This window comes from Heterocephalus glaber, unplaced genomic scaffold (genome assembly GCF_053883595.1).
Source record: "Heterocephalus glaber isolate CG9 unplaced genomic scaffold, H.glaber_assembly_v1.0 deba00001461, whole genome shotgun sequence".
NCBI lineage: Eukaryota > Metazoa > Chordata > Mammalia > Rodentia > Bathyergidae > Heterocephalus > Heterocephalus glaber.
This window is the reverse complement of record NW_028258308.1, coordinates 40,622,071-41,158,826: the sequence shown is the minus strand read 5'-3', so window position 1 is coordinate 41,158,826 and position 536,756 is coordinate 40,622,071. Positions and strand designations below refer to the sequence as shown.

Below are 536,756 nucleotides of genomic sequence, written 5' to 3'. Positions count from 1 at the left end.
GACATCCCAGAAAAAATTGATAGAAGTAAAGAGATGTTATAGCAAGGTTAATTATCTGTCAATTAAACATAAATTAATAAAATGTTTTAAATGACATCTGATTGTGAAAGCCTGTTTTACAGCAAAAATATGTGACTTCTGGGCTGCAGGCTAAGAAATGAAATAACAGCAAAAGAAAAAAGAAGGGTAACAGACTGGGTGATCAGGAGCTAGCCATTCTCTCCATTGCACACCAGTTTGTAACTCATGTTAGCTTTTCAGGCATGTGTCATCTATGAGCAGAGACTGCTCTGCTGGCCCATACCCAGCACATTCGTATGAGGTCATTTTAATTTTTATTTTTAAATAGTCAGATGTTCCAACCTCATCTCATCATCTGTGGTGAAGGAACTGTAGCCATATATCTGGTATACCATGTATACCATGTAAATTGGACACCATGAACCTCTTTAGCAGAAACCATGTATGGAAAAAGTGTTCCAAGGAAAATGGGAAGCTGAATAAATATCACAAAATATTACTAAATGTAGCATAGAGGCTTCATTGAGTGAAGAAAGTGAATTTGCAGTCCAAATAATTACTTGTTTGCACATTGATTTGACAGAAAAACTATAATTTTTAGAATATAAATTAAGAATTTGAAGATATGTGTATTTACTTTTTAACTTTGGAGAAGCTTTATAATAGATATATTAATATCTTATCTTCCATGGAGAAAAGATATAGGAAAATAATGAATTAATTTTTACTTTTAAATTTTAAAAATGCTTAATTTAAATTTTTAGAATTATACCAACATTAGAAAAAAAAATAGTACAATATATTAAGTCTCTCTGGAATATGGGAAGCAAAGTGGACCTTAGTACATATTGAGTAGTTTATATAAATGTAGTTTCTTTACTTTATTGATATTTTTGCTTTATATTATAATGTTTCTCCTAAAACAAATGTTATGTCTTTTATACAGCTCTGTATCAGAAGACAGCAGTGATAACAGTAACTAGTCATAGAATTAAAGGTCAATTGAAGAAATCAAATTATTGATATGAATTATATAATTCACAATGTAGTTGTTTATTTTTTAACAAAACCTCAATAATAGATATTATTCTCATATTTCACCATCCTGACTCCAGTCTGTGAATATCATATGGTAAAATAAGGACTAAGACAAAATATCTGATGTTAATTTTGCTTTATATTACTTTGAAAAAATGTAATATTAACCAATTCTAACCAGCTATCAATTATGTAATTTTGTAATGAGAAATCACTTTTCAAGGGGATTTTAAATGTTTTCCTAAAGAATTTATAAGCAATCATGCTTCTTACATCCTCATTTGAGTCTCCACTTGGTAGGGTTTTTTTAGGTACCAGGAATCAAACTCAGGACCTTGTGCTTGCCAGGCAGGTGCAGCACCACTGAGCTACATCCCCAGCCCTCTACTTGACAGATTTGCAGAGACTGTTTTTCCACATTTGTATTTCTTCCTCAGACTTCCAGAGTACTGTTACGCTTGTTTTAAAAATGAATGAACAGAAATAAAGCAGTTAAATAATGAGCCATGTATATACAATTTAGTAAGTTTGGAAGCTTTTTTTGTTGTTTTTCTAATTTTTTAAACTTTTATTAGTACATGTTTCAGTACATAATGTTACATTCACTATAGCAGATTGGTACATGGACATAGCACACTTCAATTCCCTTCTTTTTTCCCCCTCCTTTCACCCCTCTTTTACTTTTCCAGCATCAGATTCATTTCTTTATAAATTATTATATACACAGATTGAAGACCAGACTAATAGGCCAAAGAACATAGAAAACAGGTAAGACTATTGCACTGTCAAGGTACACTTTTAAATACATTGTCCACTGATTACAATGCCTTCTTTTTTTTTCTTTTTTCCTAGTATCTGTCATTTATTTCATACTTTATATGTATATTGAGTTTTTCATGTATGAGAAGCCATGAGATATTTCACTGTGTGGGTCTGAGTTACTTCTCTTAACATTATGGTCTCAAGATGTATCCATATTCCTACAACTGACTAAAGTTCATCTTTTTTATGGCAGAGTAGTACTTCATTATGTATAAATACCACATTTTTTATCCATTCTTCTGTTGATAGTGACATAGGCTGTTTCCAAGACTTAGCTATTATGAATTGTGCTGCTGTGAAGATGAGCATGCACACATCAATATAGTATTATGTCTTTAAATCTTTTAGGAAGATGCCTAGAAGGGAAATAGGTCAATGGAATTTCTACTTTTAGTCTTTTGAGGAATCTCCATCCTGATTTCCATAGTGATTGTATCAGTTTACCATCCAAATGACAATGGAGGATTCCTTTCTTCCCACAGCCTCTCCAGCATTTGTTATTAATTGATTTCTTGATGATAGCCATTCTTTCTGGAGTGAGATGAAATCTCATTGTTTTAATTTGTATTTCTCAAATGGTTAGCAGTGCTGAACATTTTTTCATGTATTTGTTGCTCCTTTGTATCTCTTCATTTGAGAAGTATCTATTCATTTCAGATGCCTATTTTTAATTAGGTTTTTAAATTTGGGGGCTCTAATTTTTTTAATTCTAGATATTAGTCCTTTGAGGGGTAGCTGGAAAAAATTTTTTCCATTCTGTTGATTATCTCTTTTCTCTATTAGTTGTTTCCTTTGCTGTACAGAAGCTTTTTAATTTGATGTGATCCTATTTGTTGATTCTTAGTATTATTTGTTGTGCAATCAGGGTTTTTCTCAGAAAGCTTTGCTTATACCTGTGTCTTCAAGAGTTTTACCTATTTTATTTTCCAGAAGATTAACTGTCTCTGTTCTAATGTTTAGATCTTTGATCCATTTTTATTTTAGTTTGGTACATAGTGAGAGGTTCAACTTTCAGCAGATGGATAGCCAGTTTTCCCAGCACCATTTGTTATCTTTCCTCCAGCAAAAGGATTTAGCCCCTTTTGAGTATGCCTGGAGTTTTCTGTATCTTCTGTTCTGCTCTGTTGATTCATGAATCTGGTTTGGTTGGGGAGGGGGGGTTGTTGTTGCTGTTGTGATTGTTTTTGGCAAGTACCATCCATTTCTATCACTATACCTTTGAAGTATAACTTGAAGTCCTGAGATTGTGATGCCCCCTGCCTTGCCCTTGCTGTCCAGAATTGCTTTTGCTATTGTGGATCTCTTCTGGTTCCATATGAATTCTAGGATTGCTTTCTCCCGTTCTCTAAGGAATGTTATTGGTATTTTGATTGAGATTGAATTAAATCTATATAACAGTTTTGGAAATATGGCCATTTTGACTATATTCATTCTGCTTATCCAAGAACAGGGGATATCTTTCCATTTTCTGATATCCTCCTCAATCTCCTTTTTCAGAGTACTATAGTTTCCATTGTAGAGGTATTTCACTTTCTTGGTTAGGTTAATTTTAAGTATTTTATTTTTCTTGATGTTATTGTGAAGAGTATTGTTCCTTAATTTCCCTCTTAGTGAGTTTATAGGAATGCTACTGATTTTTGAGTGTTGACTTTGTATCTTGCTATACTGCCACATTTGGATATTAACTCTAGGAGTTTCTGAGGTCTTCTATGTAGAGGATCATGTCATATGCAAACTATGATAATTTAACTTCTTCCTTCCATTCCCATATCCTTTTATTTCTTTTTCTTGTCTTATTGCTCTAGCTAATGTTTTCAGACTATATCAAACAGTAGTGGTGATAGCAGACATCCTTGTCTTTTTCCTGATTTTAGAAAGAAAGCTTTCAGCTTTCAGCCTTTCTGCATTTAGTATGATTCTGGCAGTTCTCATACATGGCTTTTATCAGGTTATGATAAAGACCTTCTATTCCTATTCTCTTCAGTTTTTATCATGAATGAATGTTGGATTTTGTCAAATGCTTTTTCTGTGTTTATTGAGATGATCGTGTGATTTTTGTCCTGGGTTCTCTTTATGTGGTGTGTTACATTTATTGATTTGCATATGTTATACCATCCCTGCATTCTTGGAGTGAATCCTACTCGGTCATGATGTATGACCTTTTTGATGACTGGCTGCATTGTTTGCCGGTATCTTATTGAAGATTTTTGCATTTGTGTTCTTTTTTTTTTTTTTTTTTGGAGTTTTTGTAGTTTTATTTAAGCACAAATAAACATGCATCTGTGTTATTTAAGGACATTGGCCTGTAGTTCTCTTTTTGGGTTGGGTCTTTTTCTGGTTTTGGAATCAGATAATGGAAAATGTATTCAGTCAGGACTGGAGACTGATGCAGCTGCTAAGAGGTGATTGAATACACCAGAAATTTCTGAAATTTCTGTGGTGAGCAGGACTGGATGAGAGGAAAACAACAAAAATGATTCAGAGATGTGACAAGGGAAGCACTGATTAGAGTGGAGACTAGATGGATGGATTCAATTTGGGTTCAATCTTCTTGGCCAGTGTGGAGTTATAGCATAAAAAGAGCCTGTTTGGTGCTGGGCTGATGCTGTGAAGGGAGGCATGGTATGGCTGGTGTTGAGGGTGCCATGTGGGACACCTGGTGGAGGTGCAAAGGATTTGTTCTTCCTCTGCAGATAAAGAGTCCACTGTTAACTAGCTGTTATGTCTTTGTATATTTTCCTTGTTCTTTTTCTCCATTTGCTTGTGGGTGTTTTTTTTCCTTTATCCATGTAAAGTTTAGAAACTATGTAAATGAAACCTCTATTTCCATAGTATAACTAATTGTACTAATTGTTACACCTAGTTACATTATAAAATTAGACAACTGTTAGTAACAGTGAAAATTTACTATCTCTCTTCTTTATCTTTCTTTTACAGCAGTAACTGCAACAACATAAAAAAACCATAACCTAGTCAACGAATATTGTTAGGAAACACATCATTAATTGTGGCCTGATCCATGTACCAAAGAAGCCTTTTCTCCTTTTGTTATGGCACAAACCAAATAAATCCTATGACTAGAAACCTTCCAGCTTGTATATGTGGCTTCTTCTACCAACCATAATCCTGCAATAAGAATTAAATAGCTTAAAAAAAAGAATTAAATAGCTTTGCTTTTGTTCCCCTGGAAGGTTGTTACATCCCAAGGTAACAATGTTCCCTTATCCACTGCACCCCCTGTTCCTATGACCCTGCTAACCGCTCTCAGCTGGAGTGGGGACCATATCCAGTGCCTCTCCCAGGGTGGGGATTCCCCTGCTCTGTCCTTTCCAGCCTTCATGCTGTTGAGAGAGAACATGGTAAGGGCAGCTCCAGAGGCCCCAGAGTCACTGGCATTTTTTCTAGCTTAAAGTATTTGCTCAGACTGAGTTCCCAATTCTAAGTATCTGCTCTGTCTCCAAGTGACTCTTCCTTAGCCTCTGTAAAATGAAATCTGATATATTTCTTTTCCCTTTAGTTATCGCAAACTTGGTGCTCTGTCTTCCTTGCAGCTGGATAAGATTTCCCCTCTCAGTCCTCTTTCTCATTCCTTGTGGAGATAGAAACACCTCTGCATCCCACAAAGCATTACTCATGGACTATGGAGTCCTCCATCCAACTTGAGCCTGGCTCAAACTTCAGTATCTCCCTCAAAAAACAAAGATGCCCTTGGGTTATGGAGTGGAAGAACTTCAATGAATAAGACCAGAGCTTCTGTTTCCAAATGTCTATCAACCGACTAACAGATAAACAAATGTGGTACACCCATACAGTGGAATATTCTTTAGTCATGAAAATGGATGGAGCTCTAAAATTGATAAACAGGGAAGAACTCTAAAGCTATTATGCTAAGTGAATAAGCCAGTCACAAAGACCATGCAGTAATTATTCATTTGCATGAAATGTCTAGAACAAGACATCTCTAGAGATAATAATTAGTTTACTAGCTTTTTCTACTGACAGTGAAGGTTGAGGTGAAGAAATGGAGAAGGGGTGATGATTACAGCATTCAGGGCACCATTTTGAGGCACTGAAACAGGTCAAAAATTGTTAGGTAATGGTTTCACATATCATTGGGTGTACTACAAGTCATTTAGTGGTACAGTTATGTCAAAATACAGCAGATTAGAAAATATAAGACTCTGCCTCACAACATATACAAAAATCAATTCCATGAGTTAAAGACTTAAACATAAGATTTGAAACTAGATGAACATTTTTAAAAAGCGTAAAGACGCGAGTCACTGGGAGCCCCGCCCCATTCAGCCCGTGCCAAGCACACCGGCGGGGATCACCCAGAAGGTGAGGACCCCTCGCCACTGGCCATGCCCATGGTGGCAATCCACTTAGCCACACAGGTGCCTGCAGGACCCTCCCCCACTCGTGCCTCTGGCCTCTTGGCAGCACGGCTACCTGGTTCCACACTACAAAGACACAGGGGACACCAGACCACTGTACTTGATAAGTTGGAAGGATCATCACCTCCCATCGAAAACTGGACTACCTTCAGGGGAAGGGCAGCTGGAACCTGCAGTACAACCTTGCAGAGTTCAACCCTACAAGAGGATAGGGAGCTCAACTTGGGACTTGCAGCTAGAAATCTGCCTGAATCTCATGGGTCTGCGACTGGCTTGCTGAGACTCACTGACTTATATCTTCACACTGCTGCCCATGTTGTCTATTGTGACAGCAGAGACATACCCTGAAGGAGGCCCTTCATTTTCATTTTTCATTTCCAAAATTATTATTCTTGGGGATTTATTTGCTCTTATTTTTAATTTTTTTCCTACTCTTTTCAAATTTTTATTATTCCCTTCTTTTTTTTCTTTCTTTTCTCTTTCCTTGCCCTCTCTCTCACACTCACTCTCTTGCTGTCCCACATTGTTCTTCATCTCCCTTTTTTTTTCCTGTTCTGGCCCTAATGTGGATTTCTTCTTTATTTTTCTTTTATTCTCTTTTTCCTTCTCTCACCTGTGTGCTCTGGCCTCACTGCTAACCTTCCCTTATCCTTCTACCTACCTATCCCTCCCTCACCAACTCCTTTTAATTCACCACTGCAAAGGGAAAAGTTGCTATATTGAAGAGTTTATTCACTATAAACATATGTTGGGTAGGTCCTCAATTTTGATTTAATTCACACAGTTAAAGGTGATAGATTAATAACTTTCACAAATTGTCATTTTCTAAGATGTACTTGATGCCATGGTATTGCTGATTGTATCACTTGGGCTAAGGTGTTGTGATTGATCTAGTCAGTGGTCCTTCCTGGTATAATGAAAATGAGATAGCCTCAGAGTCATTAGAGACTCAAAACCTAAAGATGAGCTATTATTAGGAAGGCACCTCTGACAAGCAATCATTCCATAAGGGATCTAATTACAAGCAACAAAGATATTTATGATAAGCAATTTCAAAGTATCAACCCAGGAATTAAATCAAGGACAGCATCAAAAACAAAAATGAGAAGACATTTAAGCAAGGCACAAACTCAGACTTCCACCCCCCACCAAGGGTAAATTCTGGGGGAAATGAGGTGGAAATGTCTGATAATCGACCACCTGAACACCCTGAACTGATAGCACAGGAAGGAACAAAACAGATGAATGAGGCTTTAGAAAAATCTGAAGCAGAAATAATCTCCCAGATAACTACAAAGATGGTGAGCAGAGTGAAAGACATGATTAAAGGCTATAGAACTGAAACAGCTTTTAAAAAAAAAGATGAGTTCAGAAACATGCTAGAAGCCATGAACACCTAGCATAAGAAAAAAATGGAAACCATGATCGCCCGACATAAGAAAGAAATGGAATCCATGAAACAGATTCAAACAGATATTCAGGAGATTAAAAACTTCATTGAAAGTATGCACAGCAGATTAAGGAAATCTGAAGATAGAATATCAAATATAGAAGACAGGATTGCAGTTAAGGACCATGAAAAGAGAAATTTAGATGATGCAAAGAAGAATAACATAAGACTGATAGGACTCCACGAAAAAACAGGAGAAAGTAAAATTGACATTTAAAAAACTGTTCACAGAAGTAATAGTTGAAAACTTCCCAGACAGAGGTAGAGAATTGGACATACAGATAAATGAGGCATAAAGAACTCCAACTAGCCATGATCAAAAAAAAATCTACACCTAGACATATAATAGTCAAGACCCCAGAAACCCAACAGAAGAACAAAATCCTACAGTTAGAGAAAAGAAACAAATTACTTACAAAGGAAAGCCCATCAGAATCACAGCAGACTTCTCAACACAAACCCTCAAGTCAAGGAGAGCCTGGAGTGAAGTATTTCAAGCCCTAAAAGAAAAAACTTCTAACCTAGATGGTTGTATCCTGAAAAATTATCTTTCAAAATCGATGGGAAAATTAGATACTTCCACGACAAAGAACGCCTGAGAAATTTCATGAACACCAAACCAGCACTCCAAGCAATTCTAAACAATATCTTAGAAAAAGACTGAAGGTCACAACTCCATGAGGCCCAACAGAGGGAAGCCACCAGGCAAGTAAGACACTAAAGAGAAAGGGGGGAAAATAAGAAACAAAAGAGCCAACAAAAGTAAAATATCATGACAAGGATGAGTTAATATCAATTATAATCATCAATGTTAATGGCCTCATTTCACCAATCAAAAGAAATAGACTGCCAGAATGGATTAAGAAACAAAATCCAAAAATATTCTGTATACAAGAAACACACCTAACTCAAAAGGAAAGTCATAGACTGAAAGTAAAAGGATGGAAAACAGTTCTACATGCCAGAGGAACCCAGAAAAAAGCAGGGGTAGCAATCTTATTTGCAGACAAAGTAGATTTCAAACCAAAACTAATTAAGAGAGACAAAGATGGTCACTACATCCTTGTGAAGGGAACAATCCAAGAGGAAGAGATGACAATCATAAATATATATGTACCAAATATGAATGCCCAAACTATACAAAACAAATATTAATGGACATGAAAAACCAAATAAGCACTAATACAATTGTAGTGGGGGACCTCAATACAATACCCCACTATCACAAATACACAGATCATCTAGACAAAAAATTAACAATGAAATTCTAGAACTGAACCAAGCTATTGAACAAATGGACTTAATAGATGTTTACAGAGTGTTCCACCCCACAAAATCAGAATACACATTCTTTTCAGCTGTACACGAGTCTTTTTCAAAAATAGACCACATGCTAGCTCATAGGACATGTCTAAGTAAATGAAAAAGAATTGAAGTTATCCCCTGTATATTATCAGACCATAATGCAATAAAATTGGAGGTCAATAACATAAACCACAAAACCCCCACAAACACATAGAAACTGAATAACAGCCTCCTGAACAACCAATGAGTCACAGAGGAAATTAAAGAAGAAATTAGACACTTTCTGCAAGCAAATGATAATGCCAGTACAACATACAAGAATCTACGGGACACAATGAAAGCAGTTCTATGTGGGAAATACATAGCCATTAAAGCCCATATTAGGAAAACAGAGAGAACTCAAATAAATATTCTAATGCAGAACCTCAAACTCCTAGAAAAAGAAGAGCATAGCAAACGCAAAGCTTGTACAAGAGGGGAAATGATAAAGATCAGAGCAGAAATTAATGCAATGGAGACTAAGAGAACAATACAAAAAGAATCAATGAATCAGAGTTGGTTTTTACAAGAAATAAATAAAACCGATAAATCTTCAGCCAACCTTATCAAAAAAAAGGGAAGAAAAGGCTCAAATCCATGCAATTAGGAATGAAAAAGGTGAAGTCCAAACCCAGCAGAAATCCAGAGGATCATCAATACCTACTTTGACAACCTGTACTCTAATAAATAACAGAAGAAATGAACAGATTCCTATATATATATGAATTGCAAAAGTTAAATGAAGAAGATATAGAAATTCTAAACACCCCAATTACAATGAGTGAAATTGAAAATGTAATAAAAAAAATTACCAACAGATCCCAGGCTCCTAGGGCAGAGAAGCTCAGCCGGTCCCAGCACCCGGAAGGAAGCTCCCCGCCTCCATCCCAGGCTCCTAGGGCAGAGAAGCTCAGCTGGTACCAGCACTGAGAAGGAAGCTCCCAGCCTCTATCCCAGGTTCCTAGGCCAGGGAAGGTGAGCCTGTCCTAGCACCCAGAAAGAAGCTCTCCACCTCCATCCCAGGCTCCTAGGGCCAACAAGGTGAGCTGGTCCCAGCACCCAGAAGGAAGCTCCCCCACTGCCATCCCAAGCTCCTAGGGAAGAGAAGGTGAGCCGAGTGGGTGCCAGGAGCACACCGCCCCTGCCATGGAAATGAGAAAACACATAAACAAGCCTCAAAAACAGACTTCCGGATCACCTAGAGCAACCCCAAAGGGAAACAAGATGGAACAATCTGATACTCAACCACCTGGACTCTCTGAACTGGCAACAAAAGAGGATCTGGGAAAAATGAAATCAGAAATAATTATTCAGATAATAGCAAAGATTTTGCTCATGGTGAAAGACATGATTAATAAATCTAGAGAGGACACAGATAAAAAAATAGAGGATCTGAGGAACATGATGGAATCCCAAAATAGGAAACAAATGGAATCCATAAAACAGCTACAAACAGATTTCCAAGAGATGAAAAACTCCATCAAAAGTCTGCGCAGCAGAATGAACCAATGTGAGGATAGAATTTCACATATAGAAGATAAGATTGCAATTAGTGACCAGGAAAAGAAAAATTGCTTTCAAATTGTAAGGGAACATGAGAAATCAATCCAGCAGCTGCTAGATGATGCAAAGAAGAATAACATAAGACTGATTGGAGTCAAGGAAGAAACAGGAGAGAGTGCAGATGACATAAAAAAAAAAACTGTTCACAGAAATGATGGCAGAAAACTTCCCAAGGAGGGGAAAAGAACTTGACATACAGAGAAGTGAGGCATATAGGACTCCAGCTAGCCTTAATCAAAAAAAAATCTACACATAGGCATATCATAGTTAGGATTCCAGAAATCCAACAGAAGAACAAAATTCTACAAGCAGTGAGAGAAAAGAAACAAATCACATACAAAGGAAAGCCCATCAGAATCACAGCAGACTTCTCAATGTAAACCCTCAAGGCAAGAAGAGCTTGGAGTGATGTATTTCAAGCCCTAAAGGAAAACAGCCTCCAACCCAGACTGATGTACCCTGCAAAACTATCTTTCAAAATTGATGGAGAAATAAGATACTTTCAAGATAAAGAGCACCTCAGGAACTTCATGAATACCAAACTGGCACTCCAAAAACTTTCAGACAGTACCCTAGGAAAGGACAATGAGGATCACAACCCCAGGAAACCCAGCAGAATGAATCCACTGAGTGTGACAAATTAAACGCAAAGGGGGAGAATCCAACAAAAAGAAAAAGTCATGACAAGGCTTTTAAAACTTTTAACTTCATCTCCCTAATGAGTGTATAATTCAATCTTATTATTGTACTGATTAGTATTTTTCTGATTCTAGAGTTGCACACCATTCCTTGTGCTATACTGGCTATTTATCATCTTCTCGTGTCTATATTTTAATTGGGTTGTCTATTAATGAGCTCTAAGAATTCTTTATATATTCTGCTCATAAGTTATATGCACTGTAAATATGGTCTGTTTAAGGACTACTTTTCATTTTAATGATGTCATTTAAACTTCTAAATTTTGATGGAATCTCATTTATCAATTTTTTTCTTTTATACATCATGTTTTTTGTATCCTAGGTAGTTCTTGCCTACCCTGAATTCATAAATATTTTCCCTTATAATTTCTTCTTAAAGTTTTATACTTTTAGGCTTTCTTATTTAGGTTCATAGATCCCTTTTCAAGTTATTTTCATGTATGGAAAAAAAGGGTTGAGGTTAATTTTTTATATACGGATAGCAGGTGTTCTAGTGCCATTTGCTGAAAACACTATCTCTTCCTCGGCTCTTGAATTGAGTTTATATTCTATAAAATGCTAATGTTAAATAATCTTTTAAAACTCAGTGAACCATATATGCATGGTTCTATTTCTAGATTCTCTGTTTTATTCAAATGATCTATATGTTTTTCCTTACACCAACACTGCCTTGTTTACTGTAGCTTTAGAAGAAGTCTTAAAATTAGGTACTGAATGTCTTCCGACACTTTTTTTTTCTTTTCTCTTTTTTCTTTTCCAAGTCCTTTGTACTCCTAAATAACTTTTAAATTTCAATATCCAATTCTTCATTTATAGCAAGTATACATAGACCTGAATTTTTATATATACGTTGTGTTTTCTAATCCTGCTAAATTCAAGTACAAGTTCTAGGGGCTCCTAGAGATTTCTTACTATTTTCTCTGTAGATGATCATTTCATCTACATATAAAGATTTTGCTTCTACCTTGCCAATCCTATCCTAATTGTGTCATTTTATTGCCAGACTATTTTGGTGGGGACTAGGTTTCAAAGTTTAATGGACAGATAAAGAGTAAGCATATCTGCCCTTGTTCCCCACCTTAAGGAGAAAGCATTATGTCTTCTCCATTTATATAAGGCATTCTTGCTGGAAGTATGGAGTATATGTCTTTAATCTGTTGAGAAGTTTCTCTTCTACTTCTAGTCTCCTGGTAGCTTTTACCATGAATAGCTGTAGAATTTAGTCCAATACTTTTTCTCCAACTAGTGACAGGACCATATGGCTTTTTCCTTTCCTCTGTTAAAATGATGACTTTTAGGGGTGGATCTTTCAATGCTGAACCAACTCTGCCATCCCTATAACAAAACCACTTTCTACATCCTGCCAGATCTGACTTCCAATTGTTTTGTTAAACAAATTTCTATCTACGTTCATACTTTTTTCTTCTATTATCTTTAACCAGTTTTAGGATTAGCACAATGTTGAGTTCCTAAAATGAGGGGAGAAGTGTTCCTTTTTTTCTCTGCTTTAAATGTTTGATATAATTTATCAGTTAAAATGTTTATGAGCCTGCTGTTGTCATATAAGTAGGTTTTCAAGCTAGGAGTATACTTTCTTTAATAGGTGCTATTCAAATTTTATATTTCCTCCAGAGTTAGTTTCATTAATTTGTCTTCCAAGGTCCTTCTTAGCAGTTGTCAAATTTATTTCAAAAAATATTTTTGTAATATGCTTTCTATATTCTTTTAAATTCTGTAAAATCTGTGGTAATGTCTCCTAGATCTTAATATTATAATTTTTAAAATGTATAACTGAAATTGTGTAACAGGAAGAAAAGGTCTAAAAGAGCAGGGGAATTGGGAGAGGTAGAGGAAGGGAAAAAAAGGAAAGGAAAAAAATATGAGAAGAGGAAAAAAATGGAAACAAGGTCTTTGCAAATAGGGAAGGGTGCAGGGGGTGAAGAGAGGGCAAGGGAAGGGGAAATAAATAAGAACCAAGACACTCATGTAATGGTACAAGATCCCAATGATGAATGTAACTGTATTTTATACCAAAAATGTACCAATAAACTTAATGGGGAAAAAAAATTTTACCAACAAAGAAAAGCCCAGATCCTGATGGCTTCACTCCTGAATTCTACAAGACATTTAGAGAAGAACTATCGCCATTACTCTTTAAACTCATCAAGGACATTGAAGGGATGCAAGGCTTCCAAATTCATTCCTGGAAACAAATGTTACTGTGATTCCAAAACCAGGGAAAGACCCAACAAAAAAGAGAAATACAGGCCAATCTCCCTAATGAACATAGATGCAAAAATCCTTAACAAGATACTGAAAAACAGAATACAGAGGGTCACCAAGAAGATCATACACCCTGACCAAGTCAGATTTATCCCAGGGATGCCAGGATGATTCAACATCCGTAAATCAATAAATGTAATACACTATATTAACAAAGCCAAGGACAAAAACCATATGATCATCTCAATACATGCAGAAAAGACATTTGACAAAATCCAACAACCATTCGTGATAAAAACCCTACAGAAATTTGGAATAGAAGGTCTTTATTTCAACCTGATTAAGGCTATCTATGAAAAACCAACAGCCAACATCATACTAAATGGTCAAAAACTGAAATCCTTCACACTAAAATCAGGAACAGAACAAGGATGCCCACTATCACCACTCCTGTTCAATATAGTTCTGGAAACATTAGCCACAGCAATTAGAAAAGAGAAAGAAACAAAAAGAATAAAGATAGGAAAGGAAGAAATTAAACTGTCACTATTTGCTGATGATATGGTACTTTACATAGAAGACCCAAAAAACCACCAAAAGACTTCTAGACTTAATTCACAGATTCAGTACAGTAACTGGATACAAGGTCAGCACTCCAAAAACAATAGCCTTCTTTTATACACAACAGACTCACTGAGAGAGAAATTAGGGAAACAATTCCTTTTACAATAGCATCCAAAAAAATGAAAGATCTAGGAATCAATCTAACAAAGGAAGCAAAAGACCGCTACACTGAAAACTATCTGCCAATGAGCACCCCCCTATGTCAATATCCACCCCTGTACATTTTCCTACACACCAGTCTAGGTGTCACCTACCCACTGAAGACTAGCAGACAGAGTTACCCAGACTCCCCACATTAGAAGGGTCTTTACTTACTGCTCATAGTAGACACATTCACAAGATGGACTGAAGCTTTCCCTGTCACTAATAAAAGGGCCTCCGCTGTAGCTAACATCCTCCTAACTGTGATTATCCTGAGGTTCTGGCTCCCAGCTTCTCTTCAGTCAGATGATAGATCAGAATTTGCCTTTCATATATCTCAATGCCTGGCAAAATCCCTCACGTAATCCGGAATTTCCACATTTCTTATCACCCCTGGTCAGGAAAGGCAGAAAGGACCCACAACCCAAATACAACAACACTGGGTTCACCACCCCTAGCCCTCAAGCTAAGAGCTCTTCACTGTAAGCCCACCACGCTATGTTCACTTCAGCTAGAGGTCCCTTACTATTATACAACTAGACCCTGACCTCCCACCGGACCCAAACCCCACACCCTTAAGCCCCATACTCTCCTCCTTGCTAACACAACCTGAACCTTATTGTGCTCATATGCCCAGTCTCACATTCCTAATGAGCCCCAATGCCCAAGGAAGTCAAATTCTCCTTTACAACAGGAGATTCAGTCTACATGTGGCTCTCACTAGATCCCCCAGACCTCAAATAAGATGGACCCCTTCAAATAATTTTCACAACCCTGGTAGTGGCTCAACTCAAGAGCTCCCCACACTGGGTACACTTCTCTGCTCCACATCTGACAAAGCATTTCATTCTCTGTTCGCCTACAGAACCGAACTCAATCAAGACCTCAGACATACCACTAATAATACAGGAAATTGACAACAGCATTGGGTGATGCCTTCTCCCTACCCTCCTTTAAGGGATTTTTCAATATTCTGCCCAAAAGCTACCCCTTTACTTCTCCCAAAATGATCTTTTAGATTTGGCTTTAAGGATCTCTTTCTGATTTCACTCTCACCCAAATAGAGCTTTACTCCTTTTGTTCCCTTATTCTGTTTTCTTCCACCTCATAACAGAGTCATGTTGATCTCATTTATGTCCTACATTATTACCCTTTATGTCTCCTCTTCCTTCCTATCTTAACCAGACCCTCTATCACCCCAGGTTACTTAAAGTTTGCAACTCATACCTCTCCATAGCATGCTAGGTCTGTCTCCACCTGCCCCGACTCGCCAGCCAGGCATTCCCAGTCAGTCTCTCTGCCTGGCCTGGCTCACCAGCTTGTCTCCATTGCAAAAGAAAACAAAATCCTGAACTTGACTTCATAGATGGGAATACATGGGATGATGGAGATAATTAGGTACCAGCAAAAAGGGCCAACCTCCTCAAATTCCAAATGGCTGTAGATAACTTACAGCTACCCACTCCCAGTCAAACAGGTGTAACTCTTGCCTTTCAGATTTCCCTCTGTTTCTCTAGATCCCATTTTTTATTTTCAGTTCCCATAGGAAATCATTCACCAACCACTGGAAATCTGACACTGATGGTCTATTCCCCCTTGGACCATGTCAATGCAAACACTACTACTATATTCAAACACCAATAAAAAGATGGATTTAATTATAAAAATAACCCATTTATTCACATCAGTGGACTCTTTCACTTTAACTTATCCCAAACAGACCCCAGGACTCTGTTTTGTTGAGGACAAGGGACCCACCCTGTTGTCCCTTCCCATCCTTTGGGGACTCGTGGCCAGCCATCGAGCCTCCCTTTTTCAATCTGATACTCCCTCCTCTTGTCATTGGCTACCTGTCTCCAACTCCATTGTCCATTTTTCCCTCAACACCAATGCCTTCAGTCTCACCATAGAAACATCCTATACCAAAGGTAGCAAACCTATGGGATGCATACCCCAGTGGGATGTTTATTATCATTGAAAACTTAAAAGAGTGCTGGCAAACATTTTAGAGACTGAGTGTCCAACCTGCAATCCAAAACCCATTCATTTATCAGAAAGTGCTAACACTGCAATTAAACCTGAATGCCAAGGTTTTAATTTTTAAAAAACTGTTATCTGATGCTTGGCTGCTGGAGTGACTTGGCATGAGGGCTGAAGAGAGGGCTGTATGTATCTGCTGAGGCATGCATGCCATAGGGTCCACCACCACTGCTTTAGAAGGTTTGCCATCACTGCCCTATACAGACAATTCCCCCAGACCTGTATAGCCCCTCACTGCTATGGTTCTTGGACACTCAGTATTAATCTGGCACACCAGGGTCAACTTCAGGAGACCTGGACAAGAAACTTCTTATCTCATATCTCAGTTCCATCACTTTTTTTGCCTTCTTACAAGACTTGCTTCTTTTGGGCCTGTGGGACCAATACATATCTCTGCCTCCCTTCTAATTGGACAGGAAGCTGCACTCTGGCTTTTCTCTCTCCCACCATATCTCTAATTTCCAGATGTCCCTAGTTTCATTGAGGTGCCAACATCTCTAAGAGTCAGAACAGCAGAACAACTAATTCTTCACCTCAGGACCCTGGAAATCCTGCCTGGGGCCAGGACAAGCAACATCAAACTTGGTGTCCCTTACATTAGGACTGCTTTCTATCTAAACAGCTCTTGGAGAGCCCTGAGGAACTCTCAGAACAGTTAATCACAATTTAGGACCAGCTAGACTCCAAAATCAGAGAGGTTAGGCCTTTTCATTGTTACACATGGTAGAATATGTGCCTCACTTCAAGGACAATGTTATGTGTACACTAATTAATCCCAGTTGATCAGAGATGGGGTCCAGCACCTCAAAGAAAAGGTGCTTGCCCTCTAGTCCTCTCCTTCTGGCCATCACAAATGCCCCTCATGTCTTGGACTCTTCCCTTTTTAATGCCACCTCTCCTTTTAGGGCTTGTTTGACTATCCTTACCCTGCCAAATTAAAATGTTTCAAATATTTCTCACAAATAGGAACATACACCAGGGACCATGTTAAGGCAGTTCTCCTTCAGTCCCAGCGATACCCTGATCACCACTGCTGATCAGCATGCAGCAGCCAGAAAGAACACAAATCCCATTTTCCTTTATCCAAATGCAGAGTTAAAAATGAAGGAACCGGACAACCACAGTCTTAACCAGATCACAAGTCTCAGTCATTTCAGGCCCTCCCCTCCCTTAAGATTCATGCTCTTTAAATTCCCCTTTCTCAGAGTAGGCTGGCACAGGCCAACAAGGCCCAGTCAGCCCTGCCTTGGGAAAAGCAAACACAAACAGAACAGTCCAGTGACCACAGCCTGAAAAATAGCCCTGTCTCAGAGACAGCTGCAACTTCCTCTTAGAACCCTGCAGAATCCCATGGCCTGTAGGAAATGGCACCATTTTGGTCTACTTGTCAGTGGTACTTCTCAGGTTTTACCTCCAATAAAACCCATCCTTGACGTGGAACTCAATTCCTTTTTCTTGATTCTTCTATTTGTCATGCTTTTTCGTAATAAGAAACATGACAAACATGAGATTGCATTTTAACTGAACCCATTGTGGGAGGTGAAAAGAGGAAAATGAAAATCTGAAGGAAAAAATTCAAAACAATGATGAAGAAAATCAAGAATCTGATAAGCAAGTTCAGAAAAATGACTAAGACCATGACCCCCTGTTCCAGGAACCACCTGAGGAAGACTTCTAGCTGGGCAGAAGCCCCTCTCCAAATCCAGCTCAAAAAAGGAAGGAGAATAAGGCACACATGAAGACCTGTCCACCTGCCTACACTAGAAAAATAAAAATGTTACCCAAGTCCCAGAGATGCCTCCCATGCTCCTGGAAGATGACCTGGATCCCCCCACACAACGGGTTTCTTACCTGAGCATTCTTGCTTAAACTGTACCCTCCTCCATATGTCTATATCAAGGAAGTCAGCAGAAAAATAAAAACATCAAAATTGTGGATGGAGCCCCATCTGAAAAAGGCCAGACCTCAAAACAGATGCAATGGACAGGCCTGGATGCCTCCCTAAGGCATAAACAGTACCTTGGAATTATTCTGTAATTAGCACCACCTCGTCCAGTGAGTTCACATAAGTATGAGTTGCCCAGGTGCTGACCAGAACATCTGGACCCATCCCTCCCCAAACATTCCTTTGTTCTTTCCCTGTATCCTTGCTCTATGACTCATTTCCCTAGTTAGATCAATATTAGCTAAGCAATTAGATTTTTAATTGTGTACGGTGATTACAGTTTGATTCAGGTTGTATCCACATTGTGAAATTTCTATGTAACTTTCCCATGACAAAGGGCCTCAGTGGAGTCCCACTCAAGACACCCTTCTGTCTCTCAGGAGCTAAATCTCTCAATAAATCTTTCCTACTCTTAACTTCCAATATTTCTTGAAATTCATTCTCTGATTTCAGGGGACACGAACTTGGCACATCTAACATCTAGGAGATTGAAAATTATATTTCTCCTCTATCACCTACAACCTCTGTTGTTTTCCCTTGAAACCAGGTCTTTCTGTGTAGACCAGGTTGGCCTGGAAGTCACAATCCTCCTTCCTCAGCCTCCCAAGTTGTGAAATCATAGGTGTGTGCCCCTGTGTCTGCATCTCTACTACTTCCTCCATAAGGTTTCACTTTGGAAGGCCTCTGTCTCCCAGGTTAGTCCTGCTTTTCTCTCCATGGCTCCATGAAGTCCCCATCTACATCCTCTCATGACATCGTTTGTGAATTCTACAACAATTATACCTTGTCCTCTACTAGACTGTTGACATGTAGCTCCTCAAAGAGGCTCTAAATTCACCAGGACATAGATTGTCTTAGACTCCACAACAAAAGGAAGCCACTCCCATGATATTCATGCTTCTGCCAACAGGAAAAATAGTCTGTATCCTGCATGTCTGTGCACAGAGTGATTTGGAAACATGAGGATAGATCCTACAGTCTTCTAACCCTTTTTCCTCTTTCCCATCTTCCACTATAACTAGGTTCTGATGTTGCCATGGTAACCAATAGTCATAGAGCACACTCTTATGTGTTCTCTTGGCCACAGAGACTCGAAACTCTGAAGCATTTCTCAGTTCACCTGTTCAGGACTGAAGACTTTTTGAAATTATCTATCAGGTAGGCAGCCATCAGGGCAGGGCACTCTAGTCTGTGTGCCCACATGCTCTCCCACACCCATTTAATAGCTATAGCATCATAGGAAAAGGTGGGCTATGTATGCCATTAGCTGGTAGGATGATGATCATGTAAATGGATATAACTTTCTGGAAAGCAATTTAGCAATCCTAAGATCCAACATACTGTATGTCTGAACTTACATCCATAGGTCTGACATACAGAAATATAATGACAGACTGGGCCTGAAATTAATGGACACCAAAAAGGGTTCCCCCACATGCCTACTACCTCTTCTCTTTTGTGGTCTTTGGTTTTGTTTTGAGCCTACGTCTCTCTACATGGTCTAGGCAGGCCTGAACTTACCATCCTCCTTCCTCATCCCCTGAAGAGCTGAGATTATAGGCCTGTGCCACCATGCCTGCCTCCCTTCTACTTCCTCATAACTTTGCCAATCCAAGGCCTCATCCCAGGAGGTTACTCCTGGTCTCCTGCCTACTCAAAGCCTGCCTGCATGAGGTGCATTTTTAAGCCTTCTCATGATATTATTTGTAAGCTCTTCTGCTGCAAGTACACCCTGGCCTCTACCAGTCACTTGATTTGTATCTCCTCAAAAAGGCTGTGAATTCCCCAATACATGGATCATCTTAGACTCCACAATAAAAGAAGGAAGGTACCTGATGTCATTCATGCTTCTGCCAACAAAAGAAGTGGTTTTTGCCTGAATAGTGCGTGTACAGCATACTTTAGCAGAAAGTGGTCTGTTGCCCCTATTTCCTCTCTTTCCTATCTCACATTATGACTTGGTTATGATACTGCCATGGTAATAACAGCCACAGACCACAGACTTATATTTTCTCTTGGCCACAGAGACTCAAACTCTGAAGGATTTCTCACATCTCCTTGTCAGGACTCAAGATTGTTCATTCAGGTGAGCAGACACCAGGGCAGGGCTCTGAAGACTAGGAAAGAGAGTGTGTGTGTGTGTGTGTGTGTGTGTGTGTGCGCACGTGTGCCTGACCACACACTCTTCTTTTATTACTTAAGTGCATGACTCTGTTCTTCTCCCCCAACATCTTCTCTTCGTTTTCTTCTTCTGAAGCCTCAGAACTTGACGGAGACAGAAAACAACTATAATTTCATGGCAACCCCAAACCCCAGCAGTGACTGCTCAGACTCAGAGCAGTCCCATTTGAAAGTAAATTCCACAGAGAGCTTCCCAGGGGGTGATCTCCCTGCTTCCCACCCCTTTCACCAGAAGACCAAAACCTCCTTCAGAGGTTACATCTGTCGCCAGGAGACGACAACCTTCTATGAAGGATGTGTTGTGGGTTCTTCAGTCAACAACCTCCCCACTGTGGAAGAACCAGAGGACACACAAAGTCTAGGAAGATGCATGGACCACAACTCTCACACTGAGGACAACCCCAACCTGGTGTGTGCAGCAAATACTGGTGTTGAAGAGGATGAGGACACAGACTCAGACAGCAAAGGAGCAGGAGCTGATCAAATTGTTACTGACAACGACCAGCAGATAAACAAGAATTCAACATTCAGAGGGCAACAGATTGACCACTTGGATGGCTCGCCAGTAATTCAGCTTGTCAGTCCTAAACTCACCCAGGAACAAGCAGCAGAAGAGAGGAACAAGGAGGAAAGAAAGGAGGAAAGCGAAAGTAGTGAGGATGAGGATCAGGAAGCTGATAAACAAATTGAAAATGGTGAAAACCAAGATGAAGCCATGCTAATGGGACCAACTGAACAAGAAAAAAAGGATATGGAGATCAAGAACAACAAAGACATGGAGAGTAATAAAAAAGAGTATGTGGAGCTTTATGCACAAATCCAGGTGTATGAAAGATCTGATGACACCAGGCTACCTGATTCCAATGAGGGCAATGGAAAACAGAACACTGAGAGCCACAAGGAGAAGGAAGAAATACAAATCAATGAAGAACTTCAGGACGCTGATAAACAAAGCCATGGCTATGACAAAGACAATGCCCTCCAGCTCCAAGATCCACCCGAGGAAAACTTCCAGCTGGGCAGCAGATCCCCTCCTCATCCAGCTCAGGTCCTGTGTGAAGAACAGTGTACATGTGAGGACCTGCCTGCCTGTAAACCACCAGAAAATACAGAAGTCACCCAAGTCCCAGACATGTCAGCGATGCTCCCAGAAGATGAACCAGCTGAGGTGAGCACAGAGCTGCCTCCCAGGAGAGGATGGGACAGGACCAGGATACGTGCTAGGTTAGACAGTGTTGGGTCAACACTGCCTTCTGTGAGGCAGGGCTGGACCCCAGGTGTCTGACAGGATCTGCAGGGGGAGGAAGACAGGAAAAAAAGGAGTCAGAGAGGAGATGTAGGGAAAACACCAAGGAGCACTGAAAGACAGATGGAGGGTAGAAAGAAAGACAAAGGCAAATCATTATGTCCACAAACAAACAATAACAAAAAAAGTTTTTGGAGGGTCTCTGCTTCAAGTGTTGACTTTGAAACTGGCCATTTACAGTTGGGCTACTTCTAGTAAAAGGAACTGAGTTCCATAAGTGAGTAAACACTGGCTGCACTGCTGGGAGGTTAGACTTGTCTAACTCATCCTCCTTTTCTCTGCAGATGCTGAAGACCAGCACTGAGGGGTCCTCCTCGGTCTCCTCTGGGGAGTCAGAGGAGGACGACCCTGGATCTGACACACAAACCACAACCTGTGTGAATTGGAAGCAGGACTTCCACTGGCTCAGGAAAAGAGTACTTGTGTGTCTGGGGAGGAGAGTGATGGTCAGCAGCCCACCAGTGACCCCAACCAAGAAAAGTCTTCCCACCTCCAAGGAAACCCAACCTGAATAAACCCTCAGTGATTAGCACAACTCAGTGCACTAAGCACACTAAGCAGTGTGATGGCCTCACTTCTATAGTTCTACAGTTTTATTGTTTTTAATAAAATAAAGATTCTTGTTCTCCGTATCTGCTTCCTCCAGCATATCTTCTCGATGCAGGCTGAAAGGAGCCATGCAGAGGACTGAAATGTATTCTCTGCAACTTGCAAGTAGCATGGTGCTTCCTGAAGAGAAAGTGTGCTGCTTCTCTCCTTTCTCTCCTGCTGCCCAGGTTTTCTTCAATCTCATTGACTTTATCCATTTCAGGGATTTCATCCTGTTTTGTCACTAACTCACATCCCCAGGTTTAGAAAGCAGCAGGACAAACAAGGTGGAGTGCTTTGGGGTGATCTTCCAGGGCCTGAGCAAGCGGCAGTGAAGATCCAGTCACTCAGGAAGATGACTCCAGTTGACAGTGTTTGGGGAGTGCAGAGAGCAATTCTCATGGTCCTGGGGCACCAGGCTGCTTCTGGCATTTTGGTGACTCCTAAAAACAACAGAGATCTTCATCCATTTCTCCTTAAGATGAAGGAGGAGAAAGTCTTGGTGGAAAGGGGGTGGAGGTGACATGAGACACTCAGAGCCATGATAGGGAAAGACCACAGCCACAATCCTGGGCCCTTAACCCATTGCTCAGTAAACCCATTGTGTTTACTCTGAGGTAGATGGGGACTTGAAAATTGTTTTGGCTAAAACATCACAGTAACTAATCTCTTGGGCCTATGGATACCAAAGTATTTACTACTTACATAAAAATACTGTTTCCTTCCCTAATCTTTGTTACTTTCCATAAATAACAGAGATGAAGAACAAAAATATTATACAAAGCTATTAATAGTGAAATCACAGGCCTGCCCAGTAGGATACTCCTGTCATTCCAGCTACTCTGGAGGATAAAGTAGGGAGATCCAAGTTCAAGACAAATCAATGACAACCTCTCTCTGATTAAAATAGAAAAGAGGCTGGGGATAGAGCTCAGTGGTAGGGTGAGGTCTCTGGCTCAATTCCACTACACAAAACAAAAAGAATTTAACTGCTGCAGCCTAAGGGAGGGTATAGGATTCATTTTCCTACCTTACACCAGGTGGGTCATGGTTTTTGTTGCCTCAGGTGACAATCACTGGATGGATGTAGAAGCATTTATTTTCACTGTTCTGGAGGTTGGAAGTCCACAAGTTGGCAGCCAACCTGGACTACATGGAGATACTCTGTCTCAAAACAAAATGTTCTTTTCATGCATTTTTTCCATACTAGGTATTGAACCCAAGGACCTCTACCACTAAACACATTATACAACCCTTTTTTATTATGAAAAGCTTAGTTAAAGGGGTGCTTTGGGAGGTTCAGAACTCATTATGGGTATTCCCATTATTTCTTATGGGAAAAAATAGTCTTGACTTACAACCAACTTGAGTTATAATCAGCCCTCATGAATAAATTTTGTTAAGTCAAGGGTCCACCGCACTTGGAATTCAGATGTACCATGCTCTACAACGCTGGTGCCCTCTAATGGTGACACTGAAACATGCCTAAGGGAAAGAAGTTGCTGCCACTAGGGTCAGCCTTGGAGAGGCAACTTAAGGTCAACTTGAATGATGAAGGAAAGCAGGAAAGGAAATGGTGACTGTTCCCTGCTATTCGTTCAGGTTATCATCCTAGTTCCTGCTGCTATAGGCCCTTTAGGTTCATAGATGCCTTTGCTCACTGCTGACCAAAGGAGGCCATGTATTTGGGTAAAAAGGAAAAAAGGATTTATTCAAAGCGAGCTCCAAGGGGGTGGAAGTGCCCATTTGCCTCAAATCACCATCTCACCATGTACAGATGTGTACCTGCTGTATCCTTCCAGCCATTTTCAGTTCATTCGCTCCTTTCTTGTGGGAGGGAAACTGGGTCCCAGCCTCCTGGAGCCAGCCTGTGTATAGTCTGTCATTTTTTGGGACAGGGGAAAAGAGGGAACATTGGTTATGTGTTCAGTAAGGAAAAGTTTGGAGAAGCTACTTACCTCTAAAAGAAAAAAATCTAACTTTTAAAGTTCCATTTTACCTGCTAGTTACACCATAACCACAAAATCGGATATGAGACCTAAGAGGTGGTACATTCTAGGGTGGCATGGGAGAACTGGTCAGGCAAATAGCTGCACACATGCCTGTATGCGTGCCTAGGCACAGACAGACATGCACAGGTGAGTTTGTTTCACTTGTTCTCATGGAAGAAATTAAAACTTACAAATACAAAAATAAGTTTTAATTTTATAACTGAAAAGCTTTGAGATATAATTACGATCTACATTAATTCTTAGTGTAAACAAGGAGTAAATGAAATGTGAGTCTTTTTAGAGCATGGTTTTGAGCCAGTCGTATGATGGCAAGGTGTGACACAGGTCACTTGATGTTTAATAAGAGCATAGAAGATTTGTCTGCAAAAGCATTCAATGGGTTCATCTGTGCTCTCGATGACTTCTCTCATGTTTTGATGTCCAAATCCCTCCTCTGTAAGGAATCCATCATGTCCAAATCCTTACCCATATTTTTCCAGTCACGTGGAGCAATTCTCTGAGTCTGACTTTAACAATGGTTCCAGCAATTTTTTAGCACCACTTATGTTAACTACATGTGACCTGCCTTTTGGCAAACTTGTAGTTTTACTCTGCAATTTTATCAGAGGGATGATCAAGGGGACTCTAATTTTCTAAGTGATCGGTGCATGAATGAATATTTTGATATAGATCAGCTTTTTTGTCTCAAAGAAGTGAACTTACAGAAATCATTCAGAGATAATTCATAGAAATAGACACCCCTCCACCTGATCTACAGAGTTAATTTGGCAGTAACTCAAAGTACAGATCTGGGCTCTCACTCCTCTCCCTTACGTTGCCCTCCCCTACCTCAGTAAACTCTCCGGCCCAATCAGATATTCTTAGAAATGAGAGGGTAACGTCCTAGTCATTATATTGAATTACAGATGCCGTGTTGGAGCTTCACAGCTCGGGAAGCACGGTGTGAGACTGGATTAAGTTGAGTGCCTCATTATTATTTGCCTTGGGCTGTTTATTGGTATAATGACAGTCTCATGCATTCGTGCCAAAAGCATGAATAACAGAGGAGTTTCCAAGAGCCTTCACAGTTATCATTTTAGCTGGGGAAAGGCATTTGAATGAAGCAAAAGGGGCACCATGGTTAATATGGTGTATGCCTTAATCACTAAGAACATTATCTGAATCAAGATTTAATGAATGTTAGCTGCCTTAATTTTCCTTTGGGGAAAGGAAGTTTACATTTTTATCATAATTAAGGTTCTCACAAATTGTGAGTTTTTACCTTCTGAGGTAGCTTTTAGTTACCCTAATAGCTTTTATCCCTTCTTAGGCCCTTCTTTTTTCTTTTGATGTGTGGTGTGTGTGTATGTCTGTGTACGTGCACAAGCTCACACACACATGCCAACAGGAGTGCTTGGGATGGAACCAATAACCTCATGGATACTAAACATGTGCTCTACCACTCAGCTATACCTCTAGCCTAGGAACTGAAGCCCTTACATGACCAGGTCCTCTGTGGCTCTGTCTCAGTATCATGGAGCATTCAGTAGACAGCAAAACTAGTTCAAATCCTTTGCATGTTTTTCTTCAAAAAGATTCAACTAAACAGTCTAAAGTAACCTTATAAATATCTTTCTTTCTTTCCCACTGTCTTCATTATTTTCTGCAACTGCAGAGATTTTCTTCTCTTAAAACCTCCTGAACAAAAACTCAGAAAGTAAACATTATAATCTATTTATATGTAAAGTATGCTTCAATAAAAAGTGTTAATCAAATCCCCCAAAAAGTCCCTGAACAAAATTATTTGCTACTTTAATCTTTATAACTTTGCTTTCCTCTATCACTTATGTATTACTTAATTCAATTTACATGTTATGTCTAAGGCCTATCCCTTTTCCTCCAGCACCTGGCTTATCTTTCCACTGTGTTCCCAACTTTTGGATTATAAAAACCCAAGTGCGTTGGGCTGGGATTGTAGCTCAGTGATAAAGTGCTTGCCTAGCATGTGTAAGACCCTAGGGAAGGGATTTCTGAAAATGGAAAAGAGACTGAGAAGAAGAAGAAAATCAAACTCTTCTTGGATGAAATTGGAAATTGGGCTTGGTTGGAAGGCTGGGGATGATTAATAGTTAATAATCTTTGCCACATCTAAGCCCATACCAATTATACAAAAGTATTCCCTAATTAGTGGCTGAAAAAGTGTTAGTAGATTGTTGCCTTTACTCCTATTACAGACTGTATTAGTCACTTTCCTATCACTGGAAAAAAATACCCGACACCTACAATTTAAAGGAGGTGAGATTTATTTTGGCTCACAATTTTAGTGGGTTCGGTCTATAGTCACCTGGCTCTAAGGCAGAAGGCAGAAATAGCATGGCAGAGGAAAGCTATTCACCACATGCGAGCCTGGAAGCAGAGAAAGAAGAGAGGAAGTGGGGATGAGAATATGTCCTTCCAGGTCACAGCCCCCCAGGGACCTGCTTCTAATGAGGTCTCACCTCCTAACACATTCAGCCATGAATTCCTCAATGGAAGAATCCACTAACGAGTACAGTGCCCCCTGATCCAGTCACTCTCCAAACACATGAGACTTTGGGGAACATTTTAGATCTAAACCATAACAGAGGAAAGGGTAACCTTTAGGGTGTACATTGAGAAAGAATCAGTACACAGGCCGGGGATTTAGCTCAGTGGTGCCATGCTTGCCTCACAAGCTCAAGGTCCTGAGTTCAATCCCTGGAACCAAAAATAAATAAATAATCAGTACATATAAAAATTCAGAATTTCCCTCTGCTTGACTCAGCTCTGATCCCTCCCTGTGGATGAAATGGTGAAGCTTTCAACATTCTGCATCGTGACTTCTGAAATGGTAGAAGGGTATGTATGTGTTTGGAAAGAGACATCATCCAATGTCTTTGACCAACCACCGAAGACCAAGTCACTAATTGCACAATGTCAGGGAAGGACCTGAAGAGATTATTTCACTTGCCCCGATCCCCACCGATTATTTTTAAGGTAAGATATTGATGGAAGATTCAGAAAGATTATGATTTTCCCACAGCTGATCAAAATGTCCGAATTTAGATTCTTATCCTCTAGTATGCACAGAAGACGTGCAAGTCTGTCCTCACTATGAGCACCAAAAGATGCTAGAGACATGAGCTGGGTGCTGAAAGTCAGCAGGCTGCAGGGACCTTCCGTTTTCTGTCTTTGGTCTCTGACCTTCAGCTGGCCATGCAGGAACATGCCAAGGTTGCTGCCTGCCCCCGGAGCACACTGTGCCTGTCGGAGGTGCTGATTGATCAGCGAGCATCACCATAGGGCCTGACCTCCCCCAGGGCTTCTACTCCTACACAAGGGGGAAAGGCTGTACTCACTTCCTGCCCAGACCCCTTCGCAAAGGCACCAGGCTTCCTTAGGAGACCAGTCACTGTGTTTGCCTTTTAAGAACAGGGAAGGAAAACTGGAAATTCAGGAAATAGGTTTCTATAAAAATTGGTCAGTACTTGATAAAGGAAACAGCAGCCCACAAGAAATTTTGAGAATGTTTCCCTCATCCCTAGAGAAGCTTACTGCATTGCTCAGTATTCTTTAATTTCATGCCATTTCCCTAAACCAAATATTAAATTTCCCCCTTCAAGTGAGAGTAATAAATCACCGAGGAGAGAATTGGCAGCTCTTATTAAGGAAAAACAACCGGAGGTAAACATTAGCATAAGCACTGTCTCCCTTCTATTTCCACCCTGTGTTCAGGTATGTAGCACATGCTCTCCAATTTTCAGGAATCCTATTTAATAAATAAGAGAACTTAATAAAATGTCTAGCTATCTCCCATCTTATTAACTTCATCTTACATGTCAAATTACTTTTGTATATGTGGTTTGAAAATATGCTTGAAACAAGTCACTTGGTGTAATTCCAAAGACAAAGGAGGTGCTACAGTTTGGCTCTTAAATGTTCCCCAAAGGCCTGTGGGTTAAAGGCTGTCCCCAGTGTGGCTCTGTTGGGTGGGGATTGGGAAGGCTTTGCAGTCATTGGGTGTATGCTCTCAAAGGGGACACTGGGACCTGCCCTCTGCTTCCTCTGTCTTCACTTTCCCAAAATGAGAAGAATAGCCTTGCTATGCCAGGGATGTGCTGGCTCATCAAGGGCCAAAAGAGATGGCCACTGCCCATGGGCTGAGACCTCCAAAACTGAATCAAAGTGTTCCTCTTAAATTGATTACCTCAGGTATTTTGTTACAGGAACAGAAAGGTGACTCACACTGGAGAGAATATCCTTTATTCAAAGGAAAAACACATGTCTATTTTAAGAGGATATTTGTGTTAAAGAGGGAGTCATTTTAATAGGGTAGGGAGAGGTAGAGTCAACGGAGATTTTGGGGACAGACATAAGATATTTACATGAATAAAGTGGAACTCTTCAAAACAAACCAAAACGAGCAGGTTTATTTTCTTGGTCTGTACTCGTTTCACCAGCACTGAGCAGTTAGCAGGTGGCACTGTGGCTGAGTTCCTGGCTTCAGGGAGGGCTCCATTCCAAGGGCTCCCAGGTGGCCCCACAGACCTCTGCTTTCTTCAGGGAGCGCCAAGGGCGGCAGCTGTCTGGTCAGAGGCACACGGTCAGTCACTCCTCGTGGCTTCTCACAAGCCCATAGTGCATGGGTGGTGGCTGGGCCTGGCAGAGGGTCACTGCGGTTAGTGGGCTGAGGTGAGGCCCCTGGGCAGGTCACCTCCCAGGGCAGGCAGTGCGAATGCTGCAGAAGACCAGCAAGTCCTCACAGAGAAGAAGACCAGGATTTCCTAAAAGGCCAGGACTAGGACTTCGGAGACATTAAAGTGATGGTATGGGGTGCGGCTCGCCAGCCAGGTGCAGTGCCCAGCAGTGGAGCGGCGCCTTGGGCCTCTCCAAGGGCCGGAGCACCGAGGTCCACCGCAGGTCAGGTGTTTGCCAGCTGAGGAAGACAGTGCTTCTCAATGTCAGATTGTTTCCAGACTCTCTGAAGACAGAAGCGAATAAAGCAGTGGAAAATGGACGGCTTTGTATTAGAAGAAGGAGGAAGAAGGTTTGGTATTGAGGTGCACCCGCCAGATCATTTTCTCGAGGCCTTTCATGAGTGGAACGCATTTCCACCTGTCTTGCTGTATGTCTAATGGAATGCCAGGGCGGTATCTGAGATTAGAGCTATTTCTCCAGTTCTTCCTTACTTATTTAAGAAAAAGTCCTCCCCGCTGCTTCCTACTATTCCGCAGGCAGCTTCTCAGCTGGTGAATGACTGCTGGGTACAAGGCAGGCCAGGTCGGGCTCCTGAGACTCAGAGAGGCTGAGCACATAGCTTTGAAGTCAAACTGCCCAATTTCGGTCCTTCCACTTATTAACAGATGAGCTTATACCCTAATCTCTCTTGGTTTACTTGTAAAAGGGAAGGTGGTGGTGGCGGTGGCGCCACCTTCAATGCAATTATTCTAAGTGTAAATACAGGTAAAGGACTTCACCTTGCCTGGAACGTAGCAGACAATTGTATATAAAGGTTAGATTTTTTTTCCCCACTAAAATTCAATGTAGGTAGCTTCTCTTATAGGAAACTCATTGTATCCCGATTTATATTTTCAATTGCAGACTGGAAATGCATATGCTTTCTTCAGTTCTGTAAGCTACTATAAAGCTCAAAAGTCTTAGCAAAATCAGTCTTGGACAGAAACGGAAATCGTTGAGAGGAATGATTCTGGATTGTGGCTACACATGGGACCACCAGGGGGCGCTTTAAACAATACCATTCCCAGACCTGGCCGCAAACAAGATCCCAGAGTGGGAGCTGCAAGGAAGCGACCAGCTGACTGAAGAGCTTGCGGAAGGGGAGATGTGCCATCGATGCCTCAGACAGAGGACTCACACCTAGAATACATACGGAGCTAAAAAAAAATTAGACTGCTCCAAATAAAATACCTAGTCAGAAAATGAGCTACTGAAATGAAGACCCTGCTAAGAAGCACAAATAGCTCATAAATACATGAGAAATGCTCAACATTGCTGGCCATCATAGAAACACAAATTAAAACAAAACTGAGACTGAGATGCTGTCTGACTCCAGAAAGAATGGCTACCATTAAGAAACCAAATAATAACAAATGCTGACCAAGCTATGAAGAAAAAGGTTATCAGTGGGAATAAAATTAGTACAACCGTTACAGAAATCAGTATAGGATTCCTAAAAAATTAAAAATAGAAATTCCACTCTAAATTAAAAATAAAAATTCCCTTTGTAGGTATCTTCCCAAAAGAGTTAAAGACATCATATTACAGTGCACATCCATGTTTATAGCGGCACAATTCCTAATAACTAAATCTTAGGAGCAGCTATATGTTCAGCAACAGATGAATAGATAAAGAAAATGTGGTATTTACACACAATGGAGTGCTACTTTACCATAAAGAAGGTCAACTTGAGTCATTTGGAGGAAGATGGATGCACCTTCAGATCAGAATCTTAAGTGAAATAAATCAGACACACAAGTTTACATATCTCATTGTTTTTCTTATATGAGAAATTCAACATATAAATAAAGTACAAAACAAAGATAGCAAGAAATGGGGAGGCAGATCTTTTGCAAATGGGAAGAGGACCAAGAGATAAAAGGAATGGACAGAAAGGGAAGGGGTAGGGGATGAAAAAAGAACTGAGATGTGTTATGTACATATATTTTTCTCCATAAGGAATGTGAGCATTATGTAGTAAAGAACAGGTACAAATAAAAAATAAAAATTGAACAACAACAAAGGATGGGAGCTGGAGACTGGGAGGTGGCGCATGTTGTAAGCCCAGCACTCTGGGGCAGTAAGGCAGGAGGATCACAATTCCAGCCCAGCCTGGGCAATGTGCAGAGACCCTGTTTTTAAAAAAAAAAAAGATCTAAAAAAGGGCTGAGGGTGAAGGCCTTGATTTCATTACTCAGTACGGGGGGGGGGGGATTGTATTTGTTATTCTGAAGTATAACAAAGACTGCAGTCTTCCCCAAAATGCAGAAATTTCATTCACCAAACTCTTTCTTATATTTCTATCAACAGTATTCACCTTGTAGAAAATTAAGTATTCTTTAAGTTTAATTAATATAAGCAGACTATTCCAACTGAACATATCCATGGTTTATTTTCAAATTCAAATTTCTCACCTCTTCAAATTGTTGACAAAAGGTATGGGAAACCAATAGATAAATGCCAAATATAATGAAATATTTCTGCAAACTATCTAAGCTTTTACTGCCATTTCAGTGAAATGAAATGAAATACTTAAAAAGCAAATTTAATTCATTAGCAATATATAATTCAGCTATCATCACTTTAGATTAAGGCATAAAATAGTATTTCTGTTTTAAAAGCTATTTGGGAATCTGCCTGTACATGATCAATTTCACATATTTCTTTTAGTATTTCATTTATTCATCTATTGCCAGTTGTTTAATAAACTACAATCAAGAACCAGTGACAAGCAGTGGGCTATCAACACTAGTAAGTTCAAAATCCAAAGCTGGATTTAAGACGTTATATTTTGCAATGCACCACATATTTTTTCCCTCAATTATTGATTGTATCATACATTAGCAATTAAGTTGATTCTTAAATAGATCCAATATATAAGAATCTAATGTTTTAATTCAGGTAAACAAAGTACTGGGGGGGGTCACTGGATTTTTTGAAAGAGTGACATTTTCTAGTCTAGTTAAAATGGGATTAAATTTCTGAAGACTTTGGTCCAATAAACCAAGACTTACTTGCAGCTAAGAACACCTCTGCTGGGATCATTGGTGGTGCTACATTTAGGTTGACTGAGAGGACAGAAACAAGATCAGAGCAGGAATCTCAAATGTAGACAGCATTTCATTACATGAGGATAGGTGATCTGCCCCACTGTGTTCGGAGGGGAGGCAAAGCTGGTCACCCCATGAAGGCCTCCACAAGGGCAGCCATGAGGAGTCTGTGGGAAACAACGATCACAGACTGGTGCTGCAATCTCTTCAGAAAAGTAGTTAAATTTTTATTTTTATGGCAAATTATCAGTGGGCCAAGTGTTATGAACAACAGTGATTCAAGAAATGACAACCTTAATTAACGTGTATTTAAGCACTGCGATTTCTGAAGATCTTTTCAAGCACAGATTTTGGACCTGGTCTTATCTCACACTAGATTGAACTCAGCTTAGAAAACCTTTTGTGCTGTAGCTCTCCTGTGTTCATGATATTTCTGGCTAAACTGGCAGAGATCAAAGGAAGCAGAATTAACACAAATGGGACACAATTAATACAAGTGAGAAAGTATGTATAATAATGTTGAATGGGGGGAAAGCTGTTGAATGTGGTTTTAAACATTTCGCTCTGCTTAATTTTTTTCTCCTAAATACTAAAGTAAATCTTTACAGGCTACCCATTTTCTCTTTATTGTAAACTCAATTTCTCAAGTTCCAGTGTAAAAAATCCAATCTTTGTGATATTACCCTCCCAGTGATATACAGGGAAACATTAACAATACTTATTTAGATTTATACAATGCCGTTCTTTGGCATAACACATTTTCATATTACCCTTCAAAGCAACTCTGCCCTGGAGAAAAAAGCATTGTAAAGCAAGAGGCTTTGGTTCTATTCTTGTTTTTCTTTTAATTGATCTGACCTTGGAAAAAAATCTCAGCTTTGTCCTCAGTTTCTTTGTCTGTTGAAAAAGGGATTGGATTAGGTTATATATAAAAGGTTATATATAAATTTTCCCAGCTTTTAAAAATAGAACTCTCTTTTGGAATGTGTTCAAATGATGTCAAAAGCCTTTAGTGACTTGCTCGAGTGCACGCATTTCGACAGAGGTCGAGAAGCAGCCAGGTCCCTGCATCCCTCCCAGTTCTTCCCACTAGGCTACATTGCTAATTCCTGAGACTGAAAATCAGACCTTGCTCTACCTTATTACCATATTCTTTTTATTCCTGATCTAAAGAAATCTAAAGTCTCACTGCAATATGGGATTTTTAACTAGCAACAAATTATTTTAAGTAAATAGTAATCTCAAGAGTTTTTCATTCCAGTGAGTAAATCAGGGAAGAGGGAAGAAGGACTCCTACCCTGAGCTACCTCCCCCACTGCTGCCCTGGGAGACTCTGTGTCTTGGTGGCACTGATTCGCGGGAACAGGACGTCACTATGCCACAGGAGTAGGCGCTAATCATCCCTAATTCCCCAAGCACAGAGACAAGGATACCTGCCTAATTAAATTAATCGTATCTAATAATAATTAGACAAGTTTCTCAGAGTTTTATTGTTTGTTTATTTGTACTTAGACTGACCTCAGCTTTATGGATTTCTTAAATAAGAGTATTGAAGTTTCAAAGCAAAGCCTTTGAAGAAGAGCTCATTGAACTCCAGTGTGGTCCTCCCTTCTCACTGAGGAGCCACATGGGCAGGACCACATCTAATTCTTCTCTTCATCCCATCACTCCTGTGTCCCCATAGAGTAGGCTTCAGGCAGTGCTGACTGGGACTTGGGGTGACTGCATTGAAAGCAAAGGGCCGGAGGCCCAGCTCCCTGAGGACTACTCACACTCACTGTTTCTTGTCTCCATGCAAAAAGTCCAGCAGAGAAGTCTGTCCTCCTTTAGGATGTTCTTCCTTTCTCCAGCTTCATTGCAGGAGTTCAGTTGGAGGAGAGAGGTAACTGGCCCCAGCGCCTCCTCCAGTTCAACATCACTAGGGAGCTCTAGGCTTTGAGAGCAATTGGAAATCCACTGATAAAACTAATACCATATCTTACTTCCATTTGGCTCCCCAATTATTTCTTGGTGTGCTTCTATACAGAACAGAGGAAAGCTGTCATGAACATCTCCAAATTTGTATCCAGTCAGTATAATCAAGAACAAAATTGTATAGCTAATGACTACAGCAACACTACCTGCTATTAAAGTTTGCAAGAAAGTAGATGTAATAATCACAGATGAAGAAGGTTGTTCAGGGACTTGAACTGCAGTTCATTTCTAATCTAGCATAATTAGATGTTAATGTATTCGCACCTTGTCAATTGGTTGGAGAAGATTATATGTGGAAGCATGATGTCACTGTCATTCAATGGCCATCCTAATTTATTGTGCTCACTTTGTATGGTAACATAGCACAAGGCAGAAACCCAGTGCTCCTGCAGGTCAGCAAATATTACTTTCCTACTCAGTACACATTTGTAGATCATAAACATGGTTCATTACTCTCTCAATGACAAGAAAGTTTTCTTGCACCAGACATTGCTGAAAGCAATAAAAATGATGTAATCATTCTTGAAGAACACATAGCATTTACAGTCATATTAAATTGTTCACGCATACCTAACCAGTGCTATAGAGATTGGAAGTTAAAAGGGGCTCTTTAACCACTTACAGCTCCATGTCAACACTTTCTTTAATTGTGATAAATTCTGTTCTCTCACTTGAGAAGGTGACATTTCATGGCAAATAAGTTTGGGAAATCTCCTGGAAAGAGAAAAGATTTCCGGTTTTGTAAGCTGTTTCCTATAATGACCAGAAAGTTGTAGACAAAAGGCTGCCTGGTAGTACAGTTATTCTGAGCTTTGCTAATCACAATCAGGAAGTCACTACTTCTGCTTCAGAAACCCACTGAGAATTCAGATTCTGCTACATGAGAAACTGTCTCTAATTGTGGCAAAACTTCACTGAAAGCCTATGTTGTATGAGTTCCAGATCACAGGAGTCTCTGCATAACCAGAAAAGCAGAAAGTCAGAGAACAAGCACTAATTGTACACCTGGCATTAGGCATTTATGAGCTGGCCTCCATCTGTGGCCTGACAACCATCAGTATCATCACTTCCACCCACAGAGCCACCCTTGAGGTCATCAGAGCAAACATGAATGGGCTTGGACACGCTTCTATATGGTCTGCTCTTATTGCTTCCGAGATTTGCCATCAGTGCTTCCTGCACTACAGTAGGGCCACTGTCTCCTCTCACCTCCTCTGAAGTTCATTTAAGATACCATAAAAATATTGATAGTAGAAAGAAAGGTCCTAATACAGTATAAATTATCTCAGACATTTCAAAAGAGATGATTAAACAAAACTCTCAAAAGGTTAAAAGGCAAAAGCTAAAATTGGGAGAAGCAACCACTTCTCAAAGCCTTGTGCCTTGGTTAGACTGAAGTCATTCTGCAAATATTAGTCCTGGCAGAGAAGAGCACTGGTCTTTCAGGACCCCTTGAGGCCTGGGAGTGTAGACCTGTGAAAAAGAGGAAGACATGGGGGAGCAGCAGCAGCAGGAGTATGAGACAAGGGACAGAGTACTCTGTTCTCTTTTTCTTGGACTTTCAGTGACAATTGCATATAAAAAGATCTCTCCATTTGGTCCAAACTTCTACCTACAAACTTGCAAACAGAATGGAACCTCTCAATGGGCAGTTGAAATTCAGAACATTTAAATAAACACACACACAGACACACACACAGACACACACACGCACACAACAAGAACAACCTAGATGGGAAGGAGGGAAGATGCTTGATTCTCCAAGCGTACCACCTCTCTCCTCACTGTCAGTGTCAGGAAGTAGCTGTGGGAACATGAACTGAATGCTGCACTGGGAGTCTGCAGCTGAGTGAGGTCTGGTTCCCCTTGCGACATAGTGTGGTAAGTCCCTTGACTCTCTATGGCACAGCTAAATCGTGCTTAATTTACTCCCCCCCCCCACTAAAGAAAAGAGTCATTGTCAAGGTCAGTTTTAGATATGGGTGAAAATATGCATTATTACTTTTAAAGCTATCATGGTTTTAAATAATTTTTCTTGATTTATTCACTTCTTCTAAGGCCTAGGAGAAAGAATAGGAACTACAGTAATATCCCTTAGTGTTGGGGTTTAGAAGGCTAAGTTACATCCATACTTCATTAAATCAAGTTGGAGGGAAAAGAAAAAACTTAGTCTCTAGTTGTAGCATTTTTGACTCCCTTCTTCCCCTCAAAAAACAACTGTTACATGTATATTCATTTGCTTATTCATTCTATTTGTAGAGAAACAAACTAGGCTTATAGGTGAAATCACAAAATTGGGTTCACTCACTCTGGACTATATGATTAACATGCAAAATATAGTCATATAATAGAAGAACACACAAAGTATTACAAGGGGAAAAGCTAACTTTCTCAAAAGGTAGAGTGAGAGTCTTCAAGGGAAAGTAATGGGAAGTAGGAAGCATTTAAATGAATCTTGAAATACAAATTGGTTATTTTTTTCTATCTGACAACAGTATGTTCTTCAGTATTGGAACCACAAAACCTTTTTAAAAAATATCAAACTGGCATGCCTTACCGAGGTCCTGAGTCGCGCAGAAGATGCCGAATCACCCCGCTCCAGACAGGCAGGTCTGCCCATGCCCTACCGAGGTCCTGAGTCTCACAGAACACGCCGAATCAGCCCGCTGCAGACAGGCAGGTCTGTGCACGCCCTACCGAGGTCCTGAGTCGCGCAGAAGACGCCGAATCACCCCGCGGCAGACAGGCAGCCACCTGGTTCCACACTACAAAGACGCAGAGGACACCACACCACCAGACCAAGGTACTGAGTCCCGCTATTCCCGGCACAGAGGTAGGGGCTTCTGAGCCGTCCTCCCACTGCTCCTGGTCCAGACGAAGGGGCTTCCGGTCACCATCCCTCACGCTGCTCCCAGCCCAGAGGAAAGGGCTTTGGGGCCACCTTCTGTCCCGCTGCTCCTGGCCCAGAGGAAGGGGCTTCCAGGCCACCATCCCTCCCGCTCCTCCTAGCCCACAGGAAAGGGCTTTTGGGTCACCATCCCTACCGCTGCTCCCAGCCCCTGTCCCACCTCACCCAGCTCAGAGGAGGTAATCTGTGCAGGCACTAACAGCCCGCCGCCTCAGTCGAAATGAGAAAACACATAAATAAGTCTTAAAACTAGACTTCCAGATCACCTACAGCAACCCCAAAGGGAAATGAGATGGAACACTCTGATACTCAACCACCTGGACCCATTGAACTGGCAACAAAAGGGGATCTGGAAAAAATGAAATCAGAAATAATTTCTCAGATAACAGGAGAAATTGTGCCCCTAGTGCAAGATACGATTAATAAATCGAGAGAGGAGCTCAGGAGCATGATGGAATCCCAACATAAGAAACAAATGGAATCCATAAAACAGATGCAAATAGATTTCCAGGACATGAAAAACTCCATTGAAAGTCTACACAGCAGAATGAGCCAATGTGAGGACAGAATTTCAGATATAGAAGATAAGATTGCAATTAGTGACCAGCAAAAGAAAAATTGCTTCAAAATTATAAGGGAAGATGAGAAATCAATCCAGCAGCTGCTAGATGATGCAAAGAAGAATAACATAAGACTGATTGGGCTCAATGAAGAAACAGGAGAGAGTGCAGATGACATAAAAAAATCTCTTCACAGAAATAATGGCAGAAAACTTCCCAAGCAGGGGAAAAGAGCTTGACATACAGATAAGTGAGGCATATAGGACTCCAAATAGCCTTGATCAAAAAAAAATCTACACATAGGCATATAATTGTTAAGATTCCAGAAACACAACAGAAGAACAAAGTTCTCCAAGCAGTCAGAGAAAAGAAACAAGTCACATACAAAGGAAAGCCCATCAGAATCACAGCAGACTTCTCAACACAAACCATCCAGGCAAGAAGAGCTTGGAGGGACATATTCCAAGCCCTAAAAGAAAACAGCCTCCAACCCAGATTGATGTACCCTGCAAAACTATCTTTCAAAATGGATGGAGAAATAAGATACTTTCATGACAAAGAGCACCTTAGGAACTTCGTGAATACCAAACCAGCACTCCAAAGAATTTGACACAATATCCTAGGAACAGACATTGACGATCACAACCCCAGGAAGCAAAGCAGAATGAACCCATCAGGCACGACAAGAAATTAAATGTAAAGGGGGAGAACCCAACCAAAAGAAAAAGTCACGGCAATGACAAGTCAATACGTTTCAGTTATAACCATCAACGTTAATGGTCTCAATTCACCAATCAAAAGAAATAGACTGGCAGAATGGGTCAGGAAGCAAAATCCAACAATATGCTGCACACAAGAAACACACTTAATTCAAAAGGAAACTCATAGACTGAAAGTTAAAGGGTGGAAAACAATACTCCATGTGACAGGAACCCAAAAGAAAGCAGGAGTAGCTATCCTCTTGGCAGATCAAGTAGATTTCAAACCAACACTGATTAAGAGAGATGAAGAAGGATACTACATCCTTGTAAAGGGAACAATCCAAGAGGAAGAGATGACAATCATAAATATCTATGCACCAAACACTAGTGCACCCAACTATATAAAACAAATACTAACAGACATGAAAAGTCATATATGCACTAATACAATTGTAGTGGGGGACCTCAACACCCCAATGTCACAAATAGATCAACGAGACAAAAAATAAGTAATGAAATACTAGAACTCAATCGAACTCTTGAACAAATGAATTTAACAGATGTTTACAGAGTCTTCCATCCCACAAAATCAGGATACACATTCTTCTCAGCTGCACATGGGTCATTCTCAAAAATAGACCACATACTCACACATAGAACATGTTTAAGTAAGTGCAAAGGAACTGAAGTTATCCTCTGTACATTATCAGACCATAGTGCAATGAAATTGGAGATCCATAGCAAAAGAAACTCAGAAAATTTCATAAACAGGTGGAAATTGAACAACACACTTCTGAAAAACCAATGGGTCACAGAGGAAATTAAAGAAGAAATCAGACAGTTTCTTCACTTAAATGACAATGACAATACAACATATCAGAATCTATGGGACACAATGAAAGCAGTCTTATGAGGGAAATTCAGAGCAGTGAATACGCATATTAGGAAAACAGAACAAGCCAAATTAAACAACCTGATGCTGCACCTCAAGCTTCTAGAAAAAGAAGAGCAGGACAACCCCAGAGCTCATACAAGGGAGGAAATTATAAAGATCAGAGGAGAAATCAATGCAATGGAGACTAAGAGAATAATACAAAAAATCAATGAAGCCAAGAGTTGGTTCTTTGAAAGAATCAACAAAATTGACAAATCTTTAGCCAACCTTGTCAGAAAAAGGAAAGAAAAGGCCCAAATCCATGCAATTAGGAATGAAAAGGGTGAAATTACAACAGACCCAGCAGAAATCCACAAGATCATCAATACCTACTTCCAGAAACTATATGCCAATAAGATGGAAAACACAGAAGAAAGGGACAGATTCCTAGATACATATGAATTACCAAAGTTGAATGAAGAAGACCTAAAAATTCTGAACAACCAAATATTGACCAATGAAATTGAAAATGTAATTAAAAACTTATCATCTAAGAAAAGCCCAGGCCCTGATGGCTTCACTGCTGAATTCTACAAGACATTTAGAGAGGAACTACTGCCACTACTGTTTAAACTCTTCAATGAAATTGAAAGGGAAGCAATACTCCCAAATTCATTCCTGGAAGCAAGCATCATCTTGATCCCCAAAGCAGAGAAGGACCCAACTGAAAAAGAGAACTATAGGCCAATCTCACTAATGAACATAGATGCAGAAATCCTTAATATGATAATGGCAAACAGAATGCAGAATATCATCAAGAAGATCATACACCCTGATCAAGTGGGATTCATCCCAGGGATGCAGGGATAGTTCAATATACGAAAATCAATCAATGTAATACACTATATCAATAGAGCCAATGACAAAAACCATATGATTATCTCCATAGATGCAGAAAAGGCATTTGACAAAATCCAACATGCATTTATGATAAAGACCCTACAAAAAATTGGAATAGATGGTCTCTACCTCAATCTGATAAAAACCATCTATGAAAAACCAACAGCCAATATCATACTAAATGGTCAAAAACTGAAATCCTTCAAACTCAAATCAGGAACAAGACAAGGATGTCCATTATCACCACTCTTGTTCAACATAGTTTTGGAAACATTAGCCACAGCAATTAGACAAGAGAAAGAAATAAAAGGAATAAAGATAGGAAATGAAGAAGTCAAATTGTCATTATTTGCAGATGACATGATACTCTATATAGAAGACCTCAAGAACTCCACCAAAAGTCTTCTAGACTTAATAACCAAATTCAGTCAAGTAGCTAGTTACGAAGTCAACACACAAAAATCAATAGCTTTCCTCTACACCAATGGCAGACTCACTGAGAGAGAAATAGGGCAAATAATTCCTTTCACAATAGCATCCAAAAAACTGAAATACCTAAGAATCATCCTAACGAAAGAAATCAAAGACCTCTTCTCTGAAAACTATGGCACTCTGAAAAGAGAGATTGAAGATGATATCAGAAAATGGACAGACATCCCCTGCTCCTGGGTAGGAAGGATTAATATAGTGAAAATGGCCTTACTTCCAAAACTGCTATATAGATTTAATGCAATTCCAATTGAGATCCCAGCAGCATACTTCATGGACCTTGAGAAAACAATCCAAAAATTCATTTGGAACAAGAAGAGACCCAGAATAGCAAAAGCAATTCTAGGTAACAAGAGACATGGCAGGGGGTATCACAATCCCCAACCTGCAATTATACTACAAAGCTACTGTGATAAAAACAGCACGGTACCGGCAAAGAAACAGACTTGAGGACCAGTGGAACAGATTAGAAGATGCAGAAACAACTCCAGACACACTCGGCCACCTCATCTTTGACAAAGGACCAAACACCCTCACTGGAGGAAAGATAGCCTCTTTAATAAATGGTGATGGAAAAATTGGGCTTCAACTTGCCAAAGATTAAAACTAGACCTGTATCTCTCACCATGCACTAAACTAAAATCAAAATGGATTAAAGATCTAAATATTAAAATAGAAACTCTGAACCAGTTGGAACAAAGGTTAGGTAGAACCCTTGAAGACATCGGTGTAGGAAAAGATTTTATGAACAAAACCTCAATTGCCCATGAACTAGCACAAAGAATCAATAAATGGGATCTCTTCTTATTAAAAGGCTTCTGCACAGCAAGAGAAACCACCAGCAGTGTGAAGAGACAACCCACAATGTGGGAAAAAATCTTCACCTGCTCTTCCTCAGACAAAGGTGTACTATCTCGAATCTATAAAGAACTTAAAAAGATCAGACCTCCCAAATTTAAAGACCCAATCTGAAAATGGGCATCTGAAAAGAAGAGACATTTCTCACACAAAGAAGTAGAAATAGCAAATAAATACATGAAAAAATGTTCAACGTCACTGGTGATTCGAGAGATGCAAATGAAAACAACACTGAGATTCCACTTCACTCCAGAAAGAATGGCTGCTATCATGAAATCAACCAATAACAAATGCTGGCGGGGCTGTGGGGAAAGAGGAACCCTGCTCCATTGCTGGTGGGAGTGTAGACTGGTGCAAGCACTGTGGAAATCAGTATGGAGATACCTCAAAGAACTAGGAATGGAAGTCCCATTTGACTCTGCTATTCCACTGCTGGGGATCTTCCCCAAAGAATTAAAAGAATCATACCACAGTGATATATGTGCTCCCATGTTCATAGCAGCACAGTGTGTAATAGCTAAAACTTGGAAACAGCCCAAATGCCCATCAACTGGTGACTGGATAAAGAAAATGTGGGGTTTTTTTATAAAATGGAGTACTACTCAGCCATCAAAAATGAGAAATTAGAGACATTTATAGCTAAGTGGATGCACATTGAGGTGATACTCTTAAGTGAAATAAATAGGACACACATGTGTAAATACCAAATAGTTTCTCTGGTGTGAGAAACTGAAAGTGTAAATAAGGACTAAAATGTATAATAGGTAATGTGAAATAGGAAGAAAAGAGGCAAAGGGGAAGGAAGTGGGAAGGCTAGGGGAAAGGATAGAAGGGAATGGGATTAATATGAGAAAATGGAAAAATAGGAACATAATCTTTGTAAATAGGGAGGACTGGAGGGGTTGAAGGGAGGGCTGGGCAAGGGTGAAAAATAAGAACCAAGAGAGACTATGTAAAGGTGCAAATTTCCAATGATGAATGTCATTATATTGTATACCTAAAATGTACCAATGATTAGAATGAATAATCGATAATGTAAAATAGGAAGAAAAGGTCCAAAGGGGTAGGGATAGTGGGAGGGGCAGGGGAAAGGAAAGAAGGTAAAGGAAAAAATGATGAGAAATGGAAAAAATGGAAATAAAGTCTTTGTAAATAGGGAAGGGTGGAGGGCGTGAAAGGAGGGCTAGGAATGGGGAAAAAATAAGAACCAAGATGCATTATGTAAAGGTACAATTCCCAATGAGAAATGTAATTGTGTTGTATACCTACAATGTACCAATAAAAGAATTTAATACAAAAAAACCCATAATTTTTAATTCTTTTAAATTTTTTATATTCTATAATTTGTTTATTTTTCTATCATGGGACACATATTAATCTTCTAATTATGATTCACAAATAATATTGTAGTGATTATAGTTAAAACAAAATATTACCATTCGTCTTTTTTTCTCTTAGTGTACATCTGTAGAAATGACTCACCCCAGGGCCAGGTGACAACCATGAACAGCACCTACATCCCAATGCCCACTGAAGATATGCAAGTCAGGCAATCCTAAAGCTGCTTGTGCTGCCTTGCTGCCCTCACAGGAACCATAGTGAAGTCTCTTGACCACAGGTCCCCCAGGTCCCTCTGTCTCCTAATGGCCCTGGTGCCTGCCCATGTGGACACACCCTGTGCAATGCAGAGTGGCCCCCTCAGGAGCTCTCAATCATCAACAGCAGGCATGTCTGAAATTACTGGCCTCAGCAAAGCTGCCTTATAATAAAACCTACATTGTAAAACACCCGATTTGCATCTCCTCATAGTATTGCATGTGATAGTTGTGCGCTTTCATCCCTGTGTCCATTACTAAACTGTGTTTCGATGGGGCCATATGCTTTCCTTGGTTGTGGTGCCAAACCGACTAAGCCTCAGTTATACAGTCACAATTTATGAAATCACTGAGAAAACAACAGTATTATTTTTCTTTATATGACAACATATGGTAACACAAATTTCAAAGCTGGCTCAATGTTTGTCCTATTAAAGAATTTGTAAGTAGGCACAAGAACATAGGAAAGGAACATTTAATCAGCATCCTATGGGTTGTTGTAAACTTGTAATTTGGACAAGAACCTTTTTTAAAACTCTCAAAACTTTCTAATATAATCCTGAAACAATATAATTTTAATAATCCAAAACATTTCTTAGAATCGTAGGCATATATACTAGAAATACCCCATTTTTCTCTTACATAACTCAATCTTAAATGTTCCCTTTGTCCTTTTCCCAGGACTGTATTAAATCAAGCGCTGTCATGCTTCTCTGATGCCCTCAACTCTGGCTTCCTATAAAGCTCTGCAAACCAAAGGACAGAGCTGGTGACTAGCACCACTCAGGTTCTCTGTGAGATTCCTTAAGTGGGGGAATCAAATGTTTATCATTAAAATAAAACCTGGAAAATACAGTTTTATCCCTACTTTCTGAAATCTAAATACTAGAAGAAATAAAGCTATATATAATTGATTACAAATTAAATTATCACCCCATGGTCCTAAAGTTTAAGAGGTCCTCAAGTTGTTTATGAAAATAAAGGATCTAGAGGTGTCTTATCAGGTAAACAATAGAGTAAACCAGGCTTACCATCAAAAACTGCCAAAAAAATTTCTGATACATTAGTGTAAGCAGTTTTCATTTATAGTTATGCTATCATCACCATTGTCATAAATATTACATAAGGTGAAACATTGCCTGTACTACATACTACTCTTTAAGACTTCCTTAAAATTGAATGTAGAAATTTAAACAATTTCATCTTGACCAAAAGATTCCATTAAAAAATAATGCAGTTTTTAGGAGAGTACCTAGAAACATGAAGAGCCAGTGAAAGACACAAAGGGAACATATGCCCACTTGTTTGAATAAACACCCTTCCTAATATTCTTTTCTATGGCCCTTCATAGATAATCCTGAGAATATCTCATAAAGGACAAGAGAACACAGAAAGCCTCCTCCATAGTTCAGGCCTAGAGAAGTGTAACAAACCCCTGCCCAGATATATATATATCTCCACTGTGGGAAGAAAAAACACTGTTGTCCTCAAAATACTGACGAAGACTTCCTGTGGTGAGGGAAAAGAAATAAAAACACTAATCTTGGGAGAGGGGAAGAAAATGTCCTGGGTCCCAACTATAGGGATCTCCTGATTTAGGAGTATAGGATCACTGACAAATGCATACTCACCTGAGAGAGTTCAGGTCTTATCTAAGACTGATTCTGAACCACAAGAGTGGAAAAACATTCCCCTGGTGTTCGCCACCAAATGAGAAATCTTCTAATAATCCAGCCACTGAAAAAAAAGATAAGCTCCTGAAGATGTTATAGGGTCAAGAAAGTTGGAACTTTAAAGATGTGCCACACTCTGAATTAAATGGAATCCTTTATTATCATAGCCAGCCTTCCAGAGTGGCTTGCCCAAAACATTCTGGGCAAAGGAAAGGCAGTTTGCAGGGACCTTTTAAGGGCTCTTCTATTTGGGGAGGGCTCAGGGAGAGGGGGAACACAAGCAGAATTTCCCAGGAGCAGAACTTTGTTAAACTAGTCGGGGCTGGGGAAGTTTCACACAGCCTAATTAAAGCAAAATATCACGGCGGGGGTGGGGAGCTTCTGTTTACAAGGTAGTAAAGATAACATACTTGCAGACTTACACAGGTGCAGAGCATTCTGTTTGCAAGGCATAAAGATAACATATTTGCAGATTCACACAGGATGTGGCAGTCTGTCACACATTAACTGAAGGGATTCCCAAGGGGAGAGGGCAAGGAGACCACCCAGAATTACTGGACTTTACACAAATGGAGTTGGGTTGGCTATCACAAAGAGGTCCTCCATGAGGCATAATCCCACAAAGAAAGAAAACTCTAATGCTAAGGGGAGAAGAAAACATTGAGAAAAGCCTGCCAGCAATCCCATTCCTACCAAAAGCAAATGGTAACAGCAGAGAAGAGTGAAGCTAGGGGTGCACTGAAATAGGCCATGCCATCAGCACAACCCAGACCCAACTTTCTGTATTGAAAGCCTAGCAGAAGGATGTGCCCATTTCCAGTAATAAATATGATTTACTATTTTTGGTGTAATGCTTGGCTTTAAATTAAAAAGAAAAACGATTTAAAATTCAAGAAAAAACACACAAAGTAATCAACAGAACTACACTCAAATATAACACATAACACGTAAGTTGTAAATATCAGGGTGTGAGACCAAAGTGAACCTAAGAAAGTCCATCTTGGCCTGTAAATGAACTCCCCTCATACCCCTCCCCTTATAGAGTGCTGGAATTCCCCACAAGACAGCCGCTTGCTCTGCTCCTGTAAACATGCTTTATCACCACCGGGAACAGATGGTGCCTGGTGCCTCCCTGTAACCACTGAACCCTGTAGCCACAGAAGGCCCTATCTTGGCAAGATAGGTGGGATGAAAAAGAGCTGGGATGTGAAGGATATTTCACAGCTGGCTGAAGGACATAGTGGCCTCTCCCTGAACTTCTTTGAGTTACCTATAAACCTGTACTGTCCCCTGCTTTGGGGCTTCACTTCTCCTAGAGAGTGGAATCCCCGTGTGTGAATAAACTCCTTTTAGTTTTAGCTCTGTCTTTGTCCTGGTGTTTGGTGATTTCCTGGCTCACTTAGCATAACACAGGGAACTTCACAATTATTAATAAATTAAAATGTCTAATAAGAAAGGGCCAGGGATTTAGCTCAGTGGTTCCACCACCGGCCTCGCAAGTGCAAGGTCCTGAGTTCGATTCTCAGTACCAAAAAAAAAAAGAAAGTTGAAATCTCTCACAACACAAAAATGAAAATGCAAGAGGGACTTGTAGGGGAAAGGGGTATGTAGTCAGGGAAAGAGTAGAATAAGGGCTTCATAAGGTTTCCTGGATAATCGTGACTGGAAAGAGTTAAAACTTTACTGGAGGGAGCAATTAAAAAGACAAGAAGAGGAGCTGATAAGCAGAGCTGGAGAGGAACCCAGATGAACTAACCAAAATAGCTGCCCCTCTTCACCTCCAGTAAAATTCAAAAGAGATAAAAGGGGAGGGAGTTACCCAATTTAAAGGAAAACTCTCATTTAGTATATAAAAATATACATGTACTCCCACTCTAGGGTCACTATATTACTGCACTAGAAAACATGCATGCTCTCAATTACTAACTTTAAGTTGCCTTTCTATAAGACTCCTCCTAACTAACCTATAAATCCTAGAGATAAGGCACTGACTAGGACAAATGGGCAGAAGGAAAACTAAGCCTACCAAAAGAATGTACATATAGGCAAAGGCACCCAGATTTAGGATCTTGTGGTCTAGGACTCGTCCCAGACAGCCCAGAAAGCTAATCAGGTTGTGACAAGTTCAAGGTACCCACCTGGGGGAGAAAGGCTCTTAAAACCTAATTTAAGGAGCCAAGATCAAAAGGTCCTCAGGGAATCTATCTTTCTGCCTCTTCAGAGCCCCTTTCTGTCTTGTTTTTTCTTCCTTACAAATAAAGTGTCGCCTTTTTAAAATTCCATTCCACTAATTCTTTGGTGCTGAGTTTAAGAGCTCAGTTTGCTGTTAATCCCAGCAGAGCAGCAGTCCTGACCCCAGCCATGCCATATTCATATTTAAATACTAGAAATTTAAAACTCACAGAAAGGAAGGTCTTTTAGGGGCTCAAGAATAGACTTGGGCTGGGGATTTAGCTCAGTGGTTCCACCACCGGCCTCGCAAGTGCAAGGTCCTGAGTTCGATTCTTGGTACCAAAAAAAATAAATAAATAAACGACACAGCTGAGGAAAGAATTCATATCTACTGGATAGTACTGGATAGTGGAAATCATACAATCTAATACAAAAAAAGAAAAAATGTAGAGAGGGATACAGATAATCCAGGAGCTGTAGTATAATAGCAAATGCTGTAACATATTTATAATTTTAATCCAAGAAATAGGAGAGAAAGAACACTGTAGAACGCTTCAGAATTTTCTTAAAATAAGATATCAAACCATAGAAAACATTAGGCATGATAATTACCAAAAGCAAACAAAAAAAAACACCTGGTCATATTTAGATTAAAACCACAAAAAAGAGAAATCTGGGAGGCAGCCAGGCAAGGAGATTACATATAGAGGAACAAAGCTAAGAATTAAGAGCAGAATTTCCTTTGAAAACATGAAAGCCAAAAGGCAATGAAGTGACACTGTAAAAGTCTTGAAAGGGGAAAAAAAAACCTGTTAGCCCCAAATTCTGTACTAAACTGAAACATTTTTCAAATATCAGAGATTTTTGAAGGACAATTGTTAGCAAGACAGACTCCATATTGCTGCTTGACCCACCTGCCTGCCCTTTAGCTGAACTGCCATTTTATTTTGTGTCACCGTGTATGTTGTTCCACAAATCTTGTATTATAATAAAAATAATATAAATAATAATAAGTATTATAAGTACAAATTTTTAAAGCCCTAAGCCACCAAGTAGCCAGAGATTTGGGTCACCTGAAAGACTAGATCTCCAGATTAAAAAACCAGGTTGATTCCCTAGCTAAGATGGTCCTGCAAAATCAAAGGGGACTTGACCTCCTGTTCATAAAACAAGGAGGGTTATGCGTAGCCCTAGAAAAAAAAAAACCTGTTGCTTCTATGCTAATCAGTCTGGTGTCATTAGAGATAATTTAGCTATGGTCAGGGAAAATTTAAAGACTAAATATGCTCAACAAAAGGATCAAAATTGGTTTCAAAATCTATTTGACTGGTCCCCATGGTTAACTACCCTACTTTCTGCTGTAGCAGCCCCCTTAGTTATCTTACTTCTGTTTTTGCTTGTGGGACCTTACATTATAACTGCTCTGACTAAGTAAGTATGTTAAACAGAGGGTTGATACAGTTAAACTGATGGTGTTGAGACAAAATTATGAGATTTTAAAAGATGTTTAAAAAAATTCAAAGAGTAAATACAGGAATCAAAGATTTAAGTTACAAGAACCAGTGGGGAATGAAGGACCCTTAGCAAGACAGACTCTATATTGCTGCTTGACCCACCTGCCTGCCCTTTAGATGAACTCAGAAGATGGAAGCCTAGAAACCTCCTCCCCTTAGAGAGTCTCTTAGAAACAACAATTAATCAACTATTGTTTTACAAATGTTCTAACAGCAGGACGTTCCGCTTCTGTACCTTTTGCTTGCTTTACTAGTTCTATCCCATAGGAGGGCCTAGGAACTGTTGGCCTCAAAGGTGTATAAAACATATTTGTCAACCCCCAGTCGAGGCTCGAGTCCGATGCTCGGCTCAGGTCCTGGCCGGTAGTAAACATGGATTTAATATCAGTCTCTGGCTGGTTCTCTCTCACTGGGTAGAACCATTTTTATGCACTCAAAATGGATAGAAACCACTGTAAGCAGACCTGCTCAATAAATATTAAAAGAAATTCTTCAGGAAAGAAAGAGAGAGAGAGAGAAAGAAAAAGGAAGGAAGGAAGGAAAGATGTGGATGTACATAAAATCAAGAGTGCTAGAAATGTTAAAAATGATGCAAAGAAATTTCAAATTTCATTATTTTTATCACATTTACAATCAAATGATTAAAAAATCAAATGATCTGCTACTGCAAAGGATACATGCAAACTATTGTATACTTACAGAATATACATGACAATAAAATGTGTACACAGCACAAAGAATGGGAGAGAGAAACTGGAAGTGTAAAGCTCTTGAGTGAGATGTAAAATGACAATATTATTCAAAAGTGGATTATTATACATTAAAGCAGGGCACTTCCAGGCTCTCTTCTCAAAGGAGTTATACACTTGAGCCTGTGATGGGGTCTGGCCAATTCCTGGGATGCCCACAAGGCCTTTTTTCCATTGTCACAGTGCATATTACATAGCTACTTTTTCATGGCACTAATCAATTCAGGAACCATGCCCTCCCTGGCCCTACCTTTACACATTCTTATTTTCTGGTAAAACTGCATGTTTTTAAAAATCTTTCTGCTCTATGGAGAACACAGTGAAAGGACTGATCAACCATTTCAAATGGAATTTAATGCCAGTATGATGTACTACTATGATGATAGGACAGGTGTACAGGTGTATCCTGTGGAGGAAACACTGCTTAAAGAATATATTAAACACCAAATTGAATATTACTTCAGTACAGAAAATTTCAAACGAGACTTCTTTCTTCGGAGAAAGATGGATGAACAAGGTTTCTTGCCTATTTCTCTGATTGCTGGTTTTCACCATGTTCAGGCTCTCAACACAAACCTTAATCTCATCTTAGAGGCACTGAAGGATAGCACAGAAGTTGAAATTGTGGATGAGAAAATGAGAAAAAGGGTAGAACCAGAAAAATGGCCAATCCCAGGCCCTCCTCCACGAATCATGCCACAAACAGATTTGTCTCAACTGATTGATTGTCCAGAGTTCGTACCAGGCCAAGCCTTTTGCTCACAATCAGAGTCTAGCCCAAATTCTCCAAGAATTGGAAGTCCCCTGATTCCAAAGAAAAATACTGAAACAAGTCGTCTTCAAGCAAAGTTTAGAGGTTTGTCTACCAGTTTACCTGACTTGGATTCAGAACCTTGGATAGAAGTAAAGAGGCATCACCTGTCCCCAGTCAAATTAAAGGAATCAACACCTATACCTGAAGAGATGAAATCAATAGTGTCTTTCAGGAGAACAATAACAAGAACTTGATTCTCTATTTAATGAAAAGATGGAATAAATGGATGAAAAAACACATTTACTGATTGGTCTGATAAAGATTCAGATTATGAAATTGATGACCGGGATTTAAAAAGGACTTTGATTGTAACTCAGACAACACCTTATATGAGAAAACTTCTGGAGGAGACTGAACAGGAAACCGCATGTCTTAGACGAAATTTACATGAGAAGTTGCTAAAGTTAATAATGGCTCATGAGCAGGATCTATGGATGCATGGAAGATGAAAAACACAGCCATGAAGGTAATTATTTCTGGCCAAAAAAAAATCTTTCTGATCTGCCTTCTGCTCCCTATTCTCAATGTAAATTAGCTAAAACCATCTAGCAAGGCCCATACCACTGCTCAGATGCTCTGCTGCCTTCAGTCTTCCTCCAGGAGATAAACCAGGCCATCACCTTTAAACTCAGCTTCCCAGGACATCTCAGGGCATGGTCAAAATGTAACAAATTCTTTTTGAGAATGTAACACATGTGGCCTCTAATCCAATTCCCTAACAGAGTCCTTGATTTCATCTGAAGCCAAGAGCCACTATCCATTGATGAGGTTAGTGTGTCCAAGGTCAATCCCATTCCAAAAGCCATGCCACTGAACACAGGAGGCTTTTGGGAGTGTTCTTGATCCAAAACATACCAACAGTCAATGTTCATTTACAATGACACGTAGACACCGCTCATCTTGTTAATTATTTCTTACAACATTCCTGAGCACCCATCAAGAATCCTTTCCTTCTGTTCAAAGAATGTCTTTGGAAATTTTTGGTGCATATTTATAGGAGGAAAGGTCATTTTTTAAATTTAATATATTTTTATTTTATTCCTGAATGATACTTAGCTGAATTAAAATCAAATTTGGCAGTTATTTCTTATACCATATTGAAAATATAGATATGCTGTCTTTTGAATTTCTTGCTTTTATTAAAAAGTCAACTCTTGGTCTGTCATTCTTTTGAAGAAAAACTAACATTTTTCTTTGCGTTTAATAATTTTATCTTGATTTCCAGCCATTTCACAATTAAAGATCTATGAGTATAATCCTTTTAATTAATTTTACTTGAGATTCATCACATTTCTCAAAATGATGGATTTGTCTTCTATCAGTTCTGGGAAACTGAGCTATATTCTTATCAAATATTGCATCTGACCCATTTTTCTCTCTTTTTCAAACTCCAGTTGCTTCTCATGTTACCTTTTTTCTCTCTTATCTTCATCTATATTTCCCATATTTTTTTGTCCATGCTGTATTATAGATAGATAGCTTTGGGTGTTAGGGATAGTTTTATATTTCTTCCAGCTCACTAGTGCTTTTGATAGTTATATCTCCTCAGGTGCTGTAAAACCCATTTTCTAGAGTTTTTAAATTATCCTTTTATCTTCAGAATTTCTATAGACTCTCTCTAAAATCTATTTCATCAATTCTTATTGTTTTCAGTTCAAATTTGGTTTTCCTCATACTGAATATAGTAAGTATAGTTTTTTTTTAAATAATATGTATCTCTATGAGTTTGATTTTAATGTTTCCTTCTGCTATTTCTTTTTTGTGGTAATTCATTTTCTTTTGTGCCTAACTGTATGCTCACAATTGTATGCTTAAAATACATTTTGAGAAAAATGTTGAGGTCTAAAATAATGTTTTCCCCAAAGTTGGTTTCCAATTGTTTTTCTCAGACTGCATGTTGCTAATGGTCCAGGACCAACTTTCCATATTCAAGAATTTGGATGAGTCCATGACAGAAACCTGGCTTCAATACTTGTGAAAGAGGATTTATTTTTAAGCATATTCCTACACCTCCATCACAGGGATAACATTTACCACACCGCCTCCACTTGGGCTTCAACTTCTCACTCTTCAGACCCATAAGGGCACCACAAATTTAAAAAGCTACTTTTTCAAAATCAAAAATATCATTAGTGTTGTATCAGCTTTAAATAGTTGTGCTTATCTCTATTATCATTACTTTTGCAGATCTTCTCCCAGAAAAACCTCACATCTTAGAATATTCTTCAGAGTTTGAGGATTTTTCAGATGATTTTGTCTTCCGCATGACAGTTGGTCCCATCACCTAGTTCCCAATTATTCAAAGTAGATATCTCAAGATTATTGTTTTTTAATAGTAGATATGTACTAAAAATTTTACAAAATGAATTTTTAAGTAAGTTTAAGACAATAAATATTTAAAGAAGTAAAACATGAAACATTATACAAGCCATGGCATTTTGGCAATAAGGCTCTGTGATCATCTTGTTATCATACAAACTCTTACTAAGACTTCTTCCTTCCCACTTTGGATGGTTCTACAAAAGGCTGGATATCTATGTAGTATTGGGCCAAGAATTCAAATCCAACAAGGTCAATGTTTCTCCATCAGTGAAAGTTTGATGAGCCCATCAATAAAGGTGCATATCCCTAGAACTAAGGTGTGAGGAAAAGACTATAAATGGCAACGTGTTTCTTGTTCTTACTAATGCTTCACTGAAGAATTCTAATTTAATGCCTGCATTCAACACTACTAAATTTAATAAATCTCAAATGTATTGATGAGGCTGGATAATCTGAAATCTATTTTTATATCTTTTTGACATTTTGATTTTTTATCTGCTTGAGTATAATTGACAAAATCATATATATTTAAGGAGTACATCATCTTTTTAGATACTTATATATATTAGGAAGTGATTACTACAATCAAGTTAACATATCCATCACTTCATATACTTATAGTAATTTTTAATTTCCTCTGCTTAGAAATAGTTTATAAAGTAAAAAAAAATACTGTTATGCAAAGAGAAAAATGTGCTCAGCACCTCATTTCCAGAGACAGATTGAAACAGTTAAGTGAACACCATTCTGTATGATTTCTTGATATAACTCTATACATTAATGCATTTTTAAATGGTAATGCCATATCAACTGTTTTGTAACCCACTGTTTCAGAGTAGAATAGACACTTCTCCACCTCAAAAGCTAATGTCACTGTAGTCATCTCTTAATGATACAATTAACTTTTCCATGCCCTCGTTAACCTCCTCACACCACTCCTTCTGGTCTTATCTAGTAATTGCCTCCCTTCTACTCTCATATGATCTTTTTTAGATGAGACTTTCACTTTCAAATAACTCCATAAACAAATTCTTAGCCACAAATTTTAATCCAAACATGACAGATGATGTCAGTAATTGCTGTAAATATCAATGAGTTAATGATGGATTCTAAAAAAAATTTTTAAACAAGACAGATGATTCTTGATGTTTTGATAAATCTTGTCAATAAAAATTATCCACCTAATTTTTAAATTCTTTCAAGAAATCTGGGGTTTTGTACATTTTAAAACTCCAAATTCAGAACTTACTCAGAAAAGATTTTTGGTTGTTAATATCTTTTTGTTTTCTATTTCTGACACCAGGAAAACACTTTAAATTTATAAATTAAATTCTCCCCAAAATTAAGAATGTCTTCTGCTTTTATATTGATCTTATGATTTCTGTTCCATTTTTTAAAAATCATAGTTCTTTAGAATAACTGATAAATCGAGTAACTATTCACCATTTTTTCTCTTAATCTTTCTCATCTGTTCACCACTTGATCCTTTGTTCTATAATCTGGAAATATCCACCATTTTTAATTATGTTAGCTGATTGGAAAATTTTACTCATTACCCTGTTACGTATTTTAAAAGTATATCTATCTGTTTACCATGACTTGGGAATTTTAGTTCTCAAAACACAATTCAAATTTGTTTCAGGACACACACACACACAGGCAAACACAAACACACACTCATGATAATGAAGAGTCCTAGGATATAGTTTGATTAGTACTTTTGCACAAATTCAACACTATCTCTCCATCTCTTAGACTGTCCTCTTATTTTCAGTATCAGACATGTTCTCTTACTGTAGCTCAAATTTGACCATAACCATCCTCAGGCTTCACTGTTATACTTTACAATACCAGAAGAAACAGAAAATTTTATGATTTACGAAAAGTCTCAGGGTTGTTTCTGATTAGCCTGATGTTCAAAGTATTCTGCAGCAAGGAATTATAATGGGATTATTCCTTTTAAAGAACAGTCCCAGCAGGAAAAAAAAAACAAAAAACGATTTCCTATGTTTGGTTTCTTTTTTTTTTTTTTTAATTTTTTTTCCTATGTTTAGTTTCATTATAACTTCCCTCCATTATCTAGCTTCATTTCAACTTATGCTAGCTTCTTCATTTCTTCCTCATTTCAAGATACAGGCTTGCCATTTCATAGTATCCATACTTCTTATATTTTATTGAATAAAGAATTCAGTGGTATATGAACTTTAACTGTTCACTGTACTAAATATTTTTCTTTTTTTAAAGACACAGTCTCCCTGTGTAGTTCAAGCTGGCCTTGAACTCACTATGTAGCCTAGGCTGGCCTTGAACTCACAGCAATCCTTCTGCCTCAGCCTCCTGAATGCTGGGACTACAGGTGTGCACCACCATGTCTAGCATGCACTAAATATTTTTCAGAAGCAAGTTCCTTCTCTCACTTTGAGGGTGATGCTCCTCATTTTAAAATTTTACTTATTGTTAAGCCAAAAACTTGAAGCAATCTAAGTGTACATCAACTAATGAACGCATAAAGAAAACATGGTTCCTATACATGACAGAATATTTCAGCAAATTAAAAGGATAAAATCCAGCCATTTGCAACAACAAGGATCAAACTAGAGATCATTATATTAAGAGAAATAAATCAGGCACGGAAAAATAGCTAGCACATGATCTCACGCATATGTAGAGTCTAAAATACTTGGTATCACAGACACTGTGAGTAAAATTATGGTTAACAGAGACTGCAGAGAGTTGGGGATGAGGGAGGAAGGGGAAGAGGTGGATCAATGGATCCTCCATTACAGTTAGACAGAAGCAGGAAGTTTTGGCTTTGCTATTGCACAGTAGGGTGACAAGTAACTACATTGTGCTGTATAGTTCATAAAATAGCAGAAAGGATTTTAATGTTTTTCCTATAAAGAAATGATACATTTTTGAAAAGACTTATTTGTTTACATTGGTTTTTAACATTATACAGTATACATATATCCAAATATGAGAGGGTCCCCTATGAGTACTTACAATTTTGTTTTATGTGTCAGTCTAAAGAATAAACTCAATACAAATTTGCTTATCATTGAGCAATTAGAAGTTCTTTTTAGGACTTCTAGTATATTTTTACACTGGGTTTGCTTAGAATCAGTTATGTTTCAGCCTAAAAACCTGGATGTACTCTGTGTCAAAAATCTTGCTACTCTGCAAGGGATGTAGCCAACTTTCATGCTTGTAACTGTGTATGGCTCAGCCACCTCTCTTTCTGAGTCACCTGCCACAGTCTTCTTTAAATGCATTCTGCAACCTTGCTTCCAAAAAAACCCCTACCAACTGAGAAAGAAATCTACCTACCAACACTTCTCAAGTCCCAGTTCAAGAGGACTCCAATTCTGTTTGGCCTTCTTCAATGTAATGTTATTACCACATGAAGGTAGTGCTTCTACTGCCCCAGTTAAACAGTAACCAGGAAAATCTGTATTTGGGAAGTCACATAGTTTCCCTTGAAGGTTTTCACCCATTTATAACAAAATGATGGCTTCAAATATGAGTGTGGAAGTCTGCCAAATTGCACAAATATTATCTAGAAAGTAACATAAGGTAGTAAATATAGGAAAGCTCTGGATATTCAGGACATCACCATTTGTTTGGACAAGTGTTAGAGGAAGGACAAGTAGAAGGCTGAAAGGCATGTAGAAAGTTCCTCTCAGGTTTTCCTGGTTACTGTTTATCATTATCATTTATTGTTGTTATGAACTCCAGAAGATAGAGCAGAAGTGAACCATAGAGAGGGCCTCTCTGAGGCTCCTGGATGAAAACTGAAACCCACTGGGAAAGTGAAGAAAATCTCTGCAATAAAGGTGCACCAGACCACTGTGGTTGGTAAGTTGGTGGGATCAGCACCACCTATCAAAACCCAGACTCGCTTTGGGGGAAGAGCAGCTTGAACCTGCAGTAGAACCTTGAAGAGTTCAATCCTACAGGAGGCCAGGGAGCTCAACTAGGGCCTTGCAGCCAGAAATCAGTCTGAAGCTCAGTGGACTGTGGCTGGCTTGTTGAGACTAATCAACTTAGATCTGCATACTTCTGCCCACACTGTCTACCATGACAGCAGAGACATACCCTGAAAGAGGCCCTTTTAAAAAATTTATTTCATTTTTTTTCTCTTTTTTTTCTCTCCCTCTCCCTTCTTGTTCTTGATATCTCTCCCTTCTTGTTCCTGTTCCCGTCCAATTTCAGATTTTTTTCTCTCCTTCCTTCTCTCGATTTTCATTTTTAAGGAAAGTAAATACAGTTTCTACCTTTCCTATTGCTGTTAGTTTGTTCTGTTCTTGTATTTGTGCCTTTGCTCTGTCTTTCCCTCTTGTCTTCAAGTTTCCCAAAGTTTGTATAATGTTCCTGTGTTCTCTAGCCTCACTTCTTTCCCTCTCCTTCTTTCTCTCTATCCCTCCCTCCCCAACTCCTTCTAAGTCCTCATCCCAAAGGGTAAATTTGCTATATTGAAGGGTTTATTTACTACGAACATATTTTGGTCTGGTCCTTGATTTTCATCTAGTTCATACACATAAAGGTGACAGATTAATAGCTACCAAAAATTGGCATTTTCTGTGCTGTGTTTGTTGCTATTGTTGATGCTGAGTGTATCACCTGAACTAAGGTGTCGTGATTGATCTAATCAGTTGTCCTTCCTGGAATGATAACAAGATTGCCTAGAGTCATTAGAGACTCAAAATCTAAAGACCAGCTATACCTGGAAGACACCTCTGAGAAGTAATCATTCCATAAAGGTTTGAAATAAAAGCAACAAAGATACTCACAATAAGCAATACTGAAGTAGCAACCCAGGAATTAAACCAGAAACAGCACAAACAACAGAAAGAGAAATGAGAAGACACCTAAACAAGGTGCAAACCCAGACTTCCACCTCACCAAAGGCAAATTCTGGAGGCAATGAGGTAGACAAATCTGATAATCAACCACCTGGACATCCTGAATTGATAGCATAAGAAATAACAAAACAGATGAACAAAGCTCTAGAAAAATTCAAAACAGAAGTAATTTCCCAGATAACTGCAGAGATGGTGAGCAGAATGAAAGACATGATTAGAGACTCTAGAACAGAAACAGGTTAAAAAAAAAAAAAAAAAAAAAGATGAGCTCAGGACCATGATGGAAGCCATGAATGCCCAGCATAGGAAAGAAATGGAAACTATGAACTCCCCAAAGAGGAAAAAAATGGAATCCATGAAACAGAGTCAAACAGGTATACAGAAGATTAAAAGCTCCATTGAAAGTATTCACAGCAGAATGATCCAATGTGAAGACGGAATATCCGATATAGAAGGGAGGATTGTGGTTAGTTACCATGATGAGAGATTTCTTAAAAACAGTAAGGGACCATGAAAAATCGATCCAGCAGCTGCTAGATGACACAAAGAAGAATAATGCAAGACTGACAGGACTCCAGGACAAAGCAGGAGAAAATGGCATAAAAAAACTGTTCCCAGAAGTAATGGCAGAAAAATTCCCAAGCAGAGGAAAAGAATTTGACATACAGATAAGTGAGGCAAATAGGACTCCAATGAGCCATGATCAAAAAAATCTACACCTAGACATGTAATAGTAAAGATCCCAGAAACCCATCAAAAGGACAAAAGACTACAAGCAGTTAGAGAAAAGAAACAAATAACATACAAAGGAAAGCGCTTCAGAATTACAGCAGACTTCTCAACCAAACACAAGTCAAGGAGAGCCTGGAGTGAAGTATTTCATACCTTAAAAGAAAACAACCTCCAACCTACATTGATGTATCCTGCAAAGCTATCTTTCAAAATCAATGGGGAAATAAGATACTTCACTTCCACAACAAAGAACACCTTAGAAACTTAATGAATACCAAACCAGCACTCCAAACAATTCTAAATAATATCCTAAAAAAAGACAATGAGTGTCACAACTCCATGAGGCCCAATAGAGCAAAGCTATTAGGCAAGGCAAGAAATTAAAGGGAAAGGGGGGTAAAAAAAAATAAATAAAAGAGCCAAAAACAGGTAAATATCAAGACAAGGGTAAGTCAATACATAACAGATATAAACATCAATGTTAATGATGTTTATTCACCTCAATTTGCCAATCAAAAGAAATAGACCAGGGCTGGGGATTTAGCTCAGTGGTACTGTGCCTGTCTTGAAAGCACAAGGTTCTGAGTTCGATCCCCAGTACCACAAAAAAAAAAAGAAATGAAATATATTGGTGCAATGGATTAAGAAGCCAAATCCAACAATATGCTGTATAAAAGAAACACACTTAATTCAAAAAGAAATTCATAGATTGAGAGCAAAAGGATCAAAAACAATTCTGCTTGGGCCAGGGATTTAGCTGAGTGGTTTCGCCACCTGCTGCGCAAGGGCAAGGACCTGAGTTCAATCTCCGGTACCAAAAAAAAAAATTCTGCTAAATAAATAAATAACAAAAAGAAACAATTCTGCTTTGTGACAGGAAGCTGCTAAAAAGCAGTAGTAGCGATCTTATTTGCACACAAACTAGATTTCAAACAAAAACTAATTAAGAGAGACAAAGAAGGTCACTACATTCTTGTAAGGGGAACAATCTAAGAGGAAGAGATGAAATCATAAATATATATGCACCAAACACTAGTGCACCCAACTATATAAAACAAATATTAATGGATATGAAAAACCAAATAAGCACTAATTATAGTCAGGGACCTCGATACCTGTCACTGATAGACACTGTCACAAATAGATAGATCATCTAAACAAAAAATCAACAACAAAATACTAAAACTGAACCAAACTTTTGAACAAATGGACTTAACAGATGTCTACAGAGTATTCCACTCCACAAAATCAGAATATACATTCTTTTCTGCTGCACATGGGTCATTCTCCAAAATAGAACATATGCTAGCTAATAGAACATGTTTAAGTAAATGCAAAGGAATTAAAGTTATCCCCTGTATATTATCAGACCATAGTGCAATGAAATTGGAGCTCAATAGCATAAGAAACCTGCAAAAACTTCACAAACACATGAAAATTGAATAACACTCTCATGAACAACCAGTGGGTCACAGAGGAAATTAAAGAAGAAATTATACAGTCTCTACAATTAAATGATAATGCCAATACAACATACAGGAATCTATGGGACACAAAGAAAGCAGTCTTAAGGGGGAAATTCACAGCAGTGAATACTCATATTAGGAAAACAGAGTGAGCTCAAATAAACAACCTAATGCTGAATCTCAAGCTTATAGAAAAAGAAGAGCGAGACAAATCCAAAGTTCCTACAAGGGAGGAAATTATAAAGCTCAGAGCAGAAATCAATGCAATGGAGACTAAGAGAATGATAAGAAAAATCAAAGAATCGAAGAGCTGGTTCTTTGAAAGAATAAATAAAATCAACAAACCCTTAGCCAACCTTATCAAAAAAAGGAAAGAAAAGGCTCAAATCCATGCAATTAAGAATGAAAAGGGTGAGGGCCGGGGATTTAGCTCAGTGGTTTTGCCTCCTGCTGCGCAAGCGCAAGGACTCGAGTCCGATCCCCAGTACCCCCCCACAAAAAAAGGGTGAAATCACAACAGATCCAGCAGAAATCCAGAGGATCATCAATACCTACTTCAAGAACCTGTACTCAAATAAAATGGAAAACACAGAAGAAATGGACAGATTCCTAGATACTTCTGAATTACCAAAGTTGAATGAACAAGACCTAAAAGTTCTAAAAAACCCAATATCAATCAATGAAATTGAAAACATAATTAAAAATTTACCAACAAAAAAAGCCCAGGTCCTGATGACTTCACTGCTGAATTCTACAAGAAATTTAGGAAAGTGTTAATGCCACTATTTCTCAAACTCTTTAATGAAGTTAAAAGAGAAGCAATACTTCCAAATTCATTCCTGGAAGCAACCACTACTTTGATTCCAAAAACAGAGAACCTAACTGAAAAAGAGAACTATAGGCCAATCTCCCTAACGAACACAGATGCAAAAATCCTTAATAAGATACTAGCATACAGAATATAGAGGATCATCAGGAAGATCATATACCCTGACCAAGTCAGATTCCTCCCTAGGATGCAAGGATTGTTCAACATATGTAAATCAATAAATGTAATACACTATATTAACAGAGTCAAGGAAAAAAACCATATCATCATCTCAATAAATGCAGAAAAAGGATTTGAAAGAATCCAACACCCATTCATGATAAAAACCCTACAGAAAATTGGAATAGGTGGTCTTTATCTCAACCTGATAAATGCTATCTATGAAAAACAATAGCCAAGATCATACTAAATGGTCAAAAACTGTAATCTTTCATGCTAAAATTAGGAACAAGACAAGGATGTCCACTATCACCATTACTACTCAATATAGTTCTGGAAAAAGCTATAGCAATGAGACAAAAGAAAAAAATAAAAGGAATAAAGACAGGAAAGGAAGAAGTTAAATTGTCATTATTTGCTGATGACATGACACTCTACATAGAAGACCCAAAAAACTGCCAAAAGACTTCTAGACTAGAGAAAACAATCCAAAAATTCATTTGGAACCAGAAGAGACCTAGAATTGCAAAAGCAATTCTAGGCAACAAAGTCATGACGGGGGGTAATCACAATCCCCCACTTGAAACTATAGTACAAAGGTACTATGATAAAAACAGCATGGTACTGGCAAAGAAACAGACCTGAGGATCAGTGGAATAGATTAGAAGATGCATAAATAACTCCAGACACACTCAGCCACCTCATCTTTGACAAAGGAGCCAGCCACCCTCACCAGAGGAAAGATAGCCTCTTTAATAAATGGTGCTGAGAAAACTGGGTTTCAACCTGCCAAAGACTAAAACTAGACCCATATCTTTCACCATGAACTAAACTAAAATCAAAGTGGATCAAAGATCTAAATATTAAAACAGAAACATTAAGCTTGCTGGAAGATAGGTTAGGTAGAACTCATGAAGACATTGGCATAGGAAAAGACTTTATGAACTAAACCTCAGCAGCATGAGAACTAGCACAAAGAATCAACAACTGGTATCTCATCTCATTAAAAAGCTTCTGCACTGCAAGAGAAACCACCAACAGAGCCAAGAGACAACTTACGATGTGGGAAAAAATTTTTATCAGGTGTTTCTCAAATGTCTACTATCTAAAATACATAAAGAACTTTAAAAAATCAGACCCCCCCAAATTTAAAGACCCAAATCAAAAATGGGCATCTGAAATAAACAGACATTTCTCAAAGAAATAAAGGCAGCAAATAAACATATGAAAAAATGTTCAACATCATTCAAGAGATGCAGATGAAACCAACACAGAGATTCCACCTCACTCCAGAAAGAATGGCTGCTATCATGAAATCAACCAATAACAAATGCTGGCAGGGTTGTGGAGAGAAAGGAACCCTTCTCCATTGTTGGTGGGAGTGTAGACTGGTGCAACCACTGTGGAAATCAATATGGAGATACCTCAAAGAACTAGGATTAGAGGTTCCCCTTTGACCCAGCTATTCCCCTGCTGGGTATCTTCACAAAAGAATTAAAAGAATCATACGTGTTCACCCATGGTTATAGTGGTACAGTGTGTAATAGCTAAAACTTGGAAACAGCCCAACTGCCCATCAACTGGAGACTGGATAAAGAAGATGTGTGTGTGTGTGTGTGTGTGTGTGTGTGTGTGTGTTTATAAAATGGAGTACAACTCAGCCACAAAGAATGAAAAACTAGCGACATTTTTAGCTAAATGGATGCACATTGAGGCCATACTAAACTGAAATAAATAGGACACACATGTGTAAATACCAAATAGTTTCTCTGATGTGAGAGACTGAAAGTGTAAATAAGGATCAAAATGCATAATAGATAATGTGAAAAACAAGATGAAAAATAACAAGCCACTTCACCTGACATCAAAATATAGCACAATGGAGCCATCTTGCTCTCCTCGTGTGCTAGTGTTGATGGATCCTCCCTCATTCAGATTTACCAACAGCACAGATCAAGAAAAGTTGCCCACATTCAGGCACAGATATGGAAAGGAGAAACCGAAATAAGGTACACAGAACAGCTATAGTTGATGACAAAAAGTTGATGATAAAAATCAAACTGGCCATGAATAATATAACTAGTACCAAAGAGAGACACATGGTTGAGGATGATGAACAGCTGTTCAACAGTTCCAAAATCCAAGCTTCCCTCTCTGCTAACACCTTGATAGTACTAGTCATGCAGAAGCGAAGCCAATAACAGAAACGCTCTGTGAAATATTAAGTCAGCTTGGAGCTGACAGCTAACAAGCCTTAGAAACCTTGCTGAACAGGCAAGGGTCAGCAAACCATGAAAACCAAAGGCACTAGAAGGAGGAAAGGGCAGAGAGAGCTGGAGGAAGAGGAGATCCAGATCACATAGATGGCACAGATAATCTGGATAAACCATCCAAGCTTGACACTAAAACTTCTCCAATTTTTAGACGCTAACATGGGCTACATTTAACAAATCAGCTCTGGTTCCAAAGTTATACAGACCCAGAGAATACCACCTGTTACTAGTTCAGTCATACAAATATTTTATGTATTAACAATGGTGTTTTAGGGTCTGGGGATTTAGCTCAGTGGTTCCAGCGCCTGCCTCACAAGCACAAGGTCCTGAGTTCGATCCCTGGTACCCCAAAAAAAAAAAAAATCCAATGGTGTTTCAAGTCATTTGGTTTCTCATTTTGCACTTCTTCGCAGGATCTAGTCTTCTAATGAAAATATGAAGTATTGGTGCAGTCTGGTAGTGTTTTAGTTTTTTTGTTGTTGTTCTGGGTTTTTTTTGTTTAGAGAAGTGTAATTTTTAGTTTATTTACATGGTATTTTAAGTATGTGTATATACACTACAGAGCATATTGAACAATTCTATTTATCCTCTCCTTCTCCAAGCAGAAATAAAACAAACCATCTTTAAAGACCAATAAAATAAAGAGTTCAGAAACAGATGCATGTATTTTAAACTGGCTATTCAGCTCCTTGCCTTTTCTCTCCCCAAGAAGCTCTACTTTACAGATTGTGTGACACAGGTTCCTTTGTCCACTGGATTATGGATGTGGTCAGCCAATGAGAGGCATGGACAAAAATGATACAGAGGGAGCAAAGAGAAGTCAAGCTACTTTTATTCCACTGCCTAACTGGGAATACACTTGTATCTCTGTAGTTTGAGCTTCCATTGAGTCTCTCTTCAACAGCTATGTCTCTCATCAGGTTCCAGTGGCATCCTCCTCTCCTCTTGCCACTGTACACCTAAAGATGGTAACAAATTTTCAATGTTTGCTTAACATCCTTAAACCTGCCCATACCTCAGTGAATAGTCCTTTCATAAAATTCAAATGAAATCCTTGAGTACTGACTGTTATTTCATGCTGGAGGCTAAACTGTCACCCAAACTGGCAAGGACAACACACCCTTAAAATGGAGCTCTTGGGTCTAGATTAGTACCTGTTTGATGAGCTCATGGTAGCTACCTCGCTGGAGGGATGTGGGACACAGAATCAGTGGCATCACAGCTGCATATTCTCTGTCCCCTGTGGTGGCAGGAGATGGAGTGAGGATAAGGAGTAAGGTGTAAGGAGACTGAGTGATTGTGCTACTTAATTCCTATGACAACCTGAGTAACAACACAGATGGTGAGCTTGGCTGCCTGAAGAGAACAGAGAAAATGAAGCAACTTAAAGTTGTTAAACTCCCAAATTTAAGCACAATTGGACCATCAGAAAGCCTCTATACTGGCCTTATGGGAATTCCTTATTTCCTGAGGCTACAGGGCAAGTATGTCTAAGAATCAAGATGTAAGTTTGAAATCTGCAATGTTAATTAAAATGTGCTACCCCATGAGATTTCTTAAGTTAACATTAAATGCACTGTTAAAGAAATAATGAGATCCAGAATTCCGAGATAAGTATACTTGGGTTGACAAAGATAAGGCTGGAAATGCAGAATTTTCAAATCTCCTAACCCTTTCTTGGGGGAAGCAAGCAGCCCTCAGCTCTATTTGAAGGAATTCACCTTTCAGTACATAAAATCTTTAACTGACTTCATCTGAGTAGCTTCATAAAGGGGAACTCACAACCACAAACCTTTCCTATTTCCAAGCTTTGAGCAAAAGTTAAATTGTAGTATGCCCAGAGAAAAATTGCAAAACTTCGCTTGGGAGGAGAAAATTTATACATCAAAGTGTTACAGAATATGTGTGACAGGCTCCCAAGGGTGTAATGACAAAGAGTTTAGATAGGGACAAATTTATTAATATGGAGTCATCCTTTAAGACTTAGGGTTTAACATACTAGCTTCCTCATCTGAGAGTGGACCCTACCATTTGCTTAGATGGTTATCTGAAGCATGGATGCTGCAATGAACATCAGTTTAGCATCAGTTTATCATAAAGTTTAGATGCAGAAATTCCCTGACAAACTGTAGTAATAAGGAATCTGAAAGAAATGTAAAAGACATTCCATCGTATATAATTCACGTAACCAGTTTATAACCATACACCCCGAAAAGATTTATAAGACATTTTTACTGTGAAGGCATTGAGAAATACTTTGGTGAGGAAAGCACCAACATTGTTAGAAATCTCTGTAATGTTGGTCATCTGTAGGCCAGACATAACTGTAAAGAATGCTGAAACAGAACATGATTCCTTGATCTCTGGTAATAATGGCAGAGGACAGGTAGCAGGACTTAACTCTAGGGACAAGATGGACACAATTCCCAGAATCCACAAGGACAGAGTGATAAAATTCTTTTACCTATAGGGATCCTTGGAAGCATCCAATGGATCAGAGTTTCTAAGAATGAAATACATGGGCAGCCTAGTCAAGATAATTCTAGTGTTTTCGTGGGTAGAACCTAATGTGAATCACCACAGTGACAACTCATAGGCCATTACCTCAGAGTTCAAAGTCTCAGCCTCTTCATTGAGGAGGAGGAAGAGGAAGAACCCTAGGAAGGAACTTCCAAAGTAGCCACAGGAATATACTATAAATATTCTACCTAGCTGTCCTCATAAGTGTCATGGGTCCTTTTAACACAGTTACTAAACTCCAGGGAAAGGCAATAATTAGACTTTTAGGGAATTTTTATTTACTAGCTCTGAGCTGACACCAACCGTGAGAACTCACAACATCTGAAGAGCCTCAAGGGGACCTACAATGCCTCTGTCCACAGATATTACCATCTCCTGTGAGGAACCCTGGGTAATGCTAGGTGTCTTGGATGAGCCAATTCAATTACTTTGTTCTATTTTGACTTTTTTCTCTTGAAACCCCTCCTCTAGGTCTACATCTATAGCCATAGCTGGGGTCAAGGGGACCCCTAGTCAGAGATTCTTTGCCCTGATGTGTCACTTTGAAGGACAATTGTTTAACCATGAGTTTCTAACTGTCCCACAGTCTCCTTTGCTAGGAAGAGATTTACTAGCAATTCTCAAATTCTGGCAAAGGCCAAAACAGATTTTACCTGTTGGAACTAGATCTCTCTAACCTAATTAGCCAACAAGTGGGTCCTGCTGCATGTACAATGGAATACTTGACTTAAGAAAACCCTTCTTCTTTACACATCAGAAAAGGGAGGAATTTTTTGTGTATCTTGACCCAAAGTCTAGAACAGAAACTAGAAGTCCTGACTCCCTCCCCATTAGGTCAGAATGATTCTTGAGACCAAAGTTGACCTGTGGTTAACATGGGAATGGCTTGCCAAGTATCAGGCCAAACTCTTAGCACACCTGATGTTAGTATAAAATTTTCACTACTCCTAATACTGCCTCTTTGATGCCCACAGGCCCAGAAGCTAGCTACTCCTGTGAACAAGTGATCTCCCACACTTATGCAAGCAGGCAGGACATCAATAATCTGCCTTTTGAAGACCCTGAGGAGATGTGGTTCATTGATTAAAGCAGCTTTGTTCAAGAAGGACATCAAAAGGCAGATTATGCCATTGTCAGTTCACAACAGGTCACTGAGGCCAACTTCCCCCAGGAACTTCTGCTCAAAGAGCAGAGATAATGGCTCTTACTCAGCCATGATATTAGAAGGCGGCAAGAAACCATGCATCTAATATGCCTTTCTGGTAATACATATCCATGCAACAATCTGGAAAGAAGAAGCTTACTGACTAATAAGACAAGCAGGAAATTCTACAACTCTTAGAAGGAGTCTATCTTCCCAAGCAGGTCATTGTCATTCATTGCAAGGGATCCCAAAGAGACATGTCCAAAGTCTCCTTGGGAAATCAAAAGGCTGACAGGGAGGCAACAAGGGCAACCCTACAGGCCTACAAGATTCAAGCCCAGTAATGGCTAACCTATGGCATGCATGCCACAGTGGGGTGTTTGTATCATTGAAAGCTCTAAAAGGCTCACCATCACTACCCTAGCCTTATTCCCAGTTCCTAAAGAACCACTCTGGTCCTTCCTCAAGGGATGCAGTGAAAAGCCATAAAAATCCTACATGGAAAGTGGTCCCTATAATCTACTCAGGACTAAGAAGAAAGCTATTCCTGAAAACCTCTGAAGACCTGGTGCTCCACTTCAGAAAGAAAGACTCTAATATTGCTCTGGGAGCAGGTAAAAAGAGTCACTAATGACCCTAATTCACCACAGCTTACATAGGCACCTGTATTGAGGCTCCTGTTTTTAATTAGGTCCATTATATGGTAATCTTGCTAAGGATATGGCTCTCAGGCTCTTGATAATCATCTAACCTCATTCTTTGGCATACTTTGTCCTCCACAAGAAGCATGGAAATCTGACCTGCTCCTCATACTTGGATTCTACACTCCAAACATATTAAAGTTAGTTTCTTTCTCCCATTGAATAGACAGCTCGACATTCACTAACTCTTTTTTCATTGTCTTCTGATAGTTTTTTTTTCTTCTTCAGTCCAGCCAGTGAGCCACAACACCTGAAGGTAGCACCCCATAAAGAATCATGAGGATTTGTGCCTCTCAGGAGGAAATGAGACAGGTGATTAGGGCATGGCAAAACTGTCTGGGGAAATAGGTGTGACCTGTTAATTACAAAAATCCAAGAAAACATGAGCATAACAGTTCCCAAAGCCCTGTGTGTGGACTTCTTGAAAGAACTTGAGCAGGTTTTTGATAGGACAGCCTAGACTTGTAGTCTGAGGAGTAGATGATACTGTAAGTGTTCTCTCTTATATGGATGGATCACCCTCACGCTGCAGGGTGCCCTTCTTTTCCTACTTTTACTTGACCCAAACTCACTCTACAAAGCCTGTTTCTCTTCCTACCTTTAATAGAACTTTGCTACTATTAAAAGTGCAAGGACCCGAGTTCGATCCCCGGTACCAAAACAAACAAACAAACAAAAACAATCCCAGACATCTCAATTTCTAGAGAAAAATTACATTCTCAATTTCTAGGAGAAAAGAATAAACCAAATCCAAAATCAACAGAAGGAAAGATCAGAGCTGAGATTAATGAATTGTTGACTAAATGAACAATACAAAGGATCAATGAATCAGAGTTGGTTCTTTGAAAAGGTAAATTTGACTGATAAACCATGGGCCAAACTAACCAAAAGAAAGAAGACACACAAATTACAACAGATACCACTGAAATTCAGAGGATTATTAGAAACCATTTTTTTTTTTTTTTTTTTTGGTACCGGGGATCGAACTCGGGTCCTTAGCTTGTGAGGCAGGCAGTGGAACCACTGAGCTAAATCCTTGGCCCTAGAAACCATTTTGAAAAACATATTCTAAAAAACTGGAGAACTTACAAGAAATGGATAAATGTCTAGACACAGATAACCTAAAAGAATTAAATTGAGTGGATACAAAAAATCTAAACAGATCAACAATAAGCAATGGGATTGAAGCAATAACAAGGCTTTCAACATAGAAAACCAGGACTAGATAGATTTATCACTGACTTTCACCAAATCTTTAAAGAAGAATTAATACCAATGTTCTTCAAACCACTCTATGAAACAGAAAGGGAAAGAATGCTTACAAATTTATTGTAGGAAGATAGTATCACCGTGACACAGAAACTAGGTACTTAGCAAAAAGAAACTACAGAACAATATCCTTTATGAACATAGATGCAAAAATTGTCAACAATTCAACCACACGTTAAAAAGGTCATAAGCCCAGACCAACCTGGTTGCACCCAGGGATGCAAGGACAGTTCAACATACATGAATTAATAAATGTACTATGCCACAAAAATAGAATCAAGGAAAATAATTACATGATCATTTCAATAGAATTCAGGAAAGGCTTTTGACAAAACTCAACAAGCTTTCATAATAAAAACTCTGAATAAAATGGGTATAGAAGGATTTTTCTTCAAAAAAAAAAAACAAAAACAAAAGCTGTATACAACAAACCCACAGCCAACATCACACCAAAATGAGGAAAAACTTAGTCTTTCCTTTAACTATGCTGGATTTTCTTTATACACCTCAAATGAAACATCCAGCAGACAACTGCAAGCAGAAGCAGATATGAAAATCCAACTGTGTCCCATTTTGGCAGACATTAAAGAAGTTCACAAAAATGTATAACAATTTGTTTTGTTCTGCTTGGAAAATAATTATAACCTATTTTTAAAATGTTATTTATCATAGGGTTGATTTCTGTTTTTAAATGAGTTAATATACATTCTCGTTTCTATTTTAGTTTCTAATATATTAACATATAAACCAAAGGTCTTTGAGGCTCTCAATAATGTGCAAAGAAGTCCTGCATCTAAAATGTTTGAAAGCACTGCTTTACAGTACTGTATTTGCTATACGCTGACTGTACACTTGTGATAGCCAACCCGACTCCATCTTGCGCCTCAACGCCATTTTGTACCTGTGCTTGAGCTTGAGCAAAGCACCCAAAACCCCCACATCCTGCTTGGCAGTAAACTTGCTGCAGTTGCAGGATGTTTTGTAGCTCATCTAGTGTGTGTGTGAAACTTCCTTGTACCCACCCACCCACCCACCCACTAACCTGGCATGGTTCTGCTTCTATAAGATTCCGCTTGCTCTCCCCTGAGCCCTCTCCAACTGAAAGCATGATTTAAAAGGAGAAATCAAACTACTTCCCATTCCCCAGGAACCTTTCTGGTCGCCAGCCCCCCTCGGCCGCCAGTTATAATAAATGAGCTCGAATCTGGCACAGAGTGTGGCGCATCTCTATTGTTCGAACTTGCTTGTCCACAACACCCTCACAAAATCCAGCTGCTGACTCCGAACCCCCAATGTGACAGCATTGCCCTGCTGGCCTTCGGGTCGCAGTGCAGGTTAGACACGGTAATGGGTGGCGCCCTCTCGCGTGGACTCACATCCGGTCAGAAGGGACTCCGCGAGCTCGGTGCGCTTCTCTGCACGCAAACAGGCCCTGTGAGCCCGGGCAGAGGGCAGAGATGTGGGCGGGATCAAGAACTGTCACCAGAACAGAACAACGTGACACCCGAGTTTGGCCTTCCACCCGATAAGTGTGAGACAATTCTGTGGTAGCAGCACAGTCCACGGTGTTTTGTCTCGGCAGCTGGAATTAACACAATCCACAGCAGAGATCCGCACCAACCCCAGAGAACAAAACAGAACAGCTAACCGTAGTCATTTCCAAAATGGACCCACTGAGATGGGGAGACCCTCCAGCGGGGGACCTCGACGGGGGAGTTCCGGGCAGTCGGGGGTCCTCGGAAGCCTGTGGGGCTTCGCCCGCATCCGAGCTTCCCACGTGGTTTCGTCTGCGCTGACCCTGCGTCCTTCCCCGCGGCCGTCGCTCTGCGTCCTCACTGGAGAATCTGTACTTCACAACAAACAGTTCGTGCACGCAGCACAAGTTATTACTTTGCAGCAGTTATCTGGCAAAGGCAGTCTTATTCTGAGTGGAATTCAGGGCATCTGCGCGGCGCTGTGTAGTGAAGTCCGAGCGTCCGAGCGCGCACGACCATCCCCACCCCGCCGCGCCCCCAAGCGGCCGCCCCGAAGCGCTGCCAGGCGAGCAGCAGCGGCAGCGGCGAGAGCGGCAAGGCGACCCCGGCTCCGAGTAGGGCGCGACAGGCTGCGGGCGCAGCGGCCTGCGGCCGGACGGGCGGTCCCAACGCGCGTGGGCCTGGTGTCCGCTCTAAATCCCTCTCGGCGGCCGCGCCCGGCAACGGAGCCACACGGGACCGAGGGAGAAGCGCGGCCGACGAGAGGACCCACAGCCCGGCCTTTGGAGGGCGCCCGTACCGCTGTCTACACCGCGTGCCCGCGCGTACTCCTCACCAGGCTGTGTGCCGCCTGTTCTCTCTGATTCTCCACAGGGCCTTTAGCTAAAATTAACGTGATGTCATTGTCAGAAACTACTCCATGCGAGGAGCGTTCGTTCAAGATCCATGACGTGACGAGTGTCTTTGTCCAGGAGGAAATCCCAGCCAAGCGCCCAGAGCAGGACTTATTTCTTCTAAATTCGGACCCCACTCCGCCACCTGTTTTCATCTTCTGGTGTCTGCTGATCACTGCCTCATTTGCCTCGGACTGTAGACTCCTCCCTCCTAGTCTCCATCCATGTGCATTAATTGTGCTTGGGTTCTTTTCAGATCCCAAGGATTTCTCATAAGTATGAACAGGCAGACACAACATCAGTGGCCCCGTAGACATGCCTAGTAGGGGAATCAACACACTTAAAATGACTGCTGAGATGGGATTTTAGGGATGACTGAGATTTCAACAGGGCACTAATCCTGAAAAGGAGAACTGGCTGAGTAAACACAGGCACCAAAAATACACCTGGCTTGTTCCCCATCGGGTCTGCCAGGGCAAGACTAGCACAACTTTTAAGCAGTTTGGCTAAAGCTGTTTCCACCTTGCTTCACACCACTTGGAGCAATGACAGTAAATGCTTAGAACGTGTTAGTGGTTAAGTATTGAGTGGATTTCTAGTGCTTTTTCTTTGTTCTTTTGGTCTCCTGATCCTTTCCTGTTCTTTAACAGAACAGACTTTGTATCATCCTACTTGTGGGTATAGCCCTCTCCATAACAGATGTTATACGTCTAAAGAGGAGGAAATATGTCCCATGCAGACCTTATACATCACAGTACCCAAGAGTACCTGCCAGGTGGTGGGGTTTCGAAAAACATTTATGAAATTCAGTAAAATGACATCTGCTTTAAAAACCTGGATTATGTTTAACTCCAGAGTTAGACTCAGGCAGTCATGAAAAAGAAAATACAATACCCTGGAGAAGGTCAATTTGTGAACATATATTCAGTCACATTTATATATAATTTATCACTGATTATAACTCCTTTAGCAAATGGCAAAAAGTCCTTTAATTTTTCTTATTTGTAGCGGCATCCATGTGCACCGTTCGGTAGTTCAGCTGTTACAGTGGAGACCTGCAGACCCGACAGACATCTGAAAGGCACTCATAACCAGAAATGCCCCATTTTTCCATCACACTCCAGTATAATAAGAGGTCAAAACCTAAGTGAAAAGCATACAAAATATGTGGAAAATATTTTAAAGCAAAAGAAGTTTCAGTTAGTTTTTTTAGAAAAACTTTCTAACTCATTGAAGACTCAGGAATTCCAAGAACAGTGAATTCTAGTTACTACCTAGGTGTCAAAAAATACGCATTACAATCACAAAATTTGAGGCTATCTGAACAAAAGGCAGAAACTTTTTACTCTTATATGAATTCAGAGATTTAAAGGGCAATAAAGGCTGTTCATTTAGGACAGATCGCAATTTTTTAAATATAACAAAATTATGTGCTATCTTCAAAGAACTGAGGGGCCAGGGATTTAGCTCAGTGGTTCTGCCGCCTGCCTTGCAAAGCGCAAGGTCCCCAGTTTGATCCCCGGTATCAAAAAAAAAAACAAAACTGAAATTTCCATCTTCAAAATTAATCTTTTCCTTTAATAATAAAGCCACTGTGTACAATTTGGCAAGTTTAAGATTTTATCTAAAATTCTATTTTTTAAATTACAAGGTTATGAATAATTATTTAGGAAGTCACTGGGAGACAACAAAAAAGAATTTCAAGTATTTTATTTATTGTAAATGTTATATTTGTATTATGTATATATACATAAACCAAAAAAATTACTAATGAAATTCAGTTAATAAACCTATTATTAAACTTTATTATGAAAGGTTGTGAAAAATTGTTTAAAATTTTATTGACCATACCATTTCTTCCATAGTAAAAATTTATTTTTTACATGGTTGAGACAGTAATTCAGACATCACATTAACTTTTGTACTTATCTAAGAAAACCTTTTCTTCTTTTATGCAGCCTAATTTCTAGGAAAATATGAGTCAAAAAGAGACATGATCCAGCACACCTTCGTAAATGTAAACATTCTAAATGATTTAATATCAAGCTTCAAAAATTCAGATTTTAGACATAAAGTGCTCATAAATTTTTAAAGTGGTTTTATAATAGCTCAAATGATTGACTGTAATTACTCCATTATTATACCCATGAGTCAACAGTGTATCTGATTAGATCTATTAAATACCTCGTATTTAGCTTGTACTTTAGCTTCAAGCTTGTACTCTTTAAAAATAATGCTATTTTAAAAGGATGTCATGCTTTAACATAATGCATAATAGAAATTCTAAAATTAATTTTTCTAAGTCATTTGTAGTGGAAGATCATAAAAATGGAAGCTAGTAAGTGTGTGAATAAACATACACTCCTTTAGCATATTTTATACTTAAACAATATTACAGCATCTTAATCATGGTTCTTCTGTATTCTTCTGAAGACAGAATATCCATTTATTCATGTCATGAATGAGAAACAAGATTCTAGTGTACAATGGCTATTAGTCTGTGCAAGATGAAAAGATTATTATTAACAAGACATATTATTGACAAGTAATTAGTTTTCAAAGGTATTAGATTGTCACATGTTTGGTCAGAAACTACATTAATGATAACCAAGGTCAAAAATTCAGGACTACATTTATGCACATAATGACAAATCTGACACTAATGCAGTTAATTCAAGAATCACTGCTATAACATGTTCAAAGTAACATAATCCACGTTAAGTACATTAACCTCATAGATGACCAAATAAGACATTTCAGTGCTGGAAATGGATTCCTCATTTGACTGTATGTCCTTGTATTTCTCAACTCCCCAGTTTGTTTGTTTTGTAGAATTTGTTTCCATTCATAATTGCAATAGGAAGAAAGACTTCTCGAAAAAACACCAGCAAGCAAAACATTCGCTCAGTTCTCTGAAGACATATGTAAAAAAAAAAAGTATAAAATCAAGTGAGGGAACTATACAAAGGAGGTGCAGGAGCAGGACGAGCAGGAATTAAATTTCCCTGAGATGACACTTTTGGTTGTGGTGGAGGTGGCCTGTAGTGGGGAGAAAAGATAGTTAATAGTGTGCATGGACCAAATGAAATAATGCTGCATTCATGACAAGCTCAATATAACACTATTCTCAGCCTTCCTTTTAAAACAGGTAAGGGTACTTTACTTTTTTTTTTCATTTTTTTTCCCCATTAACTTTATTGGTACATTTTAGGTATACAAGACAGTTACATTCATCATTGGGATCTTGTACCATTACATGAGTCTCTTGGTTCATTTTTTTTTTCCCCTTCCCTTGCCCTCCCTTCACCCCCTCCACCCTTCCCTACTTGCAAAGACCTTGTTTCCATTTTTTTTCCTCTTCTCATATTTTTTCCTTTCCCTTTTTTCCCTTCCCCTACCCCTCCCAATTCCCCTGTTCTTTTAGACCTTTTCTTCCTGTTACACAATATCAGTTATACATTTTTTAAATTACAATATCAAGATCTAGGAGACATTACCATAGATTTTACAGAATTTAAAAGGATATAGAAAGCATATTACAAAAATCTTTTTTGAAATAAATTTGACAACTTCTAAGAAGGAACTTAGAAGACAAATTAATGAAACTAACTCTGGAGGAAATATAAAATTTGAATAGCACCTATTAAAGAAAGTATATTCCTAGCTTGAAAACCTACCTAGAGGACAACAGCAGGCTCATAAACATTTTAACTGATAAATTATATCAAACAATTAAAGCAGAAAAAAGAAGGGACACTTCTCCCCTCATTTTAGGAAATCAACATTGTGCTAATCCTAAAACTGGATAAAGATAATAGAAGAAAAAAGTATGAACATAGATAGAAATTTGTTTAACAAAATAAACTCTTAGAAGTCAGATCTGGCAGTATGTAGAGAGTGGTTTTGTTATAGGGATGGCAGTGTTGGTTCAGCACTGGAAGATCCACCCCCAAAAGTCATCATTTTAACAGAGGAAAGAAGAAAGCCATATGATCGTGTCATTAGTTGGAGAAAGAGTATTGGACTAAATTCTACAGCTGTTCATGGTAAAAGCTATCAGGAGACTAGAAGTAGAACAGAACCTTCTCAACAGATCAAAGACATGTACTCCATACTTCCAACAAAAACTCCTTTGATGACTGGAGATGACACAATGCCTTCTCCCTAAAGTGGGGAACAAGGGCATATATGCCTACTCTTCATCTGTCCATTAGACTTTGAAACATAGGTCTAAACCAAAATAGTCTGGCAATGACACAACTAGGATAGGATTGGCATGGCAGAAGCAAAATCTTTATATGTAGATGAAATGATCATCTACAGAGAAAATACTAAGAAATCTCTAGGAGCCCCTAGAGCTTGTACTTGAATTTAGCAGGATTAGAAAACACAAGGTATATATAAAAATTCAGGTCTGTGTATACTTGCTATAAATGGAAGAACTGGATATTGAAATTTTAAAGTTATGTAGGAGTACAAAGGACCTAGAAAAGTAAAAAGAGAAAAAAAAAACAGTGTTGGAAGGTGTTTAGTACCCAATTTTAAGACTTCTTCTAAAGCTACAGTAATCAAGGCAGTGTTGGTGTAAGGAAAGACATATAGATCATTGGAATAAAACAGAGAATCTAGGAATAGAACCACACATATATGGTCCACTGAGTTTTGAAAGATTATTTAACATTAGCATTTTATAGAATATAAACTCGATTCAAGAACCGAAGAAGAGATAGTGTCTTCAGTAAACGGCACTAGAACACCTGGTATCTGTATATAAAAAATTAACCTCAACCGTAAGGGTACTTTATATTCTGAGATTATTATTAATATGCTATTGCTCAGTATAAACCTAGCTCTATGTTTACATATAGAGAGCTGAACTTCCATCTCCTCAAACAATATCCACTCGGCCAGTTAACCTTGCTATTATGACTATGCCAATCCATCTTCGCCCTTAACCTCTCTGCCAAATCCAATCTTAGTGTCCCTCCAGTCTAACACCACACCAGAATACCACCTGGTAAATATATCTCTTGCAATTTATAGATTCTTCTCATCTTCAGTTGGATTTCAGTGTGCTCATACTGAATAATAAAGACCATGTATCATGACACTTCTCAATGCTGCAAAGCAATTGGAATTTGGAGGATTTACTGGCGGGCAAGGATCAGATGCATTTTTTTTTTTTGGTGCTGGAGATCGAACTCAGGACCTTACGCTTGCAAGGCAGGTGCCAGAACCACTAAGCTAAATCCCTGGCCACTCAGATGCATTTTATACAATGTAAAATGTAGTAATAAATTTATTCCTTTCCTGCTGATTTTAAGGTCATCTATTGAGTCTTTAATTTCAATTCTTGTGTTCAAGTTCTAGAATTTGCATTCTTTTTTTTAAAGTCTCTAGTTCTGTAATGAAATTCTCAAACTTGACTATTAATTCCAAGACATAATCACTGTGATTATTTTAAAGTCAATGTCAGATGACTTTTAACTGGATACCTTCTCAGCATGTTTTTATGGTCCATTGGTTCTTGGTTTCAATGACATTTTCTTTTCTTGTATGCCTAGCTTTTTTGATTGGGGGCCAAACATTAAAACAAAGAACTCAGTTGAGGATATGGTTCATCTTTAATCCTGGGTCCCAACACAAAGCCTGGGATGTTGGCCAAGCTACATCCTCCAGTTTTTATCCCCTCTACCCTGTGAGTTAATTGAAAGCTTTCCACTTTCTAACTCCTCACTGATCACCTTCAGAATAGGTAGATGCATCCAGAATAGAAAATGTAGTAACTCAAAGCTGAAATTACCTCTCCACTTCCTTCTGAGCCCCATCCCCACAACTTCTCATCTCCTTGGCCTCCTATGCCATTAAACATGTTTTTCTACCCCGCCAGGCTCTTCTGGTTCTTCCCAACCTGTTGAGTTTCCTATTGCTAGTTACTCCAAAGGCTTTTGCTTCTGAATTTTATACATACCAAAGGCTTCAGCAGCAGTTCATTGTAAGGGTTGCTCAGGCTTCTTTTTAACATTTCCTTTTATCATTATACTAAAATGATGAAATTCATGCAGTAACTGAGCCATTTCCTATTTTAAATGGCTTCTACAGAAAATCAGCAACTCAGTTATTAAACTAGCAGGATCCTACAATGATACATCTAGTGAAAGTAGACTTATTTCTATTTTATGTTTCACTGAGAAAAGTTTCCATCTCATTCCAGCTGCTTTATTTATCTTTTTCATGGGACTCTGCATGGAATTTTTTCCTTTTTCTTTTTATTTTGACGAGTGGAGTTAGACGTTCTTACCATAGAATTTTACAGGGTTTTACTAGCTTTCTTTACTGCATTATATGTAGGAGTGTGGTGCAGTGCTTTTATCTGTAGCATTTATGGTTTTTTTTAATTTTCCATTTTTCAAGAATAGTTTCTGCTTTGTTAATATTTATACACAGGCCACTTGTTGAAGTAATGAATTAAAAATATAACCAAGTGCCTACGTCTTTCAGCTGATGTTACTAGATATTAAATCCTCCTAAGTTATGCAGAATTGTTTTTACAATTTTGATAAATTATGCACTAATGTAATGCCACTTTTTTAAAGTGCAGATTTAAGCCTGTACATTATAGAATCTGATGACTTGGCAAAAGAATCAGGTGCTTTCAGCTTTCTTGAGAAAACCTTGTATGTAGCGTTTGCACTGACTAACAAGATGGTATTGCTGGGTTTTTAATTTAAACTAATTAATTTGGATGTTTATTGCATTATCTTGGTTAAATATTGTTTGTTGTTACTTCATGCTGGGGTTTAATTTTCCTTGTTTTCTGACTGGTAGGTTGATAAGACTATGAACCACGTAATAGTAGAACATTGGCTAACATTTACTCATATTTAAAAACATGAATAAGGGTCGGGGATTTAGCTCAGTGGTTTCATCCCCTGCTGTGCAAGAGCAAGGACCCAAGTTCGATCCCCGGTACCAAAAAATAAAACTAAAAACATGAATAATCCCTGCCCTGCCATAATGTGACTGAAATTGTTCTGGCTTGGCCTCTAACAGTACGCAGCATGTCCCACCAGCCATGCCCCAGATTTGTGGGAGATATATTGTCAAAATCGAAACTGCAGTCCACTTTTGAAAACAAAAGCTGAGCATTTTTTCCTGGCACCCGACCTTCTCTATAGTTTGTGCTTTCGTTTTTCTTCCATTTCTTTAGGATTAGTTTGACTTTTTTTTTTTTTAATTAAGTTCTGTGAAGTTGTTTACTCTGAAGATTGTACTGGAATATTTTTTTTTCTTTTTTTTTTGTATTGGTACTGGGGATCGAACTCGGGTCCTTGGGCTTGCGCAGCAAGCGGCAAAACCACTGAGTTAAATCCCCAGCCAAGCTGATCTTTCACCAGGTGTACTGTATGTAAGGGCTTTTCCTGCCAGAAAGATGCTTAAACAGGATCATGTTATTGATCGTCTGAACTATTTAGTTATTTTACAAAACCACAGCATTGTGTCAGATAAGATTTGGTAAAAGTTTTGTGCACATTTCCAGGGGTAGGAGGGTTGATCCCTGAAATTTCTTGATCAGAATGAGTAAATACTGGTGTTTGATACCTGTCTTAATGAACATGCTCATAAGGTGACTGATAAGTTGTAAATATACCTGAGAAACAAAGGGGTAGTTTTGATATTCTGGTGTCAGTATGGAAGATCTTACACATTAATTTAATACTCAAATGCATGAAGATGTTTGTTTGTAGCACAGTAGCCTTGACTTAGTTTCCTTTGGTCAGTACTGTGCCTTTTTGCCATGGCCAGTGCTCCTCATCCCTACAAAGACATCTTATTTATTTCAATCTGTAAACTGAAGTGAATAGGAACATGAGTTTTAAACCATGTTACATTAACTTATTTCTGACATAAATTAGCCTAAGTTATTACAGGAACATGACTGTTACATAATTTGTATCAGAACCTTTCTATAAATATGTGCTTATTACATTTTGGATGCTTCCAATGTACTTTATTTGCTGTTTGTAATTCCGAAAAGGATATACAAACCAGTATGTCTATTTCATGGATATTTAATAGTGACATCTTCCATGTTGAAGGTAATGTATTTTTTTTTAAGATTTTAAAATTGCTATTTTGTTACAAAACAGAGACCTATTAACAGTTTGAGAGCTCCTTATGTGCCCTCAGGGAAAGAACCCTCTGTGCAACAGAACTACACAAAATCTTCAGCCCATTCTGAGGGTGAATATATACTACATGATCTTGTGTATTTAACCTTATCTTTTTAATTTTAAAATTGAAATTTTGAAACTTGGTTGTGCTCTGCTGGAGGGGGTTGGGATAAATTGCTTAGGTGTTTGCCTACTTGTTCAGTAAATTACATTTGCATCAGTGTATGTATATACCTGCCAACCTTAAAAAAAAAGATGAAATTCACATAAAAGTTCTTTAAAAGCCTTTCTATAAATTGTGTTGTATCTAAACTTGTCCTAAATTAAATTGCCTACTTTGCCCTAAGTTAAATTAAAAGTAAGAGAAACTATAAGGCATTAAGCATGGATTTTATTCTAGTCAGGTAATCTAATCAAATTCACTTCAGACCTTGATGGAAACTGCTGAGGCTGCTTGGCTGCATAGACTGGTACTGGAAATTGGTTTGCATGTACAGCCTAAAAGGAAAAAAAAACAATAAAAAAAGATATTATCACAATGTAGTCATAAATATGTTTTATGTATAATTAATATACTTAAATTAAGAGATTACTTATAATTCTGTCATTTTAAAATAGTTTGCTTAAATGGGCTAGGAATATAGCTCAGAGGGAGAATGCTTGCCTAGCATGTGCATGACTCTGGATTTGATCTCCAGCACCACAAAAAAAGTTTTGTTTTTTTGCTTATTCAATCTATCTTTACCACTGAATGTGGAATACCACAGTACCTTGGTTCATGAATGTTTTTGTTGGCAAACAATTTGGTTCACAAACAGAAGCATTTGGCAAAATTTTGTTTTTGTTTGCAAACTCTGCATCAAGTGACATACCCAATCACGGCCATCTTTCCTACACAAAAACAAACGTGACGATCTTTTCCAAAATTGTAAAACAAATTAAGTTCGTGAACCGAGCTATCACTGTACTTTATTCTTTTAATACTGTATTAGCCTTCTTGTCACCAGGACACAACACCTGATACCCACAACTTTAAGGAAGAGAGGTTTAATTTAGCTCATGGTTTCAGAGGATTCAGTCCATGGTCAGCTGGCTCCAAGGCACAGTAATCACAGCAGAAGGGCGTGGGAAGGAAAGCTGCTTAGTTCACTGCAGCCAAGAAGCAGAGCAGAGGGACAGCCCCTGAGATGAGGGAGCCAGAGACCAGATATAGACCAAAGTCTATGCCTCCATGACCCACGTGGTCACACCCCTAAGTGTGATCCACCAATCACCTAGGTAGATTCCAAAGTCAATAGATTTGACACTCTCTCCTAACTACCACAAATCCTATAATTTTTTTAAATTCAAAAATATCAAATTATAATCATTTTGGTACACATTAACTATATTATGCCAATATATTTTAAGTAAAATCTTTTTAAAATGCATTTCCAAATGGATACAGTACCTAATTGGTACTGTAAATACCACAAATCTACAGTCCTTACTTTTGGAATTCATGATATTCTTCCTTGATAAGGTAGCTGAAACAACATTTTACAACAAAGTAGGACTATATATTTCAGCCCTAAATAAGAAAGTAAAATAAAAACATTTTTAACACATAAGACATTCTATTGGGAAAAGGAAAGATCAGACAGAATTACTCATCACTGATGAAATGATTTTGACCAAAGTTTTCTGTACTGTGCATTGATTCCTACAGCTCTGTGGGGAAAATACACATAGAGTTAGAAAAGACACTGAGCACTCACTCTCTGGTCCTGCCATAGAACAGGTGGTCTATCACCTGCTCAATTTTTCCCCAAAAAAGGACTTGCAAGTATTATAAAATCCAAGAAGAGATGCAGTAAATGTCTCCATCTCTTCCCACCAAGACTTCAGGGAAACAGTTTGGAAGGATAAATTCTACTTTTTGGAATAATAATTTGCTGAGGTGATGGATACATCAATTAGCAACACTGACTTTTACTACAATGTACATGTTAATCAAAATATCACATTGTACCCACAAAAAAATACACAATTATCTGTAAAATAAAAATAGTTTTATACTAAAACTAAAAATTATTAAGTAATCAAGGTATTCGATTTTTCTAGTTTTATCTAAAAATTCCACATTAACAAATTAAACATTATGTCATACCCCATACAATTATGTATATAATTATGATTTGCCAATTAAAGTATTTCTTAAAATTTTACTTCAACTTTTTTTTGGGGTACTGGGAATCGAACTCAGGATCTTGCATTTGCAAGGCAAGTACAGTACCACTGAGCCAAATCCCCAAACTTTTAAAAATTCATCTGACAATATACTTTTACGTGTATGCAAAGCATGATAAAGTCCTCATGTTTAGAAAAGGAGTAAAAATATTAATTTTAAGTATTATATTACATATACATGTTAAAATTATAGAAAATTCTCTAAAAGAGATTCTGGCTATATAACAATAGATAATTTATCTAACAGTGCACCTAAACACTAGCACAGGAGAAAACTGAAATATGGAATGATGGAAACTAAACAAACCCAAAAGAATACAAGAATAATTGGGTACAGAAAAAAAGACAAAGACAGGAAAATAAAGAAATCAAAATAACATGATAGAAAACACTGTATTAATAGTTATAGCCAGGAATAGTAGTGGACGACTGTAGACCCAGCACTTGGGAGACCGAGGTAGGAGAATTGGTGTGAGTTCAAGTCCAGTCTGAACTACATAGCAAAAGCCTGTCTCGAAACACCATAAAAAAGTTACAATCTGTGTAAATGAATTAAAATCTCTAGTTAAAAGTAAATGTTTTTTAAATTAAAAATCCTAAATATTCGATTTACATGAGCAGACAAAGAAAGGCTACATGTGATATGGGATAAATGGCAGCTAAAGAAAAGTTACTATTGATGGACTAATACAGAAAAAATAAACTTAAGGTAAGAAATTGTCTTTCCTAAACTCATACATAACTATTTTCATGCCCAAAAGCTGAAAACAGTTGTAACTACTATTTTAAAAACTTGTAGTTATCAACAAGAAAGATGTCATCTACAAGAATATAGGGGAAAAATTTAAATGTGCTTTAACTGAAACTGAAAGCTTTTCGTCCAAGAATAAGAATAAACCAAGAATCACTGCTGTATCCCATAGCAGCAGAAGATCCAACCACAGCTATTGAAGAAATAAAAGGCACCCAAACTAGAAGGAAAATAAAAGAATATCTATCAACAAATGATCTGATCATGTATCTGTGGATGTGTGTGTACACACTAGGTCTCAAAGCATCCAAAAGAAGTTACTAGAGCAAATCCATGAGTTTGGAAGGGCTGTGGAGTACAAGAACATACAAAGATCAGTTATGTTTGAATATACCAGCGGTGAACTATCCAAAAAGAAAATTAAATAATTAATTTATAATAACTGTCAAAACAGTAAGCCTACAAAGCAATGCTAAAAGAAAGTACACTTAAGTAAGCAGAAAGACACCTAGCATTCATGGAATCAAAGACTTAGTGTTGATCAAATGTCAATACAACCCAAAGCAAACTAGAGAATCACCATAAACTCCATAAAAAATTTAACTTTTTGGAAAAACTGAAAAATTGCCAGGTACAGTGGCACATGCCATAATCCCAGCACTCAGAGAGGCTGTTGCAGGAGGATAACCACAAGTTCTAGGCCAGCCTGGGCTACACAGTGAGTTCCAGGCCAGCCTGAACTACATAGTGAGTCCCTGTCTCAAAAAGAAAAGAAAAACCAAAAAATCAATCCTAAAATTCATATGGAGTTATAAGAGGCCTGGAGTAACCAAAATAATGCTGAAAAAGGGCAAACAATGTGGGAGGTCTCACACTGCACAATTCATAACATAATAAAATGCAACAGTAATCAAAATAGTACAGCATTAACATAAAAGATAAGCAAAAAAACCCAATAGAATAGAACTGAGAGTCTGGAAATAGTAACCATCATCAACAGGCCAATGATTTTTCACAAGGGTGCCAAATCCATTCAGTGAGGATCAGAACAGTCTCGATGTGCAAAAAAATTAATTTGGACCCCCTACTTCACACTGTACACAAAGGTTTAACTCAAATGGATAAATGAACTAAATGTAAGAAGTAAAACTACAAAGCCCTTGTAAAAAAAAAATACAGAGGTAAGTCTTCATGATGTTGGATTTGGCAGTAAGATACAATACCAAAAACATAAGCAACAAGAGAAAAAATTGGGCTAGTGGTGTACCTCAGTGGTATATCATGCACAAGGCCCTAAATTCCATCCCTAGTACCATAAAAACAGAACACACACACACACACACACACACACACACACACACACTAAGGAAACTGGACTTCATCAAAATTAAAAACTTTTGCATCAAAAGCAAGAAAGTGAAAAAAAAAATCTATGAAATGGGAGAAAAGATTTTGAAACAATATATATGATAAAGGCATAATATCCAAAATATATAAGGAATTCCTGTAACTCAACAATAAGAAGACAAATATCCAATTTAAAAAATAGAGGACTTAATAGAGATTTATTCACAGAAGACATACAAATGACCAATGACCATATGTGACATGATTTGGATCTAAAAGGCTCAGAAGTGGGGCTTTTGGAAGGTCACTGGGTCATGAAAACTCTAACTTTATCTGTGGATTAATCCATTGATAGAGTCATAATTTGATGGCATCACTGGGAGGTAGTGGATATTTGGAAGGTTGGTCTACCAGAAGGAAATGGGTTGTCGGGGGCATAACCTTGGGGCCTGTATCTTGTCCTCTGCCTCTTCCTCTCTGGCTCTCTTTCTCTCTGTCTGCTTCCTCATTGCCATTAGGTGAGCAGGTTCTCTCTGCCATACTCTTCAACTGTGATGTTCCACCTCACCACCGGTAAAATAATAGAGCCAGTTGACGACAGACTAAAACTTCTAAATCTCTGAGCCAAACTAAACCATTCATTCTGTAAGGTGACTTTCTCAAGTGTTTTGTTACAGCAACAGAAAGCGGACATGAAAAGATACCACAAATTGACAGAGATTTAAAATAATAAAAATTTTTAAACAGAACAAAAAATAGTACTACTGGTGAAGACAAAGAGAAATTGGAACTCTGATACACTGCTAGTAGGAGTGCCGTATAGTATAGTACAACCACTATGAAAACACATTTGGCAGTTCCTCAAAAAATTAAGCACAGGATTATTATATGACACGCTGATTCCATAATACCCAAAGGAATTGGAAACAAATACTCAAATATATGTATGTATATACATGTTCATGGCAGCATAATTCACAAAAAAAGATGGAAGCAATGCAAGTATCAAGAGATGAATGGATAAACAAAATGTGGTATAAGCATGTAACAGTGCTATAGTCTAAATGCAAATGTTCCTCCAAAATTCGTATGATGAAACCTGATCCCCAACATAATAGTACTAAGAGGTAAAAGTCTTTAGGAGACAACTAATTTCTTTATAATAGACATTTCACCCAGGATCAGTCATGCATGCCTGTAATCCCAGGTACTCAGGAGACTAAGGCAAGAGGATCTCAAGTTCAAGGCCAGCCTGGACAACTTGGCAAGATCCCATCTCAAAAAAACAAAACAAAGAATGACTTGAGGGAGCCAGTTTGCCCTTCTACCATGTAAACATTCCATTATATCGGGAGCTTGGCCAGGCCCCCAATCACCTGGGCGAGGGTTGATGATAGATAAAAGAGACAGGGACAACAATTTGAGAATGTAAGGGGGTCCAGAGGGTTAGAGCTCTTACCAGGCTAAGACCTCGACTCTCTGAATTTGTCACTTTTTATTCAGCCTACAACTTTCCAGGGGGCATGTAGGAAAATGCAGGGAACAGTGGAGTGGACAGCACAGACACAAGCAAGGTCTAGTAAGAAACAAAGCGATCTTGCATGAATATGCCATTGACTGATGAGAAACTTGTTTTTCCCTTGGGTTAATATTTACTCCTCTAGAATTCTGTGAGTCGGAGAGTCTCATTATATTGCCTTCTGAGGCGTTACAGCATCATGGGTCATTGAAACCTCCACCGTAGCCAGCGGCATAGGGAGTTTTCTGCATGCCAACTGCTGGCTCATCTGGCAAGGCACACAAGCCTAGGACAGACTCAGACTTTTAATACAGAAAGCCAATTTATGGATATTAGCTTGCTCAGGGTGGTCTCCATCACCACTAGAAGGTATGAATTTTGAAGGACAGAGTGAACTATACACTGAAACTGCTATGCCTTTACCTTGAACTTCCCAGCCTCCAGAACTGTGATAACAAATTTTTGTTGCTTATAAATTACCCAATTAGAGGTAATTTTCTAGACCAGCCCAACTGGAGTAAAACAGAATGTTATTCAGTCATAAAAAGTAATAGAGTTCCTATAACGTACTACAACATAGGTAAACCTTAATGACATTATGCTGGAATAAGCCAGGCACAAGAGGACAAATACTCTATTATTCCACTTACAGGAGGTAACTACAACAGGCAAACTTCCAGAGACAGAAAGTAGAATGGTGGTTGTCAGGTGGTGGAAGTAAAGGAAATGGGGCATTATTGCTTCATGGGTATAGAGTTTCTCTTTGAGGCAGAGAAAAAGTTTGATAGTGGCAATGGTAGCAAAACCTCATGAACATAATTAATACCATTGAATTGTATTCTTAAAAATAGTTAAAAATGCCAGAGGCCACATTATATTTTTAATAGCCTGTTAAAATTTGTTAAATATAGCAGAGAAAATGATTATAAATCTATGTTAATGACACACAATACAAAAAGGTAATTCATGTCATCATATATAATGTGGATGGGTGAGATACATAAAGGAGCTGAGATTGTGACTGAGATTGTAATAAATTTAAAGTAGGTATTATAACTTTAAGGTATCCGATGTAATGCAATGGTATCCAAAAAGCATATATCTATAGAATGTGCACAAAAGGAAGTGAGAATCAAAATATGTCAAGTCTTAACAAATTTTAAAATAGTGAAATCATATCAAGTATCTTGACCATAATGGTATGAATATAAATGAATATAAATCAATACAAAAGGAATCTGAAAAAGTTCACGATATATGCAAATTAAACATGCTTCCAACTAACCACTGGGTGAAGAAGTCAAAAGGGATATACATATAAACACATCTTGAGACAAACAAAAATAGAAATATAAAATATCAAAAACATATGGGGTGCTGCAAAGGCTATTCTGAGAGATATTTATAGCCAATTTATAGAATACTTATATTTAAAAAGGAGAAAAATATTGGATAACCTAATGTTTTACCACAAAAGCCAGGAAAATAAGAAAAACTAAGCCAAAGTTAGCAGAAAGAAGCAAATAACAAAGATCAGAGAATATATAAATGAAAAAGTGAGAAACAAAGTATCAAAGAAAGAGCTGGGCTTTTTTATAAAATGATAAATATTAACACACTGTTAGGCTGAGAAAAAAGACAAGTAAACTTAAGAAATGAATGAGAAGAAATTAAAATTGATAGTTCAAAATTACAAAGATCATAAATGAGCCGGGCATGGTGGTACACACATAAAATCCCAGCACTTTGGAGGCTGAGGCAGGAGGACTGCCATGAGTTTGAGGCCAGCCTGGCCTACATAGCGAGTTCAACTCCAGCCTGAACTAACAGTAAGACCTTGCCTCAAAAAATAAAACAAACAAAGGATCATAAGGGACTACTCTGAACAATTACAGGCACACACTGGAAACATTAAAAAAGGGTAAATTCCTATAAGCATTCAACCTACCAAGACTGAATCATGAAGAAATAGATGATCTGAACAGACCAATAACAAGTAAGGATATTTGAAATCAGTAATGTAAAAATCTCCTATCAAGGAAAAGCTCAGGACTTGGGAGCTTTACAGCTGATTTCTACCAAACCCTTAAAGAACTAATACCAAGTTTCTCAAACTTTTTCAAAAAAATTGATGAAAATACTTTCAAACTCCCTTAATGAGGCCAGTACAATATTACCCTGGTACTGGGCTGGGGATTTGATTTAGCTCATGGTGACCTGCCTTGCAAGCACAAGGTCCTGAGTTCAATTTCCAGTACAAAAAAAAAATTACCCTGGTACCAAAGACAGACAAGGATACCATAAGAAAAGAAAATTACAGGCCAATATTCTTGATGAACATAGATGTAAAAATCCTCAACAAAATTCTAGCAAACTGAATTCAGCTATACATTAGAACATTTTTATACACGAATAACAAACTTTCTGAAAAAATTTTAAGAAAACAATTTATTCCAAATAACATTCAAAATAAAATACTTGGGATAAATTTCATCAAAAGAAGAATGATCTGTACAATGGAAACTACAAAATACTGATAAAAAATTCAAAGAAGACACAAATAAACATTAAGAAATTCCATGTTCACGAACTGGAAGAATTATTATTGTTAAAATGCTCATACTTCCAAAGCAATCTACAAGTTCACTGCAATCTCTATCAAAATTCCAATGGCATGAGTTTAAGTAAGCCCATGCACCTAGAGCCATGTGATTTTCAACAAAGGTGCTAAAAACAAGCACTGAAGAAAGGACAATCTTCAAATGATGCTGGGAAAACTGGATATTCACATGGGGAAGAATGAAACTAGAACCTTGTCTCTCACTGTACACAAAAATTAACTCAAAATGGCTGGAGATTCAGCTCAGTGGTTCTGCCGCCTGCCTCGCAAGCGCAAGGTCCAGAGTTCGATCCCCAGCACCAAAAAAAAAAAAATTACCTCAAAATGTATTAAAGAATTAAGTATAAGGTTTGAATCTATGAAACTATTAGGATAAAACATTGGGCACTGGAAGGGGCAAGGAGTTTCTGAACAAGAACCTAAAAGCACAAGAAACAAACCCATAAGCAGACACATGGGATTACATTAAACTAAAAAGGTTCTTCATAGCAAAGAAAACAATCAACAGAGAGAAGAGATAACCTACACAAAGAAAATATTTGCAAATTATACATTTGACAAGCAGATATCCAGAAGATATAAGTAACTCCAAAAACTCAATAGTGAAATAATAACAATAATCTGATTTTAAAATGGATAACAGGCCTAATAGACATTTCTCAAAATAAGATATACAAATAGCCAATAAGATGCAAAAAATGTTCAATATCACTAATCATCATGGAACTTCAAATCAAAACAAAAAATTTGGTGTCATGTCACCCCAGTAAGAATGGTTTTTCCAAAAAGACTAAAGAGGGCCGGGGATTTAGCTCAGTGGTGCCGCAACCTGCCTCACAAGCGCAAGGTCCTGAGTTTGATCTCCCGTACCAAAAAAAAAAAAAAAGACTAAAGAAACATGCTGGTAGGATGTAGAGAAAAGGAAACTCTTGCACACTACTAATGAGAATATAAATTACTATGGCCATTATGGAAAACAGTACGGATTTTCCTCAAAACTTTAAAAATAAAATCAACAAATGATTTCACTATCTCATTTCTATGAAAAGCTCAGGACCTGGGAACTTCACAGCTGATTTCTACCAAACACTTAAAAAACTGAAAGCCAGATCTTAAGACATGTTTGCACACTTATGTTCAACACAGCATTAGTCACAATAGCCAAGAGGTGGGAACAACCTGAATGTCTACTGACAGATGAATAGATACAGAATATATAGGCCATACATAGAAGAGAACTTCATGCAGCCTTAAAAAGGAAGTCACATGCTATAATATAGTTGAATGCCGAGTATTGTACATTGAGTGAAATAAACCAGTCACAAAAGGCCAAATACTGTATGAGTTCACTTACATGATGCATGTAAAATAGTTAAAATCACAGAAACAGAAAATAGGAAAGTAGCTTCCAAGGGTTGGGCTTGGTAAAGGAATTAGTGAGTATACAGTCTCAATGTTAGAAATCTATAAATTTGTTGTGCAAAAATATGAATATATTTAACATTATTGCAAGATACACATGAAAATGGTTGTTAGTAAATTTAATATTGATTTTTTTTACAATAAAAAGTCTTGAAAAGAGTTTAACTGGCTAATTTTATTTTATATATATATTTGCCACATTAAATCAGAAAAATACATATCTAAGATGAAGATATATAGATTATTTCTAAGTAGCATGCACAAGGACTATGTTACCAACATGCACATACGGTAATAGAGAAAATTACCAAGAAATACGGTTAAGGCAGAAAAGGGCATAAAAATTTTTATTTTCTTTTTATAAAGGAAAAGAGTGGGACAGAGTATATATGTGTATCTATATACTGATATCTAACTATTTCACATCCACAAACTTGGAAAGAATTTGAAAGTCTGACATTAACAATGCTGGCAAAATGTAGACCAACAGAAATGCTCATATCTCACTGATGATACAATCACCCAATGGTGCAACTTCTTTGAAAAGCAATTTGGCAATTCCAGAAAACATTCACAGATCTGTCTGGCCAGCAATCTTGGTTACTGCTCTCCAAAGGAGATACCACTTTGATGGGATGCTCTGTGTTGTATGATACCAGATGGGATCTGTTGAATATGGTTGGTGTGATTAAGAAATGAAATTAATTTTATATAATTTAGTATGAAACAAATAGCCATATGTGAATGGTAATTACTACATCAGCACAGTTGAGATAGGAGATTAGGGCATGGCAAAGCTGTCTGGGGAAGTAGATGAGACCTGTTAATCATAATGACCTCCCAGCACATGTGCAGAACAGTTCCCAAAGCCCTGCATGTGGACTTCTGGCGAGAACTCGAGCATGTTTTCAATAGGATGACCTAGATCTGACATTGACCAAGGCATGGGATCCCAGCACTGCTTCTCAGAACTTTTATGTAGAAATTCTCAAGGGTTTCCTCAAGATTTGGACAGTATAAAGAACACACAAGAAGAACTTGCTATCTTGGCTTTTCCTTACAATAGCCGGCCCTGCTTTCTCCAGGCTGTTCTTTTATCTTGCTTTTTCCTCTTTTACTCAGCTCAAACTCGCTCTGCAGAACCAGTTTCTACCCCACTCTTCACTTTTACTTTCTTGAATAAACTTGGCCACTGCTTTTCGCTCATTTTGTTCAATTCTTTGTTCAAGATGAGAACCTGGACTCTAACTCCTGAGGGAGAGGCAAGCAACCCAGAACCCTGTAACGTTTAGTTGGTGGCACTTTTAGAAGCAGGATATCTGATAACACAGTCACAGAACACAAACAGGCACAACAAGACATCAGCAGAACATTCATCTCAGCCTTGTTCAGAGTAGTAAAGATCTGGAATCTGGTAATAGAAACATGAATTTTTTCCCCCTGCAATACTAGGGGTTGAACTGAGGATCTCTGCACTGAGCTACATACTAAAGCACCCTTATTTCTATTATATGTCCTTCTGTGGCTAGTAGTCTCCATTTCGTTGGTGCTACAAGGTTGTTTCTTGCCTCCAGGATGGAACCACTTCTCATGCTCACGTTTGTCTTTGACCCAGTTAAACACCTCCCTTCCCCCTTCCCATGCCCTTTGACCCAGTTGGCTCTCCTGTTTCTTTCAACACCCCCCCCCACCCTCACCCCAGCAGTCACACCCTGCAGCTTCTCTGACAGTTCCTAATTATCTCCACAAGACTATAGTTAATCCTTTCCCTGCAAAACCTATGTCATGCCTCCTCAGGCTTCTCTCATAATTTTTACAGGACCACATTCAAGATGTTGATTCTGGCCACTCCTCAATATACTCCCATTTCCCAAGATCTCTCTTCCATGTAGGCTGCCCATGCTGCCCATTTGTCATGCTCAAAGCAGTCATGAGAAACATTGCCCATTTTCCTGCCTCTCCCTGTGTAACAACAAAAAGTCAGGAAAGTCATGCCTGGCCTGAATGAGGCCCTCTGAACAAACATGCAGTCTTCAGCAAACAGTAGGAAAGGGCCATGCTATGCTCAACAAACAGAATGGATGAACATAAAATTTAGGACGGGATATACCATCTCCCGGGCACCAAGGAGTCCAGTTTTATATGCACACCTGCACTGACTGTCCTTGGACCCTCAATCATTAACATTCCACTCCAGATTCCTTAGCCCTTCCCAAACCTTATAAGAACCTAATTTCCCTCCTCATTGGATTATGAAATCTTCCCCAATTTCAGTCTTTGTTCACAACTGGACGGAATAAAGCTTTTACTGCTCATACCAAAGACTGTGGCCTCTTGCGTGCTATTTGTAACACATATCCAGACTTTTTTACTTTATTTTATTTTTTATTTTGAGACAGAGTATTGCTAAATTGCTATGTTACCAAGGCTAGGCTTGAACTTGTGATCCTCCTGCCTCAGCCTCCCAAAGTGCTACAATTACAGGCACATGCCACCATGTGTGGCTGAAAAGTAGTTTTTTAATATCATGCAGTATTTATGTATTTATCAACAGAGAAAATGAACCGCAGCTACATGTAGTAATGGAGATAAATTATTAAGTAACAGTAAGGGAAAAGGTGAGATATATGTGCGAGACATCAAAGCATTCTAAAAAGTATAAAAGCAAATAAAAATGGTACTATGTATTACCTAGGAATATATGCATATCAGTAGAAGCAAATCATCACCTTAAAACTGCACTCTATAATAAACACTCAAGAACAGTGATTAGAGGTCCTATCAGTACAATTAGAAACAGGGAAGTTGAGTTAGCCACTCCCTTCCCTTCATTCAACTGTAAACACCACCATAATGATCACCCATGCTTCCACTGTCCTAAAAGTGGTACAAAATGGGATAACAAGAGTTTAGGAGATCACTGACACCAGTTAGGAGAGGCAGTGGGAGGCACCTGCAGTAGAGGTATCTGACTGTAAATACTGGAAGCCTGAGCTATTGGGCTCCCTTTTTGTCCTTTTGCCTGTTCCTGCTGCTACTGTCCTGTGATCTTCAGTAAACACAGCTACTTTACTGTTTACTACGAGGTGTATGTCTGGGAATTCTTTCCTTATCATACAGAAGAACTTGGACTATTTTTGGCCCATTCAACTGTAACACAATTGCTGAGACAATTAGGCCTTTTCAGGAGCTCAGTACCAGGTCTTGGGAACATGTGCTAGGGAAGCCAGATATTGAAACCAGAAAGACAGCAAGTAGACAAAAAAAATAGTGATCACCTAGCTCCCACGTCATTTCCCAATCTTGGTTTCAAGGCAAGGCATGTTTAATGTCCAGATCCTCTGAGCCAAGGACTCTGCTGGTATTCCTTTAACTCAAGGACCACCTAGAATGCCCTCAAATATTAAAAAACTATCTATGTTCACATTAGTTCTATGTAACCCGTTTATTTTGGTACCAGGGATCGAACTCAGGTCCTTGCGCTTGCAGGGCAGGTGGCAAAAACAATGAGCTAAATTTCTGGCCCTATGTAACTCTTTTTTAATTTTTTTTTTTTCTAGTGCTAGAGGTTGAACTCAGAGCCTGGTGCATGTTAGGCAAGCACTCCACCACTGGTCTACAACCCAGCCCTTTTTTAAATTTTTTAACATGCAATACTTTAACACAGTAAAGAAAATAATTTTTCATTTTAAGCTTATGATTTCTGTAGGAGGAGTACTGGAGAAATATGTCGAGGAGCACTTACCGGCTGTTGAGGAGCACCCACTGGCTGTCGAGGAGCACTTACCAGCTGTCTAGGAGCACCCACTGGCTGTCCAGGGGCACCCATTGGCTGTCGAGGAGCATTCACCGACTGTCTAGAAACACTAGCTTGATTTTTGCCATCAGACCTGAAAGATATGATTATTTTTGAGCTAACCTAAGATTAAAATACTTCCAAATTACACATCACATGAATTTTTCTTTTTCCTAACACAGGATAATAATTTAGGTAGTGGTGGTGACAATGCCAACCACAAGAGCTGAAGTCTTTAGGGATTTTTATCAGCTTCCACACATGATTAATCCTTATCATACTAAAAAGTATTACTAACCATGTTTTATAACTAAAAAGCTGAAAACTAAGAAATTATGTAATTTGATCAATTAGGCCAGTATACCCTAATATTTCTTCTCAAATCTCCTATAATCACAGAAGAGTTAAAAACATATTCTCAGACTACACATACAGTATCTGAAGTAGTCACTAAAAAATTAGGAAGTACAGGGTTATAAAATAAGGTTGCTTAGAAAAACATCAGCTAGGGCCGGGGATTTAGCTCAGAGGAACTGTGCCTGCCTAGCAAGCCCAAGGTCCTGAGTTTGATCCCTAGTACCAAAAAAGAAAGACATCAGCTATATGTTAGACATCGAGGTGCCAGTGAGTCAGCTAGGGAAAAATTTGGCACTGTCTGCATAGACTGGTCAGTCAGAACTCTAACAGGCAGTAAGAGAAAGAGTAGGAAGATAAATTTGTTTAGAAAACACTAGAAATTAAAGCAAACATCAAGACACTCTGGAAAATTATTATGTAAAGAGATGAGAGGCACCAATGAAGCAAAGATGAGCAATCAAGACTAGCGATGGGCATTTGGAAATCATCATCATAATAACTACTTATTAAGTAATTACAATGAGTGGGTTTTATTTACTAATATTTCCTCATTTAATTCTTACAAAAACATTCCCATTTTATAGAAAATAAACCAAGGCTCAGAGAGCTTTATTTATAGTTTCAGTTCATAATTCCACCAAAGGAGAAACCTAAAACTTGAATCCAGATCTGATTACAAGCTCTATGCTAAAAAACTACATTTGGACACCAACTCATTAGAAGTGATTACCGAAAGAGTTTTATGAGAGCTCAACACACAGACTAGCAATGTCAGGTGTCAGAGTTACGACATGCTTAACAATCTTCTACCAAAACTCATAGCTTAAAGTCTATTTAAAAAACTGAGAATTGAAAGCCTTCCTCCATAAGAACTGAAACAAGAGGGCCAGGGATTTAGCTCAGTGGCGCCACACCTGCCTCACAAGTGCAAGGTCCTAAGTTTGATCCCCCGTACCAAAAAAAAAAGAACTGAAACAAGAAAAATTTTAACATTTGCATGTTTTTTTACCCTATATTTTAATTTCTAATTAAAGAAACCAGGTATCACATCCTGAAATTCTACTTACCCCACTCTCACAAATCAGCATTAAACAAATGAAACCACAAGGGCATTGTCAGCAGCATACAGCACAATCATTTCCATACCTTTAAACCCATGATTCTCACAGCAAAGGAACAGAGAAATAGCTTAGAACCCAATTTTTAAAAGACTGACAACTCCTATGATAGGACTAACACCATCAGTAATTGCTCTAAATTACTTAATAGAAATTAAAAAGCCAAAATCTAAGTACTCATACATTTGTGATCTCTTCTTTCTGAAGTACATTTTCCGTAGTTCATCTCTCTTGATGAAGAGAAAAGTAGCAAGCACAATAAGTGGAACAACCAAGAAGAAGAACACCAGAAGTCCATCCCTCAATGTAGTGCTCTTTTCTAGAGAGATGAAAAGTATTTTAATGGCCATTAAACTAAGTGTTAACTCATCCTACCCAGAACATATCAGGTGGTTATAAATGTTTTACATTAAACTTGAGACACTTCTAGGTAAATGGACACACCTAGAGACCATACTCTTTAAGTGAAATAAATTGGACCCACATGTGTAAATATTGCATTGTTTCTCTGACGCGAGAAACCGAAAGTGTAAATAAGGAAAATAATAATAATAATAATAATAATAATAATAATAATAGATACTGTTGAAGAAAATATTCAAATGGGAAGGGGAACTAGGGAGGGGGGAGGGGAAAAGGAAGGAAGGGAAAAGAAAAACAGGAATAGAAGAAAAAATGGAAACAAAGCTTTTGTGAATGAGGAGAAGAGGGATTGATGGGAGGGGAATGGGGAAAAAGAATAATAATCAAGATATATCATGTACAGGTACAAATTCCCTATGATAAATGTGACCATTGTGTATATCTAAAATGTGCCAATAAAATTAATTTTAAAAAATCAAATTGATATAAACTGAACAGATTGAGGAGTCTTGCTCATACTCCATCCCTATCCACTTCATTTTTGTCTTCCCAAATGTAACTGCTCTTATTCATATCTTATTTAAACTTACAGTATTTATTTTCACACATATACAAGCAAGGCCAAATTGTTAACCCTTTCTTACACAAAAAGTAACATACAATAAACACTGTTTAGGAGATCACTTTTTTCATTTATCTACATACCATTCTAAAACATACATAAAGAGCCTCTTCATTTTCTGCATAAGATTCCATTGTGAGGATGTTCTACTCATACTTTGATTTTTCCAGTCTTTTGCTATTGCAAAAAATGTTACAACGTCTCATTATATAGGTTGAGGCATAGCTACAGAATAATTTCCCAAAAGCCAACTTGCTCTATCGAAGGGCAAATGCAGTCACCACAACTTAGCAACCCATAAATATGTAATAATTTCTCACAGCCTCCCCCAGAGCCAAAATTTTAGACTTTTGCCAACCTGATTAGTGAAAAATTGTATCTCACACAATTTTAAATTACATTTCTTTTTTATACTGAGTTGTGCACTTTTTGTGTTTAAGGCAATATTGTTATTTCCTTTTTGTGGTCAGTCTTTTGACTAATTTTCTACAAGAGTTTTTAATTCTTTTTTTCCTTTTTAATTTCTAAAAGTGCTTTATATCTATTTTAAAAATCAGCTTTTTCAGTGATGTATGATGGAAATATTTTCCCCATTTTGTCATTTGTTTATGGTACAATGCTTTTCTCTGTGCAAAAGTTTATTATTTTTGTATAGCTGAATTTATCACTGTTATTTCTCATGGGTTATAGAATTTGAGTTTCATTATAGCTTTTTAAAAAAATCATTAGCCAGGTGCAGTGGTTCATGCTTGTAGCACTCCGGGAGGCTGAGCCGGGAGGATCACAAGCAGGAGGATCACAAGTTCGACCTCAGCCTGCACTGTTTAGTGATTTAGCAAGATCCCATCTCAAGCTCAGTGTAAAGGTCCTACATTCAATTCCCAGTTCCACACATACAAAAATGATCATTAATTATGGCTTGGAATATAGCTCAGTGGTAGAGTCCTCAGCTACAGTGCACAAGCCCTGGGTTTGATCCCGTGCACTGAAAAAATTTCATTAATTAATAATTTGTTCTGTGTTCTTTAAAGAAACAATACAGTAATGTAAAAAGGGAATGCTAAACTCTGAAATTCTCATGATTCTAATTTTGTAAAAGTACTACAAATTTCTGTAAAAAGTTATATAAAAACATATGTGGAAACATTCACCCCAATTAAATATCGCAACATAAAAATCACAGCAAGCTTAATATTTCACTTTATATTTAGTAATGACTAGACAAAATTAAAATGAAGGCATACAACACTGTCAATATTATGTTGAAATTGATACTTTTATATTGTTTGGTATCATTAATTTAGAATTTTTATCAATAATCATAAAAAGGATTATACCTTCAATCTAATAATTCCATTACTTGCAATTTATTCACCTGAAAAAAATTCATATGCCTTAAGATGTATACTATAATGTTAACAGAGCATATCAAGAACTTAGAAACAACCTAAATGTCAAATAATCAGAAACAGCTAAGGCAAGTTACAGCATACTTCTACATGGTCATTAAAATCCACAAGTCTGCTTTCATGTCTAGCCATCATGGGACTAAAACTAGATCTGTCAATTAACCCAAATGGCTCAAACAATCAGACAAAATATATGAAACAACAGTTTTCAAGATCCTGGCACCAGCAATGAGGAATTAATGATCCCTAAGAGAGAAACTTTACACCTGCCCCAGTTCACTACCTAGAGAAAGTTAACAGAGCATAGGAGGGTGGGATAACATAAGCAAAGGCCAGTGGTCTCCCTGAGAGGACAGATGGAGCAGGCATTCTGGAGAACCTAAGGAAACTGGAGTGCACTGGACAAAGTGACAGAACAAAAAGAGGTACAGAGAGAATCTGAAAACCTGCAATGGGTTCCCCTCAAAACTCAACTGGACACTGATCAATGGTTCCATTTTGGGAATCTATCAAAGGCTAGAGGAAAAAACCAAGTGAGGGCATTAGTGAGTAAAATTTCTGCAGCTCTCAGGATGAGGCCACGTGTATGTTTGTACAGCTTACATCAGAAAATCTCGTAATTAATGTGGTACTGACTGTAGACAAGAAAGGGTTTTGCCTTGGTAAAGGGGCAAAATCACCTGCCAAAGGCTGTGTAGGTCACACCTAACTAAGCTTACAGGACACACAGAAACAAATTATGTCCAAGAAACTTAGCCTACGAGAACAAAGCTTATTAGTACCTAATAAGGTAAAATTCATGATTTCTAGAATTCATGAAAATATTACAAGGAATGCAAAGAAGGAGGGCAATGTGATACAAAATGAGGGAGAAAAAAAATCAATCAAAACTGAGAAGTGTTACCTATTAGATAAGGATCTAAATATTAAACAGAAACATTCTGCTGGAAGATAAAATATATAAAACTCTTAAACACATACGCATAGGCAAGGACTTTCTGAATAGAACTTCAATTGCACAAGAAATAATATCAAGAATGAACAAATGAGGGCCGGGGATTTAGCTCAGAGGTTTCGCTCCCTGCTGTGCAAGCACAAGGACTGGAGTTTGTTCCCCGGTACCAAAAATCCCCAAAAAACAAAGAATGAACAAATGAGATTATATCAAATTAAAAAGCTTTTGCATACCAAAGGAAACAAATGACAGAGTGAAGAAAGAACCTACAGAATGGAAAAAATTTTTTGCCAATTACACCTTGGAGAGAGAACTAATATCTGGAATATACAAAGAATTAAAAATTAGACTTCCCCCCAAATAAAAGAAATAATTAAAAAATGGGCAACTAAATGAATAAACACTTCTTAGCAGAAGTACAAATGGCCAATAAACACATGAAAAAATGTAAATGATGCTGGTCATTAGAGAAATATAAATTAAAACAACACTGAGATTCCATCTTATTCCACAAAGAATGGCAAACCTCAAGAAATCAAAGAATAACATGTTGGCAAGGCTGCGAGGATAAAGGAATCTTTCTAAATTGTTGCTAAGCACCATGATAATCAGTAAGGAGATTCCTTAAAAACTAAAATAGAAATTCCATTCGACACAGGTAGGACTAGGGAACTTCTAGGTATCTTCTCAAAAGAGTTAAAGACATCATACCCCAGTGATGTATGCATACCCATGTTTATAACAACACAACTCATAGTAGCTAAATCTTGGAAGCAACCTGTATGCCCATCAACAAATGAATGGTAACAAATGATAAAGAAAATGTGGAATTTGTGCACAAAAGAGTACTACTCTACCATAAAGAAAGGTAAACTTGAGTCATTTGTAGGAAAATAGATGCACCTTGAGACCATAAATTTAAGTGAAATAAATCAGATACACAAGCTTAAATATCATCATATGGTTTTTCTTATATGAGAAACCCAAAATATAAATAAAAAGCAAAATAAAAGATAACAGGAAGCAGGGAGACAGATCTTTCTCAAAGGGGAAGGGAATGAAGAGATGAAGGGGAGGAAGAGGGAGGAGGGGGAAGAGGATAGAAAAAGGAATTAAGGTGTGTTATGTACATTCAGCAACTTCTCATAATGAATGTAATCATTATGTACTACAAACATGTACTAATAAAAATTTAAATTGTTTAAATATTTTTAAAAACTGAGAACCTGAGAAGAAATAGGTAAATTAGCAGTGATAGCCAAAGAATTCAATATTCTTCTCTCAATAGTTGAGAGACAAGTGGGAAAAAAAATCAGTAAACATATAATAAGATTTGAATATCTATTAGTTAATATTAATTAGAACATTCAAAAATAGCCAAGTACACATTCTTTTCAAGTGTATACAGAACTTTTACAAAGATAAACCACATTCAGGGTACTAAGACAAATTTCAAAAAATATAAAAAGATTCAAGTCATACAAATATCTTAACTACAGTAGAATAAAAATTTTAATTAAAAAAATAAGATACCATAAAATCCCCAATATTGCAAAACTAAATGAAACATTTATAAATAAACTGTTGAGTCAAAGGAAAAAATAAAAACCTATCAGAAATTTCCAAATGAAGGAAGATATATCTAAATTATGGGATAAAAAAATGGTAGAGAAAAATTGACAGCACTGCAATGCCTATATTAGGAAGACGAAAGGCCTCAAATAAATGACCTTATTTTTCACCTTAAGAAACTAGAAAACTTGAAAAAGACAAGAAAATATGTATTTGTTAAAAGAATTGCATTCATAATGTATGAAGACTCTCCAAATCTCAAGATGACAAACTAACCAACTAAAAAGTTGGAAAAAATTTGAATAGATACATCACTTAAGAAAATATGGGGATGATAAATATGCATGTGAAAAGATGCTCAACATCATCAATAATTAGAGAAATGCAAATTAAAACTATACTTCAGGAAGAACTAGGACCCAAGTATTCCCCTGCTGGGTATCTTCCCCAAAGAATTAAAAGAATCATACCACAGTGATATATGTTCACCTATGTTCATACCAGCACAGTTTGTGATAGCTAAAACTTGGAAGCAGCCTAATTGCCCATCAACTGGAGACTGGATCAAGAAAATGTGGTTTTTGTATAAAATGGAGTACTACTCAGCCATAAAAAATGAGAAATTAGAGACATTTATAGCTAAATGGATGCACATTGAGGCCATACTCTTAAGTGAAATAAATAGGACACACATGTGTAAATACTGAATAGTTTCTCTAGTGTGAGAAACTGAAAGTGTAAATAAGGACTAAAAAGTATGAAAGATAATGTGAAATAGGAAGGAAACGGGCAAAGGGGAAGGGGAAGTGGGAGGGGTAGGGGAAAGGAAAGATGGGAATGGAATTAATATGAGAAAATGAAAAAATGGAAACAAAGTCTTTGTAAATAAGGAGGGTTGGAGGGGTTGAAGGGAGGGCAGGGGAAGGGGGAAAAATAAGAACCAAGAGAGATTATGTAGAGGTGCAAATTTCCAATGATAAATGCCATTATATTGAATACCTAAAATGTACCAATAAAATTAGTTTTTTAAAAATAAAAAATAAACTATACTTAAGGGCCAGGGATTTAGCTCAGTGGTGCTGCGCCTGCCCTGCAAGTGCAAGGTCCTGAGTTCGATCCCCAATATTGGGAAAAAAATATCACTCACTATATATCTAAAATTAAAAATACTGACCATAGCTAATGTTAGCAAGCATGTGAAAAAACTGGAATCCTCATAACTTGGCAGTGAGAATGCAAAACAATATACAGTAATCTATAAGGGATACCTGAAACTACATACACTACCGAACTTGCTGCAAAAAGTCTATAGTCTAGCAGGGAATAAAAACAAGTAACTAAGTAATTATTATAGTATGTGATGTACTAACAGTTCTAGGCTGATTAGTTCAAATTTAGGAAGTCAAGGAAAAAGTCTATAAGAAGTAAGATATAAACTGAAGCCTGGGCAACAATTAGCTAAGCTCCAACAAAATGGAAATAAAATGGCTTGAAGGCTCAGCAGTAAAAGAGAGTTGCCTATTAGAGGAAATTAAAGAAGTTACAATCTGAGCATAAAGAGGCTGGAAAGATAAGCTCAGGAAAATCATGCAGAGCATTTAAGCTATGTGAAAGATTTGGGGAATTCATGCTAACAGCAGTGCAGAAGCACTGAATTAAAAACAGGACACTGACATAATCAAAATTAAATATGTGAAGGAAAACACTAAAACTTTGCAATGTAATGTGGAACATGGATTATAAAAAGCAAGATGGGTGGGCTGGGGATTTAGCTCAGTGGCGTCGCACCTGCCTCACAAGTCCAACTTCTAAGTTCAATCCCTGGTACCAGGGGTGAAAAAAAAAAGCAAAATGGAAAACGGAGGGCCTTGATATGAAGCCATTATGTAAGGCAAGGCAAGAAATTGGAAGAAATGGGGACTGAAATGGAAAAAGCTAGGCATGGTGGTGCGCCCTATAATCCCAGTTACTTGGGAGTGACAATTTGGTGAGAACTTGTCTCAAAATAAAATTTTTGAAAGGGCTGGGGATATACTTCAACGCTCCTTGGGTTCAATCCCAGTACCATAAAAAACAAAGAAAACAGCCTGGGATGTAGCTCAGCAGCATAGCACCTGCCTGGCAAGCACAATGTCTGAAATTTGAACCCTGGTACCAAAACAAACAAGCAAAAAAAAAAACCACTACAAAAATCCAGAAATATCTGCAAAGAATTTGGAAGGCATAATCAAGACAATTTAGTGTATAGCTGATGTGGGAGGTAAGGGAGAGGTATAAGTATACCCAATTTTTGTCTTGGGCCACTGGGAAATGGCTGTGATTCTCTTCAGTATTACTTGCCATTGTATGTAGGTCCACTGTCCACACTTCCTCCGTATCCTTTAGTCTCACAATTTGGGGGAGCCCAGCCATTTTCACAGTGACAATTCTTATTGCTATTACATACCTTCAAAACAATCAAAATACCACTTTTGTTAATTGTGAATGTTGCTCTTTCATCAACTATAGAATGTAAACCAAGACAAAGGACTAAAATACAAAATCATTTAAACTGTTTTTGAGAATGAAAAATTTATTGACAAATTCTCCAACATCTAAAAAAATCCAGAAATCTTTGGAATTCTCATCCAATACTTGGTGGGAATTCTCATTCTCCATCACTACTTTCATAAACAAACCAAAAGAGAATATACCTACCCCATGTCCATGACACTTTTCCTGAACATCACAGTCATAATTCAAAACAGATGCATTTACACACTGGAAATTCCTACAAATCTGAGATAAAAAAAATTAAGTAAAAGAAAAATCAAACACATTAATAAAGAACTACTCAAATTATATTATTGGAGAATTCTTTTTAAACTTTCCAGGAATAGTTAATTCCAATGTTACAGTTTTGAAAATGTAAAAAAAATGTGAAATTAATTAAATGACACAGAACTAATGATCACAAAAGACAAAGAATGATATAAAGGCCAAAAACAAAGGTAAAAGGACAATCTATCCTATAAGAATATAGATGCAAAGATTATACATAAAATATTTACAAATTGATTTTTTTAATCAAAAGTAACCACGTAGAATTGATCTTAGGACTATAGAAAAGTATCGGGAAATCTACTACTATATACCTCTCATAAGTTGTTACTATTAAACAAATATCAAGAGGACAGCTGATAAACTCTAAAACACTTCAATTATTTATTCTTCAAAAAAAAAAAAGAACATTTTGTTGGCAAAACAAAACCTATTATCCAGTGTTATATTAAAGTAACAGGCATTTCTATGAAAAGCAACATTGAAGAAATCATTATAAGGTTCTAGAAATTAGTTTGTGCAGTGAGATATGAAAGGGATGAGTCCTAAATGTTGAAAAAGAAATTGAAAGGTCTCACCTCAGAGCAAACATTAAACCAAAGACCTAAAGGAATCAGTTAAAAACTTAAAAGAAAGCCGAGCATGGCAGTGCACAGCTGTGCCTGAAATCACAGCACTCGGGAGGATCGCCGCGAGTTCCAGGCCAGCCTGGGCTACATAGTGAGTTCGAGGCCAGCCTGAACTGCATAAACAGACCCCATCACAAAACAGACAAACAAACTTAACAGAAGCTTTTCAGTTTTCTGGGAAACTGATACCTTTGCGAAAGGTGCTCTTCTGTGGTAAGTTAGGAAAAAAAAAACCAGAAGACCAATCTTTTTTTAAGACTGTTGAGTGCTATTTAAAGTTTTCTTAGATAACCAACTACACAAGACCAGAATATTTAAGTGCACTAATGAAATAAAGGACAATTTGAGAACAAATATATAATGATATAGTGAAATATTAAGTTATCTTTACTATTCTAAAAAATATACAGGTGTGAAGAATTGTGCTTAGGAGTCAGAGGGTTCTAAATACTGTTTCCTCTAATAATTTTCAGTCAATTTTAACATAGGAAATATATTCATGATTAAAAATCCAAAAAGTACACAAGATTCTACAGTAAAAAGTCATTTCTCATCACTCCTCTAGATGCCCAGTATCTTTAGATGAGATCTGAAAATACTTTTTTCATGCAACCATAAGTCTTTAGAGAAGACATTCGCCAATAGTTTCCCTATACAGTTAAAGAGTCTACTTTCAATAACTGATTAGCATTGCATACCTAGTTTATAAATTGTAAAGTATGCAAATTTTAGTTCAATAAAATTGTTTTCTTTAAAAAAAAAGTGCATATACCTGAAGCATTAAATAAGATCACAGAAATAAGATGACATGTGTCAATAATTGGCAGCTTTACTTTAATAAGCAGAAAAATTCCAAATTCTTTATACAAGAATGTGTTGTGATGAGTAATGTTTACCTTGTGGATTGAGTAGAACCAAACTATTTGGGGTAGGACAGCAAGGCTGCATTTTAAAGTGTTTTTATTGTAAAAGACAAATGACCAATTACAGATTATATTTATTACAGATATAACTAACACTTAATATTCTTATATATTAGAAGCCCTAAAAATGGCAACCCAATAAAAAGCAGTAATATATGAATATGAACTTCTCAGAAAAAATGCAGAACCTAATAAAAGCCATGAAACGATTTTCAAGCAGTGAAGTACAAATATTAAAAGAGTGATGCTGGCAACAGTGGGGGAAATAAGACATCTTCATATATAATTAGGAGAATGTAAATTGTTACTGCCTTAATTAAAAGGTAAATTGCCAATTTCTCTCAAAACCTTAAAATCTTAAAATCTCAAAACCTCAAAATCTTAAAAATTTATCTATGGAAGTGTTCATAAAAGTAGATAAGATTAAATTCAGAAGTGTTCAGCACTTGCCAAATAAACTGCAGTCAAGAAAATTTTCCATACTGGGGTAAAATAACTATCTATAATGAAATAAGATGGGATTTTCATAAAATGACCTAAAAGATCTGTGCCTTGTGTTGTTGAGCAAACACATTTTAGAACATTATTAAAAATCTAATCCATTTCTGTTTTTTCAGTTTGTGTATGGGGGGAGTTATATCTTTATAATGCCCAGAGAAAGGACTGCACAGATTTACAACATAGAATTAATAGTAGCTTACCGAGGAAAAGAGTTGGAAAAGAAACGAGTGGGATATCAGCAGGAAATCTTTGTTTTCTGCTTTTTACAATGTTTGTTTTAAATTTTTTAAATGATACATGAGACTCTCATATAAAAAATGTTTTCCAAAGGAAGAAAAAACTTAGATTGAGGCATAAAATAAAATCTACCTATTCACAAGGCACATACTTAAAACAAAATGACAGAAAAAAAAAAAACACAGCTGGACACATTTCTGTGGCTCTATTTCTAGGTTCGGTTCCATTGATACCTCAATATCTCCCCTCCTCCTTAATGCCAACAGTGTAATTATAGTAGCCATATAAGTCTTATCTGGGTGTGGTGGTGCACATCTGTAATGCCAGCACTCAGTAGAATGGGACAGGAGGATCACTGCAAGTTTGAGGCCAACATGGGCTACATAGTGAGTTTGAGGCCAACCTAAACTGCATGGCGAGACCCTGTCTCAAAATAAAAACAACAACAAAACAAACAAACAAAAAGAAGGGGGGGATATATAAAGAGTCTTAAAATCAGGTATTGTGATTTCTTCCACTGCGTTCTTTTTCAAAATTATCTTAGCTATTCTAATTCCTTTGTTTTTTCATATACATTTTAGAATGGTCTTATCTACATCTACAAAAAAAGCTTGTTGGAATTTGGGTAATAGAAGCATTAAAACTATGTATAAATTTAAAAATAAAATGATACTGAAAAATCAGACAAAAAAATCTACAGGCAAACTTGAAGTGTAGTAATAATATGGATTAAAGTCAAATTTAAGATAAAAACATTAAAATAAATTATAGGGACAGTTAAACTAATAAAATATATAATCCACAACTTGAATAGAATAGTCAAGAAACTGCCACAAATACAACATCAACATTCTTAGTGCAAAAATTTTTATAATAAAAAAATGAAGGGCTGGGGATTTAGCTCAGTGGTTCCACCATGTGCCTCGCAAGCACAAAGACCCGAGTTTGATCCCCGGTACCAAAAAAAAAAAAAATGAAAATGGGAAGCTACCAAGGACTTAAAACATTTCTTCCTCTAAATCTTCAACACCTTAAGAAGAACAGTAAATAAGAATGTAAGAATGTGAAAGATCTGAGTATGTAATTATCAAACACAAGATCCTATAAACAAGAGTACACACTTCTAAAACGCACTCATAACATTCATAAAAAATGATATGTGGTCAGCTCAAGGGTGCGTCACTCCAAACTCAAAGCAAATACGTGATGACTTCCACAGCAGAGAGTCAGTACATCTTCACAAAATTTTTGCCTTCTGTGCTAACATTTTGAGAAAAGAAAAAGGAATGTATTGGTTATTATTTTCAAACCAGATAACCAAACTTTTTTTCTGTTACATTACTTCAGAGAAAAATCTTACAACTCTGGTAACACAGAGGTTTGTTAAGTAATCAAACATCCACTACACTGTTCCACCATACTTCTAAGTTTATGGCACAGTAGACTCATTCTGCCTGTGAGTGTCAATGAAAGTCTCTGAAGATCAAGGCTGTACTATTTTCAATAAAGTCGACAGAACTTCCAATACTGCTTCTTAAGAATGGGGTACCAGTTGCCCTTTGTTTTTATATTTAATTTTTAAAATCAAAATAATATATTAACAGGGTTTGAAAAATCAAATAGTGCTGAAAGATTTATGACAAAAAAACTTTTTCACCCACTTATATCTAATCAACCAATGTCTTTCATGATACCAAAAGTTTAACTTTTTACACAACCACATAATGCCACTCCTCTACCTTCTCCAAGTACGTACTATTTAATATTTGCATCATTAATATTGAGGTATAATTGAGTCAGTACACAGTACTTCACTATTCACTGACCAAGTTCAGGACCTGGTGAGAGGCTAAAAATAGGCAATTAAAGGGTCATCTTTCTTTCCAACATAGCATTCCACATGCCTTAGGTACACTGCACCCCAGAATCACTTACGTGCCCAGTCACAGACTGCTCCGGCCAGCCACCAGCCTCCCCGCATAGAAGCAGAGCCTGCCTTGCTAAATTTACTGCATGGCTGAGAGAGCAAACCACAAGGCACCCTCTCTGCAGGCAGGCAGATTGGAAAAGAGAAGACAGAAGTGGCTGAGCCACTCATGCCCAGAGTCTCTTCTGAAAGTCATCAATATGATCAGTCACTTTTGTCTCCCTTGGAGGGGAGTGAAGAAGGACCGCACTGAGGTCAGCAGTGTTACCTTAATGTAAGTTCTTGCACACAGAAACATGCAAAGTTCAGAGTAAGCATCCCATTCCAACCCTGCAGACAGAAACACTGATGATTTCAAAACTAGGAACTCTAGTTCTCTTTTCATACAGTTTTTGTTTATACTACAAGTAGAACTGGCCTTTCTTGTTACAGGATTGGGCTTTGTCATAGCCTTATTATTTTCCTTCCCCTCAAAGAAGTTACTGTTGTCATTTCCTCTTTAAAATGTCTTCTTTCTCTAGAAACTTGCTGCAATCAGAAAACGACTGCTTTCCTGGCCCTGTACAGAGCTGATGTCTTGGAATTTCTCTTCAATACTGTTCTGTTCCCTTGACTACAATTCTTTCTCTTTCCATTTTACTTCCTTGTTGGAACATTACTTTAGATCAGCAGTGGTGAACTTACCAAGCTGTTTGTTATCACTGAAAGCTCTAAAAGGTTTGCCATCCCTGCTTTAGATGATTGTCTAAGAAAGGATGAATAAGAGGTGAATGTTCTGGGTACTGGAATGTGTGAGATGTTTTTACTATGTCCTCTAAACATGAAAGTAATGCTCCCATCTTCCAGAATTCAGCTCTGAATCTCATTTCTTTGTATGTGATCTATTCTTGATGTATTTTGGTTTTTGCTTCTGGATATTTTGAGGGTTTCTCTTCAGCAGTAAACTAAAATTTCACATCCATTTTCTGTGTCCATTCTTTAGAGATTTAAATTTGTTGGATCTAAAATTCTTTAATATATCCACTCTGGTTTCTACCTTTTACTCATTTTGAGCAAGAATTCTCCAACTTTGTTTAATAATCCACCTCAGGTTCAGTGCTGGGTGCATGAACTAGAACCAGGTACTATGGCGAGGACAGGGACACAGTCGTCTCACAGCAAGACAGCGAAAGTACTGTCAAAAATCCTACCTTCTGTTCTCCTGCCTAGAAGAATGGACTGCCAACTGTCAATGCTTCTTGGGCAGACAGGAAAGGCAGCCAAGGGGCTAACCTCTCTAAGTGTAAACTAAAAGCAGTTGTATTTGCAGTCCTGAGTTTTATCTTACTCTCATAACCAATACTTCCAAGTCAAGTCTGTCCAGGGTTCAGTGGAGCCAAGAGGTGGGGCTCCTTGTTCACGTCTTTTCGGATTCTATTGTAAATTGTAGGCCCAATGCTCTGTTGAAATAATCTCAGTTTTTCAAAATGTTGTCCAAATTTTTATTTACTAATGAGGTCTTTATTTCATGTTTTGAAGTGTGTTTCCAATTTATTCCTTTATTTTCTGAGCAGTTTTGGCAAAGAAGTAGATAAACGAATATGGCAATCTAGCAAAATTTGCAAACTTTTTTCCAATTCATATTTTTATTCTTTTTTTTTTTTTTTTTGGTACCGGGGATCGAACTCCAGTCCTTGCGCTTGCGCAGCAGGCGGCAAAACCACCGAGCTAAATCCCCGACCCCCATATTTTTCTTAACTTTATTGTACAACTGTGATGGTTGCTTCTAATGTCAATTTGACTGGGCCACTGGGGAGCCCAGATAGTCAGTTAAACATTATTCTAGGTGTTTTTGTGAGGGTGTTTCTGGAGAAATGTGATATTTCAATCAGTGGATTGAGTAAAACAGCCTTCCTAATGTGACATAACCTCATCTAATCAGTTGAAGTCGCGAAATAAACTGGAATTCCTCCTACCAGCCTGCTTTTAAGCTAGGACATCAGATTTTTTTCCCTGCCTTTAGATTTGAGCTAAAACTTTGGCTCCCGGTAGATTTCAAGCCTACTGACCTTCAGAACAACCCTATCAGCTCTCCTGGTTCTCAGGACTTTTAACTGGAATGTGGACTGGGGTAACACCACTGGTCCTGGATCTCCAGCTTTCAGAATTTGTCAGTTACCATAATTGTGTGAAGTAATCCCTTACAATAGATTTTATATATGTTTCCTACATACACATATAAACATATTTCTCTGTGTGTGTGTGTGTGTGTGTGTGTATCCCAGGGGTTCTGTTTCTCAGAACAATTTCTCATTGACCAATATTTCTCACGTTAAGCCCAGGCTAAAACAAATAAATATGGCCCCCAACTAAAATGTACAAATATTGAGGAAAAAGTACACTGGTCAGGATGTATAACTCAAGGATAAAAGCTACAATGGTATGAGGAAGAACTAAACACTATGCTTTTTCTACTAATTGCAGTCTCTTCTACAGGCTCCCTATTATGGTTTCAATGTTTGTGTCTCTCCAAAATCCAGATGTTGAAACTCTAACCCCCAATATGATGATATTTGGAGATGTGGCCCTTGAGAGGTACACAGAGACAAATGAAGTTATGAAGGTGGAGCCCCATTCTGATGGGATTAGTGTCGTTACAATTAGAGATGCCAGAAAGCTTACTCACTTGTGTTCTTGTGCTCTCTCTCTCTCTCTACACACACAAAGAATGAACCACTTGAGGTTCAGTGATTTAGCTCAGTGGTGCTATACCTGCCTTGCAAGTACAAGGTCCTGAGTTCAATCCCCAGGACCACGAAAAAAAAAAAAAAAGAAAGAAAAAGAAAGAATGAACCATTTGAGCACTCAAAGAGTTACCATCTGCCACAGGCCAAGATGTCCCAAAAGAAAACCTATGTAGCCAGTGCCTTGATCTTGGACTTCTCAGAACCATCCATTTGTAGTATTTCTGTTATAGCAGCCAAGCAGTTTAAAACACTCCCACTAACATCTAACTTCTGGTTTGTGAAGCTGCATAAACAAAGACGGACTATACCAAGACTTGACTGCAGTGATGTCTGTTTTATTATTTTGTTTGTTGTTTCACCGACATTTTTTCCATCTACCCAATACACTTTCTGATGTCTTTCTTTTCTGGTAAGTTCACCTGAGTCATCAGCTTCCCTCACAGCCATGGTTAAGCAGAGGGCAGGCAGGTAGAGTGGAGCACACAGCTCCGATCCTACCACTCATACTGCATCATTCCTTGGCATATCACAACTGGCCCTTCAAGTTCTGCCTTTCAGTCTTTTTCTAAGACATCTGAATTTCTCGCTAGAAGAACAACAATCCTACCAACTTTGAATGCACTGAGAAAATGGGAGGTTTGTCCTCCTCTGCTATAAGTGTAAAGGTCTGTGAACAGAAGGAAATAAAGCCAAGAGAGAAGCACCAAGGGAAGAGAAGGGAGAAGACACAAAGGACCATTATCTGAGATTCCAGATTCCAAAGGTTTTTGTTTTATCTGATCTCCTAGGATTGGAAACAATAAATTTCTCTTTATTCTTTAATCTAGTCTTGGTTGAGTTTTTGACAGATTTAAAAGTACTAACTCAAACAACAGAGCAAAATTTTACATATTCAAAAAAATCATATAATCACATACTACAGCTTCAGAAGTACGAAAGTATACTCATCAAGCAAACAGAATTAAGGACTATGCCTAAAGAAAAATACAGCATTACCAAACAATATTCAAGCCAACAATGTAAGATTATAATATAAACTACAAAAAGGGAAATACTGTATATGTATATATAAATTGAGTAAAAAATATTTTTAAAATATAAATGTAATGTTAGGGAACTTATTGAAATAAACTAAGACATCAAAAGATCAAAAGAAAATAGTAATTGTCTCAATTGCTATCAAAACACTACTGACAAAATTTCAAATCCATTCTTCTTTCATTCTTTTTAATCAGAATTAAAAAGATATTCGATTTAAATAATAAATATTATGCATCTCATGGCAACAGCCAAAATTACATATAATCTTGGAAAGCTATGTATATTTTCAGTTGTGTTAAGGGCATGACAAATACATACACTACTATCTTTATTATTCAATACTATTCTGAAAATTCTATCATTGCAATTATACAAATACAATAAGTCCAAATAGTAAATATCAGAAAGGAAATTAACTCTCTTCATTTACAGATGATGAATATTTACCAGAAAATGCTAATATAATCAACACAAAAATATCTATCACTAAACACATAGCCAGTAACAAAAAATAAATATATATACACACAAATAACTTTTTAAAAATACCAACAGTAACCCATCAGAAATATAAACAAAATAGCTTTTCTTATAAATAAAAAAGTAGAAAACACTAACAAATTAGAAAAATAAGAGGAAGGGTGCCTATTCATAACAAGTAAAAATGTAAAATAACTAGGCATAAAACTAATCAAAAATTAAAATGGACCTTTATTAACTGCACTTTTAAAACAAGACCCCAAAAAATGGAGAGACATACCATGTTCTTCTATGGGTGACTCAATAATGTAAAGATGTCATTTTTCCCCATAATAAATGTGTAAATTTAATGTCATCCCAACCAAAATTCCAAAGCGCCTTTTAAAATTGTTTTGCACCTTGACAAAATGATCTCAAGTTCATCTGAAATGATAAATAAATGAAAATAGCCAAGAAAGCTATGAAAAAAGAATACGGGGGCATTTGTATCACTGGATATTAAAAATATATTATAAAATCATTCAAACTAAAACGAAGGCAGAACTGACACATAAGCAGTCAGACAACTCAATGGATATAAGAATAATGATCTTATACTATTCTGAAGAAAGTCTATCAAACATGTAGTTTATGTATATGTAATATGAAGGTGAAAATCATAAAAGAAAGGAATAAAGGATCTGAGTGCATAAAAATGCAAACATGGCAAAAAGTGTAAGACGCAAGCAATAAACTGGGCAAGTGTGTGTGTGTGTGTGTGTGTGTGTGTACATTACACATGGCATAACCAGGCAATTTTTAAATCAACAAAAACATCACAAGGCAAATCACGAGAAATGAATTTATATTATAAGGCAAAGAAATTCAATACCACTAATAATTAAGAAAGTAAAATTTTAAAAATCACCACTGAAAGCTTTAAAATGGCTAAATTTTAACTATGGTATGGAGAACTTAAAATACTTTATATATAACTGTTGGTAGGGAAACTAATCAAAAACCTTTCCAGGGCCAGGGATTTAGCTCAGTGGTTCCGCCGCATGCCTCGCAAGCGCAAGGTCCCAAGTTCAACCCCCGGTACCTCCCCCCCCCCCGCCAAAAAAAACCTTTCCAAAGAGAAATCTGGCAAAACTTTACCTAAAACCTTAAAAGTATATACACTATTACAGTAGTTTAACCTTAGAATACAATTAGAATGTCCTGAAATTTTTATTTATAAATGCAGCATTGTTTATAATAGCTGCAATAATCAAGTTTACTTGCAATGACAGACACAAAAATATATGGGGGGGTTTTTAAGAAGTGAAGAACAGAACTAGAAATGGAGACTTAGTAGATACTGAAATAACTTGAGAGTTCACTCATCTGTATGTAACAGGCTACAGTTTGTTCTCTCAGTCTCTCTCCCTCTCCCCCTCCCTCTATAATATTCTATGTAAATTGTCTTCAACTTACTCTAGGATTCTGCTGCCTCATCTCTTATATATGGCTTAAGCTTGCCACAGCCTTTCAGTGTAGCACCTTATTCATTAATTAACTTTCTTAATTATATTAACTATATATTCTCCTCAAGAGGAATTTGGCCCAGGTTATTTTCTCATATGTAATCACTGGTATAAATCATGGGCTGGCTAACTCTAGGCTCACATCTGATCCAAACAGCTGGGTCAGCATGGCAAGCAGCAGGGGAAGGGCAGAAAGGGTGACATTTCTGGTACAGAGGGACACACAAACAGTCACATACACACTCAAAATCCTGGAAATCACTTAGTTGTCCCAATAATAGCAAACTGGCTAATAAATTTAGGTAGGGGAAAGAAACATGCACAGTATACTGCAAAATGGAAAATAGTTATATGATCCCAATGGAAAAAAATACAAACGGTTAATTATAGTTGTTCTTAATTATCTTCTTGGTGACTTTGTATTTTCTAAAATGTTTATAACAAACATAGATTTCTCTGATAATTAGAAATTAGTGGCCACTTACTTTGCATAATGATTTTTAATTTTTTTTCATTTTACTTTATAAGAAAATATTTTGATTACCTTTCCAACATCACATTTTGTGCCTTCATTTACCATTCCTGGATCTGGAACATCTGATCCTAGCTGGAAATCCACACCCCAACATTTTGTGCCTCGGCTAGGTGTCTGAATAATAGCAGGCACAATTCCAAATACAGGCATTTCTTGCACATTCTCACACTGAAGCTTTCCACACAAAGCATTCCTATAAAATGAAATAAATAATATGAATATAAAATAAAACCATATATATAAAAAAGAAAAATCACATGTTACATTGTATGTGCAAAATGTTTGCTGCTATTTGGCTGAAGGGAATCTGAAAAAAGAAAATATATGAGAGCAATAGAGGTCAAAACAGCTCTTTATAGTGAAGAAATGAAGAGCTAAATGGATGCAAATTATTAGGGAACCAGCTGGTACTAATGCACCTTCTTTTCCCATTCCTAAACCCTTTTCACTATCTACCTAGAGCTTAAAATTGTCTACTAAAGTTGTTTACAAATATGATTTTATAAATGCTACTACACAGGAAATATAGCAATACAAAATACAATCATTTTTCATGAAACAAGGAAGCTCCCTTCTAAACATGTTCTAAGGGTTAGGAATATGTCTCAGAGGTAAGGCACTTGCCTAGCATGTTCAAGGCCACGGGTTCAATCCCCGGCATTAAAACATACACACATATTCCAGTTTGCCTCACTGCCACTTGAAGCAATATCAAAATTCAATCATAGCTTCTTAAAGAGTTACAGTAAGGATTATATTTTGTAATATAAGTAAGAAAGGACCCTAGCCCTCATTGCCTGGCTAGCTCTTAGTTTGTTACCTAGAGACTCAATGCATTAACTCATTAATTCACTAATTAAACATTAGGACTCTATAAAGGCTTCCTGACTGAAATGTCTCTAAGGTCACGTGAGATAAATGCCTTTTCTACATCATCTGTGTTATTGTTTAGATCTACAATGTCTCCCCAAAATCTCACGTATTTAGAGATGGGGCTTTTAGAAGGTGATTGGATCAGGGAGTGCTATACTCATCAGTGGACTGATCTATTGATGAGTTTATAGCTAACTGTACTGTTAAGAGGAAGGGTCTGGTTGGAAGAGGTGTGTCACTAGAGGCATCTCTTTCTGCTTCCTAGCTGCCAAGAAGTGCATAGCTTTCCTCCACTATGCCCTTCCATCATGTTTTTGCCTTAGAGCCAGCTGACCGTAAACTGAATCCCCTAAATTGTACGCCAAATTAAATCTCTCCTCTTTTAATGTGTGTGTGTGTGTGTGTGTGTGTGTGTGAAATAGTATGTCTCAGTAACTAGAAAGATAACTACCACAAAAATTGGTACCAGAGAAGTGGGATCATTGGTATGACTTCCTAACCATAAGGTGTGGAAGCCTTTGGAACTGGTTTGTGGAAAGGGTTCAGAAAGTTTTGAAGACACAGGTTAGAGAAGCCCTACAATGTTATAAACCGAGCTTAATAGAAGATTCTAGTTGAAGCTCAGAGACCAGAATGCTGATCAGAATGTGGACAGTAAAGGCCAGGGTCAGGAAGTTTCCAGTGGAAACAAAGACTCCACTGGCAGTTGCACGAGGAACTATGTGTGTTACACTCTGGCAGAAAATTTATCTACATTTTACCCATGTCCTGAGACTTTGAGGAGACCAAGATTAAGAGTAGTGGACTAATTAATCTGGCAAGGAAAATTTTAAGGTGCCCCAACAGGCCACTGTGGTACAGGTACTGCTAGATGCGTTTTGCCTCACTGGGGTCAAAAGACAGAGTAGAAAATTTTGAAAACTTAAATTTCAACCAAGAAGAAATCATGTATAAAATTGGGGGGCAAAAGAGGTATGACTACTTAAGAAATCAGCACCATTTTTTTTTTTTTTTAAAAAAGGAACCAAGTATTGTGTACGGGGACAAGAAAGATGCCTTGAGGGCATCCCAGAAATCAGCAAGAAGGAAATAAAACAAAAATTTAAGGAAATATCTCTGGAAGGTAAAACTATATATGATTTCTTTCTCTAGACTTTCTTACATTTTATGCATTTTCTATGACAAGGATGATAAAGATGACAATGATGATAACAACAACAACAAAGATTACATTAAACCAGGTACTGTTTGTTCCTTTTTTTTGCCAAGTATTTTAGAGCTTTAATGAAGTATTGCATCGATGTAATTAGCTCTTACCTACCCCAAAACACCATATATATGTTTATATGCATATGTATATATATATATATTTTTTTTTTTTTTAATTTTACCTTCACCAGAGTTCTTTTTTTCTGGCTAGATGCCAGAAAGATTAACCAATGCTGGCTTTCTGTATAAGCAGTAATTTGGGTCTTTTGTTTCCTCCAGTATGACAGTGGCATTTTTATAGTTCACAAAAGGCAATATAAAGAAATACCTGAGTCACGCAGAACACACCGAATCAGTCCGCCCCCAGCAGCAATCCACTGGACACCCCCCTCCCCGCTCCTCTATATGGCCATCTGGTTCCACACTACAAAGACGCAGAGGACACTGGATCAAGAGACCACAGTACGGAGTCCCACCGCTCCTGCTCCCAGCCCAGAGGCAGGGGCTTCTGAGCCACCATCCCACTGCTCCTGGTCCAGAGGAAGGGGCTTCCCAGCCACCATCCCTCCCACTGCTCCCAGCCCACAGGAAAGGGTGTTGGGGCCACCAACCCTACCGTTGTGCCCGGCCCCTGTCCCACGTCACTCAGCTCAGAGGCGGTAATCCATGCGGGCGCCAACAGCACCCCTCCCCAGTCAAAATGAGAAAACACATAAATAAGTCTCAAAACCAGGCTTCCAGATCACCTACAGCAACCTCAAAGGGAAATGAGATACAACACTCTGATACTCAACCACCTGGACCCACTGAACTGGCAACAAAAGGGGATCTGGAAAAAATGAAATCAGAAATAATTTCTCAGATAACAGGAGAAATTGTGCCCCTAGTGCAAGACATGATTAATAAATCGAGAGAGGAGCTCAGGAGCATGATGGAATCCCAACATAAGAAACAAATGGAATCCATAAAACAGATGCAAATAGATTTCCAGGACATGAAAAACTCCATTGAAAGTCTACACAGCAGAATGAGCCAATGTGAGGACAGAATTTCAGATATGGAAGGTAAGATTGCAATTAGTGACCAGGAAAAGAAAAATAGCTGCAAAATTATAAGAGAACATAAGAAATCAATCCAGCAGCTGCTAGATGATGCAAAAAAGAATAACATAAGACTGACTGGAGTCAAGGAAGAAACAGGAGAGTGCAGATGACATAAAAAAAATTCTTCACAGAAATAATGGCAGAAAACTTCCCAAGCAGGGGAAAAGAGCTTGACATACAGATAAGTGAGGCATATAGGACTCCAAATAGCCTTGATCAAAAAAAATCTACACATAGGCATATAATTGTTAAGATTCCAGAAACACAACAGAAGAACAAAGTTCTCCAAGCAGTCAGAGAAAAGAAACAAATCACATACAAAGGAGAGCCCATCAGAATCACAGCACACTTCTCAACACAAACCATCAAGGCAAGAAGAGCTTGGAGGGACATACTCCAAGCCCTAAAAGAAAACAGCCACCAACCCAGATTGATGTACCCTGCAAAACTATCTTTCAAAATGGATGGAGAAATAAGATACTTTCATGACAAAGAGCACCTTAGGAACTTCGTGAATACCAAACCAGCACTCCAAAGAATTTGACACAATAGCCTAGGGAACAGACATTGACGATCACAACCACAGGAAGCAAAGGAGAATGAACCCATCTGGCACGACAAGAAATTAAATGTAAAAGGGAGAACCCAACAAAAAGAAAAAGTCATGACAATGATAACTCAGTATGTTTCAGGTATAACCATCAAGGTTAATGGTCGCAATTCACCAATCAAAAGAAATAGACTGGCAGAATGGGTCAAGAAGCAAAATCCAACAATATGCTGCACACAAGAAACACACTTAATTCAAAAGGAAACTCACAGACTGAAAGTTAAAGGGTGGAAAACAATACTCCATGTGACAGGAACCCAAAAGAAAGCAGGAGTAGCTATCCTCTTGGCAGATCAAGTAGATTTCAAACCAACACTGATTAAGAGAGATGAAGAAGGATACTACATCCTTGTAAAGGGAACAATCCAAGAGGAAGAGATGACAATCATAAATATCTATGCACCAAACACTAGTGCACCCAACTATATAAAACAAATACTAACAGACATGAAAAGTCACATATGCACTAATACAATTGTAGTGGGGGACCTCAACACCCCACTGTCACAAATAGATAGCTCAGGTAGACTAAAAATAAGTAATGAAATGCTAGAACTCAATCGAACTCTTGAACAAATGAACTTAACAGATGTTTACAGTCTTCCATCCCACAAAATCAGGATACACATTCTTCTCAGCTGCACATGGGTCATTCTCAAAAATAGACCACATACTCACACATAGAACATGTTTAAGTAAGTGCAAAGGAACTGAAGCTATCCCCTGTATATTATCAGACCATAGTGCAATGAAATTGGAGATCCATAGCAAAAGAAACTCAAAAAATTTCATGAACATGTGGAAATTGAACAACACACTTCTGAATAACCAGTGGGTCACAGAGGAAATTAAGAAGAAATCAGACAGTTGCTTCAATTAAATGACAATGACAATACACCAATATTGGAATCTATGGGACACAATGAAAGTAGTCTTGCGAGGGAAATTCATAGCAGTGAATACGCATATTAGGAAAACAGAACGAGCCCAATTAAACAACCTGATGCTGCACCTCAAGCTTCTAGAAAAAGAAGAGCAGGACAACCCCAGAGCTCATACAAGGGAGGAAATTATAAAGATAAAACCAGAAATCAATGCAATGGAGACTAAGAGAATGATACAAAAAAATCAATGAAGCCAGGAGTTGGTTCTTCAAAAGAATCAACAAAATTCACAAACCCTTACCCAACCTTATCAGAAAAAGGAAAGAAATGGCCCAAATCCATGCAATTAGGAATGAAAAGGGTGAAATTACAACAGACCCAGCAGAAATCCACAAGATCATCAATGCTTACTTCCAGAACCTACATGCCAATAAGATGGAAAACACAGAAGAAATGGACAGATTCCTAGATATATATGAATTACCAAAGTTGAATGAAGAAGACCTAAAAATTCTGAACAATCCAACATCAACCAATGAAATGGAAAATGTAATTAAAAACTTATCAACTAAGAAACCCCCGGGCCCTGATGGCTTCACTGCTGAATTCTACAAGACATTTAGAGAGGAACTGCTGCCACTACTGTTTAAACTCTTCAATGAAATTCAAAGGGAAGCAATACTCCCAAATTCATTCCTGGAAGCAAGCATCACCTTGATCCCCAAAGCAGAGAAAGACTCAACCGAAAAGGAGAACTATAGGCCAATCTCACTAATGAACATAGATGCAAATATCCTTAATAAGATACTGGCAAACAGAATGCAGAAGATCATCAAGAAGATCATACACCCTGATCAAGTGGGATTCATCCCAGGGATGCAGGGATGGTTCAATATACGAAAATCAATTAATGTAATACACTATATCAATAGAGCCAAGGACAAAAACCATATGATTATCTCCATAGATGTAGAAAAAGCATTTGATAAAATCCAACATGCATTTATGATAAAAACCCTACAAAAAATTGGAATAGATGCTCTCTACCTCAAACTGATAAAAGCCATCTATGAAAAATCAACAGCCAATATCATACTAAATGGTCAAAAACTGAAATCCTTCACACTAAAATCAGGAACAAGACAAGGATGTCCACTATCACCACTCTTGTTCAATATAGTTCTGGAAACATTAGCCATGGCAATTAGACAAGAGAAAGAAATAAAAGGAATAAAGATAGGAAATGAAGAAGTCAAACTGTCATTATTTGCAGGTGACATGATACTCTATATAGAAGACCCCAAGAACTCCACCAAAAGTCTTCTACACTTAATAACCAAATTCAGTCAAGTAGCTGGTTACAAGGTCAACACACAAAAATCAATAGCTTTCCTCGACACAAATGACAGACTCACTGAGAGAGAAATAGGGCAAATAATTCCTTTCACAATAGCATCCAAAAAACTGAAATACCTAGGAATCATCCTAACGAAAGAAATCAAAGACCTCTTCTCTGAAAACTATGGCACTCTGAAAAGAGAGATTGAAGATGATATCAGAAAATGGACAGACATGCCCTGCTCCTGAGTAGGAAGGATTAATATAGTGAAAATGGCCATACTTCCAAAACTGCTATATAGATTTAATGCAATTCCAATTGAGATCCCAGCAGCATACTTCATAGACCCCAAGAAAACAATCCAAAAATTCATGTGGAACAAGAAGAGACCCAGAATAACAAAAGCAATTCTAGGTAATAGAGACATGGCAGGGGCTATCACAATCCCCAACCTGCAATTATACTACAAAGCTACTGTGATAAAAACAGCATGGTACTGGCAAAGAAACAGACTTCAGGACCAGTGGAACAGATTAGAAGATGCAGAAACAATGGCAGACACACTCAGTCATCTCATCTTTGACAAAGGAGCCAAACACCCTCACTGGAGGAAAGATAGCCTCTTTAATATATGGTGATGGAAAAATTGGGCTTCTACTTGCCAAAGATTAAAACTAGACTTGTTTCTCTCACCATGCACTAAACTAAAATCAAAATGGATTAAAGATCTAAATATTAAAATAGAAATTCTGAACCAGTGGGAACAGAGGTTAGGTAGAACCCTTGAAGGCATCAGTGTAGGAAAAGATTTTATGAACAAAACCTCAGTTGCCCGTGAACTAGCACAAAAAATCAACAAATGGGATCTCTTCTTATTAAAAGGCTTCTGCACAGCAAGAGAAACCACCAGCAGTGTGAAGAGACAACACACAATGTGGGAAAAAATCTTCACCTGCTCTTCCTCAAACAAAGGTCTACTATCTCAAATCTATAAAGAACTTAAAAAGATCAGACCTCCCAAATTTAAAGACCCAATCCAAAAATGGGCATCTGAAATGAACAGACATTTCTCACACAAAGAAGTAGAAATAGCAAAAAAATACATGAAAAAATGTTCAACGTCACTGGTGATTCGAGAGATGCAAATGAAAACAATGCTGAGATTCCACTTCACTCCAGAAAGAATGGCTGCTATCATGAAATCAACCAATAACAAATGCTGGCCGGGCTGTGGGGAAAGAGGAACCCTGCTCCATTGCTGATGGGAGTGTAGACTGGTGCAACCACTGTGGAAATCAGTGTGGAGATACCTCAAAGAATTAGGACTGGAAGTCCCATTTGATCCCGCTATTCCACTGCTGGGGATCTTCCCCAAAGAATTAAAAGAATCATACCACAGTGATATATGTGCGCCCATGTTCATAGCAGCACAGTGTGTAATAGCTAAAACTTGGAAACAGCCCAAATGCCCATCAACTGGTGACTGGATAAAGAAAATGTGGTTTTTTTAATAAAATGGAGTACTACTCAGCCATCAAAAATGAGAAATTAGAGACATTTATAGCTAAGTGGATGCACATTGAGGTGATACTCTTAAGTGAAATAAATAGGACACACATGTACAAATACCAAATAGTTTCTCTGGTGTGAGAAACTGAAAGTGTAAATAAGGACTAAAATGTATAATAGGTAATGTGAAATAGGAAGAAAAGGGGCAAAGGGGAAAGAAGTGCGAGGGCTAGGGGAAAGGATAGAAGGGAATGGGATTAATATGAGAAAATGGAAAAATAGGAACATAATCTTTGTAAATAGGGAGGAATGGAGGGGTTGAAGGGAGGGCTGGGCAAGGGTGAAAAATAAGAACCAAGAGAGACTATGTAAAGGTGCAAATTTCCAATGATGAATGTCATTATATTGTAAACCTAAAATGTACCGATGATTAGAATGAATAATCGATAATGTAAAATAGGAAGAAAAGGTCCAAAGGGGTAGAGGTAGTGGGAGGGGCAGGGGGAAAGGAAAGAAGGGAAAGGAAAAATGATGAGAAATGGAAAAAATGGAAATAAAGTCTTTGTAAATAGGGAAGGATGGAGGGGGTGAAGGGAGGGCTAGGAATGGGGAAAAAATAAGAACCAAGATGCATTATGTAAAGGTACAATTCCCAATGAGAAATGTAATTGTGTTGTATACCTACAACGTACCAATAAAAGAATTTAACAAAAAAAAAAAAAAAAAGAAATACCTACTAAGTAGGCTTCAGCCAGGCATTCATATTTTAAAGTTAGATGCTACCAGTGTGACACTATGGCATTATAGGCATTACATTTTTGTTTTTCTTCTTTCAAGTTTGTCAGTTCTTTACTACTATTTTTTTTTTCCTTACCAGGGGATGTTCTGTAATCTGAATGTAAGGCCAAGAGATCATTTATAATTACTCACAATATCATGGTAGACTTAATCTCATGAGCTGACATCAACAGAGAACAGCAAATGTTTGTTCTTAATACTGTTATGGCTTGTGTTTAGATGTTGCCCCAAAGCCTTATGCAAATGAGGTGGTGCTTTTTCAGAGATGGCTGGATCTAGAGTGTGTGATGTTGGAATTGATTCAGGGTGCAATGCTAGAGTCAAGAGCACTAGGATTGTGGGTGTGAATGCTACCAGCCCAAAGTAGTCTGGATAAGATGAAAGGGACAGGAAGACACTGTTAAGGTCTCTTGTTGCTTTTGTTGCCTCCCACTGTCATGACCTGTTGCCCCTCTGCTATGTGCACTCTGCCTTGGAGCTGCCAATTATGGACTGAAACCTCTATCAACTGTGAGCTAAATAAACCTTACCTCTTTTAACTTCCGGTATAGGGTATTTTTGTTTCAGCAACAAGAAAAAAGTAATTAAGATACTAACATTCATCAACTTCTTTTACCTTCAAAACTACACTTGGAAATGGATGCCAATATTATTTCCATTTTACATAGGAGATGGGAAAGTGAAGTAATTGGACCATAGTCTCTGAATGCTAAGTGGATGAACTAAAATTTCAACCCAAGGGGTTCAAATATTATTCTTAACTTTACATTATCTTTATATTACTATGTTATCGTTGTATTACCGTTATCAAATATTTATTATTCTCATATGATTGTAAAGTATTTCCTTACATTACCTTTACATTACTATTATTCTTATATTACTATTATAAAATATTATCTTTGTATTACTATAAAATATTCTCAAATGAGCTACCCAGTAATTTATAAATTATACAAGTACAATTTCAATATTTTTAACAACCTACTCATAAAACTAAAGAAGTAAAACAATGCTAAAAACAAAGATATGGTCTGTCTACCAAGGTGCCTTCAAGTCTGCATTAATCCACTTACCCTTTTGTTTTACCTCTGTTTATTTCAACCATTATACTATTTTCCACCTATTCTTTTTTCACTCAACATCTGTACCTTTATTTACTCATCCAACAAAGACTTAACAGACACTATGTTTCAGAAATTATGTTACATGTAAAGATTAAATGTGTCAATGGAGATTGAAGCTCAGCCGGTCCCAGCGCCCGGAAGGAAGCTCCCCGCCTCCATCCCAGGCTGCTAGGGCAGAGAGGGTGAGCCGGTCCCAGAACCCAGAAGGAAGCTCCCCCGCTGCCATCCCAAGCTCCTAGGGCACAGAAGGTGAGCCTCGTAGGCACCAGAAGCACACCCCCAACCCTGGGGAAATGACAAAACACATAAACAAGCCTCAAAAACAGACTTCTGTATCACCTACAGCAACCCCAAAGGGAAACGAGATGGAACACTCTGATACTCAACCAGCTGGACTCTCTGAACTGGCAACAAAAGAGGATCTGGGAAAAATGAAATCAGAAATAATTACTCAGATAACAGCAAAGATTTTGCTCATGGTGCAAGACATGATTAATAAAATCTAGAGAGGACACAGATAAAAAAATAGAGGATCTGAGGAATATCATGGAATTCCAACATAGGAAACAAATGGAATACATAAAACACAAACAGATTTCCAAGAGATTAAAAACTCCATCAAAAGTCTGTGCAGCAGAATGAACCAATGTGAGGACAGAATTTCACATATAGAAGATAAGACTGCAATTAGTGACCAGGAAAAGAAAAATTGCTTTAAAATTGTAAGGGAACAGGAGAAATCAATCCAGCAGCTGCTAGACGATGCAAAGAAGAATAACATAAGACTGACTGGAGTCAATGAAGAAAGAGGAGAGAGTGCAGATGATATAAAAAAAACTGTTCACAGAAGTGATGGCAGAAAACTTCCCAAGGAGGGGAAAAGAACTTGACATACAGAGAAGTGAGGCATATAGGACTCCAGCTAACCTTAACCAAAAAAAATCTACACATAGGCATATAATAGTTAGGATTCCAGAAATCCAACAGAAGAACAAAATTCTACAAGCAGTGAGAGAAAAGAAACAAATCACATACAAAGGAAAGCCCATCAGAATCACAGCAGACTTCTCAATGCAAACCTTCAAGGCAAGAAGAGCTTGGAGTGAGGTATTTCAAGCCCTGAAGGAAAACAGCCACCAACCCAGATTGATGTACCCTGCAAAACTATCTTTCAAAATTGATGGAGAAATAAGATACTTTCATGACAAAGAGCACCTTAGGAACTTCATGAACACCAAACCAGCACTCCAAAAAGTTTAGACAATATCCTAGGAAAAGACAATGAGGATCACAACCCCAGGAAACCCAGCAGAATGAATCCACTGAGCGTGACAAATTAAACGCAAAGGGAGAATCCAAAAAGAAAAAGTCTTGACAAGGCTTTTAAAACTTTTAACTTCATCTCCCTAATGAGTGTATAATTCAATCTTATTATTGTACTGATTAGTATTTTTCTGATTCTAGAGCTGCACACCATTCCTTGTGCTATACTGGCTATTTATCATCTTCTTATGTCTATATTTTAATTGGGTTGTCTATTAATGAGCTATAAGAATTCTTTATATATTCTGCTCATAGGTTATATGCATTGTAAATATGGTCTGTTTAAGGACTACTTTTCATTTTAATGATGTCATTTAAAGTTCTAAATTTTGATGGAATCTCATTTATCAATTTTTTTCCTTTATACATCATGTTTTTTGTATCCTAGGTAGTTCTTGCCTACCCTGAATTCATAAATATTTTCCCTTATAATTTCTTCTTAAAGTTTTATACTTTTAGGCTTTCTTATTTAGGTTCATAGATCCCTTCAAGTTATTTTCATGTATAGAAGAAAAGGGTTGAGGTTAATTTTTTATATACGGATAGCAGGTGTTCTAGTGCCGTTTGCTGAAGACACTATCTCTTCCTCGGCTCTTGAATCGAGTTTATATTCTATAAAATGCTAATGTTAAATAATCTTTCAAAACTCAGTGGACCATATATGTGTGGTTCTATTTCTAGATTCTGTTTTATTCAAATGATCTATATGTCTTTCCTTACACCAACACTGCCTTGATTACTGTAGCTTTAGAAGAAGTCTTAAAATTGGGTGCTAAATGTCTTCCAACACTGTTTTTGTTTTTGTTTTTGGCTTTTCTGGGAACTTTGTACTCCTACATAACTTTAAAATTTCAATATCCAGTTCTTCATTTATAGCAAGTATACACAGACCTGAATTTTTATATATATCTTGTGTTTTCTAATCCTGCTAAATTCAAGTACAAGCTCTAGGGGCTCCTAGAGATTTCTTAGTATTTTCTCTGTAGATGATCATTTCATCTACATATAAAGATTTTGCTTCTGCCATGCCAATCCTATCCTAATTGTGTCATTTTATTGCCAGACTATTTTGATGGGGACTAGGTTTCCAAGTTTAATGGACAGATAAAGAGTAAGCATATCTGCCCTTGTTCCCCACCTTAAGGAGAAAGCATTGTATCTTCTCCATTCATACAAAGCATTCTCGCTGGAAGTATGGAGTACATGTCTTTAATTTGTTGAGAAGTTTCTGTTCTACTTCTAGTATCCTGATAGCTTTTACCATGAACAGCTGTAGAATTTGGTCTAATACTTTTTTCCAACTAGTGACAGGATCATATGGCTTTTTCCTTTCCTCTGTTAAAATGATGACTTTAGGGGGTGGATCTTCCAATGCTGAACCAACACTGCCATCCCTATAATAAAACCACTTTCTACATACTGCCAGATCTGACATCTAATGGTTTGTTTTGTTAAACAAATTTCTATCTATGTTCATATTTTTTTCTTCTATTATCTTTATCCAGTTTTAGGATTAGCACAATGTTGATTTCCTAAAATGAGGGGAGAAGTGTTCCTTCTTTTTTCTGCTTTAATTGTTTGATATAATCTATCAGTTAAAATGTTTATGAGCCTGCTGTTGTCCTCTAGGTAGGTTTTCAAGCTAGGAATATACTTTCTTTAATAGGTGCTATTCAAATTTTATATTTCCTCCAGAGTTAGTTTCATTAATTTGTCTAAGTTACTTCTTAGAAGTTGTCAAATTTATTTCAAAAAAGATTTTTGTAATATGCTTTCTATATCCTTTTAAATTCTGTAAAAACTGTGGTAATGTCTCCTAGATCTTGATATTGTAATTTAAAGAATGTATAACTGATACTGTGTAACAGGAAGAAAAGGTCTAAAAGAGCAGGGGAATTGGGAGGGGTAGGGGAAAGAAAAAAAGGGAAAGGAAAAAATATGAGAAGAGGAGAAAAATGCAAACAAGGTCTTTGCAAATAGGGAAGGTGGAGGCGGTGAAGGGAGGGCAAGGGAAGGGGAAAAAAAATAAGAACCAAGAGACTCATGTAATGGTACAAGATCCCAATGATGAATGTAACTGTACTGTATACTTAAAATGTACCAATAAAGTTAATGGGGAAAAAAATAAAAATAAAAAAAAAATAAATGTGTCAATGGAATTTATAGTTGTTAGGAAAGGTGATAATCACACAAAGATAGTCACATAAAACTGGCAAAGCCTGCAGAAGAATTTTCCAGAGATGAGGAAAATCTAGTAATAATAAAAGGGTCAATTCATCAAGACATAATCCTAAATGTGTAAGTAAATAATAACAAATTCAAAATCTGCAGCAAAAAAAGAGAACTACAAAGAAAACATCAAAGTCACAATCATAACTAGAGAGTCTAATATACCTCTCATAAATGGAAGGAACAGATAAAACACACCCCTTCTTAAAGAAGAAAAAGTGACAATTAATGTAACACTTATAAAATAACACATTCAACAACTTCAGGATGTACTTTGATTTCAACTGCATATGGAACATTCACCTGGATAAACCAAACGCTGGGCAACAACGCATATCTCAATAAATCCCAAAGAGCTAAAATCACATACAGTATGTTCTCAATAGTATTAAACTAGAAAACAAAATCAAACAGATAATAAGAACATTCCCAACTATTTGAAAAATAAGCAATACATTTTCAATAATCCAGTCAAAGAAGAAATCACAATGTAAATTAGAAAACACTGTATTTGGAAATGAACAATAATGAAAATACAACTTATCAAATTCTGTGAGAAACAGGCACGCAGCTTAAAAACACCCATGAGAGGGCTGGGGATTTAGCTCAGTGGTGCCTGTGCCTGCCTCACAAGCGCAAGGTGCCAAGTTCGATCCCAGTGGCAAAAAAAAAAAAAAAACAACTGTGAGAAATGATAGAGAAGTGCTATACAATAAGACCGGCCCTTGCCTTGCCTCCATTTTTTGTTCACAGAATGTTTTGTTTTGGAAATGTCAGTTTGTGTTGCTGGGGTCCTACCCAATGTATTAAAATAGTTTGTGACTGCTTGAACTGTGTGATCTTTCACGAATGTTCTGTTAAGCTCTGCCCCCTCACAAGAAGGTTCTGTTCCCACTTGACACCATCAATTATTCATTCCAATCCTCATCCACACTTTCGGTTTCTCACACCAGAGAAACCATTTGGTATTTTACACACAGGTGTTCCGTTTATTTCACTTAAGAGTATGGCCTCAATATGCATCCACCCAGCTACAAATGTCTCTAGTTTGTCATTCTTTATGGCTGAGCAGTACTCCACTTTACAAAAAAACCATATCTTCTTCATCCAGTCTCCAGCCAATGGGCACCTGGGCCATTTCCAAGCTTCAGCCATTACAAACTGTGCCGCTATAAACATGTATCACTGTGGTATGATTCTTCCAATTCCTTTGGGAAGATACCCAGCAGAGGAACAGCTGGGTCAAAGGGGACCTCCAATCCTAGTCCCTTGAGGCATCTCCATACTGATTTCCACAGTGGTTGCACCAGACTTCACTCTCACCAACAATGGAGAAGGGTTCCCTTTTCCCCACAACCCCACCAACATTTGTTATTGATTTCCTGATAGTAGCCATTCTTTCTGTAACTCAACCCCTCTGCTTCACTGAGCAGGCTCAAGCAACATGTGTTTCAGGAATGTTCTGTAACTCTCCCCCTTTGCTTCAGTGAGCATGCTCACCTACCCTGTAGATCCCTATATAAGGAGGCTCTCATTTCTGGTAGAGCACTCAGACTGCTCTGAGACCGCCAGGGCTCACTGATGTAATAGTTTTTTTTCTCCACCTCTTCAACTGACCATCGGATTTTCAAGTCTTCAAATTACGAGAGCTGTGACCCAGAGCTGTGGCACTTGGCTGCAATACTGAGCTGTAACACTTGGCTATAGCACTGAGCTGCTCTGCTCTGCCGCAAGAGAAGGATCTCTGATCCTTCAAGAAGCCATACATGAACTGAAATCTGGAAGGTGAACAGAATTAACCAGGCTAAGAAGCAACAGCAGTGCAGAGGCTATGGCTGAAAGATCCATGTAGGCCGGAATGGCTGACGTACTACACAGAGGCGGCAAGTACAAAAGTAAGTAAAATTATGTGTGTGGGGGGTCGGGGGGGTAAAGGGCATTCTACACAAACAGTCAACATTTCTGAATGATATTGAAAGGTCAAGCAGCATAGATTTTAAAATGCCTGTTGGATTTGTGACCTGGAAGTCACTGTTGCTATTTCTTAGCAAACACTGTCTCACTACAGTTGCTTAGGCTAACTGGTAGCTTAGGAGGCAGAGATGGGAGAAACAATACACAGTATTACAAAGAATTCCAATTACTTAAAATGTCAGCACAAGTACCTGTAGTACACAGGAAAAAAAAGGGACAAATACACTGAAATCACTGACTACATACGGACTGAGATAACAGATGACTTTTTTCTCATTTATAATTTTTAGTATTATTATAGTTTTAACAATAAGGAAATATTAGTTATAGAAATAAAAAATGTTTTACTTCATCATTTCTAAGTTACACAGAGTCAGACAAAACAGTGAAGTCCAGAAGTAATTCTACAAGTACCTTTACCTTGGGACTTAGTAATATATTTTATTGAAAGGAAGAGTATTTAGTTGGGGTTCTTACTGTAGATTAAGGAGAAACAAAGTAAGATTCTAAAACTCACTAAATTTGAGAAAGTTGATGACTAAAGGGATGAAATATTTTGGTTTCATTCCTAAACTTTTGTTGTAAAATCTAAGTTTGAAAACTTAGGTAATTAAAGGAATAAAAAGCCAGCAGTCACAAAAGACCTTAGAGATGACTGGTCTTATAATCTTTCACAATCCTCTATGACCTCACCTCCACTTACCCAGTGGCACACTTCTTGTATTCATTCCCAGAGAAACCACAATTGCCAAATCTGTCACCTTTAGAATTCACTTCAATGAAGCAATCTCTTGGGGCAGCCTTGGCTTCTGTAACGTTGAACATTTAAAAGAGAAAAAAGTTATGGCAATTTAACTGAGAAACTAAAGTACACCTACCATAGTCCCTAAACCTAGATGAAGTGCCTCCACAACTCTGAAAAGGTTTCAGATCTTAAATATAAAACATTTTTGTTCCATATTTCATATGAAACAAAAAATGTAAAAATAAGCCAGGTTTGTTGGTGCACACCTGTAATCCCAGCACTCTGGGAGGCTAAGGCAAGAGACCTCAAGTTTGAGCCCAGGTTGGACAATTTAGCAAGACCCTATCTCAAACCAGTAAGTAAAATAATGGGCTCCAGATGTACCTCAGTGTGAAGGCCCTTGGTTCAATCCCCAGTACCTCAAAAAACAAATTATGTATAACTTAATTTTTTCACCTAAGTGTAAATGCCTAAAAATATTTTATTGGAAATATTTTCAAGCCAAAATGCCAATAGTTTCTCTTTAATAAAGGAAACTCACTTGCCTACTTACACATCCAACACTGTGCTGCTTAGTTTTAAGGAAAATGAATGTGGGGTGAAGAGATACAGCAAAAAAATTAAAAATTAAAAAATTAAAAAGAGGCAGAAGATCAAATAAGATGAAAATGAATACAGAAGACCTGCACAGGATAAATGACACATGGCAATATCCCCAGCCAAACCCTTATAAGATCAGAAATAGTGATTAAAAACTTCAGATGATATACAAAGTACCTACAGTTAACGTAGTCCTGGGGTTTTTTCTGCAAACATTTATGAAGGTAATATCTTTGTCAAATAATAGTATGTGCCTTATTTAAAACCCTACCTATAATTACTCTTTTATTCTGGAATAACTTCCCTATTCCTCCATAAACACTTCAAAAGCTCACAGATCTCCCCACTCTATCTCATGACCTGACTTACATAAGTCTCATTTACTTCTTAGTTGGCCTTTCTTCAGTTCCCCATAAGATAAGGGGTACAACAGAAAATAGAGACAGTAGAAATATGGTATGAAAATCAACTTCAGCTTCATAGAAACCCAACATTGTAAGCATGACTAATCATCTTACCTAAACAAAAGAAATAATAACAGAAGAAGTATGGGTTGACCCAACCTAGCTACCTACTTACCTACCTTCCTCCCACTCTTCATTCATTAAATATATATTAACCACCTTCGAAGCATTTCACACCTCAATAAGGTAATAGTTTCCCATTAGCTTTCTGGAGGAAAATCCCTTTTATTACTAACTGTATGGGGTTTTTCTCAATTAAAGATAAGCATTGACAAACATGCAGCACCCATATATTTCATAAAGTTGAACATGTTGTTGCGGCTGTTCCTAATGACCCAAGATTTTTTTTAAAAGGCCTTGAAGATGGGGAGATAGAACTCTGGAATAGTTCTGGCACAAACCACCAAGAGCCAATTATCAAACACAGCATTTGCCTTAACCTGAAAAGCAGCCGCACCATGCAGAGCACCCCTGTTAGCATCACAGCCAGCTCAGTGTGTGATCAACATATAGCTTGTGAAAGGTGATGCTGTGCCTCAATACAACTCCAAGGTTCTTATCAGAAGGACAACAACCAGCTGCCTGAATCCTTTCTCTGAACCTCAAAGCTATTCTCCACAATGGGGCCGAGGATTAAGTTCGGTGGTTCCACCACCTGCTTCATAAGCACGAGGTCCTGAGTTCGATCCCCAGTACCAAAAAAAAACACCTATTCTCCACAATGTAGCTAGAGAAATTCCAAAGCAAATCTGATCATGGCATTTACACACTTAAAACCTATGTTTGTCCACTATCTGGGGCAGAAAAATCTTAATCTGAAATCCATGAGTCCACCAGTGGGAGCAAGATCTTTTAAATGGCAATAATCCAGTTTGTCTTGGCACTATTAATGTTGCTGATTTTGTTACTATTGCCAAGGTGGCATAGTTGTTGCTGTTAACTGCTTTTCTCTGCATGCCAATATCTGAATTGCCTTTGTGTCTATTATTATTATTCTATTAATTTCCTTTTATTCCTACCTTGTAAATATATATCTTATATTAAATCTGTTTCTCTAGTGAGCACTGACTGGCACAGCCCTCCTGATGGGGTTAATGCCACTGCACAAGGGTGAGTTTGGCCCATTAGTCTCTTTTCCTTCCTCCTTTCACCATGTGATGACACAAAATGAAAGCCCTCACCAAATGCTAGCACCTCAGTCTAGGACTTGCCAGCCTCCCAAACTGTAAGCCAATAAGTTCTGTTCATTATAATTTACCCACACTGTGGTGTATTCTGAGAGCAACACAAAACAGACTACGACAAAATCGCAGAATAGCGATCAAACAGCAAAATACAGCTTCTATAGTATCTGGAATTGAGATACCGTACCTAAAAAACAACCTGGGGAAGAGCAAAAAAGATCTCCGGGAATATCAAGAAGGAGCTGATGAGAAAACTAGAAACAACAGAGAACTGGAGAAACAGAGAACAATGCAAAAAAAAAGACCAAAGCAATCTGGAAAGTGTACCCTAGCTCCTGGGGAGGGGACCTGTTTTAGAAAACACAGGGTAAGCAGGGAGACCTCAATTCTAGGGAAAAACAAGCTGAACCAGCAGCACTAGCAGCAAGAAAAGCTGATGGTTATTGTAAACTGTAAAAACAGTGTGGGGTTTTACTCTGAAAGTGGCTCCTTCTGCATGGCAGGGAAGAGTTGGAAAAGAAATCCAGTGCAGCACCTACCATATTTGAGAGATTTTAATCAAGAGGCATTTTGAGACAGGGTTAATTACTTAAATCTGGGCCACAGAAAAACTATGAAACTATGTCACCTCCCAGCAGGGCAGGAATCAGCATTGGCACATGAAAACATGAGTGTGAAAACAAAACAGGTCTTCTCAGTGACTCACTATCCTTCCCCTAGATTTGTTGGATTCTAAGACTACAGACCCTGGAGAAAAAAACACTACTTCAAAAACAGAGAGGAATTATTTTTGGCCTCAACTTTTTTTGTTCCTTCATTGGTTCTGGGGGGCTTGTCCCCGCCCCCCTCCTTCATTTCATATTTTTCTCTCCTTTCCTTTAAAATTTTTTCTCTTTTTTTATTTTGCTGGTTTTTTCTCATTAGTTCTTTTCTGTCATTATTCTATTAATTTCCTTTTATTCCTTAATGAGATGCTTTATCTCACTTTTCTCTCCTCCTGTTCATCTTCCATTGCTTAATTTCTCAAATTTTACTTCCATTCTCCTGTTCCCCACCCCCTCCATCTTTACTAGTATAAACATTAAGCTTTATTTATCTTTAGATAGTTAACTCTATGGTATTACTATTGAAGACTTTTCTATTGCTAGTGGGGGTATAGTTGCTGCATTTAGTAGATATTTACTATATGTCAGATTTTGGTTTGTCTTAGTGTTTATACTAAATTGTAGATCTCTTTTCTATAGTTAAGAGGGGTATATTACTGGTTCTTCTTTTTTGTGTGTGTGTGGTACCGGGGTTTGAACTTGGGTCCTTGCGCTTGCGCAGCAGGCAGCGAAACCACTGAGCTAAATCCCCGGCCCTATTACTGGTTCTTATGGTATGTCAATAATCCAGTTTGTCTTGGCACTATTACTGTTGCTGATTTTGTTACTATTGCCAAGGTGGCATAGTTGTTGCTGTTAACTGCTTTTCTCTGCATGCCAATATCTGAATTGCCTTTGTGTCATTTAACAATACTTTTGGGGGCTGGGGATTTAGTTCAGTGGTTCTGCCGCCTGATGCGCAAGCGCAAGGGGCCAAGTTCAATCCCTGGTACCAAAAAAAAAAAACAATACTTCTGGCCTGGCCAGGGATTTAGCTCAGTGGTACCATGCCTGCCTCGCAAGCACAAGGTCCTGAGTTCAATCCCCAGTACGCAAAATAAAAAAATAAATAAATAAATGTAACAATACTTCTAGCCATTCCGTAGTACTGGGTGTTGTGGGAATTACACTTCATCTTCCACTCCCAAATTAACAGAGGTAGGCAGATCTTGAGACAGAGCCAAAAGCCTATTGTTAGCCAGGAAAAGCAGACAGTAACTAAAAAAATCTCCACACTAGCAACGAACTCTTTCCACTATAATCAACCTTCAAACCTCAGCATGTGCACGCGCACGCGCGCGCGCGCACACACACACACACGCACAAAACAAACCAACAACAATAGACACATGAGAAGACAAGGCAACAAAGTGCCTCCAAAAACTTCCAAACCCCCCAAAACTGACCCTTGGGGCACTGAGGGGAAGGAAATCAAAAGCCACAAAGTTGAATTATTCCAAATGATGAAAGGAGATTTTAAAAGATCAATAAGGTGTTCAGTGAGCTCAAAGAACCTAACTAAACAGATAATGGATTTAATAAAACAATCAGTGAGTTTACAAAAGACACTAATAAAAAGCTATCTGAGCTTAAAAAAATAATACAAAACATGAATGACCAGTCTGGCAAAGAATTAGAGTCCATGAAAAACACGAAGCTATTAAAAATTCTATTGAAAGTATGGGCAGCAGAAGTGACCAATATAAAAAGTGTCACAGTTAGAAAATAGAGATGAAGCCATTGACCATATACTCAGAGATGGCTTAAAAACAAGAGAACATGAAAAATGGATCCAACAGCTGCTAGATGATGCAAAGAAGACTAAGATGATGCAATCTGAGCCTAAGTAAGAATCAGTGAAAAATCAGAAGACAGCACAGGAGAAAAAAAAAAAACCTGTTTACAGAAATAATAGCAGAAAACTTTCCAAATACAGGGAAAATCTCACACAGAATACGTGAGGCATACAGAATCCCAAATAACCATGATCAGAAAGGAACTTCTCCAGGAAACATTACAGTCAAAAATCCCAGAAGTCCAAAACAATAAGAAAATCTTAACCTTTTAATGCCTAGTGATCCATTTTTGGAATGTCCATAATAGTGGAACGTAATGAAATGTGTTCTCTTCAAATTCTTGTTCCTTCAGTCTTTTTGGTAACATATATGAATTTTATACAAAAATACGAAAAATTCAATATTTGGCATAAACAGGTTAAAAACTGTTAGAGAAAAGCAATAAACCACTTATAAAGGTAAACCCATTGGAATTACAGTAGATTTCTCAACACAAACCTTAAAGTCCAGGAGAGCTTGGAGTGAAGTATTTCAGGCCCTGAAAGAAAATACCTTCCAACCCAGACTGGTATATACTTCCAAAGTATCTTTCAACAATGATAGAGAAATAAGGTATTTCCATGACAAAGAGGACCTTAAGAAATTCAGGACCATCAAACCAACCCTCCAAAAAATTCCCAAGCCTATCCTAGAAAGAGACAATGAAGCCAACAATACTAAAATGTTTAATGGATGAACACACCATGCAGGGGAAGCAGTTAAGCAGAAGGGGAAAAAAAGGGAATGAGCAACAGAGATTACTGTATTACTCTGGTTACAGATTTGCTGTCCCTACATACAATGCTTCTGCCAAAACTATCTGGTCCTTTGGAATTCCTAATTCACCACGTGTTCTTCCACACACCCTTGCTTCTGATCAAAGAACTCACTCCACAGCAAATGAAGAGTGGCAATGGGCCTACGTGCATGGAATGCACGGTTCTCACCATGCTCCTCACTATCCTGAAACAGCTGCCTTGTTGGACCACTGGAAATGCCTTTGGCAGACTCAGTTACAGCACCAGCTAGATGGTTATACCTTGAAGGGCTGGGACAAGGTTCCCCAGAAGGCTACATATTCTCTGAATCTCTTCCAACAAATGATGCTGATTTTCACATAATGAGGATTCAGGGTAAAGTCAGCAAGGGGTGGAAGTGAGAGTGGCATCTCTCATCGTTACTCCTAGTGACCCACCAGAAAAACTGTGTTTCCTATTCCCATGACTCTACATTCTGCTAGCTTAGAGGTTTTAGTTTGAAAGAGAAGAATTCACCACCAGAAGCCACAACAATGATTGCATTGAATTGAAGTTAAGCCAGTCACACAGCCACACTGGACTCATGCTTCTGAATCAATAGGCAAAGAAGGCAATTACTGTGCTGGCTGGGATGCCTAATCTGACTACCAAAGCAAAACTGGACCACTGCTCGACAATGGAGATAAAGAAGAGCACATCAGGAGTACAGTTACAGTTTATATCTAGATGTCTCCCTGAACCCTCATCCAATCACAGCTGGGGCTTTTTGGAAGTGATAAGATCATGTGGGCACTGTACTCATTGGGTTAGTCCATTAACAAGTTAATAACTAAATGTGCTGTTAGGAGCTGGGGCCTGGATAGAAGAGCCAGATCACTGGGGATGGGACCTGAAAGGGCATATTTTCCTCCCCTGATCCACCCTTCTCCCTCTCAGATTCTGGCTGCCATAAGGTTAGCAGCTTTTCATTCACCATGGCCCCTCTGTCATGCTGTTTCTCCTTTGGAACCATTGACCTTGGAGTGAAACATAAGCCAAAATAAACCTCTCTTCCTTTAACTTGCTGTGTCAAGTATTAAGTCCCAGGAATGAGAAAGTGACTAAGACATCCCTTATGGCAACTCATAATTACCACATTCTGCCATTAAGGTCAATGAAAACTTCAACAACAAATGCAAGCTACTAATGGCCCAGATCCTTTAGAAATGGAAGGTCTGGTCACCCTTTTAGGTCAAGAATCATGACCAGCTGAGGTACTTAGTGAAGGTAAAAGAATACAGAAAGGACCAAAGTAAATGAGAGGCATGACCATATAAGCCATTACAGAAATGGGGAGTGACATTACATTAGTACATTTTTATTTTGTCAGGAATATAATCATGATAAAATGCATCTTTGTCTCCCCTCTTGTCCCTTTATCATGTAATAATAGATCCACTGATCGTATATCTGTCAGGGCAATTTTGGATTTAATTCAGTAGAATAAGTAAAGCAGATTGTCCTAATGTGCAGGCCTCATTCAATCAGTTTTAAGCCTAAAGAAGAAAAAAGCTAACCTCCTTCCAGTAGGAAGAAATTCTTCTGCAGACTAAGACGTCAGCACTCTTCCTGACACTGAAATTAAACTGAAACACCAGCTCCTCCTGGCACATGAACCTGCCAGCCTTCCCAATGGAACTACACAATTAGCCTTAATGGTTCTAAGGAATTCAGGTTCAGATTCAGATTCAGATTCAAACTAAACCATTGCTTCTCTTTGGCCTCAAGCTTGCCAACTCACTCTGCAGTACTGGTACTTAGCCTCCACAATTGCATGAACCAATTCATACTGTGAGTGTGTGTGCGCGCGTGCGTGTGTGTGTGTGTGTGTACACACAGATATTGATTCTGCTTCTCTGGAGAACCCTGACTAGTGTAGTGCACCACTGGCTAAAACTGAAGAGAAACAGGAAATATTTAGACTTCTTCAGACACAGTGTAATTAGTAGAAACTGAAGCCTCTAACTACCCCAAGGCAAAACAATTTGCAGTTCAATTAGTGCTAAGAGGGGGAGAAGGGGAGAGAGGGAGAGGGAGAGAGGGGGAGAGAAAGAGAGAAAGAGAGAAAGAGAGAGAAAGAGAGAGAGGCACAAATTCTAGAAAAAAACAAAAGGTAGAAAAGCAATTGTAACTTACTACATACTTCCATTGTGAACAGTGTGAACATGGCTACTATACAATAAACAGACAACACTGCTTAGCTAAAACTAAAATTAATCCATATTAGAAGGATGGAGAATGGGAAATGAACATAGGTATAATGGGAGTTGTCAAGGGTTGAAGGAAGACCAAAAATGAAATCTCCTCTTTCATAAAAATAAAAAAGCACCATTACCAAATGAAGAGATTATCTAAGGACCTGGAGAAAGTCACAGAAACTCAGCTACAAAAGGTAAAAGTTGTTACCTCAAAGGATGAAGATGATGGGTAGAAACAGGCTTTAATTTTCATAATAAACCTTATAGAATAATTCAGTTTTTTAAATCTCTGGTGTACCTCTGAAAAAAATAAAAACTTTTAAAGAAAAAAACATGAAAAAATAAAAACAGATTCTAACTATGCATCAGTAGGAAAATGGTTAAGCCATGGTCCATTTAGCTAATGGAATACCCTAAATACTATGATAAAAATGATTAAAATACATGGACCTCAAGAACATTCTGAAGGAATGATGCAAATAGCAAACCCAAGTATACAACTTCATATTATTAAAACTAGAAAATGAGGGCTAGGGTGTAGTTCAGTGATACATCACTGGCCTAGCATGCACAAGGTCCTGGATTTGATCCCCAGCACCATTAAAAAAAAAAACAAAAAAACCCTAGCAAACAATGCTCTGTGTATTTTACACACAAAGACAGAGATAATTATAGAAAGCAAAAGTAAAAACAATTAATTAAATTTGGGTCTTATTAAAATTCATAACGATTGCCACTAGAAAAAGAAGGAAGATATTATAAGAAAATAGAAATAAGAACTTGTTATCAGTAATGTTGTATTTCCCTTCTTTAAAAGTTTAAGGAAAATGAAATCAAAGCAGTCAATTATAAATATCTTACTTGAACCAAAGATGACTTGACATTGAGCATCATAGTACTGGCACATGCCATTGTAACAATATGCCTTGTTATTCTGGCAAGGATATCCATTCTGAATAAAAACATCTGGCTGGCAGAACTGAGAAGAACCATTGCAATACTCTGGAACATCACATTCATTAGTTTTTCCTCGGCATAAAGAACCTCCTGGAAGGAACTAGGGCAAAAAAATTCAAATTAAATAGGAATATATGGACAATTTCTACAAATTTCACAAATTTGAGACCACAGCATTTTTATAACAATAAAGGGTTTTGCCAACAACAAAAAATTAAATAAGGCATATAAAAATGAACAAAGGCCAATAATAAGCAATTCATAAACATAGAAAATGAAAAACTGTAACTTCATTGGTAACCAAAAGAAATGCAAATTGAATAAAAATGCAAGAACATTTTACACTATTGTACTAACTAGAATTACAGGACTTGCTACTAACCAACATTAGCATAAAGAAAAATATTTGACAGAAGTATAGACTGGTACGTTTGCAGAAGATTTACAAAATGTGTACCAAAAATTTGAATATGCATATTCTTACTCAATGATTTCTCTTATAAGCAATAACTGGAAACAAACTAAATGTCCACTAGCAGTTAGCTAGATACATTATGGTACAGCCACCCAAAGGAATAGTAATTATATAACCATGTAGAACTACAAGACTCGAGAAAAGTCTGAATCTTACGGAAGAGAATAAGTAATGAAAATATTCGTACTGTATCTGTATCCATTTACAAAGAATCATACACTTGTACCCTTATATTTGTATGAAAAAAAGTGACTAGCAAATTATCAACACTGGCTACTTGATGAGTATAAAATGATAGTCTTTCGTTTTCTATACTTTGGCATTGTTGAATTATTTTTAACAATCATAAATTACTTTAAATTCTTTAAAAAATTGTTTCAACTTGGGAAAAAGTGAATAGACCATTTATCATAAAAGAATATGCTTTGAAATTGCAAATAAGTGCCATAAAATTTGTTCCTATAATCATATAGTGAAAATAGTCTTTTCTTAGCGTTTTCAGGAAACAAATTTTGATATATACATTTTTCTTTTTCTACTTTTTTGTTCCTAAATAAGGAAGAATTCTTACTTGGCAGTCTTTACAACAGTCGCCATATGCACACTCAGCAAATGATTTAAGCTTACAAGTACTTCCTTCACAGCAAGGGTCCAATTCACATTCCTGCAAACAGAAAATGACTGTGAATGTGACATTAATATACATTAATCAAACTCTTTTCTTATACCTAAAATCTGCTTTATTCTAACTTGGCTATCACAATTACTCTTTACCATCAATAACTGAACTTAAGGATTTATTAGTTACAAGTATTTAGGTCTCAACATATTTCAAGAGACTGGAATCAGAGCATGTGCCTCAGTCCACCATAATAAAATACCACAGACTGGATGGTCTACATGACAAAAATTTATTTTCTCACAGTTGTGGAGGCTGAAGTCCAAGAACAAGGTTCTCCCAAATTTGGATTCTGGTAAGATCTCTCTTCCTGGCCTGTAGAAGGCTACCTTCTCACGGTGTAAGGTACCTAGTGTCCCTCCTATTAAAGACACCAATCCTGTCAGTTCACAGTCCCACCTTCTGTTCTTATTTACCTTAGTTATCTTCTCAGCCATGAATTTTGGGGATACATAAATATTCAGTCCATAGCAGTATATTTAATGATCACAAACAATTAAGCATTCATGAAAGCATTTCTCTTCATGTTCAGAATCCAGTTTTTCTGTTGGGTGGTTTTTCATCCTAGTGTCTACCTAGGGAGGTAGTGCTGGGGATCTATCCCAGCCCTGTGCATGCTAAAGCACATAACTCTATCATTAAGCTACATATGGCTTCTCTTACCACACTTCAGGCCATAATGATTCCACTTTGTCTCCAATATCCCACCTGCACAAATACCATCTCCCCTGGGTTAATACAGCAATATTAATAATCTGGTTTTTATATTGTGCTGTAGCTTGACACAATTGGGAAAAAACTTGAACAAGAGTACATGGGACTGTACTGTGTAAGTTTCTGTCAGCATATAATTATTTCATTTTTAAAGTGTTTTTAATTTTATGTTTTCTTATTAACATAATAATTATATATATATTTATTGGATACAGTGTGATTTTCAACACAAATTCAATGTATACTAATCAAATAAGGGTGATTAACATTTCCATCTCACAATAAAAATTTTAAAATAAATGACTTACAATCTATACTACCTTGCAACATATCAAAAACAGGAAGTCAAAAATGGATCAATGGACCAAAATGTAAAAGTTAAAACTATGAAACTTCTAAAAGAAAACTTTGTAACTTTAGAGTAGGTAGTTTTTAAATATAACAACAAAAGCACAATCCATAAAAGCACAAAATGATAAAATGGATTTCGTCAAAATGGAAATACTCTAACTCTTTAGACGATACTCTTAAGTTAAAGGCAAGCTACCATGTGGAGAAAATACTTACAAAATAAAATATCTGACAAAGTGCTTATTCCTGGAATATACAAAGTAATCTCAAAAATCATTTAAAACCCAATTTGAAAAACAGAGAAAGGAGTCAAACAGACACATCACAATATACACAGATAGCAAATGAACACATGAAAACATGCTCAGCATACTCGGGCCTTAGGAAAATGCAAATCAATACCTTAATGAGGCATTACTTCCCATCTAGCAGAATGGTTAAAATGAAAAAGACTGCATGTGAAGTACCAGTGAGGATATGAAAGAACTGGGCCTCTCACACATGGACAGTGGAAATGAAAATGGCATAAGCACTTTGGAAAAGACAGTGATATCTTGGTTGTCAAATGGCTCCAAGCTCAAACTTTCCACTACTCAAGATCGGAGTTTGAAAAAATACCTGCTCGGTGTTCTTAACTTTGCTCTAGTCAAATTGAATATCCGACTTGAAAAAATGTGTATGGGTAGTGAGTAGGTCCCGCTTCGCGGCTTGCTGCTGACACAAAGGGGTGACACCTCAGTCTAAGCACTGCTCTTGCCCAGACAACACACAGTGCTTGTGTTAGTTTGTAAAACATTCCTCATTGTGCTTATTTTTTTTTTTTTGCACTTTATTTGTGTAAAATATCGTAACCATAGCTTCAAAGAAAGTTAGCAATACCAGCAGTAAAGTGATAAAGTCAAAGAAATCATTGTAAAATTTGTTAAAGTCCTGGAAAAATGAATTTGTAAGTGTAATTTCTAGGCCTCAGAACCCATTATTTGGTTTTCCATTATTTCTTATGGGAAAAATATATTCAGTTCTTGAACTTTTCTGTGTTCAAACACAAATTTAGAATGAACTGAGTTCGACAACTGAGGTATTGCTGTAATTTGAAAGTTTCTCATACAACTATCATACGATCAAGTCACTCCACACCAAATTATTCACCTAAGAGAAGTGAAAACCTATGTCCACATAAAGACTGTACACAAAGAGCTTTATTTGTAATAGCTCAAAACTAAAAACAGCTCAAATACCCACCAAGAGACAAATACATAAACTTCAGCATATCCATAGTACTCAACAATAAACAACAGTAAGAGAAAGAACTATTGGCATAACTACAACTGCATGGATGAATCTCAAAATCAAAATACATAATAAAAGAAGCAAACCAAAAAAAAAGGTTTTCCTTCTATATAAAATTCTAGGAAATGAATACTAATAAAAGACAATCAATGCTTGCCTGAGGAAAATGGGGGAACAAGAAGAGGTGAGTAATACACTACTAAGAGGTATTGTCATTTGAAAATGAAAATATTAAAAATACCAATCACTTGGGTTATCATAGGAATTACACTCTAAAATATTTAGCAGAATTCCCTGACATGCATCAATTGTGTAATAACAGGCCAACACCGCTTCAGCAAGACACATACATACTGCCCTTCTTTAAAGTAAAGGCATCTAGTGAAGGCTAGGTGTGGTCAGGTAAGGAAGAAGATGCCCTTCTGGAAAAGACTGAGAGTACAGTAGGATTTACATGCAGTTAAACACATTTCCAAACATAATGCCTAGGAGAGCGAACTTCAGGAGGCCATTCTGAGAGGACGAGAGATGTGCATGGGTTTAGGGCAGTGTCAGTAAGAGGTCTGATAAAGTCAGTGGTGAGTAGGTAAACTAGAGATTAATAAAGGGAGAACAACATTTTGAGTAGTAAGAATTTTTATACTGAAGAACCCCAAAGGATGGGCCAGCCTTGATTTATTTTTCAAATGAGTGCAACTGCATAAATACTTCTGCAGTGGCATTTGCCAAAATATTTAATGCTTACAAATAAAGAGCCAAGTGAAAAATTAATTCATTTTTTAAAATAAATAAATAAGTTAATAACCGTAACAAAAATGGTAGAAGACGGGGAAAAAAGAAAACAGAAGAGAGAGCATATGTGGTTCATTCCTTGACTTCAGTTATATTCTGAGCAGAAGGAAATGACTAATTCCAGAAACACAGTCACACAGACAAAATAATTCTCATTTTGCCACTACAGATTATTTTAGCTCCTATGCCAGAGTTGCACAAAACCAGTAATTTTTTTTTCTAAATCTCACAATAATTTTACAAAGCAAAAATCAAAAATTAAACTGACCTTTGGAGTTCCACAGTCACATTCTTCTCCAGGGTCCACCAATTTATTACCACAGGAGGGCGCACTATAGGCTTCATCGGGCTTTGGAATATTAAGGAGGCAATTTCCTCCTTTATTTAAAGTTAACTTTTCAAAATCCTCTGCACTACAACTGCTGAAGTTTCTGGAACCTCTATAATAAATATTAAAAAAAAAGATCTTACATCATAATGACTGTTCATTTTTAAATGCTTAAGTCATGTCTTTAACCAAAAAGAATTAAATACTGCAAATGCTCAAAAATAAGCTAACAAAAGTTGATGGAAATTAGAATAACTATTCCTAATATAGAACATTAAAGCTACTATATAATGGTTCACAATTTTGGTTACATTATATTGTACCTCCATGAAAATATCTTCCAAACATATCACTTACACTGAAACACAAAATTGTAATTTTCAGGAAGAAACCACAAAAATTATCTAGTTCTACACAGAATTAAATTTTATTTATCTAACATAATAAAGGGACAAATATTAAAAACTAGCTATAACTTGTTCCTAATCTTTTCCCACTCTGCAGGATAACATTCTTATGTTCCCCACCCCCACTATCATTCATTGGGAGCTACAGAAAACATGTATGGGCAATTCCAGTACAGATGCATCATGGCCATTAAGATGCACACACACCTGTATGCCCTTGTTTTGGAAAACCCAAATCACATTAAACTTTCATCAGAGGGCTGGGTGTGGCAGTATACTCTTCCAGCACTCTTGAGTCTGAGCCAGCAGGATTCCAAGTTCCAGTCCTACCTAGACAATTCAGTGAGAGCTGGTCTCAAAACTAAAAAGGCTGGGGATGTAGCTTGGTACAAAAGCCCTGGGTTCAATTCCCAATACTACAAGGGGAAAAAAGTTTGAAGGGTATTCTCTTTTATTTATTTCTTCTTTTGTGGCTTGAGCATTTGGTACAATATTAAAAAAAAAAATGTCACAGTGAAACCCATTAATTTATATAGTCAATGTGTTAATTTTAATAAGGAAAAGAAGAACAAAATAAATGCTAAGGCTGATATCAAGGAGCTTTACCCTCAATGTTTTCTTGTAGGAGTTTCATGGTTTCATGTCTTACATCTGTTATCCATTTTGAGTTGATTTTGTGCGTGTGAGAACTGTGAAAAATATGGGTCCAGTTTCATTCTTTTGCATGTGGCAATTTAGTTTCCCCAGCACCTTTTACTGAAGAGACAATATTTTCTCCATTGTGCCCCCTTGATGCCCTTGTTGAAAATTAGTTCACTGTGCATGTTTGGGTTTATTTTTGAGCTCTCTTTTCTGTTCCACTTATCTATGTGTCTGTTTTTAAGCCAGTACCATATTGTTTTGACTACTACAGCTATAGTACCAAAAAGCTTCTGCACAGCAAAGGAAATAGCAAAATGCAAAGGCAGCCTACAGACTGGGAGATAATATTAGCAAACCATATACGGTAAGAGGCTAGTATCAAAAACTTGTAAACTCACAAAATTCAATAGCAGAAAAACAGAGAATACAATTTAAAAATGAGCAAAGGAGCTGAGCACATTGGGACATGCCCATAATCCCAGCTACTTGGTAGGCTGAGGCAGGAGGACAACCACTTCAACTTCAACAGGAGCAACTCTGAGAGACCTTGTCTCAAAAAAAAATAAAAATAAAAATGAAAGGGCTGAGGATATGGCTTAGTGGTAGAATGCTTTTCCAGCATGCACAAGCCCCTGGGTTCAAAATAAGAGCAAAGGACTTGAATATACATGTCTCAAACAAAGATGAACAAATGACCAACAGGTATATGAAACAATGCTCAGTATCACTAATCATCAGGGAAATGCAAACCAAAACCACAATGAGATCTCACCTTATACTGTTAGGATGGGTTTTAAACAAAACCTAAGGTAAGTGTGGGGAAGGGTGTGAAGAAAAGGAAACCCTTGTCCCCTGCTGGTGGGAATGTAGATTGGTGCACCTATTATGGAAATCATTATGAGATTCCTAGAGAAATTAAAAACAAAACTAGCATATGACTCAGCAATCTCTCTTCCAGACACATACACAAAGGAAACAAAATCAGTGCTCCACAAAGATATCTACACACCCATGTTCAGCATTATTCACAATAGCCAAGACATGGAAACAACCTAAGTATCAATTAATGAAAAATTTAATTGGTGTGTGTATGAAATAGCGTACAATACACACTCTCTCACCATGTTACTGCACTAGAAAGTACACGTATCCCTTTACTAATTGCTAGCTAGCCCTTGTATGTGAGGCCCACCATAAATCTTAGAGATAGCACCTTGGCAGAACAAAGGAAGGCCAAATGGGCTTACGCAAGAAACTGCCCACGGGCAATGGAGAGTGTCTACGGTCATATCAGGGGTCTGAAGGCCTGAAATAGTCAACCAAATTATAACAAATTTTGGGGGGGCTCCTTGTTGCTGCATAATAAAAGGGACTGAGAACAACATCTCGAGGATACCAGCTATAGACTCCCTGCCTTAAAACTCCTGCAAGGTAGCTGCCTCTCTCCCATTTCTCTTCCTTCTTTCAAATAAAGTGATTTTGTTCTTCCTTCTAAGTTTATATTTCTAATTCTTTATTAATGTAAGGTTACAGTTCCTGCTTGATCAAAGTATAACTGCTACACACATTCCCGGACGTGACACCTGGAAGAATCTCTTTTCCTTCAGTTGAGCGATGGCGCCAAGGAGTGAAAATTATGCTGCAGTACAGTCATTGAGGCAGCCACCTCTATCTCTGGCTGCTCTTTTGTACACCCAAAGAACTCTAAGAAACAATTCGTTTTTGCAAGATATTTTGCCCTGAATAGACATGATACACTCTTCTTTCCCAACAAGTTTCCAGGGAAGTAAATTGTTCTGGCTTCTGGCTCTTGGAATTAGCAATCTGCCTAAAACATTTTGATACTGCCAACTACTGTTTGACATGTCTTTGGATATGAGATGTTGAAAGATTTTTAATACATTGGCAGAAAAAGAGAGAAACATGAACAATTGACTCACTGTGAAAGAACATGCAAAGGCAAATTTTGATTCATGGAAAAAAAGATCTAGCACAAGGCTTATGACAATAACAGAGAGGCTTGTTTTCTGTAATCTTTTTCTTGCCACACTTAAGAATATTGTGAAGAAAGAAAAGAATATTGTGAAGAGAAGTCTTTTTGTGTACTATCAATCATCTGTTCATTCCAAACATATGTGTTCATCATCTGTTTATACAAGGCACGCCTATTGATCCAAGGGATATAACTGTGAACATAAAGCCAAAAACCCCTCCCCTGTGAAGGCTACATTCTAGGGAGAGAAGCAGACTCTAAACAAGAAAATGAGAATATGAGAAAGTGAGGAGTGCTATGGGGAACAAGGGAGGGAGCGAGGGCAATGGGCTGTTCAGGGAAGGAGTGATGATTTTAAAAAGCAATCGGGTCCGAGTTCGATTCCTGATACCAAAAAAAAAAAAAAAAAGCAATCGGGGAGGCACTTAAGTCTGTGACATTTTTAATCAAAACTGAATATATGTGATAGAGGAAAAATATAACTCCCACATGTTAGATGTCAAATGTGCCAAGTTCACAGTCCTACAACATCATGAAATAAAGTCACAAACCAAAGGGAGAAATTAGGAGCGTTTTATTGGAAATAAGGAGAGAGGAACAGCTCCTGAATTTCCAGAAGGGGTCCTGAATGGGGTGGCCACCAAGGCACCTTGTCAGGGGTAATTTATACAGCAAAGTCACAACATGGGTCAAACTACAATCGACCTACAGAATAACAAGTATAGCTGCTTAGCTAATATTGAGCCAATAGGGAAACAAGTCACATAACAAGGGTACATGGAAAGAACAAAGGCATTTTGGGGGAGGGATAGGTCCAGATGGTCTGGTCACCCACTACGGCATCTGATGCCTATTTGGACTTACTGGACCAGGTAGTGCTAATTATATAATCTTAAGTTATTGTTTATCTCCCAGGGAAGCATGTGGGCCTGGCCACTGCATTTTTATCTTGAGGCCTGGCCTTCTTCAGATTCACCTCCAGCCACAATTCTGAAGTCTTCATTTTTCTGCTAACTTCCTTGACAGGCTAGTCAGTCTCTGCTATCTTTTTCTATAAAGAGCTTTCAATAATATATAGGAAAAGAATATTACAGAGAGAAGGAATGAGAGGTGCAAAGAACTTAAAGTAGAAGCCCATGTGGCACGTGTGTTGAACAATAAGAAAGCCAGAGAGCTTGCAGCAGAGTGAGCCAGTAAGGGACTGAGTAAAGAGAGATACATTCAGCAAAGGGAAGAACAGAGGACTATAAAAATGTCTCTTTTTACTGTGAGTGAATTGGGGACACCGGGGTAGGGTGGGTAAACAATGGAAAGTATGGAAGAGGAGACACATTTCAGTAGGATTACTATGTTAAGCATGAAGATTGCAAGACAGCTCTTAGGGAAATCTACTCATCATGATGAATCAGAAATAACAGTGGAAGCAGGAAGAAGTGGTTAATTACTTATGATTTACAGGAATAGCCATTATGCAGAAGGAAAAAAAGAGAGAAGGCTGACCCCAAGGATGTGCTGAGACAGTAGAAGGAAGGAGTTACTTTTAACTAATATGGGGAAGATAGACTAGGTCAAGTTTATAAGGGGCAATAGAAATCTGAGACTATTAGACATCGAGTAAAAGTGTTGAACACATGGTATATAATCACCATTTGATAAACAATGAGGTTCCCGAACAGGGGCTTGTAAACATTCATTTCCTATTGCTGACCTTGGTAAGTATAGTGCCTGCCACACAGTACATACGCAATAATGTTCCCTATAAAAATGCATTAATTAGACAATAACCACAGGAGTTGTGTAGGTGTATATATATATTCCTACACTTAAGTCCTTGATTATAACCTGCACCAAATCTACTACTTTTGAACAGTAACTTCTGAAATGAGCATGTTACTTAGTTAAAATAATTTTCTCATCAACAATGCCTTAAATGTTTGATCCTAGAACAACCCACCAAAACAATCTATATATATATACAATAGTACCAAAAATTAGAAAACATAAGCACTTCTGGTTCTCTTCAGCAGATGGAGATATGAGCAAATATTTCCTGATATTGGACTTCTGCAATGCTTTGCAAGGCTTTGAAGGCAGCAGTAAAGATATTGTTCCACCAGCACCCCTGGCTGGCACCTGCAGTAAAAAGAAGGGTCTTTCTCCTGACATGTGACTGACAAGCAACTTCAGTACTCTTACTTTCTACTTATCACCTCTAGACTCTACAAACTGCATGATTTAAAACAACTCTTCCTCTTTTCTCACATGTAGGTTAGCTTTCCAAACCTCCTTCAAAAGGAGATTGACAATGACAGAAATCATCTACCAGGAAATGATTTTTAAAACCACAATAGAGAACGCATTACTTATATTATTATTCATTACTTCTGTGAGTAATCTGGGAATAACTAGAACATATTTCCACCACTACTATCCTGACCCTGACAACCTGGAATGAGGAAGTGCAATGGGAGGTGAGAAAAGCACACCTGACTATGAAAGGCTTTCTGATGGTGGTACTTAGGGGCAGTGTGAAGAAAGCCATTTCTCTAGAAAGGTACCTCCCAGGAAGAGCACTTCACACTCTCGGGAATCCAAGAGTGGCGCTTGAGGAAAAATTCTACTGGGCCCCCTGAAGTATCATAAATAATAAAATCATATCACAAAGTTAGATCCTTCATTTCATCAAACAGAACTGGCTGATTTAGACTGAGTTATTGGGAAGAAAATCAAACATCTCTATCACTTGTATCTAAGAAGGATCTAATAAGGAACATGAAATTAATATTTATTAAACTGTATGATAGGGAGGGTATGAAATTTGCACTCAAAAAAAGGATTTAATACTGTCCAAATTAAAGGTAATGTCACCTTCCTTTGGAAATTATTCCTACAAAAACATTCTTTAAATACAATGACATACACACTATCAAAACATAATATGAAGACAAAAGATACTATAAGAAAAAATAGAAAAAAGAGCAGCTTTAGCCCAATGAAGTCTTCTGACATTAAGATCATCATACAATAACCGTAAAAGATTTATGCTTGTTTGCTTAGAAAGAAAAATGACAATCTTGAAAATTTTGGCAAAAAAATAAAATCCACAAAACTAATGTATAAGATTTGATCAGAAATTAGACAAATGAACTACAGTAAGTAAAATTAAGAATTCAATGGATAGGTTTAACAGCAGACTAAATAAGATATATGATCAATGAACTGAAAGAAGTCAGAAGAAATTACCTAGAAAGAAACAGAAAATGATCGGCAATACGTAACTAAGGATAAAAGTCAAAGGAGACACAGTGAAATCTTAAACACAGGTTATTAGAATCATAGAAGAGGGCCAGGAATTTAGCTCAGTGGTTCCGTTGCCTGCCTCGCAAGCACAAGGACCCAAGTTCAATCCCTGGTACCAAAAAAAAAAGAATCATAGAAGAAATACACCAAAGCATTATGTACAGAGGCAAATATGTGAAGAGGCAATATGTGAAGATATAATTACTTAGAATTTTTCACAAAGGATGAAAAATATCAAGCCATAAACATTAAAACATCAAAAACTCCTAAGCAGAATATGAATGCACATGTATGTGCATGTGCACATTTTATATACATTTCCATTTCTCAGCTTGAACATGATAGTGAAACTTTGGCAAATGGGAAAGGAACTAAGAGATGGAGGGAGAACAGGAGGAGGGGAAGGGGATATAAAAAGAATTAAGATGCATCATGTACATTACCAACTACCTATAGTGAATGTATTCATGATGTATCATGAATATGTACTAATAAAAATTAAATAGCAAAATAAAAAATGAAAAGAAAATAGCCAGAGCTAAATAGATAGATTCACTTTAGTGACATAACAGCCTAGTGTGTGACATCTCAAAAATAACCTAAGAGCCAAAGACAATGAAAAAAATACCAATGTCCTGGGGCAAGTGCGAGTCCCTGAGTTCAAGTCCCGGTACAAAGAAAAAACTGGATCATTAGGGCATTGACCTCATAAATGGTATAATCCACTGAGTTCATAATTGAGTGGACTATCAGGAGGTAGTGGAAACTGCCGTGGTGGTAGAAACTGAAAGATGTAGGTTACTGGGGTCATGCCCTGGGAGAAGGTACCTTGTCCCCACCCCCTTCCTTGTACTCTGTCTCTCCTGCTCTGTTTCCTGGCCTCCATGAAGTTGAGTAACATTCTTCTACTGTATTTCTCCCTTCTCCCAGGCCTAAAAGCAATACAGCTGGTTACCATGAACTAAAACCTCCTGAAACCTTTGAACAGAATACCAAAATCTTTCCACCTTTAAGTTTATTTTCTCAAGTATTTTATCACAGCAATGGAAAGCTAATACAATGTGTGTGTGTGTGTGTGTGTGTGTGTGTGTGTGTGTGTAAATGACTGACTGATCTTTGACAAGGGAACCAAAAATACATTAGAAAAAGATACTCAAATCAATATAATGCTGCTGAGACAACTGCATATCCACAAGCAAAAAATGCAACTGGACCCTCAAACCATACACAAAAATTAACTGTTTTAAAGATATTGAGATCATAAGATCTGAAATTGTAAAACTTCTAGAAAGAAAGAAAAAACTCTAAGAAACTGAATTGGCAATGACTTCATGGATCTAACACCACAAGAGCAGACAACAAAGGCAAAGAGACAAAAGAGGCTACATCAAACAAAGTATCTTCAAAGCAAAGGAAACAATCAATAGCATGAAAAGGGAATAAAGGAAAATTGCAGACCACATATCTGGAAATAGGTTAAAATCCAAAATGTGTAAGAAACTCCTACAACTCAAGAGCATAATAAGAATAGTAATAATAATAATTGCTCACTAAAAAAATTAGCAAAGAACTTGAGTAGACAATACGAAAGGCTACTAGGTATATGAAAGGCTGCTTTACATCACCAATCACTGAGGAAAGGCAGATCAAAGCTACAATGAAATATTAGCTCACACATAAGGAATACTATTATCAAAAACCAAAAGATAATGAGCATTGGTGAGGATGTGAAGAAATTAGAATCCTTATATATTCCCTTAAATTGTTGGTAGGGATGTAGAACAATGTAGAACTGTGGAAAATAACATGGATGTTCATTTACAAAATTAAAAGAACTACCTTATAAACTTGCAATCTTGCTTTTTGGTATATAAACCCAAAAGAATTGAAATCCAAATCTTGAAGAGATATCTCCACCCCCATATTTACTGTAGCAGTATTCGTAATAGTCAAGATATGAAAACAATCCCAATACCCATCCACAAGCGATAAAGATAATGTGGCATATATACAGAATCTGCCGAAAAATGTATACATCAGGAAAAGAAAAACTTGTCTAAAATATTAATATTAAACTACAGAGTCCACCCAAAAAAATGTATGCATACTTCAGGAAAAGAAAAATAATATGATGTTATTTCAACAGATAGTTCTGCGCTCACCTGGGGGACCCTAGAGGATGTCATATATCGCAGAAATCCTACTACACTCTGACCCTTAGAGAAGAAATTGAAAATGCATGTGCAGCAATCTCAATGACCAAGCAGCAGTACATCATACTAATAAATGTCTAGAAGCTAATGGTTACCACTTTGAGCACCTCTTGTAATTGTAGAACCCAAATTGTAGAACTTGTATTAATCTCATAAAGTCTCAACAAATTTAGCATTAAAATACCTATACAAGTTTTTCTTTTCCTAAAGTGTATATACATTTTTTTGGCAGACTCTATATTCTATTGTATGATGGACATATACACACGGGTACATATGCAATGAAATACTATTCACCCTTTAAAAACAAACAAAATCATACCATTTACAACAATATGGATGAACTTGAGCCAATCTTAAAAGGATAAGTATGTGGCATAATTCTCAAAAGAGGTATCTAAAATAATCAAACTCACAGAAGCAAAGAATGAAATGGTGGTGGCCAGCAACTGGGGAAGAGAACATCAGGGAACTGCTGATCAGTAGATATAAAATTTCAGTCATGGAAGATATTCATAAATCTAAAGATCTGCTGTGGAACACTGTGCCTACAGAAAACCATACTGTACTATACAACTAAAAATCTTTAAGAGGGTAGAACTCACATTAAATGTTCTTTCCACAACAAAATTTTTAAATGTCAATTTTATGAGGTTTTTACTATGAATTTACTGATACATTTATTATGCATTTGAATACTGTACTTTCCCAAAACATATCAATAATCTTATACTGACAGCCTTCCTCAGGAACCTTCTTTCTCAAAATTTTCTTCACTATGATCACAAAATTATTCTCTCAAATTGATTTTGAATTTATTTTGCTGCATCCCAAAATGAGAGTAATACATGAATGTTTGGAACTTGATAGGAAGTGCATTAAATTTGTGACTTAATTTGATGAATAGATACATTTTCAACATTTAGAATTCTCATAAAATAGCACTCCTTTTACTCAATTTATCCATTACAACTTTCAGTAAGCTGGATCTTCTCTAAACGAGTCCCAAATACTTCCTGTTAAGCTGATTCCAAGATAGCTAAAATTTTTGGCAGATAGCTTTCTCCCCCTCATTTTTCAAAATGGTTATGGCTGATTTATGGAATCAAACACTTTCTGGTGCTCAAGAAGTTTTGGATTTCAGAGTATTTTGGACTTTGGATTTTCAGATGAGGGACACCTAACTTGTAATAGTACTGGTACTAGGTATTGTGTGTGCTGGATATTTTGTTTTCTCCCCCAAATCCAAATCCCAAACTTCTCCCAAGTCCCATGCTTAAGATTGGCCTAAATGGACTGCATCCAATTAAAAGTAGCCAAAAAGAGGCACTGACAAAAGATAAATTGGGAGGAGAATAAGGTTAACTAATTTCCTAGGGTTCATTCTATCAGGTCACCTCACACTGGCAGTACCTCAACTCCTCTAAGAACTGTCTCTCCTACAACCACAACTACCTTCTCCAAGATCCAGGAACAGAACTCTCCTTTTACATCTGCTATATCCCCAGAGCAACTATATTCCAGTGAGCAACACAAACACCAAAAAACCCAAACTCCCTTTTTTGGCTCTTCTCTTGGGGGAAATGATGAATCACCTTATACATATATGAGATCATCTTACATTAATGTTTAAGGTAAAACATGCAATAAGTTTTAAATATAATGTTAGTAACACCCTTCTCTTCCAAATACTTTAATTATTCTTTCGTCTCTTTAACATAGGATTTATGTACTTAGGAGACCACTTACTCATTTAAAGCTTTCCATTATACCTCACCATGCTGAGACAATGAGGCCTGCTGTATTTTTCACCACCACCACCCCTCCCAGCTCTCTGCATCCTGCTCTTTCATTCCCATAGCCCTTACCACCTTCTAGCATTCTGTATTATTAAGTGATTTGTAAGTAATAGTTTGTCTTCCCCCACCAGCTGCTAATTCCTTGACAGGCAAGTCTTCAACTTACTGAGGATTCCAAGTATGCAGTAAATGTCTGATAGGTAAATGGACAAAGTCTGGGTCCATTCCTCATTGCTTCTTATACCACTTTAAATTTTACTACAGCAATCTTTCATAACATTCCTTCCTCATCTCTGAATGCTCTTTTATTTCACTTTAATCTCTTGTCCTATCGCATTGTTCACTATTCATTTGTTTCCCTGAATTCACATCTTTTTCAAATACAATGCCAATCAAAACAAATGCCAAATTTACTTGCTTTTCCTACAGGAATTCTTTACAAATATAAGACTTTTCTTAAGCATATAATTTTTTATGAAGGATAGTTTTGCATTAGCACTGTTTAATTCTTCCATATCTGTTTCTGACCCTAGCAGTTGCTCAAAAAGAGTGTAAATCCTGCCTAGGTCTTCCCTTTACACCAGCATATGCTGAAAACTATCTTTATATCTTCAGTTAAGGGGTCAAGTAGAAGTTTTATTCCTTCATCTGTGCTTCAGAAGCCTGAGAGGGGAAAGAAAGAGGGTGAACATTTGGGTCATGGATATTCTCGTATGGAATCTCCACGTGTATTTGTTAAAGATGACCATCTCTCAAAAAACTAGGATTAGAGGTCTCATTGGACAAAGCTATTCCCCTGCTGGGTATCTTCCCAAAAGAATTAAAAGAATCATACCACAGTGATATATGTGCACTCATGTTTATAGCAGAAGTTTGTAATAGCTGAAACTTGGAAACAGCCCACTTGCCCATCAACTGGTAACTGGATAAAGAAGATGTGGTGTTTTTATAAAATGGAGTACTTCTCAGCCATAAAAAATAAGAAACTAGGGTCATTTATAGCTAAATGGATGCACACTGAAGCCATACTCTTAAGTGAAATAAATAGGACACACGTGTAAATACCCAATAGTTTTTCTGGTGTGAAAAACTGGAAGTGTGAATAAGGATCAAAATGTACAATAGACAATGTGAAATAGGAAGATAAGGCCCAAGGGTTAAGAGGAAGTGGAAGGGGTAGAGGAAGGGAAAGGAATAAATAGGAGAAAAGGAAAAAATGGAAACAAAGTCTAATAGGGAAGGGGGGAGGGGCTGAAGGGAGGGTAGGGGAATACAGAAAAAAAAAGAACCAAGATAAATCATGTAAAGGTACAAATTCCCAAAGATGAATGTCATCATATTATATACCTAAAATGTACCAATAAACTTAATGAATTAAAAAAAAAGATGACCTTGGTTAAGACTCAAAAACCACAAGTCCTTTGGAAAGATGTCCAAACAGGTAAGTGGAATGGCCCTGCTGCCTTAATAACTTGGGGGAGAGGTTTTGCCTGTGTCCTAACAGATAATGAGAAAACCTTGTGGCTGCCTTCCCGGAACGTGAGACCGTGGGTCACGCTGGTGGAACCGCCAACATCTCACAAAATGAGTGACAGCACCGTGGCTGAAAGCAATGAGCCAGCTGCACCTCAGGGACCCACCTCACCAGCGACAACCAACAAATCCATGGCAGGGTCCAGGACTGAGATGATGCCCCCAGAGGAATGATAATTATAGATTTATGGTAAAAAATTTATAAAGGTGGGGGACAACTTCAAAATGCTCTTTTTATATTTACAGGTATAAAAGCGCTTTCATTCCTTCTGATTCTAATCTCAAGAGATCTCTGTTAATTGACTATTCCAAACTTTTTGACCAGTCATACGATTATAAATCTAATAATCATAAAAAGGATATTATAATTCAATTTGGTCAAATACATTTGAGTGCACTTTAATTTTATAAATTGTCTTATATGTTTGTCTGTTGTCTGTGTTTGTACAGTTGAGCTCAATTTTTTTTTCTCTTTTCCTTTTCACCTTTTAAAAAAAAAAATTTTTTTTTCTTAAAAGATATTCACCTATTATTAAATTGGCTTACAGATAAATGTTATTAAATTAAAGGCATGCCTTCCTTCCCAGGTTGCTAATTGATCAAAGTGCCACCGAGATTTATTTTATAAAAGTAATGTGTATTGTCACCTACATATAATAATCAAATTGCAATAAACAGTTGTAAAATAAGAAAATATATATATTCTTATTCCTTGTTTGTCAAAATAAATAGAGACTGTGGGTACTCCCTCTGGTGAATAAAGAAGTGGCCACCCAGAAAATAATTAATCTGGTCTTAATTCACTAAAGGGACCCCCTAGTAATTTTTATAATCTTATGGGAGACACACCACAACAAATATTGTCTCAATATGTTATAAATTGATTACATTGGTTATCATTGACGTTTAAATTCTAAATGTTATAAATTGATTACATTGGTTATCATTGATGTTTAAGCGCTAAATATGTTATAAATTGATTACACTGGTTATCATTGATGTTTAAGCGCTAAATATGTTATTGTAAAATGTTTACATTGGTTAAGTTCTAAATATGTTATTGTAATATGTCCACATTGGTCATCTTCAAAAGCTTAATTTCTGTGTCATAAAAAAGAGAGTGTTATTAGAAAGATGGTTTTTGTACCAAACTACAGTGAAGAACATAAGGTTTTATTTAACTGTGATATTTATTACTGCTCCTTTTCTGGTGTTCAAAATGTATTCATGCCCTCTAATTGTATGGGTCTTCCAACATATTGTTTATGGTAATAACCTTTTGATTCAGGTATTTGCCCTTCTCTTATGCTCCAGCCACCTATGATAATAGGCACACTTGTATGCTGATTTATTTTCCTTAGATGACGTCCTATAAAAAGATAGCTACTCAGGGATCCAACCACAACACCAACTATCATTGGCAATAATAACAGTTTAACTATATTTTATTCCAAAATGCTTATATCCAGGTAAAATTATAATAGTTGAGTTCACTACTCCTCTTACAATGCTAGTGTTATTGATCTTCTCTTCTGGGTGTTCAACAACCAAAGTTTAGAGACCAAAACTGAAGAGGTATCTGGGCTAAAAAGGCAGCCAATATTTTGGCCCTGGCCCTCCAAGGTCAACTACAACAGTAAGATCCAGGACATGAGGGAACCATCTCCAAGATCCTACATTTTTGGTGAGTCACCCAACCTCCTGAGCAGGGAGGTTGCTGAACACCAAAACAGTAAAGATCCAACAAAAAGTGTGCCAAAGGAATGTCACCTGGAGGAAAACATCTCCCATGCTTTTGCAGGAAGCAACATGGTCAAGCAAGGCCATAACATATCCTGATGGCTGACACTGACAGAGGAGCTAAGAGGCTCTATGCATGGTTCCAAGACAGTGCCTGTGGAGACTTAATTGACCTTGTTAGATAACAAGAGATTGACTTTATTTAATATAGATCTCACTGTAACTTGGTCTTGAACATCCAGTAGAAAAGTATAACTATATAAGACAATAGCTATTTGAGTCCAGCGAAAGTTTTAAGTTTTTTTTAGTCAACATTGTTTAAAAAAATAAATTTATTATTTTTCATCCTTTTACAGCCCCAATTAATAGAAATTATGCTTATAGACAGCTAAGCCAGTCAGACACACTATAGATCCTCACAATATATAGGGTCAAGTTATTGTTGGGTGTGCTCACTTTTCCTAAAAACACCTTCACATAAAACAAAAAGAAAGGGAGATATGTTGGGAGAAATGCTACATAATTCTAGGGAAAAATCATTTGAGTAGGCCTGGTTCTCCGGCCTACAGGCCAGCTATAACACTCCAAGACATAATTCCATTTTGGCCTCAGGTCACAAGGGAGATCTCAATGATCCCGTGATGCTGTAATGCTCCAGGACAAGACCACACCTGCGGGAGACGCCCTGGGGAGGACCAAATCTTCATCTGCATAGTTCTTCATTGTTCTTAGATTTCCGCCTCTCATATCTAATTTTCAATTAGGCTCAGCTTCTACTCTACATAAATTCAACATTCTGCTCAAGGTGATGCTACTAAGTTAGAAAAGAGACTTGTTACACTATGATGAATCTGCATCAGAGAGAAGATCCAGCCTTAGGCCCTCTATTGTAATTATTTTTGAATGCCCGTCTAGAATCAGATCACAGGGGACAAGGTGGCTAAGTGGTTAAGGTGATGGACTGCTAAAACCAGATCATAGGTTTCCACCCAGACTTGATTTCAAATCTCGGTCAGGAATTTAGGTGTGTGGTCCACTTTCCACATCCACAAGTGGACAAGGTACTTACATCTCATTAGATTGCTGAGCAATAACCGTGTGGATACCCTTGAAGTGCCCTGAACAGTGTCTATATGTAAAAAAAGAGTTTAATAAATGCTTACTATTTTTCTCCCCATCTCTACATAACCTACTTTTTATCTCTATAAAATAGAGGTTGTTACTAGAAATATGTCAAGATTTGCTTTTGCTTAAAGTGAGTATGATGTACTTTCTCAAACAGGTTTGTGGGTAAACTTTTTATACAGTCCAATACAATCTAATATAATCTACACTAAATGTAGCAGTAAATCTTTCCACACTACTATATTCTTTTGGCCTATCTATAGGCTTACAAAAGAGTATAGTTACATATTTAGGCCTAAAAAAAATGCTTCCTTCTAAAAGCTCTCTGGAATTATTTAATTAAAGAATGGGTTTGTCATTGATGAATTTCAGGGAATCAGGAATCTTTTTTCCTATTTTTTCATCATAGACTTATGTAGTCCTCAGAACTTAAGAAATCCTGGTCTACAATACCACAGTAAGAAGGAAGAACTCAGTCACTCACGATGCTCCTGAATTCATGATGCAGCTCTTTGCTCCACATACACAATCTCTCCCATCATCGTGATTCATTCCAAGGTTATGACCCAGCTCATGAGCAACAATGGACGCAAAGGTCTCCACAGTGATTTGCCCAAACTGTCCAAACACAGGAAGGTAGTAATTAGGTTTCTGAATAAAAAGGAAGCGTTTCGTTCCTCAGATTTTTTTTCCACAAAAGGAAATTTATGCACTAAATGTTGACAGCCTGTATGAATTGAGCATCCAATAATTCTAAACATCTCAGTCTAGTAAGAAAACAGTATGACTCACATACTGATAGTGGAGACAGACATTAAGCAATAGATCAATCACATTAGCCCAAACAGATTGATTATTCAAAATAGTTTATGGGAAAACAAGCAGGTGATTCTAACACTTCTTTTGAATAGATTGTTTTCTCAATCATTAAAAGATACTTATAAGCATAATAAAAATTTGGAAAGGTGATCCAGTATCTATGAAAAGAACACATTTTTTGTTTCTACTGTGTCCCTCATAATATCCAAAATATTGTTTTAAGGGTTAGGGAAAGCATACAGTCAATAAATCCTGCCCTAATGCAGATATCCAAAGCTGAACATTAAGAACAACATACCACATTGATCCCGCCTGCATGGCTCCTTGAACACACTGTTCCCACAAATGCCATTCCTGCAGTTCCACCAAAGCCTTTCTTTCTAAATGAAAAGGTAAAAGTTATAAAACGTACTTCTGGAAAAAGGAATACATATCCTATTTCTACCAGGTAATGTCAAATGGATTGCCAAAACCTACAAAAACTGGGCAAAAAAACTGCAAAGAAAAGTAACAATTTTCAAATGAGAATATAGCTCTGTCTTTTCTCCTTCCCATTATCAGAAAATGAGACTAATATCAGAAATGCATCTCAAAGTTTTTTCAGACACATGATACGTTTATATACACTAAGACAAGTTCTTTGTTTTTAAACTTCTAGATGAAAAACTTTCTGAAAATGTGTTGCATTTGTTTGTTCAACAAATTTTGATGAGGAAAGATAACAAGCTCAGGGAATTTATTCCCTAAATTTACAAGGGAGGCTGCAAGGCATGGAGCAGTTTTACTGAAAATTAATTTTAAAACTCAGGATTATGAGATTATAAAAGCCTATTTAGGCATTTTCAGTGTCTTGGTTTAAATCAAGCCAAATTCACAAGAGAAAACAAAAACAAGTAAAAAAATAATAATAATGGGAAAAGTCAGAGGACCAAGACAAGTCACCCAATAGCCTAGTAAAGGTAATCCCTGAAGAATAAAAATAAAATAGAAGATGAAATCACCTATAAAAGAATTCAATAAAAACTTCTAAAACTGAAGAACATCAGTTTCCAGATTGAAATCACTCACCAAGAACATAGTAAGTGACAAAAGACCTACCCAAAAATATCATCAAGAAAACTCAGAAGCCTGAGAGACAACAGAAGATCCTACAAATTATCACTGACAATGAAACACTACAGGTCACATACAAAGGACCAAGAATAAGAATGGTTTTAGGCTTCTGAGAGTAATAACAGGGTCTGCAAGTGTAGCTTAATGGCAGAGTACTTGTCTAGCAGATGCAAAATCCTCAGTTTGATTGGGGAGTGGTCACTAGAGTTCAGAAGACAATAGCACAGTGCCTTCAAAATTGCCTAGAGGTAGGAATGTAGCTCAGTGCTATGGCACTTGCCCAGTGTGCAAGAGGCACTGGGTTAGATCTCCAGCACCACCTCTGAAAGACTGAGGATTAACCAGAACTCAAATTGAGAGCATCTTTAAATTTTTATGAGACTGTGAAAACACACTTTCAGATATGCAGTAGGTCAAAATTTTTTCTTTCCATATATCCTTTCACAAAAAGCAACTAGAAAATATGCTATGCCAAAATAAGGACATAAACTCAAGAATAGAGAAGGACATGGGATAAAGGGGAGGGGGAATCTAACACAGAAGTCTCGTTATCATAATGTCATATCCTATGTTATCAAACAACTAAGCTTTCCTCATTTAAATAAATCCAAAAAAACCTTGAGAATGAATACATATACATATATATATATGTCTAGTACAATAAATAAGCAGAAGTATTTTTCTCATCATTTCATTCACAGTACTTTTTCTAAACAACACTTACAGAACTAACTGTGCACTGTCATGTCTCCGACGTGTTATAAGAAACTTTTCCCGCCACTGCACAAAGTTCCCCAGCACATCACCAGCACCCCCAGCTATAATGATCAGGTTTCTGTTTGTCCAAATCTCCAGTCCAACTAGCACAACTCGAATATTTAACATAATATACATCTGGGAAGAAAAGAGAAAAGTACATAAAATACATTTTAAAATATGAGAAAAACCTTTTATCCATATGAAGTAACACAACTACTTAAATTAAGAACTCCCTCTTTCCAAAACAAAATCTTTTCAATGCACTCTAACTTCTCAGAAGTCTCAAAAATGATAAGTAACAGAGATTTATAAATGGTAAGTAACTGAGATTCAAAATCCTTTTTATTGCCCATTCTAAAACCTGACAACTCTGTGGTTGCACCACCTGCCTCGCAAGCATAAGGACCTGAGTTCAATCCCTGGTACCAAAAAAAAAAAAAAAAAACCTGACAACTCTGAAAATTAACTTTTTGGTGAATTTTGTTCCAAAATCACCCTAGAATAATGCAAGTCTATTCAGATGCTGTTCTTATCCCACTGCTACAGTTTGGATCTGGAATGTTCCCCAGAAGCTGATGTGTTGGAATCTTGGTCTCAGGGGTAAGACTATGGGGAAGCTGTGGAACCTAAGACTCGAGGCCTAATGGGAAGCCTTGAAGGGACTGTAAGACCCATCCCTTCTTCTTCCTCACTTTTGCTTCCTGGCAATGAATGAAATGAGTGGTTCTGCTCCAACTCACACTCCTGCCATAATGTGCTGTCTCATCACAGGTCGGAAACAACGGGGCTAATGGAACATAGACTGAAACTTTCAAAACTGTAAACCAAAATAAATCTTTTCTCAGTAAAGGTTAATTATCTCAGGTATTTTGTTACTGTGATGGAACACATTTAAGGTAACTATTCATACCCTGCACTGCAGAAATACCAACAATTGTGATCATAAAGTGCTATCCTATGATCCTCTTGGAGGTGTTATACAATATATAATAAACCATAAAACCTTTCTAAATTTTATATAAAATTCTAATCACAATACAAAGATTTCAGATAAAGGATTATGGAACTCATATCTATTTCACAGAGGTGCCATGAGGAACAAATGAGTTAGTGATACAAGCCTAAGCTCCATTTCTACTACTTAGTAGAATGTTACCATTGTTATCACTGTCACTGCCATCATCATTCCTGATGTTCTTATCAGGGAAACAAATGCCTTATAGGTAAAATTATTTCATAAAACAAGTATTTAACTCTTTAATATCACCCATGAGATAAAATCTAGTATCTAAAACTAAATCACATATATACTAATTAATTACATAATTAAGACTGACATCAGTTTCAGGGGAGGAGACAGCCTTACGCAAAATAAGATTCTCTCAATAAAAATTTAAAGATCTTTTCATGAACAACAAAGTACCTGAGCCTAATATGAAACACTGTATTTCTCGGTCTTTTTTATACTTGTACATTCCTTTCAAACACTAAAAAAATTACAAGAAGAACTGGAAAAACATCTTTGAAAGACTGAGTCACATGAGCCTATGATAATTAGAACTCAAAATGAGACAATTTTTAAATTCTGTTCTGAGACTATGAATGATTGGGCAGAATAATCCTACTTGACAGAAAATACAACTTACACTATCCAAGTAGTTTGCTAAATGAATCATTTCTTCTCTCACAGCAGTCTGATTTCTTCCCATCATCTCATACTGTAAAAGCAAAGAAGGTAAATCATTATCATTAATGTAATTTAAGAATATCTATAATCTATTATAATGAAGATAAGAATCTAAGTATTTCCTCTAAACTAAAAATTGAGGCATTCAGATATTTACCAAAATTTCAAATTAATAAATCTAAATGATAGTCTAGTAATAAATAGAAATGAAAGAAAAACAGGCCCATGTGTCAAATGAACACAATGAAGTCTTCATTTTCTTCAAATTAGTGTAACTATTTCCTATTAATGTTCTTTTAATTCATTGTAATGCAAATATATTTTCCAGCATTTCCCAAATGTATTGCTTTAAATAATCAAAATGCAAAAATAATGAAATAAAAAGCAACCTAATAGATTTCCTGACCCTTTCACCTCCTAGGCAAATGACATTACCAATAAACCATTCCTAAACCCTACGCTAAAATAACTATGAGAAACTAGCTAATGATCGTGCATTGAAAAGTTATACGTGGATAGAAACATATATAAAAGTTTGACCATATTTAAGCAAAATAATTGATATGGCTAATTCTTTTCTGTGAGTCCCAGTTAAATTCTATTTAAACATTATTTTATACAAGCAACATACTAACCAAAAGAAAATTTTAAAAAACATTTTATAACTTTGCTCTATGATAAAATGTTAGTATCAGAATATATAACTTCATCAATTAGGCATGTTACCATAATTCTCCTACACAACAAAAAAAAGTAATATATTTGACAGGGCTTGATGGAAAGAAATGGAACCGTTTTTATCTTGAACCATTTTCTACCTGTATATTACAAATCTATTTGGAGACAGCAATAGAGAAAAGCATTTTAAATCTCTATTTTTGATAATTGGATATGCCTAAATAGGGTGCATTCCAAAGTAGTCACCTAGATGGTATATGTGTAAACAAGCACACTCCACTCAAAAGGACTCTATAATTCCAACAAAACTAGGTCATTATGTTTCTTATACTAATATGCTAACTGGATATGTTTTTCTCTTTACATTTTCCTTGTAAATGTCTGTAACCATTATCTGTTAACATCCTGCAGGAATGTGACTTCTAGCAGACAATCTGAGCAATGTTTTGATGACGGACCATCACATACAAGACAAACAGGATGAGACACTGACACCCAATATCCAGAGGAAATTACAGGTGTTAGAATTAAGATCCACTACTCTTACTCCTAAGGAAATCAGAGACTTAAAAGTTATGTTTTGCTAAAAACTATGACTTCACTTGGGTCTGCAAATGTCCAATAGGTAACAAAAAGTAGAACAAAGTTCGACTTTAATTTTGTAAAGCTCTGGGTCAAAACTTTCTGAGCTCTGCAGATAGGCATGTTAGTCATTCAGGGAATGTCTGTCTAAAAGTGACAAGGCAAGGTTTATTGGCCCTAAAATTTACTTAGCCTATCTTACAACCCTTCAAGAATGAAAATACCAGACAAACAGATTTATAGGGACACTCAGCTAACTCAGAAGTCTCCAGTCATTGTCCCGAACCTGTGATTATCTGGATTCCAGGAAAACTGGAACCTGACATAACTGAAACCTCCACAGAGACCATCCTTTCATGAGAACAGAAACACTCTGCAACCTTAAGGATTCCAGAGCTATAAACCAGGATGGAGATAATCATCAGCCAGACCCCAGCCCACCAGCTAATCCTTAGAAGATGGCCTCTGACCCATGCCGGTGCACCAGCCCAGTGCCCTTCATCAGAGTTACTGCAGTTACTATTCAATCTGGAGTTCTTTCCTATTTTTCTTACTTTCCTGTGTTGCAGTCTGGAGTGATCTTTTTTTTTTTTTGGAACCAGGGATCGAATTCGGGTCCTTGCGCTTGCGCAGCAGGCAGCGAAACCACTGAGCTAAACCCCCAGCCCTGGCGTGATCTTTGTCAGCTCCCTCAAGCTAAAGTCCCTTACCATTTTCTCTTACTTTCTTTTCTAAGTAAAGCTTTTCTCAAACAAACAAACAAATCAATCTATCTCTACTTTTTGTGACTTGTCCAAAATATTCTACAGATATATTTTACCACCCTTGAAGTCATAGGTGTAGGCAAGGATTTTTTTTTAACAGAGCCCCAGTTGCACAGAAAATAGGACTGAGAATCAACAAATGAGATTATGTCAAATTAAAAAGCTTCTGCACAGCAAAAGAAACAACCAACAAAGTGAAAAGACAATCTACAGAATGGGGAAAATGTTTTTGCCAGGTATTCCTTGGAGGACTTATATCTGGACTATATAAAGAACTCAAAAAAATTAGACACTCCCCCAAATAAAAGAATCAAAAAAGGGGCAAGCGAAATGAATAGACACTTCATAGAAGAAGAACAAATGGCCAATAAATACATGAAGAAATGCTCAACACTGCTGGCCATTGGAGAAATGCAAATTAAAGCAACACTCAGATATTACCCCAGAAAGAATGGCCATTATCAAAAAAGTCAAATAATAACAAATACTGGCAAGGCTGCAGGGAAAACGGAACCCTTCTGCATTTTTGGTGGGAATGTAAACTAGTACAATCACTTTGGAAAACAGTACAGAGACTCCTTTCCTCAAAAAGCTAAAACTAGAAATTCCATTTGACCCAGCCATTCCCTTTCAGAGAATCTTCCCAAAAGAGTTAAAGACATCATATTACTGTCATATATGCATACTCATGTTTATAGCAGCACAATTCATAATAGCTAAATCAAGGAAGCAGCCTATCTGTCCATCAACAGATGAAGGGATAAAGAAAATGTGGTATTTACACACAAGAATGATAAACAATGAATCATTTCTAGGAAAAGAGATGCACCCCTATTATAGTTTGTATCTAGATGACCCCCCCACACACCCGAAGCCTCATGTGGACATAGGTGGGGTTTTTCAGAGGTGGCTAGATCTAGGGTATATGATGCTAGAATTAAGTAGGTGATGCTGGCATGAAGTGTGTGATAGTGGGACTAAGGGTATAATGTTGGGATTAAAGGTGGTATAGGTGGCACTGCCCAAAGGGCAAGTAGCCTGGATGAAATATAAAGGCAGGCTTGAATGCTATTGCTGCTTGCTATTTTGGTGCCTCCTGCCTCCTCTGCGATGTCCCTCTGCCATGCAACCCTGCCTTGGAGCCAGCCTACTATGGACTGAAACCTCTACAAACTGTGAGCTGAAATAAACCTTTTCTCCTTTAACTTTGGATGTTAGGTATTTCGTCTCACCAATGAGAAAAATAACTAAGACAGATTTTTGTACTGAGTGGGGTCATTGCTGTGACTGTACCTGACTATGCAGTTCAAGAGCCTTTGGAACTGGCTTGTGGGAAGAGTTTTGAAAGATTTGGAGGTGCCAGCTGAAGAAGCAGCCCTGCAATGCCTTCAGCTATACTTGATGAGAGATTCTGATCAGAGCTCAGAAGATCAGAAATGCAGCAGATAAAGACTAAATAAAGGGTCAGGAGGTTTCTGCTGGGAAAAAGGACTGCACTGGCTGTTGGACTCCAGAGCATGTGTGTTATCCTTTGGCAGAAAATTTGTCTGGATTTCACTCATGTCCAGGGACTTTGCTTGAGACTGAGATTAAAGGCAGCCAACTATTAACCTTGCAGAAGAAATTTCAAGGCAGTCTAATGTTGAGGCCATGGCATGGCTGCTGTTGGGGGCTTTTAGCCATATCTATGTTGAAAATCAAGAGCAAAAAGCCCAGAACAATTTTAAATGTTTTGAGTTTGGCCAGAAAGGAAGCTCCAGTAAAGTTGTGGACTGCAAAGATGGAGCAGAGGAGAACTTGCTGAGAAGAAATAGGACAACAGAAAAGATGGCCTAAGGATATCACAAGAACCAGCAGGACTCTACCCTTTGCAGTTTCAAAATTGCAAAGGTGAAAGACATTGCTTTGAGAATAGAGCACCAGAGCACCATGTTCCAGAATGGTAGTGGCCTATGGAATCTGTTTCCTAAGACTGGGTTCAGAGTTTAATCCAGGTATTTGACCCCTACACCCAAAAAAGAAGGAAGCCTGGCTACTGATCCAGCTGGCAGCATACTTTGGTGTCATCCATGTGGTGCTGACTTTAGGTACATGCAAAATGTAAAAGTTGTGGGGTCAAGAAGGCTTCCACCCAGATTTCAGGAGGCCTGGGGTGCCAGGCAGTGTGCCCCGAGAGGGTAGTACGTGAAGCTGTGAATGTGAAGCTGAAGGTGCAGTGGAGACCCCAGACATTCGGAGAGGTCAAGAGTGTGGATCATCTAAGGAAAGGCATAAGAAGTGAGCAAAGCCAGCCCAAGAGAGAAGCTGTGGGAGCTACAACCATCGGCAGTGCTACAGCAGTGGAGCTACCCAAACCCTTTGGAGTTCACAACTTGCAACAGACTGCACTGGATGATGGACATGGAACTATGCTATTTTTCTTCTGTACTTTTATTTTTATTTTATTTTTTTTTATTAAATTCTTATATAGGTACGTTGTAGGTATACAACACAATTACATTTCTCATTGGGAATTGTACCTTTACATAATGCATCTTGGTTCTTATTTTTTCCCCATTCCTAGCCCTCCCTTCACCCCCTCCACCCTTCCCTATTTACAAAGACTTTATTTCCATTTTTTCCATTTCTCATCATTTTTCCTTTCCCTTCTTTCCTTTCCCCTGCCCCTCCCACTAATCCTACCCCTTTGGACCTTTTCTTCCTATTTTACATTTTCGACACATGAATAAATTCCGAATAGTTTCTCTGGTGTGAGAAACTGAAAGTGTAAATAAGGACTAAATATATAATAGGTAATGTGAAATAGGAAGAAAAGGGGCAAAGGGGAAGGAAGTGGGAGGGCTAGAGGAAAGGACAGAAGGGAATGGGATTAATATGAGAAAATGGAAAAATAGGAACAAAATTTTTGTAAATAGGGAGGGCTGGAGGGGTTGAAGGGAGGGCTGGGCAAGGGTGAAAAATAAGAACCAAGAGAGACTATGTAAAGGTTCAAATTTCCAATGATGAATGTCATTATATTGTATACCTAAAATGTACCAATGATTAGAATGAATAATCGAAAATATAAAATAGGAACTATGCTATTTAATGCTTGTTCTGCTGGATTTTGGTCTTGCTTTGTTCCCATTCCTTTCTATCTCTCTCTTTGAATCTTTTGGAATGGAAATGTCTATCCCTTTGTATATTGTAAATGTTTAACTTTCTTTTCATTTGTACAGGGGTTCACAGCCAAGAGTTTGCCTTAAATCTCAGAAGAGACTTTATACTTGGACTTTTCAACAATGCTGAAACTGTTAGGAATTTGGCGACTCTTAAAGATGGACTAAATGTCTTTTGTATAAAGGGATGTGCACAAGTCTTTGGGGGCCAGGGGTGGAATGTTATGGCTTATATCTACATTTCCCCCCAAAGCTTCATATGGTCATAGGTGAGGGTTTTGAGAGATGGCTGAATCTAAGGTGTGCAATACTGGGATATAAGGTATGAAATTGGGATTAAAGGTGCCCCACCTTGGATATAGGTCGCACCACCCAAAGGGTGGGCAGCCTGGATGAAATATAAAAGGTTAGGTTTTTTATTGCTACTTGCCGCTTTGCTGCCTCCTGCCTGCTCTGCAAAGCCCCTGTGCAATGCCACCCTGCCTTAGAGCCAGCCACCTATGGACTAAAACCTCTACAAAGAGTGAGCTACAATAAATCTTTCCCCTTTTAATTTTGGGTGTTGGGTATTTTCTCTCAAACATTAAGAAAAGTAACTAAGACAATACCCTAACACCATAACGTTAACTGAAATAAGACATACAAGCTTAAATACCACATGGTTTCTCTTATATGAGAAATCAAAAGTATAAATAAAAAAGCAAAATTGCCCACACCCTGCCAAGGTCCCCAGTCGCAGGGAACACAGGCCGATTCAGCCCGCTGCAGACAGGCAGGTCTGTGCACACCATACAGAGGTCCTGAGTCACGCGGAAGACACCGAATCACCCCAGTGCAGACAGGCAGCCACCTGATTCCACATTACCAAGGCGCAGAGGACACCAGACCACCAGAACCAAGGTACTGAGTCCCACTGCTCCCAGCCCAGAGGTAGGGGCTTCTGAGCCATCCTCCCACTGCTCCTGGTCCAGAGGAAGGGGCTTCCTGGCCACCATCCCTCCCACTGCTCCCAGCCCAGAGGAAAGGGCTTTTGGGCCACCTTCTGTCCCGCTGCTCCTGGCCCAGAGGAAGGGGCTTCCGGGCCACCATCCCTCCCACATTCCTGGCCCAGAGGAAGGGGTTTCTGAGCCACCATCCCACTGCTCCTAGTCCAGAGGAAGGGGTTTCCCAGCCACCATCCCTCCGGCTGCTCCTAGCCCACAGGGAAGGGCTTTTGGGTCACCATCCCTACCGCTGCTCCAGGCCCCTGTCCCACCTCACCCAGCTCAGAGGAGGTAATCCGTGCAGGTGCTAACAGCCCCCCGCCCCAGTCGAAATGAGAAAACACATAAATAAGTCTCAAAGCCAGACTTCCAGATCACCTACAGGAACCCCAAAGGGAAATAAAATGGAATACTCTGATACTCAACCACCTGGACCCACTGAACTGGCAACAAAAGGGGATCTGGAAAAAATGAAATCAGAAATAATTTCTCAGATAACAGGAGAAATTGTGCCCTTAGTGCAAGACATGATTAATAAATCGAGAGAGGAGCTCAGGAACATGATGGAATCCCAACATGAGAAAAAAATGGATTCCATAAAACAGATGCAAATAGATTTCCAGGACATGAAAAACTCCACTGAAAGTCTACACAGCAGAATGAGCCAATGTGAGGACAGAATTTCAGATATAGAAGATAAGATTGCAATTAGTGACCAGCAAAAGAAAAATTGCTTCAAAATTATAAGGGAACGTGAGAAATGAATCCAGCAGCTGCTAGATGATGCAAAGAAGAATAACATAAGACTGATTGGGCTCAATGAAGAAACAGGAGAGAGTGGAGATGACATAAAAAATCTCTTCACAGAAATAATGGCAGAAAACTTCCCAAGCAGGGGAAAAGAGCTTGACATACAGATAAGTGAGGCATATAGGACTCCAAATAGCCTTGATCAAAAAAAACTACACATAGGCATATAATTGTTAAGATTCCAGAAACACAACAGAAGAACAAAGTTCTCCAAGCAGTCAGAGAAAAGAAACAAATCACATACAAAGGAAAGCCCATTAGAATTACAGCACACTTCTCAACACGAACCATCCAGGCAAGAAGAGCTTGGAGGGACATATTCCAAGCCCTAAAAGAAAACAGCCTCCAACCCAGATTGATGTACCCTGCAAAACTATCTTTCAAAATGGATGGAGAAATAAGATACTTTCATGACAAAGAGCACCTTAGGAACTTCGTGAATACCAAACCAGCACTCCAAAGAATTTGACACAAGAGCCTAGGAACAGACATTGAGGATCACAACCCCAGGAAGCAAAGCAGAATGAACCCATCTGGCATGACAAGAAATTAAATGTAAAGGGGGAGAACCTAACAAAAAGAAAAAGTCATGGCAATGACAAGTCAATACGTTTCAGTTATAACCATCAACATTAATGGTCTCAATTCACCAATCAAAAGAAATAGACTGGCAGAATGGGTCAAGAAGCAAAATCCAACAATATGCTGCACACAAAGAAACACACTTAATTCAAAAGGAAACTCACAGACTGAAAGTTAAAGGGTGGAAAACAATACTCCATGCGACGGGAACCCAAAACAAAGAAGGAGTAGCTATCCTCTTGGCAGGTCAAGTATATTTCAAACCAACACTAATTAAGAGAGATGAAGAAGGACACTACATCCTTGTAAAGGGAACAATCCAAGAGGAAGAGATGACAATCATAAATATCTATGCAACAAACACTAGTGCACCCAACTATATAAAACAAATACTAACGGACATGAAAAGCCATACATGCCCCAATACAATTGTAGTGGGGGACCTCAACACCCCACTGTCACAAATAGATAGATCCACTAGACTAAAAATAAGTAATGAAATACTAGAACTCAATCGAACTCTTGAACAAATGAACTTAACAGATGTTTACAGAGTCTTCCACCCCACAAAATCAGAATACACATTCTTCTCAGCTGCACATGGGTCATTCTCAAAAACAGACCACATACTCACACATAGAACATGTTTAAGTAAGTGCAAAGGAATTGAAGTTATCCCCTGTATATTATCAGACCATAGTGCGATGAAATTGGAGATCCATAGCAAAAGAAACTCAAAAACTTTCATAAACAGGTGGAAATTGAACAACACACTTTTGAATAACCAATGGGTCACAGAGGAAATTAAAGAAGAAATCAGACAGTTCCTTCAATTCAATGACAATGACAATACAACATATCGGAATCTACGGGACACAATGAAAGCAGTCTTACGAGGGAAATTCATAGCAGTGAATACGCATTATTAGGAAAACAGAACGAGCCCAATTAAACAACCTGATGCTGAACCTCAAGCTTCTAGAAAAAGAAGAGCAGGACAAACCCAAAGCTCATACAAGGGAAGAAATTATAAAGATCAGAGGAGAAATCAATGCAATGGAGACTAAGAGAATAATACAAAAAATCAATGAAGCCAAGAGTTGGTTCTTTGAAAGAATCAACAAAATTGGCAAAGCCTTAGCCAACCTTGTCAGAAAAAGGAAAGAAAAGGCCCAAATCCATGCAATTAGGAATGAAAAGGGTGAAATTACAACAGACCCAGCAGAAATACAGAGGATCATCAATACCTACTTCCAGAACCTATACGCCAATAAGATGGACAACACAGAAGAAAGGGACACATTCCTAGATACATATGAATTACCAAAGTTGAATGAAGAAGACCTAAAAATTCTGACCAACCCAATATCAACCAATGAAATTGAAAATGTAATTAAAAACTTATCAACTAAAGAAAGCCCGGGCCCTAATGGCTTCACTGCTGAATTCTACAAGACATTTAGAGAGGAACTGCTGCCACTTATGTTTAAACTCTTCAACGAAATTCAAAGGGAAGCAATACTCCCAAATTCATTCCTGGAAGCAAGCATCACCTTGATCCCCAAAGCAGAGAAAGACCTAACTGAAAAAGAGAACTATAGGTCAATCTCACTAATGAACATAGATGCAAAAATCCTTAATAAGATACTGGCAAATAGAATGCAGAAGATCATCAAGAAGATCATACACCCTGATCAGGTGGGATTCATCCCAGGGATGCAGGGATGGTTCAATATACAAAAATCAATTAATGTAATACACTATATCAATAGAGCCAAGGACAAAAACTGTATGCTTATCTCCATAGATGCAGAAAAAGCATTTGACAAAATCCAACATGCATTTATGAAAAAACCCTGCAAAAAATTGGAATAGATGGTCTCTACCTCAAACTGATAGAAGCCATCTATGAAAAACCAACAGCCAATATCATACTAAATGGTCAAAAACTGAAATCCTTCACACTCAAATCAGGAACAAGACAAGGATGTCCACTATCACCACTCTTGTTCAACATAGTTCTGGAAACATTAGCCACAGCAATTAGACAAGAGAAAAAAATAAAAGGAATAAAGATAGGAAATGAAGAAGTCAAACTGTCATTATTTGCAGATGACATGATACTCTATATAGAAGACCCCAAGAACTCCACCAAAAGTCTTCTACACTTAATAACCAAATTCAGTCAAGTAGCTGGTTGCAAGGTCAACACACAAAAATCAATAGCTTTCCTCTACACGAATGACAGACTCACTGAGAGAGAAATAGGGCAAATAATTCCTTTCACAATAGCATCCAAAAAACTGAAATACCTAGGAATCATCCTAACGAAAGAAATCAAAGACCTCTTCTCTGAAAACTATGGCACTCTGAAAAGAGAGATCGAAGATGATATCAGAAAATGGACAGACATCCCCTGCTCCTGAGTAGGAAGGATTAATATAGTGAAAATGGCCATACTTCCAAAACTGCTATATAGATTTAATGCAATTCCAATTGAGATCCCAGCAGCATACTTCATAGACCTTGAGAAAAAAATCCAAAAAGTCATTTGGAGCAAGAAGAGACCCAGAATAGCAAAAGCAATTCTAGGTAACAGAGACATGGCAGGGGGTATCACAATCCCCAACCTGCAACTATACTACAAAGCTACTATGATAAAAACAGCATGGTACTGGCAAAGAAACAGGCTTGAGGACCAGTGGAACAGATTAGAAGATGCAGAAACAACGCCAGACACACTCAGTCATCTCATCTTTGATAAAGGAGTCAAACACCCTCACTGGAGGAAAGATAGGCTCTTTAAGAAATGGTGCTGGAAAAATTGGGCTTCAACTTGCCAAAGATTAAAACTAGACCTGTATCTCTCACCATGCACTAAACTAAAATCAAAATGGATTAAAGATCTAAATATTAAAATAGAAACTCTGAACCAGTTGGAATAGAGGTTAGGTAGAACCCTTGAAGACAGCGGTGTAGGAAAAGATTTTATGAACAAAACCTCAGTTGCCCGTGAACTAGCACAAACAATCAACAAATGGGATCTCTTCTTATTAAAAAGCTTCTGCACAGCAAGAGAAACCATCAGCAGTGTGAAGAGACAATCCACAATGTGGGAAAAAATCTTCACCTGCTCTTCCTCAGACAACGGTCTACTATCTCGAATCTATAAAGAACTTAAAAAGATCAGACCTCCCAAATTTAAAGACCCAATCCAAAAATGGGCATCTGAAATGAACAGACATTTCTCACACAAAGAAGTAGAAATAGCAAAAAAATACATGAAAAAATGTTCAACATCACTGGTCATTCGAGAGATGCAAATGAAAACAACGCTGAGATTCCACTTCACTCCAGAAAGAATGGCTGCTATCATGAAATCAACCAATAACAAATGCTGGAGGGGCTGTGGGGAAAGAGGAACCCTGCTCCACTGCTGGTGGGAGTGTAGACTGGTGCAAGCACTGTGGAAATCAGTATGGAGATACCTCAAAGAACTAGGACTGGAAATCCCATTTGACCCTGCTATTCCACTGCTGGGGATCTTCCCCAAAGAATTAAAAGAATCATACCACAGTGATATATGTGCACCCATGTTCACTGCAGCACAGTTTGTAATAGCTAAAACTTGGAAACAGCCCAAATGCCCATCAACTGGTGACTGGATAAAGAAAATGTGGTTTTTTTATAAAATGGAGTACTACTCAGCCATAAAAAATGAGAAATTAGAGACATTTACAGCTAAGTGGATGCACATTGAGGCAATACTCTTAAGTGAAATAAATAGGACACACATGTGTAAATACCAAATAGTTTCTCTGGTGTGAGAAACTGAAAGTGTAAATAAGGACTAAATGTATAATAGGTCATGTGAAATAGGAAGAAAAGGGGCAAAGGGGAAGGAAGTGGGAGGGCTAGAGGAAAGGATAGAAGGGAATGGGATTAATATGAGAAAATGGAAAAATAGGAACAAAATTTTTGTAAATAGGGAGGGCTGGAGGGGTTGAAGGGAGGGCTGGGCAAGGGTGAAAAACAAGAACCAAGAGAGACTATGTAAAGGTTCAAATTTCCAATGATGAATGTCATTATATCGTATACCTAAAATGTACCAATTATTAGAATGAATAATCGATAATGTAAAATAGGAATAAAAGGTCCAAAGGGGTAGGGGTAGGGGTAGTGGGAGGCACAGGGGAAAGGAAAGAAGGGAAAGGAAAAAATGATGAGAAATGGAAAAAATGGAAATAAAGTCTCTGTAAATAGGCAAGGGTGGAGGGCGTGAAGGGAGGGCTAGGAATGGGGAAAAAATAAGAACCAAGATGCGTTACATAAAGGTACAATTCCCAATGAGAAATGTAATTGTGTTGTATACCTACAATGTACCAATAAAAAAATTTAATACAAAAATAAATAAATAAATAAATAAAAAGCAAAATAAAAGACAGATAATAGGAAATAAGGAGATAGATCTTTCTCAAATGGAAAGGAGATCAAAATATGGAGACTTTAATAGTAGAGAGAGAGAGGGAAGAGGAGGAGAGTTAGGGGGTGAAAAAAGAGTATGTTATGTACACGTACCAACTCCACAGGAGGAATGCAAACATTATATACCGCAAACATGCAGTAATAAAAGAGGAAACATTTTACCCATAATTTGGGGCAGAGTTCACACAGTAGATTCCCTATGCTTTTCCTTCTACTGCTAGAAGGTAACGAATCTGTAATGAACAAATCTGAGTCGGTTTCTATCTCTTAATAACCAGGGCTTGGTATTTCCAACCTACACACAATAAAAATCCTCACACCTGTTTCTGCAGCTTATAAAAAAACAACTCTCAATCACGTTAAGCCTTTTAACACAAAATAAAAAAAGTCAAAATGGGTAAGTAGAAGGAAGAGGAAGGAGATTTTAAAAAAACCAAGCTGTAATATGTACACTTAACCACTCCCCAAGATGACTATAAACTGCATAAACTGCAAACATGTACTAATAAAATAAAATAAAAAATTTTTAAGTCAAAACATTTCAAATAATCTGTATTTTAAATTATATAGCACCTATATCTAAAACTGATAATTCTGTACATGGTGAAAAAGACATATTGCTTCTCTTAGTTTAGCAAAGCAGTTGGTTCAATTTCTTAATCAAAAATAAGAAAAATGACCTGATATTATCCTATACCCTGAAATTAATACTATTCCCTTCTAAAGCATGGTAAGATTTGGAAGTTTTCTCCCTTAAAGTATTGGTTTATACTTTTATAAAGCAAAGCAATTTCATTGGCAATAATGATTAATAGCCCATTAAGGTAATATAATCTGAAAAGTTTAAAAGCCCAATTAATAAGACACAGTCTTACTCAAAAGATCTAGCTTAATTAAACTGCTAGAAAAAATGGGGCAAATCACTCGTAAAAAGTAGTCTCATTTACTACATTCAGCTTTTGGTGCTATATTGTGGTATTAAAGTTTAAAGGAAAAAAATATTTTTGTTCTAAAATTATCAGTTAAGGAAAATTAGTACAAATATCTATCATATTTTTATTTCCTTCATGGGATGCTCACTTCTCAATGGGTTTTCATGAAAAAAAAGAAAACTGTCACCATTCATACCTGTTCTTTGTCTACAACAATGAACAGTTCCACGTATCGGGTCTGCGGCAGGATAGCTCTTCTTCTCTGTCAAATACACAACCACAGAAAAGCAAAAATAAATTATAAGGCCCCAAATGATCATACCTTAATCTCTAACCAATATCTCATGTCTACTAACGCCTATCTATCTTACCTTGATCAATAAAGCCAAAACCATGTCAATTATGAGTGGTAGCTGCTATGTGTACTAATCAGAAAAAACTTCTAGTTAACGATAAAATGGGCTATTCATGTTTTCAAAGCACTCAAATTATTTATTTTTAAATCAAAGCTACACACACACACCTCCCTCAACACACACATATTTTAATGAAAGACCTCATTACCAGGTTGAAACAGGATTCAAAGAATAACATCCACTAATACTGAATAAAGAATATCGACTAATATTCAAAAGCAGAAGTTGGGAGAAGGTTGCCACTTTTAAAAATGACTAATTATGTCATTTTACAGAAATTTATACAAATAGGATAAGCAAAAATTTAAATGTTTTCCAATGTTTAAATTTATTTATTTATCGTTTTTTTTGTTTTTTTTTTTGGTACTGGGGATCAAACTCAGGTCCTTGCGCTTTTGAGGCAGGCGGCAGAACCACTGAGGTAAATCCCCAGCTCTCCAATGTTTAAACTTAAAACAAGGAGGAAGGAGGGAGAGGGGAAGAGGCAGTAAAAAGAATTAAAATGTATTATGTACATATACCAACTTGCCATCATGGATGTAATCACTATGTACTGCAAATGTAGTGTAATAAATTTTTTTAATTTCAAAAAATAATAAACTGAACAGTCCAAAAGAATAAACAGTAGGAGATGCAATGAAAATAATGCCATAAATTAGTCTTAGTTAATTAAAAATATGCCTTAAACTAGGTACAGTGGTGCATACCTTTAGTCCCAGGAGCCCAGGATTTCAGGGCCAGCCTGGGGAGAAAAAAAAAACTCTTCCCACACAGCAACACCATCTCACATGTAAAAAGCTTTATTTCTGGCAGCTAAAATTAATCCAGTCCCAGCCCCATTTCTGTCTAAAGAACTATAGTCAAAGGTAAATCATTGAGTTCTAAAGAAATTTCAAATCAGAGACATGAATGTCCTTGGAAGACAATTTAAGTCATTAATATCCTAAAGCCAAATCTCTCTCTGCTTCCCTGATCCAGAGCTCACAAATTACCATTGTGGTTTATGTATAAAGTATCTGAATACAAACTCCATTGCTCTGAAAGTGAACTGGACAATTAGGTTGCAATTCTCAATATGCTTACTGTCTAAAGTTTAAGCATCATGCCTGGCCTGAAGGAGACCATCACAGCAAACATGCCATTCTTAGCAAACAACAGGAAAAGGCCCATGCTACTTTCAGTAAACAGAACAAATGGTCATAAAGAAAATTTGGGACCAGATAAGCAATCTCCTTGGCACTGAGAAGTCCAGTGATTACACATCTGCGCTGACCGTCCTTGTACTCTTGGTCATAAACATTCCTTATGATCATAGCCCCTTCCCAAACCCTGTATAAACTTAAGTTTTTTCTCCCAGATAGCTGATTTCACTTATGATGCAGACAGAATAAATTCAACCTTTTCTCTCATGAAGTCTGCTTCTGAGTGCCCTCTCTTGTGCTGTTCATAACATTAAGCTCTAGTTCCCAAAGCCCACAGAACCTAAACTGTTCTCAGCTTGACAGCTCAAAATACATATTGCTAGTGTTTTTATGCCCTTAGTTCCTATCACAGTATCTGGCATGCAGCTGGGAGAAATAATAGTAAATATTGGCTAAATGAATAAATACATGATTTTTTTAAAGTTTTCATCAAAGTCAGCAATGAAAAAGTGTATTTTTCCTTACTCGAAGTAGCTGAGTCATGCTTCGATGCTCTTCCTCTCCCCACTTTCTGGTTTCTTTCTCTATATCCATGTTAGAAACTCCACATTTCAGAGGCTCTTTGTTGTGGACATCATCCATTCGATAAAAGATGTGCTCAAAGCGGGAGCTGTTGTGCAGGGGTTCGATCCCATAACTGGCGTTCTCTAAATGCAGCAATCCTCTAAATATTGCATTACACATACGTCATTTTTCAAAAAAAAATACATAGCAAAATGAATCAGAAAACCTGAATTCAAGTTCTAGTTTCTTAACACATGTAAGAAGGTGTAAACGATAGAAAGGGAAAAAAAGGCTTTACCAAAAAAAAAAGGTTTTAGAGTCAGGCAGACCTAAATTTACATTCAAAACTGCTGTTTGAAAAGTTATTTACATTCATCACTGCCTGAAAAGTTATTTAACCTCTCTGAGTAACTGCTATAAATGGAAGGTCCTGCAGAAAAATGCCTAAGAGTGTGAAGTCTGCAACCAAAGGATCAGCGTTCTGAATCCCAAACATGCTTTCTACTAGCAAGTCATTTAACCTCTGCCTTAGTTTATATTCGGCATAGGACTGCTCTGACAACTAAATTATTTAATATGCATAAAATACTTAGAACATTCCCTAGCACAATTAACTATTCAGTGAATACAATTACTTAAATGAAGAGAAACAGTTGCTTTAATTAAAAGTGATTGGTTTATGTCTTGTAGTAAGTAATTACTTTGAAGGTAATGATATACATAGTGTAATAACTGTTGTTATTCTCTTATAACTTAGTCATGAAAATTTGTTTTATTTTTTCATAAAATAAAAAGAAAAACAAAAACAAAATGAAACAAAAACAACAGCCTGTCAATGACCTTGAAAAAAAAAAACCAAAAAGTGATTCTTACTTGTTCAATTACTCAATCAACCAGCAGAGTACTACACTGTCAAGCCTTCAATAAAAGGAACTAACATTAGTATGACTTCATTTCATACATGATATTTTTTCTGAACCTTAGTTTGCTCACCTAAATATGGTGATAACGAGCCATTCCTCAGGCATTATGGGACTTAAATGAGATAATACAGATGAAAATGTTATAAATAAAATGCTACAGAAGTTTAAAGTATTTTATTTTAAATAACAAAAATTATTTAATGATCTCAAAAGCGACATATGCTTTATAAATATTAAAATTCATCTAAATTTTTCTAAATAAACATACCAAGAATATCTGAAGCATAGCTATGAAGAACTTCAGTAACATCAAAGTAAAATTCAATTTGTTAAACTTTCAAAATGACTTGGCTTGGAGACAGAGATAAGAGGTGAGAAATAGGAAAAAGAAAGAACAAAAAAAAACAGACACAGAAAATTCCTTACCTGAGGCCAAAACAGTCACTAAGAGCAACAGCTGAACTATAAACTCCTTCCACATAGCCCCGATAATGACAATGATTCTAAATAAAAAATACTGTATTAATTTTCACATACTGCTACATTTAGAAAATCATCATAGAAACTGCACAGCTAACAAAATCACTTGTGGCCAGTAAACTAAAAGATTTAATTTATATTACTGGCATTTCAGAATTTGAGACAGTATTCTCCAGACTCCCTGCAGACTACCTACTCTCATCCTACAAGTACACAAACATACAGGCAGAATCCCAGCAGTTACTCAATACACACAGCTCTGTCCCAATGACCTCTCAACAGAGAAGCAGAACAGGACAACACTGTTATGTCTAACATTTTAAATCACAGTCAATCCAAGAAGCATCAGCAGCCAGTAGACATATAATTCAGAAGAGGATTTTGTGAGAGGATAATGAAGCCCCTATACTCCCCCCAAAAAAAATCAGTATAAAGGGAAAAAGTTATTTGATCAGATGATTTTCTTTTCCTATTTAGGTATATTATATTATTACTAACTGTAAATTTGGCCATCTTTAAAAATTTCAGAGGCTTTAATCTTACTTTGGAGCAAGAAATTAACCAATAGATATGCAAAAATAACATCATTTAGTAAATTAGGCATGGTAGCACAAGTCTGTAATCCCACCTACTCAGAAGGCTGAGGCAGGAAGATCACAAGTTAGGGATGTAGCTCAGTGCTCCCTGGGATCAATTCCCAGTACTACATACATACATACATACATACACTTAGTAATACCAAATATTTAGTACCTAAGCAGATTTTCTTATCTCTAGAACAATTTTAGAAGCTAGAGTTAGCTCAGTGGTAGAGCACTTGCCTAGCATGCCCAAAGCCCTGGGTTCAGTTCACACCACTGAAAAGAAAATTACAAAGTCTTAAAATAGAAAATCCAAGGCTCAGGGAACACCAGTTCCACCAGACAAAAACAAGGCCTTGATTATTAAAACAGGAGAGTACTGGAGGATTACTAGAGAGAACTGAACCAGTGGAACCGAAGAGAAAGTCTGCAAATAGACCACAAGTACATATAGACATTTATTTGATAAAAGCAGCATCTCAAATCACAGGGGCAAAGCTGTACTTTTAAATAAATGCTAATTAAACATTAGAGAAGAATAAAATTGTATCCATAATTCACACCTTGTAAAAGTATACTCCAAACAGATCAAGAATTTAAACATAAAAATAAAAACACAAGATCTAGAAGAAATTAAGAGTGAATTCCTCTTTTAACTTTGATATAGAAAGACTTCCTCCTTGTCACTCAAATATAAAAAATATTTCTTAAAGTCTCCACATGGAAAGAAACACCCCAAAAAAGTCAAAAGACAATGGACTAGAAGATAGTATTTGTAACTTACCTGACAGGTAAAGGGTTAATATATCACTAAATATAAAAATATTTTAAACACTGAGGGGAAAATAATAAAAGCCTAAGCCAGATAGTGGCACATGCCTCTAATCCCAGCACTATGGGAGGCTGATATAGGAGGATTCCAAGTTCAAGCCCACCCTGGGCAATTTAGCGGCTTAGTGAGACTCTGTCTCAAAATAAAAAGTATTTTTTAAAAGGAATGGGAATGTAGCTCAGTTCAAAGGCCCTAGTGTCAATCCCAATATGAGTAAAAAAAAAAAAAAAAAATTTTAAGCACAATAGAAAACTGGGCAAAAGACATAAACAATTGACACAATTTATGTCATATAAAAATCCTCTTAGATGTATGAAAAGGTTTTCTATCTGACACGTTGACAAAGACAGTATCTCTGAATCCATACTGACAGAAATAGAGAAAATTCTTCCTTAAAGTAGAACTCACTCTAGCAGTGATGAAATTAGAAAATTATCATTTTGGTAGCTGTGATAGCAACAACTGACTCAGACAAAAACTAAATACTGAAACTTAGTGGGTAAACTCTGGAGAAGTAACAGGACACTTTTCACAGTCTCAAAGTATCTACCCATAGCATTAATTTAAAAGGCAGAGATGGCAACTTTACAGCAGAGAAGCCCAACAGACACCTCCTGAACCAAATGGTCAGTGTGGTCAAGGTCAAGCACTTCCTTGACAGGTTGCGTTTACTGATCTGATACCCTGAGAACAACTAAGTTGGCTGGCACCCAGCAGGTGATCCCTTCACCTGCCAACCTGATGGTATTTGTTTAATAACCTGCTTTTATTAAATATTTCTACAGTATTCAGTTTAGTTCTGTTGCAAAGTTCCTGTACCTAACTGACCAGATCTGCCAAGAAGAACACAACTACCTTCAGTCTTCTTGCTGAAATTTCATTAACCAGAGAAGACTTTCATTGCAGGAAGAAAGTCTGAAGTCCATCAGGACACTTTGACAGGCTTTTGTCACACACCACAGTCCTCTATTTCAGTCCCATAGACACAGTGACAAACCACTGTCCTGTGGGTCAAATAAATGGACTTTGTCCCAAGCCATGTTATATTCTCCAAAACCATCAAGTCCTCCTAAAAAATCATTTACGTTCTCCTGACATTCCTCGTCCTATCCTTCTCTATAGAAAAAGGGCACATACGTTTCTAAATTAGTGTTGAGCTGGTGGACACGCACACTCCTGTGACCTCCTGCAGTGGGACTGCATGTTGATCAAGTTTTATGCCTTTTCTCCTATTTAAGAATTTTTCAAATTCTCCCAGGAAACTCTCAGAGGATGGAAAGGAAGTTTCCCTTCACTTTATAGCTGTCAAAAACACAACAAATCCTATCTTGTAAGTTTACAAAATATCTAGTGAAGTTGCAAGAATACAATAAAGGTGCAACTGGCATAAATGGTTTTGGAAACACACAAACTGCAAGTAAAAAAACTCTCCTGGTGGAAGCAAGAGCACACAGAACCCACTGGCCACAAGGGTCCAAGGAGCCTTGAGTAATCAATATATTTTTAGAGGACACAAAGGCATCAATCAACTAGGGGAAATATTTATGAGAATATCTCATGCATTTACAAGATACCCTAAATTCATAGGAATTTGGAGGTTTATTTCACACAACAACTCATGTTAAGTCACTTCTCTAAAACTTTGTTTCTTAAGAAAAATGGTGAAAGACACTGATAACAAAAGCTAGAAAACAATTTTATAAATTACTTCAATCTTAAGCAACACAATCTTGTTTGGGAAGAGTGTTTTACTAGGAGAAAGCATTTAAATTTTCTCAGTGTGACTTAACTATATTTTATGGACAAAGCTACATGTTGTTATGATTCCTGACAATCTTCCAACATGCAAAACATCTCAGTATCAAAGTTTTCATTTGTATTTCAAATGTACATTCACACTTATCTGAATAATATTAAAAACCAAGATAAATGGAAAACTATGTGTTTCAGTGGATATTTTCAAACATCCAGGAAAACAAAACAATTCCATGTTAAGATGACAGTTATTTGTTTCTATAAACTGAAATCTATTTTTAGCAATCTTAAATATATATATTTTAATAACAAATAATTATATTTTTAAAATTTTTCCAGAATGCCTGTTCTAAGCATCTCACAGATATTAATGCCATGAAGTAATAACTATTATTTCCTTTTAAAGTGGAATACTAAAGCACCCAGAGGTTAATGTAACTTCACCAGCAAATGCATGACAGAGCCAAAATTCAAGCCCACTCTGTATCTCAAAAAAGGCATGCCAAGATATCTTTATGAAAAAAAAAATGTCTTTTAAGATTATTGCTTTTGTTAAGTGCATAAATTATGTAGTCACTGGATTCCCGCCATAGTAATCTTTGGACAGATGAAAGGATAGCTGGATTTTTTTTTAACCTGGTTTACACTATAATATAAATTTAATCTCTTCTACTAATTTTTACTAAATAATGTACAAACAGTTCACTAAGATTAATGAATCATACAGTGGACCAAAAAAAGGATAGGGCAAAGTCAGTATTTCCTCATTTTTTAAAAATAACAATAATTAACCTAAAATAAAGATTTTTCCCTTCTATTTAGTTGTAGAATGCTACAAAAGTAAAAAACTAGGTGGGCATGGTGGCACATGCCTGTAATCCCAGCACTAAGGAGACTGAGGCAGGAGATCACTGTGAGTTTGAGGCTAGCCTGAGCTCCACAGTGAGTTCAACGCCAATCTGGACTATATAGGAATACCTTGTCTCATAAAACAAAAAGCATATGAATAACTAATATAAACAAGTCAACCTAGCAAAACATTATAAAATTTAGGGGAAAAAAAAAAACATAAGGAAAAAAGATTTCTCATGAAAACTATTACAAAAGAAAAAAATGTATATTACCTAACTGCCAAAAGGGACAGTAAAGCACTCTTCCCAAACAAAACTAGAAATGTTTATACTCTAAAAAAACATACAAAGTCAATTTCAATATCTACCAATTATTCTGAGTTTTCCTGGCAACTTCTGTCCCCAAGAGTATTTTGTCATTTGATCCAAAAAAGAACACACCTCTTTAGGAAAGAAATACTTTCAGCAAAACATTACAACCCTAGAATATATAACAGCAAAGTAAACACCAATGACAAATGGTTTCATAAGGACTCAAGGTGTTCTTTTTGGAGTATTAATTTTCAACAACAATAAAAAAACTAGTTTCAAAATACATCAAACTTTTTCCCTTCATAATCAATAAGGATTATCACTAAATAAAAGATTATTTTCCTGGAATTTAAGAAAAAAAACTACTATGGACCTGAACAGCTGCCGGGTAGAGGAGAGTCTATGTAAGTGCCCACCTCCTCCAGGGCCACCCATGCATTATAACATTAAAAGTGTCCCATTAGGGTTATGCACATATCAGTCCTGAATGTCTGACTAGTACTCACTTTAAAATATAACTATCATAAATTTTGCTACAGGATCAAGAGGAAAATATATTACCTGTATATTGGGATGGTCAGAGATCAGAGCCCCTTCTTTGTTATAGGTATAAACTACAAAATCTTTAGGCAAAAGGTCTCTGGAAAAGGAATAAAACACATACCATTTATATTTATTTGAATTACCAACAACTAAAGGACACAACTCATAAGGAATCATTCCCAGAACAGATGAACAGAAATAAATAAAAAATTTATCCAATTAATCTTCATTTAAGGAACATACTACCATAAAACTAAAAGTTCATAAACAGTCTTAAATCTGATATAGTGTACATTCCCTACTCATAAGTGATGTTAACCTACAATTTGTTGTAATGGCATAAGATGTTGGCTGTAAAAATTTAAAGCAATATAAATAATGTTTCTTAAACTTTACAACTCACAGGAAAAAAAAAACTAAATTACTGACAGCACATCATATTTATAAAAGAAAAATAAGTATGTACTCTTTTTCTAATGTCCCATATAAACAAGAAGCATTCATTTTCTTAACCTAAGTACTGAGGAAAAATCTTGTTTTCATTTGTTGAAGGAAACAACTATTTCCAATTCCCAGAGCTTTATTCCATGTTAAAGAGCTGTTTACAGGCCACATTTGCAAAGACAAGGTTCCCTCACCACAGGAGTGGAGCAGCTCTCTGCTGGTCCCCAGGCCTTAGGGACCAGTCATGAATATTAACATGCTAATTAAGTTTAAAAGGCAGGCTGGAGATGTAGCTCTGAGGTAGAACACTTAGAAGGTGTGAAGCCGTGAGTTCCATCCTCACCAATAGAAAGAACAGTGGCATGCACCTGTAATGCTACCTACTCAGCAGGCTAAGGCAAAAGGATCACAAGTCGAAGTTAGCCTGCACAACAGAGCCCCTTTCTCAAAATGAAGCTCAAAACACCCTGGAGACACCCAGGACCAACTTATCTATACTGTTTAGAGATGGACAAATTGATAGTTTTCAACCCATTTAACATGTTACACAGCTTGGCTTTAGCTACATGGCCAGCATAGTATAAAAGACCCTCAATAAACTTATACCTGGCCTCCCTCAGAAAATACTGTGCTGAGATCACCATCTCAGTGGTTGATAACTGCGGCAAAGCATGTCCATCCATGTGACTGAGAAAGGACCCCGGGGAAGAAGTGCTCAAGGTCTGTGTGCACTTTCTTTGCCTTGATGTATGCTCCTTTACTCTTCATTAAAGTCTGCGTGAGTGTGCTGGGGAGCGGCCTGTGCAATCTTGAGTCCTCTCCACAGCTGACCCTGTTTAATCACTTCAGTCTCCTCTTCTCCCTCGTTCCCCAACCCTACACTACACACACACACACACACACACACACACACCACTTTCCTTCCCTCTAGTGAATGTGAAAGGATCATGGAGATGCTTGGCTCTTCTCTGCCCTCCTCCTTCTGGAAGACACTCCCTGCCCAGCCTAGCACAAATGCCTCTGTGCTTCTCCAGAGGAAATTCTACTCTTGCACAGCAGTGACAGCAGACAGCAGTGACAGCAAAGGCGAGATCTGGCCACTACTGCGGTTCACAGCTACTGAAAAGTATCTACCTTGAAGAGAAATCAATACACTATTTCAGAAGGATTTATCAAAAAGCCAAAGTAAATTAAATTTCTTACGTGTTCCTTTCCAAGTGAATAATATGTTCTTTTCCTTGAGCTTGAATGACATAAGATACCTAAATGCAGAGAAGGGGGGAAACAAAACCAATAACACTATTTTATAAATTACTTTTCAACAAAATGTCATTTATAAGACACAAAATTCTATTCTGAATTAAAATAATTTAGTACTGACTACAGTACATTTATAGAAATTTGTAACTATTCTTAAATAATAATAAACCATATATTTATCTAAACTCTTAAATTCATTTCTAATTCAGTTATAACTTCAGGGAAGCGACCACCCATGTGTTATCCACAGGATAAAGCAGTTTTTTCTTTTGTTTAAATAAAATGAACTTCTTAGTTTCAAAAGATTATTCCTAGTTCTAATTTCCCAAAAGTAGAAAAGAAATCCATATTAAGACACTACAACTTTACACAGCCCACTTCACTTCGTCCATTCTAAAACACACTCCCCATTACTTCGTAGTAACATCTCTGGGGTGAGGATGCACCACACAAAGGCACAGAAATCTAACTGGAGAAAGTTTCGGGTTTATTGTTCTTCTGCTTCGAGTTTTTTTGTTTGTTTTTCAGTACTGGAGATTAACCCCAGGGCCTTTGCGCTAAGCAACATCCTCAGCCCTTTTTTTTTTTAAGAGTATCAGTCAAAGTTGTGATCCTCCTGCCTCAGCCTTCGTGAGTGCTGGGGTTACAGGCAAGTGCTGCCATTCCTGGGTCAACAGTTCTATTTGTCAGGAGTACATAAAATAATATAGTGTCTTACAACTGACAGCATCGTAGAGTCAATGAATTAAGACAAGATAACTTACATTCCACATCTTTAAACTCATGGGACCCTCTTCTCTACATCTAACAATCTAAAACATTTTCTCCAGGGATATAGTTTGGATCTTCAATGTTCCCCAAAGGTCCAGTAATACAAGTCTGGTCCAAAGAGTGGCACTGTGGAAGGTACTATGGACTTGCAAGAAGTTAAGGACCTCAGGTTACTCGGGACACGCATTTGAAAGGACTGCAGGATCCAACCACTTCCTCTTCTGGTTCATGAGGTGAGCAGTTCTGTCCTGCCTTGATGTTCAGCCTCACCACAGGCCCCAAACCATGGAGCCAATCAATCATGGACCAGAACCTCCAAAACTGTGATCCAAAATAAGCCTTTCCTCTTTATAAGTCAGTTAATTCATTTTAGTGATGAAAAGCTAACACACCCAGCAACTCACCATTTCATTAGATTCAACTGGTTCTTAACTCTAATAAAAAAGTAAGTCACAAAGGGACTCAACAAATAATATTATCAGAAGCACCTACTTAATTTTCCCTTGTTTCCAGGCTCTAAGTTAACATTTTGTCAAGAAGTAACATGATCCCCTCTACTAGGGCACGTTAACCAAGAACTTTTAAAGACTGGATCCTGGATCCTAGTTCTGTTGACAGAACTCTTTTATCCACCTCAATCCTGCACTGAGACATCAAACATACAAGCTCCTAAATAGAGGCATTTTACATATTACTCTTCTCCAGTGTCAATCAAGATACAGTAATACAGTATAAAATATTCTACCTATTACAATCTGAGTGGGGTTAGTTCTTGTTATTAAGTAAAACCATTGTGACCACTGCTGATCAGTTAAGGGATAAAAATCTATGCAATCAGCATCCTAACCTGGTCACAGAATTCTACTTATTTCATCCTGTTATGTTTTGAGTTGATTTCTTTTGTCTTTTAAAAAAAAAAAGATACAAAGGCTCAAAATATTGCTTTAACTAGAATAATGTCTAGCGGGCATCAGTACCATATGGTGCTGTACTAAATAACAACTGTCTACTCCCTGAACCAAGCACTCCTGAAAATACCTCTGCTTTAAAAAAAAAAAAAAAAAAAAGAAAAGAAAAGAAAAATGTTAATATCTACATAGGTCCCAAGAAACAACTTACCTGTTTTGAAAAGGGCCTTGGGGCTTCTCTTCGGTCTCTAGTTAATCTCCAGGGAGTTATAATTTCATAGGAGAGGTGTGAGGTCTGTTGAAAGCCTACAGAAAAAGGAATAATAATTACAATATAACAAGTGAACCTGAAAAACTACATAATGCCAAAATATAATGGAAATCAAAAGTTGAAAGTTCAAATCACTGAAAAATTACCTAACATTCCCACATTAAAAAATATCCATAGCCAAGTATAGCAGTGCACACCGATAATCCTAACTACTGAAGAACCTGAGGCAGGAGAATCACAAGATTGAAGCCAGCCTAACCAACTTAGCAAGACCCTGTCTCAAAAAAAGTTTTTAAATGAGTTGGGGGTGTGGCTCAGTGGTGGAATATATGCATGAAGCCTTGAATTCAATCTCCAGTGCAATTTAAAATACAGGGGGCAGGGATGTAGCTCAGTCATACCTCGCCTGCCTAGCACGCACAAGGTCCTGAGTTCAATCCCAGGTACCACAAAAAATAAAATAAAATACAGTGGACCCCTGACTTAATGTACTCAATTCTTTTCTGAGGGCTGGTTTTAACTCAAGCTGATCAACTGAAGGCCCAGGCTCCTCTACACAGCCTTCAAAGTCTCTCTCCTGTATACAGGCAGATCTCAGTACCCTTAGAGAGACACTGGCCCAGGATTTCTCAATTAACCCTGCACAGGAAAAGATGCTGTAATATCCCTTCTAGAACTCTTTTAAGGGTTAAATCTGTATCTGAGACCATCTGGAAGCACAATCGGCCAGCATTCAGGTCGTAACTCAAGACTTTATTTGTAACCCAAGCTGCTCGTCTATCAGGCTGGTAGTAACTCAAGAGTCTATAATACAAATAGATTTATATAAATTTTGCATTAAAATAGCAAAATAACAATGTACTAGGTAAGTATGGGGTGGGTTAATAGTTCCTAAAAAAGAATGTCAGTCATTATCCAAACATTTTATACATAGCAATCATTTTCAAAGTCCAATACACAGGCTCTCAATAAGTCCAACACAATTTTTTCCTTCCAGTATCATTACCATGGACTAACAATTCTTTCAATGAACTTGATGACATAGATGGTCACCATCTAATGACCAGATGAAAAAACCACAACTCTATAAAACCACATTTAGTGTAAGGAAGCTTGAGAACAGCATACACAAAGTTAAAAAGTAAGGGAAGAGCAGAGTCACATCTTTCAATCAGTTTCTTCTACAAATGAATGCCACCAAAGCAGGGAAGTAAAAACTTTCGTACATTAAAAGAGCTTTATAACCTAATGTATTGTATGGACCTGTTTAGATCCTACTTAAAATAAATCAACTGAAAAATAAAATCTGTGGTAATCCAGGAAACTTCGACACTGTGTTGATATTTGATGATCTTAAGGAAGTACTATTAATTTTTTTAGTGTAATAAGCGCATTGTTGGTAAGGTTTATGTCCTCAGAGACTCCTTATGAATATTCAACAACAAAAATAATATGATGTCTAGGGTATACACTAAAATAATCTAGTGTGTTTGAGGAAAGAGATATATACAAACAAAGTAGGATTAAAAGTAGATACTGGAAGCTAGGCATGGCGGCACATGCCTCTAATCCCAACACCTGGGAGAAATTATGAAGCCACAAGTTAGTTCAAGGCCATAGTGAGACCTTGTTTCAAAAAACAAAACAAAAAAAGACTTGTGTATGTTTAAAAACTAAAATAATTATTTTAAGTGGTTTTATATATAGAGTATGAGATGAAAGACTTTTTACTTTATACAACTCTCTGTAATATAAAATACTACTACTACATCAGATAATAAATGAGTATTAAATGTCATAAATAATCAGAGTAAGTAAATGACCAAATAAAGTAAATGGACCAAACTGTTGTTTCTGTTTTTGTTTTTATTTGTTGTTGTTGTTGAGACAGAGTTTTGATATGCAGTCCAAGCTGATCTTGAACATACTATATAGCCCAGGCTGGCCTGGAACTCACAAGCAATCCTCCTGCCTCAGCTTCTAGAGTACTGGGATTACAGACACGTGCCATCACACCTGGCTGTACCAAATTGTTTAAAGCATGTACTGTAATGGAATGGAACTACAGAGTAATAAGAAAAGTAATGTATTTCCCACACTGTATTTCTGTAGTGTTTAATTTGTTTGGCATCACTGTATTACTTTTGAAATTAAAAGGGCAAAAAAAGTGTTTCTTCAATGAAAATTGTATAAAATGTTTTTAGGACATTTTTTGTGTGTGTGTGTGGTACTGGGGATCGAACTCAGGAACTTATGCTTATCAGGCAGGTGCAATGCCACTGAGCTAAACCCCCAGCTCTTGTATAAAATATTTTTAAAGTACTGATTATCTAGAATCTCTCCCAAAAGGTCGGGCTCCTGTCTCAAGGCCTCACATTCTATTATTTGTGAGTATGTACTTGCTTAATTCTGCCTAGTTAGTAAACATTTCTAATGCCTCTCCAAAAAAAAAAATCCTTTATATCCTTTTTTTTTTCTTTCAGTGCTGGGGATCAAACCCAGGGACTCACAAATGCCAAGCAAAAATCTACCCCTACTGCTGCCTGCCTCACAAGCACAAGGTCCCAAGTTCAATCCCCGGTACCAAAAAAAAAAATCTACCCCTGAGTTACACTCCCATGCCTCTAGCACCCTTACTAACTTCATATCCAGGCTACTAATAATTTTGACCTAGTCCCCCCACCTCTCCTCCTCTGATCAATCTGTATTCACTCATTAAATTGCTTTATGCTCTTCAGATTTCTCAAATACAGATTAAGATGAAATATTTACATCTAGCTTTGCCCAAGATAATACTATATGTGAAAATGTTTACAACCCTGTCTAGTTTAGGATTTAAAAGATACAGATAGGAAAATATAAATTATAACATATCAAATACATGTCATGCTGTCTTACCTTCTTGTCAGAGACACAATATTATCCACCTACAACTCTAAGGAAGAAAAATTTATTTTGGCTCACAGAGTGTAGAGGTTTCAGTTTATAGTTGGCTGGCTCCAACATGGCAGCAAGGCAGAGGGGCATGGCAGAGGAGAAACAGCTCAGGACAGAGCAGCAAGAAGCAGAGAGATGGAGGGAGCAGGGAGGGAAATATACTCTTCCAGGTTACAGCCCCAGTTACCCACTTCCTCCAATTAAGCCTCACCTTCCAAATCACATTTAGCTATAAATTAATCAGTGGACTAATTCACTGACAAATATCATGCCCCATGATCCAATCACCTTCCAAAAACCCCACGGAGGACCACATGAGGCTTCGGAGAAATATCCAGATATAAAACATAACACATGTTAACAGTTTTCAAATTCTTAACCCATCACCCCTTATGGCATATTATACTGTCTAAATGTTCTTCATATCATAAAATTAAAACATTAAAAATGGACTCCATAACTCACAAAAGTACCCACAGGCTGATTCAAGGCATATTTATGAGATGCCATGATCAAATGTCACTCAGATATTTGGGATTAAGAACCATAAACCATGTCAAAAAGAAGTCTATGACCTTAATAGATGCACAAACCACCAGGCAGAAATATTATAACCCTAAATTAACTGACGTTTTCAGTTTTCTTGAGTTCCTAAAAACACAAGTTTAAATATTATTTTTTTTCTAGAAACTAGTGTTTATTATCAAAGTCATATTCAATGTCAACAAGATACCACAACTACCAAAAGAATTGCACACATTGCAATCTATGCAGTCAAATAGAGCCCCATTCATTAAAAACGTAATTCAAATTACCCAAAAAGCAACTAAATGTTTTAAACGTCTTTACACATCCAGCCAACAAATGAAAATAATTAACAAGAAAAAATACAAATTCAAAAGTCTAATATTGATGTTTAAAAAAGGCAACTGCTAGGGCCGGGGATTTAGCTCAGTGGTTCCGCCGCCTGCCTCACACAAGGTCCCAGGTTCGATCCCTGGTACCCTGGTACAAAAAAAGAAAAAAAAGGCAACTGCTTAAGCATTTCTATCAATCTGAACATCAATCTCTCAGCCACTCAGCTTCATGACTCTCGTCATCCGGCAGGCTCGCTCCATCTCTGATGACCCAAACTTAACCGTACCACACCCTTGGACATCCTGTTCTCCATCTTGATGTTAGCATACAGCACATGGCCACATTTGTTGCATTTGTCCTTTAGCATCTTCCATGTAAAATCAAATGGAAAATTTCAAACTAATGTCTGGCAGGCCTTCCTGGCCACCCCAGGAATATGGCCTCCAGGTCCACCAAAGGAACCTGCGAAGCTTCCTCCAAAGTTTCCATTTCCATCTTGGTGCGGTCGAAGTTGGCACCACCACTGCCAACCATGGCCAGGCCCCTGGGCTCAATGCCAGTGCCTAGAGTGGGGCCCATGACCTTTAGGTTGTTGGCACCCATCCACTCGAGGCTGTTTGGCCATGTGATCCATCCATCACTGGACCGTGTGCTCCAGGCCAGCCCCCATGCCTGCAGGCACCATGCGCTCTGTGCTCAGGCCTATGCCTCAACAGTTTAGCCTACACAGTATGTTCCAGGCCAAAGCCCATGCCAAGGCCCAGCACTCCACGCCATAGCCAATCTGCTCCATGGTTTGGCCCATTAACTCAATGCTGGAGGCCATGTGGTTGAGGCCCAGTGGGCCCATGCACTCGATGCCAGAGCCCATTTAGTCCATGACCAGCTCCATGCACTCGATCTCTGAGCCCACATGATCCATGCAGTGGCCCAGGCCTGCATCCATGCGCTCCATGTTGGTACCCCCAATGCGGTCAATGCCCGGGCCCATCCTCTCAATCCCAGGGAGGCTGCCTCCACCTCCACCTCCTCCCTGCTTTGTAATGATCTCTCCTCCCTTCAGTGCATTACTTAGGATTTCATTTATCCAACCCATGTTCATCCCAGATCCAAATCACCATGTTTTTCATGCCACCACTAAAGGGGCCCTTGATGCCTATTTTTTTATTCCAAATCCTACGCCTTCCATTCTCATTCCTGAAGGCCCTAGGTTTCCCATTCCAATAGCTTTGCTCAGGTGATTGGCATCAATAGGCTGCCCTCCTGGTCTTAACCCCAGGCCAATACCATCAAGTCCATGGCAAAGTTGCTGTGGATGTTCAGGAGGGAAAAGAAAAAATTTCCCTTTGGTAAGGCCTTCTCGTGCATTAGTCTATCAAATAGCAGCTGGCTGTTAAACATAAATATAGCTTGCACAGCTTCAATGGACTGTTCAAAAGTTACAGTGCCTATCCCACGAGTTTTCCCATCTTTATCCTTCAGAATGTCTGCTTGGACCATCATACCAGCCATAACTAAATACTTTAGTTTCTTCCAGCCAACTTTATAATCTAGATTTGCTACAAAGACTGTGCTTCCAAGTCTTCCAGCCTTTTGCATTGCTCTCCTGGACTGTTCACTATCAGGATTTTCTTTGACTTTCAGTGGTCTTCCACTTACACTATGCTTGTTTAGAACGTCAGCAGCTTTTTTCATGCTTTCTTCCAGCATGTCCCCTTGACTTTCCAAGCCCATTAAGAGCTCCATGTGTGTTACCTCACCAACTTTTTCTTTAACCAGGTCTTTAAGTGACTGTCACTTCACATGGGAAGGCAATGTTTATAATGAAGGTGCTGTATCTTTTAGTTGGATTGGCATATTGCAAGCTGGATTGGCAGTCACTTGACTGCCTCCTCTTATATTTTTTCTGCTTCTTCTTCACCCTTCAGGTGGCACCGCTCTCTTCTTCCATTTTGGGCTCAGCTGCCACCACCTCAATCACTTCACCCCTGGGCTTTCTCCACATCTGGGCTTTGCGTCTAAATAGTATTCTTAAGAATTTCCCTCTTGATCACAGTGACTGTTTAACTACTAGGATAGTCACTGTAAAAGCACTGGCAAGAAGGGACAAAATGCTCTGGGGTAATGGATTAGAAGCCCTGTGTGATTAAAAAGTAAGCCATCCTGTGATTAAAAAGTAAGCCAACCTTACAATTATTTCAAAATAAAAAGTGTAAGTAAATTAATACAGACAAGAATACATGTATGCTGACAGACACAAACAACTGTTACAATAAAGGCTAAACCACAGCCTACTAAACTAAAATGTTTTCATTACAACTCAGAAGCAAACATCACAGGGAAAAAGAAATGCCTTAAAGCTTGGCAGTTCTCATTGGAAGTCAGATATCTAAAGAGCTCTCATTCTGAAACAGTGTAAGTGACTCCGTAAGGTCACACACTGAGTTTTAAGCCAAGACTAAAAACCAAGTCTTCTGTCTTCTCTGGATCTTTTACCCAGACTGCCACAAGGAGAATAAAAGCCAGATACAGGACAGAGGAACATAAATACAACTTTCTTTCCTTCCTTTCCCATTTTAAAACACAGTTCTTAGGGCTGGGGATTTAGCTCAGTGGTTTCACCGCCTGCTGAGCAAGCGCAAGGACCTGAGTTTGTTCCCCGGTACCAAAAAGAAAAAAAAAACAAAAAACACAGTTCATTCTGAAAAACAGAATACCACAATTAATCATTTGTTTAAAAAGGTTTCAAAATCACAGCACCCTAAAATAACTTCTGCATGTAAGTTCTTACTCTGATATTGACTTCTTTTGAAAATCTAAGGATCCACTTTCTGAATTAATGCCATGCCATAAGGAGTTTCAAAATATCATAACAAATGTACAAATTTGGGAGATACCATCCAAAAATAATACACACTAATTGTATGAGATAAAAATAAGATTTGAAACATGAAACTCAAGAATCCTAAACTTAGTTAACAAAAGAAGGTGTTAGTTGCGCTTCTTTCTTCCTAACACCTTAGGTCTTTTTATTTACTGTGCTTTGGAGAAAGTCTAAACATGTTTAAAAATAACAGCTATAGAAGGAAGTAAGTTAAAAGAATTCTACCTAACTGCAAAGCAAACAAATGTGCATGGTAAACCACAGCCCTTCTCCTTTCCTTCCTGCTTATTAGCCATACAAATAGCCACCTTTATGTACTTTGACTGTAGAGAATAAGCCTGGGCTCCACATTCAGGCTGAATGAGACAATTCTGTTGTCTAAAATATTTCTTGAAGATAAACTGCTGAAATTAGATCCATAAAGCATTGTTATTGGGGGACCACATATTCCCATTCTATTCTATTCATTCTAATCACAAGGTCAATCTCAAACACATAATAACCTCTTTCAGACATACTTTTAACTATGATTTCTGCTGCTATGTCCTGCAAGTTTAACATGTTTTGAGCATAATAGTTTTTATATACTATTCATTACATTTAAAAAGAAAACACTTTTATAGTTTGTTTTGAAGTGCCCCTTTCGGAAAAACTCTAACCATTAACAATATGGAATGCTCTTAAGAACTTAAGTTCCTCCAACAAGGAATTTCAGTTCCTGAAACCAAAGCCAATATCTTAGTCATCATGTACTTCCTAGACAGGTACAACAGACATTCAGTAAAATATACGTTTGATAAACAACCTCTTCTGATCTTTACAACTATGCGTACATAATTCTCTTGGTTGTAGTTATTATGTACAACCTAAAGTGAGCTTTCTTTTTATGATCAACATCTTTTATATCAACTTTTCCACAAATCCACAGGGCCTCCACAGAGCCAGCTCTGCCAGGGTCTACTTGATCGTGTGTTCTAAAAAGCTACTCAAAGAAAAGAGTAAAAAATCATGCTGAAGTGAGTTAAATGAGTAAATGAGTGAGTTAATGAGAAAAATCTCATTAAAGAAAAATGTGTCAAAAGGGAAAGGGCACTCCTCAAGTTTGGGAATGGGTTTTGCCTTACAAATAACATGTTTTGGCAGTGATAGCATTTTCTTAACCCCAATTCTCAAGTTAAAATAAATATAAGGGGCTGGGGATTTAGCTCAGTGGTTTCGCTGCCTGCTGCGCAAGCGCAAGGACCCGAGTTTGATCCCCGGTACCCAAAAAAAAAACAAAAAGACCCATAAATTCAAATAAAACTACATAGTTAAAAACTAGTCAAATTAAATTAATCTCAGGCTCCCTTCCTCATCCTTACAAGGTGTGATTCAAGTGGTATCCCACATATGATCACTTTAGAAAAATGATCTGATTAAAACAGTTTACAGGGCTGGGGATTTAGCTCAGTGGTTCCGTTGCCTGCTTTGCAAGCACAAGGACCCAAGTTCGATCCCCTGCACTGGGGGGAAAAAAATTACATTTTCCACCACAAAATGAAATATAATCTCTCAATACACAAACAACATCATGCAATTCAATTTTACCTGGCACCATGTTGGACCCATGCAGAGGTGGTGGGGGATCCAGTGTCATGATACCAGAAGGGCTAGATTCATTTATGGGGCAGTTTCATAGAACTGACTCAAAACTGGCTTCAATCCCAGGCTCTGGGACATACACATACAGTACCAGGTATCGAAGCGAAAAATGTATTGTCACCAGCTAGTGCAGGTCTTTGCTTTAGTGATAATGGAAATTAAAACTATGGCACAAATTTCCAGGAAAAAAAGCTTTAATTGAAAGGTTAATGATATAGGGCACCAAGTAATCCAAATAAGCAAAATAATCCAACAAGGGAAATATTATAACTCCCAACCTGCTAGATATCCGAAACATGACTTTGTGTTCTCTAAAATCAAAGAATGAATTCTAGGAACAACAGAGGTTAAGAGTAGAAAAATCTTATTGAGAGAAAGATAGCTTCTGTCTAAGAAAGACTGAAAGGTATTTTATGGGGCAAAGCCATGAGGTGAGGAGGGTTCAAGGTGGGACAAAACTATAACATCCAATGGAAAATCACAAGGTGGGCATGAGATGGGACAAAACCACGACAAACCAATAAGATTACAAATATAGTCACCCAGGTAATATTGATTAAATGGAGATCAAATGGGGAAGCTAGTCCCATAGCAGGATTTCCAGGAAGGAATGGGCTAGCTAGGGATGCTTTAGTCCCCAGTTAAGGTGACTGATGTCTATTTAGAATATCAGTCACTGCTATTCATCGCTAGGGGAAGTATGTGGGTGTAGTAGTTTCTTTTTTTTTGGTATCAAGGATCTAACTCAGGACCTTGAGCTTGGTGGCACCACTGAGCTAAATCCCTGGCCAGTTTCTCTTTTTAATGTTAACCTTTAGTGAATGTGCCTCAATTGTTTTTTATGCTGAGGGCCCAGCCCTGCCCAACTTTCTCAGAATATTTTCTAATTTAGCTGTAATATTCACAGAAGATACACAAAGGACTTCAGGACCAGGGATTTAGCTCAGAGGTTCCTCCAACTGCCTCGCAAGCACAAGGACCTGAGTTCAATCCCCGGTACCAAAAAAATAAAAAGAAAGGACTTCAACTTGAGTAATGGCTGGAGGGGGCACACTATGATGCAGGGGTCACACTGTCCCACTCACAAAAGCAGGAAGCCAGTTTTTATGGACTAGCTGGGGTAGGCCAGGTAGTCAATTATCTAGTCAATTATCTCAGCCCTGATTTGTAGCTCTGGTTCTATCCTCATGATTTGAGGAGTAATGTGGTTCCCATGAGAGGAATCTTCCTGAGCTGAGGAGTATTCTCAGTCATGTGAGCCTCCACTGGCATCCACAGTGACCTTAGGTTTAGGGCAATAGATATTCTAGGGTAGCTGAATGTCCCTGCAAATCTCTTATCCCTGTGTTCTCAGTTCTGAAGAGTAATGAGACAAAACAGGTAAACAGGTAAATTTAGGGCTAATAAACCTTATTTTGCCAACCTTTAGACAGACATTCCCTAAGTAACATGCCTACATACAGAGTGAGAAGCATCTGCCCCAGAGTTTTATAAAATGAAGGTCAAGCTTTGTTCTACTTTTGCTTACTTTTTGGGCATGTGTAGGCCAAGTGAAGAGGAACATCTTAGAAAAAAAACATAAATCATGCTTTTAATGAGTTAAGGGCTAAGGCCCCAGGAGTTTGTTTGCCCTTTGTCCCTTTAGTGGTCTCCAACTATGTCATGACTAGGTCAGTATCATGAGGCTATGTCAGATATTTGAGTTGGAGGATATTAGAAGAAAAAGCTTCCAGTTACACTTGCATCTTTGGGGGGATTCTATAGTAAAAAAGGATTTTTAACAAAAAGCGAATATAAAGTCAAATTTGGTAAGTTAAAATTTAAAATGCTTTTTGAAAACTGTCTTGGAACCCAGCAAATATAATATAAATGGTTTTCTACTTCAAAGTTTGACAACCAAATTTTTTTAAATTTAAAAGTTACCTTCTCTTACACACCACAAACATACCAAACCAAAATAATTTGCTGGCTGACATCTAAAAATCAGATTAGTACAGACCTAAGTTAGTACTACATGCTTCATTTTATAGTGACTCACCATGAGTAAGCTTTCAGTAATTCTTTAGAATGCCACGGTATAAAAATTTCTAAGTCTGTGCTTTGTATTTACTACCTTAAAAAAAAAATTAAAAACCAAAGGTTTCATACTTGATTCCCCTTAAATACTTCACCATGCTACAAAGTTACTTTTGTCAGCTGGGTTTTTAAAAATTATTGTAAATCAGGGGTTTAGAAATTATGTATACTGCATTTCCTCACTGACACATTGCAAAGGGTAGTAAAAATTCCACCAAAATCTACTTAATTCTTGACATAATTAATGTGTGTAGTATGTACTGGGCCCTCAAATTCCTCTTTTTATTAGCAGACCAGTTTCAGTGCATATTTTAAACATCCTGTATTACAAAAGCTTAATCAGCTGATTTTGGAAGAACATTCGCCTTGGGAAATAGAAGTTGACTCACTGCACTCATTGCCAAAGCCTCTCAACTGGTCTACCCGTCTCTCCCTCCTAGATACTGTCCTCCATTGTGTTGTTGCTTTTTTAACCAAAAACCTGACAGTCACACTCCCATTTAACACTCTTCACTGCCTAAAGAGCTTCCTCAAGGTAAAGTCTGAACCCCTATGCTCAGCACAGAAGGTTCCCGCAACTGGTACCAGTCTACCAGTTGTTACCTTCCATTCCTCCCTTTCACAGAGACCACCTAGAGTCAAACTGACATTCTCATCATTTCCTAACAGGTCTTGTCTTTTCACTCCTCCGATACTCTAGGAAAACTCTTCCTTCTACTTAGAAGGCATTCCTATACCCCTTCACTGGAAAAATTCATCCATTTAGTTCAGTTCACATATCACTTTCTCTATAAAACCTCCCAAACCCCCCGGAGACACTTGGCAGGTTCAGACATCCTTGGCCCCTCCACAAGCACAGAGGGTGATGTTTACAGGCATGAGGTAAATATTGGCTAAATCTGATTTTTGCTTAAGTGAGGGGCTGGCCATGTCCCACTGAAGCCACACTTAAAGACCATAAGGATATTCCATTCATTTATGCAGGCATGTAATTAATGATAAACATATACAGGAACTAAAAAACATACTTTATATTTATATTTACACTATCATGGCTTACTAACATTCCAGATGTGTAATTTACTTTATTTAAATATTGGTAGATGCACTACCTAGAATACCACAGAAAAAGTAGTCCCAGAAAAGATTCAGCACCATTCTCTTCAAAAATCTTTCAGTATTTTGACCTTGAATATTTCGACACTGGGGCAAACTGACTTAATTTTAAAAGAAAAGGCCAAAGATAAGAAAAAACGTAATATGTTTTCGAAAGGCCAACACTCTTGTACTGAACTTTTCCATCATCACCTTCGGACAATTCTCAAAGCAACGACTGAGTAAAAGCTCATTCTCCAATATACTCCATTGCTGCCTGAGAAAATACAGCCATGCAAACAATAATTTAACACAAAAGCCAAAATAAATAAGTTATTTCCAGGAAGAAACCAGAGTGCAGATGATTTGTTTCCACTATCCTCGGGCATCTCCACTATAAATAGCTCATATATTCAAGAGAAGTTTCACAACTCAAAACGATTTCACATAAATGATTTCATTCTTAAGGATAATCCCGTGAGTTAAACAGACCAGGGCTTATTTGTAGGTTTAAGGCAATACGAACCCAGTATGAACACTGATAAAAGCCTGGCTATAGAAATACAGCACTTCGTTTCCAAAAAAGTGTTCTTACAACAAAAATGGCCCAAGAAAAATGAGCTCCCTTTGCTTTAGCCCATCAGCACGTTTAGCTGCGTGGATCCACTGGTGACTCTGCTAATAAACCTGAGAATCTCGGATCATCACAACCTGAAGCAAAAGTTCCCTGTCCCTGTCTCCAGCCAAGCCGGTGACATCGAGCCTGAAAGCCGGAGCGAGGCTCGGGCGGCCCCGGGCGCGCCCCTGCCGCAGGCGCCAACCCGCGCGGTGCAAGCCCCCGGTTCCCCGAGTCGGGGTGCGGGCCGCGCGGGAGCCGACGGACGCGGCCGGCCGGGGTCTGGCCTCCGAGGGCAGGCGGCGAGGCGAGCGGCCGCGGCTCCCCGCCCAGATTCGTGCCCGGACCCGGACCCGCCCGGCTCCGCGGGTGAACTCCGAGCGTCCCCGAGCGGGAAGCAGCGGTCCCGGAGGACCGTGGAGCCAGACACCCACCTGGCCGCTCCCCACTGAGAACCGGGCCCACCAGGCCGAACAACAGCAGCCAGTGGACACGGAGGGTCCCAGAGGGCGAGCCCGCTCCCGACCCCATCTCCACAGACGCAGCAGGTTCCACTCAGCGCTCCGTCACCTCTGCCTCCGCCTCGTCCATCATCTTCCCAGAACTCAGCCGGGCCCCGCGCGGGCCAAGATGCGCGCGCCCGCGGGCGAGCATGCGCGCGGCACTGACGCAACCCAGCCTGCGCTCCGGTCTCGCTCCCGGTAGCGCGCTCGCTCAACTGACGTAGGAAAAGTCCACTCCCCCGCAAGAGAATAGAGATTTCTAAACCCTTCTCGTGCGTCTACACCGGCCGGCCCCGCCCTGTTACTACCTGCCCCGCCCTCCATCCCAAACCCTCCCATTTGTGGGTTCGAGGAATCCGATTGGACAAAGCGTCCGCAGTGTAAGGAGGAGGAGCGTGAGACCCCGGAAAGGAACTAAAAAGCGAAACACAACCTCACCCTCCTGCCCGGCCTCTTCTGATTGGCTGTAGAAGTGGGCGGGGAGTCGCGCTGCGGCGGGCCATTGGCTGTCCAGTAGCGAGGAGGAAGGCTACTCGGAGCGGCCCGACACGGCAGCTTTAGCGGTGCTGTACCCACCTGGCTTTGTGGTTAAGGCCGAGTCTCCGCCGCTGGGCCGGGGAAGATGGTGCTGGGTGGTTGCCCGGTGAGTTACTTGCTTCTGTGTGGACAGGCGGCCTTGTTGCTGGGAAATCTTCTTCTGCTGCATTGCGTCTCTCGGAGCCACTCATACAACGCTACTGCTGACCTGGAGCTCACGTCCCCGGGCGCCGCCCACCCTGAGGTCCTGGCCGGTGCTCCGAACTGGGACTACGGCGACCCCCTCTCTCCAGTCATCCTTTGCTCCTACCTGTAAGCCGCCGGTCGTCGAGGAGGGTGGAGGTGGAGACCAGGCCCGGGATCACGCCAGGGTGGGAAAGCGGGGGTCAGACGCAGGCTGCCTGGTTTTAGACCCTCACCACCTTGAGACCCGATCTAGGGCAGGTGGTCATCACGATAGGTTCCGCATTTGTCTCCCTCGTTTGGGATAAAGCCTCGTGTGTCCGTGGCAGATTTGAGGGGTCCCGAATGTAGTGTGACAGCTTCTGAAGAAGCGTGCCAGGCGGTGGCTGAAAGAACCTACGGGTACTGAGTAGGGCACAAATGGAATAAATGACTTGTTACAAAAGCAATAGCTATACTGTTGCAGAATCAAGCCATTTTTAACATGGGGCTTCGATCAAGTAAAGAAAAGTATTTGGGAAAAGCACGGCATTGAGAATCCTTTGGCTTAAATGTTGCTCCTCATAGCCTTGTGGTTGTTTGCCTAGGAAGAGAGGAAACTCTGGCAGAAGTGGAATCCAAGTAGAAACAGGACTAGAAACACCTTCCCAACAAAAGGGTCATTTGGATGGCTGTCAATGTGACCTGTTGTGCTTCAGGGTCATCGACACCACCACTGGGCTGGAAAAGGGTCTAGGGAGTGAAAATGAGTCCCAGAAAACTTAGTCAAGAAACGGCTCTTGTCTGTTCTGTGTACAACTAAACAGCAGTTTTCAAAGAGGATAATGATGATCATGATCTGACTGCTGATTTTCAGACCTGACGAATTTATAGTCTGTGATGACCCAGTGGATCATGTTGGAAATTCAACTGCATCCCAGGAACTTGGTTACGGTTGCCTCAAGGTGAGCTTTTTGTTTTGCTCTAAAAGCAAACTTCCACAGAGAAATAGTAGGACCAAATGTTGTTAAAGAAAAACATAAGAGCCCACAAAGTTGCATTTTGTAGAAATCTGCTCAAGTGACTGTCACTGGAAATTTTCAGCATGGTCAGGATCAGTACCTGAACAAGATATTTAATATCCTCAGGAAGAAGCAATTTCTGTGCCAAAACCAGCTGGGTGAGAAGACCAATCTGCCTTTGATTCCTTTGGCCATTGAAAGTGACAGATTTGAAAGCTAAAATGTCACCTATCCTTCAAGGTGTGCCCTTTCCTGAAGAACAAAAGAAAGGCTATGCACTTTCTAAAATTGATTATAGACACATTTGGGGCAAAGCTCTTCTTGCTGCTGACAAGTTTATTTTCAGCAGATTCCGCCATGTCCTTAGCCAGTTGATAGGGTCTATCAGGATACTTCTTTATAGGAGGTAGTCAAGGAAAACCTTTGATGACAATGGCCTCTTGAAATGGAAAGAAGCCATTCAGATCCATTAATAATATCACTAAATCTAGGTGTACACATCTAGTCAGTCTCTCAAACACCAACAAAGTTCATATATCATCTTCAGACCATGATAATGAAAAATTCAAGAGAATTATAGGAAAACATCTTTTGTATTAAATCAGACACAGGAATAAACTTGAAAGTAACAAAAGCCAGAAGGCAACTCTTACTGAATCATGTAAAGAAACATTTTAAATACAGTGATATTTTGTTCTATTGAGAATTACTGATAAAAGCTTGATTAGCGTTGTATAGGCTTAACTTTGGCTCATTTTAATTAAAAACTAAGTTTATCTTGTTAAGGACCTCATCCAGAAGTCCTAAGGATTGGCAGTACTGGGGAGGTATTGGGAATAATCATCCTTATTTTTCCAGTCCCTTCCCTTTGAGGAATGCTCCAACAAAAACAGTAGTAAAGGATGGGCTAGGGATTTAGCTCAGTGGTTTTGCCGCCTGCTGCACAAGCGCAAGGACCTGAGTTCGATCCCTGGTACCAAAAAAAAAAACAGTAGTAAAGAACCGGGGATTTAGCTCAGTGGTTCCACCTCCTGCCTTGCAAGAGCAAGGTCCTGAGTTCGATCCCCGGTACCAAAAAAAGAAAAAAACAGTACTATAGTAAAAAAATGTACAGCTGTGTTTTCTCTGCTACATTCAGTTAAAGGGTAAGAGCCCCAGGTTTTTTCAAAAATTTTTGCTGGAATTTAAATTTACACTGTAGATGGACTATAGACATCTAATACTCACCTGTTCATGCCCTAAATAAAGTCCTAAGTCAGTTGATATTGTTAATTCTGTTAATTTTTTACATTTTTATTAGACCATGTTTGCAGTACCTAATTGATTACATGCATGGGGAGAGTTGGTACAAATGTACATAACACATCTTAATTCTTTTTACTTTCCCTTTAATTTTGCTTATTTATAATGGATATAAAAGACTTCCAGTTACACACTTGACTTTTTAAATACACACTGACTTTTCAAATGCTCCACTGTGTGCTTTTTCATGTAAATATAATTAAAGCAGTGTCAATTTCTTCTAAATGCCATTTCATTAAATTGATTATGGGGGTTTTTACTTTATTAATAAAGAGTCTAGTCATAAATGGAGAAAAAAGTTTATTTAAAACAATGCACATTTAGGGTGGACTCATCTAAAATCCTTGGATGTCACTGAACTCTATGTCTTTGAGCGAAGCATTACCCAACCTTATCAGAATATAGTACTCAAATAGCCTTTATCAATGAGTTTAAAGATGCATTCTTGTGTTGCTTGCTTTGATGAGTTTGTTTTTTGTTTGGGGTTTGGTGATTATTCCACAGTTTGGTGGCCAGGCCTACAGTGATGTGGAACACACTGCTGTTCAGTGTCGAGCCCTAGATGGAATTGAGTGTGCCAGTCACAGGACCTTCCTACGAGAGAACAGACCTTGTATAAAGTAAGTGCTATTTTTTTCTTTCTGTGTGTGTGTGGATGTGTGGGGGGGGGGGGTGGTACATGGAATTAAACCCAGGGCCTCATGCCTACTAAGCACAAGCTGCCCTGCTGAGCTATACCCCCAGCCCAAAGTAAGTGTTAATTTGAATAAGGTAGTTGATACTTGGATGAAGGTAAGAGCCATTTTCATTGTCATTCTTTGGTATGACTTTTAAGTGCATAATCTATTGATAAAGGCGATGGAGTTATAGTAGAGGACACTTTGTTTATTTCACTAAGAAGCTGAGTGTCTATTAGCACTCAGAATCTATCACCTCGTCCTCAATGTGCAGAAATCATACCAGATGACCTAGCTCCCAAACCCTGAAAGGCATAAACCCGGTGAAAAATGCCTTACTATTTTAGGAATCAACACTTCATTATGAAAAATGAAGATTACTCACTCTAGAAATCAGTTGATCTTCAGTTAAAGGGTTAGGGTCATTTCTGTAAATTATGCTGGAAGGCACAGAATTTACTTACACTGTTAGCAAATGGAAAGGGTCAGTGGCTACGTTTAGTGACAGTATTAGCAAATGCAGTTAAATGTCTTCATTATATGAAGGACAGAAGCCTCAGTACGTCCTCACTTTTAGCTGCCACAAAACAGCAAGAAAGATGTATGGAGATCAGGTGCGCGTTAGGAAACACTATACTTCTTAGACACTCAAAGGCAGCCAGCCAAGCCTCAAGAAAGGAGCCTGCATATGTAGAGAGGATGATGTGAGCTCAAACTCCACTCGCACCACAACATCTGTTACACAAATATACTTGGTAATTTCTTATCCAGTCCAACTCTGCAAAAGTTTTATATAATTATGATGTGTGACATCTTAAAAAATCTGCTTGGAGAGAGTCTGCCCCTCCCAAGCCTGATCAGTTCTTAAAGATAGCAAAGCGTGCTGGGCATTCTATGGTGCACACCTGTAATACCAGCACGTTGGGAGGACCACTATGAGTAATTCCAGCCTGGGTTACTTAGTGAGTTTAAGGCCAGCCTGAATTACATAAGGAGATCCTGTCTCAAAAACAAAACAAAAGGGCTGGGGATTTAGCTCAATGTTTTCACTGCTTTCCTTGCAAGCACAAGGACCCGAGTTCAATCCCTGGTACCAAAAAAAAACTTTCTACTTTAGAGATAGCAAAGAACTCAGCCAGAAGCATGGCCTTGATAGGCACACAAACTAATCCAGACCCATACTTCCTGAATCTGCCCTGTAACCTTAGGAGAGAATATTCCTCTATCTTGATCGTCCCAGGATCAGGGGCCAGGGCAACTAGGGACCACTCATATAGCCTAGAAGTTGTTGAAATTGCTCAAACTTGCCAGTCCTAAATTCTTCACCTTGCCCTGCCTTGGCTTTCCTACAGAAATCCCAATAAAGACGGTGGCCTAAACTTTCCCCTCATTCTTGTCTTCTCACCACTCTGGTGTCCTTCACACATGTCGCTGCACAGTGGACCATGCCTCCTGCCTCTAATACCCATGAGTATAATAAACTGGTATTTTGGGGAGTAGTCTCTTTTTAGCTTGCCTTTATGACCACACCAACTGAGCGTATGAGCAAAGAATCCAAAACAGAGGGTAAGATCCCACAGAGGAATGGTTATACCATTTTCTCACTTATATTAAAATCATTAATCTTTAAGTGTTTTTATTTTCCTATAAACATCTTTTTCTTTCCTTTTATCCAGGTATACTGGACACTATTTCATAACCACTTTACTGTACTCCTTCTTCCTGGGATGTTTTGGAGTGGATCGTTTCTGTTTGGGACACACTGGCACTGCAGTTGGGAAGCTGTTAACACTCGGAGGACTTGGGATTTGGTGGTTTGTTGACCTGATTTTGCTTATCACTGGAGGGCTAATGCCAAGTGACGGCAGCAACTGGTGCACCATTTACTAAAAAGAGCTTCTGTTACAACCCAGACAGAGACAAGTGAGTGTTCTGTCTTCCGAACTTATCTCTATGGGCTCAGACTTCTTCGATATCAGACCTGAACATATCTCTCTTTGGAGGGAATGGGTTTGTAAGAAGAATTCTTTGGACTATGGATTTTCAATCCAAATCCTACCTTGTGAACTAGAAATGACAAGCAAATGGTTTTGTGGGGATCAAATTTGTACACCTTTCCTCATGTACAAAATGTAAAGGCTAATGACTAACTTAATAAACTGCAGATTAGGTTTCCACCTTCTTTATTTCTGTACTTTGCTGGTCTTCAGTCCTTTGGAGGAGAGAACCCAACAAGATAGGCAAAGTAAGTATTGTTATCCATATGCCTTTTGTGATGCTGTCTTCATGCAGAGACAATTCAAACCTGAGCCAATGAAAATTTTAGCAGAAGTAGACATGGCCATGGATTTTAAAACATACTGAAATTCTGACTTTTTAAATTTAAATTGTAGAATAAATTTTGCCAACGTGGAATGCAATATGAGTATTTTCTGTAGGGAGAGTGAAACTCAAAATTACATTTGTTTTGCTGAAAGTTACTCACTGAAATGAACCACTCTGTTAATAAACTCTACATGTTCCAGAGGCAATATATGCAGTCCAGTAATTTCATTTCAGTTATGGTTTGAATGCTGTACCAGACATGAACGAGTTGAGCTATTTCTCTCAGGAGCAGAATTGTCCTATCTAAAAATCCTGTGTCTTCTAGTTTTTGGAGCCCATGTTACAGGATGATAAAACTCCTTTCACAATTAGGCAAGATAAAATGAGAACAGCCATGCCCTTGGAAAGAAAAACATATTCCTACTTAAAAGATATAAAATATTAGGAGAATTAGGATGTGATTTATGAGTGTAAGGAAAAACTAAACATTCTGTCAAAATAAGCATGACAGTAAAAACTCTTACAGTGGGCTACAGCAATCAGAAATGGATACAGTTAAGCTTTTGCACTCCCAAGTCCCTGGGAATAAAAAGAAATGTTCCCAATTATACATGGTTTTAAAAACCCAGTTCCCATCCTTTGCAATTGAAATTGAAAAGAACTATTAAATATAAAATAAAATAGATTTTGTATACAAGTCAAACCTAGAGCCTGCTATTCAGAATAATTTATAATGGGGCTGGGGCTGTAGTTCAGCATATACAAGCACCTGGATTCGATCCCCAGTACAAAAACAAAGGGGAATTACTTACAAAATCCAGAAGCAGTCAAGGTAGAATTCTCAGTTTACTCTCATAATAACTGACTTAAAGACCAAGAATCACAGAATAACTTTCCTCAAAATGTTCTATCATTTTCCTAAAAGTTTCTTGTTTATCAACCCTGGTTTATCAAGCCTGGTGTGATCACTATTCGTCTATTACTAGAGGTAGCATTATGGAAAAAATTAAAACAGATTACTTTGTTGTATCTTAAAAATTCTGTACCACATTGACTTTCACTTTGCTTATAGTAGCATTTATTGGCAGATTCTTAATCCATAATCTCTATACCCTAAGGCAATATTTTTAATATTTTTAGTTGTTATGGATCGTGAAGAAACTAGACCCTCTCCTCAGATAAATGTACATGCATATGAAATTCTGCTTAGAATTTAATGGGGCTTCAAAGTTACCATATTAAAAAAATAAAACTTAGTTTTAGCATAGGGAGATAGCTCTTGCCTAGTATGTACAAGGCCCTGGGTTTGATCTGTAGACCAGCACAAAAAACAAAAAAACACTTCATTTTTAGGGGGAGTTTGAAAAACAGGAACTAATAATTCTACAATAAGATAGTACATTTAAGTCATAAATCCGCCTCACCTCACACTTAAAAAAAAAAAACTCCCTAAAAATGTTTGCAAACACCATCAAAAGTTATTTTGTTAACCAGGCACCATGGCACATGCCTATACCACCTACTTTGGAGTCTGAGGCAGGAACATGGCACATTTGCCCCAGCCCAGGTGACCTAGTGAGACCCTGTCTTAAATTAAAAAATAAAAAGAGCTGGGGATGTAGCTCAGTGGTAGAGTGCCCCTGAGTTCAATCCCTAGTACTACCCAGAAAAAAGAAGAAAGAAGAAAAGAAAGAAAGATATTTATTTCCTTGAAAAAAATGAACTGTGAAATCATTATTGCAGGAAGAACTCCAGTAAAAAATTAAAAGTCTGTAAATTTTCAAGAAACTATTTTGTAGATCTTTTCAGTTAGAAGCCCTGTTGGTAACTAAAGTTGTTTCTATTGCTAGAGGGATAATTTGAGAGTCATTAGTAATATTCTTGTGTGATAATCCCCCCTTATTAAGTTTCAATTTAACTTCTAAATTATGTCCACAAACTTTGGCCAAATGTGATACAACCTGGAAAACTGACTAAAGAAAGGAGTAATATTAAAATATTTTGCACCCTGAACTCAGGTTGTTTCTTAGTATTTGGTAAATAGATGCATTTGTCTATGTGTGTGTTATATCTAGTTTGTGGCTATAAGACAAGGCTTAAAATACTGAAATGTCTCTGTCAAGGTTTTATTAGAACCTGTGCCTATTTTTTAGTTGTCTCCTATCTGTAAATAAAATTTTATCAACTCCCAGACTTCCTGGCATAATGTCCTTCCACTTGGCTTAGAAAGGCTACTGTATAGCAGAGTGGCTCCCCCAGCCTCGTGATGCCCGGCCCTGCATGTGTGCATTTAATTAAACATCATTTTTCTTAATGAGAAAGAGCTCCAGAAACCCCCTGCCATCTGTGGCACATCTTCAATACAAATCAGATAATAAAACTTTGGTTTTGTTAAATATCTTTTAAAGCAAGATGCTTAACTGATTATGTCAGGTATGACTGTCAGAAACAAGGTTTGACTCCCCCGACGCACAATAATGGAAAGGGAATCACTGTCTTTAACTGCTTCAGTGACATCGGCTGTGGTGGAAACAGGCTGCCCATTGATGCTGACAATTACATCATGGTCTCTCAACCCAGAGCTGAGAAGGAAGAAAAAATGAAACACCATGAAATTCTAAGAAGAGTTCTACTCCTCCCCACCTAGAATGTAATCCCTCTTTCTCACGGCAATACTATTTTGCTGGCATTAAACATACAAACAGACATAACCTTAATCCAAATATGATAGCTGGTCTAAGATATGCTACAAAATCATCTGGAGGACAACAATCCTATTTACCTTTATAAAATTAATAGCCTTTGAGAATCATATAAGAAATTTACATCACCCATATTTTGAACTTGGTTTGGAATGGAGAGCTTAGTTTTTTTTTTGTTTTTTTTTTTTTGGTACCAGGGATTGAACTCGGGACCTTGCACTTTTGAGGCAGGAGGCAGCATCACTGGGCTAAATCCCCAGCCCTGGAGAGTTTAGCTTAGTCTATTCATCTCTGACCTCTCTCTACTTCAAGCACATTCCCAGTCTTACCAGCAAAAGTACAAAGGCTGACCAGTGCATTTTTCCTCTACAGCTGTACTCTGATCAATTTGATTTGGGTGGGCCACAGTTTAAAAAACTGAAGAATATGCTGAGCTGCATTATAGAAATGTTGCTTCCAGCCTTCCAGGAAATAAAAAGCTACTCTCAACCTTCCAAGCCTAAATATTTGAACCTTTGATTCTAGGTTCCTTTTTCCAAAAGTTGTGATTTTATTCAGTCTCCAACATATTTGCTTCACACAATATATATTCTAGAAATGAAAGCAATTCCAAATAATAAATTCTGTAATAAACAGATAGCCAGGCTGGTGGTTTGTCTTAAAAGTGAAAATATGCTGGAAGAGAGTCATCAAATTAAATGACTCAAGAAGAAACCTAATTAAGGAGCACAGAAAGCACACACACACACACACAAACACACACACACACACACACACACACACACACAAATGACAGTGTAGTAGAATTACCAAGATTTGTGGAATTTAAAAAGGAAATAAGAGTGTATACTCACCATGCACAAGGCCCTGGGTTCAATCCTCAGCACCAAAAAAAAGAAATAGGAAATTTAAACAAGCAGATGTGAAGAGAAGCAATATAGAGCTGCATTCAGGAAAGGCCTTGGGGAACAAGGACAGTTTTGTAGGATGATTTAGAACTGTCTGCACAAAGAACTTAAGTCATAGCAGCTCTATGCATAGGAAAAGAGAACAAGAAAGAAACCTGCAAGTTATTACTTCACACCAACTACATACCAAATATGAAGAACTAGGCTCAGGTGAAATAAATGACCTTTCCTGGGTCACACAACTTTTAAGAGGTGAAAGTAGGATATGATTTGGCTTTTAAGACTTGAAAACTCATCACTTTGCCACTAAATCACTCTGCCTCTCAGAAACAAGAAAAGTGAGACAACAGAGGGTTTCAGCCAGGGTCCACATTTCTCTGACCCACAGTGTAACTTTCTAAGTTAACCATTCTATATCACAGCTGCTCCCCCCATAAAACTATACCTACATCATAAGACTGTCAGGGGCTCAAACAAGTACATAAAATACTTTAACTTGTGCTTGACATACAGTAAATGCTTCCTAAGTGCCAGCTGTTACTACTGCAATTATTGTTATTATCATTATCATCAGATGTGAGTAAAAGTCATAAAGGCTGGATGTCCACATGTCAGTGACTTCCAGCAGTAATTCTCAGTTCTAACACCTACAAAGCCCTGGGGATCTTGCTAAAAGCACAGATTCTAGCTGGGGGTGTATCTCAGCAGGAGATCGCTAGCTTAGCATGTACAGGCCCCTGTGTTTGATCCTCAGCACCACAAAGCAGGGTGCAGATTCTAATTCAGTGAATGGAAAGTGAGGCCTGTGATTTGGCCCTCTCACCAGCTCCTGCTGATGCTAATGGCCTGATTACACACCATATTTTGAGCAGCAACAATTTAGCTGAAAGCAGTCGTTTTGGCCTTTGACCAGAAGTTAAAAAATTAGGGGTGGGAGTAAGGGTAGCAATCAGGGCCAGAACCAGGAAAGTCTAGGAAAGCCCACAGCAAGCCAACTTTATTAACATGAGATCTAACACTTAGCCATGCCAAAGAATTGATACCTATGATTTCTTTCCACCTATGAGAATTGCTGTAGTCTAAATAGATTATGAGATCTTGAAAAATAAAAATGGTGGAAGAAAGATATGAAGAAGTAGAAGACAAAGGAGAATAATATATATAGGACAAGCTACCTCTTCCCTAATATTAAATGTTCTAAAACAACAGCAAAGTCAACTGGAGAACCTTCCACAGGGGCTGTTCTGCCCTTTGATTTTATGACACAAGTCTCAGCACTGTCCTCTGACACTGTCATCTAGAGCTCAAAGTAAAAGGTGTTTTAAAAGACCTACAATACATACAGTGTTAGGCAGATACTTAGACAATAGCTGGCCTGAGGGACAATATGAGTCCAAAATAATATGATGTGCCAGATAGTTAAATGGAGAAACAATGACCTCAGTGTATAACACAATTGTAATAATTTCTTAAATCTCAGACCCAAAGATACATGACCTCTATTTCTGGAACAAGGCATACAGCATACCTGGTTGCCATAACCTATACCCCAGTGACCCCAGAAATGGGACCATTCTTTAAAGACCTTCCCACCTTAGACGAAGATCTGATTTAGATGTCTTTCTTAAATTTCTTGCATGATTACGGCCCCTGAGAGAACACTAACCATCTGAAAAGAACAAGTAAGACATTTTTGAGATATTGACATTCCAAAGCAGCCTCTGAGAAAATTGTCCATAAGCATCCTAACCCTCATCATTCCCTAAAGGCCACAAGGACACCTCTTGTGTATGTAAAAAGACATCCAAACTCACAGTCAGTGCAGATGTTTACATGGTGTTGCCCATCTTCTTGCCTGAAGATGTAACTCTCTATACATCTACTTTGCAATAAACTACCTAGACTTCTGCTTAGCCACCTATGTGTCTGAACTGAATTCTTTCATCAAAGCTACAAAGAACCAACAACCAAGAAGTGAGAAGCCAGCTTCCTGGTGACAACACTCTGGACTCTACCCATTCTTATTAACTGTTTATTATTTAACTCTTTAAGCTATTCATTTATTTACTATAAGTTAACAGCTATTAATACTTAATAATGATTAATTACTTATAGTGTAAGAGTTAATAGTTACTAAGAAATACTTAATATCAAAAGGGTAGTGTTATGTTTTAGATATATAATGTCCCTCAGAATTCTCATGTGTTACAGAAGGGGACCGAGTCTTGGGAGGTGCTATCGACTGATGAGTTCAAAGCCAAACGTGCTGTCAGGAGGTGGGGCCTGGTTGGAGGGGACAGGTCCCTGAGGACAGGACCTAGAAGAGTGTATCTTCTGCCCCACCTCTTCCCTTCTGTCTCTGCTTCCAGGTCACCGTGAGTTGAGCTTTTCCTCCACCACGCTCCTCTACCATTCTGTTTCTCCCTTGGAGCCTGCTTACTATGGAGTGAAACCATGACCCAAAACAAATCTCTCCTCTTTTACACTGTGGGCATTAGTATTGTGTCTCAGCAACATGAAAGTGATTAAGACAGATAAGTAAATTTGGGGCTAGGAATGTAGCTCAGCAGGAGAGCACTTGCCTAGCATGTATGAGACCCTCAGTTCAATCCCCACAACTACAAAAACTGTGGTAATTCCTAATAAAATTAAACTATTGTCATATCAGCACTGTCCCATAAAAATATAAGGCAAGCAGGGCCAGGGATTTAGCTCAGTGGTGCCACACCTGCCTCGCAAGTGCAAGGTCCTGAGTTTGATATTGGGTACCAAAAAAAAAAGGAAAGAAAGAAATATAATGCAAGCCATATGTGACATTTTAAATTTTCTGATACCACCTTTTAAAAAAATTTAAATAGATGTAATAAATTTGAATAATGTATCTTATTTAACTGAATGCCATTCTCGTTTTAACATGTAACAAACATTCTTAAATTTTTCCATAGATATTTTACATGCTTTGTTTTATACAAGTCCACTTGAAAATGAAATCTATTTGAAAAAAACACATGCCCAATAGGGCATTATATAATGATGGTCTCTTACACAATGTAAGGATTAAAGTTAAAGACTCTAGGGCTGGGGATTTAGCTCAGTGGTTTTGCCGCCTGCTGCGCAAGCGCAAGGACCCGAGTTCCATCCCTGGTACCAAAAAAAAATAAAAAATAAAAAAATAAAGTTAAAGACTCTTTCTAAAACAAAAAGAGAAATGGGAAAATATTATGCACTGCTTTGAGGTTTTTTCATTCAATCAATTAAAATTAAATTTTAAATTCAGTTTCTGAATGTCACAATTTATACCTAGATGTCCCCCCAAGCCTCATGCACTCTTAGGTGGGGCTTTTGAAAGGTAACTAGCTCACAGGCATCTACGGATAAATGTGCTATTAGGAAAGAGGACCTGATCAGAAGAGGCAGGTCACTGGGGGCATGACCCAGAAGGGCATCTCTCCCTCCCCAGGTCCTCTCTCCTCCCTCTCAGCTTCCTGGCCGCCATGACATGAGCTGCTATTCTCTGCCAGACCCTTTCACCATGCCAATTCTGTCTTAGAGTCACCCAGCCATGGACTGTAACTGTGAGCCAAAATGAATCTCTCCTCCTTTGAGGCGTGGGTGCCGAGTATCATGTCCCAGCAACAAGAAAGTAACTAAGATATTGAGACAATCTGGCCAGATTTCAGGTGTTCAGTACACACTATGTGCAGGCAGTGGCCAAGGTAATGGACAGAGCAAGTCTAGAACTTTCATCATTCACTACAGCACACAATCCAGAAAGAGCACAGAACTCTGGAAAAACCGGCACTGACCTCTCAGCAGCTGTTCCTTGAATCACTTCATATACAAAAACCCCAGAACTCATATCAGGGAAATTTGGATCTTGCCTTTTCATTTCTTGAAGAAGGCTAGGAAAAGCAAGAGGGTTAACACACACATGAAATCACCCGAGCCCTGGTAAAAGCTGGAACTCTTACTGGTCTCCTGTCTGTTTTGCTCAAGGCGCACAGGCACCCAGGACAATCATTTGCTCTGGGTGCAGTGTGATCCTCTATGTTAAAGGCTACAGCCACTGGACATGATATAGTGCATCCCCAGTGAAAGATGCTCTTACACAGTGAGTGCTGGTGTAGGCAGAGTCAGGTACATATCCTGTGACAAACAGAGCCCGTGGTCATAAGAGTACTTCACTGCAGTCAAATGCATTAACTTTTCTATCCAAATCATCTAGCTATGACTTGCCTCAGAAAAACAACCCAGACATAATCAAAGTCATGCTTACTTCAAAGAGAGGGGCAGCATTCGCAGACCCAGATATTTCTTCTGCAAAGGAACCTTGCCTGGAAAGGAAAAGTGTAATAATGTGTGACTAACAATAAAACTTCTTTCCTTTTGGCACAGCTTAAAAGACACCCAAGTCCCAGAGTCTCTTTGTGATTGTAGCTGCCCTTGCATGCTGTCTGCCATGAATTATATGCTTCATAGAACCTCTGTCAACAGCACAAATGTACCTCCTGCCTCTAGCCCATCCAAGTACTTCTGGGTACCTCTCGTGCCTGGTTTTGTGCCCAGTCCCCATATGGCCACTCAAACAACCAATATAGAATCTAAGAATCAATGACCCAATCCTGTATAGAATTCAAACCACTGTCTCCACAAAAGATAGAGGGCTCCTACACAGGATCCTGTGGGTTCACTGAATGGGGAGGCAGCCACTACAAGCAGAAGATCACTGCACTCCGAATCAAAAGAAGTGGGCTGAAGTCCTACTTCCACTACTTGGCTCATCCACTTCATCTACTCCAAGAGGAAAGGCTTTAATTTCTTCAAAATCTTACTAGCAACTAGCAGCCCCTTAGGATGGTGGGAAATTCAGTTTGTTTAATGAGATGGAATGACAGAACTGGGGAAGAGAATTAGTGACACAGAGACAAAGAAGAGGAGTTTGCTGTAATCAAGGGTCTCTGCCATAGAAGAGAGTGGCAATGAGCCAGAAACAGAAGCCAAAATGTTCAGGCTGGGCTTGAATTCACTATGGAGCCCAGGCTGGCCTCCAACTCGCAGTGATCCTCCTGCCTCAGCCTCCAGAGTGCTAAGATTACAGGTTATAAAGGAACAGAAAGGATGAGTCAATAATGAATATTTGTACCAGAAAAATAAACAGCAAATTTGATGATTGTTAAGAAGAATATCACACGTAAAAACAAGAAGTGGTTATTCCTGACAAAGATGTAAAGTTTACCCTCCCTGTAGATGCTGCTGAGGTTGCTTCTACTACAGACAGCAGTTGCCAAATAGAATATAGATCCAGATGGAAAACTGGGACATGAGGGGAGTGTCACAGCATCACATGGCCACAGAGAACATTTGGTGAGCTTCTGAACAAAATCAAGTGTTTTAAAGGAAATCAATCAAGACAGATTCAGTACTTTATGCACTCTGGTTACAGATATAAGCATAAAGTAAAAGATGATGATAAAGAAAAAAAAAGAGATAGAGTGCTCCTGAGCAATACAAGAGGGGACCAAAAACCCCCCAGCTCCCTTCACCTTTCAACTGGCGCTCATGGTATTCTGCCAAGAACTGGCGAATTCGATCTGAGGGAATTGCAAAGGAGATTCCTGCGGTCACCTTCAGTGTGTTTATGCCAATCACATCACCATCCTGGTGAGGGAGGAAACATCATTCAGTCATGAAGCTTTGCAAACTGAACAGTGCAACAGCAGAACAAGCAGAGGAAGGAGTGGAGCTCATCATTTTGGGTCAGAAAACAAGGGCTTCTTCAATAGAGAGCACGGATGTTACTTTACCAGATGATTAGTGTGCTGGGATAAAGGAGAAAGAGAGGAGAATGGTACACATGCAAAGTTATCTTTTTTCCAGGGCCAGGATGCTGAGAAATTTTTTTTAATCTGTAACTCATTTTTTCCTCCAGTAAATTCTATTGATTTTTACAAGTAAGCCACAGTTTGTATTTTAATACAAATAAGAGGACGAGGAACATTTGACTTTTTGTTGCTTAAATGAAACACAGAAAAGACAAAAAGCTGTTAGATTTTTAGCAACACTTCAATGAAAGTATTCAAGAAAATTAGCAAAAGTGACCTGAGGGAACAAAGGTCTGCCAAGCTAATGCTATGAGGTAGAAAATGCTTTTCTTCTCATGCACTTCATCATCCTTTAGCTTTAATTAGGTAGTGGCAAGGGTAAATAAGAGATTCTGATCATGTTGAGACATACATTATAATGCAGCATATCTGGACTGTGGCTTGAAAGTCTGCATTTCATCCCTGCTCTTGGTGAACTCACTGTCTAACTGAGAAGGTGGCCACAAAAAATTGTTTGAAATATTATTAACAAAATGCACTTAATAATTTCACAGATTGTTAATCTTCTTAAAAGCAAATGTAGCCAGGAGTCAGGGCACATGCCTGTAATCTCAGCTACATAAGAGGCTAAGGCAAGAGGACTGAAAGTTTGAAACCAGCCAGGGGAATTTAGCAAGATCTTGTTTCAAAATAAAATAAAAAGGGCTAGAGATGTGGCTCAGTGGTAGAGTCCTTGCCTAGCAATCACAAGGCCCTGGGTTCAAGCTCCAGTACTGCAAATAATAATAATAATAATATTTATAGAAAAAACAAAATCATCAGTTCCAAGGGACACAGAAAGCAGGAGTCAAACAGCACTGCACTTTTCTATGCTTTCACATGTATTTGAGCAACTAGAAACCCTGACATTTCCACTACAGATGCTGCATAAAATAGATGAAACATGTATTATGTACCAACTCCCCACGATGAATGTAATTGTATGTATTGCAAGCATGTACTAATAAAAATTAGTAAATATTCTTAAATTTTTAAAAATTAAAAAAATACATGACAGAACAATGGATTCTGGTTGTGATTTTCTGTCATCTATAAGTAGGTCAAGACTGAAAGCATGGATAGTCCTCATTAAATAAGAAGCATTCTTATATGAGGAATGGCTCTTCATACACAGCCGCAAGGGATCTTCAAGGATATACATTACATAGAACACTTGGTCATTTGGTATAAATCTGGGCTTAATATTTAGGGCTTTTGGTAACCACTCAATAAAAACAAAAACCACGTTGCTGAGGAAAACTTTGAAGTAAGCCAGGGCCAGAACCCTGGTGTTCTCAGATGAGATCACACACTGGGATGATAAGTTGATCATAGATCTTTTTTTTTTTTGGTACCAGGAATCAAACTTGGTCCTTGCATTTGCGAGGCAGGTGGTCAAGCCACTGAGCTAAATCCCTGGCCCAAGTTGATCATAGATCTTGACTTTTTCCCTAACCATTTACTTAAGATCCTAGAATAGGAAAGTTTCATTTCACAACTCTCTAACAAGGAGAGTATCCATGTTTGTAGTATAGAATTTGGAAAATCTTTGAAAGTTAGGAAGAAACCTGAAGCAGGAAGGAAAATGGCTACTTACCAAGTTCACCAGAGGCCCCCCAGAATTCCCGTGCTAAAGACACAAGTTGAAAAAGCCATCAGTAAAGCCAATGAATATAGTCCTCCATGTCATTTATATATAGTTTCCACTAAGCTTTACCAGAACCAGCCTGTTCTAGTGAGCTGTTCTTCCCCCAAGGCAGACAAAATGTTGCCACTCATCATCACCAATACTGAAGTCAGCGTAGATAAAGACCAACTGCAAAAGGACCCTACATTGTACAGTAGTGGTGACCTCTATGATAAGACACTGAGAGACCATCCAAAAGTAAAGATGGCAACATTCACATCAAACAGTCTCAACTTGAACAATGTGGCATCCATTCTTCTCATAGGGATCTAACTGCCCTTTAGACCTGCACAAAGGCCAAAAGAAAGTTTCCTCCTCACTGTACACTACAAGTATCTTTGGGCTGAGGACAGACCTCCTCAGTGACTTACATTAATGATGGCATCAGTCTGGATATAGTCTATGTCTGAATCCTTCAGCCCCAGCTCTTTGCCCCCTCGCTGAGTGGTACTGACGATCCCTGCAGTCACTGTGTTCTGCAGAGAAAATGGGCTGCCCAAGGCCACCACGAACTCTCCAGCCCGAAGATCAGATGATCTTCCCAGCAACAGAACAGGAAGGTCAATCTACACAAGGGCAAGGAAGAGTGAGGAGGACAGAAAGGATAAAGAAAAAAGTGAAGACCAAATAAACAGAATATTTGTATGTAACAAATGTATGACACTATCTCTTATCATTTCAGCACTTAATAAGAAGTACCAACCCCACACACACACTCGATCTACTGCTTCTTCCTCAAAGTCCAACTACCACCGAGCTCTCACTTGCTAAGATGATTAAGACCATCTCTAAGATTGAAAATTGTTACTTCATAGAAATTACTATTAGTAAACCACCAATGAAGTAACTGATGATGCTAAATTGACATTAGCAATTCACTTAATACCGTAGCTCAAAAGTTTACAAAGTGAAGAAGCCACAAACAGGAAGGAGATCAGCTAGAGCAGCATTTCTTAAACTGTAATGTGCACATGAAACATCAGGATCTTATCAAAATGCGGATTTGAGTCACTAGGTCTGGATGGAGTCTGAGGTTCTATATTTCTAAAAAGCTCTCAGATGACATATCCATCCTGCTGGTGTGCAGCTCACACTTGGTGTAGCAAGGACCTCAAAGTGTTCTTCAGCAGCTCTGAGCCCACTGCAGTAATTTCTGCTATCTTAAGCAGAGAAATGATTTTTCCCAGAAGTGGCATCTGCTGAAGGAGAAGAGAACAAGGAGGGAGAAGGGGAGAGGAAGAAAGAGGGGAAGAAGGAAGAGGAGAATTGTCAGGGATATACAAACAGGCATGGAAGAAAACAAAGGAGAGAAAGAAACCAGAACAAAGTATATACTCGATAGAAAAGACCTGGTGTGGGTGTGGAGTGTGAAAGATCATCAAACATGAAAATCCTCAATAAGATTGTAATTAAGCCCCAAGAAACTCACATTTGGTTCAATCTTAATTAGTGCAAGATCCAATTTATGGTCAATGTCCTTGACCGTGGCTGCATACTGGACCCCACTCTGGAGCTCCACCTGGATCCGCTGCTGGTTGGTGAGCACATGTGCATTGGTAACAATGAGCCCATCCTCAGACACTATGAACCCAGAGCCACTGGATGCAAGGATGTCCTTGCTGCCGAGGTGTGACCTGTCTCCAGAAGACAACAGTACAAATAGTAGGGGTTTCTCTGCCTGTGAATCATGAGGCCTCACATGGAGTAAACATAGCCTCCTTACACCTCTCTCAGACATTGTACAGTACTTTCCCTGTCTGAGTTTTCAGCATCTCCATGTACAAATGAACCACATGTGCCTTGCCCTGACCTTCTCCCACGAGGGCTCCACCTCTCCTCTTCCAGAGCTGCTCGGTACAGCAATCTTTGAGTCCTCTGCTACAAAGAGGCCAACCCTAATCCCAATACTCTGAGTAAAAGTGGGTCTAGCACCACCAAATCGAGGACCCAGGGAGGGAGGGAGGCAGAGGGGTCTGGTTCTGACCTAGTTTCCACTATCAACCGACACTCTGACACAGGAAAATCAATCCTACTCTTTGGGTCTGGATCTCCTTGCATGAAAACCAGGAATGGAGCTGGGCAGGATCACCAAGATGCCTGCTAGCTCCTACATCTGGCCTTCAATTTTATCTGTGACAAATGAAGGTGAAAGAAGCCCCAGCCAACTAAGTGCACAGGAGCAACTCAGATTTGGAAGCCAGAACCTTTTGTGCCTCTGCTTTTTTTTTTTTTTTTTGTACCCAGGATCAAACTCAGGACCTTGCTCTTTCGAGGCAAGTGCGGCACCACTGAGCTAAATCCCTGGCTCTGTGCCTTTGCTCTCTAAAGCACTTTACACAGACTTTCCTCCCATCAGTTCTGGGGATCAACTGAGCTACCACTGTTCAGATGTGCACTGAACTACATCCCCAAAATCTCTTTGAGCCTGGGATCTCTTCACAGAGGCCTTTAGGGATTTGAAGATTCAATGATGCTTGCAAAGGGCCTGGAGCAGATGAGTGAGGCCTACCTCACAAGTCTCCAGCTGGGGTAGTCTTCCTCCTGTTACTTTACCTGCGGAACAGCTGCAAGTGAACCACAGCAGGCGCCACCTTCTCCACCACCATAGCGATGAAGTTGTAGTTGCTCCGGAGCCAGCCTGCGCTTTGGGTGCCTGTGAAGAAACCTCCGAGCTTGGGGCAGGCAGCCTCCCTCAGACCACAGTAGGTGTCAGTCTTGGACCTCGAACTCACTTCTCCCCCCTTTCCTCTCCTCTTTCCCTCTCCTTCTCCCATCAGGCTCCCATAGTCTTTCAGAGGATCAGGCCTGTCAGGCCAGTTGAAAATAATTTAAAAAAGAAGATGGTATTCAAAAGATGAATAGGATCTGGTGATATATATTTTTCCCCAAGATAAATATAATTATTATGTATCACAAACATATACTAATAAAAATAAAGTAAATGCACGTAGGAAGTATTTGGCCCATAATAAAGTGTATCAAATATACAAAAAAGTAATGAAAACTGAATGAGGAGAAACCGCGCAGCAGCCGGTAAAGGACACTTGTTAGGAAGAAAGAAAACCAAGAACAGCACAACTGAAGGGCTGCATCTGGGGCAAAAGAAGCAGGGAGGAGCCCGGCCATGGAAACACGCAAGGCCCGCCCTGGCTCCCCGGGAAGGGTCCCCACGGCACGCGGGCCCTACTCACCTGGGTCGCCGCAGGCACCTTTCTGCACAGGCACGGCCGGGAGCGCGCCCTGGACGCGCGCGGCGCGGTTCTCCGCCCGGAGCGCGCACAGGCTGGGGTAGGTGCGACCGTTGCTCCCGCACACGGCCGCGCCCTCCACGGAGCAGCCGCAGATGCCATGCCCGCGCTCGTGCCCAGATGCTGGGAGGCACCGCAGCCCCGCGGCGCACGGCCGGCCCCGAGCCCTGACGCAGGCGTCGCCCTCCGCCGCGGGGCACACGCGGCAGCACCGACAGCGGTCGAGCACCGGCGCGGCACCCGCCGAGCAGGTCGGCAGTGGGGGGCAGCGCGTCGGCTCGCACGCGTCGGGGCAGGGCATCGAGGCCTTGGACCTCCGGGCCTGGATCCTGGGCACGGGCGCCGCGGGCAGCAGCAGCCAGAACAGGAGGACTCGTCCGAGTCCGAGCCCGAGCCCGGGCACGAGCCCAGCGCCCTGCTGCCGAGGTCTCATCTTGCTCCTTGCCTTTGCTGCTTTTCCAGTTACTTCACTGAGCTCACGACTGGTATAAAATGAGCAGCACTTCTTTCTGGCCCGGGTGCCAGCCCCAGACTTTTAAGGGGAGAGCCTGTCGGACATCATACACACACCCGTGCCTCCCCCAGCGCCGGTCCTGCCCAGGCCCAGGCCTCCCTCAACAGGGAGGTCCCTAGCCCTGTCCCTACCTCGTGAAAAGCCATAAAACCAGTAACGGGACAGAGTGGCAGGGGCTGCCAACCACCCACAGCCAGGAGGTCACATTAGGAAACACAACCATATTTCAGTACTGGTTTTATTACAAAACAAGCGACAAAACAGTTTTAGAAAATTATTTTTGCTACATACCAATTAGCAGATCACAGAAAAATGAGAAGCATACTGTACGATTCCATGCACTCAGCTCGGGACTCAAAGCGAGGGTGCTTCACAGCTGAGACCTGATTCAAAACCTTCGCAAGCGATGGGGAAGGGCTCAAATAGTATGTTTTTGCAGAACATTTGCTTTATTCAGACTCTACCTAGCATGAGTGCCTGTAAGTGCTGCAAGCCATAACAGAAAAAAACAGGTCTAAGGAGGAAAAAAAGAGATGTTGGTAGAAAATATTTAATAAACACGCCCATTTCTGACATGTTCAAAGTTAATAAACAAAACTGATTTGGGAAACTTAATTTCCAAAATGCTGTTAACGCTTCCATATGCCTGTTTATCTGGTTAACAATGAAAACAAACCTATCAAATTCCATTGCTCAACTAATTACTTATCAGGTCATTTTAGTCAGAAAAGAAAAAAATTATTTTGCTCCTAGTAAACTTACAAAGTGGACCTTAACTCTACCCTTCTCACAGGAGCTCAGGATTTTAGTCAGACACAGAGGAGTGATTCCACTACTGTGACCTGAGGCCACTATCCAGGGTGTGCACCTCCTTACCCTTTACGTCTCATAGAAAGCAAAAGGCAAACTATCTTCCCCAACCATCACTTGACCTTGAGTAAGCAAGTCTGTCAGGTTTCCAGAATAATAGATGGTAAGTCGTTCCACTATGGAGAAGACCACCTGGAATACTGCTGCACTTCGGGTTTGTGGACCTTGCGCTTGCGAAGCAGGTGACAGAACCACTGAGCTAAATCCCCAGCCCATTGGATTTTTTTTTTTTTTTTTTTGTACCGGGGATCAAACTCAGGACCTTGCATTGCCAGGCAGGCGCTGGAACCACTGAGCTAAATCCCCTGCCCAAGGTTTTCATTCCCTAAAGAAAATGCAGTATCTTTTTTAGTTCCTTTTTTTTTTTTAACTAGGATTTATTCCAGAACCTATGTGCTTAGCCATTCACCTATCCTGTATCCCTATTTTATTTTCTAATTTTTTCCACCTGGTTCCATTTCACACAATTAAAACCAAATGCTTCAGTTATCTGTGCACCATCTTTGGCTCACATTAAAAGACAGTGGTTTAAAATTGGTCAGAAGGTTAAGAAATATGGACAGAAAAGGAATTCTGAGATAAGATTTGGAATGTGAATGTTTTTAGGCTTCAAAAAAGATAAACACAGTTTTCTGATATTAGAACTATATTAACTATGTTCCACCTTGGAGTGTCCAAGTTTATGCTCGTTAAGAGTCCTTGTTTCTCCTTCATTAAAACAGACTGGATTATGTTAACATACTCTCAAAATAGACCTTACTGAATAAGAAATCTATCAGCTTACTGTAATAGCCAATTAATTAGCAGTAGTATATAGCACAGTTTATTTGAGAGAGAGAGACAAGAGTCAGAGAGAGACAGAGATCTTCACAATTTAAACACAAAGAGATGACATCATTTCCATGAGTCAGGGAATGTTTAAAGAGAATTCAAAAGCGTCTCATTTTTTTTCATCACATCCATGTCGCATGATGTGCATTTCTGTTGAAAAACTCAGGAAGTTGGTGGGGAGAAAAATAGGAAGGTGCAACCAGAGACAAAGGGCTTTAGGAATTTGGAATGGCTTCTTAAGATCAGATTACTTAAAGTAAGTTGTAACCTTGATTGTTCATAAATAAATAATTCTCAAACTGAGAATTTCTGAGGACAAAAGTACATACGAGTTTATTTTTTAATTGTTTTTCATTTTGTTTTGTTTTTGGTACCAGCGATCGAACTCGGGACCTTGCGCTTGCGAGGCAGGCAACAGAACCACTGAGCTAAATCCCCAGCCCTTCGAGTTTATTTTTTAAAGAGGAAAAATGGAGAGAGAAAGAGGGAGAGAACCTATAGACTTTCTTTTTTAGACTAGGACCACAGGCCAAACTTAACTGAAGTGAAGGAGTGTACCCATGCAGTGAAGCAGAAAAAGCCTTGCATGACCCACATTTCAAGATAGCCACCCGGCTTTGTAAATAGGGAAGGGTGGAGGGCGTGAAGGGAGGGCTGGGAATGGGGAAAAAATAAGAACCAAGATGCATTATATAAAGGTACAATTGCCAATGAGAAATGTAATTGTGTTGTATACCTACAATGTACCAATAAAAGAATTTAATACAGGAAAAAAAAAAACATAGCCACCCGGGCCAGGAGAAACATGTTTCCCTGCAACACTAATGACTGTTTCATCAAGAATTTTCACCTCTGGATCAGATGTGGACACAGAAGGAGCAGGGATTTACTTAGGTACAAATGCTTTTGTCTCTTCCTCTAGTTGCTAATTTTTTATTTTAAAATATAATTAATTGATCTAAGAAATAAAAATTACAAGTAGTAATCACCTAAGTTCTCTCTCCCTGTAGGAAGCTCTCGAAAGTTTCTGGTAGCAATTCACTGCAGAAGCTGGGTAGATAAATACTCCCTAGAGCACTAGAAATTGTACCTTGTCCAAAGGGAATATGGATAGGAAATTCAATCTCCTATGCTCTTCTACCTGGGACACCTCTCATTAGCAGAACCTTTAAATCAATGTTTTTATACCCAGTTTCTATTCCACTAAAGAATATAAATATCTCAAGATTATCTTTGTATCTCCCCACCGTTAAGTACACGGTTTGATCATGCACCCACACATAGCTGCATTCAACAAGCAACACAAAGGATAAAAAGAAAGCAAATCTGCCAGGGTATATGATACATAACACTTAATATCAGGCAAATGGTCCACTCAAAAAGACCAGAACTTTTTTTCCTGTCTGGAAAACATGGATCAAGAAAGCTTAGCAGGATAAACTATCATCTATCTCTTCTCAGCACCTCCTTAAAGCTATTCTAAAACTGAGATAGAGATCATTCTATCACACACGCAAATTATCACACTCTTACCAGCCCTCCACACATTTCAAATCTCACCATATCAAGGGAAATGTCTGTTACATTCTCAACAGTTATAGCACTTAACACTGATAAGCCCACCCACAAGGCCAGAAACAGCCACTGGATGGGTCGGTCTGTCACCTACTGCTACAGCACTAGGGCTCACAGAGCATCAAAAGGAGAACAGAGTAATTTCCAAAACTGGCTGATGCACTGGCATTGAATTATTCCCTATACCTCACAAAAGACACCCATCTCTTTCCCTGGGAGTCTCCTGGGGCGTCCATCTTGGCAGACCCTTGAGGGCAGCCCTCCAGCACCGCGCCCCCCCTCATTTCAACTACCTCCTGGGGTGGACCTCAGTCCAGCTGCAGCCTGGGCACCCCCCACCCCCGACTCCTTTCAGCTGGGTTGTACCTTCCTGCTTCACAAACTTCAACCAATTAACAGGAATAGGATAAACTAGGTGACTGGCCTAGGATCCTGTGAATGGATTCAAACAAAATGAAGCAACTAAAACAAGGACAAGGAAATAAATTTGGCTAGGGTTACAACTGGAGTCCACATCGCTTGTAGAGAGGAGATGCTAAACCAACACCCCACCAGAAAGACCTTGGGATACTTCAGCAAGAGGCAACACACTCTCTGCCTGAGTATGCCCCACAGGTCTAACCTAGTGATCTTCCCATTGATAATATTAAAAAAGCCAGCCGCATGGACCCTCCCATGGACAGCCACAGGAATAGAGTGCCACAAAGGCATCCAACATGCAGTGAGGAAGAGAAACTGAGTCTCAGCCACCTCTGTCCAGTCCTCCCTCTCTCCTCCCTCCCATCCCACATGCTGCCCCTCGTCACACATCAGAAGTCCTTATGTTTTCGTCATCAAGATTGAACAGAAATGGTTTCTCCTTGGGGTGCTGGGGCTCCGATCTGTGCCTGACCCGGGAGCTTGGCAGCATCCCAGCAATGCTTCTCTCCCCTAGACGGGCAGTGAACAGAGAGTCCTCTGCAGTCTCTTCCGCTGCCAGCAGCTTTTCCCCAGTCTGGGGGACAGGTGTCCAAGGCTGCCAGGAGGAGACCATCGAGGGAGCTTTGCAGAGGGCTTTCTTTTCTTCTGCAGGTGGCCGCCTTCGGCACAAGACAGAGTTAGGCCCACCTGTGAGGCTGGAGCTTCCAGGTCGAGTCAAAGAAATGGATCTAGAAAAAGATACTTCCTAGAAACATAAAAAAGATGAAAGACAAAGGGAAGTAAAGGACAATGTTTTCTCAAAGTCCCAGGAAGAGTACTCACCCAGTATCACTACCTCACAGGTTCAGAGATTGCTATCTACAAAAATCAAATGTTTTCAGCAAAGCCAGGCATGGTGGCATGTGCTACTCAGGAGGCTAAGACAGAAGGATCCCTGTGTACCTGGGCAACACAGTGTGACCCTGTCTCAAAAATAAATAAAAAGTTCAACAGAATTCACTCCATATGAGTCAGGGTCTGCTTGGCAATGAGACTTGTAAGACACATCAGAAACTCCATGTCTCTGTCCAACCCCACCTCACCTCCTCCATCAACTAAAAAAAACAAAAAGAAAAATTTGGACCCAAATTAGTAGAAAGAGAAAAACAAACAACTCAGCCTGTGGCTTCAGCTGCATGTAAATCCTGGGCTGCTTGCCTATAACACCAAATAAAACACGCCCATTCAAGAAGGATTTATCTCTCAATCAACACTCAGCACAAGAAGGAAGTGACTTACTCTGGGGTGGCACTTGAGGGCCTGGACAGCTGCCCCAATCTCCTTAATCCAGCTATGCATGTCCTCTGGACTGTCCGCCTGCAAAACATCCACAGCACTTACAGAGAGACATTTTTGGCAGTGTGATTTCAGCTTTCAAGTTTCTGACTCAACTTTGAGTGCATAAAATCACAACATTAGAGTTGGAAGGGATCTTGGAAATCATCTAGTCCAGTGGCTTGCAGACTTTTGAGGACATTTTTTCCTGCAGTATCTTATTTGACAGTCAATAAATAAAATAGCTCAAAGAGCTCCTCAGCTGGTCTGAGGAAGAGCAGCGGCTCAGTGCCTCATTCTGTTGACGCCCCTCATGCCACCCAGAAAACAATGGGTCTAGTCTAACCTCCTGGTTTTACAGAAAAGGAAACGGAGCCCAAAAGGCCAAAGCACATGGTTTATGGCTGGTCTGGATTCAAGTTCTTGCTTTCAATGTCATCATCTTTCCACTGTATAACTATCTAAACAGAATAATCTCACTTTCAATTCCATTAAAACCAGATCCTTCTGTATGATCACATATTTTATCTCCAGATACAGCACTTTTCTCAAAGCACAAGCTACTTCAGGCCTCCAGAGTTGCAGGTCCTTGAAAAACCAAGCTCGACAAATACACAGGACAATGCTGCACAGTGAAAGCATTTCCCCCAGAAGGGGGCACCAGCAGCTCTGTGACGAAGGCAGGAAGATCAAGAGGCCTGAGCACTGGGATGTGGCTGTGTGAGGGAGGAGTTCAACCAAGCTCTGGGGATGTTTACCGAGGACCCTACCTGGGGTTGCATGCTACAGCAGATGTCAGCCACAGAGGTGGGACCCAGACTGAATCCCTGACCTCCAGAAATCCCTGCCTTTAGTCTTCTCTGTCCCCTGGTACCGTCCCAAGTCCTATCATACCAGTCACATTTGTATGCATGTGCAGACCTATGTACAAACACCACGCCCAACCCATCCTCCCCTCACTTCCTCTACGACCAAAAGGACCCCAGCTATGCATTCTGTCAGGATAAAACGCGACCAGTTTGGGTTTGTCTTTTCCAGTTTTCAAACTTGCATTCCTACCCCTTTCCTGTCACCCCAAAATAAACCCGCCCAGGTTAGATGTGCACAGGAGACACTCAGAAGGGAAATGGTTTCGTATCCTGGCATGCCAGGTCAGCAGGTATATGGCAAAAGCAGCCAAGATCGACACCTCTCACATGCACTATACCTGCAGACTGACTTATACTCTCTCCCCTTGATTCTTTTCAGCTTCTTGACAAACTGATGACTTCCTAAGAAAGGACAAATCCATCTCTAGTCCAAAAAGCCAGAAGTCCAAGATCCTCTCAGAAGGTATTTTACTAATATCAGGGCTAGGCTGTCCCACAAGTAGGACTCCTGGAAGAATTATATCTATGAGGCAAAGCTGTTTGTACACAGAAGCACTTTGTGTGTAAGATTTTATTTTTGTTTTTTGGTGCTAGGGATGGAACCCACGGCCTTCGCACTAAGTTACATCCCCAGCTCATTTACTTTTGAGACAGCATCTCACTAACTCCCTGAGTTGCCCAGGGTGGGCTTCAACTTGCAATCCTCTTGCCTCAACCCTCCAGACAGCAAGCATTACAGGTGTGTACCACCATCCCCAGCAAGGGGCTCTTTAAGTATTATTGTTGCTTTATTTACTATTCCTATATGATACAAGGGAAGCAAGTGCAGCCTAAATTCCACCAAAGCAGATTTGTTCCTTGTCCTCTCCTTTAGACTTTTTCCTCACACTGCATGTAAATAAATCCTATCTCAAAGGGTCAAGATGTCAGGATCAAGAGAATAACCTACTGGAGGAGAGGAAAGGTTATTTTGGATTTGAATGGGATAGAGGTAATTGTTCATCAGGAGAAAAGCATTTATTAGGGATTTCTCTCCTGGGGAAACAAAAGATGATTTGATAGGAAGATGTTAGAAGACAGGGGAGGTGTTGGGGGTGTAGCTCAGTGGCAAAGCTCCTGTCTAACGTATGTGAAGTCCTGGGTTAGATCCCCAGCACTGTAAGAAGAAAAGAAAAAGAAAGAGAGACAGATAGGCACTCAGGGAGAAAAAAAATTTCCATTTGATACTAGCTCTGACATTTTCGTTAAATAAACTGGAAAATCCTCAGGCAATCTGTTTCCAGGGATGTGGAGTGACTCTTCTGAGCACCCAAGTAACCACACCATCATGTCAAATTCAGGGCTGCAGGTGTGACACAAGGGAGAGCACGTGCTCACGTGTCAGGTCGCGGGTTCCATCTCCAGCACCAGAAACAAACAAACAAAACCATGTGTTTGTACATGTTTCAAACAGAAAAGCAGATACAAGTGATCCCATATAGAAAGAAGCAGAATATCCTTGTATAGAAATCAAAACAATTTATATTAGTAGGTTTAACCATTATTTTAAAATAATATCTTAAAATATTATTCAGCCAGGCATGTTGGCACACACTTACAATCTCAGCACTCTGGGAGGCTGAGGCAGGAGGATTGTATGTTCGAACCCATTCTGGGCAACTTAGCAACTTAGTGAGGCTCTGTTTCAAAAGAGTGCCCTGGTTTTAATCCCCAGTACTGAAAAATGAAAACAATGAAATATTATTCAGCCAGGTATGGTGATGCACACCTGTAGTCCCAGCTGTTCAAAAGTCTGAGACAAGAGCATCACAAGTTTGAGGCCAGCCTGGGCAACTTAGTGAAACCCTGTCTCAAAATAAAAAACGTTTAAAGGCCCAGAGATGTAGCTTAGTGACAGACCACTTGCCTAGCACGCAGGAGGCCCTGGGTTCCATCCCCAGCAGTGAAAGAAGAAAAAAATTCAAATGGAAAAGCAGGTATTGCAATTAATTCCACATGGGAAGGAAAAGTATTACTTTATTGAGATCACTGTAACAATCTCTATTAGTGGTTTTAAGAAGTGATACCTAGTTTTGGGGCAACATAAATTCACTAAAACCAAAAAGTTATATGCAAAAATTATGGTATATCTTTCTTATATGAAAAACTTGTGTTTAGCTTTCATCAAAATCTGAAAAAATATCTTAAAACCACATCACAAGGTAGTTTCATGAATCAGAGGTAAAAAGCAGAGCTCAGGTCCACCCACTCCACAATGAATTGCTAAGAGACTAAAAAGTGCTTAAAACTGGGTAGAACAAAAAGGGAAATGCCAAACTCATACCCCCCTCTCTTTTTGGTACTGGGTTAAAAAGAAAGTAGGGTTTCTATCCTTGAAGGCAATTTTTGAGATGAGAAGGATAAAGGTATTTAAAAGAGTCATTTCGGTCTGTAGTTGTATTAGTCTAATGACCTTTTATTTTTTTTCTAATTTTATTGTAATTTTATTAATAAGACATAAATGGTTAATGGACAGGCATCACCAACTTGACTGACTTAACTAGCCTGTGGAAAAAATATTTTCTATATTATCCAACTTGCCAATGATTGTTCATATGATGGTTAAAAATGTCATGTTGGACCCCATGTTTATACAATAAATAATTCTAATTTATACAATCAGCCGTTACATCTTTTAAAAAAGCTAAAAACTAAACTAAAACAGTATCACCTTTCTTCAACTTTTAAAACACTTGTGCAAGTTTCTTACTGGGATTAGAAGCAGAGAGTTGACAAAAAAATATGAGATGGTAACATGAGATAAAAATATCTGTGAGACTGTCTGTCACAGTGATCTTTTTTTTTTTTTTGGTGCCGGGGATTGAACTCAGGTCCTTGCGCTTGCACAGCAGGCGGCAAAACCACTGAGCTAAATCCCCAGCCCCCGTCACAGTGATCTTTTATTGAGCATCTACGCTAAGCCCCATTCTGTAACAGATGCAATGGTTGGAGGCAAGGAATTATGGTGTTGCAATGAAAGTTGCCCAAAATCTGCCCCTTCTTATTGGATTGCCCCTGTCCTAAATCTTTAGGCAGCTCCTACTTCCTTCTATTCCCAACATCTGCAGACATTTCCCAACAGAAGATTACCTGTGCCCTCTCTCCAAGAACCAATTGCAGCTTTAGACATAACCCTGCCATGTGTGATTACGTAGACTGTGCATAGCTCTAAGTGACATCATTCACTCTGTAGTCTAAAACAGTAAATATCTAAAGAGTTGTGGCCCAGCGCAACTCACTTGTTAAGTCTTCTTCTTGCTACTCTTGCTCTGACCACTGGGCTAATCCAAGTTACCAAGACTAGTCTGCACTATATTGCTCATTTTGACAAACTAATCCGCCTCTTGATAAGCTGCCTAATACCCCCTGATGCTCTGTGACTGGGAAAATGCTGACCCCTGCTGGCTTGGATCTCCAGGATCGAAATCTGACTTTGAACCCATGCACAGAACTGAGAACTGCTTCCCCCTGACGAGCCTGCCAACACTCCCCTTCCCACCCATTTCCATTTCTGATTTCTGCAAGACCCTGGATCTTAGTTCACCACCATCCATCTGCCAAGATACCCAGGTAGCATGATAGAGTCAGCCTTCCCTGGCTGTCTGTGACCACACCCTCTGTGTCCTGGGTTCTGGCTCATGCTGTGCATAAATAATATACCTGAGCAACTCCCTGCAGCACCTGGTGCCTCCCAGTCAGTTCCATCATTTACCGGACTTGGGATCTCAGACAAATAATTTACCTGCAGAGACTGTTTCCTCATGGATAAAGTGGAGCTGAGCTCAGAGGCTGCCTTAAGTTAAGTGAGATGCTGCCTGTTAAGTTTCTCAGCACTGTGCCTAGATCATCTAAGAGTCCGATAAATGGCTCTGCTTCTTATTAACAGCAAAGACTAATATAATGTGAGAAATCACAGGTAGAAAGTATACATAATAAATGCAACATGTAAGTTAAATGACCAATACCTAAGTAGTCAGAACCCAACCCAAGTCTCTCCTGGGTTTGCAGAGTTGTTTTCTGTGCCTATTTCTGCTGTGGTCCAGCTCTCCTTGATACTGAGGTTAGGTGAAGAGTTCTTTCCAGCAGATGTACTTGAGGATAACTTAGGAAGCAGGTCAGATCTCCACTTTGCATGCTGGGTAAAATCTCAGCACTAAAGCATACAAGCAGTCTTATCCCTTCTCCCTTCGCATGAAACGTGAGTGACCTGGAACAAATGACTGACACAACGAACTGTCAGTACTACTTCTTCAGGTGCAGGTATTTAGCAGACTTTTTTTTTTCTTCAACAATGAATGAAAGTAGGACCAGGGATTTAGCTTAGTGGTGCTGCCACCTGCCTTGCAAGCACAAGTTCTACCCCCGGTACCAAAAAAAGAAAAAAGAAAAAAAGAAACATGAAAAAATAAGACAACATGATTTTGGGCTGGGGATTTAGCTCAGTGGTTTCGCCACCTGCCCCTCAAAGGCAAGGACCCGAGTTCGATCCCCAGTACCAGGAAAGAAAAAAAAAATGGTGAATGAAAGAGGTTGCAATATCAAGGGAAAATCACACCAGTTATTTTTTCGCAATGATAAACTTTGAGCTTTCAAAACAAAAATTAGAATTTCCAAAAATTTGTCTATACCTCCATGAGCTCAATAAGTTTTCATACTTAATGACACTTCTAATGAGTGATGATGACCTAATGAATGTGACTTTTTAAATATTATGTAATAAAATGTGTCAACATTTGGAAGACATGCATACCTCAGTAAGACCAGTATTTTCCAAATGATCAATGCAGGTTGTTACAAAGCCATGCATGGATAGACCACTGGATTTAAAGCAAGAATATGAAAGTTTATTGATCTGGCTTCAAACTCTACATTTCACCTAAACATTAAGAAATTACTATTTGTCAAGTTTTGATATAAAGTTGAAGAATATCCATAATTGAGTAAAAAAACATTAAAATATCTCTTTTTAAAAATTACATATTTTCATAAGGCTAGATTTTCATATTCTTCAATCCAAAAGACAAATGGCCACAGAAACAATACAGGGGCAGATATGAAAACCCTGCTGTCTTGTATTATACAGCCATCAGACATATAAAAAACATTTAAATACTACTCTTCTTGCTATTTTATAGTTATTTTTCCTAAAATATAGCTGGCTAACATATGAGTTTATAGATGCTATTTGCAATGAACTAATAAACATTTAATGATTTTTTCTATATTTTTTCGTCTGTATATTCACCCATACATTTTTTATCTATAATCTCTTCTTCCTTCCCACTGACTTTGAATTGTTATAAACAGATTTAACCAGTCACTCACTTATTTATTCAGAGTGAGGCTAGCATTCTTTTATACCAGAAGAGAAAGGAGGATGGAAGTGAGGAGAGACTTCTGGAAAGTGTGTACACTCAAGCAGATAACACAATGTCTTTTGCACAGTTCTTAGTTGAGTTTCTGGTTTCCCAAAGCACTATCTTCTGTCAAGGGCCCTCTCCTAAGCTCTTCACCAGCACTGCCACCACTCACTAAGTATTTACTCGGGGTCACTAACATGTCAAGCATCATCTAGCTAGTGCTCACCACAGCCTGTCCCTTTGGATGTCACATCCCAAAGGCACTGAATGCAGGACTACTCGAGCTAAGCTTGTCTTTCTTCTCAGCGGCCCCCACCCCTGCTCCCAAGAAGTGACTGGCTCCACTGGCCACCACAAGGCTCAGGCCAAACCCCCAGCATTATCCTTGCCTCTCCCCTCTGCCTTTTCCCAAACGATTCTCAAGTCCTGGAAAGTCAAGCCCTTTAATAACTTTCACATTTTCCACTTTTCTCCATCCATCCAAGTTCAGGCAACTTCATCCCTCACCTAAGTTATTCCAACAGCTCCTGAACTGGTCTGCCGGTCTTGCCTTGTCCTTTTCTCCTCTGCCCTCAGCAATGCCCTAGGCCAGACACTACAGTTAGAACATCACTAGAAGGCTTGGAGTCGAGCTTCTCATCTCTGCTTCACCAGTGAGGAAAACTAAATAACTTGCCCAAGTCCAGGTACTATATTTTAAAGGCAAACCTGGCTAATTGCTCCCTCACCGAAGCACTGAAGGCTCGAGCTCTCAGGATAGAGCAGAAGGTCTCGGACAGGTAGACACAGTGAACACAGCCCTGCACAAAAGGCTGGCAGCCTCTCACACTCATGCTCCTCTGCCCACCTGGACCACTCCCCCAACTCTGCTTAGACGCCCCTCCTTCAGGAAACCTTCCCCACTCCCTTCTTAGGAGGACCCAGTTTGCAGTCACACCCACAGTCACACCGATCACATGGTTTTGTGAGCTTTTTTTTTCAGTGCCAGGGACTGAACCCACAGCCTTCTCACGGAGCTGCACTCCCAGCCCTTTCATTTGATTTTTGAGATAGGATCTCACTGAGTTGCCCAGGCTGAGCTCAAACTTGTGACCCTCTCGCCTCAGCCTCCCAGAATACTGAGATTATAGGTATGCACCACTGTACCCAGCCTTGCTTTTGTTTATGTTTTATATTCTTTCACCCCCTTCAGGGAGCTTGTTTCATACCTGTAATACATTTGGATTCATTTTTTTCCTCAGATGCAGATACTTATTAATCTGTCATCAATTTAGCATTTTATTTTATTTTTACATCAGAAATTAGAAAGTCACATTTTAGAGATATTCATACTTAGAGGAAAATACATGCTGACTGGCTTTTGTGTGATAATAATCATTACAATCCTCTTGGGGAGTCCGTACATACACATATCATGTCTTTGTCATTTTTACTTCTTCTCCACCTCGTCCTCCCCTATCCCCCATGCTGCATTTCAAGTTAGGCCCCTGACCTCCTGCATGCTGTTTCAATATGTATTTAATGATGATTTGTCCAGCAGAGTTCGAGGTCACACTCCCGCTGTCACAACAGTTACCTACCCTGTAAATCCTTGTGCTTCACTTACCCAGCACTTCCAACCCCACCTCATCAGATGGTCCAGACCCGCTTACTTGGCTAGACTCTCCTGGGCTCAGGACTGCTTCTGTTTAACCTGGTGTCTCTGGTCTGAGACAAAACACCCAGCACACTGAGGCTACTCTACAACTACCTGTGGAATACAAGAACTAGCAACTCTTCGTTGCATCTCCAGGGTCCACCTTGTCCCCCAAATAGCAATGGTGTTGGTGAATAACTAGCTTTGCATCACAGCACTGTTTGCCACAGGCTGCCCCATGGCACCTCTTGAAGAAGACACTGCTTGTTGGAATGAGCATGGTCCACAGATGACCAAGTTGGCCAGCATGCTTGCTGGGCTCAGGCAGTGGGTGGTGGAGACAAGGAGCTGCTGCCCAAGAAATGTGAAGGAAGCTCAATTCCCTGTGAAAGGCAGGGTTCTGAGGACAGCGTGGAAGAAAGAGGGCTGGGAATCCCCAAAAGTTGGAGCTGGGAAGCCCCTACTGAAGCCAACATGCCATGTACAAGTTCCAATGCAGAAACCCCACAACCTCATGCTGCTGTGAACCAATCCAATCTGTGGACTACCAGGCAGGATGGGGTGGGGACTTGGCCCTAAATGTCCACGCCCTGCTTGGAAATCTGCCTTGCCAGCTCTCTGGCTCTCATAGGGCTTGGGAGAGCTCCAGAGCTGTGGGTGGAGGGGAAGCTCCTGATAAGTGAACCTCAGGGCCCAAACAATGGCTCTCTCTGTGCAGCTGGGCTCTGCACCTGGTGCAGTACAGGGCCCTCTGTGCTGCTGTCCTTCCGCACACAGTGATGTCCACACACAGACGGACTTATAAATACCCTCCAAAGCAGAAGTGAAATCACTGACCAGTTCTCCTTTTCTGTGCTTAGCAGGAGCCCAGTGGCTGAGCAAACTCACATTCTCCAGTACAGTGCTCAACCTGCTTTTACTCTTTTATGCTTGGAAGCTTTTGGCAAACATCCTGTTTAGAATAAAATGGGACTCACACTGACTCTTACAGGCTAACTTTACCATCTCTTAACTTCAAGCAAAAGTAAAGACAAAGCAGGGGAAAGAATGAACCCTATTAGTTCATTATTACACAAGCCATGTTGTCTCAGGGTGAGCATTTTACCTGCACATAGAAGGTCCTGGAGCCGGTTATTATTTCAAACAGGTTGTCCCTCATTAAGAGATCACTAGACAGAGAAAAAGGAAGAAAGTTACTGGGCATATTGGTGGATATCCGGGGTCCTCAATGCTTGCTCTAAGTCTAGGCACTGGTGTGCCCTCTACCATAAAAAAGGAAGATGAAGGTATCCAAGCCATTTCTCCTGCAGCCCGTGCCTCAAAAACAAATAAAAAAACACAACACTCCTAGGCTTCCTCCAGCTCATTCTACCACCACCACTACCATCAGAACCACTTCTAACATGGTAAAGCTCCTTTCCCCTCCAAATGCTCCTGTCTGTTATCTCCCACTGCCCTACAGTTTTCTTTCTTTCCTTCCTTCTCTCTTTCTCGGTAACTTAGATGTATAGAGTACTGTGTGATGCACCAGTTTGAAGGCTTTTTTGCATATGATTTCATCGAATCCCCACAATCAGCTAGTAAGGTGCCCTAAGACTTTCTGCACTTATAAATGAGGAAACCCAGGCTCGGGGAGTCTAAATGATACAAATGTGTCCACAGTGCCACAGATCTGAACACAGGTCTAGCTCTAGGGTCTAGGCTTCCAATGATTCTACTACCATTTGCCTCTCGTAAAGGTGCCAACTCTCCCTTCCCAAAATTTCTCTCCATTCAGTCAGCAACCCCATCCACCTCCCTCAAGCCTTGCAGCTGGTCTCATTGTTCTGGGCCTAGGAGACAAGGAGCTAAACAGAGGAGAAGGAGGGTGACCGCAGACTACTCTAAACTGGGTGTGGAGTTTGGAAGAGCAATCCCAATTCCTGTAAAAAGGAAGAAAAGAGAGACACAGCCAATGCTCAGGGACAAACCTCAGATCAGCCAAAATGCTTTACAGGGTCAAATGCCTGCTGTGTATATCCAGCCACTGCAGGGAGCATATAAAGAGTGAGAAAACTAAATCCTACCTAGAAATAATCCAAGAAAGCAGGACTGCACAATCACATTTTAGTTCTATGCCAAGAACGTGTGTGTGTTCTATGCCAAGTCATTCCAAGAAAGGTCCAATCACAAGCAGCGTTGGTTGGCTTCATGAGTAAAGACTTGGGAGGACATGGCAGGGGCCCAGCCAGTGACATGGGCACCAGACACAGGAGGAGCATGAGGCTAAAGACAAGACAGGGGTCAGAGATACATGGAGTGAAATGGTGGCTCAACTCAGGAAGAGGTGCTGGGTTATGTTTAAAAGAAATTGTGAGCCTTTCTAAACCAAAGTATAAAACAGGAATAAAAAGACCTCTTTTATCAAGCTGGTAACCACAAAGATCAATTCTAAGGTGCTGTTATGGTTTAAATCTAGATGTTCCCCCAGAAGCCTCATGTGCTCATAGATGGGGCTTCAGGGGAGGGAATTGGATTATGACAGTGTGATACTCATCAGTGGATCAGTCCACTGATGAGTTTATAGCTGACTTGCTGTTAAGAGGCGGATCTGGTTGGAAGAGGTGGGTCAGCGGGGGGTGTGGCTGGAAGGGCTCATCTCTTCCCAGTCCTCTCTTTGCTCTCTGCTTCCCTCAGCTGTGCCATGAGCTGCCTCTCTCCACCAAGCCACCCTGCCTTGAGGCCACCTGACTACAGACTGAAACCTCTACAAGCTGTGAGCCAAAATAAAGCTTTCCACCTTTAACTTGTGAGTGTTGTGTATTGTGTCTCAGCAATGAGAAAGTAACTAAGACAGGTACAAAGGCTTTCGGTATAATGTGTGCCATTTGAAACAATTTCACCAACTTATTAATGCTGGTGCTCTTGCATAGAGATGTCACTTCTTTCTGGCTGAATATTTTGATCTTTTAGATCATTCATGCATGTGATTCATGACAATGTGACCAACTGAACAAAAAGCAGGTAGGAAATCCCCACCCTTTTCATCTCTAATTCCCAGGCTTTGTGTTGCCTTTCAATCAATTCCATTTAACTGAGCAAACATTCACTGATTACTCAGATGTCCTGAACCTCCTCAGATGTCCTGAACCTCCTGACGAGGTTCCAGAGAGGCCACACAACCTAACAGGCCTGGAAGCTGAGGAGCCCTGGGGATTCTTTCCCTGCTACTTTCAAATCCCGAACTTTTTTTTTTTTGGTACTGGGGATCTAACTCAGGACCTTGTGCTTGCCAGGCAGGCACAACACCACTGAGCCACATCCCCAGCCCTCCCTGACTTCTTTTACCCAGAGTTTAGTGTGATCTGAAAGAATGCAAAATTTAGGGCAAATTCAAAGTACTGTTAGGATTGAGCTCTACCTCAACAGGCCAATAGTCTCATGTCTACATTGGTATTCTAGGTTCAGGAACAATGAAGGATCTCTAAGGATCTCAGCATGCCCAAAGGCCCTTGGGGGTCTATGAAGTTTAACTGTAGCATCATCTGTATTGGGGATTCAGTATGATATGTTCCCTTGCCAAGTTCCAAACTCATCCTATACATCATCATGGAAGGTATATAGTGGAAAGAGGAACACATTAAAAATATTTATTCTTCCTGCCCAGGGGTAGTAACACAGATATGTTGCAAATCGCCCTGTGCTAATGAGACATCAAGGTCAAAAGGAGGAGAGGAAAGGCAGAGAAGTTCATGCAAGAGCCACGGGAAGCAGTGATCTGACCAAAGGCACAGCTCTTCCTCCTGCAAACCGAGTAATCCTAACATCTGAAAAGAATCTGAGCTCCTCTCTCTTCATTATTTATTTAAAATAATGAAAACTATTTTAAAGGCTTATCTCCTGAGGTGCAAGAGGAAAGTAACAGGAAAAAGGTAAGTCTGCCCGGTGTGACCTCACCCCTATGTCAGCTGGAAGGCAGCAAGTCAGCCATAGATGTTAGGTTCCTGTTCCCCTCTTGAGGAGGAAGATAGATAAGCAGAGCCTTAGAAGTGTAGTTTATGAAGATTTAAGCAGACAAATGGAGATTTTGATCAGAAAAGAATAAGCAGAGACAATTACCCAGACTTGACCAGACACTCGTGGGTCTTGAGAACATCCTTGAGAAATATAGTACGCAGTGGTTCTCGGTCCTGGTAGGAACAATGTAGAGATAAATGAGTGAGCTCACATGATCCACTGACCAATCAACTGACCAATGACCCCTCTTAAAGGTGGTTGGCTAAGCCCAGGTTGATAAGCAACCTGACCTCAAAGCAATCATTAAGAGAAAAAAATCTAAGAAGAAAATGTTCTGAGGCTCTGATCACGCAGCCGCTCACTGCACAGAGGGCAGGACCAGCTCATGCCACTTTAATATCACTTTAATATCACTAAAGAAGCACACACAGAGATGGAGAGAAGACAAGTGCCTTCAAGTCTGTGTGTGTCCTGTGGGTGAGTACTCACATACCTCTTATCTTCCATGACCCCCAGAAAGGCCCCAAGCTTACTACTAACCTGCTCACACTTGAAGTAGCAGATGGTAAAGTCATCGAGTACAAAGAAGCGGCGTTTCCAGCTCTTCCGCTGACATGAAAAATTAAAGAGCTGAATGTTAGGGAGAGGTTCCCACACTGCAGAGAGTGTTCTGATGGCAATGTCCAGGCACTGGGCCAGTGGAAGCCAGGCTCCCACATTCCGCAGGATCCAAGGCTTTGCATTGGGGCAATACCTCTGCCATGTGAGACCCATGGTTGCTCCCCAAATCTCATTGGTTTAGGAAGTGGCCAACATGGAGGACTACAGTTCCTCCTTTCATTCTCTCACCTCTGGTGTGTCCATACCCACTGGCTCCAAAGAGTCACCAGAAACAGATCCAGCCCCTGTGCTGACACTCACCACATTCCCTTGTTTCACACAGTAGCCACTCTTGATGAGGGGGGGCCCGGTGGAAGCTCGGCAGCCTGATGTGGGGATGTAACTCTGAGACCTTCGCAGGATGGCGTGGGACCCTGGCTCACTCCCTTCCTGCCCATCCCCACCATTCTACAACGAAACAGGGTAGGAATTAGCACCCTGATCACTCCTCTCTATAGCCACACTCCCTCCCCACCCTCTGGCCAGATCTCCAAAGATCTGGAAAGATCCAGAAACACTAAAGACAGGCATGGTGGCTCACACCTATAGTCCCAGCTACTCAGGACTGAAGTAGGAGGATCACAGGTTCAAGGCCAGTCTAGGCAACCCAGCTAGATCTTGTCCCAAAATAAAATTTTAAAAGGCTAGGGGTATAGTTCAGTGGTAAGGTGATCGTCTAGCATGTAGGAGGCCCTGGGAAGGAAGGAAAGAAGGAAAGAGAAAGGGAAGAGGGAAAGAAGGAAGGAAGAGGAAGAGAGGAAAGAAAAGAGGAAGAACGTAAAGGAGGGAGAAAGACTGACTTTGTTCTGGGTAGGGAGTCATGGGGCAATGGACACCAACAAGGTCTAGCTTGTGCATCGAGTATCAATCAAACCATGAATACCAGAACAAAGTCTTCTTGTCAAAATGTACTGAGCACCAAATTCCAAGTTTCAAAATAGTACAGTACTGGGCCAGGGACTTAGCTCAGTGGTTTCGCAGCCTGCTGCGCAAGCACAAGGACCCGAGTTCAATCCCTGGTACCAAAAAAAAAAAAAAAAAAAAATAGTACAGTACCAAGGTAAGACTCAAGGAAGTTGGGCAGACTCAGGTGAAAGAGAAAGTCAGAGAATACAAACCAGAAAGGGGAATAGGAAGGGATAGGAAGAGGCACAGTAGGCTTGTTTCTAGCTTCCTTGCCTGCCTTAACCTCACTTCCCCAGGTCATCCCCTGGGCTTTGTGCAGAAGCCTATTAGCCACATGGTTTCAAGATGCAGTGGCCTCAATTTCTGCACCGTCATTACACCTATCCCCACTGTATTTTTCAGTTCACTCATTCTTAGACTAGCCCCCCAATTCCCATCTACCTCTTTCTTGCTACAGACTCTGTGCCATCACCAGCACACCACCACACTACATACCCTCCCCATCCCCCACAGTCCAGCCAGGCCCCAGCACCTGGCTGATGGGCGTGTGCACCACCACCCCACCGATGATTTCTGTCTTGTAGGCCACCTGTGGCTTCTTCTCCAGGGCTGAAGGGGCTGTTAGGCTTTGGAGAACTTCTGTAGTCAGGGGTAAGTTCCCAACTTTGGGTACCTAGGAGAAATGGCAGTATGGTCAATCCAGAAGGCTTAGGAAAAGTAGGGACCCAAAAGCAGGATGGGGGTAGGAAGAAAAGCTAATGTGCCAAACTATTAGAAGAGTCCTCTCTCAACCCAGCTATTATGGTTTAGAACTAAAATGTACCCTCAAAGGCTCACATTCAGAGGCAGGCCCTGGTCAGAAGGGGTAGGTCATTAGAGGTATGACTTGGAAGGGTATGTTCTTATTCCAGTTCCTCCCTCTCTCTCTGCTTCCTGACTTCCCTATGGTGAACAGATTTGCTCTGGCATGCTATTTTGCCATGCCATTTCTGCCTTGGAGTCTGCCAACCAAGGACTGAATCCACTGGAACCACGAGGCAAAATAAACCTCTTCTCCTTTACATTGCCAGGATTTTGCATTTTGTCCCAGGGATGAGAAAGTAACTAATACACCAGCCCTTCCATCAATTCATATCTGAATATGAGGAACTCAGCCAGCAATACCCCTGCATGCATACACACACACACACACACACACACACACACACACACACACACACTACACACACACATGCAAAAAACTTACTCCACAAATTTACTGAGCACTTATACCACGAGTCAGCTTTTCCCTGGTCAGAAGCCAAAGATTAAACATCAAACAAAACAGACGAGAGTCCTGCCCTCAGGGCATTTACACACTAGCAGGTGAGACTGGCAAAAAAGTGCATAGCAATACATCCAAATATCTATAAAAGGCAGGGTCTTCCATGGGGAAGTAAGTGGGAGCTGTGGCAGGGAGCATCAGGGGAACTACTGGAAATGGAGGGGTCATCAGAGGTCTCCAGAGGAACAGATGGTGAAACTGCAGGAAAGAAGAGATGGGAGAAAGTCCAGTGGAAAAGTAGAACAGATAAAAATGCTATGGAAGGGCTGAGGGTGGGGCCCAAGTATGTATGAGACCTTTGGTTCAATGATCCCCAGCATGGGCAGAGGTCGAGGGAGCATATAGTACAGGCTTGTGTGACAGGCTGCAGTGAAAATGCAGGCACACTAAAAAATATATGGTATAGGGGCCGGGGATTTAGCTCAGTGGTTCCGCCACCCATCTCGCAAGCGCAAGGACTCAAGTTCGATCCCCGGTACCAAAAAATAAATAAAAATATGGTATAAAATTATCTCCAGGCAGTGCACATAGATGTAAATGAAAGACTAATGAGTTTGTGTTTATATGTGGGCCCAATCCTCAAGATTTGTCATTATGTACAGTCTATGCAAATATTCCCAAACCCCCAAAAATCTGAAATCAAAACACTTCTGGTCCCAAGCATTTCAAATAAGGGATACTCAACTTGTATAATGTATTTCCACGTTTTAAGTCTTGAAATCAGCCAGTGAAAACAAACAACCACACCTGAGCTACACACCTTGAAAAGAAGGTTGTCCTTTTGGTCATTCCTAAACCTGAGGCCTAACCAAAGGTGTGGCCTCCTCCACACCTGTGCAGTGTCCCGATAAGGTAGATCCATGGTTGCATCTGTAGCGTGGAGTGCAGTTTGCAAAGACTCATCTTTCTTCTCATCATGCACAACTAGACTACTACGAGGAATGACCCAACTTTGGTGGAAGTCTATGCTTTCCTTCACTCAATTTTCAACTTTTTTGTGAAATGAAGTGAGTTGAATAAACAGTCCACCTCAGAAAGTACTCCTACTTGAAAGTAGGGTCAAGATGCAATGAAGGGAAATATGAGGCCATACTGTCCTAGGAGGGGCCCTGAGTCCATGACTTGTGACTTTATAAGAAGGGGAGGGGACACACAGACACACAGAGGAAGGACAGATGCAAACAGGCAGACATGGAGTGATACAGCTACAAGCCAAGGCACACTGGGATTGTGAAAGTCCCCAAAGCCCAGGAAGTAACGGAAGGCTTGTCCCCTAGCATCTAGAGGGAGTACAGCCACGCTGACACCCTGACTTCCAAGTCCAGCCCCTGAACTGAGAGACATACATTTACATGGTTTTAAGCCAACCAGTTTGCTACAACAGCCTAGAAATCTAATGCAAGGTCACTATTATTCTGAGAGAACCCATTTCTTTAAATATCAAATGTTGAATATTTTCCTCAATCATAGTTCAATGACCTTAGCATAAAACAAACAATACAGGATATAAATTCAATACTAAAAAATCAATAGCTTGTTTATATACTAATAATGAACCTGATGAGGAAGAAATCAAGAAAACAATTCCATTCAAGGTAGCTTAAAAACAAACAAACAAACCTAGGGATCAACCTACCCAAGGAGGTGAAAGACCTCTACAATACAAATTACATGGCACTAAAGAAAGAAATTGAAGATACTACAAGATGGATAGAGCTCTCGTATTCATGAAGTAGGAGAATTAACACTGTTAAAATGGCCATATTATTAAAAGTGATCACAGAAGGGCCGGGGATTTAGCTCAGTGGTTCCAGCACCTGCCTCGAAAGTGCAAGGTCCCTTCAATCCCCAGTACCAAAAAAAAAAAAAAAAGTGATCACAGATTTAACAGTTAAAATTCCATTAAAATTCCAATGACGTTCTTCACAGAATTAGAAAAGACAATCCTAAAATTCATGTGGAAACACAAAAGATGAAGAGTAGCCAAAGCAATTTGGAGCAAAAAGAGCAAGGCAGGAGGCATCAAAATACCTAATTTCACATTATATTACAAAGCCATAGTAACAAATCAGTATGGTACCAAAGCAAAAATAAACCAATGAAGCAGAATAGAGGACACAGAAACAAACGTGCACAACTACAGCCATCTGACTCTTGACAAAGGAGCCAAGAACATATGTTGCAGAAAAAATAGCCTCTTCAACAAATGGTGCTGGGAAAACTGGATATCCATATGTAGAAGACTGAAATTAGATCCCTCTCTCACCCTGTACAAAAATCAATTCAAAGTGGATCAAAACCAGGTATAAGACCTGAAGCTTTGAAACTGCTAGAAGAAAACATAAAGGAAACATGTAAAGTCATAGGCACAGGCAAAGACTTCCTGAATAGGACTCCAATAGCACAGGAAATAATATCAAGAATCAACAAATGGGACAACTTCAAATTAAACAGTTTCTTCACTGCAAGAGAAACAACCAACAGAGTGAGAAGGCACCCCACAGAAAGGGAGAAAATCTAGCCAGCTACTCTTCTGACAAAGCATTAATATCAGAAAATATAAAGAACTCAAAATCCTTAACATCAAAAACAAAACCCAAAAGACCACTGAATAGCCTAATCAAAAAACTGGGCAAATGAATTGAACAGATACTTTCCAAAATAAGTAGTAAAAATGACCAATAACTGTATGGAAAAAAAATGTTCAACAACTACAGCAATTAGAGAAATGCAATGCAAACCAAGGCTCCACTGTGATTCTGTCTCACCCCACTCAGAATGCAATCTCATCAAGAATACAAAACCAAAACGAAGGCAAGACTGCCGAGAAGAAGGAAACCTCTACACTGCTGGTGGGAATGTAAATTAGTATAGCCATGGGGAAATCAGTCTGGAGGTTCCTCAAAGAACTAAAAATATAAATACCATATGACCCAGCTATACCACTCCTAGACACAGCCCCAAAAGAATGAAAGACAGCATACCATGGGATACCCACATACCCGAAATTCACAACCGCCAAGACACAGAGCCAGCCTAGGTTCGCATTCATGAATGAATGGATAAACATGTGGTACATATACACAATGGAGTATTATTCAGCTGTAAAGAAGAATGAAATCATGTCATTTGCAAAAAAATGGATGGAACTAGAGATCATCGTGTTAGGCAGGACACTTGCGAGCCAGTTCAGAAAGACAAGTATCACGTGTTTTCCCTAATACAGCGGTACCCAGACCCATCGATAACTGGTTGGAGGAGCCAAGCAGCAAGAATGATGAGTACCACCAAATTCTATTGTGCACATCAAGCACCAAACAAACAATGAGTACCCAGACAAAGTTCTCACATCAAAATGCGCTCAGCATCAAATTCAGTAAGTCGAGGCAGTCAAGTGAACCACGGTAGACTGAATGTAGACTCTAAAGATGATGACATGAAAGTAGAAGGGAAATTATCATTATTAGACAAGAAGAAGGGAATAAGGGAAAGAGGAGTATAAAGGAGGGGGATGGGGGATGGATTCAACATGGGAGGCTGAGGCAGGAGGATTCCAAGTTCAAGCCCAACTGGGCAACTTAGCAAGATCCTATCTCAATATTGTAAAAATTAATACACACTAATAAAAATACATTTTTTAAAATGAAGAGTAATCTGTGGGCAGAAAAAATGGATGTGTCCTGGCTCTGTGATCTAAGGCAAGTACTTTAATCTCTAGGTATTTCTATTTCCTCACGTATGTAAACAGGGATAATAACCCTTGTCCCTCCTACTTAACGTTTTTACAAGGTTAAAATGAAGCCATACACATAAAAGTAGTGTGTGATCTAACATATTTTACAACTGTTTATTTTTAATATTTTTATAAACTATAAACTCCCCAGAAGTCAGGGGACCTGGGTTAGAATCCCAACCCAGCAGTTACTATCCTCTTGGCCTTGGGCAGGACTCTGAGCTCCAGGTGCCTGCTAAAAAGTGGCCTTAAAACACCTTGTCTCGGCCAGGGATTTAGCTCAGTAGCACCGCACCAGCCTCACAAGCGCAAGGTCCTGAGTTTGATCCCCATGCCAAAAGCAAAACAAAACAAAACAAACACCCTGTCTCATAAGAGTGCTGGGCAAGAGTGACACATCATGTGTGGAAGTCTCATTTACTACACAATCTGTTTCCTCTTTCATCTCCACCTTCTCCAACGTGCCTCACTTGGCACATGTGGTGTCTAAAATATGTGCTTCATCACATGGAACCACAGCCCCAACTCTTTCCAACTCACTCCAGCCTAAGGAATGACACACAAAATGAAACTCTGTAGAAAGAGAAAGGACGCATGGTAGTGCGTGCTTGTTATTTCAGCAGCCTAGGAGACTGAGGCAGGAGAATTCAAGCCCAACTGGGCAACTTATCAGGATCCTGTTTCAAAAAGGGCTGATACAGTTCGGTACAAAGGCCCTAAATTCAATCCCCAATATCAGAAAAGGGAGGGAGGGAGGGAGGCAGAGAGAGAGAGAGAGAGAGAGAGAGGAGGAAGAAGAAGAAGAGGAGGTGGATAAGGAGGAGAAAGGGAAATGAGGAGGGAAGGTGAACAGGGTGGGGGAGGAAGGAAGGAAGAGAGAAAGGGAGGGCAGGGGAGGAGAAAGAGAAAGGAAGAAAGAGGAGAGAGGAAAAACCCTTCTGAGACAGAAAGATTAGGAGAAAACATTGTACCCTTCCTCCTCCTCCTATACCACAGGACCTCCTGGCAGGAGGAATGATGAGACACAGCCATCCCTCAGCACCAAGGGAGGACCAGTTCCCAGACACCCCTAGGACACCAACATCCACAGATGCTCACTGTCTCTGTAAGTACAAGTGGAGTATGATCTCCATGTACCCTGTGCACTGCCTCCTGTATACTTTAAACATCTTTCAGTGGCTTATAATACCTGGTACAAGAAAATGCCATGGAAATAGCTCTTGTACTGTAATGTTTATGGAATCATGACAAGAAAATAAGTCTACATGTTCAGTGCAGACAATTGTTTTGAATGCTTTCAATCCACAGTGGGTTAAATTTATAGATGCGGAATCCATGGATGTGGCAAACTGATTCCTTCACCAAGAAAAGGGAAATAAAGAGAATCCTGGAGACTGTGGCAACTCACGGAGGTGCTGACACCCAGGAGGCCCTGTCACCTTCCAACCTCAGGCCCAGCCCATCAGATCCACACCTACATCCTACAGCTGCTGCTCTGTGAAGCCAGAGAAGAGGCAGGAAAAACCAGACAATTACAGCAACTCAACATTCAAGGCACAAAAGAAAGACGAATATCTGGGAGTACAGCTCCGTGGCAGAGCACAGGCCTAGCATATTCAAAGCCCTCAGTTCAGTCCCCAGCACCAAAATAAAGATTTTTAAATATAGGGGCTGGGGGTATAGCTCAATGGCACAATATATGCTTAACTTGCACGAGACCCTGGCCAGAATCCCTAGCACCAAGAAAAGGAAGGAAGGGAGACAGGGAGGGAGGAAGAAAAGAGCCTCTTTGCTGCCTTGCAGGCTGTCTAGCTCAGTTTACTTTCAAGAAGAGGCAGAAACCCAGAAAGAAACTAGCCAGGCATGGTGGTGTACACCTGGTATTCCAGCTACTTGGGGGGCTGAGGCAGGAGAATCAGTTTGAGGCCAGTCTGGGCATAAATTAGTGACACCATGTCTCAAAATAAAACATTAGAAAGGCTCAGGTGCAACTCAGGGGCAGATCACTTACCCATATGCACAAGCCCCTGGGTTCCATCCCCAGTACCCACACACATAAAAAGAGTCAAATATTAGACACTGAAAAAAACCCCAAATCCTGGAAGATGCAAAAGGGTGAAGATCCCCAACATGAGGGAAAAAAACATTAACTTGGCATTTCAGAACCCTGCCTGCACAGAGATGAGCACCCAGAGCGCACAATTAGCAAGAACCTCCCTCCCTCCCTCCCCTGCTTGGCTCTTTCTCTTTCTTTCTTTTTTTTGGCACCGGGGATCTAACTCAGGACCCTACACTTGGTGTCACTAAGCTAAATCTCCCGCTTCGCTTACTCTTTCTTCACAGGTTTGCCAAGGTTTATCAGAATAAGAAACTAATCAGCTAACATGCTTAACTGACTAAACTGTACTCTGGTTGGTTCTAGTGCCACAAATGTTACATGTATGGATTTCAGCTATTGATTTATTCACAGCAATCTTAATCTGCCCTGGGACATAGGCATTATTGGAAGTCATCAAATGTAAGCATTTCTCACTGGATAATACACAAATTCAAATTTTCAGCAAACAAACCATGGTTTATAAGTCTACAGTTTGCCTGTCTTGCTGGTCAAAGATTTAGGGTTTTTTCCCCTAAACATACAGTTTTTGCTATGGTTGATAAGTGTCCCCCAAAGGCCATATGTTAAAGATTTTGTCACTACCCTGTGGTGCTGTTGGAGTGTGGTGGAACCCTTAAGAAATGTTCGCAGAAGGCAGAGGTAAGGTCACTGGGGGTGTGCCCTTGAAGGGGCTATTGGGACCCTACCCCTTCTTGTTTTTCTTTGCTTCCCAGCTGCCATGAGGTGAACAGGTCTCCACCACATACTCCTGCCAAGATATACTGCCATGCCACAGGCCCAAAGCAACAGGCCAAGCAACCATGGACTAAAACCTCTGAAACTGGAAGCGCAAATCAACCTTCCTCCTTATAAGTTGATTATTTGGGGGGTTTTTTTTCCATAGCGATAGAGAGCTGACTAACACAATTTTCCCTTTTCCGTTCTCACATTTTTCTTTTCCTCTTTCAGTATTTATAAGGAAGAGGAAATGGTTTTTCATTAGCTAAGTCAAGGAAAATAAGAATACTGCAGTCCATGAACTAGTTCCTTGAGGCTTTTAAATGGAAGGCTTTTCCAAGACAGATGGGTGGATGGCCTGGCCTGATATTCCAGGCAACCTCTTAAAATAGTAAGAGTATCTCTTAAGCCAGGAAAAACATTCTGACCTCCCTTCTCATATGCTTTCCCTTACTTTGTTCTCTTAGTTAGCAATCCATTTTCCAGCCTACTGCATTCAGCATCACCCCAGCCATGACTGACTGGGAACCCCTTCCAGGAAGCTCAAAGGGGACACTCCATACACTTCCCCTTGAACTTGAGTCAAAGTCAAGCTCTTGAGTTTGTGGTTGATCAGCCATGGACAAGAGGAGGCTGGGGGGCACTGTGCCTACTCAGGGCTCCTGGGAAAGACCCTGCTGCCATCTGTTTTCCCCCACCCCAGGCAGGCCACAGCTGGGAAGGGACACTTTCACCCCATGAGGGAGAAGAAACCACACACGTACAGTGATCTTGCTGGCATGGTTCAGGGCTTCAACCCAGTCCTTCAGATCTTTCTGGTCATTGGCTTGAAGAAAATATCTCTGCGACAGGGCATTGATAACTGTAAAGACAGGGGAAGGGCGAGACATTCCCAGGTCAGAAAACATGCAACACAACAAGACTTCACAAAGCTAAGGTGTCTGAGGTGGCCAGATGCATAACATCCACCAAGTGGGTTAAGAAATCCCCTAGAATGTTATCCCTTGCATGGCAATTTAAGAGGCAGCAGGCCCTCAACTGCCCATTCTTCCCCCATCTTTAAAACTAAGGTTATTCCACTAGCCACAAGAGTGCAATCTGACATGGATAGCAGCCCTGACATGCTGTTCTGGGACAATCGGCAAGATGCCCCTGAGAGCCACTTCATAGCAGTGCTAACAGATTTACAATCATGATGATACATACAAAATTTGGACCCAGTACTTTGATTTTCACTGGCAAACTGGCCTGGATTACAAGCCTCGCTGGTGGCTGGGAACTGAACAAAGCTTGCCTGAGACCAAAGCTGTGACCTTGGCCTCCTTTGTAATCAGCTCTTTCCTCTGAGCATTTCATTCAGTCAACAGTTTACTTCTGGGTTCATTATTATCATGTATATGTTTACATCTGCTGATCACAAAATCTAAGAATCATTTTTGAGCTTAGCAATGATATTTGAAAGAAACGGGAGAATGAGAGCGCCAAGGAAGTTTGAACCAATCCGCAGCCAAGAAAGAGGACAGCTTAAAGGGCTCTTGTATTCTACAAGCATAAGCCTGAGGTATTGGACTTAAAATAGAAGGGCAGACACAGAATTTATTAGTTCATTCATTCATTCAGCAAATACTTATTGAGCGCTCACTATGCTAGAACTATTCTAGGTGCTGAGGAAACTTCAACACCACCGCAGAGGACAAACCCTGCTTTCTTGATACACACAGAAACTGTGGGCCAGCACCTGCCCATGGCAACAAGTGCAGCTCCACGAACACAGTGGGCTCCAACAACACTTCAGGGACTAATGCACAGTATGCCCTAACAATTTAATGATGGGAGGCCTCCACTAAGTGGCTCTGCTTCCTAGGCATCCCTCATACTGTAACTCATTCAGCAACAGTGAGACTTGTCATAGGACACTCTTTCCTCTCTATCGTCCCCTTCCTGACCCTGCCTCCCCCTACCCTAAGTGTCCACCTTTCCTAAGCACAGCATTACTTGGCTTGTCTGTTTGTTTTGCAGTACTGGGGAACGAACACAGGACCTTCACAGTGAGCTACATTTCTAGCCCCCCTCCTTTTTTTTGGTACTGGGGATCAAACTCAGGTCCTTGCGCTTGCGCAGCAGGCAGCGAAACCACTGAGCTAAATCCCCAGCCCTCTACCCCCTTTTATTTTTTATTTTGAGATGAAGGTCTCACTAAAGACGCTAAGTTGTCCAGACTGGACTTGAACTTGCAATACTCCCACCTCAGCCTCCCAGAGTGCTGGGATTACAGGAGTGGGCCACCACAACCAGCCATTACTCAGTTCTAAAATGAGGGTTCTTAGAAACTTCTATAGAATTTTTACATCCTCCCTGTGGCATCAAGAAATCTGAAACATTACTATTCCTTGTACATCTGTCCTTATGCTATGAAGACGCTTCATAGCAACACCAGAGGAGGTGGTATCACTTGACACATGACTTATGTCTCTCACACATGCATGTGATCATAATATTCTCTATTCAAAAGAGGAAGTTGCTACCTGAGTATGTGCAAAACCCATCCCAGCCCCGTACTTACCAAAGCAAAATGGAGTTTTTGGTTTCTGCTTTGGGGTAGCGATGCTCACCTACATCGATAAAAAATAAAGAAAGGAACATGAATATGTTTCCAAAGGTGTTAAAAACTTCACTGTAAAAGTTTTCATACATCAAAAGTACAATAAACACATGTACTTTTTACAAGCGCTTTTACCTTTTAATGAATAACAATTGAGAAGCCTACACTTTTACTTCAGTTAAGAAATAGGCATTATCACCCTATGTCTTAGAAGCCTTTTGTGTGCCCCTCTCTGGTAGAAGCCCCACCTCACAGGGATAACCGCTATCTCAATGCCTGGATTAATGTTTGTCTTTGTGAAGTCACTGAGTCCTGACAAAATTCTCTTTGGCCCACAAGTCCCAGTGTGGTCCCACTCACACAGGCAAAATTTCACTCCCCCTTCAAGCACCAACTCTCCTCTCCCTGAACATCTCCAAATTGAGAGTGGTGTTGACTACATTCCAACCAGAGCACTCAGAAAGGGGACACAGCAGCCACTGGATGTGTTTGGACCCTGAGCAGCTGCCCTGAGAGCTATCTGACCATGCAAATGAGCACTTCCCCTGCCAGAGAAGGGCTGATGACTCCAAGGGCTACCTAGTTATCTCAGGTATGGACCTGAGATAGTGAAAGTATTTTTATGCCTCCCATGGCTCTAGTTCACCTTGTTTTTGCAGTCTTCCCTCTTGCATGTACATTCCTGAGCATCTGCATAATAAGCCCACATCATTTTGGTTCAAACAGCTCATATTCCTTGCTATGCCCACCAGGGCTTAGTGACTGTCCTTGGTGTTGGCTGAATTTCAGGAGCAGCTCTAAGGAGCACCCACCTGCCCACAGGACCTATTCACACACTGTCACTATCATTCCCCAGATACTATTCCTTCAATCCCCTTTCTGGTCAAAATTAATGTCTCTTAGCCAGGTGTGATGGTGCACCCCTGTAATCCCAGCACCTTAGCAGGCTGGGCAGGAAGATTGCAACTTCAAGCCCAACCTGGGCAACTTTGCAAAACCCTCTCTCAAAATTTTAAAAAATTTAAAAGGCTGGGGATGTAGCTCAGTGCCAAGGCCCTGGGTTCAATCCCCAGAAACAAAAAACAAAGCAAACCGAAAGTCTCTTCATAGCTCACTGTTGCTGGGGTCTAATAATGACTAACCCATCAGGCTATCTAGGCTTTTGCTCTTGATTCTAAGTTCTTCCTTACAGACCTGCCTACATTCCTTAACCAAAATTAACATTGCCCAATTACTCAACCAGGAACCGAGGTAGCAGCCTATAAAAGATCAAAAGGACATGCGGTATAGCCTGGGCTTTGGAGACCATCTCAAACCACAGGCATCCTGTCCCAGCTGTGTGACCTCTATTTCATGTTCTATCAAATATGGGTAATGACACCATGCTCTGACAGGGTTAATGTGAGAGTGCAGGCAAGGAACTTAACCATCCTGTCCTACAGAATCTGGTCATTCAGGGAGGGACAACTCACAGCTTCCGATAGTGCATTTCTTTTACAAACCCACTCCACACAAGAATACAACAGTGCCACCTGTGGAACTACGGACAAAATGCTGACAGCCCATGAGCAAAAATGTATGAGACCTGAAAAAGTGCCTGGCTTCCAACATACAAAACAGAGGGGGCACATCCAATACTAGCAAATATTTAATGTTTCCATAACATTATATTGGCCTCACTGCCAAGTATTTAACCAAATGCATACAAGATGTCACATTAAATCAACTTCACTCATGTTCTCATTAAGCATTCAAAATTTTTTCATTACATTCGAAAATGATTTGTAGCTGATGTCTTAGTTCACAAGAATCCTGTGTATATGTGCAAGATGATTGCCTAGAAGGGCCAGGGATTTAGCTCAGTGGTTCTGCCACCTGCCTCAAAAGCGCAAGATCCCGGGCCAATCCCCAGTACCAAAAAAAAAAAAAAGATGACTGCCTAGAAACTGGGGATAAACTAGGTGCACTGTTCACAGCCAAATCAGTCCGAATTAAAAAGCACTCTTAGGGCTGGGGATTTAGCTCAGTGGTTCCACCGTCTCCCTCGAAAGCACAAGGACCCAAGTTCAATCCCTGGTACCAAAAAACAAAGGCACTCTTTCAAGTATTTTACAGCTAAACAATTAGACTTTTTTTTTTTCCTAAGACACAGACAGGTTTATTTTGGCTCATGGTTCTGGAGATCCAAAGCTGAGGGCCTACATCTGGGAGAGTCCTGAGGTGGCTGAGGACATCACATGGTAAGAGAGGGGAGTGGGTATGCATTTGTGTGTCCAGACCACTCTATTTAATGAGGAAAATCGGTGTACTTTGGTATGTTTACCATGATGTGAGGTGGAGCCATACAGCCTCAGAAAGTTCTCAAAAATGAAGACGTAAGTAAAGGCAAGCCCACAGATCCTAAGTTCAGATTCAGACTACACAAATTCTGTCACATCTGCACAACACAGGATGCTGGCACCCCATGGTCACAAGTTCGAACCCAGCCTGGGCAAATTGGCAAGACCCTGTGTCAAAATTTTTTAAAAATTAAAAGAACTGGGTATCCAGCTCAGCGCAAAGGCCTTGGGTTCCAACCCCAGTACCAGTAACTAATAAATGCACTAGGTGGCTGGGACAGAAGAGAGACCAATGAGGCAAAGAAGGAGGGTGGGTGTGTAGTGCCAAGCGCCAGCTTCAATTATTTTCTATGGTAGTCGGTGCGGGAAATGGTTCTGCCACAAAGGCTGTCCTAAGTGACATCAGCTCAGGCATGGGCCTCTCTGGAAAACCGCGTGCTCATCCCCCCTTCCCAACACGACCCTCAGCAGACACCTCTGGGAGCTGAACGGAGAGGCCATCTGACACCATGGGCACATACCTCCCCTGAGAGGAAGACTGTGGGCTAACGAGAAACAACCCCGAGCCAGGTGCAGAGGAGCAAACCCCACAGCACTGAGAGGCTGAGGCAGGAGAATTCAAAGTTGGGAGCACAGCCTGGGCAACTTAGCAAGTCCAAATTAAAAAAAAAAAAAAAAATAGAAAAAGAGCTGGGAATTTAACTCAGTGTGAAGGCCTTGGGTTCAAACCCCAGTAATGGGAGAGAGAAAGAGGGAGAGAGAGAGAAGAAGAGGCAGAGACAACCAGGACCGCTGACCTAGACACAGTACCAGGGCTGAATGCTTCCCTGGGAAAAGCCCTGCCTTCTGGCATTGGGTTAGGCAGGAGTTAAAGGCTCTCAGCTCTCTGTAACCTGACCCAGTAGCAGCTGTGGATATTGCAAAAGGCCCACGAAGGCCCTCAGGCCCCATCTCAGTAAGAGCTGAAAGTCAGGTCATCTTTTCTAAATGAGGCAGCCTCCAAAGCAGAAAATACTAAAACCCTCATCTGAGCTGCATTTACAAATCATGATTCAGCAGGGGATTATATTCACTCTTTCCTCCCCTCAAAAGTCTTTCCAAACCCTCTCCAACAGAAGTTTCAGCTTTCGTTTTTTACAGGCTGTTTGCTCCCTGCTCCCTCATTCCTCTTTGTGGAGAAATGAGCTCACAGCAAGATGAGGACATGAGAGCAAGGAAGGCAAGCCCAGGCCTCAGGCTGGGCCGGCCTGGCCTGGGGAGGCAGCCACATTCTGACCACAAGGCATACACAAACTGCCCGCAGCTGTGCTAGCAAAGCTGGCCTTTGCAGCCCTTCCCCCTTCCCGAGGCCATGATCTTCTTTGTCTAAGACACGCCAGTGCTGCCCAGTATCTTCTGCCTTTGCACTGGGCTGTAGCTAGAGGCTCTGCCCATAGCCCACAGGCTCAGGATGCCCAGCCACTCCTCCTGCAGCTGGACACTCAGACCCCTTCTTGAGCCTCGAAGATAGAGGACACACACATGGGTGTGTGTGAAGGATGTTACCAGGTGGACAGGAGCCCCTCGGATCAGTGACCTCTACAGGTCTCAAGGCCCAGAGGGCAGGAGGTTGGCAGGGACACAGCAGCCCCCAGGAGGCCTGCAGTGAGGGTTTCATGGGGAGCGCAGGTCTTCCTGAGCTGCAGAGCTGGCTAGGGGCCACCTGGCTCTCCTCTCTGTACAAAGTGTTCCTCATTCTGGGGAGGTTCTCAATCTCCAGCCTTTCTATCACTGCTGCATGAGTGGGCAGCAGTGGTGCCTGTCCCAGGGAGGGGCTACTAAAAGCAATTACTTGTGGGCATCATTAAGCAGCCCCCACCGCAAGTTCTGACAAAGGAATCCCTGCAAACTGGGCCGGGGCAGGGCCTATCAGCTGTTGGCCAAACTCAACAGTTATCAGGCTGCTGAATGTGGTTCTGGCACATACGAAGATACTCCCCAGGCTTTCTTAACCTTTCATCGGCAGGCATCCTATCTGGGTGGCTGATATGACCGTGAGCTGCTGCAGTTGGACCCTTTGGGAGAATCCTTTACGGCTCCTGGATTTGTGTTCCTTTTTGTCCCGATTACAAAAAAGTTTACAACATCCCAATCTTATTCTCAGGTCAATTACCACCTACCATTCCCTTTGCAGGGAGTACAATATATACTACTATGTTTAGATGTGAAATGTCCCCCAAAGACCCGTGAAAGGCTTAGTGCTCAGCTTGAAACTACTGGGAGTGGTGCAGCCTTTAGCAGGTAGGGTGCAGTGGAAGGTCTTTAGGTGGCTGGGAGGTGCCCTTGAAAAGCATCATGAGACCTGTCTCTGTGTGTGTGTGTGTGTGTGTGTGTGTGTGTGTGTGTGTGTCTGTCTGTCTGTCTGTCTCTCTCTCTTCCTCCCTCCCTCCCTCCTTCCCTCTTTCTGTTTTTTTGCTTCCCAGCCATGAGGTGACTGGTTTTGTTCTGAGATCTACTTTCACCATGATGTGTTGTTCCACCACAGGGTCCGAGAAAACCTGGCGAACCCATCATGGACAGAAACCCCTAAAACTGTGAGCCAAAATAAACCTTTCCCCTTGTAAGTCAATTATCTCATGTATTTGTTACAGTGATGAAAAGCTGACCAACACATAGGTTGCCTAACCACCCACCCCCCACCAGCAGCAGCACATCCTCCTCCTCTGGGGTGTGTGGGGGAAGGGAGCATTTTAATGCCATGGAATGTCCCCAGATGCAAACACCCTAAGGATATGCCACTTCCTCATTTAGCTTCTTGGAGAACATGAATTCCCAGAACACCAGGCCAACGTTACCTTTGAAATGTAGGTCAGCTGCAAAGATCCAACAGCTCCAGCCCCCACGGCCAGGTTCTGAAAGACATATGTTGTCACTTTAAGAAGGATGCTGTACAAGGTAGTGAAACAACACTAAGGGACAGAAGACCCAGGTTTGCATTCCATTTATGTCACTTTCTAGCTTTGCAACCTTAATCAAGTCATATCCGCTCTTGAGGTCACTTTCCTCACCTGTAAAACAGTGACGATAACAGTTCCCAAACAAGTCCAGTGACAAACATTCAGATTTCCTGATGGCAACCTGTATAGTAAACACTACCCCGCATCTTTCTTATTTCAGTGAGTTATTCTAGGGCAGTGGTCCAAGTGTGTGCTCCCCCATCTGACTGTCAAGCCCCTGAACTATTGAACCTCAGTCTTTCTTTCTGTAGAAAGAGCTTGGGACTAGAAGTGTTTGAGATTTTAGGACTTTATTCCGAATTTTGGAATATTTGCATATACAATGAGAAATCCTGGGGATGGGACCCCAGTTTAAACACAAAATTTCATTTATGTTTCATATGCACATTATATACCCAGCCTAAAGCTAATTTTATATATATATATATATATATATTTTTTTTTTTTTTTTTTTTTTTTTTTTTTTGTACCATGGGTCACACAAAGGACCTTGCGCTTTCGAGGCAGATGCCAGAACCCCTGAGCTAAATCCCTGGCCCTGTATATTATTTTTATTGAACCTATATTTTGACTGCAACTGGTCTCATGACATCAGGTGTGGAATTTATAGCAACATGTTACATCAGAAAGTTTTGAGTTTTCAGATTTTGGATTTCAGACTAGGAATGTCTAACCTTGGATTTCAGTGGTAAAGATGAGTTCATACATTTCAGAGCCCTTGGAGTTATCCTTGGTACATAGAATACTCTCTACAGTGCCAGTTATTACATTTTTTTCTGCCAATTGCTCTGATCTCAATGGCTTTATCCTGTTTTATACCATTTCGAAATTATTTTCAAAGCTGACAGTACACAAACTCAGACAATACAGCAGTACCTCAGTTTCCAAACTCAATTCTCTGCATGATTCTGGTCACAAACTAAGCCGGACAAGAACCGAATCAAATTTTCCCATAAGATCAACATTGAACTTAACCATTGAATTTGATTCAGTTCTCATCCAACTCCGTTTTCAACCAGAATCATGGAAACAATCAAGTTCGTGAACCAAGGTACCACTGTACAGAAATAAAAAATATACCCATTAGCTTATGTCATAGGACTGTTATGAGTGCCAAAGAAAAAGATGTCTGTGCACTAAAAAACACTATGTAAATGTACTATTAAAACAACAGGAAGCTCACAGGCTCCATGTCTGCCAATATACTCCACCTTGGCATACCCTTAGCTTTCTAACCTTTCCATGGAAGAGATGAAATAATGGAGACACAGGACATTAACAAATGATGGTAAAGGCCAAGATTAGAAATCAGCTGTGGCATTTCCAGTGTATAACCTGAGAATCTGTCTGGAGTTCCTGGTGCCACTGGCTTCCCAGAAATACCTGTGAATCCCCCACTACCAAGGGTTATCTCAAAATAATAAAAGGAGACAAATTTTAGATCACAGGGATTTAATAAATTTACCTAAGGATTAATAGAGAAATGACTGATCATTCCAGGAGAGGGGCTCAAGAAACTGCCTTTAATGTGCTAGTTCTGTGGTAGAGTGCCTACCACCTAGCATGCATGGGCCCCAGGCTCATCCCTAACACTGCAAATAAATAAACAAATGAAAGCTGCCTTGAAGTAGCTAAATTACCATTTAAAATGAGAGTGATCCAGTTTACACATTTACTTATATTTACACACTTTTTCAATTTCATAGCAACTTTTTTAAAAAAGGAAATCTCTGAATTTGAGAAAGACAGGCTGTGTCACTCCCAAGTCAGAGTCCAAAGAGGAGCTACCAGGCAAAGTCAGGAGTAACAGACAGCCCTGAAGGGACTGTGACCCACTCTAGGCAGACTCAGCTCCACTCAGTTCCTGGACCGTTGGGCGCACGTCTGCCTGGCCTCACGGCCAAGGGCTCCAGGACACAGGGAGCCCTGGGCCTCTGCCTGAGACTGGACATCTGTGTCCACCCTGCTATGCAGTCCAGGAAGGTGACTTGTGAGTGAAGGGATTTGTCCAAGGTCATGAAATTGGCAGCAGAGCTGAATGAAAGCTCAGTTCTGATTTCCACGATAATGCCCTAGAAGCTGCATGGTATAATTTTAAAGCTTGAGCTACTGGAATTCTAGCTGTGACATTAACATGCCCTGACTGGAGGCAAGTTTCTCTTCCTATAAAATAGAGATAACAAGCCCTGTGTCACAGGACTGTTGGGAGAATTACATGAAAATACACAGCGAGAGCCCAGTGCATGGCAGCCCCTGTGCCCCTCCATGAGCTAATTACAGGATGTGAAAGCCAAGGCTAAGGACTGACGCTTTCGTAACTATCTCCTCATCCCAGACCACAGCCCAGAGGCCTCCAGGGGCCTATCTTGAATTATGAGTGATGAAGTGGGACTAGGGGAACTGTTTGGGCTCCAACCCACACGTAATAACAGATGGGGGCCGATCACATTTCAACTACTTCATCCCTCAATGCCCCTGGAGGCTGCTCTGCCCTCTGCCCTAGCCTCCTGCCCGCTCAGAACGACAGGGCTGCAGCCTAGCTACCCAGGGTGAGGGTGGTGGTCCTCCATCCACCCACATTCTTCTCCTAGGCTCCAAATAGCCCCCCTTCCGTCCTGAGAAACCAGGAAAATTTGACTAATGTCTGAAAACACCACTTCCCCGCCACTTCCCTCCTGACCCGGGGGAAATGGAGGATACAGGAGAAAACAGACCTAGGGTTCCTGAAGATTGATTCACAGTGATGCTCAGTGTCCACTCTAATTACTGGACTTAGAAGACTGATGGTGACAGCTTGCTGTCAGGGTGTCACAGAGGCAGCCCCAGGCAGGCACTTCCTGCTTAAGGAAGGGTGTGCTAACAGCCTGAGGGGAAGCCTGGGCAGCCAGATGGCAGGACAGGAAAGCCAGAAATCGGCAGCACCCAGAGAGGGATACAGTGTCAGAGCTGGGGACAAGAGCCCCACACACTGCCTCCCCTGAGCTCATCCAGCCAAAAGACCACTCAGGACCCTCTTTCACAGAACCCCTGCACCAACTGCAACCTGCCCTGACCTGCAGTCCCTGAATTCTTTCTCTGGGTTCAGGGCTCATCAGAAACCTGAGGAGCTTAAAAAGTCAGACTCCAGCTTCACCCACAGAACACAGAATCAGAATCAAGTGGAACATGATCAGAGGACATATATTGGATAATGATCCCCCGAGACCCTAAGTAGGCCCAAATTTAAGAACAGCTAGCTGGGTGAGGTGGCACCCACTGTAATCCCAGCCACTCAGAGGCAGGAGGATCACAAGTTCAAAGGTAGCCTGGACAACTTAGTAAGAGACCTCCATGTCAAAATAAAAATTTTAAAGGGCTGGGATGTAGCTTAGTGGTAGAATGTTTGCTTTAGGGTGCCTAAGTCCCTAGGGTCACTCCTCACTACAGCAAAAACAAAAACAACCAGACAAAAAACCAGCTGGCTAAAGGAACAAAATCAAGCCCTAGATGTTATATTGGTGTATACTTTTCTGTGTGTTGAAGTCTCTTCTTACTAGATTGTTAGCATACTGGGGACAGGTCAGGGCCCGTCGAGATGAAGCCATCTGAGCAGATATGGAGTACAGACAGAGGTTGCTGGGAATACACTGCACTTTTATTTATTATTTTATTTGGTGCTGGGAATTGAACCCAGATCCTTGAGGAACTAAGCAGAAATTTTTTTTTTAATGGGGAATACATTCTAGAAGGCTGTTTATGTGAATTGCCTGGGGATATTTTTAAAATTATTTTTAATTGATACATAATCATCATATATACTTAGAGGTGCAGTGCGACAATCCAATACATGTGTACAATGTGTAATGATCAGATCAGGGTAACTGGCATATGATCTCCTCAAACAGTGATCAGTTCTTTGTGTTGGGAATATCCGAAATACTCTCTACCAACTATTTTGAAATATACAATCAGCTGCTGTCAACCACAATTGTCCTAACATGCCACAGAGCCTGAAGAGATCCACCCCCATACTGTGCACTGAACCCTAGGCCTTCTTACTGAGCTATATTTCCAGCCTTTATTCTTTATTTTTTATTTTAAGACATGGTCTAGCTAAGGTGCCCAGGCTGGACTTAACCTTAAGATCCTCCTATCTCAGCCTCCTACATTGCTGGAATTACAAGGCTGCACCACCAGACCAGAATACAGCCTGGGGAGATTCTTAAGCCAGCTAATACTCAGGTTTCAACCCCATAGTCTGAAGTCGTCTGGGCCAGAGCCCAGGCATCTGTGTATGTTCAGAGCTCCTAAGGACTCTGCTGTCTGACAAGCTGGAGAAGCAGGCTGGAGGAGCAAGCTGCAGGTCCAGGCTGGCCCTGCTGACCACACACAGAGGCCCAGAAGCTGGGGAGAGAGGAGGCCACGCCTGGTCCACAGATCAACCCAGACGCTGCCACACCAGCAGCTGTTGAGGAGGGGGAAGGGGAGAGTAGGGTGGCAGGCCAGGAAAGGAGAGCCACGCGTGCCATGCAGGGCTGGCAGCCACCCTTACATGAGGACAGCTGTGAGTCAGAAGTAGCCTGGGTGTTTCTTGGACTTCTGAATTTTCTGGAACAATGTAGGGCACAGGGAAGGTTCCTGTTCACAGGGAGACGCTTCTGTGAAGACACTGGCAATGCTTTGGGTTTTGCTCAAGAGCTCTTGTGCCGCTAAGGACCTTGAAGGAACCCCCTCCCCTGAGTGGAAAGTACAAGATCTTTCTCTCTCTCTCTTTTTTTTTTTTTTTGTTACTGGGGATCGAACTCAGGTCCTTGCGCTTTCGAGGCAGGCAGCACAACCACTGAGCTAAATCCCCGGCCCAACAAGATCTTTCTCTCCCATCATCTAGGAAGGAGCCAAGGTGCCCAGTTAGAGACTTACCTGTCTCTAAGTCAAGTCCTTTTCAAGAACAGCAGCCTTTCTTAAAGTAGAAAATTATACCTACATGACTTCTACCCCCTCTCCTCTAATAATGTTAGTAACAAAAAGCACAGAAGTGACTAAGAGAGCCACATAGATCATAAAGTCCCAGAATATCAACCCTAAGAGGATCCATTGCTATCTCTTCACTCAGCACACGAAGAACTCAGTGAAGACAGCTCATACTGCCCCAGCTTGAGAAAGGAAGATAAAAATGGTCATAACCTTAGAGACTACTCTGTGCCACTCAGCCAGCTAAGTACTTTCATATACTGTCCCTTAATCCCTACAATCTCATTTTACAGACAAAGAAGCTAAGGATCTGCCAAGTGAAGTAATTCTCTCAAGGTCACACAGATGGCAGACAGTCAAGCCAGTACCAGAGCCCAACCTTTCCTGATTCCCACATCCTTCACGGTACTTCTCTTTATGTCATCCCACCTCCCACGAGACTTTATCTGAGAGTTGATTATCAATGAAAGGTAAATACAAGAGCAGGAACGGCAGGGTTGTATTAAACAAGGCCCTATTACAGTTGCCTAAGCTGGGTAAGGCAGGAACTTGTCCAGCTGGCTCCCAATGAAAGGGGGAAGGAGAGATGCTGGCCATCAGCAAGAAACTCAGCTTGCTGGTTTACCAGTAGAGGAGAGAGAACTGAATCCAAGTAGCAGTCCCATGGCTGGGGCATGAGCCACCACTGCTGCCCATGACTAAAACCACAGCTCAAACCACCAAAGGCAGACCATCCAGACTCACTGACAGGAACTCATCTAAAGAGAACGGTGCAACAGGACTGCAAGAAGGGCATGGCTTGCCTGTACTGCACACCCAGCCCTCCCCCTGGCACGAGAAAACAACCAAAAGAAAAGTAACGTGGCTATTCCCCAGCACTGGAACACGGGGCCGCAGCTTCACCTACTGTTTCAGAGCCTGACACACCACTTCCTCTACCTGCTTCCTGACAGAACTTGAAACATGAAACACCCATAGCTACTCTCCTCATTGTCCAGGTCTGTGCAGAAGAAGCCAATTCTGCATCACAAACTGCTGTGCTGTTTAATGCCCCCATCCTGGATCTGGGTATCTTATTCTTGTTGACATATACCAGCGCCTACTTCAGACAGAATGGGCTACATGAGGTACGCGGCTGACCCATGCCAATTCTCTTTATTTCCCCCTCCTTGGGTCCGAAAACTGTAAACCCCCTGACTGGCTCCAGAGCCCAACCCTGGGACCCAGCTCCTTCACTCTCCTTCTTCTCAGCTTCCTCCACACTTGTCTCAAACTCAGCGTGATCTGCCCTCCGCCCTCTAACTGGTTCCCCTCCCTACTTCCCCATCTCTGTCTGTGGCCCCACATCCTCTCAGTCAGCTAGGTATTAAATATTTTTAAAATATATTTTTATTACCACATATTTGTTTTGCAAAATATTGGGTTTCAGTGTGGCATTTTCATACATGCATATAACATACTTTGACCATTCTCTCCCTTGAACACTTCACTTCCCCCATCCCCTTTCTTCTTGTCCAATAATAGTCTCCTTTTAAAATCTTAAATGCTTATAAATTATTAAATTGAAAGAAATACATGGGCCAGGGATTTACCTCAGTGGTTCTGCCACCTGCCTCGAAAGTACAAGGGCCCGGGTTCAATCCCCAGGGAAGGGAAGGGAAAGGGAAAGGAAAGGGAAAGGAAAAAAAAAAGGAAAGATTATTTAAAAAAAGAAATATAGCTAGATACATAAATTATCCTAAAAATCTGTGACTTTCAACAAATAGAAAATTACTATGATATACACTGTTAAAAAACTGAGTTGAAGCAATTTAATGTGGCTTAAGGTTATTTTCATATATATTACTTGTTTATTAGCAAAATGTAATACAGAAATAATTTATGCCCCCCATGGTTGCTTAATAAAGATACATTAATATTTTTTACAGTTAGCTAACATGTTGTCATATAATGCCAATTAATTTTATCAGCCTAAAGAAATTTAATGAAATAAGCTCAAAAATAATCATCATATATTTACAAAACAATAAGTAGATTATTTGCTGTCAACTAATATTTATTGAGTCAACTAATACTTATTGAGTACTTCCTATTTTCCAGGATCAAAAATGTTTGTTACCTTATTCTCAAAACTATCATTTAAAACCAGTAATAGTATTTTTTTTTTAAGAGTAAGAAAAATTTATTAAGAGAAAGACAGCTTCTAAGGGAGACAGAAGGGGGACTGGAAAGTGGCTTGCCCCTAGTAATAGTATTTTTACTTAACAGATGAGAAAACTAAGAGTCACACTGGTAGGAATTCAGTCAACACCCGGGCGGCAGCACAGTTAGGTCTGCTGACTTGATTTCCAGGTACTTTCCACACTTGTATTGTTAACACAAAATTTGCTTTTGCTTTCTTTGTGTGTGTGAAGGGGGGCGGTACTAGGGATTGAACCCAGGACCTTCACATTGAGCTACTTTCCCAGCCTTTTTTTATTTTGAGATCAAGTGTCACTAAGTTGCCCACCTGGGCTCTAATTTGCAATCCTCCTGCCTCACAGGCATGTGCCTCCATGCCCAGCTTTATATCTCTTTTTCTTATTATTGTGTGGATACAAACAACATTTTTATTTATATCACCATCACTTCGCTTCTCTAAGAGAACAACCTTTTATCTCCCTAAAGTCATCATCACCACTTTTCTATAATTTGTTTCTAAATTTTAATAAAATATATACAAGTGGGAATGCAGAGTATTAAGCAGTACTCTATTATTTGGGATTTAAAATATGGCAAATGCACATACTTTAAAAGCTACATCTGGGCCAGGGATTTAGCTCAGTGGTTTCACTGCCTGCTGCGCAAGTGCAAGGACCCAAGTTCGATTCTCAGTAAGAAAAAAAAAGAGCTACATCTATTAAGAAAGATACACACTATGATTTCAAAAATGTACCTACAGATATTTAAAATTAATCTTACTGAAGTTTTTGGCCTATAAATTTACCTTTATAGCTACAGGAAATTAAGAACCCTAACTGGCATGTATTGCGATGGTCAGTTAAGAATAAACAAGTACTAAGCTTCTGATGTTCTCCTCTTCCTTCTTGGTCATCCACCAGCCTGCTGTTTTTCCTTCCTATGCCCTTTGAACCTGTCCCGTCCACTCAGTCCCCTGCCTCTCCAGACATAGCAGGGAGCTCTGAGACAACTTCCAGCTGTCCCCACCAGCTCCAGCCCTTCCCACCTTCCCATCCACCCTAACACAGCCAGAACAACCTTTCTTAAAAGCAGCATCTCTGTAGCACTTGAGAGCTTCTCAGAGCACTTTCACATAGTTTTATTTAAATATTTCCCAGCAACTGTGTCACAGACAGAGATCATTAATGTCATCATCCTATATTACAGTGGCTCAAATAATGGATGCCTCCTTCATTAACATATTCATCATATTGTCCAGGGTTCAGATGAGAATATAAAGTGGTCAAGCAAAGCCTAACATGCAGACCCTCTCTAAAACACACAATAGCCAGCTTTGCCTTGAAGACACAAATCTCAATAAGAAGAAAATGCAATTCTTTTATATATAATTAGATATATAAATATAGAGAGGAATATGCAACAAATTAAACAAATGTTAAAGATTAAAGTCTAAAGCCAAATATAACAGCACAACCAAAGACAAGTAGGAAACAGAAGAGGAAACAGAAAGAGTCTCTATCATGGTTCCGCAATAGTAAAACTTCTGCTAAATTTCACAGCTTAGAGCTCTTTACCTGCTTGAACTTTGATACCAAGTCGTGCTAACTATTAACACAACTGTCTCAAAGGCCTAGGGCCTTGTGCACACTAAATACATGCATGCTCTATTACTGAGCTAAAATGCCTAACCTGTTATTGTTTTTAAATAGGTAATACTGTTATAAAACAAGAGTTGTTTTAAAAATAAGATTACCACAGAAAACAAATAAAATGAAATTCCATTTACATCATTTAATGTTAACTCCAAAGCCCCACACAATTTAAATTCTAAAAGTGTCAGTTGAATAATTTTATCTTTAGCAGAATTTGCATTTTGTGAAAAGCTACTTGGGGATTTTTTTTTTAACCCAAAAGATTCTGCATTTTTACTCTGATGAAATACAGACAAAGCACTTCAGTAATTCTACTTAACCTTTGCAATCATGTGTCAACATGGCTAGTTGAACATACCAGCTACCCAAATCCATGAATATAAAAAAACTTCAAAAAATTGATAACAAAATAAAAGATTTTTAAAAATAGGAAAACAAAAACCTGTGCCCAAACAATTGTGAATGATCTGAAGGTTACAATGCTTGTACATGCAGAGAATACCTCTGGACGGATACAGAACAGCCAGACAGGCCTGGCTGCCCTGCCCAGGGACTGTGTGGCAGAAGGATCAGAGGGGGGAGGAGGCATTTGCTACTATGCCTGCTTTTCTGCACTGAATTTCGCAACATATGCAAATACTACTCATTTTTTAAAAAGAAAGTTATTTACTGGTTCTTGGCATTTGGATAGACTGAAACATACAATGCAAAAACCTTGTAAAAGTTGATGGATTTCAGACAAACTTTGCATAAAGAGACTCCTGGTACAGAAAACACAATTTTTGCAAGAACACCAATTTTCCCCGGCCTTTAAAACAATAATATAGTCCATTATAAGTTAAATATTAATAGAATCTCCTCCTACACTTGTGTATTCTTTCCACTAAAATGCAGCCAAATAACCATGTTATTCTTAACACTGCTAAAGCTCTTTGCCCCCAGTAATGGCAAGAACTGCTTTCAGCTTATTTTAGAGACAGAGGGACAGGAGGAGAGAGAGCGGGAGAGAAGGAGGGGGGAGAGGGAGAGGGAGAGAGAGAGAGAGAGACTAACTTTCATTAGGGTCCCAGGTTTAGAGAGAGATGCACCCCTTTGCAGTATTATGATTATCCATAACTTACATCATAGCCTTTGGAAAGTAAAGTCATCTAAGTATTCTTAAAAAAAAAAAGGAAAAAGAGGGCTGGGGATTTATCCCAGTGGTTTCTCCGCTTGCTGGGCAAGTGCAAGGACCCAGTTCGATCCCTGGTACCAAAAAAAAAAAAAAAAAAAAAAAAAAAAATTTTATAGGGTAAATTTGACAAGAACAATAATCTAGTGCAATACTGTTTCCATGCTTCTGTTTACCCCTATTCAGGGCCATATAATTTAGTCTTGCAATTGTTTAGCCACTTGGGCATTAGGGAGGTTGACATCGTTCATTATTCTGTAGGTCACTGTGATAAAGCAGAGCAGCCCTAACCAAGGAATTCCATCTTCTCTATCATGACAGGGACCAACATTAAAATACAACTGCTAGGGGCTGGGGATGTACCTCAGTGGCATAGCACCTGCCTACCATTACAATGCCCTGGGTTCAATCTCCAGCACCACTATGCACACACACACACATATACACACACACAGCTGTGTCACATCACGGTATTGTCTTAAGGAAAATCCAACCAGTGTTTGTTTCTAATCAAGAATTATTTGTTTGCACTGCCCAGACGAGTCAGCTCTAGAAAGAGGTTTGCTGAACAATACTATGCCTATAGTCGACAACATAGCACTGTGCACTTTGAAATTTATTAAAAGGGTAGATCTCATGTTAAATATCCTTACTGCAATAGAAAAAGAACTATTTGTTTGGTTGATGCTGTCAGCATATTGGCTTTTAAATGCATTAGCCAAATCAATGGCCATAATCAATAATACTGAAACTTTCATTCAGAGGTGTCCCTTTCAGCTAATGGGTTTTGTCTTCAGATTGGTGTCACTGATGCCTCTGTGGAAAACCTGGATTCCTTTTGCACACTGGTTCTAAGTCCTGCTTGACATCCAGGGCCACACCAGGCTGCACACGCTGCGTTTGTGACATTTCCCCACTGCATGACACATGGCAGACACCATCACTCCTCATTGTGTACCTTCAGCTCTGCCCTAGGGGACAACTACAGAAGGCCTGTCACCCACACATCCAGACCCACAGCAGTGAACATCCAGGGCAGCACATGGCAGCCCTGCTGTCTTGGGCTTACCTCACCCCAGAGCTCCCACGGGCTAAGTTAAAACTTCCCAGGGTGACTCATGCCTGCGCTCACAGCCTCCTGACCAGCCCCCCCCCCCAAGAAGCATTTCCTCAAGAAAGACCTCACCCACAAACCTTTGTCCTGGACCTGACTCCTCACAAGGTCTTCTTCTGGAGAGCCCAATCTTTAGCATCCTCTGCCGCCATAATGATCACTGTTTCCCCCTTCCTCAGACAAGGCAGAAACAATGATCACATGAGACCCTGTACATGAAAATACTTCAAAGCCTGCAAAATGCTCTGCAAATGTGAATAATATGTGGCAAGAATCACTCTAATCTCAGCCAGCCTTCAAAAGCCAGCCCTAGCGTTGCACCTCCACAAAGGGGTGTCCCAAGCTCTCTCTACCCCATTTGTGCTAATATTCCACCTCCTTGTCTGCAGTGTGGGCTCTGTGAAACCAAGGACTTTGTCTCAACCCTCTTTCAGACTCAGCATCTGCAGCTTCGCTTGGTGTCTGACACACAGGGCAAGTTCAGTAGTTAAGTGTTGGGTGTCTCCCTCTTCTCAGGCCATAAAGAAATGAAGGGCTAGAAGTCAGGTGTAGGGTCCTCTAGAGTGTCCACACCCTAGGAGAGAAATCGACATTCCTCAGACAAAAATCAACTGAGTCACCGAGCCCAGTTTGCAGCCTTGATCTCATCGCCCAGGGCTGACAATTTTCCACCTGAGATTCCACCTCCAGGCCCTACAGCTTCCCCTTTGTGCAGCAGCACAGGAATACTACAACTCCTAATCCTGCAAGCAGCATTCTGACATATTGATACCTGACACCAGCTGTCCCTGAGGTCCTGATGCAGGAGGACTGCCTGAGCCCAGGAGATGCACACCACCCTGGACAACATAGCAAGGGATTATTGGTGGGATTTAATGAGATAATATATGCAAAGCATTTCATACAACTGCTGGTATGTGCTAACCACTCAGGAAGTATCCGCCACACTAGTCATAACAGCAGTATAGACAGCAATAGAAACAGGCCCAGGGCATACAGACTACCAGGCAGCTTCACCAGGCAAAGATCAGAAACCTGGGTTCAGAAAGCCCTGCTTATTAATGCCTATTAAATAAATAAGGTGGTGGGCCAGGAATTTAGCTCAGTAGTGCTGCACCTGCCTGGCAAGTACAAGATTCTGAGTTCGATTCCCAGTACAGGAAAAAAAAACCCAAAAAAACCAAACAAAGGTGCCACATCAAGGGTCTCCTTTCCCTCAAAAGTAAGATGTAGAGGGCTAGCGATTTAGCTCAGTGGTTCTGCCGCCTGCCTCGCAAGCTCAAGGTCCCAAGTTTGATAGCCGGTACCCCCAAAAAAGTAAGATGTAGAGTGACCAAATGAGTCTCAGCGCCTCTCCCACAGGGACAGACCCACATCCCCAGGGTGTTGCAGTCAGCAGGCTTCCATTTGGTTCTGGCCCTGTCCCCAGTCCCAGGAGAGCTGAATCAAACACTCTGTACCTCCTGAGGACCTGATCCTGACAGTCTCTTTCCCTGGCCTCCTTTCAATTGTCCAACCATTCATTCATTCAGTGAGCAAACATTTATCCAGTGCTGAACACTATATGGCTCAAAAGCTAAAGCAGATGAGCTCTCTGCCTGCTAGAGCCTCCTCAGCCTGAGTGCTCCAGCTTCTTTCTTCATCAGAGACCACCTCTTCAGGCTTTCTCCTTCCCAAGAAACCCAGAGATGATTGTCTCAATATCAGCAACAATGACAGAAGAACTAGTGCCAACTGCCAGGCTCAGAATCCTGGCTCTGTCACTTTCCTGTTATGTAACTGTGGGCCAATTTCTTTCCCTTTCTGCTTCACCTACTTCACCTTTAGAATGAGGACAATAATATCTACCAATTAAACTTGCTGTCAGTATGAAAATCCAATGAGTTGTGCTCAGCACATAGGGATAAACGTTCAGTAGTACCATTTTATAATTTACCAAAGCATCTACTCTCACGTCTAGAGTGTTGCTTGACCATGAACACAATGAAGACTCGAAGAACTAAAGAAATGAAAAGTTCTGAACTGTCACTGTGTCACAGCAAGTCTCTCCCTTTGGGGGCTTATGCCGAGCCAACTGAAATCTACTCCTTCCTGGGAAAATGTGAAGAAGCCCTAGTGATGGGACATGCCCGCTGCTTCACCTCCAGTCCTAGTCCCCGCCCTCCCATGGGCAAGAGCAGAGGAAAGCCGCACTGGATGACATGTAAGTTCTGTCTGGTGATTCAAACTCAAAGGAGGTTCCCACAAAGAGCACCCAAGATCACAGGGCCAGGGTCAGGCAGGCTGCCCTGAGCAGGATGGGTCCCACTGCAGCACCTGACCCAGGGCCACTCAGTAAGGTGGCCCAAGTGACAATGAAACCAAAGGTCAGAATGAGGGAAATGAACAACCAGCAACAGTCAAGATCCCAGATAGTGTCACTGTGGTCCTGGGAGACCAGTCAATGACAGCAAGACTCTCTGTGGCACAAGGTTTGAAGAAAGGCCCAGTTCTCCAGAGAGGCAGCTGGATTCCCTAAGCAAGAGGATGGGGGTTTGGGGTAGTTCTTGTGGGGAAGCACAGTGGGAAGTAGGTAAATGAAGACAAAAATCCATTCCATTTCACTGAGCTAACATGGCAGGTAAGTGGGAGAAGGGAAACCAAGGGAAAAGGGACAGGGAGACCCTCATCCCCAGGGCTCCTCCTAGGGTGCCAGAAGTGAAGCCCACTGGAAACAAAGACTTAATTCCAAGCCCCTCCCACAGTGGCAAAGAAGACCTTCAATTCTCTTTTCATGTACAATGGATCTGCTGAGCCAGAGGAGGGCATCTGCACAGGGCAAAGGCAGGGAAACTAAGGCAGTAGGGCCTGAAGCAAAATTAGACCAAGCCTCACTGAGATACAAGCAGAGAGTGGACTGTGTCCGATGCAGAAGCCAGTCAAATGAGAGTAAGGGTCTGGCTTCTCCGGGGTGAGAGGTGCGCAGGACACAGCTATACTGAGAGCCATCTTCCTGGAGAAGGGAACTCACAGCAGCTGACTTTCTGCATATGTCTTCTGCATCTACAATGTTTTCACTCAGCCATCAAATGTAGAAGACAAATGTCAAAGGCCTCCAGAGGGCTGGCCCCTAGATAGTGAGCTCAAGATTCACAGGACCCCTTTTGCATATCACATCTTAGAGCACAAATCCATCCCTCACCACTCTGACCTTCTCTTCCCAATCCTCAGAACAGAGCCAAACCCCAGCCCACACATCTTCCTCCATCCCCACTTGGCCATGATCCCAGCACTCAATACCAGAAAAAACAACAGAAACAAAACAGATGAACTCCCAAAGAGCAATTTTTTCCCAGATCAATGATGATTCCAGGGACCCCCAGGCATAGCAATAAAACTTAGGTAGCCTCCATCTCTGTTCCAGATTCCTTAAAATGCTAAGAAAGCCATTAACTATGTCTTTGCCTAAGTCAACCGCAATGTCTGAGACTCAGTTTTCTCATCTGTACCATCAGGAAGCAAAACTAGGTGAGCTCCAAGGTCACATCCAACTCAGGATTCCATAACTTCCTGATTCAGGAGACCAAAAGAATCCAACACTGGTCCCTCTCCGAAAACCAGGTCACATACTTCACTGGGGAGAGGCCTGAGACTGGAAGAGCAGGAGTAGCCACCAGGCCACAGCCCCGATGAGAGGAGCAAGCCATGCCCTGGCCCTGGAGCCAGCCTGGCCAGCCTCTGCCTGACTTTTGCAAGGGTTAAATTCCTGCACATAAAAAAAAGCACAAGATCTAGGTCCAGAAGGGCTTCCCTTCCCCCAAGCTAGGATTTGAGATAGTTTCCTTTTTCTTTATTTTTGTTTTGTTTTGTTAGCGGTGCTGGGGATTGAACCCACTGAGCTACAGCCCATCCCCTGAGACAGTTTTCTTTGCATGGATACAAGTGTCTTGTGCACCTCTGCATCTGTGTATGTCTGGGGATTTGTCCCTCCTTACTGATGAGGCCCTGGAGGCTGAGCCCTTGTGTGCTCCTCCCAGGCTGTGCCTCTTCCCACTTGGCCTCTCACCTGGGGGTTGTCCATGTACCAGAGCAGGCAGTTGGCCTGGGTGTCCAGAATAAAGTACCTCCGCAGAAACTTGCCGCCGTGCTCATTCTCCTCGATGTCCAGAAACCCACAGATTCGGTTCTGCCGATCCACATAAGGCATTCCTGGGCTCTGCTCACATCACCCTGCGTGGCAGGAAGGGGGTGCTGGTGAGAAAGAAGGTGAAGACCACTATCCAGGGCCTGTAGGAATCTCACGTCTGCCTGTTCTCACTCACCTCTGGGAGAAGCCAGGCTGGGACCCTCTACCAGCTTCCATACCTAGGTGCTAAAGGTACCACCCTACCCAGACCCTGGAGACCTCAGCAAAAGCCATTAATATGGACTCCTAAGCGTTCCAGGCTAAGGGCGGCCTTAGGCATTTTACTTAGGCCTACCTAGACTTTCTTCTTTCAGGAGCTTGTGTTCAAATTCCTGTTCTGGAAACTTATTAATTATGTGACCCAGGGGATTTAGCTCAGTGGTTCTGGCACATGCCGCACAAGTGCAAGGTCCCAAGTTCGATCCCCGGTAGCCAAAAAAAAAAAATTACAAAATTAATTATGTGACCCAAATTGTTTGATCTTTCTGTACCCTAGTTTCTGCATCTGTACAATAGGGAAAACACTAACTCCTACATCTCACAAGGTTGTTAGTCACACAGTAAACACATCATCAGTGTAGTTACTACCACTACTCTCCTCAAATCTTTGTGAAGTGGATCACAACTTAATTTACACGTGAAGAAACTATCTCAGAATGAACTGAAGCTCCAACTTAAAAACCTGGATAAAACTCTGCCGGGAACTTGTTCAGAGAGGGCACCGCCAGGGTTAAAAGTGAGGAGCCCTTCTCTCAGCCCTGATCTGCCTGTGCCTACCTTACCTGGCCATTACTATGTCCTCTCAAGATTCTTATGCTGAGGTTCTAACCTCCTGCTACCTCAAACTGTGACTGTGTTTGGAGGCAGGGTCTTTAAAGAGGCAATTAAGTTAACAAGAAGTCACTGAGTGGGCCCTAATCCATTAGGACATAATCTTACAAGGGGGAAATCTGGACATTGGAGGCCTCAGAGGGAGAAGATGCCACCTGCAAGCCAACAAGAGGGCCTGGCATGCATCCTTGCCTCGTGGCCCTCAGAAAAAACCAACCAGTGGACAGCCTGATCTTGAATTTCTAGCCTTCAGAACTGTGGGAAGATAAATTTTTGTTGTTTTGCCTCAGTCCATGGTGGTTTGAAAGGCTGCCTGAGCAGACTCATAGCTATGCAGAGATCCCTCACCCCTAAAAGAATGAGGAACCGAAAGTTCCAACCCTGAGCACTTGACTCCAGAACAAGATCTCTGGTGAGGTGAGGTGAGCCACACCTTCAAGCCCTCTGCCCTTCTCTTTCCTCAGGACCCTCTGAAGAGCCCGAGGAAAGGCTGGGAGCTCTGTACTCCTCCCCAGGGAAGAACATCTGCCAACACGCACAGACATCCAATCCACATACACCAGGCAGGAGCAGACACAGGCTCCTCAGGGCTCAGAGCAGTCAGGACACTCAGACTCTCAATTACAGGTGACATCCATCATGGAGCCCCCACCAGCTCTAAGAGAGCAAAATGCAGCAGCCCAGGCCCACCAAGGGCGTTGGTCCATAGCCAAGCAGTTGTGAGTGCTGGCCAGGGCCATCCAACTTTATACAGGTCAGCCAGCAGGTCACAGAGGTCTGACAGCCCTCATCTTCCAGACACCAACGGGGCAAGCCTGGAGCAGAGAGACACACCCCGAGGTCAAGTGAGCCCTCGGGGTGGTGACTGGTGGGGTGCTCTGCTCTCTTCACCTCTACAAGGGGCACTGCAGTGTTGAGAGGCTATCCCAAGAAAAAAGACTTTCTCTTTCTCTTTCTCTCTCTCACACACATACACACAGATACTAATGAACCCCTTCCTCTGTCTAAATGCAAGCCAGAATCCCAAGGGGGACCGGAAACACAGCAATCAGTGAAAACATTGGGAGATGCTGCCAATACTCACTGGAGGGTGGCAGAGGTAGAAACAGTAAAGTTCCCAGAGAAATAGGGCAAAGATGGAAAGACACAGCTAAAAAGGAAGTCAAAAGAGCAGAAGTAAAAGAGGAGATGAGTAAAGGGATAAAAAGGAAGAAGAGGTTTTAAAAAGCATGGCCTAGGAGAAGGAAGCAGTGTAGTAGGAGGGGAGGATAGGTGGGCTAGGGGGACAGACGTACCCTGCACAAAGCAGCTTAACTATATTACAGCCAGCTTTTCACACTAAGCTTCCATCCCAGGTTCCCTTTCACACGGAGGAAGTCTGAGTTTAGGAAATAAAAGGCAGGCGCAAGCCAAAAGTGAGAAGATACCTGATGGGTTCTTCAAGTCTTCCAGCAGACACTGGATCAAGGACAGCAGAACAAAGGCAGGCACTGCTTGGGCGGAAGCGCATACCCAGCAAGGCTGCAGCCCCCACACAGGTGATGGGAGAGGACAGGGTCTATGCAGAAAGTCTGAGCCTTCCAGGAAGGCCACAGACCTTCGGGTCAGGATGATGGAAATCACTAACACCACCCCCTAAAAAAACCAGGCAAATCCCCTCCATGCCAATCTACTTGCAGAGACAGAATTTCTTCACACTGCCTGACTACTGCTACTCCAGTGACATCTCTAAGAGAATGCATACAGACTCCAACAAAAGAGCAAGATGACTATGTGGGGGCCCAGGGGAGTCCAACTTAATGCTGGCTTTCAATGTCCCCTTTTTCAGCCTGCAGGGTTAATCAATACCTCTCCTTCTCAAGCCAGAGACACCAAGAAGGCATTCTTTCCAAAAGTCTCCCAACATCTAACTTCTCTTGAGGGTAATTTCCATTTGCATGGATCCATAGATAGGAAAAGCCCCTAGTGGACCAAAAAGGAAAGAAAAGAAGTAGAACTCTGGCTACAATATATCCTGTGACTGTAAGCCCAGGATTCCCAGTGGGGGCGCGGGGAGGGGGGGGGGGTTCCCGCTGTCCCAAGAAGCCAGAGTCACAGGGCTCATCAAGAACAGGGGAGGTGGAGGGAGAACAAAGCATCACAGTTACCAACCACATAGAAAGCACTCAGCGCACAGAACGCAGACCTGCAGCCCTCGGCCTGCTTCAACTGACAGTTTCTCCTGGTCTCCTTTGAATATCCTTGGTCACGACAGTTGCTAAGACTTGGTACACAGAACCTATTCTCCCAAGGTCCCCATGTTCCTTCTCCTTGTCTCTTCAACCACATCACCATCATCTTCCATGTCTTCTCTGGATTTTCCTCTGTGAAAATTACCTCTGCTCCCCACCCCCAGGCTGCACTAACAAGTGGGGAGCAAAGAGGTGCTAGCAATTGGTACCAAAGTGTCAAACAATTTGGCACACAAACATGTATCCAGACATCAGCATCTATGCATCCAATCAAACAGAATTAGAAAATCCTTTTTTACAAAATTATGTTGGTACCAAACATGTATGGATTTTTTTTTCTTACTATTCCTAAGAAATACAGTATAATGATTTACATAGTATTTACCCTGGATACAGTATTACAGGTAATCCAGAGGTGACTTAAAAGGAGGACACACATAGGTTATATGCCAACATCACACCATTTAACAGAAGGGACTGGAATATCAGAGGATTTTGGTACCTCTGTGTGGCCTGGAACCAGTCCCTGCAGATACCAAGGTCAACTCTACCGTCACCTAAAACTTCCCCTACCAAACCCAGGGAAAATCTGGTCTTTAAAAACATCCTCCTAACTCTCACAACACTCCTCTTATTATATAATTTTAACCAGTTTCTCACAACCAAAAATCACTTACATTACATTGACCCTCCCCACACTTGGTGGTGCTAAGATCAAGCCCAGGACTTCACACCTGTTCAGCAAGCCCTGTATCACTGATCTCCATCCCCAGCCCTTAAACTGCATTTTCACCTGAGACCTGAGTTCACACACCCTGTCTCACCCCAGTTTCCCCAGGGAAGCCCTGAGGCCACATCGTGACAGTGAACCTCCCTGCCCCTCTCAGGACAGCACTGGAAATGCTTGCCCTGGAGTAGAGCACCAGACATCCCTCTCTTGCTGGTCCTTTCCCTTCTGATCTCATACACTGAAACTCTCTAGCAAGTAGCTTCCTAGCCTTCACAACACCTGGTTGACAAGAAGCACAGAATATCTGTAAGTCAAGAATCTCTGCCACTCCACTCGACATCCTGTCTTTCCAAAGCAAGCAAAACCTCCCTAGTGCTTTCAGGTTTAGGTACAAAAACTGTAATATAACAATGCTGTAATGTTTTTATTTGTTTGGGGTTTTTTTTGGTACCAGGGATCGAACTCCAGACCGTGCGCTTTCGAGGCAGGCGGCGGAACCACTGAGCTAAATCCCCAGCCCTGGAATGTTTTTAAAGATCACTCCAGCCAACAATTTTCACTTTTGCAAACTTCTTCATGTCCCTATCCACATAACTGGCCTTTTTTTACATTTAAAATGATACCACAAACATTTTCCATGTTGGTACACAGTGTTTATAATCATTTTTTTCTTAGTTTGCAATACATAACAGTGATGTTGACTTTGGGGACCTGGTACGTGCACATAACATATCTTGATCATTGTGATCCCATAATCATTATTTTTAATGGTTGCAAACATTATTGCATTGGCTTTACTATAATTTAACCATTTCTCTGTGATTAGACTGCTAGGTTATAGCCAATTTTTTGTTATAAGTAATGCTTATATTTCATATTTTCATGCCTTGTTTCTTCTTTTACTTGGAGAAAGCATAACTTCCAATTACAGCATGATCAGGTCATAGGCTATGATCTTTTGTTGAGACCTATTACAAAATTACTTTCTAAAAATATTTTAGCTCTTTATGTTGCAACTAGTAATATAGTTACTATCACTACAATCTTACATTCATTGAATGTACTCACTATTTTGAACTGTTGCTAGTCTGAAATATACAATATCTAGTAAAGCTGAGCATTCCTTCACGTTTGTTTCCTACTTCATCTTCTTTCCCTGGGCTTTGATAAATGCAAGTCCAGAGTACATGTGCACATAATCTCCCCCCCCCATACACACACACACACACACACACACACACACACACATATTCACAGGCATGCATGTACAACATGGCCCCACATAATTGAAATAACTAATATTTTAATCAAAAGTAAAATAAAAACAAAAGTTTTATATGATCCAGATTTCTTCAGTAGAGTATAAATTCCTAAGTATGTGCTATAAATGAAAATAAGCTAAATATTTAGTTTTGCTAAAAGTCAAATAGACCAAGAAAGTGAGTTTGCATAAAGCTGCCTGTTAATCAACAGTAGCAAGTGGGTTAAATGGGAATTAAACTGAGATTCCCAGCTCACATTTGCCAGCGACTGAAAGACATGCAGGACTAGGTTAAAGGCTGCCCACCACAGACCGGGGGGGGGGGGGGGGGGGGGCCTGGCTCTGCCCAAAGTACCTCTTCCACAATCCCATTCAATGCCTTAGGTTCCACCATCAGCAATTCACAGCAAGAATAAAATTGAGACGTTTATTAGGCCTATGTCACATCATACAAGAGACAGTTGGGACCGAGACCCTAAGAAAAGAGAATATACTCAACAGGAGAGGGAAGTATGAGAGGCTAAAATGTAAAGAGAAATTTGGTGCTTAAAACAGGCATCATCCACTTGAAAAACTGGCAGGATGTGTATATACTCAGGACAAGAGGAGGGACCTCTCTGGTGAAACATCGGGCTAAAAACATCCATGTAGAAAGTAGTGATTCTACTTTTAGGATCCCATCCAAGTAAATGGGTGCAGATTAAAACAAAAAGATGGCCACTGCGAAAGAATTTCTATTTTAAAAATTGTAAATGTTTCAATGATGGATAATACTATCTCAATCAGCTAAGTTATTATCATACATGTATTTTTAAAAGACTAGGTAGCCACAAAATATCAACTTATTATCTATGGGTTATAGGTGAATTTCATTTACTTTTATATATTTTTCTATATTTTCCAATTTTCTACACAGAACATGTTACTTTACTTAGACAAGAAAGCAATTTAATTCCACAAACACTCCCACCCCTAGGACATAAGTTCTGAAGCTGAGAATAAATTTCTCAATACTCCAGAGTCCACAAACAAACAAAATCATGCCTAAATTAGAGCTCCTTCCTCTGCCCTCCCCTCCAGTACTGGGAACTGAACCCAGAGCCTTGGTACTGAGCTATATCACCAGTGATTTTTTTTTTTTTTGACAGTTACCAGCACTTTTTATTTTGAAGCAGGCTCACTAAGCTGCTACACTGTTTGAGCTGGGCTGGAGATTGTTATTCTTCTGCCTCAGCTTGCCAGAGCCAGGTGTACATACACCAGGATTAAAATAGTATTCTTATGGGTCTTCTCTAGTGTTTCAAAAACCTAAATCTAATAAATCAATATCTTACACATTGGCAGATAACTGCCCAGAGGGCTTTGCACTCTCCAACCTACTGAATTTCTTACTTCCTATTGCCACAGCTCCTAATAATCACATCCTTTCTCCTGCTGCTTGGTTCCTCACAAGAGCAGCCCACGTCCCTGGGGCCAACACAGTATTCAGGCCCAAGTCTTTGTGCAATGCATGTCTGAGCCACACAATGTCCAGATGAAAAAGAAAAAAAAAGATCCTGGCAAGGACCCCCAAGGTTTTCCTTCTTAGGAGATGAGGTTGACATTTGAAAATAAACAGATAGCCATGTGTGGTGGTATAAACACATAGTCCAGCTACTCAGAAATCTAAAGCAAGATGATCACTTGAGCCCAGAAGGTTAGGGCCAGCCTAGGCAACACACCAAAACCTCTTTGCAAAACTAATAATAATAACAATAATATTTCAAAAGATAATAAAATAAAATGGCTGGATGGGTAAATGAAAATATAGATAGACAACTCAATTTTTTTACAAGAAGCTATCGAGCTATTAAATTAGAGCTGCAGTTTGGGGTGGGGCATGTAGCTCAGTGGTAGAACATTTGCTCATCATAGGCAAGACCCTGGGTTCAATCCCTAGTACCAGCAAAAAAATTTTAAAAAATAAAACAGATTAAAACATTAAGTTGTGGTTTGCTATATCATCCCTCTTGATTTTTAAGATAGTTAATACAGTTTTGAAACAAAGGAAATACTAGAGTGAAATACAGGTGATTCATCAGCCTGGCTACTCTGATATGTTTGAGATCAATAAAAAGGAGAGGCCGGGATAACAAAGCCTTAAACGGCACTGTCCAGATTATAAAAACCTCAGTTCAAAACTGAAAAAAAAATAAAAGATCTTTTTTTTTTTTTGAGGGATTCTCTGTGATGGCAGGCCAGGGACTTGCTAGGATCTTGTTCCAGAAAGAATAAAGAGGACATCTCGTGACAGTCGAGTGATACACAATGAGTACAGCTCCTGTCTTGGGTCCTCCCAGGACAATGGCTAGAGACAGCTGCAGCAGAAACAGGGAGAGAGGAAAATAGCTAAACTTGTATGAGGAGAAAGCTTATTAGAAAAGACACCAGAGGTGTCCAAGAGGCCAGTAATAGCCGGAAACAGAGGGGTGGATGTTGAGGGCAGGTGTCAACCCTTACAGCTCAAGCATGTGGGGGTCACAGCAGCAGAGTTCATGTGTGCTTAGATGTGAATACACACGAGCACATGCCGTGGAGCCACACGGCCCCAGTGATGCTAACAGCCCAGTAAAAAACAATAACAAACATAAGCATTAGCAATTTCTGAGTACAGCCCTTGGAAGGGGCTAAAGATCGGAATTTAGGAAGTGTGGAAGCATCCATTTCTTCCTGCTATAATATCACTGCATCTTGCAAATGATCATAAGAACAGATTTCAGTCCAAGCCAGGAGAATAATGTGAGAGAGAAGGGAATGTACTGGGACCATGTTCCCAGCAGAAGCCGGGTGAGGAATGCAAACACCCTCAGGAATGGGGAGGAGCAGAAAGGGCACCCACCAACCCTGACAGGGCCAGAAGGCCCAGACCCCAGCATTGGGGGAAGAGGAAAAGACACACTTAAGAAGGCATTTTAAAAGGGAAATAAATATTCGGAGAAAGGCAAAAGTAATAGAAAACTGATACCACTGAGGTGAAGATGCCAAAAACAACAAAATGTTTTAAAGACTTATGACCTCTCTGAACAGCCACCTCTCTATGCTCACAGAAAACATGCCTGGTGCAACCCTTACATGACGAAGGCCTGCTCGCTGAAGGTGCCTCAGACCATCCAACAGAAAGATCACTGGAGCAGGCAGGCAGGCAGTCACATCCGGTCTATAAATGACCTGCAGAAGCAGAGATTTCACATTCAGAATCCTGAAAATCCCCACTCAGAATACACAAGAACACAGCTTCACTGTGGGGCTTCCTACAACAGTTGCACAGGAGGCCAGGAGCTCTACCCCACTGTGTCAACCAGAGGGCACCAAGATGGGGGGGGGGGGGGGCAGGGAGAGAAAGAAAACATCATTATTTCCTCTACCTCAGCCTTTCTGTGCAGGGGGAAGTGGCTAGGTGTGTCTGCCTACAGGCAAGTCTCCATTTAGGGAAGGAAGAGGGACTGGGTGTGGCAAGAAGGATATGCAGGTGACAACGATCAGCATGAGTGTTTTTTTAACTTTTGCAAGATGACTATTAAGAAGGGAAGGGCCGGGGATTTAGCTCATTGGTGCCACCGCCTGCTGCGCAAGCACAAGGACCTGAGTTCGATTCCCCCGTACCAAAAAAAAAAAAAAAGGGTATGCTGACTTCGTTACCCATCCACCTAGAGAGGGAAGTGAAACAGTATGGGGTTTTAGAATCAGACAGACCTAGATTCAAATGTGGACAAGCTACTTAACTCTTCCAGGCCTATTTTCTCCTTTGAGAAATAGAGATAATCAATTTACCTACTTCAAAAGTTGCTACACAGATTATAAGAAATAATGTTTGAGAAGTACTCAACACCAGGACTGGTACAGAAAAAGCACTAAACAAATACTACTTTTAAAATGTGTGCCCACTGCTGAAGTGCAGGCTTATTAGGAAGGCCCTGGATTCAATCCTCAATACCAAAAAGAAACAAAACAATACCAAAATGCCTGTGTGTGAAATAGAGAAAGACCCGGGACCAACAAATCATACTTGGTTGCCATTACTGCTGTCCTTAACCCAGGACAGACAGCTACAGGACCCATCTCTACTCCACAAACATCAACGAGCCAACATTAATGGAAAGCTTGCACCAACAGAGCCCTCTCACAAGTAAACACACCATCTCCCTCACCTTCCCTGTACTATAAGAACCATCACATTTGCCATCTCTAAAAGATATTAAAAACAAAATCCAAGAGACCCACAAACTCTGTCTTGGCTGGGCCACCTGAAAGCTAACACAACCCAGACTTGACTCCCAGGTTCCTGGGAAGGGAACCTGCAGCTGCCTCCCCCTCCAGCCAACTCACAGCCCCAGCCTTTGGTTCAGTGAGTCCCCCAGTCCTTGCCTTTGTACTTTAGTAGCAGAGGACAAAAGGACCTTACATTCTACCCTCTTTATCTCAGCTGGCCTCTATGGACCAAAAGATACACTACAGGCTCAACGCTGAGAGCTTTTTGCCCACTCTGGGGGGCAGGAGGGGCCCCAGAAGGGCTGAGACCTGCACAGTGAAAGAACCAATTCAGCCTTTAATCAGCCAGCAGCCAGCCACTTCAACCAGATGGGATCAGGGTACAGAAGGAAGGAAAGACAAACTACAGAGGAAAGATAACTACAAGGCCTAAAAGGTTGGAAGGGGAGAGCAGCACAAATAAACTGGGAACAGAGGATCTTCCAGTTATAGCCCCACTGCACCATTCCCCTTCAGGGCCCTATCTCCCCAACCTGTCCAAGTCCCTGGCTCAGTAACAACTTTTACTAGGCAGGGCTGAGGTCCTTCTCTTCCCACAACCTGCTACACTATAATATTTGCTCTGCTTCCTTCCCTTCCAACGCCTAACAGACTAGCTAGCTGGAGTCCTACCCAGCTCACTGAGACAGATGAGAAACTGAAAGTAAGGCCACCCAAACCACTCACAGTGGCCAGGGGGAGGACCCAAGGTCCTCTTTCCAAGGCTTAGGGTGATTTCAGCCAGAATCAGGAGAGCCTCCACAGTTTCAGTGAATCCAAAGGGTATTTTCTGCACAGTGGTCCACAGCAAGGACTAATCTGAGCCATCCAGCCTTGTATTGGGGCAGCACCCACCTGTGCACTTGCCCCAGGGAAAGGACAAGAAACCATCCAGGAAGTGCCAGCTGCATGCACACAAGCTCCTGCTCCCCAGGTCTTCCTAGTGTTCTACTACTTGAGGTGAACACCTGGTAAGCCAGCAGGAGGGCAGCCCTGGAGTTTGACTGACAGGGCTGATACTTGGCCCTTCCCACTTTTTTTTCTTTTCCTTTTTCTTTTTTTGGCGTGCTAGGGATCCCTGATGCGCATGCTAAGCGATCATTCTACCATTAAGCTTCACCCCACAACCCCTTCCCACTTTTGAAGAATTTCTCCATTGACAGCCACCAACCAAAAGCTGCATGTCTTCAGGATTTAATTTAACCTTGGTAAAATACCAAACTGAATACTGTTCAGCTCACCACAATAACTCGATGGGCTCTGCAATCCCTACTTCCCTACACAGTACACAGAAGAGGCCAATGACAAGGAAAACGAAGGGTTTGCAAAATTCCTCCACCAAAGGTCAAGCACTTCCCATATCAGTGCCCAGGTAATTCCCCATCTATGAAATAAGCAAGGCGCTCCTTATCTGGCAGCCAAAACTCCACTAGGAATGCCACAATTTCGGAATGAAGGGAGGAAAGACTTACAAACAGACCCAACGATGCCAGGCACAGTGGTACATGCTTGTAATCCAAGCACTTGGGAGGCTGAGGCAGAAGGGTGGTTACAAGTTCGAGGCCAGCCTGGGCTACATAGCTGAGTTCAAGTCCAACCTGGACTACACAGCAAGACCCTGTCTCAAAAAAAATAAAAATTGAACCAAAGGATATATAGGATCTTGGACACTAAAGGTCTAACAGCAAACTCACATAAATAGTTTGGTGAACCCAATTTCTATTGCTTGAGCTGCTGCCACATTGCTATTTTTCTTCCACCTCAACAAGTGCAAACAACTCATGTGCTGGCATTTATCATTCGTTCAACAAACATTTACTTAGCACCTAGTAGCTGTCCTACACTGGGCTGGTTAGAATCGGGACTTACAAACTCCATCTCTGACACAGTAAAGCCATCTGCTTTCGAGAGGCACACAGAGGAGAAGGCACACGGAGAAAACTTCTGCACCGATGCCGTGCTTTTGTAGCAGCCTCCCCTGGCTTCGCAAAACAGGCAGGGGCTCCCACCTTTGTGCTCTGGGCACTGTATCCACCATCAGATGGTCTGCTCCCTAACGATGGGGCTGCATGCCTTGCACCCTGCCTTACAAATCCTTATTAACCAAAAGACATCAACTGGCTGCAACCGAAATGAAAACAAAAAATATTCTCTCAAGATCTTTGGCTATGCTATTGCCGAAAGCTTTGTCACCAAACAAAGAAAAGACAACGAAGGGAGGGGGTGGTCAGATATATTAAGAGCAATACTGGGGCAATTTTGGAGCTTTGGCCCCAAATGCAACCACCACGCAGCAGTGTGAGAAGCCCCCGGAGGCGCAGCTGGCGTCCTGGCACAATGTCCAACGCCCACCTCTTGCTCCCTCTCTGGTGTTTAGGATCCTCCGAGAAACCCATTTGAAGTCCTAAAGAAATGGTGTAGAAGAAGCGGAAGACTCATCTTGAACCTCTGCTCCCCAAGAAGGAAGGAAGCCTTTCGGGAGAGCGGCGGGGGCAGGGCCGGTCGGGCAGAGGTGCGCCAGCGGTCCGTAGCCGCGCCTGCTCCAAACAAGCCGGGCGCTTGTCCTCCCCACAGCGCCCAGCCTCTTTCTCCCTTTCCTCACTTCTTTATTTCCTGCTAATTTTGATGACAGACTCCAGGAATGAAGCAGAAAAAGGAAACGTGTAAGGCGAGGAAAAGGGCGGCGAGAGAAAACCTGCTCCCTTCGAGGGACGTACCCACCCAACCTGGCGCACAAGCTACCTTTCGGGCACTTTCCACCCAGCCGCCTTCACCGCCAGTACCGCAGAAGCCGGAGGCTGGACCGCGGCAAGGAGGGATCCCCCAGGGGAGCAGGCCGCGCCTGCCAAGTAACCAGGGAGTCGGGAAAGGGAGTCTTCCTAGTCCAGTCCGCGCCCGAGGGACTTGCCTAGGACGTGGTCCGCTCCTCCTCCCTCCCCGCAGCCCGGGAAGTCGTTGCGAGGCCGGTGCCCCAGCTCCAGGACAGCAGAGAAGTTTCGCCGCTGCAAACGTGAGAAAACGCAGCTCAGCGCGGCCCCGACCCCGGGCCTGCGCCCGCCCCACTCCCGAAGCACGACCCCTGGCGGCGGCGACCTCGGCCACCCGGCGCTGCCCTCGGGGCTCTGCCGCGGCCGGGGAGCCGCCCGACCGAGGCCCAGCTTCGTCGCCCACAGCCCCGGCCGGAGCCTCTGCCGCCCCGCTCCCGCGCCCTCTGCACCGGGCCGCGCGCCCACTCACCCGCGTGCAGGGCCGGGGCTCGGCGGGGCGGGTCACATCGGGGAGGCCGCCTCGCGCGAGGGGACTTCCTGGCCGCCAGCCGAGCTCGCGGTGCCCGTCGTTCTCGGGCTCTGCCCCCCCGCCCCCAGCACCTTGCCCCTTCCTGCGCTCCGGTCTCTGGGCTCTTTTTTTCCGGGTTAATTACGTTTCGCGTTAAGGCAAAACCCAGCCCCGGATGTGAGTACAATGCTCCTCCGGGGGAGGAGAGGGGTGCCGGGGCGCCGCGGGGGCAGGGGCGCGTTCGGCGGGCGGGGGGGTTGTCCCCGTCCCCGTCCCCGTCCCCGTCCCCGTCCCCGTCCCCGAGGTCGCCAGGCCGCGCGCAGATGGCGCCCGGGCCGCAGGTGTCTGAGTGGGGGCGCCCGGGGAGGGAACCCGTGCAGCGCGGTAAGGTCGGGGTCGAGCGCGAGCAGATCCTTCCGGGTTGTCCTAGATGTGCCTCGGCGCCCTCAGCGGGCCTCCAGGGACGTTTCAGAGTACCGAGCTGAGGCAACGTTCTGCCTCCGAGCAGAGTGAAGGCGGGAGCCGGGCAGCGCGCACCGAGCCGATGCTGCGCAAGAGACCTAGGATGGGCACCAAGCGGGCACCAAGCGGGCGCCGCCCCGTGCCGAGCGCCCCGGATCCACGCGGCCACCTGTGGGGATCGGCCCGGTTCCGATGAGGAAACCGAGACTGGGGGAGGTTAAGTGACGTGCCCGGTCCCGGCTGGGGGCAGGCAGGTCTGTCGGGTTCTGACTCCAGCTCCCACGCGGGATAGGCAGGCAGCACCCACAGTCGTGGGTGGGATCGGAGCCCCGAGGCGCGCGGCGCGCAGGCCCTGGTGGTCAGGAGAGGAGGGCGTCGGAGGGCGTGAGCGAGCAGGCGTGAGGCCCCGGGCTCAACACCGGGACCGGGGGCGGGGTTACGCTGGGTCCCTCGACCCGATTCGGGGGAGGGACGGGAGGACAGGTCCTTATCCAGAACCGTGGGGGAAGAAGAGCAGAAAGTAGCGGCGCCCCGAAGGAGAAAGCCTGGGAGGGGGAGAAGACTCTGGCGGGGAGGCCAGGGTGCAGCACAGACCCGCAACGCATGGGCGACGAAATCGCGCGTTTCCTCTTCCATTTCGATTGCCAAAGCGAAAATGAGACACGTCTCTCCCTCGGGTGTGAAGAAAGATGTTTGCTTTGAAACATTTTGCTCTGCATGGACACAAAAAAAGAAAAAGAAAATTCCCTCGTAAATATAACAACACCAATTTTGTGTGTGTTTTCCTGAAGATTTCTGCCAGCACCTAGGGTCATGAGCAGAGCTTCTTCTCCGGAAGTAAGCGTCCAGGACTTGAAGCCTAGCTCTGCCACTTGTTAGCTCTGATCCCTTCTGTCTCAGCGACTTGCTCTGAGAGGTCTCAGAACCTCAGAGAGTCAACATGGGCAGTGTTTAGGTTACTCCCCAACGTGAAGATGCTATGTAAGTCATTTCCTTTAAAAATTAGGTTGTTGCATACATTGCAGAAAAGGAACACAGTTCCTTCATACCGGAAACCACCAGGCCCAGTGACATTGGCTGGAGAAGCTCTCCCAGGAAATCCGACTCTCAACCCAAGGTTTCCAGTATGAGCCATGAGGGAAAAGCCTCAGCTTTCATGGTGTGGTTGCCGTGAAACCCATAAGACTGCTCTCTGTGGGGCCTCCCTCACTCACTCCATCACAAAGAATCTGTTCAGAGCACTACTGTGTTGGATGCCCTCGAGGCTACCAGAAGCCAAAGGCCCAGGGCCTCCCAAGAGGATACACAGATGACTGGGGATTCCGGGAGCCTGGTACCCTCCACTGGCACAGAGTCGGTGGTGCCAGCATCTGGAGGAGAACCATATGACTCTGTGTAGGCTGGGGCTTCTCTCCAGGAGGTGCCAAGCTTGGAAGTGAGCCTAAAAAATGCACTTTGGGGGTACTGTTTCACGCCAGTGGGAGAAGGCACGAATGTGAGCTGAGACTAGGGCCAACCACTCATACTGCACTGGCAGCCATGACTGTCCCTGGCTAGGACCTGTCCCAGTTAGATGACAATTGCTGTCCTCACTGATATCCACTCCTGTGACCCCAGATTTCCCAGTGATTCCTCAGAGGACCCTCCCCACACTCTCCTGTGCCACTGAGCAGGTGTCAGTTGAGCTGCTCTCTCCTCTCTCTTCTCACTTTTTTCTTTTGTGGTAAAATACACATACCACAAATGTCACAATTTTAACCATGTTAAAAAGCATGTATGTGATGGCATTTGGTAAATTCACTGTGTTGTGCCACTGTCACATTATCTAGTTCCATGCCATTTCATCATTCCTAAAAGTGACCCCATGCCCCTCTCTTCTCCCAGCCCCTCGTGAACCTTAAATGACTTTCCATCTAACCTATGGATTTGCCTATTTTTGATATTTCATGTAGGTGGAATCATACAACATGGGACCTTTTATGTCAAGCTTCTTATACGTTTGCCATCTCTTGATCAACATATTTTGAAATAATGCATTTCCAGTCATTTGATTTTATGTCTTAATTTTTTTTTAGTGCATCAAACAGCCCTGCAAATGTAGATCTATCTGGGGGAAATGGGGTGTCAAGGGCTTTTCATGTCACCTATTCCAGTCCTCTCATTTAGACCAATGTAAAATGAGGTTCACCTTTTTGGGGTTTTTTGGTACTGGGGATCAAACTTGGGACCTTGCACTTGCTTGCAAGGCAGGTGCCAGAACCACTGAGCTAAAACCCAGCCCCTGAGGTTCAACATTTTGCTCAAAATTTTGGAGCTAGTTAATGCAAAGTTGGTTCTAGAATCCAAGGATAAATCCTGGTATAGGAATTGTCCTGTGAAGATGGGGACATCTGGCCCAAAGCCTAAGAATCTAATCAAAAAGCTTTATACTCTACCCTAGCCATTTATTTATGTGCCTTATATCCATTTTCAAAGTTAATGGTTGGTGAGCTAGATGACCTGATACCCTCCAGTGTGCGCCAGTGTCCCCTCCAGGGAACTGTATTGTTCTCTGTCCTCAGAGATCCCCATTATATAAGGTTTCAGGCTGCAGCAGGGGGTGTTAGTTACACTGGGGAAAGTGCAGGACTGAACAGGCCAAGGTAGTTGGTTTGATCCTGGTTCAAACCAGTTAATTTTGTACAGATAAATTGTTCCAGGGTCACATATCTTCTGATGTTAGCTGGTCACTCTATAAGTAGTTGTGATGGGTTTTAATAGCAAATGGTTCTATACCACCCATTTCTAGAAAAAGTGTTCCAACTACCATTGTTCTGTTAAGTCTTAGTTATTGAATAATTATCTCAACCTATTACCATCTTTCCTCATATATACCTTCCATTTCCTTATTTTTCCAGGTACAGTACTCACTAAATACTGACTGCTTTGCATCTATAATTTCATTTAAGCCTTCCAGCTACACTGAGAGCAAGTACTATACTATTACCTCCTCCATTTTATGGTGATGACTAAGGCAAAAAAATGAAACCCGGATACAGACCTGAGCATTCTGGCACTGGAGCTGCCCTCTAAAGCTCAAGTCACACTGGTAACTGCAATGGCAGACCTTGAAAGTATATAAAAAGACCAAAAACTAGACTCTTTCCTTTCTGCATTTTTTATATTTATCGTTATTTAGACTTCCCATTCTATTTCAGCTAGCATTTTTGTGTTGAAGGGTATATCCTAAAGAAAGTCATGTGACTATATAGATATAGGCACATACAATTATGTAGTTGTATATGTTCCCCTGCAGCATTGTTCATAATGGTGAAAAGTGGAGATCATTCTCTTAATTGGAGTGGACAGATAAGTATTGCTACATACATACAGTCTTATGCTATGCTGCTGTTTAAAAAGAATGAAGTCAGGTGGGGGTGCACATCACTTATAGAGCATGTGCGTATTGTACATGAAAGGTCCAATCCCTAGTGCTGAGAGAGAAAGATCTATATGGAAAATACTAAATATTTTAAGTTTAGAAATAAAGCTACAAGTCAGATGTGACACTCTGGGAGGCTGAGGCAGAAGCATCACAAGTTTGAGGGCAATTTAGATTTAGTGAGACCTTGTATCAAATTTTAAAAAGGGGTGGGGTGGCTGAAAATGTAGCTCAGTGAGAGGCCCTGGGTTCAATCCCCAGTAGAGAGAGAGAGAGAGAAAGAGAGAGAGAAGGAAGGGCTACAAAGCTGTATGTATAATCCTATTTTTGTAAATAAAATTTTATTATTTGCATGACTTTACATTGTAATGTTTATATATTTTTAAAAGGTATAGAAGGATATATTCCAAATTGTTAACCACAGCTCTCTTAGGGCTAGTCAGGAGAGAATATAATGGTGGATTTCATTTCCAAACTATATATTCTGTAGTGTTTAGTTTTTTGTAGCAACTGTGCAGTCATTTGGTTATCAAAAGAATAATAATGATTTAAATTTTTAATAAAATTTTAAAATTCTGTGAAAAAGAAAATCAAATTTCAGCCTCCAAGCGGCTCCTCCCTGAGTAGGGAAGGAATATGGCACTTACAGAAATAACTGTTAGAGCCAGAAACTGATGGACAGGTGGGCAAGAGAGGAGAGAGGATTCTCTGCTAAGATGAGTGGCCAGCTGCGGTTGAGAAAATGTATGCAGGAGATGCCCTTTGGAAAGAGCTTGGAGGAAAGGTAGACTGTGGAAAGGTCAGAAGGGAGGGTGGGAATGGGTGGAGTTTGCAGAGAGATCAAGGGACTAGGGACGTGTGGCTGCGGAGGACAGCAGGTAACAGCCGGAAACGAAGGTCGCTGGGGGCCCTGTATTGCTAGGGGTGGGGTTCTGTGTTGATTTCTTTAGGCTCCAAGACCCACCATAGGTTTTTAAGCAAAGAAGGGACACAATCAGAAGTGAGTAAGTAGCCAAGTATGATGATGCACAACTGTAATCCCAGATACTCTGGAGGCTGGGGCAGGAGGATCACATGTTCAAGGCCAGCCTGGGCAATTTAGAAAGACTGTTCTCCAAAATAAAATAAAAAATTGGTCTGGGAATGTGGCTCAATGCTCCCTGGGTTCAATCCCCAGATCAGGAAAAGAAAAAGTGAATAAGCAGCAATTTCATAGCCAGTGACTATGTAAATGTAATTGTGCTGTAGCATCAAGCTGCCTGGTTTTGAATCCTGATTCCATCCGTAATTACCGGAATATTCCGGGACCAGTTACTTACTTCTTTGGGTTTCTATAAAATGGGAAAATAGAGATAACAGGTGACTATCTCATAGCATTGTTGGGACCAGGGAGTTAGTGCTTTCAGGGCGAATGTAAATGCTAAGGATGTCTGCCAAATTTTAAAAAAAGTTTTCAAGGGCTGGGGGTCCACTCTCAGTTGAGTACTTGCCTAGCATGTGGAAGACCCTGGTTTGGTCCTCAGCACCACAAAAACAAAGTAAATAAAAATAAAATTTACAAATCAGTATCATACTTTTAGATTAAAATCTTTGCGTTTTATTCTGAAACTCTTCTTACAAGGAGCTAACTTCTTTTTTCACACTCTCAAGGATAATATATTATTAATCTAATTTTACAGATGAAGAATTTAGGCTTTAAAGAGAGGGATGAGCTCTCTTATCTGAATCCATAAACTCTGGTCTCTGCCCCAAAACCAGGGCTTTTAGCTCAAATTCCCAGATCCTTGAAAGTAGGAAAAAATGGGAAGTGGAAGAAACTTTGGAAATTTCTGTTTACAGAATAAGGACAACAGCAGAAAGGGATGGGAATAAAGTAAGATCAAGAACGATAAAACTTCAGTGAACACCTGAAAGTTTGTATATAAAATCAAATGTAACCTATAAACAGGAGATATATATGGCACACACACATTCATACATACATATGCCAAAATTACTTCCTAGTGATGAAGTTTTGGGGGGCTTCACTATACTGCTAAATCTGACAATAACATAAACCTCAAAACGGAGGGTGCATCCTGTGGCCAGAAATAACTCTGCTGCCCAAATGCTCCATTCCTATTGATTTGTGCCAAGGGCATTGCTTTTCTATCAGTTTGAGTAAGTGCAGTAGGAGTCCTGTGTCCCTGGCGCAGCCTCACGATTTGATAGGAAGAACTGGGCCCTACTGGGTCACAGAGAGAATGAGTGGTACCCTAGCTCTGGATCCATGACCGTGGCTTAGCACTACATGTGACTTTTTGCTCAGACAGTTACATGATTAACTTGATCATCGCTGAACCCACATCGGGGCCACTACTGGTAAAAACAGTCCAAGTCAGGCAAGAACCAACTCCAGCTAATTCTAGGAGACTCCTGCAGTCATCCATGAAGCAGGCAGATGTCTTCTCCAGTGACTCTCAACCAAGCTATTTAGACCATGAAAAACAAGGAAAGGCAAAAAAGATATTTGGCTATATGAACTTCTGTCCTCCTGTTATTTTAGTAATAGGAAATATATGGTGTGCTGTGTCCCCACCAAAATTCATATTGAAATTTAAGCTCCAATCTGAGATGCTAAGAGGTGAACTCTCAAGAAGCACCTGGTTCATGAGGCCTCTGCCTTCACATATGGATTAACTCATTTGTGGGTTCAACTTTAAAATATTTACCAGTCTCTGGATATATTTATCAAAATATTTTATGGCTGGGGGTGTAACTAAGTGATAGAGCACTTGCCTACCATGCATGAAGGCCTGAGTTTGATTCCCAGCAATGCATTCAAAAAATAAACAAATGAAGGGCCGGGGATTTAGCTCAGTGGTTCCAGTGCCTGCCTCACAAGCGAAAGGTCCCAAGTTCGATCCCCAGTACCAAAAAAAATAAAAATAAAAATAAATGAAAGCTGATTTCATAGCAATTCACATTAAAACTCCTGCCACTGGAAATGATATACAAAACTTGACTTGAAACTTGAACTCAGTCCCAGTGAAACTAAGGGTGAGTCACTGAAGACAGATGATTTACCCAGGAATCTTCTTCCAAATGTCATAATTTGTATGATTACATGTCTTTATTAAAATGAAGTGAGACTGTCTCAAAATAAAATACATAGGGGGCTGGGGATATAGAGCAGTATGAAGCCCCCCTCCCACAGTTTCAATCTCCAGTACAAAAAACTAATTAAGTATATCATTAGGCTGGAGAAGTAAGCCCAGTCTGGTTTAGCTCCTTCATTTAGCAATAAAGCAATAACAAAATAAATCCTTACACCTAACACTTAATGACACCGTGGGTGTACTAATTGGACAAATGGCCAGATGCACCCTCCATCATCTGAATTTATCGCATCCTGGCTTTTGGAAAAGACACATAGAGGGCTATGGTCATCCTTCTGGCAACTTCAGCCCTTGGAACAGACCTCTGAACTCAGAAGATGAGAGAAGGGTCTTTTGAGTAGCTAGCCAAAGTGCTTATTGATTCTTATTGAATATCAAATGTCAAAAGGCCCCATTATACAATTTCCCAGCCCTCAGCAGATTAGAAATAGCAGGCTATGTATTTTTAAATCTCACAGTGAAATATATCCCTCTTGACCTCAGCTAACTGAGGCATTGCCACTTATAAACCTCACAGACTTATCAAGCGTAATTTCACACATTGGCTGGTAGTAGTTGGTCCTCCATATCTATTGCATATGTATCGTGGACTCAATGAGCTATATACTGAAAATTCTCTCTCAAAAAAAAATTATAGGCAGGCATAGTGGCACACACTTCTATTCCCAGTACTCTTGAGAGGCTGAGGCAGGAGGATCACAAATTTGAGCCTAGACAACAATTAAGCAGATTAGCAAGATCCTGTCTCAAAATAAAAAACCAAAAGAGGACTGGGAATGTAGCTCACCACAAGGGCCCTGACTTCAATCCCAAGTACGGCTCCCCCCCGCAAAGTATCTGTACTAAACATGTACAGACTTTTGATTGTTATTATTCCCTAAGCCATGTAGCATAACACCTCTTTCCATAGCATTTGCATTGTACAGTATTAGATATTACGAGTAGTCTAGAGATGATTTGAAATATAGAGGATGCTGTGCATAGGTTATATTCAAATACCACCTCATTTTATTTAAGAGACTTGAGCATCCATGTATTTTTTTATTTGGGAACCACTTCCCAAAGAATGCTAAGGAACAACTATACAGTACTTAGGTGAGGTGAGCTAAATAATTTTTTGTCAGTATGCCAAAAGCAAAGTAGTGCTTCCTACCCTGTGCCCAAAGCATTCCCACGGCCTGGTGGGCATGTGGCTACTTCCAGATATTTTCCTACTTTCCTTAAAGAGAAAGTTCTAGCCCTTGGAGCCCACCAAAACCTCATGTGGCATGGAGTCACTCCAACAACTCCATGTGCCTCCACGTTGGTTAGATCATTTCAATCAGTTACCATAAAAGCCTCTCGCAGCTCTCCCCTCATTCAGAAGGTGACAGTTGCACATTCCAGTGGAAATCCATTAGAATAACACTTGTAATGATATGTTATCAAGTGAACCATGAGTCAGGTCGTGGCCACTTAAATGTAACTGCATATTCTGGAAAACAGTTCAGCTGTGAGGTTGAAGGGCTAATTTATTTTTGGTTTCTCCAGTTTAAGCCACTGAGCTGTCACCATGTAAGTACCTCCAAGTTTTGCACAGAGTAGACAGGAAGGCATGGTGGGATTCAAAGAACTTTGAACTAGGAATGTCCTGAAATTGCACCACAATGCCTGCCATTTCTGTCATTCAAGGTAGTGGAGGGTCTGCAAACAGAAGGAGTTGGTGCATCAGTAAGTAACGGTATAAACCGGTGGTCTTCAAACTTTTCCTTGCATACTCCCTAAAAAATGCTGAACCCTTCACACATTTTGAAATTGACAACTGCATCTTTTTATGGTAGCATTGTTTGCTAAGGATGCACTCTGAAGTTGGTTAGCATGGATGTTTTAAAATAAAACTGTTGTATCACACACTCTGTATCCACTAAAATTTAGTCACCATCGTAATTTGACACCATCATTCATTTTTAAAAACAAAAACACAGTTCTCTGACAGAAATGTTAAATCATTTCCTTTACTCCTTCAACTATACTTTCATGCCACTTCCAGTACAGAATTGTATCCATCCCAGTTAGCACTCTGGGAAGCTGAGGGAGGAAGATCACAAGTTCAAGCCCAGCCTAGAAAATTTAGAAAATTCGAAATTAAGTGAATAAAAACAAAAAGGGCTGGGGATGTAGCTCTCTACATAGACCCTGGTTCAATCCCCAGTACCACAACCCAAAAAATTATATTCCAAATGTCAAATTTTTTATTCTTGGACATTTTTTATAGATTGTCCTATCATAGGAATGAAGCAAATTTGCATATGTGAATTGATTGTATTAGTTTTAAAAATCTTGTGCCCATAAGTCTCTCAGTGTTAAAACACTGTTGAGATTAAGTCACCATTCCAACTACATATAACAGGATAAATATATATTTTATTGATGACTAAATATGGAACATTAAAATAGTGCTGAAAACTATTCTCTTTGTTTGTTTGGGTACCAGGGATCGAACTCAGGACCTTGCGATTGTGAGGCAGGGAGAGGCACCACTGAGCTAAGTCCCCGGCTGAAAACTTTTCTCTTAATAAAATGGGTAACAGTGGGCTATAAATGTGTTTATTTTATGTCTTACATATGAGTTTGCTTATCCATCAACTAATATCATGGCACAAATGAGCAGAGTGTAGCATCAATGCTGTCCCTGTTTCTCATTTTTGACTCAGCCCTGAGAAACCTTATTCACGTTAGTAAGTGAACGGGTTGAAGATCTTGATTATGATGATGTCCAGAGCTGGTGAGAAGGAAGGAAAACTGACATAACTCAGAGGGCAGAGCTTCAGAAGGGAACCCCACAGCAAACTTGCCTGCGACCCACACCCTGTGTGAAGACCACTAGCCAGGCCACCTTTGCAGGGAACCCAAACCTGCTTTTCCTCAGGGCCGTGATTAGCAACGTCATTCAATTCTTTGACCTTCTTGTAGTTACATAACAAATATCATCTAGAGATCTTCCTTCAAAAAGTTTCTATCCCATGAGGGAGCCAGGTGGGGTGGAGCACACCTAGAATCCCAGCACTCTAGAAAATTGAGGCAGAAGGATCACAAGTTTGAACTCAGCCTGGGCAATTTGGCAATTTAACAAGACCCTGTCTCCAAAAGGAGTGTTGAGAGGATGTGCTGGGGATGTAGCTCAGCACAAAGGCCCTGGGTTCAATCCTCATTACTAAAGAAAAAAAAAAAAGATTCCTTGAAGGAAGCTGTGCATGCATGGGGTGTGGGGGAATTCTCATACTTTCCACTTCACTGGCTCTGAACTCTACTCTAAAGAGTTATCTTGACTCTGGAAGTTTTTACAACCCAGGGCAAGGCCTTGCTTTCTTGTATTGGAATAGAGAGGGCCGGCTGGGGTGCAAGGGGAGATGGAAAATTGGGGACCCAGTGTGAAACCACCCTTTACTCTGTCTTGGGTAGAGCTAGACACCAATTCCCTTAAAACTCTGTGCCTTGGAGGTCGCAAGTCACGCAGAACATGCCGAATCAGCCCGCGCCCTGGCAGCAGTCCACTGGACAACCCCCCACCCCACCCCTGCACTCCTCTATACAGCCACCTGGTTCCACACTATAAAGACGCAGGGGACACCGGCCCACCAGACCACGGTACTGGGTCCTGCCGCTCCCAGCCCAGAGGTAGGGGCTTCTGAGCCGCCATCCCACTGCTGGTCCAGAGGAAGGGGCTTCCTGGCCACCATCCCTCCCGCTGCTCCCAGCCCAGAGGAAAGGGCTTTTGGGCCACCTTCTGTCCTGCCTCTCCCAGCCCAGAGGAAGGGGCTTCTGGGCCACCATCCCTCCCACCACTCCTGGCCCAGAGGTAGGGGCTTCTGAGCTGGTGTCCCACTGCTGCTGGTCCAGAGGAAGGGGCTTCCCAGCCACCATCCCTCCCACTGCTCCCAACCCAGAAGAAAGGGCTTTTGGGCCAGCAACCCTACCACTGCTCCCGGCCCCTGTCCCACCTCTCCCAGCTCAGAGGAGGTAATCCATGTGGGCGCCAACAGCACCCCGCCCCAGTCGAAATGAGAAAACATGTAAATAAGTCTCAAAACCAGTCATCCAGATCACCTACAGCAACCCCAAAGGGAAATGAAATGGAACACTCTGATACTCAACCACCTGGACCCACTGAACTGGCAACAAAAGGGGATCTGGAAAAAATGAAATCAGAAATAATTTCTCAGAAAACTGGAGAAATTGTGCTCCTAGTGCAAGACATGATTAATAAATCTAGAGAGGAGCTCAGGAACATGATGGAATCCCAATATAGGAAACAAATGGAATCCATAAAACAGATGCAAATAGATTTCCAGGACATGAAAAACTCCATTGAAAGTCTACACAGCAGAATGAGCCAATGTGAGAACAGAATTTCAGATATACAAGACAAGATTGCAATTAATAACCAGGAAAAGAAAAAATGCTTTGAAATTATAAGCGAACATGAGAAATCAATCCAGCAGCTGCTAGATGATGCAAAAAAGAATAACATAAGACTGACTGGGCTCAATGAAGAAACAGGAGAGAGTGCAGATGACATAAAAAATCTCTTCACAGAAATAATGGCAGAAAACTTCCCAAGCAGGGGAAAAGAGCTTGACATACAGATAAGTGAGGCATATAGGACTCCAAATAGCCTTGATCAAAAAAAAACCAAACATAGGCATATAATTGTTAAGATTCCAGAAACTCAACAGAAGAACAAAGTTCTACAAGCACTTAGAGAAAAGAAACAAATCACATACAAAGGAAAGCCCATCAGAATCACAGCAGACTTCTCAACACAAACCATCAAGGCAAGAAGAGCTTGAAGTGACATATTCCAAGCCCTAAAAGAAAACAGCCTCCAACCCAGACTGATGTATCCTGCAAAACTATCTCGCAAAATTGATGGAGAAATAAGATACTTTCAGGACAAAGAGCACCTTAGGAACTTCATGAATACCAAACCAGCACTCCAAAGAATTTTACTCAATATCCTAGGAACAGACATTGACAATCACAACCCCAGGAAGCAAAGCAGAATGAACCCATCTGGCATGACAAGAAATTCAATGTAAAGGGGGAGAATCCAACCAAAAGAAAAAGTCATGGCAATGACAAGTCAATATGTTTCAGTTATAACCATCAACGTTAATGGTCTCAAAACACCAATCAAAAGAAATAGACTGGCAGAATGGGTCAAGAAGCAAAATCCAACAATATGCTACATACAAGAAACACACTTAATTCAAAAGGAAACTCATAGACTGAAAGTTAAAGGGTGGAAAACAATACTCCATGTGACAGGAACCCAAAACAAAGAAGGAGTAGCTATCCTCTTTGCAGATCAAGTAGATTTCAAACCAACACTGATGAAGAGAGACGAAGAAAGACACTACATCCTTGTAAAGGGAAGAATCCAAGAGGAAGAGATGACAATCATAAATATCTATGCACCAAACACTAGTGCACCCAAATATATAAAACAAATACTAACGGACATGAAAAGTCATATATGCACTAATACAATTGTAGTGGGGGACCTCAACACCCCACTGTCACAAATAGATACATCAACCAGACAAAAAATAAGTAATGAAATACTAGAACTCAATTGAACTCTTGAACAAATGAACTTAACAGATGTTTACAGAGTCTTCCATCCCACAAAATCAGAATGCACATTCTTCTCAGGTGCACATGGGTTATTCTCCAAAATAGACCACATACTCACATGCAGAACATGTTTAGGTAAGTGCAAAGGAATTGAAGTTATCCCCTCTATATTATCAGACCATAGTGCAATGAAATTGGAGATCCATAGCAAAAGAAACTGGAAAAATTTCATAAACACATGGAAACTGAAGAACACACTTCTGAATAACCAATGGGTCACAGAGGAAATTAAAGCAGAAATCAGACAGTTCCTTCAATTAAATGACAATGACAATACAACATATCGGAATCTATGGGAAACAATGAAAGCAGTCTTACACGGGAAATTCATAGCAGTGAATATGCATATTAGGAAAACAGAATGAGCCCAATTAAACAACCTGATGCTGAGCCTCAAGCTTCTAGAAAAAGAAGAGCAGGACAACCCCAAAGCTCATACAAGGGAGGAAATTATAAAGATCAAAGCAGAAATCAATGCAATGGAGACTAAGAGAATGATACAAAAAATCAATGAAACCAAGAGTTGGTTCTTCAAAAGAATAAACAAAATTGACAAACCCTTAGCCAACCTTATCAGAAAAAGGAAAGGAAAGGCCCAAATCCATGCAACTAGGAACGAAAAGGGTGAAATTACAACAGACCCAGCAGAAATCCACAAGATCATCAATACCTACTTCCAGAACCTATATGCCAATAAGATGGAAAACACAGAAGAAATGAACAGATTCCTAGATACATATGAATTACCAAAGTTGAACAAAGAAGACCTAAAAATTCTGAACAACCCAATATCAACCAATGAAATTGAAAATGTAATTAAAAACATATCAACTAAGAAAAGCCCAGGCCCTGATGGCTTCACTGCTGAATTCTACAAGACATTTAGAGAGGAACTGCTGCCACTACTGTTTAAACTCTTCAATGAAATTCAAAGGGAAGCAATACTCCCAAATTCATTCCTGGAAGCAAGCATCACCTTGATCCCCAAAGCAGAGAAAGACTCAACCGAAAAGGAGAACTATAGGCCAATCTCACTAATGAACATAGATGCAAAAATCCTTAATAAGATACTGGCAAACAGAATGCAGAAGATCATCAAGAAGATCATACACCCTGATCAAGTGGGATTCATCCCAGGGATGCAGGGATGGTTCAATATACGAAAATCAATTAATGTAATACACTATATCAATAGAGCCAAGGACAAAAACCATATGATTATCTCCATAGATGTAGAAAAAGCATTTGACAAAATCCAACACACATTTATGATAAAAACCCTACAAAAAATCGGAATAGATGGTCTCTGCCTCAATCTGATAAAAGCCATCTACGAAAAACCAACAGCCAATATCATACTAAATGGTCAAAAACTGAAATCCTTCACTCTAAAATCAGGAACAAGACAAGGATGTCCACTATCACCACTCTTGTTCAATATAGTTCTGGAAACATTAGCCACAGCAATTAGAGAAGAGAAAGAAATAAAAGGAATAAAGATAGGAAATGAAGAAGTCAAACTGTCATTATTTGCAGGTGACATGATACTCTATATAGAAGACCCCAAGAACTCCACCAAAAGTCTTCTAGACTTAAAAACCAAATTCAGTCAAGTAGCTGGTTACAAGGTCAACACACAAAAATCAATAGCTTTCCTCTACATAAATGACAGACTCACTGAGAGAGAAATAGGGCAAATAATTCCTTTCACAATAACATCTAAAAAACTGAAATACCTAGGAATCATCCTAACGAAAGAAATCAAAGACCTCTTCTCTGAAAACTATGGCACTCTGAAAAGAGAGATTGAAGATGATATCAGAAAATGGACAGACATCCCCTGGTCCTGGGTAGGAAGGATTAATATAGTGAAAATGGCCTTACTTCCAAAACTGCTATATAGATTTAATGCAATTCCAATTGAGATCCCAGCAGCATAATTCATGGACCTTGAGAAAACAATCCAAAAATTCATTTGGAACAAGAAGAGACCTAGAATATCTAAAGCAATTCTAGGTAACAGAGACATGGCAGGGGGTATCACAATCCCCAACCTGCAACTATACTGCAAAGCTACTGTGATAAAAACAGCATGGTACTGGCAAAGAAACAGACCTGAGGACCAGTGGAACAGATTAGAAGATGCAGAAACAACGCCAGACACACTCAGCCATCTCATTTTCGACAAAGGAGCCAAACACCCTCACTGGAGGAAAGATAGCCTCTCTAATAAATGGTGCTGGAAAAATTGGGCTTCAACTTGCCACAGATTAAAACTAGACCTATATCTCTCACCATGCACTAAACTAAAATCTAAATGGATTAAAGATCTAAATATTAAAATAGAAACTCTAAACCAGTTGGAACAGAGGTTAGGTAGAACCCTTGAAGACACTGGTGTAGGAAAAGATTTTATGAACAAAACCTCAGTTGCCCGTAAGCTAGCACAAACAATCAACAAGTGGGATCTCTTCTTATTAGAAAGCTTCTCTACAGCAAGAGAAAACACCAGCAGTGTGAAGAGACAACCCACAATGTGGGAAAAAATCTTCACCTGCTTTTCCTCAGACAAAGGTCTACCTATCTCGAATGTATGAAGAACTTAAAAAGATCAGACCTCCCAAATTTAAAGACCCAATCTGAAAATGGGCATCTGAAATGAACAGACATTTCTCAGACAAAGAAGTAGAAATAGCAAATAAATATATGAAAAAATGTTCAACGTCACTGGTCATTCGAGAGATCCAAATGAAAACAACGCTGAGATTCCACCTCATTCCAGAAAGAATGGCTGCTATCATGAAATCAACCAATAACAAATACTGACAGGGTTGTGGGGAAAGAGGAACCCTGCTCCACTGCTGGTGGGAGTGTAGACTGGTGCAACCACTGTGGAAATCAGTATGGAGACCTCAAAGAACTAGGACTGGAAGTCCCATTTGACCCCACTATTCCACTGCTGGGGATCTTCTCCAAAGAATTAAAAGAATCATACCACAGTGATATATGTGCGCCCATGTTCATAGCAGCACAGTTTGTGATAGCTAAAACTTGGAAACAGCCCAAATGCCCATCAACTGGAGACTGGATAAAGAAAATGTGGTTTTTTTATAAAATGGAGTACTACTCAGCCATCAAAAATGAGAAATTAGAGACATTTATAGCTAAGTGGATGCACATTGAGGCAATACTCTTAAGTGAAATAAATAGAACACACATGTATAAATCCCGAACAGTTTCTCTGGTGTGAGAAACTGAAAGTGTAAATAAGGACTAAAATGTATAATAGATAATGTGAAATAGGAAGAAAAGGGGCAAAGGGGAAGGAAGTGAGAAGGATAGGGGAAAGGATAGAAGGGAATGGGATTAATATGAGAAAATGGAAAAATAGGAACAAAATCTTTGTAAATAGGAATGGAAGGGATGAAGGGAGGGCTGGGCAAGGGTGAAAAATAAGAACAAGGGAGAGTATATAAAGGTGCAAATTTCCAATGATGAATGTCATTATATTGTATACCTAAAATGTACCAATGATTAGAATGAATAATCGGTAATGCAAAATAGGAAGAAAAGGTCCAAAGGGGTAGGGGTAGTGGGGGGGCAGGGGAAAGGAAAGAAGGGAAAGGAAAAATGCTGAGAAATTGAAAAAATGGAAATAAAGTCTTTGCAAATAGGGAAGGGTGGAGGGGGTGAAGGGAGGGCTAGGAATGGGGAAAAAACAAGAACCAAGATGCATCATGTAAAGGTACAAGTTCCCAATGAGAAATGTAAATGTGTTGTATACCTAAAATGTACCAATAAAAGAATTTAACAAAAAAAAAAACCTCTGTGCCCTTTGGAGGACATCATTTAAACACCTCTGGGAGAAGGTATTTTAACAACTGCCTCAAATGCAGAAGATGGTAGCATCAGATTTTTTTTTAGTGGTACTGAGGATTGACCCCAGGGCCTTTGCACTGAGCTACATCTCCAGTCTTTTTTATTTTTTATTTTGAGACAGTCTCCCTATGTTACTAAATTGCTCAGGCCAGCCTCCAACTTGCGATTCTACTGCCTCAGGCTCCTAGAGTGCCAAGATTATAGATGTACACCAATCAGGGCCAACTCAGAACTTTAAAACTTGCTGTCTGAAGTTCACACTGACCTGGGAGTCCATCATCTATCTGGCAGTGCTATGGAATCCACATCATTCATTTTAAGAGATGAGACACACTGAGACCTTAAAAAGGATAAAGACCTTGATCAGGAGGCTTTTCCTCCCCTCTGCCTAATTCTCAGATGCATTAGTGCTTTCCACAGTACTGTCTGCTTCTGTTTCATTGTTGCACCACCTGCTTCCATCCTTCTTACCCAAAGCAAAGGTGCAGACAAATGATAGAAATGACACCTGCGCTGAAAGGAAGGCTCTGGGGTCAGCAGCACAGTTCCAGGGTGCCTCATGGGGAGCCCCTAGTCCTGTCCGATCTCTACCTGGCTGTGGTGCAGCCTGTGTTCATGGCACCAGTGTTCACTGTGGCTTGATTTCGCAGTGTGTCTCCAGTAATGTCAGTCTTTCAGTGCCAGGGATCTGGAGTTGGCTACACTTCCATCACCTTGCTTCAGCTTCGGTCTAGAGAGCCCTTGAGCTGATTAAAGGGATTTTCTGGCAAGAAACGGAAGACAACCACTGCAGAATCCGTAGAAACACAGATTTGTACATAGTGGAGGACTTTTAGAAATATATTACCTTTGTTCCCTGTGGCTGAGCTACGGAATCAGCCTAGGCACCGGCAGCAGACAAATGGGTAAAGAAAATGTGGTATATGCACACGATGGAGTATTATTCAGCCATAAAGAAGAGTAAAATCATATCATTTGCAGCAGAGTGGATGGAATTGGAAGGCATTATGTTCAATGAAGTAAGCCAGACACAGAAAGACAAGCAGCACAGTTCTCTCTCACATGTGGGAGCTAAGCGAGATTGGCTTGAATGTAGACTGGTAATTTCTGGAGGTTGGGGAAGGTGCATGGCGGGGCACAGGCAAAGGGGCTGGATTGGATCAGTGCAGACGGTATGAATATGTGGAAGCACCACACTGAAGTCCACCACAGTGTACAGCTAATGCGTGTTAATAAAGACGATGATTTTAAATGATGAATAAGTAGCTGGAGGCTGTGGAGCTGGGTGTGCACTCAGCAGAGGCGCATGTGCTCTGCATGCAGAAGGCCCTGGGTTCCATTCCAGGTGCCACCACAACAGAGGCTTAACAAAGGAGGAGAGGGCAGCCATTTCTTTTAGATTAGAAACTAAACTTACATAAAATTTATAAACAGTCTCCTTTACAGTCTAGCCCATAGATACAAAATAGAAAGTATCTTTCTTACGTTTGACTCTCTCCTGAGCTGTTCCTTAGGAAAGATACCAACCCAGTCTTCCAGGTTTCCGCCTTCCCCCTCAGTTCCTATTACTCCTGCTGCCACCTTTCACTCTTCTCTCATCTCCCAAGCACCAAAAATAATGTGCATTACAGGCCTTTTTCTGGCCTTCCTGTGGTGTGGGAGGACCTCCTCTGGGGATGGCTCTGGCTCTGATCGGCTCCAGCTGTAATTCAGCAAAGCCGGGTCTAAGGTCTGCATCCTGTCCCCACCTCCTTCTCCTTCTACAGGTCAGGCAGGTCCCCCACCACTTGGACCTCCTCTCCTGAGTCCAGCAGGGCCCCCAGGAAGCCCCCCAGGTCCACAGCCTCCACTTACCTGGCTCTGGCTTTGCAAGAACCCGGCCTCTGCACAGAAGCGGACAGCTGGGCACCAGCCTGGGGGCCACCTCTGCTGGCAATGTCACAGGACAAGGGGACTACAGGAAGGAGGGTGGTGAGACCTGCACCCTTTAGCTCAGGAGACCCAGGCCTAGCTCCTGGTTCAAAGACTAGAGTTTTTAAAACAGTGCAGAGAGGCGTGTGCTTGTGTGTGCGCATGCATAATGCGTGTGTGTGTGTTTCCCCTCCCCTCCTCGCCCATATGACCCCCTGACCGTCCTCTGGGGGGTCACTAATCTTCCTTTCTGAAAAAACATCTCTAGACCCAGCCTCCCCCACTCCACCCACCCAGTTCCTGGCCTTTCCTCAGCCAGTGCCTCAAGCACAGGGAATGTTATGTTACTGACAGGAATAAGAAAAGGAAAAGAAAGGAGAAAAAAGTATACATCTAAGAGATTTCTGTGGTTTGGGGCACTTTCAGTTCAAGGTTTTCATCACTTTCCCCTTGTTCTTTCCAGGCTGAAGATGGTACTCAAAACCAAACCAAACTAAACCGACCTGACAGCTGTGTGAGGAGTGAGCTTCCGTCTCTCGTCCTACAGGGGATTCAACCCTCAGCTTTGGGGTCCATGGGGAGGAAGTGGGGCATGGGAGGCCATGTTCAAGGACAGAGCCAGCTTCAGGCAGGGTCACTCAGGATGGACGGCAGACACAGTGGCCCGCAGAGTCCAGGGAGGGCGACCTGGGTTCCGGAGGAAGCATCAACGAGAGTTCTCACCTCTGGGTTTTCATGGTACTTGTACATTCTGCCTATTAAAATGGATGTGAGAATGCCTAACACACAATGTCACTATAAGGGATACACAAAATCCGAGTGCCTAGAACAGTGCCTGCCATACAACATGAAGTACACTTATCACATTGTGGCGTATTTGTTTACTTGTTTATCTTCCCCTCTGCATTTTGGATGACCTTTTTTTCTTTTCTTTTCTTTTTTTTTTTTTTGAGATGAGAGTCTTGCTAAGTTGTCCAGTCTGGCCTTGAACCCATGATCCAAAGTAGATGGAATCTCAGGCACACACCTCCAAGCCTGGCTCCTTCTTGCATTTTATGTTCCTTCTACCTGGAATATAGTAGATACTCAGTACTTGTTTATTTAATTCACCAATCAATACTTGTCCCACCCTTACCTTGACCCCCCTTCCACTGCTGGTCAAGAGTGTATACTCTTTGGGGGCCAGGGATTTAGCTCAGTGGTTTTGCCACCTGCTGCGCAAGCGCAAGGACCCGAGTTCGATCCCTAGTACAAAAAAAAAAAAAAAAAAGAGTATACTCTTTGCTCCCTCCTCTGCTTTCTGGACTGAAATTCAAACTCCAAATGAAAGTAGCTGGATAAAAAGCTGATACTTCCCTTCCTGGAAAAACCAGAGTTTTCTCTGCAAATGCAGCATGAAGAGGCTGGGGGAGCACAAGCTCTGGGTGGCTGTTTCTGAGTCTTTTGTGGAGACGTGGTGTGTTTAAATTAAAGCCAGATTCCAAGGTGCTATTTATACTCCAAGAATTTTTAAAAACAGAAAACATCAGTCTTCCTGATGGTCTTCAAGTGAGTGAGAATGAAAGGCATTCTGAAGGTCAGAAACAGAGAGAGGATTGAGGAAGGGAGAAAGAAAGATGGAGGGGGCTGGGGATGTAGCTCAGTGGTTTCACCGCCCGCTGTGCAAGCGCAAGGACCCAAGTTCGATCCCCAGTACCAAAAAAAATGAAAAAAAGAAAGAAAGAGGAAGGCAAGGAAGAAAGGAAGGGAGAGAGGAAGGGTAAGGGAAAGAAAGGAGTGAGAAAAGGAAGAGGAGAAAGAAAAACTGAAAGCTGAAAGAATGAATTTAAAAGCAGACACATGCCAAGCATGGTGACACAAGTCTGTAATCCCAGCACTTAGGAGGCTGAGGCAGGAGGATCACTATGAGTTCAAGGCCAGCCTGGGCTACATAGGGAGTTTACAACCAGCCTGAATTAGAGTGAGACTCTGACTCAAAGAACCTTAAAAAAATAAATAAATAAAAGCAGGCTCATGGAGGTTCTAGTCAAATACCATATAATCAATTGAACACACAATTTTATCTTTCTTTCCTCTTAACCCTCCATTAAAATGACCGTAAACCTTCAAGGACAGAGAGAATGCAAAAACATCAACTGTCAGAGTTGATGAAACAGAAAAGCTATGGTAAATGAGTGGAAGCTAAACACTTGGAAAAGCCCAGGTCTGCTGGGAGGAGATCACGGGAAACTGGGAAGGGATGGGGAGGTTTGGGTGGAGTTGAAAACAGGAAGACCAAGAGCTTGCCTGAGGTGGAAGATGAAGCCTGGAAGAGTGGAAAGGAAAAGCCCAAGGCTTAGGACCAGGGTCAGAAACAAGACAATTTACTAACAACAGGACGATGGAGTTGTGAAAACCTGCATGATGAACAGCAGTGCCTGTAATGCCAGCACTCTGGGAAGCCGAGGTAGGAGAATCACAAGTTAGACAACTTAGTGAGATTCTGTTTTGTTTTGGTACCTGGGATCGAACTCGAGTTCTTGTGCTTTTGTGCAGCAGGCGGCGAAACCACTGAGCTAAATCCCTGGCCCGAGATTCTGTTTTAAAATAAGAAATTTAGTAGGGCAGTAGGGTTGAGAATGAAGCTCAGTGTGAATGCTGATTCCTTCCCTGTCCCAGGCAGGAATGTGGAGGGGTAATCTTGGGGAAAACAGTCCAGCTCAAGAGAAAAACCAAAGTCAGAAAAGTATCTCCAGGGCAATGGATGTTGTGCAACCCACTTGTCCTCAAACCTCTCACTGGACTAGATACTTTCAGACAGGGTTCCAGCACCTCACTCATACACCAATCCTGAGGACAACCAGACATTCCAAGGACTCCTCCACCACACAGTGGACCAGAACAAACCTTGGGGGAGAGAGGGTAACCAGGAAGAAACAGAGCCAATGGAAGGAGAGTCGGGAAACAGCTACTATCACACTGAAGTAAAAGAATATACTGCATTTACTTTCAAATAACAATAATTCAGGGCTCAGGTGGAGCTCAGTGGTAAGAATGTGTACTTAGTATACCTGAGGATCTGAGCTCAAGTTCAATGTTCAGTACCAAAAAATGTATATACTATTAGTCAGCTTTCTTACTGCAGAGACAAAATACCTGACACCTGCATCTTAAAGGAGAAAAGAATTATCTTGGCTCGTGGATTCAGAGGTTTCAGTCCATGGTAGGCTGGCTCCAAGGAAGAAACGTCATGGCAGAGGGTATGGCGCAGGAAAGCTGCTCACGTCATGGCATCCAGGAATCAAAGAACAGAGGAAGAGCCAGAGAGGAAGGGGTGAGGACTAGATGTAGTCTCCAAGACCAGAACCCCATGACTCACTCAGACACACCCAGAAGTGTGCCTTACTCATTTCCTAAGCATCTCTCTGGCCAATCAGATTGATAATCAGAATTAGTCATCACACACACACACACACACACACACACACACAAACTTGGATGCTCCTTAGAGAAACCATTCATAGAACAAGAAAAGACTCATGAATACTACAAATAAAATTACAGAAAAAAAATAGAAGGATTAAAAGATAAAGTTGAGGAAATGTATCAGAAAGTAAAACAAAGACAAAAACTTCATAATTAGGAAAGATGAAACAATTAGATGCAAAATTACATACAAATCTAAGATATTCAACTAAATAAAGAATGATATCAGCTAAACAAGAATTCCAAAAAGAGAAAACAGAGAAACTAATTCAAGACAGAATCCCAGACCTGGCACACATTAATCTTCACATTACAAGGCTTCATGAGTGCAGGACCTAGCGAGTAAAAATGTGGGCACACTGGGTTTCAGAACTCCAGCATACATGGGAGATCCCAAAAGCTTCCAGACAGAACAAAACAGGACAGGCACCCGGCTTTTTAAAAATTTGCTTATGTTTGCAATATACAATGTTTATATTCAGTTTTGGGAAAGACTTCTGAACAGCAGACATGGAACCTGTGAAACAAAAAGACCAAGGCTGTTGTACACAGTGACACAAGCCTGTAATTCCAGCATCTGGGAGGCTGGGGCAGGAGGATCACAAGTTCAAGCCTAGCCTGGAGAATTTTGTGACTTAGTGAGACTCTGTCTCAAAAAAGTAAAGAAAGAAAGAAAGAAAGAAAGAAAGAAAGAAAGAAAGAAAGAAAGAAAGAAAGAAGAAAGAAAGAAGAAAGAAAGAAAGAAAGAAAGAAAGAAAGAAAGAAAGAAAGAAAGAAAGAAAGAAAGAAAGAAAGAAAGAAAGAAGGGGCTGCTGGTATAGTTAAGTATGAAGGCCCTAGGTTTAATCCCCAGAATTGAAAAAAATCCAAGGCCTTGAAAAAAAAAAAAGGTTTATAACCTAGAGCTCCCTATTCTCCCCAACCATGAAGCTAGAATAAAGGCATTTTTCAGACGTACATTGTCTCAGAAAACTCATTTCCTGTTCACCCATTCTTCAGATGTTCTGAAAGATGTGCACCTGCAAAAAAAGGGGGAAACACAGAAAAGATTGCTGGAGGTCCTGTAAGGAGGAGGTAAAGGCCACCCCTGAGCTGAAGTGAAGTTTCAGAATGATAGCTACGCAACCACGCAGGGACAAAGTTGTCCCTAGCACAGCTGGAGCACTGAGCAACTCAGAATTACTGGCTAGATAGAGAAACAAATAAACAATAACAATAATAACAGGGCTAGGGTTAGAGTAGAGCGCTTGCCTAATACGCACAAGGCCCTTGGCTCTTTTCCCAACACCAAAACAAAACAACCCTCCCCCAGAAACAACAACAGGACAATTCTTAATCCCAAGAAGTACAATGATTATGGAAAGAAAAAATAATCATAATGTGCTACATGTCTCTTCTGTGAACAATGGTTACATAAATCATGTAAACACTGAGCACTGACTGGTAAAAATTGTTACATGACTGGAAGGTATAATAGTGAGAGCTTAAAATCTCATGTTTCATAATAAGAGATCTACAGAAGGAAAACTCAAGAACTGGCACATAAGCTCAATGTATGAAACTAAGATGACAAAAAGCATAAGGAACAGCTAAGAAAGTTTGTGACTGCTTCTCAGGCGCCATTGGCAACTGAGGCATTGAACCAAGGGCCTCGGGCATGTTAAGCACATGCTACTGTCATTCCTTTAGAAATAGTTCGCCAATTAAAAGTAGCCCAGGTCCTTTTTGCCTCAAACAAAGAATTGGATGAGATAAGCCAAAAACAGTACCAAAAGTTTATTTGAAAAGTGAAGGTTAAAGAGATAAGGGAAAAACTGGCTCTGCAGAGCAATCTTGGGCTGAATGAGAGGGGAAAAGATAAAAGCAAAAATAAAAGTGCACTCTGCATGGAAGATGCCCAGTGGTCTACTATGAGGAGTCACAATTGCAGGCTCCTTATGGCAGCTGTGCCCTTAGAGCCATTTACATCTCACGGGAACCGGAGAGAAGCCCCACAAACCCTGGGAATTATGTGGCGCTGTCCTGAGATCTTGTAATTGACAGGTCCCATTCATTTCCCAGCCAGCTTTGCCACGCCCTACCTCCTATATCACTACCACTCTGTTTCTATTTTTTCCTGGTGTCTTCCTCTGGTTCCTGGAGGCATCACTGGGTTATAAACCAGAAAACACCACGACCTAAGCCATGCTGTGCCACTACCATGCTGGTGACCTTGAACATGTAAGGTATGACGGTTTAGCCCCATCTTCTCCTCCTGCACAATAAAAGGATTTTGCTGTGGACCATTCCAGGGCTGACACTGTTTGAGTTATGACTGTGCACAAACAAATGGACAGAGTGAAAGGTTTTCTGGAGGCCCCACTCACCCTGAATGATAGTGGCATTGTCCAATATCAGAGGAGGAAAAAGGTAGCAGATGGCAGGTGTTGAGCCAGGCAACAGATGCGAAAAGGAAAGTAAATAACATGCAAGCAAATTGCAGGTGAAATAATTCATGAAGAAAGGAGTACTTGTCCCTGTTCCACCACTGATGACTTTGATAAGAAGGTTTCCATTGCTCTGCATCATTTGTGTCCACTGTAAAGCTCAGAAATCCCAGAAATGTTAGTAGCATTGTTTCCCTCAGAACCACTGAACTTGAAGAGGATCACTGGAAACTGGGGGGACAGGGGGACTGTTGAAGATTTGGAGTGAGGGTTAGGAGGAGATGAGATGGAAAGAAGGGAAATCGGCAGAAGTTGTATAATCATGGTTATGGCGTGAGGTAAGTGGTCAGCCTGCCTGGTAGGTTGCACGTCCCCCTCTTTGCAGATGCCTGCCTCCTTTCCCCACAATGCCCTGAGAAATGCTGTCCTCCTCCCAACCTCCAGGGAGGAGTCTTCATGTTCTTTTACAACTTGTGGTGGCTGGACCACAAGTGGGCAGCTGGTCTGTTTAGACCAGTCATAGCACCCCATCACCTGGCCAGTGGATCAGGCCACAGATGAGTCTGTCGCCCAAACCTGGCCAGTTTGTCAACTTTCCTGGGACACTTCAAATTAGAGCTGGATTTAAAAAAACAGTCTCCTGTGTTGGTGAAGCTGACCTTTCTACCTCTGGCAGGTAGAAAAAGTTGCTCTGTGACAATGAAGTGTCCAGGGAGGAGAAAAAAATATTAAGTATTCTAGCTGAGAGTGGGGGTGCACGTCTGTAATCCTAGCTACTCAGGAGACTGAGGCAGAAGGGTTACAAGTTTGAGGCCAACCTGGGAAATTTATCCAGAATCTGTCTCAGAATAAAATTTTAAAAAGAAGAAGGAAAACAAAAGCCTGGCATTTTGGCACAAACCTGTAATCCCAGCACTCTGGAAGGCTGAGGCAGGAGGATTGCAATTTCGAGCCTAGCCTGGGTAGCTTAGGGACTTAGCAAGATCCTGTCTCAAAATAAAAAATAAAGCTGGGAATATAGCTCAGTGCAAAGGCTCTAGGTTTAATTACCAATTCTGGAAAAAAATGAAAAGGAAAGAAATAAGAAAATGAAGTTAGGTATGTAGCCCAATGGTAGAGTGCTTGCCTTGCATAAGTGAGGCCCTGGGTTCAGCCTCCAGTAACAAAAATAAATGAACCTAAACTAGGTTCCAGGAGTTCTTAATCAAATCCCATCTTTTCTTTAAGCCAAGTTGAATTATTTCTGTAGTTTATAACCAAGAGTCCTACCTATTGCTCCAAATCCAATCAACTCTTTTTAAAACCCACATTTTCAGCCCAGCATGGTAGTGCATGCCTGTAATCCCAGCACTTGGGAGGCTGAGGCAGGAGGAGTGCCTTGAGTTCAAGGCCTGCCTGGGCTACATAGTGAGTTTGAGGCCAACCTGAACTCAAGACCCTGTCTCAAAAAAATTTTTTTTCTCACTTACTGAACTACTGAAATTTTTAAAAAATTTGTGAGGAACAAGACAAGGATTCTACTCTCATGTCTCCTATTAAATATAGTACTTGAAAGTTTAGCCACAACAACCAGGCAAGAGACAGAAAAGAAAGGGGTACAAGTAGGAAAGGAGGAGTCAGATTATCCTTATTTACTGGTCATATGGTCCTCTGCTTAGACCCTAAATATTCTACCAAAAGACTTTTAGAGCTGGTAATTTCAGCAAAGCAGCAGGATACAAAATCAAAGTTAAAAAATCAATAACTTTTCTATACAACATTAATGAACTAGCTGAGAAAGAAACCAAGGAAATAATTCCATTCACAATAGCTTAAAAACGTAAACCTAGGAATCAAACTAAGCAAGAAAGTGAAAGACCTCTACAATGAAAGCTATAGCACTCTAATGAAAGAAATTGAAGAAGATACTAGAAGATGGAAAGACCTCCCACATCAATGGATTACAGAAATGGTCATATTATCAAAAGTAATCTATTGAGTCACTTCCATCAAAATCTCCATCCAAATTCTAGTGACATTCCTCAAAGAACTAGGAAAAAATCCTAAAATTCATATGGAGACAAAGAAGACCAAGAAAAGCCAAAGCAATTCTGAGCAAAAAGAGCAAGGCTGGAGACACCATAATACCCAATTTCAAATTATACTACAAAGCCATAGTAACCAAACAGCATGGTACTGATGCAAAAAAAGACACAAACCAATGGAATAGAATACAGGACACAGGTACAAACCCATACTATCTGACTCAACTATCTGACTCATGGAAAAGGAGACAAAAACATATGTTGGAGAAAAGACAGCCTCTAACAAACAGTGGTGGGAAAAGTGAATATCCATATGTTGAAGACTGAAACTAGATCCTTCTCTCACCCTCTATAAAATTTAATTCAAAATGAATAAAAACTCCTAGATATAAAATCTGTAACTTGAAACTACTAGAAGAAAACATAGGGGAAATGCTTGAAGTCATAAGCACAGGCAAAGACTTCCTGAGTAGTTCTCCAATAGCACAGGAAATATTAAGAATCAACAAATGAGACTGTGTCAAATTAAACAGTTTCTGCACTGCAAAGGAAACAACCAATGGAGTAAAAGGCCTACAGAAAGGGAGGAATTCTAGCCAGCTACTCTTCTGACAGAGGATTAATATCTAGAATATGTAAAGAACTAAACAATTTTAACACACACACAACACAAGACACCAAATAGCCAAATCAATATATGGGGCAAATGAATTGAACAGACACTTTTCAAAAGAAATACAAATGACAAATCATTCTGCTGTTCAGACTTTCGATGGAGTTTTTAATCTCTTGGAAATCTGTTTGTATCTGTTTTATGGATTCCATTTGTTTCCTATTTTGGGATTCCATCATGTTCCTCAGATCCTCTATTTTTTTAATCTGTGTCCTCCCTAGATTTATTAATCATGTCTTGTACCATGAGCAAAATCTTTGCTGTTATCTGAGTAATTATTTCTGATTTCATTTTTCCCAGATCCTCTTTTGTTGCCAGTTCATAGTCCAGGTGGTTGAATATCAGATTGTTCCATCTCGTTTCCCTTTGGGGTTGTTGTGGGTGATCCAGAAGCCTGTTTTTGAGACTTGTTTATATGTCTTCTCATTTCCATGGGAGGGGGTGCTTCTGGTGCCCACACGGCTCACCTTCTCTGCCCTAGGAGCTTGGGATGGTGGCGGGGAGCTTCCTTCTGGGTGCTGGGACCAGCCCACCTTCTCTGCCCTAGGAGCCTGGGACGGAGGTAGGGAGCTTCCTTCCGGGTGCTGGGACTGGCTGAGCTTCTCTGCCCTTGGAGCCTGGGATGGCAGTGGGGGAGCTTCCTTCTGGGTGCTGGGACCAGCTGAGCTTCTCTGCCCTAGGAGCCTGGGATGGTGGCGGGGGAGCTTCCTTCTGGGTGCTGGGACTGGCTGAGCTTCTTTGCCCTAGGAGCCTGGGATGGAGGTGGGGGAAATGACCAATCAGTATAAGAAAAAAGTGTTCAACATTTACAGCCATTAGAGAAATGCAAATCCAAACTACACTGTGGCTGGGCATAGTGGCATATGCCAGTAATCCCAGCACACAGGAGGCTGAGGCAGGAGGTTGGCCACGACTTTGAGGCCAGCCTGGGATACACAGTGGGTTCAAGGCCAGCCTGAACTACATAGTGAGACCCCGTCTCAAAAACCAAATCAAACCAAAACCAAAACAAAACAAACTACATTGGATTCTATCTCACCAGTCAGAAAGAATGGCATCATCAAGAATACAGAAAAAAGGGCTGGGGATTTAGCTCCATGGCACCACGCCTGCCTTGAAAGCACAAGGTCCTGAGTTCAATTCCTGATAATGGGGGGAAAAAAGAATACAGAAAAAAAATAAATGCTGGTGCAATGCAGGGGGAAAAAGGAACTCTTCTACACTGCTAGTGGAAATGCAGATTAGTACAGCCACCATGGAAATTAGTATTCTGGTTCTTTAAAAAACTAAAAGTAAAACTACCATATGACCCAGCCATACCACTCTTTGGATATACCTAAAAGAATTAAAGTCAGCATACTGTAGGAATATCTGTATGCCCATGTCTATTGTAGCACCATCAACAAGAGCCAAAATACAGAACCAGAAAAGACGCCCATCAACAGAAGAATTGATAAGGAAAATGTGGTGTATATATACAATGGAGTGTTTTTCAGCAAGGTCTGAGGAAGAATAAAATTATGACATTTGCAGGTAAAATGGATGGAACTGGAGATCATCCTGTTAAGTGAAATAAGCCAGACAGAAAAACAAGTATTGTATGTTCTCCCTAATATGTGGAATTTTAAAAAAAGGAATGAAAGTAGAAGAGAGACTATTATTAGACAAGAGAAAGGGAATAAAGGTGGGGAGCGGGAGGGGTAAGGAAGAGTAATGGGGAATGGATATGCTCGAAACATGAACATATATGGAAACACTAATTGATATTCAATATTTTGTAAAATTAATAGGCTGTGAACATAGCTTGTGTATGCTCAGCACACAGAAGACCCTGGGGTTCAATTCCCAGTACTGACAAAAACAATCTTTTCCAATAAGTTCCCAGAACTAGATTTTAAAAATCCACGATTCAAAATATAACTTTCAATATTTTCATATTTTGTTGGAGCCAAAAAAAAGTAATTTCGCTTAAAAAGAAATTGATGTTAGGGCTAAGAGTGTAGGTCAGAAGTAGAGTGCTTGCCTAGCATGCACAAGGTCCTAGGTTCAATTCCTAGCAGTGCAAAAACTTAATTAATTGATAAATAAATTGATATTTATGATTTTTCTAAGCATTTGCTCCAGATCATTATACAATGAACTTAGCATTTATTTTATGAATTACTAGAAGAGAGGAGATGGACAGCTCCAAACACAAAGTTATGATAGAATTGGAAACATTAATTACCCTGATTTGACCAGTATATATTGTGTACATGTGTTGAAGTATGGTACTCCACCCCATAAATGTGTTAATCAAAAAAAAAAAATTAAATACTAACTACCCTAATTTAGTCATTGTATACCTGTATCAAATTATATGCTCTATCCCTAAATTTGTATAATTAAAATATTAAATTTTTAAAAATACTATATATTTTATCTTTACATTGTAAGGGAATTTGGGGGAACTTAATAGGATTAAACAGGAATTGAATAAAAATGGCAGAATAAACACAAACTTTGGTCCCCTACCTCCCCAGAAATTTCAGAAAAGATACTAATGGGTTTGAAAATACTGTACTACTGACTTTAACATACGGACTAACATATGTTTCAAAAGTTTCATTAAATGTAAATTTAACCAGCCAACTATATCTATCAGCCTATTAGGCTAATCCTTAAGAATCAGTGACATTCTTGCTCAGGAATAGTAATTGAAAGGACAGCAAGTGCAAGGACCTGAGTTTGATCCCCAGTACCCCCCCCCCCAAAAAAAGAAAGGACAGAAACTCGAGGGTTTTGATTCTTCTGGGTTTGTCACTCTCTGTGTAACTGAGTAAGGCATATCACAGTTTGAAAGAAGGAAGGAATGAGGGAAGGAATGACTAAAGGAAGGGGAAAATCAGTTAGGCTTGGTCTTTCCTGGAAGTGGAAATGTGTGTATGTATGCAAGTACCACACACACACACACACAAAGTAATGAACAAAACAGATTAACCTCGTACCTTTATGGAGCTTACCTTCTGGGGAAGGAGAAAGAGAGCAAATAAGATATATAATTAAAATATAGGGGCTGGGGATTTAGCTCAGTGGTTTCACTGCCTACCTCGAAAGTGCAAGGTCCCGAGTTGGATCCCCAGTACAAAAAAAAAAAAAAAAAGGTGTCACTCCGTGGTAACTGCTTGCCTAGCATTCAAAAGACTCTGGGGCCTGGGATTTAGCTCAGTGGCAACCCGCCTGCTTTGCAAGCACAAGGTCCTGAGTTTGGTCCCCAGTACCAAGACTTCAGGTCCAATCCTCAGTCTGCCAAAGCTGTGTTCACGTTTTGCTACAGATTGCTTTGGGATAAGTGTCCCTGAAGGCTCATGCGTTACAGGTGTGGCCCCCATCCTTTAGTGGTATTGGGAGGCGGTGGGAGATTTAAGAGTCAGGGCATAGTAGGTCTCAGTTATTGGGTGTGCTCCCCAAGGGAACTGTGGGATCCAGTCACTTCTTTGCTCTCTTTCTTTCACTTCTGGGCCATGAAATAAGCAGCTCTGCTTTACTACACACTCCTCCTGTGATATGTTGCTTCATCACAGGAAAAAAGTAATGGGGCCTTCCAACTAAGGCAGAAGATTAGGGCATGGCAATGTGGCTGGATAATAGGGCATGACCTGCCAATCATGGAAAGCTGCTCAGAATTGACACCAGAAAAAGGATGTAAAAGATGGCGACTGTTGGGGTGTTATGCCCACTGTCTTCTTACTCTTCCAGTGTGCTGCTCTGTGTGCAGGGTGTATTTTCTCTTCCTTTCTTCTCAGCTCTTACTTTTTATTTATTGCTTTTTGGTACTGGGAATAGAACTCAGGTCCTTGGGCTTTCGAGGAAGGCAGCAGAACCACTGAGCTAAATCCCTGGCCCATCACAGGACTTCTTTTCAGAGCACTTCTTTTCTTCTTTTTAGCGCTCTTCTTCTTTCCTTCTCTTTAAAACACTACTCCTTACTTTTGCCTGTAATACCTTTAATATGGTCAATAAATGATGAACTTTCAAGTACCAATTGTCCCATCCAGTTCTTTGAACAGGACAAGAACCTGGAACTGCTGGCTCCCGCACTATTCAGTGACAAGATCATGGTCTGAAACTGTAAAACTGTGAACCAAAATAAACCTTTTTTCTTTATAACTTAATCATCTCAATTATTTGTTATAGAAAGAGAAAGCTAACACATATATAGTAAATTTGTTAAGGATAAATGCTAAAATGGGAAACTAAAGGAGATAGGAAGGGAAGAGGAGATGGAGTTTTAGAAAGAGTGGCCAGGAAATGTCTCATTGGGAAGGCAACATCTGAATGAAAATCTGAAGGCAATGAGGGAGCCAGCCACAGGGAGATTTGGCGGTAAGAGACAGAGAACAGCAGGTGCTAAGCCAGGGACGGGAGATCCCTGTGCCAAGATAGTAGGAAATGGGGGAACAGAAACCAAGAAGGTGCCCAAAACTGGGCCTGACTGAGGCTGCTGTCTTATCAGTGACTGCTTCTGTTCACTGTCAGGGACAGCACAACCCCTTGCTGAGTTCAGTCCTGTGATGAGCTACTGTCTCATGCAACTGAAAGGAATCCTTAATTGGTTCATTCCTTTATTAAAAAAACAAAAATTTAAGTGACCTATTCAACACTAATTGTTAAATTCTTTTGGGAAAACAATTTCCAAGAGGCTTCAAGTATTTTTAGTTTTTGATTCAGTGATTCCCTTTCCAGACAGACATCTATCCAAGGGAAATAATTGGAAATGCAGATGAGAAAAAAATATACACAATGTGTTTTGGGCTGAATTGTATCCCTCCACCTCAAAATTTACACATTAAAGCCCTAGCCCCCAGTACCTCAGAATGTGATCATATTTGGAGATCAGGGCTTACAGAGGTGTTAACTTAAAACAGAACCACTGGGATGCATCCTGAGCCATTCTGCCCGGTGTTCTCCTAGGAACAGGATATTTGCCCAGACAGGGAGAGACAATGTGAGGACACAGCAAGGGGGTGACCTCCTGCATGCCAAAGACAGAAGCTGCAGAAGGAGCCTCCCGGCTGGCACCTGGGTCTTGGACTTCCGGCCTCCAGCACTTCGTGGAGAAAATAAACTGCTGTTTAAAGTGTGCAGTCTGAGTCGCTCTGTTATAGCAGTGCTAGCAACCACTATATACATAGATTTAAAATAGAGAAAAATTAGAAATAGCCTAAATGTTCAATAATTAGGAAAAGAACATTATACAATCACCAAAATGCTAAAGCTACATGGAAAAATATTTGCAAGATAATGTGTAGCAAAAAAAAAAAAGAGGCAAGATATATTTTGTGTGTGCAATTTTAACTATGTTATAGAAAACCTACGGAAGAAAAAAAAAAGAAAGCTAGGAACAAAACAGCTTTATTTTTAAAACAAAACAAAACAACAGTATTATTTTTAATGATTGTTATCATTATTCATGTTGCCCTTTCTTCATGAATGAGTTTAAACTGTTGGTACTGAAAATATATTCTTAGGGGCTGGGGGTGGAATAAATAAATTTTTAAAATAATAAAATTCACACACACACACACACAAAAGGAAATGCATTCTTTAGATTCCCAGCATCACAAAAGAAAGGAAGAAAATACGTGTTATACACATAACCAAGTTGGGCCTGGCACGCTGTCATAAGCCTATAGTTTCAGCTATCCAGGAGGCTGAGGCAGGAGAATTTCAATTTGGAGGCCAGTTAATTTGGAAGCCTCAATTTGGAGGCAATTTAACAAGACCTTGTCTCAATAAAGGGGGAGTAGGGTGGAGATATAGCTCAGCAGTCACAGGGTTTAATCCTTAGTACTGTGAAAACAACAATAATAATAATAACTGGGGGTGTGACTCAGTGGTTGACAACGTGCTTAGTGTGTGCAAGGCCCTGGGTTCAATCCTCAGGAACAAACAGATGGGTAAAATAGGTGATTTTGTAGGGATGGGGATTTAGCCCAGTGGCACAGTGCCTGCCTCACAAGCACAAGGTCCTGAGTTTGACCCCCGGTAAAGAAAAAAAAAAAAAGGTAATTTCGTAAGTGAGCCTGCCCCTCACACAGAGAGCAGACTTCGGGAATAAAGATGTGTTATGACCAACCTTCCACAATGAATAGAATCATTATGTACAGCAAGCATGTATTAATAAAAGTAAAACTTAAAAACATAATTTAAACATTTGGAAACACCAGACAGGAGCCATATGTTTAGCCAAGGCTGCAGGTCTTGGTCTATATTGTATCAGCAAGACCCCAGCCCCACAGGGCAGCCTAGCACATCACTCCTTGGTCAGCCCAGGGTGACTGAAACCTTCTGTTCTTTCCGAGAGCCCAGGCCAGGACAAGCGCCCCTTGCTGTCAGGTAGACTCCTCCCCGAGTTCTGGCCTCATGGGTACCAGCCCAGGCCACAGGGGAACAGCACACACCCACCCAGAGTCAGCGCTGGGCTGTCCCCCGGAGAGACCTCCTCTCCCAGAGCCCGGTCCCCAGCTCCCTTCCCCTCTGCGACCATGCCCTGTCCTCCTCACAGCTGGTCCCACACTGACAACGCTCAGATGTGCCTCTGAGCCTGCACCTTCCTCCTAACTCCATATTCCCATGTCTGATTGCTTCCTGCTCTCCTACCAATGTCCCCAGCTTACCACATCTGAAACTGACCTCCCTGCACCCATGACCCTCTCCCTCCTGCCTCCCCTTCTGTACAGGAGCAGCCAGCCACCCAAGCCCTCCTCCCTCCTCCCTCCCGACACCCACATCCACCAAGTCACCAGGCCACATGGAAAGTGGATTCTCAGGCCTCACACCTCCCCAGTCCCTCCTCCTTCCCTGCCCCCCTTAGTTCAGACCTTGAGGGTGCCTGTGTGGGTCACTCATTCATTCCATCATCAGCCAGGGTCTAGGGACGTGTCGGTGAATAAGGCAGGAGTGACTTCTCTCCTTATAAACCACATCTGAGAGGACAAAGGACAATAATCCAACAGGCAAAAGAATTGCAGGCTTACAAGGACCAAACTTTCCTAAAAAGGTGAAACTAAAACTGAGACTGAGAGAGCTAAAGGACAGGAGTCCCGGAGAATCAAGGACAAACTCCAAGCAAGAGAAGCACAGCCTGAGAAGCTGAAGAAGAGCTGCTGGCTGGAAAGACACCCTGGTGGGAACAAGGCATGGAGGTCAGTCCTCTGGGCAACAGAAGAGTCCGCATTTTGTTTCAGTTTCTTTTCCAGTGCTGGGGATGGAACCCAGGTCTCACACATGCCAGGCCAGTGCTCTGCCAATGAGCTGCACTCCAATGCCTGGATTTTATTTCAGACTCTTGGAAGGTTGTAAGCAGGAGAGTGACATATCTCCCAGGGCTTCTTCCTGCCCCTGCAAACATTCTTCCACGTGGGCTCCAGATTGATTTTCCTAGCATAAAATCTAATTATGTCTCTCCGGAGCTTAAACTTCAAGTGGCTCCCATTTGCTTCCAGAAGTCTCCTAAGCTGCTCAGGCTGTCGTGTCACCTTGGGCCTCCTAATCCCCTCGGGTACAGCGATCTCCAGATCACCTGATGCACCCTACATGACTTCTGATTCCTCTCTCTGGGCATGTGCACCCCTACCCCATCATCAAACTCGAATCTCCCACCACTGCCAACAAAGAGCCGCCTCTGGGGGCCGCGGATTTAGCTCAGTGATTCTGGCGCCTGCCTCAAAAGCACAAGGTCCTGAGTTCGATCCCTGGTACCAAAAAAACACAAAAAACAAAACAGCCACCTCTCACACATTCAGATCACATGCGAAAGTTCTACCAGAGGAGCAAAAGTCAAGATGCTGGAAGCTCAGTGTTATTCTAAGCAAAACGCCAATGAGGCTTCCAGATCACCTTGTCTTTGTGCTAGGATGTTCCCACCACACTAAATTGGCACCTTGAGCCTCCTGGTACAAATGGAACTGGGAAAGAGTTTGAGCCAGTAAGAATATGTTCAGGACATGAAGGATCCGGAAGCCAGTTACTTGTTAGCCCCTTGTCACCATTCTGCAGCTCCGAACCACAGGACTCAGCTGACCTCGGCAGTACAAGGGCCCCGGGTCACTGCCTGGAGCAGGTCAGTTTGGGACTGGATGCGACACTGCATCAATTCCTGCTGGTGCTCAGCTTGGTGAGGAGGGGGAAGAATAAAGAAGTGAGGATTCTACAGCACAGCACTTCGGGGTTTGAAGACTTCCAACACAAAGAAATGATAAATGTTTAAGGAAATGGAAGTGCTAATTATCTGATTGGACAATTACACATTATCTACCTGCATCAGATTTTCATACTGATCTCCACAAATATGTACATTTATTAAATGTCAATAAAAAACTTAATAATCACAATAGAAAATAGACTCATAGCCAGGCATGGTGGTGCACGCCTGTAATTCCAACACTCTGAGAGTCTGAGGCAGGAGGATCATAAATTCGAAACCAGCCTGGCCAATTTAGCAAAATCCTGTCTCAAAATAAAAAGGCCTGAGGAAATGTCTCAGTGTGAGGCCCCTGGGTTCAATTCCCCAGCATCAAGGAGAAAGAGAGAGAGAATGGGAGGGTAGGAGAGAGGGTAGGATTAAAGGTGACCTTGGGGGTGGTACATAACCTGTTCCCAATATTTGGAGAAGGGAGATTCTAATCCTACCAATATTTAGGGTGTGTGTGTGTGTGTGTGTGTGTGTGTGTGTGTGCGCGCACACGTGCACAGGATGAGAATTGAACTTTCAAAGGCTCACACATGCTAAGTATGTGTTCTACCACCAACTTGCACCCCCAGCCCTTTTTCTGTAAGAACTGGCACAAGTTTTGTCACATCTATTGTCCACCAATGCCATGCCATGCCTTCATCCCAGGTACTGAATAACTGAACAGCAAGGAAGTAGGAGAAACTGGCAGGCTTCCACATCTGTGCTTGAAATACCAAATGTAGACACAAACTCACTCTGGAACAGAGAACCCACCTCAGCTTAAAAAAGTAAACCAGTCAGGGGTGGTAGCGTACACCTCAGGAGCTACTGAAGAGACTAAGGCAGAAGGATCCCAGCTACTAAGGAAGCTGAGGCAGGAAGATCACAAGTTTAAGCCCAGCTTAGGCAACTGAGTGACCAAGGAAGACCCTGTCTCAAAATTTTTTTAAAAAATAATAAAATAAAAAGGGCTGAGGATGTAGCTCTAGCCAAAGGCTCTAGGTTCAACATCCAGCACTGCAAATGAATAAATAAACAAATAAATGTATGTAGAACAAAGACGTTACCAAGATTTTTTAGGGGATACCCCAGGATAACTTCAGGTTTTACCTTCTTCCAGAATATGTTGAGTAGTACTCTATCTTGAGGAACGTCACTTAAAGTTTCTCTTAAAACCAGTAATTGAAGACAGTCCTACACACAGGTCTGGCCAGCACTGCCTCATACTCGGCTTTTGTTACTTGGCATCTCCTCACCCCATCATCCACACTTCACATTTTGGAGTGTGCGGGTGACCCACTGAGTCACCCAGCTGCTCTGGAAGTCTGCTGCGCTGGTGACACAGCACATCCATCCCGGCCCTGTCCGGCCTAGTGAAGACACAAGATCCCAGCACAGGCAGCCCGCTCCTACTCAGAGCTCTGCACGTCTCCATCAGGTCTCCCTGTGTTTCCGTCCACCTGCAGCACCTGTCCTCTGGAGAGGACAGAGCGGGGTGGACCTGAGCATGCCAGGCCCTTGGTGCACAAAGGAAGTGCGCGGCTGACTGGAGACTCCCTGCTTACCTGAGATGTAACATAGAAGATTCTGACTCTAATAATAGAGATTCTGAAATTGCTGATGGCACCAGCTCTTCCAGTTCTTTAACAAAAACATGGGAGGCAGATCTGTACTCTGAGGATCAAGCCAGTCACTCTAAAATCAAAAGCATTTCTGTGGGAATTGTCCTTTTCCCCCTCCCTTTTTCATTCCCCTTACAGATTTTCACATTCTGGTGGAAAGTCAGGCTTTAAAAAAAAGAAAAAAGAAAAAGACTATTGCTGTTTCAAACTGGCCCTTGCAGGCTCCCAGCTCTCTCCCTTCTCCTCCTCTTTCTTCCCCTCCTGGCTTCTGGTCAGTGACTCAAACTCTCCTGCACGGTGTGAAGACAGAGTATCTGCTGGTGACCTTGTGATCGCACTAATCCCTCTGCTTGAGGCCGCTGGGCTCTGACAGTCACAAGGGTGACTGGGGTGGGAGCGAGAAGGAGGCCGCCTGGTCCAGGAATGGTGCATTTATTTATAGCACGGGCCTTTTCCTTTCCTTCCAAGTCAGTCATCTGTTAATGCAGCAGTGGCCATGTCCTCAAGCACTCTTGTGGGCAACAGAGAGATGACAGGGACACAGGGCTGGAGAGTGAAAGGTCAGAGTTCTTGGAGTCACCAAGGTCCTCTTTCCCCTGCTGCATGGGGCAAAGGGCCCAGACTCCTAGGCGTGGCCATCACTGAACAGTGTGACTTCTCAGTGGCCCAGGTTGCGGCCAGAGGTTCCTGCTTTGGGACCTGTGACTCAGTGCCAGGTGAGGAATGTGAGTCCTGTTCTTAGGAGACTTCAGCTTCCTTCTGAGAGCAGTCGGGGTCTGGTAGGCCTGATGATCCCTTGGAGGGTTTCTGAAAAGCCAGCTGGGAAACTGCTGTTAAGGGAAGAGACAAAAGTGACTTTGTATATATTGTAGCACGTGACCACCCCTACATGAATTAAGGAAAAAGTCAGGGCTTTGGGTGAGGAGTGGAGAAAAAAAACTGTCTGAATAAAGTTGGAGGAGGATTTTCTTTTTTGGTGCTAGGAAAGCACATGCTCAGCCACTGAGACCTAGGCCCTGGAGGGGGTCCTCGACTCCACAGTTCTGCTTTGCTGGTCACAGTGTAGCTGTGATTCTTTGCTCCCTTGGGCGACTCTGATGGCTTCTTGTGTTCAAGTTCGGTTTTTTGTGTTTCATTTTTTGTTTCTTCAGTATTGGTGATTGAACCAAGGACCTTCGCACAGAGCTACACCCCCAGCCATTTTAGTATTTTTTAAATTTTGAGACAAGGTCTTGGAAAATTGCTAATTGCCCAGGTTGGACTCGAATTTCCGATCCTCCTGCCTCAGGCTCCCAAGTGCTAGGATTACAGGCTTGCAGCACCATGCCTGGCCTTTTCCTACTTGTTTTTTTTGGAACCAGGGATCAAACTTGGGTCCTTGTGCTTGTGCAGCAGGCGGTGAAACCACTGAGCTGAACCCCTGGCCCTTCTTTTGTTTTTTTTGGTACCGGGGATCGAACTCGGGTCGTTCTGCTTTTGAAGCAGGCGGTGGAACCACTGAGCTAAATCCCTGGCCCAAAGAGGGCTTTTTTTTTTCAGTACCAGGGATTGAACTCAGGACCTTGTGCTTGCGAGGCAGGCATGGTGCCACTGAGCTAAATCCCCAGACCCCCTTTTCCTACTTTTAATAAATGTAAAATCTCACCACCTTTTCCAATTTCTTGTCCAATTCTTGTTCAGAACAATAAGAGCCTAGAAAGAATCTCTAGAAGGCCACAGCACCCCAGGACCCCAGTAACAGTCTCAGGCTCCCTTACATGGAAATTTACTTAGGAAAAAGTATAAGACAAATCCTAGGAAGTGGACTCAGCACTGTCTGAAGAGAACCCTAGAGGTCTTCTCAGAGTTCATCTTGGGGGAGAACCGTCCATACCGGCACGGGACCACGTGCTCTAGAAGTTAGAGATGGTCTTATCTGCCTCCAGACTCAGATTCACCCATCTGTTTCCCTGTTACAAACCGGATGTCTAGCAAACTCTCTCACTCCTCTGCAAGGCCATCGCCCACTGCTGTTTGCCTTGGCCCCTGGCTCCTCTTCTGCCTCACCTGCCAGGCCCTAACATCCTAGGCATGACCTCCTTCATCTGGTTCCCCTGCTGCATGTCCCTGGCTTTCAAGGGTCCTTTCCCTATCTCCTTCCTGTCTCACCCACATCTTCCCCACAGGGCCATCTCCAAGGAGGTGCATCCCAAAGTAAGAAAGTACACCCTATTTCTCCCCTCCTGGGCAGACCCCTGTCCCTGGCTGCTGTGGCCTTACCCCGAACTCCAAAGCCTTCATTCCAGCGTTGTGGTCGTAAGTGGTTTATCTCCAACTCCCCCACATGGCTAGGAGAGATCAGGAGCTGCTGTCCGATGGTAGAAGGGAGTTTGTGAAGGTTCACTGAGTGTGGAAGCTGCCAGGGCACAGTAGCAGCCCACATACTTGGTCCATGAGTTCCTTGGAGATTTTTGTGAGGTTTTTGGTGCTGGAGAATAAATCCACAGCCTCATCCTAAACACATAATTTACTGATCTGCAGCCCTGGCCCTGTACTTTAGATTAGAAAATAAACAAACAAAAAACAATAAGACATGCATGCCTGTAACCCTAGCACTTTAGGGGTTAGGGTAGGAAGATCACAAGTTCCAGTCCAGCCTAGGTAACTTAGTGACCCAGTGAGACTGTGTTTAAAATAAAAAATAAAAACTAGGTGCTGGGGACACAGCTTAGTGTGAAGGCCTCAATTTCAAAATAAGAAAAGAAAAGAAATAGTAAGGAGTAGGTTTCAGGTAAAGATGAGGAGAGAGAATGGAGAGAGGGTGGGTGGAATTACATCAACTAGTGTTGCCTTTAAATGGCCAGCAAGAAATGCACTCCTCTGCCCCGTCACTGTTGCTTTCCTAAATCAAAGTGATCAGTCTGTCCAGAGCAAACAAACAAAGCTTGAGGCACTGGCTTGTAGGGGTGGAAGTTGAAGGTTTTGCCAAAAGAGAAGAGTGCCCTGAAATCACAGCACCTTTCAGAACTATTACCTGCCGGCTCCTGAGCTCAGCAACCCTGCTTCCCTCCTGGTTGGGTGGATGCATCTTCTTCGTCCCTTGCAGCATGACAGGTTGCTTAAAGGCCTAGATTTGCTGTGCTGCCAGAGATTAGGCTCCCTGTTCTGGACTCAGTATATAAGCCAACTGCTTTTTCTCTTTTGCTTTTCCTTCCTCCCTTCGTCTCTTCCTTCCTGATTTCTTTCACCAGTGCTGAGGATCAAACCCAGGGCCTCATACACGCTATGCAAGGATTGTGCCACTAAGAAACTTCACCTTGGGAGCTACTTTTACCCTTGCGAGGTTGACTCCTATCCCAAGTCTGTGACAGAAGCAGGGCTGGGACTTGGGCCTCCTGGTTCCCCTTTCCCTAGATGACCTCGGCTGCAGGGGGACAGCTCTGTTTTAGCTTCCTCCTCTGCACCCAGTTTGTGCAGCTTGGGCCACATTTACAACCCACCCTCAGGGCTGCTTTGCCTGCTCAGCTCTGCAGAGAACTGGGACCTGCTGTCCAAGCTCTGTCAGTGACACCACCCTGTGAACTCTGATGGCTGGTAGGCAGGATAAACAAAGGCAAGCCCAGAGGGAGTTTCTCCAGTTCCAAACATTTGATCTCAAAGTCTGGCTGAAACCACCACAGATGGAAGATTTCTGGTTGGCCTCTCTATCCCTTGCCCACACCCACCAGCCTGAACCCCAGCTTCTAGAACCTTCTGCTAGCATTTGTAAAGAATCGCTCCCTTGGGAGAAAAGCCTGTCTTCTTCCTGGAACCAATTTAAACCCAAAAGGGCCTTTAAAAATACATTTAATAGTTGGAGAGCATCCCTCCCCTTTTAACTTCTGAGCTCATTCCCTCTGGGAATCAAGTGACATTTAGATTCCTGTGTGTAAGTTGTTTTTTCTGTAGATTAGCTTTTTTTTTTTTGGTAAACATTCCCCTGCAAAATTATTTTCACATTTTAAGGAAATGTCTTTTAAGGGTCCAATCAAAATGACTCCTAGTCTGTTCCCTTCACTAAAACCCCCCAACTCCACTCTCTTAGTCACCAACTTCCCCATTTCTCAACAACTCAAATTCAAACTGCTTCTACTGATTGATAAAATATTCCCCCACTTTCTGAAAATTCCCCTTCTCGAGATTATCTCCCCTGGGCTGCAGCAAGAGCAAGGCCCACTGAGATGACAGAGGCCCTAGAAGGTCAGGAGGGGTGAGTGAGATCAGCTGGGGGGCACAGCCCTCACCTACAAGACAGGCTTCAGGTGAGTCAGGGATGGCCCCAGGGCCCCAAGGGGGCAGGGCTTTCCAATTCTGTGACTTAGAGGGCCTGGCAGTCACCAAAGGAAAGGCAGTGAAGTAACTTCTTCTCCGAGAGCTTGACTGCTCCTTATGACAGGCCTGCGAGGCCTTCTCTCCTCGGGTCTTTTTGTCTAATATGGCTATTACTATTTTTTTGAGCCGGGGGTCTTACTATGTTCTCTGAGCTGATCTCAAACTTGCAAATCTTCCTGCTTCAGTCTCTTGAATAGCTGCGGCTACAGTTAGTCACCAGGCCCAGCTAACACCAGTGTTGAAAGCTGTGTGTAGTTTGGTTTGATTTTCTTTACACAGAATCTCAGTTTTAAAACAAGACTATGTATCAGGGCGACTGCAAACAGCCCCGCTGACTGGTCAACAGCACAGCTCTGAGTGACACTGCATTAACTGCAGTCTGTCAGGAAAACAAGTCACCGCCCTGGAGGGTGCTGGGTAGAGGCTTAGACTGTGGGCCCGCCTCTCATCTGTAAAGTACAGGTGGGCCCAGACACTTTCAATGTGCCTTGCCTTGTGGCAAAAACTCAGCAGAAAGTGGCATTTCTTTGACTAATAACTAACATGATGGGGAGTATTTGATTAGTCATCTTTTTCTATCTGTTCTGTGAGGGAACCAGGCATGGGGTACACTCCTGTAAGCCCAGCATTTCATGAGGCTGAGGAAGGAAAATTGCAAGTTCCAGCCCAGCCTGGGTAATTTAGCAAATTAGTGAGATCCTGTCTAAAAATTTAAAATACAACAAACAGCTCGGGATGTAGCTCAGAGCAAAGGCCCTGCATTCAAACCCCAGCACACACATACACACACACACACACACACACACACACACACACACGACTGTAGAGTTGGGGTTTTTTTACCATAGAGAAAGGCTAAATGAGAACATCATATGTCTAATCTGATTTAAACATTAAAAAATTTTTGTGCTTTTATGTACTAGTTAAAAATAAATTTCATTTAAAAAACAGTACTGTGGAGAAGGTACAGTTTTCCTCGGGCCTCCTAAGGTCTCCAGCAGGGACTGACAGAAGACATTGCATGGGGTAGGAGGGGGCACACAGATTTGATTTACACATATATCTGAGTCTCCACAAGTAACAGGGAGACCCAAAGCAGCAGTTAGAGCTGAACACTTTATGGCAATGGATAATAAACTGAGGGAAAGAAACTGGAGTGCAGTGCTCTTTACACAAGGTTTGTTTGTACAGATTTCTCTTTGCTTCAACTCCCCATCTCTGGGGGAAGAATATTTCTCTTCCTGTTAAAGAGAGGATGTCTTTCACATGGAGTTTCGTATTCTGTTTTCAGGAAGGAAAATGGAAAGTCACAGTGTCCTTATACTTGCTGCATTGTTGTTTTTTTGAGTTTTGCCTTTTGAAAGTGGTCTGGGGATCAGACCCAGGGTCTTGTGCCTGCCAGGCTGCTGCTTTCATATGGAGCTGGGTGCCCAGCCCTAGCTGGTGGTCTCTGAGTGCTCTTAGCCAACATAATCAGTGTGCTAAAGCAGCAGGTTTGGAATGGCCTATGCTGAAGCCCTTCACTTCGCTGGCATTTCCAGTTGCTGAGCCCAGTTCTGACTCTGACTTAAGCTCCTTCCTCCCAACCTTGTGGATTCTGAAGTTCAGTGAATGTGGACTCACTGTGCCAGTTCTCTCTCTTTCATTGACACTGTTTTAATGTTGTTGAAATTCCAAAATGCAGTAATCATCACCTTGTAAAAGGCTCAACTTCTTGTTAATTACTCCTTCATATCTATATTACCAAATAGAAGCAAGAGCCAGGTAAGTCCTCCTTGTCCTATGTTCCTGACTCATTTTCTATGCTGCAATTTCCATCAGATACTGTATAAGAGAAAGCAAAACAAAGTACTAGCCTCTGCTTCATAGACAGTTTCCTGGATCTGCCAGAACTGGGCAGCAAGGTGCTCATAAATCTGGGCTGTTTCTATAGGTTGATTCCGAAACTGAAAACCTATAAACAGCATTTAATGTTAGGATTATGAAAATATGATTTACTGAGGAATCAGTAGTGTTATTGGACCCATCAGAAGGAAATGGGATCCTCTCTGCTCAACCTGCGCTTCTGGGATGAAAACATAGCAAGCAGCAAGGCTGAATGGATTCTCATTTCTGCTCAGCTTTCCTCACCTTCTCTGGGACATACTTAGCTGCCTGCTCTGGCTCCTAACACAGCTTCAAATGATCTCAGTGTGTGCACAGGCCAGCAATGAGAAGCTAGAAAAGAAAAATTAAACTAAAAACAACCCCTAACCTAGTAAAGTTCCCTCAGCCCAGCAGAACAAGATGACCAGCACAAATTGCCACTGTCCACTTGAGGTGAATTCTTAATTCTGTTCCTTGATTTTCTGCACTTAGGTCTTTCTGCATCATTCCTCAAGATGGAATGAACAGAGGTGTTCATTTGGGGTCATATAGCAGCTGTGGCCCTTCAGGATCTCATTTTCGCAAAGAAAACAAAAGGCACAAGGTTGACCAGATGACTTCACAAGTGTTTAGCTGTGAAGTCCAAATCAAAATTACTCCAGGGTTCTGTCCCCATCAAGTCATACTTGGGCCACATTTTCTGGCAACGGCCATAACTAAGTGCTAGACAGGAGAGTAGAGAAGCGCTCCCTGGACCTCTCCATTTCCATGATCAGCATCTGAGACAGGAGGCTCAATGGACAGTGCCTTTGACACATGGCCTGTGCAGAGGAGAAAAGTTGCTAAAAAGGTTTTTTTTAAAGAACATCTCTAGCTGGTTGCATAACTTGGTGGCAAATCGCATGCTGCACATGCACAAGGAAAAGAAGAAGAAAGAGGAGTATATAGGAACCCATTTGAAGGGGGAAATTGTTTCTAGGGACACTATGATATTAAAGGATGAAAAGGACAGTCCAAGTGGAAGGATCCTTGAATTGTGCTGCAAAAGAAAGAAGCAGGAGAGCTCCTGGGTAGGTGTGCCACGGCTCCAAGCCCAGAGGAGACCTCCAGATCGGCGTGCCATGGCTCCCAGGCAGCAAGAGGCTTCCGAGTAGGCATGCTGTGGCTCCCAGAGGAGAGGAAGCTTCCGGGTAGGCATGCCATGGCTCTGAGCCCAGAGGAGGTGAACCGCGCGGGCGCCAGGAACACACACCCACCCTACCCCACCACCCACGCGTCAAAATGAGAAGACAGATAAACAAGCCACAGAATCAGACTTCCAGATCACCTACAACGACCCCAAAGGGAAATGAGATGGAACACTCTGATACTCAACCACCTGGATTCCCTGAACTAGCAATGAAAGAGGATCTAGAAAAAACGAAATCAGAAATAATTTCTCAGATAACAGCAGAGATTATGCTCATAGTGCAAGACATGATTAATAAATCTAGGGAGGACACATAAAAAAAATAGAGGATCTGAGGAACATGATGGAATGCCAACATAGGAAACAAATTGAATCCATAAAACAGATGCAAACAGATTTCCAAGAGATTAAAAACTACACTGAGAGTCTATGCAGCAGAATGAGTGAATGTGAAGACAGAATTTCAGATATAGAAAATAGGATTGCAATTAGTGATCAGGAAAAGAAAAATTCTTTAAAATTTTAAGGGACCATGAGAAATCAATCCAGCAGCTGCTAGACAATGCAAAGAAAAATAACATAAGACTGATTGGAGTCAATGAAGAAACAGGAGAGAGTGCAGATGACATAAAAAAAACTGTTTACAGAAGTGATGGCAGAAAACTTCCCAAGCAGGGGAAAAGAATTTGACATACAGATAAGTGAGGCATATAGGACTCCAACTAGCCTTGATCAAAAAAATTTACACATAGGCATATAATTGTTAAGATTCCAGAAACCCAACAGAAGAACAAAGTTCTACAAGTAGTTAGAGAAAAGAAACAAATCACATACAAAGGAAAGCCCATCAGAGTCACAGCAGACTTCTCAGTGCAAACCCTCAAGGCAAGAAGAGCTTGCAGTGATGTGTTTCAAAACCTAAAGGAAAACAACCTCCAACCCAGATTGATATACCCCGCAGAACTATCTTTCAAAATTGATGGACAAATAAGATACTTTCATGACAAAGAGCACCTTTGGAACTTCATGAATACCAAACCGGCACTCCAAAAAATTTGAGACAATATCCTAGGAAAAGACAACAAGGATCACAACCCCAGGAAGCCCAGCAGAATGAATCCGCCGGGCATGACAAGAAATTAAAAGCAAAGGGGGAGGATCAAACAAAAGAAAAAGTCATGACAATGATAAGTCAAAACATATCACTTATAACTATCAATGTTAATGGTCTCAACTCACCAATCAAAAGAAATAGACTGGCAGAATGGGTCAAGAAGCAAAATCCAACAATATGTTGCATGCAAGAAACACACTTAATTCAAAAAGAAACGTACAGACTGAAAGTTAAAGGGTGGAAAACAATACTCCATGTGATGAGAACCTGAAAAAAAGCAGAAGTAGCTATCCTCTTTGCAGACCAAGTGGATTTCAAACCCATATTGATTAAGAGAGACAAACAAGGACACTACATCCTTGTAAAGGGAACAATCCAAGAGGAAGAGATGACAATCATAAATATCTATGCACCAAACACTAGTGCACCCAACTATATAAAACGAACACTAATGGACAGGAAAAATCATATAAGCACTAATACAATAGTAGTGGGGGACCTCAATACCCTATTCTCACAAATAGATAGATCAACTAGACATAAAACAAGCAATGAAATACTAGAACTCAAACTATTGAAGATATGAACCTAACAGGTGTTTACAGAGTGTTTCACCCCACAAAATCAGAATACACATTCTTCTCAGCTGCACATGGGTCATTCTCCAAAATAGACCACATACTCACACATAGAACATATTTAGGTAAGTGCAAAGGAATTGAAGTTATCCCCTGTATATTATCAGACCATACTGCGATGAAATTGGAGATGAACAGCAAAAGAAATTGCAAAAACTTCATAAACACAGGGAAATTGAACAACACACATCTGAATAACCAATGAGTCACAGAGGAAATTAAAGAAGAAATTAGACAGTTCCTTCAATTCAATGACAATGACAATACAACATATCAGAATCTATGGGACACAATGAAAGCGGTCTTACGAGGGAAATTCATAGCAGTGAATCATATTAGGAAAACAGAGCATGCCCAATTAAACAACCTGATGCTGAAACTCAAGCTTCTAGAATGAGAAGAGCAGGACAAACCCAAAGCTCATACAAGGGAGGAAATTATAAAGATCAGAGGAGAAATCAATGCAATGGAGACTAAGAGAATAATACAAAAAATCAATGAAGCCAAGAGTTGGTTTTTCGAAAGAATCAACAAAATTGACAAACCCTTAGCCAACCTTATCAGAAAAAGGAAAGAAAAGGCCCAAATCCATGCAATTAGGAATGAAAAGGGTGAAATTACAACAGACCCAGCAGAAATCCAGAGAATCATCAATACCTACTTCCAGAACCTATATGCCAATAAGATGGAAAACACAGAAGAAATGGATGGATTCCTAGACATGCATGAATTACCAAAGTTGAATGAAGAAGACCTAAAAATTCTAAACAACCCAATATCAATCAATGAAATTGAAAACGTAACTAAAACTTACCAACCAAGAAAAGCCCAGGTCCTGATTGCTTCACCGTTGAATTCTATAAGACATTTACAGAAGAACTACTGCCACTACTGTTTAAACTCTTCAATGAAATTCAAAGGGAAGCAATACTCCCAAAATCATTCCTGGAAGCAAACATCACCTTGATCCCCAAAGCAGAGAAAGACTCAACCGAAAAGGAGAACTATAGGCCAATCTCACTAATGAACACAGATGCAAAAACCCTTAATAAGATACTGGCAAACAGAATGCAGAAGATCATCAAGAAGATCATACACCCTGATCAAGTAGGATTCATCCCAGGGATGCAGGGATGGTTCAACATACGGAAATCAATCAATGTAATACACTATATCAATAGAGCCAGGGACAAAAACCATATGATCATCTCAATCAATGGAGAAAAAGCATTTGACAAAATCCAACACGCATTTATGATAAAAACCCTACAAAAAATCAGAATAGATGGTCTCTACCTCAATCTGATAAAAGCCATCTATGAAAAACCAACAGCCAATATCACACTAAATGGTCAAAAACTGAAATCCTTCACACTAAAATCAGGAACAAGACAAGGATGTCCACTATCACCACTCCTATTCAATATAGTTTTGGAAACATTAGCCACAGCAATTAGACAAGAGAAAGAAATAAAAGGAATAAAGATGGTAAATGAAGAAGTCAAATTGTCATTATTTGCAGATGACATGATACTCTACATAGAAGACCCCAAGAACTCCACCAAAAGTCTTCTAGACTTAATAACCAAAATCAGTCAAGTAGCTGGATACAAAGTCAACACACAAAAATCAATAGCTTTCCTCTACACAAACAACAGAGTCACTGAGAGAGAAATAGGGAAAACAATTCCTTTCACATTAGCATCCAAAAAACTGAAATACCTAGGAATCAACCTAACAAAAGAAAAGACCTCTTCTCTGAAAGCTATAGGACTCTGGAAAAAGATATTGAAGGCGATATCAGACAATGGAAAGACGTCCTTTGCTCCTGGGTAGGAAGGATCAATACAGTGAAAATGGCCATACTTCCAAAATTGCTATATACATTCAATGCAATCTCAATTGAAATCCGAGCAGCATACTTCATAGACCTTGAGAAAACAATCCAAAAATTCATTTGGAATAAGAAGAGACCCAGAATATCAAAAGCAATTCTAGGTAACAGAGATATGGCAGGGGGTATTACAACCCCCAAATGGAAACTATGCTACAAAGATACTGTAATAAAAACAGCATGGTACTGGCAAAGAAACAGACCTGAAGACCAGTGGAACACATTAGAAGATGCAGAAACAACTGCCGACACACTCAGCCACCTCATCTTTGACAAAGGAGCCAAACACCCTCACTGGGGGAAAGATAGTCTCTTTCATAAATGGTGCTGGAGAAATTGGGTTTCAACTTGCCAAAGACTTAAACTAGACCTATATCTCTCACCATGCACTAAACTAAAATCACAATGGATTAAAGATCTAAATATTAAACTAGAAATGCTGATCCAGCTGGAACAGAGGTTAGGTAGAACTCTTGAAGACATTGGGGTAGGAAAAGACTTTATGAACAAGACCTCAGTTTCCCATGAACTAGCACAATCAACAAGTGGGATCTCTTTTTACTAAAAAGCTTGTGCACAGCAAGAGAAACCACCAGCAGTGTGAAGAGACAACCCACAATACAGGAAAAAATTTTCACCAGCTGTCCCTCAGACAGAGGTCTACTATCTCGAATCTACAGAGGAGTTAAAAAAATCAGACCTCCCAAATTTAAAGACCCAATCCAAAAATGGGCATCTGATATGAACAGACATTTCTCACACAAAGAAGTAGACATGGCAAATAAACATATGAAAAAATGTTCAACATCACTGGTCATTCGAGAGATGCAAATGAAAACAATGCTGAGATTCCACTTCACTCCAGAAAGAATGGCTGCTATCATGAAATCAACCAACAAAAAATGCTGGTGGGGCTGTGGTGAAAGAGGAACCCTGCTCCACTGCTGGTGGAAGTGTAGAGTGGTGCAACCACTGTGGAAATCAGTATGGAGATACCTCAAAGAACTAGGATTGGAAGTCCCATTTGACCCAGCTATTCCCCTGCTGGGTATCTTCCCCAAAGAATTAAAAGAATCATACCACAGTGATATATGTGCACCCATGTTCATAGCAGCACAGTTTGTAATAGCTAAAACTTGGAAACAGCCCAAATGCCCATCAACTGGAGACTGGATCAAGAAAATGTGGTTTTTTTTAATAAAATGGAGTACTACTCAGCCATCAAAAATGAGAAATTAGATACTCTTAAGCAAAATAAACAGGACACACATGTGTAAATACTGAATAGTTTCTCTAATGTGAGAAACTGAAAGTGTAAATAAGGACTAAAAGGTATAATAGATAATGTGAATTAGGAAGAAAAGGGGCAAAGGGGAGGGGGAAGTGGGAGGGGTAGAGGAAAGGAAAGAAGGGAATGGAATTAATATGAGAAAATGGAAAAATGGAAACAAAGTCTTTGTAAATAGGAAGGGATGGAGGCATTGAAGGGAAGGCAGGAGAAGGGGGAAAAAAGAAGAACCAAGAGAGATTATGTAAAGGTGCATATCTCCAAGGATAAATGTCATTATATTGTACACCTAAAATGTACCAATAAAAGGATATACAAAAAAGAAAGAAAGAAAGAAAGAAAGAAAGAAAGAAAGAAAGAAAGAAAGAAAGAAAGAAAAGAAAGAAAGAAGCAGGAATGTATCTTGTTTACTGTTTGGTTTGAAATAGGCAAGCCTAGGGCTGGGGATTTAGCTCAGTGGTTCTGTCACCTGCCTTGAAAGCGCAAGGACCTGAGTTTGATCCCTGGGGCCAAAAAAAAAAGAAAGAAAGAAAGAAATAGGCAAGCGCAGAAGGGTAACAGAGCTGTGATCTGGTCAGTGTGACTGAAAAAGACACTCTAGAGATGGTCACCTAGTTTCCCGCAGTGCACCTTGCCACAGAAGGGTTTTGTTGGATCTGTGAGAACTGGTGACTGGCTCTCACCATTCACCCAGCACACATTCTCAGCCAGCGTCAGACTAAGGTTTATGAGGTTTGTTTTTTTTTTTTAATGGTACCAAGGATTGAACCCAGGGCCTTCATGCTGAGCTACACCCTCAGCCCTTTCTTTATGTTTTATTTTGAGATAAGGTCTCTATAAGTCATCAAGTTGCCCAGGCTGGGCTGGATCTTTTCATTCTCCTGCCTCAGCCTCCCAGAGTGCTGGGATTACATGCCTGGTCATAGTTCTTCTTTTCTATGGGGGCAGGACAGTGTGTGGAAGGAAAGGTGTTATGGCTTGTATCTTGATGTTCTCCCAAAGCCTCATGTGCTTACAGGTGGGGCTTTTCAGAGCTGGCTGTATCTAGGGCACATGATACTGAGATTAAGGGTATGTGGTACTAAATCAGCCCACTGATTGGTTTAGCATAGTTCTGGGTGGCACCACCCAAAAGGCTGGTAGCCTGCATGGGATAAAGATGAATGGCAGTGACAGGGTGGCTGCTGCCGCTTTGCTGCCTCCTGCCTGCCATGCCATGAACTGTTTCTCCTCTGTGATGCTCCTCTGCCATGTAGCCCTACCTCAGAGTTGGCCAAATGTGGACTGAAACCTCTACAAACTGTAAGACAAAATAAATCTTTCCTCTTTAACCGGTAGGTGTTGGGAATTTTGTCTCAGCAATGAGAAATGTAACTAAAACAAAGGGTGAACTGGCTTTAGAAAACAGAAAACTCATTGTGTATTCCCAGATCCTAACCCAGCTTCCTGGCACCATCTACCTGGAGCTTCCTGAAATCCACTGCCACCATCCCTACATCTAGCTCAGCACAGATACCAGGACTGACCCTGGTGACATCTGGGCAGGTTGCTCAGTCACCGCCAGCTGGGCAGTGCCAAGATGCAGGACAGGACCTGTCCTGGAGCTGGATGTTAGTTACCCTGGCCAGCTCACTCCAGCTGCTTCATCACCCCATGACAATGAAACCCTGTGTTTCTGGGCATTGACAGTTTTGGAACTCATGCATTTCTATGGAGCACATAATAAGCAATTAATAAGTACTAGATATTACTAAGTATGTCTAATATTCAGATTTAGGTCGCATTCTTATTTTTGTTTTTTTCAGGAGCATCAATTTTATAGTGAGAAATATAAATTTATTAAGAATCATTTCCAAAAAAGAAAAGAACCATTTCCGTCATTCAAAAACATGGCAGAAAGGACAGAGAAGAGTGGGGCAGGGGAGCATCCCAAGGACTTCTGGGCTCTGGGCAGCTCCTGGGGCGCTCTTGCTGGACTCCTGCGGGGAGAACCACACCGTTTGCAGGATTCGAGCTGCATCCAGGCGCCTGGCGGGGCTGCGGCCTGAATGTCCTCTTCGGCTCCCTCCTTTGGCTGTTTGAGTCCACGGCTGGCCATGTCCCACACCAACCTGGCAGGGACCGTGGGACCCGATGTCCGCTGGCTCTGCACAGACGCTTGGACACAGGGGCATGCCAGGAGCTTTCTCTAGACTGTTCCCCAGGCTCCAGTCTGTAGTGAGCTGGCTTTCTCATGTGCTTTGGGGCCTGAGAGGTGGAATGGAGTGGAGTGGCTGACAATACCTAGGTTGTGTTCTCTGTGGTGTATTGTACAGTCATAGGATTTTGTATGATTATTTATTTTGCAGTTCTGGGACTGAACCCAGGGCTTATGCATGCTAGGCAAGTGCTCTTCCCCTGAGCTACATTCCTAGTCCTGAATTATTGTTAGTATTAAAGAATAATGAAGTGTGGTTTTTTGTGTGTGGTACTGGGGATCGAACTTGCACTTGCCAGGCAGTGTGGTGCCACTGAGCTACACCCCAAGATTTTTAAAAAAGATGCCAATGTCCAAATTTGAGTCAGTGCAAGTATGGAGATATTGAAATGACCATTAGACTGAGAGAGAAGAACAAGAATTCAGTTATGTATGAGTAGGCTCTTTGCATTCTCCTTTGAACCAGTTGTAACACTTTGGTTCCTTGATTAGAGTTTGTTGGAAGTCTTTGATGCGTGTTCAGTAGGTATATATACATGTATATAAATGGGGCGTGGCCCAGTGGTAGGGTGTGTGCTTAGTGTACGAGCCATAGGTTTAATCCCCAGCACCACTGAAAAAAAGGTACAGTTATAATCTCTTCCAAATTTCCTTTATTACTTCATACTGTTATTGTGAACATAAAATCTTTAGCATACTGCTGGGTACACTGTTAGTGATTGTTATTATCTATATTATAGCACTTGGTACACTATGATAAAATTGTTAATATGGGGCCGGGGATTTAGCTCAGTGGTTCTGGCACCTGTCTCGCAAGCTGAGGACCCGAGTTCAATCTCCAGTACCAAAAAAAAAAAAATTGTTAGTGGGTCTCTCTTTCAGCTAGATGCCCTCCCAGTACAGTGTTAGGTCAACGAGAACAGAAAATCTGTAATTCTAGCACTAAGAAGGATAGAACTAAGCACCAAGAACCCAACCACAAAGAACCTAATAGTCAGTAGATTAGTTGAATAGTGAATGAATAGAATAGGGGTTGAGGCTCTTTTGTTTTTGCTTTTTTTTTTCAGTACTAGGAATTGACCCCAGGGCCTTTGCACTGAGCTATACCTCCAGACCTTTTTATTTTTTCATTTTGAGGCAGAGTTTCACTAACTTGCTAACTTTCCTATGCTGGACTCAAACTTTTTATCCTTCTGCCTCAGCTTCCCAGAGTGTAGGATCCCAGGTGTGTGGCACCACACTTGGCTTGGGAAACTGTGTGTGTGTGTGTGTGTGTATGTGTGTGTGTGTGAAGGGCCAGGTAGCAAATCCTGTGGAAATGACAAGCCATGTGTTCTCCACTGCTGTGATAATGCCCTAGATATTATGTGAAGGTACAAGTGTGGCTTTGTTACAATAAAACTTTAAGGACACTAAATCGGAATTTACTATCATTTTCACATGACATGAAATTATTCTTCTTTGGATTTTTTTGGGGGGAGAAGGCATTAAAAATGTAAAAACCGGGCCGAGGATTTAGCTCAGTGGTTTCACTGCCTGTTGCGCAAGCACAAGGGCCTGAGTTCGATCCCCGGTACCAAAAAAAAAAATGTAAAAACTGTTCTCAGCTTGGGACCCGCATGAAAGCAGGCAGGGTCAACTGGGCGCCAGGCTGTAGCTGCTGCTCTCTAGATTGGACAGCAGATAACTGAGGGGTGAGAACCATAACTTATTCATATGACCCAAATCTAGCTTCGCTCATGTGCGAGTGTCGCGTAACGTTCATAAATTTAGTAACAGAGGAGTGAAGGTTGAACAGAGACACTGGGGGAGAGTGACTTGCTGAAGAGTTTCAGAGATTTCATTCACAGTGACACCAGGACAGCTGACGTGGCCAGGTGGGCTGTATGGCTTGGGGTAGCAGTGGCGTCCTAACCATTTGACCTCGCCTTCTGTCATGGTCGCTTTTATCTGAAATCTAAAGGGACATGGATGGTTCTGTGTCCTGCCTACAAACTGCTTAAATCTGTTTTTAGAACAAAAATGAATTATAAACAAATCTAAATAATATCTACTGACCACAAAAGACAACCTTTTCCAGACAAGCTAGGAAAACTGTCAGATTAGATTAGATTATTGGGACTGGTCAATTTTATAGACCAGAAACTGGAATTTCCCAGAGCCGAAAAAAAAAGGCAAATCAATGTCCAAAAGCACATCTAGGCCCAGAAATCGATCCAGGTACAGATCTGAAATGCAGCTGGCTGGGGTGTGTGGACACTGACCCCTGGTGCCACCCTGGTCCCCCCTCCAGACAGTGCAGATGGGTTTGCGGGAGCAGCCAAGCCCTAGCTTCGCAAACACTTGTCCTCGAACCTCAACTTTTTCAGTGACAAAGGAAGAGTTACATTTTCACTCAAGGCCCATAATTCCAATTTTTCCTTTTTGTTTGTTTCTGTTTTTGTGAGTCAGGGTGTCACTATATAGCTTGAGCTGACCTCAAACTCACGATCCTCCTGCCTCGGCCTCAGAGATGGCAAGGATACACCACAAAACCTAGCTCCCTTTTTCTTTTTCTTTTCTTTTCTTTTTGTCCTCATGATCTGCTTTCATTCAGGGCTCAGGCAAACGATAATCTGGATGCTGAACTTTCTTAACGGAGAGCTCATTAAAAAGTGATTCTCTAGGCTGGGGATGTTGCTCAGTGGTAGAGCACTTGCCTAGCATGTGTGAAGCCCTGGGTTCAATCCTCAGTTTGCAAAAACAAAACAAAACAAGATAGGTAGCATTTCTCAATGCAGGACTCTGACGAAATAAATCAGAACAGCTGTGTCATGTGAACATGTCTGAAATAAGGAAATCTGAGAAGAAATTGGAAGCAATCTCAAGATTTAAAGACAAATTAAAAATGTAAGAATAATCAAACACATGAGCGGGTTCAGAAAGAACATGGAGTCACAACAGCAGTCCAGACCCCTGGCGCCTCCCAGTGTCCACTAGAGGAAGGAGGAATAAAAGGGCCTGGCCTGGGCCCAGAGTACAAACCAGGCCTGGAGCACAGGTCTGTACTGAGCTGGCCTCTGGACTTGCACAGAACAGGCACAGAGGCAAAGGAGAGATTTCTAGGGTGAAATCCCAGGTTCTCCCTTTTTTAGCTTTTAAAAGAATTACTGAATACATCTCACTGGAAAAGTGCTTGCTCCTGACACTACCATTTTGCTATAAGCATGGTCACTCTTGTTGCCAAAGTGAGGAGGAAGAGTTCCTACTTCCTCGTACCATGAAAGTACAAAAAGAAGGAGACAGGGAGAAGAACTGGTGGAAAGAGCTGAATGTGGTGGTGCATGGCTGTAATCCCAGTACTCGGGAGGCTGAGGCAGGCAGATCGCTGTGGATTCAAGGCCAATCTGGGCTACATAGTGAGACTCTGTCTCAAAAAACAAAAAAATCAAGAATTCTTCTAACAGAGGACCTTTCCTCCCTTCCTCCCTCCCTCCCTCTTATTCAATTTTGCAGTTTTGGGGATCAAACCCAGGGCCTCACGCTTATCCTAAGGTACATCTTGAGCCCAGGGGTTTCATTTTCTCAGTTGTGTTGGGTTAGTTTTTGGCACTGGTGCAAAATAGAAATGAGTCTTGAACCTAGATTGGCTGCCTTCTGCTACCACAAGAGGAAGGTTTGTGCACTGGGGAAGAAAAGAGCCTGACTCCTCCTCCTCTTCTTCTTTCTTAAATAGATTTTTTTTTAGGGTAGGTCCCCAGGGTTTTATACTTTATAAGCCTCCTCCAGCTTTCTCTTTCTATCTGAATTGAGGTTGGAAAGGAATTTTCATGCCATTTTGTGAATGCAGCTTCATGTTCCTGAAGTTTTGATTTCTTCCAGTTATCATAAATGTGTTTGTCAGTTACTAATGTTCTAACTCTACAGCTTACTTTTTAAAAACAGTGGAGCTAAGGGCTGGAGATTTAGCTCAGTGGTTCTGCTGCCTCCTTCACAAGCACAAGATCCTAAGTTTGATCCCCAGTACCAAAAAACAAAACAAAACAAAAAGTGGAGCTGGGTGTATAGCTCAGTAGTAAAGCACATGCTTACTGTGTGCAAAGCCCTGGGTTTGATTCCCTAGGACTACATTTTTAAAAATAGATATTATAGAGCTGGGCACAGTGGTGCACACCTGCGATCCCAACACTTGGGAGGCTGAGGCAGGGGGATCACTGTGAGTTCTAGGGCAGCCTGGGCTACATAGTGAGACTCTTATCTCAAAACAACAAAACAAAAATAGATACTGCAATCATAAGTTTTTACTCCAACAAAACCCTCAGTCAATCCAATAACCACATCTCTCCCCAAGATTTAGTGGCTTTTAAATGTTTTTCAACAGTTTAAAATATTTCAAGCCTCCAACCTAAGACAGATAAAATTGCAACCCACTACACACAACAGTAAATATAAGAAGTTTCATGAAACAGTACTTCCCATCACCATTTGCCTGAACAATGAGCATTTGCTTTGCTTTTCTGTTCTCCTCTCATTCATAGTCTCCTAAATGGGTTTTGACCTAGTTTGAAAAATGTCCCAAGACTTCTGTAAACCTTAGAAGTAGAGCCCCCCAGCGGTCACTGACATATCTGCACTGGAAGCCTATGCAGGAAATTTAATTCTACGTTTAAGCATCTTATGTTCCCTGACAATTGGTGATGCTATAAAAATCAGCTGAAAAGAAAGAAAACAAAATGCCCAGAAGTCAGGATATAGCAAAAGGCATATTGTATTAAGTGTCAGCCTGCTCTAGAAGCTGGAGGCACATTCATTACTGCCTGTGACTCTAAGGAGCTGCTTGGTGCTAATATTTTAGCAAAATAGTGTGATTACACTGGCATGCACCAAATTACCTAATTGCATCTTTTTATATGTCTAGAGCCAAATGCTCTTCTGAGTGGATACAGTGTCTTGCAGTTGATTATGTGTGATTATAACTGCACATGTTAAGAACTCAACACACTGGGTCGATTTACCTCACAAGTGCAGGACACAGTTGGTCTCTTGCATCTAGAGAGCTCAGTGTGTCTGCCAGGTGCGGCAGCTGTCCCAACACTTAGCTGGGGAGGAGTTTGGGGAATACAACCCAACTCTTCTTCTCAGAGACAAAACTGAGGGCTGGAGAGGAGCCGGCCGGCCTCTGAAAATTACTTAAACTCTAGATTTTAAGTGATGTTAATAATTTATAGTGGACCTTTGACTTATGAACTCAATTCCTTCACGAGGGCTGGCTGTAACTCAACTTGTTCAACTGAAGGCTCAGGCTCCTCTACACAGCCTTTAAAGTCTCTCTCCTGTATACAGGCAGATCTCAGTGTCCCCAGAGAGACATTGGCCCAGGATTCCACATTTAACCCCACATAGGAAAAAATGTTGTAATATTCCTTCCAGAACTCTTTAAGAGTTAAATCTAGACCCCGCTTGAGACAGGCAGGTCTGTGCACGCCCTACCGAGGTCCTGAGTCGCGCGTGGAAGACACCGAATCACCTCGCTGCAGTCAGGCAGGTCTGCCCACACCCTACCGAGGTCCCCAGTCGCTCCGAACACACGCCGAATCAGCCCGCTGCAGACAGGCAGGTCTGTGCACGCCTACCAAGGTCCTGAGTCGAGCAGAAGATGCCGAATCACCCCGCTGCAGACTAGCGGGTCCGCCCATGCCCTACCGAGGTCCTGAGTCGCACAGAATACGCCGAATCAGCCCGATGCAGACAGGCAGGTCTGTGCACTCCCTACCGAGGTCCTGAGTCACGTGGAAGACGCCGAATCACCCCGCTGCAGACAGGCAGCCACCTGATTCCACACTACAAAGACGCAGAGGACACCAGACCACCAGACCAAGGTACTGAGTCCCACTGTTCCCAGCCCAGAGGTAGGGGCTTCTGAGCCGTCCTCCCACTGCTCCCGGTCCAGAGGAAGGGGCTTCCCGGTCACCATCCCTCCTGCGGCTCCCAGCCCAGAGGAAAGGGCTTTTGGGCCACCTTCTGTCCCGCTGCTCCTGGCCCAGAGGAAGGGGTTTCTGGGCCACCATCCCTCCCACCACTCCCGGTCCAGAGGGAGGGGCTTCTGAGCCACCATCCCACTGCTCCTGGTCCAGAGGAAGGAGTTTCCTGGCCACCATCCCTCCGGCTGCTCCCAGCCCACAGGAAAGGGCTTTTGGGTCACCATCCCTACCGCTGCTCCAGGCCCGTCCTACCTCACCCAGCTCAGAGGAGGTAACCCGTGCAGGCGCTAACAGCCCGCCGCCCCAGTCGAAATGAGAAAACACATAAATAAGTCTCAAAACCAGACTTCCAGATCACCTACAGCAAGCCCAAAGGGAAATAAGATGGAACACTCTGATATTCAACCACCTGGACCCACTGAACTGGCAACAAAAGGGGATCTGGAAAAAATGAAATCAGAAATAATTTCTCAGAAAACTGGAGAAATTGTGCTCCTAGTGCAAGACATGATTAATAAATCTAGAGAGGAGCTCAGGAACATGATGGAATCCCAACATAGGAAACAAATGGAATCCATAAAACAGATGCAAATAGATTTCCAGGACCTGAAAAACTCCGTTGAAAGTCTACACAGCAGAATGAGCCAATGTGAGAACAGAATTTCAGATATACAAGACAAGATTGCAATTAGTGACCAGGAAAAGAAAAGTTGCTTCAAAATTATAAGGGAACATGAAAAATCAATCCAGCAGCTGCATGATGATGCAAAAAAAGAATAACATAAGACTGACTGGGCTCAATGAAGAAACAGGAGAGAGTGGAGATGACATAAAAAATCTCTTCACAGAAATAATGGCAGAAAACTTCCCAAGCAGGGGAAAAGAGCTTGACATACAGATAAGTGAGGCATATAGGACTCCAAATAGCCTTGATCAAAAAAAACTACACATAGGCATATAATTGTTAAGATTCCAGAAACACAACAGAAGAACAAAGTTCTCCAAGCAGTCAGAGAAAAGAAACAAATCACATACAAAGGAAAGCCCATCAGAATCACAGCAGACTTCTCAACACAAACCATCAAGGCAAGAAGAGCTTGGAGTGACATATTCCAAGCCCTAAAAGAAAACAGCCTCCAACCCAGATTGATGTATCCTGCAAAACTATCTTTCAAAATGGATGGACAAATAAGATACTTTCATGACAAAGAACACCTTAGGAACTTTGTGAATACCAAAACAGCACTCCAAAGAATTTTACACAATATCTTAGGAACAGACGTTGAGGATCACAACCCCAGGAAGCAAAGCAGAATGAACCCATCTGGCATGACAAGAAATTAAATGTAAAGGAGGAGAACCCAACAAAAAGAAAAAGTCATGGCAATGACAAGTCAATATGTTTCAGTTATAACTATCAACGTTAATGGTCTCAATGAATGAATGAAAAGAAATAGACTGGCAGAATGGGTCAAGAAGCAAAATCCAACAATATGCTGCATACAAGAAACACACTTAATTTGAAAGAAAACTCATAGACTGAAAGTTAAAGGGTGGAAAACAATACTCCATGTGACAGGAACCCAAAACAAAGGAGGAGTAGCTATCCGCTTAGCAGATCAAGTAGATTTCAAACCAACACTGATTAAGAGAGACAAACAAGGACAATACATCTTTGTAAAGGGAAGAATCCAAGAGGAAGAGATGACAATCATAAATATCTATGCACCAAACACTAGTGCACCCAACTATATAAAACAAATACTAACGGACATGAAAAGTCATATATGCACTAATACAATTGTAGTGGGGGACCTCAACACCCCACTGTCACAAATAGATACATCAACTAGACTAAAAATAAGTAATGAAATACTAGAACTCAATCGAACTCTTGAACAAATGAACTTAACAGATGTTTACAGAATCTTCCATCCCACAAAATCAGAATACACATTCTTCTCAGCTGCACATGGGTCATTCTCAAAAATAGACCACATACTCACACACAGAACATGTTTAAGTAAGTGCAAAGGAATTGAAGTTATCCCCTGTATATTATCAGACCATAGTGCGATGAAATTGGAGATCCATAGCAAAAGAAACTCAAAAAATTTCATAAGCACGTGGAAATTGAACAACACACTTCTGAATAACCAATGGGTCACAGAGGAAATTAAAGAATAAATCAAACACTTCCTTCAATTAAATGACAATGACAATACAACATATCGGAATCTATGGGAAACAATGAAAGCAGTCTTATGAGGGAAATTCATAGCAGTGAATACGCATATTAGGAAAACAGAATGAGCCCAATTAAACAACCTGATGCTGAAACTCAAGCTTCTAGAAAGAGAAGAGCAGGACAATCCCAAAGCTCATACAAGGGAGGAAATTATAAAGATCAGAGGAGAAATCAATGCAATGGAGACTAAGAGAACAATACAAAAAAAATCAATGAAGCCAAGAGTTGGTTCTTCGAAAGAATCAACAAAATTGACAAACCTTTAGCCAAACTTGTCAGAAAAAGGAAAGGCCCAAATCCATGCAATTAGGAATGAAAAGGGTGAAATTACAACAGACCCAGCAGAAATACAGAGGATTATCAATACCTACTTCCAGAACCTATACGCCAATAAGATGGAAAACACAGAAGAAATGGACAGATTCCTAGATACATATGAATTACCAAAGTTGAATGAAGAAGACCTAAAAATTCTAACCAACCCAATATCAACCAATGAAATTGAAAATGTAATTAAAAACTTATCAACTAAAGAAAGCCCGGGCCCTAATGGCTTCACTGCTGAATTCTACAAGACATTTAGAGAGGAACTGCTGCCACTTATGTTTAAACTCTTCAATGAAATTCAAAGGGAAGCAATACTCCCAAATTCATTCCTGGAAGCAAGCATCATCTTGATCCCCAAAGCAGTGAAAGACCCAACTGAAAAAGAGAACTATAGGCCAATCTCACTAATGAACATAGATGCAAAAATCCTTAATAAGATACTGGCAAACAGAATGCAGAAGATCATCAAGAAGATCATACACCCTGATCAAGTGGGATTCATCCCAGGGATGCAGGGATGGTTCAATATAAGAAAATTAATTAATGTAATACACTATATCAATAGAGCCAAGGACAAAACCCATATGATTATCTCCATAGATGCAGAAAAAGCATTTGATAAAATCCAACATGCATTTATGACAAAAACCCTACAAAAAATTGGAATAGATGGTCTCTGCCTCAAACTGATAGAAGCTATCTATGAAAAACCAACAGCCAATATCATACTAAATGGTCAAAAACTGAAATCCTTCACTCTAAAATCAGGAACAAGACAAGGATGTCCACTGTCACCACTCTTGTTCAATATAGTTCTGGAAACATTAGCCACAGCAATTAGACAAGAGAAAGAAATAAAAGGAATAAAGATGGTAAAGGAAGAAGTCAAATTGTCATTATTTGCAGGTGACATGATACTCTATATAGAAGACCCCAAGAACTCCACCAAAAGTCTTCTACACTTAATAACCAAATTCAGTCAAGTAGCTGGTTACAAGGTCAACACACAAAAATCAATAGCTTTCCTCTACACGAATGACAGACTCACTGAGAGAGAAATAGGGCAAATAATTCCTTTCACAATAGCATCCAAGAAACTGAAATACCTAGGAATCATCCTAATGAAAGAAATCAAAGACCTCTTCTCTGAAAACTATGGCACTCTGAAAAGAGAGATTGAAGATGATATCAGGAAATGGACAGACATCCCCTGCTCCTGGGTAGGAAGGATTAATATAGTGAAAATGGCCATACTTCCAAAACTGCTATATAGATTTAATGCAATTCCAATTGAGATCCCAGCAGCATACTTCATAGACCTCGAGAAAATAATCCAAAAATTCATTTGGAGCAAGAAGAGACCCAGAATAGCAAAAGCAATTCTAGGTAACAGAGACATGGCAGGGGGTATCACAATCCCCAACCTGCAACTATACTACAAAGCTACTGTGATAAAAACAGCATGGTACTGGCAAAGAAACAGACCTGAGGACCAGTGGAATAGATTAGAAGATGCAGAAACAATGCCAGACACACTCAGCCATCTCATCTTTGACAAAGGAGCCAAACACCCTCACTGGAGGAAAGATAGCCTCTTTAATAAATGGTGCTGGGAAAATTGAGCTTCAACTTGCCAAAGATTAAAACTAGACCTATATCTCTCACCATGCACTAAACTAAAATAAAAATGGATTAAAGATCTAAATATTAAAATAGAAACTCTGAACCAGTTGGAACAGAGGTTAGGTAGAACCCTTGAAGACATCGGTGTAGGAAAAGATTTTATGAACAAAACCTCAGTTGCCCGTGAACTAGCACAAACAATCAACAAATGGGATCTCTTCTTATTAAAAGGCTTCTGCACAGCAAGAGAAACCACCAGCAGTGTGAAGAGACAACCCACAATGTGGGAAAAAACCTTCACCTGCTCTTCCTCAGACAAAGGTGTACTATCTCGAATCTATAAAGAACTTAAAAAGATCAGACCTCCCAAATTTAAAGACCCAATCCAAAAATGGGCATCTGAAATGAACAGACATTTCTCAGACAAGTAGAAATAGCAAATAAATACATGAAAAAATGTTCAACATCACTGGTCATTCAACAGATGCAAATGAAAACAACGCTGAGATTCCACTTCACTCCAGAAGGAATGGCTGCTATCATGAAATCAACCAATAACAAATGCTGGAGGGGTTGTGGGGAAAGAGGAACCCTGCTCCACTGCTGGTGGGAGTGTAGACTGGTGCAACCACTGTGGAAATCAGTATGGAGATACCTCAAAGAACTAGGAATGGAAGTCCCATTTGACCCCACTATTCCACTGCTGGGGATCTTCCCCAAAGAATTAAAAGAATCATACCACAGTGATATATGTGCACCCATGTTCATAGCAATGCAGTTTGTAATAGCTAAAACTTGGAAACAGCCCTAATGCCCATCAACTGGAGACTAGATAAAGAAAATGTGGGTTTTTTATAAAATGGAGTACTACTCAGCCATCAAAAATGAGAAATTAGAGATATTTATAGCTAAGTGGATGCACACTGAGGCAATACTCTTAAGTGAAATAAATAGGACACACATGTGTAAATACCGAATAGTTTCTCTGGTGTGAGAAACTGAAAGTGTAAATAAGGACTAAATGTATAATAGGTAATGTGAAATAGGAAGAAAAGGGGTAAAGGGGAAGGAAGTGGGAGGGCTAGGGGAAAGGATAGAAAGGAATGGGATTAATATGAGAAAATGGAAAAATAGGAACAAAATCTTTGTAAATAGGGAGGACTGGAGGGGTTGAAGGGAGGGCTGGGCAAAGGTGAAAAATAAGAACCAAGAGAGACTATGTAAAGGTGCAAATTTCCAATGATGAATGTCATTATATTGTATATTTAAAATGTACCAATTATTAGAATGAATAATCAATAATGTAAAATAGGAAGAAAAGGTCCAAAGGGGTAGGGGTAGTGCGAGGGGCAGGGGAAAGGAAAGAAGGGAAAGGAAAAAATGATGAGAAATGGAAAAAATGGAAATAAAGTCTTTGTAAATAGGGAAGGGTGGAGGGGGTGAAGGGAGGGCTAGGAATGGGGAAAAAATAAGAACCAAGATGCATTACATAAAGGTACAATTCCCAATGAGAAATGTAATTGTGTTGTATACCTACAATGTACCAATAAAAGAATTTAATACAAAAAAAAAAAAGTTAAATCTATATCTGAGACCATTTGGAAGTACAAGTGGCCAGCATTTGGGTCATAACTCAAAACTTTGTTCACAAGTAAAAACTAAAATTCTGGTCATAACCCAAGTTGTTCGTATGTCAGCCTGGTCATAACTCAAGGGCCCACTGTATTAGAGACTGAAGGCCAGGCACTATGCAAGCATTACTGCTGTAGTCCTCACAACTACCCTAATAGCAGGAACTTTTAGCCCAAGATTTAGAAAAACTAAAATAACTGCTCTGGATCTGATCCTGTGAACCGGGAGTCTGTTAATCTTCAGTATGGCCCAGTGCTTACCCTAGGGGAACATCCTATCCATTAAGTTTCCCCTTCTCCTAGACTTGTTCTGCATTTAGTCTGAACAGTTTGGCAATCTCAGGCCATCTTGTTCTGTTGGGGGTTAGATTTATCTCACAGATTGTAACACTGATATAGGTCACCAAGTAATCCAAGTAAGCAAAAATAATCCAAACCAGGGAAATATTATAATTCCCAACCTGCTAGATAACCAAAAACACAAATTCATGTTCTCTAAAATGGAAAAATGAATCCTAGAACAATGGAGGTTAAGAGTAAGGAATATATATCCCCCCCCCCACTCCATTGGGGATTGAACTCAGGACCTTGCACTTGCAAGGCAGGTGTGGTGCCACTGAACTAAATCCCCCGCCCAAGAGTAAGGAATTTTTATTGAAAGACAGCTCCTGCCTGAGAATGACAGGAAGGGACACCTGGAAAGTGGGTTGCCTGGAGCCCTGTTTCCCATGGGGTTTTTATGGAGCAAAGCCATGAGGTGAGGCAGGTACAAAGTGGGACAAAACTATAGCCAATTAATAAGATCCAATAGGAAATCATCAGGTGGGCAGGCATAAGGTGGGACAAAACTATGATCGACCAATAAGATTACAAGTACAGTCACACAGGTAATATTGATTAAAGGGTATCAAATGGGGAAACAAGTCACATAGCATACATAAAATGAACAGAGTCTCCAGAAAGGAAATGGGCTAGGGAAAATGATGCCTATGTAGGATATTATTCACTGCTATTTGTCTCTAGGGGAAGTATGTGAGTGTAGTACTTTTTCTTTTATAATGCTGACCTTCAGTGAATGTGTCTCCACTGTCTTTCATACTGACTCCTGAAGGGTTGGCACTGTCTGCCTACAATATATTTAACTAACTTAGCTGTCCACAATAACACCATGGTGTCCCCAAACCTTAGGTTTAGTAACTTACTCAAAATAACCTATAACACAGCACGTGATTCCCCTGTATTACCAGCAATGCTGCTTTTCTGGCCTTGGACTATATTTCCTTTAAGGCACTGGAGATAGTTGTGTCTCACCCATGCAAACTTGGCAGCCTTCTCTTGTGAATTTGGAGATCTTACTTGGACTCAAATGAGCTCAAGCCCACTAGGATGTTCGGATTTGGTAGTCCCTCACTGATGCCTCCCAGGCCTGACCTCCAAACAAGCGAATGCCAAACTCAAATACTGTACAATTTTCATTTAAAAAAAACAACAAAAGGAGCCTTCTGGGTCACTATACAGCTGCCCCCACTGCCAAGGAGGTGAGACTTCTGGGCCACTGTACCATGGACCCCAGCACCAAGGTGAGCCAAGAGGGTGCCAGCAGAACCCACCCTCCTCCCATTAAAATGAGAAGACATGTAAACAAGTCTCAAAACCAGACTTCCAGATCACCTAAAGCAACCCCAAAGGAAAATGAGATGGAAAAATCTGATACTCAACCACCTGGACTCCCTGAACTGGCAACAAAAGAGGATCTGGAAAAATGAAATCAGACATAATTACTCAGATAACAGCAGAGATTGTGCCCATAGTACAAGACATGATTAATAAATCTAGAGAGGACACAGATAAAAAAAAATTGAGGATCTGAGGAACATGATGGAATCCCAAAATAGGAAACAAATGGAATACATAGAACAGATGCAAACAGATTTCCAGGAGATTAAAAACTCCATTGAAAGTCTACACAGAAGAATGAGAAAATGTGAGGAGAAAATTTCAGATATAGAAGATAAGATTGCAATTAGAGACCAGGAAAAGAAAAATTGCTTCAAACTTGTAAGGGACGATGAGAAATCAATCCAGCAGCTGCTAGATGATGCAAAGAAGAATAACATAATACTGACTGGAGTCAACGAAGAAACAGGAGAGAGTGGAGATGACATAAAAAAACTGTTCACAGAAGTAATGGCAGAAAACTTCCTAAGCAGGCAAAAAGAACTTGATATACAGATAAGTGAGGCATATAGAACTCCAACTAGCCTTGATCAAAAAAAAAATCTACACATAGGCATATAATTCTTAAGATTCCAAAAACCCAACAGAAGAACAAAGTTCTACAAGCAGTGAGAGAAAAGAAACAAATCACATACAAAGGAAAGCCCATCAGAATCACAGCAGACTTCTCAATGCAAACCCTCAAGACAAGAAGAGCTTGGAGTGATGTATTTCAAGCCCTAAAGGAAAACAGCCTCCAACCCAGATTGATGTACCCTGCAAAACTATCTTTCAAAATTGACAGAGAAATAGGATACTTTCATGACCAAGAGTACCTTAGGAACTTCATGAATACCAAACCAGCACTCCAAAAAATTTTAGACAGAATCTTAGGAAAAGAAAATGCGGATCACAACCACAGGAAGCACGGCAGAATCAATCCATCAGGTGCGACAAGCAATTAAATGTAAAGGGGGAGAATCCAACGAAAAAGAAAAAATCATGACAATGATAAGTCAATACGTATCAGTTATAACCATCAATGTTAATGGTCTCATCTCACCAATAAAAAGAAATAGACTGGCAGAATGGGTGAAGAAGCAAAATCCAACAAAATGCTGCATACAAGAAATACACTAATTCAAAAAGAAACTCGTATACTGAAAGTTAAACGGTGGAAAACAATACTCCATGTGACAGGAACCCAAAACAAAGCAGGAGTAGCTATCCTCTTTGCAGATCAAGTAGATTTCAAACCAACACTGATTAAGAGAGACAAAGAAGGACACTACATCCTTGTAAAGGGAAGAATCCAAGAGGAAGAGATGACAATCAATTATATATGCACCAAACGCTAGTGCACCCAACTATATAAAACAAATACTAACGGACATGAAAAGTCATATATGCACTAATACAATAGTAGTGGAGGACCTCAATACCCCACTGTCACAAATAGATAGGTCAACTAGACAAAAAATAAGTAATGAAATACTAGAACTCAATCGAACTCTTGACCAAATGAACTTAACAGATGTTTACAGAGTCTTCCACCCCACAAAATCAGAATACACATTCTTTTCAGCTGCACATGGGTTGTTCTCCAAAATAGACCACATAGTCACTCATAGAATATGTCTAAGTAAATGCAAAGGAATTGAAGTTATCCCTTCTTTATTTTCAAACCATAGTCCGATGAAATAGGAGATCAACAGCAAAAGAAACCACAAGAATTTCATAAACACATGGAAATTGAACTGCACACTTCTGAATTACCAATGGGTCATAGTAAAGAAGAAATTAGACAGTTCCTTCAATTAAATGACAATGACAATACAACATATGGGAACCTATGGAACACAATGAAAGCAGTCTTATGAGGGAAATTCTTAGCAGTGAATACTCATATTAGGAAAACGGAGTGAGCCCAATTAAAGAACCTCATGCTGAACCTCAAGCTTCTAGAAAAAGAAAAGCAGGACAAACTCAAAGCTCATACAAGGGAGGAAATTATAAAGATCAGAGGAGAAATCAATGCAATGGAGACTAAGAGAACAATACAAAAAAATCAATGAAGCCAAGAGTTGGTTCTTTGAAAGAATCAACAAAATTGACAAACCCTTAGCCAACCTTATCAGAAAAAGGAAAGAAAAGGCCCAAATCCATGCAATTAGGAATGAAAAGGGTGAAATTACAACAGACCCAGCAGAAATCCAGAGAATCATCAATACCTACTTCGAGAACCTATATGCCAATGAGATGGAAAACAGAAATGGACAGATTTCTAGATATGTATGAATTACCAAAGTTGAAAGAAAAAGACCTAAAAATTGTAAACGACCCAATGGCAATCAATGAAATTGAAAATATAGTTAAAAATTTACCACCTAGGGCTGGGGATTTAGCTCAGTGGTTTCGCCGCCTGCCGCACAAGCACAAGGACCCGTGTTTGATCCCTGGTTCCAAAAAACAAAACAAAACAAAACAACTCACCACCTAAGAAAAGCCCAGGTCCTGATGGCTTCACTGCTGAATTCTCCAAGACATTTACAGAGGAACTACTGACACTACTGTTTAAACTCTTCAATGAAATTCAAAGGGAAGCAATACTCCCAAATTCATTCCTGGAAGCAAGCATCACCTTGATCCCCAAAGCAGAGAAAGACCCAACCGAAAAGGAGAACTATAGGCCAATCTCACTAATGAACACAGATGCAAAAACCCTTAATAAGATACTGGCAAACAGAATGCAGAAGATCATCAAGAAGATCATACACCCTGACCAAGTGGGATTCATCCCAGGGATGCAGGGATGGTTCAACATGCACAAATCAATCAATGTAATACACTATATCAGTAGAGCCAGAGACAAAAACCATATGATCATCTCAATCGATGGAGAAAAAGCATTTGACAAAATCCAACACGCACTTATGATGAAAACCCTACAAAAACTTGGAATATATGGTCTCTACCTCAATCTGATAAAAGCCATCTATGAAAAACCAACAGCCAATATCATACTAAATGGTCAAAAACTGAAATCCTTCACACTAAAATCAGGAACAAAACAAGGATGTCCACTATCACCACTCCTGTTCAATATAGTTTTGGAAATATTAGGCACGGCAATTAGATAAGACAAAGAAATAAAAGAAATAAAGACAGGAAATGAAGAAGTCAAATTATCATTATTTGCAGATGACATGATACTCTACATAGAAGACCCCAAGAACTCCACCAAAAGTCTTCTAGACTCAATAACCAAATCCAGTAGAGTAGTTGGTTACAAGGTCAACACACAAAATCAACAGTTTTCCTCTACCCAAACAACAGATTCACTGAGTCAGAAATAGGGCAAACAATTCCTTTCACAATAGCATCCAAGAAACTGAAATACCTAGGAATCAACCTAACAAAAGAAATCAAAGACCTCTTCTCGGAAAACTATAGCACTCTGAAAAGAGAGATTGAAGAGGATGTCAGAAAATGGAAAGACATCCCGTGCTCCTGGGTAGGAAGGATCAACACAGTTAAAACTGCCACACTCCAAAACTGCTATATAAGGACTGGCCGCAATCTTGCACAGGTTGGGTGTGTGTGCAGCTGCCAGGCCTGCGGCCTCTGCAGTGGTCCACGCTAGCTAAGACCGCACTGGGTCCTGTCCTTGTATGCACGCCTGCTGCTCTGGCCTCCGGGCCTGGCCATGGCTTCAGCTTTGAAGGAGTTGCAGAATGATCTAGAAGAGTTAAAGGTGTTGTTGGAAAAGCCAACTAGGAAGAGAGTACGAGATGCCCTGATAGCTGAAAAATCCAAGACCAAAACAGAAATAAAGAATAAGGTGCAACAAAAATCACAAAAGAAACGAGAATGTCTTGACAGTGAAAAACCAGCTGTTGTGGTTGCTCCCATCACAACAGGATATACTGTGAAAATCAGTAATTGCAGAAGGGATTAGTCAGATAAATTTGTGAAAATCTACATTACCTTAACTGGAGTTCATCAAGTTCCTGCTGAGAATGTGCAGGTGCATTTCACAGACAGGTCATTTGATCTTTTGGTGAAGAATCTAAAAGGGAAGAGTTACTCTAGGATTGTGAACAATCTCTTAAAACCCATCTCAGTGGAAGGCAGTTCAAAAAAAATCAAGACTGATACAGTTCTTATGTAGAAAGAAAGCAGAAAACACACGATGGGAATATTTGACTCAGGTTGAAAAAGAATGCAAAGAAAAAGAAAAGCCATCCTACTATGCTGAAACCCTAGTGAGGGATTAATGAATGTTCTAAAGAAAATTTATGAAGATGGAGATGATGATATGAAGTGAACCATTAATAAAGCCTGGGTGGAATCAAGTGAGAAGCAAGCCAAAGGAGACACAGGATTTTGAGACTTTTAAGTCTTTTTAAAAACTATTATGTGGAAATACTGCTATTTCCAATAAGGGAATGTTGGTGAGCTGCACGTATAAATTTGACAGATAACTACAAAGCCTTCAAAGTAAAGGCAATGAATTCTCCATTTCTTATTGGAAGATTCATTTAAGATTGCATATTAAACATTTCCTCCAAAGATGGTTTCATTATACCCTGGTCATTTTGTTTAAGGAAGGGTTATATGTTATTCTCATTGAAATATAAAAACCAAGTTTTTGGGCCAGGGATATAGCTCAGTGGTTCCACCGCCTGCCTTGCAAGCACAAGGACCTGAGTTCAATCCCCAGTACAAAAAAAAACCCCACCAAGTTTTGTTTAAAGAAAACAATACATTATGTGTGCTTTTGTTTGGCTAGGAAGTAGAAAACAAAAGTATTTGCTTGCCTGTAAGTTACAGATGTCAGCTCCCACTAATGTAAGAATAAAACTGAATTTTTGTATAAAATTTAAATTTGTGCCTGTGCTTCAAATTTGCTGTAGAATGGATGATCCCTTATTACCAGCTTAAGCAGTGCATATACCAGGGATTACCATGCACTAATAAGCCAATCACAAATGTTTCTCTCTAGATTTAATATATTTATGAACATAGAATTAAGAACAGACAGGCATCTTCATAGAGTAGCAGTTAGTAAGTTCTACCATGGATCAGATACTAATAACCATAAAGCAAAAATAGTTTAAAAATCCATCTATTCCTATATTCAATAAAGTTGGATTTTTATGTAAAAAAAAAAAAACAAACCAAAAAAATCCCTGCTATATAGATTCAATGCAATTACAATTGAAATTCCAGCACCATACTTCGTGAACCTTGAGAAAACAATCCAAAAATTCATTTGGAACAAGAAGAGACCCAGAATACTAAAAGCAATTCTAGGTAACAGAAACATGGCAGGGGGTATCACAACCCTCAACTTGAAACTATACTACAAAGCTGCTGTGATAAAAACAGCATGGTACTGGCAAAGAAACAGACCTGAGGACCAGTGGAACAGATTAGAAGATCCAAAAATAACTCCAGACACACTAAGCCATCTCATCTTTGATAAAGGTGCCAACCAACCTCATTGGAGTAAGATAGCCTCTTTAATAAATGGTGCTGGAAAAATTGGGTTTCAACTTGTCAAAGACTAAAACTAGACCTATATGTCTCACTCTTATGGAAATCTTGGAAAGAAATACAGAGACACAGAATTAGGATAAAATAATAAAATTTCTTCTCGCGAGTGGACGGGAATTTGAGAAACCAAACTGATCAATATCCGCCCCCTTTGTTCAGCATTTCCCTTTTTATATCCTTTTTAGCCATTATCTCATCCCTAGTGGTCTTTGATATGTAAATACAATTCTAGTTCCTATTTACAAGTCACAGACACAAGATAGGCCATATACATTGTAAATTCACCCTGGCATGGTAACTTTGTTAGGTTAATGAAGTCACTGGTTAGAGTCAGATAATCTTCACCTTAAACAAGGAGTTACAGGAAAAGCAAATCTTAAAAGAACACATTACTTATTTTGCTTCTATAACTACCTTAATATTCAATCTACTAAGTTATCTAAAACTTTTCCGTATTATCACCATGCACTAAACTAAAATCAAAATAGATTAAAGATCTAAATATTAAAATAGAAACGCTGAATCGGCTGGAACAGAGGTCAGGTAGAACTCTTGAAGACATTGGTGCAGGTAAAGATTTTATGAACAAAACCTCAGTTGCCCATGAACTAGCACAAACAATCAAGTGGGATCTCTCATTAAAAAGCTTCTGCACAGCAAGACAAACCACCAGCAGTGTGAAGAGACAAATCACAATGTGGGAAAAAATCTTCACCTGCTGTTCCTCAAAGATCTACTATCTAGAATCTATAAAGAACTTAAAAAAATCAGACCTCCCAAATTTAAAGATCCTATCCAAAAATGGGCATCTGAAATGAACAGACATTTCCCAAAGAAGTAGAAATAGCAAATAAACATATGAAAAAATGTTTAACATCACTGGTCATTTGAGAGACACAAATGGAAAGAACGCTGAGATTCCACTTCACTCCAGAAAGAATGGCTGCTATCGGGGCTGGGGATTTAGCTCAGTGGTTCTGCTGCCTGCCTCACAAGCGGAAGGACCCGAGTTTGATCCCTGGTACCAAAAACAAAAAAACAAACAAACAAAGAAAAGAATGGCTGCTATCATGAAATCAACCAATAACATATACTAGTGGGGCTGTGGGGAAAGAGAAACACTGCTCCACTGCTGGTGGGAGTGTAGACTGGTGCAACCACTGTGGAAATCAGTATGGAGATACCTCAAAGAACGAGGACTGGAAGCCCCATTTGACCCCGCTATTCCACTGCTGGGGATCTTCCCCAAAGAATTAAAAGAATCATACCACAGTGATATATGTGGACCCATGTTCATAGCAGCACAATTTGTAATAGCTAAAACTTGGAAGCAGCCCAAATGCCCATCAACTGGAAACTGGATACAGAAAATGGGGTTTTTTAATAAAATGGAATACTACTCAGCCATAAAGAATGAGAAATTAGAGACATTTATAGCTAAATGGATGCACATTGAGGCATTACTTTTAAGTGAAATAAATAGGACACACGTGTAAATACTGAATAGTTTCTCTAGTATGAGAAACAAAGTGTACATAAGGACTAAAAAGTATGATAATGTGAAATAGGAAGAAAAGCGGCAAAGGGGAAGGGGAAGTGGGAGGGGTAGGGGAAAGGAAAGAAGGGAGTGGAATTAATATGAGAAAATGAAAAAATGGAAACAAAATCTTCGTAAATGGGGAGGGTTAGAGGGGTTGAAGGGAGGGCAAGGGAAGGGGGAAAAGTAAGAACCAAGAGAGATTATGTAAAGGTGCAAATTTCCAATGATGAATGTCATTATATTGTATACCTAAAATGTACCAATAAAATAAAAAAATTTAAAAAGCACCCCCCCACAAAAATCTGATCCAGTAAGTCTCTGACTTATGAACATTCAAGTTGCAAATTTTCACAGGAGTACTATATAAGTCTCAGTGTGTGAGATGTTAACGAATCCAACTTACACGTTCTCCCAGAAGGGAACTCCTTTGTAAGTTGGGGACTTACTGTACTAGTCAATGACTACTCACTTAGGAATGATATAAATACTGTCCACACCTGGGAGGGCTTGGATTTCAAGAATTTAAAAGGTCTATTAATATTTCTTTTTGCCCATTTTGATGACATCACTAACATACAACTCTGGCCACATCACTCCTGTCTCTGAGCCTCAGTTTATAGGATAAAAGGAATTAAGCTGCCTAATTAGGTACTTTCATACTTTGACTACTAGCCATACCAAGAAATATTTTCATGACCTAATACACACACATTCGTATCTGACATTTCATAAACCAATACTTACCCTTAACTTGTACAGTGACTTCATAGTTCTCATGAAAATCCTGATTGCTGTTAGGGTGTAGCTCAGTGTAGAGCACCTGCCTAGCATAAGCAAGGCCCACACAGCATGGAAAACACATACACAAACACACACACACAGACTGCCTTTTACTAAGGTGATGTTACGGTCTTCTATTTTTAAAAGTGTGAAAAATACTGGTGGTCTTCAGTTATCTATGAATAAAATTCTCTAAGAGTAAGCTTCCACCTAATTTTTTCCCAGGGACTCCCAGGAAATGACTCCCTTGCCTTCTGCCAAACGCAGCAGAAACACCTTCAGTGACTGAGCTCAGGAGCTGTGCAGAACCAGGGCTTCCGGGAACTCCACAGCTGCAGGGCTGTGACTGGGAGATAGTGTGAGGTGAGAGTGCTGGTTTCCTTCAGGATCCCACCCACGCTGTAAAACTGAGCCTTTTGTCTATCCTTTTGTCTCTTTTCTGAGGCAGGGTCTCACTATGTATTCCAGACTGGCCTCAAACTCGCACAGGCTCTGTCACCAGCCTGGCCCTGGATAACAATCCATGAAACTTCCTGCCTTGCCCTGCCCTCTTAAGTACAGAGTTGGCCTGGCCAGTACTGAAAGTTTTCCTGGTATCAACCTGGAAGAAACATAAAATAAAACATCAACTATTTTCTGCAGGCTGTAAGGTTTACATAGTTTTGGCTTATCCTGCAGCCTTCAACAAGTCAGAATGCATGGGATAACAGCCGCTGAGAACTTGAAAAAGGCCAGGGCAGACAACCAGTCTCTAAGTAAAATCAAGCAGCACCCAGCCAGAAACTCTGCACAGAGGCAGTCACAGGCTGTAACAAGGTCTGAAACCCAAAGTTTGTTTTGTTTTTTATTACATACCCAACTGATTGCATAAAACCCCACAAAATGAGCGTAGGGAAAGTCTTCTATTTTTAGACCAAAACACAGAACTCATAAAATTGAGGCTGTCGTAAATTTTCACTTGGAGGTAAAACAACTTCCAGTCAGGAGAAACCAACAATAATAATACACACACAACCAGATCTAACAGTGGTAAACAGTATTTATTCAGGCAATGAAACATGGAAAAAATATATTAGTAATCATTATAATAATTTCATTTGTGTGAGTATAACTTTTACAAATATTTACCTGACAATATAAAAAGGGAAATTACTATGTATATAAAATTTATGTATATGATTATTCCACACAACACAATCCTGACAGCAGTAGTCAATGCAGCGCTCACCCCTCTAGATGAGGGGCTCCTTACATGACCTGGGGCACCTGTGGGGACACAGGGGAGCAGATGTGCAGTGGACGTCTAGTTGTTGGCACGTTAGTACAGTGGGGATCTACTGGCAAACACAAGCTTGTTAACACAACAGAGAAGTCTACTGCTACCTCTGAGGTGCAAAAGTGCCTGGGTCCTTTTCCATGCCTGAGCAGGACAGAGGCAAAGGCCCACACCATGGGTGTGGCGACCTACAGGCTGCCCTGTATCTGGGCTGGGCATGGTTTCTGAGCTCAAATTTGCATATATTCACTTGAAAATTATTCCAAAATCTAGAATATCAGTTGGTGATCTGACTAGGAAATGCTGTTTGGAGTACTGTATATTCCAGATGCCACTAACAGGCAAAGGAAGAGACAGCAGCATCTTGACTGACAAAGTGAAGAGTCGACACTGGGAAGGTCCAGGCCACACCGAACTCCAAGCCCAGCCTCTTCCAGACAAGTTAAAGCATTGTACAGACTGCCACAGGCCAGGATGGCACGCAACATCTCCATATTAGAACTATAACCAGAATATGTATTTATATAATAGCTGTAACCATATTATAGTTAATAAAGTCATTCCTTAGGAATCATGTTTGTCCAAATCTAATTGCATGCTAAGAGGCACAGAAATGGGATTGCATTTGGATGAAAAACTACGAAAAGTGCAATCTTTAGACTCCAGAATGCAAGCTCTGGCACGAGGGAGCAGGACTTCACTGGAGGATGGTGCCACGTGTCTGTCACCGGAGGAGACCCTTACAGAGAGCAGTCTGCAGCATCAACTCCTCTACCTTTTCTGTATGAGACTCAAAGACTGAGTGGTAAACTATTTTTCCTTTTTTTGCAGCACTAGGGAGGGAACCCCAGGCCTCATACATGCTGGGTAAGCACTCCTCTGTTGAGCTACACTCCCAGTCCCATAAATTGCTTTTTAAAAATAACTGGAATCTGGAGTTCAGTGAAAGCTTTTTGAACAGAAATCTTCTCAAAGTACTCCTTTATTAAAATCTCGGAAAGAACATGACTTCTTAGACCTTTGGCTTGACATTCTGGGATTCCCAGACTATGTTTGTTCTTTAAGAAGTAGAAATCTGTTATCTTTAAAATTCTTCAGAATATACACAGCTTTACTTTAAAATCTCTTGCCTGAATCATTTAATCTTTCAACACCTAGTTTCTCTCTTCCCAACAAGAGGATAAGGAAATTCAAGTCTGAGACCAAGTGGTCACACCACTACAAAGAAAAAACAGTCATGGACAATTCATGAGATGGTTACCAAGTGTAATGAAAAACCAGAAAGAAAAGAAAAGGAGGGCTTTGGGATACTCACTCCACTAGCAAAGAATGTACTGAGTCACTGATTCAGTGCACATGCGCTTCACCCACTGGGTCTCGGCCCCTCAGCCCATGGGGAGCCCTCCGTCAACCCTGTCAGCAGGCAGTGCAGCCCTGGGCGACTCAGGAAGCCCACTTGGTGGGGTGGTCTATTCCTCTGTGGACACATACAGAAGTGCTCAGGGCTGTCTGGTATCTGTGTGGAGGCTGTCCTGAGTATGAGCAGTAGGGGAAGTCAGAGACTGTCAAAGCCTCAGTTTCTCACCACCGTGCACTGCTGCACTTCCTAGTCTAGGCTGGGTCTGAGGAGGCTGAATACTGGGCATTTCAGTGTCTCCAGAGCAGATCTACTGACACCAGGTGTGGGCAGGTCTCTGGTTCAAGGGGCTTCTGCCAGTGAGGTCAAGTCTAGGTGTGACTGTGACTGTCTAGCCCAGCATACAGTAAACTGCTCAGCCTTTACCAAAAAACTGCTGGGTCAAAGCAGTATACATTTTGGCAAAGTCGGAAGCTAAAGAAGTGGCTCTGGACTCACAGTCTCAAGATCACACAGTAATTCCAAAATCCCTATCTAAACCTGCAGCTTCCTTCTCTTTCCCTTTTGGATCAGGTTTTTTGTTTTAATTGAACAAGTAATTTGGCCCTCACGTGTGCTGAAACAGACTCTAGACCACTGGTGGAAACCTATGGCAGGGGTGCCACAGCAGGCTGTCTGTATCATTGAAAGCTCCAAATGGTTTGCCATCACTGCCCTACACTACATTCTTATTTGCCACAGTACAAAAAACTATTAGGGTGTGTGTGTTTGTGCTTAAAGAAAAGATACTCTCCATTTGCCTAGTATATTCAACCCCTGCCCATCCCCCTTTCCTAGTACTGAACCCAGGGCCTTTGCACTGAGCCACATCTCCAGCCCTTTTAAAAATTCTTTGAGAGCTTGAACTTGAGATCCTCCTGCCTCAGCCTCTCAGAGTGCTAAGATTACAGGTCTATACCACCATGGCCAGCTTTTGCCTAGTACATTATCTTGCTCTGCCAGCTGTATAGCTATGGTTTTTTCTTTTTGGAGTGGATGTATTTATTAAATGAGAATGGTGGATATTCCTTGTAATGGTCAGGACTGGGAGGCCAGTGGCAATATCACTTATCAAGGGCCCTTCTGTGTTCCTTGTGCAGGAACCTCATTCAGCAGGCTCTCGTTTTCAGGGGGGTCTCTTGGACTTGCGTGCTAGAGAAGGACTCGTGTCAGCTCTGCTCTAGTGCACAGCACACTGTACTTCTGAAATGCACAGTAAGCTTAAGAAGATGCCCCTGGGGCTGGAGATACAGCTCAGTGGTAGAGTACTTGCCTAATTTGTACAAGACTCTGGGTTTGATCTCTAGGACTGCAAAAAAATTTTTAAAAAGATAACAAGAAAGGTGACTAGCCATTATAAACTTAAGACAGACTGATATAAAATAAGTAAATATGGGTATGCCAACAAAACACAAGCAGCAGGTGGCTTTGTAATGTTTCTGCAAACTGCAGCACCAACTTTACTTGCAGGAGAGGACTAAGAGGAAACTGGTCACACTATCAGGAGACACTTGTACTTTGAGACTGTGACTACTGGGACAGCATTCACAATAAGCCACAGTGACTACTTCAAAGCCCAAATGACTGTCAAGCCACTTCTCTAACCACAGCTAATTTTTTTTCTTTGTACAAAATGTTAAGACAGTAGGCTTTAAAATACAGCCTAAGCACCAATTATAATAAATGAGTATTGGTAAAACATGACTTCTGGGTTTAAAAGAAATTATTGACTTCCCTGGGGCTAAAGATTGCACCCATGCTGAGTAACACACTGCTAAGGAAATATTCACTTTCAAGATCTACAGAGGTTTTCACGAGGCACAGTTCATTGCTCAAGTTGGCTCATGCAATAGTTTTACAAGAGAAGTAGGAAAGCACAGGTACTGAATATAGTGCATACCACCATGAAGCCTTTCAGGGTATAGGATTAAGACAATGGAGTGCTCTAAAACACTTGTACAGATTTGGTTTCCCCTACCAAATAGAAAGAGATGCACTGGCCTTACATGGGAAATGTTCATTTTGGGGTTACTGTCCACCACTCTGAACCGAGGCTAGCAAGAGCTTGAGGAGCTTGGTTTTGTTAGCATGGACTTCTCACGTTCCCTTCCTTAGGGTTCAAACTGTCTTTGTTTAAAAATACTAACAGTATGCTGAGACATGGAAGGGCTCACAAGATTTTTACTGCCTGCTTTGTTAAAATTCTATCTTAAATTGGAAAATACACATTTTTAACATCTGAAGAACATACCAAGCCTGTAAAAACAAACAAAAAACCTGTTCCTGCTCCTTATAATTGGTAATGGGCTAGTTACTTTTTCATTAAATAAAGCTTTCACAAGTACATTTTCTTGGCATATTTCAATAGGTGCCAAAGGTGAGATGTTGGGTCTGTATCAACAAATGGAAGCAGAAGGAACCAAATGATTCCAGGACACATTTGCCAAACCCCAGCTCTGAGTGAGTCCTTTGCTGCTGTTCATGCACAACACTGACTACTTAGGACTCAATCTTAGGACTAAGTGCCATCAAATGTGAGGGGCAACAAAACAGTACAGCAAAGTCTCCCCAGATGTGAAACCGTCCACATCCTTTACATCTGTGATCACCCGCTTTTTCTTTTTTTTGAACCAAGGACTTGCCACGTTTCAAACCCATAGGCTCAAGGAATCCTCCTGCCTCAGCCTCCCAAGTGGCTGGGACTACAGACATGTGCCATAGCACTTGGCCCCCAGATTCTTAAATTGACATCTGGAGCCAGGGCTCTGTTTTAAACTAGGTTCTACATTTATGGAAACATGTTCTTCTACAGATGTTCTTAACTGATATGCCTCCAGGGAAAAGCAGCAGCATATGCAGATATAGATGTATAAGTGACAGTGTATACTGTATATAAAAGGGTATTTCCTGTTTATAAACTGAAACTAACAATAGGCCAAATTGACTCCTTCGATAAAAATGCTGATAATGAAAATTAACAGATCAAACAGGTCACAAAAATACCAGACAGGTGGCGGAAGAGGTGACCCTAAACAGTGGTCACAAAATCACGAATTTAACAAATCTGGGAAAAGTAAAGAGGATGCTAAGACAAAGTAAAGGCAGAGAAACCACAGACCACACTCAGTGGCCTGGCTCACTGGACTGCAGCCGGAGCCATGTGAAACGCCAGCCATCAGATCCATGCTTCTTCACGAAGGGGCCATGCTCCAGTCTCCTCTGGGGCTGTTGCATCAACAGCAAAGCGGGACAGGCAGCAGGAGGTGTGTGCTTTTTATAAAGTTTTTGTTTCTTTTTCTGCAAAGGGGCAATTATTTCTGGATAAGGCAAGATTAACTGTGGTCACTACAGAAGCAGCCAAGTGGAGATCTGCTTAGCTGATGGGATGAATCTCAGTCAGTCTTTCCCAGCTTTGCAATTAGCTCATCACAGATTTTTGTCAATTCTTCAATTTCTTGGTTCTGAAAGACAGAGGATATGACTATGCAGGCCACTTTTGTGTTCTGAGATAAATGCAATTACAGCTAGAGTCCCAAGACCAGCTAGACTTTCCCAAGTAATTCATTTTTATACTTTTGAGATCTTATAAGACCATATATACTTCCTCAGAAAAATGTTCTTGCACTCACGTTATAAGGCTTAGAGACAAGCCTGACTGTTAATCTCTTAGTTCCCAGATTTTCTTGATACCACAGGAACTACTGGGGTATTTGTTAAAAACACAAGCATTTGAATCTCTCCCAGGCACCAGGATTCTGGGGCCTGGGGAGCCCAGGGACATGAGGCACCATCAGACACTAACTACTTCAGAGGTGTCACAGGCCCAAATGTATAAGTGGAAATGGATAAGTGAAGCACTGGTGGTGGAAAGCAAAGCTAGTAGCTGCTGTGTGGCAAGAAGCAGGGTGCTACTTCCATGGACTTTGGTTTACCCCAGCAGAGCTCTCATGGTAGCGCTGCTGACACACTGGGCTGCCAGACTTCCAGTGCGGGGCCATCCTGTGTGTAGCAGGGGGCTTGGCAGTATCACTGGCGTCCCCCCACTCTACACTAGTAAAACCTCCCAGTCATGACAACCAATTAATCTCCAGACACTGCCTAATGTTCCCTGAAGGGCAAAATTGCCCCTAAATGAGAACCAATGATCTAAAGCAATGAAGGGGGAAGACAACTTCATGCACTGCATAAGAAACAAACAGGAGAAATGAAAGGTAACCTGGTGACCCTGACAAGGAAGTGCTGGATCCCCTGAACTTCAGTGAAAACTCAACGTCCTGTCTGGTCTCTGTCTGTAAATGATTCTCATAATATGGCAGAAGGTTGATGGTGGGACTTGTTTGTCTCCCCCAAGTTAGTTCACAGAGCTGGGTTGAAGGGCACTCCCCCCAGCTCTGGTAAACTGCGCACACCCAGGCTTGGTACTAATGTGCTGGGGAGGAAGTGGAGGTCTTGGCAGTCATGTGGGCTGAAACCCTGGCTGTACCTTTTGCTGAAGGGCCCTCTCCAGGGATTCCACTTTCATCTGCTCTTTCCGGAGTCCAGCGTGCAGAGCTGCACTTTCAGCCTTTGCTTTTGTACGAACCTGAGCAATCTCTTCATTGGCTCTGTGGATGGTGTTTGTTTATAGAAAAGAGACAAAAAGCATATGTTAGACATCAGGCACAGGTAGAGTCAGGATGACTTCCGTAAAACTGACACATGACCAGAGAATAGACAAGCACTACTGACCTACGTAATTCAATTTTAATTAATAAAAATTTGGGCCGGGGATTTAGCTCAATGGTTCCGATGCCTGCCTCACAAGCGCAAGGACCCGAGTTCGATCCCCAGTACCAAAACCCCCCCCCCAAAAACAAAGGCACTTAATTCATAAAAATTCAACTTATACATAACTGCTAAGGAAATTCCCATGACACACAATTCTTCAAAATTTGTATTTCATGAGAACATGGAATTAAAATCAGTTTCTCTAACAATGGTCTGGATCACTCTAAGGATTATCAGAGCTAAAGAGAGGATGCTAATCATCATTATCTGTGACAGAGACCTCAAAGAAATGACTCCACTAGTGAGATGCAAGAGGAAGTCCTAAAGACTGTAAATGTTAAGTTGCCAACTGGCAGTTAACTGACGAAAGGATGCTAAAACCTCACTAGTAATCAGAACATGCAATTTTTCTTTTTGTGGTACTAGAGACTGATCCCAGAGTCTTTGCACTGAGACACATCCCCAGCCCTTTTTCTTTAAATTAATTTTTATTAGCATGTATTTGCCATATATATTGATCACATTCATCACAGAGAATTTGTACTTGTACATAGTATGTCTTAATTCCTTTTTTTTCATTCCCGTTCCCTCCCTTCAACACTTCTTTCTCTCCATTTACAGGAGCTTTGTTTCCATTTTTTCCTTTCAGTTGATTTTTAAAATCCCGTTTCTTCCTCCCTCACTTCCCCTTTCCATTTGAGCAAAGTTCTTCTTACTTCCCAGCATCTATCCTGTCTTGCTCCTTATTTACCCTTTTAGAAACAATGAGATACTTAAAACTGTGTGTCTGATTTATTTCACTTAAAATTGCAGTCTCGAGGTACATCAATTTATCTAACAATGATTCAAGTTTATCTTTCTTTATGGCAAATTAGTCTTCCAATTAGAGACATGTATAGCTAAGTGGATGCACCTTGAGGCGATACTCTTAAGTGAAATAAATAGGACACACATGTGTAAATACCGAATAGTTTCTCTGGTGTGAGAAACTGAAAGTGTAAATAAGGACTAAATGTATAATAGGTCATGTGAAATAGGAAGAAAAGGGGTAAAGGGGAAGGAAGTGGGAGGGCTAAGGGAAAGGATAGACGGGAATGGGATTAATATGAGAAAATGGAAAAATAGGAACAAAATTTTTGTAAATAGGGAGGGCTGGAGGGGTTGAAGGGAGGGCTTGGCAAGGGTGAAAAACAAGAACCAAGAGAGACTATGTAAAGGTTCAAATTTCCAATGATGAATGTCATTATATTGTATACCTAAAATGTACCAATGATTAGAATGAATAATCGATAATGTAAAATAGGAAGAAAAGGTCCAAAGGGGTAGGGGTAGTGCGAGGGGCAGGGGAAAGGAAAGAAGGGAAAGGGAAAAATGATGAGAAATGGAAAAAATGGAAATAAAGTCTTTGTAAATAGGGAAGGGTGGAGGGTGTGAAGGGAGGGCTAGGAATGGGGAAAAAATAAGAACCAAGATGCATTATATAAAGGTACAATTCCCAATGAGAAATGTAATTGTGTTGTATACCTACAATGTACCAATAAAAGAATTTAATACAAAAAAAAATTAGTCTTCCATAAATACCACATTTTCTTTATCCATTCATCTGTGGATGGGCTGTTTCCAAGATTTAATGACTATAAATTGTGCTGCTATAAACATGGATATGTATAATATCACTGTGGTATGATGCTTTTAACTCTTATGGAAGACACCCAGAAAGGGCACCGCTGGATCCAAAGGAATCGCTAGTTTCAGTTTTTTGAGGAATTTCCATATTGATTTTTATAGTGGTTATAACAGTTTACACTCTCACCAACAACAGAGAAGGGTTCCTTTTCCCCCACAGCCTCATCAGCATGGGGTATTGATTTCTTGATGAGAGCCATTCTTTTTTTTTTTTTTGGTACCGGGGATTGAACTCAGGTCCTTGCGCTTGCAAGGCGGGCGGTAGAACCACTGAGCTAAATCCCTGGCCCCATGAGAGCCATTCTTTCTGGAGATGGAGTCTCCATTTTAATTTGCATATCTTGAATGACTACTGATGTTGAACATTTTTTCATATATTTATTTGCTGTTTCTACTTCTTCATCTGAGAAGTGTCTACTCATTTCAGATGTCCGTTTTTGGACTGTGTCTTTAAATTTGAGGGATCTGATTTTTTTTTAGTTCTTTATATATTCTACATATTAGTCCTTTGTCTGAAGAATAGCTGGTAAAAATCTTTTCCCATTCTGTGAGTTGTCTTTTCACTTTGTTGGTGGTTTCTTTTGCTGTACAAAAGCTTTTTAATATGGGATCCCAGTTGTTGATTCTTTTAATATTTCCTGTGTGACTGGGTTTTTTTTCATAAAGTCTTTGCCTACCTATGTCTTCAAGAGTTTTACCTATTCTATCTCCCAGCAGAGTTAGTGCTTCTGTTTTAAATATTTACATTTTTGATCCATTTTGATTTGAATTTAGTGCATGGTAAGAGAGATACAGGTCTACAGGTTTAGCCTTTGGCATGTGAAAAGCCAGTTTTCCCAGCACCATTTATTAAAGAAACTATCTTTCTTCCAGTGAGGGTGTTTGGCCCCTTTGTCAAAGACAAGGAGGCTGAATATGTGTAGAGTTGTTTCTGCATCTTGTAATCTGTTCCACTGATCCTCCAGTCTGTTTCTTTGTCAGTATCATGCTGTTTTTTTAAATCACTCAGCCCTTTCTAAATTTTTTATTTTGAGGGACTTCTGGGAAGATGGCAGAGTGGTGAACAGCAAGGAAAGAGCCTCTCTGAGATTTGGTGTCCAGACACTGGGATATAGCAATGAGAAGAAGAAAAAGAACAGGGAATTGGGTTCCTGGGACCTAGCAAAGATTTGAAGCAAGAATTGAAGCCCACTGGGAGAGTGAAGAGAGAGACTTCAATGAAGAAGTGATGCTTTCTCCCTGAGCCCTGACTCACTTCATGGAAGGGGTGACTTGAACCTGCAGATGCACAGTGATTACTGGTGACCTCACAGGCTTCCACAGAGAAATGTAAAAGTGGAATGTAGCAATAGATGCAGCAGACTGCAGTAGTTGGTGAGTTATTTGGGTTCAGATGTCCCCCAGAGGAGGGCACTTGGCTGGTCGCCATCTTGGAGAGGGCCCAACTGAGCTTGGAACTCAGCAGCTGCAGACTGGCTCCGTCAGGGTGAGGCAGAACCAAGTACAAGTAGGCACAAGGTCAAGGAGCCAAGTTTAGGCCTGCAGGAAGCACAAAGGCTGTTGAAAACTGAAAACAGGTTCCAGTCTCACAGCCAGAAACCAGCCTGAGCTTCAGAACTAATGGTGCAGGCTTGCTGGGATTATCCACGGTCCCACCATAAATCTCCATCTGGATTCCACCGTCTGCCCCGAAAGCTCAAGGACCCGAGTTTGATCCCTAGTACCAAAAAGAAAATCTACAACTGGCTTGTTGGGATTAATCAACACAGATCTGGACTCTGCCTGCCCACTGTGTCTACCAGTGACAGCAGAAACACGCCATGAAGTAGACATTTTTCTCATTTCTGTTTTTTTGTTCTTGTTTTTATGTAAGTGTAAACATTGTTTCTAGTTTTTTGTTATGGTCGCTCTGTTCTTGTCTTTCTTTCCTTCCTTCCTTCCTTCCTTCCTTCCTTCCTGTCTTGTCTTCTTCACCAGTCTGCCAAAGTTTATATAACCTTCCTTTGTCCTCCAGCCTTGCTTCTAATCTCTTCCTCTTCTTCTATTTCTCTATTTTTTCCACTAACTTCTTCTTCTTCTTTTTTTTTTTTTGGTACTGGGGATCGAACTTGGGTCCTGCTAACTTCTTTCACATTTTTAAATTTTAAAAATTTAAATGAGGGTAAAATCACCATACTGAGGGCATATTTACTGTATACAATTTTCTAGTTTGTTTTAGATTTTGTTATATAAGCACAAATCTAGTTCATAGAGTTAAAGGTGGGAAATTAATAGTTACCACAGTTTGTCATTTTCTAGGCTCTCTGTCATTTCCTAGGCTATCTTTGATGCTATCATTATTGCTGACTGTACTACTTTAACCAAGATGACATGATTGTTTTAATCAGTTGTTCTTTCTGATATGGCAAGACTGAGACTGCCTAAGAGTCATAAACAATACTATAGGCCAGTGCCAAAGAATTAGGGGCTAGGCTAAGGAGGCAGCAACTTCTCATCCCCAATAAATTGAAGAGGAAAGATCCTGCAACAGGCACAAAACCCAAAAGTCAGCTACACCCGGAAGACATGTCTGACAAGTAGTCATTTCCTAAGGGTTCAAAATACTAGCAATAAAGCTACTTTCCATAAGCAATTTACAAGCATCAACCCAAGAATTTTAAAAAACAAAAGAAAATGAAAATGAGAAGACACTTAAGCAAGATGCAATCCCACACTTCTAGATCACCAAAGGCAAATCCAGGGAGCAATGAGGTGGAACAATTCAAAACCCATCCAGCTGGACTCTCTGAAGTGGTTAACAGCAGAAGTAACAAAGCAGTGGGCCAAGGATTTAGCTCAGTGGTTCCGCCGCCTGCTGCTCAAGTGCAAGGACCCGAGTTCAATCCCCAGTACCAAAAATAAATAAATAAATAAATAAATAAATAAGACAATGGGGTAAGAAGTAACAAAGCAGATGAATGAGGCTCTAAAAAATCAAATCAGAAATAGTTTCTCAGATAACTACATAGATGGTGACCATAATGAAAGACATAGTTAGTGACTCTAGAGCAGACACAGTTAAAAAAAACAATACAGGAGCCTAGGAAAATGATGGAAACCATGAATGCCCAACATAGGAAAGAAATGGAATCCATGAAACAGATTCAAACAGATCCAAGAGATTAAGAATTCCATTAAAAGTATACAGAGCACAATGGGCCAACATGAGGACAGAATATTAGATATAGAAAACAGGATTGGGGTTAGTGATCATGAAATGAAAAATTTCTTTAAAAATAGCAAGAGACCATGAAAAATCAATCCCAACAGCTGAAAGATGATACAAAGAAGAACAACATATGATGGATCAGAATCAATGAAAAAGCAGGAGACAGCAAAATGATTTTTAAAAAAAACTTGTTGGGTCAGGGATTTAGCTCAGTGGTTCCACCACTTTCCTCGCAAGCATAAGGACTCAAGTTCAATCCCCGGTACCAAAAAAAAAAACAACTTGTTCACAAAAGTAATGGCAGAAAACTTTCCAAGCAAGGAAAAAGAATTTAACATATAGTTATGTGAGGTGTATAGAACTCCAATTAGCCATGATAAAAAAAAATCCACACCAAAGCCCATAATAGTCAAGATTCCAAAAATTCAATACAAGAACAGAATATTAAAAGCTGTTAGAAAAAAGAAACAGGGTCAGGGATTTGGCTCAGTGGTTCCACCGCTTGCCTCGCAAGCACAAGGACCAAAGTTCAATCCACAGTACCAAAAAAAAGAAAAGAAAAAAGAAACAAGTCACCTATAAAGGAAAACACATCAGAATCACAGCAGACTTCTCGACCCAAACCCTCAAGTCAAGGAAAGCTTAAAGTATTTCAAACCCTAAAAGAAAACAACCTGCAAGCAAGATTGACGTACCCCACAAAACTATCTTTCAAAATTGAAGGAGGAATAAGATACTTCCATGACAAAGAACACCTGAAAAAAGTCATAGTGACCAAACCAGCACTCCAAAATGTTCTGGTGGACATTCTAGAAAAAGATAACATGGATTACAACTCCATGAACCCCAGCAGAATGAATCCATCACCTTTAAGGCAAGCAGCTGAACAGAGGGGGAAAGGAAACTAACAACAAGAAAATAACACAACAAGGATAAGTCAATACATATCATTTATAACCATCAATGTAAATGGTCTCAATTCACCAATCAAAAGAAACAGACTGGCAGAATGAATCAAGAAGCAGGATCCAACAATATGCTGCATACAAAAAACACAATGAAAAAAGAAATTCATAGTATGAAAGTCAAAGGATGGAAAACAATTTTCCATGTAACAAGAAACTGGAAAAAAAGCAGGAGTAGCTATTCTATTTGCAGAAAAAGTGGATTTCAAGCCAAGACTGATTAAGATATACAAAGAAGGTCACTACATCCTTGTAAGGGGAACAATCCAAGAGGAAAAGATAACAATCATAAACTTGTATGCACTAAATACCAGTGCACCTAACTATATAAAACAAATTATTAACAGACATGAAAAATCAAATTAGCGCTAATACAATTGTAATAGGGGACCTTTAATACCCTACTGTCACAAATAGACAGATCAACTAGACAAAAAAAATCAACAAAGAAATATCAGAACTGAACCAAATTTTTGAACAAATGGACTTAATAGATCACAATACACATTCTTCTCAGTTGCGCATCAGATATTCTCCAAAATAGATCACATACTAGCCCATACAACACATGTTAAGTAAATGCAAAGGAACTGAAATTATCCCGTGCATATTATTAGACCATAGTGCAATGAAATTGGAAATCAATGGCAAAAGAAACCACAAGAACTTCATAAACACATGGAAATTAAATAACATCTTCTTGAACCACCAATGGGTCATAGATGAAATTAAAGAAGAAATTAGACAGTTTTGATAATGCCAATAAAACATACTGGAACTTATGGGACGCAATGAAAGGGGTCCTACAAGAGAAATTTATAGCAGTGAATTCCCATCAGAAAAAGAGTGAGCTCAAATAAACAATATAATGTTGAACCTCAAGCTTCTAGAAAAAGATGAAGTCAAGCTCAAAGTTCATATGAGGAAGGAAACTCTAAAAATCAGCAGACATTAATGCAATGGAGACTTAATAAAATACAAAGAATCAATGAATTGAAGAGTTGGTTCTTTGAAAGATTAAATAAAATAGACAAACCCTTGGCCAACCTTATCAAAAAAAGGAAAGAAAAGATTCAAATCCATGCAATTAGGAATGAAAAGGGTGAAATCACAACAGATCCTGCAGAAATCCAGAAGATCATTAATACCTACTTTAAGAACCTGTATTCTAATAAGATGGAAAACAAAGAATAGACAGAATTCTACATACATATGAATTACTGAACCTGAATCAAGAAGATATAAAAATTTTAAATGTCTCAGTATCAGTCAATGAAATTGAAGATGTAATGAAAAATCTACCAACAGCAGCACCCGGAAGGAAGCTCCCTGCCTCCATCCCAGGCTCCTAGGGCAGTGAAGCTCAGCCGGTCCCAGCACCCGGAAGGAAGCTCCCCTGCTGCCATCCCAGGCTCCTAGGGCCAAGAAGGTGAGCTGGTCCCAGCACCCGGAAGGAAGCTCCCCGCCTCCATCCCAGGCTCCTAGGGCAGTGAAGCTCAGCCGGTCCCAGTACCCGGAAGGAAGCTCCCCTGCTGCCATCCCAGGCTCCTAGGGCCAAGAAGGTGAGCCGGTCCCAGCACCTGGAAGGAAGCTCCCTGCCTCCATCCCAGGCTCCTAGGGCAGTGAAGCTCAGCTGGTCCCAGCATCCGGAAGGAAGCTCCCCTGCTACCATCCCAGGCTCCTAGGGCCAAGAAGGTGAGCTGGTCCCAGCACCTGGTAGGAAGCTCCCCCGCCTCCATCCCAGGCTCCTAGGGCAGAGAAGCTCAGTGGGTTCCAGCACCCGAAAGGAAGCTCCAAACCTCCATCCCAGGCTCCTAGGGCAGTGAAGTTCAGCCAGTCCCAGCACCCGGAAGGAAGCTCCCTGCCTCCATCCCAGGCTCCTAGGGCAGTGAAGCTCAGCCGGTCCCAGCACCTGGAAGGACGCTCCCCTGCTGCCATCCCAAGCTCCTAGGGCAGAGAAGGTGAGCCACATGGGCGGCAGAAGCAACCCACCCCCATGGTAATGAGAAGACACATAAACAAGCCTCAAAAACAGACTTCCAGATCACCTAGAGCAACCCCAAAGGGAAATGAGATGGAACACTCTTGATACTCAACCACCTGGACTCTCTGAACTGGCAACAAAAGAGGATCTCGGAAAAATGAAATCAGAAATAATTACTCAGATAACAGCAAAGATTTTGCTCATGGTGCAAGACATGATTAATAAATCTAGAGAGGACACAGATTAAAAAAATAGAGGATCTGAGGAATATGATGGAATCCCAACATAGGAAACAAATGGAATCCATAAAACAGATACAAACAGATTTCCAAGAGATTAAAAACTCCATCGAAAGTCAGCACAGCAGAATGAACCAATGTGAGGATAGAATTTCACATGTAGAAGATAAGATTGCAATTAGTGAGGAGGAAAAGAAAAACTGCTTTAAAATTGTAAGGGACCATGAGAAATCAATCCAGCAGCTGCTAGACGATGCAAAGAAGAATAACATAAGACTGATTGGAGTCAATGAAGAAAGAGGAGAGAGTGCAGATGACATAAAAATCTGTTCACAGAAGTGATGGCAGAAAACTTCCCAATGAGGGGAAAAGAACTTGACATACAGATAAGTGAGGCATATAGGACTCCAGCTAACCTTAATCAAAAAAAATCTACACATAGGCATATAATAGCTAGGATTCCAGAAATCCAACAGAAGAATAAAATTCTACAAGCAGTGAGAGAAAAGAAACAAATCACATACAAAGGAAAGCCCATCAGAATCACAGCAGACTTCTCAATGCAAACCCTCAAGACAAGAAGAGCTTGGAGTGATGTATTTCAAGCCCTAAAGGAAAACAGCCTCCAACCCAGATTGATGTACCCTGCAAAACTATCTTTCAAAATTGATGGAGAAATAAGATGCTTTCATGATAAAGAGCACCTCAGGAACTTCATGAATACCAAACCAACACTCCAAAAATTTTTAGACAATACCCTAGGAAAAGACAATGAGGATCACAACCCCAGGAAACCCAGCAGAATGAATCCATTGAGCATGACAAATTAAACGCAAAGGGGGAGAATCCAACAAAAAGAAAAAGTCATGACAAGGCTTTTAAAACTTTTGACTTCATCTCCCTAATGAGTGTATAATTCAATCTTATTATTGTACCGATTAGTATTTTTCTGATTCTAGAGTTGCACCCCATTCCTTGTGCTATACTGGCTATTTATCATCTTCTTATGTCTATATTTTAATTGGGTTGTCTATTAATGAGCTCTAAGAATTCTTTATATATTCTGCTCATAGGTTATAGACATTGTAAATATGGTCTGATTTTAATGATGTCATTTAAACTTCTAAATTTTGATGGAATCTCATCAATTTTTTTCCTTTTATACATCATGGGTTTTGTATCCTAGGTAGTTCTTGCCTACCCTGAATTCATAAATATTTTCCCTTATAATTTCTTCTTAAAGTGTTATACTTTTAGGCTTTCTTATTTAGGTTCATAGATCCCTTCAAGTTGTTTTCATGTATGGAAAAAAAGGGTTGAGGTTAATTTTTTATATACGAATACCAGGTGTTCTAGTGCCATTTGCTGAAGACACTATCTCTTCCTCGGCTCTTGAATCGAGTTTATATTCTATAAAATGCTAATGTTAAATAATCTTTCAAAACTCAGTGGACCATATATGTGTGGTTCTATTTCTAGATTCTCTGTTCTATTCAAATGATCTATATGTCTTTATTACACCAACACTGCCTTGATTACTGTAGCTTTAGAAGAAGTCTTAAAATTGGGTGCTAAACGTCTTCCAACACTGTTTTTGTTTTTGGTTTTGGTTTTTCTGGGTCCTTTGTACTCCTACATAACTTTAAAATTTCAATATCCAGTTCTTCATTTATAGCAAGAATACACAGACCTGAATTTTTATATATACCTTGTGTTTTCTAATCCTGCTAAATTCAAGTACAAGTTCTAGGGGCTTCTAGAGATTTCTTAGTATTTTCTCTGTAGATGATCATTTCATCTACATATAAAGATTTTGCTTCTGCCGTGCCAATCCTATCCTAGTTGTGTCATTTTATTGCCAGACTATTTTGGTTTAGACCTATGTTTCAAAGTCTAATGGACAGATGAAGAGTAGGCATATGTGCCCTTGTTCCCCACTTCAGGGAGAAAGCATTGTATCGTCTCCATTCATAGAAGGAGTTTTTGTTGGAAGTACGGAGTACATGTCTTTGATCTGTTGAGAAGGTTCTGTTCTACTTCTAGTCTCCTGATAGCTTTTACCACGAACAGCTGTAGAATTCAGTCCAATACTCTTTCTCCAACTAGTGACAGGATCATATGGCTTTCTCCTTTCCTCTGTTAAAATGATGACTTCTGGGGGTGGATCTTTCAATGCTGAACCAACACTGCCATCCCTATAATAAAACCACTTTCTACATACTGCCAGATCTGACTTCTAAGAGTTTGTTTTTTTAAACAAATTTCTATCTATGTTCATACTTTTTTCTTCTATTATCTTTATCCAGTTTTAGGATTAGCACAATGTTGATTTCCTAAAATGAGGGGAGAAGTGTTCCTTCTTTTTTCTGCTTTGTTTGATATAATTTATCAGTTAAAATGTTTATGAGCCTGCTGGTGTCCTCTAGGTACGTTTTCAAGATAGGAATATACTTTCTTTAATAGGTCCTATTCAAATTTTATATTTCCTCCAGAGTTAGTTTCATTAATTTGTCTTCTAAGTTACTTCTTAGAAGTTGTCAAATTTATTTCAAAAAAAGATTTTTGTAATATGCTTTCTATATCCTTTTAAATTCTGTAAAATCTGTGGTAATGTCTCCTAGATCTTAATATTGTAATTTAAAAAATACATAACTGATATTGTGTAACAGGAAGAAAAGGTCTAAAAGAGCAGGGGAATTGGGAGGGGTAGGAGAAGGGAAAAAAGGGAAAGGAAAAAATATGAGAAGAGGAAAAAAATGGAAACAAGGTCTTTGCAAGTAGGGAAGGGTGGAGGGGGTGAAGGCAGGGCAAGGGAAGGGGAAATAAAATAAGAACCAAGAGACTCATGTAATGGTACAAGATCCCAATGATGAATGTAACTGTATTGTATACCTAAAATGTACCAATAAAGTTAATGAGGGGAAAAAAAAAAATCTACCAACACAAAGAAAAAAAGCCCAGCTTCCCAATGGATTCATTGCTGAATTCCACAAGAAATTTATAGAAGATCTAATACCACTACTCCTCAAACTCTTTAATGAAATTGAAACGGAAGCAACATTCTCAAATTCATTTCTGGAAGCAAGCCTGGTACCAAAATCAGAGAAGGATCCAACCAAAAAAAGAGAACTACAGGCCAATCTCCCTAATGAACAGAGACACAAAAAACCTCAATAAGATACTGGAAATGCAGCAAATCATCAAGAAGCTTATATATACCATGACCAAGTAGGATTCATCCCAGGGATGCAGGGATGATTGAACATATGCAAATCAATAAATGTAATACACAATATTAACAGCCAAGGACAAAAACCACATGATCATCTCAATAGATGCAGAAAAAGCATTTGACAAAGTCTAACACCCATTCATGACTTAAAAAAAAAAAAAAATCTATAGAAAAGTGGAATAAATGGTCTTTATCTCAATCTGATAAAAGCCATTTACGACAAACCAACAGCCATCACTCTAAATGATCAAAAACTGAAAGGTTTCACTCTAAAATCAAGAACAAGACAAGGATATCCACTATCACTATTCTTATTCAATATAGTTCTGGAGACATTGGTCAGAGCAATTACACAAGGGAAAAAAATAAAAGGAATAAGAATAGGAAAAGAAGAAGTTAAATTACCATTATTTGCTGATAACATGATATTCCACATAGAAAATCCCAAAAATCCCACCAAAGGACTTGTAGATTTAATAACCAAATTCAGTAGTGTAGCTAAGAACAAAGTCAACACTCAAAAATTCATAGCATGGGCTGGGGATTTAGCTCAGTGGTTCCAGCACCTGCCTCGCAAGCGCAAAGTCTCGAGTTTGATAGCTGGTACCAAAAAAAAAAAACTTCCATAGCATTCCTGTACACAAAAAACAAAAGTTTCCAACAGAGAAATTAGGGAAACCACACCTTTCACAATAGCATCAAACTCTAAAGGGGCTGGAGATTTAGCTCAGTGGTGCCACCACCTGCCTCGCAAGCGCAAGGTCCCGAGTTCAATCCCAGGAACCAAAAAAAAAAAAAAAATCTAAAGGAAAATAAAATTTTTTTTAAAAAATCTAAAGGAGTAGGGGCAGTGGGAGAGGTAGGGGAAAGGAAAGAAGGGGTAAAAATATGAAAAAAGAAAAAAATGAAAACAAAGTCTTTGTAAATAGGGAAGGGTGAAGGGAGGGCAGGGGAATGGGGAAAAAATAAGAACCAAGATACATCATGTAAAGGTACAAGATCCCAATGATGAATGTAACTGTATTGTATACAAAATGTACCAATAAACTTAATGAAAAAAAAAGCATCAAAAAATGTAAACTTAGGAATCTAAAGAAGGAAGTTAAAAGACCTTTACATTGAAAAGTACAGTACTTTGAAAAAGGAGATCAAAACAGGGTATCAGAAATGGAAAGATATCCCTTGCTCTTAGGTAGGAAGAATCAATATAGTGAAAATGGCCATACTTTCAAAATTGTTAGAGATTTAATGAAATCCCAATCAAAATACCAATAACATACTTGACAAAATTAGAGCAAACAATCCTAAAATTCATTTGGAGCCAGAAGAGACCTAAAATGGCAAAGGTAATTCTGGGCAACAAAGGCAAGGCTGGGAGCATCACAATCCCTGACATGAAATTATACTACAAAGTTACTGTGATTAAAAAGAGTATGGTACTGGCAAAAAAACAGACCCGAGGATCAATGGAATAGATTAGAAGATGCAGAAATAATTCCAAACATACTTAACCCACCTTATCTTTGACAAAGGAGCCAAACACCTTCACTGTAAGAAAGCCTCTTTAATAAATGGTGCTGGGAAAACTGGCTTTCCACATGCCAAAGATTAAAACTAGACCCTTATCTTTCACCATGCACTAAACTCAGGTCAAAATGGATCAAAGATATAAATATTAAAACAGAAACACTAAATCTGCTGAAGATAGAATAGGTAGAACTCTTGAAAACATTGGTATAGGCAAAGACTTTATGAACAAAACCCCAATCGCACAAGAAATATCACAAAGAATCAAGAACTAGGATCTCATCTTATTAAAAAGCTTCTGCATAGCAAGAGAAACCAGAGTGAAAAGACAACCCACAGTGTGGGAAAAAAATTTTGCCAGATGTTCCTCAGACAAAGGACTAATATCTAGAATTATATAAAGAACACAAAAAAACAGACTCCCCAAATTTAAAGACCCAACTCAAAAATGGACATCTGAAATGAATAGACATTTCTCAGACGAAGAAGTAGAAATGGGAAATAAACATAGGAAAAAATGTTTAACATCACCGGTCATTCAGGAGATACAAATTAAAACAACACTGAGAGTCTATCTCACTCTGGAAAGAATGGCTATTATCAAGAAATCAAACAAAACAGCCAGGCATTTAGCTCAGAGTTCCGCCACCTGCCTCACAAGGTCCCAAGTTTGATCCCCAGTACCAAAGGAAAAAAAAAAAGAAATCAAACAAAAACAAATCAAGAGCTGGGCGTGGTGAGCATGTCTGTAATCGTAGAACTTCGGAAGCTAAGACAGGAGGATTGCTGCATGTTCAAGGCCAGCCTGAGCTACATAGTGAATTCAAAGCCAGTCCAAACTACACAGTGAGAGCCTATCTCAAAAAAAAAAGCCTCTCAAGGTCCTGAGTTTGATCCTCGGTACAAAAAACAAAAAACAAAAAAATCAGAAAATAAATGCTGGAGGGGCTGTGGAGAAAGCTGTAAGTGGGAATGTAGACCAGTGTAAGCACTGTGGAAATATGTGTGGCGATTCCTCAAAAAACTAAAACTAGAGGTTCCTCTTCTTCTGGAATTAAAAGCATCATACCATAGTAATATATGCACATCTATGTTTATAGAGACACAGTTTGTAATAGCTAAGTCTTGGAAACAACCCAAATGCCCATTAACTGAGGAATGGATAAAGATGTGGGTTTTTTGGTTTTTTGTTTTTTGGTATGGCGGATCGAACTTGGGACCTTGTGCTTTCGAGGCAGGCAGCGGCACCACTGAGCTAAAACTCCAGCCCAAGGTGTGGTTTTTTATACAATGGAGTACTACTCTGCCATACAGAGGGATAAGTGTGAGACCTTTCTAGCTAAATGGATGCACCTTGAGACCATACTCTTAAGTGAAATAAATTGGACACACATGTTTAAGTACCACATTGTTTCTCTGGTGTGAGAAACAAAAAGTGCAAATAAGGACTAAAATATATAATCAGATATTGGGAAAAGGGAAGAAAATGTTCAAATGAGAAGAGGAACAAGTCGGGGGGGGAAGGGACAAGAAACAAAGCTTTTATAAATGAAGGGCAGAGAGGTAGAAATGGGAACGGGAAAAAAGCAGCAAGATATATCACATACAGGTACAAATTCCCTATGATGAATGTGATCATTATGTATATCTAAAATGTACCAAGGAATGTTTTGCTTCAAAAAATATCTTATTTTGAGCCAAGGTCTCACAAAGTTGTTAAACTGCCCAACCTGGGCTCAAACTTGTAATCATCCTGCCTCAGCCTCCCAGAGTGTTGGGATTACTGGAGTGCTATTACTCCCAGCTAAGAGACATACAAATTAAAGTAATTTTGGGAGAGGATGTTGGGGATTGAAGCCAGGGTCTCATGGATGCTAAGCAGGCACTCTACCACTGAGTGACATCCAACACCAAAATGATAAATGTCTAAAATTTATCAGATCACCAAAAATTAACAAGAACGATCATGTTCTGTGTTGTTGGGAAGGAAAACTGGCACTTTCGTTATGGGGTGCAAAATGGTAGCAACTAGGACAATCTGAAATGTACAAACTTTCTGGTTTCCTTGGTTTTAGTTTTGTTTTTTTTGTTGTGCACATTTTCTGACCAGAAATTCCACTTTTAGCTATCTATTCACATAAAAACTCTGCTCAGTGCAGCACTGTTTATAATTTTTTAAAGTCTGAAACTATCTAACTGCCCATTCATTTAAAAATATACATTTTTTAATTCTTATTTTTTGGTACCAGGAAAAATATATTTTTTTAAAGAAACAGCTGTATGTGGTGCTGCGTGCCTGCAATTTCAGCACTCAGGAGGCTGAGGCAGGAGGATTGCCGTGAGTTTGAGGCCAACCTGGGCTACATAGTGAATTCAAAGCCAGTCTGAACTACACTGTGTGACCCTGACTCATGAAACAAACAAACAAAAATGTTATAGTACTACAATCTAATAAAAATAGACTGAGTTATCTCTTCTGATATGGAAAAATGGCCTTGCTATACATTAGTAAGTGAAAAAGAAAACTTGTATAGTTATGGTTCCAATATTATATTATTATGTTTTTTAAAAGGAAAACAAAAAAAGATCCAAAACCATTTTGAGTAGTATTTGTAAAAACACAAAAGAAGGACTAAAAGGATATACAATGAACATTTAATAATAGTACCTACAGGAACAAGAAGGAGAAAGAAAAACAAAAGTTTTTACAATCAGGAACACAGGCAGCAAATGTATACAGGTAACTTTTTAGATTAAAAAAAAAGTTCCGACCTGCCTCTGTCAATCTCCCCACACCAACATGAAAAGCTTACCAGTTCTTGCCACTGGTAGTGCACACCTGTGATCCCAGCAGTTAGGGTTCAAGGCCAGGCTGGACGAGAGTACAGAGTTTAAGCCCAGCCTTGACCACACAGCGAGACCTCATCTTATACACAACAAAAAACAAAAACACACTACAGACTCTTACCTGTCTAATTTCTCTTCTGCGTGAGTTTTCAGGGCCTGATATCGCTGTTCCTCTTGTTTGACTCTGGCTAAGTAATCCTGAGCACATTTTTTCAAGGCTTCTTCATTCTGTTTCAAAGTGAAAATTAAAAAATAAACAGGTTGGGCCGGGGATGTAGCTCAGTGGTTCTGGTGCCTGAAACGCAAGCGCAGGGTCCTGAGTTCAATCCCGGATAGACAGGTCATTTTGTTTTTCTACTAGTAATATACTGTGTATCAGAATTCACTTTTTTTAAAATGAAAAAACTAATTCAGATATGAATAGGCACATGCAATTCTAACTGAACACGTTCTATATAATTTCTTTGCTAATATTCAATATCATACAGTGGGGTTCAGCTGTATCAAGACAACTCCTTTAGGAAAGTACTTATTCAACACTGAATGGTGATTTGACTGCTCTTCATATTTTTTTTTTTTTGGTAACGGGGATCGAACTCAGGTCCTTGTGCCTGCACAGCAGGTGGCGAAACCACTAAGCTAAATCCCCAGCCCCTCTTCATTTTTATTTCATATGAAAATAAAGAATTTCAAAGGGTGGGGCCACAGCTCAGTAGTAAAGTGCCTGCCTAGCATGTGTATGGTGTCAGGTTTGACTCTAGCACCACACACACATACACACAGAGCACACTGTATGGGCCAGTTGCCACCTGGACAACGACAGAGAGAAAAAACTGGAAAAAAGCCATCTTCGTCGGAGAAGACACAAGACCACAGGGCCCTGAGCTCCACTAAAAAGCTGTCCGCCCAGCCCTGTACACACATATGTGCCGATCCACTATGAGGAATCTCCCCCCATTAGTCAGGGGACACAGAAAAGGACACATCACCTTCTTGAATCCTTCCAGCACGCCTTTCAGGTTCTCGTATCTCCTGAAGAGGTCAGAAAGGGACCTTTCCACAGAGTTCAGGTCAGCCAGCGCCTGTTCCTTCTCCATGGTCAGCTGCTGAAAGCTCTTCTGAGAGGTCATGCTGGTCCTCTGTTCATCTTCTGGGAATCACCAGTCAAAAGCAACGGCTGCTTATTTTGATGTGTTTATTACACACAGAGCTAACAGCTACTCTGCCAGCCAAGCAATGTTCTCAGTGATGGGGACACAGCCATGAGTGTTACAGAATTCATTTCTCAAGGCCTTACATTCTGGCAGGGGGAGACACAGAGTGACAAGGGATGGGGAAAAACCAAAGCAGGGAGAGAGGGATGGGGCAGCAGAGTGGCTGGTGTGGTAGAGAGGGGCCTCCTTCTGAGGTGAGATCTGAGCAGAGACTTGAAAGGACCCAGGTGGGAGCCATGCAGCACCAGGGAAGTGAGTTCACAGTGGGGACAGTATGGCAAAGGCCCATCGGAAGGCAGAAAACTCTCTCTTCAGTATACACATGCTGGAAGATCAGACCTGCTTTGACAGAGGGAATCAATCCTTACAGTATTCACTAGCAGATGCTCTAAGTTCAGGGCAGGATGATGGAGCACGCTGGCTCTGATGAAGGGAAATCTGAACTCCCAGTGGGTAGAGACACCACATCAGAAGAAAGGACTCCACAGTGGCCCAACACACTGGGTACTGCACACACAGAGGGCTTCTCAAAGAAGCGATTACAGTTGACCCTTGCTATTTACCATCTCTATCTAACAATTTGCCTACTTGCTCAAATTTATTTGTATCTCAAAATCAATACTCATGGGCTTTCACTCATTTTTGGACATAAGACTAAAATTTTTATTCCTCTGATGAACACAATCTTACTTGAAGCTGAACCAGGTAACATTCTGCCATCTTGTTCCACACCATAAACAAGTGAACTTTCTGTGGTCTACTAGTGCCATTTTTGCATTTTAGTGTTTTTTGCCGGTGACCTTGCTGTTGGAAATCACCCCAAAGGTGGTGCTGAAGTGCTGACTCGTGTTCCTAAGCATAAGAAGCTATGCTATGCCTTAATACATGTGATAAGCAAGCTTCACTCAGATATAAGTTAAAGGGCTGTTGGCCATGAGTTCAATGCTAATAAATGAAAAATATGTATCAAATAAGGTGTCTTCAAACAGGAATACACGTAAGACAAGGTTGCACACCCTTCAGCTGATGAAAACACTCTGACCAGGGGCTTACAGGCACTAATCCTCTATGTCCCTTAGGTTTCAGTAGTCACGATTCAGTATATGCAGCAACCTTACAGCTCAGCCACCATGGAGTAAGTGGCAGACAAGCTAGTCTGTGTCATGATTGAAAGTCAACCAGGGATCTTGCCATAATCTCACCGTTTACGCTCCCTGGCCCTCTGTTCACAGGTGGAGATCTACTCCCCAGAGTGATAGTGTTGGGAAAGGAGGTAATTAGGTCACCAGGGCAGAGAGAGGATTAGTGTCCAGGTAAAACAGACCTGGATCAGAGAACATTATGTTAAGTGAAGTGAGCCAGGCACAGAAAGACAAACACTGCAAGTTCTTGGTCATATGTAAAAACTAACAAGTTGATTTCACAGAAGTAGAGAACAGGATAGTGGTCAGTGAAGTGGGAGGGAGTAGGAATAGAGGGAGGCTGGGTACTGAGTACCAAAATACAGGTAAACAGGAGGAACAAGTTCTAGTGTTCTACAGCATAGTAGGGCGACTACTGTTTATCACAATTTACTATGTATTTTATAAAGTGCTAGAACACGGGTATTCAAAGGTTCCCAATACAAAAAAATGATAAATGTTTGAGATGAAAATATTAAATTACCCTAGTTTAATCATTACACATTGTATTCATGTTTGGAATTCTAATACTGTAATCCATAAATATATACAACGACTATGTGTCAGAGATAGGGAAAGAGGGAGGGGAGGAGGGAGAGATACATACACCCCAGGGACCCCAGGGGAAGAGAGACAGATGCAGGTCCAGAGAACTAGGCAGCCTTCCAGCCACCATGTGAGAATGAAGTGAGAAGGGACTAAGACAGTGGTGGCGGACCTATCGGGAATGCAAAGCATCTTTGTCAGCACTGGAGCATCAGATAACAGGTGTTTTTTGGTTTTTTGGGGGTACCCGGGATCGAACTTGGGACCTTGCACTTGCAAGGCAGGCAGTGGCACCACTGAGCTAAATCACTGGCCCTAACAGGTGTTTTTTTAAACTAAAAAGGTTTAATTGCAGTGTTAGCCCTTTGTGATAAATAAGTGAGTTTTGGGTTGGTTTGGGCACTTGGTTTCTAAAAGGTTCTCCATCACTGCACTGAGAGGAAGAGGCCTTTGCCAGACACTGAATCTGCCAGAGCCTTGACAACTGTGAGAAAGAAATGTCTCCTGTTTATAATCCACTCAGACTATGGCAGTCAGAACAAGCCAGGACAGATCCTATGGCTCATATCCTAGGAAGAAGCTTTCTCCTTACCAATCATTTGGGCAATGGTCTTTTCATATTCAGCCACAATTTTCCTAAATAAGAAAAAAAATGTATTATCAGAACAAAATTTGCAAACAATGAAAGTTAGAGAAATGTTGCCCCAACAATTAAACTCATTAACACACACTTTAAAAATTTACATAACCTGTTCACCTGCACCCCCATCCCCTTTTTGTTTAGGTTTCTTAAAAAGGCTTGTGGGCCGGGGATTTAGCTCAGTGCTGCTGCCACCTGCCTTACAAACAACAAGGTCCTGAGTCCAATCCCCAGTACAAAAAAAACCCAAAACCAAAAACAAACAAGGTTTGTACTCGCAGCCCCACAGAACAGGGGGGACACAACAGAATGTTGTTTATAATTTTTGGTACTGGTGAATGAACCTAGGGCCCTGTGCATGTTAAGCATATGCTCTACCACTGAGCCACATCCCCAGCCCAAAAATGTTTCCTTAATATTTTGTTTAATAAGTCTTTTATTCTATTTGTAAAAACAAAGGCCTTTACTTTCTCTGTGTATCTATTTGAATACTTCAAGACAACAGACTAATTCCACCCAGACAAATAAATCTTTTCGGCCAGGGATGGTAGTACATAGCTATAATCCTAGCACTCTGGGAGGCTGAGGTAGGAGGACTGCAAGTTCAAACTTACCCTATAACATGGTGTGCCTTAATACACGTGATAAAGAAGCTTCATTTAGATGAGTTAAAGGGCCACTGGCCATGAGTTCAATGCTAGTAACTGAACAGTATTTATTAGCCTATAAATATTTATTTCTTCAGTTAACTCTTCAGAGCACTTCCTACAAGAGCCAATTTGACTTCAGGCTTTCCTTGCTCCAATTCACCTTTCTAGGTACCCTGTCCCCTCTGATGCAGTTGAAAGTTTTATATCCTAATTACAAAAGTACCTCACTTATTCAAAGACTTTAAGGATCACCCTCTCAGATGAACCTTTCATCTAGTGAAGTACCACAGTGTCCTTTCGACCCTGTGCAGTGCCAGGACTCTTCCCTGGGGTCCCTCACTGGTGGTGTCCTCTACATCCAAGCTCCTACTGATGGTGGCTGTGAGCTCTCTCTCTGAAGCCACGGCTGTCCCTTACTCTGCACCCAGCCCACCACAGGGCCTTACATCTAGCACTGCTCAAAAAAACAAGTAATACAGTAGCCACAAATTAGAGTGGTCATAAATAAAATGTTCTTAATCACTCAAGTGCCGAATGTATGCTGTACGAATTATTTATACATTTTTTTCTTTTCCTCTTTGATGCTATTTTTAGATACTGAACAGCTCATAACTAGACAGTGACCAGGAAAAATAAAAATATTTCAGTTTAAAGTAAATCAGTTTTGTTTCCTCTTAACATGCTTGTTATAATCTATTTGGTGATTATGTAACATAAAGTATCACATATAATTAACTTTTTGAAAGTATTATGCATTTCAATGTTTCTATCCTAAAACAAGTCAATAAATCTTATCACTCTGTATTCCAAACAGACATTTCTATAAAGTTCTGTCAATTCTTTAAAAAAATGCCTGTAATCCCAGATCTTAGAAAACTTAGGCATGCAGATTGCAAATTTGAGCCCAGCCTGGACAACTACTGTTGGGCATGAAGGCACACACCTATAATCCCAACACTCTGGGAGGCTGAGGCAGAAGGACTGCAAGTGTGAGCCCAGCCTGGGCAACATAGTGAGATCCTGTCTCAAAATTTATAAAGGTGCTGAGGTATAGTTCAGTGCAAAGGTCCAGGGTTCAATTCCTACTGCCACAAAGCAAAACAAACATAAATAAAATTTTAAAAAGTAAAAAAGCAGGGGCAGGGATTTAGCTCAGTGGTTCTGCCACCCGCTTCACAAGTGCAAGGTCCTGAGTTTGATCCCAGGTACCAAAAAAAAAAGTAAAAGGGCTGGAGAAGTAGCTCAGTGGTAGAGAGCCCTTAGGGATCGATCTCCAGTTCCACCAAAAAAAGACAAGAACTATGAAGTTCTGCTTATATATGTAATACTCTGAACAACCCAAGACAACCTGCGCTACTGGAGTAGAGGGCTATCACTCACAGCTCAGTCCCACTGTGAATGCCTAGAGCAAGCCCTCGGGCTCTCAGGAGTGGCCCTGGGACAAGTAAACACCTCTGCACAAAGGCCTCTGACCTCCCCCCAGCTTCCAGGCTAACCTCATCTCCAAGACTTCTTGCCGAGTCTCTTCATATTTTTTCTTCCATTCATTTGCTTCAATTTCTTTACTGATTATCTAAATCAAAATAAAGCTTGGTCTTAACTCAGTCTATTATAATCTTTGAATTCAACATTGAAGACTGAAAACACAAAATCAAGTACAACCTACGACAACAGGAATATAAAACCTCAGCATTTCTTTAACCTTCCTAAACTTTTGGAAAAGGGCACATACAACCACATGGAGGGCTAAAACATAGCCACCAGGGTAAGGAGGAACAACCTCTGAATTCTAACGTGGCCCAGAGACTGGCTCTCAATTCTGTAGGCCTAAAACCTGACCAGGCAGGACACTAAGGCAGAGCCATCTGTCTGGCAAATTCACCTTCACCAAAGCCACATAATTGCAGCAGTACCAGATTATCAATTTTCTTTGGGATGAGAAATCAAAGTGCCACAAATCAGAATGTTAGAAACTGACACAAGACATCTCTGACTGCTTAATAAGGATGGAGTTGGAAGGTGGGGCACAAAAGGATAATCCCCCAGGTTGGGTACATCCCTCTCTAGCAGCCAGCACAGTGGGCAGGATCTTCCTAGTCAGACCAGAACCCATATCCATATTTGGGATGTGCTTGCTAACTGGAAAGACACACATTAAATCCATCCCTTAACTCCACTTCCCTGGTCAGGGCCGGGAGGCAATTCACAGCTGTCCTTTCACAGCTCTTCCCGGGCTGTGTTTCCCTCTTCTAATTGGTAAGCTCCTTATTTTGTTATCTTTAATAAGGATTTCAAGAACAGAAGCCACCTGTGTGCTTCTGGTGACAAGGGACATCTTTGCTTTGATCTGTAAAGTGGTCAAGTCATAGTCTAACTTTCAGGAGGAAGATGAAATCCCTTTTCTCATTTATAAGATTCTGACAGGTCTCACCACTGTGCCCAACCTGACAACAGCACTGACATCCTGCATTACCAGCTTAAAGCTCTTTTATAAAATGGTGAAAGACCTACAACTGTGGTGCTTAACTACTTTCATCATATATAAAACCAAGCTTGCAGGGCTGGGGATTTAGCTTAGTGGTTTCGCAGCCTGCTGCGCAAGTGCAAGGACCTGAGTTTGATCCCTGGTACAAAAACAAAACAAAACAAAACCAAGCTTGCTACATCAAGAGAATTATCTTTTTAAAAAGGAGGAAGTTTTAAGAAACACAAGTCATACACATAAGATACAGCACAGACATGTGTCAGAAGAGGGTGGTAACTGATCGGCAGAGTGTTAACAGTGTCTTCCATATTTTCAGATCACCCGGGAAAAGCAGGCCAGTAATCTAAGTAGAATAGGAGCTATTGAGTAAACACAATATAGGAACAGGGAGACAAACTGTTTAAAGAATGGATGGAATTAGGAACTAATTTTATACTGTGACAAGACTAGAATTTGACACATTCTTTGGCATGAGCTTACACAGACCAGAGCAGAGTTGGCTAACTTAGATATTTAAAGCTTCAAGACTAAAAAGGGAAAGAAGTATACAAAATTTCTAAGAATGTCTCAGAACATCCACTTTTTTCCTGGAAACCAGCATATCAGACTCCAGCACTAACGCTGGGTTTTACAGTGAGCCCTTTAGTGAGTACACAAACTACAGGGAAAGAATCTCAAGCCAACAGAGATGGAATCTATTGGCAGGCACATGGGCTTTACAAAGAAACAGAGTGACAAGCAGACAGAACCAGAAGGCCTTTACCTCTTCTCTTATCAAGGTGAGCACAGCAGTCTTATCTGATTCACTCATGCAGATTCCATCCAGGGGGCTCTCACTGTCGCAGACCACAGACACAGGGGCCTTCTCTGAGGACACATGTAGTCCCTGTGTGGGGAAATCACATTGAATACACTTAGTCCTCAGCTACCTAACCTCCATATCCTTCAATAATTTCCTTATTATTAAACTGATCACACTCTTTTAAAACATGCTTTGTAGAAACAAAACAAAACAAGAAGGAAGCATTAAAAAACAATCTAGTTACAGGACCACAAAAGAAAAATTGTTCTAATGATTATTAGGCTAGTCTTGAGTTTGCTGAACAGATAAGCTGGACAAGTTTTCTTTTTATCCAAAAGGAAGAAATGGTAATTATCAAGTGGTTAGTCACAAAAGACTCACAAGTGTTAAAGAGACACATTTAATGGCTCATTTTTTCTGAGGGTTCCTGGGAGTGATATGCTCCACACAAACAATTTTTCTACAATAGTGACAGCTGTCCCTTCTACCTATGGATATCTGTATATGTCTTTATTTAGCCCTATGGGTGGAAATGTTTCTAAGATGAATTACTAATCTCCAGGGTGAAGGCGTCCCCTTGGATGACCGGAACAACATGAACACCACTTGCTCTGCAGTGGAGGCCTGCTATAACCCAGCAATGCTGCTGGGAGCACCCCATGACTTGCCCGTATACAGTGGTCACATGTAAGTCAAGTCCTGTGCCTGGTTTGTTTTGTTCTCTATTACATTTTCAGCTCACTTCTGGTAGTATTTATCTTCTGAGGCACCAATTTGATTCTATGATAAACTTACCTCCAGAGAACCATAGTAGGTTAGTATTTTGTTTTTCACAAGGACATGGACTATCTTCCTTCTCAAAAGGCGTTTGTCTTAGTCACTTTTCTCATTGCTAAGACAAAATACCTGACACCCACAAGTTAAGGAGGAAAGGTTTATCTGGCTCATAGTTTGTAGAGGTGTCAGTCCATAGTTGGCTGGCTCCAAAGCAGGGTGGCATAGCAGTGGAGAAACAGTTCATAGCAGGACAGGCAGAGGGCAGCAAAGCAGTGAATGCTGATAGCAGCCCTCTTTCGGTCCCTTATATTCTATCCAGATACACAAGGTAGCTTAGGGTAGCACTCACAGCCAGGGTGGGCCTTCCCATTATCACACCCAGAACTATGCAAACAAATCAGTGGACTAATTTAGAATCACACATCCAAGCCCCACCTATGATCAAATCGAAAGCCAGCCAAAGTGACTTGGGGATAATTTTAATAAACTTAAGTGTGATTACAACTTAATCACAAATACTTATTAAACGTGACTACAATTATAATTACTTATTAATTTATAATCAATCCATTCTTCAGTGTCTTTTTTTCTTTGTTTTGGTTTGCAGGCCTCATGTATCTTGTTTTAACCATGATGAAACAGAAAGTCCAACATATACTTAGACCAGTGGCTTTTAAACTTTTCTGGGTCATTATAACTTCACCCTCTCTTTCTAAATGTTCAAAAACAGATGAATAATTTAGCAGACAGCTCCACAGACCTCAGCCATGGACCCAAGAAAGAAACTTATCTTAAGCCACAGAAAAGGGAAATACAAAAGCCACAATCTAGCAGGGCCCTCCAAAGTTCCCCCAGAACCTTTCTATACTGGGATAGATCTATTGCTAGAATGAGGGGAACTTGTGGTGGCAGCCTTCACCATGGCTCTACAGCCCCCCACCCCCTAATACGAACTCTCTCGTATAGCTCCTCCCTTTGGGTGAGGCTGGACTTCACAGTGACTCACTAGGATATGCCAACAGTCCTACATGTCACTTCTGAGATTAGCTTACAGAAAGGCTGTGGCTTCCATGTTTGGAGAGGTTCTAGGGAAAGGCCCATAAGAAGAAACTACGGTCTATGCCAACAACCATGTGAACGAACTTGAAACCACCCCAAGTCACACCCAGAGAAGATCACTGCCCTGAATGATAACTGTAGTCACAAGAGACCAGAGTCAGAGCATCCAGCAAAGCCACTTTAGAATTCCTAACCTACAGAAACAAGGAGACAGTAATGTTTGCTGTTTTAAGACACTAAATTTTGGATCAATTTGTTAGGGACCCAGATACACCCCTGGATATGGGGATCATCTCATTAACTACCTGTGCTTTGTTTTTTGGAGACAGGGTCTTGCTATGCAGTTTAGGCTGGCCTAAAACTCACAGCAATCCCCCTGCCTCAGCCTCCCTAGTGCTGCGATTACAGGCATGCACCACCATACCAGGCACTGTGCCTTATTTTTAATTAAAAAAAAGCTTCTCACAATCTTGCTTCTGCTATAACTTGTCTAAAGGGAGAAATGAACTTGGTCAACCTGTTTGCCTTTGTGATTTTAAGCTAATACATTTCACAATCAGTCTTGAGTTCTTATCATTTTAAGTCAGAGTCTCCAAATCCAGCCGGCTCGAGGAAACTGCCTGTGTCTCTCATGGCCATCATGTTATTGAGAATTTGGGGAAAAGTCCAAGTCTCCTTAGCAAGGAAAATACTACCATCCACGCTAAAGTTCACATTCATTTGTGGAGGGGATATATGAGTCTACTTGGCCTAATCATGCAACCACCTAATACTAACAGACTGATGTCCTCAACAGGCAGCATTCAGAGGCTACCAGTGGGAGATCAGACTAGAGATGGTGGCCAGGTGAGAGGCTCTGATGTCTCCAGCTGTTTCCTGGTCATTCCTCATGGCACCATCCACATGCCACCAGCCTTGCCGCTCAAAATCCAACAGATGAGTTTATCAGGGCAGGAATTTATACTGTGATCTTTTTAGCCACGTTCCTAGGATTTAACCTATTACATTCCTTAGTCCTTTATGTTGCTTTTCAGGCAGTGCAAAAAGTTTATGAAATCTACTGTCACAAAGAACTAGCTAGACAATCTCTTTTAGGGCTGGGTTAGACTCTAGTATGTGCTTAACAGCCTGAATCAGTCAACTGTACCCTTCTAAGGGTCTGGTTTCATATTGCCTAGCCCTTCTGCCCTGCTCCTGCAAGGCACTCACACAACAGCACCCTAGCTGCAAATTTACAGGGAGATGGAGTCTCTGGGTGACACCCTTGCAAGACAGAACTAGCATCACTGAGCTGTGCTGTGCTGTGGTGCCTGTCCTCATCCAACCATCTGTCCTTGAGTTCCCGGAGTGATACTAGCCACTGCCACTTCCAACTAGACAAACTGAGAAAAACCGTATGAGCGCAACTTTTAAGAAGACTAAGGTGTTAAATATTTCAAAATTTTATTCATAAAATTTTTTGTACTTTCATAGGTAATTTTAAAATTATTCAACTATTTTAATAATTTACAAGTAAGGTTTTGCTTTATGTTTCTGAATAATAATTTAGTATACGGAAGAAAGCTATTGGTCTGGTTATATTAATTTTATTTTACATTAGGGCTCTCTCCCTTCTAATAGTTTTTCAAACAATCTCTTCTGATTTACTGATAAAATTTATATCAAGCACAATACAATGGAAATTTAACTTCTGACTTTCAAGTGCACATCAATTGTTCTTGCTTCAAATATGTATGTATATTTGTAGTTATGTACAGGTGCATATATACTAATACATCTAGATCTATCTGTGTTCATATGTAGATATTCATCCATATTCTTAATATATTTCCACTGATGCATTTTTACATGTTTATTATTGGTTATTCCACATTGATCTATGCTTCTAAAAAGAAATTCTGTTTCTACTATGAACCACTAACTTTACCATCATATAGAATACATACACATTTGTGTGTGTGTATCTTTGTGTATTGAGTTTAAGACTTCTTTTTTGTTTTGTTTTTGGTACCGGGGATCGAATTCAGGTCCTTGTGCTTGCAAAGCAGGTGCCGGAACCACTGAGCTAAATCCCCGGCCCAAGCCTTCTTAAAAAAATAAAATGAAAAATGCTGCAGACCAACAGCTGCAAGGCAAGATAAGACTTAATCCTCTTCACTCACTGTGCTCTGGTCTTAGGTATTTTGTCTCAGACATTAACTGTCACTGGACATAAGACTGCAATAGAAATATACTCTAAAGTAACACAGACAAGGGGTTTAAAGGTAAATGGTAGATGAGATATTTTGGGGGTCTTTTTCTGTGGTATTGGGAATTGAACTGAGGGCCAGCCTCATGCATGCTACACAAATGCTCTAACCCTGAGCCGCATCTTCAACCCGCCTCCCTTTATTTTTCATACGGAGACACATATTTGCTAAACTGCCCAAGTTGACCTCGAATCTGGGTATCCAGATTCCCTTCCCTCTTTCCTTCTGCAGATCTTTATTCAACATTTTGAAGACTGAAATTTCTTTCCTTTTGAGAGTGGGTGCTAGAGATTAAAGCGAGGGTCTCAAGCATGCTAGGCAAGTGTTCTACCAGAGATATATCCCTAGCCCTTAGACTGAAATTCTTTACACAATATTTCTTCAATATTCTAAAGAAGTAGGCTTATGTAAGGAGTGTAACGGGATTACTTTTTTGGGGGGGATTACTTTTTAAGGGGTGAGAGCATGTACATTCCTCACCAGCTAGCTCTAGGGGCAAGTATTCTCTACTGCCTTCTTTCATTCTTTCCCACCTATTTCCTATCGACATGTTTGTTACCTTACACCAGTCTAACATGTTACAGTTTGATCTTTCATGTTTTCATTTCATTTTATCCTCACCACTCTGATGAGGCAGACAGGTGCTGCTTATTTTATGATAAGCTGGGAGTCAGGAAGTTTAAACAGTTTCAAGAATTGGGTAAACCATCTGAGTCTGCAGCCATACAGAGACCAAAGCTCTGTCCACTCAAAATCCCTTCTTCAATCATCTTTTGCTATTTTTACACACTGAAAAGACTAGGAAATGTTCCTCTTGTACTTGAGAAACTTTAAAAGGAATTGGTCTCAGGGCTGGAGATGTAGCTTAGCAGTTTAGTACACACCTACCATCCACAAGACCCTCAGTTCAAGCCCACAAATAAACACACAAAAAACACCCAACCAAACAAAAAAAAACCAAAGCAAAAGGATCCAGGTTTCCAAGTTGCACAGTCAAGTTGTTTTGGTAGGTGGTAGCAGAGCACAGAGTTTCATGCTCTCACAAGTAAAGATAAGAGGTACTGCTTTTTTTCAGATAAGGATATTGAGGCTCAACCTCTGAAAGTAGCTACAGTGGGATTACATGACCTGACTCCCAAGAAAGCTGAGGATCACATGTTTCTCAGCAAAAGTTATTCTGTCTGGAAACAAATGTCACTAACGTGTGAGACCCCTCTGAGAGGACAATGATTTCCATGTGTGTTATGTGTATGTTCTTCCTTTTCACTTCCTACCCTGCTTCTAAGGTCCTGTGCACCTAAGAGGTCAGGCATCTCATTCTGTATTCTCTAGGGAAATACTGTGGGTCATGGGCCAACCGTGAATAAGGAAAACAATTTAGTGGCACAGATACTCTACACTAAGGGAAAAAAAAAGGAAAGAAAATAGAATAGGAAGTATCACAGTGAATCCCATGAAGAAAGGCTGATAATCATGCAACTGGTTTTTTTTTTTTGGTACCGGGGATCGAACTCGGGTCCTTGCGCTTGTGCAGCAGGCAGCGAAACCACTGAGCTAAATCCCCGGCCCTGCAACTGGTTGTTTTTACAAATGCGTATGTTGTGACATGGCATGCATGTAATAATGGTCAACACTTGAAGTCTGTTTTTTTTGTTTTGTTTTGTTTTGTTTTTGGTACTGGGGATCAAACTCGGGTCTTTGCGCTTGTGCAGCAGGCGGCAAAGCCACTGAGCTAAATCCCTGGCCCCTTGAAGTCTGTTTTTAAAGTGGGTGGAGGTAAAGTGCTTCAATCACAATTTCATCACCTGTTATAGCTTATATCTAGATGTCTTCCCAAAGCTTCATGCAGTCATAGGTGGGCTTTTTGGAGGTGGCTGGGGGCTTTTCGGAGGTGTGAATATGGATTAAGGGTGTGACGCTGGAATTACAGGTGTGTCACTAAATTAGTCCACTGATTGATTAATCATAGTTCTGGATGTGGGTGACACCACCCAAAAGGCTTACAGTCTGGATGGGATAAAAGGAAAAGGGAGGCTTGCTGCTGCTATTGATCCTTTCTGCTGCCTTCTGCCTACCTTGCCATGGACTGTTTCTCCTCTGTGAAGTCCCTCTGCCATGCTGCCTTCCTTGGGAGCCAGATGACTCTGGACTGAAACCTCTACAAACTGAGCTAAAATAAACTTTTCCGCTTTAATTTGTGGGTGTCAGGTATTTTGTCTCAGCAACAAGAAAGTAACTACGACACTACCTCACATCCACCAACTGACACCCATGTGTTCAAGGCCTGCAGGATATTAAACACAACTTAAAGCTTTCCTGGGCTCAAGATATATGCTTACAATTGCCTACTACACAAGTGGGCTGAGAAACTGGTCCCACTGGTCCCTCAAAGCCACATGTCTAAAAATGAACTCCACAATTCTGCCTTTCCTTCTGTATTCAACATTTTTATGGTGGTGGGTGCTGGAGTGTAGCTGCCAATAAGATAGTCATGGTCCCTACCTTCACCATTTTTACAGTCTCATAGGGAATGACTAAAAGTGATAGGCTCATGGAGCTGAGAGGAAATCCTGTATGGGTAGGTAAGTGTCAGATGTGCAAGGGAGAAGAGATTGCCCTGTTGCAGAAAGCCATGGTGGCCACAAAGAGTCTACACTTGTCCTTGAGACAAGGGAAGGCGATGAAGAGATTTAAGCAGAAGTAACAAGTTCAGTTTTGTGTTTGAAAAACATTACTCTGACTTATGCCACAGGGACAGCTTGGAAACAGGAAGACTAGCTTAAAAACTGTCACCACCTTTAAAATGACAAGTAGGGCCATGGACTCCAGAAGAGTAGATGAATGTGCAATTAGTTCTAGAAGTACAAGCCTTGAACTTGCCTGTGGGAATAAGGAATAAAAATATAAAAGATGACCCCAGGTTCGTGGCTTAGAAAGCTAGCTAATGGGATGGTGGGATAGCTGTTACAATGAGGCCCCTGGGAATCATGACCACCCAGATGTTCAGGCAGAAACTGAGTTTCACACCCCACCCTACTCCCATCTACTAGGTATATCACTGAAGTCACAAGTCAGTTATGGCACTGCCTGTTTAATCTCTTCAGCCTCCATCCCATCCTCTGAACCATAATCAATCACAATGCTCCCTAAAATCCTACAATAGGTTACCTACCAATTCTACCATGAACCCCATAACTCCTGGTAGTGTATCTCTGGGCCCTGATGACCTGGCCCTTGCCTTCCATGTGCACAGTATCCTCCAATCGCATTAGATTATTAAAAATTATAATCCTTTCTCAAATCTATACTTTTTCTCACTCCCTGTTTTTGTATGGCCACCTGTCCTGCCTGGAATACCCCATTCTCCTTTTAGGACTTGCTCAAATGAACAAACTTTAACCATCTTTATTACAAACTTAATCACGTGATTAAAGTCAATGCTACCAAAAAAGGGGACACACTGACATTCATGTTGTCACTTCAGTTATGTCTGTATTTCAAATAAATAAGCTGAATTTAATAACACATAAACATCAGAGGAGCACAAATTGAAAAACATTCTACAAAATAATTAGCTAGTATTCTTCAAAAATGTCAAGGTCATTAAAGACAAAGAAAGATTGAGGAACCACTGCAGATTAGAGACCAAAGGTATTATGATTACATAATGGGGATTCTATGGAGCTGCACCACAAAAAGGACATCTGTGGAACAAATGTGAATGAAGTTTATATATTAGATAAAAAGCACTGTATGACCGTTGAATGTATTAGTGATTTTGTTGACGCCACTGTGATTGTGTAAAATGTTAGTATTTGAGTCATATGGGCAAAACATACACAGAGATTAATTCTTTGTGCCATTTTACAAGTCTAACACTAGTTGAAAATTAAGACTTTATTTTTAATTAGCTCAGATTCAGCCTGATATTTGTGCAATTGTGCACAATTATCCCTACACCTGCCATGCAACCAGCCAACCTTGGCTCCCACGGCCCTGGAACACATTCTATTACAACATTCACCACAGGGTCCTGTTGGTTTACATTTTGTAGCAAATGCCAGTACTGCTTAACAGAAACATACTGGAAAGCATCTGTAAGTTTTAATTTTCTAGCAGCCACAATAACAGTAAAAAGAAATGGGTAAAACTAACTTTAATAATATAGTTAGCCCAACATAATAAAAATACTACTCACATAGTCAGTAATAAAAAGATATTGAGACATTTAATATTCCCTTCCCCTTTTTTTGGTACCGGGGATCAAACTTGGGACCTTGCACTTGCGAGGGCAGGTGGCGGAACCATTGAGCTAAATCCCTGGCCCCTAATGTTCCCTTCTTGAGGTGATATGAAGTCTTCAAATACTGGCTGTATCCCACACATACTGACCATCTCAATTCAGACTAACTAGCTACAGCTCAAATGCTCAACAGCCTAATGTGGCCATGTGGCTATTATACAAAACATTATGTATAAACTATGGGTTCCTTAAGTGGAGAAACTGCGTACATATATATATCACCTAACACTGAGTAAAAAGTTCCGTGGGCTTCCCAACAATTCCCGAAAAGGCCCTGAGCTCCTCACCAGCCCCCAAGGGTAGGAACTTACGAGTACAGCAGATTCCTCTTTGTCCATCTTCTGGCACGTCTCGTTCTCTATGCCTAAAACACAAAATCGTTTTTATAGCTATCCCGAAAAAGCAGTTCCTTTCCCTCCTAGTAAAAGACTCTTGGATGCCCCAGTGCAGGCCTGAGAAGACTATGAGTACACTAGAAGCATTTCAGGACTTTAAAGAGAACTTTGGCATTTGTTGGATTCTGTCTGTTTGTTGTCAGAGCCCAATCACCTTCAGAAAAAAGAGGAGTGCATAGTCAGCCATCAACACTGTCAATCTTCAAGCAGAAAAAGCAGTAGGAGGGACCGGGGATTTAGCTCAGTGGTTTCGCCGCCTGCTGCACGAGCTCAAGGACCCAAGTTCAATCCCCGGTACCAAAAAAAAAAAAAGAGCAGCAGGGCTGCCCTTATGTTCACTGAAAGTTTAGTGAGTTGTACTAAACATGGAATTGTTTCAGAAAGAGGAAACTATAACATTGAATGCTATTTTATTACTAAGTCTGAGTGAATCTAAATTCTAGCCCCAAAGGACACCCTCAACCTAGGTAATGCAGTAGATAAAATAATAAGCTTTAAATTTCAAGCTAGCAAAACTACTACCCTTTCTATACCTTTCTAGTTGGTTTCCTTGTGTCAGGTTTACTTTTCACTCTGACTCTAGAGAAAAATCAAAACTAGAATATGTCCTCATCATAGAAAATTTAGATATAGAAAAGCACACAGAATGTAAAACTACACTCTTCCATGTAACAATAAGTATCATTTTAGTCAATCATTAATTATTTAAAACACAAAGTGACCATCACTCCCATGCTCAAAACCCTTCAAAGCCTTCCCTGATCTATCTGATCAACCCCAAATTCCTTGCTACAGTCCTGTTTCCCACATGCCCTATACTCACAGAAAGCTAACAGGCATTTTACCAACAGGGTCCCTCCCATAGCTCCATTTCCCGAACATCTCTGTATAGATCCATACAGGTCCACCACCACAGTGACTCTCCAGTCAATAGTCCTTGATTTTTTCCAGTAGCCACCCGCCCTTCTACCCCCAATGGCCAAGGTCTCTGCTTGCTTCTTTGATAAAGCTCATCAGTTACAATGTAACAGCTTGTGTAAATCTGTTCTGCTTTTCCAAAGTCAACCAGCCAGCTTACTGAGAATAGCACAATATATAATAGTGCCCTAGTTCTCTCTCTATAAATCCTTGTTCAAGGAATTTTCTCCAGTGAGGAAGGGTACAACTCAATAAATATTTACCATGTACTTGTATCAAACAAAATTCAAAGATGCAACTCTCACAGTCCCTAATTTTGAGACATTTATAACATTTCCCCTTCTACAATGAATGCACTGTGCTAGGTACTATGGAATGTGAAGGCCAAGAAGAAATGCTGTGGGAGCACAGGGTTTAGTTGAACCCAAGAAACATTCAAGACAGACCTGGAAGGATGGGTAGAACTTTTGTAGAAGACGGCAAAAAAAAAAAAAAAAGATATTTCAGATACATAGATTTAAAAAAGGAGGCCTAAGAGTACAGTATTCAGGATTAAGCCAGGTATAGTGGCACAGAACTGTCATCCTAGTACTCCAGAGGCTAAGGCAAGAGGATCACAAGTTCCGGCCAGCCAGGGCTACCTACCAGTTTCAACCCCAGCATAAGCTACATAGTGAGACCATGTCTGGGGGTGGGGGGTGGGGTGGCAAAAGGGATACCAATCAGAATGGTGACAGGGCCTTTGGGAAAGAAATCAAGAACTTTACTGGAGTAAAGTGTTAATCTATATACAGCATTCAGAACAATAGTTGTATATTGTAAGACGCTACACGTTTAGTTATTAAACAATAATTACAAAAAACCTAAAGGCATGACATATTTATAGGCCACTATACTTTACAATTTGCCCATATTAACATGAAACTATTGAGAAATTCAAGCACTATATCATATATCAGTGTCTCCTGGACAGCCTGCTACACTTATACATGTGTCTGTAGTATTTCAATAAAGTTTTGGGGGGTCTCTTTTCTAGGTAAAGCAGCAAAGCACAGATCAGCATCTGAAACCTATCCCCCAAGGGACCGTGTTCTCTAATCTCTCTAGAGGTTGCACCTCCTGCTTCAGGGTTTCAAGCATTTCTATGCTTATGAGACGAAGAAGATGAAGATATGCTTCCGTACCTGCTTCTGAGGATGAGAACGCATGATTTATGGTAGACACGGGAACATTGGAACATTCAAAGTACTCCAGGTCTTCCTCTGGCTCACCTTTCACCATGGCCCCAGCTGATTTCTGAATGCATGACGTGGATGCCAATTTCTCCTCGTCTGTAGCATGGCCATCCCTATTAGAAAGGTCTGAAATCTGGGAGATCACTGCTCCTTCATCCTGGAAATTCGACACAGAAATCATTACCCATTGGGGGACAAACAACGAGGAAAAATAACATTTCAGAAAATGAAGCAAGCAGCCACATTCCACACAAATATATGTCTATACGGGCCTTCCCAAATGGTTTTAGGACCTTAAGGATATGAAAATTGGTTTCCTTAAAGTTGAGTACTCAGACACCAACTCTGAAATACTCCTGGAGGACGCAAATTCTAGTTTGGGGATCGCTGGTCTATGGGTCTGGTGATACATACAGACTTACCTGACAAGTTTCCAAAGCAAGAGACTGACTTTCATATTTCTTCCCCTTACAGCCACTCCTGGAAAGAGAAAAAACACAAACAAGCCAGTTTGGAATCACAATGACAACTTTCAAGGAATGAGATGGAGCAGAGCACAGTGTATGCAGGTAGAAGCCAAAGCATACGACAGCACACATATCAAACATCTGCACAGTAGAGACCCAGACACCTTTGCTGTCTCCGAGTCTTCTCTCAACAGGCAAGGCAAGCAAAGAATGATGGCTAGGTTCACTGTCCAAAAAGACCACCTTGTTTGCTTCTGTGGATTTTCAAACACCAATACTCTGACTCTTTCCATGTTTAATTACCCACCACCAAAAGCCTTCCAGATAGTACAGTCTTAGCAGTTAAAGAGGTTCCATTCTGATCTTTAGTCACTTCACTTTGATGTTCATCAGAAAAATCATCACGCTGGACCAGATTCTTTAAAAATTCTTTATTGCCCTAAAAGCCACAGAAGTCTCCTAAGACAGCTCCAGTCTAGACCTAGGTGTTTACAGAAAAGAATTGTGGTCAACAGAGGGTATAAAAGTAAAAGTATTTGAGTAAACTGTTAGCGTTCTTATTAAGTAGTTACAACTTTTTTTTAGTATACGTGCTGCCAAAGCGAGCACAACCGTTCTTACTAAGTAGTAAGGTGGAAGATGAGCACCATGTACTGTATAAAGCCCAGAACTGGAGAAAACTTGGACCTGTTATTTTTAGATTAGACATCATTTGTGATCATAATATTATTTCATGTTTTGCTATTTTAATGAAGTTAAGATTTCCAGTAACTGCTACTCTGCCAAAAAGAAATTATTTTCAACTTACTTTTCTCTGGTGGAAAAAAAACTAAAAGACAAGCCCAAAGGTTATTAGGAAATGCACAATCACTAGTTCAGGGTCTTATTTCCTAATGCTGTTAGTAGGTGCCAACCTCTGTCACTAAAGTTGACTCAGTAAAATTTATCAGCAAAATTTTCCACCTGTTCCAAGCAGCCTTATACTACTTTTAAAAATCTAATTATTTCCTTTCTTTTTTTCAGGACCTTGCACTTGCAAGGCAGGTGTGGTGCCACTGAGTTAAATATCCCCAGCCCAAAAAATCTAATTATTTCCAACATTAAATAGCAGTCCAGTCCCTCAAACCTGATGATCTTGGAGCCAAGCCAGGTCTTGACATCTAAAGTGCCACATGACGTGTGCCAAGCCAGGGTGTGCAAGCTCTCGTACCTAAGGTGGGAAAGAAGGGCGCTCTCCACTCCTTTAGGTACAAACAATGCAAGGCTAAGCTGACTCAGGAAATGTCAAATGAAATGCAAAAAAAAAAAAAAAAAATCATCAGAAGATCAAACTCAGGGCCAGGGATTTAGCTCAGTGGTTTCGCCACCTGCTGTGCAAGCGCAAGGACCTGAGTTCGATCCCCGGTACCAAAGAAATCAAACTCAAACGAGTCGGAAGATCAAACTCAGAAAACAGAAGCCAACATGCTATGGAGAGAGTTGGGGCAGGGGTGAGGCAGCAAACTGCCAACAGTCCCAGGGAAAATCAGAAATAGCAAGAGTACTTACAACAGAAAACAGAGAAATTTCACTTGCTCAGTGGTCCTGATGCACCAACAAAATTAGAGACAGGAAAGAGACAGACAGATGGAGAAAAAAATCATGTAAAGAGTAGAAATTTATCTTTAGTCCGGTAGATACAAAAGCTACACAGTTCTTTCTATGAGGTGAGATATAAATTAAAAATGTCATACTCATGAATGTTAGCACTATTGAATGGTTAACCGCATAACTCTAATGGAGTAGGAGTGGTTAAACACTCAGAAATGCCACATATTCAACTTGTAGATGAAAAATGCACTCCTAAATATGTGAAAATGTATAAAAGCAGTATTTCACTCCTGAACATATTTAGTCTCTACTCTCTAGTCACTCAGATTAAAGGCAAAATATGAATAAAAATATATTTGTAAAAAGATATTTGGTTACCTTTACATTAAGTGTAAACTTCTGATTTCATATAATTTATCTTATTTGATGTGCAAAATCCCAATCATATAATGTCTCCATTTTATAGAAGAATCTAGAAGTCAATTATATACATCTTTTGGGGTTGTATTTTTTTTGGTACTGGGGATCGAACTCAGGTCCTTACGCTTGCATAGCAGGCAGCAAAACCACTGAGCTAAATCCCTGGCCCTATATACATCCTTTTGGATGTAATGCAAAACTTCTAACTACAGTATCCACTAGATGCTACCACCAAATATATTTTCAGTCTTTTCTACAAATGAAGGGTTCTGTTAACCAAGAACCTAGTGTTCCACAAGAGGTCTAACAAACCTTTCTTGCAGAAAAAAGAGTTTTGTCTGTTTGTTTGAACCCAGGGCCTTCCCACAAGCTACATCTCCAGCCCTTTTTATTTATTTATTTTAAATTTTGAGACAGGGTCTCACTAATCCACTAAATTGCCTGGACTTGAACTTTAAGCTTCTCCTGCCTTTGGCTCCTAAAACTGCAGGGATGACAGATGCGAGCCACAACATCCAACAGGATAAGCATTTTGATTATGTAAGAAATTACAAGATACATTAGATCAAGAAGTTCAAGGGCCAGAGATTTAGCTCAGTGGTTCAGCCGCCTGCCTTGCAAGTGCAAGGACCTGAGTTTGATCCCTGGTACCAAAAAAGAAGTTCATTTGACAAAAACAGAATAGAGGAAAATGCTGCCAGCTGAGAATGGCAAACTCAAGACAGAATGCTTCTTGGTGCTGAATATAAAGAGTAAATTTCTCCCTTGTTGGCTAGTTAATCTTCTCTGACATGAATGCACTGGCTAATATTGTCAGCATGCAGCTGGAAGGAAGGCTTCTCAAATGACTACTTATCAGCTGAGGTAGGCAGAAGCAGCTCATGTTCAGGAGAGGAAGTACCAAGGTAGTGAAGTGTCCCATACATACCCCACATGCTGGCTAGATCTAAGTACCTAACCTTAACACAGCCACAAGAGGACTGTGTGAACACCTAACCAGTAATATATTTCAACAATCATTAACTGCTCCTACATAGTCAGAACAGATCAAGAGCTACTGACATTTCATTCCCCTCAGACAAAGTAGGGGATATGCCGGAGTTATTACAGAACTGATACCTACACTGCTCAACCTTTATGTCTTGAAACAATTATTTCTGCTCTTTAAAGCTCTGGATTTTCTTTCCCAGTATAATTCACTATCTAGTGCTTTTTCTAAGTCATCATAATGCTGAAAAGTATTTCCACAAATGACTTCGTGATAACTACAAATACCATACTTCGGTCCGGGGATTTAGCTCAGTGGTTCCAGCGCCTGCCTCGCAAGCGCAAGGTCCCAAGTTTGATCCCCGGTACCAAAAAAAAAACAAACAAATACCATACTTCTCATTTTCCCTTTCCTTTATGTCTAATATTTAGTAAAATGTCACAATGTCACAAAGGGGTATTTTTGTGACACAGTAATCCTGTAACAAAGTTAAACTGAAACTTGACATAGAGTATGGCCTGAGGGATCACTCAAGGAAATTAAAAAACTTGCAAAAATCATTCATGTTTCCCAGGAGAAATGAGGGGACGGAGGGAGCACACAATAAAAGTTATTCAGGTTTAACTGATCATTTAAAATAGTCTTGATACACAATAGAAATTTGCCTTCTTACTAATGAACCAAAAACATACATGAAGATAAGTAGTCTCATCAACTTTTCATAGCAAATTTGTTTTCAAGAATAGCAACACAGCTAGGGATTTAGCTCAGTGGTTCCGCCACCTGCCTCACGAGCACAATGTCCCCGAGTTCGATCCCTGGTACCAAAAAAAAAAAAAGAATAGCAACAACAAAAAAACCCCACAGCTTTCTGTTTAGAAAAACACTTACCTAAGATTCTTGTGGACCATTTCCACATTACTGACACTAGACAGGTAATTTTTAGTTTTGGAACTTTTTTTTTTATCCATAGGGAATCTGAAGATGGTGGCTAGCACTGACACTTGAATTCTGCACTCAGTGATTCTCAGCAAGGATTTCTGAAAACCATCAAATCTAATTTTTTTAAACATTAAAAGAGGTATTCGGGGTGGGAGGAAAACAGCTTGGCTAAGTATACTGAGGATTCAGAAATAAGTTAGAAATCTACAAAGGAAACCTAATATTTCTAACCCCACACAAGAGTTAGGCAAAACAGTGAAAAATGCAGCATAAAAGCTTTGTTTGTGCCCCCACTGCACCTCAAAGATAAATGCAGTTCACCAAAACCAAAGCAGCTGGCCGCCAAACCCACAGAGAATACTAAACAGAACACAATGCCCAGCACCCACTGTCACTCACGTTATTAAACGCGACTTTGACTTCTTGGGTGAGTCTAAGATTTCATTAACATGATTACCCGTAGAAGAACAGAAGTCACGGCTTGTTAAAGTTGTAGTTGGTTTAAAAGGATCCATGGATTCACTGAAGTTATCTGGGTCACAATCATAGGAGCCCTTAGAGGAGAGGGGTGGGGAGCTCTGCAGAGAGGAGTGGCTCCCAAAGGAATTAGAGCTGGGATGATCCCACTGACCAGGCTCTAGCTTAGAAGGCACCTGGGAGAGAGAGGTGTCTCTAGCTGTGGGGTCTGCAGGCTGTTCTACATCTACTGGCCCATGGATACCATCTTTCTGTATCTTGGGAGTCAGTTTGTTACCCGGTTTCCTGCCAAGTTTCCTTGGAAAGGCTTTCCTGCCCTCTATGTTTTCAGTATCTTCTGTGAAATCGAACTCAAGCTTGAGAGGTGAGCTTCTTATCTCTTCTTGTGGCTCAATCCCTGAGTCAGTGGAGTCACTAATGAAAGTGTCTGAAGCTTCCTTAAGGCCAGGGGGAGATCTCTGGCTTCTGTCACCTCCCAGCAGAGCAGGACATACATTCTCATCTAATTCTTCAGGGTTTGTCTGATAAGACACCCTGGCAAGAGGTCTTCCCTCTGTGGTAGTTTCCATCCCTGAGAATTCTCCCCCAATTGTTTTCTTCCGAAAGGACACAGGTTTGGGCTTTTTCAGCTTGCTTCTACTGGCCACAGGCTCTGGACAGGAACTTCTAGCTTTTAAGTCACCTTCTGCAGACGCTTCGAGTGTAACCCCCATGCTGCCTTCTGTCACTGCCTTGTCCTGGGTGGCTCGTGGCATGCTGGAGGGCAAAGCCTCGCCTGAGACTGCAGTTACATAGCCATGGGCCGCTTCTGTTCCAAGAGCTGCTGTGGTATCGGAGGGATTCTTGGTTTCTATTGAAAACGGCCTCACTACTGAAATTTTGCTGGTATCATGACTAGTTTCTTCTTGGAAATCCCTCACTGAGAGAGGATCGGTGGCTGGCTGTGGTACTTCATTTCCTAAAGATCCAGAAAAAGTCTCAGGTGAGTGTTTGTCAAACACTTCTGCTATTAGCTGTTCATCAGCTTGTAATTCTAAAACAAAAAACAAAAATCATCTATTAAAGAAGTATCTTTCTAGCACTGATAAATATTTTCTATTACTAAATTCACACACAAAAATAGTGAGCAGTTCCCTTTTTATTTTTACTAAGCATCTCTAAGGTTCAGCAAGGACAACAGTATAGCCTAAAAGGTAAGAGCTGGAACTATGCCCTAAAATGAATTTCTCTAGCCCAAGCCATTTATGTGCATTATCCAACTGATATAAATAACAATTATGCCAATACTACTGATGCTTAGGAAAAGGATAAGTAGACTGAGGATCTATGCAAAGTGTACTGTGTGATGTTAAACATCCTGAAGGCTGAAATGCTCTGGAGGAAACTTTCAACTCAAACAGGACTGAGGCAGCTCCCAGAACCAGAGCAAGAGTTCCAGGGTCAGAACTTCATGAAGCAAACAGATCTGAATCTTTGGATGTTAAAAACACAAGTATTTGGGCCGGGGGGTTTAGCTCAGTGGTTTCACCACCTGCTGCGCAAGCACAAGGACACAAGTTCAATCCCTGGTACCAAAAAAACAAAACAAAACAAAACAAAACAAAACAAAAGACAAGTATTCCCTATTGCACAGGACAGAATTAAATAATCAAACTGTTTCAAAAATAAATTAAAAAACCACCATAGCCAGCTAAGAATCACTTCTCTGTGAATCTAAAAACTAGAAGAACCAAATAAAAAAGCAAATCTGAAAAAACAGGTATAGAAATGGCTTTAAAAATAACCCTTATTTAAAAAAGACACAAATCATAAAGCAATGTGGATTTGGTTGCTGTTGTTGTTATTGTTGTTGTTTTTAATTTAGAATTTCTGTCTCCAGGCTGGACCAGAAATTATCTTAATAACTTATGAAAAATAATTGAAGTTTTTGGGTTTTTTTTGGTACCGGGAATGGAACTCGTGTCCTTGCGCTTGCAAGGCAGGCAGTGGAACCACGGAGCTAAATCCCCAGCCCTAATTGAAGTTTTAAAAGAAAAAAATGCTGCAAATTATCAGAATGGTGTAAATAAAGGAATTTTTATAAAGCATAAATTAAGTGCTTTCCTATCTGAAATAGTAATAGAGTGGCAGCAAAAACTGGGTAAACTGGTTTCTATCATATCTCATGATTTTAAAGGAGATTCAGAGATGATTCTCTAATTCTACCTCCTAATTCTAATCCAAGATCAAAGAGTTGAGCATCTCTGGAATCATTCTTTAAAGCATTCACATGTCTTTATCAAGACTCTTTTATGAATTATTGCAATTGGGCAGGTTATAAATTATAATGTGCACAGATGTTTCAGATAATTTACAAATGTCCAATTTCAGTTTTGTTTTTAAACGTGTTTAACTATTATTGTGTGTAAAAAACTTTCAGGGCTTGATACCTCGAATCTGCCATAACATATTTCAGAAAGATTTTTTTTTATTTTAAAGAAAGTAAATACACCAAAATCTTAATAACTGTTGTCCAGAAATGGGTATATGGGAACTTTCACTGTACTATTCATTCTGCTGTGCAGTCTTGAAACTTTTCATTAAAAGTTTAAAACTCAAATGTGGGGCTGGTGATTTAGCTCAGTGGTTTCACCGCCTGCCTTGCAAGCACAATGTCCTGAGTTCAATCCCTGGCACAAAAAAACAAAACAAAACAAAACAAAACAAAAACCAAAAAAAACCCCTCAAATGTATTACATATGAAGTTTTAAAAGAAATATATATATATATTTTTTGGTACCAGGGATCGAACTTGGGTCCTTGCACTTGCACAGCAGGTGGAGAAACCACTGAGCTAAATCCCTGGCCCTTAAAAGAAATATTTTAAAATGTACTGATAACTTACGTGTGCCGATTCTATTACTTATCTCTATATATCTGAACTGTTGTGTCACTGATTGATTATTTGTGTGGTAAGAGGAAGAGGAAGACAAACAATACTAAAAACACATCATCAAAACCTTTAGGAGGGGCCGGGGATTTAGCTCAACGGTTCTGCTGCCTGCTCGAAAACCCAAGGTCCTGAGTTAGATCCCTGGTACCAAAAAATCCCAAAAAAACAGACCAAAACAAACAAACAAACAAACAAAAAAACCTTAGGGATACAAATATCCAAGAGTATCTATGTGCATCAAGCTCAGTTAAAAGAGCCTGTCCAGTTGTATAATAAACACAGAAACAAAATAAGAGCCAAGATATATCATATAAAGGTACAAATTCCCAATGATGAAATGTCATCGGATGATATTCTATACCTAAAATGTACCAATAAACTTAATGAATTAAAAAAAATAAAATACATAGAATCTTTATTATATCAAGCTATAGGTTATCACTTTTTAAGTTTTGGTGCTTTATCTCAGCCTATAAGATTTGACACAGGTGCTGTAATAAAAATATGTATTTGATCTTTGTCCTCACTGCCTAGCCCAGAGCTCCTAAAACCCCTGAAATTTCTTAAGTGGTAAGTGTCTTCTGTATGGGGTTTACTGATTTGAGGGGTGTGCCTAGATTGCTTCAAGACAGAAAGAAGCTAGTTACCAGAATGATCAAACCCAGATTAAAGGGTTGGAACTTTCAGTGTCACCCTGGCCCCTTTCAGGAAGGGGAGAGCAGCTGGAGATTAGAATTCAATCACCAATGGCCAGCCAGGCTCTGTGTACAAGCTACTTGGGAGGTTGAGACAGAAGGATCACAACTTTCAGGCCAGCCTGGGCAACTTAGCAAGACCCTATCTCAAAATAAAATAAAAAGGGGGAAAAATAAGGTCAGAGGCAAAGCATGTATGAAACCCTGGGTTCAATCCTTTGCACTGGAAAAAAAATCTTCAATGGGCAATAACTTAATTAAACATGCCACATGATGAAACTTCTATAAAGCCCCTACATGACAAAGTTGGGAGGTTCCAGGCTGGTAAACACACTGACTTCTGGGAGGGTGATGCACCCGGAGAGGGCATAGAAGCTCTGCACCTGTGTCGTATACCTTGCTTGCCTTATCCACTTCTTCTATTTGGCTGTTCCCAAGTTGATCCTTATAATGAACCAGTAAATGTCAGTATTTCCCTGACCTCTGTGAGTCATTTTAGCAAATTATGGTACCTAAGGAGGGGGTTATGGAACCTCCAAAGTGAAAGCCACTGAGTCAAAAATACATACTGGAACTTGTGATGGGTGTCTGAAGTAGGGCAGTCTCATGAGACTGAACTCTTAGTTTATGAGATCTGGACTAACTTTGGAGAGTATCAGATCTGAACTAACTTATGGACACCCAGTCGGTGTTGGAGAATCTAAGACTGCATTTGATAGAACATTTGCCTTGAAACAGTGAATATTTGATAGACATGGCCAGTAAAATAGCTGAAATCTTTTTAAATGACACTTTTAAATCAATATTTTGCATGAAATCGAAAAACTCATGAAACATTGTCGTTTCTAAATTTTACATCTACAAAATTAAGAAATGAACTGCTAGACATTTAGCAATTCAACTTTATAACACAACTTTCCTGTTTCTTTCAGACTTCTGCAACAGTTTAATTAACACATATCTCACTGAATTAACCTGAATTAAAGGGTACTGAATTTTTAAAAAATCATTTGTAATTACCATCATACATATAACAAGGTTCTCTCAATAACCTATAACCTAAACGCTACTGAAATAAGCCTAGATTTTAATTTCATCTTGATTTAGTTTGGTATGTTTCAATCTCATAAGTTCTACTGTTTCTAAAACTAATGCTTTGAGTCTTTACTATTAGAATACCTATCAACTTCATCTGTTATATATTAGTGTCTGTGTAATATTTTCTTTTAGGGGAAGGTTCCATGTCCTAGTGATTTTGAAAACTATAGTTAAAGGGCAAAGTCCATCTCTAAAAGATGGTAAGATAGGTGGGAGGGAGGTGTAAGAAACGGTAATGACAAGCCAGGCGTGGTGGTGCATGCCTGTAATCCCAGCACTCAGGAGGCTGAGGCAGGAGGATCACCGAGAGTTCCAGGCCAGCGTGAGCTACATAGTGAGTTCAAGCCCAGCCTGAAATACATAGTGAGACCCTGTCTCAAAAACAAAAACAAAAACAAGGGCTGGGGATTTAGCTCAACGGTTCCACTGCCTGCCTTGCAAGCACAAGGACCCAAGTTCGATCCCCGATCCCTGAGTTCGATCCCCAGTACCAAAACAAAACAAAAACAGAAAGGTAATGGAGAGGATGGGAAAACAGCTATAAATTATATCATTAAGAGATGATGTTAACATGGACTTATTGAGGTGGAAAGGGGTCCACTGAGCTACATCTCCAGCCTTTTTTTTGGGTACTGAGGATCAAACTCAGGACTTTGCACTTGCGAGGCAGGCACAGTGCCACTGAGCTAAATCCCTGCCCTCTCCAGCCCTTTTTTTATTTTGAGTCAGGGTCTCACTACATTGCTAAATTGCTTAGGCTGGGCTCAAACTTACACCCTCCTGCCAACCAGAGTGCTGAGATCACAGGTATGTGTTACCACACCCACCTTAACAATCATTATACTTTAGGGAATTTCTGATTGTTTTTTATTTAGGTTGACAACATGAATGACAATAAGTAAGATGCACTGAGGGCTTGTATGGGCTGGCCAATGGGCCACTAAGAGCTCCCCAGATTATTCTATTGAGCCTAGACAAGTCTTAACTAATATATAAATCCAAGTCTGTCCAAATCCAGGGCCTGCCTGCTAAACCATATATATGTTAGATCATCTATTTAAAACCAGAATAAATACAGTGGCACCTCACTATCCATGGGGATATGTTCTACAACCCCTGTAAGACGCCTGAAACCGATAGCACCAACCCTATAATGTAATGCCTTTCCATCTTAACTAAGTGCTTAAACACGATAGCTGCCACTTTCGCAGTTTAAGGCCTAACAGCAAAACTAACATGAATTTCTTTTTCCTTTTTCACAAGTTCACAGATAGAAGATTGGTTCTTACTATAGATCTAACAGAGATCTGAGCATACTTTTTTTTTCTTTCGGTAATTTGAGAACTTTTCCCTTGTCATCTAAAAGGAAGCCTTTAAAAAAGGCTCCTCTTTGGCACATCTGAATAGCCAGCATCACTCTCTTGTGCCTTGGGGTAAATAAATAAGGGTAAGTAAATAAGGGTGATTTCAAGTCAAGCACTGCAATTAATATCTGATAATCAATATAAAAACCCAGAGGGCAACTGAATAACCAGAGGGTAGGTAACATAGGAATGGCTCTTGTGGGCCGGGATGTAGCTCAGTGGTGCCTGCACCTGCCTGGGAAGCACAAAGTCCTGAGTTCAATCCCCAGTATCCCTCCCAAAAGGAATGGCTCATGACCTGGAGAGTGGGGCGGCCCCAGATTTCATCATACTGTTCAGAATAGTACATAATTTTAAACCCACAATTTATTTCTGCATTTCCCATGTAATATTTTAGTGAAACTGCAGACAGGGGTGGAGGGGACTATTGTAGTTTCCTGTATTCTACTTGATCATGTAATTGCTGGGATTGTGAATTCAGTTAAGATTCTGCATTTAGTTCTGAATTCCTAATGATGAACAAAAATGAATGCAGTTAGATGAATGTGGATGAAAATGCCTGCGTCTAAAGTCAGGCATGGTGGTACACAGCTGAAATCCAAGCACTCAGGAGGCGGAGATGGGATCAGACAGGTTATACAGGGAGTTTAAAGCTTGGCTGGGCTACATAATGAGATCCTATGTCAAAAAAATAGAAACAAAACCAAACAAAAAAAGACAGCTGTGTCTATAAATAACTAGTCTAAGATATTTAGTCAACTAAGAAACATTATAATAGGGTCTTCGAATATTTTAAGGGCTGCGTAGGTAAAGGAATTAGAATTATTGTTGCATTAAAAGATTCAATTAGGATTATGTACATGACTGTTAAGACTCCAACTCACCACACAAAAGAAATTAATAGAACTAAGTAAAAATGCAAGAAATGTGAAGAGACGCCTGAGCGCTATCCCTCAGAAATAGGAAAGAATAGTCTTCAGGACAAGGCCATCTAGGGCTCTGCAGGAGTTTTCTATTCTGTGCTTCTGGACACAAAAAGCCACAGCTCAATTACAGAGAAAGTTAGAACTGGTGGTCAGAGGACCTGAGAATAGGTCAGGTCATCGAGTTTTGTTGTTAATTAGCCCAGGGACTTTTCTACATGTCCCTTTTCCATTCTGGGTTCAGTTCCTCATTGAGAAGAAAGGTTTCAGCTAAAAATATCTGTGAGGGTCCTTTATTTTTATAAGTTCAAGAGCCTAGATAGTTGGACCATCTACAACAATTAAATGGTGAGACTCTTTACATTATAATCTGTAAATTTTTTCTGGATGGATCACCCATTCATTTCATTCATAGATTCATTACATATTCAATATATGTAAGGGGTTTTTTTGTTTGTTTGGTTTTTTGTTTGTTTGTTTTTTTGGTACCTGGGATCGAACTCGGGTCCTTGAGCTTGCAAGGCAAGCGAGGGAACCACTGAGCTAAATCCCAGGCCCTGTTTGGTTTTTTTTTAAATGTATCGGGAGCTCTATGGTAGGCACTGGGATATAACAGCAAGCAAAAGGCCGGGGATTTAGCTCAGTGGGCCGGTACCAAAAAAAAAAAAAAACAGCAAGCAAAACATACTATCTCTCTTCTGATGGGGGAAGACAGACACTGATTAAATAATTACTAAATGAATAGGATGTGGGGGGAAGGCTTGGAAAAGAGAAAGGTATCACACTTGCAAAGACCTGCAGCCCTTGTCAAGAATCTAGCTTTATCCTAGGAGCAGAAGCAAAGGGTTTTCAGCAGCAGGGAATAAGTCAGATCTGTATTTTAAAACAGCTCACTTATATCTGGCTTTGTTTCTGTGTACAGTTCCTATGCTGGTCAACTTGTGTTCCAAGTTAGCAAATGTGACATTGATTGGAAACTTGTAAACCAACTGTCAAATGTCACCATTATGGGAGCAACAAGTCTGTTCACAGCATCATTCAGTTTATTACTATATGAATAAGGACCTGGTGGCTGAATTTCAGGATAAATTTGTAAACTGAAAACATAATGTCTTCACATCTAAAAGGACATAAATTTTTATGCCATATTTTGAAAGGGTTTTGTTGTTGTTGAAAGTTTTCTTGGCTTGTACTTCCTGAGGCTACAGCAGCTACAAAATGCTGCAAGATGTTTATCAATAGTCATGTATTCAAATGGTGTGTAAATTGCTTGGCTTGTTTGACTCACAAATTTGTCAAACAATGAATGACCAGATAGCAGCTAGATTATCAGTTCTTCTTTATTGGTGGGTTGTTTTGTCATCAAACTTCAGGCAATTTTCAAGGAAACCAAATCTCCTCATTGTCATTGTTATTCCACAAACCTCAAACCCACACTCACTGCTTTTCCATAAGTGCTTTACATTCCTGTGATTACCATGAGAAAGCCCTGCTAAGTACAGCAACCTTATGAATGCTTCCAGTTCAGCTAATGAGGTGTCAGAATAAATATATTTCTGAGTATGGCTACTGATGCATTCAAAACGTTTTACTTCTATTTCAGCTTTTGTGTATTTCACAACAGGATTTCATGTTACAATTTCCAACACTGAATGGCAGTTCTGGCATTCTGTCCAATAGGTCTCAACTCTGCCAAGGTCCCTCACTATATTATCAGACCTAGTTCTAACACTGGATTGTTCCATTTGATTGCATTACCATTTTGCACATTTCAACTAGACAAATATGCACTAATACTGCTGTTTTTCTTCATCATCTGAATCAAGGTGGTCTGCATTCCCTGTGTCTGTATCAGTTGATTCTTGCTCCATTTCACTGTCACAGGAACTTTGGCTCACATGGCCAGCATCAAAGTCATCATCATCATCATAATCACCATGCACCCACACCACTCTTCTGTTATGAAAACATGTATTTTACCATCGTGTATCATCATCATCATCCATGCATGAGTAATCTGATGATTCACTTTGATCTCAAAAATTTGCAAATTTGGTTTTTCATGTGCCATTGTACTAAATTGGGCTACTTCTACCAGAAAAATCAAAAGAAAACTTAAAAAAAAAAAAATCCTAGAGTAGTGTGGGTATATTATACCCTGTGTGATGCTCAGGTAAACATACACAAAATTTGTTAGACAGAGCATAATGTGGATGAAAATCTTGGTTTGATACTTTTGCACAGGTGCATACACTTTGTCATTTGTCATATCAAGTGGGTAAACATAAAGACTGCTTCCTGTATCCCTCAAGGAAAGATACTTAGATGCACATCCAACTACTACTACACTACAGTAAAAATTTACAGAATAGAAGGAATGTGTTTGTGGAACCCAAATAGGGGTTTAATCCATGGACGTAGATATGATGACCATCAAAGTCACACTGACTACATAATGACAAGTGATCTCCATTCCACATTTTTGAGCCTTAACATTTTTAAAATCCAAAATTTTAAGAAGGTGAGAACTTTTAAAGTTCACCTTAAAAAGATTAATTCAAAAAACAAACAAACAAAAAAAGATTAATCCAACTTAAACTAAAACCTGTATTTTAACCATCTTTTTAAATTAAGAGTAATTAATTGTGTGTGATATTGGAAGCTGATCATAATTTCTTTCTTTTTTTTTTTTGGTACTGGGGATCGAACTCGGGTCCTTGCGCTTGCGCAGCAGGGGGTGAAACCACTGAGCTAAATCCCCGGCCCTGATCATAATTTCTTAAGTGTGTGGGGGGGGGCTGCTTGGAAATTGAATCCAAGGTCTCACACATCTGAGACACTCTACCACTAAGTTACACTCTCAGTCTTTCAAAAGAAAATTTTAATTTAAAAAATTACATAATTTCTCTCCTATTCTCCTCTCCTTGCCATTAACTCCTAATACATGGTACTGTACCTTCCCTATAAAGGCTGAGAAATCCTAGGGTGTAAAGGGAAAGGCTGGAGACAGAAAAATATAGTTACGGGACTACACTGTTACTGGGCAGGAGTAGTGGTGCATGCCTGTAATCCTAGCACTCAGGAGGCTGAGGCAGGAGGATTGTCATGAGTTTGAGGTAAGACTGGATTACACGGTGAGTCCAACATTAATTACATAGTGAGACCCTGTCTGAAAAAAAACAAAACAAAACACTACACTGTTAGGACATGAGTAGTCCTTTCCCCTTTCTCCCACAATTCACAAACTAAACCACTTCTTAGGGTTCCTTCTTCTCTGTTATCCAGACTCCTTCACCATCAATCCCATACCTCCCAAAATAGGGAGTCTATAAGAATCATCTTTCACTTAACTTTTTTCTAGCCTTTTATTTTTGCCCTATTGTTCTTCATGAGAAAAAGGCAGGGCTTTCCAACGTTCCTCCACATGTACCCACTCCTTTGAGACTGATCCTTCCCCCCCTCCTCTCCATCTCCATCAGCTGCTTTCATCAGGCTGGGAACCTGAAACTCTAGCCAGGGAGGCTGCATCCTGATGGGGCAGGAGAAGCAGCCTGCGAGCTGAGGAGGAAAGAATATGAGCACCCATCTCAGTGAAAGACAAAAGTTCTAACCCCAGCCCTGTCCCAGCACCTGTCCTTGGACACCTGTGACATTACGGACTATGGATGGCAACCACTCCATCATCCCCTCCCAGCCATTCCCAACCTCCCAACGCCTTCCTCACTCTACTGAGGTTAGTACCAGATACAGAAGCTGACCAAAGGGCTCCATGTGGAATAGCCTCACCCACACACCACGCTGACTGCTATCTGCGTTCCCACATCCAGAACTTGAGTGGCTGGGAATCAGAAATGTATGCAATGTTTGGGTGGGGTTCACAGGAGTTGTATCTGCGGCATCATAAAACATCCTGCCCTGCCATGAAGGGATGGGGAAGAAAAACACACCTCTCATCTGGCTTCAGTCCCCAACCTGAGCATAGATAGCTTGAAGGAACTCGGTCAAGAGGATACACTCCTTGGTCATATATTGGACAGCTGAGGACAGATGCCAGGTAAGTTAAGTTTACTTCAACTCCACTGTGGTCCAGTGTGTTATCAATAAAAAGTTCTAGCAGGCTGAAGGGAGTGGGTGAGACAGGGCTACCCATTTACTTAAACCAGCTTGGGAAGCTAAGAGAATATAAAACAAGAAAAAAATTTAACCACATAACTCAAAAGGAATTTTTGAGTTAAGAGTTCATGTGCATTTACACTATCAATCAGTAAGTGTTCTTGCACCTGCTGACGTGCACACCTTGCTTTGCCCTAGAACAAAACCTGAACTTCCAGTACCATACAAGTATCTTGCAATAAAGAGTAAAATACCTATATTCTCAGCAGGCTCTAGTTCCCCACTGTGTACCAATTCAGAGTTCTGGCCATAGCTGTCAGTCCTTGCTATTCACCTGAAAGCATGGTTATGTAACTGACCTACCTTTACATGCCTTTCCATCTTCATAAAAATCCTATATTCCTTAAAAATACTCCAGGGTGCTGAAAAGTGCCCTCTCCAGAATGCTCTTGATGAGTTTGATTCTGACACAGGCACAGCACTGCCTGGAGGCTTAGTGAACAGTACTGGTTAGTTAAGAGATTAGATTGGAAGATGAATTCAAAGCAAACACAAAGAAAACCCAAAAATAGACCAACATTTCCACTTCTGCCACATTTGTTGCTGATAATGAAGCTCTTCCTTTCAATAATGGGCCAGCTATAAAAGACTGTGTGAATCATTCACATGTCCTTCAGCAGTAGATACCTTTGATGCTTATTCAGAATAAAGACTACTCTCCTATAGTGAAGAGTTCTTCCCTCTCTCTTCACAATATTTTTAAGAGAAAAGGCATGAAATATCAAAACTTGAGGGACTAGGGTAAACAGCCTAACCTTCTAAATTATACTCTATTATATTAAAAATATACTGGGGTAAAATACAAGTTTATGAAAATCTTGAGGGCTTTACAAGGGGAAACGTCATTATCACAAAATATTTTTGAAACTTAGGCAAATATATTCAACTAACAAATACTGAGAACCTCTTAGCTGCTTTTACATGTATAACTACATTTAAAAAAGATAAAAGAGTGGCCACTTGGAAGACGATATGCATATATACAACCACTTCCAATCTGACATTATTCTCAAATGTGCTGGAGTTTTCCCTCCCAGCTTTTACTCCCTGTGAGCTCCTTTCAGATCTGTCTATTCCACTGCTTCTGCACCTTCAACTACGGATGACCCTTTTTATGGATTTCTAAGTTTCTGATATGACAGTTCAGAGAGTTACTAAACTTGAATAAGCCTCCTGATTCTCACAGACATATACATTGGCTCTCTTCCTGACCTTCAAATCACCAACAGGATCTAACATCCAAGTGGCTCCAGGACAGGGGCTGGTTACCAGAGAGATCAGACACAAGCACAATCAGAAGGTGGGAAATTTCAGTATTCCTGGGGAAGGAAACTGGGCTGGAAATGGCTCATTCTAGGGAATTACCAAACCTGAGGGGGATTATGGGAACCCCAAAATTCACAGCCAATGCAAACAAAAGCACAGCTAGCCTATGGCCCAGGGCCTTGTGACTAGCGATACAATGAGGACATTCTTGTGAGACCGTCTGACATTAATCCCTGGCAAAAGTACAAGAATTAGCTCAATCTGTTCAACACTTATTTGTGTTAGAAAACCAGAGAAGTTGTATAGAAAAAGACACCACAAGCCAGGCATGGTGGCACACATCTTCAATCCCAGCACTCGAGAGGCTGAGGCAGGAGAATCACAAGTTCAAGCCCAGCCTGAGATACATAGTAAATTCAAGGCTAGCCTGGACTACATAGTGAGACCCTGTCTGAAGAGGAAAAAAAAAAAAAAAATGGGGCGGTGGGGAGACAGGGAAAGAAAGAAAGACAAAACACCACATATTCTACAAACTCTAGGTTGGCCTCAAATAAGCCAAGAAATGCAGGCTACCTGATAACAAGAATAAAAGTTCTTCCTCCACATGACACAAAAATGCAGCTTGTTCCATGCTTACCCAAGGCTGAATGATCTTTACAAGGGAAACCAGACAGATTCCCATGCAACCAGACTCCACAAAATTTCCAACAGCAGTACCCACAGGTCCTCCAGAAAAAGAAAAAAGTTTTCCAGAGTCACTGTTTAACTTCATTAGTAGTAGTCTGAATCCAGTCAATGATAAAAACAAACAAAAACTCTATATACTGTGGTACAACATTAATAATAATGTTGTTGAAGTAGTTATTGACATTAAAAGATGTTCATTACATGCTATTAGAAAAATCAATTTCTATAAAAAACGGGGACCACAACCTTGTTCTCTCTTTAAATGAGCCACTCTTAGGTCTGTTGTTGTACAATGATTTCTCTATTTAATGCTTATCTAACTCCAGATGAGCATTAAGTTCTTCACAAAGTTATACAGTTGCCCCCCACCCCTCTTCCTTCAAGGATACTTTCCAAGATCCTCAAGTGGATGCCTAAAACCACAGAGAGTACCCAGCTCTATACAGACTCTATTTTTCCTCTACCTATATACCTGTGATAAAGTTTAATTTATAAATACAGGAGGGGCCAGGGATTTAGCTCAGTGGTTTCGCTGCCTGCTACGCAAGCGCAAGGACCCGAGTTCAATCCCCAGTACCAAAATAAATAAATAAATAAAATAAATAAATAAATACAGGAGGATGTGCATAGGTTATATGCAAATATTATGCCATTTTACATAAAGGACTTGAGTATCCACAGCATTTGAATCATATTAAGGGTTGAACTGTGTGAATGCAGAGTCAGTGTTTCTGTGTCTGTCTGTCTGTCTCCTCTCTCTCCAAATATCTTGGTGGACAGGACATCTCAGTTATCAGCCCAACTATCAAGGTGCTCATACCCAAGTAACCTTGATTTTACTTAATTATGGTCCCAAAGTGCAAGAGTAGTGACACTGGCAAGATGGATATGCCAAAGAGAAGTCATAAAGTCCTTCCTTTAAGTGACAAGGTGTAAATTCTTGACCTGATGAGGAAAGAAAGAAAACTGTAATCTAAGATTGCTAAGACTGACATTAAGAACAAATCTATTTGTAAAATTGTGAAGGAGAAATGAATTTGGGCTAGTTTTGCTACCTAGTGGACTGCAGGTAACTGGAGCCATGGATAAGGGGGGACATAAGTAGATTCATAAGTGAATAACTCATGTTATTAATAAAGCCAATTTGCCTATCCTGAGCCCTCGAATCTTTATTATTAAGTACAAAAACTTCCTATTACCCAAAACTTAACTCCCCTTCTACTCATTTCCCCTTTGTCTCCATTTCACCAAAGTCCCACCCTCAACCCAACCAGCCACCCCTCTTGTCTTCCCAAGACCAAAGGGTAGAATTTACTCATACACAGAGTGGAGCCTAGTTTAAGCAAGGCAGGTCATGGATCAACCATACTAGAGGCCCCCAGTTAATTCTAGAACCATCTTCATTGACCTAATTTCTCTTTATTCAAGGGATGAAACTGAAAAACCCAAGTGGGATCATAAGGCAAGGAAGAAGGGTCTCCAGGGAGAGGTTCAATGCTGACAATACGACAGAGTCAAATACATTGCCCTTGGTTGTCACATTCACTGAGGGTCAGGAATGTGAGTCAGGATGGAAGCAGAGGTCCAGACTTTATGAACAAACCCTCAGTGCCATGGAATAAGACGGGGAATTCACATGACCAAGCTGGGCTAGCTATCTCCAACAGATGGAACTCTTCCTGCTTTAGCCCTCTGTTCTGTCCTTATTACAGGATGCAATGTCACAGCTTCTCACACACACACCCCAACCCAGGCTGTCATATTAAACATCTGAGAACTATGGAATCGGGCCCCAGTTACCAAGGCATTGGCTATACTTCTGAAATCAGGCCCACAGTGTGGATTTATGCTAGTGAGGACCACACAAAAAATCACAGAGGAGCCCACAAACTTGGACCCAGCACTGTCAGTGAAGTTTTACACACATACAAAAGCAATTCACTATAAGGCACAGTTTAAGAAATTCTACATAAAGCTCCAAACCAAATGTTCAATGTCAGGACTCTATAAGTGAACTGACAGCTTTCTCAGGACCTGATGCCTTAAAATCAAATCACAGAATTCTAAGATCATATATTCTAAGATAACCACAAACTCATCTACCAGAGGTCTTTATTACCTGCAGCACACACTGTGCTAGGCACAGGCATAAAGGAACCACAAAATAAGTGTGTGGGGCTATAATCTAGTTAAGGAGACAAAGCCACACTCAAAGCCCCTTTGGAGAACAGTCAAAAAGAAATAACTACCACCTCCTCATGACTGCCCCTTCACAGTCCATATGTTTCCACAGAAAACATCACCATTGCTGAACTTCTAATTCTCAAAGAATCAGCTTCCTGCATCACAACTTTCCTTTTTAAATGACTTACTTCCTTTTTGAATTGGCTTTCATATTCATCAAAAGAAAAGACATCTCTGGAAGCATTACATAAGATAATTCTTTATTTTTGAAAGTTACAAGACTGTACTCTAAAGGGACATGTATTGTTGACCTAAAAGCAACCTGAGAGGAGTTGGGGTGAGTGAATAAAGCACATCTAAGGGATGAGGCCACAGGAGAAGGTAGGAAATCTGGGTGTGGGTCAGGTGAAACCTTCTTAGATACAACACCAAAGGCAAAAGAAACAAAAAACCAAATAAGCCAAGCCTATTTGCACTTCAAATGGTAACGTAAAACTTTCTACAATCACGTATCTGTTAAACAGTTTGATATTTATATACTGCTGGCAGGAATGTAAAATGATAGAGCCAGTTTGGAAAACAGCTTGGCAGTTCCTCAAAAATATTAGACTCAGAGTTACCATATAATCTGGCAATTCTACTCCTAGGTAGTATTTCAAGAGAAATGAAAATATATATTCATGAACACAAATGTTCACACAGCATTATTCATAACAGCTCCTAAACAGAAATAATCCAAATTTCAATCAACTGATAAATTGGTAAATAAATATGGTACATACACACAATGGAGTATTACTCAGCAATAAAAAAGGATAAAGTGCTGGTACTTGCTACAGTATAGTTGAACACTGAAAACTATACAAAGGGAATAAACTCAGTCATAAAAGACTATATAATGTATGATTCCGGTTATATAAAATGTCCATAATAAACAAATCTATGGAGACACAAAATAGAGCACCATTTGCCAAGAACCCTGTGGTAGAATAAGGGAGGAATGGCATGTGACTGCTAATGGGTATGGCAGGGTTCAAATTCAGGATTTATCATTTTAGCATTCTAAAAATTAGATTGGACTAGGGGCTGCACAGTTAGGTTGCTGTACTAAAAACTATTTAATTGTATACCATTTTTTTGTTTTGTTTGGTACCGGAGCTTGAACTCGGGTCCTTGCGCTTGCACAGCAGGCAGCGAAACCACTGAGCTAAATCCCCGGCCCAAAATATACCTTTCAAATGAGTGAACTGCATGGCATGTGAATTCTATTTCAATAAAACTGTTTAAAAAATTTTAAAGAACAAAATGGAGGCTCAGACCCTAGAGTAAAGGATCAGGGATGGTGCCTTGTGACTCCTAATATAATACTGAACTCTGCCACAGACTCACTTTACAAAATGCTTTAATCTCTGGTGTGTCATTCGTAGGGATGCACTTGAGAGAAGTGATAGGTCTCACCATTGCATCAACTTTGGATCTCAACTTTCTCTGGAAGAAGCCTACAATGTGCTAGATAAGTTCTATTTACAGAAAGAGGTGAAAAAATGACATCATCTCTCTTCTACAACCAAAAAAAGGAATCATCCTAGAAATGACAATTGTCACCCTCTAAAAGCTCTCATTTTTGTTTCATTTTGGGGGTGGGGAAGTTTTTAATTCAAACTTTTAACATTTGACTTCTTCCAGTTCTCCCTCACACACTGCTTGTCTTTTGCTGCTGAAACTTGTTGGGAAGCCAAGGCCAAGAGGTCTGGGAAACAGAACCCAGCTAGCTCCCCCAGACTGAGCTGCGCAGAAGCCTTACTCCCTACTGCCCTGTAAATTCCCTAGGCAGGGAGCGCCATCGGTGTCACTGCAAAGTAAACAGCTGGTACCTAAAGGAGTCCCTTCTCACCTGATCACCTTTTTTATACAGAAATAAGCATATAAGCAGTAGGCAATAAAGGTGCTCACCTCAGCCCTAACAGGTACAGGGCTAACATCTCTAACCTGACAGCCCTGTCACGCTGAAAGTCCTCTGCAGGCCACTCTCCTCTCCGCTGCCCTCTCTCCTGCCTCTCCCACGCTGACTCAAGAATTCAGGGGGGGAAACTAGTGTGACTCCAGCAGACACCACCCATTTCTGCTCAAGTAGTTCGACCTGAGGAGACTGTTAATATGGTACACATTTAGGGAAGTGTCCCAAGTTTGAGGGTTTCTTCCCCTTCCCAGTTTCATGTCTCTGAGCTGCCATTCCTGATTCGCCTAGAGTTGAAATGCATCTTGTATATGAGTGTTCTCAGCCACTTCCTCGAGGCCATTAGTCTTAAAATGGAGAAGCAGACACAACGCATTGTCTAGGCACTGAAGAACGAACTGCGGAGGCCTTTTCCAGGCATGGAGGGGAGAAGCCACAGGAGTGGACTGCATAACTCACATTCCCCTGTGGACAACCAAAAGCATGGAATAAGGGAGAAGGGTTTCAACTGGATGACTCAAGGCAGAACATCCTCAGTACATCATAATTTTAGGATGTCTCACCAACCACAGCAGAACACAAACACCCCCCCCTACACACACACACCCTTACAAAACCAAGAGCTAAAGGAGGGCAAGGGTAAGTTTAGTAAGAAAAAAGACATAGCTGTCACACTATTCTGATTAGCATCTAACTCCTGAAAGAAGCCCACTCTACAGGCAAAAAATAATCAGGAAATCCACTTGATTAACTGGAAAGTTGTGCTAAGGATGAAGAAAGCACTTCAAATTTCTAAAACAGTGCTTTATTGCTATTTCACTTAAAGAAATTCAAACTCTATCCTCTGAAGGCTAAGTATTCTAAAAGTGTAAGATTATAAGTAGAGCCCATTAATCAGGAAGCCAAACCCTTCTAGAGAAGCCAATGAGTATGTTTTCTCACACATGAGATGTCCATCAGCTCTGGAACCATCTGGATTTATCTGAGGTTACATTTCAAGCACAGCAGACATCTTCTAGCACAGACTTAAATCAGAAGGCTCTCCCTACAGGACTTTTTCATCCCCAAACTATTCCTGCAGGAAGAGCAAGGGGAGAACGAGCAGGTCTAACAGATGGGACTCCTTTGCAGAGATCTGAAATTGTGTAACCTCAATCTGTTGCTGCCAAACAACCATAATGTGCAATTTCTTCAAAAATAATTACCGGAGAATTCAAAATACCAACTGCCTCTCTCACAAAGTAGCAACCACCCACACAGCTGGGAAGCTGATGCTGAAAAGAGGGATGAATGTTCAGCAAGAGAGAGCCTCCAGACAAAGCAGGAGCAGCCAACAAAAGGCCTCTGGAGAGGGCAATGACACTCACTGAGGACCATGGTGTTTCTCCTGCCACTTGGGTTCCTATGCTCTAAGAGAAGAGGCAGCAAGAAGGGCTCAGAGAGGCAGTAAACAGGCGGCACCGGGGCCGGGGATTTAGCTCAATGGTTCCACTGCCTGCTTTGCAAGTGCAAAGTCCTGAGTTCAATCCCTGGTACCAAAAAAACCCAAAACAAAAAACAAAAAAAGAGGCCCCACCAGAAAAAAGTAATGACAAAGCTTTGTATAGTCTATGAAACTAGAATAAGTTTTTTAAAACTTAGAAAAGGAGTCAAACTATCCTTATTTGCAAACAACATGATCCTTTACATACAAGACCCAAAAAATTTCACCAAAAGACTCCTAGAACTAATAAAAAAGTCAGCAAGGTAGTAGCATACAAAATCAATACAAAAAAATCAATACCAGGGCCGGGGATTTAGCTCAGTAGAGCCACCGCCTGCCTCGCAAGCGCAACATCCTGAGTTTGATCCCCAGTACCAAAAAAAAAAAAAAAAAAAAATCTATACAATTGCTGTACAACAATAATGAATTCACTGAGAAAGAAATTAGGGAAACAATACCATTCACAATAGCTTCAAGAAAAATAAAATATTTAGGAGTTAACCTAACCAAAGTAAAAGACCTTTATAAAAAAAACTGTAGTGTTTTGAAAAAGAAGATCAAAGAGGACATCAGAAAATGGAAAGACATCCCTTGTTCCTGGTTAGGCAGAACCAATATTTTCAAAATGGTCATATTTCCAAAACTGATATATAGATATTTAATGTAATCCCAATCAAAATACCACAGCACTCTTCACACAATTGAAGAAAACAACTCTAGAATTCATATGAAACCAGAAGCGATACAGAATAGCAAAAGCAAATCGGGGCAACAACTAGAGCAAAGCAAGAGGCATCCCAATACTGGTTTCAAGTTATATTACAAAGCTACAGTGACAAAAATAGTATGTTAATGACACAAAAACAGACTTCTGGATCAGTGGAACAGAATAGAGGATGCAGAAATTCCAGGCACATTTGGCCATCTGACGTTGGCACTTTGACAAAGGGGACAAAAACATACTCTGGAGAAAAGATAGCCTCTTTTAACAAGTGGTGCTGGGAAAATTGGCCAGCCACATGGAGAAAATTGAATCTAGACCCATCTATCTCACCATGTACTAAAATAAAATAAAAATGGGTCAAAGTTCTAAATATTAAAACAGAAAACACTTATGCTGAAAGATAAAATAGGTAAATCTCTTGAAGACATAGGCACAGGCAAAGGCTTTCTGAACATACCTTCAATTGTACAAGAAATAATATCAATAATCAATGAACAGAATTGTATCAAATTGAAAAGCTTCTGCACAGCAAAGGAAACAAACAACACAGTGAAGAGACAACCTACAGGACAGGAAAAACGTTTTGCCAGCAATTCCTTGAACAGAGGACTAATATGTAAAGAACTCAAAAAATTTAGACCTCCCCAAATAAAAGACCCCTTCAAAAAAATGGGCAAGTGAAATGAATAGACACTTCTTATATGGAGTACAAATGGCCAACATCACTGGCCATCAGAAAATGCAAATTAAAACAACACTGAGATTCTACCTACTCTAGAAAGAATGGCTACCATTGGGAAATCAAGTAAGAACAAATAAATGCGGCTAAGGCTCTTGAGAAAAAGGAACCCTTCTATATTGTAACTGTAAACTAGTATGCCCACTATGGAAATTAGTATGGAGATTCCTCAAGACATCACCAGGGCAACTGGTGACTGGAAGGGTCTGAGGATTATGGTGAAACTGACTATTTAGGACAGGCCGCATCCTAAGGAGATGCCTTTTGCCTGTGCCCTAATCATCAAAGCCCTCTATGATCCACCAAGAGACAGAGAAAAACAGAAACATTAAGTGCAGTGGAAATACTGCTTTTGACAAGATAGTGAATAGGGCCTGACAGATAAGCCACCGATCTTTAGCCACAGAACTTTCTGGAATTTAAGAAGATCTTAGGGACTGTCCAGTTTGAGCTGCAATGTTGATGGCTGTCACCCTCATGATATCATAGATGATATCATTTGACCGAGCTATTTCCCTTCTAGGTATCTTCCCCAAGAGTTAAAGACATCATATCATGGGGGCCGGGGATTTAGCTCAGTGGTTCCGGCGCCTGCCCCACAAGCACAAGGACCCAAGTTCGATCCCCGGTACCAAAAACAAAGACATCATATTATGTATTATGATACATGTATACTTATGTTTTTAGCAGCACAACTCATATTAACAATCTTGGAAGCAGTCTCTATGTCCATTAATAGATGAACAGATTTAAAAAATGAGGTATTTATACACAATGGAGTACTACTCTGCTATAAAGGATAAACTTGAGTAATTTGTAGGAAAATGGATGTGCCTTAAGACCACAATGTTAAATTAGACACAATGAAATAAATTAGACACACAAGCTTAAATATCAAACAATTTCCCTTATATGAGAAACCCAAAGTACAAATAATTAAAGAGCAAATAAAAATAATATGAAACAGGGAGATAGAGCTTTTGCAAATGGGAAAGATGGAGGGAAAAGGGAATGAAGACAAAGGGGACATAAAAAGAATTAAGATGTATTACATTCATGTACCAACTCCCCATGATGACTATAATCATTTATAGTATAAACATACTAATAAAAATTTGAAAAAATAAAATAGAAAAACAAAAACCTAGAAAAGTGCCTAGTAGTCACCAGTCTTCAAGATGGCCCCAGTGAGACTCACCTGCTACACCACTGGTCTGATTGGTGTCTCCAAAAAGACACTGTGGGAACAACTGTGACTTCTGAGGCTGGGTTATAAGCATGATTGGAGCTTCTCACCAACCTATTCTTAGGTCATTTGTGCTGGGGAGCCAGCCAGCATACTGGCTCTGTGACCCTGTGAAGCTGCTGTGTAGGGAAGGACTGAGTCTCCCACCCAGAGCCGGGGATAACTGGCCAGCACACAGCAGGCCAATACAGAAGGCCCTCCAGCCTCAGGCAAGTCTTCAAATTACTGCAGTATGGGCCAAAGTCTGGACTACATTCTCACTAGTCACTTCACCCAGACCACCCAGCTAAGCTGCTCCTCAAACCCTCACCTACAGAAACTATCTTTGATCCTTTGTTATATGGCCCAAAAAACATATGCTAGAATAATAGCTGTTCCAGAAGTAGCTGGCAAAAATGTTTCCCATTCTGTAGGTTCTCACTTCACTGTGTTGGTTGTTTCCATTGCTGTGAGGAAGCTGTTTAATTTGATGTGATACCATTTGTTGATTCTTCTCTCCCCCACCCTCCACCCCATACTGAGAATGGAACACAGGACCTTGCACTCAACAGGCAGGCAAGGCGCCACTGAGCTAAATCCCTGGCCCTATTTATTGATTCTTGATGTTATTTCTTGTGCAACTGGGCTTCTGTTCAGAAAGTCCTTACCTGTGCCTATGTCTTCAAGATTTTTACATATTTTATCTTTCAAAAGTTTATTGTTCTGAGCTAGGTTTGGAGGGATTAGTTACGAAGCATTAGATCACCAACATGTCAAGCCTCTTAAAAACTTCCCTTGAAGGGCCGGGGATTTAGCTCAGTGGTTCCGGTGCCTGCCTCAGTGCCTGCCTCGAAAGTGCAAGGTCCCGAGTTCAATTCCCGGTAACCAAAAATAAAAAACAAAAAACAAAAAAAACTCAAAAACCTCCCTTGAGGCTAGGGTGCAGCTCAGTGGTACAACACTGGCCTAGCACATAGGAGGCCCTGGATTCCATCCCCAGCATTAGAAAACACAGACAAAGGGGCTGGGGATTTTTAGCTCAGTGGTTCTGGCACCTGCCTTGCAAATGCAAGGTCCCAAGTTTGATCCCTGGAACACCCACAAAAAACAAAAGTAGCTTAGAAAACACAGACAAAAACAAAACCCAAATGTGCAGAGTCACAGGAGGTGCACACACCTGCTCTTCTGACCATACATGATTCAGGTGGAGAAAGAAAGCAACAGCTATTACTGATTTTGTTCACTCCTGGATTTTTTCAATGATAAGCTGAAGTGAAGAGCTAAGGAAGTAAAATATATTCAATTCAACTGCACTGCTTACCCACTGGTGACATTTGCTTCTGACTATTAATCCATATCTAAATTGTATTACAAACTTTAATGTTCAAATTTCCTAAAATATTTGTGTATGGGGACTGAAACTAGGGCCTTCATAACAAGCTATATCTCCACCACTTTTTTTATTTTTTAACTTGAGACAGAGTCCCACCAGGTCACAGACTCAAATTTGCAATCTCCCTGCCTCAGCCTCCCAGGGTTCTGGGATGACAGGCTGGTGCCACCACGCCTGGCTCCTAAAATACATATTGTATGTCAGAAATTGTATGTGCCAAGTTAATATATGGAAGATGTAACTCCTGCTGATTTTTAACTGTCACATAATAGGACACTTAGGAGGATGCTCTATCACACACCCTTATTCTGGAAACATTTCAAGAAACTATTTCCTCTCAGTCTTCTCTTCAGATAGTGAAGAGAGAGATTCAAATTCCCTGGAGAGAAACCTGTGTAACATGCTCCAAAGAGCTGTGTGGATCTGCTCTCTTTTCTTTTTCTTTTTTTTTGGGGGGGGCGGGGTACTGGATATGGGGTCCTTGCGCTTTCGAGACAGGCAGCTTAACCGATAAGCTAAATCCCCGGCCCATGGATCTGCTATTTTAAAGACCCAAGTCCACTATCAGCACTAAAGGCTCTAGCTTTGGATTTCCCCATCTGTGAAATGGAAATCACAAATATCCTCACAGTATCCTCAAGTATCTCATAGTTATCACTGTCATAAAAAGCAAGTAAAACCTGGGTGTGGTGGCACACACAGTTGTAATCCCAGCTACTTGGGAGGCTGAGGTAGGAGGATCTCAAATTCCAGGTGAGCTTGGGCAATTTAGTGATATCATGTTTCAAAATAAACATTTAAAAGACCTGAACATACAGCTCAGTAACACCCAGACTGAGTTCAGCTGGGGATTTAGCTCAGTGGTACCTCGCCTGCCTCACAAGCACAAGGTCCTGAGTTCAATACCTGGCACCCCCCCAAAAAAAGACCTTGAGTTCAATCCCTAGTGCCACCAAATAAATAAATTACTAAAATAAATAAATAAAGCAATTTGTTTCTAATACATCTGATAAATATTGTTGAATAGCTGCTGGGCATGGTGTGCAGGCTGTAATCCCAGCACTCAGGAGGCTGAGGCAAGAGAATTGCTGCTAATTTGAGGCTAGCCTGGACTACATAAGAGTCCCTGCCTCCAAACAAAACAAAACAAAAACAAAAAGTTGATGATCTGCTAGATGGAACTCTTATATAAGGAAGATCATGTATTTTTTTCCAGCAATGATATAAGAAAGGTGGTAGGTACTTGGACCAGCTAGGAGAATATTTTTTATTTTTGTATTTTCTGAGACTGGATCTTGCTATGTAGTTCAGGCTGGCCTTGAACTCACTATGTAAACCAGGCTGTCCTAGAACTTGTGGTGATCCTCTTGCCTCAGCCTCTTGAGTGCTAAGATTACAAGCACCACCATGCTCAGCAAGGACAGTGCCATAGTACTTGCCCAACAGAACTGCCAAAGTAGATCTTCCCTTGTGAATTAATAAAATACTCGATCTCATTACTATTTCCACTGTGATATGGCCATCAGTCTAACTCTATTCTGTGAACTCAAACAGTTTGAAGATGCATGTACACGAAAAGAAAGAGTGAGACCTTGAACTCACAAGTCACAAAGTCTCTCTACTACTGTCTTGTCCCAGACATTTAGCCACTCTCAGATATCAGAGATCCACTGGGGTGGCTGTTTGGGGTGGATAAAACGTGATCTCCCATCACTACTCTGGGCTTAGGAGATTATGACAAAACCATTATACTGCTGATACTTCCAAAGGGCAGTTATTACTAGTTATAGAACACTATAGCTATGACTACTCTTCAACTTTAAATAATTTTAGGCCACATCCATTTTTTAGGGGGGCATTAAATGATGGCATTGGTATTTTATTTTGTTTAACTGTCTGTTATACTGAGAATCAAACCCAGGTCCTCATGGATGCTAGGCAAGTACTCTATCACTAAGCTACATCTCTAGCCTTCTAAAACTTTTTCTGAGGCAGAGTCTAAATTGCCCAGCCTGGCCTTGAACTAGTGATCCTTGTGCCACAGCCTTCCAAGTATATGGGTGTGGAGTACCATGCCTACTTGGCATATAATTTTAGAATGTTTGCCAACATACCACCACCACCATAAACATACAAGCTGGAAATGCCTCTGCCAGCAGGCATTACCAAAGTAAGCTATGTTGCTTTCTTTGATGCTCAAGTAAGACCCAAACAAGACAGTACAATTCTGAAATGAGTTTAATCATTATAATGTTTCTTAAGAAAGTCTTGATTTTATGACTTATAGAAAAATAATGATATGACAATTACTAAAATCTTTACTTTTTGCAGGAAGACTCTGGTCATCTGCCCTGGAGTTTTTAATTTAAAAAACTGTTGCCCCTCTGTGGTTCTCCATTTTCTCGAGTCTTTGCTGGAAAAACTATGCTTTTTTTTCCCCTCTAGGAAGACATTCTCTTGGATAAAGCACCACAGACAAGGAAAGGTGCTTCCTACATGGCTCTTTTACGTTGAGATAAATAAAGCAACAAAGAAAATGTGGCTCTGATCCCATTCACTAACTACTAGCTGCCATCTCCATCTTGAGAGCTAAAAACACTTTTAAAAAGGGAAGTGTAGCTCTTGTTGCTTTTGTTGTCTTTTGCCTTCATGAACTATTGCCTCTGTACCACCCTGCCTTGGAGCCAGCTGATTATGGACTGAAACCTCTACCAACTGTAAACCAAATAAACCTTTCCTCCCTTTAAAAAAATAAAAACATAAAAAATAAAAAATAAAAAGGGAAGTGTATCATGCTGTGAAGGCTTTTAAGCTTTAAATATCTTAAAATAGAATCATACAAAAATTAAATTTGGCTGAGTGAGGTAGTTCATGCCTGTAGTCCTAACTACTCATTAACTGAGGCAGGAGGATAGCAAGTTTGAGGCCAATCCAGGAATGTAGCTCAGCAAGTCTGCTTGGAAGTACAGCAATCAATCAATCAATTAATCAATAAAACAAAGCTGTAAAAGCCAATCATACTAAACAATAAAGTAAAAGCATTAGCCTGGATGCTACTGAAGGAGCCACATGAGTTGAACTATTAGAATAGGTTCTTATTAACCCCAATATTTCTATGTAAGTCTAATAAACAATCCCTTCTTGGGGACAAGGAAAAGATATTAAACTAAATGCTAAACTTATAGATTTGAATGGAACACTTCAATATATACTTAATGGCAAGTGTTTGCATAGTACAGTATTTGCTTATACGTATAATACAAAGCATCCAAATAAAAAACCTAGGGTTCAGATTAATAAGACCAGCATTCTATAACATATACATATATATAGTCTAAAATATTCTAGTGAATATAGTGTATCAACCTCTTAAAGAGATCTAGTCTGATCAGCCTCTTAAGAGATCTATATAGTCTTATTACAAATTCTCAAACACCCAAAGTTAAGTTTAAAATACTTAATAAGCAGAAGTTAAAAGACTAGTCTTTTATTAAATGATTCCAAAATTTATTTCCTAATTCACTTTTTAAATAGTTTGTTTTTACTCCTTGGATCTTTTAGTCAGTTAAAGATCAGTTACACTGGCAAATCAACTGCATCCATCATTTTCACTTTGCAAAGGAGACAAACAGCCAGCCCAAATCAGTCTCTCCCCCTTAATCCTTCCCTGACCACACAGGACTATATAAGTGGCACTCAGGGCCTATGGTTTATTTTTATTTGTTGTTGAGGTATATAGTCATGTGTGTGTTTGTGTGTTGTTTTGTTAGTTTTGGGGGGTTTTTTGGCAACAGAGTCTCATTAGGTAGTTTTTTTTTTTTTTTTTTTTTTTTTGGTACTGGGGATTGAACTCGGGTCCTTTCGCTTGCACAGCAGGCAGTGAAACCACTAAGCTAAATCCCAGGCCCTCATTAGGTAGTCTTGAACTCAGCCTCCGGAGTGCTGGGATTAGAGGCAGGAGCCACAAAGTCCAACATGCTTTTGCTGGACATTTAGTCTCTATTCTAAGTCCTCAACCCTGCTACAATAGTACAAAACCAGCCATAGACAATATCTAAACAAATGAACGTGGGTATATTCCAATACAACTTTATTGGCCTTGAAATTTGAATTTCATATAATTTTCACATCACAATTTTTCTCAACCATTTAAAAATATAAAACTCATTCTTTGCTTAGAGGGCCATATAGAAAAACAAGTTGCAGACCAGATTTGGGCTTTGAGTTTGCTGATTCTGATCTATACTACAAAATTGCATCAACAAACAATTCAGCATTCCCCACAAAGCCTCAAGCAGTATATACTATGGATTGATCCTATTTATCTCTTTTTATTCCAGAGGACTACCTTGTCTGTGAAATACCCAGGCATCTAATTAACACGTCAAACTGTATAAAGGAAAGGTGATGTGAGACCTTCTGCTAAAATTCTCCTTCTCAGACAGGTTAACAGTCTGCAAATAAAGGTGTGTGAGTGTAAGCATGGTAATGTCAGGGTGTGAGGGATGCTGAGGAGGAAGACCTTAACTGGCAGAACACAATCACTGCAGTCTTTGTAGGCTACAACAGCTGGACAAAACCACGCACACTTAAGTCCTCCTTAAGCATCAAAAAAAGTGGGGCGGGGACAAGACAGTAGCTCCTCAAAAGTCCTTTCTCAGAGGATGTTTCTTTTCCAGCCAAGATAGAACAATACAGCAGCCACTTAAATATCCTTTGTGAGGGAAGCCAGACTGGCAGCAAATACTGAACCACCAGCCCAAACTTTATAGCCAGCAGTCAGTCCGGTATTTTCAGGGAATCTCTCTGAAATTAGAGTTTTATTTTACTAGGTAATCAAAAACCAGCTTCTAATTGTGGCTTAAAAAAACACAACCTGGGCCAGGGATTTAGCTCAGTGGTTTCGCGGCCTGCTACGCAAGCATAAGGACCCGAGTTCAATCCCCGGTACCAAAAAAAACCCCACAACCTTATCCACTGTTTAATTCTTGGAGTATAACTCTGTCTTAGGAAGAGTCATTACAGAGTTTAGATACTGTTAAATTCCTAAAATAGTTCCAGTAAAAAGCGGTATGTTTTCCTGAGTTCAAAGAATTATAAAGCTAACACAGGAACCATGGGTATGGTAAACAGGACATAGCATGCTAGGAAGCCAGGATCATTACAAATGTTAATACCAACTCCTCACTAATAATTCATAAACCATTCTTCCAAAAGATACAGTTCTGTATTATCTATACCTGCTGTCTAGTCATATCCTGGAACTACAGAAATGTGTAAGACTAACTTTATCAGGAACAAAACAACCCACGATTTGGGGAGAAAGGGAACAATCCAGTCCCAGAAATTAAACTTCAACATAAAATGCTTCTGAAGGAATTTTTGCCCACTGCAATCTTCCTGTCTGACCTGTGCTTTTGTAGCATTTTCTCATACACTGCATGTGTGACAAGGTGTTCCACAAGCCTGGACTAGTGCCAGATGTTATGTAGAAGGACCCCTAAAAGGCAGGACACAACCAGGCTGCTGAGCAATCATTCTACTATTAAAAGACCTTGAAATGAGAGATTTCATAATATGTGGGTTGTTTCCTAGACTGTACACTACCATTCTTTACTCCCTGCAATTACAGTCTGCAGCCTATAACTACCCCACAGAGCTTTCCTGATACAAAATTCCCCAAATTAAAACCACTTCAAAATTTTCCTTCGAGACAGAATGAAAGAATGTGAGAGTCACTGGAACAGGAAGGACAAACAATTGGGTCTCCATGGCTTTGGGGGCCCAGGCCATGCAGGCCTCTATTCAAATAGCAAAGAATGTGGCGGGGTGACTAGTAAAGGAGCTACTGGAGGATGAGGAAGGGTGGCCCAAGCTGAGGGCAATTCAAAGAGGCTTTCAGACAGCTACTTAACATGTGGTTTGTGAGTTTTATGTAAATTTGATGAGAAGGCCACAAAACAGCTTTCAGGCTCCTAGTCTACCCTTGGATCTGCCAATCTTGAGAGGAAAAGGGAACCACGAGGAACAAGTGGCATCTCTGTCACTGGGGAAGCTGCACTGCACTGCGCCACACACAAGTCCCCTACCTAGTACATAACTTGTGTGGTCCCAAGCAGCCCCTACCTGGACCCAGGCAACTGCTGCCCAGGTCAGGGAGGAGGTGTTTGCTGGGCTGTCAGCAGGATAAGCACAGCTCAGAGCTCTCAATTTCAAAAACCAGTCATAAAAACCTGACTTTATTTCACCAATAATTCCAGCACCATCACAAAGTTTATGACCAAAGTGTCTTCTGTGAGCAATCTATTGAAAAGTTTCTAAGCCAGTAAGGTACATTAACTATGGAGTGTCAGAGGTCTCAGTGCAAAAATTAGGGAGCTGAGCATGCTGGTGCACACCTATAATACTAGCACTGGGAGGCTGAGGCAGGAGGATCGCCTGAGTTTGAAGCCAGCCTGGGATACACAATGAGTTCAAGGCCAGCCTGAACTATATAGCAAGACCCTGTCTCAAACAAACAAAATCCCTGAAATTAGGTAACTAGATGAACACTGGTTCTACCTGTCACTGTAAGGTGACAGGGTCAGAGAGTGGAACAGAAACCACATAACAAGGACATGTATACTAGGGTCCCTTCTCCATTCAATAGGCAGAGAGCCTTTCAGAAAGGAAATCAAAGCATAATCCCTCTTTGCTTAAAGCCCTCTGTCCAGAACTGAATTGTGTCTCTCAAAAAGACATGTTAAGGGTAGGGGATTAGCTCAGTGGAAGACCTACACAATGCCCTTGGGTTCAATCCCTAACATCGCCAAAAAGAAAATCCTTTAAAAAGCTATGTTAAAGCCCTAATGCCTGGTACCCATGACTGTGCCCTTATTTGGAAATAGTAACTTTGGAGACCTAACCTAGTTAATACAAAGTCTTACTGGATTAAGATGGGCCCTAATTTCAACGACTAGGGGTCTTTACAGGAAGACCAAACAGATACACAGAGAAGGACCACTGTATGATGAGGCAGAGAGTACAATTAGGCTGCCACAAGCCAAAAAACACTACGGATTGTTATTAACCACCAGAAGCTAAAAGAGGCAAGAAAGGGTTCTTCCCAGAGACCTCAGTGGGGCATGACTCTGTCATGTTATGTTCTCCCTAACTGTGAAAGAATTAATTTCTGCTGATTCAAGCCACTCTGTTTATAGCATTTTGTTATGACAGCCCTAGAAAGTTAACACACCCTTCAAAGTCTTTCGATCTCACTCAGAAAACCAAATCATCTAATACAAGCTGGACCTACCACCAAGCTCTCCTCAGCCCCTCCTGCTGCCTGCCAAATCACTCTCTCCACTGGGGATTTAGCTCATTGGCACTGCACTTACCTCACAAAGTCCTGAGTTCAATCCCAGTACTAATAAATGAATGAATGAATCAATCAATCACTCCACTCCAGCCATACTGGCCTCCCTGGGGCCTCAAGCATGTCCTGAACCTTCCACCCCAGTGCCTTGCCCACCAAAGGCCATCCTGTCTCAGGGCATTATGGATGCCATCTCCTCTGCTGGAAGGATTTGTTTCCCAGGAATCTACAAATCTTGCTCCCCCAATCTTCCTCTTCAAGGTCTCTGCTCAAGTCATCTGATTAGTCTTCACTCCAGATTCCCTAGTCCCCTTTCTCCTGTTTTCTTATTCTCCACAGTACTTAACACAAGCCTATATATATATTTTATTTAACTGCTAAAAGGCTGATCTCCCTCTAAAACCTAGCTCAATGAGAGCAGGACTTGACAATCACAGTGTACTTTTATTTACTGAATGAACAAATGAAATCTATTAGGATTTTACTTAATTTTACTTAAAACTGTCTTATGTGGCCAAAAAGAGGTTTCTAATTTAACAGGGACAGTAGAAGCTTCTATAGATGAAGGGTGAGCTCAAGGCTGGGCTCTGAGGGTACTGATAGGAGAGAATATGTGTGCCAGGCTTTCCTGGGTAGAAGAGGGAAAGGTAAGCAATTCTGAATTGGCCACTTAAGATTCCTCCCTACCAAAAAAAACAAAAACAATAACAAAGCCTTACCTATAATTGTTGTCTCTAATCAGATACCGGTAGAAAGCAACTTAGCCTGAGGAATCTGTGAAGCCAAATCAAATCTAAACATAACTCCATCACTATATGCTTTCATTTTTTTTTTCTTTTTAGGGACTGAGAAGCATCCAGCAGAAAGGTTTGAGAATGATAATCTCATATTGTAAATACATAAACTGCAATTCAGGGAAGAAAGTCTTTGAACACCAAATGATCAGAATTTTTTTTGTAAAAATGTTTTGTTTTAGAAAAACAAGAAGGAAAAACAAAGAACCTTCCAAATAAGCCAGAAACTGAAAATGCTCTTTCAAAGCAAAGAAAAAAATCCAAACCTATTTAAGTGTTGCTAAATTAATATTTTCCATCTTCTTTCCGGTACATTTTTTAAAACTTTAAAACAAAAGAAGTAAAAAAAAAAAATCAAAGTTTTTCTTTACCTTGGGTTTTGGCCCCAGGTCTTGCCAATCCTAGTGATGAATCACAGGATTCCTTGAGAGGTGATCTGATTGGAGTTTCAGCTTCAGGAGTCTCAAAATTACCTTCAGAATCCGAGCTGCCAAGGGGGAAAAATGAGGAATTACCACTTTCAACGGCATTTTGCATTCCTTTAAATTTTACATCTCCACAAAGGTTAAAGTCCGGCATCTCTGCCTAACTATACAACCAGTGATCCTGGGCACAGGCTGGCCTGCAGGAGGTCACTGCACCCGGTGTTTTAAAGCTCCTCTCCAGGGCTCCTCAGTCTGACATCCTGGCTCCCTACAATCTCCATCCTCTGGAGCTTTTCTCCAGCACCATTTACTTTTGAGGTCATCTCTCCCTCTCGCACTAGAAAAAAGCGCTTTCAAACACACTCCTTTTCTCACCAAACCCCTTTTCCAGAGGCTTAAAAATGAACACAGTCCCTGCTAAAGAATTAATCTATTCCCAGCCTTGCCTTTTTCCTGGGTAGGCCTCTACCTGCCTAAGGCTTACTGGCTGGAAGCTTAGAATACTGTCACCTGCCTTCCGCAATCACACGGGTGACAGCGTAACGGAGACCACCATTCCTCACCAGCTGCCAGGGGCCTGTCACCACAAGACCTTCTATAACACGGCTGCATTTCGGGGACACACAGGAGGCCCGGGGCGGGGGGCTCTAGGTTGCACCTGGTGTGCTCACCCACAACGCCCGTGTCTGTGTCCGAGCGGAGGCTTACAGAAAGCGGCCGAGGCAAACAGGGATGCGAACTAGGTTCAGCAACCTCAGAGAAACAGGGAAAGGAAACACACGGGAAGACAGAACACCGCGAACTTTCCAACGCTGCAGGGACGCAGCGCGGCCAGGAACGGGGTTAGGCGGTTGGCGACACACACACACACACGCACACGCACACGGAACAGCCGCAGCACAGGGATGCATGGAGCAGGGTGGAGGCAGGGATGCAGCGCGCCGCATCTCGGCAGGGATGCTGTGTACTTGCCTGAAACTCAAGGATTTGGTCTCGGCTTGCGAGTCCTCCTCCTCGGGGTCGCCCTCGGGGCCGCCAGCCTCGTCCTCTCCGGCTCCCCCGCCGCGCACCGCAGACCACGTCCATTTCGCCCACTGCACGGGGGACAGAATCTGCCACGGGCTGAAGGCCATGAGCGCGGCTCGGGCTCCGAGGGCAGCCGGGGAAGGGGCGCCCGCCTCCCTCTCAAAATGGAGGGAGCGGTGACAGCGCCGGAGCGCGGTGGGCCGGCACGGACGTGCTCAGGCCGCCGTCGGGGCCCACGCGCCGCGCTTCTTCTCTCTCTGAGCCACCCGGCTCCTCTCGCCACAAAGACGCCTCCTCTCCGGGCCTCGCGAGAGCCCGGCTCTCGGCGGCTCCCGGCTCAGGGCTCGGTTGACGGTTCCCGCCGGCACGCGGGTGCCTCAGCTGCCGGAGCCGCGCCCGGAGCCGCCCCCTCGGACCGTACTACCCGCGCGCGCGGGCGGGGGGGGGGGACGGCGGCCTTTGAAGGTGGCGGCGCGCGCGCTACGCTCCGCCCCCGCCGCGCCGCGCTGGTTGCGCCCGGACTACGGCCGGGGGCTTCCCGGCTGCGCTTGAGGCAGCGAGCCAGGGCCTTGGCGTCCCCGGCGGGAGCTGGGGCTGCGTCTGGAGACGAGGTCCGGTATCTTTGTGCACGTTGCGCTTTTCTTCCTCCCCTTTTTCTGTCTTCCTCTTGCATCAGGAATTAATGGCGTGGGTGACATTGGACAACACAGAAGTTAAGCCCCTCATTCACGCACATACAACTTCGAGGCTGCTGCGCATGGGTGTGTTCCCCTCGCCCTGACACAGCGCGGAAGATTTTAGCTGGTTCATCTTCCTCCTTGTCATTCTCAGGGTTTTGGAAATCCCCCAGCAAAGCCACAAAGAGCGGTCAAGGACAAGCATTGAAGACGCCTTGCCCCGCCCCACCGCAGTAATGCTTTGAAGTAGCCAAGTCTTAGATAAAAGGGCGCAAAATTACCATGTGACATTACAGCGGTCTGCATTTCCCGTTGTCTGAGGCTTTCTTTTCACAACTTCTAAGTCTTTGATTTTGACATCGTTTGCTACTTTAGTAGAAAGCCACCAGGCCTGGTGACAGCAGCCTTCACATGAAAACGTCTTCCATGTTTAAAAAGCACAGGGAAATAGTCGATTGTTTTCTTGTTCCATTGAGGAACTTATTTAGAGATTGCTCCCCTCAAATCTACCAGTGCACTCTTCAGAATGAACTGGCTGCCTCCAGCACCAGTTTAATGATCACCTTGCCTGAGTACAGTTTTCCTGTACTGTTGTCATTTCCCAGAGTTGCAGTGATCTGGGAGATGGCTGCAGGTTCCCACATAGAGAGCGGCCCCAAAATGTGGGGACAAGGTCACGCTGAAACTTCCAAGAGATTGACCATCTCCTCTGAAAGGGGTTGGCACTTACACTGCTGATGAATCATAACTCTCTCACCCATTCAGTAATGAAAACAAAAGCAAAACCTCAAAATAAGCTTTGGTGTGTATCCTACCATGATGGGAGGGCAGGGGTTTGTCTGAGAAAAGACAGAGTTGGGGTGTCTGGATGCTTTAGAATTCATTTCAGCTTCTTCCCAGAGATAAACACAAATGTCAAGAGTGTTCTACGGGCTACAAAGAAATGAAGTCGACAGGAGTCATTATTTTCTTTAGGTCCATATGAAATACACCCTAAGCCAGGTATGGTGATGCAGGCCTGTAATCCCAGAACTAGAGAGGCTGAGGCAGGAGAATCAGGCTAGGTCCAGGCTAGCCTGAGCTACATAGTGAGTTCATGGCCAGCCTGAACTACATAGCAAAACCTGTCTCAAAAAAACAGAGAGAAAGAAACAAAGACACTATCCAGCTGTTTATATCTTTGACTTTATGCTCAATAAGTACTAAATCTTCAGATTTTATTCCCTCAGGTTTCTGAATTTGACATAAATGTTTTCTTGTCTGGAAATAATGTTAGTTGGTATCTAGCATATACCAGGTCCTGGTCATCCTTCCTCCTGAATAATTTTTTTCCTTCTTCTGCTTCCTTGTGACTTACACAGTTTCCACACCTCCCATTTTTCATAGATCTGCTGTTTCCAGCTAGGGCCTTCTCACCTGGCTCAGGACTGTCTGGCTGATCTGTGACACCGGCTGCTCCTGCTTCCTTCCACTCCCCTCTTCAGCAGAGGACTGGATTTAACCTTTACTATGTCCAAGAATCACCTGTGAGAGGCTCTTCAGAAACACAAATCCTAGGGGCCAGGGATTTAGCTCAGTGGCACCATGCCTGCCTCGAAAGTGCAAGGTCCTGAGTTTGATCCCTGGTATGAAAAAACACAAACACACAAATCCCTAGCAGAGCAGTGGTGCACTCTGGGAGGCTGAGGCAAAAACAATTTCATAATTTAGTGAGACTGTCTCAAAAAAAAAAAAAAGGCTGGGAATGGCTAGGTTCAATGTCAGTCCCCCACCCCATCCCTCACAAAAGAACACAAATCCAAACTGCCAACAATATCTGAAGAACTGTTTGTTTACTAAATGTCCTTGAGGAATTGTCATAGGTAAATTTGGAAAACAATGCCTAGTTGGAACCAACTGAAGACTGCTTCCGAGGCAATCTCCTTTTGTATATCCCTGCAAGCCACCTCCACCCCCTCTCCCAACCTGAGCTCCCAGGCCACTGCCCAGACTTCCTAAAGAGCTGGTGTGGGAAAAAAGGCCAGCTTCTTCCTGCTTTCTACCCTTCTTAAATCCCAAACATTCACGAGGATCATTACTGTGGGTTTTAGAGCTGAAAAATGAAAGGGAGTATTATTAATTGTGGCACCAGGACAATAGGCATCTACCAGGACTGTCTCAGGCAGACCTAAATGTGAGGCCACTCTGCACTTAGCATAATATATGCAATATATTTACACATTCATTTTCTGGACCATAAAATTCTAAAGGTCAGTAAGCATTCCTGCTCATGAGGCATTTTTGTTTCCCTAGAGATTAGGACAGGACCACGCAATCAATAGGTAGGTGTTTAATAAATGTATAAAAATTAATGTTCTAGGGCCTGGGATATAGCTCAGTGGTTCCACGCCTGCCTCGCAAGCACAAGGTTTTGAGTTCGATCCCTGGTACTAAAAAAAACAACTAATGTTCTAGTTTACAAATAGTCCTTGTGAGTTTGACTAGGGTAACATCAATTCACCTGGCTCCTCCTGGGCAAGTCAGGTCTTGTGGTGGCAAAAAACAGAGCCCAGGCCGGGAATTTAGCTCAGTGGTTCCAGCGCCTGCCTCGAAAGCGCAAGGTCCTGAGTTCGATCCCCAGTACAAAAAAAAAAAAACAGAGCCCACAGGGCCAGGGATTTAGCTCAGTGGCACCTCACTTGCCTTGCAAACTAAGGTCCTGAGTTCGATCCCCAGTACTGAAAAAACAAACAAAAACACAGAACCCAGGTCCAATGATGGCCGCAACATGGCAAGCCTGACCTGAGCAACAGTTTCTTGAAACTAGAGAACAAATGCCCAGCTTTCTTGGAAATGAATCCTCTGGAAGTTCCTGGACTGAGTGTGAACATTATTGAAGTAACTTGCTCCATAGCCTGAACTGATTTCTATAAGTATAACAATGAGGCTAACTGATGTACCAGTTTTCCAGTAGTTCTGGGAAAGAATTACTGGCAATGTCTGACAACAACCATCCTAAACAAGGCCAAACATAATTTTGTTTCTGTGACCTAAATCTTACTGTGCAGAATGCCTGTAAATATACAGCTAGGTAACCAAATGAAAAGGTATTTTTTTGGCAATGACTCTAAGCACAGAAAGACCCCCATCTGTTCTCTTCCTGCCTTTGCTTCTTGCCCTTCCCAGGAATTCTGGATCAACACACCATGAAAATGTGAAATGTAACCCCTTGGGGTTTGGCATGCAGCTCAGTGGTACAGTGGTACAGTGAGTGTTTAGCACGAATGAGGCTCTGGGTTCAATTCCCAGCTCCACTACATAACTGATAAATAAATAGTAACTCCCTTGAAACACTCCCTAAACAGTGGCCAGGCCAGGCATACACATTCCAACTAACCCATGCTCCAGAGAGATTTGCAAGATGAGTCTTTTGGATAAAGATTAAAGAAACTGTAGAAGTAACCAAATTCAAACAGGCTGACAAAGACTTCCCTTGACCTAACTCTATTAAGGCGCCACTCAGCCCTCTGTGCCTGGACCCTGAGCTTCAGCTCCTGGTAGAGCCTCATTTCATCAAGAATCCTGCTGGGTTGGTTTCATGAGAATCCCCACCCTCATTCTCTCACCCTGGCTGGTCTTTAGCAAGAATTCCTGCAGGTTAGTTTCCCCAGAATCCTGCTTTACCCCTGGAGCTTCCCCTTAGTAACCTTCCTTCTACAGAGCCCGGCCCTGTCCCTACCCTGGGCATCAATCCCACCTATCCTTATCTTTGGAGTTGATCCCCAGTCTCTGTCTGCCACTGCAAAACTCCAGTGTAGTAGTCGCTTTTTAGATGAAGTCCTTTTTAATAAGTGTCATAACAAACTCTTCCTCAACAAGGCAAAGCACTGTCTCTTTAGTTAGCATATGCTGTGGGGATGGAGTGGGAAGATGGGGTGGTGGGGCGAGGCTCACTGAGCAGGACTCCATGCACCTGTTAATGAGTTAGAACTTCTCTTGGAGTAGGGGAGCAAACACACGTGGTTCCCCAGCTTGTGGAGGGAGGTGAAAAGACCTGGTGGTAGCCCCGACTCAGGGTCAGACCTACATAGTTCCTCCTGCTCAGTATTGCCTTCTAACAATCTTCCAGGCAAAATTAAAATCCTGGATTTTATAAGAAATCATCCAATATTATAAATGTTCTTCTTAACTTAAATTGTTTTAACCCTGGAGGAGCTGCAGGGCAAACCAAAGCCATGTGTGTGCCTTCCTGGCCATGGAGTGTAGATGGGCAAAGGGGAGTCCTTGGGCTTTGAAACAAGTAGGTGACATTTGCACTTAAAAAGAGCATAGAGGACCAGGGATTTAGCTCCATGGTTCTGGCACCTGCCTCAAAAGCACAGCATGGATCATTCAGACAACAATTTGGAGGCAGGGAGGGAAGAAGTTAAGACTGGCAGACTTGTGAAACTTGTTTTCCCTGCCCCAAACTGCCTCGTGAGGAGACAACTTCTCTCACAGTTATAAACAGAATTAGAACTAATGTTCTTCTCATCCACTCCACCTGTTCAATAAGTATCAGAGCTTTGAGCAATTCAGGTACTAGGGAAATGCTATCACAATGGAAGGAACAGAAAACTACTGCTGTTTAAAAAACGAAAAAAATGTTTCTGATCGCAATTGAAACAAGAAGGATGCTAAGCTTCGGATTAAAATCTCCCCCAAACTCATGTGATAAAAGCTTGGTTGCCAGCTGATGGCTCTTGGGGAAGTGATAGGATCAAAAGAGATCTACCTTTATCAAATGGATTAATCCACTGATGAGATCACAATTTGATGGCATCATTGGGAGGTGATGGAAACAAGTAGACCAGATGTTTCTCCGCTCCTTCCTCTCTGGCTCTCTTTCCCTCTTTCTCTGCTTCCTGACCTCCATGAGGTAAGGTATTTTCCTCTGCCATGCCTTTCTGCTGTGATGTTTCTGATTTGACATGGGCATAAAAACAAGGAGCCATTGACCATGGACTAAAACCTCTGAAACTGTGAGCCAAAATAAATCTTTCCTTCTCTGAGTGGTTTTTCTCAGGCAAGTGGTGACAGCAACCAAAAACTGAAAAAATGGCACTGAAGATGTGGACAAAAACAGGAAGTAGGGCCAGGACTGCACAAGGGAATCACAGAGAGAGAGAAAACTGAAAGGTTGGGAGCATTGAAAAACCTAGGTGACTTACCTATATTTTCTAACAATTTACAAATTTGATAGGCAACATACACAGCTAATTCAACTAAAATAAAATACCAGATTAATGATGATGTAAAAAAATTGCTGGGCAGCTCTGAAGGGCTTACAAAAGTGCAGGCTCATTGGAAATTCAAACAATAACAAGCAAAGATGTGTAGATCTCTCAGCAGAACCTCAGCAGAGCTTCTCCCACACTCCACTGGATGAGTTTTTGAAGAGGTTTTATCATTCTCTCTTGGTGACAGGGAACTGAAGCAAAAAAGGCAAGTTACCTGCTGGAAGGCACACAGCAGATTAGTGCCAGAAGGGAATTCATAACCCTAGGCTCTTAACTTTTAGTATTGCACTATAAACTGAAAAAAAGCAGGACACCTTGCTAGCTACTCCGTAGCTTCTGATTCTGTCAGCTATTCTTCTCAGGCTGCACAGATAGGAATACCCAGTCACAACTAGGAATATGTACCTCGTACCTTGCTCTGCTGTTGAGAACTGTGATTGGCAACAGAAGGCTTGTGGCCACCCTACCTGCTTTTCTGCCCTTCGGCAGGCTGACCAGGTAAAATGCACCGATGTCCTACAAGACAACACTGCCAATAACAACAGTTTAGTTTTAACCTTGGGAGAGATGTTATCCTGGCTATCTGTTACCTGTAGGCTATAATCACCTGGAGAATTACAGTCTACCACCCACTACCCAAACACACCCAAATCAGGGAGTTTATACTTAAAATGCTGGTGTAAAGAGAGCTGGGAGGGTATCTCAGTGGTGGAGCATTTGCCTCACATGAGCAAGGTCCTGGCAGTGTAGAGAGAGAAACATTAAATCAGAGAAAGAGAAGCTCCTTTCTAATTTTTCGAAAGGGAAAAGTCATATTTATGTCCACTGTTCATACCTTTTGGGGGGAGAAGTACTGAGAATTGAACCCAGGGCCTTTGCACTGAACTACATGCCTAGCTCCCCACTCCCACCCCTTTTTGCTTTTTTTTTTTTTTTTTTTTGGTACTGGGGATTGAACTCAGGACCTTGTGCTTGTGAGGCAGGTGACATCACTGAGCTAAATCCCCGATCCACATTTTTTTATTTTGAGATAGGGTTTCAACAAGCTGCCCAGGCTGGGCTCCAACTTATGATCCTCCTGCCTCAGCCTACTGAGTAGCTGGAAATGCAGGCATGTGCCATTGCTCATGCTCAGTTTATAGCCTTTCAGAGCTCCAGAAAGATTAACAGGGATCTAGACAGCATCCACTGAAGAGTTCCCCCGCCATCCAGGCTTTGCTCTGGTGAACAACCTTTGTCCCATTTAACCTCTGGTCTACTTTATCCTGTATCACAAAAGTAAAGTTTGATTTGCCCCAAAAGTACACCATCCAACCTAGGTCACAGACCAGACCCACAGCAGACCCACCCATCACGATGCAGAGAAGCTGGGGGAAAATAGATGTATTTTATGAAGTTTACATTAAACAAGGGTTACTGCCAACCCAGTTCTATGAGGTCCTGCCTTAGCACATACCATGATTATGTTATTGATGTAAGAAAGTTCACTCTAGTTCTTTATATGAAGATGGGAGGGTATTAAAGAAGCAGTTGTTGAGTACAAAAAACATAAACAGAGTGAGATCAGTCTGTTTATTCTAAGTGAGGAAAGTAATCCCAATATCATCCCTAATTCTTCCCAACAATTACCATAAATCTGGATGTTGAAAACAAGCACACCAAAAACAAACACGGAGATCCATTTAAAGTAGCAAGTAATCTTTAAATTTAGAAATAACTTCTATTTCAGAAGATATTCTTGGTCTTTCCTGTCCAACAACAGCATTGCATTTACAGAGCCCGTTAAGCAGGAATATCATTTTGTGGGATTACTCTTACTAATTTAGCACCTTTTTTTTTTTTTTTGACAAGGTCTCGCTATGCAGTTTAGGCTGACCTTGAACTCACTGCGTACCCAAAGCTATCCTCAAACTTGTGGCAATACTCCTGCCTCAGCCTCCCCAGTGCTGGAATTACAGGCTTGAGCCACCACACCCCACCTTAGCACCCTTTGCTCCCTTCTGTTGAATTCAATTCCTTTTGAGCAGATCAGGCATTAAGAAGGAGGGCCCTTCACATTCCAGGGTCTCGTACATAGACCTCAGACAAAAAACACCATGTGAAACCTCATCTAAATTGTTTATGAATTTAAGTTTCTAATAAGGAATGTGACTCTACATGTGAGATGTCTGTTTTACTTCTCTGACCTGGCTGGCTAGGGGGAGGGTGGAATGGAAAGTGTGAGTTCAAAAAGCTGAAGAAATTTGGAAATTTAATATTCTTTTCCTGCAGCCATTTTATTTCCTCTCCCCTACGTCACCTCCAAAATAAAATAAATCTTTCAAATAACACATCCTCAAAGACTAGAAGAACATCAGTCATATGCCCCAGATTATCTAAGATCATCCTGATCCACACATTCTCTCTAACTTCATAATATATTTGCAACCCTTTGGGAGACCACATGCCCCATTTTTGATCTGTGAAACATCACTGGGAAGTTAAGAGAGCAGCAGATTGGGAGGCAGCTGGAAGGAACAGCAGAGATTCACTGCCAGGAGGGCGTGGGAAGAAGAGAGAATAGAACAATGAAAAGCTTTCCAAAATAATTGTGACAGCCACTCCACCTTAATCCTTACTCTGGGGATTTGGAGAGATTTGGTTACAGTAACTCATGTGTTTGTGAAAAATAATCTTCCTGAATTTCTGAGAGATTATAAAAAAAGAAAGGGACTAAGAAGCAAACTCCATGCCATGATATGAAACCTCCTATACATTCTAGCTTTTAGCTCTTCAAAGTGATTAAGTATCATAACGTTGGTCCTGAAGCTACATATGTGTGTGAAAAATCAAAGAAAGATAAGTCCTTTTACTTCCCTGTTATAATACAAAGTGGAAAAAAGGGGAAACTTGTTTTTTGTGTGTGTGCTTTTTTCTTTTTTAAAGAAATGTAAACTGGGCATAGTTGTGCATGCCTGTAATCCCAGCTCCTCAGGAAGCTAAGGCAGGAGGATCACGTATTCATGGCCACCTTGGCAACTTAGTGAGACTCCGTTTTTTTTTTAAAAAAAAAAAAAGGGCTGGAGATAAAGCTCAGTGATAGAGCACTTGTCTAGCATGTGCAAGGCCCTGGCTTCAATCTCCAATTCTACATAAGAAAATAAATGCTTTTTATCTATTTTTTTGTGGTGCTGGGGATCAAATCCAGGTCCTTGTCCAGACAAAGTACAGGCTCTACAACTGAGCTACACTCCTAGTGTGAGACTGAACAAAAGTTACTCCATTTTGTAATAAGGCCCCATCTTGTCTGTTTCTGTTACACTTCACCATGGGGACGTCGAGTTCCCAGAATGTACTTGTTGCTGTTCCAAGAAAACTGCAAGTTAACCTTATGCCTCTTATGTAAAGATTGGTTGCTACACTACCCCAACCACCAACATTTCGCTTCTGTACTTTTGCTTGCCAAGTTCCCTCTTGCGACCCCTATAAAAAGACCTCAGTCCCTGAGCCAGCTGCCTCTCTAAGCTTGGTGCTTGGAGGGTGCCATCTGGCCAGACTAATAAAGGTCTGTTTTACATTCACAACTTGTCCGGTGTGTTCCCTCCTGGGTGATCTTCACTGTAGTCAGCTCCTCGGAGCATTTGGTGAGGCCCACAGTCTTACATTTTGGAGGCCCCAGCGAGATCCCCAGGTAGGAACCCCTAGTTTGGCCGAGACACTGTGGCGGGATCCAGCAGGAGACTGTTGGGTACAGACCTCAGAAAACCTCCAGAGGTAAGCTTTCGGCCGGTTGCAACCATTTGTTAAGTCAGGAGTGAGGTGGCTAACGAGCTGGGAAGCCTCCCCTGACCCCGAGGTTCCTGACGAGGAACAAGGGAAGATTTAGTTTCATTTTGTCATGGCGCCCATTCGTCTTGTCTTTTGTATGTTAGTGTTGTGTCTGTTGTGTTGATTTTACATTTTTTTTCCAATCCTTATCAGGAGCAGAGTAATGGGAGGAACCTGTTCTACCAGGTCCACTCCGCTTGACTGCTTTCTCACTAATTTTAAATTGACTTTTTCTCCAGAACCAGAAGATAAATACAGGGTAAAATTTTCTCGCAAAAGACTCTGCTCATTGTGCCAACTAAAATGGCCAGCCTTCGGGGTGGGATGGCCAGCCAAAGGGACTTTTGACCTCAGTATTTGCCAGGCAGTTTGGGGCAAGATCACCGGTCGCCCTGGTCACCCAGACCAATTTCCCTACATAGACATCTGGGTTCAGGCTTGTGAGGAACCTCTGGCTTGGCTGCAGTGCTGTTCCCTTCAAACAGACACTCACATTTTAGTTGCTGCCCTGAAAGGAACCCAGGGACTTAAGACCCGGGCTCCCAAGCTGGTACTCTCACAGGAACCTGACCCCCTAGACCCCTTGGGAGGGCCTCCGCCCTATGTGGAACCCTCCACCTCCTCAGATGGATCCCACTCTAGACCCCAAAATCCTTTCCTTCCTCTATCTGTTCAACCTTCGGCTCCTACCTCTCTCTATCCTCTTCTCCCTGAGGGGCCCCAGTCCCCAGACTCTGTGACTTTTCCCCCCCACATGTGAGCTGGGGCTGCATATGGACCTAGCGAGGTCCCTGCTGAGGGAACTAGCTTGGCCCCTCTCTTGCCCCTTCGGGAGACAGAGCAAGGTCACTATGTTTATATCCCTTTTACTACCAGTGACTTATACAATTGGAAACATCAGAATCCTCCTTTTTCAGAGAAACCCCAAGCTCTAATCTCTGTCCTGGAGTCTATCTTTCATACCCATGATCCTACTTGGGATAATTGCCAATAACTCCTCCAGGCCCTTTTTACCTCAGTGGAGAGGGAAAGAATCTGGGGACAAGCTGTAAGGTCAGTACTAGGCGGAACAGAGGACCTCCTAGATAAACAACAGTGGGCCCATATTAAAACACAACTCCCGTCCACCGACCCTGCTGGCAAGCTAATGCCTCGGGCAGGAGAGAAGCTCTCCAGAACTATCATCAACATCTCCTGGCCGGCCTGAGGGGAGTCACTCAGAAGACTACCAATTTAAACAAGGTAATCGAGGTCCTTCAAGGATCAGAGGAATTCCCGTCTGCCTTTTTGGAGCATCTGTTGGAAACATACCATATGTATACTCCAATCGATCCAGACGTCCCTGCAAATTGGCAGGCAATAAACTTGGCATTTGTTACCCAGTCAGCCCCAGACATTTAAAAAAAAGCTACAAAGGCTAAAAGGATTTGAGGGAGAAAATAGAAAGAAGTTAATGAGTGTAGCCATAAAGACATTTAACAACAGGGATCCCCCGAAAGAGAAAATGGCCAAGAGACTGAAAAAAACAACCATAGCCACCTTGGCTGATGGAGGATTTGTCCAAAAAAAAAGACCTAAAAACAAAGGAGGGAACAAGGAAAAAAATCTGACCCTTATTAAAGAAAGATCAGTGTGTCTATTACAAAGAAAAGGGCCATTTTTAAAAGGATTGTAAGAGAAAAGGAGGCCCCCCCCAAAAAAGGTGAAATCCTCTTAATAGATAAAAAAGATTGATGGGGCCAAGGCTCATGGCCGCTTAACCCTAGTGAGCCTATGGTGACTTTGGAGATGGGGGAACAGATGTTCAGTTCCTTGTGGACACTGGTGCACCCACTCTGTCCTAAAGACCCCCCCCCTTGGACCCCTCACTTCCTTAAAAACCTCCATTACTGGAGCCATAGAAAAGTCAGCCTCCTAAGACACCATCACCCATTCCTTCTTAGTTATCCCTGAGTGCCCGTACCCATTGCTGGAAAGAGACTTGCTTCGAAAGTTGGGGGCTATTATTTCCTTTGAGTCTAAAGGAGGGACTTTCAAACTCAAGCCACCCTCTGCCATTATGGCAATGATACCCCTAGAAGATAAATTTAGATTGCTAAAAGAGGGCACAGAGCCCCCTTAACAAAAATGGGACTAGCTTCAAAAAAAGTTTCCCAGGGTGTGGGCTAAAACCAATCCACCTGGGCTGGCCAACCACCATGCCCCAGTGGTGGTCCAATTGTTGGCCTCTGCTACCCCTGTCTGTGTGGGACAATACCCCCTCCGGCTGGAAGCCAAGGTGGGGATCTCTAAGCACATCCACCAACTCCAGAAAGCTGGCATCTTGGTCCCTTGCCAGTCAGCCTGAAATACACCCCTGCTTCCTGTGAGGAAGCCTGGCACCTCAGACTTCAGACCAGTACAGGATTTGCAGGAGGTAAACAGCCGGGTGGAGACCGTCCAGCCAACAGTACCAAACCCTTATACTCTGTTGAGTCTCATCCCTCCTGCTCATGTGTGGTACTCGGTATTAGACCTCAAAGATACATTTTTCAGCCTACCCCTAGCACCAGTGAGCCAGCCCCTCTTTGCCTTCGAATGGACGCACCCAGACACTGGGACTACTGGACAGCTGACATGAACCCGGCTGCCACAGGGATTCAAGAACTCCACCACTCTGTCTGGGGAAGCTCTCAACAAAGATCTACAAGAGGTAAGGAGAGCTTTTCCCCAAGCAACTATTCTTCAGTATGTAGACGACCTCCTAGTGGCAACTTCGACCGATAAAGAGTGTCTTGCGGCCACTGAGGGCCTCCTAAAAGTCCTCCAAGACCTGAAATATCAGGTGTCTTGAAAAAAAGCTCAGCTCTGCCAGAGCAAGGTAACCTACTTGGACTACATTCTTAAGGAAGGAAAGAGGAGGCTGACAGAATCGTGGGTATCAGCAATTCTCCAGATTCTGAAACTGAGCTCAAAAAAACAGGTGTGTGAATTCCTAGGGGCAGTTGGGTATTACAGAATTTGAATCCCTGGCTTTACTGAAATTGCCAAACCCCTGCAAAAGCCACTGCGGGGGGAGATATGCCCCTCAAATGGACTAAGGCTTGCCAGCAGGCATTTCAATTACTTAAAACTGAGCTTACATCAGCACCAGCCCTGACACTGCCAGATTTAAATAAGCCCTTCACTCTGTATGTAACAAAAAAAATGGGGTAGCCAAGGGAGTGATTACTCAGCCTTTGGGACTGTAAAAGCGGCCAGTGACATACCTCTCAAAAAAGCTAGACTCAGTGGCCCGAGGGTGGTCTACCTATCTGAGGACAGTAGCAGCAGCAGCTGCTCTAACCCGAGAGGCTGACAAACTGACATTTGGACAGGATTTGACTTTGATCACTCCCCATGCCATTGAGCCCTTGTTAAATAGCTCGCCCAACAAGTGGCTGTCTAATGCCAAACTGTTACAATACCAAGGACTCCTATTAAAACAGCCGTGTATTAGGTTTTCCACCACTGCCAATCTCAACCCCGATACTCTGCTCCCAGAGTCCAAAGAGGAGGTGCCCATACATGACTGCCTCGAGATTCTCGAGAACTTGTGGGGAGGGCATCCAGATCTAACGGACCAAGCCCTCCCCCAGGCTGAGGCCACGTTCTATACTGATGGGTACAGCTTTGTACAAGATGGGGTTCGATACACTAGAGCAGCGGTGGTCAACCAAAGTTGCCAAGTAAAATGGACAACAGGACTACCCCCAGGGATCTCCGCCCAAAAGGCTAAATTGATTGCTTTAACAAAGGCTTTAAAATTGGATAAACAAAAGGATTAATATTTATACTGACAGCCGATATGCTTTTGCCACAGCCCATGTATATGGGGAAATTTACCAAAATAGAGGTCTCTTAACTTCTAAAGAAAAGGCTATTAAAAATAAAACTGAGATCTTGACATTATTACAAGCCATTTGGCTGCCCCGAAAAGTGACCATCATACACTGTAGGGGCCATCAAAAAGGGTCCAGCCCCGAGATAATTAAAAACAATGCTGCCGACCAAACAACAAAATAGGCTGCTCAAAAATCAGTGGAGAAGCAGTTGGTCCTGCACCCCACCCCGGTATTGCCAGATAAACCAGAGTACACCAAAAAAAAGTAAAATACATTAAAAAAAAAATTATAAAAAAAGGGGGATCATGGGTGGTGGACCACCGAAGGGAAAAAAATGGTTTTGCCAGGAGCCCTGACAGACATCCTGCTCCAAAAACTACATGAGTCCACTCACCTTAAAAAAAGACGGATGCTGGTGGCCCTGTGGCCCCACTTCGTCAGCTAAGGACTGACCCAAAAAGCCAAAGACCTGGTAAGACGATGTCCCACCTGTCTTCAGGTAAATGCCAGCCAAATCACAGGACCCCCAGATATTCGATATCGGAGAGTAACGCCAGGAGAACACTGAAAAATAGACCTCACTAAAATAAAACCTGGCCTGTATGGACTTAAGTATCTGTTAGTCTTTATAGATACCTTTTTGGGTTAAATAAAGGCCTTCCCTACCAAAAAAAAACCAACTAAAGTAACTATAAAAAAAACTTTTGACAAAAATAATTCCCCGATTTGGATTGCCATTAGCCCTGGGGTCTGACAATGGCCCAGCCTTCATGGCCAAGACATCCAAATTGATTAACAGTGCCTTAAAAATAAAATAAAATTTACATTGTACATATAGCCCTCAGAGCTCAGGACAAGTAAAAAGGACAAATAAAACCTTAAAGGAGACATTAACCAAATTAAACATGGAGACTAAACAGAGATGGGTCAAGCTTCTCCCCTTTGCCCTCTACCGTACCTGGTGTACTCCAAGTTTGCCTTCAAATGTATCCCCCTTCTGGTGGACAACATTTATAGGGTCTCTGGCCCCCAAGAGAAAAAGGCCAAAAGAACTCATAACGTGACATTAACTGCTCCTAAATCTCCGATCCAGCCATACCTAAAAACCCTTAATTCCATGTATACCTTGTTAAATAGACCTGACTACAGTGTTACCCAAGAATGTTGAATGTGTTTAAATCCACGTCCCCCGTATTATATAGGGGTGACAATAAATGACACCTACTCAAAAGTTAACCAAGATAAATGTGATTAAAAACAACAGAGGTTGTTGATAGGGGATATAACGAGAAAAGGGTTATGTGTTAAAAATCCAAGTGTTACATCCTCTTATCTGGACAACATATACTCTTATCAGACACCCACCACCAGTAATAAAAAATATCTAAAAGCTAAAAACAATACATGGTGGGTGTGCACAAATGGTATAACTCCTTGTTTGTCCATAACAGTCCTTAATCAGGAACTTAAGATATGCGTAATAGTCCACATTTTGCCCCAAGTAACTATATTTAGAAAAGACCAGGGTTGGAAATACCTAGCTAAAAAGACACGCACCCAAAAAAAGTGCCACCCAGCTTTGATTCCCGTATTAACTACAACAGACTTTGCGGGATCAGCGGCTCTGGGGATGACAGCAATAGGACTACAAGACTCCAACTTCAAGACCTTTGCCCAACAGATAAAAATAGACTCAGGCCTGCTTACCAAGTCAATGTCTCATTTAAAAAACAGGTTGATTCTCTGACTGAGATGGTCCTTCAAAACTGCCGCGGACTCGACCTTGGGTTTATAAAAGAGGGAGGACTATGTACAGCCCTAGAAAAACAATGTTACTATTATGCTAATAAATCTAAAATAATAAAAAAAGACCCTGGCCACTGTAAATAAACACCTACAAAAAAAGTATGATAGATTAAAAAACAAAAGAAATGGTTCCAGTCAATGTTTAACTGGTCTCCCTGGTTGACTACCCTTGTCTCTGCCCTTGCTGGACCTCTGTTAATCTTGCTACTAACTTTGATTTTCAGCCCACACATTATTAATAAACTTATGGCCTATATAAGGGCCTGGATAAAAACTGTTCACCTAATGGTTTTAAACCAACAGGCTAGATACAACCTAGTGCCACTAAAAAAAAAAAGCCATGCATAGGATTACTTGCTGTGCTAAAATCAGTGGGGAATGTGAGACTGAACAAAAGTTACTCCATTCTGTAATAAGGCCCCATCTTGTCTGCTTCTGTTACACTTCACCATGGGGACGCTGAGTTCCCAGAATGTACTTGTTGCTGTTCCAAGAAAACCGCAAGTTAGCTTTATGCTTGTTATGTAAAGATTGGTTGCTATACTACCCCAACCACCAACATTTCGCTTCTGTACTTTTGCTTGCCAAGTTCCCTCTTGCGACCCCTATAAAAAGACCTCAGTCCCTGAGCCGGCTGCCTCTCTAAGCTTGGTGCTTGGAGGGTGCCATCTGGCCAGACTAATAAAGGTCTGTTTTATGTTCACAACTTGTCCAGTGTATTCCCTCCCAGGTGATCTTCGCTGTAGTCAGCTCCTCGGAACATTTGGTGAGGCCCACAGTCTTACACTAGACACTTAAAAAAAAAAAAATTCAGATATCAGGAACAAATATAAGCTAAAAGGCCAACTGAGGGCCAGGGATTTAGTTCAGTGACGCTACCCCTGCCTTGAAAAGCTCAAGGTCTTGAGTTTGATCCCTGGTACTGGAAAACAAAAAAAGGCCAGCTGAATTAGTGGAAAGACTAGCAATGTTCCAACTTGATAAAAATAATATTGTAAAGAATTTTGATGGGCCAGGGATTTAGCTCAGTGGTTCCACCACTTGCCTTGAAAGCATAAGGGCCCGAGTTCGATCCCTGGTACCAAAAAAAAAAAAAAGAAAAAAAGAATTTTGATATTCTCCAATTAATTTATAAGGTTTTATGATTTCAGTAAAAATTCCTAGAGGGTGTTTCTTAGAATTTTTAATATTTCTCAGAAGCTCATCTGAAAAAATAAACTAGTGGGCATATTTTAGATTCTTTAATCCCCTCCCCAAATAGCTAAGAGTTAACAAAGGATAGGGCCAGGGATTTAGCTCTGTGGTTTTGATGCCTGCTCCACAAGCGCAAGGACCCAAGTTCAATCCCCAGTACCAAGAAAAAAAAAAAAAAGAAAAAAAATAGACAGATCTTTGTTCAGCAAAAACAAAATAGAAAGTTCAGAAAAAAACGTTCTTAAAATATAAGCATTTATCATATAATAAAGATGCTACAATATAGAAAATGAAGATTCTTTAACAAATGGTTGGAGAATAACTGGCAATGAGAAAAAGATAAGTTAAACCCTTACCTCAGAAAGTACACCAAGATAAATCCAGATGGAGTAGATGGCTAAATAATAAAATTCAAACCATGAGGAGAAAACAATCTAGAAGCAACAGAATCTGTCAAAGCTCCGTAGGAAGGATGGCAGTCCAACTTAAAAGTAATTAATAAAACCACACACAAAATAAACACTGCAGATTTGGCTGCACGAACACAGTAAAGCCTCTAAATGTGTGCTTTCAAATTAAAAGGCAAACGAGGCTGGGCGAAAACAAAGGTTACTATAGTTATTACCTTAGGGACTCACAAAAACCAGTGCGATCATTCAAACCTATCAAAGAAGTGAGGGATTATAACTGCTTACTGTGTGTCAGCACTGTGTTGAGCATTCCTCACGAACATTCTCCTTTTCTCATGTAATCCCTATCTTTCTACCCAAAAATTTGTGTGTGTGTGTGGTACTGGGGATCGAACTCAGGACCTTGTGCTTTCAAGGCAGGTAGCAGCACCACTGAGCTAAATCCCCAGCCCAAACCAGTAGGTTGAGAACCATTTAGTTCAGTGATTGAGTTTTTTGTTGTTTTTGTTTTTGTTTTGGGCACCGGGAATCAAACTTAGCCTTGTGCTTGCCAGGCAGGCGCTGTACCATTGAGCCATATTCCGGCCCTTAACGGACAATCTCATGAGGAAAATCTTCATGAAGAAAATCTTCGTAAGGATTGGGGAGGAGCTGATAATGGAACCTAGGGCCTTACACATTATTATGCCTTTAAAAGAGAAAGACAGGCGTAGCAGTGCACATTTGTAATCCCAGCATTCAAGGAGGCTGAGGCAGAAGGGTTGCAAATTTGAGCTCAGCCTGGGCAATTTAGAGGCTTAATGATGCTGTCTTAAAAATAAAAAGGGCTAGGGATGTAGGTCAGTGCAAAGGTCCTAGGTTCAATTCCCAGTACTGCCAAAAACAGAAGAGGGGTGAGAGAGAGAGAAAGAGAAAGAGACAGACAGAGAGACACACACAGAGATAAAAACACCAAAAGCAGATTATGTTGGCTACATTTTGAATTTCCTGAGCATAGATCCCTGATCTGGGCTTAGCAAGAAAGAGTTTCAGAAGACCTGAGCTCCTGCAGTCAAACACAGAAGTCCACCTTTGTACATACTTGTATCAATACCTCCTCCTCTTCCCCATATGCAGTCCAGCTCCATTCCAGGAACAATATTTTAGGCTGATTAAAGATTAATTTTCCAATTTGAAAGTAAAACTAATAGAAGAATTTTCAGTTACAAGAAAATTCTAGCCAAGGGGGCCCCTTGTTGACAAGGCCAACCCAGACCTGCTGGAAGTTAGTATGAGAAGGGAGCTTGGAAGGCCTGGCCTGGAGAGGCTCTGGATTCCATCCCCAGCACCACAAACGGGATGGAAGTGCTGACTACACACAGAGGGCAGAAAAGGGAAGAGAGGCAGCGGCCTTGCTCACCACCACGCAGGGTGCTACTCCCCATGTGGCACATGCAGCACGGAGTAGGGCCAGGAGGCCCCTCAGGGTTTGATCTGAGTGACTGGCTGGGGACTGGTATGTGTCCCTCACTCCAGGGAGGCATCTGCTTGTTGAGCCACGGTGCCACAGAAAAGGGCCTCCCAGGGACTCCTGATACAAATGGAGGTCCTCAAAGACACCCAAAATGGCCGAAGCATGAAGGATGTACTTTCTGTAGGAGATAAAAGGATCCACTTGGGCCAGGGATGTAGCTCAGTGGTGCTGCCTGCCTGCCTGGCAAGCACAAGGTCCTGAGTTCGATTCCTGGTACCAAAAGAAAAACAACAAAAAAACCCAAAACAACAACAACAAAAGGATCCACTTTACTACCTCTCCTTGGGGTGCTCGATCTTGTGGTATGCTTTTCTTTGGGGTGGTTTCTTCTGAAAAACAATGTTAAAGAGGTAAACTAATAAGACCTCTTCCCAGCCAGGGATTTAGCTCAGTGGTGCTGTTGCCTGCCTCACAAAGGCAAGTTAGATCCCTGGTACTCAAAACAAAACAAACAAACAAACAAAGACCTCTTCCCATGGTGAGGGTAGACACATGGCAGGGTCTGTGGGGAAGGAGGCTTGGGACAGCTTCTGTGGCCTGACTTTGTGCGAAGCAGGAAGGGTATGAATTTGGGGAACTCTCAGCCTCTCTGCATCTCTCTTTCTCCTCAAGTTTTTCTCAAAGTCCCTCTCAAGCTCCCTCCATCCTCCGTCCCCAAGTATTGGGGTCTAAACTCAGGGCTGGTATATGCTAGGTAAGCACTCTACCCCTGAACCACAGCCTATTTTGAGACAGTCTCACTAAACCACCCAGGCTGGGCTCAATTTTGCAATCCTCCTGTCTCAGCCTCCCAAGTAGCTGGAACAACAGGCATGCAGCACCATGCCAGGCGTGGAATGCCCTTAAAGAAAAATGCAAAAGGATCCCATCAACTCAGTGCTAGGGTCCTGCTGGAGACTTAGGAAGGGGCTCATGTAAGGGAGGGGCCTGGAGTTTAAGTTGCTTTAGCTTCAGGGTAAATTCAACACCTTCGGAGGGCAAAAGAGATTCTTGTGGCTCCTGAGAGACCGAGCTGGTTTCAGACTGGTAAGTGAATACTGATTTTCTGAGGGAGGGGGTCATACAGATCTCCTCTGTCTTCTCAGAGGAAATGAGAAATGTTAGGGGGCCGGGGATTCAGCTCAATGGTTCTGCCACCTGCATCCCAAGTGCAAGGACCCGAGTTCAATCTCCAAAAAAAAAAGAGAGAGAAATGTTAACTGTTGGAAACTCAATAAAACTGTCAAAAGATATCCCCTACACAGATGGCCAAACATAGCTCATGGCTGTACTCCGTCTCTACTAGCTGTAAGCACACACAATTTTAATTACTAAGATAAGAAGGGAATCTCTAATGCTTCTTTAGCATTGTGTGCCTCATGTGCTTTGCCCTCAAATCTCCACACAGCTACCATGGTAGGGGCTAACACCCCTATCCATTACTTCCCTCTTTCTCCTGGTAAAAGAGCCCTCTGAGCGTTCACTGGGAACTCAGCCACTGCAAGCAGGACATGTTTCCCACCTCCTCCAGCTCCTAGGTGTGGCCTTGTGACTCCATCCTGACCCATGGGATGTAAGCCCATGGTCCATGCAAATTTGGAGCAATGCCTTTAAAAAGAAAACTGCTTTTCAGAAGAATAAATACATGAAGAAATGTTCAACTGGCCATTAAAGAAATGCAAATTAAAACAACACTGAGATTCCATCTTACTCCAGAGAGAACGGCTATTTTCAAGTAATCACATAAGAAATGCTGGTGAAGCTACAGCAAAAAAAGAATACTTAGGGCCAGGGATTTAGCTCAGTGGTTCCATCACCTGCCCTGCAAGTGCAAGGACCTGAGTTCAATCCTCGGTACCAAAAAAACCCAACAAAACAAAACAAAACAAAAAAGAATCCTTCTCCACTGTTGGTGAGAATGTAAACTAGTACAACCATTATGAAAATCAGTATGACGATTCCTCAAAAAACTAAAACTAGAAAGTCCATTTAACCCACCTATTCCTCTTCTAAGTATCTTCCCCAAAGAGTTAAAGACATCATATTACAGTGACACATGCATACCCATGTTTATAGCAGCCTAATTCACAATAACTAAATGTTGAAGCAGCCTATATGTCCATTACCAGATGAATGGATAAACAAAATGTAATATTTACACACAATGGAGTACTACTCTTCCATAAAGAAGGATAAACTTAAGTCATCTGTAGGAAAATGGATGCACCTTGAGAACTTAATGTCAAGTGAAACAAATCAGACACACAAATTTAAATATTGCATGGTTTCTCTTCTATAAGAAACCCAAAGTATAAATAAAGAACAAAATAAAAGATAGATAATAGGAAGTAGGGAGAGAGATATTTTTCAAATGGGAAGGGGGTCAAGGGATGGAGAGAGAGAGGGAAAGGAAGGGAGGAATAAGGATAAAAAAAAGAATCAAGATGTGCTATGTATATACAGCAACCTCTATAAGGAATGTAAACATGTACTACCAATGACGCGGAAAAGTTTTAGATAACTTAATAGATTGAATATTAAGGCAGTTGTAGAAGCAAAATAAGTAATGTGTTCTTTTAAGATTTGCTTTTCCTGTAACTCCTTGTTTAAGGCGAGGATTATCTGACTCTAACCAGTAACTTCATTATCCTAACAAAGTTACTGTGCCAGGGTGAATTTACAATGTATATGGCCTATCTTGTGTCTGTGACTTGTAAATAGGAACTGGAATTGTATTTACATATCAAAGACCACTAGGGATGAGATAATGGCTAAAAAGGATATAAAAAGGGAAATGCTGAACAAAGGGGGCAGATATTGACCAGACTGGTTTCTGGCATTCCCCTCAGCTTGGGAGAAGAAATTTTATTATTTTATCTGAATTCTGTGTCTCTGTGTATTTCTTTCCAAACTAAAACTTTAAAAAACCACTTTTGCTTCACTCTCCTGCTAATGGTGAGTTCACTTCTGTTGGGTGGGTGAGGACCACGCTTGGGGGAGAGAAGGTGAGCAACCAGACAGACCCATGCCAAGCTGACCCATGCCCTGGCTGCTCACCACCTCAGCATTGCTCCCTTCTCCTACTGGGAACTGAACCCAGGGCTTTCACACTGGGCTATATCCTCGGCCATTTATTTATTTGTTTGTTTGTTTTTTGGTACCAGGGATGAACTCAGGACCTTGCACTTGTGAGGCAGGCGGTGGCACCATTGAGCTAAATCTTCGGCCCTCCTCAGCCCTTTTTAAAATTTTGAGACAGGGTCTTACTGAGTTGCTAAATTGTTTAGGCTGAGCTGGAACTTACAACCTTTCTGCCTCAGCCCCCAAAATGCTGGGATTACAGGTGTGTACCACCATGCCTGGCCAAATACTTCTTAGATACATTTACTGAGGCGAAATAATACACATGTCATTTATTCGACTTTACAAATGCCAAACTTTGCCAGCCTGTGCTAAACACTGCACTGAACAAAATGGACCCCCTCCCCACTTCCTACTATCCTGCAGCTTGTATATGAGTTTTGTAGGCAAACAAATAAATAGGTCATTTATAAATTGTCATGTGTGAAAAACATGGAGTCTGAGAGTAACAGTGTTTCTAGCTAAGAAAAAGAAGGGAAAAGGGGACCTCCATTTTTAAGTGAGGGTGACCAAGGTGAAGGAGGAGAGAGGCACTTGGGTTGCTCAGTCAGGAAAGGTTCAAGTCACGGGGCCCAGGGGACCTTGCTGTTGTAGTGGAAGCATGTGTGTTAAAGGCCTCTTCCCCAGGCTGTGGAGCTGTGGGAGGTGGCCAAGCTTTATGAAATGGCCACAGCAGGAGGAAGGACTGCCATGGGTTGGGGTCTGGAAGTGAATACTGGGGCACCACCTTCTCCTCTCTCTGTGCTATGTGGCTGTCATGAACTGAGCAGGTTTCTTCTGCCACCTCTCTGCCTCCACACAGGCCCAAAGCAAGAGGCCACTGACCATGGGCTTAACTCTCTGAAACTGTGAGCTAAGGTAAATCTTTCCTCCTGATAGTTGCTTATCTCAGGGATTTTGTCAAGCAGTGAAAAGCTGACTTACACATTAAGGATCATTGTCATTGAAAAAATATTGCTGGAGCTGGGGATGTAGCTCAGTGGCACTGCACCTGCCTGAGTTCGATTCCTGGTACCGAAAAAAAAGAATTGTTGTCAACACAGAAAAATTCAAAAAAGAGAGTAAAACTGATCCAATGACTTGCCTTTGATAAACAGCCACTGTTAAAAATGTTGGCAAAAGGCCAGGGATTTAGCTCAGCGGCACCATGCCTGCCTCACAAGCACAAAGTCCTGAGTTTGATCCCCAGTACTGGGGAAAAAAATGTTGGTGAGCAATATACACTATTTTTATCTTTTCAAAGCACTTTTTACAACTGGAATCAACCTACTCCTATTTTCCAACTTATAACTTGTTTTTCCCTAGTAGAAGTAAGCTCCATGAACACAAAGTACCTTATCTATCTTGTTCTGTCTGCCCAAATAATATTGATGGAATAAACAAACAAAATTTTGCAAATCTGTCTCTTACATAAACACAAACATGGAGGAAATGACAGGCAGATACTTTACAAGGGTAGGATTTAAATACACATACTGTCTTCTGCAAAAGATGAATACCTACCTATCTGCTGCTCCTTGTTTGTATCATAATGTTCTGCTCCCCAGAGGAGAAAGGGAGCCAGGGTGTGCAGCTTCCGGTCCTCATCATCATCTGCCTCCCTGCATAGCCTGTGTTCTCATCTCTCCTTCTCTCCACTGTGTAACATGCTCCCCTCATGTGTCTGTGCCCTGTGTACCCAATTTGGTCTCTGCTGGAGGGATATTCAACCATTTCATTGAGCTAGGGACAGTGGGAGGCTGAGGTAGGAGGATTGCAAATCTGAGTTCCATCCGGGCAATTTAGTGAGACCCTGTCTCAAAATTTAAAAAAGAAAAAGGGCTGGGGATGTAAGCTTAGTGTGAGGACGCTGAGTACAATGCCCAGTACCACAAAAAACAAATGCTTTCACTGTTTCTTATCAGGCATGAAACTGATGAACAGCCCCATGCAGGTGCATCCTTCATACATGTATGGTTTCTTAGGGTGAAATCCTAGTAGTAGGACTGTAGTATTTAAGCAAACACATTCGTATCTGACATATACAGCCAAGTGTCCTCCAGAAAAGGCTGTATAATTTTCTTTTCTTTTTTTTTTTTGGTACCAGGGATTGAACTCGGGACCTTGTGCCTGCGAGGCAAGGGCTGTACAATTTTCATTTTTGAACACCAATGTAAAAAATCATCTTTTCTCTAATCGTTTTTTTTTTTTTTCGGTACCAGGGATTGAGCTTGGGTCCTTGTGCTTGCGCAGCTGGCAGCGAAACCACTGAGCTAAATCCCCGGCCCCTCCCTAATCCTTAATCAATGTTGAGTTCAATCTTTTAAAACTTTGCCACATGGATGGAAATGATACACCACCATCAATAACTGATGTTTTTATTTGAATGCATTGATCATTTGTGAATCCTGAGCATTTTAATGCATTTACAGAGCCACTGCCTTCCTCCTTCCCTTCTTCCTTTCCTCCCGCCCTCCTCTCCCTTTCCCCCTAAATGGAGTATTTAAGTCCTTTGCCTTAAATCAGTAGCACTAAATGTGTGGTCCCTGACCGGGCACATCAGCAGCACCTTGGAGCACACTGGAAACGCACACACCTGTGCCTGTCCCACATGGGTGTGTGCACCCCACCCAGCATGCTGGTTCCTCTCTATACGGCCAATGTGTCTCCAACATCCAAACTGAAGAGGAAAGGCCTCTGGACCAGCAGCAAGGTCAATGCAGTATGGTTTCCTCTTATAGCCTGAGCCTCAGTTTCTGCTTCCCTTCACCCACAGTACTGAGTGTCCGAAACAGACTTCTCAGTCTGCAGTGCCACCAAGGTCAGCCATTGAAGCTGATTATACCTGTGAGAGGTAATTCCGGTTCTTGTCTGCCCAAGACTATTTCCTCCTTAGGGCTGGGGATTTAGCTCAGTGGTTCCAATGCCTGCCTGGCAGAGCAAGGTCCCAAGTTCGATCTCTGGTACCAAAAAAAAACACCAACAAAAAAAAGAGACTATGCCCTCCATCTTCCATCCACAATCCACACTTCCTCTGGAATTCCGGGCATGGGGTTTAGCTACCCTTGGTCTACCTCCTGCCCTGGATGCAGTGGTGGGAAATGACTCAGCGCACTCTGGCCCCTACACACTTCCCCAAAACAACACTGGACCCAGCAAAGACTTGTTTAATTATGTCTCCTGACACCCCCTCCTGTGTCCGGATCAAATCTGGGGCCCTGTGGAAGGGTTCCCACAAAGAGCTAACATCCTCAGGGCAGGAGACATTCCACGAGCTGCCCACCAGAGGCCCCTGGAGAGGGAATGTGCTGTAGGGACATAATGTCCTCTAGCGGCCTGTCAGGCAGGGGCTCCAAGGGACAGGGCTGTGCCCACTTTAGTGACATCAGTGGACTCTACATGCAGAAATGGAACTCTGCACTGCATTAGCCAACAAGATGGGCATTTTCATTAGTCACTGGCCTCTTGGTTAAATGTGATTTTTTTTTTTTGTACTGGGGATTGAACCTTGCGCTTGCATAGCAGGCGTAGAAATCACTGAGCTAAATCCCTATCACTGGCCTCTTGCCTCTTGGCTTGATAACCTCTTTATTTAAGATGCTGTGTTGGCCAGGTGTGACGGCATACACCTGTAATCCCAGCACTCAAGAGGCTGAATAGGGAGGATTGTCATGAGGTTGCAGCCAGCCTGGGCTTTATAGTGAGTTTAAGGCCAGCCTGAACATAGCAAGACCCTATCAGAGAGAGAGAGAGAGAGAGAGAAAAGGTAAGGTAAGGGAGGGAAAGAGGAAGAGGAGGAAAGAAGACAGAAGCAGAAACAGCAGCAGCAGCGAGTGTATCAAGCCATGGGTAGAGACTTCTTCCTGATCTTCGGTTGCCAGGAATGGAACTCAGCCTGTGTGGCCGCATTCCTCAGCTCCAGGGACTTCTGGGGACTTCTGTTGCCCCAAAGCTGTCTCAGAGAGTCCCAGACTCCACTGTTCCCTGCCAGTACCATCAAGGGCCAAAATGGAAAGAATGTCCCTAATTTTCAGAGATCTTAAAGCGACTCCTTGTGCTGGGGGTCTTTCTTTGGTACGTGCGAGAAGCTAATTTTTTTCCCCAACCAAAATATTCAGAATTACTTTGCCTTCAGCATCCTCACTCTAGGTAAAGGCAACGAGCGGTTCTGGGGACTGCAGGGCTCCTCTGAGGCTGGCCCACAGCACGCAGCACAGCAGCCTGCCAGCTCCAGGCTCGAGCGATGCAAGTGCAAGACGCGCAACTATGACCAAAAAAGGAAGCGACGTGCCTCAGCTTCCAGGGAGCTGGCGAGCAAGCAGGAAGGAGGGAGCGTGGGGGAGGGTAGAAGGCGGCAGCCGCCACAGAGGAGAAATGTCACCAGATCGGCTCGCGAGGGATGGCTGCGAGGTGGAGCCGCTCCTAGCACTGCTTCCGTGCCCAGGAGCGCTGCAGTGCAGAGGCCTTGGGCGGCCGGGACCTGACAGTCGGCTGGCTGAGGGCTTCACCCGGCTGGCTGCGGGCTTCACCTGGCAACGACAGCCCCGGATGGGCCCCTGGGAAATCACTGTTTCCTGAGGGGGGTCTGTACAGGCACACAGGCCACGCTCACACAACACCCAGCCAACAAGGCCACCCCACATGGCCTCACACGGGGACTCACCACACACACAGTCACAGGCCATCACACATGCACACCACGCCTCCCAACAGTCAGTCACACACACAACGCAAGAACCCCACCCGCAGTCTCACATACACACTACATACACATCACACACGCTATACACAGTCACACAACCACACTTCCTCCACACAGTTGAACATACACACTGTACCCCGTCACACAAAAAACCCCGCTCACACAGTCTCATACACATCACATACATACACCACATTTTCCCTGCACTCAGTCTCACATACCCAGTCACACATACCATTCTCACATACAACACAGTCTTCCCCGACAGAAGTCTCTCACACACACAAACTCTCCCCCATACCCAAAGTTAGACACATACACAAGCTACCCTCCACACTCAGATACTGTGTGTCAGTCTGTCCATCTCCCCCCAACACACATAAATACTCTACACACCTCTCAAGCACTAAGTCCCTCTCCACACATCTTCTTTCTCAACTTCACAGACCATTCCTACAGGGGTATAAACTCAAACAAGCAGGCAGTTATCCAGGATATAAAAACAACTTGTGCTTAAAAAGAAAACAATGATAAACTGGCCAGAAAAAACACACAAGGAGAAATTTAAAAGTACAAGAGGTGCTAGAAGAGCCAGCCAGTCAAGTGAGTCCTGGAATTGTTTGGGTTTTGGTCCCCAAACAATACTGCTCAGGAACTAGAATACCTCTCTTTTTTTTTTTGGTACCAGGGATCAAACTCAGGACCTTGTGCTTACAAGGCAGGCACCGGAACCACTGACCTAAATCCCCAGCCCTACCTCATTTTTTTTTTTTTTGAGGCAGGTCTCACTACACTGCTCAGGTTGGCTTTGAACTCAAAGAATCCCCTTGCCTCAGTCTACCAAGAAGCTTGGACTACAGGCCCAAAGTTAAATAACTCATTCTTCATGAGGAATTAGCATTCTAGTGGCTTGGGGAAGAAGCAGTCTCCCTTCTGGTACTCTGAATAAAACTTTCCTAAACCTGGTATGGTAGCACACACCTGTAATTCCAGCACTATGGGAGGCCAAGGCTTAAATTTTATTCTTAAATAACATTTAAAAGGGGCTGGGGGGTGTAGCTCAGTGGTATAGTGTCCCTGGGTTGTATCCGTAGTCACACACACACACACACACACACACACTCACACACACACACCCCTCTTCTGTTATACAAATTTTCCAGCCAGGAGCTAAAAGGTCATCAGAGGGCACCAGAAAGTTCGGTTACACAATCATTTAACAAACATTTTTAAGAATGTCTTCAGGGCCAGGGATTTAGCTCAGCAGTTCCACCACCTGCCTCGAAAGCACAAGGTCCCCAGTTCAATCCCCGGTATCAAAAAAGAATGTCTTCAAAATTTGTACTCTATTAATACAAAAAGTCACAATGAGCCCCCTCTGCCTCCAACACAGGGTGTTTACGTTGAAATGGGAGCAGTGAATATCAACAAACAAGCAATGAACAGCTCAAAGGAGAAGGAAGAGGGGCAGGGATTTAGCTCAGTGGCACCGCACCTGCCTCGAAAGTGCAAGGTCCTGAGTTTGATCCCCGGTACCAGAAGAAGAAGGAAGATTTCCCACTTCTCTGAAGCCACAAAAAAATACTCTGAACCATAAGATTTGGAAGAGTAAAGAAAAACCACACATCCCTGAGGCAGGATCCTAGCCAGCAGAAGGAAACAGAAGTATAAAAGTTCATCCTCTGTTGTCCTCTAGTCTATTTTCTTTTCTCTTGCATGTAAAACAAGCTAGTGTCCAAATGGCTTCTCCTCTTATCCCACCCAGCAAGCTGAAGAAATAGTCTTGCTCACTAGCCAGCCTAGGCCAAAACAAGTGGGTGATGGCTGGTGCCCCCTGGTGGCAACCTGGAGAACACAACCTTCCACCTGGCAAGAAGCAGCAAGGAGGGCCGAGATTTAGCTCAGTGGTTTTGCCGCCTGCTGCGCAAGCGCAAGGACCGGAGTTCGATCCTCGGTACCAAAAAAAAAAAAAAGAAACAGCAGGGAGGCTGAAAACAGGTTAAGGCAACAGGTAGAGAAAGGCCCACTCCGGACTGCCAGACCTCACCGACAATTCACAGAGAGTCCCACTCTGTCTCTCTTCCTCCTCAGTATTGCCACAGAGTCTTCAAATTGGGAAAGATCTCTTAGTTCTAACCTTGTCCTTAAAGAAGCGTGCCAATCTCCAGTTTGGATATGGACTGTAAAGGCGGCCCATGTTATGTAGGACTTGACTTGTGTCATCCTTATAGAGCGCTGGACATTTATTAGAAAGCACAGTCATGGAATTTGGATCTTGAATGGCCCTCAAAGCCCGTGTGTTAAAGGTTTGGCCCACAGGGTGGTGCCACTAGGGGTCAGTGAGGCAGGCTCAGTGGGGGTCTTTAGGTCCACCAGGGCCTCTTCCTCTCTCTGCTCCTCCCCATGGTGGAGGCAGCAAGCAGTTTCACCCTGCTTTGCTCTCCCACCATGATGTCTGCTTCACCACAGCCCCGGGACAACAGGCCTAAAACTCCAAAATTGTGAGTCCCAGTCAGCCTTTTCTAATTATAAGTTGATTATATCTGATAATTTTCTTTTCTTTTCATTTCTTTTTTTTGGGGGGTACCGGGGGTTGATCTTGGGACCTTGTGCTTGCAAAGGAGGTGGTGGCACCACTGAACTAAATCCCTGGCCCTATCGATAATTTTCTTAGTGTGACAAAAGACGACTAACACCAACAGCTTCACACACACACACACACACACACACACACACACACCAGGAGTACTACAGCCCAAATATAATTTTTTCCCATGATGGAGCTCAAAGCCAGGGCCTTAGGCACACTATGTGAGTGCTCTGGAATAGAATTCCATGACAAAGAGCCTGGGGGCCTTCCAATGTCAGGGATGCACAGGACTGAAAAGGCAGGGGCACTGCCAGCCATCTTCTGACTTTCCTATCTCACAGGCCTCCCTAGCTTTGTTTCTTCAAACCGATACTTAAGAACCATTTTGATGTAGCCATAGAAACATAACATTTACAGTTGTTAGGAAAAGCAAGACTCACAGACACAAATAATTCAGCAGAGAGACCCTTGAGAGGCATTCTATCATTGCTGTGTACATGCAATAAAGTAAGTGGTATTTACCTATGGAATGGGCTAGCCAACGCTTTCTCAAACATCTACTTTCCTGGAACTACACTATCAGAAGGGAAAGAGCCATAAAAACTCATTTTCTAGTGGATGAGCAGAAGCCTCTGCTGGTTAATGAGTGCCCAGGGAGCAGGTCCACCCTGGAAACAATGACTAGGAGCTTTGTCTCCTGTTTCTGCCCCTTTCTTTAGACCCAGATCCACTTGGATCCCAGCTCCCCATTGACCAGCTCTGTGACCTCAGCCTCTCAACTTCTCCAGGCCTGCTTCTTCAGCTGCAGAGTGGAAGGAGTGACAGCTACTTCATGGGATCCAGGCAAAGATAAAATGAGGTCGTGGATAAGTTTCAGCATCTCTTGACATTCCCAACTTTCCATAATGTGCAGATACGTGTTTTCATGTAGAAAAACATGAAAATGTTTATCACCAAGGGATGTGTAGCCTAAAGAAGTTTTCAGAGTTAATACTATATAGCAAAGCAACTCTGCAAGATTCCTGGGCATGTTCATTCTGACCAGTGACACACGATGCTGTTGGGGTTTTATGAGGACACATAGTATGAGACAGATAGAGGGGTTTTCTCAGAGACAGAGCTATCCTACTTTCAGAAAATAGGCTCTTCTCTACCAAGTGCCTATGTAACATTCCTGATCAGATGTGAAGGTCCTCACCAAACTTGGGTTGAAATTTATGTGTCAGGCACTTTTTTTTTTTGTACCAGGGATCAAACTTGGGACCTTGCACTTGCGAGGCAGGTGGTGGAACCACTGAGCTAAATCCCCAGCCCACTTGGGTTGAAATTTAATCCCCACTGTGAACCATTATTTTTTTTTTCTCTTAGGTTCTTTTATTGGTACATTTTAGGTATACAATTTGTTTACATTTATCATTGTCCACTGTGAATTATTAAAAAGTAAGTCATTGGGTTATCAGGGAAGAGCCACCCATGGACTCCAGGGTTAGTGGGTTAGGGAGTTGTCTCCCTGGCAGGTCTGTTATCAAAGCTAGTTTGGCCCTGTGTCTTGAAATCCCTCACCTTGTGATGCCCTGTGCCACTCTGGAGCTCTGCAGAGTCCCCCTTTAAGTCCTTACCAGACGCAGCTGCCTGATCTCAAATTTCCCATCTTTTAAAACTGTAAGCTGAAAAAAAACCCTGTAAGCTGAATCAATGTCTTTTCCCTATAAATTACCCAGTGTCAAGTATTCTGTTACAGCAACAGAAAATAGACCAAGACAACTCCCAGTTTCCAGCAAGCTAACTGCATGTTACATTACAAATAAACAAAAGTTAAGACAAAGTCAGGTGTTGAAAAAGGAAAATCTAGCCTGCTGCTATGCTGCCTGGGTTGAACGGTAAGATGCTGGAGAAAATCCCCAGAAGCCATGGTTTGGGGTACCCATCATGCAGCTGAGTCCTTCTGCGAGAACACTTTCCCCAGACAGGCACAGCTGAGCAGAAGCTTGGCCAAGCCCTCATCTGGAGAGGTCTGTCTGAGGTTTAGGAAATGAAGCAGACACTCCCATATAGGGCCATCCAGCCCTCACCCACCTCTGCTGCCTTCCTGCTTCCCAATCTCCAGCCCATCCCACTTTCATTCCACTCTCCAAACCCTCACCATTCCCCGGATCCAATAGCCACTGACATCACCAGCCTTTTGTGCAAGTTTCCCTGTCTCCTGGATTGCTCTCTGACTCTCCTCACCTGGCAACTCATCCTATGAGATTCCTCTGAGGGTCAGTTTCTTCCTAGGAAATGCTGGGCTCCCTGCCTGCCACCCGCTCACCTCACCATTCAAGAGTCAATGTGCAATGTGATTCTTGCTCTCCTACCTGCCTCAAGGGAGCTCCTGCCCATTGCTCCTCCCTCCTTGGTCCTCTTTGAATGCTTGGGGCCCAAAAGTCTTTCAAACAGCAGGTTCTCAGCAAACACACTGGGATGAAAAGGCTGGAGGTGGGGTCAGAGGGAGAGCAAATAAAAAGCATTTCTGGGACAGCAGACAACTATTGGAAGGCAAGATAGCATCCTCTCAGGCAAAGCTGGCTGACTGTCAGCAGCCAAAGAGAAAACACCAGAAAGGGAGAAGAGCACTTGGGAGGCTGAGGCAGGAGGATCACCATGAATTTGAGGCCAGCTTGGGCTACACAGTGAATTCAAGGCCAGCCTGAGCTACACAGAAAAACCCTGTCTCAAAATAAATAAATAAATAGCAAAAATAACAACAAAAAATTCTCCAGTGATTCCAAACACCTAGGACTCACACTTCCTGATTTCAAAACTTATTACAAAACTATAGTAATCAAAATAGTATGAAACTGACAGAAGTATAAACATACGAACCAATGGAATAGAACAGAGAACCTGAAAATAAACTCTCACATACATGGTCAATTGATTTTCTACAAGGATGAAAGACCATTCAATGGGGAAAGGATAATCTTCTCAACCAATGGTATGGGAAGACTGAATCCAAATGCAAAAGAATGAGTGTGGAGCCTTACCTTCCACCACACACAAACTCAAGATAGACCAGAGACCCACACTTAGGAACCAGAGCTATAAAAATGCTTAGAGTAAGACATAGAGGAAATCCTTCATGATACTGGATTTGGTGGTGACTTCTTGAATATAACATCAAAAGCACAGGAAACAAAACTAAAAATAGATAAGCTGGACTTCATCAAAATTTTTGCCAGGGATTTAGCTCAGTGGTTTGGCCCCTGCTGTGCAAGTGCAAGGACCTGAGTTCAATCCCCGGTAAAAAAAAAAAAAAATTTAAACTTATCCATCAAGGGCACCATCAAATGATATAATGGAATAAAATGGGAGAAGATATTTGCAAATCATATATTTGATAAAGGATTAATACCAGAATATATAAAGAATACCTATAACTCAACAACATCAAGACAAAAATCTAATTCAAAACAAGACAAAAGACTTGAATAGATATCCAAAGAAGACATACAAATGGCCAGTAAACACAGGGAAAGATGATCCTACATTATTCATCATCAGAGAAATGCAAATCAAAACAAAAGGAGGTATCTCTCCACACCCAATAGGATAGCTATGTACAAAGAACAGAAAACCACAAGTATTGGTGAAGATGTGGAGAAAATCAAACTCTTACACACTGTTGGTGGGAATGTAAACTGCTGCAGTGTAAAATGCTATAAAGTGGTAGGAAACAGTTTGGTAATTCCCATAAAGTTGAACATAGAATTACCATATTAGTGAACAATTTCATTCTAATATATATATATATATATATATAATATAATATAATATATATATTATCCAAAATAACTGAAAGTAGTTTCACATACTCTTATACACCGATGTTCAAGGAAGAATTATTCACAATAGCCAAAATATGAAGGCAACTCATGCCCATCCACAGATGAATGGATAAGCAGAAGATGGCACACAGAATATTATTCAGCCATAAAAAGGAATGAAATTTTCTTTTTTTTGTTGTTACCGGGGATTGAACTCAGGACCTTGTGCTTGCGAGGCAGGCGCTGGAACCACTGAGCTAAATCCCCAGCCCAGAGGAATGAAATTTTGATATACGCTCCAACATAAATGAACTTTGTTTTGTGTGTGTGTGTGTGTGTGTGTGTGTGTTTTGGTACCGGCGATCGAACTCGAGACCTTGCACTTGCGAGGCAGGTGCCAGAACCACTGAGCTAAATCCCTGGCCCCAACATAAATGAACTTTGAAAATACTATGCTAAGTAAAGCAAGCCAGATACAAAAGGTAAAATATCATGTGATTCTACTTGTATGAGTGACTTAGAATGGGTAAACAGACACAGAGGAGGCTAAATGTGACCAGGAGTGAAGGGAAAGGAAGATGAGGATTCATTGTTTATGGGTATAGAATTGCTATTTGGGGTGATGAAGAAGTTCTGGAAGTGGATAGTGGCAATGGTTGTAGATGTTTTTTGTACATGAGTGTGAATGCGTGTGTGTGGCACTTTACCATTGACTGGGCTACATCTCCAGCCCTTTTTTTTTTTTTTTATGAGGCAAGGTCTCACTTTGTAGTTCACGCTGGCTCTAAACTCACTATGTAGTCCAGGCTAGCCTCGAACTTGCAGCAATCCTCTTCAGCCATTTTTTGAGACAAGGTCTTAAGTTGCTCAGTATTATGGCTTGTGTCTAGATGTCCCCCCAAAGCCTGATGTGGTCATAGGTGGGGCTTTGTCAGAGGTGGCTGGATCTAGAGTATGTGATGCTGGGATTAAGGGTGTGTGATTACTAAATCAGCTCACTGATTGGCTTGGCACCCTCCCTAAGCCAGGTAGCCTAGGTAGAATATAAAAGGGGCAGAAAGAAGATGCTATTAATTGCTTGCTTTTGTTGTCTTCTGCCTGCCATGAACTGCTTCTCCTCTGTGATGCCCCTCTGCCATGCCACCCCACCTTGGAGCCAGCTAACTATGAACTGAAACTTCTACAAACTGTGAGCTAAATAAACCTTTCCTCCTTAACTTTGGGTGTCCGGTATTTTGTCTCAGCAACAAGAAAAGTAACTAAGACACCCAGGTTGGCTTCAAACTTGTGACATCCTGCCTCAGGCTCCTGAGTAGCTGTGATTACAGGCAGGTGCCATGGCACACAGTTGTACAATATTCTTTCTTTTAGTTTTTAAATTTTTAGTATAATTAAGACAAGGGCTTGCTATGTAGTTCAGGGAGTCCTTGAATTCGCTATGTAGCCCAGGCTGGCCCTTGAACTCACAGCAACCCTCCTGCCTTAGCCTCCTGAGTAGCTGGGATTACAGGTGTGTGCCATCATGCCTGGCTGTACAATGTTCTTAATATCATTGAACCATACCCTTAAAGATGGTTAAAATGGTGAATGTTTATGCCCTCACCACAATGGTAAAAGAAAAAGCACCCATACCAGTCTGAAAAAGCTCCCTCAGATGGTGGTCTCTGTGTTGTGGCCGGTGGGATGGCACCAGCCTGTGCCTGGCCGTGGGTTAACAACTCAAGCTCTGTGCAGTGCACCCTGGCTGCTGACCAATCTGACTTCAGATGATCCACTTCCCAAGCTCAGAACACCAGCAGCTGTGTCCTTCATTATTTTTTTCATTTAGCTTCTTGGTTTCCAATCCTGAAACTGTTCTGGGTGGGAGAAGCTGTGGGGTTCAGACAGGGTGGGCACAGTTGGCCACTCAGCTGAGGATGGGAAGGAAGGAACTGTCGAGCTAAACTGTGCCCGAACTCCCCCGGTAGCCAACTCTGATGGAGGGTCTACCTCACTTTTTAATGCCTTGCAGACAGGGGTTGTTCTTACCTTGTTAACTTTTTTTTTTTATAGGTCTACTGGGGATTGGACCCAGGGCCTTCATGCTGAGCTACATCCCCAGCCTAAAGCTAGGCTCCAACTTATGATCCTCCTGTCTCGGCCTCCCAGAATTCTGGGACCACAAATGTGCACCCCTGGTTTACCTTTGTAACTCTTGTCATTATTTCCATCACCCTCCTAGTCTAGAAGATATGACATTGACACTTAAGACAGACACACAAGTAATCCCCTTGCCATGCAATTCAAACCATTTCCTTTTTAAAAGGGCTGGCTTTGCCCCAACTTAAATACTGCTCATTCTTTTAACTTTTCTTCACATAGGTAGTTTTTGGGAGCTTTTCCACCAACTTTTTTCTAGTTTCTCTCTTTACTTGTATGCTACAACATTCATATGGGTATCTGAAAAGCTTCTATGGTAAATGAGACCTGATATGTTTTTAATGCTAACAAAAATGTACAGTGAGAAGGCGGTGAACATTATGAATTTGAAAGCAACGGGTTTTGGAGATGGCGCTCCCTGGGTTTACTTGTTTTGTGTCATGTTTCCTTCTGTCTAAAACTTCAAGGCCAGCTCCTCTCTCTTCACATCAGGGAGACTTTGCAGTTCACCAGGACATCGTATCTTGATCTCATTCCCATGAGCAGAAGGGCACAGGGCAAAACTATGCGAGACTTTAGAAACTCCCCCTGTCTCCCACTGACCTACTCTATTATACACTAAATTCCAAATGCAAACAAAAATTTGTCTAAAAATGTAACTAGTAAGAATTGACAACAGGTATGTGTCTTGCATCCCAGGCAGAGAGGCTAAATAAGATCTGGATGAATTAGTCACATATCTTAATCCCTTGTGAATCATAGGCTCTGCTTTATATCATTCTTTTAAGTTCACCACAAATTATTTACTGTGTTTAGAAAACCTATTTGGGCCATATTGCTGGAAATGACCAACTAGGAAATTAGTGATTTCAGACATTTACGACAAACTACCATATCTCCAAATATATTTCCATCTTCTTGGTAGTACAACTTTCTGAAAAAAATGGAAAGTAACTAAAAAAAAAAAAAAGAACTCAAGTGGCACATGCCTGTAATCCCAGCACTCTGGGAGGCTGAGGCAGGAGAAGCAAAAGTTAGAGTCCAGCTGCGCAACTTAATGACTTAATGAGACTATGTCTCAAAATTGAAATAATTAAAAAGAAAAAAGGCTGAGGATGTAGGCCAGTGTGAAGGCCTTCCATTCAATCCCCAGTACCACACACAGAGAACGAGAAACAAAGAAAAGAAAAAAGAAACATTTAACTCTGGAGATTACATTTTTTCACTAAGAGCTTTGCAGAATTAGCAAATGGGTTTCAGGAGACCCCACCTCATTCATAGACACCCCTGCCAAAGAGCCCAGCATAGCTTCTGGTTGTAGATCCATATCCCTACACATGTGTGAATAATGATTCATGTAATGAGCTCTAAGTGCCACTGCTGTGCTAATAACACACACTACTTCCAAAAGTAGTCATTATTGCTACTTTAAAGATACAGAAATGTACTCACCTAGAGTTTAAATAACAGTATTTCCAATGCTTCTTCAAAGAAGCTTATAAGGGATCTGGCTGGACATACAAGGTTTCCCTGACTCCACAACTTCTGTCCCTTATCATTATACTGTGCCGCTTCCTTGAATAAATGAACTGAGCACTACACACACACACACACACACACACACACACTCGCCCCGGCTCCTACCAAAGTACCAAAGCCAGCCATTTGTTTCCTTGGGTTTGAAGAAGGTTGACAGCTACACTTTTCAATAATAATAAATTTTATCTTAAAATCAGACATTTCTTCCCACCTACAGCTATACTTGTTTATACTTCACAATAGACCTCTTGTAGGAGAGATTTATCTGGCTCCTTTTAGTACCTGATTATTCTGAAACACAAACTGAACATTCTGAAATATAATTTCTCTCCCAAAAGAAAAATGCCAGCATCAATGTACTATTCTTGCGATTGTCACTTGTTTGTTATTATTATTATTTTTATCTATCAGAATTACTGTTATTTTATTGTTATTATTTTTTAAAGGAACAATAAATTTCAAAACTGCCACAACCTAAGTAGGGGGACTTCCCTGAGGTCACTGTTATCCATGACAGCCACACATCCGGCAGGAAGTCTGCAGGGAGTGAGTTAACACTAAATGTCCCGCTTTCTTTTTTTTTTTTTTTTTGGTGCCAGGGATCAAACTCCAGTCCTTGCACTTGCAGGGCAGGCAGCAGAACCACTAAGCTAAATCCCCGGCAATGTCCCGCTTTCTTGGACCCTGGAGAGACTTGTGGTTTGTGCATCTGAACAAGGCAGGACTTGAATAAACAGCATACTTTCGCTTTTACAATTGTAGAAGCTCACCTTTCTAAAGGGCGTTTTACCTGGCACATTAAGAAAAGCCTGCATGCTCTGATAAGATGAATAAATCTAGCACTGGCTACATGCATTTATGTGGTTTGATTTGTTTTGTGATGCTAGGGCTTGAATCCAGGGCCTTGTACATGCTAGGCAAATGCTCTACCACTGAGCTACACCTCCAGCCCTGTGTGCTTCTTCATGTTTTCACTTGAGCAAGGAAGGACTGTATTCCTAGGCAAGAACCAAAGATAGGGATTTATGTTGATCATTTTTAGGCAAGTTTTGCCAAATATATGCAGTTCAGACAGAACCTCACTGGAGAAAGAGAATCTCTATTGCCAAACCATGGAAATAGCGATGATTAACATCCTAACAACTGAGGATTTAACAATTGATAGTTTCACACCCTAACAGCTGAACCCTACCCTTCAAGCTGACTTCATTTCTTCAGTGCGCTGTCAGTGATGATCCCTATTTACTTTCAAGTTACACAGTAAGCCTGGCTATACATTTACTGCCTTCAACTTTTATCCTTGGCCAAAACAATACACTCTATTGCTCAGAGATAAAACTGTAGCTTGTGATTCACATACACATGGTCTCATGTCAGCCTATGAAGCAGGTATTATCATTCCCATTTTACAAAAGTGGAAAATGAGACACTGAGATGTTAAGGAAGGTACAAGACCTCCAGCTGCTGAAAAGCAGTGCTTTGAAGCTGTCTGCTTCCCAAACTCCTAACAGCCTCTGGATGTTCTACTTGCTCCTGTTTGTCTCTCGAAAGTTAAATGAACTTTGGCAGTTTCATCTTTCAGGTATTAAGCATTGATAGTTCAGATTTCTCCCTTATTCTGGAAAACTAGGAGATAAAAGGGGGTGGTGTTCTCTCAATTGAAACAAAAATTTGTTTTCTAGGACAGTCCTAACTTCAGGGTGGGCGGCAGCTTTAGCATAAACTCTGCAGTTACATAATCTGGAGTCCACCACTTTCTAGCTAGGTGACCTTGGACAAGTTATTTAATCTCTCTGTGCTTCAGTTTCCTCATTGGTACAATGGTGATAATAACAAGAACCAACAGTGTTGTTTGCTTAAATGACAAAAGTATTTAGAGGCATTTGGTACACCTTACATGTGCAATAAATCTCAGCTACTCTTATCAGGAATAAACTACCTGAATTAAATTTAGATTTTTTTATTATTGCATGTTTGCAGTACATGTAGTTAAATTTAGATTTTGATAATATGTAACTATTAGGAGGCACAAATAACATCTCTAGTATTTGGATAAACAGAAAGCTACTTTGCATTGAAAAGACTATCAAAAAGCCTACCCCAGGGCCAACCTGCCTATATGATGGGTAACTCTGTATTTCTCAAACTAAGCAGTTCTGATATTTAGTACAGATTCCTAGGCATAGCCTGATCTGCAAGACACGTGCCCTCTAAAATTTTTTTAATTAAACATTAAAAGCTTGAATTCTCAAGTGATTATCAACGCACTTCCCTCTGTCAGGATGCATGACCATCTTTCAGACGTTGGAGCCGTTCTCGACCCCGTTCTCTAAATTTCCCCCACAGCTTGCATTGCAGTACTGGGCGTCCCCAGTTGTTGCTGTCCCGGAACAAAAGCCTAATTGCTGCTGCTACAATACAGCTCTTTTTCTGAGGTCATCGTGAAGCTCTCAGAGCAAACAAGAGAGCGAATTCTTGGAAGTCGCAAGCACCCTGTCCGAACTCCTAGACCCAAGGCCAACAAGGGCTGAGTTCAGTGTGTACACCCCTGCAACTAGCAATGCGTGGGGAAGGTTTCGAGCCCTTCAAGACACGTGCGTTTTCCTGCCTGGACAAGTCCAGAGAAGCTCGGGTCCCTTCTGGCCGTCTGGCACGATCTGGTCGCAAGGGTCCCCGGGGCGCCCCGGCCAGCCAAGCCCCGCGCACTCGCGCCCCGCCGGAGCCCCCTCTTCCCCTCCCATGGGCAGCGCCACGCGGCAGCGACCCCAAGGCGGCCCCGGACGGGGCTCTGGGACTCACGTGGTCTCTCGGGGTCTCGTGGGCCTCTCCCCGATGGGCTCCGGGCCCCTCGGGGTCTGAGAGTGGGTGCCTCCCATCGTTCAAAACTTGGCTCCTGCTGCGCCCCGCCTGTGCGCGACCTCGGCAGGGGCCCGGCCGCGCGACGCCGGGGACAGGAGGTGGCCACCCGCTCCTGCCCACTTCGGAGGCTGAGTGCCTGTCCCCTGCGAGGGCCTGGCCGCCGCACAACAGGTGGAGCGGGCGACAGCGCCCCGTGCGCCCTGCGCCCTCGGCCGGCGACCTTGGGCTCCGCACTGGACGGGCGCAGCGGGGAGGCCGGCGGGGCCGCTAGGGGGAACGGCGACAGCAGGGGGCGGTTTGCGGGCGTGGACCGAGACTCCCGGCTCCTCTTACAGGGGAGGGGCCTGCGCCCCAACAGAGGGCGGACCGTGGCCAGGCCCGAGCTGCACCGAAAACCGGGTGAACCTCAGATCATCCCCACCTCACCCAGCTGGGCGGCTTTGGGGCGGGTCATTCCACCTCAGTCTTCATCTGTAAATAAGGCCGCACGCTTGTCTTTACGTCGTCAGAAGCCCTCTGGCCCTGACAACCAAGGAATGAATTCTCTTCCAGGCTCTTAGGGGAAAAGCACCCCATCTGTGAGCCAGCTGCGCCCCACAGCTGCCTCTGCAGGGTTCCCTGCTCTTCCTCACCCCGCTCCACTCTTCCCCAGCTGTCGGTCACACGCTGGGTGTCCTTTTCTGTCAACACCTGTTCCTCTTTCCAGATCCGCTCAGACCTGCTGTCTACGGCTCCATCCTGCACCTGAGTCACAGCTTTTGCTCTTTTTTATCTGTCCTCAGTACTGGGGACTGAACCCAGGAGCGCAACAGCACTGAGCCACATGCCCAGCCCTTATTTTTTGAGACAATGTCTTGCTAAGTTGCCTAGGCTGGATTCAAACTCGCTATCACCTCAGTCTTCTGAGTATTGAACTACTGGACTACATCTTTTATGTTACTATCTGTCTCCCTCACTAGAATGCAGCTGTGAACACAGAATTGCTGTAGTTTTGTTGTTGTTGTTTTTCTTCTTCTTCTCCTTCTCCTTCTCCCTCTCCCTCTCCCTCTCCCTCTCCCTCTCCTTCTCCTTCTCCTTCTTCTTCTTCTTCTCATACTAAGGATTGAAGCCAGAGCCTATACACTAATCTACATCTTTCCAGACATTTTTTATGTTTTATTTTTATTTTGAGTCAGGGTCTCACTAAATTGCTGAGTTGCCTAAACTGGGCTTAAACTTGTAATCCTCCTGCCTCAGCCTCCCAGAGTGCTGGGATTACAGGCATGGACTACCATATTTTGAGATGAGGTCCTGATAGCTTGTCCAGGTTGATCTGCAACTCTGGGGGTTCAAATGATCCTTCTGCCTCAGCCTCCTGAGTGGAGGGAGGTGGTACTGCAGGCCTGCCCTGCTGCCAGGATGAGATTGTTAGTGGTAGAAACAGTTTCTTATCTCTGTAATCTAGCTTAGTGCCTCCCTCATGGTTTATGTACAATAAATATTTCCTAAATAAATGAATAAACCAGTGACTAGTGTTGAACACACTGAATTGTGTTTAACATTAAGTTTATTCTTGGCTGGAAGTTATAGGAAGATAAACACATATGTGGCTACATTTTAATTTTTGCAGAAAAGATCAGAAAACATAACTGAGACACATATTTATAAAAGATTTTTCTTTTGCGTGTCACATTTTGGTTTTGGCTACCCACTTATTCATGGTCCTCACTGTGATTAGAGGACTCTGAAGGTCCAGAATGCTGCTACACTGGGAGCCCTACAAGCAAAGTACCAGGGACAGGAAAATAAGTATTAATTAGTAGTAGCATAATGAGGCTGGAATTGAGATTTTTGTGGGAAGGATTTCAAATAGCTGAAGAGAAGCTGACTCCTGGCAGATAATCTTTTTCTTTTTTAAATTTTTTTTTTTTTTTTTTGGTACCAGGGATCGAACTTGGGTCCTTATGCTTTCAAGGCAAGCAGCAGAACCACTGAGCTAAATCCCTGGCCCATCTTTTTCTTTTTCTTTCTTTTTTTTTTTTTAAAAAAAGTTCAAATTCTTCACACATCTTGTCTGGAATACCATGGCGACAGGACTGAAGTGTAGCTGACAATACAAACGTAGCATTGTCAGAGCTGAGGTCCTTCCAGAGAAGGGCTCAGCCGCTCCCATGAGAAAGGGCTTTCTTCCCCGTGGGTCATTCCCTGGGAAAACAGGAGAGGAGCAGCTGGAGAGGAGGCCAGGAATGGGAAAGCTGCTTCTTCCTGGGGAGACAGGACGAGCTGTCAAGAAGTTTGTTTTTGTTTTTGTTTTTGTTTTTTTGAGAAGTTTTATTTCTGCTGGTGCACAATGACCCTGGGGAATGCCACCAAAATGGCTGAAAAGAAAAGGGGCTGGGGGATGTAGACAGGGGTAGAAAGTAGCTTTATCTTTATCTTGGTTTCCAGTAATTAAGTAATTATTTTAATGTTGTTGCCTAAGTGAAAATACATCAATCAAGAAAATGAACAGACTGGATGTGGTGACATATGCTGGTAATCCCAGCACTTGGAAGGCTGAGGCAGGAGGATTGCCCTGCATTCAAGGCCAGCCTGAACTACACAGGGAGACCCTGTCTCAAAAAACCAAGAAAGAAAGGAAGAAAAAAAAAAAGAAGGAAGAAAGAGAGAAGGGTGCACCAAATGCAAAGGCTGAAAAGTAAAGATAAACAAAAGTAGATTTACTGTGAAAGCCTTAATGTACATATTACATGTATCTGCTTATTAATGTTAATGAAAAAATAAATTTTAAATGACTATTATTTACTTGTTTTTCCCATTTGCCCTTTTTATTTATTTTTTAATTTTTAAATTTTTATTAGTACATGTTTGCAGTACACATAATTTACAATCATCTTCGGGAGTGGGTACATGTACATAGTAGAGCTTGTTTTTTTAAAAAAATCCCTCCTCCCATATTCCTCTTTCCCTGTTTTTATTCTGGCTGATATTACTAATCTTAGCTCATGTTTATGACATATAATGTTTAGCCATTGAGGTTACTGGGTTCCTGCTTATAGCAAATCTGTTTGTTTGTTTTTTGTACCGGGGATCGAACTCGGGACCTTGTGCTTACGAGGCAGGCGCCAGAACCACTGAGCTAAATCCCTGGCCCTATGGCAAATCTTCATTGTGCTTATTTCCCCTTTTCCTCCTCTTCATCCCTTGCCCTTAGTCTGTCATTTGCAAGAGATCCATCCCCTTGTCTCCTTTTATCCATCCTTTATTACTCTTTTTGTTTGTACTTTGCCTTGCTCAGATGAGAGATACCATTTGGTATTTAAGCTTGTGTATCTGGTTTATTTCACTCAACACTGTATTTTCCAGGTGCATCCATTTTCCTACAAATGTCTCAAATTTGTCATTCTTTGTAGCCATGTAGTATTCCATTACATAGATACATTTCCTTTATCCAGTTGTCTGTTGATGGGTAAACAGGCTGCTTCTAGGACTTCTCTAAACATTGCTGTGCATGTATCACTGTAGTATAATGTCTTAAGCTCTTCGGGGAAGATACCTAGAAGGGGGATTGCAAAATGATATTCCAAAGTCTAGATGTGCCATAGTTTATTAATCAGTTCACCTACAGAAAGATATATTGGTTGCTTCTAGGTTTTGGCAATTATGATTAAAGCTGCTGCCGATATACTGGTGCAGGTTTTTATGAGAGCATTAAGTTTTCAGCTCACTTGGGTAAACACCAAGAAGGGTAGGGAAAGAATATGTTTAGTTTTGCAGGAAATTGACAAAACTATCTTCCAAAGCACCACACCAGTGAGTGTTCCTGTTTACTCACATCCTCGCCAGCATTTGGTGGTGTTAGTGGTTTGAATTTTGGCCATTTTAATAGTGTAATGATATTTAATAGAGTGGTGGTATTCAATAGTGTAATGGTGGTCATTCCAGTTCCCTAATGATATTCGATGTTAAAAACTTTTCATATATTTATTTTGCATCTGTGTTCTTCTTTAGTGAAGTGTTATACTTACTTTTTTTTTTATAGTACCGGGGATCGAACTCGGGTCCTTCTGGTTGCGAGGCAGACAGCAGAACCACTGAGCTAAATCCCTGGCCCTATACTTTTGTATTCATTTAAAAACAATCCTTATCAGGGCTAGGGATACGGCTCAGTGATAGAGCACTTGCCTAGAATGGTCAAGGCTCTGTGTTTGGTCCCCAGTACTGCAAAAACAAACAAAAAACTTCTAAGACCAATAATTAATTTCAATGCCTTAATGGAAGTGTTTACTTAACATTTAATTATTGATATGAATGGGTACAGGTCTAGCATTTTATTTATGTATTTTTGTTTTCTATTTGTTTCCTCTGACATGTTTCTCCATTTTTCATTTCATGCCTTCATGCTAAAAATAATTTTAGCCAGGTGTAGTGATGCATGCCTGTAATCCCAGCACTAAGGAGGCTGAGGCAGAACTGCCAAGAGTTTGAAATCAGCCTAGGCTACATAGTGAGTTCAAGGCCAGCCTAAACTACACAGCCAGAGCCTGTCTCAAAACAGCAAACACATTATTCTGTTTTAATTTTCCTATTTTTAAAGTATAGTTTTTGCCTTATGAGTACTAGAGAATTTTTTTCTCCCAGTACTGGGGATGCATTATGTTTAGTAATTGATCTATAGATTACAAAATACTTTTCATAGCCCATTTGCAGTTGAAAGTGTGCTTCCTCTTGTAAATTCCACATGAAAAGTACAATTTCTTAAATAGAAAACTCACCAGATGGAGTTAACAACCAAAGGGAAATGTTAAAGGAAAGAGTAAGTAAACTTTAATATAAATCAATCAAAATTAGTCAAAATGAGTAACAGGAAAAAGATGTAAAACAAAATGAACAGTGTCTTGGGGACTTGTTAGATGATATCAGTCAAGCACATGTAACTAGACTCTCAAAAGGAGAAAAAAAATGAAATAGAAAACATACTTGAATAAATAATAAATAAACAAAAACTTCCTGTCTTAGTTACTTTTCTCATTGCTGAGACAAAACACCCAAAACCCACAAGTTAAGGGACGAAAGGTTTATTTAGTTCACAATTTGTATCAGTCCATAATCGGCTAGCTCCAAGGCAGGGTGGCATAACAGACAGGCTTTGCAGAGGAGAAACAGTTCATGGCAGGCAGAAGGCAGCAAAGCAAGCAAGGGATGGCCACTTTCTATCCCTTATAGCTTATCCAGGTTACTTAGGGCAGGTCACACTCACACCTTTAATCTTACTTCCCTTAATCCTAGCATTGCACCATGAATCAATTCCAATGTCATATACTCTAGATCCAGCCACCTCTGAAAAAGCCCCACCTATGACAGCATGAGGCTTTGGGGGACATCCAGACATAAGCCATAATATCCCCAAAAAAACAACCCAAAGAATTAATTTACTGAAGAGTTGGTTCTTTGAAAACAGAGAAACCCTGAGCCAATCTAAGAACAACAAAAAAAAATAGAGAAAAGACTCAAATCAATGCAATTAGAAATAACATAGTTAAATCACAATGGAGGCATCACTGCCAAAATAAAAAAAAATATTAACAGATTATTAACAACTACTTCACAAATCTCTGTACCAATAAATTGGAGAATTCAAAAGAGATGAACAGATTCCTAGAAATATATGAATTACCAAAATTGAACCATGAAAACAATGAAATAACCCAATAACAGGCAATGAAATTAAAGTAGTAATAAATAACCTACCTACTAAGAAAAGCACAGGTCCTGATGGGCTCACTGCTGAATTCTATAAAAACTTCAGTGAAGTTCTAATATTAATACTCAAGCTTTTTAATGAACTTTAAAGGGAAGAGGCACTCCCAGAGTTATTACCGGAAGTGAGCATTACCCTGATTCCAAATATAGTTGAGGATCTAACCAAGAAAGAAAACTATAGACCAATCTCTTTTTTTGTTTGTTTGTTTTTGGGGTTTTTTGGTACTGGGGATCGAACTTGGGACCTTCTGCTTTCGAGCCAGGCGGCAGAACAACTGAGCTAAATCCCCGGTCCCTAGACGAATCTCTTTAATGAATAAAGATGCAAAAATCCTTAACAAAACACTAGCAAAGAGAATGCAACAAATCATTAAAAGGATCATACATCATGACCAAGTAGGCTTAATTCCAAGGATACAAGAATAGTTCCACATACACAAATCAATAAATGTAAAATACCAATTAACAGAAGCAAGGACAAAAAAATCACATGATCATCTCAACAGATACAAAAAAAGCCTTTGACAAAATCCAATATCCTTTCATGATAAAAACTGAAGAAAATAGGTAAAGAAGAATATAAGTATAGAAACTTTTATCTCAATCTGATAAAAGCCATTTATGACAAAGCTACTGCCAACATCATATTAAATGGGAAACACTGAATCCTTTCTCTTTAAAATTAGAAACAAGACAATAATGTTCACTACCACCATTCCTGTTCAACATAGTACTTGAAACATTAGCAATAGCAATTAGGCAAGAAAAAGAAATAAAAGGGATATGTATAGGAAAGGAAGAAGTAAAATTACCATTATTTACAGATGGCATGATCCTCTATAAAGAAGACATGAAGGGACTGGGGATTTAGCTCAGTGGTTCCATTGCCTGCTTTGCAAGTGCAAGGTCCTGAGTTTGATCTATGGCACCAAAAAAAAAAAAAAAAAGAAGAAGAAGAAGACCTGAAAAAATCCACCAACAGACTCAAAATTAATAACCAAATTTAGTAATATACAGGATACAAAATCAACACACAAAATAAATAGTGATCTTGTACACTAAAGTGTACCCACTGAGAATGAAGTTAGGAAAAAATATCATTCACAATGACACCAAGAAAAAATTAAATATTTAGGAATTAACGTAACGAAAGAAATGAAGGTCAGGGATTTAGCTCAATGGTGCCACCGCCTGACTCAAAAGTGCAAGGTCCTGAGTTTAATTGCTGGTACCAAAAAAAAAAAAAAAAAAAGTGAAAGACTTCTACAATGAAAACCACAATTCTCTGAAAAAGGAAATCAAAGAGGATTCAGAAAATGAAAAGATATCCCCTGTTCCTGGATAGGCCGAACCAACATAGTCAAAATGGCTACACTTCTAAAACTGACACACAGATTTAATTAAATCCCAATCAAAATTCCAACAGCATTCTTCACAAAATTGGAAAAAATAATCCTAAAATTTATATGGAACCAGATGAGACCAAGAATAGCAAAAGTAATCCTGGGTGAAAACAGCAAAGCAGGAGGCATCACAATCCCAGATTTATAGTTATATTACAAATGTACTGTGATAAAAACAGCATGGTACTGGCACAAAAACAGACACAAGGATCAACAGAACAGAATAGAGGATGCAGAAACAACCCAGACACATTTAATTATTTGATCTTTGACAAAGGGGCCAAAAATATACATTGGAGGAAAGATAGCTTCTTTAATAAATGGTGTACGGAGAACTGGCTTGTTAAATGCAAAAGATTGAATCTGGACCTATATCTTTAACCATGTACTAAACTAAAATCAAAATGGACCAAAGAATTAAATGTTAAAACAGAAACATCTAACCTGCTGGAAGACAAAATAGAACTCTTGAAGTCATAGGCATAGGCAAGAACTTTCTGAAAAGAACCTAGATTACACAGGAAATAGTATCAAGAATCAACAAATGAGATCATGTCAAATTAAAAATGTCTACATAGGGGCCGGGGATTTAGCTCAGTGGTTCTTGCACCTGCCTCACAAGTGCAAGGTCCTGAGTTTGATCCCTGGTACCAAAAAAAAAAAAAAAATTTACATAGCAAAAACAAACAAACAAACAAACAAAAAAACCCAACCAACACAGTGAAAAGACAACCTATAGAATGGGAAAAAATTTTTTGCCAGTTATCCCTCAGAGAACATATCTAGACTATATGAAGAATCCAAAAATATTAGATCTCTCCCAAAATAAAAGACTCAATTAAAAAAAAGGGCAACTGAAATGAATAGATACTTTACAGAAGAAGTACAAATGTCCAATAAATACATGAAGAAATGTTCAGCATTACCTGCCATTAGAAAATACAAATTAGGGGCCAGGATTTAGCTCAGTGGTTCCGCTGCCTGCCTTGCAAGCCCAAGGACCAGAGTTTGATCCCCAGCACCAAAAACAAAACAAAACAAAACAAAACAAATTAAAACAACACTGTGATTCCATCTTACCCCAGGAAGAATAACTATCAATAAGAATTCAAATAATAACAAGTGCTGGTGAGGCTGCAGGGGAAAAGGAACCCTTCTACATTGTTTGTGAAAATGTAAACTAGTTCAACCTCTTTGGAGTCACTATGGAGATCCCTCAAAAAATTGAAAGTAGAAATTCCATTTGACCCAGCTGTTCCCCAGTAGGTGTCTTTCAGAAAGAGTTAAAGACAACATATTGCAATGATACATGCACACCCATGTTTACAGCAGCACAATTCATAATAGCTAAATCTTGGAAGCAGCCTATATATCTATCCATCAGCAGATGAATGGATAAAGAAATGTTATATTTACATATACTGGTGTACTACTCTGCCATAAAGATAAACCTGAGTCATCTGTAGAAAAAAATAAGACCATAATATTAAGTATATCAGGCACACAAGCTTAAACATCACACGGTTTCTCTTCTATGAGAAACCCAAAGTAAAAATAAAGAGCAAAATAAAAAATAGATAATAGGAAGTAGGGAGAGAGATCTTTCTCAAAGGGGAAAGAGATTAAGAGATGGCAGGAAGTGGGAGGGAGGAGAGGGAAAGGGGATGGAGAAAGGAATTAAGATGTGTTATAGGGCCGGGGATTTAGCTCAGTGGTTTCGCCGCCTGCTGCGCAAGCGCAAGGACCCGAGTTCGATCTCCAGTACCCAAAAAAAAAGATGTGTTATGAACATGTACCAACTCCACAAAAAGAATGTAAGCATTATGCACTGCAAACAGGTACACACACAAAAAAAGGGATCAAAAGATGGATGGGGGAAGGGAGGGACAGGGAATGAAAAAAGGAATTAAGATGTGTTATGTACACACACCAATTCCCCACAGGAATGCAAACATTATATACTACAAGCATTTGCTAAAATTTTTTTAAAAAGTATTCTCTAATATCTGTTATCTCCTTCTCTCTTAGTAAGCCAAACAACACAAAGTAACCATAACTTGTTAGCTAGGCACACTGCTATTATGAACAAAAGCTACAGTTCCCAGTCTTCATTTCACCCAAGTGGCCATGTAGCTAAGTTTTAATCATGAGATGAAAACAGAAATGTCAAGTTCAATTTTTGGAATGTATCATTAATGAAGAAAGAGGAGATGAGCCCTTTTTTTGTTCCTTTCTTTTCCCTGCTGGCTGGAATGCTGATGTGATGGCTGAATTCAAGTAGCCTTGAGGTGGAAGCCATGTGCCAGGGTTGAAAGAGCCTGAGTCTCTGACACCATGGAGTGTCTGAGCCTGCCCTCAACTACCATGGAAGATTTCTTCTATGCGGGGAGAAACAATATACTATTTGGCCACTATTCCTTTGAATTTCTGTAAGATTCAGCCAATTCAAATCCTAATCAGTACTATCTTTACTCAATAGGGGAAAAAAAGAGTCCCATATTTGTAGCCAGGCCACCAGGACTGATAAGCTGTATTACTTTGCAGCTCTGTCAGCCATCAGTCCATCCTACTCTATAGAGAGACCTCCACGGAAAGGAGCTTGAATGCTAGCTTCTCCTGTACATGTTCAGTTTCAGCTGAAGTGTACACAAGACGACCCCAGCCACCCCTGCTAAGCAGTCCTGCCCCCATCTCAAACAAAGTTCCTCCAGCAGAGTGCTTCCATTCTCTTCTCCTTCCAGGGGTCCTTGATCCATTCAAAAATGCACACGGAGGCTTCTGGGCCACCATACCACACCCGCCAGCACACAGGAGGTGAGCCACTCCCACTGCACAAGAGGAGGCTTCCAGGACACCATACTCCCCCCACCAGCACAGAGGAGGTGAGCCATGTGGGCACCAGCAGTACCCCTCTTCTCCCAGTTGAAATGAGAAGACATGTAAACAAGTTTCAAAACCAGACTTTCAGATCATCTAAAACAATCCCAAAGGGAAATGAGATGGAACACTGTGATACTCAACTACCTGGACTCCCTGAACTGGCAACAAAAGAGGATCTGGAAAAAATGAAATCAGAAATAATTTCTCAGATAACAACAGAGATTGTTCCCATAGTGCAAGACATGATTAATAAATCTGGAGAGGACACAGATAAAAAAAATAGAAGAGCTGAGGAATATGATGGAATCCGAACATAGGAAACAAATGGAATCCATAAAACAGATACAAACAGATTTCCAAGAGATTAAAAGCTCCATTGAAAGTCTATGCAGTGGAATGAACCAATGTGAGGACGGAATTTCAGATATAGAAGATAAGATTGCAATTAGTGACCAGGAAAAGAAAACTTTCTTTAAAATTGTAAGGGACCATGAGAAATCAATCCAGCAGCTGCTAGACGATGTAAAGAAGAATAATATAAGACTGATTGGAGTCAATGAAGAAAGAGGAGAGAGTGCAGATGACATAAAAAAAAACAAACTGTTCACAGAAGTGATGGCAGAAAACTTCCCAAGCAGGGGAAAAGAACTTGACATACAGATAAGTGAGGCATATAGGACTCCAAGTAGCTGTGATCAAAAATATCTACACATAGGCATATAATAGTTAAGATTCCAGAAACCCAACAGAAGAACAAAATTCTACAAGCAGTTAGAGAAAAGAAACAAATCACATACAAAGGAAAGCCCATCAGAATCACAGCAGACTTCTCAATGCAAACCCTCAAGGCAAGAAGAGCTTGAAGTGAGGTATTTCAAGCCCTAAAAGAAAACAGCCTCCAACCCAGATTGATGTACCCTGCAAAATTATCTTTCAAAATTGATGGAGAAATAAGATACTTTCATGACAAAGAGCACCTTAGGAACTTCATGAATACCAAACCAGCACTCCAAGAAATTTTAGACACTATCCTAGGAAAAGACAATGAGGATCACAACCCCAAGAAGCACAGCAGAATGAATCTGTCGGGCGCGACAAGAAATTAAATGCAAAGGGGGAGAATCCAACAAACAGAAAAAGTCATTGCAATGATAAGTCAATATGTATGAGTTATAATCATCAATGTTAATGGTCTCAATTCACCAATCAAAAGAAATAGACTGGCAGAATAGGTCAAGAAGCAAGATACAACAATATGCTGCATACAAGAAACACATTTAATTCAAAAAGAAATTTATAGGGGCCGGGGATTTAGCTCAGTGGTTTCGCCGCCTGCTGTGCAAGCAAGCACAAGGACCCGAGTTCGATCCCTGGTACCAAAAAAAAAAAAGAAGAAGAAGAAGAAGAAGAAGAAGAAGAAGAAGAAGAAGAAGAAGAAGAAGAAGAAGAGAAAGAAACTTAAAGTCTGAAAGTTAAAGGGTGGAAAACAATACTCCATGTGACAGGAACCTGAAAAAAAAGCAGGAGTAACTATCGTCTTAGCAGATCATGTGGATTTCAAATGAAAATCTGAAACACTCTGGTCCCAAGAATTTCAGATGAGGGATACTCAACTTGCATGTACAAATCTGTTGTGAACATGTGTTTTCATTCCTCTCAAGTAAAAACTTAAGAAGAAGACTGTTGGTTCTTAACAGTAATACAAGAAATTTCTATATTGTATTCCAAAATGGTTTTATCATTTTACATTCATATTAGCTGTATTAGAAAGTTCTAACACACAAGCTGACATTTGTTTTTTTTAAATTTTTAACTTTATCTCCCTAATGAGTGTATAATTCAATCTTATTATTGTACTGATTAGTATTTTTCTGATTCTAGTGTTGCACACCTTTCCTTGTGCTGTACTATTTATCATGTTCTTGTGTCTACTGATGTTATTTAAAGTTCTAAATTTTGATGGAATCTCACTTATCAATTTTTTTCTTTTATATATCATGTTTTTTATATCCAAGGAAATTCTTGCCTACCCTAAATTCATAAACATTTTCCCTTATAATTTCTTCTTAAAGTTTTATAGTTTTAGTCTTTCATATTTAGGTTCATAGATTCTTTCAAGTTATTTTTATGTATAGAAATAAAGGGCTGAGGTTAATTTTTTGTATACGAATATCAGGCGTTCTAGAGCCATTTGCTGAAAATACTACCTTTTCCTCTGCTCTTGAATTGAATTTATGTTCTATAAAATGCTAATGTTAAATAATCTTTCAAAACTCAGTGGACCATATATGTGTGGTTCTATTTCCAGATTCTCTGTTTTATTCCAATGATCGATATGTCTTTCCTTATACCAACACTGCCTTGATTACTGTAGCTTTAGAGGAAGTCTCAAAATTAGGTACTAAATGTCTTCTAACACTGTTTTTTTTTTTCTTTTTACTTTCCTAGGTCCTCTGTACTCCTACACAACTTTTAAATTTCAATATCCAATTCTTCATTTATAGCAAGTACACATAGACCTGAAGTTTTATATATACCCTGTATTTTCTAATCCTGCTAAATTCAAATACAAGTTCTAGGGGCTCCTAGAGATTTCTTAGTATTTTCTCTGTAGATGATCATTTCATCAACATATAAAGATTTTACTTCTACCTTGCCAATCCTATCCTAAGTGTGTCATTTTATTGCTAGACTATTTTGGTTTGGGCCTATGTTTCAAAGTTTAATGGACAGATGAAGAGTACGCATATCTTCCCTTGTTCCCTACCTTAGGGAGAAAGCATTGTATCTTTTCCATTTATATAAGGCATTTTTGCTGAAGTATGGAATACATGTCTTTGATTTGTTGAGAAGGTTCTGTTCTACTTCTTGTCTCCTGATAGCTTTTACCATAAACAGCTGTAGAATTTAGTCCAATACTTTTTCTCCAACTACTGACAGGATCATATGGCTTTTTCTTTTCCTCTGTTAAAATGATGACTTTTGTGGGTGGATCTTCCAGTGCTGAACCAACACTGTCATCCCTATAATAAAACCACTTTCTACATACTGCCATATCTGACTTCTAATAGTTTATTTTGATAAACAAATTTCTATCTATGTTCATACTTTTTTCTTCTATTATTATTAGTATTAGCACAATGTTGATTTCCTAAAATGAGGGGAGAAGTGTTCCTTCTTTTTTCTGCTTTAAATGTTTGATATAATTTATCAGTTAAAATGTATACAAGCCTGTTGTTGTCATATAGGTAGATTTTCAAGATAGAAATATACTTTCTTTAATAGGTGCTATTCAAATTTTATATTTACTCCAGAGTTAGTTTCATTAATTTGTCTTCCAAGGTACTTCTTAGAAGTTGTCAAATTTATTTCAAAAAAGATTTTTGTAATATGCTTTCTATATCCTTTTAAATTCTGTAAAATCTGTGGTAATGTCTTCTAGATCTTGATATTGTAATTTTTAAAATGTCTAATTGATATTATGTAATAGGAAGAAAAGGTCTAAATGAGTAGGGGAAGTGGGAGGGGTAGGGGAAAGAAAAGAAGGGAAAAGAAAAAATATGAGAAAAGGAAAAAAATGGAAACAAAGTCTTTGCAAATAGGGAAGAGTGGAGGGGGCGAAGGGAGGGCAGGGGAAGGGGAAAAAAAATAAGAACCAAGATACTCATGTAAAGGTTCAAGATCCCAATGATGAATGTAACTGTATTTTATACCTAAAATGTACCAATGAACTTAATGGGGGGAAAAATGCATACTAGTGCCACCTTGCTGCCTTTCTCACTCAGATTTAAGTTGGCTGGGGCCTGCTTCAAGCCTCACAAATCCACACACTAGCTCCATCTCAATCTCCTGTTTTGGTGCTTCTGTAAGATGACAGAAAGTTAAAACTAAGAAACTGAGTCAGAGTACACAGCTGAAGAGCCCTGCAGAGGCCTTCTGGTTGTACCTTGTTCCACCTCTTATACTAGCACCATAAACCGTCTCAGTGCCATTGATGCCAGGCTTTGCCCATGGTTCCCAAAAACCACTTGGAGCAGAGACTCACTCAGATGTCCGCCCCTCCCCGCCCCGACCCCAGCCAGTCCTGTGCTCTCTCCTCAAACATTAGGTCCTTCATTCCCACTGAATCCAACCCAAATATTGCAGATATCTGATACTTTCATTAGGAAAAAAAGTTGGGTTTTTTTGGTACCAGGGATCAAACTCGTATCCTTGTGCTTTCGAGGCAGGCAGCAGAACCACTGAGCTAAATCCCCAGCCCAGGAAAAAAACGTTTTACTTTAAAAGCCACCTCATTTCTACTCGGTGTCAAAACAAGGAATTACCTTTGGCGATCTGCCTTTGCATTTGTTCTCAGTTTACTCTGAAGAGTGGACATGGCTGCAACCAAAGCCAGGACCTTGTTTCTGGCCTTGGAACCCTTGGGACAGAGAATGAAGTCAGGTGAAAGTCACATGCTGACTCGCTAGGTAAAAGTTTGCAGTGCAGGTTTCCAGCCACATGCCTCTCACCAAAGGCTGATTCTCAGAAATTCTCCTACCGTTCCACCAGCCACTCTGGGACTGTTCTCTAACTATTTATGAGTAACGACAAATTCTGGCCAACAACAACAAAAAGAAGGTCTTTGTTCCTTGCTCCAAGGTGATGCAACTATCACCTTCAATAACTCAGCAGTCTCCAGGCGTGAGAAGGGCTGCAGACCTGCGACCTTGCTCTCCGGTCCTCAAACAGTTGTCAAGTCCGGGAGTCCAGTCTGCAGTCTTGGGAGGGAATGAAAGCACTTTTCAAGTTTTTCAAAAAATTTTGTTTACTTGTCATTTCTATTCCTACATAATGGTTCAGGGAGGGTGTGCCCTTGGTCCACTTTTCTTTGATTTTCTTTTTTAAACAGACTACTCTTTTGCATGTATGCGCTCCAGGCTGTTTTCAGAGACAAAAGCTGCCTCTAATGGAAACATCCTGAACTTGCAGTATTAACCCTTAGTATTTTGGGGGGATTTATCTAATTTTGTATTAATCACCTGGGGCAGTCTTTGCAGGTGTTTTTTGTTTGTTTTCAGTGTTGGGCATTAAACAAACCATTAAACAAACTGAGCTACATCCCCAGCCCTTTTTATTTTTATTTGAGACACGGTCTTGCAAAGTGGCCCAGGTAGACTTGGATTTGCAGTCTTCCTGCCTTAGCTTCCCAAAGATCTGGGATTACAGGTATGTGCCACCATGCCCAGGCCCTTTCTTATTTAAACTCAATCTGACCCCATTCCTCTGGTCCTAACGAAGGGGTCATTCACTAAGACTTGATTTTCCATTCATTAACCCAGTAAGTTCTGGCTTGGTCGTCCCACTGTGAAACAACAGAGCAGACAGGAAAACCAGAAGGCTGGCAAGAATCCTAAGGGCTTGGATTCAAGGCATCTCTTTAAATTTGCGAGTTTTTGGAATTAAAATCAGTATGCATAGCTCATTATATTAAAATACCACCATGAATATTTTCTAAAATGCTACTGTTCTTGGGCTAGGCAAAAGTAAATAGGATCTATACAGCCTGAAAATACTATAAAACAAATGAACATTCAAAGGAGGTCTCCGAAGGGAGGTAAAGTTTAATACTGTCCTTAGAAGTCCTGCTGAGATTTTACTTATTTATTTTAGGGCATTTGTAAGCCAGAGAGAGCTGCCAAGCTACAAGAAAAAGCCACCACAACAGGCTGTTAGCCTGAAGCAGGTTAAATAAAAAGGAAGAATAAACATAGTGGAACAGAACATTGAGCCATTCTTTCTTTAGGAAGCCTGGAAGTTTTCCATTTTCCCTCTAAGAAGCACTGGAATTGAGGGGAATGATTTTGTATCTGCAGATGAAAATCCAGCATACCCATGGTGGGGAAGAAAATAAGATATCAGACCCTTCCAGGTGTGGAATCTGCACAGATCAGTAGGGAGTACTGTGGTTTTGCTTTTCCATATTTCAAGAAAAGGGCACTTCAGACAAGGATTTGGTTTGTATAGTCTTAGCTTGGAACATTTTCAATTTCCTTCCTTTTTATTTCTGTTCAACTTTTTGATCGACTTCCCCATATATACCATAACCATTTTCTTTAGCATTTGGGATCTAAAATGTTGTGGGCAGCAGAAGGGAGAGCCATATACTCTGCAGAAGCATTTTGGGCCTACCTCCAGTACCCTGCAGGGCAGATGGCCAATGGCAGAAGGGAAGCAGCTGTTTGAGCAAGGCAGGCCGACTTCAAAATACAGTACCTGGCTCATAGAATCAAATCAGGCCGAAGAGCAATCACAGGACCCAGGAGCTGAGAGGGGCACTGGGCTCATCTGGCCTCAAATCCCATCCAATGCAGGGATCCTCTGCTCAAGATTCATAGCCAGTGGTCAACCAACCTGTGCTTAGAATAATCACTGATAGAAAATTTCTGGCCAACACGTACAACACTCACATCTCTCACTCACATCTCTCTCCAAGAAAGGACTTAGCAACTGAGCCTCAAAGAATGCGATTGACCAATAACCTCTACTTGTTAATGCCTTTGGGTCTGTGTCAGCTTTCAAGCTGAGGTTCATCTTCTCTGGCAGTCCTCAGCTTGTAGCATTTTTGACATTCAGAACTTAACCCAAACATGAGGTCCTCAGGGAGAGCATTTCTGACTACCCAGTCAGAAGAAGCTTCAGCCTCCCAACCCCACCCCACAGAATTCCCTATTGTCTTGTCTTGTTTCTGTCTGAAGTTATTTTGATTTTGTATATTGTATCATAACCATCCTCATCCATGGGACCGAGGGCCTCATTCATCTTGTCCACAACTATTTTTTCAAATGCCTAGAAAGATATGTGGAGATACAGCAGGCACTCAAAAAATATGAATTAAATGAAGAAATTCTAAATTGGTCTATTGCGCATGATAGTTCTTCAAACCTACAGAGTTGGGTCTCTCCCAGTTTTCTTTAGGCAGAAAGTCTCTAAATTCTTTACATACTCCTCACTTGACATAGTCCCTTTGCACTGGATTATGATACAGTACAGATATTCCTCATTTAACAACTTTTGGACTTAATGACCAAGCCACACTGTTTGGACTTATGACCCGTCTTTTTTTTGTATAGTTCTGTACATCTTGTTTATAAAGCCTCAATCTCTTTTTTGTATAGTACCCCTTGTATAGTACTGTAATTTTTGCTGACTATACTGTACAGTACAGTGCTGCAGTTTTATGTTCTGTAATACATTATGGTATTGGATATAAAAATTATGCAAATAAAGGCAAAGTCATCAAGTTAGAGTTTTCTTTGACCATTTCTTTGTTCTGAATATTATAATGTACATACTATGTACAATTCCTCATTTAGTGACCAATTCATATAATAACCTACTTGCAGGAGCAGAACTTGGTCATTAAACAAGGAATATCTGTAGTAGTAGGAATAATATTTTTTATTTATTTAGTGCTTTATCTTGTGCTATGGACTTGGTAAGTACTTTTAAAGCAGTTTCTCTTCAATTCTCACAAAAATTAACTCAGGAGTCAGACACTATTGGAAGATCTCTGGAATGTCATCATCCCTCTTAAAGAATGGCTCCAGATCTGGACTCTAGTGTCTAGATGCGATCTGAGCAGCAGGAGTATGTTTTCTCTAAGCTGTTCTTCTGTGAACACGGGGCATTTGGGGAGGTAAGATTGCTCCAGTAGCAGGGGGCCGTGCTCTTACTGTTGTCCTCTGGTCAGTGGCCACCACACTGGTCTGTGATAGACAAGGAGCTTGTGGTGGAGTGTCCATCAACTTCCTCACTGAGCATGCTCTTAAGCTTTGTGACTTATTTTCTTTTCTTTTTTTTTTTGGTACCGGGGATTGAACTCGGGTCCTTGCACTTGCAAGGCAGGCGGCGGAACCACTGAGCTAAATCCCTGGCCCTCTGTGACTTATTTTCATACCAAGCCTTTCTCAGGGAAGGTCTACCTTCTCACACAATCTCCTTGGCTTGTGAGCTGGCACTCTGGACAGGACTGGTCTCAGCCATAATTCTCAGCAAGGTTTCTTCTTCCATGTTGTAACACAGACTGACATCCAGTACATCCCCATTGACTACCAATTTGCAGTAAGTAAAACTACTCAGGAAATAAATCCTACAATGAACACTCAAAGATCATTCAGAAGGGGGGAAGTTGGTAGAAGGTGTGATAGGGAAGCAGAGTGTGAAAAGTCCTCAGATTGGGTCCCAAGACTTCTATGTTAGTCTTGAGCCTGTCATTAACCAACTGTGGGTTAGAAAATTCCCCTTTCCAGATCTTCTCTATAAAGTGAGGCTGTTGAGCTAAGAGCAGAGGGTCTTTCAGGTTTTAGGGTATAGAATTCAACTCTTTTGAGTCAAATGACTTCCACACTATGTCTCTAGATTGGTTCTTCCATAATTTTCATGTCCACATCATACATAGCCCACCATCTTGTCTTACATAATGCTTTGCCTGGTGACTAATCATTTAGCTGGCTTGAGAAAAGGAATATCACAATGATATCCAGCTGCTAGGACTAAAGATAAGACAAGTAGTCTAGGGACTGAAGGGCATCTTCAACAATGTGTGTTCCCCAAAGACAGGCCTATACTTTTGTCAAGCACAGTGGTGTCAATAAACATGTGCCATTTGGATTGTTCTCAAGGAATTCTCCTCTGTGTCTGTCACACTCTGTCATAGGTTGAATAATGACCTTAAAGATATCAGGGCCTCAACCATGTTACTTGTAAATGTGACCTTCTTTGGGACAATATTATCATATTTGTAAATTTGTTACCTCATTTGCTAATGCAATTAAATTAAGGATTTTGAGATGGAGAGATCATCCTACATTCCATAAGCATTGTTATGATTTAGATCTAGAATGTCCCTTAAAAGGCTCATGTATCTGAGATTGGGCTTTGGAAGGTGATTGAATCATGGGGGTGCTATATTCATCAGTGGATTAATCCACTAAGGAATCCATAGCTAAATGTGCTGTTGGGAGATGGGGCTTGATTAAAGGTGGGTCACTGGAGGTGTGATCTAGAAGAGTATATTTCCTGCCCCAGCTTCTCTCTTCACCCTCTACTTCCTGATGGCCATGATATGAGCAGCCTTCCTCTGCCACATGCTTTCCACCATGCTGTTTCTGACTCAGCCAATCAGCCATGGACTCAAAAGTTGAGCCAAAATAAACCTTTCTTCTTTAAATTGTGGGTGTTGGGTATTTTGTCCCAGTAATGAGAAAGTGACTAAGACCAGAATCTTCACAGAAGGGAGGCAAAGGAAGTTTTCACACACAGAAGAGGAGATGGCAATGTGACCACAGTGATAGATACTAATGTGAGGTGGCCACAAGTTGCCTAGGAATGCTGGGAGCCACCAGAAGCCGAAAGAGGCCAGGGGCAAGGAACAGATGATCTCCTAGAGGCTTTGGAGGGAATGCATCCCTGCCCATGCCAAACAAGGCCAGTGATGCTGACCTTGGATTTCTGGCTCCAGAACTGTGAGAGAATAAATTTGTCTTGGTTTAAGACACCGAGTTTGTGGTCATTTGTTACAGTAGCCATAGGAAACTAAGATACTTCTTCCTAATTTCAGGTATAACTTCCTTTCATATAGATTGTTTGGATCTTAATGACCCCCAAAGGTCCATATGCTAAAGGCTTGGTCACACCCTGTGTGCTACTGGAAGTGGTGGAACCTTTAGGAGATGGGGCCTAGTGGAAGGAAGTTAGGTCATTAGGGGCATGGCCTTGAGGGAATATTTGATCTCTCTCTGTCTCTCTCTCCTTCCTGGCTGTTATGAGGTAAGCAGCTTTGCTTCACCATGTAATTTCCATCATGATATTCTGCCTCAACATAGGCCAATGGAGCACACTGACCATAGACTGAACTTTCTGAAACCATAAGCCAAAATAAACTTTTCTTCCTTTAAATTGATTTATCTCAGGTATTCTGTCCCAGCAACAGAAGGCTACCACACACAGCTTTCCCTAATTACTGTAGATTCTCTAATTAGATTTTCTCAAATAATAAAGACTACTCATAGGTATCAGTCAAGATGTTGGCAGGTAAAATGCTCCACTTTGAGAGTTTAATAAAGGGACTGTTTACAGAGGTCTGAGCGGGGATTGGGAGACCACAAAAGATGGTAGAATGTTCTGGGGTTGGCCTAAGAGGTCAGGCGTTAGTGGAATACTGAGTGGCGAGGTCTGGCTACGTGGCCTAAGGCCACAGGCAACTCACTACCTCTCTCTTCAGTTGCAAGATGAAGAATTTGGAACCAAGAGTATCTAAGCTCTTTCAGCTGTGTTGTGTGCGATTCTGTAAGCAGACTAAATGCCTTCCCAAGCTGGGCTGACGAGTGCCTCAGAGTCCTGCCAGCTGTTTATTTACTAAAGAATATCTAGGGCTGCTTTCCATCATGAATAAGTCCTAGCATCTGGAGGAGCAAGCTGGCTATTGAGCCAGTTGAAGAAAGGGGCAGGCTGTGCTCATGTGTATTATGCACACAGGTCATAGGTGTGCTGAGACCAGGAAAAACAGACTGGGGTCCAGAAAACCAACTGCAAAAGGCCAGGCAATAAGGCAAGCCACTTCCCGGTGGGTTGGGTCAGGCTGCTTGTTCCAGAGGCCTTCACAGGTAGCTACAGCAGGTGTAGCCCTTATGCTGGCCTGCAAGTTGACTGGCAGCCTGGGCACCTGAGCAAAGGGTCAGCTCTCAGCAACCACGGAGATGGTAATAATTAGCCAGAAAGTCAAACTATGGAAAATTCCAAGGGACCAGAAGAGTCCTAAGTTGAACAATAAACATACCCCCTGCTCCCTTGAGGCTTCTTCTTCTGTACTGTGTCTGTTTTTTCAACTGTTCTTGTCTGCTTGTATCTCTCTAGAATTTCCTTTTAAAAATACAGGGCAAGGCTAAAGAAGAAAGGAAAGTTCCCTTTTGTCCCTATCCCCAAGTATCCTGGGTGGCGTGGGATAAACAACAGATTCTCTTTTCCACCCCACTCCTAGTCATTAAAGCAGGAGCCCCCATAATTACTGATGGGTCCCAAATGAGCACTGGCTCAAAGTGTATGATTTGGAAGGCAGCGGGAGGCCTAAGTAAGACCCACATTTCAGAATCTTAAAAACTCTCCCCAAATTGCTACCTGATTGCTAAATTCCACTGTCATTGTTTCCAGCAAAGCAATTTGACTTTTGTTATAAACACACCCACACTGAGCGGTGTAGTGCGTGCTTGAAGGCTGTCCAGTGAATTAAAGGCTCATGGGCTTCACAGAGATAAGGAAGGGGGGTGGGTTTAATGGTAGAGGGTAAAAGGCAGCTCAGAGAGAAGTCACCAGGAAAGCGAAGAGGACAGAGAGACAGGGCTCTGGACACCAAAGAATAACACCACACCTTCATACTGCTGTTGAGTGCTGTCCCTGCTGAGCTGGTGCTGTCCATGTCCCTAACATTCAGGTAAGCAGCACCACTATCAAGTGACACACCAAAAGTTTGCCATCTGGCCCTCCCACCCTCTGATGGGAGCTCATAACAATTGTGGAATGTGGCTAGAGGGTGCCTGGGGCTTCTTCTAGCTCCAAATGCTCTTCTTACTGTTTCAGTGGTGCCTAAAAGTCTCCCATTAGAGCATGAATTAGTGTATGAATTAGCGTATTACAATAGTCGCCTCTTACCCAAGGTTTTGCTTTTCAATTTAGTTATCTACAGACAAGCATGATCTAAAAGTAGACAGTGGGAAATTTCAGAAATAAATTATTAGTTTTGGACTGCACACTTCTGAATAGCATGAAGAGATCTCATGCCATTCCACCCTATCCCAAATCGTCCCTTTGTGCAGAGTAGCCTCATTGTACAGATATGCCACCTTCTTGTTCATCATTTAGTAGCAGGCTGGGTTATCAGACGGACCATTGCATATCACAGTCTTGTGTTCAAGTCACCTTTATTTTACTTAATAATGGCCCCAAAGCGCAAGAGTAGTCACACTGGGAATTAGGCTATGCTAAAGAAAGGATATAACATGCTTCCTTTCTGTAAAAAGATGAAAGTTCTTGACTTAATAAGAAAAAAATATGTATGCTGAAGTTGCTAAGATCTGTGGTAAGATCAAATCTTATCAGGTTGTGAAGAAAGAAAAAGAAACTCATGTTAGTTTTGCTGTCACACCTCAAAGTACAAAAATTACAGACACAGAGCATGATAACTGCTTAGTTAAGATAGAAAGGGCACTACATTTGTGTATGAATGCATAGAAAAATAGCATTATCTATAGGATTTGTTACTGTTCAAGGTTTCAGGAATTCACTGGGGGTCTTGGAATGTATCCCTTGTAGATTACGGTGGGGATGCTAATCTCAAACAGTTTGAGAAAAGTCAGGCACAGGTCAAAGGGAGTTTGGATAAACAAGAAGTAGGAGGGTTCCTTTGGCATAGGGGATACTGAGGGCATAAGGTGCAGAGTGGGCTCAGTGGGAGGCCACAGCTGGGACCTTCTCTGCCTGCTCAGAGGCTGACTGAGATTCCTGCAAAAAGGAGGGAGGAATCTCAGAAGACAAGAGGCCTCTGAAGTGCTCAGAGAAAGATGAAGAAGACAGCCTGCCTCCCAGTTTTTCTCACATCCAGCCCTGCCTGGCAGTTTTTGTGCTTAGATGTAAGTTTACCATGCATAACTCATCAGGTGCCTTTAGAATTTCTGGCTCCTGCTCTTCAAAATGTCTAAGAGGGCTTCAGGCAGACCCAGTCCTCTGAGACTTACTGCTCCCTCCATTAACTTCATAGTCTGTAGTTTTTAAATATACAAAAATGGTTTAAATCAGGAAGGACTAGCTTTAGTAGAACTACAGTCAGACTGAAGTACCCCACTAGGCAGACCTGAATTCGAATCCCAACTCTAGCACTTAGCAGCTATGTCCTGTGAACATTGTTTCCTTCTCTCTACTTTTTTTTTTTTTTTTGGTACTGGGGATTGAACTGAGGTCCTTTCGCTTGTGTTTCCTTCTCTCTAAACCTTGTCACCTCACTTCCACACAGGGAAAGCTAACAGCACTTGCCTGGCAGGCAGCCAGGGGGGTTAAATGAGTGAGACAAGGAGCACTTTGCTCATAGCAAGGATGCAATAAATGTCAGCCATGGATTTCTTCCTCACCTACTTGTCTTTCCAATAAAAAGAGGCAAACTGATGCACACTAGCTTCAAGATCATTATAAATTTAATCCAGATTTAGGCAGAGCTCACAAATCTGCTCTCTAAAAACCCACAAGATGCTTTTGTAAGTCATGATCTCATTGCTGTTTTTATTTTAAAGAAGCTATATTTAGCTCTTAAATTTTATATGTCAGTTTGAGATCCTAAAGTCATCCTCCTGGAAATGCAAGTATTTCAACCAATTTCACTTACTCACTGAAAACAACAATTGCAATGTTTTTGTTATATAATGTCCCCAAGATGACCTGGCTAATGTGTGGGAGAGGGGGGCGCAGGCAGGCAGGCTTCTGGGCCCACCTCTGCCTCATGAAACTACATCATCCCAGGCTGGGACTGTCACTCAGCAGGAGAGCACTTACAGGGCATGTGCAAGGCCCTGGATTCTATCCCCAGCCCCATAAAACAAACAAAAACAGAACAACCATACCATCATCTCAAAGATGAACCAAGTTTATCAGAGTTCAGCTCAGCTAAATGTCCTTCAAACCAGGCACTGTGGCACACACCAGTAATTCAAGATACTTGGGAGGTGGGCCGGGGATTTAGCTCAGTGGTTTCACAGCCTGCTGCACAAGAGTAAGAACCTGAGTTGGGAGGAAGAGGCTGAAGGATACAAATTTGAGCCCAGCCTGGGGAACACTGTGAGACCCGGTCTCAAATTCTAAAAAACTTAAAAAATTAAAAGGAGGCTAGGATGTGGCTCAGTGGTTGAGCATCCCTTGGTTCAGTCCCCAGTACTGACAAGAAAAAGTGCTTACTCCATACTTGCTCATAGACTCTCTCCTCCTTTCACAGAACGTTTTGTCCTAGCCCTGTGACCCTGCTCCTCCCATCTATTCTCAGGGGCATCCTTTGTCAAAGCACAAAAGAATCACCATCACAACATCCTTCTGACCTCTGATCTCTGTCAAACATGGCCAAAGATATTCAAGGTAGTGCGGCTCAGACTGGGGCATGGGGCTCCGATCTCACTGTTGCCACAACTGGTTGGTGGTCTTGAGCCGGTCACTTGAGGTCCCTTCCTTTAGATTCCTCTGCACAGGGTGAGGAGCATGCCTCCTGCTTTTGTGAGGATTATGAGCTAATCTGTGTCTTGAACTCAGTACACTTGGCCCAATAGGAAGCAGTTATCATAAAGAAAGATCAATGATTAGCTACTATGATTACTGATCACATAGTTGATAACTGGGAGCACAAGTGAAAAGGGCATCTTCAGAAGAGACTCAGAGAGGCCAGGCTGGAACATGAGCTCTCCAGGTGTCAGCCCAGGACAGGTACCTGAGTGCCCACTCTGACCCTGGCTGGTGTGCTGCTGAAGTGGGGCCTAGGACAAGAGATGATCCTCACAGGAGGCTATTTTGTTCAATTCCCCCCCTTAGTCAGTCTGTCAAAGAACAGTCCAAGATATAGCTAAGTAAATTGCAGAATACAGTTAGAAAAAACTATTCAGATAGGAAAAGGCAGGGCTCACACACGGACTTTGGGGTAGACCAGTTAGCTCTCCATAGACATGCTCCAGACTGCACCTGTTGCAGATACATGGCCCTGGCCAGGGTCTGCGCTGCTTCCCCACACCTAGAGGAACAATTCAAGGCACGCATCCTCGTGACAGTGGGTGGGTGGAGGGAGACAGTGTTCAGGGCCAGACGCAGAAACAGCCCTGATCATCCTGCAGAAACTGCCTTTCCCCACCCTTTCACCTGGGCATTTCTCTCTGAACCACTCAGAGCTGAAGGTACCTATGAATGCTTCCTGAGGTATCAGGGACTCCGAAAAAGATAAGAAACAGAGAAATCGGGGCGCTTACAATATCTTGGATTCCCAGAATTCTGCCAAGAATACTTTCCACACCAAAAGGCATGTTTCCAGAGACCAAAGAATTAAAGTTCAATTTGGAAAGAGGGAAGAGATGCCTGCCCATATCCCGGATTCTGCTTTATCCATGGGCTACCACGCGCACCCATGCAAAGAAAGGCCAGGCACAGGGCTGAGTGAGTGCGCGTCCTCGGCTGGAAGCCCAGGGCTCCTACCTCCTCCGTGGGGATCCCGAGCGGCCTGCTCCCTGCCCGCTCGCCGGCCGGTGCGACGTCCTGGGGAGGCTCGGGCCAGGGAGAGGTCCGCGGAAGGAAGGGGCAGGGAGCGGAGGGCCTCACGATCGGCCAGGAGCGGGGAAGGATGTTGGTAACTCTGGGCAGGGACCGTCCGCGGGGCGGGAAAGCCCGGTCCGCGCCCAGCTGCTTGGGTTTAGCCTAGTCTGACTTCCGGGCCTTCCCCCCTTGCTCTCCTCCAACTCTGTTTTTTTTCCTTAATGGAGCGTCAGCTTCGTTCCTGACATGCTAGCAACATTTTCCTCTGCCTAAAGTTGGCTGAAGAACAGCACTGCCTGTGAGAGAATTTCTCCTGTTATAAAGTTCAGTTTAAAAAGAGAGCGAGCCATTTACGTTTGCCAACTTTTGTACTGGCAACATCTTAGAATTTCTTTTTTTCCTCCTCTGATCCTCTAGATTCCAAGAAACCTATACACCACTTCTCTCTTCCTGGTTTCTCCCCCCCACCCCTTCCCGCTCCCCCCACCCCGCCCCTGCTCTCCCTCCCTTCAATATAACACCTGGTAGAGATTATAAGAGATTACAAGGAAAATGTCATTGGGTTGGTGGCAGCTCAGCCTTGTCTCCGTTGCCCCTTCGCCCCAGGGTGGGCCTTGAGGGCGGCCACGGCTCTCATGAGGTCCTCTCTTAGCTCTAGGTCTTTCTGTGGTGGTTGCACAGGCACTGGCTGCCTTTCCCAAATGAGGGCCCGTTCTATGTTAAAAATCTCCATCTCCTCTGCTTCCGGGGGGAAAGGACAGGGAGGCGGAAGTGCAGGGCCAGGCAGCTGAACCTAGGAGTCAGACATTGGTGGCTGCCTAGAGAGTGGCATGTCTGTAAACTGGCAAATGCCGCACAGGCTGGGAAGCTTTAGGGTATTTGTCGATTCCTGCAATAAATAGTTCTCATCATCAGTAGTTCTCATCATGCTAACCAGGGATTTGTTTAAAGACAGGAAATGAGAACTCCTCTATTGTATGTATTAAAAGAAGACAGGCTATAAACAAATTAGTGGAAGCAAGACTGTAAGAAAAAATTTTGGAGATTCATTGGGTTAGAAAGTTTCTTTAGGGCCTGGGATGTGGGTCGCTGGCACTGCGCCTGCTTGGCAAGCGCAAGGTCCTGAGTTAATTCCCAGTACCGCAAAAAAAAGAAAAAAAAAAAGAAAAAGTTAAAAAAATCTTTTTGTTAAATTCATTTTTAGCTGATATATAAAACTATAAAAGCTGCAAATTAATGGGGTGTCCTGTGATGTTTCAATGCATATATGCATTGTGTAGTGCTCAAAAGGGGTTAAACATATCTATCTCAAGTATTTGTCATCTCTTTTTTTTTTTTTTTTTTTTTTTTTTGTACCACGGATTAAACTCAGGACCTTGTGCTTGCGAGGCAGGCAGTGGAACCACTGAGCTAAATCCCCTGCCCTGTCAGCTCTTTACGATAAAAACATTCAAAATCTCTGCTTCTAGGGGCTGAGGAGTTCCATCCTCATTACCAGACAAAACAAAATCCTTCTTCTAGCTTTCTGAAATGTATGGTACATTATTGTTATCTGTGGTGCCCCCAGTGCAATAGCACACCAGATTTTTTTGCTTCTAACTGCAACCTAGTGACCATTGGGTGACCTTTCCCTCCCCCTTCCTCCTCCCTGCTCTACCCTATCCTGGTGACCACAATTCTACTCTCAACTTCTATGAGATCAGTTTTTGATATTCCACTTATAAGTGAGATCATGAAGTACTTGACTTTCTGTGAGGTTAAAATGCTTTAGGATTTTTCATTTTGTTTTGTTTTTTTGTGGTACTGGGGATTGAACCCAAGGTCTTCACCCAGAGCTATATCCCCAGCCCTTTTTAAAATTTTTACATTTTGAGGCAGACTCTTGACAAATTGTTCAGATAGGGCTGAACTTGCAGCCTCCCAGAGTGATGGGATTACAGGCATATGCCAGCATGCCTGGTTAGAACCATTCTTCATTTATAAAATTATATTGCATGCATAATAGACTAAAGTTAGCTATTTCTAGATTGTTGAGTTGATGTGCAGATTACCTATTATTTTTATCTAGTCAGTAAGCAAAGCTAACATAAGTGATATTTTTCTGTTTTAGCTTGATTTTCATACCTGAACTTGAAAATAACTGAGATGCATTTATACTCTGAAACTCAGAGATTCTATCATTTCAAACTTGTGTTAGTGTGGAGATAATTACAATCAACAAAGTTTAACCCATCAGTAAAAGTATTTAATTAGATATCTATTTTATATTACAATGTATTTATTGTTGTTGTTGTTGTTGTTGTTGTTTTGGTACCAGGGATGGAACTTCGGACCTTTCACTTGTGAGGCAGGTGCCAGAACCACTGAGCTAAATCCTTGGCTCTGTAATGTATTTAAACACAGTATTGAAATAAGCATAAAACTTCCTCATTTGGTTTTTATCTTCAAATGATCTCAAGTCACACTCTGAAAAATGGAAGACTGAGTCTATATGATATCTGAACAATAGATGAGCCATCTTTTAAAAACGATTCATTCTGGGGCTGTGGCTCTAGATTGAGAGAGAGAGAGAGAGAGAGAGAGAGAGAGAGAGAGAGAGAAATGGAAGAAAGAAAGAGGAGAGAGGATAAAAAGATTGTTTCTCCCCCCCGTTTAAGGACAAAAGTTTAATTCCACAGCCTTGAAGAGTATGCAGCTTGGTGTGCACAGTCTGGCATTGGTGGGGTGACACTTCCAATTCCCACCCTCAGAGCAACATTCACTAGGCTGGTCTCTTTTCAATTTTTTTTTTTTTTTGGTCTCTTTTCAATTTTTAAGCTAGTTCCATGAGTATGAACACAGGTATAGTGACCTCACATTGGACTGCAAAAGACAGAGCTGAATGTGAAACAAAAATCCAGGCTTGTCAAGGCCAAAGCTAAACAATATTTCATATAAGGCCAAGTCTTGGATTGTTTGTAGATGTGAAACCATACTGAATTTAACCAGCTATATAACATTGGTTGAGTGCCTGCTCTGTGTGCCAGATCTGCTTCAGGCCTTCTCAGATTGAAACAATTTTAACACCAGAACACTAAGGTATTATTGCTCTTATGCTGCAGAAGAAGGGCGGGGATTCTGGAAGGTCCACTTTGCGATGTTACTTGTCAGTTTTAAGATTGTTCATGATCTGAGGCCTTTCTTTCGTACTGGAGTGTGAATGCAAGGCCTTTGCACTAAGCTATATCCCCAGCCCTTTCCTGTTTTTTTTCTTTTTAATTTTAAGGAAGTGTCTCACTAAGTTGCCAAGTTACCCAGGTCGGGCTTGAACTTGAAATTCTACTGCTTCAGCTTCCCAGAGTGCTGGGATTGCAGGTGAGAGCCACCTTACCTGGGTTGATTCACTTTTTTAAAAAACAAAATTCATGTTATTCATGATGCCTGTTTTGTCCTACAATTCCCTATGATGTTCCATGTTAGAATGGCTAATATCATCCATGTACTCATTGTAGTTAATGAATATTTAATGAACAATGGTGTGCATAGAACTGAGTAGGAGATCACGAGATGTTTGTAATTTAGTAAGGAGAGAAATAAACATACTTGTATCATTTCATCCAGTGGTTTCACTTGTAAGTGTATATCCAAGAGAAACAAAAATCCATCTACACAAAAATTTGTACACAAATTTTCATAGTAACATTATGCATAATAGCTGCTGGGAGAAACAGCCCAAATGTTCATCAACTGATGAATGAATAAACAAATTGTGGTGCATCCATATAATGGAATATTATTCAGGCATGAAAAGAAAGGAAGTGCTCATATATCCTACATCATAGAAGAACTTTGAACTCATTTTGCTAAATGAAAGAAGCCAGTCATAGAAGACACATACATGATTCCCTTTCTAGGAAACTTTCACAAAGGGCGAATCTATAGTTAGAAAATAGATTAGTGGTTGCCGGAAGCAGAAGGTGCGGCGGAGTTGGGGTGGGAGTCAACAGCTAAAGGGCACAGTTTCTTTTGAGGATGATAAAAATGTTTTAAAGTTGATTGTGGAAATGGCTGCACAGCTTTGTGAATATACTGAAAACCACTGAAGTGCACATTATAACTTGGCGAACTTATGGTATTTGAATTATTTCTAAATAAAGCTGTTGCAAAAACAAAACATATGCCTGAAAAAAGAACTGTATCTGTTTATTTTGTAATCTATCCCAAGCTCCAACATGCCATATTCCAGGTCTAGTTTCTTGTTTCATTGCTATTTATTATGAGAGTTTATTTTGAGAGATTCAAGACACTAAGAAAAGGAAAGATGATGTGGGATAGTCCAGGGAAGGTCCATCTCTTAGAGAACACATTATCCCAATATTGTGAGTATCACTTGCTTTGAAGATCTCTCTTCTTTACAGGAATGAGTATGTCCAACCTCTTTCCATTCTTCCCACTACTAAAATCCATATTCAAAACAGGACTTTTAAAGCACAAGGTATGATTGAAAAATATGATGAATGTTTCAAAATTTTAATTATTACAGTTAAAGCCACCTTGCCCTTAATGTCTCTCAAATCTCCCCCTTGTCTTCAAACATACTAATAACCATCATTCTTGCCACTTTGTAAAGTAGTTCTAGAAGTCCTCTCTCACGAGTGTCTTTAGTTGTGCTGGACTGGCTGCCCTGATGTCCTAAATTGATTCAAAATGTTTCTCTTCCATGGTCATTTTGACTTTGTGGAAAAGCCAGAAATTGCATGGTGCCAGACATAGTGAATAAGGTGGATGGGGAAACACCGTAATGTTTTGTTTTGTTTTTGGTACCGGGGATCGAACTCGAGCTCTTGCGCTTGCGCAGCAGGCGGTGAAACCACTGAGCTAAGTCCCCAGCAACACACTGTAATGTTTTTACAAGCCTGCCTTTCCATTGGATGGCACTGCGCCCCAGCACTGACTGTGTTTTTCATTACATCTCATAATGAAGGAAAGAAAACATCTAGAACTGCTTCAGACAGTGTCAAAAACAATGAACTGTGTTTAAAGTGAGAAGTGTTTGAAGGGAATTAATGACAGCAAGTCTGTTATTGTAATAAATCTTTTAATTTAAACATTTGCACCTTATATATAATTGAGATCTTCTAGAAGCTTGACAACAATTACTATATTTGTACTTAATGAATGAATTTTTTTATTGTCTTCTGCTAATGAAAAAATTCATTCTAATTTTTATTTTTCAAAAATGAGTAGACTCTGACTTTATTCCAGCTGCAAGGTGCAGGAGCTCAGAGTCTGGCAAGGGGAAGCAAACAAACTAGTGCAGTAGGCAGTTTGGATGTTGTATCGGGACACACAGGTACAGTAACTACCTGACACAGGTGAAGCATATGTGATGTGGCAAACTAGGGCAGCAGTTGTGGCCAGAGGGAGACGTCTGTAATAAGTGGGGAAACGCTGAAAGGTTTGTGCTTTAGAAGGGAGGCTCTGGAGGCAATGGCCAAAGTGAGACTGGCATTTTTGTTACTGAATTGCTGGCAACCAACTTCCACTGTTAATATTGTTTTTATTGTTGTGGTTACTAATGTTTTGAAACAGATTATGCAGAAGCAACTTAGTAGCTGCTTTCTGGCTCCTGAAATATCATTTGGCCAGTTACAGGAAGCAAAGTATTCAGCTTCCGCTCCTTGCCAGGAGTCAACTCTGGGGGATGGAAGTCATTCTCATAAATGTCCAGTAGATGGAGGCATTGTCGTTCCAGAGAAAAATACTATTCTTTCCCAAGGTCTTTCTGCTTTTTGCAGCTGAAGACCTAGGGGATGGCCATTTACTGCTTTCTGTCTGAGACAACAGGAAAGTGGTCTAGAATTATGCAGTGGAAAGACAGACCACGGACTTTGGCCTTGGTCATGGCTGTATCCTGACCTGGGCTTCTCTCCTCAGCAGAGTGAGCTGGGGCACATGACTTCCCTTTCTCAACCTCCATTACTGTACCCACAAGGTGAGGGTTTCACAGCTCCACAATGCTTTATCTGCATTTTCAAACTTCCACACTGTAAAAACCCAACGAAGCATTTTGGAACTCACATGATAGTAGGGCCTGATCTGAACTGAAGTCACACATTACTGCACTTAGTGTGAGTACCCTTACAGTTCACTGCAAAAGGGCTTATGTGTTTGATCACAAGGTGCTCCTCCAGCCCAATGGGATTTGATATACCAATGGTAATTATTGTGTCATGTTACCTATCTGCTATTGGACCCCTAGGGCTGCCCCCCATTAGTACCTAGCCCAGAGCAGTTGCTTTAGAAAGATTTGGTGAAGTGGCCACAGTGAGAATCAAGGATAGTAAAGTGTAGGGACAGGAGGTGAAGGAAGCCACTGTGTGGGCTGCACATGAAGGAGACCCTTCTCTTCCCATTTAGCTGTACCTGCTGCAGCTAAAGTGGAGAAAGCCCAGAGGAAGAGCCCCATTAGTACATTCATATCATATGACCCATTCAACCAATCCATATGAAGCACCTCAGACCTGAGAAATACTTTGGGACTGACAAGCTTGGTCTTCTGCTGAGCATCTGCCACCCTAGTGGATAGACTTGGATTGCTGCACTCTGGATCTTACTCAGGCTGATGACTCACCAGGTAAGGCAAAGGAAGACACGGAAGGAGGTGGCTGAGGCAGGTGTGACTGTGATAAAAAGGAGGGTCCTGCTCATGCACAGCTCCTCTGTGGCTCCTCTTCCACCTATCCCTAAAATTTTGTATATATTTTTGTTGTTGTTGTTTGGGTTTTTTTTTTTTTGGTACTGGGGATCAAACTTGGGTCCTTGCACTTGCGCAGCAGGCGACGAAACCACTGAGCTAAACCCCCGGCCTAACCCATCCCTACAATTTAACACTGTCCTGAGTCTCACTCTGGAAGTATGGCCTATTTAAAACTTCTGCCCTGGGAGAAGTAGGGCTGAAGGAAGCAGCAGACAGATTCTCTGAATGCAGCTCCTGCCCTAGGGAGGAGGCTGCCCACTCTGATGCCAGTTTGAGGGCTGATTTCGAATCACCACCTGGATGACAGGGAGCCCATCCTGGCCACCACCACAGCCTCCTGTTTCTCGCTCTCCCCTCCCTCTTGTGCTCCAGTCAGATATGAGTTCCTGTAGCTCTTCTGCCTTTTTTGCCTTTCTTTGTACACACTGCTCCTTTCCCTGATGCCTCTCCACCACCACTTCCTCTCATGTGTTTGGTTCCTGTTTGTCTCTCCATGGGGGACGCCATGCCCAACCTGCTCTTCCTTTTCTGTCAGGGTTGGGTCATCCCATGTGATGCCACAAACAATGCCATCGAAACACCAGGACTTGGTGCCTCCTTGGACAACATCAGTGTCTCCACACCCATCCTGTCTTTTCTGTTCTTAGTGTCCCAGGGCTTACCGCGAAATAGGCACTCATGTGTCTGACTGAATTAACGATGGTGGAGACTGATATTATATTTACTAGAAAGCTTCAAGCTCATGAGAGGCATACAATTTTATATCAGAGAAAATGACATAAATGTGCAGCCACTGTGAAGAAAACTGAGACTTATTTCAATGACAGGGACTTGCCCTGAACGACCTATTGCCTCCACCCTGGGGCAGAGGCTACACTTGTACAAAGCACACTGCTCTGAAAGCTTCAAAGCCTGGGTCCTGCCCATATCTGTCCACTGCCAACTGTGTGACCAATGACCTTCACGGGTAGTCTAAGCCCCTCTGTCCTTATAGGGGAGATAAATCGAGCAGCTGACCTCTGAAGTTCCTTCTTCTCTGGTTTGTTTGTTTGTTTGTTTGTTTATTTGAGACAGGGACTCACTATAAGTCCAGATTGGCTTCAAATCTGATCTCACTATGTAGTCCAGGCTCAAAGTTCCTTCTTATACTGATATCCTGTGACTTTACTTGAGTGCAAAAAAGCTGTGAGTTTACAGAATGAATGATGACATCTAAACAAACTTTTAGTTCTAAAAACAGGACATATATGTGATGTGGATTGTGGATAACGACACAGTGATGCCAGCAGAGTGAGTGGTGGCCACCTGGAAGGTTGTTGAACAAACACTTCCACTTTTACAGATTGATTGCTTTTCTGCCTTCAAGAAGTCCTCTTTGTGCCAGGCATGGTGACATTTGCCTGTAATTCCAGCATCTTGGGAGGCTGAGGCAGGAGGATCAGCAAGACTCTGCCTCAAAATAAAAAATGAAAAAGGGGTATGATAGTTAACTCTTGTGTCAACTTGAGTGAGACACGTCCGACTAATCAGATTAGCACAGGTCTAGGAGCAGCTAAATAGATCTACTGAAGACAGAAGACCCACCTTGGCTGTGAGTGGCACCAACCAATAGGCTTGTAGCCTGGCTAGGACAAAAGGGGAACAAGAAGGAAGGCTCACTTCCATTTCTTCAGAGGAGTTCCAGTCTTCGCCTTCACTTTGGACCCATCTCCTGCCTTCCAACACAGACTCTTCAGCTTCAGGGACTCACATGGGACTACATGAGCTCCAGGCCTTGTATGTTTGATTGGATCCTTCAGATTTCCAGCATACAGACAGCCCTTTCGCACTCTGCAGGTGGCCATGGTAAGCCTACCTCTCAATCATTATGTATTTATATGTCTTATAGTAAATCTGTTTCTCTAGTGAGCACTGACTGATACAAGGGGTGAGGATGCAGATGAGTGCAAAAGCCCTGGGTTCAATCCCCAGCACCACAAGGAAATGAGGAAGAGGAAGAGAAGGAGGGGAAAAAGAAGTCTTTGAAAATTCACATTCTTCTAGGCCCCATTTCATCACCTTATAATCACAGTATTTCAAGGCTAGTGAGGAACTTAGCAGGTGACACCCCACTTATCTGTGAAAACCTCTCACCAGTAGTTGACAGGATACTAGAATGGCAGGGGCTCTGGCTGGCATATGAGTGATAAGCTCCAGCGAACCCTGCAAGCTGTTGATAGGGATGGAGGAAGGTACCATACTACAGAAAAATTGCTCCTGCTTTGCTAGTTTCTCCCTAGCCGTTATCAGCAACTCACACAGGTCTACAAAGGCAGAACTTCTGTTCCAATACTGTACAATTGGTCCTCCTATCCATAGATTCCACATCCATGGGTTTAACCAACCACAGATAGAAAATATTTCCAAAATAATTGTTTCTGTACCCAATAAGTACAGACACTTTGTATGTCATTATCTCTTAATACAGTATGACAAATATTTGCATAGTACAGTGGACCCTTGACTTACAAACTCAATTCCTTCATGAGTGCTGACTATAACTCAAGTTGGTCAATTGAAGGCTCAGGCTCCTCTACTCAGCCTTCAAAGTCTCTCTCCTGAATACAGGCAGATCTCAGTGTCCGTTGAGAAATCCTGTCCCAGGATTTCTCAATTAACCCCACACAGGAAAGAATGTTGTAATTTCCTCCCAGAACTATTTAAAGGTTAAGTCTGCATCTGAGACTGGTCCTTGAAGCAGCTCCCATGGACACTACAAGGCACTCTGTCTCTCCTGACCCTCTCTCTAGACTTCCTTCTGCCATCCATGCAGCCACATAGAACAATCCTTTCCCCGTCACTAACACTCAATCTACCATCAGTCCTGTCACCTCTGCAAATATATTCCCAATCTGATCACCTCTCAGCACCTCCACTGCCAAACTCAAGTGAGAAATCAGTGTCATCTCGTCAGAACTAAGGCAAACATCTAACCAGGCCCCAGCCCTACTCTTGCTCCTCTCAATGTCATTCTCTACACAGCAACCAGAGGCATCCTCAATTTAAACTTTATGGGCTTCCATTACTAGGACAAGAAGATCCAAAGTTCTTGCCATGATGACCAGGCCCTGCCACCTCTCAGCCTCATCTACCAGGTCCCTGCCACTCTGGTCCTCTCAAACATTCCCAGCATGTGACTATTTCAGGGCCTTGGAACGCGCTATTGCCTCTTTTCCCAGATCTTCATCCAGGTTCACCCCTACATTAGCAGGGCTCCAGGACAACAGTGTAAATGGAAGCCTGTATATCATATCTCCAAATACTAAAAGTTATAAATAGCACTAAAACTGTGGTATAAAATATGTTCTATCCTTCCACCATGACAAATCCCTCATAATAACAAAATTGAAAACTATGTGCAAGTATATATAGTTTCTATGGTTCTAAATAAAATAGAAAGGACAACTAAATTTATTATTGAGTGTTCTATTTTTGCTATATTTGAATGAGTAATAAAATATAGACACACACAATATTAACTTATATGTTTATAACATTTTTATAGCATATATTTATATGTTTACTTTTGCTTTCATTTACATGAAATCATTAATATTAATTCTCAGATAATTTATACCTTAAGATGAATGATAAACTGAGCATGGTGACACATGCCTGGAAACTTTTCACTCTGGGAGTGACAGCAAAAGGATCAGAAGTTCAAGCCAATCCAAGTCTGGGCAACTTAGGAAGAACCTGACACAAAATAAGAAATTAAAAAAAAAAAGAGCTGGGGGATGTATCTCAGTGTAAAGTTTTGATCCCCACTACAGAAAAAAAGAAAAAGTAAATAAAGAGACAGACATCGTGGTGCATGCTCCCAGCGCTCGGGATGCTAAGGCAGGAGGATCGCCATGAGTTTGGGGCCAGCCTGAATTACAGAGCACGACCCTGTCTCAAAAAAAAAAAGAATGATAGAAAAGTTTTAAAAGGCTATTGTTCTCAAAATGTACAAAATTTAAATATATTGAGAATATATTATCATTAAAATAAAACTGAGAATATAAAAAGTTACTTTTATCAAGTATTTAAAATTATAATTAAACAAATGCAAATTTAAATTAGTGAATGTGAAAAATTTAAATAAGAATTTTTAAAATAAAGCTGGAATACTTTTTTGGAAAAGTTAGCTAAACTATATCTATTTATTTATTTTTGTGCTGAGGATTGAACCCAGGACCTTGTGCATGCTAAGCACATGTTCTACCAGTGAACTAAATCTATAGCCCTTTAAATTGTCTCAGTTTTAGTGTTTAATGTCCATCCTATTATCAAGGTAAAGAATTGTTATGCTTTGAGCATCTCAGCTAAATCAACACACATACATATTTTTTAAAAATATGAACCATTTAACATCACAAAATGTTCCTTATACTCCATGTGCACATGTCACAAATACTGTTCTACTGCATGAGCATCTCCAAAACACAAAGAAGAGTAAAAATTAGAGGGTGCTCAGAATTCTAGGAAAGAACTCTTTATGCAGTCATTTATAATCACCTATTGCATGGATGCCATCTGGTTGAATAAATTCATCCATCCTTTCTTTTACCTAAGCACTTCCTCCATGCTAACGTATATTTGTCTGTCTCTGACTGTGGTGACACCACAACCTACAACCCTGATGGCTTTGGGACAAGGTGGCAGAGAAATCTGTCTGGAGCCTGAGCAGTGTTGAGTAACAAGGGTGCCTGGGGTTTTAGAAATCCCAAGGCCCAGGGCAGGGGCCCCTGTTACCTTGGGCAAAGGTAGCTCTGTCCACAAGGCAACTTCCTTCTTCTGTGTCTCACATGGGACCTCTTCATACAAAGCCCTTCTCCGTCTACCTTACATGTTTGAAAGTGGCCTCTGTCTCCCCAACCCACCCCATTGCTTTATACTGCCTGAAATTATATGCTATTCATTGAGGTTCATTCTTTTTCTCTGCCCACTGTAGATGTTGTCATGTCCATAGGCTCTCAGTAACCATTTGGTAACAATTGGATGTGGCTGGCAATAGAATTCCTGAGGTGTGAGAAAACTGTGCATTTGTCTGTCTCTGTGACGCTTTTGTGCTTAGAGTGCCTGCTCACCCATTTTCTGTTGACAGTCCCCCAGCCCATGGAGTACAAAGGACGTGACAGGCTGAGAGGTTCTGAGGTTTGAGGTCTGTTGCTGTTAGCACATGGAACTTGAGACCAGTCTCCATCCATAAAGCTTGGGTTCTTCCTAGCTACCACTAGAGTGTGGAAGGGACCTTGGGCCCATCCTGAGGTGCAATGCTGGTAACCAGGCCCCACATTTCTCCCTCTAGAGGGCAGCAGCTGCACACACATAGACATTGGGTCCACCATCTACAGTGAAGGGTGCCTGTTTTCACCTGGACTTCAGAAGACCCTCAGGACATTCTGACTACACCAAAACTGGAGCTTCAATTCCATAAACCTCTCAGTCTTATGTTTCCAGAAATTCCAGGACTTCCTAGTCGGACCTCTTGCCTATGTACCCTGGCTTCTTTCAGTAGAAAGTTAGAATTGAAAGCCAACGCAGCTTTGTTTCTTTCTGTTTCAAGACACCTACCTATTCACTAATCTTTTTCTCAGTCTTGGCACAGTTGACATTTGGGGCCAGCACATTTTAAGGTAGGGGGCTCTGCTGGCCGTTGTCACAGTACCCTTGACCTCTGTGCCCCGGTTGGTGATAGTACTTGCCCCTCCCTCAGGATGACAACCCAAGTGTCTACTGAAAGGACCAAATGTTGGGGAGTGAAATAATGATGAGAGGAGAAATTGCCCTGGTTTGAGAACCACCGTCTCAGTTGTTGTAAAAAAACAAAAAGAAAAAACTCCCCTGGGAGAGCTGTCATGGACTCTTGTCGCCAAATTGTGCTTCAGGAGACCACTGAAAAGAAATTTGCAAATGTTCCCAGCAAAGGATCACACGGTTTCTGTGTAAACTTTTCTTCCAGTGACATTTAATTTTTTTTAATCATCTCCAAATGGTAATTGTTTGCAAATTAATTGGTGTTTATCCTCCTGGCTATGAACTGTAAATGAGTACAGGGGATTTTTTTTTTCTTTTTTTCCTAGTCTGCGCAGTTCTCAGGCCCCAGGAGCCATTTATCTCCCTTTATAACTGTTGTTCCTCACATGGCCTGCCCCTCCACCAGACAGGCTTAATAACTGGCAATCATCACATCGAAGGGCAAAGCGGTTGGCAGCCACCCCCGCAACAGGGGAATCGGACATTTCCCAGAGCCCAGCCACTCCCGGAGCCACTGCTTCTTTTGTTTTCCTAGGCAGACTCTGGTTTTGTGTCTTGGCTGTCCCCGAATGAAGAAAATCTTAAACATCGTGTGGCTGCAAATGGCTTTGTATAAGCTGGAAGAAGCAGTAAACAGGAAGTTGAAAGCAAAGGAGGAATAGAAGTGATCAATTAGGCTGCTAGGATGACTTAAACCCTTGCTCCCCGGGCATCTTGGGGGAAATCTGGGCTGCATTAATCAGGCCAAGGCAGAGCTGCGGGGAGGCCTGTAGGAGCCAGCCAGGGATATGAGAGCCAAACCACGCTGAGCCAAAGATCTGCCAGGAGAGAGAACAATGTGGTCCACATGCATGCGTGGAAACTATCACAGTCAAGTTGCAGACCATGCACGACAGTCTTTTGTCCCATCTCAGAGCTGGATGAGAGGACACACTGTGAGCGAAGGGCACAGTTGCTCCAGCATTGCAGTCTGGCTCTTGGCCGCTGTTGCTGTGCTCTGGACTCTCACGTGCAGGATAGCTACAGTGGGCTTGAGAAGCCTGGGCATTGAGATTCCTACTGGGCTCGGTGCCAGCTCCTCAGGGACCTGCTGTCCTTCTCAGCTACCACCCAGTGCCTATGGCTTGAAGGCCAGTATTCTGACCCAGTACTGCCCCACCAGAACAGGAAGCATTGTCACCCTGGCTCAGATTGTGGTCCATCCTGCCTGGGGGTGTCTCCTGAGAACAGCATGGGTGAAACTTTGGGGGTCAGAGGCTGGGGTGTAATAGTGGTAGAGCGTGTGTTTAGTACACTTGAAACCCTGGATTCAGCCCCTCACATGAAGAAAAAAAGAGGGGGGGAACCTTTCTCTTGGTGTCTGATTCATTTGACAAGGAAGGTCAGATTGTGCAGCCAGGGAATTTCAAATACTAAATTAATTAACAAAAAGAATACAAGAGATGGGGAAGTATTTGAGGACAGAAGGGCAAAAAGCACATTCTCAGACAAGTTTCTAAGGCCCCTGAGGGGCAGGGTATGCAAACTATAAAGAAGCAGCTCCCTGTCCAACCCCAGCTCCTCTAGTCCATTGGTTTTTGTCACAGATTACACCTGAAACCTATACCTCAGGGTGACCCCTGGGTCTCCACAGCAGAGTTTCAAGTGTAGAAGATGTGAGCATTTTGGAGGAAGCCTGGGAGTACATGTTACACGTGCTGTAAAACAACAGCCACTGGCACAGCTGTGACCCGCCTGCCATGCTCTTTAATGAGAGATAGATGGTTTAAGCAAGCTGTTGGTAAATAACTTGCTTAGGAACCTTGTGCACTACCGGAAGTTGAGGTCTTAGGTGTGCAAAGGGAGCTGGCCGCCTTTTCAGTTTCAGCCAAGGCCCATCTTGCAGAAATGCTCCTGCTGTCTTGGTGACAATTTGGCTCACAGGGTGCTTGCCAACCTGCCCGGCCCTAGGCACCCCAGTTCTTTCAACCTCTACATGGTTCTCCAGCCTCACTGTAAGCTCTCCCAGCAGGGATCTGACAATTATAAACATGCAGCTGTGACAACTCAGACCCTCAAGCAGAGCAGTGGGAATGGATCTGGGCTCTGCAGGAGTGGAGTGGACCTCCTGCAAACTTCCCATCTCTCAGGTAAGCCAAGTGCTCCCAGTGGACACAGCTGGTTATCTGGGACAGTCAGTGAATTCCTCAGTGGAAACCTCTGCCAGTGTTATTCTGAGAGGCTGTGGCAGGAGGATCAAAAGCTCGAGCTCAGCCTGAGCAACTTCACAGCTTAGTGGGACCCTATTTTAAAATTTAAAAGGACTGGGGATGTAGCTCAGTGAAGGCCCTAGGTTCAATCTCCAGTACACCCATACACACACACAAACACAAAAGGAGAAGAAAGAAAGAAAAGAAGGAAGGAAGGAAGGAAGGAAGGAAGGAAGGAAGGAAGGAAAAAGGAGAAGAGAAAATAAGCAAAGAGAGGGTCCTACTTTTGGTGTAGTTGCATTGTAGTTCAACTCACAAGACTTGTAAACAGATAATGTGCATGACCATGCCGGCCTTCAGCCAGCTTAAGCCCATGCTATGGCACTTTGGTTAAATAATACCTCATGTTGTCATTAACCTTTCTCTTTCTTTCTTTCTTTTTTTGTTTTGGTGCTGGAATAAAACCCAGGGCCTCCTACATGCTAAGCACACTGCTCTATCACTGAGCTGCATTCCCAGCCCTCCTTTTATGTCTGTGTCACATGTTGGGCCATAAACTTCTCTAGAGTAGGAAGTACAACTACAGCTCTTAGGTCCTATCATACATACACACATGCACTTGTGCTCATGATGCGGTTACTGAACACTCACCAAGAATAACTGTGCGGAAGAGAATGTACTCGCTGTACTCGCTGTGTAGGAGCAGCCTGGGTGGGCTACAGTAGCTGGAGGAAGGAGGTGGCCGTGGAGACACAGGAGGCCAATGGTAGCTCAAATATTGTGGTTCTTTTCTCTTCCTTTTGTAAGTAGTTATTAAAGATAACATTTTAAAATTCTGAAAGCATACATATTCATTACAGAAAATGTATAAAGAAAAATATAAAGAAAAGAAATTGAAATCACAGATAATTTGACTCCCAGACATGACCAAGCTTGCAGAATATATAATTATAAGATGTAACAAGTACACTGGAGGAAGGGACTGTACCAGAGAGAGAACAAGGTGTGGAGGACCTGAGTCAGGGTGCAGGAGGCACCTTTGAGGATGGCACCTGTGGGGTAGAGAGGGATTGAAGAGGGAAGTGTTGGAAAAAGCCCATATAACAGCCAGTGTGTGTTCAAGGATATATTTTTTTGAGGGGGTACCAGGGAACGAACTCGGGACCTTGCGCTTGCAAGGCAGGCGCCAGAATCACTGAGCTAAATCCCCAGCCCCCCAGAATATATTTTTAAAGGTCATTTATTTTTATTTCTTTTAAATTTTATTTTATTGGTACATTTTAGGTATACAATATAATGACATTCATCACTGGAAATTTGAACCTTTACATAATCTCTCTTGGTTCTTATTTTTCTCCCTTCTCCTGCCTTCCCTTCAACCCCTCCATCCCTCCCTATTTACAAAGACTTTGTTTCCATTTTTTCATTTTCTCATATTAATTCTATTCCCTTCTTCCCTTTCCTCTACCCCTCCTACTTCCCCTTCCCCTTTGCCCCTTTTCTTCCTATTTCACATTATCTATTATTCCTTTTAGTCTTAAAGGTCATTTATGATTCTCATACAAAAATAAGAGGAACATCTGTCAAAGATTTTATTTAACTCATTAATTAATGAGGGAGCCAGTAAGATGTTATAACTGACTCAAAGGAGAATTTAAATTACTACATTTATAGAGGTTCCTACACTTGATCTTAGCCAACAGGCCGAGAAGCGATTAGAGGTTCCTGATGCTTGCCAAAGTTAATATATAAATAGATGCTAGACTAGGTGAGTGTAATGGTTATCCTGAATGCCAACTTGATTGACTTGAGAGATGCCTAGAATATTAGTAAAGCACACTTTTGGGTGTGTGTGGGGGCAGGGGTCATGGGGATGTATGTAACCTTGGGAGCTACATCTGGTCTCCATGCTCTGTTTCCTGGCTTCCATGAGGTGAGTGGCTTTCTTACACCATGTGCTTCTGCTATGTTGTTTCTGCCTTGAAGCCAGCTGACTATGGACTGAAGCCTCTGAAACTGTGAGCCAAAATAAACCCTTCCTTCTTTAAGTTGTGTGTGTCAGTTATTTTGTCACAGCAACAAAAAGCTGACCAATACAGTGCATGAAGACCATTTGTCCCTCAACTGGACAGAATTTATTGGCACATGGAAAATAATCACTCATGTCACTCTCAGTTATCTACAACATACAGAACTTAAAACTAGCTCAGAGAAAATGAAAGATGGAAATAATCAGGACAGGTAAGAGAGTTGGGACATCCACACATTCTGCCCAACCCTACCATTTCAAAGATTGTCAGTTTTTCCCGACATGTGCAAATGTCCTGGGGAAAGCAAAAAGCTTAATAAAACTAAAGAGAAGGGGTATTTTAAGCTAGGAAGAGGGTGGATTGAGGTAAGAATCACAGTTTATGCTATCATTTTGCCGTGTGTGTGTGTCTGTGTGTGTATGTGTAAAGAGAAATCCTTTTTTTTTAAAAAAAAGACTTTATATTCTAGGGCAGTTTTAAGTACACAGCAAAATTAAGTGGAAGGTGGGATAGGGCTGTAGCTCAGTGATAGAGCATTTGCTTAGCATGCATGAGGTTGTGGGTTTGAGCCCCAGCACTGCAAAACCATGGAAACTGAGTGAAAAGCATAGAAATTTCTTATGTGTTCCCTGCCCCAACACACACACAGACCTCCCTATTATTAACACGGCCCTGCCTTCACCACTGATGAAGCTACTTCCACACATCAAAATCACACAAAGTCTGAAGCTTATGTTAGGGCTCAATCTTGTACATGTTCATTCTATAGATTTAGACAAACGCATAATGAAGTATATTCACCATTATAGTATCACAGAGAAAATTCTCACTGCCCTAAAAGGTCTGCTGATTCATCTTCCCTATCTTCTTATTTTCTCATTTAACAACATGGAATAAACCTTTGCTATATTGTCAAGTGTCCTTTTGAAGCATGATTTTAATGACTGGACCATGTTCCCTGTAGTGGACAGCAAAATTCACTGAAGTTGTTCATTGAACTTATTCCCAAGTCATTAAGATTCTTTTCTTGAGTCTTTGTTCTTGAATATATCTCCCATTATTTCTTTTTTTTTCCATTAAGTTTATTGGTACATTTTTGGTATAAAATAGTTACATTCATCATTGGGATCTTGAACCTTTACATGAGTATCTTGGTTCTTATTTTTTCCCCTTGCCCTGCCCGCCCTTCACCCCCTCCACCCTTCCCTATTTGCAAAGACTTTGTTTCCATTTTTTTCCTTTTCTCATATTTTTTCTTTTCCCTTCTTTCCTTTCCCCTACCCCTCCCACTTACCCTGCTCCTTTAGACTTTTTCTCCCTATTACACATTATGAATTATACATTTTAAAAATTACAATATCAAGATCTAGAAGACAGTACCATAGATTTTACAGAATTTAAAAGGATATAGAAAGCATATTACAAAAGTCTTTTCAAAATAAATTTGACAACTTCTAAGAAGTACCTTGGAAGACAAATTAATGAAACTAACTCTGGAGGAAATATAAAATTTGAATAGCACCTATTAAAGAAAGTATATTCCTAGCTTGAAAACCTACCTTTATGATAACAGCAGGTTTGTATACATTTTAACTGATAAATTATATCAAACATTTAAAGCAGAAAAAAGAAGGAACACTTCTCCCCTCATTTTAGGAAATCAACATTGTGCTAATACTAATAATAATAGAAGAAAAAAGTATGAACATAGATAGAAATTTGTTTATCAAAATAAACTATTAGAAGTCAGATATGGCAGTATGTAGAAAGTGGTTTTATTATAGGGATGACAGTGTTGGTTCAGCACTGGAAGATCCACCCACAAAAGTCATCATTTTAACAGAGGAAAAGAAAAAGCCATATGATCCTGTCAGTAGTTGGAGAAAAAGTATTGGACTAAATTCTACAGCTGTTCATGGTAAAAGCTATCAGGAGACTAGAAGTAGAACAAACCTTCTCAACAAATCAAAGACATGTACCCCATACTTCAGCAAAAATGCCTTATATGAATGGAGAAGATACAATACTTTCTCCCTAAGGTGGGGAACAAGGGCAGATATGCCTACTCTTCATCTGTCCATTAAACTTTGAAACATAGGCCTAAACCAAAATAGTCTGGCAATAAAATGACACACTTAGGATAGGATTGGCAAGGTAGAAGTAAAATCTTTATATGTAGATGAGATGATCATCTACAGAGAAAATACTAAGAAATCTCTAGGAGCCCCTAGAACTTATATTTGAATGTAGCAGGATTAGAAAACACAAGGTATATATAAAACTTCAGGTCTATGTATACTTGCTATAAATGAAGAATTGGATATTGAAATTTAAAAGTTATGTAGGAGTACAAAGGACCTAGAAAAGTAAAAAAAAACAAAAAAAAAAAACAGTGTTGGAAGACATTTAGTGCCTAATTTTAAGACTCCCTCTAAAGCTACAGTAATCAAGGCAGTGTTGGTGTAAGGAAAGACATAGATCATTGGAATAAAACAGAGAATCTAGAAATAGAACTACACATATATGGTCCATTGAGTTTCAAAAGATTATTTAGCAGTAACATTTTATAGAACATAAATTCAATTCAAGAGCAGAGGAAAAGATAATGTTTTCAGCAAATTGCACTACAACACCTGGTATCTGTATATAAAAAATTAACCTCAACCCTTTATTTCCTTACATAAAAATAACTTGAAAGGATCTATGAACCTAAATATGAAAGACTAAAACTATAAAACTTTCGGGGCCAGGGATTTAGCTCAGTGGTTTCGCTGCCTGCTGTGCAAGCGTAAGGACCTGAGTTCGATCCCCAGTACCAAAAACAAAAACAAAAACAAACAAAAAACTATAAAACTTTAAGAAGAAATTATAAGGGAAAATGTTTATGAATTTAGGATAGGCAAGAATTTCCTAGGATATAAAAAACATGATGTATAAAAGAAAAAAATTGATAAATGAGATTCCATCAAAATTTAGAAGTTTAAATGACATCATTAAGAAAACGAAAAGTAGTCCTTAAACAGACCATATTTATAATGCATATAACCTACGACCAGAATATATAAAGAAATCTTACAGCTCATTAATAGACAACCCAATTAAAAAGTAGACACAAGAAGATGATAAATAGCCAGTACAGCACAAGGAAAGGTGTGCAACACTAGAATCAGAAAAATACTAATCATTACAATAACAAGATTGAATTATACACTCATTAAGGAGATGAAGTTAAAAGTTTTAAAAGAACAAATGTCAGCTTAGGTGTGAAGCAGTTAGAACTTTCTAATACTGCTAATGTGAATGTAAAATGACAAAACCATTTTGGAAAACAATATAGAAATTTCTTGTATTACTGTTAAGAACCAACAGTCTTCTTCTTAAGTTTTTACTTGAGAGGAATGAAAACACATGTTCACAACAGATTGGTACATACAAGTTGAGTATCCCTTATCTGAAATTCTTGGAAACAGAGTATTCCAGATTTTCATTTGAAATCCACTTGATCTGCAAAGAGGATATTTACTCCTGCTTTTTTTTTTTTTTTCAGGTTCCTGTTGCATGGAGTATTGTTTTCCACCCTTTAACTTTCAGACTATGAGGTTCTTTTTGAATTAAATGTGTTTCTTGTATGCAGCATATTGTTGGATCTTGCTTCTTGACCCATTCTGCCAGTCTATTTCTTTTGATTGGTGAATTCAGACCATTAATATTGATGGTTATAACTCATACATATTGACTTATCGTTGCAATGACTTTTTCTGTTTGTTGGATTCTCCCCCTTTGCTTTTAATTTCTTGTCACGCCCAAGAGATTCATTCTGCTGTGCTTCCTGGGGTTGTGATCCTCATTGTCTTTTCCTAGGATAGTGTCTAAAATTTCTTGGAGTGCTGGTTTGGTATTCATGAAATTCCTAAGGTGCTCTTTGTCATGAAAGTATCTTATTTCTCCATCAATTTTGAAAGATAGTTTTGCAGGGTACATCAATCTGGGTTGGAGGCTGTTTTCTTTTAGGGCTTGGAATACATCACTCCTCTTCTTGCCTTGAGGGTTTGCACTGAGAAGTCTGCTGTGATTCTGATGGGCTTCTCTTTGTATGTGACTTGTTTCTTTTCTCTAACTGCTTGTAAAATTTTGTTTTTCTGTTGGGTTTCTGGAATCTGAACAATTATATGCTTATGTGTAGATTTTTTTTTTTTGATCACAGCTACTTGGAGTCCTATATGCCTCACTTATCTGTATGTCAGGTTCTTTTCCCCTGCTTGGGAAGTTTTCTGCCATCACTTCTGTGAACAGTTTTTTTATGTCATCTGCACTCTCTCCTCTTTCTTCATTGACTCCAATCAGTCTCATGTTATTCTTCTTTGCATCGTCTAGCAGCTGCTGGATTGATTTCTCATGGTCCCTTACAATTTTAAAGAAAGTTTTCTTTTCCTGGTCACTAATTGCAATCTTATCTTCTATATCTGAAATTCTGTCCCCACATTGTCTCATTCTGCTGTGTAGACTTTCAATGGAGTTTTTAATCTATTGAAAATCTGTTTGTATCTGTTTTATGGATTCCATTTGTTTCCTATGTTGGGATTCCATCATGTTCCTCAGCTCCTCTATTTATTTATCTGTGTCCTCTCTAGATTTATTAATCATATCTTGCACTATGCGCCCATTCTCTGTTGTTATCTGATAAATTATTTCTGATTTCATTTTTTCCAGATCCTCTTTTGTTGCCAGTTCAGGCAGTCCAGGTGCTTGAGTATCACAATGTTCCATCTCGTTTCCCTTTGGGGTTGTTTTAGGTGATCTGGAAGTCTGGTTTTGAAACTTGTTTATGTGTCTTTTCATTTCAAGTGGGGTGGGGCGTTGGCACCCGCGTAGCTCACCTCCTCTGTGCCGGCAGGGTGGGGGTGGGGGGTACAGCGGCCGGGAAGCCTCCTCTTGTGCACTGGGAGCAGCTCACCTCCTCTGTGCTCATGCGGGGGGGGGGGGGAGGCGGTGGTATGGTGGCCCAGAAACCTCCTCTTGTGCAGTGGGAGTGGCTCACATCCTCTGTGCTCACGGGGGTGGTATGGCAGCCCAGAAGCTTCCTCTTATCCCTCTCATTATTTCTTAAGATAGATTTCTCAAAGTGAAATGTCCAGATAAAGATTATTCTACAGGTCAGGGATTTAGCTCAGTGGTTCCGGCGCCTGCCGCGAAAGTACAAGGTCCCGAATTTGATCCCTGGTACCAAAAAAAAAAAAAAAAAAAGATTATTCTATAAATGCTGATTAACAAAAATTGCTTTTAAGAATTTTAGGAAAAAATTGAAATACAGAGAGGTAAAGGTACTGAGATGAGCTAGCAGGCCAGGTGACAATGGAAGACTTGAGCTAGGAAAGAGCAGTGGGGATGAGAAGGCCAGAAGCGAGAAGCTTTTCAACAGAGCATAGTGGTGCATGCCTGTAATCCCAGCATCCTGGGAGGCTGAGGCAGGAAGATCACAAGTTCCAGCCCAACCAGGGCAAGGTAGCAACTTAGCAGACCCAGCCTCAAAAACAAAAAAACCCCAAACCAAACAAAGAGACTAGGGATAGTATATACTTCAGTGTGAAGGCCCTGGGTTCAACTTCCAGTGCTAAAAATAATAATAACTGTGGAAGACAATATATTCTTACCTACACAAGTAAAATAAGTGAGAGGCTTTCTGAGGTAGCAGCAGTTTCAGAGTCTGTTTGTATGGAGTGGGTGAGGGATAGAAAATGATTCCAGGGCACTGGGCTTTTGTTTCTTTAGAGACACTAGGACATCTTTGGAGGAGGAATTAATTGGAGGAAAGAAGATGCATACTCATTGGGGAGGCTGTAGAGGCAGAGTCTGGGCTGGAGAAGTAAATTTGGGAGTCTTGGGAGAAATCTGGTGGTTGAAGCACACAAGAGGGGCTGCCTGGGTAAGAGGAACAAGGTGGTACACACGCGCTCCCTGGGACATGCTTGAGGCCCGGGCAAATGCAGTAGGGAAAAGTGTAGGGAAGGGAAGCATGTCCAGGGGGCTGGGTAATCAACACAGTCCATTACTGTCCCAGGTCAGAAGAAGTGGGCACTACAGGGAGAAAAACCATTGTATTTGGTGCCCTGCAAGTCAAGGTGACCTCAAGGAGAACAGTTTTACCAGAACAGTGGGGATGGAGGTCAGTGGTTAAGGAAGCAGGAGATGGAGTCATTGAGTGTCAGCCACAGTGTAGAGGATTTTGGCAGCAAAAGGAAGAGGAAAGTCTGGAAATCAGCTACAAAGCAAGAGAGCAGAGCATTGTTCTTATTCCAGTCCAGCAGCTTCTGCTTTTCCACACCCCCACCACAGCTTCCTCTGCTTATTTTTCAATCCCAAATAGTTTTTAACCTCAGTGGATATCATGTGGCTTCATATGACAGGCCCTGGACACAGAGTCTCATGTAGTAAGTGCTCATTAAGTTAGCCATTATTTTCATTTTTCACTGAAAGTCCTTTGGAAAAAAATATGTGAATGAAAAAGGGCAGGCAGAGTGCAATTGGGAAGGAGGTAAGAGGGGCTCTGCTGCTGGTGGGGGATTCTGTCTTTTCTTGGTCTGAATTCTGGATCTACACTTGATGGCTTCTGCACTGTTGCACTAGGAGCCTGCACTTTATCCATTTGTGTCTTTGAGATTCTTCTCAAGGGTCGTGTTCTGTGTTCCCATCCCAACTCCCAGTTCAGTCTAAGTTTTAGGTCTGGCCCCGCCCCTTGAGGCTCCAGGAGAGAGCGAAGAAGAACTCTCTGGGGCTCAAGATTTAGGAAAAGCTGGGCTGGGGATTTAGCTCAGTGGCACTGCGCCTGCCTCACAAGCGCAAGGTCCTGAGTTTGATCCCCGGTACCGGAAAAAAAAAAAAGAAAGGAGCAGAAAGTGTGACTACCACATCCAGTAGACCCAGCACAGACGGAGCCTGCCAAAAGCCCCAGTCTTAGGACTGAGTGCAATCCCAGTTGGGTCTCTGCAGGTGGACCAGGCAGGAGTAGCACGATGCCAGGACTGTGAACAGGGGGCATGATGACCCCACAGAAGGCCGTGCAGAAAGATGCAATGCACTGCTTTCACCTGTGACACTATTGGCCTTCCCTGGCCCTCCTCATCCACTGGTGAGAAGATGAAAACCTAAGAGTCCACCTAGTTTAAAGGCACAGGTCCATTTGAGTAGAGTTCAGTCTGCAGAGGATGACAAAGCTTCCTTCTTGAAGCTTCTTCCTCCAGTTTCTCACCCTGAGATTCCACCTTTCCTCTCTGTCAGGGAATTTGGAGAAAGAGGTGCGCTTGGAGGGAGAGCTTGAGAAGGAGCAGAGTGTGCGGAGGTGGGTGTGGAAGGAGAGATGTGTGACTCGCACCAGGATGGGCTCAGCCATGCCGGGCTTCTTTCCTGTGTCTACCAGACTACTTCTTGCCCGGTGGCATTCTTGGTGAAGTAGCTTCTGTTCAATCCTTGCTCTGGCCTCCCCTGGTGTGACTGGACCTCAGAACCCTCCCAGCTAGGTTGGCTGGCCCTGGCCTGGTTCTGTTGCTGTGTGTCCCTCAGAGGACTGTCTGGCTACCCTTAGGTCCCCATATGGAGAGTCCACTCCACACCCCAGCTACTCAGCCTCCCTCTTGTCTTTCTCCTGTCAGTTCTTTTCTGTAGCAGAAGCCTCACCTCTAGCTGGGATTGGTTTATAACTAGGCTAAATGTCCTGGGAAAATATCTACCCGGAAGGCTGCCCTCATAATGAGCCATGATCATCCTGGATCCCTCTGCTTTCACTAAGGCACCAGACCTGGCTGTTTGAAGTGACCAGTTGTTTTGGACCTGAGGGGTCTTTTATTTCAAACCCTCTAAACCCTTTGCTCAATGAGAATGGAAAGTGTTACATGTGGAAATTGCCAGAGGGAGGGGGGCAAATATGCCAAAAGAGAAACTTCTTATTCTTAGCTTTCCGAAGTGTGTACTGTGCCATATGTCATGAGGGTCATACAGATTCTCTGAATGGGGACGCCACACGCAATGGAAGCCTTGGTATTTGGCAAATACAGTCCTAGTCACTAATCTGGGGCAGATGAAGAATCGCTAACATAGAGCAAAAAACCAGACCACTAAGAACCCAGGCAGCCCCAAGATGGAGGGAAGCTGTACTCAGGCTTCACTTTGTTGGGGAGGAGAAAATAAGCTTTCAAGTATTCTTGAGACAGCAGTGTTAACATTAACAGCTACCATCTGGAAATCAAGGAAATTCGGATTTTGTTTTTATAGATTTGTACTGAAAACCAGTTCTGGCCAGGGAACCTCACATCTCAGAAGTCTCCAACCAGGCTCCAAGATGTAAACAATCCTTTAGCAAAACCTGTTGTCAAAATGACAGACAAAGGCTGTTGTCTTCCCTTCTTTATTTAAATCAAGAGATGAGGTCAGAGGTGACCAAATACGTGGAAAGCGACTATGGTGATGCATTTTAAGTGATTTTTAATATAAAAAGGCCAGCCTCAGAGACATGCAAAATTTGTCCTCCAGACTCCTCATTCCCACCAATCTAGCATCCTCATTCCGGACCCCTATTTAATCTCTTTCTTTGCTCCTACGTCCAGCAAATGGAACATAATGATTAGGTGGGCTGCTGTGTGGGGGGGGGGTGGAGAGTGCATCTGGAGAGTGGGTACACCGTTCAATCACCTTTCTGTAGGCAGGCATTGATGCACAGGCACACCCTGCTCTGAGGCTAGCTGGAGCTTCCTTTGGCTGTGCCGCTCTCTCCTGCTGTACTCTGGCAGGTGTGAGCAGGAACATGGGCTCTCATTCAGGGCAGAGCTTAATTGTTCTGTGTTGTTGGCTGAGAACAATGAGTGCAAGTTTCCCCGGGGAAACTGGGCAAAAAAACAGGCTCCGCACACAATTCTGGGTGCCTGTGGCCTTTTTGAAACAATTTCCCAGCCAGAAGACCTCAACTTCTCAGACAGCCCCATGCCCTGACCTGGACTCAGCAGGGTTGTGATTCCATGGCTGACAATTGCAACTGGTGCTTCCTGCTGCTCCCATCGGACTGTAGGTCATTCTCATGTTAAGGAAGGTCATATGTTTGCTCATTAGATGGAAAGCAAAGACAGACGGGATACAAGTGTTCCTAGAAAGAAATGAGCACAGTGTGTGATGTCAGTACTGTTTTCAACTTTCAGCAGTCATTATGGCTGCTACCCTTTCCTGCTCCCTGAAGACCACAGTTCAACATGACTTCAAGCACAATTAAAGTGAACTACTTTCAACAGAGCCAAAGTTAAGGGGGTATAGACTTCAGAGCCACAGTGCACTGATTTTTCAAGGAAGCTCTCATGTAAAACTACAAAGGGGAACATACAAACTTTTGTGGCTTTATTCTTATTTGTATGCAGTGTACATTTACACATTTTATTTTCAGCACACACTTTTACATTAATAATCTCCTTGGAGCCTTAGCAGAATCATTTGTTATAAACAAGGTGGGGATTCAACTTTTCCTTTGACAACTGATAATGTCTGACTCTTAGAGCACTACCACAGATGAAACAAAGGCAGGACCTAAACTGTTTCTATTGTATCAAATCACCTTTCATTAAAGACTCAGAGCTGTGGGTTGGTCAAAGCCTATCAAATCTGCTCAAATTTATATATGCTTTTTCCCCCACTGTCCAGCATCCTTTCCTCTGAGAATAATCCAGCCTCAATTCTATCATGTTCATTTAGTTTGGCTATGCAAAAACCCACCATGGACCTAACTGAAGATGTGGAACCAAAGCCTAGCCAATCAGACTATTCTATTATCCTGGCCATGATGATTGGGTCAGGCAAGAGCACATGACCAAAGCTAGCCAATCACAGTCTTCTCTGGGCCTTTTTGCTAAAGCTCATGGAAAGAGGTACTCTCTTTTTCTAGGTGCTTGCTGAGGTGAAGGAAGTTTGCCCTGGAATGAAGGAAGTGAAGGAAACCAGAGCTGGGAGATGGAGAGAGAGAATCCTGAAGTTATTATTTGAACCACTGAGTCTAGCTGTGCTTGGAACTCTTCAATGAGCTACTACATTCCTTTGTTGCTTAAACCAATTTGAGTTATGTTTAAGATACTTGCAATTGAAAGGAATCATTAAGTAATAAAACTGCCATTTGTCACTCCCAGAATTGGAAAATACTTCTCTAAGACTGTTTATTTGTAGTATGCTTTTGTAGTATGCTTTATTCTTTCCCACAAAAACTCAGTTTAGGGCCAGGGATTTAGCTCAGTGGTTCTGCCACCTGCTTCACAAGTGCAAGGTCCCAGTACCAAAAACAAACAAAAACAAACAAACAAAACTCAGCTTATAAGAATAAATAGGAAAAAGCGGCAAAAGGCCAAAAAAAAAGAGGCCAAAAATCAAAGGGTAAGTTTAACACATAAAATGAATATCACGTATATAAATAGAGAACAACCTCTATATTAAGTTAGCAAAATTATTTTAGAAATTATAACACCAAGCGGAGGGTGCTAGGAAATGGTCTTGGTTGGAGAAATTATAATTGATGGAAGACAAATTTCTGGAGATAAATTTGATAGTGCATATTCATATGCAGTGTTTGTCTATAACCAAGCATTCTATTTCTAGGAGGGCATTTAAGGAAATAACTAAATATATATGGATGCAAAGAGGTAGCTATAAGACTGGTTGTAATAATCACCAAAAGTTGGGAAACTGCCTGATATTCAACAATACATTGTAATAACATGTAATTTATTAAAACAATGATATGCATTTTTTATTGACCTGGAGTGATATTCATATATTGTGGGATTGCTTTGGACTAGCACATTTAAATCCTTCCTAGGCATAGCAAGAGTCAAATAAATTGACCACTCTTAACCCTGTGCTGTTAAAAACAAAACAAATCACCTGATTTATTGGTTGTAATAAAAATGAAAAAATATAGAAGTGGCAAAAATTACCTCCCTATTCTTGAGTATTCTCGCTTGGGTCAATTTTGGCTCTCTGTACATGTGAGGTCAGTTATCTCCTGTTGGACCACGTGCTCACATCTGACTGGTATTGGGAGACTATTTACTGACACTGAGCTGGGTCTCTAATTATCATCTATTCTAGACCAATAGTCACCAAAATGTATATATGCCCCAAACAAACTGCTGATCTGTGAGAAGAAAATTTTTAGAACTTCCATTTATAGTCAACTCTTTTAAAATTTCTATTTCTCATATTTTTATAATTTACATAATATGACAGGATAATTGTGATAGTTAACCTTGGCTGTCAGCTTGATTGGATTGGGAAACACCTAGGACATTAGTACAGTATACCATTGGGTGTGTCTGTGAAGCGCTTCCAGAGATGACTAGTACGTGGGACAGCAAATTGAGAGGAGACCCACCCTGAATGCAGGTGATGCCATTCAATAAGCTGAGTGCCTGCAAAGACTGATAGTAGAAGAAGAAGGAAGCCCTTCAACAGGCTCTCTGTCTTTGCTTCCTGGCTGTCATGAGGTGAGCAGCTGTCCTCTGCCATGCTCTTCCTACAGCCATGTTTCTGTCTCACCACAGACCTAAAAGCAGCAAGGCCAACTGGCCATAGACTGAAACCTCTAAAATCATGAACCAAAATAAACTTTTCCCCCCTTAAGTTATTGTCAGGTATTTTATCATAGCAATGGAGAGTTGACTAACTTATTAATTATACACAACAGGGTGTAACAAATGTACAAAATGCAAAATATTTCTAGTAATAAAAGTATATTCTGGTTAGCAATAGCTGTGTAAGCAACAAACTGAAAGCTTAGTGGTTAAAGCACCATTTTATCTTGTTCATAATTATTATGGTTTAGATCTAAAATGGGCCCCCAAAGCCTCATGTGTTTGGCAGGTGATTGAGTTATCAGGGCTCATAACTGACTTGCTGTTAGGTGGGGTCTGGTTGGAAGAGGTAGGTAATTGTGGGCATGACCCAAAAAGGTATATCTCCCTCCCAGCTCCTCCCTTGACTCACCCTGCTTCCTGTCTGCCATGAGGTGAGCAGCTGAGCTCTACCCAGGCCCTTCCACCATGCTGCTTCTGCCTGGAGCTGGCCAACCATACAAAGAATGAAACTTATAAGACGTGAACCACTGTGGACCAGGAATTTGTGAAGGACTTACCTGGGCAGTTTGTCTTCACCCCAGGTAGCACCAGTTTGAGCAGCACCACTAGGTTGGGAGATCACTTTCAAGATGGCATACTCCTCTGGTTGGCAAATTGGTACTTACTACCAGTTGAGGACAGAGCTGGGGTAGTCTCAGTTCTTTTCCATATGGCTTCTCCAATGGACCACCTGGGCTTTCTCACAGAATGGTGTCTGGCTTCCAAGAGGAAACATTCTGAGAGTCATGAACTAGAAGCTGCCAGACTTTTTTTTGGTACTGGGGATCGAACTCGGGTCCTTGAGCTTTCGAGGCAGGTGGCGAAACCACTGAGCTAAATCCCCGGTCCTAGAGAAGTTTCTTTTTTTTTTTTTAAATTTGCTTTTTATTTTTTTTTGGTACTGGGGATCAAACTCGGGACCTTGCGCTTCCGAGGCAGGTGCTGGAACCACCGAGCTAAATCCCCAGCCCCGCTGCCAGGCTTTTAAGACCAGTAGCAAGACTACGCTCCAGCATCACCACATCCCGTTCTTTCAGTCCAAGCAGTCCAAGAGCTCATCCAAGTTTCAAGGAGTAGAGTCATTGGCCCCCACCTCTCAAAGAGCAGCTGACAGAGAATATGTAGCCATCTTTAATCTGCTACATAGCATGTCATAAAAAAATGTCTGAAGATCACTGATTCAGAAAAAGAAATATGTACTAGCAGCTCCTCACTCCTCCCCACCACAGACTGGGACTCAGTCCCTTACAGAAGTGGACATCAGAAGCTGTTTCATTAGGAATGAAGCTCAAACTTTAATGCCTTATTCACACTACATTCAGAAGAATACCTGCAGGACAATTAGGGGCTGGGGCAGTCTAATAATTATTGATTCCAGTGTCTTATTTTACTTAATAAAACCAAGTTTGACTAGTAGACTAAAACATTTATTGCTTGGGTTTTTTTTTTTTTTTTTTTGGTACCAGGGATTAAACTCAGGACCTTGTGCTTTCGAGGCAGGCAGTGGCACCACTGAGCTAAAGCCCCAGCCCTATTGCTCAGGTCTTGGTGACCTGCACAAAGTTTTCTCTTTTACCCAGTATATCTCTTTAGATCAAAACATACTGAACTTAAATACAGTCAGAATGTCTTTCATTTCTCAAAAGGATGATATTGAAACAGTGTTCTCCCAGAGTCTCCTGGTACACAGGGACACCTGCTTTTTCTTTTGCATCAATCAGCTATAATAAGCACAAGCAAAAAGCCTTAAGATTTCTCCTATATCTCAGAATATATTCTCGAGGAGAATAAAGTTGTTTACTAAACAGTATCAACTTGTTTTTGTAAGGCAATGTGTGAGAGAGATGCGTGTGAATTTATTCATTTTATGCTCCTGGCTCTGGCTATTAAGAGTGGGTCCTGTTCTCCAGAACAGGGTGGTGGGTGAGGTGCCAGTTAGGAAGAGTGTGGTGGTATGGCAGTGCTCTTCTCAAGGAGAGGAAGGCGCATCTGAAGGAGAGGGTAGCTTGTTCAGAGGGCAGGGGATGATGCTGCTACATAGGTCAGGTGGTCTCCAGGTTCCCACACACTAGTCATCCACACTGCCTTGTTGATGTTGGACTGTGTTCTGCTGTGGATGATCTGGGGGATGCTGCTGTCCCCTGAGGTAGACACAGGCCAGCAGCAGTAAGTCCAGTCACCTGTGACATCTGAACGGAAAACGCCCCTGATATACATACACCAAACTCTGAGGATGGACATCTTCAGACAGCGGATTATAAAGACTTTCTTTTTTTTTTGAGACAGAGTCTCACTATGTAGCTCAGGCTGGCCTTGAACTCTAAGCAAACCTCCTGCCTCAGCCTCTTGAGTGCTGGGATTACAGGTTTATGCCATCATGCCTGGCTATAAATACTTATTTTATTCTTTCTTTTTGTATTTTTTAAGTTTTCTGCCAGTTGGGTTGTTAAAAGGAAATTATTTGAATCATACATGGGTTTTGCAACCAGACAGACCTGTGTAGAACTCAGCTCCACTACTTCTTAAGTGTTTGGTTTTGGACAAGTTCCTTAAAGATTTTTTTTAAAGAAATTTTAACCAATACATAAAAAAATAAAAATTATACACATATTGGTGTGTTATGTAACATTTTGATACATGTATACATAAGTTCCTTAAATTTCTTTCTTTCTCTCTCTCTCCCTCTCTCTCTCTTCTTCCTTCCTTCCTTTCTTGTTTTTTCAGTTCTAAGGGTTGAACTCAGGGCCTTCACAATAAGCTGTATCCCCAGCTTTTTATTTTTTATTTTGAGACAGGGTCTTGCTAAGTTGATAATTTGCCCAAGCTGGGCTTGAACTTGTAAGCCTCCTACCTCAGCCTCCCAGAGTGTTTGGATTATAGGCATATGCCAACACACTCAGATTCCTTGAATATTTTAAGTCCCAGTTTCCTTATATACAAAAAAGGATAACAATAGACTTTCTTCCTTAAATGAAATAATACACACAAAATTCTTTGAGTAGTGCCTTAGATCTGAATGGACACTGGGGTATAACTCCACAGTAGAATGCGTAGCATGAGCAAGGCCTTGGGTTTGATTTCCAGTCCTGGAGCAAGTGTCCATAGGTAGATATGGAATAAATAGTTAAAATTGTTGCTCTTTTTAATAGTGAGGTTTTCTGGTGGTTGTCAGATCCTGAAAATGACCACCTTTTTCTACTCATCATCAAGATGTAAAGGCAGTGCCTGTCTACATCCTCCAAAGAACCAACAGAGTAAATTCAGCTCAATTTTGTCCTACTCCAGTTAATCTTGTCAATTTGCTAGGATTAAGAGCCCCCTGGTGAGGTGATTGAACATGGGGTGCTATATTAATCAGTGGATTAATGTGGTGCTATTCATAGCTGAATGAATGCATCTTTAGCAGGTGGGGCCCAATTGGAGGAGGTGGGTCACTGGGGCAGAACCTTTGGAAGGCCTGTCTAGCTGCTGGTCTTCCTTTCTGCTCTGCTTCCTGGCTGCTCCCCTACACCTTCGTCAGCTATGACATTCTTATGTGAGCCAGCCAACTGTGGACTGAAACCTCTAAAACCATGAGCCAAGTAAACCATTTCCTCCTTTAAGTTGTGCATGTCAAACATTTTGTGCCAGCAACAGGGGAGCTGACTAATACATATCTGTATGCCCATAAATCACACCTCATATCATCATCATCATAAAGAAAAAAATTTTGAGTACCTATGGTATGTGGATCCTTTAAGTTCTGTGGAAATTAAACACAGTTAACATGGCCTCCATGCTGTAGCTGGGTCAATTCTGGGCCCTAAAGCCCAAGTCTCTCCATCCTTAATTAAAAACATGTTATGAGTGGGCTATAATTAGGACTGGGCCCACATGTTCTTAATTCCCAGTGAAGAATACACATTACATTTCAAGACATCTACACCAGGCAGGGCGTTCTGATGTGGGGTTAGTGCTATCATGTGACAGGGTTTTGATGTGGTTTTTTCTGTTCCAGTAAGTTAAACTCTGGCATCTCAGATGAGGCCCAGCCTGCCTTGCTGAAGATGAATTCTAAGTGCAGCCGAAGGCTGAGTCTGCCCGCCTGCGGGCAGTTGGGACCACAGACCATCAGCGTTCAACGAGCCAGAGGCTGTTCATGCGGCCTGGGCCCCACTGCTCGGGGTTTGCTGCCAGGCAGCTTGGCTTCTAAAACAGTGCTCCTCAAAGCACTTTTCATCTTTGACCTTTTCTTTGGGAGAAAAAAAAGTTTGAGCCCTGCAGTTTCCTGCTGGGGCCAACAGAAGCAGTCTGGTAAGGATTTGTGAACCATCTGCAGTACTCTGGGTGAGACCCTCCCTGGGGTCCTGGCATTTATTCATTCGATTAAGCAAATAAATACTTTATGCCTGAAACAAAAACATAGGCATTGCAGTAGATATCACTAGTGCCACCAAGATCTAGTTCTTCTCTCCAGGTACACGGAAGACCAGCACCAGGTATCTGGATGTAGCTCCCCCCAAAGGTGCATGGCTAGAGGTTTGGTGCCCAATGTAAGGGATAGAGGCTGAGGCAGAAGGATGGTAAGTTTGAGCCCAGGCTAGGGAACTTAGCAAGACTGTCTCAAAATTTTTTAAAAAATTAAAATGGGCTACAGATGGAACTCAGTGCAAAAGCCCTGGGCTCAATCCCCAGTACAAAAAAAGAAATGTTGAAAGGTGGCAAAACTTTTAAGAGGTAGGACCTAGTGAAAAGTAGGTAGGGTGCAGGGGCATCACTCTGGGAAGGGACTGATGCCCATCTTGTGGGAGTGGGTTAGGGCCCACAGGATTAGAAAAATTACCACAAAAACAGATTGTTATATAGCAGGGCCATCCCAGCTGCTTGGTCTCTTTGCACATCCTGCCCATCCTTCTCCACCATGTGGTGACACAGACAAAAGATCCTTGTCGGAATGCAGCACCATGCTGCTTGGACTTTCCAGCCACCAGAATCATGCACTAAGTAGACCTTTTTTTTTTTTTTTTTTAAACAGAGCCTCTGGTATTTTGTTATAGCAACAAAATGGCCTCAGACTCAACCCTTTCAATCCCCCTTGCATTTAGATGGAGCCAGCCACTCCACACCAATGACGAGTGAGTAAACTTGACATTTATCACTCTTAGGCTAAAGCACTACAGCACTGAGCAGCAAGTGAGAGGTCGGGGTCACTCCCAGGCACCCTGTGTTCTAGACCTTGCAAGTGCAGGTGCTACAGCCTCCATCTGCCTGGATTCCTGAGAGACTGATGGAGCAGAATGACTTCAGACACACACGTCCCCCTCAATTAGTAACAGACATGCAGCAGAGGCACAAAATACATCTTTTTTGTGTCCAACTTTGGGTCCTGGAGTTAACCAACTCTTACGCAAGAGTACTGTTAACTTCAGTCACACAGATGCTGGTCTGCAGATTCTCCACAGCACTGGTCACTGGGAGTAAGCACGCCATGGCTGTCTGTAATGAAAGGGAGAAGACAAAGGATTTCTGCTTTGGGGGAGGAGCAGCTCCCATTTACCAAGTTCAAAGGGGCTGAAACTTGAAAGTCCATCCTGGGACAGCAGCTGTCGGGACAGGGCTTCGAGCCCACATTCATTCCCATTCCTGGGGGTGCTTGGCCCAGGCACAAACAGGTGACCCTGCCCTGGGGTTGTCTGGCTGTTCCTTTTGGCTTGCTAGTCAAAAGTATACCAGGTCTTTCTTGCTTCTAACAAAGAATTGGACGAGATAAGCCAAAAACAATGCCAAAAGTTTATTTGATAAGTATTGGGTTTATCTGAAAAGTAGGTATGGAAGACACCAGCTCTAAAGAGTGCACTTGGGCAGGACAAGAGAAAAACAAGGTAAAAATAAAAGTACACACTGCCTCTGAGAAACACAGCACATTGTAAGAACTCACGACAGCAGCTCCCTGGGTGTCTGGTCTTCTTTTACACCGTCCACATCTCCTGGGAGCCTGTGAGAATTCCACATACAGGGTCCTGTCCTGGGGACATGTGATTGGCAGGTCCCACTTGTTTCCCTCCGGCCAGCTTCGCCACACCCTGACTCCTATAGGACCAAGGAGAGGAGGCCTCGGCTCACCCTGGCCACATGGGCTCAGATCCTGCATCAGCTGGTGTTGAGTCCCCAGAAAATGAAAGCAGCTTCAAAGGTCACTTCAAAAGGACAGTGATGAGAGTTTACAATCTTACCCCAAGTGCCAATTATCCCATGGGAGTTAAGACCTGCTCACCCTCCTCTGAGACTCTTTGCAGTGCACACTAAATCATAAACTAACAACCACAGGAGGGGAGCTGGGCTGCTCTTTCCATTTCTAGGCCTGAAGTCACTCTATCTAAAGGCATGAAAGTCAAATAAACTGGTTGGAGAAGCACCTGGAAAAACAATGAGGAGAACATTTTCCTTTTGTCATCACCAATGCCGTGGTTTGCGGTGGCTGGAAGTCAGTGTTACCATTTATCTTCTGTTTGGCCCATCTGAAATGAGATGGGACTCAGGTGATAGCAAGATGATCACATAACCACGTTCCTCAGGGGCAAACTGCCAGCTCACTAGAACTGGAACAAGAAGGGTGAAGGAAGAAACTTCTCATGACTCCTTGTGCTGGAATTGCTTCAGAATTTCTACTTCTGTGTCACATTGCCTCTGCAGAGATCCACTTCTCTGAACTAGCTGAAAATGCAGAGCCCAGAATCTGGCAATATGGACATGAAAGAGTTCACTGGGACTAGTGTTTTGCTGCTTTGCCAACCTCTATGTTAAAGTCTCTCCAGGTTTTTAATGTTTACAAGGTAATTACTTTCAAAGTCAAGAAGGTGCCCCTTCTCTAGGGAAAACCTCCAGAGAATGAGCTCTTGTTACAAATGACTTAAGTTACTCTGTTTCCTCTATCCAAATGGCGGGCCAGATAAAATAGCTGGGACACAGAGAACTGCAGCTTGGTTCCCAGATAGACTGGTGTAAAATAATTAAACCAGATGTCAGTGTGGTGAGTCCATTTAAGCAGAGATGCATTCAAAACACAAATATATTTTTACTTTGAACATAAAGCACTTATGAAGAAAACGCCTTTGCTTTTAAAGTAGAAGACAGATTTCCTATTCCCTCCTCCTTCCCCTGCTCTGATTAAACAAAGGATTTGGAAAGGGTGAATAGTATCAGTTGAAAATTGATGCCAAGAAATGACAAGTAGTTCCCTACCTTATAAATCCATATTAATAGCACTAAAGTACTTTAATTATGATTGCCAAATATCACTTTGATACTTTGTGAAGCAAAATAAAGCTCCACATTCTGAAATGTATCAGTTACATTTTTTTTCAGACACTTTATTCCCAAAGGTCGCTCCTCTAAGGATCACTGGGAGCCAAAAGTGGCAGGCAAAGCCCCTTGCTCAGAGCTGCAAGCCCCAAGCCAGACTTTTAGGCGATTCCACCCATTATTATTGCCCCAGGACGAGGATGGTCTTGCTTTATGCCGTTGTAAATTGTATCTTGTGGCTGGAAAATGGAGCCCAGACTTGAGGTTGGTTCCATGCTGAGTGATAGCTAGTGGCTCCCCAAAATTGATCAATATAGATATTCATAGCAGAAGTGGTGAGCCTTGTTTCCTTTCTGCAAACAACACTTAGTATCTTCATGAGCAAATGAATGTAATCTTCAAAAAATTAAAACTGCACAAATAAACAATGAAGGGGGCTGGGAAGCCAGGCACATCCTTCTCAGATGCCAGATGAAGAGGCTGTTGACTTAACGTCTTTCTTCCATTCTGTCCAAGGGCATGACTGGACTATGTTCTGTAAAGAAACAGGAAGAAGCCAGAGATCCTTAATGAAAGGCTCGTCTTTGCTGTCTAAAGTGTCACACCTGATTGAAGGGCGCCAGGAACTCTGCTCCCATCTTGCCAGTCTCCCATCGCCACCCTCCACCCTGGGCTCTGAGATTGATGTGCAGCATAGAAAAGCGAACCCTGGGCTTCAGGAGCAATTTGAGGTCAACTCAGAATTTGTTTCTTTCCTGTCTTTCAAAGCTTTGCTTTCTCATGAGCCGTACTAATAATGACTTGGTGCCACTCAGCAGGCACAGCAGGGATCTTCACTTTGGAGGGGATACAGTCCCGACAGACATTTCTCAGAAACAAGGAAGGCAGGGGCTTTTCCTAAAGGGACTGATTAGAGATGAGAATTCACAGTTTTATGGGTGACCAAACTCTTTTACCTCCAATCCCACCAAAACCCACTCCCACCCTATTGATTGCCCTAACCAAAATAAATACTGAATGTGCAAAGCTTGATAGTGGTTCTGTTCCAAGTGACTGCTGCCCATTTCCAGAACTCAGGTCAGCATAGAGTAATCCAAGACTTCCCTTTTCCTCAAGGGACTATTGAATACCCCTATGGCAAATAAATCATGAAACCTGTGTATGTAGTCAGCTTTCTGTCACTATAACAAGATACCTGAGATAATTAATTTAAAAAGAGAAAAGGTTGGGCCAGGGATTTAGCTCAGTGGTTCTGCCACCTGCCTTGAAAGCCAAGGACCTGAGTTCCATCCCTGGTACCAAAAAAAAAAAAAAAAAAAAGAGAGAGAGAGAAAAGGTTCATTTTGTCTCATGGTTTTAAAGGGTCAGTCCATGACCAGATGGACCCATTGCTTTTAGGCTTCTAGGACAAGGGTGTGATAGATGACAATAGTAGGGAGCATGTGGAAGAACAAATTGCTCACCTCATAGGGAACAACAGAGGAAAAGGAAGTGTCCTCTAAGCTCCTTGATTGTACACCACAATGACCTAAGGACTTTCCAGCGGGCCCTCCCTACTTCCTAAAGACTCTGCCACCTCCCACTTCTCCACCCTGGGGACCAAGCCTTAAGTACCTGGGTGTTTGGGGGACATTCAACATCCAAACTATAGCACTGTACAAATCAGACTTGTAGGTACAGCAAAAGCATTTCTAAGGAACTGAATGTTCATTCTGATATTGAGCACCAATAAAGTATGGATTTTAATGCATATCATGAATGACAATAATAGCTAATACTCTTCCTTTGAAAATTACTACAGTTTACAAAATAGCGTTACATGAATCATCTCTTATTTTCAAAACCTTATGAAAAAAAACCCTATGGTAGATAATTATTTGCATTTACTGTAGGGGGAAAATCAAGACTTTTTGGAGGTGAAGAATCTTGCCTTGAGTAACAGAACTAATTGGTGTCAGATGCAGGATTCAAACCAAGAGTCCAATACTTTCCTCCACCCCCACCCCCAGTGCTATCTCTAAAAAAATTGCCTTTGTTGAAAACTTTAAAATTTATAAATTGTTTTGGTGTTTATTTTTATTTTATTTAATTTATTTTTTTTGTACCGGGGATTGAACTCGGGTCCTTGTGCTTGTGAGGCAGGTGGCAGCACCACTGAGCTAAATCCCCGGCCCGTTACTTATTTTATTTGTTAAAAGTAATAAATAGCTAACATTTGTTGAGTTGTTACTAAGTTGAGTCATTGCGTCGAATACTAAGTGCTTAAGACAAATTATCTAATTTATGAGATAGGTATAATTGCTCCCGTTTTTATGGCTGAGAGGATTTAGACACAGAGAAGTTTTATAACCTCATGAACCCACAGCAAGTAGTGGAGCATTATTTGAAAAGTCAGCACAACACCAGAGTTCTACTTGCAGGGCTGTGCAGCTTCCTGTCCTTACCTCCATCTTGTGAAGTGGGCAGGTTCTTGAATTCTTTAATTGATGACTGAAAAACAATAGGTGAAGTTGCTAGTGGGCAAAACCATTCAGGTCTATGTTGATTATGTCAGGTGAGCAGTCAAGTTCCAAATAACCGAAATGAGCCTTTTACGAGGTTTTCTTCGCTATAACCCTCCACCCCATCACAGCCCTCCTTTCAAGTTAGCTGATTATTTTAGTCACAAAGGTGTCATCCTTCTTCCTACCTCTGATACCAAAAAAAATTGAGTTTGGTTTCCCTTATTGGCTATAGTCCTTCAATTATCAGGAATTCCACCATAAAAAAATATATATCAGGAATTCCTATTTGTTAGTTGTATGTATCTCTAGAGCTTACTTTTGTTTCTTCTCTCCTACTGCCTGCCCTTAGAGTAGCCCAGCCAAATACCCAGACAAAGGCCTTTCCAGCTTTAGATACTTTCTGCATTATAGCTTATCTTGTTCCCAGTCCTCCAAAAAGTGCAGCAGGCCTTATAACATTGCATGCCATGAGCCTACTGGGATGGCACTCCTTGGACTATTACAACAAGTCCTGTTTCTCAGCTTCTCCCCAGAGTCTCCATTCTCTCTCCTCCCTCATGTCAAGTTGGTCTCTTCACAGTCCCCAACATGTGTCCACTTCATGGTGGCCAGGAGGGAGGGAGGATGGGAGGGAGGGGGAAGGGGGGGAGAAGGAAGAAGAAGAAGGAGGAGGAGAAGGAGGAGGGAGGAGAGGAAGAGGAGGAAGAGGGAGGCGCCAGGTCCTATTATCTTCAAGGGCCTGACCCTAATCACCTAACCTCCTCCCACTAGGCTCCACCTTTTAAAGGTTCTACCACCTCCCAATAGCACCACAAGCTGGAGACTAAACCTTTAGCATATGGGTCTTTGAGGGACACTTATGATCCAAACCATAACAACTTCCTTCTTGGATTATTGTTTCTGTAGAAAGTGCCACAGAGTTTAGGGTTTAATGCTATTTTTTAGTTCTCTTCTCCACTAAAACAGCTAATCCTCTTCTATGGTAGAATTGCCTGCCCATCTTCTAGAGCAGCTAAGGAACCCGTTGCTTGATTTCTTCCCCAGTTTGTGGTGGCTGGTTTTTCTCAGGAGGTATAACAGTAGGGCAGGGATAGGGATAAAGAGAGTCCTCTACATGAAAGACCACAGCAAGTGGAATCTGATTATAATCTAGGAAGTAATACATTAA

At 40.9% G+C, this 536,756-nt stretch overlaps 6 protein-coding genes, 2 long non-coding RNA genes and 4 pseudogenes across 34 annotated transcripts; 5 read left to right on the top strand and 7 right to left on the bottom strand.

The window, feature by feature from the left end:
- Window positions 1-19,221: 19,221 nt before the first annotated feature.
- LOC147826809 (uncharacterized) lies at window positions 19,222-22,425 on the top strand. 3 transcript variants are annotated; one of them, XM_087217347.1, is made up of 4 exons: window positions 19,222-19,464; window positions 20,332-20,392; window positions 20,570-21,655; window positions 22,078-22,425. In XM_087217347.1, exons 1-4 carry the CDS (start codon window positions 19,343-19,345, stop codon window positions 22,306-22,308), a joined length of 1,500 nt encoding a protein of 499 aa, XP_087073473.1. In that variant the 5' UTR covers window positions 19,222-19,342; the 3' UTR covers window positions 22,309-22,425. The 3 variants fall into 3 exon arrangements, with proteins under 3 accessions (XP_087073473.1, XP_087073472.1, XP_087073474.1); XM_087217346.1 differs by having other exon boundaries at window positions 19,314-19,464; window positions 20,564-21,655; XM_087217348.1 differs by lacking the exon at window positions 20,332-20,392 and having other exon boundaries at window positions 19,391-19,464; window positions 20,564-21,655.
- Window positions 22,417-25,661, bottom strand: LOC110344093 (uncharacterized). Its single transcript, XR_015453488.1, has 3 exons — window positions 24,167-25,661; window positions 23,412-23,545; window positions 22,417-22,824 (listed from the first exon to the last, which is right to left on the bottom strand). It is a non-coding gene; the product is annotated as an uncharacterized LOC110344093 (long non-coding RNA).
- A 23,765-nt stretch (window positions 25,662-49,426) lies between these two features.
- Window positions 49,427-50,493, top strand: LOC101719764 (la-related protein 1B pseudogene; annotated as a pseudogene).
- A 21,803-nt stretch (window positions 50,494-72,296) lies between these two features.
- On the bottom strand, window positions 72,297-198,196 carry Adam9 (ADAM metallopeptidase domain 9). 3 transcript variants are annotated; one of them, XM_004855321.4, is made up of 22 exons: window positions 197,911-198,196; window positions 185,310-185,404; window positions 183,363-183,421; window positions 181,734-181,812; window positions 176,788-176,864; window positions 175,400-175,598; window positions 173,513-173,578; window positions 160,302-160,373; window positions 158,621-158,790; window positions 157,082-157,163; window positions 156,449-156,582; window positions 141,153-141,324; window positions 137,630-137,722; window positions 136,488-136,683; window positions 127,863-127,968; window positions 112,191-112,374; window positions 101,555-101,635; window positions 101,198-101,303; window positions 94,120-94,255; window positions 92,411-92,555; window positions 79,208-79,275; window positions 72,297-73,642 (listed from the first exon to the last, which is right to left on the bottom strand). In XM_004855321.4, exons 1-22 carry the CDS (start codon window positions 198,005-198,007, stop codon window positions 73,549-73,551), a joined length of 2,511 nt encoding a protein of 836 aa, XP_004855378.1. In that variant the 5' UTR covers window positions 198,008-198,196; the 3' UTR covers window positions 72,297-73,548. The 3 variants fall into 3 exon arrangements, 2 of the variants coding, with proteins under 2 accessions (XP_004855378.1, XP_004855379.1); XM_004855322.4 differs by having other exon boundaries at window positions 92,453-92,555; XR_002386350.2 differs by lacking the exons at window positions 72,297-73,642; window positions 79,208-79,275 and adding an exon at window positions 95,005-95,098.
- LOC147826808 (heterogeneous nuclear ribonucleoprotein M pseudogene) lies at window positions 185,411-197,904 on the bottom strand (annotated as a pseudogene).
- Window positions 198,197-198,601: 405 nt separating the features above from the next.
- Tm2d2 (TM2 domain containing 2) lies at window positions 198,602-204,210 on the top strand. The gene is made up of 4 exons (XM_004855324.4): window positions 198,602-198,828; window positions 199,556-199,643; window positions 201,507-201,622; window positions 203,356-204,210. The coding sequence occupies exons 1-4, from the start codon at window positions 198,602-198,604 to the stop codon at window positions 203,567-203,569; spliced, it is 645 nt and encodes a 214-aa protein (XP_004855381.2). The 3' UTR covers window positions 203,570-204,210.
- On the bottom strand, window positions 198,827-219,011 carry Htra4 (HtrA serine peptidase 4). Of its 5 annotated transcripts, none has more exons than XM_087217338.1 (10): window positions 218,354-219,011; window positions 217,716-217,815; window positions 216,592-216,796; window positions 215,534-215,728; window positions 215,073-215,105; window positions 213,158-213,272; window positions 211,891-211,948; window positions 211,421-211,516; window positions 206,426-206,586; window positions 198,827-199,104 (listed from the first exon to the last, which is right to left on the bottom strand). In XM_087217338.1, exons 1-10 carry the CDS (start codon window positions 218,841-218,843, stop codon window positions 198,968-198,970), a joined length of 1,590 nt encoding a protein of 529 aa, XP_087073464.1. In that variant the 5' UTR covers window positions 218,844-219,011; the 3' UTR covers window positions 198,827-198,967. The 5 variants fall into 5 exon arrangements, with proteins under 5 accessions (XP_087073464.1, XP_087073465.1, XP_004855382.1 ...); XM_087217342.1 differs by lacking the exon at window positions 198,827-199,104 and adding an exon at window positions 209,208-209,283 and having other exon boundaries at window positions 206,448-206,586; XM_087217339.1 differs by lacking the exon at window positions 215,073-215,105.
- Window positions 219,012-219,144: 133 nt separating this feature from the next.
- Plekha2 (pleckstrin homology domain containing A2) lies at window positions 219,145-281,232 on the bottom strand. 7 transcript variants are annotated; one of them, XM_087217343.1, is made up of 13 exons: window positions 281,041-281,232; window positions 276,628-276,723; window positions 268,344-268,507; window positions 253,069-253,125; window positions 247,857-247,905; window positions 246,058-246,155; window positions 237,933-238,073; window positions 236,756-236,902; window positions 236,375-236,443; window positions 235,937-236,007; window positions 232,944-233,007; window positions 223,899-223,976; window positions 219,145-223,365 (listed from the first exon to the last, which is right to left on the bottom strand). In XM_087217343.1, exons 3-13 carry the CDS (start codon window positions 268,482-268,484, stop codon window positions 223,003-223,005), a joined length of 1,278 nt encoding a protein of 425 aa, XP_087073469.1. In that variant the 5' UTR covers window positions 268,485-268,507; window positions 276,628-276,723; window positions 281,041-281,232; the 3' UTR covers window positions 219,145-223,002. The 7 variants fall into 7 exon arrangements, with proteins under 7 accessions (XP_087073469.1, XP_004855384.2, XP_021092447.2 ...); XM_004855327.3 differs by lacking the exon at window positions 276,628-276,723; XM_021236788.2 differs by lacking the exons at window positions 276,628-276,723; window positions 281,041-281,232 and adding an exon at window positions 280,712-280,805 and having other exon boundaries at window positions 268,344-268,528.
- Window positions 281,233-349,758: 68,526 nt separating this feature from the next.
- LOC147826807 (calcyclin-binding protein-like) lies at window positions 349,759-350,524 on the top strand (annotated as a pseudogene).
- A 4,428-nt stretch (window positions 350,525-354,952) lies between these two features.
- On the bottom strand, window positions 354,953-472,339 carry Tacc1 (transforming acidic coiled-coil containing protein 1). Of its 12 annotated transcripts, XM_087217333.1 has the most exons (15): window positions 472,041-472,338; window positions 434,932-435,137; window positions 432,785-434,448; window positions 431,759-431,874; window positions 400,319-401,429; window positions 395,935-395,992; window positions 395,549-395,669; window positions 393,276-393,328; window positions 384,538-384,660; window positions 382,786-382,862; window positions 380,592-380,635; window positions 378,048-378,208; window positions 377,180-377,286; window positions 361,087-361,207; window positions 354,953-360,064 (listed from the first exon to the last, which is right to left on the bottom strand). In XM_087217333.1, exons 3-15 carry the CDS (start codon window positions 432,943-432,945, stop codon window positions 359,996-359,998), a joined length of 2,322 nt encoding a protein of 773 aa, XP_087073459.1. In that variant the 5' UTR covers window positions 432,946-434,448; window positions 434,932-435,137; window positions 472,041-472,338; the 3' UTR covers window positions 354,953-359,995. The 12 variants fall into 12 exon arrangements, with proteins under 12 accessions (XP_087073459.1, XP_021092451.2, XP_012931497.2 ...); XM_021236792.2 differs by lacking the exons at window positions 432,785-434,448; window positions 434,932-435,137 and adding an exon at window positions 397,528-397,563 and having other exon boundaries at window positions 395,462-395,669; window positions 472,041-472,339; XM_013076043.3 differs by lacking the exons at window positions 434,932-435,137; window positions 472,041-472,338 and adding an exon at window positions 397,528-397,563 and having other exon boundaries at window positions 395,462-395,669; window positions 432,785-433,265.
- A 33,379-nt stretch (window positions 472,340-505,718) lies between these two features.
- LOC110344052 (uncharacterized) lies at window positions 505,719-525,175 on the top strand. Of its 2 annotated transcripts, none has more exons than XR_002386326.2 (3): window positions 505,719-506,015; window positions 511,960-512,080; window positions 524,087-525,175. It is a non-coding gene; the product is annotated as an uncharacterized LOC110344052 (long non-coding RNA). The 2 variants fall into 2 exon arrangements; XR_002386327.2 differs by having other exon boundaries at window positions 505,730-506,015; window positions 511,963-512,080.
- Window positions 513,687-513,856, bottom strand: LOC147826806 (U2 spliceosomal RNA; annotated as a pseudogene).
- Window positions 525,176-536,756: the final 11,581 nt, after the last annotated feature.

Coding starts and splice junctions, on each gene's coding strand:
- Plekha2 (XM_087217343.1), bottom strand. CDS start 268,484: ATGCCTTATGTGGATCGGCAGAACCGAATCTGTGGGTTTCTGGACATC. Junction 253,126..268,343: donor GGTACATGGACAACCCCCAG/GTGAGAGGCCAA, acceptor TATGTCTTTCAG/AACCTGGCCGTGGGGGCTGG. Junction 238,074..246,057: donor ACCATGCCAGCAAGATCACT/GTACGTGTGTGG, acceptor CATTTCTCCTAG/GTACCCAAAGTTGGGAACTT.
- Tacc1 (XM_013076043.3), bottom strand. CDS start 432,945: ATGGCCTTCAGCCCGTGGCAGATTCTGTCCCCCGTGCAGTGGGCGAAA. Junction 431,875..432,784: donor ACCAAATCCTTGAGTTTCAG/GCAAGTACACAG, acceptor CCCCCTTGGCAG/CTCGGATTCTGAAGGTAATT. Junction 380,636..382,785: donor CAAGAAGTCTTGGAGATGAG/GTTAGCCTGGAA, acceptor TTTCTTATTTAG/GAAAATTGTGGCTGAATATG.
- Tm2d2 (XM_004855324.4), top strand. CDS start 198,602: ATGGTGCTGGGTGGTTGCCCGGTGAGTTACTTGCTTCTGTGTGGACAG. Junction 199,644..201,506: donor TTGGTTACGGTTGCCTCAAG/GTGAGCTTTTTG, acceptor ATTATTCCACAG/TTTGGTGGCCAGGCCTACAG. Junction 201,623..203,355: donor GAGAACAGACCTTGTATAAA/GTAAGTGCTATT, acceptor CCTTTTATCCAG/GTATACTGGACACTATTTCA.
- Adam9 (XM_004855321.4), bottom strand. CDS start 198,007: ATGGGGTCGGGAGCGGGCTCGCCCTCTGGGACCCTCCGTGTCCACTGG. Junction 156,583..157,081: donor ATGCAGGCGGGATCAATGTG/GTATGTTGTTCT, acceptor GTGTTTGGACAG/TTTGGGCAAATCACTGTGGA. Junction 127,969..136,487: donor TCAAGTCATCTTTGGTTCAA/GTAAGATATTTA, acceptor TCAACGTTACAG/AAGCCAAGGCTGCCCCAAGA.
- LOC147826809 (XM_087217346.1), top strand. CDS start 19,343: ATGGTAACCAATAGTCATAGAGCACACTCTTATGTGTTCTCTTGGCCA. Junction 20,393..20,563: donor ACTCAAGATTGTTCATTCAG/GTGAGCAGACAC, acceptor CTTCTTCTGAAG/CCTCAGAACTTGACGGAGAC. Junction 21,656..22,077: donor CAGAAGATGAACCAGCTGAG/GTGAGCACAGAG, acceptor TTTTCTCTGCAG/ATGCTGAAGACCAGCACTGA.
- Htra4 (XM_087217338.1), bottom strand. CDS start 218,843: ATGAGACCTCGGCAGCAGGGCGCTGGGCTCGTGCCCGGGCTCGGGCTC. Junction 215,106..215,533: donor AGACTGATGCCATCATTAAT/GTAAGTCACTGA, acceptor TTGTGTCTTTAG/CACGGGAATTCTGGGGGGCC. Junction 213,273..215,072: donor GGGGGCCTCTGGTGAACTTG/GTAAGTAGCCAT, acceptor CTCCCTCACCAG/GATGGTGATGTGATTGGCAT.